The sequence below is a fragment of the Ambystoma mexicanum genome, chromosome 6p, assembly GCF_040938575.1.
Source record: "Ambystoma mexicanum isolate Mex_15411 chromosome 6p, UKY_AmexF1_1, whole genome shotgun sequence".
Taxonomy (NCBI): domain Eukaryota; kingdom Metazoa; phylum Chordata; class Amphibia; order Caudata; family Ambystomatidae; genus Ambystoma; species Ambystoma mexicanum.
The window spans coordinates 1,216,775,220-1,217,335,147 of record NC_090935.1 but is presented as its reverse complement, the minus strand read 5'-3'; the positions used below and the strand labels follow the sequence as shown (position 1 = coordinate 1,217,335,147).

At 48.0% G+C, this 559,928-nt stretch overlaps 1 protein-coding gene across 4 annotated transcripts; it reads left to right on the top strand.

Moving 5' to 3' along the window:
• The first annotated feature begins 107,720 nt into the window (after positions 1-107,720).
• IDNK (IDNK gluconokinase) lies at positions 107,721-369,356 on the top strand. Of its 4 annotated transcripts, none has more exons than XM_069625879.1 (5): positions 107,721-107,843; positions 112,400-112,430; positions 147,892-147,978; positions 244,307-244,350; positions 368,928-369,356. In XM_069625879.1, exons 1-5 carry the CDS (start codon positions 107,806-107,808, stop codon positions 369,277-369,279), a joined length of 552 nt encoding a protein of 183 aa, XP_069481980.1. In that variant the 5' UTR covers positions 107,721-107,805; the 3' UTR covers positions 369,280-369,356. The 4 variants fall into 4 exon arrangements, with proteins under 4 accessions (XP_069481980.1, XP_069481981.1, XP_069481978.1 ...); XM_069625877.1 differs by lacking the exon at positions 107,721-107,843 and adding an exon at positions 108,646-108,797; XM_069625880.1 differs by lacking the exon at positions 147,892-147,978.
• Positions 369,357-559,928: the final 190,572 nt, after the last annotated feature.

Below are 559,928 nucleotides of genomic sequence, written 5' to 3'. Positions count from 1 at the left end.
CTTACTCTTACTAGGCCTCTTATTAGCATTCATTCTAGTTAACCATAAAACACCCTGCCACCACCTTAAGTCAGCTGCCAGCTTCTCAACAGAGGCCACCAATTGGATTGCCTCCTTCCTGGAAGAAAGAACAATGAGAGTCTTCTCAGAAACAGCACATGCGACACCCATCCCTATTCCGTGCGGCATTCCACAGGGATCTTGTGTATCACTGTCTCTATACAAGCTTTTTACAAAGCCACTATTCCACCTGCTTGATGATTCGAGCATCTCGTACACCAACTAAGCGGATGACACCCAAGTTCTCCTCCCGCTATTGGGTGATTATGACAATGACTCCCGTATTCTGAACAAAGTCTACACCCCCATCCAAGCATGGATGGCTGCCAGCTATTTATGCCTCAACAATGAAAAGACTGAGATATTATCAGTGGGCTCACCACATGTGCTAAAGAACCTTTGCTCACACTTTTCATCCTTCAAGATAAACAGAATACAGATCCCAATCTCTAAGTCAATCAAAACCTTGGGTATATACCTGGACGCATCGCTCTCCTTCAACAGACAAGTAAGCACCATCGCAACAGCGTCGGCCTACACCGCCAAGCTGATCAACTCAGCAAGACAGTTCCTCACCACAGAGAGCTGCCCAACCATTGCCAGAGCTACAACGAGCACAAGATTAGACTATTGCAATGCCCTCCTCGGAGGAACCTCCACACAGAACCTAAACAAGCTTCAAATAATACAAAACAACGCCCTAGGAGCAGCACTCAACATCCCGAAGAGAGAACATATCTCAGAGGCTAAAAAAAAAGCACACTGGCTACCTATCAGACAAAGAATTATTTTCAAAACCCTGACTATCACTCACAATTGCCTAAGCAAAACAGCACCTCAATACCTGTCAGATAAAAATCTGACAGCACAATTTAACATGCCTACCAGATCCCTCCCGCCAGGAAACTAATCACACCCAGAGTGAAAAGGGCTAAAGGGGGAGGCGTAAGCTTCCCATCTGTCGCCGCACACCATTGGAACTGCTTGCTAACTGACCTTAGAACACTTGAATCCTCCTGGGCATTTCCCAAAGCCTTGAAAACCTGGGTCTTTGCCTAACCACTGTAAGACTTACAACTACCCCATACCAATATGAAAACTGCCCTTCATCTATGTCGAAACGTATATTGATCTAAAGCTAAGTAACTGATTGTGTTGACTGCCCCTTTACCAATATGATTACCCCCCATAAATCTGTCGAAACGTAAATCGATCTGAAGCTATGTAACTGTGTAGCTGGTTTGCAACCGCGCCCTGATGCCCGAGGGCTTGGGCGCTTTACAAATGGAAAAAAGTAAATAAAAATAAATAAATAAATAAATCTAGTCCTCGGGTAACAAAGTTTTGCATCAGTCGTATCACAACTACTCTTTAGCGCCGCACATATGCACTGCGGGCTGTGTGCACGCTCCCCTGCTTTGATGAAGCAGGGTGTTGTCTGGGTCACTTCCAGTGAAACATGTGCAAAGTTTCTCAGCAGTTGTATCAGGTGCAGTGATAGCTCTGCAGGCGCACGTGGATAGGAGAATCATCACACTTTTTGCTTCTCTGGGATTGGGCTTCTACCAGATGACCACCCGACAGCTCCAGCTTTTAGGGCACACCATGAATGAAACGGTTTGTGCCAGCAAACATAGTGGTGATATGAGATGAGACTAGAAACCACAGTGTTAAGCCAAAAGCAGTAGATACTTTCCGGGCCTCATTTTACATAAAGAAGTACATTCCACGAGAAGTGGATCACGTGCATTTGGCTTTTCGTGCAAATCGGTCCCCGTTATACAATTTTCTACATTTTTAAAGCATAGTGAAAAAAAGTGTTAAATACAGGCAAAGTTGTCATAACACCTTTTTGTGCACTTCATTTTGTGAAAAGTGTAAATGCCACCTGCCTTATGCATGGATCCTAATGAACTAGTTATATGCTGACATCAAAATGTAATGCTACCATAATATCATGTGCTTTTTCAGATACAGCTTAGAGGGAAGCCGGAAACAGAAGTCCTGTTCCAAGCACCAGCTGTGCCTGCAAAAACCATGAAAATGACAAGGTGCAACAAGTAGGGCTAGAGCAGGCATAATGATGTTAGGCCTGCTTTTTGCACCCCTTTTTGTGCTTCAGCCCGTGCAGGCTGGACTACTTCTTCGTGGGGAAAGACTTGATGGACGACCCAATGACAGTAGAGTACAAGAGCACAGTGCTGTCCGATCATGTTCCACTGCTACTGCAGTGGTGGTATACACCTTCGAGGTCCCCAATCCCGACATCAAAATTAAGAAGTGAGGCCCTACTGGACCCAGCTTTCCGGGACCACTTCAGAGATGGCATTAGGGAATACCTTCAACATAATGTGGGCAGCGTACCCAGGGCGGGCACCCAATGGGAAGCCCTTAAAGTAGTGGTGAGGGGCACATCGATTATCACAACAGAGGGCATTCGGGCCACGTTGTGCAGGGAGTTGTCCGCTTTGGAGGACACACTCCAAGCACTGTTGCAAACCCACACCAATCCAGGAGATGGGAGAACGAGGGAAGCGGCCTTGCGTCAACAATACCTGAGCTGCTGGGACCGATTGGGAAAATATAGTTATACCATGTATCTGGAGAGGCAACATGCTGAGGGGGATATGCCTGGTACATTATTGGCATGGCTGTGCAAGAGGGAAGAGCAGCGGACACCCATCTATTCAATACAGACATCGCAGGGCACCACATATGATACCCAAGTGGGAATGAATAAAGTTTTTTATGACTTTTACCGAAGTCTGTACCAGGAGTTGCCCAGCTCTGATGACCTGGTCGTAGAGGAGGTACTAAACGAAATAGATCTTCCTAGATTAGAGTGAGAGTTCGGCCAGGGAACTTGACACCCCCATAACAGCTGAAAAGCTGACCAACACAATAAGGGCGCTACCTACCGGGAAAACCCCAGGCTCAGATGGACTGGCGGGGGAGTCCTACAAAGAATATGCTATGGATCTGGCCCCCCATCTACTGAAAGCCCCAAATGAAGGGCATGTTGAGGGCCTCCTCCCACTCAGCTTGAGAGAGTCAATAATAATACCTTTGTTGAAGCCGAACAAGCCCCCACAAGAATGTAGCTCCTACCGCCCTTCGTCTGTGCTTAATCAGGACAGCAAAATTCTGACGGCTACTCTGGCAAATAGGTCAAAGAAGAGGATACACACACTAGTACACCCCGATCAGACCGGTTATGTGCCTGGTAGGAACATGCCCTGGAATCTAAGACGTTTACACTATGTCATACACAGTACGGCCTCTTGGGAGACACTGTGCGTCATTGCTGCCCTGGATGCGGTGAAGGCTTTCGACTCCATTAAGTGGGATTGGTGTCCGCTTTGCTTCGCAGGTTAGGCTTTGGCCCTTATTTTATAAAATGGGGAGAGATAATATAAAGTGGTGAGGGTAAAAAATGGGAGGCATTTCTCTGAGCCTTGGGTGCTGGAGAAGGGCACTAGACAGGCCTGTCTGCTGTCTCTGCTGCTGTACATTCTGGCGATGGAGCCAGTGGCAGCATACTTGCGATCTGAGTATGCCTCAGCAGGTATACAGGTCATGGACACGCATCACTTGATATCCCTATATGCCGATGACACGCTCATATATGTACAGTATCCCGAAGATAATTTGGAAATGATAATTGAGGTCCTCACTAGGTTTGCACAGATGTCGGGCATCTAACTTAACATGGAAAAGTCCTCGCTGTTCCCACTGTCTGGTCTAGCTAGGGCTCCACCCGTCAACCTCCCAGTGCTGGCCCTAATGTGGAGTGTGTCCACATTCCGATACTTCGGGGTCGACATTTTTCATTATCCAGTTACAGAACACGATAACAATGCCCAGAGGGCCCTGGTTGGGATTAAGAACTCCCTGGCTTTCTGTTCTGTGATGGGCAGAGCAGCACTGCTAAAAATGATTGTCCTCCCTAGACTCCTACATTACTTTGTAAACATACCATACAATATACCGAAGGCCTTCTTTAAAACTCAAGATTCTTGGTTCATGGAGTTCCTGTGACACAACAGCAGGTGTCAGATTGCATTAGCACTACTGCAAAGACTGTATGAGGAGGGAGGAATTAAGGTCACTCACTTCGAACTGTATTATATTGCAGGGCAGCTACAATTTGTGGTGTGCTCGCTGGCTGATAAACCCACCCCAGACACCAGACTCCTTCAGCCGAAGACGCCACGCGTCTTTTTGAAGAATTATTGTGGAGTAAAAGAACACATGTAAAATGCTACCCATATCTGGTGACACTGGGCATACAACTGTTGGATAGAGCGCTAGCATTAATGAAATGGAGGGACCCGTTCTCAGTACAGATCCCGTTGGTATCACTGGCCCAAAGGAGTCACAGGTACACCTCAATATCCACACACACTGGGAGCCTAAGGGAGTTGTCACGATAGGGGACCTGCTGACGGACACCTCCTTCACACCATTTTTAGAATTGGCCAAAGCCACAAGACTGCACTGTGGCCAATTCATGTTAAACAGCACCATCAAAAATCTGATCATGCGCAGATGGCCAACGGGGTAGGAACAGCAAATGCACTCTCCACAATTGATACAATGTATGACTTGGCAGGAGGCCCGCACACAATTTCGCGGTTGTACAGATTTCTTCTAGAGAGTAGACCCTCAACGGATGCAAGCATTAGGTCCGGGTGGGAGGAGGACCTGGGGGCCCTGTTCTCAGACACACACTGGACACAGACAGATATTGTGGTACCATAAAAATGTGTCCCAGAACGTGTGTCTGCAGTTGATACAACTGTACGTCACGCACAGAGCGTATCTGACCCCTCTCAAGATTTCCAAGTTTCCCGGGACCTCTACACAACATTGCACTAGATGTGATGCCACAGACGTGGGGATGCTGCACATGTTCTGGTCCTGTCCTAGTTTATCACAGTACTAGGGGACAGACTGCGCGAGGGCGGCCTTGGGGTCCACCCACTTACACCAGAAGCCTCCATGTTAGACTGCTTCTCATGCCCTAAAAACCTACGAATCTCTTCTAAGTTGCAGGACTTGGCGTTTATCCTGGCTAAAAGGCAGATTGTGATGTCTTGGAAGTCCCCAGAAGGCCCCCATTTAGAGGACTGTTGGCGAGACCTTAAAAAGTGGGCACTGACCGAAACAACTGTCTGGCTTAGAGTAGCTCACTCAACCCCTTCTGAAGCTAACGAGGGAATCACAGCTGGATCACACTTACACAAACCCTGTTTGCTACGGCCAGAGCGAGGGCCGAGGTGGGACAGACATCCCCGAACACTGCGCAAGGAGGGCTGTCCCAGCTTGATATGTGAGAAGGCGAGACTGAGGCTAGATAAGCAACACAGGGAGGGAGAATGTGGGTGGGAGGAGTGGAGGGTGGGTTGGTAACAGTGTTATGCTTAGTTCAACAAAAGTAATTGGCCCTCATTACGAGTGCGGCTGTAACTGTGCCAGTAAAACCGGCAGGTAGCTGCCGGACCCGTAATGATTTACCAGCGCCTGACTTGCCAGAAACACTGGCAAATTGCAACCCTTCGGTAAGTCAGGTGCTGGTAAAAGGTTGACCCCCATTCCCATGGAGTCCTATAGGACTTCATGGGAGTGGGGACCACAGAAGGACCGGCACCGTTAATAACGGTGCCGGTGCTTCTGTGAAAGTCTGCGGGCGGGTGCTGTTCTGCCCACCAGGTCTGACCCTGGCGGGCGGAATGGCACCCGCCTACAGACTCGTAGTTTGCCAGTTCGGAAACAACGGTGCCTGTAAACTTACCGGCACTGTTGTTTCCGGACCGGCAAACTTGCAATGAGGGCCATATATGACAAAGTAATGTCCATTGATGTGTACAGGTTCAGACTGTGCTGTTTGTTGACCATTACACAGTGTGAACTTAAATTGGTACGTAAAGAATGCACGGAAAGCCCATAAGAAAACCTGTGTGCAAGCTCTCTGTAAAAGGTTTCTACACAACCTAAGGAACTTACAATTAATGCAAATTACAAATTCTGCATTCAAAAGTGCTTATGGTAAAGCATGTAAAGTATCCATTCACACTATAGTGTTGATTGCACATGTGATGGCCAGCGCATGTGTTAGAATAGAAACATAATGCAGGGCTATACATAACCCACTTAATCATAAAGTGCATGGTGCCACAATATAATACCCTATGAACAATGAACATATGGCACAGCTTAATAGCAAGGTGCAATTTGACAAATGTCGTATCTGATAAACGACACATGTATTTCACAATAAAGTACATTGGGCCTCATTACGACCCAGGCGGTAAGTTACCGCCTGGGTCGTACCTTTACCACCATGGCGTAAACTATGTTTACGCCATGGTGGTTGGCGGACTTACCGCCCCATTCCGAGGTTGGCGGGGCGGTAAGTCCCCATTAACCCATTTACCCTTCCCCATTCCCATTTTTGCCCCATAGGGCATAATGGGAGTGGGGAAGGCGTTAATTACGCCACCGTAAATTACGGTGGCGTAATTAACAACAAGGTCCCTTAGCGCCATGGATTTTAACACCTGCTAAAAGCAGGTGTTAAATCCTCCATGGCGCTAAGGGACCTCGGAATCAGGCGGTAAGGGTCGGCGCTGTTTACGCCGCCGTAAACCCCTTACCGCCTGGGTCCTAATGAGGCCCATAGTGCATTTATGAGCAAAACAAGCTAAGTTATAAAGTGCATTATGCACAACTATAAAGCTGTAAACACAACACGGATAGTATATCATCAGGTGCAAGTGCATTCCTATACAGACCAACAGGATTTTAAAGTGTGTATTCTAAATAACCACTGCCCTTCCTTTAAATCTTACGGTGCATGGCATATTTGTCCACATGACCAACTCGGTTGTGAAGTGCACTATGCATGTAAACATGTCTACTTAATAAAGAACTCCTTAAACCTCAACGCATAAGAAAGAACAGAACGTGACAGTGCATACGGATTAAAAACACAAGGGCATTCAATAATAAAATGCTGAAATTGCAGTACCTAAAAAGAGAACTAAAGTGCACAGTGCATTTCAGCGCTAATACAACATCATGAATGATGCCTGTCAATTTCAAATAGGCATTATACTATAATGGAACAGTAGTTTAAATCATTCAATAGTGATGACGGATTATGCCAATCATAATCGATTTGAAGGCTATATATCCGCAAATATGTTTCATGGTGTAACATGTATATTACAATGCTATATGATTAGAACATAAATAGGTTCCTACTACTGTGCTCTAATCCCAATAAAGGTACAATCAAAATGTATAAAGTCACAACTCCTGAGCAAAAAAATATTAGTGCAAATGTTTCCCTCTAGAACAAAGATAATAAAGAAAAAACACAATAAGAAAAAATATATAAAAAGTATATATAGTGTGCAGATGAGTCAAAGGACCCCAAATATATCTGCAAAAACAAATCAGCAATAAATAGCACACAAGATGATTACAAGAGGATAACTGCAGATCACCCAATGACACAAAAGCCTTCAAAGATAATAAATAGATGGATAGATGTTATAAAAGGACAGGCAAATGCAAAAGCCCAAATAGTGAATCATGTGCCCAGAAACGTATACAGTTCCTCATCCAGATTATGTCCACTGGGTTTCTTTGTCTCTAAATCAAGAACACACTTTGTTTCAAGTTGATGCAATTGAAGTTCACAATTTCCACCTCAAGGGATTTGTTTGACTGTGTAAATTCCGAAAACGTGATCCCCTCTAGATTTCCTCCGTGAGTTTTAGCAAAGTGCAATGCCATGGGATATGTAGGATTTATATTCTTGATCACTCGTGTATGTTGGAGGATCCTGAGTTTAAGTTTGCCAATAGTGCTCCCCGTGTACCATTTTTTACATGGACAGAAGAGAACGTAAACCACATACTCAGTATTACAGGTTACTTGTGAGCTGATCTTGATGTCTTTCCCAGAACTGGATGTGTATAGCTGAATAGATTTTTAGCATGCTGACAAGCTTTGAATTTCGTACATCTATAAAAACCAGGCGTGCATTTACTTAGCCAAGCAATTATTTTTTTCTGGGCTCATATAGCTGAACACTAAACTGTCTTGGAGGGACGAGGATTTACAAAAAGTGATGTCGACTTTATCACCAATACTGCAGCCCAAATGTTCATAAAGTTTGTGCACCTACCAGTGTCGATTCATGATTTGACGAATATTGCTCGACTCTTCTCCATAAGTGAGCATTAGACGCATGACCATGTCCTTGTCAGGAATACTCTGGGTTGTATTAGATACCAATAGAGAATCTCTGTCCCAATCACATGCTTTAATGAATGCCAATTCAAGAACCTTCTTGGGGCATCTACAATTGTGGAATCTTTGTGCCATTGTCGCACATTCTCCATCAAATGTTTCAATCCTGGAACAATTCCTGCGGATCCGTATAAACTCTCCATAGGGTATGCTCTATTTGAGTGACGATGGATGGTTGCTGGTGGCATGAAGTGGTATGTTGCAACTGGTTTCCTGTACAATTCGGTGATTAATTCCCCTTAATCTTCATTAAAGGAATGGTTCGGTCGAAATAATGTATTGCCCCTACTGGTCGGCCATGTGTTTTTAAGCCTAAGTCGCTCGATTTTAGAAAAATTTCCTATGGACCTTACCCGAGTTTTCATCCATTAAACGCACGCGAAAACAGGCACCAGGGAGCTGCCATTTTGTGATAATCCTATCATTTCCCCCCATCGCCCTAGCTGACCTGCTTTTGCGGCACTAAATCATATCCCCCGCCCCTGAGCCTGACATTATAAAAACATTCATATTCCCCGCCTCTCTCCGTGACGTTACTGTGCTGCGTAGGCAAACGCGCCCAGTCGTCTTCTACGTGACTTCACACAGAACCCGGAAACCAACACAGATCAGCTCACAACACAGCGCGCCACAATTCGGAATATGAAACTGTACTTTAAAATCAAACAGCAACACAGTAAATTTGGTAAAGTACATTTATTTGACATTAAATGTTTATAGAATATTCTGCAATTGCCATATGAACTCCAAAAGTCATTTATTTTCTTTTATCTCTATCCGCAAATCCTTAAAATTTTATCGTGAGTCACGTGCTGTTCCTTTATGGTACACAGAGTGTTGGTTTTCGTTCAAAGAGGCACTTTTGTCGCACGTTGAACAGCAAGGCTGTTCCATCAAGTAGGCACTAGGCCAGCGTAAAGGTTGATATGTTGCTTCTAGCCGCTAGTACCGCGTAAGGGCATATGGGCCCTTGGCGATCGTCCCATAAGATCATCAGAATGGTGCAGTTGTTTACATTAAGCTGCAGCTGGCGGCTGAAGAAACCGTCTGCCGGTGTCTGAAACTGGTGGCAGGGGCAAAATGGAAGGATGTACCTATTTTGAAAACATAAAATTTATAATTAGTCTCGCCAGCCGATCTTTATTAATATTATTCATTTTATTTATTACGGCCGAGCTGAAACTATTTGCTTTCAAGGATAGTGCAATGGAGTATGTTCGACTCTGAAATCAATGCGAAAACTAACAAAATAAATCAAGGTTGGTACACAATGAGAAACGACTTTCTGTCTACATGCGTGTGGAATGTGGACCTGCATGCCCATGTGCCCGCTACAAGGACAATCCCAAAAACCTTTTCAAAGCTCTTCATTCATTCATTTATTCATGCATCCATTCTTTAATTTCTTCATTCCGATATAAAAGCGTCTAAAGAGTTACTTACATTATATTTGCAATTTCCATTGTGTCTCTGCGTAATGCAGTCCGTAAATCCCACTGTGCTCTTGACAACGATTTTTCGTATACTGAACTAACATGAAACTCGGTCTAGTTTAAGAATGTTCTGCCTTATCGTCTCAAACGTTATTGCACCCCCCAAGCCACCCTTCAAATGAAGTTCTTTCTGCATGGTCCCTGTCTCTCAAGGTCAAAAAACAATAGAACCGTATACTGCCAGTGCGAGTTGTGGGCCTCTTCAGGGCGCGAACTGAAAATCAAAGCCGCTGACCTTCACTAGAAATTAGCATACATTCTTTCTTTGCAACATCCCGTAGTAAAGCCATCTGTGAGAACTTGAAGTTTCGAATCCATCTATGTAGTGCGCCTCAATGTGCAAATGCGAACTGGCTTCTCTCCCATCTGCAACGGCTTGCTTGGCGCGTTCTAAGGCCCCAATTTTGACCTCGTTGTCTGCGAGCTTTGAAGCCCCAAAGAACCATAACTATTGAGACTTTTAATTTTTTGGGGAAGTTCAGGGAAAGTATAAAGTACCCGAGGAGTTGAGTAAAATTTATTTACAAAAAGACAATCGTATTACAATTATTTAAACCGGGATTTGTACTTCACAACCAACTCTACTTTGGGTGGACATGGCACAGTGGCAATGTTGGGTGGCAATGGATCAGTGCTCTGCACAGAAACGTTCAAAATTCCATATCTGTGCTTCTCTAATACAGCAACAATAAGGCTTTTGACAAAGTCGAACTCCATTTACTCATAAACTGGTTTGATCACCCATTGCTTACTTCTTTTTGAAAAGGCCTTAGTGTAGCGAAGCATCCTTACATTACCCTTAGTCCTAGATTGTTCACGGCCGAGATTCTCGTTATGGGCCAAGACGGCAAGTAGAGTCCTATGTCTCATGCCCTGTATGCTGAAATGCAAGCGCTTTGGCCTGTACTTTAGGCACATATTGTGGAACACCTCCAAACCTCCAGTGTGACAGAATTCTGTCAGTCCCCTCAAATCTCTTGATAGAGTTTTATCGAAAACAATCTTCTCAATGGCTTTGTGTGTCTGTGAAGATGGATTCAACCACTTCTTCTGCCGTGCCTCCACTGGGGATAAAGGGCCATGTTCACATTGGTGGAAATGTAGGTTTTCTGACCAGCGGTGCACATTGGTACAGTGGTGCATCAGTGACCGCCATTTTTCAAGTAGTATTTCCACTGACCCATCACAAGTTTTGGAGCTCCACCAAAGATGGTTTCTGATAGACTGGGACCACTCTAAAATACTTTCCAAACCTTTCTTTTTCCCTGCAGACGAGATTTTCTTATTGATTGATTTAGCAAGATGTCATACGTCAAATTGATGTTTAATATGTGGGAACTGCTCTCTCATTGTCTTGGCAATTGAAACGTGTCTGTCCGTGGCTATGAGGTCGATGTGCATTCCACTCGATTGCAGCTATTCCACTGATTTTATAAATCCTAGTTTCTCCATGGCCACTGAGGATGTACATTGTGTTACCTGCACGACCACCGAACTCACAATTTTCTTACTATCCATGTCCTGAAAGTGGTAGGTGCAGTACTTGGCAGAAAATCCAGGGCTGTCGCACTGTCCATCGCCGGCTAGCCTGAATCCTTTGCCTTCGAATGTACTTGCTAGAGACAATTGTTCAATTTTCCAAGCATCACTAATGGCCGGAAACAGATAATCATGTTGGTATTTGTAGTACTGCGTTTTTTAAATGAAATGGAGTCCCACAAACTGAAAGAAAGACTTTAACTTTCTAAAACTGGAGCCACTAAAAAGTGATGCAGCTGCACACAGTAGATTGCCTGATGGCAGTTTCCCCAGCATCGGTTGTGCAGATCATGAGAACGTATGATGTAATCTACAGGCGGCATGTATTGTGACGTTACTGCCTTGTTTTTGACGAGTCACATGAATCAATGGCTTCCCACATACTTTCCTTCTGACGGAATGCCCACATTTCAGCATACTTATAATATCCATCAAACAACTGTCGAATACTATGTATTTGTCCTCTTTGATTAGACTTTCATCCTGCATCAAAGTTGTTTCGGCCTGTGACGTTGAGGACATATCACCATATTTGAAAGAAATATCGCTGCTATCAAGTTCTGATGCGTCAGTGAATGCTGCTGCTGGTTCATTCTCTGTCATTTCAACATCTACTACTTCAACATTGATGGGAGAACACAACAATGTCGACAGCTTTTTTGGTGGCAATTTTTTGGCGGGTGTAGATTGTGTAAATTGATCTGCGACTACTTCAGAGCTATCTTCAATACATCCAGTATCATGTTGTTGCGGTGGTCCGGTCGTACTGTAGCAATGGTCCAATACAATTTTGCTGGATTCTCTGGACACATTCATTTCATTTTCTGTACATTGGACATGAGCATCCCGAGTCTCAACATGCCGCGTCTGAATTAATAGTTCCTCCATAGCCTCCATGGTGTAAATGGTCTGGCAAGCAACATCTCTCATTCGCTTCACTGTCTGTGTATGTATAGTTCGTAGACCCACGGGTAACTAGAGGTCAGATTGGAAAATGGATGTTCAGTTTAAACACAAGATAAAGTATAGTACAATTGACTTTAAAAAAACATAAAATAGTCCCCAGCACAAAAAAATGTCTAAAGTTATGAACTGTTTCTAACTAACCTTATTTTTGTTTCTTTTCTTTGCAACTTTTTTGACTCGACCTTCAACATCTGCACGCTGTTGCTCCCATACGTATCCGCATGTCTCCCCTTCCTCTTGCGCTGCAACAACTATATTTTCTGTATCCGCATGGACAGCACGGAATGAGGCTCCATCGACTCCCTGAAACATAGTATTTTCATTACTGTGTATCAAAATATTGTTAGCATAAAACGCACGTGAGGACGAACACACATGTACATCTCAATAGCCAAACACGATTTAAACATTGTGTGGAACAATCAAACGACAAGTATTCGAGCTCTGATGACCTAGTTCAATGGAGCTGTCAGTATCCATACCTCTGGCTCTGCATGGACTGCCACGAATGATTGTATTGAAGAGGAGGCATCAGCAAATCCCTGAAACAAAGTACTTGCGTTAGTATGGTTTTCAATATCGTAAACATAACACACACTTGGGGTCGACGGCACAGGTACATTAAAGAGATAACCACAAATGTTGCATTGTCTAAAAGAATCAAGGAATATTTAAAAATGATCAGATTTAATCGACTTATTTCTCCGATTTCTTTACATCTGCATCATCTAAATGGGATCTTGTAGTGGAAGCTCCATCATCTCCCTGAAACACAGTACTTGCGTTAATAGGGAAGAAAGTATAGCAAATGGAATCACGTTATATGATCACGCTCGATGGAGCTGTCAGTATCCATACCTCATGCTGCTGAAGAATATCTAGGGCTGTTGTCAATGTGTTGTGCAATTCTGAAAGCTGTTGCGCCGATTCGTATCCGCATGGTCCCGCTTCCACCGGAATTACTTGAATGTCAGGCTCTACATCAAGTGCGTGGGTTGACGATTCAACAACTGCCTGAAACATAGTATTTGCATTAGTAAGGATTACAATATTGAAAACACAACACACACTTGGGGTCGACCGCACAGGTACATATCAACGGCTAACCACAAATGAAACATGGTGTAGAACAATCAAACGACAAGTGTTCCAGTCCTGTAGATCACGGTCCGTTGAACTGTCAGTATCCATACCTCCGGCTGCTGAAGAACATCTAGGGCTGTTGTCAATGTGGTGGACGCTTCAGCATCTCCCTGAAAGACAGTACTTGCATTAGTATGGATAACACTAATTATAACTGAAAACAAACACCAGGGGACAACAACTAAGGTGTATATCAATTGGAAAGCACTAACCAAACAATTGGTAAAATAATCACACGATACATACAAACTATTACTTGACATGCATAAAACAAGTCTGTAGCGAATAGCCAAGTATGATTACCTGATACGCGCTAGATGTGGTTGATAACTGCAAGCACGTGACGGAAGTAGAATGTTCTTGCTTCAGACTCAAAGGATAGTCAAGAAGTTGTAAAGGTAAATTATTGTTTGATAATGAAATGCCAATATTTAAAATTGCCATGTAAGGAGACAAAATACTTGAGTAATGCACAATATAGCACAGTTCCCTGTGCCCATATATAGATTTCGTTTGTGGGTTATGAAATCTAAAAATAATATATTGATAAATGTCATTATTCAAAAAGCTATACACTCATATCAATGTTGAAAGTATTACAAATTGGAAACAACACCTAAAATATCAATGAATCCATTCGGCTACCTACACACTACCGCAAGGCCTAAAGCTAAAAACGGACACTTGACTCACCAGTGGCGGATTGTGGATGAATAGAGTGGGAATAGCGTTTGCGAGCAATTTTCATGTCGATCGCCGTTTATTCTTCTTTGTTACCCAAGATGTGGTGTACATGTTCGAGGGAAAGTGCCGGCTGCAGATGCGGTATCGATCACCCCTCTTGTCTTCAAAGACTTGTTGGACTCTACTTTCCAGCTCATCCAGTGGATATCCGCAATGTCTGACCCATTCTCTTATTCGATCAACAGTTTTTGGGAACACATGCATTGTAGTGCCTTCAGATTTAGCATGGGTCTTCGAAGGGCAACCGCTAATCGAACAGGCAGGCATTATTGAAAATTCTGAAAAGTAAATATCAAGATTATTATAAAACCTTGATGAATAAAATGTCATTAAAAAGTAAATGAACCATACCATGCTCAATGCAAGGTTTGTTTTGGTCGCCAAAACTATACCAGTTCATCATGTGCGGCTTAGTATTTGCATAAGTTACAGAAATGTTTTAAATTATGTGACTAAACTCTGAACATGTGACTCGTCCCTTGGATGTTCTGTCTTGCACGAGAAGGAACCATGCTTACATCATAGACTGGACCCCCGAAGGATGCAATTCGATGACAATTGACACAGATGAAAATAAATAGATCTATTGATAGCATAACAATTGAAACTCAAGTCAAAAGCAATGAGACCAATGACCATAGTTCTATTGGGTACTGTAATAGCAAATAGATTGAAATGTAAAAATGACCGAAATATGACTAGGATACATGGCCTTACCTTGACCAACAAACAGTTGGATTCAGCAGGATGAGCAGTATGTTGCAGGACAACAGGTAGAGGGCCACAGGTAGCACACTGACGAGTTTGCTCGAAGCGGTCACAGATAGCACGGCGACGAGCAGATTAGCATAGATCTCAGTGCTTCTCAGGTAGAAGGTTCAGGAGTTGACTTGCAAAGCACAAAGATGTTCTCATGAGACATATCAAGTGGTTTATAAAGTATTAGAAACAGGGGTGTGTTTGTGAATGAATGACGTGTGTATGTCGTGGTATTATGTTTATTGCAGGGGGGCGGCCTGCCTCAGGGGAGGCCTGCCTGGAGACACGGGGTCTGAGGAGGCCATGTGAGCGATGGCCCCTGGGCGTGGGATACCTTTTGAAGTGTACATGCTGTTTGGCACCTTGGCCGTTTGCGCCCGTCACAGCCCCCCATGCCAGCGCTCATCCCCGGGGCGCGAAACACCTTTGATAGAGGGGGTTGGATGGATGGGCCTGGGGCGTGCAGATAAGGCACAGGAAGACTGCTGAATGGAGACACACTTATGTGGATTGCAGGGGGGCGGCCTGCCTCAGGGGAGGCCTGCCTGGAGACACGGGGTCTGAGGAGGCCATGTGAGCGATGGCCCCTGGGCGTGGGATGCCTTTTGAAGTGTACATGCTGTTTGGCACCTTGGCCGTTTGCGCCCGTCCCTTGCCCTTATGTGATGTTAACTTTGCATGACATTCGCGTAGATGGGAACACTGAGCAGGACACGGGGCATCCATTTTTGTACCCCTTTCCACTCCATTTTGGTGACCAGGCCTCACTGCGATAGTACAGCGCGCAGAGCACATGGCCCACAGCCTCGTTCCCACTCTGACTGGAAAACTCCATAGGTATTTGCAACAGCTAATAAATGTAACACATCACTGTCTGAGATCACGGTCCTGCATGTGAACCGGCCTGAACCAAGCACATGGCTCGTTCATCTCCACAAACGTGTCCTTGCCCACGCACCCTCGCCAGTGGAAAGTTACTGCCATTCTGACCCTGTGTCCCTGCAAGGTATTCTCTTCATGTGCCAGACCACTGACCACGCCATGATGGCCACCTAGCAGATCCCCAACTAACATTAGCGTTGCCTATCAATAACAAATGCCACATATTGGAGATTCTTGTGAGCACAGACCCACACTTCAAACACTGTATTATAGTGGTCAAGACCCTTGACCTAAGGCCTTTATAATCCAATGTTCATTGATAGTATTGATATATGTGTGACTTGTATAGAGACATAACCGACTGAAAGACTTTGAACAAATGTTATTTAGGGCATGCATTATTGATAATATATTATGTTAGCTTAGATAGTGACCACCCCGCTTCACAGCGACCTGAACTTCACCCATTCCGAGCACAGGTGTCTGACGTCCATCCTTGAATGGAGACACACTTGATTGATTTAAAAAATCGAAACAACCGTTGTTAAAATATATGTGGTGTTTTATTTTGTAGCTTATTTTGATGACACAAAAATACAAAAGTTTACACATTGTACAGTTCAGGTTGCAGCACAGCGAGAGAAAATCCTCTGTACTGACCGCTGTCACTCGGGAACGTTTCTCTAATGGCACGAACGGCACAGGCGGGTATCACTCTTTGAACGCGGTGTCCAAGCCTCCCGTGAAGCCACCATGTAAAGGAACGATAGGCCACCAGCCTGTACCACCTGTGAAAAGGAATGAAACAAACTGTTTTTAAATGACCAAGATAAGTTTAATAAACGTTTGTTGTCAATGACAATTCTTGTACCTAATGGCATTCTGCTCGGACAAATGCTATCTAGACACTGCACACTATTGAAAGACTTTCATGCGTTACAATGATATGTAGATGTAATTTTGGATATAGTAGAAGACCATGAAATGGGAGTGGCCTGACAAGCAGAGTATACTTACTCGTTACTCTAATTACGAGGACAAACAGTTGCGTGAAGTTCGTGCATAAGCACCATCATTATCCTCAACATGCATTTGATGCATTATAGTGCATAGGATGTACATACAATTTCCTTTCTATAAATTATGCATATTTAACATACATTCTATCATTTGTACTTCCTTTAGAAATTATTATAATAGTAATCAGACACAACACACACACATCTATCTAACAAAGTGTAATTTCATGTTAAAAGATGGGACACATAACAGTATAATTATAGGAGAAGGCTTTCTGTTATAAAATGACACGCAGCCAGGATGAGTACATACATCTTTATTCATGCACACATATAGCCAATATCATTTTAAAGGCTTCCAGCTGAAACAACACCACTGCCTCTACAACTGTTCTTCCAATCTAGACAGCTCTCTCGTTCCAGCTGGTTGCCCATTGCGTTCTAGAATTTACAACAGCATTCAACTATGCACAGGTGCAGTCATGTCTATCACATCATGTACAACTATGTACAGTTTTGTAAAGCAATACATACAACATCCCCCCTTCCCTTCAGTCTGCAACGCAAGTACCAGATCCTTCATTGCAACCCTTACTTTATTTCAGACTCTCCCATCTCCACGCACCACAGGATCATCCAGTAGTTTGGTAAGCACCTGCTGAGTAATAAACTGCTGAAACCATCAAATTATTCTGCTTTATTTCCCACACCTTGACAAATCCATACATTGCATGCTTTTCCATACAGTTTACCCTGTAAAAATAGCAAAAAAAGCATACGATTATTTCTTCTATCTCCTAACATCCAATTACACCGCCTTAAGAAGCCAAGTCTCCTCTGTGCACTTACTATTGTAATCATTTCTAAAGCACGTTCAACTAACAGATTCTAAGTAAAATATACAGAATGCACAAAGTCAAAGGAAAGTGCATATACATGCTATGCACAGTTATTAGAAGGCACTACTACTGCAAAAACAAATAAATCCATGTCTACATTAACAACAGTGCTATTAACACACATATTTACTAACTTATTTATTTCACAATTGCAGTGTAGACCACTCTCCTGAAAAGCAGCAGCGTCTGAAGTACGAACCAGAACTCAGAAGAAACCTACTCTTTCCATCCAAAAAAGTAAGTGCAATACTGCCATAATGTTGTAACTGTTATCCAACCACTGTAGAATTCTAGTATTGTAGAACAAACAATTGTATTAACCCTGCAACATTAGATTGAGTATTAGTGCTTCCCCTCACCAGCTGCATACTTTGTATTGTCATCTGAACACCAGTATAGTAACACACAAATACAAGAATAGCCTTCCCAACCTGAAGTAGCAGCCCATTGCACTATCACACACCTCTGCATACATGCTTACCATCATACTCAGACACTCATGCACAAAGCACACATACACTGCACAAGATCCCAACCCACACTTTCTTTTTTCCTCTAACAGACCCGAAAGAATGCCTACCAAAAAGCAACTCCATAGAAAGCAACGCAAAAGTAAACTAAATCAAAATAAAAGTCTCCAAAATAAGCATCCACCTATGGCAGAATTTGTACAAAAAGTTCAAACAAAACAGCTAATACATTCATTAAGCGAAACAAAACAAGCTTCCAGTACAGAAACTTTGCCTCCTCTTTCAAAATGTAAAACGAAATAGAAAGTGATTAACAAGACTGCAGCAACCACTAGTGCTGACACAGCACCTATAAATCTTGATGTAGCCACAAGTAAGCATACCAAAAACATTATTTTACAAAAAATGTTCCGCCACAGAGTCCTTCAAAACCTAATAACAACAGGAGAGAAATCACACACAACACTTAAAACCTACCGTAGAAAATTAATCCTAGAAGCTCTCATAGACAGTGCAATCCTTCTCAAAAGGAAATTATTTATTTTAATTTTAAACAGAATGAAACCACTAACAAAACTAAATACTAAACTGCAAAAAAGACTTCTCAATAAAAGGAATATTAAGAAAGACAGTTTCACAAACATCTGTGGAGGTGAATGGATTCACACCAAAAGTACAAAACCATATTTCAATGAAGAAGCATACAAACAAAAGCAAATAAACCCATTTGCCATACATGATAGTGGACGAGGGTATGAACAACGTAATAATACCATTATGGAACAAGAAGCGCTGCTCACAAAAATATCCCCAGTAAAATTAGTATCAACTCTCCATTCCACTGAACCAATATGTCCAGTCTACAAATGGCCGTGCATATCAATGTGTAACATAGCCAAAAAATCTTTAAGTCATTACGCCAGTTCCTCAATCAGTATGTGAAAGGCAAAGACAAATTCAAAATGAAACTACTACACAATATGGAATCCGGTCCAGTGCGCAAATACACAGTACTACAAGGACATTCATTAGCCTGCATTTCTGGGCCTATTTGCAAAAACACCTTCCACCTTATAAAAATGATATCAACACACCATTCAACTATAAGAAATCTGGTTCATAAACTGTACTATGCCAAAAGACCGGCTTTAGCACTAGCCAATTTAAATAACAATATTCTACATGGTACAGCCAAAGAACTACTCAAAGAAATAGAGCATATCCAGAGAAAATATTTTGGAAGTGAAAGCCACTTAAAAAATGCAATAGCTTTACAACAGACTAGCAACAACTTTACAGATGTCAACCTTCTACTACACACATAAAAAAAAAATACTAAAGTTTAAAAGTACATCTGCTGAAGTACCAAACCATGTGTGTGTGTGTTGCCGCAGGACTTTTTATAAAAATAGCACAAAAACTGTAGACATAACTTACAAAATAGAAGACAATGAAGATTCCAAGTGGTTCCAATTAGCTCTCTATCTTATAGCAGAAAACAAATACGAAATTACTGACCCCGTAATGCTTTGCAGTTACTGCACTGCAAAAATTGACAACCAAAGACCTTCACGTGCTATCACAAATAACTTGGAATTATTCCCACTACCAAAACCCCTGCAAGAACTTAACTTATATGAAAGCATCATAATTCAAACAGTGCACCCATTTCAAGCAATAATACGCCTTCAACCAAAAACAGCAAAATTACCTCCCTCTGAATTAGTGAAAGGCATTTGTGGCAAAGTCATTTATTTGCCATTAGATCTCAAAGAAAATGTACTGACTTTGTGAGTGCAACGTCGATTAGATCAATCTTTCATTATCTTAGTAAATGGCGTACCTACAAAAGACAAATAAATTTGGCAACAACTTGTGGATTATATAAAGTTAGACAAGCCCTGCAATATCTAAAAGACAACAATGAATACTACAAAGAAATTGATATTGAAGAAAACCTGAGGGAAACCACTGAAATAATTCAAGACTCATCAGAAACTGGTCAACTGCTACAGAATCCAATATTTTAGACCATTATACAATTCACCCATTACACTCTAAAGACACCATAGATGATGCACTGGAAACATACTAAATGCGACAAGCCAAAGGATCTCCAATCAGCACATAGGGAAAAAGTACAGAAGCATGTGCCTTTCCTCTACTCTTTCCTACTGGAAAAGGAGGAAGGTACGATGATAGACCCACACAAATAACAGCATCAGAATACTGCTCTTTACAAATGTATTCTGAAGACCCCAGATTAGACAAAATGTGGAAAACATATTCCACCTTCACTTTGAAAGTGAACTAACAACTCTATGCTACGAAGTTGCACATACATTGAAATCAGGTACCCATTTTCAAAATATGTCAGCTACACAATTACTACAAAAAGTGCAAGAAAAATATGAGGTTTTACAGTCAAGCATTACAAATCTTTTACCAAACATGCGTGGTACAAACGAATACTGGTTTCGGATGTCCCAGAGATGTACGCTGTATGATAAGAAACCTTGGCCCACACACTTGGTTTGTGACATTAAGTTGTGCAGAATATGCATGGGAAGATTTACACAAATTCCTACACATAGCAAACAAAAATAAAACAAACAGATATAAAAACACCAGGAGAACTCTGCTCTCTAGATCCTGTAAATGTATCAAGATATTTCCATCATCGCTTCATTGCTATGCTACACTTTATTTGTAATAAAACTGTTCCTCCCCTCTGAGAAGTGCAACACTTCTTTTGGAGAAAAGAATACCAAGCCAGAGGAGCACCACACATCCACATGCTTTTGTGGATTAAAGATGCTTCTAAATTTGGTCAAGACAATGATGCCACTGTTTTGCAGTTCATCCAAAAATATGTCACTTGTGAAATCCCTTCACAAACAAGACATAGGGCCTCATTACGAGGTTTGCGCTCTTGTAATGAAGGGTGCCGGTACGGGACCGGCACCGTTCATTATGGGATGCCTGATTACGAGGTCCCCTCGCGGGACCCGGAACAGACATCTGGTAAAACCAGATGTCCTTTCCGGGTCCCGCAAGGGGACCAAGAAGCTAATAATGGGTCCGTTATTAATGGGCCCATTATTAGCTCCATCCCCATTCCCATTGAACCCTATGGGAGCTCAAATGGGAATGGGGATTGGTTTTGTGCATGAGGAATTACCGGTTCCTCCAAGGTTGGAATGATCCGGTAATTCCTCATTCACAGAACCCGGGACTGGAACCATAGGTGTAATGAGGCCCGTAATGAACTTCATGCACAAAATTTACAACTTCAAAGACACAAATGTGGGAACTATTGTCAGCGCAAATATAAAAACAAAAGGAAATACAACACCAAATGCCTCTTTGGTTTCCCTAGACTAGTTCCAACAACAGGTCAAGTAAACAACTTCATGTCTTCAGTTAGGCATATTGTCAACGGTAAACCATCTAAGAACACATATTACATAAAAAGACCAGAAGAATCAAAATGCATCAATGATTACAATGCAATCATTGCCCTCCTATGGAATGTAAATATAGATTTGCAGTACACTCCAAACAATTCCACTGCAGTTGCACGATATGTCACAGCCTACTTAACCAAAGCAGAAAAACAGAGCTTCAAGACCTCTGGGATGACATATCATCTGACAAAACACTATCACAGAAATTGTACATTTTAGGCATAAAAATGCTCTCCCATAGAGAATGTGGCTGCTATGAAGCTGCAGACCATTTAACCGGTACTGCCTTGTATGGAAAATCTGAAAATATAGTATGGCAAGTCTTGGTCCAGCTAAATCTAGAAAAAGAGTTCTCAGATCATATGAAGACATAGAAACAATAGCCAAAAATGATCCCAACAGCCAAGACATTTTGAAAAACGATTTACTAGATACATACTACCCAAACAGAAGTGCCACTTTGGAAACCATGGGCCTCATTACGCGGTAGGCGGTAGCCATGGTGCTATTAGCCAAGACTATAAACCTATACCGCTATATGTGAGTGGTCAAGCTGGTTCAGGGAAAACGTTCTTAATCAAAATCATCAGCAAGTTCCTCCAATCATTGACAAACAACAAACTGTCAGCTGTTGTAACTGCCCCCACAGGTTTAGCTGCCTACAACATAGGCGGTGTCACTTTACACTGATTACTACTCCTTCGAGTAGAACACCAAAACAAATTAGACTATAACAAACTTTCTCCAGAAGCTGCAATGGAACTACGCAGAGTTTTCAAACAAATGCAAATGCTGCTAATAGATGAGGTAAGCATGGTTTCCAATCTAATATTAGCCTTCATTCACCTCAGATTACAAGAGGTACTGAAAACAGACTATGAAGAACTTTTTGGAGGAAAACACATTATAGTTTTCAGAGATCTTCTTCAATTAACACCAGTTAAAGGTGAACCTATGTTTAAAACCTTAGGGCACAAACTATGCCGTAAAACTCTTGGCAGCATAGGAAATGTTTGGCAATATTTCCAATACAGAGAATTAACTGAAAATATGCGTCAATCTGCAGACCTCACATATGCCAACATTTTAAAAAGTATTAGAGTTGGTGTACTATCTCAAGAAGCACAATCTATATTAAAAACCAGGCACATCCATGCACTCTATGGCCATAACTCATGTGCTACTGATGTCATGGAACAATTAGCACACAAAAAGGTCAATTATATGTCCTTGATGCCAACTCTTGCAAGTTGTTCAAAATGTAATGAAACAATGTTAAAAAAAGAAATGCAACCAATAGTTCAAATTTGCTCCACAGACAAACTGGACGTAGATGGTATGACACTACCCATGTGTCAACAAGCCACAAGGCTAAACACCTTGGAAAACTCTATCTCTAACACAGCTGGTTTGGAGAAAATATAAAAATCATCTTTAAACTTTAGAGTAATGCTTAAACATAACCTTGACGTGGACCAAGGACTAGTTAATGGAGCACTTGGTACAGTTGTTGGTTTTCAAACATACCCACATGACAACAACATTCAGTTTGTCAATATTCTCTTAGACAAACTATGAGAAGTTAAAAGGATAGGACGCTAAACAGCCTGCTTCCTTCTTTTCAAAGACATGTATGCACGCTGAGAACAATGTTCTCTAACTCTAGCATACGCAGTGACCATTCACAAATCACAAGGTCTTACCCTAGATAAAGCATTTTTAGATATTGGTAGCACAGTCTTTAAAGAAGGCATGAGCTATGTAGCACTATCACACTTACATACACTTGACGGACTATTTCTAATCAACTTGGATACAAGTTAAGTAAATACTGATATTCCTTGCATTCTAGAATACAATAGACTGCATTCACTGTACACCCCCCATCTAAAAACCTATCATGTTCTGCAAAAAGCAAAACGTTGTAAAAGAAAACTACTTCAGACTCAAACTATGAAGGATCTCACAGCAATTCCTCCAAAGAAAGTAAAAGAAGCTAATACTTCATCAAGGACCACAACCAAAGAAAAATCTACTGCTCAAACTAACTCAACTACCTCTTCAAAGAAACAACGCACACTCTGAACAAATGACTTGTACATAGAACTGTCAGGTCCATTCAAATTTTCAAATACAACTGGTGTAAATTGATACGCAAATGTAGCAATCAATATTATATTCCAATTGCCACCAATTATTGACAACATTTACATACGCGGAACTGACCAATTGTGTTTGCAAATGTTAATGCTTCACAGAAATGCAACCAACAATCCTGACAACACGTACAGTGTTTTTGGAATAAGGCAGGAATTGTACTACTGTGCTGGAATGGTCAAATTCGCTTTAAACACACAAGAAGATCCACAAGAATTTCTAATGTACTTACTACAAGTACTAGAAAACAAAAAACATACCTATAAATGAAATCTTCCAGATTTCATACATGTGGAAACATACATGCACTCTTTGCAGCCATGTTGCACAAGAAGAAGTTCCTAATGTACGCTTTGTGTATGTATCGATCCCTAACTGTGAACCCATTCCATTTCAGCAACTTGTACAAAATGCAAACCATGCCAGATTATGTACTACTTGCAATTCCGATAATCATTCCACCTTACAAATACAGACACATAGTAAATACGTAATAGTAATGCTTTTACGTTACAATGCAGATGGTACCAAAAACAACTGCAAGGTGACTGGATTCACACATGGTCAAGTATCACTTGGTAAGAAAACCTTCACAACAATGGGTATAATCTACCACGCAGGAGCCACAACCAATGCAGGTCACTACACTGCATATATAAAAAAGAATTGTGGATGGTTCGAATGTAATGATACTACCATGACTCTAAAACAGAGATTACCAGCAAATCTTTTAACGCTTACTTAATATTCTTAAAACCAAAATTGAATAACTAATCTGTGTATGAACATAAACAAAACTTCAACTTCAAAACTATGAACAGTTAGAATACGCCAACATGTATTTAACTGCCCCAAGATTCTGCAACAAGCAAACTGATAAATGAATACCACTAAAATCAAACAAGAAATATACAGTTAGAATACACCAACAGGTATCTAACTGCCCCAAAAATCTGCAACAAGCCAACAAACAGATGAATGCCACTAAAATGGAAAACGAAATAAACAAATATAATACACCAACTGCTATCTAATTGCAATAATACTACCACCACTTCCAAATCAAAAACCATATACCTATTCAATTCCTCCTACTGAAAACAATGAAAGAAATATATTGTATCACAACATAGAAAGGTTTTTTTTTAATCCAGCATGGATTTTTTTTCCACAGACCCAATAATTTAATAAACAAACACAGAAACTGAGCAAATTGCACAGTACACTGGTTTGCACTATAGTACTTCTAAAGTACTAACTATGAGGGTAGACAAAATACAGAAATGTCTACTATGCAATGCAATAACTCATTATGAACTACCTACACTAACATATGATCTTTTCTTTTATCATAGAGATTGAAAAAGAATGTCTGCTCCAATTACCCATGTCATGAAAAAACTGCATGCTACCACAAAAAGTCAAACAGTAAGTATATAATAATTGGACTCACACACACCACTGCATAACACACCCATTCAAGCAAACACCTGACCATAGACCACAGTCCAAAATGTTTGCTTCCATGGTTATCTTATGATGCAGTGATTGTTGCCAAACCCTACAATCTTGACTGCATGGCCTGGCCAAAACTCTACATACAGCCTCAACAAAGGAAACAGTAAGTATGTAATAATTAGACTCACAAACACTGCAACATTACAGAGCCTTGCAAACGAACACCTCACCAATAAATACAACCCAAAATGCCTAGAATCTTCAATGCCAACATTCTGAACACAATCCAACAAACAAACGAACACACATCATCTCACTATCCTATAAACACTATTACACTACTGCCAATCAGTACGCCCACATACCACAGTCAAAATGTTTGGTAGCATGAGTGTGTTATGCTGCAGTGGTTGTGGCCATGGCCTAGAGTCTTGGGTGCATGGCTGAAGGCCTACGGCACTTCGGTCATGCAACCAAGACTCTAGGCCCTGGCCACAACCACCGCAGCATAACACACCCATAGAAGCAAACACCTACCAAATTACCACAACCCAAAAACATAATACATCCACCTCAAAACCTATCCACTTCAATTAACATTCTAAAATATAATTACAACCAATGCACAAACTCTTCAATACATACCCCTCTTTACCCAATGCTCTACTAACGACCCAAAACCAACATCATACTAAAGTAAAATAGCCAGTAGTGCCCCCTGTGTTTAGTATGTCCGCGGACAACCGCAGTGACCGCGGACACCGCAAACACATCAAGGCCTTCTGCCACCTAAACAAATACAGCATTTGACCCATCACTTACTCCTCCACCCTCTCCAAGTACTTATGCTTACTTTCACGCTGCGCTGTCTGCGGATGTCCACAGATCCAATATGGCGGACACATCGAAACAATGTGACACACCTCACACTTTACCCCAACCAATCAGCGAACATGTCACATGTCACATGCATCACATGATGCAAGCCGATTAGCCAATCGGTGTCCTGTCCGTGAAGCGAACAGAGAAGTGTGTCCACGGAGCGGACATAGATATCACTCATTTTTTTAGACCCACTTTTTAGTCATTTAAAAAAAAGTACTGGACGGATTTTTACCAAATTTGCAAAAGCACGCTTTCGGGACCAAGCCACCGCTCTTGACGCAAATTTGGTGAAAATGCGTCCAGCGGTTTGGCCTGTAGGCGTGACAGGAATTATTTCTCCATTCAGTCTATGGGAAAAAATACATTTTGGGTACCCCTCTATAACTTTGCCCCCCCCCCCCCCGGACCAAACCTTTCAAAAAATTTCAGAGTCGGCCATATACTTTTTCCGCGAAGTTTGGTGAGGAATCGTCCAGGGAGAGCGAAGTTATAAGACGCCCAAAAAGTGCTTTTCCTATGGGTTTAGCAACTTAAACTTAATTACATGGGCGCTACCGCAGGCCATGTAATATATTTTTTTTAGATTGTTATTTGTTTATTTCTTTACTCAGACATACATTTCTTATTTGAAAATTAAAAACACACAATGTGAGAAATTGTGAAATAAGAACATTACAAAATTATAAGAGAAACATGGCTAACTTATACAGACTCAGTGTCGCAGGAGGATAGCTCAGGGGCAACTTGCTCACCTTGGAAGCAAGACGACACAGAGCAACACTGGTTCGATCCCCATATCCGCACTTAGAAACTGGGTATTAAGTGTGTCATAAATAACCTATCACATCATACAGTGTGTGACATTAGCATGTTGACATCAATTCATCAACCAATTGTAAGTGCTCCCATCGGAATGTAGAGGAGGTCCCAAATAAAGCCTGCACTCCAATCACCCAGTATGAAGTACCAGGAACGTTCACACCAAAATATGTGATGTATGATGAGCAGATAAATCAGCAGAGAGCCGCAGTAGGGCTCTGCCAAGTACCTATCAGAAGAGCAACACAGAAGAGCAACACCTATTGAAGTACCAATACCGAGAAAACCATGGTCAGTAAGGAATCGATTGAGAAAACCCTACCAGCATATGAGACAAAATGAAGATTGCCTAAGTACCGTCCCAGAAGAAACCAAAAAGGTCTTAATGGAAGAGGAATGGTGACGTCACAAGGACTCGGACGGACTCACAGATAGAACAAATGACGAACCATGAATGACACAAATAGACGAAACGCCCTGAGAAAAGAGATTGTGAGCTTAAAGTGATAGAAAGCTATCAAAAAGTAAGAGAGTTAAGCTGTAAGCAAAATGAATACAGTCGATCAGTTTACACCTGTACATATGCTTGGAACTGCAAGAGAGCTAAGAAAACAGTGCGGTTTACTATGCTAAGTCGAAGAATAGCGCGGCAAGCGCCATTATACATAATCTACCTCAAAACGAAGCATAGTATTATAAGTGCGATTCCACTTTGCACGAAAAGCAGAATCAACTCAGGTTACTAGAGGCCAAACAAGACAAGATTCATATTCTAGCAAAACGAGAAGAGATGGCTGAATCGAAACTCAGCAGATGCAACTTGTGCCAGGAGAGCCAAGGTCATACCAATAGAAGAAATGAACAGTAGCTACATCTAATTGAAGCATAAGAACAGAATATCCTATCTCTGAAAGGTCGAGATAAGGAAGCGTAGGCAGGTGGCTGAGCTAAATAAGAATATAATACACAAATTGAGAGAAACAAGACAAATTCATGGTGTGGGTTGTGATGCCAGAAATGCATCTGAGGGACAGGGCCTCTGAATCCTTGTCCTTTTTCTGTTTTTACCGTGTGTTCTGTCATGTTTTCTGCCCAGGAGTCCATGAGGGACTCCTGGCAGTGCAGCTCTCTTTTGGTTTGGTGAACAGACCCATGGGATACCCTTATGGCACCCATGGGTAGGGGTACAACTCTGAGCCCCTAGTGTATGTTTTTGGGCACCCGTGGGTGGCCCACAGAGCCGGGTATGGGCTGGTGGCAGCTACATGCTGAATTTGACAGGTGCGCTGGGTATCCGCCATTTTAGGGTACCCCGGCCCTGCCATTGGAATCAGTTGATTCCTGATAGGAAACAAGATGGCCCCGGTGGCCTCTTGCTTTCTATCGCCTGATACCTTGTTTTCCCAAAGTCCTGGGAAGCCCTGACTCTGTCCCTTCCCCCTGACTGGCTGTTGGGTGGAAGTTCCGTATATGGTGTTGTTGTGAAGGCCCAGCTAGACTTACTGGAGCCTTCCCGCTGACTGTATGTTGTGGGTACCGCCTGTGGGTGGGACCTGGGTGAATGGGGAGTGTGACCAATATGCACTCCGTGTTGTGGCTGTCTGGTTTCTGCCATGAGAGACAAAGACTGAGACAGCCCTGCCCGAAACTGGACTGAATGCAGTATGTAGAGTTGAATGGCTGAGTACTTGTCTCAATCCACATTCCTTGTTGTGAGTGTCTGTGCGGGAGAAGAGTGGCCTGAATGCCCTGCGTGCCTGATTGGCTGACCGACTGCATGAATGCCCTTCTGTACGATTGGCTGCTGAGTGTGTGCCAGCAGTGTGGATGAGAGACCGAATAGTATATCTGGGGACCTCTCACCACTGGAAATTGTTCAGAAGCTGAAGTCCACTACGACGAGTAACTGGAGTAACTGACGCTTGACCTTGAGGCCCTGCTGGAAGAGAAGGATTGCCGTGGCTCTCCTTCACGATCTAAAGGCTGCTGTGTCTCCAAGGACTGACCCAGAGAGGACCTGGTAAGGCGCCCTCTTCCCGAGCTACGAGGGACCATCGTGCACAGCTGACCTTTGCCAACGCTCCCTGGTAGACAGACCTACGACAGGCTGCCGACCCGATACGGGGACTGCTGAGGAATCCCAAAGCGAAGCGCCCGGACTGTTGTCCGCCACTGTCGACGACCGCCGTCGCCGACCGGAGCCGCCGTGCTCCCGTTTGCCTAAGAACTTCAACTTGATCAACGGACGCTCTCGTCTGCATCGCCGTGCCGTCTCCTGTGGGAGAAGGCCTGACCGTCGACGCGCCGAGGAGTATCCACCGGTGGGTTTCCCGCCACCCAAAGACCGCAGAGACGCCGACGACTCGACGCCCTTGCTGGGCCACAGTTCTTCTTCATCTCTTTGCGGTCCAGAACTATCGTCACCGAGGTGCCCCGCACGCCTCTTCCTTGCAGGACGCCAACGCTCTGTCGTCGACGAGCACCGCTCGGATCAAAGCCTGCTGCCTCATCGACGTCGTTCTACCCGGTTCACGGTCGGACGTTCGGCGCCCCGTGTCTCCCGCTTGAAAGGGGCGACATCCAAGAAGGGCCGCCGATTCCCCGACACCGAACCCCGAGTCCGCGCCGCCCTCGACGATCCGTGGCTCCTGCCTTAAAGGGAGTCACTCCAGAAGGATCGGTCGACGCCTCGCCGACGAACTCTACTCCACCAGGTACATTGGGGGGGTAAAACATTGTAGGAGAGAACGAGACTCTTGAACAATATATGGACTGGGCTTGTTTTATATATCGTTATTTTACAGGTTGCCCAGGTGGGGGGATCTCCACTCAGAGCTGTGTCCAGTAGCAAGGACCAGTCGTCTGCCTATTGTTTCATCCGTCTGCTTTCTCTCTTCTCTCTATTGCTGGTTTCATTGCTATTGATCCGTGTGGCATTTTCACAGCCTTGTTGAATGCACTCTAATCGAATATTAGTGGTACCACTTTAGAATTGTAGATATTTACCATTGTTGATTTTCCGGAGCACAAAGTGCATTATTGTGATAAGTGTACATAACCTTTGAATATTAATTATATAAAGACTGTGTTTTCAGTAATACAGTGTGTGGACATTCCTTTGTGGGGGCTTGGGGATACACTGTACTTAAGAACCAGCCCGCATCACCTCCTGAGAAGCTAGGCCTTGATTGCTCGTCCAGCGTTACCATATCAGAGAATCTCGGCTGGGGTCCTCTGTGCCTTTCCTCTGCCATATAGAGAGCGGAAGTACAGACCCCCCCACCTCGTCCTGACAGCTTGGTGGCAGCGGTGGGATGCTTATGGTTTTAAGACTCAGTGTATAACCGTGCCACTTACAAAATATCCGCACTTTATTAGATTAAGGTTTGGGTGTGTACCAAATAACTGCATTACAGGCAATGGAGCCCATTGCAAATGGTAAATTGACTCGGATGAGCTTAGAGGCTCTCCAGAGTGCTTGTGAAGCCAGGGAGTTAGACTTTGTGGATAAGTCTAGGGCTGAGCTGATAGCTGCCCTGGTGGACTACCAGACTGATGGTGAAACCCTTGATGAAGGGGGGGATGCAACCAGTGAGGACTCTGCCCCTGGGGTTGTCGCTGAATCTGTTTCTGGGAATGCCACCATTCCTGCTGCCTCTGTTCCAAACCCCAGCAATTCCATGGAACTTGAGTTATTAAGGATGAAATTGGCCTTTGAATATCGCAAGTTGGAAATAGAAGCTGAGCTTAAGAAAGAGGAGCTGGCACAGCAAGTGGAACTCAAGAATAGGGATCTTGCGCTCAAAGACAAGGACACTGAATGTCAGAGAATCCAGCTAGAGAGAGCTAGAGTGGAGACTTCAGCTAGACCAATTGAGAGTGGCAGGTCCCCAGCCACCAAGTTTATGAAAGATTTGGTTGGTGTGTTTGTGGAGGGTTCAGATATCCTCCAATGGATTGAAGCGTTTGAAATGGCTTGTGCAATTCATGATGTAGATAAAAGAGATTGGGCTAAGTGTTTGTTAAGCAGAGTGCCTCAAACTGGATATGACTGTATTCTGAAGCTGAGTGTGGAAGAAAGGGGTCAGTATGAGTGTATGAAGTCTGCTTTGATTGCCAAGTTTGGCAAGACACCTACCCAATACCTTAAAAGGTTCAGGGATTTTAAGAAAAGAGAGAATGTGTCTTGGATTGACTGGGTGAGTACTGCGCACATGAACATGATGGGGTGGATTGACGGTTACAAGGTGAAAACTTTTGTTGAGTTGTCCCACCTCTTGTTTTTTGAGCATTTTTCTGAAGCCTGTTCACCAGAGCTGCGTCAGTATGTGGCTGACCAGAACATTTTGGACCCCTTTAAGCTGGCTAGGTTGGCTGACAAGTGGGTCTCCCACCGGGTGTCCCCTAAGGACTCCAGTGGGAAGGACAAGGACAAAGAAAAGGGGACCTCTCAGAAAGCTGAGGAGTCCCAAAAGCAATCACAGTCGGGTAAACCAAAACCTTCCTCTCCTAAGACCCAAAAATCTAGTGGGGATAAGTCCTCTGTGGGTGGGAATAAGTGTAGTGGTCCACCTGCTGCAAAGCAGGTTCCCAGTGGTTCCAGTACCGTACCCCGCACTCCTGGCACTTGTTGGGATTGTGGGGCTCTGGATCACAAAAGGGGTGACCCCAAGTGTAAAGGTAAGGCACCTGGAGTACAGGCTGTCAGCCTGACCTACCCTTACCCCGTGGCTGAGGTGGAGGCCACTGTCCTCCCCTCCTCTACAGGAATCACATTTGGTGCTCCGGTAGAGATTTCCTTAGTGTCCCTTGGGGCCTGGGACCAGTACGCAGAAGTACTGGCAACTATCCCGCAGAACACCCGTAGGTTTTTGAGAAGTGTCCTCTTGAATGGCCAGCCTTCTACTGGTTTGAGAGACACTGGGGCAAGCATGACAGTGGTGGACAGGACCCTGCTCAAGCCAGAGGACTATGTAGGTGCTCCTCTGAGAACCACCAGGTTAGCTGGTGGGCCTCCCAAATTATCGCCTGTAGCCCTAGTCACACTCATGATTGGAGACAAGACAGCAAAGCTTCCTGTCCTGGTTCAGGACAATGTCCCTGCTAACATTCTGTTAGGAAATGATCTAGTAGAGTTGGGGTTGATCTCGGATGGTCTTCCCATGACTGCTGCTGCAGTCACTAGGTCACAGGTGACACCGGGTCTGGCTGTGAGTCAGGTACCCGAGCCAAAGGCGAGGCCTAAGGCAAGAAGAAGGAAGACCAAGAAGGCCACCTCTGTGGAGGGAACACCTTCTCTTCCTGCTGTTCCGACAGCACCCATTGGGATCCATGCTCCGGACGGGCTGGGTCCAGTGGAAAACCCAAACTCAACTCCTGTGGGAGAAGAGACAGAAGACTCTCCTGTGGGAGAGGTTCTCAACCCGGAGGATCATCCCGACCTTCAATGCTTGTTAGCTGAAGGGGGACCCTCCCGGGCAGACTTCTGTAAGGGACAGAGAGAGTGCCACTCTCTCGAGGGCCTGAGGAAACAGGCCCTGTCCCAGGCACAAGGTGAAGTGCCTAGGACATTCAAGATTTATTGGGAGGGTGAGCTCCTTGTTAGTGAGCCCACTAAGCCCGAACCTGGTGCCCGCAAGAGGTTGGTGGTACCCCAGGTTTACAGGCCCTTCCTACTGCAGTTGGCGCATGAGGTGCCCTTGGCTGGTCATCTTGGTACCAAGAAGACTAAGCAGAGGCTCTCTGCCCACTTCTACTGGCCTCGGATGGGAGTGGAAGTGGAGTCCCACTGCCGGACCTGCCCCACTTGTCAGTTATCTGGCAAGACTGGAGGCAGGGTCATTGCCCCACTGCAGCCATTGCCAGTGGTCGGCACACCGTTTGAGAGGGTGGGCATCGACATTGTCGGTCCCCTGGACCCTCCCACTTCAGGTGGACATCGGTTCATCCTGGTCTTGGTTGATCATGCCACCAGGTACCCTGAGGCTATACCCCTTCGGACTGTTACTGCCAAGGTGGTTGCCAGGGCTCTCCTGGGCATTTTCACCCGTGTTGGATTCCCCAAGGAGGTTGTCTCTGACAGAGGATCCAACTTCATGTCTAGTTACATGAAAACCATGTGGAAAGAGTGCGGGGTAACCTACAAGTTCTCCACCTCTTACCACCCCCAGACCAATGGTCTGGTTGAGAGATTTAATAAAACTCTCAAGGGCATGCTAGGTGCTTTGGAAGAGCCCCTAAGGAGGAAATGGGATCTCCTCCTGCCATGCCTGCTGTTTGCTTACAGAGAGGTACCTCAAGAGGGTGTTGGTTTCAGCCCCTTTGAGTTACTCTTTGGACATCCCGTGAGGGGGCCCCTCGCCTTGATCCGAGATGGCTTGGAAGCCACCCCTCCAGGTCCCGCCAAGCAAGTGGGGGACTATGTGTTAGGCCTCAGACGGAGGATGACACAGATGATGGGTCAGGCAACAGCAAATCTCAAGGCCAGCCAAGAATTGAATAAGTATTGGCATGACCTTAAAGCTTCGCAGGTCGATTGGACTCCGGGACAGGAAGTCCTCGTGATGGAGCCTACCAAGCCTAGAGCGTTGGCAGACAAATGGACTGGACCCTTCAGGATAATCTCCAAGATGGGCGAAGTCAATTATCTGGTTGACCTGGGTGCCTCCGGGGTAGCCCCTCAGGTATTCCATGTCAACAGGCTCAAGCCTTTCCACCGGCGAGCAGAAGTCTCATGTCTCTTGCTAGCTTCAGGGCAAGAAGAGGATGAGAGTGAGCCCCTTCCTGATTTGCTGCATAGCAACCCTCAGGACGGCTCAGTGGAGGGAGTACAGCTCTCTCCAGATTTGACAACAGAGCAGCAGAGGGCCTGCCGGGCTTTGCTCCAGCAGTATGCCTCTCTGTTTTCGCTGACACCGGGCCTTACACCTTGGTGTAGGCATCAAATTGACACTGGTGACAGCGTGCCTGTCAAGAGCAGGTGCTACCGTATGTCAGATACCGTTAAGAACCACATCCAGGCTGAGGTCGCCAAGATGTTGGATCTGGGTGTAATTGAACCCTCAACCAGTCCCTGGTCCAGTCCAGTGGTCCTTGTCCCCAAGGCAAGTTCCCAGGCGGGTACCAAAGATTGGAGGTTCTGGGTGGACTACCGAGGAGTCAATGCCGTCACCAAAACTGACGCGCACCCATTGCCCAGGGCTGATGAGCTCGTGGACACCATAGGTGCTGCCAAATTTGTGAGCACCTTTGACCTCACCTCAGGCTATTGGCAAATAGCTCTGACGCACCATGCCAAGGAAAAGACGGCATTCTCCACACCAGAGGGACTCTACCAGTTTAGGGTCATGCCTTTTGGGTTGAAGAATGCCCCTGCCACTTTCCAGAGGTTGGTCAATCATGCGCTCAGTGGGCTGGAGGCCTTTTGTGTGGCCTATCTAGACGACATTGCCGTCTACAGTTCCACCTGGGAAGCGCATTTGACACATCTGGATAAGGTGTTGCAGGCCTTGAAAAGGGCTAACCTCACTATCAAGGCCACCAAGTGCCAGATAGCTCAGGGGAAAGTTACCTATCTTGGTCATGAGGTAGGAGGGGGTCAAATCCAACCTCTCTCCAGTAAAGTACAGGACGTACAGAACTGGGAGACTCCCACTACTCAAACCCAGGTGAGAGCCTTTTTGGGCCTCACTGGGTACTATCGCAATTTCATGGCAGACTATGGAACCATAGCTGCACCCCTGACAGCTCTAACTTCACCCAAACAGCCTAGGAAGGTTAATTGGACTGAAGACTGTCAGAGGGCCTTTGATGGCTTGAAAGAAAGTCTGTGTAGGGCACCTGTGTTGAGTGCGCCTGAGTATAGCCGACCCTTTATCGTCCAGACGGATGCCTGCGACACCGGAATTGGAGCTGTCTTGTCCCAGTTAGATGACAAAGGGAGAGAACATCCTATCATATTCATCAGTAGACAACTCAAGGGTAGAGAACTTAGGTGGGCTACTGTTGAAAAGGAATGTTTTAGTATAGTTTGGAGCCTTAGGCGTTTTAGGCCCTACCTTACGGGGTCCACCTTCAAGGTCCAAACAGATCATAAGCCCCTGAAGTGGCTTATGCAGATGAAGGGTGAGAATCCGAAATTGCTCAGGTGGTCGATTAGCCTACAAGGGCTAGACTTCACCATAGAGCACAGACCAGGGAAGAGTCACGATAATGCAGATGGCCTTTCCAGAAGGTATGTTGACCGTCTGGATGAGGGTGTCTATCCCGTGGGAGATTAGGCACCCTCCACCTCAGTCTGGGGGGGGCGACTGTGATGCCGGAAATGCATCTGAGGGACAGGGCCTCTGAATCCTTGTCCTTTTTCTGTTTTTACCGTGTGTTCTGTCATGTTTTCTGCCCAGGAGTCCATGAGGGACTCCTGGCAGTGCAGCTCTCTTTTGGTTTGGTGAACAGACCCATGGGATACCCTTATGGCACCCATGGGTAGGGGTACAACTCTGAGCCCCTAGTGTATGTTTTTGGGCACCCGTGGGTGGCCCACAGAGCCGGGTATGGGCTGGTGGCAGCTACATGCTGAATTTGACAGGTGCGCTGGGTATCCGCCATTTTAGGGTACCCCGGCCCTGCCATTGGAATCAGTTGATTCCTGATAGGAAACAAGATGGCCCCGGTGGCCTCTTGCTTTCTATCGCCTGATACCTTGTTTTCCCAAAGTCCTGGGAAGCCCTGACTCTGTCCCTTCCCCCTGACTGGCTGTTGGGTGGAAGTTCCGTATATGGTGTTGTTGTGAAGGCCCAGCTAGACTTACTGGAGCCTTCCCGCTGACTGTATGTTGTGGGTACCGCCTGTGGGTGGGACCTGGGTGAATGGGGAGTGTGACCAATATGCACTCCGTGTTGTGGCTGTCTGGTTTCTGCCATGAGAGACAAAGACTGAGACAGCCCTGCCCGAAACTGGACTGAATGCAGTATGTAGAGTTGAATGGCTGAGTACTTGTCTCAATCCACATTCCTTGTTGTGAGTGTCTGTGCGGGAGAAGAGTGGCCTGAATGCCCTGCGTGCCTGATTGGCTGACCGACTGCATGAATGCCCTTCTGTACGATTGGCTGCTGAGTGTGTGCCAGCAGTGTGGATGAGAGACCGAATAGTATATCTGGGGACCTCTCACCACTGGAAATTGTTCAGAAGCTGAAGTCCACTACGACGAGTAACTGGAGTAACTGACGCTTGACCTTGAGGCCCTGCTGGAAGAGAAGGATTGCCGTGGCTCTCCTTCACGATCTAAAGGCTGCTGTGTCTCCAAGGACTGACCCAGAGAGGACCTGGTAAGGCGCCCTCTTCCCGAGCTACGAGGGACCATCGTGCACAGCTGACCTTTGCCAACGCTCCCTGGTAGACAGACCTACGACAGGCTGCCGACCCGATACGGGGACTGCTGAGGAATCCCAAAGCGAAGCGCCCGGACTGTTGTCCGCCACTGTCGACGACCGCCGTCGCCGACCGGAGCCGCCGTGCTCCCGTTTGCCTAAGAACTTCAACTTGATCAACGGACGCTCTCGTCTGCATCGCCGTGCCGTCTCCTGTGGGAGAAGGCCTGACCGTCGACGCGCCGAGGAGTATCCACCGGTGGGTTTCCCGCCACCCAAAGACCGCAGAGACGCCGACGACTCGACGCCCTTGCTGGGCCACAGTTCTTCTTCATCTCTTTGCGGTCCAGAACTATCGTCACCGAGGTGCCCCGCACGCCTCTTCCTTGCAGGACGCCAACGCTCTGTCGTCGACGAGCACCGCTCGGATCAAAGCCTGCTGCCTCATCGACGTCGTTCTACCCGGTTCACGGTCGGACGTTCGGCGCCCCGTGTCTCCCGCTTGAAAGGGGCGACATCCAAGAAGGGCCGCCGATTCCCCGACACCGAACCCCGAGTCCGCGACGCCCTCGACGATCCGTGGCTCCTGCCTTAAAGGGAGTCACTCCAGAAGGATCGGTCGACGCCTCGCCGACGAACTCTACTCCACCAGGTACATTGGGGGGGTAAAACATTGTAGGAGAGAACGAGACTCTTGAACAATATATGGACTGGGCTTGTTTTATATATCGTTATTTTACAGGTTGCCCAGGTGGGGGGATCTCCACTCAGAGCTGTGTCCAGTAGCAAGGACCAGTCGTCTGCCTATTGTTTCATCCGTCTGCTTTCTCTCTTCTCTCTATTGCTGGTTTCATTGCTATTGATCCGTGTGGCATTTTCACAGCCTTGTTGAATGCACTCTAATCGAATATTAGTGGTACCACTTTAGAATTGTAGATATTTACCATTGTTGATTTTCCGGAGCACAAAGTGCATTATTGTGATAAGTGTACATAACCTTTGAATATTAATTATATAAAGACTGTGTTTTCAGTAATACAGTGTGTGGACATTCCTTTGTGGGGGCTTGGGGATACACTGTACTTAAGAACCAGCCCGCATCACCTCCTGAGAAGCTAGGCCTTGATTGCTCGTCCAGCGTTACCATATCAGAGAATCTCGGCTGGGGTCCTCTGTGCCTTTCCTCTGCCATATAGAGAGCGGAAGTACAGACCCCCCCACCTCGTCCTGACAGCTTGGTGGCAGCGGTGGGATGCTTATGGTTTTAAGACTCAGTGTATAACCGTGCCACTTACAAAATATCCGCACTTTATTAGATTAAGGTTTGGGTGTGTACCAAATAACTGCATTACAGGCAATGGAGCCCATTGCAAATGGTAAATTGACTCGGATGAGCTTAGAGGCTCTCCAGAGTGCTTGTGAAGCCAGGGAGTTAGACTTTGTGGATAAGTCTAGGGCTGAGCTGATAGCTGCCCTGGTGGACTACCAGACTGATGGTGAAACCCTTGATGAAGGGGGGGATGCAACCAGTGAGGACTCTGCCCCTGGGGTTGTCGCTGAATCTGTTTCTGGGAATGCCACCATTCCTGCTGCCTCTGTTCCAAACCCCAGCAATTCCATGGAACTTGAGTTATTAAGGATGAAATTGGCCTTTGAATATCGCAAGTTGGAAATAGAAGCTGAGCTTAAGAAAGAGGAGCTGGCACAGCAAGTGGAACTCAAGAATAGGGATCTTGCGCTCAAAGACAAGGACACTGAATGTCAGAGAATCCAGCTAGAGAGAGCTAGAGTGGAGACTTCAGCTAGACCAATTGAGAGTGGCAGGTCCCCAGCCACCAAGTTTATGAAAGATTTGGTTGGTGTGTTTGTGGAGGGTTCAGATATCCTCCAATGGATTGAAGCGTTTGAAATGGCTTGTGCAATTCATGATGTAGATAAAAGAGATTGGGCTAAGTGTTTGTTAAGCAGAGTGCCTCAAACTGGATATGACTGTATTCTGAAGCTGAGTGTGGAAGAAAGGGGTCAGTATGAGTGTATGAAGTCTGCTTTGATTGCCAAGTTTGGCAAGACACCTACCCAATACCTTAAAAGGTTCAGGGATTTTAAGAAAAGAGAGAATGTGTCTTGGATTGACTGGGTGAGTACTGCGCACATGAACATGATGGGGTGGATTGACGGTTACAAGGTGAAAACTTTTGTTGAGTTGTCCCACCTCTTGTTTTTTGAGCATTTTTCTGAAGCCTGTTCACCAGAGCTGCGTCAGTATGTGGCTGACCAGAACATTTTGGACCCCTTTAAGCTGGCTAGGTTGGCTGACAAGTGGGTCTCCCACCGGGTGTCCCCTAAGGACTCCAGTGGGAAGGACAAGGACAAAGAAAAGGGGACCTCTCAGAAAGCTGAGGAGTCCCAAAAGCAATCACAGTCGGGTAAACCAAAACCTTCCTCTCCTAAGACCCAAAAATCTAGTGGGGATAAGTCCTCTGTGGGTGGGAATAAGTGTAGTGGTCCACCTGCTGCAAAGCAGGTTCCCAGTGGTTCCAGTACCGTACCCCGCACTCCTGGCACTTGTTGGGATTGTGGGGCTCTGGATCACAAAAGGGGTGACCCCAAGTGTAAAGGTAAGGCACTTGGAGTACAGGCTGTCAGCCTGACCTACCCTTACCCCGTGGCTGAGGTGGAGGCCACTGTCCTCCCCTCCTCTACAGGAATCACATTTGGTGCTCCGGTAGAGATTTCCTTAGTGTCCCTTGGGGCCTGGGACCAGTACGCAGAAGTACTGGCAACTATCCCGCAGAACACCCGTAGGTTTTTGAGAAGTGTCCTCTTGAATGGCCAGCCTTCTACTGGTTTGAGAGACACTGGGGCAAGCATGACAGTGGTGGACAGGACCCTGCTCAAGCCAGAGGACTATGTAGGTGCTCCTCTGAGAACCACCAGGTTAGCTGGTGGGCCTCCCAAATTATCGCCTGTAGCCCTAGTCACACTCATGATTGGAGACAAGACAGCAAAGCTTCCTGTCCTGGTTCAGGACAATGTCCCTGCTAACATTCTGTTAGGAAATGATCTAGTAGAGTTGGGGTTGATCTCGGATGGTCTTCCCATGACTGCTGCTGCAGTCACTAGGTCACAGGTGACACCGGGTCTGGCTGTGAGTCAGGTACCCGAGCCAAAGGCGAGGCCTAAGGCAAGAAGAAGGAAGACCAAGAAGGCCACCTCTGTGGAGGGAACACCTTCTCTTCCTGCTGTTCCGACAGCACCCATTGGGATCCATGCTCCGGACGGGCTGGGTCCAGTGGAAAACCCAAACTCAACTCCTGTGGGAGAAGAGACAGAAGACTCTCCTGTGGGAGAGGTTCTCAACCCGGAGGATCATCCCGACCTTCAATGCTTGTTAGCTGAAGGGGGACCCTCCCGGGCAGACTTCTGTAAGGGACAGAGAGAGTGCCACTCTCTCGAGGGCCTGAGGAAACAGGCCCTGTCCCAGGCACAAGGTGAAGTGCCTAGGACATTCAAGATTTATTGGGAGGGTGAGCTCCTTGTTAGTGAGCCCACTAAGCCCGAACCTGGTGCCCGCAAGAGGTTGGTGGTACCCCAGGTTTACAGGCCCTTCCTACTGCAGTTGGCGCATGAGGTGCCCTTGGCTGGTCATCTTGGTACCAAGAAGACTAAGCAGAGGCTCTCTGCCCACTTCTACTGGCCTCGGATGGGAGTGGAAGTGGAGTCCCACTGCCGGACCTGCCCCACTTGTCAGTTATCTGGCAAGACTGGAGGCAGGGTCATTGCCCCACTGCAGCCATTGCCAGTGGTCGGCACACCGTTTGAGAGGGTGGGCATCGACATTGTCGGTCCCCTGGACCCTCCCACTTCAGGTGGACATCGGTTCATCCTGGTCTTGGTTGATCATGCCACCAGGTACCCTGAGGCTATACCCCTTCGGACTGTTACTGCCAAGGTGGTTGCCAGGGCTCTCCTGGGCATTTTCACCCGTGTTGGATTCCCCAAGGAGGTTGTCTCTGACAGAGGATCCAACTTCATGTCTAGTTACATGAAAACCATGTGGAAAGAGTGCGGGGTAACCTACAAGTTCTCCACCTCTTACCACCCCCAGACCAATGGTCTGGTTGAGAGATTTAATAAAACTCTCAAGGGCATGCTAGGTGCTTTGGAAGAGCCCCTAAGGAGGAAATGGGATCTCCTCCTGCCATGCCTGCTGTTTGCTTACAGAGAGGTACCTCAAGAGGGTGTTGGTTTCAGCCCCTTTGAGTTACTCTTTGGACATCCCGTGAGGGGGCCCCTCGCCTTGATCCGAGAAGGCTTGGAAGCCACCCCTCCAGGTCCCGCCAAGCAAGTGGGGGACTATGTGTTAGGCCTCAGACGGAGGATGACACAGATGATGGGTCAGGCAACAGCAAATCTCAAGGCCAGCCAAGAATTGAATAAGTATTGGCATGACCTTAAAGCTTCGCAGGTCGATTGGACTCCGGGACAGGAAGTCCTCGTGATGGAGCCTACCAAGCCTAGAGCGTTGGCAGACAAATGGACTGGACCCTTCAGGATAATCTCCAAGATGGGCGAAGTCAATTATCTGGTTGACCTGGGTGCCTCCGGGGTAGCCCCTCAGGTATTCCATGTCAACAGGCTCAAGCCTTTCCACCGGCGAGCAGAAGTCTCATGTCTCTTGCTAGCTTCAGGGCAAGAAAAGGATGAGAGTGAGCCCCTTCCTGATTTGCTGCATAGCAACCCTCAGGACGGCTCAGTGGAGGGAGTACAGCTCTCTCCAGATTTGACAACAGAGCAGCAGAGGGCCTGCCGGGCTTTGCTCCAGCAGTATGCCTCTCTGTTTTCGCTGACACCGGGCCTTACACCTTGGTGTAGGCATCAAATTGACACTGGTGACAGCGTGCCTGTCAAGAGCAGGTGCTACCGTATGTCAGATACCGTTAAGAACCACATCCAGGCTGAGGTCGCCAAGATGTTGGATCTGGGTGTAATTGAACCCTCAACCAGTCCCTGGTCCAGTCCAGTGGTCCTTGTCCCCAAGGCAAGTTCCCAGGCGGGTACCAAAGATTGGAGGTTCTGTGTGGACTACCGAGGAGTCAATGCCGTCACCAAAACTGACGCGCACCCATTGCCCAGGGCTGATGAGCTCGTGGACACCATAGGTGCTGCCAAATTTGTGAGCACCTTTGACCTCACCTCAGGCTATTGGCAAATAGCTCTGACGGACCATGCCAAGGAAAAGACGGCATTCTCCACACCAGAGGGACTCTACCAGTTTAGGGTCATGCCTTTTGGGTTGAAGAATGCCCCTGCCACTTTCCAGAGGTTGGTCAATCATGCGCTCAGTGGGCTGGAGGCCTTTTGTGTGGCCTATCTAGACGACATTGCCGTCTACAGTTCCACCTGGGAAGCGCATTTGACACATCTGGATAAGGTGTTGCAGGCCTTGAAAAGGGCTAAACTCACTATCAAGGCCACCAAGTGCCAGATAGCTCAGGGGAAAGTTACCTATCTTGGTCATGAGGTAGGAGGGGGTCAAATCCAACCTCTCTCCAGTAAAGTACAGGACGTACAGAACTGGGAGACTCCCACTACTCAAACCCAGGTGAGAGCCTTTTTGGGCCTCACTGGGTACTATCGCAATTTCATGGCAGACTATGGAACCATAGCTGCACCCCTGACAGCTCTAACTTCACCCAAACAGCCTAGGAAGGTTAATTGGACTGAAGACTGTCAGAGGGCCTTTGATGGCTTGAAAGAAAGTCTGTGTAGGGCACCTGTGTTGAGTGCGCCTGACTATAGCCGACCCTTTATCGTCCAGACGGATGCCTGCGACACCGGAATTGGAGCTGTCTTGTCCCAGTTAGATGACAAAGGGAGAGAACATCCTATCATATTCATCAGTAGACAACTCAAGGGTAGAGAACTTAGGTGGGCTACTGTTGAAAAGGAATGTTTTAGTATAGTTTGGAGCCTTAGGCGTTTTAGGCCCTACCTTACGGGGTCCACCTTCAAGGTCCAAACAGATCATAAGCCCCTGAAGTGGCTTATGCAGATGAAGGGTGAGAATCCGAAATTGCTCAGGTGGTCGATTAGCCTACAAGGGCTAGACTTCACCATAGAGCACAGACCAGGGAAGAGTCACGATAATGCAGATGGCCTTTCCAGAAGGTATGTTGACCGTCTGGATGAGGGTGTCTATCCCGTGGGAGATTAGGCACCCTCCACCTCAGTCTGGGGGGGGCGACTGTGATGCCGGAAATGCATCTGAGGGACAGGGCCTCTGAATCCTTGTCCTTTTTCTGTTTTTACCGTGTGTTCTGTCATGTTTTCTGCCCAGGAGTCCATGAGGGACTCCTGGCAGTGCAGCTCTCTTTTGGTTTGGTGAACAGACCCATGGGATACCCTTATGGCACCCATGGGTAGGGGTACAACTCTGAGCCCCTAGTGTATGTTTTTGGGCACCCGTGGGTGGCCCACAGAGCCGGGTATGGGCTGGTGGCAGCTACATGCTGAATTTGACAGGTGCGCTGGGTATCCGCCATTTTAGGGTACCCCGGCCCTGCCATTGGAATCAGTTGATTCCTGATAGGAAACAAGATGGCCCCGGTGGCCTCTTGCTTTCTATCGCCTGATACCTTGTTTTCCCAAAGTCCTGGGAAGCCCTGACTCTGTCCCTTCCCCCTGACTGGCTGTTGGGTGGAAGTTCCGTATATGGTGTTGTTGTGAAGGCCCAGCTAGACTTACTGGAGCCTTCCCGCTGACTGTATGTTGTGGGTACCGCCTGTGGGTGGGACCTGGGTGAATGGGGAGTGTGACCAATATGCACTCCGTGTTGTGGCTGTCTGGTTTCTGCCATGAGAGACAAAGACTGAGACAGCCCTGCCCGAAACTGGACTGAATGCAGTATGTAGAGTTGAATGGCTGAGTACTTGTCTCAATCCACATTCCTTGTTGTGAGTGTCTGTGCGGGAGAAGAGTGGCCTGAATGCCCTGCGTGCCTGATTGGCTGACCGACTGCATGAATGCCCTTCTGTACGATTGGCTGCTGAGTGTGTGCCAGCAGTGTGGATGAGAGACCTAATAGTATATCTGGGGACCTCTCACCACTGGAAATTGTTCAGAAGCTGAAGTCCACTACGACGAGTAACTGGAGTAACTGACGCTTGACCTTGAGGCCCTGCTGGAAGAGAAGGATTGCCGTGGCTCTCCTTCACGATCTAAAGGCTGCTGTGTCTCCAAGGACTGACCCAGAGAGGACCTGGTAAGGCGCCCTCTTCCCGAGCTACGAGGGACCATCGTGCACAGCTGACCTTTGCCAACGCTCCCTGGTAGACAGACCTACGACAGGCTGCCGACCCGATACGGGGACTGCTGAGGAATCCCAAAGCGAAGCGCCCGGACTGTTGTCCGCCACTGTCGACGACCGCCGTCGCCGACCGGAGCCGCCGTGCTCCCGTTTGCCTAAGAACTTCAACTTGATCAACGGACGCTCTCGTCTGCATCGCCGTGCCGTCTCCTGTGGGAGAAGGCCTGACCGTCGACGCGCCGAGGAGTATCCACCGGTGGGTTTCCCGCCACCCAAAGACCGCAGAGACGCCGACGACTCGACGCCCTTGCTGGGCCACAGTTCTTCTTCATCTCTTTGCGGTCCAGAACTATCGTCACCGAGGTGCCCCGCACGCCTCTTCCTTGCAGGACGCCAACGCTCTGTCGTCGACGAGCACCGCTCGGATCAAAGCCTGCTGCCTCATCGACGTCGTTCTACCCGGTTCACGGTCGGACGTTCGGCGCCCCGTGTCTCCCGCTTGAAAGGGGCGACATCCAAGAAGGGCCGCCGATTCCCCGACACCGAACCCCGAGTCCGCGACGCCCTCGACGATCCGTGGCTCCTGCCTTAAAGGGAGTCACTCCAGAAGGATCGGTCGACGCCTCGCCGACGAACTCTACTCCACCAGGTACATTGGGGGGGTAAAACATTGTAGGAGAGAACGAGACTCTTGAACAATATATGGACTGGGCTTGTTTTATATATCGTTATTTTACAGGTTGCCCAGGTGGGGGGATCTCCACTCAGAGCTGTGTCCAGTAGCAAGGACCAGTCGTCTGCCTATTGTTTCATCCGTCTGCTTTCTCTCTTCTCTCTATTGCTGGTTTCATTGCTATTGATCCGTGTGGCATTTTCACAGCCTTGTTGAATGCACTCTAATCGAATATTAGTGGTACCACTTTAGAATTGTAGATATTTACCATTGTTGATTTTCCGGAGCACAAAGTGCATTATTGTGATAAGTGTACATAACCTTTGAATATTAATTATATAAAGACTGTGTTTTCAGTAATACAGTGTGTGGATATTCCTTTGTGGGGGCTTGGGGATACACTGTACTTAAGAACCAGCCCGCATCACCTCCTGAGAAGCTAGGCCTTTATTGCTCGTCCAGCGTTACCATATCAGAGAATCTCGGCTGGGGTCCTCTGTGCCTTTCCTCTGCCATATAGAGAGCGGAAGTACAGACCCCCCCACCTCGTCCTGACAGCTTGGTGGCAGCGGTGGGATGCTTATGGTTTTAAGACTCAGTGTATAACCGTGCCACTTACAAAATATCCGCACTTTATTAGATTAAGGTTTGGGTGTGTACCAAATAACTGCATTACAGGCAATGGAGCCCATTGCAAATGGTAAATTGACTCGGATGAGCTTAGAGGCTCTCCAGAGTGCTTGTGAAGCCAGGGAGTTAGACTTTGTGGATAAGTCTAGGGCTGAGCTGATAGCTGCCCTGGTGGACTACCAGACTGATGGTGAAACCCTTGATGAAGGGGGGGATGCAACCAGTGAGGACTCTGCCCCTGGGGTTGTCGCTGAATCTGTTTCTGGGAATGCCACCATTCCTGCTGCCTCTGTTCCAAACACCAGCAATTCCATGGAACTTGAGTTATTAAGGATGAAATTGGCCTTTGAATATCGCAAGTTGGAAATAGAAGCTGAGCTTAAGAAAGAGGAGCTGGCACAGCAAGTGGAACTCAAGAATAGGGATCTTGCGCTCAAAGACAAGGACACTGAATGTCAGAGAATCCAGCTAGAGAGAGCTAGAGTGGAGACTTCAGCTAGACCAATTGAGAGTGGCAGGTCCCCAGCCACCAAGTTTATGAAAGATTTGGTTGGTGTGTTTGTGGAGGGTTCAGATATCCTCCAATGGATTGAAGCGTTTGAAATGGCTTGTGCAATTCATGATGTAGATAAAAGAGATTGGGCTAAGTGTTTGTTAAGCAGAGTGCCTCAAACTGGATATGACTGTATTCTGAAGCTGAGTGTGGAAGAAAGGGGTCAGTATGAGTGTATGAAGTCTGCTTTGATTGCCAAGTTTGGCAAGACACCTACCCAATACCTTAAAAGGTTCAGGGATTTTAAGAAAAGAGAGAATGTGTCTTGGATTGACTGGGTGAGTACTGCGCACATGAACATGATGGGGTGGATTGACGGTTACAAGGTGAAAACTTTTGTTGAGTTGTCCCACCTCTTGTTTTTTGAGCATTTTTCTGAAGCCTGTTCACCAGAGCTGCGTCAGTATGTGGCTGACCAGAACATTTTGGACCCCTTTAAGCTGGCTAGGTTGGCTGACAAGTGGGTCTCCCACCGGGTGTCCCCTAAGGACTCCAGTGGGAAGGACAAGGACAAAGAAAAGGGGACCTCTCAGAAAGCTGAGGAGTCCCAAAAGCAATCACAGTCGGGTAAACCAAAACCTTCCTCTCCTAAGACCCAAAAATCTAGTGGGGATAAGTCCTCTGTGGGTGGGAATAAGTGTAGTGGTCCACCTGCTGCAAAGCAGGTTCCCAGTGGTTCCAGTACCGTACCCCGCACTCCTGGCACTTGTTGGGATTGTGGGGCTCTGGATCACAAAAGGGGTGACCCCAAGTGTAAAGGTAAGGCACTTGGAGTACAGGCTGTCAGCCTGACCTACCCTTACCCCGTGGCTGAGGTGGAGGCCACTGTCCTCCCCTCCTCTACAGGAATCACATTTGGTGCTCCGGTAGAGATTTCCTTAGTGTCCCTTGGGGCCTGGGACCAGTACGCAGAAGTACTGGCAACTATCCCGCAGAACACCCGTAGGTTTTTGAGAAGTGTCCTCTTGAATGGCCAGCCTTCTACTGGTTTGAGAGACACTGGGGCAAGCATGACAGTGGTGGACAGGACCCTGCTCAAGCCAGAGGACTATGTAGGTGCTCCTCTGAGAACCACCAGGTTAGCTGGTGGGCCTCCCAAATTATCGCCTGTAGCCCTAGTCACACTCATGATTGGAGACAAGACAGCAAAGCTTCCTGTCCTGGTTCAGGACAATGTCCCTGCTAACATTCTGTTAGGAAATGATCTAGTAGAGTTGGGGTTGATCTCGGATGGTCTTCCCATGACTGCTGCTGCAGTCACTAGGTCACAGGTGACACCGGGTCTGGCTGTGAGTCAGGTACCCGAGCCAAAGGCGAGGCCTAAGGCAAGAAGAAGGAAGACCAAGAAGGCCACCTCTGTGGAGGGAACACCTTCTCTTCCTGCTGTTCCGACAGCACCCATTGGGATCCATGCTCCGGACGGGCTGGGTCCAGTGGAAAACCCAAACTCAACTCCTGTGGGAGAAGAGACAGAAGACTCTCCTGTGGGAGAGGTTCTCAACCCGGAGGATCATCCCGACCTTCAATGCTTGTTAGCTGAAGGGGGACCCTCCCGGGCAGACTTCTGTAAGGGACAGAGAGAGTGCCACTCTCTCGAGGGCCTGAGGAAACAGGCCCTGTCCCAGGCACAAGGTGAAGTGCCTAGGACATTCAAGATTTATTGGGAGGGTGAGCTCCTTGTTAGTGAGCCCACTAAGCCCGAACCTGGTGCCCGCAAGAGGTTGGTGGTACCCCAGGTTTACAGGCCCTTCCTACTGCAGTTGGCGCATGAGGTGCCCTTGGCTGGTCATCTTGGTACCAAGAAGACTAAGCAGAGGCTCTCTGCCCACTTCTACTGGCCTCGGATGGGAGTGGAAGTGGAGTCCCACTGCCGGACCTGCCCCACTTGTCAGTTATCTGGCAAGACTGGAGGCAGGGTCATTGCCCCACTGCAGCCATTGCCAGTGGTCGGCACACCGTTTGAGAGGGTGGGCATCGACATTGTCGGTCCCCTGGACCCTCCCACTTCAGGTGGACATCGGTTCATCCTGGTCTTGGTTGATCATGCCACCAGGTACCCTGAGGCTATACCCCTTCGGACTGTTACTGCCAAGGTGGTTGCCAGGGCTCTCCTGGGCATTTTCACCCGTGTTGGATTCCCCAAGGAGGTTGTCTCTGACAGAGGATCCAACTTCATGTCTAGTTACATGAAAACCATGTGGAAAGAGTGCGGGGTAACCTACAAGTTCTCCACCTCTTACCACCCCCAGACCAATGGTCTGGTTGAGAGATTTAATAAAACTCTCAAGGGCATGCTAGGTGCTTTGGAAGAGCCCCTAAGGAGGAAATGGGATCTCCTCCTGCCATGCCTGCTGTTTGCTTACAGAGAGGTACCTCAAGAGGGTGTTGGTTTCAGCCCCTTTGAGTTACTCTTTGGACATCCCGTGAGGGGGCCCCTCGCCTTGATCCGAGAAGGCTTGGAAGCCACCCCTCCAGGTCCCGCCAAGCAAGTGGGGGACTATGTGTTAGGCCTCAGACGGAGGATGACACAGATGATGGGTCAGGCAACAGCAAATCTCAAGGCCAGCCAAGAATTGAATAAGTATTGGCATGACCTTAAAGCTTCGCAGGTCGATTGGACTCCGGGACAGGAAGTCCTCGTGATGGAGCCTACCAAGCCTAGAGCGTTGGCAGACAAATGGACTGGACCCTTCAGGATAATCTCCAAGATGGGCGAAGTCAATTATCTGGTTGACCTGGGTGCCTCCGGGGTAGCCCCTCAGGTATTCCATGTCAACAGGCTCAAGCCTTTCCACCGGCGAGCAGAAGTCTCATGTCTCTTGCTAGCTTCAGGGCAAGAAGAGGATGAGAGTGAGCCCCTTCCTGATTTGCTGCATAGCAACCCTCAGGACGGCTCAGTGGAGGGAGTACAGCTCTCTCCAGATTTGACAACAGAGCAGCAGAGGGCCTGCCGGGCTTTGCTCCAGCAGTATGCCTCTCTGTTTTCGCTGACACCGGGCCTTACACCTTGGTGTAGGCATCAAATTGACACTGGTGACAGCGTGCCTGTCAAGAGCAGGTGCTACCGTATGTCAGATACCGTTAAGAACCACATCCAGGCTGAGGTCGCCAAGATGTTGGATCTGGGTGTAATTGAACCCTCAACCAGTCCCTGGTCCAGTCCAGTGGTCCTTGTCCCCAAGGCAAGTTCCCAGGCGGGTACCAAAGATTGGAGGTTCTGTGTGGACTACCGAGGAGTCAATGCCGTCACCAAAACTGACGCGCACCCATTGCCCAGGGCTGATGAGCTCGTGGACACCATAGGTGCTGCCAAATTTGTGAGCACCTTTGACCTCACCTCAGGCTATTGGCAAATAGCTCTGACGGACCATGCCAAGCAAAAGACGGCATTCTCCACACCAGAGGGACTCTACCAGTTTAGGGTCATGCCTTTTGGGTTGAAGAATGCCCCTGCCACTTTCCAGAGGTTGGTCAATCATGCGCTCAGTGGGCTGGAGGCCTTTTGTGTGGCCTATCTAGACGACATTGCCGTCTACAGTTCCACCTGGGAAGCGCATTTGACACATCTGGATAAGGTGTTGCAGGCCTTGAAAAGGGCTAACCTCACTATCAAGGCCACCAAGTGCCAGATAGCTCAGGGGAAAGTTACCTATCTTGGTCATGAGGTAGGAGGGGGTCAAATCCAACCTCTCTCCAGTAAAGTACAGGACGTACAGAACTGGGAGACTCCCACTACTCAAACCCAGGTGAGAGCCTTTTTGGGCCTCACTGGGTACTATCGCAATTTCATGGCAGACTATGGAACCATAGCTGCACCCCTGACAGCTCTAACTTCACCCAAACAGCCTAGGAAGGTTAATTGGACTGAAGACTGTCAGAGGGCCTTTGATGGCTTGAAAGAAAGTCTGTGTAGGGCACCTGTGTTGAGTGCGCCTGACTATAGCCGACCCTTTATCGTCCAGACGGATGCCTGCGACACCGGAATTGGAGCTGTCTTGTCCCAGTTAGATGACAAAGGGAGAGAACATCCTATCATATTCATCAGTAGACAACTCAAGGGTAGAGAACTTAGGTGGGCTACTGTTGAAAAGGAATGTTTTAGTATAGTTTGGAGCCTTAGGCGTTTTAGGCCCTACCTTACGGGGTCCACCTTCAAGGTCCAAACAGATCATAAGCCCCTGAAGTGGCTTATGCAGATGAAGGGTGAGAATCCGAAATTGCTCAGGTGGTCGATTAGCCTACAAGGGCTAGACTTCACCATAGAGCACAGACCAGGGAAGAGTCACGATAATGCAGATGGCCTTTCCAGAAGGTATGTTGACCGTCTGGATGAGGGTGTCTATCCCGTGGGAGATTAGGCACCCTCCACCTCAGTCTGGGGGGGGCGACTGTGATGCCGGAAATGCATCTGAGGGACAGGGCCTCTGAATCCTTGTCCTTTTTCTGTTTTTACCGTGTGTTCTGTCATGTTTTCTGCCCAGGAGTCCATGAGGGACTCCTGGCAGTGCAGCTCTCTTTTGGTTTGGTGAACAGACCCATGGGATACCCTTATGGCACCCATGGGTAGGGGTACAACTCTGAGCCCCTAGTGTATGTTTTTGGGCACCCGTGGGTGGCCCACAGAGCCGGGTATGGGCTGGTGGCAGCTACATGCTGAATTTGACAGGTGCGCTGGGTATCCGCCATTTTAGGGTACCCCGGCCCTGCCATTGGAATCAGTTGATTCCTGATAGGAAACAAGATGGCCCCGGTGGCCTCTTGCTTTCTATCGCCTGATACCTTGTTTTCCCAAAGTCCTGGGAAGCCCTGACTCTGTCCCTTCCCCCTGACTGGCTGTTGGGTGGAAGTTCCGTATATGGTGTTGTTGTGAAGGCCCAGCTAGACTTACTGGAGCCTTCCCGCTGACTGTATGTTGTGGGTACCGCCTGTGGGTGGGACCTGGGTGAATGGGGAGTGTGACCAATATGCACTCCGTGTTGTGGCTGTCTGGTTTCTGCCATGAGAGACAAAGACTGAGACAGCCCTGCCCGAAACTGGACTGAATGCAGTATGTAGAGTTGAATGGCTGAGTACTTGTCTCAATCCACATTCCTTGTTGTGAGTGTCTGTGCGGGAGAAGAGTGGCCTGAATGCCCTGCGTGCCTGATTGGCTGACCGACTGCATGAATGCCCTTCTGTACGATTGGCTGCTGAGTGTGTGCCAGCAGTGTGGATGAGAGACCGAATAGTATATCTGGGGACCTCTCACCACTGGAAATTGTTCAGAAGCTGAAGTCCACTACGACGAGTAACTGGAGTAACTGACGCTTGACCTTGAGGCCCTGCTGGAAGAGAAGGATTGCCGTGGCTCTCCTTCACGATCTAAAGGCTGCTGTGTCTCCAAGGACTGACCCAGAGAGGACCTGGTAAGGCGCCCTCTTCCCGAGCTACGAGGGACCATCGTGCACAGCTGACCTTTGCCAACGCTCCCTGGTAGACAGACCTACGACAGGCTGCCGACCCGATACGGGGACTGCTGAGGAATCCCAAAGCGAAGCGCCCGGACTGTTGTCCGCCACTGTCGACGACCGCCGTCGCCGACCGGAGCCGCCGTGCTCCCGTTTGCCTAAGAACTTCAACTTGATCAACGGACGCTCTCGTCTGCATCGCCGTGCCGTCTCCTGTGGGAGAAGGCCTGACCGTCGACGTGCCGAGGAGTATCCACCGGTGGGTTTCCCGCCACCCAAAGACCGCAGAGACGCCGACGACTCGACGCCCTTGCTGGGCCACAGTTCTTCTTCATCTCTTTGCGGTCCAGAACTATCGTCACCGAGGTGCCCCGCACGCCTCTTCCTTGCAGGACGCCAACGCTCTGTCGTCGACGAGCACCGCTCGGATCAAAGCCTGCTGCCTCATCGACGTCGTTCTACCCGGTTCACGGTCGGACGTTCGGCGCCCCGTGTCTCCCGCTTGAAAGGGGCGACATCCAAGAAGGGCCGCCGATTCCCCGACACCGAACCCCGAGTCCGCGACGCCCTCGACGATCCGTGGCTCCTGCCTTAAAGGGAGTCACTCCAGAAGGATCGGTCGACGCCTCGCCGACGAACTCTACTCCACCAGGTACATTGGGGGGGTAAAACATTGTAGGAGAGAACGAGACTCTTGAACAATATATGGACTGGGCTTGTTTTATATATCGTTATTTTACAGGTTGCCCAGGTGGGGGGATCTCCACTCAGAGCTGTGTCCAGTAGCAAGGACCAGTCGTCTGCCTATTGTTTCATCCGTCTGCTTTCTCTCTTCTCTCTATTGCTGGTTTCATTGCTATTGATCCGTGTGGCATTTTCACAGCCTTGTTGAATGCACTCTAATCGAATATTAGTGGTACCACTTTAGAATTGTAGATATTTACCATTGTTGATTTTCCGGAGCACAAAGTGCATTATTGTGATAAGTGTACATAACCTTTGAATATTAATTATATAAAGACTGTGTTTTCAGTAATACAGTGTGTGGACATTCCTTTGTGGGGGCTTGGGGATACACTGTACTTAAGAACCAGCCCGCATCACCTCCTGAGAAGCTAGGCCTTGATTGCTCGTCCAGCGTTACCATATCAGAGAATCTCGGCTGGGGTCCTCTGTGCCTTTCCTCTGCCATATAGAGAGCGGAAGTACAGACCCCCCCACCTCGTCCTGACATGGGTATCACGTGACCAGCCGAGCAAGAAGAAGCACGGGTTTACACCTACGCTGGGCATCCGCCTAGGCAGAGATATCAGAACTTTTCCAGACAGAGGGTGCAGTTTCGAGGCCAACCACAGTAAAATAATTGGCGCATAGTGGCTGAAGCAATGATTGATTGTAACCTTAATTGGAGGAAGGCCGGGTAGCTGAGGGGCACCCTGCACCTGGCTGACCGTTCTGCGTGCTGCTAAGCAAAGTGGAAATGTATGCATGGGGTTGGTGCCAACCCAATCACAATGGACCAAATAATCTAGGGTCCTACAGTTAGTAGAACCAATGGGACATTGTACTTTTAGTGATGTCTGCAGCAGTCATATTTGAAGGAAGGGCTTAGACGCCCACCTGACAGTGCTTACCCAATCCCCTCACTCCGTTACCATATACAGATATACAGGGTAATTCATAGAAAATTGCACAAAAGTGGCGCACGCGACTGGCGCACAGCATGCCCGTGCGAATATCTGCGCCAGCCGCATGCACTAAAACCGATTTCCACGCACAGCGTATTCATGGATTTTCGCATCCAAAACCAGCCGTAGCGCAGCGTGGCGCAGCGACCCTGCAGCAGCGCCAGTTACGCCCCCAAGAACGCCCGCGCGCAAGGAAAAGCCCTCAAAATCCCCAAATAATCGCAAAGGGCTGCGCCAACCCTGGACCAGTTCACAGGGCCGGCAAACAGCAAACGCCAAGCGGGGACCGTGTATTTCAGTGGTTCGCGGGAAGTTCCACACGCGATTGTCCTGTGTACGTGTGCATCAGTGGGTGCGCGGGAAGTATCACACGCAAATTCAGCTGGGTACGTGTATTTCAGGGGTGCGCGGGAAGTTCCACACGCGACTGGCCCCGTGCAAGCAGGGTACATGTATTCCAGGGGTGCGTGGGAAGTTCCACATGCGATTCCATCAGGGTACGTGTTTTTCAGGGGTGCGCGGGAAGTTCCACACGCGATTCCATCAGGGTACGTGTATTGCAGGGGTGCGCGGGAAGTTCCACACGCAATTCCATTAGGGTACGTGTATTGCAGGGGTGCGCGGGAAGTTCCACACGCGATTTCAGCAGGGTACGTGTATTGCAGGGGTGTGTGGGAAGTTCCACACGTGATTACAGCAGGGTACATGTATTTCAGGGGTTCTGGGGAGTACTACACGTGAATTGGTCGTGTGGGTCCTCCCAGGTGTACGCTCCACAACCTCCACGGCCCCTGCAGGCAGCCCACACCACGGGGGACTACCCTGCACCCCTGCCCATGTCCCGCAGGCAGCCCATTCACCATGGGCATGCCCCCCAGCCAACCCACATGTCACCTTGCACCACTGATCAACAATGCATGTCTCCCATCACCCCCACCCCCCAGCCACCAGGGGCAGCCTCCACCAGGCCCCCACTCATGTCTCCCACCCCCCCACCCCCCGCAGTCAGGGGCAGCCTCCACCAAGCCCCCACTCATGTCTCCCACCACCCCCACCCCCCGCAGTGCAGGGGCAGCCTCCACCAGGCCCCCACCCATGTCTCCCACCACCCCCACCCCCCAGCCACCAGGGGCAGCCTCCACCAGGCCCCCACTCATGTCTCCCACCACCCCCACCCCCCAGCCTCCAGGGGCAGCCTCCACCAGGCCCCCACTCATGTCCCCTATCACCCCCACCCCCCCGCAGTGCAGGGGCAGCCTCCACCAGGCCCCCACCCATGTCTCCCACCACCCCCAACCCCCAGCCACCAGGGGCAGCCTCCACCAGGCCCCCACCCATGTACCCCTGCACCCCCACCCCCCCAGACACCAGGGGCAGCCTCCACCAAGCCCCCACTCATGTCCCCTATCACCCTCACCCCCCCGCAGTGCAGGGGCAGCCTCCACCAGGCCCCCACTCATGTCTCCCACCACCCCCACCCCCCCGCAGTCAGGGGCAGCCTCCACCAAGCCCCCACTCATGTCTCCCACCACCCCCACCCCCCCGCAGTGCAGGGGCAGCCTCCACCAGGCCCCCACCGATGTCTCCCACCACCCCCACCCCCCAGCCACCAGGGGCAGCCTCCACCAGGCCCCTACCCATGTCTCCCACCACCCCCACCCCCCCAGCCACCAGGGGCAGCCTCCACCAAGCCCCCACTCATGTCCCCTATCACCCCCACCGCCCCACAGTGCAGGGGCAGCCTCCACCAGGCCCCCACTCATGTCTCCAACCACCCCCACCCCCCCGCAGTCAGGGGCAGCCTCCACCAAGCCCCCACTCATGTCTCCCAACACCCCCACCCCCCCGCAGTGCAGGGGCAACCTCCACCAGGCCCCCACCCATGTCTCCCACCACCCCCACCCTCCCAGCCACCAGGGGCAGCCTCCACCAAGCCCCACTCATGTCCCCTAACACCCCCACCCCCCGCAGTGCAGGGGCAGCCTCCACCAGGCCCCCACTCATGTCTCCCACCACCCCCACCCCCCCCGCAGTCAGGGGCAGCCTCCACCAAGCCCCCACTCATGTCTCCCACCACCCCCACCCCCCAGCAGTCAGGGGCAGCCTCCACCAAGCCCCCACTCATGTCCCCTATCACCCCCACCCCTCCGCAGTGCAGGGGCAGCCTCCACCAGGCCCCCACTCATGTCCCCTATCACCCCCACCTCCCCGCAGTGCAGGGGCAGCCTCCACCAGGCCCCCACTCATGTCTCCCACCACCCCCACCCCCCGCAGTCAGGGGCAGCCTCCACCAAGCCCCCACTCATGTCTCCCACCACCCCCACCCCCCCCGCAGTGCAGGGGCAGCCTCCACCAGGCCCCCACCCATGTCTCCCACCACCCCCACCCCCCAGCCACACCAGGGGCAGCCTCCACCAGGCCCCCACTCATGTCTCCCACCACCCCCAGCCACCAGGGGCAGCCTCCACCAGGCCCCCACTCATGTCCCCTATCACCCCCACCCCCCCGCAGTGCAGGGGCAGCCTCCACCAGGCCCCCACCCATGTCTCCCACCATCCCCACCCCCCAGCCACCAGATGCAGCCTCCACCAGGCCCCCACCCATGTACCCCTGCACCCCCACCGCCCCAGCCACCAGGGGCAGCCTCCACCAAGCCCCCACTCATGTCCCCTATCACCCCCACCCCCCCGCAGTGCAGGGTCAGCCTCCAGCAGGCCCCCACTCATGTCTCCCACCACCCCCACCCCCCCGCAGTCAGGGGCAGCCTCCACCAAGCCCCCACTCATGTCTCCCACCCCCCCCAACCCCCCCGCAGTGCAGGGGCAGCCTCCACCAGGCCCCCACCCATGTCTCCCACCACCCCCACCCCCCAGCCACCAGGGGCAGCCTCCACCAGGCCCCCACTCATGTCTCCCACCACCCCCACCCCCCAGCCACCAGGGGCAGCCTCCACCAAGCCCCCACTCATGTCCCCTATCACCCCCACGCCCCCGCAGTGCAGGGGCAGCCTCCACCAGGCCCCCACTCATGTCTCCCACCCCCCCACCCCCCGCAGTGCAGGGGCAGCCTCCACCAGGCCCCCACCCATGTCTCCCACCACCCCCACCCCCCAGCCACCAGGGGCAGCCTCCACCAGGCCCCCACCCATGTACCCCTGCACCCCCACCCCCCAGCCATCAGGGGCAGCCTCCACCAAGCCCCACTCATGTCCCCTATCACCCCCACCCCCCCCCCCCGCAGTGCAGGGGCAGCCTCCACCAGGCCCCCACTCATGTCTCCCACCACCCCCACCCCCCCCCCCGCAGTCAGGGGCAGCCTCCACCAAGCCCCCACTCATGTCTCCCACCACCCCCACCCCCCGCAGTCAGGGGCAGCCTCCACCAAGCCCCCACTCATGTCTCCCACCACCCCCCGCAGTGCAGGGGCAGCCTCCACCAGGCCCCCACCCATGTCTCCCACCACCCCCACCCCCCAGCCACACCAGGGGCAGCCTCCACCAGGCCCCCGCTCATGTCTCCCACCACCCCCACCCAACAGCCACCAGGGGCAGCCTCCACCAGGCCCCCACTCATGTCCCCTATCACCCCCACCCCACCGCAGTGCAGGGGCAGCCTCCACCAGGCCCCCACTCATGTCCCCTATCACCCCCCCCGCAGTGCAGGGGCAGCCTCCACCAGGCCCCCACTCATGTCTCCCACCACCCCCACCCCCCGCAGTCAGGGGCAGCCTCCACCAAGCCCCCACTCATGTCTCCCACCACCCCCACCCCCCGCAGTGCAGGGGCAGCCTCCACCAGGCCCCCGCTCATGTCTCCCACCACCCCCACCCCCCAGCCACCAGGGGCAGCCTCCACCAGGCCCCCACTCATGTCCCCTATCACCCCCACCCCCCCGCAGTGCAGGGGCAGCCTCCACCAGGCCCCCACCCATGTCTCCCACCACCCCCACCCCCCAGCCACACCAGGGGCAGCCTCCACCAGACCCCCACTCATGTCTCCCACCACCCCCACCCCCCAGCCACCAGGGGCAGCCTCCACCAGGCCCCCACTCATGTCCCCTATCACCCCCACCCCCCCGCAGTGCAGGGGCAGCCTCCACCAGGCCCCCACCCATGTCTCCCACCACCCCCACCCCCCAGCCACCAGGTGCAGCCTCCACCAGACCCCCACCCATGTACCCCTGCACCCCCACCCCCCCAGCCACCAGGGGCAGCCTCCACCAAGCCCCCACCCATGTACCCCTGCACCCACACCCCCCCAGCCACCAGGGGCAGCCTCCACCAAGCCCCCACTCATGTCCCCTATCACCCCCACCCCCCGCAGTGCAGGGGCAGCCTCCACCAGGCCCCCACTCATGTCTCCCACCACCCCCAACCCCCCCGCAGTCAGGGGCAGCCTCCACCAAGCCCCCATTCATGTCTCCCACCACCCCCACCCCCCAGCCACCAGTGGCAGCCTCCACCAGGCCCCCACTCATGTCTCCCACCACCCCCACCCCCCCGCCACCAGGAGCAGCCTCCACCAACCCCCCACTCATGTCCCCTATCACCCCCAGCCCCCCCGCAGTGCAGGGGCAGCCTCCACCAGGCCCCCACCCATGTCTCCCACCACCCCCACCCCCCAGCCACCAGGTGCAGCCTCCACCAGGCCCCCACCCATGTACCCCTGCACCCCCACGCCCCCAGCCACCAGGAGCAGCCTCCACCAAGCCCCCACTCATGTCCCCTATCACCCCCACCCCCCCCGCAGTGCAGGGGCAGCCTCCACCAGGCCCCCACTCATGTCTCCCACCACCCCCACCCCCCCTCAGTCAGGGGCAGCCTCCACCAAGCCCCCACTCATGTCTCCCACCACCCCCACCCCCCAGCCACCAGGGGCAGCCTCCACCAGGCCCCCACTCATGTCTCCCATCACCCCCACCCCCCAGCCACCAGGGGCAGCCTCCACCAAGCCCCCACTCATGTCCCCTATCACCCCCACCCCCCCGCAGTGCAGGGGCAGCCTCCACCAGGCCCCCACCCATGTCTCCCACCACCCCCACCCCCCAGCCACCAGGTGCAGCCTCCACCAGGCCCCCACCCATGTACCCCTGCACCCCCACCCCCCCAGCCACAAGGGGCAGCCTCCACCAAGCCCCCACTCATGTCCCCTATCACCCCCACCCCCCCCGCAGTGCAGGGGCAGCCTCCACCAGGCCCCCACCCATGTCTCCCACCACCCCCACCCCCCAGCCACCAGGTGCAGCCTCCACCAGGCCCCCACCCATGTACCCCTGCACCCCCACGCCCCCAGCCACCAGGAGCAGCCTCCACCAAGCCCCCACTCATGTCCCCTATCACCCCCACCCCCCCCGCAGTGCAGGGGCAGCCTCCACCAGGCCCCCACTCATGTCTCCCACCACCCCCACCCCCCGCAGTCAGGGGCAGCCTCCACCAAGCCCCCACTCATGTCTCCCACCACCCCCACCCCCCGCAGTGCAGGGGCAGCCTCCACCAGGCCCCCGCTCATGTCTCCCACCACCCCCACCCCCCAGCCACCAGGGGCAGCCTCCACCAGGCCCCCACTCATGTCCCCTATCACCCCCACCCCCCCGCAGTGCAGGGGCAGCCTCCACCAGGCCCCCACCCATGTCTCCCACCACCCCCACCCCCCAGCCACACCAGGGGCAGCCTCCACCAGACCCCCACTCATGTCTCCCACCACCCCCACCCCCCAGCCACCAGGGGCAGCCTCCACCAGGCCCCCACTCATGTCCCCTATCACCCCCACCCCCCCGCAGTGCAGGGGCAGCCTCCACCAGGCCCCCACCCATGTCTCCCACCACCCCCACCCCCCAGCCACCAGGTGCAGCCTCCACCAGACCCCCACCCATGTACCCCTGCACCCCCACCCCCCCAGCCACCAGGGGCAGCCTCCACCAAGCCCCCACCCATGTACCCCTGCACCCACACCCCCCCAGCCACCAGGGGCAGCCTCCACCAAGCCCCCACTCATGTCCCCTATCACCCCCACCCCCCGCAGTGCAGGGGCAGCCTCCACCAGGCCCCCACTCATGTCTCCCACCACCCCCAACCCCCCCGCAGTCAGGGGCAGCCTCCACCAAGCCCCCATTCATGTCTCCCACCACCCCCACCCCCCAGCCACCAGTGGCAGCCTCCACCAGGCCCCCACTCATGTCTCCCACCACCCCCACCCCCCCGCCACCAGGAGCAGCCTCCACCAACCCCCCACTCATGTCCCCTATCACCCCCAGCCCCCCCGCAGTGCAGGGGCAGCCTCCACCAGGCCCCCACCCATGTCTCCCACCACCCCCACCCCCCAGCCACCAGGTGCAGCCTCCACCAGGCCCCCACCCATGTACCCCTGCACCCCCACGCCCCCAGCCACCAGGAGCAGCCTCCACCAAGCCCCCACTCATGTCCCCTATCACCCCCACCCCCCCCGCAGTGCAGGGGCAGCCTCCACCAGGCCCCCACTCATGTCTCCCACCACCCCCACCCCCCCTCAGTCAGGGGCAGCCTCCACCAAGCCCCCACTCATGTCTCCCACCACCCCCACCCCCCAGCCACCAGGGGCAGCCTCCACCAGGCCCCCACTCATGTCTCCCATCACCCCCACCCCCCAGCCACCAGGGGCAGCCTCCACCAAGCCCCCACTCATGTCCCCTATCACCCCCACCCCCCCGCAGTGCAGGGGCAGCCTCCACCAGGCCCCCACCCATGTCTCCCACCACCCCCACCCCCCAGCCACCAGGTGCAGCCTCCACCAGGCCCCCACCCATGTACCCCTGCACCCCCACCCCCCCAGCCACAAGGGGCAGCCTCCACCAAGCCCCCACTCATGTCCCCTATCACCCCCACCCCCCCCGCAGTGCAGGGGCAGCCTCCACCAGGCCCCCACTCATGTCTCCCACCACCCCCACCCCCCCGCAGTGCAGGGGCAGCCTCCACCAGGCCCCCACCCATGTCTCCCACCACCCCCACCCCCCCGCAGTCAGGGGCAGCCTCCACCAAGCCCCCATTCATGTCTCCCACCACCCCCACCCCCCAGCCACCAGGGGCAGCCTCCACCAGGCCCCCACTCATGTCTTCCACCACCCCCACCCCTCCGCCACCAGGGGCAGCCTCCACCAACCCCCCACTCATGTCCCCTATCACCCCCAGCCCCCCCCGCAGTGCAGGGGCAGCCTCCACCAGGCCCCCACCCATGTCTCCCACCACCCCCACCCCCCAGCCACCAGGTGCAGCCTCCACCAGGCCCCCACCCATGTACCCCTGCACCCCCACGCCCCCAGCCACCAGGAGCAGCCTCCACCAAGCCCCCACTCATGTCCCCTATCACCCCCACCCCTCCGCAGTGCAGGGGCAGCCTCCACCAGGCCCCCACTCATGTCTCCCACCACCCCCACCCCCCTCAGTCAGGGGCAGCCTCCACCAAGCCCCCACTCATGTCTCCCACCACCCCCACCCCCCAGCCACCAGGGGCAGCCTCCACCAGGCCCCCACTCATGTCTCCCACCACCCCCACCCCCCAGCCACCAGGGGCAGCCTCCACCAAGCCCCCACTCATGTCCCCTATCACCCCCACGCCCCCCCGCAGTGCAGGGGCAGCCTCCACCAGGCCCCCACCCATGTCTCCCACCACCCCCACCCCCCAGCCACCAGGTGCAGCCTCCACCAGGCCCCCACCCATGTACCCCTGCACCCCCACCCCCCCAGCCACCAGGGGCAGCCTCCACCAAGCCCCCACTCATGTCCCCTATCACCCCCACCCTCCCCGCAGTGCAGGGGCAGCCTCCACCAGGCCCCCACTCATGTCTCCCACCACCCCCACCCCCCGCAGTGCAGGGGCAGCCTCCACCAGGCCCCCACCCATGTCTCCAACCACCCCCACCCCCCAGCCACCAGGGGCAGCCTCCACCAGGCCCCCACTCATGTCTCCCACCACCCCCACCCCCCAGCCACCAGGGGCAGCCTCCACCAGGCCCCCACTCATGTCCCCTATCACCCCCACCCCCCCGCAGTGCAGGGGCAGCCTCCACCAGGCCCCCACTCATGTCTCCCACCACCCCCCAGCCACCAGGGGCAGCCTCCACCAGGCGGCCACCCATGTACCCCTGCACCCCCACCCCCCCAGCCACCAGGGGGAGCCTCCACCAAACCCCCACTCATGTCCCCTATCACCCCCACCCCCCCGCAGTGCAGGGGCAGCCTCCACCAGGCCCCCACTCATGTCCCCTATCACCCACACCCCCCGCAGTGCAGGGGCAACCTCCACCAGGCCCCCACTCATGTCTCCCACCACCCCCACCCCCCCGCAGTCAGGGGCAGCCTCCACCAAGCCCCCACTCATGTCTCCCACCACCCCCACCCCCCTGCAGTGCAGGGCAGCCTCCACCAGGCCCCCACCCATGTCTCCCACCACCCCCACCCCCCAGCCACCAGGGGCAGCCTCCACCAGGCCCCCACCCATGTACCCCGGCACCCCCACCCCCCCAGCCACCAGGGGCAGCCTCCACCATGCCCCCACTCATGTCCCTATCACCCCCACCCCCCGCAGTGCAGGGGCAGCCTCCACCAGGCCCCCACTCATGTCTCCCACCACCCCCCAGCCACCAGGGGCAGCCTCCACCAGGCCCCCACTCATGTCCAACTCATGTACCCCTGCACCCCCACCCCCCAGCACTGTGGGGCACCTGCCAGAAGGCCCCCACCATGTCCAACTCATGTACCCCCGCACCCCCACCCCCCAGCACTGTGGGGCACCTGCCAGCAGGCCCCCACTCATGTCCAACTCATGTACCCCTGCACCCCCACCCCTCAGCAGTGTGGGGCACCTGCCAGCAGGCCCCCACCATGTCCAACTCATGTACCCCTGCACCCCCACCCCCCAGCACTGTGGGGCACCTGCCAGCAGGCCCCCACTCATGTCCAACTCATGTACCCCTGCACCCCCACCCCCCAGCACTGTGGGGCACCTGCAAGCAGGCCCCCACTCATGTCCAACTCATGTACCCCTGCACCCCCACCCCCCAGCACTGTGGGGCACCTGCCAGCAGGCCCCCACTCATGTCCAACTCATGTTCCCCAGCCAACATGTCATCACAATCTAGATCCCTGGTCAATATGGTCAGCCTCCAAATGCAAAACACCCACCCGAGTATTGCATCCACCCACTCATAATTGCCAATTACATGACAGAACACCAATTGCAAGTTCCGAAACAAACACATTTCCCTCACATACACCCAATGGGTGTCAGTGAATCTCAAAAGCCATATCATGATATGCATTAAACCAATGAGATGATACTACACATTGAAGTGTGATAAAAAAATATGTATTGAAGGAAAAATAATTAGAATCAAAAATAAAGAAACAGAAATGTGAATGTACAAAAATGAAAGGAAGCATGTCCGTGAAAAAAAACAAAACAATAAATAAAAATCCTAAGTAATGGTGTCCAAAGTCACTGTCCAGGAATCAAAATCCAATGGGAAAAAAAATAGAAAGCCATTGCTCCATGGTGAAAATGCGAAAGAAAAATACAATCCAACAGTGAACTATGTACATACGAACAAGCCAGGGTCCATTATCCCAGCAACAGAAAGGGAACCTATCTAACTACACTGACTAATAAAATAAAGTATATACAAAAATGTGGCCAATGTCCGAAAGGTCCAAAATAAATCCTAAAAATAATGAAACCTAACACTACCTACATAACTATGTACAAGGGCATCGGGCTAGTTCGACGGCTCACTTGTGGATGTCCCGGGCCAGGGCATCATCGAACTCCTGCTCAATGTCCCGGAGGCGGTCCTCCTCGATGGCCCCGAGGGTCCGCAGGGCCGTCGACGTGTCCACCTCCAAACCCCTGCGGATTGCCTCGAGGCACTCGGCCCGCCTCAGGGCCCTCCGCATGGAGTTCTCCGCCCTGACCATTGTGAGCCGTGCCTCTTCCGCCCGCTGCCACTCCGCATCTATGGCGTGGCCCAACCTCTGCCACACGGAAGACACTCTCTGTCCTGGGTCCTCCTGCCCTCTGGCCGATGCTTGCCCCTGCGATGTTGAAGGCCCCGAGCCTTCATGGCTCCCACCACGTTGCTGCTGCTGCTGTGCCTCTGCCCGTGCACTGCCTCCTGCTGCCTGCACATCCTCCGCCGGCTGGGGTGCAGTCGTTGACGTGGCCACCCCTGCTGGACGTCCGACTCCCGACTGTGGCAGGGATGCCTCCTCCACCAGCCTGGCCACACCGTCAGAGGCAGCTCCACAGGGCACCCAGGAGACTGATGGGTGGGAAGATGGCACGGAGGACGACTGGCGCATAGGGGGTTCAGTTGAGGAGGGGGTCGTAGCAAGCCCCATCATACGGACGAATCCGGCCTGGGTGACCTGTCCCAGCAGGCTGACGTGGTCAACGAGCCATTCGAGATGACGTGCAGTCTCCTCATGAAAAGACTGCAGGTCACCTCGCATGGCCCGTCGACGCAACGCCACACCACTCAGAACAGGCTCAACCCGGACCCGGATAGCCACATCCGCAGGCAGATGAAAGCCAGTTGTCGTGAGCTCATCCCCTGCCTGAAACCGGGTCTGAACGTAGGCATCCCTGCTGGTGCAAGATGATGCAGGGAAAGGATCAGGGACAGGATTGCACACAGGCACCTCTGTGGTGGCCTGTGCTGCCTCCTGTCCCTGGTCCTGCACTGCACCACTAGCACCAGTGGGATCCCCACCTCCAGACCCCGTCTCTGTTGCTTGCACGGCCTCCTCCTCCACCAAACCCCCCACCAACCTGGATGACTCCGTGCCATCTTCCCCCGTTGGGCCCTGTGGGGTCCCAGCTGCCCCTTCTGCTGCCGAGGAGTCCAACTCCAACCTCCGCCTCTTGGACCTCCCCCCGGCAGCTGCGGCCTGAGACGCGGCACCGGACTCCTCACTCCCCGACGAGATGACAACATGGGAGGGGAGCCGGGCCTTGCGTCTCCGGCTGGCGGTGGGATCCCCGCCGCTGTGCTCCACAGCACCTTCTCCGCCCTCTTCATCAGTTGACGCTGCAGACAGGGAGAAATAAAACACGGGCATCAGGGCACTGTACAATGGACACATACACACATGACAGTTGTACATGAGTGGCATTGGCAAACCTCAGACATGGCATCACAACCCCCAACACACATGTCATTTCAACTCGCACACATGAGCCAAAGCACAGCCATATCGCAACTGCCAGCACCATCCAAACACATACAACAGCATGAGCAGGCAAAGGTGAGCCAGACATCACATGCAACACAGGAAGTGCACCACACATGTACACACACCACCACACTTGCATGCATGTGTACACCTCTGCCAAGTGTCGCAGTGTTCAGATGGGCATCCATGTCACATCTGCCCATCAGGCTTCCACATACCGCTGTCACATGCATCCATGTTGCATCACTCTTGCACCCTTGTCAAATACACACACATGAACATGTACACAGTGCTGATACATACAGCTGAAAACAACATACATGCGTGACATCACGGACATGTCTACTTATATACACATTCATCCAAACATGTGTGCCCACACAACTGCATTTGGCATGCAAGCCTACACACACAAGCACCATCCATGTCTCACACATACCAGCCCTCGCATGTGTTGGCCCCACGGCCCTGTACACCCCCACCCATACTCGACCCCATACAAACAGATGTGCAACTTGCACACTACTGAAAAATCACCACACGCACAGCTCACAATCAGGATGCATGTACACTTACCGCTCGACTCCAGACGGGTCAGCCTCTCAAGGACGTGGAGCGCTGGGGATATGTGTTCCAGGACCCTCATCTGTTCTTCTGACAAGTGGCCCCGGCACCCCTTGGCATCCGCTGCCTTCAAGAGGCGCCGGGTCTTGTTCAGGGTCCTGGACCTGAAGTCCTCCCAGCGCTTCTTGACATGTTGGAAGTCGCGGACTGCCACCCCCTCCGCGTTGATGGCAGTCACAATGTCAGTCCAGATCCGAGTACGTCCTTCCTTGTCGGCGCGGGAACTTCCAAAGAGGGCATCATACTGCCCCAGGATTTGCTCCACCAGGACACCAACTTCGGTGGCACTGAAGCTGGTGCCCCTCTGCCTCTCTGGCCGGGGGTTGTCAGTGATCTCAGATGGTGTTTGCCCCGACATGACAACCCCAGAGGCAGGAGTGGGTGGGCAACTGGGTCCTGGGGCTGGGCTGTGGAGCGATGTAATCCCAGTCGGGAGTCTTCGGTTCCAGCAGGGGTGGTCACAGCAACAGCACCCCTGGCTGATGTGCAGGCAGCAAATGGCAGGGCACGTGGGCAGCAGGCAGTCAGGCAGCAGCAGATGGCAGGTGGGAGCGTGCTCGGGGCTCTGGGGGGCAGTAGTTCGGCCTTCTGGGCAGGAGCGTGGTCTTCCGTGTGCTTACGCATGGCCAGCTTGATACGGAGTGATTTGGCACGTGAAAATCCAGCACGTCTGCATGTAAATCGAGGAAAGGCCCTAAGCGCGTATGCACGTCAGCACGCATATGCGATTTCATTGGACCAAAGGCCCTTAGCGCGTGAGCGCGTCTGTGACGTGAGGCGCGCGGGTGTTCCCCTCATTACACGTGATGACAGAGCACATGTGGATTTCCACCAATCGCGTGTGGAACTTCCTGCGCACCCCCAGTAATACACGTACCCAGGCCAATCGCGTGTACGCTCACTTCCCTCCGAATACACGCGATGACACTCGGAAGTGCAGTTTTACCACGTGTGCTCGCATTTGCGATTTCATTGGCCCAAAGGCCACCATGCGCAGCTGTGACGTCACGCGTATGGCCGTAGAGAATGGCGCGTGTAAAAATGAAGAGATACACGTCCGAGTGTCAAAGCGCGTAATTGGTGGGAATGGCCTCATTGCGTATGCGCGTCTGTGACGTGTGTATAAAAGGTACGTGTAGGACGCCATTTCCTTGTACATGCTTTTCGTGGAGAGCGAGTGGGTGAAATCAATACTTCTGTCGGTTCACACGCGATTTACTTCACGGCGTTTCCAGTTCGTACTCCCTGTTACCTCTGACAGTTTTTTCTCTTTTCCTCTTTTTCCTGGGCCTGTTTCCTCAAACAGCTTCCCTACTACTGTTGTCCTGTCTCCTCAGACAGCGTACAATTCTTCTTTTGGAGGGGGTGTTGCCAACGCGCACACGCGCATATTTTTCACGCTTTTGTTCCTGGCAGACGGTGAGTCGCGCACGCATCTAACATCTGTGCTTGCCCCGTGTGTCGCGTACCCCTTCAGAGGTCACTCTAGGCTGCGTGTGACACGCATACGTTCATTCTTGTGTTCCTGGGTGCCACAGCGTAGTGCAGGTTTTTTTTCAACGCACGTGGTCTAGGAGGGGTTGCGTGCACCTTACTTCCCTTTTTTGGGGTGCCTGTGCGTTGCGTGACCCGTCATCTTTCCCCAGGGGTGACATACAGCCTTGCTAGAGCACTAGGGTACGATTACCATCTGGCACCCAAGCCCTTTGACCCCCAATAGCCCAGGACAATAGTTCACATCAACTCCCATACGCACAATAACATCAGTGCCATGGCTGGGAGGCGAACAAGCCGTAAGGGTGGCAAAGGTGGCCGAGCCCCAAGTGGTGGCCGTGGTGGATCCGGTAGGGGACGTGGCCGTGACTTGCAGGGTGCCCCTAGCCCCCCATGTGTGGAGGAGCAGTCAGGGACACCCATGCCCCCCCCCCCTGGTTGAGGTTACCGTGGCTGACACCATCCATGCTCAGCCCTTGTTGGACCAGCCCACTGTGGAACCAGACCTGGCACAGGGTGACTCCATGGCTGACTTCCAGGTCAGCAGATCTAGGCCACGTGCGCTGGTGAACGTTGGTCTCATCAGGCCACGTGGATCAGGGGCAGCTAGGTCATCTGCTGCCCCGCGTAGGCAGGCTGGGGAGGCTGCAGAGGCAGCTGCGGCTCCATCCACCCCACCTCTCACACACCCATCCAGGACAGTGTCGGTCCAAGTCCATCATGCTGACATTCCCCCTGACACCATCACACTTGAGATAATGCCTGCACCAACTCCCATGCTGAGTGTGCAATCCCACGCTCCTGCCCCTAGTGTCCAGAGCGGCGCAGGACACTCCGGATCCCCACCACCTTCCAAGCGGAAGAGGAAGAGTGCTCGTCCAGTAGAGGCTGATGCCCCAGACACGGCTAGACAGTCCGGCCCGTCAAGGAAGACCAGCTTCAATGAGGCCAAACTGAATGCACTTGTAGAGTATGTGTCCGCACATGACCGCAAAATGGTGATTGTTGCAGGATCCAAGACCACACCTGCACAACTTCAGGCACACTGGGAGACCATTGCGGACATCATAAGTGCCCTTGGAATCGTGAGGCGCACAGCTAATGATTGCTACAAGCGCTGGAATGACCTGAAGCGCAGGGCAAAGAATAAGCTGGCCTCAAGTCATGCCGCAACTCTAGTGACTGGAGGTGGGTCTCCAGCAGATGACATAGAACTCACTCCACATGAGCAGGTTGCTGGGACCTACGTCACGGAGGAACAGTTCCAAGGCGTGGGAGTAGTGGCAGATCACGAGGCATTGTCCGGTGAGTGCACATGCATGTGTGTGTCATCCATGTGCATGTTGTGTGTGGGAGGGCTTCTGTTTGAGTGCCAGGGGAGGGTGTGTGTGCCTGAGTGGTTCGGCTCACCCATGTGCCTCTTCCTAAACATTCTTGACACCAGCATTTGGGTAGAGCAGCATCCCTTCGGACAACATTAGACATCCAGCCCAACACCATGCCAGTTGCCCTTGGAGTGTCATCTTGCCACTACACTGTTGCTTATTTACCTCTGTTAATTCAGGCAGATTGTTTGCATACCACCACTTTTACTCGGGATTTCTCAGTCCTATTGTCACCTGTCTGACATGGCTTTGGTACAGTGGACTGGCTCAGTTTCGTGGACATGATTAGTTTGGACATGTCCCTGTGCTATAGGACCATTTTTGACTGGCAGCTGCATGTTAAACATTAGAACCATTACAATGAAAATAATCAATCATATGAACAAACTGGACTGAATGAACAATTGGTGTTCTCCTCTCCCTCTTCACTTCATGGCTAGGGTACATGCCATCTGTGTGATGGCATGTGTATTTGACCTGCCAATCACTGGCCAATGTGTGATGGCACTGCTAGGCAGCATGCAGCAAATGTGTCATCTTCCATCTTGGTGTCATCAATGTGTGGCATCTGCCTCCCCATCACACGCAGTGACGGTGCATGCATGGGAGTGTTTTAGTCATGTGGGACATGTGTCAATCAAGTACTGTTTCTGTAGCCTCTCAGCACTCATTGTGTGCCATAATGCTAATGCCTGTTTCCATTTGTTTTCTTTTATGTCTTTGCAGGGGAAGACGCACCTGATACTGCTGGGGTTGTGGAGATGGTGCAGACCCAGGAAGGGTCTGAGGGCCGACCGACCACCAGTGAGGGACGTGGTGTGGTGGTGGGTGAGAACCCACAACTGCTGCAGGTCGTGATCTCAAGGGGTGTCTCTGGCTGCACCTCCCCCGAGCTGTACTCAGGTGTTGATTCGGATGATGAGACCTACGTGCCATCGCAGGTGATTGTTCCTGGGAGGGATTCTGTTCTGTCCGACCCACCTGCACCAGGGTTAGAACCATCAATGGGGATGTCAGTGTTGGCAGGTACGCCTTTGGTGGTTACGGATGCAGGGTCAGACTCCGCGACATCTGATCCTGTTCCTGGGCCAGCAGATCAGAGGGGGAATGCAGTCCTGCAGCCTCAGGCAGTGCCGGCACAGCAATGCACAGTTCGCCTTGCCCCAGACAGGTGTGTTGCCCGCCGACGTGGTGGCCGTACGCCACCTGGCAATACCGCATGGGAGCAATCCATTTATGGTATGGCAACCCAACAGGCAGCATCATCAAAGATGATGGCTCAGGCCATTGATAGGGTGGCCACTTCCATTGTCCCCCCCGAAAGGCTGATGGAGCGACTACAGCAGGCAACCGACTCCATCTGCCAGTCACACAGGGAGGACATGTTGGCGTCCAACAGGGACAGGCGGGCGGCACTGGCGACTCTGCAGGAAGCCATCTCAATAGAGTCCCAGGGCCACAGGGAAGCCCTGAGGCTGGAACTCCTTCACCTCAGGACGACTCTTGTTGAGCTTGAGGCTTCAACAAACCGAAGGACAGAACAGCAGCTGGAGCGTCTCACCTGTACGCTCTCAGCTGAGATGCAGGCAACTCGGGCGGTGGTCCGGGCCATCCCGTGAGTTGTTGCATGGGGACCTCCGCACACTCATCCTCCAGATCGAGACCTACCACACACGCATGCTTGCAGCCATGGAGGAACAGACTAGGGCCTTGCGTGGGCTGCCTCCCATAGTGCCACCACCTCTGGATGCAGCTGCACAGGATGAGAATAGCGACAGCAGTGATACTCCCACAATAGGGTAGCCGTGTGGGCCATGAGCCCATGGAGTTTTTTTTTCGCAAGATCCACACAGGTGGGTTTTGGTGTGCACCCTGTCCTCGGACCTCCTGGGTGGCCTCCCCAACCCCCCCCCGGCCCATTAATGGCCATTTTTATTTATTTATTTTTTTATATTTTGGTTTTTTTTTTTTTTGGGACAGTGTGTTGCCTTGTGTGGCTCCCGTGGGCATACGCTGCATTGTGGCTGGGCACATGCAGGCTTGTCATGGATTTGGTTCAGATGCTTGGGTTTTTGTCACACACACCCCTCCTGCTTCCTGTTTCCATGGGCTTGCAAAGGGTGTGCCCAAGTGACATTGACGTACATGGTGACACTGGACTCCCATGAGCTGTGTGGGCAGTCTGTAGTCAATACTGTGTATACATTCATAGTGCATATTGTTGTTGTTTTGTACACTGCCTGGTGTATTGATATGTGCCTCTGCATCCATCTCATCCTCCATATTTGCAGGTCCATTCCTCATGTCTTCACAATACGGTCCACCTTGGAACTGGAGTCCATGTTGTAAGCAGTGCACCTACACTCTTGCGTGGCGCTAACACTGTATACTTGCAAGTGTTCGGAGGGCTGTCATCATCAGGTGGTGCGGCTAGCAAATTTTTAAGTCTGTAATGTCATGTTTAAGGTAGGTTGGAGGTTGTGTAGGTGATTGGTATTATTGGTAAGTATTTGGTAATGTGGGCTGTAGGTCCTGCATTACTGTGAGCATTTCATGTGTGGACAGGTTTCCATTAGGGACACTGTAGCTGCTGACACTTGGGGCATGTTGTGGGGATTCATTTCTTTCCTCTCACATTGCATGACATGCCATGGTGTGTTGTGTGGCCGTGCCGTGGAGGGGGTGGGTGACATGGCACTGTTTTCATGTAGTATTTTGCAAGTGGGTATTCATTTCTGCAGCATGGAAGTGTCTTTTCATGACACTGCATTGGTGGTGTTTGTGTAGGTAGGGATGCACACATTGTGACACTTCCACATGAACAATCTCAGGCTGCTATGGTTCTGACAGTTGACAATCCCTTTGTTCGTCTTAATTGTCAGGTCGAGTCATCATTGCTTATCATATGGTATGTGCCAGGCCTGTGTGCACTCCACTGGGGTGTGATTTCTATGTGAAGTAATTAGCCACCAGCTGCGTACGGGCTGCCTCACCCCGTGCCCTCTCCCCTCCCATGCGCAGCGGGCGTGCATGTGGTTGGGGATGTGGGGGCACCACCATGTCCACGGCCAGGCCCCGGCATGTTGCAACATTGTGCAGGACACATGCTGCCACTATGATCCTGCACACTACTGGGGGCGCATATAACAGCTGCCCGCCAGACCGGTCAAGGGAGCGAAAGCGTGACTTGAGCACTCCGAATGTGCGCTCCACTATGCCCCGGGTTGCAATATGGGCTGTGTTGTATCTTACCTCTGGAGGCGTGATGGGGTTCCGAATTGGCGTCATCATGTGGGTGCTCAGAGCGTAGGCACTGTCCCCTGGTGAGGAGGTGATGGGTATCATTAGTGGGGTAGTGACATAACTCTGCACCTGACATGCATGCATGTGCAGTGGCATTCATACTCACCAAGCAGCCATGTATCACCATGCCGGCCAGCTTCTAGGTCCCGGCTTAGGGTAGACATTCGGTAAATGAAGCTGTCGTGGGTGGACCCTGGATAGTTGGCATATACTGAGGTGATGATTCCCTTAGCATTACATACTACCTGCACGTTGATGGAATGCCAGTGCTTGCGGTTCCTATAGATGTGCTCAGATGCCCTGGGGGGACGTAGTGCCACATGGGTGCAGTCAATGGCACCTAGCACTTTTGGAAATTGTGCCACACCGTAGAAATCGAGGGTGGCAGCCTGCCTTTCTGCAGGTGTCCACGGCAGGTATATGTGCCTACGGACTGATGGGCGTGCAGTGATGATGTTCAAGACCTGGTGTAGGCAGCGTGACTGCATGGCCTGTGACACCCCACCCACTATGGCACTTGTCCGCTGAAATGATCCTGTGGCCAAGAAGTGCAGTACATTGAGGACCTTCTCCAGGGGGCTGAGTGCTTGGGAGCACAGGGTGGGTGATGTGAGGTCATCCTCCCACTCACTGACCAGGTCCAGTATTATGTGTGGGGGAAACCTGTACCTCCCATACACCTGGTCATCAGGCATCCCAAAAAGGCTGGTTCTGGAGTGAAAATTCGGGCCCTCACTATCCTCCTCCTCCTCCTTTGGTAACCCACGGCCACTGCTGCTAGGAATGGTATATTCATCCTGGTGTATGAGCTTGTTTGTGGTTTGCGTGCACTTTTATGCTGCGCGGGTCGACGTACGCCTGCTTCATGCTGGCGTACGTGTGTCAGGATTGGACCCTTTTTCGGCACGTCGTAGGCGAACGTGTGAATCTTCCCGCCCACACCAGGAATACACGTAGCATGCTCTTACAGGCACAGTCGCGGGTACATATTCCCGCCCACCCCTGGAATCCATGTGACCAACTCTCACAGACCCAATCGTGTGTGGAAGTTCATGCGCACCTCGAAGTACACGTAACCAGGCAAATCGCGTGTGGAAGTTCACGCGCACCCCCAGTAATACACGTACCCAGGCAAATCGCGTGTGGAAGTTCACGCGCACCCCCAGTAATACACGTACCCAGGCAAATCGCGTGTGGAAGTTCATGCGCACCGCGAAGTACACGTACAATCGCGTGTGGAACTTCACATGCACCACGAAGTACACGTACCCAGGCGAATTGCACGGCTGGGGGGTGGGGGTGGTGGGAGACATGCGTGAGGGCCTGGTGGAGGCTGCCCCTGGTGGCTGGGGGGGTGGGGGTGGTAGGAGACATGAGTGGGGGCCTGGTGGAGGCTGCCCCTGCACTGCAGGGGGGTGGGGGTAATAGGAGACATGAGTGGGGGCCTGGTGGAGGATGCCCCTGGTGGCTGGGGGGTGGGGGTGGTGGGAGACATGAGTGGGGGCCTGGTGGAGGCTGCCCCTGACTGCTGGGGGCTAGGGGGTGGTGGGAGACATGGGTGGGGGCCTGGTGGAGGCTGCCCCTGGTGGCTGGGGGGTGGGGGGGGGGTGGGAGACATGAGTGGGGGCCTGGTGGAGGGTTCCCCTGCACTGCAGGGGGGTGGGGGTAATAGGGGACATGAGTGGGGGCCTGGTGGAGGCTGCCCCTGGTGGCTGGGGGTGGTGGGAGACATGAGTGGGGGCCTGGTGGAGGCTGCCCCTGGTGGCTGGGGGGTGGGGGTGGTGGGAGACATGAGTGGGGGCCTGGTGGAGGCTGCCCCTGACTGCTGGGGGCTAGGGGGTGGTGGGAGACATGGGTGGGGGCCTGGTGGAGGCTGCCCCTGGTGGCTGGGGGGTGGGGGTGGTGGGAGACATGAGTGGGGGCCTGGTGGAGGCTGCCCCTGACTGCTGGTGGTTAGGGGGTGGTGGGAGACATGGGTGGGGGCCTGGTGGAGGCTGCCCCTGCACTGCAGGGGGTGGGGGTAATAGGGGACATGAGTGGGGGCCTGGTGGAGGCTGCCCCTGGTGGCTGGGGGGTGGGAGTGGTGGGAGACATGAGTGGGGGCCTGGTGGAGGCTGCCCCTGGCTGCTGGGGGCTAGGGGGTGGTGGGAGACATGGGTGGGGGCCTGGTGGAGGCTGCCCCTGGTGGCTGGGGGGTGGGGGTGGTGGGAGACATGAGTGGGGGCCTGGTGGAGGCTGCCCCTGACTGCTGGGGGGTAGGGGATGGTGGGAGACATGGGTGGGGGCCTGGTGGAGGCTGCCCCTGACTGCTGGGGGGTAGGGGTGGTGGGAGACATGGGTGGGGGCCTGGTGGAGGCTGCCCCTGGTGGCTGGGGGGTGGGGGTGGTGGGAGACATGGGTGGGGGCCTGGTGGAGGCTGCCCCTGGTGGCTGGGGGGTGGTGGTGGTGGGAGACATGAGTGGGGGCCTGGTGGAGGCTGCCCCTGACTGCTGGGGGGTAGGGGGTGGTGGGAGACATTGGTGGGGGCCTGGTGGAGGCTGCCCCCGGTGGCTGGGGGGTGGGGGTAGTGGGAGACATGAGTGGGGGCCTGGTGGAGGGTTCCCCTGCACTGCGGGGGGGTGGGGGTAATAGGGGACATGAGTGGGGGCCTGGTGGAGGCTGCCCCTGGTGGCTGGGGGGTGGGGGTGGTGGGAGACATGAGTGGGGGCCTGGTGGAGGCTGCCCTGGTGGCTGGGGGGTGGGGGTGGTGGGAGACATGAGTGGGGGCCTGGTGGAGGCTGCCCCTGGTGGCTGGGGGTGGGGAGTGGTGGGAGACATGAGTGGGGGCCTGGTGGAGGCTGCCCCTGACTGCTGGGGGCTAGGGGTGGTGGGAGACATGGGTGGGGGCCTGGTGGAGGCTGCCCTGACTGCTGGGGGCTAGGGGGTGGTGGGAGACATGGGTGGGGGCCTGGTGGAGGCTGCCCCTGGCGGCTGGGGGGTGGGGGTGGTGGGAGACATGAGTGGGGGCCTGGTGGAGGCTGCCCCTGACTGCTGGGGGGTAGGGGGTGGTGGGAGACATGGGTGGGGGCCTGGTGGAGGCTGCCCCTGACTGCTGGGGGCTAGGGGGTGGTGGGAGACATGGGTGGGGGCCTGGTGGAGGCTGCCCCTGGTGGCTGGGGGGTGGGGGGGGCGGTGGGAGACATGAGTGGGGGCCTGGTGGAGGCTGCCCCTGGTGGCTGGGGGGTGGGGGTGGTGGGAGACATGGGTGGGGGCCTGGTGGAGGCTGCCCCTGGTGGCTGGGGGGTGGGGGTGGTAGGAGACATGAGTGGGGGCCTGGTGGAGGGTTCCCCTGCACTGCGGGGGGTGGGAGTAATAGGGGACATGAGTGGGGGCCTGGTGGAGGCTGCCCCTGGTGGCTGGGGGGTGGGGGTGGTGGGAGACATGAGTGGGGGCCTGGTGGAGGCTGCCCCCGGTGGCTGGGGGGTGGGGGTGGTGGGAGACATGAGTGGGGGCCTGGTGGAAGGTTCCCCTGCACTCCGGGGGGTGGGGGTAATAGGGGACATGAGTGGGGGCCTGGTGGAGGCTGCCCCTGGTGGCTGGGGGGTGGGGGTGGTGGGAGACATGAGTGGGGGCCTGGTGGAGGCTGCCCCTGGCTGCTGGGGGCTAGGGGGTGGTGGGAGACATGGGTGGGGGCCTGGTGGAGGCTGCCCCTGGTGGCTGGGGGGTGGGGGGTGGTGGGAGACATGAGTGGGGACCTGGTGGAGGCTGCCCCTGGTGGCTGGAGGGTGGGGGTGGTGGGAGACATGAGTGGGGGCCTGGTGGAGGGTTCCCCTGCACTGCGGGGGGTGGGGGTAATAGGGGACATGAGTGGGGGCCTGGTGGAGGCTGCCCCTGGTGACTGGGGGGTGGGGGTGGTGGGAGACATGAGTGGGGGCCTGGTGGAGGCTGCCCCTGGCTGCTGGGGGCTAGGGGGTGGTGGGAGACATGGGTGGGGGCCTGGTGGATGCTGCCCCTAGTTGCTGGCGGGGTGGGGGTTGGTGGGAGACATGAGTGGGGACCTGGTGGAGGCTGCCCCTGACTGCTGGGGGGTAGGGGTGGTGGGAGACATGGGTGGCGGCCTGGTGGAGGCTGCCCCTGACTGCTGGGGGATAGGGGGTGGTGGGAGACATGGGTGGGGGCCTGGCGGAGGCTGCCCCTGACTGCTGGGGGCTAGGGGGTGGTGGGAGACATGGGTGGGGGCCTGGTGGAGGCTGCCCCTGGTGGCTGGGGAGTGGGGGGTGGGGGGAGACATGAGTGGGGGCCTGGTGGAGGCTGCCCCTGACTGCTGGGGGGTGGGGGTGGTGGGAAACATGAGTGGGGGCCTGGTGGAGGCTGCCCCTGACTGCTGGGGTGTAGGGGGTGGTGGGAGACATGGGTGGGGGCCTGGTGGAGGCTGCCCCTGACTGCTGGGGTGTAGGGGGTGGTGGGAGACATGTGTTGGTGATCAGTGGTGCAAGGTGACATGTGGGTTGGCTGGTGGGCATGGCCATGGTGGATGGGTTGCCTGTGGGACATGAGCAGGGGTGTAGGGTAGTACCCTGTGGTGTGGGCTGCCTGCAGGGGCCGTGGAGGGTGTAGAGGGAACACCTGGGGGGACCCACATGGCCATATCACGTGTAGCATTCCCCCGCAACACCGAAATACACGTACCCAGCCAAATCGCGTGTGAAACTTCCCGCGCACCCCTGGAATCTACGTAACCAGCCAAATGGAGTGTTGAACTTCCCGCGAACCCCTGAAATCCACGTACCCGGCCAGATCGCGTGTGGCACTTCCCGCGCACCCCTGAAATCCACGTACCCAGCCAAATCGCGTGTTGAACTTCCCGCGCACCCCTGAAATCCACGTACCCGGCCAGATCGCGTGTGGAACTTCCCGCGCACCCCTGAAATCCACGTACCCAGCCAAATCGCGTTTTGAACTTCCCACGCACCCCTGAAATCCACGTACCCGGCCAAATCGCGTGTGGAACTTCCCGCGCACCCCTGGAATCCACGCACCCAGCCAAATCGCGTGTGGGACTTCCCGCGCACCCCTGGAATCCACGTACCCAGCCAATTTGCGTGTGAAACTTCCCACGCACCCCGAAATACACGCACACGTTATTTTTCAGTCAGCGGGTGTCCGTGTTTGTGGGTACCCCTTTGCACGTCATTTGTCCTGGAGGGCCACAGTATGGGACATTCATCATAGCTGTATATAGGTGCTATTTGTTGGCGCACCTTTTGGCGCACATTTTTTACAGGCGCAGGGACGCTACCGCCTGCTTTCTTGTGGCGGTCGTGTTTGTGCCTGTGCGCTGGTTTGACCGTGCGCTGTTTTGCCCTATTCGATTCCATGAATACGTGTTGTAGGCGATCTTGTGGACGTTCCACGCACTTGCACCCTGTACTTCCCCCGTGACGCCCACATTTTGGCAAGTTGTTCCCCATTCCGAGTGTTACGCCCCGTGTTCCGCCTACTTTTGTTGCGTGCTCCGCGCTATGTGCGATTTTCGCTGTGACCTGTGCGATTTTCGCTGTGACCTGGCGCATGCCGTTAGATGGCCTGTGCGCCAACGTGCGCCGCGCACTTTTTTAGCGCACATCAGATGGTTTTTTCGCGCACGCCCTTCCATGAATCGATGTGCGCTGCTTTTCGTGCGATTTTCGCACTTGCACTGCGATTTTTGCAATTCCACTGCGATTCGCACGTTTTTGCCCACTTGCGCCGCGCTAATTATTCCATGAATCGGCCTGATAGTACCTATATTAAAGTTACCTTTTCCTAACCAATAGAATTGCATGTTAAACTCTTGAGTGTTACACGTCAATTATGACGCGTTTTGAGTATAAAAGTTATGATTTGTATGAAGTCCGTTGGAGTTGAAGCGGGAAGGACGATCACATCACTGCTGATTTCTATGACTCCCCGTTTTTTGTACTTGTCATTAAACGTACTCCCTTTGCCAAACCATTGGCAAAGGGAGTAAATCTGCACCCCCATCCATCTCAAGGGTGCAGCTATCTCGTCCTAAAGTACTTCAGAGCAAACCTCGGCTCTATGGGCTGACTGGGGGTCTCCGGAGTACAGGAATATAATATTTCCAGGATTTTGTTCAGTCAAAGCTGGGCTTTAATAGAATTTCATACGGTTGACAAATCTAGTGATGATCAATTAACAACAAAATGGAGTCGAAAGGTGGTCGCCTCCTGTCTATACCAGAATCGTTATATCACACAAATGACAGAAGGATGATTGTTAGAAAGTTATTCCTACAGCTGGGTCCCTAGCGATAGTCTTAATAGCCCTGTGTTGTAGAGCCTCCTACAATGCTGATGGCAGCCCTAGATAGTGCTGGTGTGCCGACTACAAATGGAGTCTGGAGGATCTAACCCTTTCCTTTCTCACTACTTTCCTACTTTCTAAAAATAAGTGCACACATGTTGGGGGTCGGTATGTATATTTAATGTTGCCGCCTCCAATACGTGTGTCTTATCACAAAAGGTTCTAAGACCATAGGTCAAAAAATTATTAAAAAGCTAATTTTCTATTCACCTCCTAAGGAGGTAAAAGTAAATAGCTATGATAATTTTCTTTGTATGAGCCCTTTCATTTATGTATGTAGGGTATCGGAGTCTGGGTTATCAATCCAGCACTGCTTAATAAATGTGAACCGGTTTCAGTGGGATTCTTTAGTGGCCGCCTTCTTCAGGACGAATACCTATGACTATGGTATTCTCTATGCGGTCATGCCGAATTCTCATAGTCGTTTGAAACCTTTCAAAGTGGAGAAATTCCCCTGCCCGATGTGTTGTGTGTGTAACAACATTCTTAAGCGTGAATCTATTTTGCACACTTGATTGACCCTCAAGGCCATGTCTGACAAATAAAGTGATACGTGTTAGTGTCTATGATAAAGGACCCCTATTGAATTTAGTAAACAGGGGAAACTGGAAGCATAATGGAACACAAAACTGCTATAAAAACCATAAATGAGGATTTACCAGTACCACAACATTTTCTCAAATTAGGGAGTACGATTTCACAATTAGCAGGGATGAGATTTATTTTGAAAAAATAAATTAAGGCATACAACTATTTGAGTGGAAATGATCACCTAGTATACAGAGTGCTAAGACAATGGCCCTCATTATGACCTCGGCGGCAGCCATGCCGCTATTGGCGGCATGGCTGCCGCCGAAATCGAGTCCGGGTCTGGGTCCACAGAATGAGGAATTACCGGGCAATTCCGAGTTCGGAAGGCCCGGTAATTCCTCCCTCCAAGGACCCGGACCGGGTCCTTCCCCATTCCCATTCAGCCCCCATAGGGCTGAATGGGAATGGGAGAGGGAGCAAACAACGGGCCATTACGAGTTGGCCCGTTGTTTGCTCCCTCTTCCTCTTGTGGGACCCGGTAAGCATGCCTGGTTTTACCAGACGTGCTTACAGTGTCCCGCGAGGGGACCTCGTAATGTGGCGGAACGGGTTTAACGGGTCCGCATCCTTTTGCGGCACCTGTTAACCCATTCTGCCAGGGTCGTAATGAGGCCCAATATCTTTATTTACCAATATGGTGACTTCAGAGGGGATGGAATGTTCTAGGGCCTTAGTGCCTGGGAAGCAAAGTGTAGTCAAGAAATGTTAAAGATGTAAAAGATGGTTTGATAAGACATGTAGGCAGGCTAAGGGTGTATTTCTTGAAACTTTTAGATTGCCCAATGTCCCATCTGATGGGAAGGCAGCCAGAAAGAACACAAAATATTTGTAAACATTAAAAAGAAGATTATGCTACGGGAGTGTGGGACATCCTGTATGAAGCGGCCGTCAAGAAAGATCAGAGAATATTCTGAATTGTTAAAGCCAAAGGAACGCGAAAGTGGAAAATGAAGTGAGTGCCACGAGTTGGTTTAATCATTTTACCAGGGCTTGGAACGCTTGGCCTTAAATCTAAATGTATTTCATATCCGGGCCCCTCATTTTAGAACTGGGACTGGGTGGTATTATATCTTTTAACCCAAGGGAAAGCCCCGGGACTCGATCATATATCCCTCTTGAACTCATTACACAATAGCCAGTGGTGTTGGGTGCAGTCTTGGTTAAATTGTTTAACGCTGTCTCCATGAAAGGGGAACATTCAGGAACCTTGAAAGAAGGCAAAGATCGTGCGCATTTTTAAAAAGCCTCAGAGGGTTGACCTAGGTATTATTGCCTTATTTCTGTCCCTTGTATGCCTGCCAAACACATTAGAAGGATTTTGCAAGGTCGCCTAGATGAGTGGGATGTTGCTGATAAGATCATCTCCCTATGCCAGCTGTGATGTATCATTTAAGTATGGCTAGTTCTTCTGTCTCTGACACTTAGGGCCTGATTCACAGAACGTTTTCCTATGGGATTGCACCATTATAAAACGCTTCTGTGAATCAATCAGGGCCTTCGTGCTTGTTCTTGCCTTTCTTGGTCTTTGTACAGCATTTGACCTAGTAACCAGAGATTGGCTCTAGGAAGTTTCAATGAAAATCTCTTGATTAGACTGTTAAATCGTATATTGACATTGCATGTGGAGAGCTCAGCACATATGAGATTTGGTATCTGTGAGACCAGCAGAATAAATTTCCCAGCATCTCGGGGTTTAAACCATGGGTGCGGTCTAGCTGTCTAATGATTTACTCTGTTCTAGAATGGTCTGGATGCACTGGTCATGAATTCTACTGTTGAAGTTCCTAGAATGTAAGGTAGGCCCAAGCCATTATTGTTATTGGCAGATTATGTGGTCTTGCTGGCGATGACCGTGCTTGCTTTCAGAAAGCTACTCTCCACATTCGTGACCCTCTGGGATTTGCGCTGGTTGGCTGTCAATTCGGCAAAATATAAGATATAATGGTTGTAGGCAAGAGGAAGTAGTCATAACTTGAATTCAAGACAATCAATCGCTGGAAGTAGTGTGGGATTTTCATTATTTGGACATACTTTTTGGAGCTTATCTATCATGGGCGCCTCAGATGTGGAATGTAAAATATAAATTGAAGAAGCACTCAACAGGTGCTATCTTATCACTGCACCATAAACGTAATTGTGTTGGTATCCAGTGATTATATTAAATACAAAACAGAGAGGTATTTCATAACGAAACCTTTCAAGACGAAAAAATACAGAATTTGTATTAAATATATATATGGGGGTGGGGTAAAGCGTTAAAATGGGTGGGGAGGGGGCTGGGGCGAGGTTACAAACATAGGGAAACAGAGTGATTGGGGGGCCCAAATTTAAAAAAAAATCAAATCTGTATTTTTTCGTTGTAAAAGTTTTGTTATTAAATACCTCTTTGTTTTTTATTCGTTATTTGTATTTTATTAAATGTATATAGCGCTCTAGTCCAAAGTGCTTTGATAATCACATATAATCATGTTATAATCACATGTAACCAATGTGTTTCCTTTAGAGCTGACATCGAAGACGGGCAAATCTGTAGCACAAGCAGCGTACGGAGCCAGAGGAGTTGGGGTTGCAAGGGCATGATTGTTTTTCGCTATCTGAAAATCTTTTTTAAACCATTTGTAAGTCTTCCAGAGCCGACTGAAAATATAATTGTACACAATGAGACTAGCATTGAATGGATGGCTGTCCAAATGCTATATCACAGTGTTACAGAAGATAGTCCACTCTATAAGAACTTAGTCAAGGGATTATTTCCTTTCCACGGATGCTTCATTGGTATTAAGCAGTTGTTTAGTGGAATGAAGCTGGAGATTTGGCTCACTGACACATTTAATATCAACCCCCACACCGAAATCTGCACTAATACTGAAGACAGTTACTGGTCAAGAATGTAGCCTGCCTTGGGCCAAAGCCAGTAGCACAACTTCATTCAGAAAATATTTAAGCAGAAAAGAATTTGGGGGACATTTTTCATATCTGGAGTTGGAGATAAATCCTATCCATGGATTTTCTACTGGGCCCCCATTTTGGGTGTTTTCCCACTGACCATGTGTCACAATTCCAGGTGTTGTTGCATTTGCTACTGTGCCCCCATTTTAGGTGTTTTTCCCACTATCCAGTTATCACAGATCTGGGGGGTGCCACATTTACTGCTGTGCCCCCATTCTAGATGTCTCAAGTCTAGGTGCTGTTACATCTACTACCGTGTCCCCATTCTAGATGTCTCGAATCTAGGTGTTGTTGCATTCACTACTGTGCCCCCATTCTAGATGTCTCGAATCTAGGTGTTGTTGCATTCACAACTCTGCCGCCATTCTGGGTGTCTCAAGACTAGGTGTTGTTACATCTACTACCGTGTCCCCATTCTAGATGTCTCGAATCTAGGTGTTGTTGCATTCACTGCTGTGCCCCCATTCTAGATGTCTCAAATCTAGGTGTTGTTGCATTCACTACTGTGCCCCCATTTTAGGCACTTCCTCCCTCTATTCAGGAGACTCAAATCTAGGTACCATTGCATACCATTGCATACCACTGTTTCTAATCTAGTGATCTAGCTGTTACTTCTTTAACTGGACTTGAGTGACTTGAGTGACCTGCTCCACCAAAACACCCCTGACCACCGTGCTCCCTACCTAGACCAACCAACCAGACCTAATCACCCCCACCTGCAGTATTGCTCCCCCTCAAGACCATGCCCGACAATTCCAACCTGACAAAAACAGAACGAGAACCAAGACATCCTCTCCACCCCCTCATCTCTGACCCAGCAACTACACAATCAATCAGATCAACAACCCCGTACATAGCCTCCCCACTCAAACTTGCCAACCAGCAAACAAAAGAAATACACTGGAAAGCAAATAAACACTGTGCCCAACACACCACTGCCATTCTAGCACCTTCATTCTCAAACTTCAACCACACACCACCTCTCCTCTCTTCGCAAAGCCCCAGAAGCATCCCACACTTCCTTCCTTCATGCTCTCACCACACCGCCTACGTCCCTCAGACCAGAGGAGCCATCTAGCCCTATGCAACCCTCCACGCCCTACCAAAACTGCACTCATTTCCATTCATGCTCGGCCCTCACACAACACCTCCACCTGGTCATACGCAGAGAATGACCGTCACCCCCACTCCACTACACACTGCGCTACCTCGAACTCCCCAGCCAGAGGAGCACTATGGTGCTCCAAACACAACCTCCAAACCACCTCAACAACAGCTGCACCTCCCCCCCTGAACGCCACGTCCAGCTATACATCCCTCCCAGATTCGCTGCCTTCAGCCCTGTCCACATCAGCAAAAACTCTGCACCGCACTACATTCAAATCCCAAGCCAGAGGAGCACGCTGGCGCTCCCTACACAACCTCCCTGCCACCCCTATTTCATCTGCTCCTCCCCACAGAACATCACTGAGTAGATCATCAACACCGTCCACATACCTCCATACCTCAGCCAGAACCCTGCAGACCCACCCCTCCCCTCAACCCACACCAAGCACTCTTTCAGGGAGAGGTCCATCTCCCTCCACTAACCCCATCATCCCGCTGACACACCCATCCTCCTACGGCCCACCCAACTCCAACCTGCATCACCATTTCCACCCCCCCCACCAATACCCAGCACCCCCTTAGCAGGCCAAACCCGCTCACACGGCCCCCCGAATCTCCCCTCAGTCAAACCTCTTTCATTCTCCACCGACTATGCCCGCCCCCTCACACACACAGACCCACAGCATGCACTCACCCTCCATCGCAAGACATCCCCCTTCAACCCTCTTCCTTTCTCTCAACATGACACGACTTGCTCTCCCCAAAACTATCGCCTCATCACCTTTCCCCTTCGACACCCCCACCCTCTCTCACACACCTCGTGCACCAAAATGCTCTATCGACACTCAAGAAAAATGACCGAATCCCACCCTCGACTCTTTATGCTTCACCTTTCCTACATCAGTCCTGCGTCCCGACTTCCCATAGCCCAGCTGTCAGTAACTCCCCGCTAGCAACTCCCAGATTGTCTCTCTTTGCACACAACCTCTCGCCTAACACCTCTACACCTTCACTTACCTTCAGACTTGCAGCCCATCCATCAGCCATCCGGTACCCACACACCACACCAACACCTCTCACCACCCACCCACCCACCCTCCATCCTTTCGTCTACCTCAACACATGCAAACCGGCCACTGTCCGCTCTCTTTTCCTGCTCCAACGCAACCCCACTCCCTCTCCCAAACTTCAAACATCATCCCTGACTATTCAGACTGTTCCAGTCTCTCCCACCACCCAGCCTCCCACTGATCCTGACCCCTTCCCACCAGCCACCCAGTGCCGCCATGTTCATCCGAAAACCAGCTCCATTGGAACCACAACCCCCCACCAAGTCACCTGTCTCTTATTCAATGCCCACTCCGTGGCCAGAAACAAACACAGCATCTTTGACCAACTATCCTCTGACAACCCCGACCTCATCTTCATCACTGAAACATGGTTCAGAGACGACTTTAAACAAATCGCACTCAAGGCCTTCCCTCCCTAGTACACTCTCATTCCCCATAACAGAGCCACCAGAAGTGGCTTACTAGCCATCCTCCACAAACCCTGCATATCCATCTCTCTCACTGAAACCCAGCCGTGCACAGCTAACTGTGAATCCCTGCTGGTCAGACTCTCCCTATTGCCCGCTTTCTCACACAGTTTCTTACTCATCTACAGGCCATTGAGATATGACAGGCATTTTGCCAACAATCTCTGTGACTCACTAGCTACCATTCTGATCAACCATCCTTCACTCACTCTACTGGGGGACTTGAATATCTGGTTTGATATACCCAGCAACCCCATGACCCAACCCATGGTCGACAGCCTAGAAGTAGTCAACCTCTGCGGGCATACCACAGGTCCCACCCACAACGGAGGCCACACGCTTGACGCAATATTCAGCTCCTCTGAACACATCTCTGTGTCCAGGCCCAAACTTCTCATCTGGACAGACCACTCAGCCCTACCTTTCTCTATCCGCACACCGACCGAGGTGTTATACCATCATCAGAAACGACCGCCATTCCAACTTGTTGGAAGGAGGAGGAGTCACTTTTATTCATAGCAACAAAATCATTATGAGAGCTGCTCCCCACATACAACTTAATTCTGCAGAATCTCTCTCAGTGAAACTATCGCTCTCTCCTACCAATACAGCTACACTCCACCTTATATACAGACCTCCAGGCCCATTGGGTTCATTCACAGATGATGTTGCATCCACATTGTCGACTAACACCAAGCCCAACTCTCAGATACTGCTACTAGGAGACCTCAACCTAGGTCTCTCAGATCCCAAGGACCACATGGCCACTGAAGTAGACACCACCCTCTCCAACCTAGGTTTCCAGCAGCGTATTCGTGATCCTACACACATCAAAGGAAGAACGCTCGACTGGCTAGCCGACCTTAACTGTAACACCAATGTCACTTCTAATGATGCATGCGCGTGGTCTGACCATCATGTTATTACCTTCCTCCTGCCAGCCACCAACCCCCAGCCCATACCTACCATAGCGCCCGCTATACCTACCAGAAATAAAAAAGATATCACCAGGGAGAAACTGCTTCCTCTTATCCTCCCTTGCTTGAACACTCTTGCTGCACAGCAGAAGGACAAGGACCCCACTGTCCTAGTAGACACTTATAACAGCCTAATGACCAATGCCATTGAGAGCCTAGCTCCACTAAAAATCCATAAAGCCAAACAACAGTCCCACCTGAACACCTGGTTCACCCCGCAGCTCAACGCGCTACGCAAATAAAAGCGCAAGGCTGAAGCCCTTTGGAAAAGCCACCCCAATGCTGCCAATAAAGCCTCCCTTCTAATCACCTCTCTTAACTACAAGGAGGCCATATTACAAGCCAAAAAGGAGACATACAACTCACGAATATCCCAGGCAGAAACGAACACTAGAGAATTATTCAAAATCCTCAAAGAGCTAGAATCTCCCTCACCTGCCCCGGACACGTGCACCAAGGACAGCACCTGGTGCAACAATATACAAAATGCCCTTCTCAACAAAATATCCACCTTGCAATCCAAAATCAACGCCAAACAAAATACCCTCCACACCCTTACATTTAGCAATACCTGGCCACCTAAATTAACAACCCCTGACTCCCCTGTGCCGTTCAGCTTTACACCACTCACTGTTCTGGAGGTTGAAAAAATCATCTGCAACTTAAAACCCTCAAACTGCCAAGGGGACACCTGTCCAGCCCCGATCATTAAGGAGTCAGCTCACGACCTCGCTCCTTTTATCACCTCTTTCATCACCACCTCCTTTCAATCGGGAGTGGTCCCCAATAACCTAAAGGATGCTTGGGTTATCCCTCTCCTAAAAAAACCCACCTTAGACCCGGAGGTTCCAACCAATTATAGGCCTATCACAACGGTCCCATTTCTGCTAAAGATCTTAGATAGAGCAGCCTATCTTCAGATACAGAACTATCTGGAATCAAACAACCTACTAGGCACGAGACAATCCGGCTTTAGACCGAAGCACGGTACGGAGACAGCCCTCCTCGATCTCAAGACCCAAATTGAGGATCTCAAAGACAAAAGGTAAACTAGCCCTGTTACTACTATTAGACTTATCTGCTGCCTTTGATCTGGTTAATCACCAAATCCTCTGTCACCACCTGAAAACTGCAGCTCACTTCTCCGACATGGCCACAAACTGGATTCAATCCTTCCTGGATAACAGACAGATGAGGGTATTTTCGCCCACCTCCACGGCTGACCCTGCACCAGTCCCTTGCGGAGTCCCCCAAGGATCGTGTGTATCCCCGACCCTTTACAATGTATTTACTATACCCTTATTTGATGTGCTCGACTATCTGGGTGTCACCTACACAAATTATGCGGATGACACCCAGATACTCATCCCCATCACGGGCGATTACACATTAGACTCAAAAGCCTTGAACGACGTTTACCATGTCATTCAAACATGGATGGCCCAACATGAGCTCTGTCTCAATGACGACAAGACAGAGCTCCTCATCCTAGGTACTCAGCAAAGACTAAACAAGCTGAACCCTATGTTCAGCTCCTTTAACATCGATGGAAATATAATAAAAGTCTCCAAAGACACAAAAACGCTTGGAATTTACCTCGACTCCACCCTCTCCCTTCACAGACAAACTAATGCAGTTGCGGCCGCCGTCGCCTATACCTGCAAGCTGATCACAGCATGTCGCCCTTTCCTCGCCTCGCACAACTGTACTACTCTTGCTAGGACCCTGGTCATGTCCAAACTAGACTATTGCAATGCATTGTACCAGGGCACTAATCAGGGTAACCTAGACAAGCTCCAAATCATACAAAATAACGCCATCAGGGCAGCCCTCAATATCCCCAGATCCGCACACATTTCGGATACCAGGAAGAACCTTCATTGCTTGTCAGTCACCCAAAGGATCTCACTAAAATCGCTTGCCCTTACCTACAAATGCATGAACAACCTGGCCGCCACTTATCTCTCCTCACGATTCACGTTGTGCACTCCAGTTCGCTCACTTAGATCTACCCTCAACCAGAGCCTACTGATACCTAGATACAAGCTCCAAACAGCTGGTGGTTCTAGCTTCCCAGTCCTGGCAGGCAAACTGTGGAATGCTGTCCCCTTGACTATCAGAAACCTCCCCTGCCTCAACCTTTTCAAACATAGAGCCAAACGTTGGCTCGCCTCTTCCAATGGCTAAGCTACATTCTGAAAACGTGCTGCAATAACCTATGTAGGGATGTACTACTTGACAAACCATGTATCGTTGTACTACCTACCTATGTCTATTTCTATGCCATATTTATTGTTTGATATATTATCACTGTATGCAACTTATGTAACCATTGCCTTAAGAAATGCGCCCGGTAGCCTCCGGGCCTGGTCTGCGCTATACAAATAAAATAAATACAAATACAAATACAGACCCACCCACCCATGGTCCTCCCGGTCTCACCACATGACCACAAATGCTGGAACATGGTCAAGGTACGGCCCGACCTGGCTGAAGCATTGCTACGCTCACTCCCAACCACAGACAGATCTCTGCCTATTGAATCCTCACTCAACCCCTCACCCCCTCACGTCCGCTCGTACCCACAAAGGACCGATCATTAAATGTTTCACGCCACACCTGAAAACTGTCAAAACCCATAAACGTTTCCTCGAGCGTAAATGGCGAGCATAAAAAAAATGAGCAAATCCCTGTTCGTCCACCATCACTGTAACTACAAATCCGAGATCCGAAAGACCAAAAAAACCTACTATAATAAAAGAATCCTGAACTGCCGCAGCAGTAGTAAAGAGCTCCACAAGATCATCTCAGAATTTGTGAAACCCACTTGCACCTCGGCCCCTACCACGCCCATGCCCGCGCAAGCACTCTGCAACTCCCTCTCCCATCTCCTCTACAGAACAGGACTGGACAGGGCGGCCACCCTTAATGCCAAACTCTCCAACCTCACCCCCTGCCCAACACCCACCGCTCAAGATCCTTCCCCCGCAATGCTGACTTTCAACACCTTCAAGCCAATCTTGAGAAAGGAATTCCTCAAACTATTGTCTGGCAGCAGACCCTCTGGGTCCCTCCTTGACCCCTGCCCCACATCTCTCCTCAAAGAAATATTCTCCTCTAGCTGTGCAGGAGAACAGGCCAGGTCCATACTCAATGACTCCTTCACTGCTGGCTCCTTCCAAGACCCCTTCAAAGTAGCACACGTCAAACCCCTTCTGAAAAAGGTAGGTCCAATTACAGGCCCATCTACAACACCAGATTCCTGGTGAAACTCATCAATCACTCTGCCTACGCTCAACTCAACATTTTCGGTGAATCCAATAACCTACTAGACCATCCGACCTCGCCATGGAACTGAAACCACACTGATCTCGATCTGGGACGACCTCAAAGTCATGGCAGACTTTGAAGGATGCGCTACTCTGGTTCTCCTTGATCTCTCAGCTGCCTTTGACACCATTAACCACTCAATCCTCCTCGACTGGCTCCACTCCCTTGGAATACAACACTTGGCACTCACATGGATTGCCGTGTTCCTTAACAACAGGAAACAAATCACTATCCTCCCCCCTTTGCCTCCTCAGTTTGCCTAGTGAACACCAGAGTACCCCAAGGCTCTTGCCTCTCTTTGCTCCTTTTCAACCTCTACATGACCCCACTGCCAGGGATCATCCACTAGCACAACCTCACCTGCTACAATTATGCTGACGACACCCAAATGATCCTGGTAATCCCCAAGATGAGCTACGATCATCCCCCCGACCTAGCAGCCTGCCTCAGTGATATAGACCAATGGATGACTAGAAACCACCTCCTTCTCAACCCAGGAAAAACAGTGGTCATGGTATGTGGCAACACAGCTCTACTCCCACAACCACTGCCATGGCCTCCCTCCCTCGGCACTCCAAACCCACCTCCAACATAGTCAAAAACCTTGGTTGCACATTGGACTCGGCCTAACCCTGTCCCACCAGATCAATAATGTATCCAAATCCTGTCACTACCACCTCAGGCTGCTGAGACGCATCGTCCCTTATCTTATCTTCCCCAACAGATTTACTTCTATTATTTCGACTGTCATGTCCAGACTGGACTATGCAAACTCCATGTACCTGGGTGCTCTGGCATATCAAATTAATAAACTTGAAAGAGTCCACAACGTAGCTGCTAAACTCCTGCTTGCACTGGGACGAAGAGACCACATCTCGCCTGCCCTCTGCACACTCCACTGGCTACCTATTGGACGAAGGGCCACTTTCAAAATCCTGTGCATCACCCACCGAGCAGTGCACAAGGCCCGCCCTACACACCTCCAAGAGAAGACTATACTTTACCACCCATCACGCACCCTAAGATCAAGGTCGGCCCTCCTACTAATGATACCAGCCTCCAATTTAGCCGGACTTGGAGGGTCAGCCTACTCTACCCTGGCACCAACACTATGGAATTCACTACCTCCCCATATTCGACACAACCAGGACTACATGGCCTTCTGTAAAGCGGTAAAAACATTGCTTTCCCCAAATCCATGTAAGGGTCCGCCTAAGGCCATAAACCCACCCCCAAAGGCCAAAGTCTTGTGAGAATCAGCATCAACCTGAAACACAAAAGAAGAGCTTGCAGAAGACGACTGACCAATTAATTAATCACCTCACCCCGGAAAAGCAAGAACAACCAGAGAACAGAAGTCGGCAAATAGACCAAAGGACTTCTGACATAGGCTGCTGCAGAACGCACGCACCTAGCTAAACCGCCAGAGCATAGCTGGTGTTATATGATCAATAGAGGCAACCCCTGCCCACCGAGGAATAAGATGGGTAACTGGAGGGACAGCCCTAACTAGTGGGAGGACTATGGGCTAAATAGAATTGAAACAAAAGGGTGGGCGTCCTGCCACAAACAATCAAGAATTTACTAACATTTATGTCAATAATGCTCATTCCGTCATGTTTTTAACTAAACAGGGACAGCTCTGTGTCTATTATTTTCATCTTGAAAAATAGAGGAGCATAATACTGAATTGAGTTAACACATCTTTTATCATTTAGCTGGTGAATCTGTTTTTTATTTTTCTTCTTCAAAACATTTCTTTTTTTCTTTTTTTCTCGTGAAGAGTATTTTCTATTTAATATTCAACTATTTCTTTATCAATCTTAGACAGTGCATATAGTAGTGCATCAACATAAATATACAAACAGCAACATGATATAACAGAAATCTCAAAAACAGCTGTGTGTTTAACAGAAAAATACAAATCATTATATGCAGAGCACAGAAGTTCAAGCTTTGTTTGTTCTTGCGGGTGCTGGATGTTATGCTCTTTTCTATTGACCTCTATATGGTCAACTATGCCAGGTGGGAGGGTGACCTAGCCATCGGTCTACGTCTAGAGGTGAATCAACAACAATTGTTACTGCTATAACACTCTGAGTGTGGCGTCCACTGATGTTTCGGCTGGTTGGTCAATTAGCCTTCTTCTTGGGCCAAGACCGGGTCTCCCATGGCTGTATCACTCTATGGGGCTCTTTCTGATGGAAGAGGAAGTAAGTCTGTAGGTGTGTCTACCTCGGGGCTCCCAGCATGTGGTACTAACATGGAGTACTGATTCTCCTATGTACAACGCCTGTTCACACAGGTAGTAAATCTGGAATGAAGAACTGTCATTACTGTGGGTCATTGTATACGGTGGCTACCTGCAGTGGAGGCCATCAAATTGATCTCTGCACAGCACCTGTGAATGGTGTCTGTGATCTCCTCGGTAGCAATGCCGAAAAAGAACCTAGAAGCCAGCACCAGAGGCACAGAAGCAACTATGCTTGGCTAAACTCTGTGGAGAAACAAGCAATAACCCAAGAAGCACACAGCAACCCAGCATAAAATTGATCCAGGGACCCAGAAAACCACCAGGACAGACACAGCCAACGCATTGACTGTGCTCCAAAAGCATCCCAAGGAAGAAAGCCACCCACTGATAACCACAGACACTCATTCCTACCAATATGCTCACGCTCCACTTTGCATCAACAAACAATAGAACGCAGCTGAGCTAGGACGGCTAGTACATCCGGCCGCAAGGAATTTAAAAGATGCCCCACAGTCCCAGAATTCACCTTCTCCCCAATTTCTCTGGAGGAGTTGACAAAAGTGGTCCAGCTTCTTAAGACTACTAGCTGCAAATGAGACCCATTCTCTGCCCTTATCCTTAAAACCTGTCCTCCCTCCCTCCTTGACGCGATACTTCAGTTTGTCAACGCATCATTTAGTGAGGGTATCGTGCCTGATGATCTCAAACGGTCTTGGGTTACCCCGCTATTAAAGAAACCTGATCTCCCAAGGGAAGACCCATTAAACTATAGGCCCATATCCAACACTGCCTTTCTGTTGAAGATTTTGGATAGGGTTGCCTACAATTAGGTAGCCCTCCATCTTAACAACTTTACCATTTTCAACTTTCGACAATCAGGTTTTAGGGCCGGGCACAGTACTGAGATGGCCATGTTGTAACTTAAATCCAGGATTCTGTCGAGAATAGATAGTGGCTTGGCCTCCATGCTTATGCTGTTAGATCTCTCTGCCGCTTTCGATCTGGTCGACTACAATTTGTTGGTCGCAGGCTCGAAGAAGTGGCCTTCTTCTCCCCAGCAGCCTCCTGCTGGATAGCATCTTGTCTCCAGAACAGGTTAAGCTGCGTCTGCTCAGAAAATTTCAGAAGCAGCCGTATCACTGACCAAATTTGGGGTACCTCAGGGAGCCAGTCTTTCCCCCTGTTTCTATAACATATTCACTGTACCATTCTTTAATATGGTGGACCAAGAAGGGATCTGGTTCACCAACTTTTCAGATGATACCCAGTGTGTTATTCCACTGGAAGGGTCCCATGCTTTGGACGAATCCAGATTGAATAAAGCCTATACATGTATAGAAAATTGGATGGCAGCAAAAGGTCTAGCCCTTAATAGGTCAAAGACCAAGCTTATGTTTGTGGGGTCTCCCAGCATACTTGCCAAACAGGGCCCTACCTATGGGAGTTTCCACCTAGGCAATGTGGAGATTTACACACTCAAGAATGTAAAATCTCTTGGGGTCATTCTGGACAAGCATCTCTCTATGAAATCCCATGTGGGGAGCGTGGTGTCTGGAGCAGCCTATTATCTCAGACTCTTTTTCCATATGCGTCCCCTTATTTCTCAGGCAAATGCTAAAACATTAGCGAGAGCCATAATAGGAGCTAAAATTGACTACTGCTGTAGCCTCCTGTCCGGCATTAGTAAAGCTGAAACAAATAGATTACAGGTGATTCAAAATATGGCTGTAAGGGTTGTTGCAGGCTTGGTGAGACGGGATCACGTCTCAGCAGCCAGAAGAGTGCTACATTGGCTCCCAGTGGAGGCTAGAATCTGCTTTCTCCTTGTCACGATCACCTTCAACTGTCTTCTGGGGACGATGCCACGCTATTTGAGGGATCTGATAGTGTATAAGATCCCCACCAGAGTGCTCAGATCCAACAAGCTTAAATTGCTGACGATCCCCAGAAGAAGACCAAAAAAGGCAGAAAAGGGTTCTTTTGGAGCGGCGGCTCCTGCCGCTTGGAACAACCTTCCGTTCGACCTAAGGCTCGAACAGCAACTCGAGCCCTTTAAGAAAAAGATGAAGACCTGGCTGTACGATTAATTCACGCCTTGACCTTTTTCATGACGCCCCTTGGCCCTGACACCTCTTATAGTTATCTGTATTTTTGTTTGTTCTGTGTGCCGTCCACGCCATTATGCCTCTGGGTCCATTGCTGCACAATACAAATATTATAAAGTAAAGTAAAAGTAAAGTAAAGTAAAGCTACACCTCTCAGTTAATTCGGCCTAGCTGCACACATACCTATATTGCTCATAAAACACCTCAACAGCCTGGTAGAACGCAGCTATACCAGACAAATAATTTGGCCTAGCGGCTCACATAATCTCTTACACATGCCCCACGGCAGTCAGAATACAGACTCGGACACCAACCCTCCTTGCTGCGCACATTACACTGATCTCTCACATTACCGCACCAAACTTAGCAATAGAATACAGCCAGCTCACGCAAACCACTCTGGCTGCTCACATACCAGGTGCACCCAAGCACTATATGCTACACTACTCTCTCAACTGGTACGGACCACAGTCCCAGAGGGCGTTCAACCCACAGCGCTTTGAGATCATACCAACAGTACATACGGCGCTATGCAAATGCACTATGAAATACCATAACATGGACGTTTATTAGAAAGAGTAGGCTAGGGCAGCTACAACTAAGGAGCAAGGTAGCTCATGTGGGGTTCCAGCTCTAGTCTATCAGCCCATTGCCCTTGTCCTTTCGGAATTCAATGAAGAATGCTGCACTTTCTCATTTCATGCCCACAGTTTTTGAAACTTGAGAAGAGATGGCTGGGCCCAATGCCTGAGGAGGGGACTTGTTACAACTATAGACAGGCCGTACTTTTTCCTCTGAACATAGACAATGTCATTTGCAGCATTTAGCAACCTATGTTAGCTTGGCATTGCTGTGCAGGAGAAACATAAAGAAATTGTAACAACTGCTTGGAAAGGGTCCCAGTGATGTGGTTCTTGCCTGCATTGTTCGGAGATTAATGACTGATTGATCTATTTAGTTGCCATTAATCATAAACTTTTGTTTACATATTGGAAAAGGTTAACCTTTATGCTTTATGCCCCTTATCACAAGTATATATGGAGATTGGATGTTAGGGTGGATTGGATCATTAATCAAGTTGCAACTACGAGAAGGTGTAAGATTAGTTTGGGGTTAAGTTGTAACATTTCATTATTTAATATGCATTATTGTTGTTTATTTTTATATTTACTCATATGTGCCGTTGTTATTATAATCATCATCAGTAGCAATAGTAGTATGAAGAGAGGGACCCTGGAATAGCCCTGATGACTCCTATGCAAATGTCGGCTCGCAGGATGAGGAATGAAAGTTGTAACTTGCTGTTTGGTATGTCAGCGACTACACCAAGTATCAAAGACATGACAAGAGATATTCTCTAGGACAGCCGTTCAAACCATATCCAGTTGATGGTTTCGAGGAGAAAGAGGTCTCATCAATGGATCAGATTGACTGACAATAAAGCCAGGCATTGATGACATCATTAGTGACATCACGACATAGCCACGTTAGCAATGAAGCAAATATGCATCCATGTATGAAGTTACACAGACATACACCAGATTGACACAAAAAACATGCTTATAACTCCTGTGGGTAGAGGACGGGTACATGTACATAATGCTGAGAACCCTCTTCTTTCTTTCTCTCGCCAGAGAGAAAAGGCATGTTTCAGCATAAACGTGGACCAAGGCTGCATTGCTTTATTGCAGCTAACTCAAAGAAGCCATGAAAACACATAGGGATCCTACAGAGTGATTGTAGTGAATTAGGTAGGAAAGGCCAGGCCTCAAGTACATGGAAGGGGAGAGATGATCCCTGCAGCACGAGGCGCAGAGTTGGTGCCCACAGCCAAGGACAAGGGCAGGTCGAACATTCCTAGTTCCCGAGGCAGAAAGCCACCTGCAAGAAGTGCGAATAAAACCCCCATAATTACAGACAGAAGGGCTTTGTTTTTGTGGTCCACTCACACGTGACCCAGGAGAACAGGACAGTGCCCATTTACTCATGGTGGGATGAGAAGCAGTTCCCAGTAAGACTAAGAGGAATGATACAAGTGTTGCCCACCAACTACTGCAACCTGCAGGCACTCTCGGATGCTAGGTGATCAGACCAGTAGCAACAATGGGGAGTACAAAGCCCTCCGTGTCCCTTCCCATCACCTTGAAAATGTACACTGAGCTCTGTGACAAGAAAGGGTCCCAGGCCTGGGAGGACCTGCTCTAGCCAATCCAGAAGTTCCATTTGTAAAGTGGTGTAAAATGTTGCACAGGCCAATGGTCTTCCTGCGACTCTGCAACAGTGTAGTTTGTAAAATTTAAGTGTGGTCTCAGGCGGAGCTACCTGATATGGGGGACCAATTAATATACCAATGTATAGTTTTTGTATATGTTGTTAGTATAAGCTGACCAACAGGAACACCCCATAGGCTTTTGGGATAGACCTCATTTTTGTGACGTCACTCGCAAATAATAACATGTGGCACAGGTTCAGGAGTGGAGATTTCTTTTCCTATATGATCCCTGTCTCTATAGGATAATAAAAGACAGTATACTTTGGCCCATGGCTGAGTCTTCCATTTTTTTCATTGGGGAGTCTTTGATGGGCCCGAGATTCTCTGCTAACGTGGGACATTGTTCTTGCAAATCCTCAATTCCTCTGGGACACAAGTATTTATTCTTCAATTTTTTGGATTGAATGATTTTATTCCAAAATAAAATTAACTTGGCTGACTGAATGATGCACTTCAGTTAAGGATTATGATTGACGAATTCTTTGATCAATAAATTTGTTTTTTTAGGGCACCTGAAGAAGGGATGACACTCGAAACATTGTGGGAAGTGCCAATAGTGTCGAATGCCTATACATGATACTGGTATTCCCAGAGGAATTGTGTCACATGTTGCCCAAAATTGACAGAAATAACCAAAGTGAATAAGTTAATAATTGTCTCTATCATGAAAAAAACAGTGGTAGTCAACAATTTAAAAATACTGCGGGTGAAGTTGAACAAACATTAATTATACCAATTAAAGGGATCAACCTCAGCCCGGTATAATGTTGTCGTGCAGACGATGAAAAATGTAAATTGATTTTTTCCAGATTTTGCGAGTACTTATGCCCTAGCTCTGGAACTGGGTTCCATCCATCAGCCATCCAGTTTATAGATGACCCTTTTATCTTTAGAAGGTCCTTGGAAGCTTTCCTTCTTGGAGCACCACTTCCCATCTTTGATTAGCCGAGCCTCAATTCAGTTAAGCGCCGAGCATGTGTCTCAAATGCTTTCTTCTGGGGAGTGTTAGCTAGCTCAAGGTGATAGGAAGAGTTGGGGTTCTCCAAGCACTTTCCTTTTACTACATCTGGGACATGCAGTGCTGCCCAGGAGAAGCAGGTGTGAGAGGTGTGTCCATCTGCTAGGCATGGGGCATGGGAGGAGAATGCAGTGCTGCATGTGTTCACTTACAGACTGACACTGCACCTCACCCAGCTGGTGTCTGAGTGAGGGAATCTGATTGTGCAACTGTGGAAACCAGCCTCCATTTCACATGTACCCACCACCAATAGCACGCAGCCCCAAATTCTTCTGATTCTGAGGCGCTGGAGAGTGGGCTGGTTGCCATTGATCAGTGATTAGAGAGCATGAAAGTGGTTCAGCAGAGACATAGCCACATCCAGTCCAACATGGAGGTGGTGCTCACCTGCACATGATGGAGCAGTACACACATAAATCAACCAGTCACTCTTCGCTCCTCCACCGCTCGCCTTCCCAAAACTCAATGAATATGCATGTGGGTGTATGTACAGCATGTGCATCTTTGCATTTATGTCTCAATAATATTGTCACCATATAAGCTTTCAGGGAAGCCTGGCAATGATCGGAATTGTGCAGATTTTCAAAGATATAAAGCACCACATGTAGTCAGCATTGTATGAAGTGGAAACAAGGATCTTCGTAGTGCCTGGTGAAATCTCCAGCTGATAAGCCATAAGCAAAGTCCTTCAGAAAACAGAGAGGTAAAAAGGAGGACCACAGCCTCTGCCAGGAAAAATTCAGATACTGAACCGCTTCTGCTTTCTTCAGCCATGAGATGTCCTTTCCTTCAAAACATTTAGCATCTTCAGGGAACATACACTGCCTTTGCGGGCACACACATTGGTTTTGAAATATTTCTGTGCTGTGGGTGACAGCCGATCAGTCAAGGCAAGGCTTCCAGTCCCTTTTCCCCTTCATGTTCTGTCATGTCTTTGTCATAGTCAGGGCCTCTGACTTTCCCAAAGAGCCTCTCCAATTTCTAAAGGGTTCCTACTGAGACCAGACTCACTCTCTGAGATGGTTTTCATGTCAAAATACCAAACCATGCATTCCAGTCTGCCACACCAGTGTGCATAGTTAAGAATCCCCGTTGTAACTGCAGTCGGAGCGCCCCAGTGTGAACCGTGAAGCACTCTCTTACCTTGGATTGATTTTCACTGTATCCTGCACCGCCCTGTGCCAGATCTCTCTTTGCCTGTCTTTGGTGTGTCAGTACTGCCTGTATCTTGTAGGTGCCTTTCCCCGGCTTACTACGTGTGAGAGAAAATAAAATAACCAACCCAACCCCTGTCGGGGAAGGAGGCTCTGAGATCCGGCTGCAAGAGTTCAAAGGATGGTTTATTTCTCCAGCTAGGAAATAACCCAAAAAACACCACCACACATTTACATCATTACTCATATATATATATCAATTAGAGCAACTCTAACAAAAAGTACTAAATGGACCCGATTGGCCAGGCGGTGTGGTGCTGTAGGTGTGGGTGGCATCTCTTCCTTCTGGTTGGCTGAGTGGCTGACGGGATGATGGACGTCAGATATCTTGTGCCCCACGCAGGTCAGGGTCCGGTCACTGTGGTCACTACCTAAGCTAATATGTTGCATTCGAAAAACACTAAATAACAAATTATCTAAACATTTGATGCTACTTTTCATATTTCTGCACAAGTCACACATAGTAATTATTGTCAGTACAATTGGGTCATTCGTGGCTTTAATTGGAGGCCTTGACCTTTATTGTGCATGTAAAAAGAGTTGAGCTGTGTTTCACATATCTCCTAAGCTTGAGACCTATTAGTATAAGTGAAAACATATATTGTGGCAAAGTACTTTAGGTTAGTAGTGGGTGTGTTGGGTGGGTTTTGCAGCACAGGTGAGGGTCTGGCACTTGAAAGAAATACCTTGCAGGGAGCGTAGAGTCAGGATGGCAATAAATTGCTCTAAATGGGGGTGGGTGGCTTGCACATTTATGGGGACGAACGAGCAGAAAGTGCTTAGCTCATCCTGGCTCACATGCTGGTTCTCATGCTAACAGTGATCTCAGAGGAAGAAAACTGTATCATATTGGTTGTTGCAACTTTCTCCAGCTTCAGCGTGAGAATGAGAGCGCATAGCTTTCCTTCGCAGGGAGAGTGCAAGGGTGGGGGCCAGCCAGCTGCCTGCGCGCCTTGTGTGTGTGTGTGTCTCTGTCCTTGGCTGCTGCGGTGGAAGGGGGAGCTGAGCCTTGCTGTACTATCGCAGTGAGGCCTTTTTTACCCAAGATGGGGTTGAAAGGGGGCACAAAAGATGGATGCCCCATGTCCTGCTCATTAGTCCCATCTATGTAGCGGTCAACCGTGGTTATCTTTACATAAGGGCAAGGGGCAACCCCACTACCGGAGGCACGTGGTCCAAGCTTCTTACTGAGGAGTGTATGGCGCAAGGGGGCCTGGGGACCCCTTGCTCCCATACAATCTCTCCAACCATGCCAGCAGACCCCTTTCACCCACCCCAACCAGATTCTCTGCTTTTCTGCTGAAGGCATTATTAGAATAAATGGATAAGAAGATCCCAAGTATTTTACTGAATTCTTACCTATGAACGTGACATGCAATAAACAACTGAAAAAGCAAAGTCTACTGGCTTCTTCTGGCACTAGAATCCTTGTCAACCTTTTTCTGATCCCATTTATTATCAGAATCAAAAACTATCAACGTTATGGCTTCTTCTGCACCAGGCTACTCTGGATAACATTTGTAGAGACTGGGCAGAGATCACCAAAAAGATAGCACCGGAGTTCCTGTCACTGATTTAAAGACTAGAAGGGATATAAAGGTTACCTTTTTGAAGTGTAGTTAGAAAAACAGAGTTAGGCTTCAGGGAAATCCCCTCATGCCCAAAAAACAGAGGAGTCCAGAAATGTGACAAATTGCTGCTTTTATTAGTACAAGCATGGATAGGCACACATATTCTACAGCTCAAAATGCACTCTCAGCTCATTACAGGCAAGCAATGAGTTTTTAAACTGCTGTGACCTCACAACAAAAAGATACATTCCTCGCTCTTAGGCAAAATGGGATTGGGTGAACGGTATAGGCATAATTACAGACTATGGGCCTCATCACGAGTTCTGCGGTAACCCGTAAATGCGGCGGTAGCACTATTACCGCCGCATTTAAGGGTCCGCCACATCACGGGTTTGGCAGATTTCCCCCCAGCTCTGAGCTGGGGGGAAATCCGCTGAAATGTCGTGCTCTTACCACCGGCGGGAATGGGGAATTCCCGAATGGGCTCAGTGGGGAATGGGCAATACCCGTTCCCCCAAACCCGTGATCCGGCGCTATTATCCCAGACCTTGAACAAGGACACTCCATTCTCCATCGTGATGTTGTGTTGCATTTTTTTCATCTTCTGTCTTCAATTTGATGGGAACGACCTTATCTTTCTGAATGGGCCTTGTTCCCAGCTCCAGGTCATGTTTTCAGGGACCGTAAACATGATTTTCTCTGCTGGCATTCATGAGGGATTTTGTCCTTTTTGTCCTTGGAGGTGCTATACCTTTTCAGCTGACTCAGGCTCTCTCCCCCAGTGTCCTTGGTAATGCTGGACATGCTGCCAGGCCTGATTTGCATCCCTCAGAAAAGTCAGTGTATCAGGCCTCAGCCCTGTGTTTTGCGCTTTCCCAATTCTTTCCAATGCAGCTGTGGTTTCCATTTTACTTTCATGGTGTTCATGGTGATTGCTTTTTTGGTGTCAGCAAGCAGTTCATGTGTGTTGTTTTGCACCTGGCTAATGTCACTGCTGGTGAGTTCAGCCATGTCGCCTCTTCATGATTACTTTGGTGATGTCATCTCGGTATGGTCTGTGGGGCTGCTTCAGTGGGTGGCATCCGTCATCTTGTGAGTATGCAGATGGGGGTGGGGGAGTTGAGACCCCCTCACCATTTGGATTGAAACTGATGGACTGGTCATCAGTTATAGACTAGAATGCTTCTCTTTCTACTGCTGTAGATATTCGAGAATAAGCATTATCGCAGAAGGTTCTATTTGGGACTAAGCATGTTGAAGGCAAGGGCATGTGCCACCCATATTTCCTAGTCCCTGTTCCAGAATGTTCAGGCCTTTTTTGTGGTGACAGACTAGGAAGGTTCTGAGTGATCTGAACTGCTAGAAGCAATGTGAAACTATTTTAATTCTTGTTAGACTTGAATTCAACTCCATTACATCAACCTTTTTCTCTAGGAAATTGTCTTTGTCTAAGAGGGCAGTGCTACTTTATACATAGCTTAATCATCCCAGGACCGTGTGTGGGTTGGCTCAAATGGACTTTCAATACCCTCACATTTCAGGGGAAAGGTTTTTTTTTTCAAACCTTTTTAAACCCACCATAACTTTCTTGGTGGTGTGAAAACATGGCCAAATGCTCCAACCACAGGGCTGTCAGGACTGCACTGCACTGATGATCCCTAATAAGGGTGAAACCAGGTATGTAGTTTTCCTGGCAGTCTTGCGAATGTCTGTCTTGGGTTGATTAAGCTATGTATAAAGTAGCAATGCCCTCTTAGACAAAGGGCCTCATCACGACTTGGGCGGTAACGCTGGCGGTATTACCGCCGGCAGTATTAGCCCTACCGCCGAACTCCCCGGCGCTAATAGCGCCGGATCACGAGTTCAGCGGTAATGTTAATCCCCATTCCCCATTGAGCCCATTCGGGAATGCCCCATTCCCCATTGGGCTCAATGGGGAAATTTCACGCTAAAACCGCCGGCGGATTTCCTGCTGGCAGTATGAGCGCGAATTTTCGGTGGATTTCCCCCCAGCTAAGAGCTGGGGCGAAATCCGCCAAAGTCCTGATTTGGCGGACCCTTATATCCGGCGGTATAAGTCGTGAGGAGGCCCAAAGACACTTTCCTGGAGAAAAAGGTTTACATTTGGGTTAATTTGCATACCCACAATACCTTGCTGTTGTGGCTCAGAACTGGAGGTGAACTTCCAGTGATAGCTACTAGGTGGCATTGTGGATTGTGTGACTTGGCTCAAATGGACTTTTCTACCATAACTTTCTTGGTGGTGTGAAAACATGTCCAAATGCTCGAACCACAAGGCTGTCAGGACTATACTGCACTGATGGTCCCTAATAAGGGGGAAATCAGGTATGTAGTTGTCCTGGCAGCCTTGCAAATGTCTGTCTTGGGTAGATTGAGCTATGTATAAAGTAGCACTGCCCTCTTAGACAAAGACAATGGGCCTCATTACACGGCGGTGGACCAAGGTGCTATTAGCACCTTGGTCCATGCCGGTAAAATACTGGCACCACCTTGGAGGAAAGGGGAATTACCGCCCTATTGCAAGGTTGGTGGGGCGGTAATTCCCCCTTCCCCATTGCCCTTCCCCATTCCCATTTTTGCCCCATAGGGCATAATGGGAATGGGGAAGGTGCTAATTACGGTACCGCAAATTGCGGTACCGTAATTAGCACCCTGGTCCCTTTGCGGGTTGGTTTTTAGCAGGCGTTAAAGTACCAACCCGCAAAGGGACCTCGTAATCAGGCGGTAAGGGTACCCTTACCGGTGACCGTTAACCCTTACCGCCTACCGTGTAATGAGGCGCAATGTCCTGGAGAAAAAGGTTTGCATTTGGGTCGATTTGCATACCCACAATGCCTTGCTGATGTGGCTCAGAACTGGAGGTGAACTTCCAGTGATGGCTACTAGGTGGAGTTGTGTAATGTGTGACTTAGCTCAAATGGACTTTACTACTTCACATTTGAGGTGAAAGGGATTTTTTCTCAGACCTTTTTAAACCCACCATAACTTTCTTGGTGTTGTGTGTGCCTATATATGTATATATATATAATTGGTTAGTTATAACATGCTTAATACCCAGAGGGTCCGTGGGGATCAAACCTGTGTCGCTCTGCGTCATCTTGCTTCCAAGGCGAGTGCATTGCCCCTGAGCTATCCTCCCGAGACATCAGCTGCGGAGTCAGCAAAGCTGCATTTCTGGCTGAGCTACAGGATGCCGGTTGCAGTGCACGGAATTAGCCTTCTGAGGGTATCTTTTCTTGCCCAATAGTTATTCAGGATTAATTTAAAGGAGATCATGTAATAGGCTCATGAGAAAAGGCAGAAGCCCATACAAAAATGTCTTGTTCATTTTGGTCATACTATCGTATCAGAAACGTGCAAGATCTTACAAAATACTAGTTATTGTTCACAAGACTTTACAAGAAATGAACAAGAAAACGTGTTTACAGAAGTTGTTATGACAGCCTTAGTATTTTCTCAGACCTCCCACTATATCCTCACAAGCTCTACATAGCTTCATATAATCTTATATGGATGTTGTGTGTGGGAGACTAGTCATCAACACTCAAGTCCTAAATGCACATCGTCTAAGTGTCCACTCCTGCTAAGGCCAGACTTTGTGCCATTGTGTTCGTCCACCTGGGAGGGGGGAGCCTAGAGATGTGGCCTTCACATCTTCTCTGCCTTGAAAGCCTCTGCCTTCTTTCATAGCTGAACAGTGGCACTCTTTACTACGTTAAGTCTCCAGCACCCAAAGACGTTGGATGCACTTACATTCCAAAAAAATTGTTCCCGAAAGTAGTATAGCAGGGCTATGACTTCTCGTCCCGATGCCTTTGGAGTCAGGCCCTCTGACTTCACCTTGGTAAAGAAAACAGCCCCTCGCTCGGGAATCCAGGAGTAGATGTCATGACAGGTCATTTCTCGGGGTCCTGGGGAGAGTCGGTGGGTGGGTTTCTCCTTCATCATTGTCCTTGTTTTTGAAGACCTTGGTGAGTGTTGGATGGTTGTGTACATGAACAGGCTGGCCAAGTTCATACTTTCAGACTTTCACCTTCAGCGGCTCAGGTCAGTGTTGTGTGCTGTTTGACCCTTCTGGGCCATATAATGCTTTTGAGGTCCCCCCAGGGCAGCGTGCATTGCCGCTTTCCCCCGACCCTCTCCTTCCTTCCACCTCCTTTTTCTCCCTCCCTCCTCACGCCTCCCAGCCCTTCCTTGATTGGCTTGATCACTGGTCATTACTGACCTTCCTAGGGCATCCCTCTGCCCATGCAGCCACCTGCGGCGAAGGGCCTTTAGGCAAAGGGCGGCTCCCACAGAGGCAGCTCCCTCTCATGTCTGCAGGTGTCCGCAGGGGAAGCCAGCGGACAGCCATCAACCAGCAGAGACTAAACAAGGTAGGAGCGGCCCTGGTTTAGTTATTAGAGCCTGCACTCTACCCTGATAACCCTTCCCCATAGCATATTCTCAGACGTGCATTGTGAAAGTATTTAAAATTGCATTGTGAAACCTAGGCCTTTTACCTCCCTTACAGGACTCTCAGACTTAGGTGTGTATTCTAGGTGTGTTCAAACAAAATTGCATTGTGGAAGTATTTAAAATTGCATTGTGAAACCTAGGTCTTCTACCCCCCCTTACAGGACTCTCAGACTTACGTGTGTTCAAACATAATTGCATTGTGAAATTATTTAAAATTGCATTGTGAAACCTAGGCCGTTTACCCCTCACAGGACTCTCAGACTTAGGTGTGTTTCTCCAGAATCTAAATATCACTGTGATAGTATTGCCATTCCGTGGTCGACTTCTTAGCTAAGCACTCACCTAGCAACTGTCTACCATAGTCTGAGTGCCTTTCGTCTTGTTCAATTCTCAACTTGTCTTGTCTCCCTCTGTCTCGTCTGCTTGCACTCTGTCCTGTGTCCTTCCCTAGTGTTCTCCCCTATCCCTCCCACTCCCTTCCTCTTCTCTCCTCTCCCCACCTACTTTATGGTGCTCTCTGTCTCTCCTATCTTTTCTACTGCTTCTCTATTGACTATCCTGCTCTCCTCACTAAATCTGGTAGGAAGAGGTTTAAAAAGAACATCCAGGTCTCCAACCCAGGCTTCCCTATCACTGACATCTATGCCAGTGCCTCCTCCTGACAAACCTTCACCGACATCCTCTTTGTCGTTCCCTCGCCAGACCTATGGAGTCTGCATATGGTCTCTGTGCTTTCTCCTTTCTCTTCTTCTCCCATCAATGGTAGAACCCGGCAGGGGGCCTCCTGGCCTCCTTCCACTCCTCTAAAGTCATCATTAATGTTTACTTGAATGGTATAATCTTGGTCCAAGGCCCTCAGGCCAATCTTCTCCTCTTTGATAGACACTTCCCGTGCCTCATAATTTTCCTTCCTTCTCCTGCTATCCCCTCTCTTCCCTCCACGGCTTCCTCGCCTTCACCTGCTGTCTCTTCCTTTGCAACCTTGCACTCGCCTCCTTCCTCTTCTACACCTGTGCAGGGCGTACCTCTGATTTGTACCCCTCCCCGGAAGTCTTTCAAGGATGGCAACCTTCTCCATATTGCCTTAACTCTCGCTCAGCTGTCAAACATTCCTCTGACATCTGCCGCTTCCTGGAGGATCTTGACCTCGATGTCTTCGGTCTCACCGGGCATGGTTCACGGCCTGCTCTGTCACGAGCTTTGACACTCTCCTCCCTGATGGCTACAAGATCCTCTCTGTGCCCAGGTCCAACCGCTCCGGAGGGGGTGTAGCCCTGATCTTCCCCGAGTGGATTCCTGCCTCTGTCATTCCTCTGTAGGCCTACTGCTATTTTGAATGTCTCGTCTGCAGGCTCTCTGTCTCTCCTAGCTATTCCCTTACTCTGGCTACTATCTATCAGCCACCTGGTCAGATCTCCTCCTTCCTCTCTGAATGGGCGGACCTTTCCTCTTCCCTCCTGGTCTCAACCACTCAACTCCTCCTTCTTGGAGACTTTAACATCCACCTGGATGCTTCCTGTCCTTCCTCTGGACTCTTTCGTGACCTCTGTGACTCTCTCTCACTCTCTATTCTCCCCTCTGGCCCGACTCACTCCGCAGGGCACACTCTGGATATTCTGATCTCCTCAGACCTTCCCCTTTCTATCCTGGAGTGATCACTTTCTCCTTTCTTCCCAGCTCACCCTCTCTTCCCCCCAGGCTAAGCCAATTCCAGCACTGCCACCCACCTTCTCGGTTTTCCGACCCATGAAGCATGTGTCAGTTGAGGCTTTCGCTGCCACTTTCTCACCCCCCCCACCTCTCCCTCTTTGGCTGATTCACACTCTGACACAGCCCTTTCCATGCTCCACTCTGCTATATCTGATACTCTCATTGTTCCTGCCCCTGCCATGAGGATCCGCTTGAAGCCCAAAGCCAAGTGCAATTCCTGGTACAACTCAGACCTCGTCACCCTCAAGGGCAAGTGCAGGGTGGCTGAGCGGAAATGGTGTGCTTCTGGCACATCCTCCGACAAACTTGCCTGCCCCCTGCTCCAAAGGCATTACCGGCTATCAGTCTGCACCAAGAAGAGAGCTCACATCCAAGCCTGCGTCTCTACGGCATCTAACAACTCAGCCGATCTCTTTAAAATCTGCAAGGAATTGGTCAATCCTGCTGCAGTCTCTACCTCTCCTGTGCCTTCCCAGGTCCTCTGCATGGCTCTTGCTTCTCATTTCATCTCTAAAACTCAGGATATCCTGTCCTCTCTCTTCCTCTTCCTCTTCCCCTCCCCCTCTACTCCCTGCTCTTCCTCTGGCCCTTATTCAGCCACCTCTCCTCCCTCCTTCTTTGCCTTTCCCCTGTTCTCCCCAGACGAAGTTTCCCATCTATGAAAGTTTAATCAAAACAGGTTCCTCCCTGTTCCTCCAAAACCATCAAGGGCCACATTGACTCCCAGGCTCCTGCTCTGGCTGACTTCTGCAACCACTCCTTTGCCACTGGAGTCTTCTCATCCCCCCTGAAGCACTCCCTTGTGCACCCTCTTCTCAAGAAACCCACTGCCTACTCGTCCTGCCCGGATAACTATCGCCCAATCTCCATCACTCCCTTCCTGGGCAAACTCCTGGAAAGCTGGCCATCTCCCAGCTTAATCTTCACACTGAACCTGTCGTTGTCTTCATGACCATCAGTCTGGCTTCAGAGCTGCCAGAAGCCTGGAAACTGCTCTCCTGCACATCTGTGAAGACCAGCTCTCAAACCTTGATTCCAACACCCCCTGTGTCCTCATTGTACCTGATCTCTCTTCTGCCTTTGACACAGTCAACCATGCCATCCTGCTCAACCATCTCTGTGATAACCTGGGTATCACCGTTTAGGCCCTGGCGTGGCTGACTTCTTTTCTCTCTGATTGACCCTCCCAGGTCCAACATGGGTCCTTCCTCTCCTCTATCTCTACCTGTGGTGTCCCCCGGGGGTCTAACCTCTCTCCCTGGCTGTTCTTGCCCACCCCATTGCCGCTCTCTGCCCCAACTTTCGGTGCTATGCTGATGACACTCAGGATACCTTCGGCCACCTCTTCTCGATCTCTCATCTCTGACTGTCTGCTATCCAGGAGTGGTGTGCTGCCAATGATCTCTGCCTTAATGCCAGTAAGACTGAGATTCTCCTCATCGGAACACCGGCTCCCTCCTTTGCTGTCACTCTCTGGCCAGCCTCTCTTGGCCCTCTTCCTGCTCCCACCTGTCAGGCTAAAAACCTTGGGGTCATCTTCGACTCCACACTCTCCTTCTCTCCTCACATCTCTGACATTTCTAAGAAGTCACACTACCAGCTGCACCTCCTCAGAGGTATTCATCCTTCCCACTCCTTCCCCCAGAAGATCACTGTCTCCAGAGCTCTGGTTGTCTCTAGGCTGGACTATTGCAACAGCCTCTTTCTAAATCTGCATGCTTCTACACTCCTCCCTCTGGAACTCTTCCAGAACATGACTGCGAGACTTGTCCTTGGCCTCAAGCCCAGGTATCGTATCTCTCCAGGACTGAAATCTCTTCACTGGCTCCCATTGGGTGTGAGGATTAAGTTCAAAACCCTCTGCGTTGTTCACAAAGCCTTCTGAGGCCTGGGGTCTCAACACCTTCAACTCTCTCTTCCTAAATATCGTCTGTCTCAAGCTCTTCACTCATCCGCCTCCAACTCCCTCAGGATCAGTCATTTCTCGAAGCAACAAGTTGGTGGTAGACCTCTTTCTTCGGCGGGGGCCTCCCTCTGGAACAGCCTCCATGAAACTTGAGGAGAACCACCTTCGGTTCCGGAAGCACCTCAAAACCTTCCTCTTTGCTTCAGCTTTCTTTCCTCCTCTCCCCTGCTGAATTCCTGGCTGAACTGTACTGGTTACCTGGCTACCCTCTGATCTCAGGCCCAGGTCCCCTCCCCCGCCAGTTACACATCTGCACTGCGTCCCTGGCAACCCCCGCACTTGGGGACTGTTTTCTATATCCCTACAGTCCTCCCCACCTGCATTTGACACCTGATGTCTGCACTGATCCTTGCACTTGCCACCAGCTGGCCCTACTTCTCATATTGTTTTTATGTATTCTAGTATCCCATGTACTGCACTGTCCCCACCACCCTCCCACTGAGCGCTTTTCCTCTCCCCCCTTCCCCTGCGCAATCTGAAACACTTGGCCTAGTAGGATCGCTGTCTCTGTCTTCCCTCTGTTCCCCCTCCCTTGCCGCGTCACGCCTTGAAACATTTTGTATAGGCGCGTTATAAATACCATATCATATCATCATATCATATGTGTTGCCAGGCTCACAATGGAAATGCGCCAAAACTCGTCATGGCATTTCCGTTATTAGAAAATTACACTGTGTCTGATGGGGGAACACGTTGGGTTCAGGTACCAGACAAGGGTTAACAGGACAGTGTCATGAATATTTGGATATTATTTTGGATTCGTTTCCAGTGGAACCTTCAAAAAAGCTAACACTTTTTAGAAAAATGTTAAACGGTCCAATAAAATGAGCGCTCCAGTTGCCTTTCCACCTGTCTCAGGCGGTGTCAGGGGCCATGTTACAAAGTATCAGTGACAGGCTTGATTGATCAGGGCAGGACACTTTTTGCAACATTATGTAAGCCTCTTCCTCCTTTTTTTATCCTTCACACCTGTTCTTCTTTTCTTTTTTATTGTATTATTTGTTTCCTTCTTTAATTATTTTATTGTTGTTTCGTCTTGTTTTCCTTTCTTTCTATCTTTCATTGGCTGTGGTTTTCTTGTTTTTTTCTTGTCAGAAACTTTCCCTGCCACCATTCGTTCCTTCCTTCCTTTCCTTCTTTAACTCATTCCTCCTTTGCCTTTATTTCATGTTATCCTTCTTTCCTTCATGCCATCATTTTCTCTTTGCTTCTTTCCTTTCGTCATTCCATTTACTTTTTTGTTTCTTTCCATCTCCCTTTCCATCATTCATTCCAACCGTCCTTTACTTTTTCCTCCATAGTTAAATTCAGAATTACATCATTGTATTTCATATTCAGCAATGTGATATTTTGTGACAAGAACAGCCATTACTTTCCAATTGTTGTACAAATTGGCAGTCACGATGTGTGTATTACCACCGTATCGTCTGCTGTATTCTTGGTCGCATTTCCTGCCGGAAGCGTGCAGCATTGTGACAGTGCCCGCCCCTGGGGGAGGTCCGTGCAGTGGGCGGCGAATGGGAGCCCTGGAGGACGGAGAGCCAGGTGGGGCGGAGTGGGCGCCCCGTCACACACCAGCGTGGGGACTGCACGGGCAGAGAGCACTTCCGCGTTGCACAGTCAGCATGCTCGTCGTAATCATGGGAGTGAGCGGCTCGGGGAAGTGGGTATTCAGTTTGCTGCACACAATGCAATGCATGAACGGGGCGTTTGGGGCTTTTTGAGTTCCTCTTCTGTGATTGATTACCCCTCGCTGCCCCCTCTATGAGGCAGCGTCCATCAGGAGCTGCAGCTAAGGGCGATGCATGGGGCGCTGACACTGCAGGGCCACCGTATGCTGTGCTGGAGCATTCAGCCCCCCAATTCCCAATTGTTCCAGCCCTCTTCTGTCGCTAGACTATGTGCCTGCCCTATCTTATAATAAGAGCTGACAGTAGAGGGCGCTGGTTGCTAGGGTACCGTGCGAGAATGTGTTAATTGCGTGATCTTTGAACTTTTCATTTGTGTTCAAAGTCTGCAGCACGGCGGGGCTTTTCGTGACATGTGTACCATTTGTTTTCAGAGCGAGTGTGACAAAGCAACGCCAGCAGGGAGGTTTGGGGGGAACCCGCTCCCGCTTTTCTTGCCCAGGCCGGGATTTCTTTTCGGTAAACTCATAGCTAGTTACAAGTTGTTGGCAAGTAGCATTTCTCTCTCCCACCACCCGAGTGCCTGACATCGACCCCGTTTTCAGCGACTGATACGAAATATATTATATGCGTTGAAGGGTTTTTTTTGGGGGGGGGAGCAAACAGTTGCCTTCTCATTGTCAACATCTAAAGAAATAAATACGCAGTGAATCATTATATTTGAGACGGGCTGTCTAAGAGCAGCTCCCGGCGCTTTGCCTTTAATAGCGCATCGGGCGCGGCTCCCAGAAACTGCCAGGCTTGCCGCTACCGCTCTGTGAGGGTGCTGCACTGTGAGGGTGTCGCGCAGTGAGGATGCTGCGCCGCGAAGGATGCGGTGGTTGCAAACATGTGGGGAGGTGGGGTCGACACCACCTGCTGTTTTGCTTTGCGAGAGTGTGTTGTAAGGAGCCAAACGAAAGGGCGGAAGGTATAAGGCCGAACACCAGGTATGCTCAGCGCTGGACATTGACCAAATCTAGTGGAGCAGGGGGAGGAGGTAGTAGGTTGGTGTGTGGGTTGGATTGCCAGTGCTGTGGGCGTGACTGTGGGGCGGAGGTAGGTGTTAAATAATGTGTGTGTCCTGAAGATCGGGCATCGGATGCGGGCTGCTGCTTTGCATGAAAACAAAGTGCATTTTGTCAGCATAAGAATTAATCACCAACAATTTATCAAATTAGGCCTCGGGTTTACATGGAATTGCGCGGCGGCAAGACGATTTTGCCACAGCGCAGCTCCATCTTATTCCGGCTCTATTCCTGCCCTGGATATACGCTTCTTTACGTTGTTTGGGGATGGGTGAACACACGTGCACACAGAAAGTGGTTGGTTGGCAGGGCATCCAAATTTGCTTTCCTTTTTGGCAGGTAAAGCAAGGGCAACCACAATGGGGGTGGCTAGGTATGTTTCTGAAGTTACTTGAGGGTGAGGGATGTCCCCAGCTATGTCGCCCACGCCCCCCTTCTCCACGCCTGCATTGCAATGCACAGGGTGGGAAAAAAGATTAAGCGTGGGGCATGCACACATAACATTGCAGATGAGTAGCTTATCCGATGTCATTTGGAACAGCATGGTGGCATCTATACCTGTCGCTATAGAGCTGCTCATCTATAACGCTATATGCAGATGGCTAGGAAAGCCAGGGTGAAGGCAAGTCCGAGAGGCTCAACCTTGGGAGGTCAGTGTCGCACTGGCTGACACTGTGCATTTATGACCAGTGGCAAAACATGCACAGCCCGTTTAACATGCACTCCTTGAAATGGCTGGAATCCTTGGCCCAGTCACTGGTCACACAATGTCTCGGAGTTATTCAACTCGTAGCAAGTTTTCGACGATGCTGTGTGTTCCGTGTACGAGTGAATGCTAAAAGCAGAAGTGTCCATACCTACGAGCTTTAATACCAGTTTCACCTTCTTAGACTGAACCGTCGGCAAATTGCTAAAACGTTTAACCCTTAACGAAGCAAAGTGTGTTCGTTACAGGAGACTGTTAAGGATATTCATTTGAAGATGACCTCAAGTCCTTTCTCGCTGACACCGTCCAGAGCGGGGGTTAGGACCTTTTTAGAACCAAAGGAGACCTATTTCCACATACCTAAGAAATGCTTGCTGTGTGCAGTGATGGGCCAGCATGTTCACACGCCTAGACCGTCCCGTTTGGTCTGAGATCAGCCCGCTGCATGTTCACCAGGTTTTGGCTCCTTTGATAGGCCTTTTACAAGCAGAGGGAATTCTGGGATACCTGCATTTGGATTTCAGTTGCGTTACTGCGCTACCCAGGGACATTTCATATGATATGATAGGTTATTTATAACGTGCTTAATCCCCAGAGGTTTCTAATCAAGGACCCGGGGGTTTTCAAACCTGTGGTGCTCGGAGTCATCGTGCTTCCAAGTCGAGCACGTTCCTGCTGAACTATACCCCTGAGACGATCTTTGGGCTCTTACACCAAGATGGCCCTTTTTTATTTGTTTACTTATTTATTTATTTTAAAGCATGGGCCTAGGTCGAGAGCAGCAGAGGGCTTTTCAAAGTGTGGGTAGCCAGCATTTGGACTGCCATCTTTTAACAGTCGCGCAGTACTGTGAAGTCTGTGCATCAATATGTGCGTCCATCTGAATTAGTCCTTGGTCGGGTATCATCGAAAGAGCCATGTTTTGAGAGATGTGCAAAATTGGAGAATTGTGGGGGCATTCCGAGCCGACACCAGGATCGAGTTGATTCAAGCCGCTTGATCATTTTGCCGCGCAAGGAGTGTCTGCCACCAGGTATGTGCAGCTTGGCCACTAGGTACGCTGGTGTGCTACTCATGACTGGCTTATAGATGATACATGCAGTGGCGGGAAGAAGGGTTTGCTTTTTCAAAGGGTAGAGATTCTGAGCCAGGCTATTTGGGCCTTCTTGGCTATGTGTTTCTGGAAGGACAGAGTGCCCTTCTTCTCGTCTGAGGTCATGGGTGGTCAACCATCTGAAGGTTCACCTTATTCTTTCCCTCCAATCCACATGAATTCCCAAGCTCACTAGAAGGAGACTGAGGTTGTGTGAGACCCTGATGAGGCCTCCACAATCTCCTATCATATGAGTGGGAGGTCGCGCTTGTGTGCTGCTGCTTCTCTGTTTTGTTTCACACCTCCATACCAGGAATGAAGCTGCAAACGGAAACGCGAACAAGCTCAGTAGCTTTTCTATTTACCCGATTTCCACAGCTTCTTATTTTTCTACTTGTGCCACACCCTCTCACCTGAGAATACTTCAGTGGGACCCAAGTTGAGTGGGACACTTACCACGAAAGGTTCCGGTTAAGTACATTGGACAATAAACAAAAAACCCAGGAAGTTCTGGTGGCTCCCCCTAGAGGGGATCTCTGGTATCTGCTTCTGATACCTCCCTCTCAGGTGGTGGGTTGGAATCCTCCGCCTTAAAACGTCTCAGTCAAAATTAGACAATACATTCGAAAGCTGGTGGCTTTGAAAGGGTGTCGCGAGCAGCCACATTGTCAGAACCGGCAGCAGTGGGTAATGAACAAAAAGCGAAGCTTTCAGAGATTGTGCTTCATGTTCTTGAGCCTAGGGTGCTAGAGCAGTCAGAAATCTGTACATAATATGTGAAAAGACCAAAGAGTATTAGGCGTCAAGGCTGATGTAATCACATTGAAAAAAATGGGTGCATTTTCTGGGACTAATGTTACACAGTGAGACCTCTTAGCTATAACGCGTCTCAACAGCGACACATAACTGGCTCTATGATGGGCTGGAGGTGTCAGGTAATATTATCCCCATACATATGGTCGCCATACATAATGTTGCTGGGAAAAGGTCACAGCGACATTATATATGGTCACCATATATATGGGGTCAAGAGAAGTGGGGAGTCCCCCGCTCCCATTGGGGAAAAAAAGAAAGGTTTTGATGGTTGCGGGGTGGGGGGGTGACATTTTTTGCAGGGACATTTTTACATGGAACCGGGCTGGAGCAGTGGACAGGAAGTGACATCTGACAGGAAGTGACTGATGGGAGTAGAGGGTGGATGTCTTGTCTAAACTGAGCAGTCCGTGTCACGTGTGTGGATTTGTGGTACTGTATTTCCCGGCAAGTATTATTACAATGTGCGCATGGACATTGAGTTGTTCTCCAATCCTTTGTAATTCGAAGGTACTAGTTCTACAAAACAAAATGGCGAGCCCACAAGAGTTTAGCAGGCAGCGGACGAATTTCCTTGTTTTTTTTTAAACATGTGATTTTACTAGTGCTTGTGAAATCAAAAGACTAATAGAATACCATTGGGGGGGAGGGGGAGAGCCCACAGGATGGGCTGCAATGCCTCAATTAGGCAAACGGTAATACGGTATACACTACAGGAAGTGCAATGAATGGGTGCGTGCAGCTCTTCGCAGGGCACCTCGCTTTTCTAGGGGTGGGGGCGTTGCGCTGTAGAATAGTCCACCCGGAATGAAAGAGCTTCACCGGGCTGATGTGTGTGGGGCTGATCAAATGCATCGAGAGCAAAGAGTAAGCGGCGCTGCTTTAATATTCTGCGTGTTCTTTGTTTTGCAGGAGCACCGTAGGCGCACTGCTCGCGAGCCAGGTACAGAGTGATCTATTATTTAATCGTTATTCACAGAACATGTCAACAACTGCTCTTCTTGCTCTAGGGGCGGGTATGTGCCTCTTGGGGGACCTTGATCTGCCAAAGAAAAGAATGAGCCAGGCTCCATCTACCCTGCCTGTCAAGTCGATATTTTAGAAATACTGGTGTTGTCCAATGGTGTTGTCTTTGGGGGTCTTCTCTTTAGAGCCAGTTAGAAAGGCGAGGGCGAGGTCAGCAGAGGGAAGGGTAGCATGCAGCGCCGCGCATGCAGTGTGGCCCGTGGGATGCCGGGGCCTGGATGCTGAATCGCCCCCCTGTCTGCTCAGAAGATACCTAAAAGGTAGCAGTGATCGAATTGTTAGGGCTTTGCTTGGGTCAGCTGGCGTTGCTCTGTCACATTGGTACATGTGCAGGATTCCAAGAGAAGAAAAGGTGGTGTGGACGCCCGAGAACACACGGGCATCCATTTCCATTGGGTTCACGTTCATCATAATGTAGCATAATATGCGTGCGCATACGTTTTACGCGTGCTTTTTACACCATGCCATATGATCATTGATTTGCATGGCAGAGATGGGGCACGGCGGAAATTACTGTTTCAACCACTCATCCTCTCTGCACACCAGCAAGCATTTCTGACCGTCCTTTTCATGCTGGCGCAAATGCTTTGGAGTGATATATGGAATTCTTTTGCTTTTTCCTCCCCCACCTTCCTTCTGTCCACCACATCGCCCCGAACGCTTCCTACTCTCGACTACTTCTTTCCTACCTCTGCATCAAAATTAGTGCCCATCCTTCGCAGTGCCGACCCATCTTGTGCTCCTATCGTCCCGTTTGCTCTTCATACGGTCTCAGTCATATTCCCTTATGTCTCTGAGCTCTTTAGCCTGCCTCCTTCTCTTCTGGAATCTTCCCTGCCTGCTTCAAATTTGCAACTGTCCTATCTCATTTGAAGAAACACATTGCACTCCAAACATCTCTGCAAACTGCCGCCCAGTTTCTTTCCTTCCCCATTATTCAAAGGTCCTTGAATGGAGATCTCGAGGATAATGGCCTTGGAGAGTCACTTCCATGTGGCTTCCATAGCAGTCCCTCCACTGAGACTACACTTATGCACACATTTCCAACTTTCTCTCTAATGCTCGCCACTCCAAACTCTCTTGTATACTCATCTTTTTAGTGGTACACCCCTATTTGGCGCCGCCGTTTCGGCGCGGGCCAGTTTGGCGCGACCTCTTCGGCGCGGCGGCCAGTAAGGCACGCCCGATTTGGCGCAGAAGCCTTTCTGGTGCCGTCGATTTGGCGCGAGGGGTGTTTGGACGTGGCTGACATTGCAGCCACGTCTAAACACCCTCGCGCCAAATACAAATGGATTAAAGTATGCCTGGCACACGGCATGCCATTATATTGTATTGCAAAGTCGATATGTGTATTGCTTGAAAAACGCAGGTACAAGGGGTCCGTTTAGCAGGAACATGTGCTTTATAATGATTCCAAAAGTGAACTGAGTGGAAACGAAAATGATCGAGAAATGAGTCGTTTTTCTTTTCCCTATTCAATAAACCAAGACAGACATACTACTCCTATCATGCAGAAAATGTGCAATGCTGGATACACGTGCACCGTCCTACACAAAGAGAGGAGTGAACAGAAGCCGGCAATTCCCCTGGAACTGTGAACACGACTCCACCAAACGCACCTGATGAGCACTAATAGCCGACAAATGGATCAAACCCACTTCTTGAAGGAAGTATGACAGGACACTGAACTGCTTACTAAACGAGAGTGCAACACTGCAGAGAGCCACCAAGGCGCATGTGATTTAGACCAGCCCAATATCGTTATGACTGCGTCCATCGTTAGATAATATTTCCGGATTTTTTTTTCAGGTCTCAAAAAGCATCGAAGTGATTGTGTGGGCCATTTGGCTTGGAACCAGCCTGCTTTGCGCCATTAAGGTCTAATTACAATTGCATTATTATCGTAAGAGCTATAGAAACAAAGAAGTGCTGTGTAGCCTTTCCTCGTAGTGTCCTACTGTATTTTTAGACCTCTCCATCGCATTGGACACTCAACCACTCCCCTCTCCTTCTTACTCTCAAGGACCAGGACCATGGGTTTCACAAATCTGCTCTCATCTATAATGTCACTCCTTTAAAATCACACGTAACTTTCTAATCTGTGACCCCACCACTCTCCCTGTCAGCATCTCCTAAGGATCAGTCCTTGAACCTCTGCTCTTAACCCTCTATACCTCTGCCTGACGAAGTGTTATCTCGTCCTCTTGCTTTCACTATCATCTCTCTGCTGCCAACACTCAAATGTTATTTTCCTTTCTCTCCTTCACTCCATCCATCTTGGAACGGATTACCAACTATCTCACTGCAATGCTTGGCTCTCTGCTCCCTCATGCTGAATGCTTCCAAAATTAAAGTTACCTTTCTCCAGAACTCCAACACCTTCCCTCCCCTCTTCGATCTAGTTCCTGTCTGTTGCACAAGGGGGGAATTTGGTATTGCGCCAGCTATCAGACTTGAATAAACACCTTGAGTCAATAGGATGATTTGAGAATTATAATCCAGTATGTCATCAAACATGGCTTCAAAAAGGATTTCTTGACCTCAGTACGTGTTTCTCCACTGTGCCTCCAGTGGGATGTCGGGAGGTTTTATAGAATCGCAACTTAAAATGTTTCCTTTTTTTGTTGTTCTGTTGCAGGTTGTCTTGCAAATTAATATTCTAACTTTTTCTCTTAAAAGTTGCTCCTTGCATATATGGAGTTTCCTTTTTGGTGAAAATCATCAAGGATCCCGTTGTCCTCGTGGTTGGTTTGTTTGTTTTATTATTTATATTGCGCACCAGACCCAAGGGTATTAGGGAGTGGTTTTGAAACGCCAACCCACGGCAGAGAAGAAAAGTGTAGAAACACGTGTTGAGGTCAAGAAATCCTTTTTGAAGCCATGTTTGATGACATACTAAATTGGTTTATAACTCCCAAATCATCATATTGACTCAGTGTTCATTCACTTCTGATAGGTGGAGCAATACCAAATGTCCCCCTTGTGCAACTATATCATTTATTAGTATTGGGCAGACACAATACTGGGACATTCTTGCCGACAGCTATATGGTCAAAATATTAGCTGGGATTTGCCAGTAAGTGGACTATTGCCTGCACGCTTTCCTATAAATCTCTTTCCTCTCTGATCTTCGTGTTCCCTCATCCAAGGCTCACAACTTTGGGGTCATCTTTGATGAAAACCTCCGACTGCAACAATTCATCACTACCAGGGCCGCCTGCTGCTCGTATAAACCTTCTCAACAGTCTCACGTACTCAGCAATGAACAAAAACCTTAATCCACCCCTTTTGTGTTCGGAAAACTCTGCTTTTGCCTACTGTTTGTGCTTGTTCTCTACACCTTCCTACCTTTAGACAAAGTCCTCTACTTTTCTAATTGCCCTCTCTACAACCTACCCAGATCCTCACCCGCTTTTACCTATTGACACCAGGCTGGTTGGCTCTCCATGCACAACAATTCCCTTTTCAAGTCCAATCTCCAAGTCTTCAAAGTATGAATGGTCACGCTCCTCAGTACCTGGCTGACTGTATCGCTGTCTACTCGCCTTCTGGGGAACTGTTCTGGATCACGATTGGGAGGGAAATTCTGGATGCCATTTCAAACAAGCTTCTTCACTCTTACCAAAAGGATGGTCACCACTGCCTCAGGTGGGCTACAGTGACCCTCAATCTGTCATGGTTCAAGAAATTCTTTCATCTGCTGACTTCTGAAGAGGCATGCACCCATTAACAGTGTTGGATCAAGGGAGGGCAGAGAGCCTCATTTCCGAAGAGGACATTCCGGCTTGCCGTCAGTGCTCACTCTGATGTAGAGGAGGTTTCTGAACCTGAAATATCCAGGAGAACAATCCAGGGTACCCATTCCTGGCAAGTCTGCCACCATCCTAGTCGAATGGTGAACCAAATACCAGCTGATGCCGCAGCCTTGCCTGTCTATCGGACTCAAAGACTATGGGCCTCATTTCGAGTTTGTCAGTAGTAATTTTGCTGAACTACTGTCAAACAGAATTACTGTTATCATCACTTGGGCTGGCGGATTTACCGCCGGATTACAAGTGGTGGTAGGCGGTGTTAGTCCCCATTTTTTTGGAGTCCATAGGACTTCATGGGGATTTCAGCAGGATTACCACCAGCGGTAAGTCTGCCGATTTTTGGCCGTTAAGGAGGCAGATTTTCCTCCAGCGTTTTGCTGGAGGAAAATCCTCCACCTCACTGCCAAATCTGTAGTACGGGTGAGCGGTAATGTGGTCGTAATGGAATTTCTGGACCAGTACCGCCGTTTTTACTGCGCTGCCATATTCATAATGAGGCCCTATTTGGCCTGGACTGTGAATAGTCTGGGTGCCTCATGATCTTGTACAGAGCAGTGAACAGCTTTGTTGTTTGGGGGGATTTTAAGCACAATGGTACATAGGCCCTATAGGAAGTGCCCCCCCCAGTCTCGGATGAACGCAACTGCAAAATGTGGCTGGGGAACGAGAGGATGAAGGCTGGGCAATCCAGACCTTCATTGTGCTTCTGATACATCTCAGTCCTGCGCCACAATTTGGCCTTACGCCTCTTTGAGCGACGGCCATGACCTGTGGTCAGCCTACTTGGCCACATAACAATGGGCCTGTCTGCACAAATTTAGGGTGTATAAAATCATGTTGTATATCTTTTATTCTTGGCAAGGATCTTGGATTTGTGCTGCCAGGCCTCATGGGAAAAGCTCCAAGACTGGCCTGAACCTCATGATACAAATAAGGACGTCTCAAGGCATTGATGGATTTTGCTTGTGGGTCCAGTTGATCCCCTGGTGGGACTAGAAATTCCTCCAATTCAAATAAATGTCACTATGTGCGAGTGGCCTGAACTATGCAATTTGTGGAGAAAATAGTGTGCAGCCAGCAGGGGTATTTTTATTTTAATTATTTATTGAGTATTTATATTGCGCCTATACACAAGCGTTTCAAGGCGCAACAAGAAAGAGGGTGGGGAAACGGGAAGACAAAACAAAAATGATCCTACTAGGCCTTGTGTCATTCATAATGTGCAAATGCAGTAGAGAGAGTGCAAGGGGGGGAGGGTGCTGTTCGGGGTGGAAGAGCCCATTAGAACGAGTGGCAGGGGAAGCTAGGTGGTCAGAGCAAGGGAAGGGAGGTCCACGAGCAAAGTGCGAGGAAGTGGGGTGGAAGGGCTACACAGTGCAGGCCAACAGGCTAGTGTGAGGGAAGGGGTCCAGAAGGGCAATTGCAGGTGAGAGGGGCGGTGGGGGGGGGCAGGGGAGACCAAGTGCAGGGGTAGACAGGAATTCGGGGGACCTGGTGCCATGTAAGACTCTGAGGTAATAAGGTAGCCAGTCAAGAGACAGACAGGGGCATTAGCAAGGGAGGGGGAGCGGGAAGAGCATTAAAGTAAGGTCTAGAGAAGCTTCTGAAACTTATGGAGATCCGGTTCAAGTCTTGGAGGGGCATGGAGTCCATTCCAGAGGGAGGCACCTACTGAGAAGAGAGATCTACCCTCTACTTGGAAAAGTGTCTGATCTGTAGAGAGTAAGAGCCAGACGACCAAAGTGATCTAGCAGGGAGGTATTTAGGGAGCGAGAGAGTCGTATGTAGAGGGGTCACAGGCCCCAGAAAGTCTTGTGGATGATGCAGAGTCTTGAACTTGACCCTCGCAGAAACCGGGAGCCAGTGGAGAGATTTTAAGGCTGGAGAGATGTAGTACCTGGGGTTAAGGCCAATAATTAGTCTTGCAGTCCTATTCTGGATTAGTTGAAGGGGGCAAAGGGAGGAATTAGGCAGATTGAGGAAGAGGCTGTTACAGTAGTCCAGCCTAGAGAGGACTAGAGCTCTGGACACATTGAATTTCTGGGGGAAGGGGAGGAGAGGGTGAATGCCTCTGAGGAGGTGAAGCAGAAACAGGGCCTTCTTGGCAAGGTCCGAGATGTGAGGAGAGAACGAGAGAGAGGAGTCGAAGATGACACAAAGGTTTTTGCCTCACAAGAGGGTGAGGGGAAGGGGCCCATGGAGGTAGGCCATAGTGTGGGAGTTAAGGAGGGAATAGGGGTCCCAATGAGAAGGATCTCTCTCTCACATGTCCGGTTCTTGTTTAGATCTTATATTTACATCTTCTCTTATTACATCCCCTGCATCTTCTCTCCCGGTCTTTTTATCAGACCATCATCTTCTTTCGGATTCTATCACTTTAACGTCTCCTTCTCGCACCATGTCTTTCCCAACTTCTTCTTACTCTCGGCGCGATCTGTACAATTTCAATAGTACACTCTTAATTTCTACTTGCACTCTTAATATGGCTTCCTCTGCATCCTTTTCCACTCTTGACAGCTGATGAGCTTGCATCCGTTATTTCTTCCTCTCTCTCCTCATCGCTTGACTCACCCTACCCCTCCTCAACTATTTATCCCACACGAAAACCTCCTCAACCAAGGCTCTCTCCCCACCTCCGCGCCATGCGACATGTTCTTCGGTGACTAGAAAGATGCTGGTTGAAGCTAAAAATGTCAGGAAACCACAGTTCCTATGCCTCTTACCATGCTCTGTATGACAACTGTCTCCACTCTGCCAAACAAACTTATTTCTCGGATCTTTTACACTCACTCTTCTCATCTTAGACTGTTCTTTCAAACTCTTTCCCGTCTCCTTGCTCCCTGTACCTGCGATCACTCGATCAATTCCACTCTTACTGCTTCCGATCTTGCGCTTTATTTCACTTCTAAGGTCTCTTCCTTTCGATCTGCTATTGAATCTTCTATCAAGCAATCAACACCTTTTTCCCCTTTTACCTATTTGGTATCTCCTAGGGAGATCTTTGCTGAGTTCCTCCCTATTACTAATAAGGATACTTCTTTCCTTCTAGCTTGAGCTCATCCTACCTCTTCCCCCACGGACTCTATCCCATTTGCACTTATTCCTAAAGTCTACCCTTTACTTGTTCCTTACCTTACAATCCTGTTTAACTCTTGTCTATCATCTTCCATTTTTCCATCCTCATTTAAGCACGCTACTATCATTCCAATTCTGAAGAAACCTTCTGCTCATGTATCCTCTGCTTCTAACTTCCGTCCTGTTTCACTCTTACTGTATCTCTCTATAATTCTTGAACGCATTGTTTATTCTCAGGTCTCCACTTTTGTCTCTCAAAATTCTATTCTTCCTTGTTTCCAGTCTGGGTTCCGTCCTGACTATTCCACAGAGACTGCACTCCTTTCTGTTTTTGACTCCCTGCACATCATTCTAAACACTCTGCTCATTCTTTTAGATCGTTCTGCAGCTTTCGACACTGTTGACCGCACGATCCTATTATCTGCTTTCGCTTCCTTTGGTTTTTCTGGCTCTATTTTATCTTGCGAGTCATACCTGTCCCATAGGACTTTCTCAGTCTCTTGGGCCGGGGTATCCATCAGAACATTTCTGCTTACCTATGGTGTTCCTCAAGGCTCTGTCCTTGATCCTTTCCTCTTCTCCTTCTATATATCCTCACTTGCTGGTGTTATTTCTTCCTTTGGACTATCTCACATTTTTTACCCTGATGACACTCAACTCTTTTTATCCTTTCTGCACTTCATTGATGATATCCACCTTAAGATTAGTACCTGTCTTCTTGCTATTCAATCTTGGATGGAGGACCACTTCTTGGTACTCAATGCTGCTAAAACCGAGGTTATTTTCTTTCCATCTACTACCATTTCACCTCCTCTTCTCCCCCCCCCCCATGCATATGATTTGCCCAGCACAATTACCTACTTCTTCTGTCGCCCGTAATCTGGCTATTTATTTAGACCCAGATCTCTCCTTTAGTCATCACACTATCTGTCCGTTCTTGTCGATTCCATTTTCACAATATTCCGAAAGCCCATCCTTTCATGACATTTAAGGCCACTCAACTCCTGGTGTCTGCCCTGATCTTTCCGCGGCTCTTCTATTGTTCCTCTACCCTCTTGGGACTTCCTTTATCTCGTCTTGCGCCCCTGCAATCTGTATTCAACTCTTCCCTTCGGGTTCTATGTCTCCTTGCTCCCCGTGACTCCATCTCATCCTCTCTGATAGACTTGGGATGGTTCTCTTTTCATCACTTTTTAAAATTAAATATTTTGTGTCTAGTTTCAAATCTCAGTTGTACAACTACCACACCCAGAATATTTTCTTGTCGAGGGGTCTGTGATGTAGTAGGGTGAGGACAACGTAATACAAAAAGGAATCACAGACTACCTCCTTCTCCTGTGTTACACCAATAGTTAGGCCCACAAAAAGTGACAAAAAGTTGACCTGTGTCAACAGGCATAGACAAGACTCAAACCCTTCTAAATCTTGCACAAGAAACTCTGAATGTATTTATTTCACAAGTAGTTTCCTTATTACAAGATATAATGTTAAAAAACTTGAATTGCAACATAGTTTTCACACATACAAAAGACAGTTCTACATCATTCTACCTGAGTTAGTATACAAAAAAGACTAGCATCTCTGTTATGCCATCTAATCATAAATTCTACAACAAGAAACAGGGTATTCTTTAAGGTGTTTGCGTTAGTTATTGAACTCCTTGTGGCAGAGCGATTTCACAATGTGATGTCTTATTCAACTGGACCTTTTTGTATCAATAGTCTCTTCCTATTTTGCACATGTTTTTGATGTTCCTATGTTAGGCACCTTCGCCCTTGTTCTATCTTGTAACCATCTCTCTTCACTGTTTTTCCTCGTCCCTCTCAAGTAGTGAATGACCGTTACATCCACAAGATTTTTATTTTGGCTGGATGTTTATTAAGGTTATATGTTGACGCACTGCATTTCGGCCTATAGAAACGGGATAAACCCCAACCTTGGTAGGTTTTCCTGACGGTTTGAAAGGCCTTTGTCAGGACAGGTAATGGTTTCTTTAGTGGAATTTAATCTTCTAACCCTTCATTTGAAGCACTCTTGTTTAGAAGACAGATACAGGGACAGTTTCCCTATTTCTGAGTCGCTTTGTCGGGCCAGTATTTTTAACTCTTGGTCATTGTAGGGTGCAAAATGTCGCTGGGCAAATCAGGAGGACTGGACTTCCTCTTGTCAGTCATCGTCTGTCTTAGTTTTAAAGACTGTCCATGGCTCCGGTTGACTGTGAGTGGATACCGTTCATCAAAGAATCAGACGCCAGATGGCGAGTGTGAATCTCATCTATACCTGTTGACATATGTCAACTTTTTGTCACTTTTTGTGGGCCCAAAAATTGGTGAAAGACAGGAGAAGGAGGTAGTCTAGTTTTTCAAATCTCTCCATGGTCTCGCAGCCTCTTATCTCTCCTCTCTCATCTCATTGTTTACTCCTTCTCGCTCACTCTGCTCTTCTTCTTATTGTCCCTCAATCTCGTTTCCGTTCCTTCTCTCTTCTTGTGCCTCTACACTGGAATGCTCTCCCACTCTCTCTTCATTCTATCTCTCTCTACTCTTCTTTCCGGGTCTCTTTGAGATCTTATCTTCTTTTTACTGGTTAATGAAGGTTAATTGTAACCACAGATTTACGCTGTGTTTCGAATTTTTCTTTCCATAATAAATGTACCGTTTCTGTCTTATCTACAGCGCTTTGGTGTAAAGCGCTATATAAAAACTTAATAAATACAAAATACAAATGACTGACATTAAGGCAGAGATCGTTGGCAGTGCACCAGACCTGAATAGCAGAAAGACAGACAGGAATGAGAGAAAAAGAGGAGGAGGCAAAGGAGGGAAGCTTGGAGGAGAGCTGCGTGTCATCTGCATAACACAGGAAGTTAGAAGAGAAGGTGGAGATCAAATGGGCTAGAGGGGCCAGGTAGATGTTGAAAAGCCAAGGCAAGAGTATAGAGCCCTGAGGGACACCGCAGGTGGAGAGAGAGATGGTGGGGAGAAAAGGGCCCAGTTGCACCTGGGAAGGTCGGTTTGAAAGGAAGGAGGTCAGCCAGTCCAGAGCCAGATCCGAGATGCCAAGGGTATCACGGAGCCAATTTATCAGGGTGGCATTATTGACTGTATCAAAGACAGAGGAAAGGTCAAGAAGGATGAGAACGGAAGGAGAGCAAGTCTTCACAGGTGTTCAGGAGACCAGTTTCCGTGCCTCTGGCAGCTCTGAATCCAGACTGGTGGTCGTGGAGACAACCAATAGATTCAGTGTGGTGGATAAACTGGGAGATGGCCAGCTTCTCCAAGAGTTTGCCCAGGAAGGGGGTAATGAAAATAGGGTGGTAGTTTGCCGCCGGACAAGAGGGTCGGCTGAAGGCTTTTTGAGGAGAGGCTTCCCAAGGTAGTGCTTGAGGGGAAGGATCCAGTGGCAAAGGAGTGATTGCAGAAATCGGCCAACGCTAGAGCAAGGGAGACAGTGCTGTCCTTGATAGTTCTGGAGGAGCAGGGGTGCACCTGTTTGTGTGAGACTTTTATACAGCGGACTTGTCTGGAAACCTCATCAGGTGTTATAGGAGAAAAAGAGGATAGTAGGAGGGGAGGTGCAAGGGGGCAAAGGGAGGCCAGAGAGAGGGTGAGGGAGAAGGGTGAGGATTAGAGGAGAGTGAGCACAAGATGTCCTGAGTTTTATAATTGAAGTGAGAGGTCAGAGACGTATAGAGGGCCAGGGAAGGCAGAGAAGAAGTGGAGACTGCAGCAGGGTTGGCAAGTTCCTTGCAGATTTTGAAAAGTTCAGCCCTATTGTTAGTCACCGAAGAGATGCAGGCTTGGATATAGGCCCTCTTCTCAAGCAGATGGAGAGTCTGTAATGCCTTTGGACCAGGCAGCAGGCCAGTTTGTCAGAGGATGTGCTGAAAGCCTGCCACTTCCACTCAGCCGCTCTGCAATTGCGTTTCAGAGCGGCCAGGTCGAAATCATACCAGGGGTTGCACTTAGCAGTAAGATTCATGCGAATCCCCATGAAAGTGGCAAGGATGTCTAGAGTATTGGAGATGGAGAGTTGAAAGTTAGTAAGATCGGTGTCAGAGTGAGAGTCAGTGGCAGGAGAAGGAGGAGTGAAGATGGTGGTAAAAGTGGCAACTGAATCGCTTTATAGGTCGAATGACAGAGAAGGAGGCTGGCAGTGTGGGTGAGGGCTTAGCTGGGGAACCCAGGAGGCCCAGGTGAGAGGACAGGAGAGCATGATCAGACCAGGAGAGAGGAGTTGCAGATGGGTATGTTCGAAGAGATGAGAGCATCCAAGGTGTGTCTGGCTGAGTGCGTCGGACCGGTGGGAAGAAGGGTGAGGGAAAGACAGTCACAGAGGTTGCAGAAGAGACCAGAGGTCACATCAGAGGAGTTGAGGTGAATATTGAAGTCTCTGAGGAGGAGCAGCTTGGAGTTGGAGGCCAGGAGAGAAGAGGTGAGGTCAGCCCATTCTCGGAGGAAGTGGGAGACCTGGCCAGGGGGTCTGTAGAAGGTGGCCAGAGTCGGAGAGAGGCCAAGGCCTTTGAAAGAGGAGTAGGCCTGAGTGGGTATGATAGTAGCAGGGACCCACTCCAGGAAGATCAGGGCAACTCCGCCAACGGGCTGGTTAGGCCTGGGATTCGAGAGGATCTTGTACCCGTCAGGGAGGAGAGTGTCAAAACTTTTGAAAGAGCTGGCCGTTAACCACAATCCAGTGAGAGCGAGTATGTTAAGGTCAAGGTCTTCAAGGAGGTGGCAGATGTCAGAGGAGTGTTTTATGGCAGAGCCTGAGTTGGGGGAACTTGTGGAGCAGGTTACCACTTTTGAAGTTCTTCCGAGAAGGGGTGCAGGAGTGCGGTACACCTGTTTGAGGTGGCAGACGGGCCATGGGGTTGGCAGAAAGAGGAGTGGCAGAAGAGGGGAGGCAGTTGATGAGGGACCAAAGACATCTATCGAGAAGGAGGAGGTTGGGCTGAGAACCCTGGACCATGACAGTGCCATTTAGGTAGACATTAATGATGACCCTAGAGGACAAAAAGGATGCCAGGAGTACCTCCCATCAGGTGCCACCATTAATGAGGGAGGAAGAGAAAGGGGAGAGCACGGAGACCATAAGGGGAATTAAATGGTTCGGAGAAGGAACAACAAAGAGAATGTTGGTGAGAGTCTGTCTGGAGGAAGCATTGATATAGGTGTCAGCGATGGGCAGGCCTAGATTGGAGGCCAGGAGATCCTTCTTGAACCTTTTCCTACCAGACTTCATTAGAGGGATAGGATAGGTGATAGAGTAGCATATCCTTGATGTTGATGAATAATATCGGTTAGTGTGCTCTAACCCTTTTCCTAATATAGTTTTCTTATTAGTTTAATTGGATTTCTGCTCAATCCGTGTTATATGGTGGTATGTGGCTGCATGGCTACATAAATACTGGTATCCACCAACCGGTCTGTAATTTTAGGAAAGGGGGTTTGAATTTCTATGTTAGCCCATGCGCATTAAGAGTATATAGATCTATTGAATATAGCTTGTCAGCAATAATTTACAAATGGACAATAGTTAGCGACAGAAAACTTGTTGTTTTTAATTCAAACTATATTCAATTGAACTATATACTCTTAATGCGCATAGGCTAACATAGAAATTCACACCCCCTGTGATAGAATAGCAGTTAGAGAGGATAGGGGAGATTGAGAGCACCATTGAGAGGGAGTGCCGAGAGAAGGAAGGGGGGAGAGAGAGAGAGGGAGGAACTACAGGGCATGACACCAACTACAACCAACAGCAATGAAAACATCAAGAGTAAATGTCCAGGAAGGAAGAAGGCCTAGGTTAAATCAAATAACGGAAAGCACAACACCTAGAAGCGGGTTATTAGGAAAGAGGGAAGAACATACAGGGATAGAGGGAAAAAGGCCTAGTTTTTAATGCAGCAGCAAATGAAAAACACACAGATTTGACTTTCCTAGAAAAGAGGGAAAAAGCCTAATTTTTAAACACAGAAGCAAATAAAAAGCACACAGATTCAATTTTCCTAACAAAAGAAAGAAAATGCCTAATTCTCTAAACACAGCAGTGTATGCAAGAACACCCAGATCGACTTTGCTAGAAAGGAGGGTAAGATCCACATTTCTAAACACATCCGCAAATGAAAAGCCCACCGAATCGACTTTCCTAGAGAAGTGGGAAAAAGCCTAGTTTTTAAACACAGCAGCAAATGATAAACAGAATCGACTTTCCTAGAAGAGTGGGAAATTATGACAATTCACCAATGCCAGATAAGCATAACATACAAGTGCAGGAGAATGTAGAATTAGAAAACAGATGTAATAAGAGAGGAGGGACAGATAACTATGGAGCAGTAATGGCTGTTCCCCCCCCCCCTGTACGCACCTTCCTTACCTTGTCAGTCGCTGCTAGTTAGCGGCTGTGCTGCATGCTCCCACGGCGAACACCAGTGATCACCCTCTGGAGCTGCCCTTTGCCTCAGAGCCCTTCGCTGCGGGGGGCTGCAGCAGGCAGTGGTGCTGCCCTACTGGGTTTTAATAAGTGGGGCAGCAGGCCCAATCAGAAATGTCAGGGGAGGGAAAGGAGGCAGGCGGGAGTGAAGAAGCAGGAAGGTGAACAAATAGAGCAGCGATGCGGCAAAAAACAAATTGTGCAGTCCAACAAGAAAAAGTATGAAAGTGCGGCCGGGAGCACCTGGATGTTAAAAAACCCTCACCACACCTCAACCCTAGTGTGCAAAGTCAAATAGAGCGTTGGTGGATGACCCCACACCAGATCAAACAGTCAGGGATGCACGCCCAATCAGAAGGGTCGGGGGAGGGAAAGGAGGCTGGCGGGAGAGAAGAAGGAGGAATGGGAACAAAGAGAGAGAACTGCGATGCGGCGAAAACAAATTATGTAGTCCAACAAGAAAAAGTATGACCGGCAGTGCCTGGATGTTAAACACTCAGAACAGCCCAATCCTGAGCAGAACCGAGCGTCGGCAAGGTGACCCCACACCAGATTTCACAGAGGGAAGAAGCAGGAAGGGGAACTAAGAGAGTGAGCCCCGATGCAGCGAAAACAAATTATGCAGTCCAACAAGAAAAAAGTATGAAGTGCAGCCGGGAGCTCCTGGATGTGTCCTAGTGTCACAGCTCAATCCTAATGTCTAAAGCCGAGCGACGGCAGGATGACCTCACACCAGATTTAACAGTGGGGCTGCAGTTAGGCCCTTTCTTCTGAGTTACCGCGGCACAAAGCATAGCCCTATTTTTCTGATAGGTGAGAGATTAATTCAATTTCCTAATTCCGGGGTATTGTTGGGTATCTGACCAAGGGTAAGCATTCTGATTTTTATTTCATATTTTATGTGCCTGAACATTTTATCATGGCGCAATCCCATTTGAAAAGCGCCTTGTGAATCGGGCCCTATGTGTATTTACAAATTTGTATTGCGCAGGCCAGTCCCCAAGGGCATCGGAGCACTGTACAAAAAGTCTTCTTGACATTGAAATCAGGAAATACTACCCTGTGCTTTTTATATCAGAAAGGTCAGTGTATTAAGCACACACTGCTAAGATCTCCAATAAATCTGAATGTCACAAGTTGAAACCCCATGTAGAGCTGACTACCCTTTCATTTTAAAAATGTTTTTCTTTATTAAATGCTTATGACAAACTCATTGTGGGCCTCATCACGAGTTGGACAGGAGCCCTTAAATGTGGTGGTAACGCTATTACCGCTGCATTGAAGGGTCCACCCAAACATGAGTTGGCAGCATTTACCTGCAGCTCTAAGCTGTGGGTAAAAGTGCTGGAAACATGCTGATTTTTGGCAGAATTACCGCCGGCAGTAATTGCGCCAAAAATTCCCCATTGGGAATACCCATTACCGCCCAACCCTTGATCCGATCTCGTGATGAGGCCCTGTGTCTTTTGCACATTGATAAAACACATTTTTACAATAAAAAGAAAAAACTATCAAATAAAAACATGTATAAAATCAAAGAATAACAAAATACATTCATAAAAGCAATATAAACATTGTAAACTTCAATGGTAAGATCTATTGCAAAGTATAGATGCATCAGGTCAACTCATAACCAACTAGTGGCAAATGGCGGAGAAGGAATAGTTTTTAGCCTCCTCTGGCACTTAATGGGCTGTTTGTTTTAAAAGGCCATGTCCTGTTCGGAATATGCATGGTTTCCACTTCCTGTGGGAAGTTTCTCCATATATTGCTTACAAACATGGTGTGCAGCCACAGTTATTACCAAGGAGTTGGCCATATATATCTCTGACCAAAATTGGTCTGTATTTTAGCCAAGTCCTTCTGGCACAAAGTGATCATAGCTTTTCCCGTATTCCATGTCCAGCGCTTCACATCCCAGAAGGACATGACATGCCGTCTCTATTTACTTACTGCCTAGCCTGCACCTACACTTTTCCCATGGGATGACCCCCCCCCCTGCTCCTGTATATTAGTAGACAGGCAGTATATTTAACTGCATGTATGTGACGAATATACGTAATGTCATACTTGTCCATTTGACCAAGTAGGACTGGGGTTCCTTTAGAGGGAAAACCCTGTTTTATATATTCTGAGAATCTTTGTTTTGTGTTTAGTTGGTCTATGTTTTCCACCTTATTGTGAAAAATAGATTTTGCTCTGAGCTTCACTTTAAAGTGCTCTATTTCACCATCGGTAGGTAACTCAATATTCAGGCTCCGTAGATGGTCCAATGCAGTGTTACTTAATTCTGTGTAGGCCAGATTTCCCCTGGTTTTATCCGTTCTATTTGCCAGCCAAATAGTGTGTTCCACCAAGAAATTTCTTAGCGTTAGGCCTTCTTCCATTTTGTATGTTGAAGTAATATATAAGAGGGTTCTGGCGATTTTCCAGCACATTAATAGAGAGGTTAGACCTAATTCCAAGTGCAGGGCCTCAACCGGCACTGCCTGTGGAACTACCAATATTGACCTTAGGATGTTCACCTCCAATTGATCCAGCCAATGTATGTGCTGTAAGGGGAGGGTTTCTAAAGCATACATTATTGCCGGAATTACACTTTTCACGTAGGCTTCACACAGTGCTGCCACACTTCCACCACACTTTTTTTAAGACATAGCTTTTCATAATTTGCCATCTGTCCATGATCTTCGTCTGTACTGACTCCCTATATGTGTGCATGCTTGCTGTCATGAGTATTAGGCTACCTAAGTAAATGTAAGATTCTACCACTTCTAGTTTGATTCCACCAAGGAACCAGTTATTTTTGTTAGATTTCTGTTTCCCTCCCGGAATCATAATTTTAAATTTACTTTGGTTAATCGTTAACCCATTGGTAGTTGCACTTTTTTCCAGACAATTCAAAGCTCTCTGGCGCCCTATGAGGGCCTGGTCCATGAGGATGGTACCATCTGCATAACACAAGTAGGGTACAGGTATGCCCGCTAGCGTAGGTGGAAAGCTCAACCATTTCTTAAAGTATTCACATAAATCGCTCATGTACAGGTTCTAAAGAGTAGGTTCTAATGCCGAGCCTTGTTTTAGGCCTAAGTTTGTATCAGTCTATTCTGTGACATAACCCTCCTTTCTAAGGGTCTATCCCCAAGCCTACAGTTTTGCCCAAAGTCGGTTTCGAATGACACAATAGTCAAATGCCCCCGAGTAATCCACAAATGCTAGATATATTCGGGCCCAAGGGGTTTTCATGATCTCTGGTAAAATTAATTTAACCGCCCATATGCAAAATATTGTACTACAACATCGTCAGAAACCCGTTTGGCTCATGTTCAGGATTCCCTTTATCTTGATCCATCTGTTCAGTTCTCTTAACAAGAGGTTGGGGAACATTTTACTGCTGGCATCTAGCATTGCCAGCATCCTGTAGTTCCTTGGATCTTCTCGGGCATCCATGAGGATGGAAGATTTCCAGCTTTCAGGAATCCCACTATTTTTCTCTGTTTTTGAAAACATTGAAGAGAAATTGGGCCCACATCCGGGGCTCTTTTTTTATTACAATGTTGGGGAGATTATCGGGGTCTGGTGCTGTAGAGGCTTTCGATCTCGATATTATCTGTAGGATATCGTCTACACCAAAGTCCAGGCACTCTGAGCCTCTTTCCACCTTTTGTACTGTTCTTTTGTTGCACTGTATCCAGGTCTATTTGATAATTCTCTTTAATATGTTGAACCCAGGAATCGTCAGATATATTCGCCAGTTCTTGAGGTTTTTCTCGTTGCTATACGGGTACGATATAGCTGCAAGAAAAGCCTTGTAACCTTTGCCCTTATAAGTCTACAGATCATTTTCCAATTGTTTGAGTTTTTATTATATTTATTTTGCTGGATGCTTGCTTTATATTTCATTCTCACTTTTTTCAAGACTGTGATTTATTTATTTATTTCCTCCTGCGATAAAGTTTTCTCTCTGTTATCAGTCTACACTCGCTGTTGGAATTCCATTTACATTTTTTACACTGTCGTATCATAGTCCTTGCCATTGGTATCAGCCATAAAGGGTTTGCTTGCATCTGTTTTAACTGTATCAATAATTGTCTGCACCACTGTAGACGGCAGCTGTAGATAATCTCCATTTTGTGGCAGGTCCCACTCTGTTAACTCAAGCAGAATTTTGTTTGCCAATGTCATGTTTATGGCTGTCCACTGGATGCGGTTTCCCTGAAGGTTAACCGTGACGAGGGCCGTCCAGTGCGTCTTACTCACCACCCTCTATTCTATTATGAATTAGAGCGTAGCGTGATCGCTTATATCAATGAATTTAATCTTGCAGCCCAAGCTATGCTTCTCGAGGTTAGTGGACATGAAGATCGCATCTAGGAATGAGGGTTGGCCTCTAGCTCTCCATGTAGTGCAGTTCCAGATGTCAGATACATTACAAGGTTGTATCAAATACACTTCAAAGGTGCTAAATTACATCACCCATTTCTTCCCTTTTTCCATTCGGATCGTCTGTCTCTCAGAGCAAAAACCATTGTCCTGGTTGTCATGCCATCTCCTCCCACACAGTGCTCCATTTCTTCCAGTGGAGCACAATTGGCGTTGAAGTCACCTACTGTTATGACAGCCCCTCCCTTATTTTGCCCATACCATGATTTAAGTATCTTGTCAACTTTCTCAAGCAATTCTGAGGTGATCCAATTTTCTGGGGGATCGTATAATGTGATGATCAATGTCTTTCTGTTGGGTGTAGGAAATCTGCTGATCACTGCTGCCATGAGGTAGAGTGGATGGAGCTCATATAAGGTGTGATCTCAAGCTGCACTCTCACTTCTATGCATAAGCCGCCGTACGGGTGACCTTCTATGCCTTATTTTGCTGATTGAGTGAGGAGAGAGAAGCCACTTATCAAAAGGCCATGACGCGCCCATGTTTCTTGTAACACAAATCTGCAGCGCATACAACTTTTTGGCCCTCAGTGTTCGCCATGAAGCAGTTGAAGCCCCTAGTATTCCAATATGAGAATCTCAACCTTCGGTCAATAATAGATGCTCTTTGCCAGCCTTCACTGGCACTCATTTTTATTTTCTTCCCAACATCCTTATCTCTGGTATTGCGGGTTCTGCAAGGTTCCAGTGAGATCATAGATCTCTATGTTGACCTGCATCTGGAATCCCATTTGTGCAAAGGATTCTGAGAAATAGGATAAAGTCTGAACAATAATGGGTGATACAAAAGTATAAAAATGACCCATCTAGAGTTGCTTCCCATTCTTGGAAGTTCAATTTTTTTTTTTTAATGTCCCTGAATGTAATTATCTCAAATGCAGGATCAGGTGCATTGTTTGGAGTAGCTTTGTGCGGCATAGGAATGGGCTACTGTTTGAAGTGGTAACTTCTGTAAGGAGCAACGCCTCTCGCGGGAGCCAAGCATTTTGTTGCGGCCGTAAGATCGTCTTTTGACCCTTGGCTTCTATTCTTGAGTTCCAGATTTCGCTCTCCTACTCATGGTCCCGTTGGATCTCAGATGTAACAGTTAATCCACTAAGAATTTTACTTAAAACTGTGGGCTCCCATGTCAGGTTTTTTTCTGCCCTTATTGTCACACTGTTCCCTGGTTGGATGTGTCCCTTTTGTAAGTGTTGGGGCCATTGTCAAATCCCTGGCAAGTTGTTTAGCCCCATCATTCCTCGTATGTTCAGGTCATTTTTCTGGCTCGACCGGTTTACACCATTTTTCTAGCGTGTGTTTTGATTTTTCTTTTGCTAGTGGGCAGTGCTCCTTTTCTCTTCTTCACTTGTGTTAGAATATAGCAATCCCATTCTTCAACGCACTCTAGATCTTGGTTTCTTGAGGCAGCCAGCGCTAGGGTGTTTGATCTCATCATGGTCTTTTGCTTATTCTCCTCTCCCTTTGTACTCCCTCATGTAGGTTTTTTTGAGAACTATTTCTCTGCCTCTGTGAATGATTCTGATCCATTATCACACTTAATTCCGGGTGCATGAAAGAGTTATCTTGTGGGAAATCAGAGGAAAAGGCAGGATGTGTGCCATAGGCACTCAGGGATCTATCTTTGCTTTGCAGTTCTTTGCTTGGTTTAGGGGGTTCCATTCCCTGGCTGTTAGCCAGGATGATGTACACAACTCATGCCAGAATGAACTTCATATCTCTTTGTTCTTGCAAGAAGAGATTGCATGTAGCATGCAGAGCATCAATGGTAGCTGTCAATGCCGACCATTTTGCAATGCTCACCTGTTGTTCCTCTGTGTTGATTAGAGTTGTATTTCTAGTGGAGTTTGAACATTTACTTGAGAAGGAATCATCAGTTGAGGATGAAATAAATCCTTCCAAGTCAGGAGTTGAGGAGAGGTTTGACCTCGCAGTACTCCCTTGCATGAACTCCTCCTTTTGGTGCATATCAGGTAACCTTGGTTTTAGATTCATGCATAATTTCACGAGCAAGTTGTTATTGTCTATGGATTTGGAGGGGGTTGGTGAGATTATGTCTTCCTGTTCTGCCATGTTTATGGGTTGAATTGATGTTTGTTACTTATAGGCTGTAATTTCAGTGGAGTGGGGGGTCTTCACTGCATTGCTGTCCTCTTTGTTAGTCATATTCAGCTTGGGAGCCTTGGGTCCAGGGGCGCCACTATTCCGTGTCGGGTTTAGATTTGTGTGTTGTACTAGCTCTAACCTGCCCTACCGTACTAGATTTTTGCTTTGGCAAGGGTTTTCCCATGACTGCCAATGCTGGTTGGGTCAGGGTTTTCCCCAACCACAATGTTGACACCTGGTCCCTTCTTCTTCCCCTGTTGGAAATTGGGGCAATGGGAGTTTGCTGTGCATTTTCCTACGACCCTGTATGATAATTGCAACCCGCTATTGTGCATACTTTTAGCAAGTTTTAAGTGAGCTGCTGTACGTAGCAATGTTAAGTTTCCTGCAGTGGCAGTTCTTCCGATTTGCTGCTCAGCCCGCCCGGACTACCCAGACTGCCACTCTGATCCAGTTCGCCCCCCCACCCCCCCTCCACAGCGTTTCAGGGTTGTTATGATTTTGGCTCTGCCTCCAACACAATAGAGTGGGGAAACAGACCTCGGCACAGAGCGTGACTGCCCAGACTGCCACTGATCCACTCTGGCCCGCTCCGCCTACTAAGAATGATACTGTGAGGGAACGGGCCTCTGCACACAGCGTGACTGGCCAGACTGCCACTCTGACTACCCTTATATAAATTGAGTACCATCAAATAGGAACACTTTAGCACCTGTTTTGTATAGTGCTATGAAAAATGCCATTTAAGCTATTAAGACCACTTATTATTGTATGATGATTATTTGGGTTATCAAGTGTTTTAGCGGAAAAGGACATTGGTAGAAACTGGAGCAATGGCTACCAGGTTGGCGGGGGTTGTTTGCGTGTGTGAGAGGACGAGAGAGAGGGAGATTAGGTAGGACAGAGTAAGAAAGAACTAGTACTTGCATGTGAGATCCACAAAGGTCATCCGAATGTGCACCTCTATGATGCGCACATTCTGATCCCCTTTGTGAATCCCGGCATGCCGTCACATAAGTACATGACACTGTGGATGGAAAATCCTCAAACATAAACGTGCAGCATATATCCACAAACTGGATGCACTCTTCGGTGTGAGACAACTGCCAGGCATACCCTAGCGGCTGTTTGGAGCACGCGCAGGGGGATGCGCAATTCCTAGGATTGTTTATGATCCTTTTTCCATTTGTTTCCCCTCAGGAAACCAGCAATACTTCTGTCTTACTATAATACAACTGCTGCCTGCATGCGTCTCCATCAATTTTCTGGGCAGATATGGAAGTGCATTTATCCTTTTCGTCTCACAGGTCCCTTCACAGTGACATGTGCTCCCTGTGCCCACGTGGGACCCGAACAACATTGCCATCAGGCTTAATGTATCTAAGGAGGGGGCTGGGGGTTGCCAGCGCATCATTTTTCACTGTTGCACAACACCCAGGAAAAGAACAGGTCGCCTTTGTGAATACGGTGACCTGTGGGTTCCAAAGAATACGGCATCTAAAGAAAACATCTTCTCCACTATTTCAGTTGCTCAATTCATTATGAATCGGGTCATTGTGTTTGAGGGGGCATCCGTTGGCCGGGATAACCCAGCAAGAACAGTAGGGTGAAGGCACATGTGATGAACAGTTGTATTCTGTACATGAATGGTTCATGCATCCCATCTGAACAGCAGAGGACCCTGTGAACGTAAAAGAAAGCTCCATCTGCACCGGAAGTTGTCATGATTTTGAAGGGAACGCACCATGGTCTGAAGTACTGCGGGCACATCTGGAACCTGGCATCCCGGAAACTGATTGCATAATATAGATTGCTGGGTGTCGTCACAATTTGAAAAAGTCGTGCTTGCTGGAATTTGAGGTATTTTCTAGTTCCTTTTTGCATTGATATCTTATATTTTTAGTTTGCCACAGAATGCCCCCATCAATTCGGAAGCATAACTAAACAAAACTAGAGTTTTTCTAGATAACTGCTAGTTCCATGACAAAATGGATGACGTAGGCAGAAAAATGTGAATTTTCAATACTAAGGTTACAGAAAGTCATAATTCTATTAAAGACACAGAGGCGAAGGATTATGCTCTTCTCGCTTCTTTACTTTCTCGAGCAGCAAACATTTCAACAATAATTATTATAACAAAAAAGCAATAAACTACAATCTCCAAATTAGTTTGAGTCTTTGGTAGTTCATATTAATTGGTACTTTAAAAACATGTTACCTTTTTGACCAATAGTCCATAACTAGTCCCATAAACACTGGCCACCATCTTGACTCATCCTCTTTCTTTCGCTGCTCTTCTTAACAACTTTTTTGCGTCCCAACCTGTAAACGCAAACTGAATTTAACTTCCAGGACGTTTTTCATGTCCTCGTCGGCTTGCTGTGTGTGTTGGAACCTACAACATAAAGTCATATCTCAGAAACCTGGTCTATTTGGGTGGGTAATCGTGGCACATCATCAATTACATAACAATACGACATTACATCATCAGTACATCTGAGCATTATTATTCACGATTGTTAGGGTGGGATAATCCTTCGACTCTGTGTCTTTAATAGAATTATGACTTTCTGTAACGTTGGTAATGAAAATCTGAATTCTATGTCAAGACCTGGAGGCTCGGATTTTGCTTTTTCAAAGCTTACCTCCCACCAATGTTGCAATCTTCTCAATAGGTTTAAAATAAAATATCTTAAAAGTCGATTAATTCAACCAATCTGCCGCTTTCATAATATCCTCCAATCAAGCCCCTACGTTGTATGCTTTGAAGGACATCGCCCCTCCCACTGAATGTATGCCATAGCTTCCAATATCGATGCCAGCCTGCTGCATCACCCATCTCCGCCATCTTGCCAGGGTCGCTGGGGTTACCGCCCCATGGGGTTTTTGCAAAGCTATGAGCAATTGCGTTACTCCTGTGGGTCATAGGTCTTTTCTCATGTTTTCGTACGCCGTTAAGCATCAAACTGGTCATGTTTTAGGTTGATTTGGGAATGAATCATAAGCTACTGTCCTCAAACACGTCTTTGTTCTCCTCGTGATATAGAAAATCACTTTCGTTGGAGATACCGATTTCCTGGTAACCTCCAACACACTCACATCAGATACTCTCTTGAACGAAATAAGTATTGTTACTTTGGCTGTCAGTGACTTTCTGGATAAATCCATGTTGTCAGGCCATTCTGAGAAAGACCTCAACACCCTATCGACATCCCACAATTGTGAGTACTTCACCATAGGTGGCTTGAGCATCTTTATGCCTCTCAACAATCTGCATATCAAAGGGTGCTCCCCCTCGACACGCGGATGACACGCTGAGATTGCAGAGCGCGCTGTATTTATGGTCCTGTATGCTCTCCCTTGTGGCGCCATTTGTGCTAGGTAGTTTGTTACATGCACCACATGTTCCAGCGGGATGATGTACGTTCCTCTTCATACACCAGCTATGCCACTTTGACCATGCTGATGTATACGTTTTCCTAGTCCCTGGGGCCCAGGATTCTTTGATAATGGGTTCAGCCTCACCCGATAATCCCAGCCTAGCCCACGATCCCTTGCAATTGCCCATGCAATCCCCTGCTCAAACTAATGAGTGGCTGCTACCCGTGGGACTCCGCATGATGAACTCGCTCCTCGGGAGGGCTATCGGGTTGTCATGAGCCATCTCCAAAATATTGGGGAACCAATCTTGTCCCTTCCAATCTGGAGTGCTTAGGATCAGAGAGGCTCTCTGTCTCCTCGTCTGGGCTAATGTCCTCTCTATCATTGAGAATAGCAGGAATTCATACTCTGTCCGGGCCCCGGTGTTGTAGGAACGCACCCGTCCCTTCCGCTTCCGGATCTGGTCTCCATCTGAAAAACCGAGGTAACTGTTTGTTCAACCTCGAAGCGAAAAGGTTGGTCCGGACGGGGCCCCATCATGTCATCAAGGTTTGGAATACCTCCCCATCCAGCATCCAATTGCTGGTGTCCCTGAGGAACCTGGAGTTCCAGTCTGCCACTTAATTCTGTTGACCCAGCAGACACTTTGCTGTCACCAACAATTTTCTTTGTAGGCACAGATGCCAAAAGCCCTTTGCCAACTCTGCAAGCATTCTGGATCTCATGCCACACAGTCTGTTTATGTATCTGACTGCAGACACACCGTCCATCTTGAGGAGTACACAACATTGCACCCTCTACTGGGTCCAACATCGTACATCAAACGACTCTGCTAGCAATTCGAGGCAGTTGATGTGCAGTTTTAGTTCTTCCTCCGACCATCTGTCCCCTGTCCACAGCTTTCCGCATCGGGCACCTCAGCCCCATCTGCTGGTGTCAGAGCCTATTACCAGGTTCGGGGATGAGCCAAATAGTGCTCTGCCGTTCCAGGCGTCCATATGTTGTAGCCACCACAACAGTTGCATTCTCCCTTCTTGCAATATCGGGACTGCTTGTTCGTAGGTAGACCTCTCCTGAGATGCTGAATCTTCAGTCTCTGCAGGGCGCTGTAATGGAGTGGCCCCAAGAATTTCACTTGAATTGATGATGTCAAGCGCTCCAACAGTCTGGTTATTTCCTCCGCTCTCTTGTTAGTGTGTTCCTGATCTCTTTTTTGATGCTGTTCACTTTGCTCAAAGGCAAACTTAGGGTGCCCTGGTTCGTGTCTACTACAAACCACAGAAACACCATGGTCTGCTCCGGCTGAAACTGGGATTTCTCCCAATTCACTAATAAGCCTAATTGTTGCAGCATGTCTATCGTGACTTTCACCTGATCTCTGATCAAATTCCTATCCTAACATTATGCATATGTAGTGCAGGTATATGATCAAGCAGGTACCTTGTTCTCTCAGATTGCTCACCACAGGCTTCATGAACTTGGTAAAGTAGCATGGGGCAATGCTAGCCCCAACTGAAGACATGTGAATTCCCATGTCTGGTCCCTCCATCAGAGCCGCAGACATCTCTGGTGTTCTGCCGCATTGGGAACCATTAGGTAGGCGTCCCTGAGATCTATTCTGATCAACCGGTCCCCTTGCTGCAAAATTTCTCTCAGGAGGTGAATACCCTCCATCTGGAAGTGCCTGTATAATATGAAGCTGTTCAACTCTCTTAGATTGATAACTTGTCACAGCATGTGTTTCCCTTTTACCAGAAACCTATTGCTTATAAAGCTGTCTGCTACCACTGCTTTCCACTCTAGCTCCTTTATCTCTGTGTCTAGCAACTGCTGGTCTTCTTTGCTTTTCACTAAAGGTTTTCGGTAACCTCGTTTGCACTGAAAGGGTATAAAAATCTAGGTGAAACCCTTGGACCGTGTCTAGTACCCACGTATCTCTGTATATAAGCTTACAGCTGATTAAGCATTGCGCTAGCTTCCTGCCTACTGCGGGTATGCCTTCGTTCAACAATTGCGCTTGCTGCTTTGCGCTTCCTCTCACCTGCGCTATGCTATTGACGCTCTGTGTACGGCCAGCCCCTTCCTCTGCCTCTTCCTCTCGAGGGGAACAACGAGTTCAGCTTATGGTCATCCTGTTCCTTCCAGTGGCTCCTGTCGCTGTAGGACCTGCCAAATGCGTAGAGGCTGGCAGTGAGGCCAAGGCTCTTCCAGCCCACCCGAAGCCTGTTTGTCAAAGACCCTCTTCTGCAAAGCCTGCACCATTATCTAATGTGGTGTAAGTACTGGCGAACTTGGTTAGTTCCTTAATGAACAAATGTCTGAAAAATGTGCCTTTGGCCGCCGCCTCTGACGTGTCCAGTTCGCTTAGCTTTGGGTCAACTGCCTTTCAGCAGTGATTGCACTGTTGGGCTTCTCCCAACAGGCAGATGGGTCTTTGGGCCCGCTCTGTCAGCACGACAGGGTCAATACTTTCGTTCTTCTCCTTTGCTTCTTCTGCCATCTGCAGGATTTTCGTAATCGGATCCACAATGTCCTGCATTTTATCCTGACATGAGCGCCAGGACCTATCTAGACCTTTCTTTAACGTATCTGCTCATGAAGGTGACCATGCACTCAACCCCTCTGGCAGATGTGGTCTAGGACACTCTGCTCTAAGCTTATTTCTAGCTTTCTTTGCTAGAGGTGACCCGAGCCGCTTCTTCAGATATGCCAAAATTATTTCGGGCGGCTCCCACTCAGTTGACCATGGATGAATGAGGGAATCTGGGTGAAAGTCATTCCCTTCCCCTGCCTCATTCTCTGTGTATTTGTGTTCTCGGGAGCTTTCCTGCATCTCTCACTGGAGGATATTGTCTTCACATTATTCTCTGTGGATTACTCCTGCCAGTCCTCATCCTCCTGTTCATCCGAGCTGCTTGAGGATATATCCTGCCACATGCTTTCCTCCACTCTCGACCTCACTGCCTTCCTTTGGCCACTTTTCACCTTCCGTGGCGTGCCGGTGGGGGCGTCTCGTTTTTCTTCCTCCGTTCTCTCTCCCAGGCTTACCTGCTCCCCTGAGCTCCTCCATGCCTCTGGATAATATCAGCCAGTTCCCCATAAGGCATAATTGATGAGACCCCTGTCCCAGACTGGACTCCAGTGCCTTTTGAATGATCTGGCCCATGCTGGGCTGGATTCTATTCTGGCTAACATGAGCTCTGCCTTCTTCACTAGAGCTACTAATCGTTGATTACTGGGATGATTTACACAGGAGTCTTGGGCCTGTTTCTGTCACAGAAATAATAAAATATTAGATATTAGTGTTGGGATGGTTCACTGGCATGCCAGAGGTCGTCTGGGGGTCCGTCTGACTCTCAAGGGCCCAATACCCTACCCGAGAATAAACGGAGGATTCAGCCAATGGCAAGTTAGAACTGTGTTTCATTACAAAAAAACAGGGATCATACAAGACCATCAAGATTCTCCAGTACATCTCAACTGTACAATGTGTTCTCCGCAGTAACTGCAGTGCTACGCGATATCTGCTGACACTGTACTCTCCGAGCAGGTGCGGGCACTACTAGCCACCCGGCAGCTGGATGTGTGAACTGGTCCCTGAGCTAGAGGGAGGAGCATGGGCAGTGTCTGGAGGGTTGCACCCAAATGAAGACAGCGTGAGGCAATTAATAAACGAAGATAGTGTCGCCCCGACGTTGCTGAGTGAAGCTGGCTGTATCCAAAAGCAAGTTAATAGCAGCTTGTGAAGGCGATATACCAGAGACTGTGGATACATTGTTGCTGCCGGGGGTGAAATGAGCCAGCGTAGGTAGGAACATTGTACTTGAAAGGGACAGTGCAGCCTGATCAACCCAACGAGAGATGGCAAGTGGGGAGGAGGTGCCGTAGCATAACAGCTGAGTGTGACGAATGTAAGACAGCTGACAAGATGCATGTCTGGCTGCCGTGGGGAGAAGAAGCCATGACAAGAACATAGCCGGGAGAGGCCGGGTCGAGGTGCGCTGCTGGGGGGCCAGCGCTGATACAGATGGAAAAGATTGGAGTGACCCAGGAGCCCTAACTGAGCGCTGCAGGGAATAGAGCTGGCATACATAGGAGCGCGTCTCATGATGCGACTCCCGATAGACATCCGACCCCCACTGTGACTCTTTCTGTGCTGAGTATGTGCGCATAAACATGAAAACTGCCTATTGAGTGGTGCGGCCCAGAACTAGCATTGCACCGCTGCTGGGATTGGGCAGACCATAGGGGGTTCTGGCACTGGCATATAAAAGAAGCAGAGCACGTCGGCAGGAGGCCTTGGGTGTGTAGCAGGCAGCTTGGAGGACTGCAAAGGAAACTGGGCTCTAGCCACGGCAGCAGATAAGAACTGTACATTAGCATTACTGCATGAAGTGCACCAGAGGACGGGCCTACCCCCAGTGCGACTGGTAATACATATGTAGGCTGTGTAGTCCCAGACAAGTGGCTGGAGCTGCTCCGCTGATGATTTTGACAGACCGAGTGACCAAGGGGGAGCATAAAACCCCAGAGTACAGGACAGCACTTGCCAAACCAGTCACAAGAAACTGTCAAAAGGCACTAAAGGTACCAATAGTGCGGTCCAGGAAAGTGGTTGGCCCGTTTGCGAGGAGCTAATTGGCTACTGCGGCCCTGCTTCTGTCATTGTGACCACCTAATGGACTTTTAAGGGAGCCTGTCCACACTGACGCTTCTGTGCGTGGCTCTTGAGGTGGTATTCTGAGACGGCTCACCTTCAGACGCGGCAAGTCAGCGGGGAAACAGAGCAGTGGAACCAAGCTGTGAAGGGCTGAAGATTGGGTCAGCGTCGATACCGCTGGGGTAGCCACACTAAGCGCCTGACAAGTACGAAGGGATACTCCAGAGAGTAAGCGACGTAGGCGAGGCACATCCGGCAGGCACTAACAGACCGGTGCACAGTGGAGTTATACACCAGGGTAGCACAACAGCACGCACACCGAGGCACAAGACGGCGTGCAACCATGGCATCTAAAACCTCTAAAAGCAAAGGAAAGCAGCTCACTTTGGAGGTGTGCACCAAGACTGCGCTCCCAGCGGAGAACCCTGCTCAAGCAGCCTCAGCATCTCAAAGTGAGCAGATGCTCGTGGATCAAGATCAACAGATACTAGCGGTGTCACGATCCATGCCTCTGACCCCCTTAGGTATAACAGCCCCCTGGCAGCAGTGGGGCTAAAGCCCTTCACACCGGCCCCAAGGGCCTTAAAACTCCATCAAAAGCATACATGGAGTCAGTCCTGGCGCCTTTGGCGCCAGGCTCATTATCAGGAATAAAACAATACTAGTTTTGGACCTTAATCCAACATGGAGGCCTATTACACAGCTCAGTTCTTTAGAACCAAGCCATGCGGTCTAGTATTTTGGGTGTGGCTGGGCCTGGAACTACTTGGCCTGGAACTACTTTACCTAGGCTATTTAAACCACACCCAAACAACAGAACACGCTTTGGTTATTCTGCACTCATGCAGTGTAAAGCTAACCGTGTCCAGCTCCTGCTCATCTGCTTCTCCGGTGGCCCGATCCTGAAGCCCTAGATCTGGATTCCATTAATAACCTGGAAGAACAAGAACAGCATTAGTGAGCAAGAACACTTACCTGTGAAGTAACCGGCCTTGAATCCATCCTGCGCTTCGCTTACCTCGCCCATCTCCGGAGTTCACCGCAACCTGCAAAGGTAACGAAACGAGGACAGCATTAATAACAATTCTTACCTGGGCAAGCAGCGAGTGCTGGCAGCACCCTGCGCTTCTCTTACCTTGCCCATCTCCAGGGTTTCACTGCAACCTGCAAGGGAGAAGGAACAAGGTCAGCATTAACAAAGCACTTAGCTGGGCAAGCAGCGCTTCGATTGCTCATCACCCCAGAACATCACTGCAACCTGTACCAAGAAGAGAAGAGAACACAGGTTAGCAATCAGCACCAATAAACAGTGCAGCGCTCCATGCATCAATAACTCACTGTGGTCTTCGCCCTCGGCGCGGCAACTGCGAGATCGCTATAGTTGGGGGTGGAGGTTGGGGATGGGAGTTGGGGTAGTTAAAGGGGAGTTAGCCTATGTGTCCACATGGAATATTTTGAACTGGAATGTTGGACAGTTGATGCATGCCAGAATGTTTCAATACTATGGGGGAACTTAAAATAGTGTCCTGGAACATTAGGGGCCTAAACAATAACAGGATTATGACTTACCTAAAGCGTCAGAAGATTGATATCGCACTCTTGCAAAAAACGCACCTCACAAAAGAGAAGTTGACTGCTCTCGCTAAAAAATGGAGAGTCATGACGCTAGACTCGCCGTATTCTGCTTATGCTAGCGGCGTAATAATATGGATAGCACCGTCGGTCCCTTTAAGGGTGCTTGAAACGTCCCAGGATCAAGAGGGGAGGATGTTTGTGTTGCGAGGTCGGGTCGAGCACAGGGAATTTTGTATAATTAACACATACGTGCCAAACCAAGAGACTGCGGCTTACTTCCGCTCATTATACCCATCAATAAGTTCACACAGAGATGGCACAATGATATGGGGAGGGGATTTCAACTGTACACTTAACCCACACTAGATAGACCCAATGAAACATGTACGCACCCTGCCCCCTCCGCTAAAGCCCTGGGCACATTATTGCAGGCATTTCAACTTTCGGACATATGGTGGACTCTTCACCCGCAAGCCAGCGAATACTCCCATTATACCGCTCCCAAAACCCTCTACACGAATTTGGATTATATTTTCAGGGGTGAAGATATCCTTGGGGAATTTGGCAGCGTGGAATATAAAGCACGGGTGTTATCATATCATGCCCCGCTGGTGGTCACATGGTGAGTTTCCCCTCCGAGGGCACGCATCCCGACATGGAGACTTCGGATTGAGGATTTGAGAGATGAAGCATTCAGGGAGCAGTTAAGAGAAGCGGTGCAGGATTACTTTAACCTTAATACAGGAAGTGTGGCATCAGCAGGCTCATTATAGGAAGCCTTCAAGGTGGTGGTTAGAGGGACAGCTATCACCAAGGCGTGTGTGGTTCAGGCGGTGATAGAGAATGACTTGTGAAAAGCGGAAACAAACCTAGAAGCCATAAATGGTCAGAGTGATCCACACAGCGTAGGTGTCCAAGAGGCCACGGCCCTGCGGCATGAATGTTTAGTGCACTGGTATAGATTGGGTAAATTGAGCTATAAGAAGTATGTGGAAAGACAGCATGCCAAAGGAGATAAACCAGGACGTTTGTTAGCCTGGTTGTACTAAAGTGAAAGTGAGCGGAGCCTGATTCAGGCAATTGCAGCTGGAAATGGGGAGATTTGTGAGAAACAGCAGGATATAAACTAATGCTTTTATGATTTTTATAAGAAATTAAATGAGGAGACATCAGAAACTCATGAGTCAAGAGATGGAGGAAGCTTTGGCGCTTATAGATCTTCCGAAGTTAGATGTAGAAGCGGTGGACAAGCTTGAAGTCCCCATAACCAAAGAGGAGTTGGAACACACTACTGGAGGGTTGCCATCAGGCAAAGCTCCAGGGGCACACAGACTACCCAGTGAGTTCTATATAGAATTTGTGACAGAGATTACTCTTCCACTGTTGGCCATGTTGAATGAATCCTTAGATAAAGGCACACTGCCACAGACGTTGAGAGTCAATCATAGTCCCATTGTTAAAGCCGAATAAACCTGATACTGAATGATTCTGTTACAGACCCCTATCGCTACTTAATCAAGATAGGAAAATGCTGACGGCTCTGCTGGCTAATAGTTTGAAACCTGCAATCCACAAACTCATACACCCAGACCAGACAGGCTACGTTCCAAATAGAAATATTGCCTGTAACCTGTACAGCATGTCATAGACCAGACACGAGTCAGTGCCCAGCTTTTGGCAATGACTTCACTGGTTGCAGTAAAGGCATTTGACATGGTCAGGTGACCATGGTTACTGGCGGTGTTAAAAGGTTTTGCCATGGTCCCCACGTATATTAAATGGGTTGAGCTACTGTACATCAACCGAGTAGCAAGATTCAAAACGGGCACTAGTTTTGGAAAAATGAGGGCTAGGCAAGGGGGACGAGACATATGCCTTATATCATTTATATTAGCCCTGGAACCGCTGGTGGTGTACTTGCGGAAGGAGTATCACAAGGCGGGCATTAGCATGAGGGGTGGCACGCATTTGGTCTCCCTATATGCGGATGACATGCTTCTATACCGGCAACAACTGGAGGCTAACCTACAATATATGTAAGATGTGTCTGAGCGCTATGCGGACCTATGTGGGATTACAATAAATGCACAGAAGTCTAGTTTATTCCCCCTTGCAGGCTATAGAAGAAGAACCTGGAGCATGTTACCAGTACTACTGATTAAATGAGAAATGGACACATTTAGATATCAAGTGTTAGCCATCTTCCACGACCCTAAAGTAGAACACGAGCAGAGCACAGTTAGGGCGGTAAAGAAAATGGAGAACTCCATGACATTTTGGGCCAGCTACCGCTTTCAATTATGGGACGGGCCACGCTGTTGAAAATGGTGGTGCTTCCGAGGCTGTTGCATTACTTCACGAACGTCCCATTTAACATACTGAGAACCTTCTTTAGGACACTGAACGCCACTTTCCAGAGTTTTTTTATGGCATAACACGAGATGTAGAATGTCGCTAGAGAAACTACAGAGACCACACGAACAAGGAGGGATAAAGGTGCCGGATTTCGAGTGTTATTTCGTAGTGAGCCAGTTGCAGTTCACCACGTACTGGCTGTCAGACGAACAGACCCATGATACTGAGTTACTGCAACCAGCATCCACCCCATTCTTTTTAAAAGAGATGGTGTGGACCACGATGCCACGAGACCCCAAAATTCCTCTGTCGCTGAGGCTAGGCATGATGATGTGACAAAGGGCCTGCCGCCTGCTAAGCAAAGAAACACCTCTCTCATTGGTCACTTTAAAGAGTGAAGATGTGCAACTGAGGCGGAATGTTAGGAAATATTGGGAGCCCAGGGGGGTGGCAACACTAGGTGATATATTGCATGAGGGACAACCGATGACTTTAAGAGTCAGGGTCAGGAGTACGGGAAGGGAAGCACATGACTCATGCCTCGCTTCTCCGCGGAATTAAAGCAAAATGGCCAAGTCCAGAGAGAGTATTGATAGAGGATGCACTGATGGAAACATTCTTTGATATTTCTGAAGGGCGGACACGCAGTATCACGTTTATATGACGTACTGATGTTGAGGCCAGATTACAATCTTATACAAATTAGACAGAGTTGAGAGGTAGATTTTCAAGACCGGCTGTCGGAATGCAAAACTACAATTGATTCAATTATGTCACGCACAGAGCATATTTGTCCCCAAAAAAATCACAAAATTTAGCAACGCAAAAGAACAAGCCTGCCTGAAATATGGCCTGATGAATGCAGACCTGATGGACGCATTTTGGGCTTGTGCCGACATACGTTTATATTCGGAGGGAGTGGCCCAGGCCCTAACTAAGGTGGGTGTGCAGGCAGATTCGATCACCTCCAAGGCTTGCTTGCTGGGGTTTTTTCAGAGACCAAAACATGCGAGAGTTGTAAGTAAATTAAAAGACCTGGCATACATCTTGGCGAAGCGCAGGATAGCAATGGGGTGGAAATCACGTAATGGTCCAGCAGTTGAAGGGTGGTTGAGGGACCTCCAGAAATGTTCACTAGCAGAAACTAGAGGCCAAGAGGAGCAAAACAAGGATTTGATGGCCTGGAGACAAATGATACAAGAATTGATATCCCCCACACATGACGAGACCCTACCGCAGGCACAGGCATCAGCACAACTGGTGGAATAGATATTTGTGATAGTTCAAGTAGTTTTATACATCTAATTAGTCACGGTGAGTGGAATAGGCTGGGGGGTGGGGAGGGGGAGGTGGGTTGTTGGGAGGTGGGAACAGACAAAGGACCAGACTAATAACATGATGTATTATTGACAGTTCTGCATAAAGTCTGTATGTTAATTTTGTTGTTTTTCGCTGGAAAATAATCAAATTAAAAAAAAAATTAAAAAATGGTGAAGCTGTAAAACAGATAATATTTCCAAATACGGCCTGCTTAAACTGTGCAGATCTTCCCCCAATATCAAGGTAAGCCCAATGGGGCTTCGCTGGGGAATTGTGCATACCTCTGATGCCCGATGATGTTTGCTGCAACTTTAGAGCCTATTACTTTTTTTTGGCTCATACATGAAGAGGTTTGTGCCAGTGGCTGCATCCATCCATCAATCCTGCAGCACTGGCCGAGGCACTGCCTCATGGGCCCTGTGGGACTTCTGCTGGTCGGCCTCCCTCACTCCATCATGACTGCCGGCACCTTTGTTCGCCAGGCACCGGAGTACCTTTGTGCGGGTTAGCCAGCCCATCGACCGAAGGCCTGTGTCTGAGCATGTCCAGGCATGGGCGGGCCGGGGCGCCCTTGACCCTCGTGCCCCATCAAACCATGCGGCGGCCGCCTGGTACACCCTGATCCCTATTGAACTTGTGTCCTGGACGTTTCTTCGCAACTCTTTGGTGAGTGATGGCTGATCTTTCTACTGCCTCCTCATCTAACACCAGAACCTTACTGTTATCTATTTCACTTTGCCTCTCCACCTTTTGCCTCCTACTCTACTTCACTCACTGCACTTGTTCTATTTAGAAAATCGAATCTAGGTGGTTTGTGTTTTACAACACTTCATCCATGTTGCATTGCACTGTGCTCTGTTTAAATTCATTCTGAGAGTGCGCCTTTCATCTTGCCTCCTCCTTATGCACTGCACTGACTGTGATCCTTATTGAATACATCTCTAGCATCCCCACCTATTGTTCTGCAGCTGTGTCCTCCGACTTATGTATTAGGCCTCCTAGAGACTGGCCAGGCTTGTGCAGTGCAGCCCCACAGCCCCTTTTGTGTGTACTTCCCTCTTACATGTGCAGCCACTTTGTTTCTTGTCCCTAGTGTGACTTCCCTGCTCCCCTTCTCCTTCTACATGTCTCATGCACTTATCACTATCATAATCGCTTCAGTCAGGTATGATGGTCTCATTTCCCCGTTCATCTTAACCCTCCCCTCCCCGCTACCCTCTTTTATTTAGTTATGTGTAGCTCTTGCATTATTGAAACGACCATCCGGCACGTACAATAATTCATGTCATATGTTGTTAACAGTTTGTATTCCTCTTGTTCTTTATTGTACCTCCAAATACATAGCACTTGCCCATTCTGAACGTTGCAATGCCTATTAAGAATGTCAATTCTGTTTACTTATCTACTCACCCTCCGTGCGTTGGAACGGTTTGGAACACTTGTTTAAGTGTATTGGCGCTTTATAAATGACCAATAAATGAATAAATGCACTACCGCCAAACTCTAAATGAGACACCATGTGGATGAAAGATCAAAAGTGAGAGGATAAAGCCATCTTTGGAATCATGATTTCCTAACATAAAACCATCTTCTTGGTAGCAAAAAATATTTTGGGGCAATCTTACTGACAAGACAAAAAACAGGCGTAGGGCATTTTCTAGACCAGTGCATACCTATATCATACAATTTACTTAGTTGTGGGCAGCCTCCCTTCCCAAGAACTATGGCAAGATCCTGGCACTTCTTTTTTGACAAAATTAATACAATAAGACCATTAATCAGTGGTTTCATCGCCATGCCATTGACAGACACCATTTTCATCACCAAAAATATCCTCCCGTCCAACCACTTCATCCTTCATCCACTTCATCCTTCATCTGCTCTATCCATTCTGGAATATCAAGTCAAGGATTGCGGTGATGCCACAGATGGTGGTTCCACTTGTACTTCTCGATAGATCCCAGTGTACTACTATCCATGTGCATCTCTAGGGCTGTGATGCATTTTATTCTTTCCAAATACATAAAATTCTGTTCCTGAATGTCTTGCTTTTGGACTGTTCCAAAAGTGACACTTGTACATTTTGTGGAATTTCTTTCCCAAGTGTCCCCATCAAATAAAGATTGTTTTGGTGAATAAAAAGTTGTAACTAAACTTCTTGCTAGCTTTTTCCTTCATTATGTACACATCTAAATAAGGGCTCTTCTTCTCTTTTAGCTGGGATGGAAGTTCTATGATGCAGATGATTATCATCCTGAGGAGAACAAAAGCAAAATGGTGGAAGGAATACCACTCGAAGACAAGGTTACCAAAAGGGTGGGATCGGGAGGTGTGGGGGGGGGGGGTGGGGGGGCGTGTGTGTGTGTGTGTGTGTGTGTGTGAGAGAGAGATGGGATTTGGCACCCTTTGGCAAATGGTGTCTATTCTACGCTATGCATTATTGTCGTGTCGATCTGCAGCCCCACTGGCTCCCAGGTGCAGGAGGGGCTCCCAATGAGTCTTCACGTGGGTGGGAGATGCATGTGAGGGGGGTACTATTGACCTCTCCTCCCATACACTGGCCCCGCCTCCAATAACATGTTTTTGCCTGGCCCCGCCTCCAATACCATTGTTTGGGCTGGCCCCGCCTCCAGTTACATGCCCCGTCTCCAATACCATGTTTTTGGTTGGCCCCGCCTCCAATACCATGGTTTGGGCTGGCCCCGCCTCCCATACCATGGTTGGGGCTGGCCCCGCCTCCCATACCATGGTTTGGGCTGGCCCCGCCTCCAGCTGGCCCCGCCTCCAATACATGGTTAGGGCTGGCCCTGCCTCCAATACCATGGTTTGGGCTGGCCCTGCCTCCAGTTACATGCCCCATCTCCAATACCATGGTTTGGGCTGGCTCCGCCTCCAATACCATGGTTTGGGCTGGCCCCGCCTCCAATACCATGGTTTGGGCTGGCCCCGCCTCCAGTTACATGCCCCACCTCCAATACCATGGTTTGGGCTGGCTCCGCCTCCAATACCATGGTTTGGGCTGGCTCCGCCTCCAATACCATGGTTTGGGCTGGCCCGCCTCAAATACCATGGTTTTGGCTGGCCCCGCCTCCAATACCATGGTTTGGGCTGGTTCCGCCTCCATTACCATGGCTTGGGCTGGCCCCGCCTCCAGTTACATGCCCCGCCTCCAATACCATGGTTTGGGGTGGCCCCGCCTCCAATACCATGGTTTGGGCTTGCCCCGCCTCCAGTACCATGGTTTGGGCTGGCCCCGCCTCCCATACCATGGTTTTGGCTGGCCCCGCCTCCAATACCATGGCTTGGGCTGGCTCCGCCTCCAATACCATGGTTTGGGCAAGCTATGCCTCCAATACCATGGTTTGGGCTGGCCCCGCCTCCCATACCATGGTTTTGGCTGGCTCCGCCTCTTGTTGGCCCCGCCTCCAATACCATGGTTTGGGCTGGCCCCGCCGATTTGGGCTGGCCCCGCCTTCAATACCATGTTTTTGGGCTGGCCCCGCCGCCAATACCATGTTTTTGGTTTTCCCCGCCTCCAATACCATGGTTTGGGCTGGCCCCGCCTCCAATACCATGGTTTGGGCTGGCCCCGCCTCCAATACCATGGTTTGGGCTGGCCCCGCCTCCAATACCATGGTTTGGGCTGGCCCCGCCTCCAATACCATGGTTTGGGATGGCCCCGCATCCAATACCATGGTTTGGGCTGGGCCCACCTCCAATACCATGTTTTTGGTTGGCCCTGCCTCCTTTGGCTGGTCCCGCCTCCCATACCATGGTTTTGGCTGGCCCCGCCTCCAATACCGTGGTTTGGGCTGGCCCCGCCTCCCATACCATGGTTTGGGCTGGCCCCGCCTCCCATACCATGGTTTGGGCTGGCCCCACCTCCCATACCATGGTTTCGGCTGGCCCCGCCTCCCATACCATGGTTTGGGCTGGCCCCGCCTCCAATACCATGGTTTGGGCTGGCCCCGCCTCCAGTTGCTGGCCCCGCCTCCCATACCATGGTTTGGGCTGGCCCCGCCTCCCATACCATGGTTTGGGCTGGCCCCGCCTCCCATACCATGGTTTGGGCTGGCCCCGCCTCCCATCCCATGGTTTTGGGCTGGCCCCGCCTCCAATACCGTGGTTTTGGCTGGCCCCGCCTCCAATACCGTGGTTTTGGCTGGCCCCGCCTCCTTTGGCTGGTCCCACCTCCCATACCATGGTTTGGGCTGGCCCCACCTCCAGTTATATGCCCCGCCTCCAATACCATGGTTTGGGCTGGCCCCGCCTCCAATACCATGGTTTGGGCTGGCCCCGCCTCCAATACCATGGTTTGGGCTGGCCCCGCCTCCAATACCATGGTTTGGGCTGGCCCCGCCTCCAGTTACATGCCCCGCCTCCAATACCATGTTTTTGGCTGGCCCCGCCTCCAATACCATGTCAATACCATGTTTTTGGCTGGCCCCGCCTCCAATACCATGTTTTTGGCTGGCCCGCCTCCAATACCATGGTTTGGGCTGGCCCCGCCTCCAATACCATGTCAATACCATGTTTTTGGCTGGCCCCGCCTCCAATACCATGGTTTGGGCTGGCCCCGCCTCCAATACCATGGTTTGGGCTGGCCCCGCCTCCAGTTACATGCCCCGCCTCCAATACCATGTTTTGGTTGGCCCCGCCTCCAATACCATGTTTTTGGCTGGCCTGCCTCCAATACCTTGGTTTTGGCTGGCCCTGCCTCCAATACCATGGTTTTGGCTGGCCCTGCCTCCAATACCATGTTTTTGAATGGCCCGCCTCTAATACCATGGTTTGGGCTGGCCCCGCCTCTAATACCATGGTTTGGGCTGGTCCCGCCTCCTTTGGCTGGCCCGCCTCCAATTCTATGGTTCTCCTCCAATACCGTGGTTTGGGATGGCCCCGCCTCCAATTCTATGGTTCTCCAGTACCATGGTTTGGTCTGGCTCCGCCTCCAGTACCATGGTTTGGGCTGGCCCCGCCTCCAATACCATGGTTTGGTCTGGCTCCGCCTCCAATACCATGGTTTGGGCTGGCCCAGCCTCTAGTTACATGCCCCGCCTCCAATACTATGGTTTTGGCTGTCCCCGCCTCCAATACCATGGTTTGGGCTGGTCCCGCCTCCTTTGGCTGGCCCCGCCTCCAATTCTATGGTTCTCCTCCAATACCATGGTTTGGGCTGGCCCCGCCTCCAGTACCATGGTTTGGGCTGGCCCCGCCACCAATACCATGGTTGTGGCTGGCCCCGCCTCTGGCTGACCCCGCCTCCAATACCATGGTTTGGGCTGGCCCCGCCTCCAATACCATGGTTTGGGCTGGCCCCGCCTCCAATACAATGGTTTGGTCTGGCTCCGCCTCCAATACCATGGTTTTGGCTGGCCCCTTCTCCAATACCATGGTTTTGGCTGGCCCAGCCTCCAATAACATGGTTTTGGCTGGTCCCGCCTCCTTTTGCTGGCCCCGCCTCCAATTCCATGGCTCGCCTCCAATACCATGGTTTGGGCTGGCCCTGCCTCCCATACCATGGTTTGGGCTGGCCCCGCCTCCCATACCATGGTTTGGGCTGGCCCCGCCTCCCATACCATGGTTTGGGCTGGCCCCACCTCCCATACCATGGTTTGGGCTGGCCCCGCCTCCCATACCATGGTTTGGGCTGGCCCCGCCTCCCATACCTTGGTTTGGACTGGCCCTGCCTCCCATACCATCGTTTGGGATGGCCCCGCCTCCCGCTAGCCCTGCCTCCAATCTCATGGTTTTGGCTGGCCCTGCTTCCAATACCATGGTTTGGGCTGGCCCCGCCTCCAATACCATGGTTTGAGCTGGCCCCGCCTCCGGGTGGCCCTGCCTCCAATACCATGGTTTTGGTTGGCCCTGCCTCCAATACCATGGTTTTGGTTGGCCCTGCCTCCAATACCATGGTTTTGGTTGGCCCTGCCTCCAATACCATGGTTTTGGTTGGCCCTGCCTCCAATACCATTGTTTGGGCTGGACCTGCCTCCAATACCATGGTTTGGGCTGGACCTGCCTCCAATACCATGGTTTGGGCTGGACCCGCCTCCAATAACATGGTTTGGGCTGGCCCCGCCTCCAATACCATGGTTTGGGCTGGCCCTGCCTCCAATAACATAGTTTTGGCTGGTCCCACCTCCTTTAGCTGGCCCTGCCTCCAATACCATGGTTTGGGCTGGCCCTGCCTCCAATACCATGGTTATGGCTGGCCCCGCCTCCAATACCATGGTTATGGCTGGCCCCGCCTCCAATACCATGGTTATGGCTGGCCCCGCCTCCAATACCATGGTTTGGGCTGGCCCCGCCTCCAGTTACATGCCCCACCTCCAATACCATGGTTTGGGCTGGCCCCGCCTCCGATAGCATGGTTTGGGCTGGCCCCACCTCCAATAGCATGGTTTGGGCTGGCCCCGCCTCCAATACCATGGTTTGGGCTGGCCCCGCCTCCAATAACATGGTATGGGCTGGCCCCGCCTCCAATACCATGGTTTTGGCTGGCCCCGCCTCCAATACCAAGGATTTGGCTGGCCCCGCCTCCTGTCCCGCCTCCAATAACATTTTTGGCTGGCCCCGCCTCCAATACCGTGGTTTTGGCTGGCCCCATCTGCAATACCATGGTTTGGGCTGGCCCCGCCTCTAATACCATGTTTTTGGCTGGCCCCGCCTCTAATAACATGGTTTTGGCTGGCCCCGCCTGCAGTACCATGGTTTGGGCTGGCCCTGCCTGCAATGCCATGGTTTTGGTTGGCCCCGTCTCCAGTTACATGCCCCACCTCCAATACCATGATTTGGTTGGCCCCGCCTCCAATACCATGTTTTTGTCTGGCCTGCCTCCAATACCTTGGTTTTGGCTGGCCCCAATACCAGTTACAAGCCCCGCCTCCAATACCATGTTTTTGGTTGGCCCACCTCCAATACCATGTTTTTGAATGGCCCGCCTCCAATACCATGGTTTGGGCTGGCCCCGCCTCTAATACCATGGTTTGTGCTGTTCCCCCCTCCTTTGGCTGGCCCTGCCTCCAATTCTATGGTTCTCCTCCAATACCATGGTTTGGGCTGGTCCCGCCTCCAGTACCATGGTTTGGGCTGGCCCCGCCTCCAATACCATGGTTGTGGCTGGCCCCGCCTCTGGCTGGCCCCGCCTCCAATACCATGGTTTGGGCTGGCCCCGCCTCCAATACCATGGTTTTGGCTGGCCCCACCTCCAATAACATGGTTTTGGCTGGTCCCGCCTCCTTTAGCTGGCCCCGCCTCCAATACCATGGTTTGGGCTGGCCCCGCCTCCAATACCATGGTTTGGGCTGGCCCCGCCTCCAATACCATGGTTTGGGCTGGCCCCGCCTCCAATACCAAGGTTTTGGCTGGCCCCGCCTCCAATTCCATGGTTTTGGATGGCCCCGCCTCTAATAACATGGTTTGGGCTGGCCTCGTCTGCAATACCATGGTTTGGGCTGGCCCTGCCTGCAATACCATGGTTTTGGTTGGCCCCGCCTCCAATAACATGGTTTTGGCAGGTCCCGCCTCCTTTAGCTTGCCCCGCCTCCAATTCTACGGTTCTCCTCCAATACCACGGTTTGGGCTGGCCCCGCCTCCAATACCATGCTTTGGGCTGGCCCCGCCTCCAATACCATGCTTTGGGCTGGCCCCGCCTCCAATACCATGCTTTGGGCTGGCCCCGCCTCCAGCACCATGGTTTGGGCTGGCCCCGCCTCCAAAACCATGGTTTGGCCTGGCCCCGCCTCCGGCTGGCCCTGCCTCCAATACCATGGTTTGGGCTGGCCCCGCCTCCAGTTACATGCCCCGCCTCCAATACCATGGTTTGGGCTGGCCCCGCCTCCAATACCATGGTTTGGGCTGGCCCCGCCTCCAATAACATGGTATGGGCTGGCCCCGCCTCCAATACCATGGTTTTGGCTGGCCCCGCCTCCAATAACATGGTTCTCCTCCAATACCATGGTTTGGGCTGGCCCCGCCTCCAATACCATGGTTTGGGCTGGCCCCGCCTCCAATACCATGGTTTGGGCTGGCCCCGCCTCCAATACCATGGTTTTGGCTGGCCCCGCCTCCAATACCAAGGTTTTGGCTGGCCCCGCCTCCTGGCCCGCCTCCAATAACATATTTTTGGCTGGCCCCGCCTCCAATACCGTGGTTTTGGCTGGCCCCATCTGCAATACCATGGTTTGGGCTGGCCCCGCCTCTAATACCATGTTTTTGGCTGGCCCCGCCTCTAATAACATGGTTTTGGCTGGCCCCGCCTGCAGTACCATGGTTTGGGCTGGCCCTGCCTGCAATGCCATGGTTTTGGTTGGCCCCGCCTCCAGTTACATGCCCCACCTCCAATACCATGATTTGGTTGGCCCCGCCTCCAATACCATGTTTTTGTCTGGCCTGCCTCCAATACCTTGGTTTTGGCTGGCCCCAATACCAGTTACAAGCCCCGCCTCCAATACCATGTTTTTGGTTGGCCCGCCTCCAATACCATTGGCCCGCCTCCAATACCATGGTTTGGACTGGCCCCGCCTCTAATACCATGGTTTGGGCTGGCCCCGCCTCCAATACCATGGTTTGGGCTGGCCCCGCCTCCAATACCATGGTTTGGGCTGGCCCCGCCTCCAATACCAAGGTTTTGGCTGGCCCCGCCTCCAATTCCATGGTTTTGGATGGCCCCGTCTCTAATAACATGGTTTGGGCTGGCCTCGTCTGCAATACCATGGTTTGGGCTGGCCCTGCCTGCAATACCATGGTTTTGGTTGGCCCCGCCTCCAATAACATGGTTTTGGCAGGTCCCGCCTCCTTTAGCTTGCCCCGCCTCCAATTCTACGGTTCTCCTCCAATACCACGGTTTGGGCTGGCCCCGCCTCCAATACCACGGTTTGGGCTGGCCCCGCCTCCAATACCATGCTTTGGGCTGGCCCCGCCTCCAGCACCATGGTTTGGGCTGGCCCCGCCTCCGAAACCATGGTTTGGCCTGGCCCCGCCTCCGGCTGGCCCTGCCTCCAATACCATGGTTTGGGCTGGCCCCGTCTCCAATACCATGGTTTCGGCTGGCCCCACCTCCAATACCATGGTTTGGGCTGGCCCCGCCTCCAATAACATGGTATGGGCTGGCCCCGCCTCCAATACCATGGTTTTGGCTGGCCCCGCCTCCAATAACCTGGTTCTCCTCCAATACCATGGTTTGGGCTGGCCCTGCCTCCAATAACATGGTATGGGCTGGCCCCGCCTCCAATAACATGGTTTGGGCTGGCCCCGCCTCCAATAACATGGTTTTGGCTGGCCCGCCTCCAATACCATGCTTTTGGCTGGCCCCTCCTCCAATACCATGGTTTGGGCTGGCCCTGCCTCCAATACCAAGGTTTTGGCTGGCCCCGCCTCCAATAACATGGTTTTGGCTGGCCCCGCCTCTAATAACATGGTTTTGGCTGGCCCGCCTGCAGTACCATGGTTTGGGCTGGCCCCGCCTGCAATGCCATGGTTTTGGTTGGCCCTGCCTCCAGTTACATGCCCCGCCTCCAATACCATGTTTTGGTTGGCCCCGCCTCCAATACCATGTTTTTGGCTGCCCTGCCTCCAATACCTTGGTTTTGGCTGGCCCTGCCTCCAATACCATGGTTTTGGCTGGCCCGCCTCCAGTTACATGCCCCGCCTCCAATACGATGTTTTTGGTTGGCCTGCCTCCAATACCATGTTTTTGAATGGCCCGCCTCCAATACCATGGTTTGGTCTGACTCCGCCTCCAATACCATGGTTTGGGCTGGCCCCGCCTCCAGTTACATGCCCCGCCTCCAATACCATGGTTTTGGCTGGCCCCTTCTCCAATACCATGGTTTTGGCTGTCCCCGCCTCCAATAACATGGTTTTGGCTGGTCCTGCCTCCTTTAGCTGGCCCCACCTCCAATTCTATGGTTCGCCTCCAATACCATGGTTTGGGCTGGCCCCGCCTCCAATACCATGGTTTGGGCTGGCCCCGCCTCCAATACCATGGTTTGGGCTGGCCCCGCCTCCAATACCATGGTTTTGGCTGGCCCCGCCTCCAATACCAGGGTTTTGGCTGGCCCCGCCTCCAATACCAAGGTTTTGGCTGGCCCCGCCTCCAATACCAAGGTTTTGGCTGGCCCCGCCTCCTAGCCCGCCTCCAATAGCATATTTTTGGCTGCCCCCGCCTCCAATACCGTGGTTTTGGCTGGCCCCATCTGCAATACCATGTTTTTGGCTGGCCCCGCCTCTAATACCATGTTTTTGGCTGGCCCCGCCTCTAATAACATGGTTTTGGCTGGCCCCGCCTGCAGTACCATGGTTTGGGCTGGCCCTGCCTGCAATGCCATGGTTTTGGTTGGCCCCGCCTCCAGTTACATGCCCCACCTCCAATACCATGATTTGGTTGGCCCCGCCTCCAATACCATGTTTTTGTCTGGCCTGCCTCCAATACCTTGGTTTTGGCTGGCCCCAATACCAGTTACAAGCCCCGCCTCCAATACCATGTTTTTGGTTGGCCCGCCTCCAATACCATGTTTTTGAATGGCCCGCCTCCAATACCATGGTTTGGGCTGGCCCCGCCTCTAATACCATGGTTTGGGCTGTTCCCCCCTCCTTTGGCTGGCCTTGCCTCCAATTCTATGGTTCTCCTCCAATACCATGGTTTGGGCTGGTCCCGCCTCCAGTACCATGGTTTGGGCTGGCCCCGCCTCCAATACCATGGTTGTGGCTGGCCCCGCCTCTGGCTGGCCCTGCCTCCAATACCATGGTTTGGGCTGGCCCCGCCTCCAATACCATGGTTTTGGCTGGCCCCACCTCCAATAACATGGTTTTGGCTGGTCCCGCCTCCTTTAGCTGGCCCCGCCTCCAATACCATGGTTTGGGCTGGCCCCGCCTCCAATACCATGGTTTGGGCTGGCCCCGCCTCCAATACCAAGGTTTTGGCTGGCCCCGCCTCCAATTCCATGGTTTTGGATGGCCCCGCCTCCAATTCCATGGTTTTGGATGGCCCCGCCTCCAATAACATGGTTTGGGCTGGCCTCGTCTGCAATACCATGGTTTGGGCTGGCCCTGCCTGCAATACCATGGTTTTGGTTGGCCCCGCCTCCAATAACATGGTTTTGGCAGCTCCCGCCTCCTTTAGCTTGCCCCGCCTCCAATTCTATGGTTCTCCTCCAATACCACGGTTTGGGCTGGCCCCGCCTCCAATACCACGCTTTGGGCTGGCCCCGCCTCCAGCACCATGGTTTGGGCTGGCCCCGCCTCCAGCACCATGGTTTGGGCTGGCCCCGCCTCCAATAACATGGTTTTGGCAGGTCCCGCCTCCTTTAGCTTGCCCCGCCTCCAATTCTACGGTTCTCCTCCAATACCACGGTTTGGGCTGGCCCCGCCTCCAATACCATGCTTTGGGCTGGCCCCGCCTCCAATACCATGCTTTGGGCTGGCCCCGCCTCCAATACCATGCTTTGGGCTGGCTCCGCCTCCAGCACCATGGTTTGGGCTGGCACTGCCTCCAATACCATGGTTTGGGCCTGCCCCGCCTCCAATTCCATGGTTTGGGCTGGCCCCGCTTCCAATTCCATGGTTTGGGCTGGCCCCGCCTCCAATACCATGGTTTGGGCTGGCCCCGCCTCCAATACCATGGTTTGGGCTGGCCCCGCCTCCAATTTTACGGTTCTCCTCCAGTACCATGGTTTGGGCTGGCCCCGCCTCCAATACCATGGTTCATCATGTGAACGAACACATTGCATTGTCAGCCACACAGGCACCGTTGCACCAGCTGAAGTGTCAAAACAATGCCATTGCTGAAGTCACGAATGTAATAGCAGCCCTGGACTGCACACATGTGGCACTCGTACCACCCCAGGCACATGAGGCTGCCTACAGAAATCGGAAACCGTACCATTCCCTCAACGTGCAGATGAAATGTGGTCCCAACCACACCTACATCCACTGCTCTGCCCGCTACCCAGGATCCACCCTCGACTCCATGGTCCTGCGCAACAGTACCCTGCCGGCGTACATGAAAAGGCATTGAGGGCAAAACACATGGCTAGTGGGTGAGTACAAATGTATACCATAAAGCATGTCAATCCACAACAGATGGTGCCTGTCACAGAATCCATCATTCCCAATAGGCAGCAGCATTACTGCAGCATACACATACAAGCACCTTGCACGATAAACCCCGGACATGTGCAACACAGCAGAACACACCCATGCAGGATGTAAGACATGTGGCGGCACAGTGACATATGGAAACCCCACCACAATAAAGCCTCCTGTGTGCGTAGCACCATGGCTCCGAACACTGACACAGTACAGAATTCCCACCCTGCCCACCCGACAATAATTAATTTCCGAACCATAAACTGGCACAACCACAAACGCACCACACATAAGTAGGCCGAGTAATGACAATGTTCATCCCACTAACACTGTCCCCAAAATGGCCAGGGAAATGCATGGAGAACAGTACAGAGCAGTGACAACCAGCAAATGCAACTGTAGTCAAATGGATTTGCAATGACACATGAGGCAGCCACTTCTGTCATGCAGAAGTAGATGGAAGTGCCCCCTTATCCTGCGACAACTGAATGAGTACTCTTACATACAGATACATAGGCGTACCAAGTGGAGAGTACCCCATTGATTCAATCGTGCCCGTAGGACAGCACACTCCATTATAGTCCAAATGATATGAAATGCAAAATGACACTGATGACAGAGCCCTGTACACCCATTGGACTTACCTTGTCCCCATACCGTCTTCCTCTCCCCTGCAGGTGAATCTGCATATCCCCAGTACACGTGGCACATGACCCCTGTGCGTCACCCACACACAGCTGTGGAGCGGGCATACAACCTTGCACATGCCCGTACACGGATCTGCGTGGAGAGGACATTTGGACTGGCGAAGGCACACTTCCGGTGCCTCGACCGCACGGGAGGGGCAATGATGTATGCACCAGAATAAGTAGGCTAAATTGTACTGACATGTGCCATGCTGCACAACATCTGCTGTCGCAGAGGTGTGCGACTGCCCCCTGATGCTCATGTACATCCACCTGAGGATGGTAGTGAGGTCGATGAAGTGCTGGAATGTGTTGCACATGCACAAAGGATTGGGCTGAGGGAGGGGAGGTTGGCCAGACAGTAATTGATTGATGAATTATATAAGAAATGGGTAATGGGTAAATCAGAAATATGTCACTTCAACATTGATTTGCATCAGTGACAATCACTACTGTCCATGCATTGTGAATTTTGTAACATGATTTATTGAACATCCAACAGTCCCCCTTCCCTCCAGTGAACACCCAACACACAATCCCCCCTCCCCCCAGTGAACACCCAGCACACAATCCCCCCTCCCCCAGTGAACACCCAGCACACTATTCCCCCCCTCCCCCAGTAAACTAACCCCAACTGTGCAGATAGGCACATGTGTCTCATGAGGGCAACAACTACGATGCCATGCACCACTAGGATGGTCGCGGGCGCTTCCCTTTTCCAGGCCCCTCCGGTGTGCGTGCCCTTAAGTGGCGCATGGACCGGCGCCTAGGAGATGGCTCTAGGGAACCCTCCATGGGTGTGGTCGATGTCGAGGGGACTGAAGCGGTGGCCATCATGTGCTGTCGCATGAGGTTGTTTGCCTCCCGTGTCTGTTCAGCAAGTGCTGAGACTGCCTCCGACAACTCCCTCACTCGTTGGCCAAAGCCTGTCAGGGCAGCGGTACATTGTTCAACAACTTTGCGTGTACGCGCATTGTCCCGCGCTATGTACTTGCTCCCATGCCTTATTGAGTGACTGACTGCCTTGATGTGCCTGCTCTGCACCTTCGCCATCAATTCCACCTTGGCGTGTTTGGCCTCAAAGAGGTCGAGTCGGCCATCACTGCTGCCCCAGTGACGAAGGGCTCCCCTGGTGCGTCACGTGGTGGCCTACGACTTGTGTGCTGTCGGGGGGGGGGGGGGGGGCTGCATGGCTATATGGCGCCAGCGTGGACTGGGCTGCCTGGCTCACAGTGCCGGTCTTCTGGGCTACCATAAGATGGCGTGTCCACGTCGGGCTGCGGTGTGCGGCAACTACGCACAGGCACATGTCGACTCCCTGCATGCTGTGTGCCTGGCCTTGGGCTTCCCTGGGGTGTGGAAACCCCTTCAGCGTCACTACTTCCGGCAGTGTGTTGTCCTACGGCATGGTGGCCACGTGGAGGTGTTGCTCCCACGTCGGGCTCCGATGCAGACCTCTCTCCCTCAGCATCGGGGCTGTGAATGGTGGCTTGGGTTGAGTTGGCGGTCACCTCCCTGCGGCCATGTGGCTGTCGCTGCTGTCTGGCAGGGCTGCATTGGGGTGAGGTGGGTGTTGACTGGGTCGTCTCCCTTCGGTGTGGCCTCTTTGTGGGGTGCTGGTGGAGGCGCGGTGCTGTGGGCGCTGTGTTGATGTGGCCTCTTCCCCAGCATCTTCGTCCCGTTGGGATCGACGTGTGCCTGTGGGGTACATAGGGTGTGGTTTGAGTTCAATGCTATATATATTTGTGTGATGCAGCTCATGCCAACAAGTGTGATTGAAGACAGTTACAATGACGCATTCAACTTGCATTCTGTTCAGTCGCCATGTGGTGCTTGTTGTGAATGTGTATGGAGGTACACTGCATGGGAATGCGTGGTTGGGGTGCACTGCACTCTGAGTTTTGGGGGTGTGTTCATGCACACTCCAACTCTATGTAGCTGTCCTATAGCTATGGAAGTCTATCCCCTGCCCCTGTCATTCATGCACTGCACATACGGGGTCGTTTGGGCAGCACTACCGTTCTAGGGATGTAGGCCTCACTTATGGGTGTATGCAGTGCCTCAGACACATGTATTCGCTTTCATTCACTAAGGGTCTGCATGTGTGGTACTTTCAGCTGCATGTATTTGGGGATGGGACTCACCTGCCGTTGGGTCGATGCCAGTCCCTGCCTCCGCTCCACCAATGCCCTCAATGGTTCCAACGTCTATCAGGGCGGTCATTTTCTCCTCCCATGGTGTGAGTTCGGGTGGGGGTGGTGGTGGGCCTCCTCCAGTGCCCCTGCTTGCACTCCTGTGCTGTGACAGGATGCCACGGACTCGCACACGCAGGTCATTCAGGCGCTTGCAGCAATCCTCCCCATCCCGGGGCACGCGCCCCACAGCACTGACCCTTTGGCTGATGGTTCGCCATATTTGGGCTCTGCGCTGGCCACTAGTTTTTCGCTGCTGCAGCTCCTCGTGGTGTATCTGTGCCTCCTCGACCAGTACTTCTAGCTCCTGATCACTACATTTGGGCTTCCTCACCCTGTCCAGGGCAGACTTGCCCCTAGTGCACTCCTAAGACATGTTTTGGCCTTGGATCACGTGGATGGCTTCCAGTAGCTGTGATATCTGACGGATTGTGATTTCCATGATGGCCACCGCTTTATTTCCCGTTCCTGCGGTGACGCGTTTCCCGCGCGCTAAAAGCGCGCGCGCTATGAGCACAGCATGACGGTAGCGCACGGTGCGCCGGATTTAAAGGTTTGCGCTATTCGCGCTAACGCCATGGACCGGGGCTCGTCTACGATTACTCGTGATCTGGCGGATTTTCCACCAGGGGGCCTTGGCGTTAGCACTAATTAGGTCCGGCGGATAATCCGCCACATTTACCGCCGAAGTCATGATGAGGCCCTCAGTCTTGTCACAGGGCTAGCTTTGATCCTCCATAATGTGTGGTGGGCTAGTTTCATGCCGCCCAGTGTCTATGAGCCACATCTGCATGGAGACCAAGAAGTCCAGCTTACCAGGACCCTTAGGCCAGTGGCTTTAGTTACCTGGAGGAAGACTGAGTAGGGTTTGTCAGTGGTCTCTTCCCCATACCAACTTACCACCTTCTCAATTCATTAGGGGCAATGCCCTTGCAAAGCTGCTTCCTCATTCTCTCCTAGTATGATTCCCAAACTGTTTATGAAGGCAGTATCAAAGAAAGTATGGTGAGAAAGACACAATAGGTACAACTACTCCAACTGATCTCACCACAACCAAACTCAGGCTCCATATGAGACACTTCCTGCTTAGCTTAGACATAGACCCAAACCTGGAATTTCCCTGAGTAAGCCCTCTCACCGTTTTACCACAGAAGAGGTAGACCGAATCATTGGCTGAGAACCGCTTGACCAGTTGAGCTACTAGAGCCACCACAGCCAGATGGGACATAGAGTGCTCCTGACCTCAAATGGTCACCCAGCCTTTTCAAGCCTCGGGCACTGCACGCCAGCCAGACATACATATTGAATTAATCCCATTGCTACAGAGCAACTCATTTGAAACATCCACAATTCAATAGGGTGAGCCACTGCCAAACAGGCAATTGGAGCTATGTGGATTTATTTTCCTTACTTTGAAAATAGTATATCTTGTTTGTAAATAAAAAGGTGCTTTCCTTGATGGGAAAATGCCCCCTTTAACCATCAAACATATTCAATTGTGCTACAGTATTCAGTAGGAATCAGAATGACATTGAAGTCCCAACAGAGGTGGTGTGCTGTGATATGTAAGGCCCCACATGGATGGTGTGTGTTTTCACAGCACTGTTATGTGATAAGTCCCCACACAGTTTATGTTGATGTTAATGTCTTCATATACTTCACATGAATTGGGTGTGATACTGATTTACGTACTGCATGAACTGGGATTATCATGAGAATAGTCCCAACATTATGTGCACTTCTAATGAAGTCCCTGCAGGTTTGCTGTGTCATGATATTGAAGTCCCCACAGGGATGGTGCAATGGCGATACAGAGGTCAATGTAGTGATGGTGTGTGAGGATATTTAAGTTTCCTTTGTTTTTTAATTTTGTACCAGACAGAGATAGCTTGTGGTAATATGGATCATCTTCACAGTGAAGTTGTGCAAAAATATTGAAGTCTGTATGGGCTTCATTTGGTGGTGTTGTAGATGTCTCTCCCACTGAGGTTCCACTTGCCTCAAACCCTAGGAAGGACCTTGCAGAGTGGGCTCACATCGCTAGCCTTACAGTGGGGGGGTCTCCCACTAGGGGAAAAGGGATGAATACCGTGATTTGTCGAATACCCTTCCCCTTACAGTGGTGAGTTCCCCATCTCCCTTTAGAGAATCAATTTAGAAAATACATATTCCACTGTTCTTTCCCCATCCGCTGTTCTACAGTGAAGCAAAATGATTGGAGATCTAGGAACCAACTCATTACTCTTGGGTTAGTGTCTCTCATATCAGGTGCGAGTAGTTAATCAGATCCCATTTCACTCTGCATTTTGGGACATGCATAGAACAAAACAAGAGTTTGCCACCAGATTTCAGTTAATCACTTTTTCACTCTTATAGCTCCATGAACTATTTAACTGGTAATGTTCAAAATAACCTTTGTACACCAACGCATGCTATGTATAATGTGATGGTACAGTTCTCAAGCTATGTACTCCTTTCCCGGACAAACTCCTGGAAAAGTTGGCCCAGCTTAATCTTCAAACTGAATCAGTGGGCGTCTCTGTGACCATCAGTCTGGCTTCAGAGCTATCAGAAGCATAAAAAACTGCTCTCCTGAACATCTGTGAAGACATGCTCCCCAACCTCGATTACAACACACCCTGTGTCCTCATCTTACTTGACCTCTCTTCTGCCTTTGACATGGTCAACCATGACATCCTGCTCAACCATCTCCGTGATAACCTGGGTATCACCAATCAGGCCCTGGCTTGGCTGACCTCTTTCCTCTCCAACCGAACCTCCCAGATCCAACTGGGGTACTTCCTCTCCTCTGTCTCTATCTCTGGTGTTCCCCAGGGGTCTAACCTCTCTCCCTAGCTGTTCAACCAATACCTTGCACTTCTTGTCCACCGCATTGCCGCTCCCTGCCAAAACCTTCGGTGCTATGCAGATGACACTCAACTCATTTTCAGGCTCCCTTTTGTCACCTCTTCTCCTTCTTTCATCTCTGACTGTCTGCCTTCCAGGAGCGGTGTGCCGCCAATGATCTCTGCCTTAATGCCAGTAAGACCAAGATTCTCCTCATTGGCACACCTGCTCCCTCATTTCCTGTCACTCTCAGTCTGGCCTCTCTTGGCCCTCTTCCTGCTCCCACCTGAGAGGCTAAAAACCTTGGGGTCATCTTCGACTCCACACTCTCCTACTCTTCTCACATCTCTGACGTCTCTAGGAAATCACACTACCAGCTGCACCTCCTCAAAGGTATTCTTCCTTTCCTCTCCTTCCCTCAGAAGCTCACTGTCTCTAGAGCTCTTATCTCTACGCTGGACTACTGCAACAGCCTCTTTGTAAATCTGGCAGCTTCTACTCTCCATCCTCTGCAACTCATCCAGAACAGGACTGCAAGACTTGTCCTTGGCCTCAAGCCCAGGGATCATATCTCTCCAGGACTGAAAACTCTGCACAGGCTCCTAGTGGCTGCAAGGATTAAGTTCAAAACCCTCTGCATTTTCCACAAGGCCTTCTGGGGCCTAGGGCCTCAATATCTTCCACTCTCTCTTCATAAATATCTTCCTTCTCTAGCTCTTTGCGCATCCGCCTCCAACTCCCTCAGGATCAGCTGCTTCTCCAAGCAACGAGTTGGTGGTAGATCTCTTTCTTTGGCTGGAGCCTCCCTCTGGATCAGCCTCCCTGCCTCTCTGAAACTTGTAGAGAACCATGCTTTCTCTCTTCCTCTCTCCTGCTGATCACCTGGGTTGAAACTGAATCTGCACTGGTTACCTGGCTATCCTCTGATCTCGGGTCCAGGTCCCATCCCCGCCATTTGAACACCTGCACTGCCCCCTTGGCATCCCTTGCACTCAGGGGTTGTTTCTGTGCCCCTACAGCACTTCACACAATGTCTGCACTTACCCTGGAACTTGCCACCAGCTGGCCTCACTTTTTATTTATTGTTTGTTTATTCTTTACTGTTATCCTATGTACTGCATTGCCCCCACCCCCTTCGCCACCGCACTTTTCCCTCCTCACTCCCCTGGACTTGCACGATCTCAATGTCACCTGGCCTAGCAAGATCGCTGTCTGTCGTCCCTCGGTTCCTCCTCCATTGCCTCATCGCGTATTGAAACACTTGTGTATAGGCAAGTTATAAATGCAATATCATATCATGTAGCATACATCATTTATGTCATCCTAATGTTCTATTTCGCAGTGTACTGTGATGTGTTTGGAAGTGTTAATCATTTTAAGGTGAGTTATGTGTTATAAAAATCAATAAAATAAAACAAATATTTCCTTCACCCACCATCTTTTACCTCCCACCACCCACCTGTGGCAGTACACCCCTTGTTGGCACCGCCGTTTCGGCGTGGGCCAGTTTGGCTCGACCGCTTTGGTGCAGCAGCCAGTTCAGTGTGCCCATTCTGGCTCATAAGCCTTTCTCGTGCTGCCGATTTGACACAAGGGACGTTTGGGCGTGGCTGACATTGCAGCCGCTTTTAAACACCCTCACGCCAAATGGAGGTTAATGCTGTGTGCATTTTAGGGACTGATATAACCCATCTAAAAACACTCAGTGGCATATGGTTAAACATACTACGCACTTGGGAATTTTGCTGGCCATTTATTTTAAAGTTACATATGTTGCCTTTTTTCATTGCGAGCCTACACTTTCTCCTACTTGAGTGGATTGAGTAGGGAATGGGTTTCTTAACCTCACAAACCGAGAGGGGAGGAAGTGGGTACACGGCACTGCTTACCTGTATAAGGCATTCTATTTGCAATTCTACCTTTGTCAAGAATCACACAGTGCGGCTAGTCAAGCTCTAAAGCCGGGAGTAGAAGCCGGGGTTCCAGGTTCTGAATTGGTCATTTTATGCTCTCCTCCCTATAAACATGCTCCATGGTCCAAGGCCCTCAGGCCAATCTCCTCCTCTTTGATGGGCGCTTCCCTCGCCTCATCAATTTCCTCTCATCTCCTGCTGTCCCCTCCTCTCCCCCCTTGGCTAACTTGCCCTCTCTCTCCTCCTCCTCTGCCCCTCCTAGGGCCCTTTCTCCTCCGCAGAGCATAGCTCTGATCTGTACCCCTCTCCGGAAGGTCTTTAAGGCTGGCAACCTTCTTCATATTGACACTCTCAACACTCGCTCTGCTGTCAAACACTCCTCTGACATCTGCCACCTCCTTGAAGAACTATACCTTGATGTCCTTGGTCTTACTGAGACATGGTTCATGGCAAGCTCTGTCACAAGCTTTGGCACTCTCCTCCCTGATGGCTACAAGATCCTCTCTGCACCCAGATCCTCCTGGTCCGTTGGGGGTGGGGGGGTAGCCCTGATCTTTCCTTGAGTGGATTCCTGCCTCTATCATTCCCACTCAGACCTACTCCTCTTTTGAATGCGCTGTCTGTAGGCTCTCTCTCTCTCTCTCCTACCCATACTCTAACTGTGGCTACCATCTACTAGCCTCCTGGTAAAACAACCTCATTTCTCTCTGAGTGGGCGGACCTTTCCTCCTCCCTCCTGGACTCTACCATTCAACTCCTCTTCCTCTGTGACCTCAATATCCATTTAGACTCTCCTTGTTCCTCCTCTGTACTATTTTGTGACCTGTGCGACTCCCTCTCCCTGTCCATCCTCCCTCACTCTGCAGGGCACAAACTCGATGTCTGGATCTCCTCTGACCTACCCCTCTCCATCCCTCTGACCACTCCTCTCATCTCTCCCTCTCTTCCCCCCCATGCCAACACTGCCACCTACCTTTTCGGACATCCGGCCCATGAAGCGTGTGTCAGTTGAGGCTTTCGCCACCACTTTCTCACCCGTCCACCTCTGGCTGTCTCACATCCTGAGACAGACCTGTCTCTGCTCTACTCTTCAATTTCTGTTACTCTTGATGCTCTTGCCCCTGTCATGAGGATCCGTTTCAAGTCCAAAGCCAAGTGCAATTCCTGGTATGGCTCCGACCTAGCTACACTTAAACGTAAGTGAAGGGCGGCTGAGAGGAAATGGAGGGCTTCTTGTTCATCCTCTGACAAACTGGCCTGTCGCCTGTTACAAAGGCAATACTGTCTCTCTGTCCTCACCAAGAAGAGAGCACACATTCAAGCTCGTGTCTCTGCGGCATCTAATAACTCAGACGTACTCTTTAAAATCTGCAAGGAGCTGGAAAACCCTGCTGCAGTCTCTACCCCTCCTGTTGCCTCCCAGGCTCTTTGCAATGCCCTTGTCTGTCACTTCATCTCAAAAACCCAGGATATCCTGTCCACCCTGTCCACCCCTGCCCCTTCTAAGGCTAAGAACCTCGGGGTCATCTTTAACTCCACACTTTCCTTATCAGCCCACATCTCTGAGGTCTCTTAAAAAGTCAAACTTCCTACTGCACCTCCTCAGAGGTACTCTGCCTTTCCTCTCCTTCCCCCAGAAGCTCATGGTCTCTGAAGCTCTGGTTCTCTCTAGGTTGGACTATTGTAACAGCCTCTTTCAAAATCTACTTGCCTCTACTCTCCGCCCTCTGCCACTAATCAAGAACAGGAATGCTAGACTTGTCCTTGGCCTCAAGCCCAGGGATCATATGTCTCCAGCTCTGAAATCCCTCCATTGGCTCCCAGTAGATGCAAGAATTAAATTCAAATCCCTCTGCATTGTCCACAAGGCTTTCTGGGGCATGGGTCCAGAATACCTTCAGCTATCCCTCTGCAAATACCTCACCTCTCAAGCTCTTCGTTCCTCTACCTCTGACTCCTTTCCGGGTCAGTTATTTTTTAAATAAACAAGCTTGGGGTAGATATCTGTCTTCGGCTGGGGCCTCCCTCTGGAACAGCCTGCCTGCCACTTTAAAACTTGAGGAGAACCAGCTCTGGTTCCGGAAGCACCTCAAAACCTTCCTCTTTTCTTCTGCCTTCGCTCCCCCTCTCTCCTGCTGATCTGTTCTCTCTTGGCCCAGGTACCTGCTCACCCTGCCACCCTCCTGCACTACCCCTTGCACTGTGGACTGTATCTGTACCCATACAGTCCCCTCCTTTTTCTTCCTGCACTTATCAGACCTACATTGTCTGCTGCCTTAAACCCAGCACTTGCCGGCTGCACTACCACTGTTTGTTGCCTTTATTGTTTATTTATATATTATTTATCTGTTTCTCCTTTGCTCCGCACTTTCCACTTCCAAGCACTTTTCCCCCTCCCCCCTCCCATGCACTTGCGCGTTCTCAATGTCACTGGGCCTAGTAAGATCGTTGTTTTGTTCTAACCTGTTCCCCCTCTCTTGTCTTGTCACGCTCTGAAACATTTTGTGTACGAGCGCGATAGAAATAAAATATCAATATCAATGATCTTATCAATATTGCGATTGGCCCCGGGCACATATACGCTCAGGCCTGCCCCAATGACAATTATGCGGTCCCTTTCTCTACCCCAATTGTGGGGTTGGGGGGTGAGGGGGTCGGTCACCTTGCAAGTCTGGGCAGCACTGTGTGATGTGCAGACACATCGCTGCATTCCGTTGATGTGTGTTCACACATCCCTGGCACTGCCCCGCCATTCACGGTTTGATTTCAGCGTTTAATATCCCATCTCAATGTCTGGTCATGTTTGGCGTGTGTGCCTGTGCACACGCCCGCGCGTTTCTGTGCGTGCAGTAGGAAAATCGCAGCAGAGCACTGTACAAAAAATCGAGTAAGTTCACATTTCCCAAATAGAAAAGAGTAGGCGCTGAAATTAAAATGCTCCTAGATTATCCCTTTCAGTCCATTTATAAACAAACAGTCTCTTTAACACAGAACTCAGTTCTCTTTGTGTTTTTTCTTATGTGACAGTCCTGGGTCACCCTCACTCCAAGTACTGCCACAAAGAAGATTATGGGCCTCATCACGACTTGGGCGGTAACGCTGGCGCTATCAGTGCTGGCGCTATCTGCCCTACCGCCGAACTCCCTGGCACTAATAGAGCCGGATCACGAGTCCGGCGGTAATGTTAATCCCCATTCCCCATTGAGCCCATTCGGGAATGCCCCATTCCCCATTGGGCTCAATGGGGAAATCCGCCGGCGGTATGAGCACGAATTTTCGGCGGATTTCCCCCCAGCTCAGAGCTGGGGCGAAGTCGTGATGAGGCCCTCTGCCTTCTTATCACTGGATATGTCCTTTTCCCTTGTTACCATGTCTTGGTAAATCGTCTCTTAGGATTGCGTAGGGGCTGTCCTCTTTGCCCCACTTTTCAGTCTCCATGCTTTTTAGGGTTTCCTTCACTTTATGGGGACCCCCAACGACAGGCTCAGCCATCCATTTACCGCCAGGATCTTGGCTGCAGCCTTCCGGGTGGTCACGTGCTACCTTGTGTTTTTTCTGCTTTGCTGGTTCTCTGACATTCCTGTCTGCTTGCCGCAATGGCTCCTAACCCACTTTAGCATCTCCCTCTTCATCGGACCGCGTGTTCCTGTTGGGCAGTGCTGCTCACACTTCCCACAGCCCGCATCTCGTTTTGTTTAGCGGTACCAGTAGAGATCGCCCCTTTTATCGTCTCCATGCTTGGATCTACTTTTGCCGACTTTCTCTCCGAGCCTCAGTCCCTCTCGTGATTCCTCTCCGGAGCATCTGACAATCGAGTAAGTCCGTTGTCAGTCTTTATGCTCCTAACCAGTAAGCTCTGTGACTGAAGACTAGACTGTTCAGACAGATTCTTCTTAGTGAACCGTACGGCTCTGTGCCTCTTCCTTGTCACAGTTTCTTGCTTCAGATCTTCATTTTATTCATCCCTATTCTTCCTCGTATCAGTCCTTCCTACTTCTTCCATACTACAGCAATCTGTAGGATAGGAGGGGAGGGTAGGGTTGAGCAGAGTGGGGGTGAAGGACGGGTGGGCCAAGGTGGATACTGCGTTCTCCCACTATAGTCGCCACTGGTCCCATAGGGGTTTTTCCGTTCCATGAGATCCACCCACAGAATGCCATCCCCACAGGGACTATCTGGTAGCGGCCTCACCTCCTTGGAATCATAGGAACGGGCTTCTTCCATGGAAGCAGTGACGAAATCCTGGGATTCATCACAATGTCTACTTATGCATTTTACCCAGTGACTGTTCCATTTACTCCCCGCCACAACCTGGTCAGAATGTCCCTCAAGCTCCCATTGTAAGAAGCTCACAGCTTCCTGGCAAATCTAATGTCTTATCTATTGTACATTCTTTTGTGATAAAAAGAGCATTGTTCCTCCTGTAAATTAATAAATACTTCTTACACTTGCTTATTGATTTGCACCTGACACCTATCCCCATTGCCTTGCAAGTGAATTCAGTGTTACAGAGCTCCAGGTCTTTGTGGACAAAGTAGTCAGACAAGCCGACATGCTACTTGGAGCACAAGAACAAAATTCCTCTTTCCATAGGAATATATAACCAGTGAAGAACAATAAAAGCGAAATAAAAACACTTCAAAACGTAGATCAACCACACTTTAGCAACACCAAAAAATGCAAACATGGATATTTAAGAGCACTCAAACTGATGCAATTCTATTATTAAATCATTAAATCCATTTGGTAGGAGAGAGGCATGCCCAACTGGTAAAGAGGTCCTACGTAGTGCGACTCACCCTCCTCTCAAACCCACCATAAACCAGTAGAGCTCAGCAATGCGGCTGTATAAAACTAGAGAGTTCCCAGTTAATAGGCAGGTACTTGCGACAGGCAGGTACTTGCGACACGAAGATGATAAAAACAAAGTACCAGTTCCGACTAATAAAAGAAAAATGCTACAATGACCCATCAAGTCACTTCCACTGTTTAATTCAAGCCTCTCTGCTCTGTTCTCTTGAGCTCCTACTTCATTTGTGTACCCAGACACTCCAGCTGCAACAACCACAGCCCTGCTCTTGCTTCAATAGTACCCAGCGAAGTACCTGGCTGATTCCTGGTCGGGCCCTGATAACTGCTGCAGTTTGCACTAAGATGCCAAAGTGCTGACTCCCTTTGCTGCAACACAAGACAACACAGGACGGTAGAGGGCCAACAACGGGAACGCTAAAGAAATTGCAGGGATACCTTACTTGTGCTCCATCTGTAACACCATGGAAAAAGACGTTTCCCGCAGATCCCGTAGGTCCGGAAACCGATTATCCGTTTTTCTTTCCACAGGGTAACCTGGAGCAATCGAGGTAGCCTGCTACTGCAAACAGCCCTCAGCTTACAACAGCCACCATTGACACGCTGGGCTTTACCACTCCAGGGCCCTGCTTGAGATTTTGAAGCCAGGGGGTGTGGGGGCTGTGGGAAGTGGCTTCGGTGAGAACAAGACTTACACTACTCAACTCGCCCACCGCTCACAACAGCCGCCCTTGACACGCCGGGCTTCCCTTCATCTCAATGTGTTAATTGTTTTTCCCAGTAATTTAATTAAAATGGACTAGTGTTCCTGCTTCAGACCTGTTTTTAGCCTGAAAATAACAGTGTTCAATCCCAGTCTGATAGTTCAGATAGTTCATGTGGAAAGCCGAAAGATCTCTGAATAGACTGGTTGCAGGTTCCAGAACCAGTAAGATTGGCCAGCAGTTTAATGGGCCTCAGTACAAGTTTGCCGGTCCGCTAACAATGGTGCCGGTAAGCTACCGGCACCATTGTTACCGGACCGGCAAACTACGAGCCTGCAAGAGGGTGCCCTTCTGCCTGCCAGGTCTAAATGAATGGTGCCGGTGCATCCGTCCTCCCCATTCCCGTTGGGTCCAATGGGCCTCTCAAATGGGAATAGGGAGTCATTTTTACCAGCACCCGGCAATGGGGAATTACCGGGTCCGCCGGGGCTGTAATGCCTCGGTAATTCCCCATTGCTGGGTGCCGGTAAAAAAATAATTGGCATGGCTACCGCCAGAGTCATAATGAGGCCCAATGTCCTTTCTGCAGAGATCTATGAAGCCCGGTGAAAGAATAAACATAAACATGTAGGATACAAACCTCTGCCCTCAGGGAGAACGCATGCAGTTCTCATTAGTGGAACACTTAAACTTAAAACTTAAGAAGCAATGTTTTTTTTTTTATTGTGATTGTTTAAAAAAGAAAACCTTTAACAATTCAAATTGAGCATCAGACAGATTTGTGTCTCTTCTCATTCGTTGTTCCCCACTTACTGTCATGGTATCAATGGTGGACTGGCCTATAGAGAACTCTGGGGATTTCCCAGCTGGACCTCTGCACCCTAGGCCTCTTTTGTGTGGTAACCTATTTTTATTTCCAAATGTCCTCATAGGAAAAGGGTTGGACCTGCTGAAAATGTGCAATATGGGGCCACTTTGAACATTATTTCCAGGGCCTCTTTTGGTTCCCAGTCCACCCCTGCATGGTTTATATTTTCTTTCACTGCTGCTTCTCTCTCCGTCTCCTTGCCCTCCCGAGTGGTCTCCTCTCCATTCCATTCAGCTTCTATACTCTGTACCTTGCATTTGGTAACTTTTCCTTTCATGTAGACGTTTCTCCTCTATTCCATTCTGTCTGTTTTTTTCTGTCACATTGTCTTTCACTCTACCCATCACACCTGTGCAGTCTCTTTTTCCTCCATTCTATTAGGTCTATCTTATCTCTCTCATGGTGTCTTGATTTCCATCTCTCTCAAACTCTCATCAACCTATTTTCTCTTTCCTCTCCCTCCCAGGGTCTTTTCCCTACCTTCCATGCAGTCTTCTCTCTCTCCTTCTTTCTTCTCACTCCCCCTTTGTTGTTGCCTCTTTTCTCTCCCATTCATTCGCTGGCCTCCATCTCTCACCTATGTTGTCCCTTTATGCAGTTATGTGTGTCTTCTCCCTTCCTCCCCTGCAGTCTCTTCTCTCCTCCTTCCTTGATGTCTCTCCTTTTAATGTTGGCTCATTTATGTCTTAACTGCTCTATTTCTTCTCACTTTCCCACCCATGCTGTTCTTCTCTCCCTCCAATACCTCCTGATTGGACTCTACCTTGTTCCCTTGCTAGCACATATCCCTCTCTTTCGTCCAGTCTCTCCCCTATCACACCACCCACCACACTATCTCTTTTCCTCTCCTGAATTATGTCCATGCCATCTCTTCTTCCTCTCCTTCATTTCTGTGTCCCTATTCGCGTTGGCCGGCTGTCTCCCATGCTGTACCTTCTTTTCCCTTTCCATTCTTCCTCTCATATTGCACTCTACTAGTCCCCATCTACTCTCGTTTCACCTCTTCCTTTCTCCTGCCAAACCTTTCCAAAGGGACAGTTAAGTGGTGCCTGCCTCTTTTTCCTTTCCCGCCCCTCACCTCTCATGAGAGGTGTTTGACAGCAGGGGTCTGCTTTGTTGGCCGGTGGGCGCCTTTCCTTTTGATAGGGAAATGACGAGAGACTAAAAGAAAATAGTATGCGAGGCAAGCACAGTTTTTTTGGGGAATACTCTTCTGAGTGAGCTCCTTGTCCATGCTTTCTGTCTTTGGTGTGTAAATATTTACTTGCAAGTGCAGGCAGCTTATTTTGAGTGCCTGTCACAATGCATTGCAGTTAGCATATGAGTCTGGTGAGTATTAACTAGGTCGCAACGCAAATACACCTTCCTTACAAACATTTGGAACCATGCAAGTTTAACTTTCACGGTCATGAACATGTGTATATGCATTTCGATTTGATTTTCTTTCTAATATATATGTTGTAAACTACAATATAATTACCATTTAAAACGTGTTTGATTCAACAGTGTAGTGCATTCTTATAGCACACGTGCTTTCATTGTGTTTGCATGTTAAAGAGCACTCTGGCTTGTTGCTTCTCATTCCTAGTTGGAAATCCATTCACAAAGATGTGGCTTTTAATGAATGGCAAGGGCTTCTGGCTGCGGCTCACAATCCTGAAAGTCAGCGCTATTGTCATGCCTAGGAGATTCGCACCTCATAAACGCTCCCGTGTACTTTGATTGCCCTCTTCTGTGGAGGAGGGGGGAAGCCTGGTGCAGCACTGAGTTGCAACAACCTTTCCCTTCTACCTTAAGCACTTTTACATGTCTCTTTGTCATCACAAAAAGAAATTGTTCTAATGAGTGGGGTATTTTATTTTTGACTAGGCTTCCCGTATTTCACAGAAATACTTACACAGACATATATTTCAACCTCTGTTGAGAACATACATTGTGCCTCATCACGAGTTGGGCAGTAACGCCGGCGCTATTACCGCCGGCGCTATTAGCCCTACCGCCAAACCCCTGGCACTATTAGCGCCGGATCACGGGTTTGGCGGAACAGTTAGTGCCCATTCCCCATTGGGCTCATTCGGGAATTCCTCATTCCCCATTGGGCCCAATGGGGAAAATGTGCGCTATTACCACCTGCGGATTTCCCGCCGGCGGTAATAGCGCCGAAAATCAGCAAATTTGCCGTGGATTTCCCCCCCAGCTCAGAGGTGGGGGGAAATCAGCCAAGGCCATGATCTGGCGGACCCTTAAATGTGGCGGTAATAGCCTCCGCTGCATTTAAGGGTTACCGCCAGACTCATGATGAGGCCTTTTGTGCCTAAGAAACACTTGTGTACAGGTGCGTTATAATTGCATATCATATCATACCATTAAATAGGGCTTTATGCTCTGAAGTCATCTGTAGCAAACGATAAAGTATATCATGAGTGAATAAACGATGCATGCATTGTGTTCATACAGGACATCTTTAGTATGACTGGAACAAGACATTTTTTAAAGCAATCAAGCTGTGAAGAATGTATTAAGTCGAAAGACAATTCTTTTTGCGAATTTACAGCATATATAATGCAAAGTACCCTAAAAAGAACAGTGATTCCCTCCTTTCCCTTTAAAACAACAATGGTGATCGTTCCTTATTTTTACTTTCCTCCCCGTAAAATATCCCTCATTTAAATACAGGCTGGTGGCCAAAGCAAATAATTACATGCTCCTGAAAAAAATGTCCTTCTTGACTATTCAAAAAAAGTTGGCCTTGGAACTTTTGGTCCACTCTGTCCTGGATTGCTTTCATGTGGAATTTATGGGCAAAAACAGTTTCTGCAGATCACCCTATTTCTTCAAAATGCATCTGATACATTTGTTTTGTGGGAGCACCATAGGAACATCGAACACCAGCTCACGGTACCGCGCAACAATAGGGCCAAGACAGGAGGTATAGGCTTCCCGTATCTCGCCCCTAAGCTATGGAACGCACTCCCTGTTGCCCTCAGAGCTGAAACGTCTCTCCATGCCTTCCGCAAAAACCTCAAAACTGCCCTCTTCAATTAATTGTTTGTTTGTTTGTTTATTTATTTGTTAATGCGCGCCAAACCCATGGGTAGCCGGGCGCAACAGTTTGCATGAAGACTTAAGCTTGTTACAATATTTGGCAAGAGTATATACAACACAGAGGCAAAAAGGAGCAAATATATGTGAGACTATATATATGCATATAAAACTCAACGGCACAAAGCAAATATCTACAAGAATATATACAAACATATTCCCAGAAGCAGGGCATGTCTTGTGGTGTCCAGGCAATGGGTAGGTCGTGGCTAGGTAGGAAGCTAGGTGTAAATTATGTGTCATTGGCGCGCAGCCAGTTGATTATCTTGTGCCTGAATTTTGGGTATGGTTATTCCGTTCTGAGGTCAAGTGGTAAGTTGTTCCAGCAGTGAGCAGCTTTGACAGTAAAGCTATTTCCTCCCGCGGTGGAACGTTTAAACCTTGGAATCTCTAGTTTGGAGGTGTAGACAGATCTCGTGGGTCACGTGGAGGTTTTCCTGTTGATTATTTCCATGAGATATGGGGGGGCTAGTTTGTTTAGACATTTGGATGTAAGGGAGGCTGTTTTGAGTAGGATTCTGTCTGTTATTTTTAACCAGTTAATCTCTTTCCTGGAGTTAGTAATGTGCTCTCTGTAGGGGATGTTTAGTGCTGCTCTTAGGGCGTTGTTCTGTAATCTTTGAAGTTTATCAGTGATATATTTATTAGTTCCAGAGTACAGGGCATTACAGTAATATAGCCTAGACATGATGAGGGCGTTGGCTAATGTAATGCAGCTGGCACTAGAAAGGTAGGGTCTAGCTGCACGGATGAGTTTGCAGGTGTAGGTAGTGGAAGAGGCGAGGGAGTTAACCTGTTTCTTGAAAGTGAGGGAGGAGTCCAGATAGAATCCAAGGGTTTTAACCACAGACATCACCTTGATAGGGTTGTTATCAATGCTGAAGGATGTGTAGCTTGGGCATAGTTTTTGGATATTGGCTTCAGAGCCTAAGATTAGTAGTTCTGTTTTATCGTCATTCAGGCAGAGGCCGTGTGCGGCCATCCATGCCTGAATGAGCGTGTATATTTTGTTCACCAAGGCTGAGTCTGTCTCGTAGTCACCCGAAAGGGGTATGAGGATCTGGGTGTCATCTGCGTAGTTCGTGTAGATGACACCCAATCTGTCCTACTTGTCAAACAAAGACTTGGTTATAAGATATTATACATAGTGGGGGAGACACAGGATCCTTGTGGGACACCGCAGGTTATTTTGATAGGGTCAGCTGAGTTGGTAGTGGAGAAGACTCGCATGGTGCGATTAGCTAAGAAGGATTGGACCCAGGCTATAGCATCTCCGGTGAAGTTGGCGGCGGATTTGAGGTGGTTGCATAAGACTGCATGGTCCACCAAGTCAAACGCAGCCGACAAGTCCAGTAGGAGGAGCAAGGCTGTTTTCCTGTTATCCTTAAGTTCCTCAATTTGTGTCTTGAGGTCTAGCAGAGCTGTTTCCGTGCCATGGAGAGGACAGAAGCCAGATTGCCGGGAGCCAAGCAGGTGGTTAGCCTCCAGGTAGTCCTGGATTTGTATGTAGGCAGCTCTGTCTAGGATTCTTAGTAGAAAAGGCACTGTGGTGATAGGTCTGTAGTTGGTGGGGATAGTGGGGTCCAGAGTTTGTTTTTTCAATAATGGGAGGACCCATGATTCTTTGAGGTTGGTGGGTACCGTGTTGGATTTAAAGGAAGAGTTCATGAGCTTGGAAATGAAGGGAGCTAGATCCCTAGCTGTGTCCTTTATTAATTGTGCTGGGCAGGAGTCGCCCTTACAATTTGAAGGTTTGAGGGAGAGTATTATTTGTTCTGTGTCAATTATGGAGATAGATTTGAATCTAAATGGAGCCGTGGTCTTATTCTCCTGGGATTGGGGTATTTGTTGGTCCGGAGGTGGAAGTATGGCCTTTTTTTTAGCAATTTTACATTGAAGCAAGGAAATTTTATTAGCAAGGGCGTTTTGTGTGTTTGTGCACCAAGCTTTGTTTTTAGGGGCATTGTCTATTGTTTGAATAGGAGTTTCCAGCTCTCGGAGGATGGTGAAGAGCTCTTTAGTATTGGAGTTGGCTTTTGCGATCCTGTCATTAAAGGTGTTCTTCTTGGTTTTGATAATTTCTTTTTTGTAAGATTTGGCAAATTCGGTTAGGTTGTTTTTGTTATTTTCAGTGGGAGAGTGGCGCCAGATGGATTGGAGCTTTCTTTTTTGTAGTCTTAGCGATTTGAGGTGGGGTGTAAACCAGGCGTTTAAATGGGCTTCCTGTTTAGCTTTACGTAGTTTGGCTGGAGCAACTGCATCTAATGCTTTGGTCATAGCATCATTGAAGGTATTTACCAGTGTATCTGGGTTGTTACTTTCCAATCTAGATATGGCTGGAAGGAGGAGTGGGATAATGTTTTCAGCAGTTATGTCCTTCTTACTTCTGGTCGGGAGAGGGGGAACCATGTTGTTGATTTTGGGGCTAAGGAGGTCCAAAGTGGCGGAGAACGTTATTAGATAATGATCTGTCCATGTTTGTGGAGCAATATCGGTGATACTGATGTTGCAGTTCAGTTCCGATACCCAATCAAGGGTCGTTCCTTTGATGTGGGTAGGGGAGAGGACTTTTTTGATCAAGGCCGTGGTCCTTGAGCAAGGCTGCAACTGACTCTGCATGTTTATTGTCAGTTTCGTTGAAGCCGAGGTTAAAGTCTCCCAGTAGTAGGGTTTGGGTATGGTCTTTAGTGTTATTGGTTATAAGGCTGGTTAAATCGTCTTCAAAGGTGCCTAGAGGCCCTGGGGGTCTATATATTAAGTCGATTGAGAGCGTGCGGTTATTAGAGAGGGGCATTTTGGCTGTAAGTACTTCACAGGATGAGTAGGCGATTGATGTGGCAAGTCTAATGGGATGTGTAGATTTTTAGATGATGGCTAGTCCGCCGCCTCTGTTATTAGGCCTGTCAGCTCTGAGAATTTGGTATTTATCGGGCACTGCTAGCATTAATGTTGGTCCTGCAGCCTCGTGGAGCCAGGTCTCAGTTATGGTCAATAGGTCCAAGTTGTCATTGTTTAGGATGTCCGCAATTTCTGTGGCATGGGCCACCATTGATCTCGCATTGATGAGAGATCCTAGTAGTGTTAGAGAGCTATTAGGTTTACTGGTTTGACAGGTTTTAAGTGCTAGGGTGTCCAAAGTTGTGCAAGTTATGGTAGGGGTTTGATCACCGGTTTGATTGGATTGTTTGGGTGAGCAGTGCAGGTTTTTTGGTTGGGTAGTAGTTTGTCTGTTGGCGTTATTCTGGTGGTTTCCTACCGGTTCATAGATGCTAGGTAGTCTGGCCCTGAGTCTCAGGTTTCTGTCCTTGGGAGGGCTAGTTTTAAGAGTGAAGGCCATTATACTGGATATAGCGGTAAATAGTATTAGGGTCAGAGTAGCTTTCGTGAGGCAGGTGGGGGACATATTCTTAACTATGCCAGAGGATACTTCAGTGATATGCCTGAATCGTTGATGTCTGGGAGGTATAATGAACTAACATTTAGTACCTTTACATTTTAGAGATGCAATGAAGATATTTACGCAAACTTGACATCTAGATTCGACTTTAGCACAAAGACCTAACACACTAGTGACTGGCTGGAAATCAGCAATTAGAACATTTTAGTACATTTAGGTTATGGAGATGCAGTGAGGATATTCAAGTAAACTGACATCTAGGGCCTCATTACACGGATGGCGGTAAGGATTTACCGTTACCGGTATTTTACCGGTACCGGTAAAACCTTACCGCCTTACTTTGAGGTCCCTTTGCGGGTTGGGGAATTTAAGGCCTGCTTTTTGCAGGCGTTAAAAACCAACCCGCAAAGGGACCCAGGGAGCTAATTACGGTACCGCAATTTGCGGTACCGTAATTGGCGCCTTCCCCATTCCCATTATGCCCTATGGGGCAAAAATGGGAATGGGGAAGGGCAATGGTGGAAGGGGGAATTACCGCCCCGCCAACCTTGGAATGGGGCGGTAATTCCCCTTTCCGCCAAGGCGGTGCCGGTATTTTACCGGCATGAACCATGGCGCTAATAGCGCCATGGTTCTCTGCCATCCGTGTAATGAGGCCCCTAGATTTGACTTTAGTGCAAGGATCTAAGACAGTAATGACTGCAGGGTACAGGAAGGTCTACTACACTGGTGGCAGTGAGAGGACAGTTGCTGAACCCTTTTCTGCATTCAGTGCACTGATGAGGTTTCTCACCTGTGTTTGTTATTTTGTGGCTAATGAGATATCCCTCCATACTGTACCTTGTCCTGCATTCAGGGCACAAAGAAAGATTCTCATCCACAAGTATTTTCTGGTGACAAACAAGACCTCCGAAAGGATCCTACCGAAGGTTTATGCAGTTTCAGTGCGTGGATACCATGTGTATTCACAGAGGATTTATGCAATCCTCTAAACTACCTTTATATGCAGACTATATATAACATGCCAATTGTGGCACATGCCACATGTGCTACAATTGCTCAGTCTCACGCACCTACTATCTGTATACTCTTCTAATTCGTATACTATCTATTCATAGTCTGCTTTTGGTATCTTTTAACGCAACTAAGCTTTAATTTTCCACTGTAACAAGCGCCTCGATGCCTCTGGGCTGCTGTCTGTATTGTTGTATGTAACCAAGTTTTAAGCACCCACTGTAACAAGCGCCACGATGGCCAAGGGCTGCTGTGCGCTCTACAAATGTGAATAAATAAATAAATGAACATTTGGTATACATAATAACAAACTGCATACTTAGTGGGTCTGGTTAGGTAACCACATTTCAGACCTCACAGCTCACATACTTTTGGTGGGTGCCACCCGCCAAGGAATCAGTTCACTCATCCGCCATGCCCCAAACCTGCCCATACACTTCAATGGGCCCTCCACCACCAAGAAAGAAATCTTCTGTGTTCACCCGCCATGGGGACAGAAAAGATTAAGAGCTATACATCATTTGGGGTGAGTTGAAATAACTTCTATATTTAATGAGCCCATACTGCTCATCTTTGTTAATAAAAATGAATCATTTACACAATTTAAAGCGAGGCAAATCCCAAACCTCGTAGGTATTCTCAAGTGTAGCGCAGGCAACCTATAGCATAGATGTTTGTTTTATGTAAAAGAAAGAAGTGAGCATCATTCTCTAACACAATGGCAGGTACACAAGTACTGTTCTGGACCCCTGCCTCAGGCAATGGCAACATGTTGCTTAGTAGGAAGGACTTTCCTCCCCAATCCTATTTATATGGGCCTTGGACTACACTCTGCTATTTCACACTTAGTGACTGTACCAGTGATGTATATTGTAAACAAATGCTACCATCTGTAAATAATGCCAGAAGGTAGAAAGATGCTGTTTCAAAGAGATTTAACACAAAGGGCAATCCCTTTAGGGGACCGAAAGCGTGATGCTTATCTTATATGAATGACGTATCTCTTTTCTCTAATCTATATAGTCTGATTCATGTTTTGCTGCCCGCTTTCATGAGGTAAACCTGACAAAAATCATGCTTACATTACTTTGGGTGGTGCACCAAATGCATTTTATTTTACTTATAGTGCTGCAGTGACAACTGGAATTTAAATCAATATTAAAATACTTTCAAGTTACCAAAAGTCTGTCTAAAAAATTATTTTCAAAAGAATGAAATGTATTTTTAGTTTCTTCTGCCAACATTAGACATTGAAATAATTTTGAAATATTAAACCATGGCAGACAACTGGCCTTGTGCCACGTCTAATACCTTTTAGTCCTCTGAGCTGTTTGGCCAAAAGAACTTTGCATTGTGGGCCTTGTAGTTCCAGTTTTTCAAATCATATGTATGGCCCTGCGATTACGAGCAAGCAGGAGGTGTATTTGAAAGGTGACTGGAACTAGAAGAGTTGTCACAGATGATATGGAGGCACCATGTTATAGAATCCACGTAAAAGTAATAAAAACTGGGACACATTAAAAACAATGTTATCAGGAAAGAATGCAGGTGGATAAACAGTCCTCGCCAAAACCCATACTCGATACCAACATGATTACAGATTTCTCAGAGACAATGGGGGTTATTGTGAGTTTGGAGGCAGCCATGGTGCTATTAGCACCATGGCTGCCTCCAAACTCGGGTCCGGGTAGGTGGAATGGGGACTTACCGGGACATTCCGACCTATGCGGACCCGTTAAGTCCCTATGCCGAATACCATTCCCCATTCCCATTCGAGCCCCTATAGGGCTCAATGGGAATGGGGAAGGCGCTAATAACGGGCCCGCAAGTAGTGGGCCCGTTATTTGCTCCCTGGTCCCCTAACGGGACCCGCTATGGATGTCTGGTCTGACCATACATATTCAGCGGGTCCCGTTAGGGAACCTCGGAATAGGGCGGTAAGGGGTTACCGGCGCTGGCATCCTTACCACCTGCCTCGGAATGACCCCCAATGACTGAATGAGAACATTGCAGAAAAATTAAAAGACCAATCAACCCTTCTGGCAATGTTGCACGCAAAAATGGTCTTTGTCGAAGGGTTTATCTCAGCACTTCATGGGAACATGGATAAGCACAAAGAAAACACCACTACATTCGCGAAGACCATTTTGGATCCTATGATAAAGGATAAAGAAAAAAGAAGACTATGGCCCTCATTCCGAGATTGGTGGTAGTCATGGCGCTATTTGCGCCATGACTGCCACCAATAATGGTTCCGGCACCGGTATAGTTCAATGGGGATTTACCGGTGTAGTCCGACTTTTGCGGGACCGGTAAGTCTCCATTGAAAATGCCATTCCCCATTCCCATTTGAGCCCCATAGGGTTCAATGGGAATGGGGAGGCGCAAATAACGAGCTCGCGAATGGCAAGCCTGTTATTTGCGCCCTGGTCCCTTAACGGGTCCTGTCCACAACGGCTCGTCAGACCAGCCGTTACTGGAGGGACCCGCTAAGGGACCTTGTAGTAGGGCGGTAAGGGATTACCGGCACCAGTCTCCTTACCGGTGCCCGGTATGCCTTACCGCCCTCCTTGGAATGACCCCCTATGTCACAGAACAATCAAAATGGTCCTCCTTTGAACCTTGGTTCAACAGAGCATACGGAATGCTCAACATTAAATGGGGACCTCCTTGGGAATACTAACATCCCCATTAATTTAGACATACAGACCATTATTATAGTGGAAGATACGCATGAATTGGAGCTTTCATCTTGCCCAAAGGATCTCAATAGCGCGATTCCGAAAACTAAACCATGCCAACAAAGCAATGACTCCTCGGTTGTACTAGGTCTCAAGCATGTACCCCAGACAGCTAACTGGTTGCAGGGCAATCTGACTCCAGGAACCATCAATATACCTCGAACCCATAATATCATTATATCCAGTAATACATATGCAAGGAAACCATTGGGGCCTGACAAAACTGGAAACCTATTTAACAAACTTCCGCCTACTTCGGCTTTCCCAGGAACTTTGCAAATTACATCATCATCTGCAAACAGCCAAATTGCTATCAAGGAGACTCACGAGAAGGGCAAAGTCCCAACGATGAAAAAAGTCCCCGGGAACAATAAGCAATTAAAGCAAGTAAATTTTGCCATGAAACCAGTGGCTGAAACTAAGAAGACAGTGCAAGGCAATAAAGAACATCAGGGAACCAATTGTTACGCTTACCTGGTATCCACTGGGACGCCACCCAGCCGGGTTACTCGCTGGTATGCTTCTCAGCTTTGCCCTGATGTGGTCTGCGGCGAAGGTTCTGCCTGAAAATTCAGGAGGACTGTGTTCAAGACTGACCGACTGGGGTAAGTATCCTCCCTCCAACCCCGTATGCTTTCAGTCCCTCTGGCACCCTCTCCTCACATTGTGGTAGAATTAGGCGTACTCTCCGTTCTGCCTTCTCTGCAGGGGCGCGTTGTCTTTCATGGGCGAGTGCGGTCCAGTCACTTCACTGACGCCGGCCCGTTTGATATTGTTCAGGTAGGTCTTATTGCTGTTCTTTAGTTTTGTTGCTATCCTGCATGCCTTTCTTTGTTTAAAATGTCTCTTTTTTCTCCCTTAGGTATGCAGAGCTTCAGCGCGGCGAACTGGCTTGGTTGAGCCCCGCTGGTAAATGATGGCGCATTAAGAGCGCTATGATGCGGTAAGTAAGCGCTATGCGCAGCGCTGCGAAGTCTTGCCTTTGCTAACCTGTGTTTTCCTTCCTTGTAGGTCACAGTGTTCTTCAGCGCAAGTGGAATGTCTGGAGTGGTGCCAGCCGAGAGGCGACCAGCCAGGTAAGCCTTTTGAGCAGTTTGTAATTTGTAAATGTCTCTACTGCTTTCTTTAATGTTGCCTCTATCTTCCTCTTTCAGGTCGTTCTGTCCGGGAGGCGTGCAGATTCGAGGAAGCTGTTCTCAGAAGCTGCGAGTGGTTAAAGATGAAGACTGCAGGTAAGATGCTGCTGCTAATGATGTTCCTTTTGTCTCCTTGCAGGTTCTGCTTCTCCGAGGTTCGAGGGAATAGCTGGACACGGTGAGCGTCGCGTTGCAAGCTGCAAAGTAACACGAAGCATGTTCTGCAGTCAGGGTGTGGTTTATATAGCCCAGGTAAAGTAGTACCAGGGAAAGTAGTTCCAGGCCTGCAACACCCAAAACACTAGACCGCATATCTTGGTTCTTATGGAACCAAGCTATGTGGATGCCTCCATGTTGGCTGACAATACAATAAAGTAGTTCCCAAGCACATTGTTGGTCATGGTGTATGAGCCTGGCGCCATAGGCGTCAGGACTGGCCCCATGAAGACTTTTGAAGAGGATGCCAGGCTCTACAGGCCCGAGTCCTGACTCCACCCGGCCAATGGGTTTGGCAGAGGGGGTTTTGGGCGAGGGTCGTGACACCAATATTGTGCTCCCCAAACAAACGGGCCATTCTTTCGACGGCTAAGCCACCAAGGAAACCTGATGAGAAGTCCCATATAAATGATGATACAGATAGTGACTCAGAGAGCACTTTGTCGAATTCAGAGGAGAACAGCCATTTAGGGCAGTAGAACAAAATTCAACCAAAAGATTATACAAGTGACATAGAGGACTTGATGAACCTTTCTACATACTCCCATGATTGGGACAAAGTCCTATTGGACCAAAACTCATTGGAAGACCACCTGAAAGCTCTGAAAACAGACACTATTATTAATGCTTCAATCAGCTGTACACCCGATGAAGCGGACTCCCAGGACATGGTTGATGAAATGGAGGGTTCGTCGGACTATGAGGACCCAGAAGAAAGGTCATCACCACAGAGCTCAACTCCAACTCCTCGAGCCAGGACAAGGGTCGTGTCCAGGGTTCATAGGAGAAGGTCACGTCAGGAAGAGGAGTATACCAGCCCATTAAGACAGTTTAAGACACTAGAAGAAAGAAGCAGGGCTGTAAACAAGCAGGCCAGCTGGTCTGACAAACAATGTGAACCAAGGGTCTATTCACAAAATAAACCAAACAAAGTTAAGAGATCATTTGAACAAAGAGAAAATGATGTGATTTACATGCAGCTGGAGAGAAACATGTACATTCAAGATAATCTCATCCTGAATAAGGCAAATATCCTAAGGCTCTTCCTCAGCATTAGATCACTCTCTAACATAAAATCTAAGGATAAGTTCCTAGTAGAGTTTCCGGAGAAATTAAGGAAGGATATGGTGGTAATTCACCTCGCCACAATGAAAATTAAGCAGTTGTTGATGCAGGAAACTGGTCAATTGAGATCCATGGGGTTCTCATTAAAAATACTATCAAACCTAAAATCTGGAAGTAACAATGAAGAAGATAATACAGCACACACCCCGGCAAAACCTCACAAATGTAGCCATAGTAAATCCATCATGACAGGATCAAGACGAATTCAGCGCACTCAAACTAAAAGAGGTCAATGGGGTGAAGATGGGCCTTTGCAATCCTCCAAATATAAAGTCGTGATAGACAACTCAAACCAGCCTATGGCCAAACTGAGGGGAGAAAATACATGACGAAGGATGATGAAAATTGGGACTGGCTGGCGGAGGCCCTATTCTCGAAGTCATAATGCCGAAAACCAGGCAGGGAAACCTCTAAGCCCTATGTCACACTGGGCTGTTGGAACATGCCAGGTTTTAAACACCTGCTAGGGGAGGGGAGTTTGCAATTTAAAGATTTCAATGTTATTTGCCTCCACGAGACATGGCTATGTAACCTACCTCTCCTTGAGGGGTTTGCTGTTTTTTTTTAAAACCCGGCAATAAAAGGAGCGATGGGTAGACCCATGGCTGGCCTCCTAACTCTTGTCAAAAATGGCAGATGGCTCAGGGTGATATGGGCAAGGAACATCTCCCCCCTAATTCAAGCTGTTCTCTTGGAAAGCAGACGTTCCAATGCTGTCAATGAAGGGTCAATCCTGCTCTGTAACCTGTACTGGAACACCAAGGCAACAACAGCAAAGCATTTTATTGAACAGGCTATAGAAGAGATTGACAATGCAAGAATCCTCATGCCAAATGTGGACATCATAATAGGCTGCAACTTAAATATTCATTGCTTCAACAAAGCATTGACCCTCATAGACTGTATTTCAACCAATATGAATGATGCAGAATTAAGAGGCCTGCTGTGGAGAAAGGAACTCCTATTAAAAAAACATCTCAATCTTAAATGGAGCAGTTACAGGTGATGGTCCACCAAACCCTACGTGTAATAGAGGGAGGGATACCCAAATATTGGACTACTTCTTCTCTCAAGCAGTTTACAGGAAAAGATAAAGGACATCTGTGTTATAAAAACTGATTGGAGTGATCACATCGTAAAGCTGTAAATCACATTTGAAGTTATGAAGGAGCCAGAGATGGTTATGAACAGCTTTGAAATTCAACCTGGGAGAAACAGGCTGAGGCTGTCCCGCGATAATGTTATTGCTCTGACAAAAATCTGAGTGATTCAGAGAAAGTAGCTGACCTAAATTACACTGAATATCTGTCTGTATACACAGAAAAGCCAGCTCTGAGCAGGAAGAACATTTTTTGCTTCAACCACAAATTTTACTGAGCAGTTAGCCTATGGAAAAAGGAATTAAATCGCCTGATAAGAGCTAATTAAAAATATCTCTTATGGGAATCTCATGAGGCTGTTAAGAAACTTAAGTCTGCGTACCAAAACTGGTTGAAAGACCACAGATATACCCTAAACCAACATGACGCTGAGCATATGCTAAAGCTTATTGCAAGTAAAAACTCCAGCAAGATGTGGCAAATTTTCAACTCGATGTATGCCCCACAGCAGAGTTCTTTGACTAACTCGATTACAGCGAGAGACTGGATAGAGCACTATACAACTCTCTTCTCCAACATGAGAGGGCACCAAGGATAAAAACCAAAGACAGGCACACACTGTTGGCAATTTGGAACTGAACATGATGACATCCTGGTATTGATTAAAATCTCCAGCAACTGTAGAGTGTCTGGCCCAGATGGCCTGACCAATCTGGCCCTTAAAAAAACCCTGAGGAAAGGGCAGCGTTCATCTATGATTTGCTAACTTTAGTGAAACTGAGGAGGAAAAAACTGACCTACTTTGCCTTGATGTCCGGCATATTACCTACAATCCCCTGCTTGAGTTCCACAATGTCATTCTTAATCCATCTCATGAGGTCATCAAGAATGAAGAGTGAGGTATTTAGAGAGTGCTAAAGCTGGGAGATACTGTCCAGTACTGGAATCAGTTTCCTGTCTAGGACCTCTCCTAGGGTTTTGAAATCGCTGGATGCTGAATCCAGACTATCCTCCCCACATGAATGCAATAAACCACTTTTCTCGATATCCACCTGTGTAAAGACTGTACTGCCAGCCCTACCATGTGCCATAGCAGGTAATGGCAGATCTGGCAGCAATTGTGCATGTGTCGGGCTGGTTACTATCCAATTAATTATGCCTGGGGCCCCCTCGTGCTTACCAGAGTTGTGTCTCGGGGGGGCTGCCAGTTGGCCCTCCAGGACACCTGTGTGATCTGAGACTTCTTTGATGGCCCTTTCAGTATTGTGGATGCGCTCCTCTATTTTCCCTGCCACCTGTTTTAAGTATTCATTTAGGGTAGGTTGTTGGGCAATAGTAACTCCCCAAACTTTGACACCTTTAGACCCATTTGGTCCCTGATTGCATTTTTGAGTGCTTTTTCTCCAAGCAGTCGGTCTCTGGTCTTACGCTTGGCTATAGGGACTAACAGTGAAGTGGTCAACCAATTGGTGGCATTTTACAATGAACACCCAAATATACCAGATCATACAACCATGTGCAAATGAGCAGTTTGTGGAATATATGCATATGTGAAACATATGCTAAAATGTACAGCAGAGCTACAAATCTGAACAAATAGGCACTAGCAAAAGCCATTGGACAGCTATGAACTGTGAGATTAAAAATATACTTAAAATCTGCAACGACAGGCCAAAGTGACAGTGCAAATTTGAGATAAAATACAAGCCAAGAAATCCTGGGAACAAATTCTTATAGTTCGCACTGGCGAAAAATTCTGATTCCATTAACATAAGTTCATTTGAGTCCAGTTAAAATAATATTCAATATCAATATTAGTAGAAAATAAAAGAATACAAAAGAGACTAAGCACTCCCAGTGAGAGTTCAGGGGAGTAGGCAAGCAAGCATGAGCGACCAGGTCATTCCCGACGGACTTAGTCCGTCTCCCTCCCCGGGCCATTTGTTAAATCGGGAAAGAGATTTCCTTGAGTTCCCAGGCAGTGTGGGTGTCCAACCCATGAAGTAATAACAGGAGGGTTAAAAGGCGTCAAGCAACTGAATAATGTTCCTCACAGATATTTCCCTTGCTTTTACATTGCCCCCAATTTGTCCATTCCTTGCTGCTACCAGGCAGGGCGGCCAATGGCTGGTGAAAAAGCTCTCTTGGGTCCTGGACTTAGTCCCTTGCTGCGTTAATATATACAGGAGGGTAAGTGGCGAAAAGAACGATAGTCTGATAGTCTGCACCGGTATGGATTGTGGGGCTGTGATCATAGATAATGCGACTCACAGCAGCTCTCCCAGCCCTCCTTCATTACATTTTCTTTTTTGTCCCCCAGAATCTTGGTGTCATCTTTGACTCCACACTTTCCTTCTCTGCAAACTTCTCTGACGTCTCTAAAAAGTCTAACTTCTTACTGCACCTCCTTAGAGGTACTCTGCCTTTCCTCTCCTTCCCTCAGAATCTCACTATCTCCCAAGCTCTTGTTCTCTCTAGGTTGGACTACTGTAACAGCCTCTTTCTAAATCTATCTGCCTCCACTCTTCGCCCTTTACAACTAATTGCAAGCAGGACTGCAAGATTTGTCCTTGGCCTCAAGCCCTGGGATCGTATCTCTCCAGGACTGAAATCCCTTAATTGGCTCCCAGTGGATGCAAGGATTACATTTAAAACCCTCTGCATTGTCCACAAGGCTTTCTGGGGCCTGGTCCAAAATACCTTCAACTATCCCTCCGCAAATACCTCTCCTCTCAAGCCCTTCACTCCTCTACTTCTAACTCCCTCAGGGTCAGTCATTTCTCAAAGAAACAAGCTGGTGGCAGATCTCTGTCTTCAGATGGGGCCTCCCTTTGGAACAGCCTCCCAGCCACCCTGAAACTTGAGGAGAACAATCTCAAGACCTTCGTCTTCGCTTCAGCCTTTGCCCCTCTTCTCCCTGCTGATCTGTTTTCTCCTTCGGCACTGTGCACTTGGCCACCCTCTGTCCTTTGGGACCAGGCACCTGCTCACCCTGCCGCCCTCCAGCACTGCCTCAGCGCCACCCCTTGCACTGGGATTCTGTATCTGTACCCATACAGTCCCCCACTCTTCTTCTGCACTTATAAGGTGTACACTATCTGACTAATCTTGCACTTTCCACTTGCTGGCTGCACTACCACTTTTCACTGCCTTTATTTATTTACTGCACTTATTATTTATTCTGTTCTCTCCTCTGTTCAGCACTTTCCACTTCTCCCCTGCCACGCACTTTTTCCATGCACTTGCATGTTTTTAATGTCACTGGGTCTACTGAGATCGTTGTTTATTTTGTCCTTCCTTGTTCCCCGCCCTTTGCTTGGTCGCGCTCTGAAACACTTGTGTATGAGCACGATATAAATAAACTATCATATCAGCAGCCAGCCTCTATTACTGCATGGTGCCGGTAGCAACAAGATGTGACTGTGCTGCCGAGCCCGGGGTGCAGCTTGCAGGGTAATACAAATAGAATGCTGAGCGCGGAAAACTGAGAGGGCTTACTTATCTTCTGCTCTTTGCTCCTTACGGTGAGCTCCTTTTGTGGGTCTGATGGCAGTTTAGCTTTGTAATGAACAGCTCAAGGAATATTGCACAGGGTTTGCCGAAAGTAGCAAGTGGATGCCCCGAATCTCCCCCAAATCCAACAGACCACAAGAGACCACTTTCCTCCCCACTTCCCGCGCTGCGCTCCTGTGCCAGAATGGTGATTATATTGCAGTGCAGCAGGTAGGGAACAGCTGGCTCCACCTAACGGCCACAACAATGGAAACATTCTCTGTTCAGAAGGGACTGGGAAGGAGCCACAAGAGACCACTTGCCTCCCCACTTCCCACGTCCAAGGAATGCCAGTCCAGACAGCGTCTTTCGCCGTAAGCTCCCAAGAGACTTGGGTCTTCTACCACGCTCCCTCAGAATGCTCCTTTTTGCTTTTCTTTGGCAATACTTCTAATTGACCAGCTTCCCCTCTCTCATTGATTTCCTCTTTCTCTTTCTCCTTTGCTTCAAGATCTCAGTTTCCTCTACCCCTTGTGTTCCCCTCCTTCTTTCCCACTCCACCACCCCCCAAAACACTCTCATACTTCCCTCTCTCTCTATTTGCCACCATTGTAAACCTAACTTTGTTCATTGCGTCCTAAATGTGTCCTCATATCTGTTTCTCTTTATTTGTGTCACTGTCGTTTTGCTCTGTTTATGCCTATATGTTGTGGCTCCACTCTCTCTATATTTTTTGACAGACGTTCTCTGTGGCCCTACTGCCTTATTTTCTTGTATATGTGCCCCTCTGCGGTTGTTTGCAACTAGAACTGTCCCACTCGATAAAGAGACGTCTCGCCAAGGTCTCCCATGCTACCCCAACAAAAAAAAGAAAATGGAAGCTCCTGGACTGCGGGTGGCCAGCGCCATGCGGCTCTTTGTTTCTTGAGTGGCAGGCTTTCTGCTTCAGGCCTCCTAAAAAAAAAAAACAGGGGGTTCCACTAGTGTAAGCAGTGACCCTAAATAAGAAAGAATAGGAATAACAAATAATTGGTCTTTCTGGAATGCTATTCAATCATTTCTAGAATCATTAAAGGTTTATTTCAGGCACACTTCAGGGGGTGAGTCGCTGATTTAGTCTGTTGTTAAACGCCTCAAATTCATAATGCATACAAAGGGCCTCATTACGAGTTTGGAGGTAGCCATGGTGCCGTTAGCACCATGGCTGCCTCCAAACGGGGCTCCATTACCGGGTTCCTTCAATGAGGAATAACCGGGTCATTCCAACATTGGAGGACCCGGTAATTCCTCCTTGAAGGAACCTTTCCCCATTCCCCATTCCCATTTGAGCCCCCATAGGCTTCAATTGGAATGGGGAGGGATTTAATAACGGCACATTACGAATGGCCCGTTATTACCTCCCTCTTCCCCTCGCAGGACCTGGAAAAGACGTCTGGTTTTACCAGACGTCTGGTCCGGGTCCCGCAAAGGGAACCTCATAATCGGCACTCCGGTAATGAAGGGTGCCGGTCCCGTACCGGCACCCTTCATTACGGGAGCGCCACCCTTGTAATGAGGCCCAAAAACTTCCAAAAAGCATTTGGAGTACAATAAGCATTCATTTCAGACTATGGGCCTCATTACGACTTTGGAGGTAGCCATGGCGCTATTAGCGCCATGGCTGCCTCCAAAATCGTGTCCGGGTCCAGGGTTCCCTGAATGGGGAATTACCGGGCCATTCCGAGTGTGGAAGGCTAGGTATTTCCTCCTTCAGGGAACCCGGGCCCGGTCCTTCCCCATTCCCATTCGAGCCCCCATAGGGCTCAATGGGAATGGGGAGGGAGCTAACAACGGGCCCGTCAATTACGGGCCCATTGTTAGCTCCCTGGTGCCCTTGCGGGACCCGCTATGGATGTCTGGAAAAACCAGACGTCCACAGCGGGTCCCACGAGGTGACCTCGTAATAGTGCGGAGTGGGTTTAACGACGCCGGCACCATTACCGGCGCCGTTAAACCCATTCCGCACTTCTCGTAATGGGGCTCTATATATTTAGCTTTTTATATATTTTGCTTTTCGCAAGTTGAAGTTATAGCATGTTTTTTTTCTTGCCTGTTATGATCATCACAAGACATTCCATCTCGGTGTCCTCAGTCCCTTGACAAAATCCTTGTGCCTAAATACTTGTGTACAGTGTAGAAATGTTTGACCACAGCACATAAATGGGCCCTTGATTTAATTGTGCCACAATTAATGCTTTGTTGCAATATGTCTATCCTGTCTCCATGGAATGCTGTTTAGGATGTTTGTTTGCATGGATGAGGTAACGTGTGCCCAGAGTACGAGATGCTGTGTCAGTGCTCTGCTTTCCCTGTACTTCTCTAAATTCTTTTATGCACAGTTAAGTACCCTGCCAATTAAATGTATTTTGCCAACCTCTGAAGTCTGAAAAGTAGATCCATGCAGGCTTGACATGTGGCCAACTTTGCACCAGATGTGCAGATGAACTGGCCTGCTTTTAAATCTCAGTTACCAGTTTAATGGTATCCACTACCGAGTGTAATTTGCTTTCTGACTTTGAGAACATTCAGACATGTAATTGCTCATGTTACTATAGCTGTTAAATAGCTATTGCCAGTAAAATAGCTCAGTGGGTTGAGCACTCGCTGCTGCAATGTGTGTGTTATCTGCTGGTTCGAATCCTGGCAAGGCCAACTCAGCCTTTCATCCTCTGGAGGTTGATAAATGAGTGCCAACACAGGTCGGGTGACAGTGCATGTATATTTGTTATATATAAAGTGCTTAAGCATAAGTACTATATAATACATCAATATCATTTGGCCTTGGGCATCTGCCTTTATAGTAATTTGGTAATATAGGCCTATGGTGATCCATTCTTGTATGAAATGTATATCACATTACAGTGAAATAGTAACCAGTTTGCATAGTTTACCCCTGGAATTTTGGTGAAATGACACCCCTGACTCTATACCTCGCTAGTTTTAATGCTATGTGTATCTCTCTCTCGTTTCATTCACTTTGCCTCATTTTATTCTCTCTGCATATGCTCTTTGTCACACTCCTTGCCCTGTATCTTGCACTCTTTCTCCACCTATTTCCAGTACTTTCCACCCTCTAGTTTTCATTGCCTCCTCCCGTTCATTTCATCTTCCCGTTTTTATTTCTGTTGTTTTATTCTCTTGCAAATCGAGCACGCAAAACTGCAAACATGCTGTGTAGAAAGGTGCGCCAGCCGAAAGAGAGAGACGTGTAGCCCTGTAGATGATTATCAAGACAACATCTTGTGAGTAAATGGAGCTCTCTTGCTTGCTATCAGTTGAGCACAGTGACTCCGGGAGGAGCAGATTCAGTGGCACTGCTCTTGTTCTGCAAAGTCATGAGAGGTGGAGAGAGGTTGGGGAATGCACGGCATGACTAAGAAAGAAAAATAAACGCGAGCACGGCTTAGCACAGGATCGGTTAGGGAGCTTTTTGCCATCCTTGTACATTTTAATTAACATCATATTTTACTTTGGGCAATCACAGAACAAACGCGTTTGTGAACTAGAGAGAGTTTGCAGTTATTCCAGGATAATCATGCCTCTTTTGCACGGTTATTTCCCTTCCCCCACACCAGTTCTTCTGGTGCTGAGCTCAAGGATGAAAGAGGTGTGAAGGGCGGGCACAACATGTTCAACATGACAATAGCCTTGGAATTTGATCTCCAGTCTCAGAACCCAGTGGCATTCGGGAGCCAAACAAGTGGGGAGAATCCTTGCACTTGGGTCCTTTGGAAAAATGTCAAGAAAGAAAAGTGTGCTCACTTTAGACGAACATACATTTAGAGAGGGCAGCATTAAATGTTATCCTTTACATCAATTATATGATTTCATGGCTTCTTTTTCAAATCTTCATTATACTTTTTTTGAAATACTTTGGTCATTTAAACAGTTTTACATTGTATAGGTGGGCTTTCAAAATAACCACACACTGCAATGATGATTATAAAAAAAAATACGGTGGCGTTCATTTTCTTTGTACCTTACTTGAGTCTAATGCAGGGGTGCACAACTGATTTTGACAGAGGGCCGAAAGTACCTTACATGAGGGCTATAGTGGGCCAAAAAGTAAAAGTCGGCGGGGCGGTAGGCGGGACATGTCAGGAGGCTTTTTCAACCCCCAATTTGTATTAAACACATGGAAAAAGAATATGTTTTTGAGGGGTAACGATTTTTATTGCATTTCAAACTTACATTTTGTACTACACATTTTCCATTGTTATCATTTATTTCAATGTAGTTATTGTATATTGTCTGTTTAATTAAATTATATATATTTTATTTACCCTTGATTGGACATTCCGTTATTTTGGACTGCTATAGTTTGCTGTTTGGGTTGCCCAAGAGGAGTATGGCCTTCGTTGAGTCAGGTTTCCTCAAAAAAGCAAAGGATGTACATCTCCTAACTGTGCCTGTTTTAGCTTTATTATTGAGTTCACTCTTGGAGTGCAACACTATGCCCCATGGCTCCCACCCCCAACCAAACCCTATGCCCCATGGCCCCCTCACCCCCAACCAAACACTATGCCCCATGGCTCCCACCCCCAACCAAACACTATGCCCCCTGTCCCTCACCACCCAAGCAAACACTATGCCCCCTGTCTCTCACCCCCAACCAAACACTATGCCCCATGGCCCCCTCACACACAACCAAACACTATGCCCCATGGCCCCCACGCCTCAAGCAAACACTATGCCCCCTGTCCCTCACCCCCAACCAAACACTGTGCCCCATGGCTCCCACCCCCAACCAAACACTATGCCCCATGGCCCCCTCACCCCCAACCAAACACTATGCCCCCTGTCCTTCACCCCCAACCAAACACTATGCCCCATGGTTCCTTCACCCCCAACCAAACACTATGCCCGTGGCTCCAACCCCAAACCAAACACTATGCCCCCTGTCCCTCACCCCCCAAGCAAACACTATGCCCCCTGTCCCTCACCCCCAACCAAACACTATGCCCCATGGCCCCCTCACCCCCAACCAAACACTATGCCCCATGGCTCCCACCCCCAAGCAAAGACTATGCCCCCTGTCCCTCACCCCCAAGCAAACACTATGCCCCCTGTCCCTCACCCCCCAAGCAAACACTATGCCCCATGGTCCCCTCACCCCCAACCAAACACTATGCCCCATAGCTCCCACCCCCAACCAAACACTATTCCCCCTGTCCCTCACTCCCAACCAAACACAATGCCCCATGGCCCCCTCACCCCCAACCAAACACTATGCCCCATGGCCCCCTCACCCCCAACCAAACACTATGCCCCAAACACACTCAAGCATGCACCCATACAGACCCGAACCCCCCAAATCAGCACACTGTCAAACATGCACCCATACAGACCCAAACCCCCAACTCAGCACACAAATTCTGAAGCATGCACCCATACATGCATCTCAACATACACAACACAAACATACAAAAACAAACATTCATGCACACCTGAACCCCACAACCCCCAACTCAGCACACACACTCTCAAACATGCACCCATACAGACCCGAACACCCCACCCCCAAATCAGCACACTCTGAAACATGCACCCATACAGACCCGAACCCCCCACACCCTCAACTCAGCACACACACTCTCAAACATGCACCCATACAGACCCAAACCCCCCAACTCAGCACACAAATTCTGAAGCATGCACCCATACATGCATCTCAACATACACAACACAAACATACAAAAACAAACATTCATGCACACCCAAACCCCCCACCCCCCAACTCAGCACACACACTCTCAAACATGCACCCATACAGACCCGAACACCCCACCCCCAAATCAGCACACTCTCAAACATGCACCCATACAGACCCGAACCCCCCACCCCCCAACTCAGCACACACACTCTCAAACATGCACCCATACAGACCCGAACCCCCCACCCCCCAACTCAGCACACACACTCTCAAACATGCACCCATACAGACACGAACCCCCACCCCCCAAATCAGCACACTCTCAAACATGCACTCATACAGACCCGAACACCCCACCCCCAAATCAGCACACTCTCAAACATGCACCCATACAGACCCGAACCCCCCACCCCTCAACTCAGCACACTCTCAAACATGCACCCATACAGACCCGAACCCCCCACCCCCCAACTCAGCACACACACTCTCAAACATGCACCCATACAGACACGAACCCCCCCACCCCCCAAATCAGCACACTCTCAAACATGCACCCATACAGACCCGAACCTCCCACCCCCAAACTCAGCACACACACTCTCAAACATGCACCCATACAGACCCGAACCTCCACCCCCCAAATCAGCACACTCTCAAACATGCATCCATACAGACTCGAACCCCCCACCCCCAACTCAGCACACACACTCTCAAACATGCACCCATACAGACACGAACCCCCCACCCCCCAACTCAGCACACACTCTCAAGCATACACCATGCACCCATACAGACCCGAACCCCCCACCCCCCAACTCAGCACACACACTCTCAAACATGCACCCATACAGACCCGAACCCCCACCCCCCAAATCAGCACACTCTCAAACATGCACCCATACAGACCCAAACCCCCCACCCCCCAACTCAGCACACACTCTCAAGCATACACCATGCACCCATACAGACCCGAACCTCCCACCCCCAAACTCAGCACACACACTCTCAAACATGCACCCATACAGGACCGAACCTCCACCCCCCAAATCAGCACACTCTCAAACATGCATCCATACAGACTCGAACCCCCCACCCCCAACTCAGCACACACACTCTCAAACATGCACCCATACAGACACGAACCCCCCACCCCCCAACTCAGCACACACTCTCAAGCATACACCATGCACCCATACAGACCCGAACCCCCCACCCCCCAACTCAGCACACACACTCTCAAGCATGCACCCATACAGACCCAAACCCCCCAAATCAGCACACTCTCAAACATGCACCCATACAGACCCGAACCCCCCACCCCCCAACTCAGCACACACACTCTCAAACATGCACCCATACAGACCCGAACCCCCCACACCCCAACTCAGCACACTCTCAAACATGCACCCATACAGACCCAAACCCCCCAAATCAGCACACTCTCAAACATGCACCCATACAGACCCGAACCCCCCACCCCCAACTCAGCACACACACTCTCAAACATGCACCCATACAGACCCGAACCCCCCACCCCCCAACTCAGCACACTCTCAAACATGCACCCATACAGACCCAAACCCTGCATGCACACACACACTACGTGGGTCATAGGAGCGACGTGGTGCGTGTGTGATAAGCCAATGACGGCCAGTGTTTTGTCCGGCCCGGAAGACAACAAAGACTTTCCTAATGGAGGGCGGCCGATGCTGCTTGCGGGCCGCCCTCCATTAGGAAAGACTTTGTGCCCCGCGGGCCGGAAAAAACAGCATGGCGGGCCGCAACTGGCCGGCGGGCCGTATGTTGTGCACCCATGGTCTAATGCATAAAACTCTTCTAGAACAATGGTTCAATTTTTTTCCTTTCTCAAACTGAGCGACTGAATACTGGTCCCTTTTATTTATATATTTGTTGTTATTGGTTCATTTTATTTTCTCACTAAAGATGACGCAGTTAATCTACAAACCTGTATTCAGAAAAATCTATTGTCTCAGAGGGTTCGAGACACGAAGTGCTATTATAAGCAACAGCAAACCAGCCTGGGCTACACTTTGGCATTAGGTGTCATGTCAGGTGAGGGATACTGGAAAACAGCAAATGGTGGCTGGCAGTGCTTGGCAGTGGAAGGAGCTAGAAATGGGCGTTATCGGAAACAATCTTGTCATACCCTGGATTAGTAGTGCCGTACTACTTACAAAATAAGGTGTTTGAACTATAATGTTTTTCATTGGAAGTATACATTCAAATCGTGCCTTTTAGTTGTAGAAGGATAGGCTGGACATGGAACAAGTAGTGTGCTTGGACCTTTTATGACTAACATAGGATAATGTGTCTTTATGTTACTAAAAGTCAAGGATGTCGGCAGAGTCTGGACAGATGTCTTGAAGTTTGGTCAAAAAGGGGCCAGGCTCCAACCCTGAGAGAGCCACACACCCACAACGTTCTCCCCCTGCCTGATGAAAAGATTGCGTTCACTTTTTCTTATGTTGGGATGGTGCTCTATATAAATAACCTTAACATTAACACAACATAATTACATTTTAATATATTGTAGAGTGGTGCTGAGACTCTGGGCCTCCTGCATAGCATTTGCCAACAACTAGGTTCTGATCATATAAATTAATACTGTCTAACGTGCTTTGTTTATTGTAGTACCTACAGTTTGGGTCTTCACTATCACACAACCTGTGCAGCTTATTCACTGTTCTCTGGGGGAATATATTAATCAGATGCAATAACCGAAATTGAAATGCATAGTGATAGATTTGAGTTCTAGATGATTAAGAAGATATCTCAGTGTGTTAAGCACAATCTTTTTTCAATTTTGGCATAATTGTTTCACCAATCCTTTCCCTTACCTTCTGGTACAATGAAAATTCCTCTTTATACAAGTCTATTCTTGACTACACCATTCCTGACTCAAGCCTGGCAGTCGCAGAATTAACCTTTGAGAAATTCAATTGAGAGACAACATATAGAGATGCCCAGGAAAATAAGCCAGCAAATGTATTGGATTGCTGGAGTCGATTCTCAAACCCTTCATGCGTCCAACATTAAATTTTGTAGTAACTTATAATTCTTTAAACTCACATTAGAAACTATGAGAAACCTGAAGGTGTCCCACCTGCTAGTCCCCGGAGAGCTGTCATCTAGGTGGCCAGGACACGGCCATCGCTGTTGGATCCAGTTCCTGTGGGTGGACCAGAGGGGGAGGATCACCTGGATGAGGGGTCTTTGGAGAGTGGAAGTGGGACACCGACGGGCAAAACGCGGCACCCCTTTCCTTGTAACACCTTTTCCCATCCTACTCTGTAGGATATTTAGAAGCTGCACCTCCCCCTTTTCCGACAAAAACACTTTCTTACACCGTAACATACAACGAACTAACACCAGAGCGATTCCCTATGTGCATGTTTAGCATTGTCTAACGTAATATTATGGAGACGCTCTTTGGCTGTAACAAGAGATCGATGGACCTCAGGGGTCGCATCAAGAATGTATCTAGCCTCCCATTCTCCCACTTCTCTTTCAGCTTCTGTCAGCGTATGTAGGTGCACTTTTCTTTTATTGGATATCCAGGAGATCGCTGCACCCCTAAGCACTGCCTTATATGTTTCCCATACCACCACCGGGCTATCGACCAATGTCGTGTTAATCTCAAAATATTTGTTAGTTTTTTCAGCAAGGTGGTCAATAAAGTCAGGGAAGCCTAGGTAATCGTTATTTAATCACCATGATGGGGACAGGAGGGTGGTTAGGCCATTCACCCGTATCTCAATCAGTATTGGTGAATGGTCTGCGATGCCGCAGGGAAGTAGTTCTGCGTTACGTACCCTATGTATGTCTGTGGCGGGACAAAAAAGTAATCTAATCTAGAAAGGGAACCGTGAGCCCCAGAGTGAAACAAATATCCCTCGCTTCTGGGATGAAGCTCCCTCCACACATCTCAGAGGCCCAGTGCAGATGTGAACGCTGCTAATCTAGTGAGAGTGTTTGGATTACGGCCTTGAATATGAGTGTGATCTAGAGTATTGCACATTACAGCATTGAAGTCCCCCCATAGAATCCAAGTGTCTGGATGGTGTCTCGCGACGAGGGTGGTGATGTCATCTAGGAGTTCTTCTCCGAACCTTGGTGAAGAGTATATCGCAGCAAATGCCAGAGTTTCCACCCCCCAGTGTGCCAAGCAAGATCGTATAGCGGCCTCTGGGGTCTTGTTCCACTGTGATTGTGGTGAATTGGATGCGTTTGTGCAGTAAAATCAAGGTGCCTCGAGATCCCATGCTGTACCCTGCATGGAATGCAGAATGATAATCTGTTCTTCGGAATAGGGTACAGTTCGAACCCGCTAAGTGTGTTTCTTTGATAAGGGCAATATCGGGGGAGTGCCTGTCCAGGAATTGGGTAATGAGACACCTCTTGACCCCAGAGCCCATTCCATTCACATTCCAGGTGAGCAGTTTGAGGGACCTAGGGCGGTCTACAGATGTTAGTCGGTTCGGTGTTGCAGCCATATAATTTGTATGGTAAGTAAATGAACATAACACTCGCACAGATTAGATTGGAGCTGGAAATCTTTGAATCCCACGCCCTTAGAGAGGTACAGTACTACACGCGGCCTCTGGCGGTGCGAAGTACGGGGAAGGGGACAGACAATGGAGAACCCTGGCCATACTGGTGCACACAGAGGGGGGCAAGTCCCGAATTGACAGCATCATAAACGCAAGAGGCCCCCAACACTGGTCCGACCAGTGTATCCTTGACACCTTCACGGAATGGAAACGTCCCAATGTGGCCTGGGAAGCAATACTTCAGAAAACTACACTCTGCGTGCGCCCAATTCCTTTGGCATTCTGGTGTGGACCGCAAGAAGTGGCAACATATGACCCTCCCTTATGAGAGAGGGGGCTTCACGGCCCCTGATCTAACCCGGTATTGGATTGCTGCACAGGGCCAACATGCTACACATTGGTACAAACACCCGGCGGCACCCCCCCATGTGAAACTTAAAAAACTAGCAGACAAGGAGGTAAATATTATGTCCTTAATCCTATACCGTACATACCACACAGATGCCCCAGCGGATCCCATGGCCACCACGATTATGGCATGGAATCGACTGCTGCACTCCCAGCCTGAGCATCAACCATACTACAAGTGGCTACCCATCTGGCCCTTCCCGGGCCTCACCTCCACCCACGATAAACTCCTCATGCGACACTGGCTATACCTGTGTTATCAGGCACTAACAGACTTATATCCCGAAGGTAAATTCATTACCCCGCACACATGGCGCCCGGGACACTCGGGTTCAGCGTTAGAGCTGTTGCAATACTTCAGACTAAGAACGCAAGTTTGCGTCATGTGGCTCACTTACCCAGACGAGCCCCCTGACTCACCCGATATTCACTACATAGCCAACTCAGCCGGCAGTAGGGGTATAATGCTTCTCTGTACAAGATACTACTGGAAAAATCTGAGGATGCACCTTCAAAACCGCGAGACGAGTGGAGTGAGGAGCTGGGCCTGGCAATCACAGATGACATGTGGAGCAAAATGTGCTCGCACACACGCAAAGTCAACCTTAACTCCAGATTTCGATGAATGCAATATAAGCTCATCAATCGATTATATTACACAACATACAGGGTGGGGAAATTTGCACATAATCAGACCCACACATGCCTGAGATGCAGATCCGAAGAAGCGGACCACACACACATGTTTTGGTCCTGTACCGCACTTGGTCCATTCTGGAAAGAAGTAACTGAAGCCCTTCCAGAGATAGTGAGGACCCCAGTGGGCCTCGATACGTTAGCTATTCTGTTTGGGTTGTGGGCTGGGGTTGAGGTGAAGAAAATGGCAACATTTTTGAAAATCAGTGCTATGGTGGTCAAAAAATGTATACTACAATGCTGGAAGCGTCGCTCCCCCCCTTCATTTGAGATGTGGCTGAAGGCTCTCACCTGGACACAGATGTGTGAGGAGGAATATATCAGTTCCCTCCCTATGAGTTCCCGCCTGAAAAATGTGTGGACAGACTTTTGTAGTTACCTAAACAACAAAGATGACATAGAACCACTCTCCCCCCTGCCCCGCCAGGTGTGCAAGATGAACCTGGACCCTGAACTGCGGAAAGCATAATGGGCTGTCAGCCCACCCCCATTGAATACCCCTTAAATGTACAGGAAAACCCAAATGTATGATTGCAACTGTTTATGCACTGTGTTGTGTACCTGTTGCTACTGCTTGCCAATAAAAAGTTTTTTTTAAAAAAACTAAATGAACATACCTGGGACATCCTGTGGGTGTATGCTTGTATTGGGTGATATGTGGTAGGTGTCTCTATCAGGCAGATCATGTGGACCTAAGAACATGTGATGATATGTAGACAACATTAAGCCGAAAACCAACAATACTATTCTATAACAGTTTTATCCCCTACCGCTTCTGGAACACTCTTCAGACTTTCAGGTCCGGAGTGGGGTTCGTTTCAGGGGGGGAGGCATGCCCTCCTCGACGGCCACACAAATGTTGCTTATCCTTGGTCAAGTAGAATACTTATCATATGACTGTTTCGTTTGCAGCCCCTTTTCCAGTTCGTGGTGGTGTCAATGTGCCCCATCCACCCACAACTGGTTGTCAATCCTCTTCCTCACGTAGTGGCAGATCCTGCTCATGTACCGGTGGTTGTACCAGTGGTGGTCCCCACTCTGGTCGGGCCCAGAGGTTTCTGCTCCTATTATTCCTCGCAGCTCTCCAATCTCCCTCGATGTGCTGTTCTGCCCACCTCCATGCTTATTTGGGGTCTTGAAGTGGACGGTAGTGCCCTTGTGGTATATTTTCAGTTGGGCTTGGAAGAGCAGGCCATATTTCACCTTCAGGGTTTGCAATTGTCTCTTAAGTTGGTCAAACGATTGCCTGGCCTTCTGTACCTCCCTAGTATAGTCCGGGAAGAAGGCAATTTTGGATCCATTGTATGTCAGTGTGCCTTTTGCGCATGCTTATTGGAGCAGTGCATCCCCATCTCTGTAATTCAGGAGTTTTGCAATTACAGTGCGTGGCGGAGCACCTGGCACTGGTCTTCCAGATGGCATACGGTGGGCTCTTTCTAGCGAAAAGAATTTGGAGAACGAGTTCGGTTCAAACATGTCAGTGATCCATTGTTCCAGGAACAGTTCCATACTTGGACCCTCTGCATTTTATGGTAGATCGAGGATTCGGACGTTGTTACGCCTTGATCTACCCTCACCCTCATCCACTCTTTCTTCCATAGTTTTCAGTCTCGAGTTGACACTATTTAGCTGCTGTTGTAGCTCACGAGCCCATCCTCTGCCTCAGATATGCGCTGCTCCGCCTCGCCAGTACATGTTAGTTTTTGCAAATCGTGGTGAAGGAGTGAGACGTCCATACTAATGCCGTCCATCTTTTGTTGCATGGAGGCCTGTGAGTAGGCAATGGCAGACATAACGTCTTTTAATGATAATGTGCACTCCATTTCAGCCATAGTGTCAACCTAGGCCTGTTTATCTTGGGCCTGTGTGACCGGCATCGTATATTGGTCAATTTTACTTTGGGTCGGTTGTTTCTTCGCCTTGTCCTTGCCCATGATGGGCACAAGCACTTCCTGTATACCAAGTGTGAGCTTTGGGTGAGGCAGGGCAAGGTCACGCGGAGCCAGCAGAACGTCAGTTCAAGCCAGCAACCAGCCCGTGTGACACTCTACTCTCGGTCCCAATCGGCGGTATCCTCCCCTTGGGTCCTCTGTAGCCAGGCAGTCTGTTTGTAATTATTGACTCCAGGGGTCCATTTGTTGTCTCCTTGATGGGAGTATGGAAGGGCAGTTCATCCAAACTGATTCGCTCCGTCTCCGATTGGTGTCTTCTCAGAGTGATCGCAGGTCAAGCCACCACCTCCAGATGTCAAGATAGAAGTGGCGCCATGACCATCACATTCCCCTGGTGCGGATTCACTAGGCACAGTAGTTAATGAGCACCTTGTTCATCTCATCCAAGCACGTCAGGCACAGTCCAATCAAGGTACCCGGCTTGTCACAGATTCCACAAGTCTAAGAGCAGTACTCCGTTTATCTGCCACAAGCTTCTCTCTCTGCAGTCACAGCGCTGTGGGCAGGTCGGGTTGAGTCTCCTGAATGTGTTGTTGGGTAAAGAAGCCGTGCCTTGTTTGCATGTTCATAGACGTGTCAGCCGAGTTGTCTGCGGAATATGCTTCCGTGCCTCTTGTGCGATTTACGCAGCGCTGCTATTTCACCCTGACTTCGTTGTGCTTCCTTGTATTCTCTGGGTTTCTCTACATTTCCCCTTCTGGCCTCAGCCGCACTGGCCAGGTTTGCGACGGTGGGGTGAGGGGTTAGCAGCATGCCAGTTAATTGCCCTCGTGGCTCGATTTTGCTGCGTCTCTTGAGTCACACAGAGTGAAACGCAGTAGCTCTCATCACGTCTCCATATAGCTATTTATGGTGCCGTATAGTTGAAGCGTGTAAACCCCCTTTACCACGGGGGGAACATTGCAGATGTGCGCAGGTTGTAGGTTCCCCACCAAAGATGGGGGGCTAGGAAAGGATGCCTTTGTTCCCTCTCTTCACAGTAATTGTCATCCGGGGTATGTTCTCACAGAGATCCCAGGCTCTTATTACAGCAGGGTAGTGGGATTATGTTGTCACATTTTCCCGAGCTGCCCCTTCTCTCACATCAGCGCCCCATCGACAACGTGGCCATGCGTTCTCTGCTGTACTCTGTGGTGATCTGCAGCTCTGTGAAACGCCACAGGCTATGTTGCTGTAGAACAAGTGCCTGTAAAGGAGTAGACAACATGTTGTTACTCCCCATATTTCCTAATTCCAAAGAAGGACGAAGGATTGAGACCCATCTTGGCCTTAAGAGACTTGAACAAGTTCCTCAGGAAGGACAAGTTCAAGATGGTAACCCTCTTTCAGATCCTTCAGGCCTTCCAGCTTCCGGATTGGATGGTAACATTGAACCTCCAGGATGCTTACTTTCATGTGCCGATCCATCACGAGCACAGACAGTACCTGAGGTTCGCCGTCGACGGTTATCATTATCAGTTTTGGGTTCTGCCATTTGGGCTCACCTCCGCCCCAAGGGTTTTCAACAAGCTAATGGCAGTTGTGGCAGCGAGTCTCAGGAGAGGGGGATTCATGTTTACCCCTGCCTAGACAATTGGCTGATCAGGGCCAGTTCCCCGGAACAGGTGCTGGAACATCTCAGCTCCACCTGTCACTCCCTCCACAAGCTGGTCTTCTCTCTCAACTTCAACAAGTCCCACATGATACCATCACAAAGACTCCAATTCATCGGAGCAGTCCTGGATGCATCCCTGGGCAAATCCTCGCCACCAGAGGTGAAGGCTCAAGACATTCTGCAGATGGTGACCAAATTCCAGAATGCCCAATATCTACCGGCCTTTGATTTTCCGAGGTTGCTCAGCCTCATTGCATCCTAAATTCTTCTGGTGCCAGAGGCTTGCTTGAGATTGAGATCTTTCCAATGGCCTCTCAGGATCCAGTGGTTACAGTTCTCAGGAAAGATGTCAGATCTCCTACAAATCCCAGACAGAGTCTCAAAAGATCTTTAGTGGTGGACCTGCCGGGAGAACATCTTAAAAGGAGAACCTTTTTTGGAAACCATGGCCGGAGATAACAGTAGTGACGGACACCTCACTCATGGGGTGGGGAGCCCATACCAATGATTTGACCATCAGCGGTCGTTGTTCTCCATCGGAGTCCAAACTACATCAGCTTTTTAGAGTTGATGGCAATCAGACTAGCACTGAAGGCCTTTCTGCCCTCTGAATGTGGAAGGAATGTCCTGGTAATGACAGAAAACAGTGTGGCCATGTACTAATTCAAAAGGTGAGGAAGTGTAGGGTCACTACCACTTTGCAGAGAGGGAATGCAGCTCTGGTTTTGGGCAATACAAGAGGGAATCTCTCTATCAGCAGTTCACCTATCCGGAGAGAAGAACACAGCTGCTGACGCTCTGAGCAGGCACAGCACAGTCAAGTGGGAACTAACTTAGGAAGTCCTTTAGGAGATCTTCACCCTTTGGGGAAGTGGATCTGTTCACGACCAGTGCCAACAGGAAGTGCGAACTGTACTGCTCAAGGGAATTTCCCCCGAGAGGAGCTCTAGGAGACGCGTTCATGATGGACTGTTAGTTTCCACTCCTATACGCGTTTCCTCCAATCCGCATCATTCCTCATGTAATTAGGAGGTTGAGAAGGTTCAGGAAATCCATGATCCTAGTTGCCCCAGACTGTGCCAGGAGGATGTGGTACCCGGACCTTCTGGACATGTCCATCTGCCCTCCGATTCGTCTTCACAAAGAGAGGATCTTCTCTCACGAGAGGAGGGTCGGGTTCTCCATCCGGATAATAGGACTCTCAGCCTTCAGGCATGGTTTCTGAGAGGCTGAGATACAAGTATTGGGACCTCCCGGATGATGTAATGGAGATTTGGTTTCGGCCAGAAGTCCAGCAGCCAAATGTTTATACCGCTGCCGCTGGAATAAGTTCTGTAGTAGGTGTAGAGATAAGAATTTTGACCCTTTCTCATGTAATACACCGATGGTGTTATTCTTTATATCACATCTGGCAAATCTGGGTCTCCAGATTGGTGCCATCAAGGGATATTTGGCAGCACTTTCTATTTTTAAGTGCACTTCAGAGGAAGTCTCCTACATTAAGATTCCTCTAGTAGTACAATTTTATTTAAAGCGACTAACTAATCTTTACCCTCCAGTCCCGTTTCAAGTCCAACTATGGGATCTCAACTAGGTGTTAAACTACGTGATGGGAGCTCCTTTTGAGACTCTGCACACTTTTCCATTAAAACATCTAACTCTGAAAACTGTATTTTTGGTGGCAATTACATCAGCCCAAAGGGTGAGTGAGCTACAGGCTTTATTCTGCAAGCCTCCTTATACTGTCTTTCATAAAGACTGAGTGGTACTAAAAGTGAAGCCTACTCTTCGCCCCCAAATTGTTTCTGAGTTTCATATTACTCAGAAGATAACATTGCCATATTTTTACCCTCCACCTCATCCGGGGAAAGAATAAGAAAGACTTCACAGGCTTGACGCTAGACGTGCACTGAGCTTTTACATCTCTAGATTGGAAAAATTGCGGCAGAATGACCAATTATTTGTGGGCTATTCAGGTCACAAATGGATACTGGCCATCACTGAGCAAACCATCTCCGGATGGATTATACGAACTATATCAGAATATTACAAACTGGCAGCTAAAGACCCTCCAGAACATCTAAGAGCTCATTCGACCAGGGAGGGGTGTTGCAACTTCATCTGTGTTGCAGAGGGGAGTTTCGATAAAGGATATATGTGCAGCTGCCACATGGTCGTCTGTGCACACCTTTACTAAAACCTACAGTTTAGACTCTTCCACGAGCCAAGATTCTGCTTTTGGGAAAGCAGTGTTGCACTCTGTGCATACATAACCACACTCATTTCTACTCCCTCCTCCAAATTATGTAAACTGCTTGGGAAGTGTATCAAACATAAAGAACACGTGGAAGGACACAATCCATTCAAAGAACAAGTTACTTACCCACTGTAACGTTCTTTCGACTGGATGTTCCTCCCACGTATTCCTTATCGCCTCTCCCAACCTACCCTGCAGTAGAACATCCCTTGCGGTTGCAGTCAATGCTCTCTCAGGGGAGTAACCGCTGAACACAAGGCAAAGCTCCACTCATCAAAACGGAACTGAGCCCAACGGGTGCTGCGTGTGCTATATATTTATATATACCTGGGGTGAAGTGGACTTCGAGACGGAGGCGTCCGAGGGACATCAACTCGACCAGGCATCGATGCACAGTGCCCCCTGCTGAAAATAATTTTCCAAGGCAGCAAGCTGGATATTGGAAATATCTAAGATAAGGAATACGTGGGAGGAACATCCAGTCAAAAGAACATTACCGTGGGTAAGTGACTGTTATCCGCCTCATGTTGCATTGCCACACCTACCCATGTTCATAAGATGAATCCTGTTAGTATTTCACGGAACAACACACCTATGGCCCATATGTCAAGACAAAACCCTCATGCCCAACTCACCCTGTATCTTACCAGCTCACAGAAAGAAAAGCATGTATATCCCCATCTGTACTAATTAACACTTCAGGATTTGCAGATCACATTTGCTCTGCTCCACCAATCCCCACCTTCCTCTATTTCAGTACGTAATGCCAAGAAGCCACCAAAATAGCTTAAGCCACATCATACAAGATCCATTTACCACACATTGTTATAAAAAATCTATGACTTTAACATTGTCGCACATCATCTCCATGCAGATGGTAACATTTAAATGATCCTACTTTACAACAAGAATTTAATAACACCCTTATCAAACAAAAGATATCTGTGAGGACTAAAACATCAATATAATCAAATACCATCTCTGTGGGGTCTTCAAACTCATTTTTATCACATACCATCTCTTTGGGGACTTGAGCACCCTTATAAACACACACCGTTGCTGTGGATACTTGAACATCACTATATTCAAACACCATCTCTGTGGGTCTTCAACCTCACATTTATCATACACCATTTCTAAGGGGAGTTTAACAGCATTATCATCACACACCATCTCTGTGGGGACTTAATCATCACCATTATCACACACAATCTCTGTGAGAACCTTAAAGCCATTATAATCACATGCCATTTCTATGGGACTTCAACATCATTTTCACACTCAATACATGAACTGAACTGTGGTCTTCCCTGGTGAACCTTTTGCATTTTGGTGGTTTAATTGCATGCACATTTTCTAGAAAACTGGTGTGGTTGGAGTCTTAGTGGGTTAGAGGGTGAATCAAATTCAAAACCAGCATTGTTGATGTGTGGAGGCCAGAGGCAGTGCCTGAGTCCCCAATGCCAGTATTGTTCAGTGTGGTTTCTGACAGTGGCACTTGGATTTCTCTTTTATCCAGACAGGAGAGCCCAACATCTATTAAATGACAGCACTGCGACTTGATTTTCCTCTGCCTTAGGGGGTAAGTCAAATAAATAGAGATTAGAGCTTTGGCAAGTCTGCATCAGGTTAATTTGGTATTAATAGACATAAGGCTGCCATGTGTGGGGTGGAATATGTGTGTGTAGTGTAAGGTAGCAGGAGAAAGAGGGGAATATCATTTTAGATGGGGAAGGGGTGGTGATTCATTAGGACAACCACTGTGGAGTTTAATACTAGACTCAAATGTTTCAGTTGCAGTTTCTGTTGACCTCTGTGTGGCCCCTGGGTGGACTGTAACAATATATTTATCACACACCATCTATGTGGGGACCTCAACATCTTAGAAATGACACAACATCTCTGTTGGACTTTAGTGTTATCATAATCACATGCCATATCTGTGGAAACCTTATTTTGTACTAGTAATTCTTTAGTATTTTATAAAGATTTATATAGCGGTTAATGCCAAAGTGCTTAACATCATCATAACTACACACTATCACTGTGGGGACTTGAGTGTTGTTATAATCACATACCATCTCTGTGGGGACTTTAGTGTTATCATAATCACTTGCCATACCTGTGGGGATCTTGTATTATATTTATAAATGCTTAGTATTTTATCTAGATGTCTATAGCGGCTAATGCCTGAGTACTTAACAGCATCATAATTATGCACTGTCTCTGTGGGGACTTCAATATAGTCCTACTCACACACCATCTCTATGGGGACCTTATGATCATTTTAATCACACACCATCTCTGTGGGGACCTTATCATCATTATAATCACACACCATCTCTGTGGGGACCTTATCATCATTTTAATCACACACCATCTCTGTGGGGACTTTAGTTTTATCATAATCACTTACCATACCTGTGGGGACTATGTTTTCTATTTGTATTTTATGTATTATATTTAGATTTATATAGCAGCTAATGCCCAAGGGCTTAACAGCATCATAATTACACACAGTCTCAATGGGGACTTGAGTATAGTTCTAATCACACACCATCTCTATGGGGACCTTATCATCATTGTAATCACACACCATCTGTGTGGCGACTTTAGTGTTATCATAATCACTTACCATACCTGTGGGGACTATGTTTTCTATTTGCATTTTTTGTATTATATTTAGATTTATGTAGCGGCTAATGCCCAAGCGCTTAACAGCATCATAATTATACACTGTCCATGTGGGGACTTGAGTACAGTCCTAATCACGCACCATCTCTATGGGGATCTTACCATCATTGTAATTGCACACCATCTCTGTGGGGGCATCAACATGATTGCAAGTACACACTGGGCCTCATTCCGACTTTGGAGGTAACCACGCCGCCATTTGCGGCATGGCTGCCTCCAAAATCATTCCGACTCCGCCCTGGTGAATGGAGTAATTACCGGTCCATTCCAAGGTTGGAGGGACCGGTAATTCCCCATTCACCAGGGCCCTTCCCCATTCCCATTGAACCCTGATACAGTTGTATAATATCCATTCAGATAAATGTCTGGACAGGGAGATGTCAACAGTCATAACGGGCACTATATAAATGCCTATTGCACTACTGTTTCGAGAGAGTAACTCTTTTAATTTATTTATTTTTGAGGTTTTCTAAAGTGTGAACAGAGCACTGCACTGCTTTATAACTGTGTAGAGGTTGCATCATTCCTCAGAATAAAAGATGTGCAATTATAAGATATTAAAAAAAGGAGGCTGCGACAAAGGCGTTTTTCATGGCAAGGCTATTGAGGGCTAGTAAAAACTTCGGGTATGAGTGAGGTACCATACAATAATGATCATATAATAATATTGGGTGTGTTAAACATTAGATCTGTTTAGTTGAAGGAAATTAGTTACATAGTTAGGCTTCATAGTTCAGGAAAATGTATAACCTTTTGAGAGCTGTATATATTGGAAACCAATCAGTACGTTCCCAAGGCAGTGCAGTTTCAAAACTCTTACCTCAACAATGTCATTTGGAATTCTATGCAGAGCTGATTGACTGCTAAGGAGAGTAGATATGAGGGAGAGGAACCACGAATCGGAAGTATGGGAGTGGTAGAACTGTGGTAAGCTGAGTGGCATGAGGGACAAAAAAGCCAGCCCAATTTCAGTGTTCTGATAATGGGGGAAAAGAAAGGAACCTGCTTGCAAGGTATGCTTCCAAATGAGCTTGGTAGGTTTGTGGGGTCCAACAAATTGCCCTTCACACACCACCGTGTATTGCCTATCACTAGACCTGTGTGGAGAGGGGCCATTGGATGGAAGCTAAGGGAATTGAGTGTGTGTTGCACTCAGGACAGTGTCTGTCAGAGAAGTGAAAATGGGGAAGAAGAGTAGGCCATTGCTGACCATCCTGGCAAATGGAGATGAGGAAAGGGAGAAAAGAGGATGGGGCTGAACTTGAAGCATATAAGAGAAGCAGAAGGAGGCAATCGTTGTAGAGTTAGATTAAATATTAATTCTGTGCAGTGAATAGGAGGAGAAAGGAGTCTTCGGCAGTAGGTAGATTACTGAAGAGAAGAGGCTCACTAGGCATACCTGTCTATCATGGTAGTCTTGTAGGTTGTGTCACAGAGTGCACCTAGTGGGTAACACAAGACAAGATTTGCTTGGTGTCAACTATGTTATCATTGAGCTTTGTGCAAGAATTCAAGTGTATTTAAGTAAGGTAGGTGTAGGAGAGAGTGCATAAGTGAAAAGGGTAATGATTAGGAAACTCCAATTCAGTTTATTTCAGTGGCCTATGGGCCGTTTGTGACAGACTCATAGGGAGAGTCTAAATATAATACAGAGTTTGTTACAATGCCACAATCATTGGTCTTGGTCTGGTCCTGCTGGAATGTCCAATTGATGACCCTGATCTTTGTTTTTGGGTTGCGCGTTTCGCAGGGTTCCTGAAACCAGGTCAATTGAGAACACTGCGAAGACCCACCATGGCCAACATATCTCCGACTTGGGAAATCTGGAATAAGTCCTCCAGAAGGTCTATGTGGTGGTGGTACTCCTTTAGCTCAATGGGAATGGGGAGGTTTGATGCACCAGCACCATTTGTGAATGGTGCCGGTGCATCCGACCTGGTCTGCTCGCGGATGCCAGTCCGCCCGCCAGGTCAGACTTGGCGGGCGAAAAGGCACCCGCGAGCAGAACCCGTAGTTTGCCAGTCCGGTAACAACAGTACCGGCAAGCTTACCGGTACCATTGTTACTGGACCGTCAAACTTAAAATGAGGCCCATGTTCGCGCTTTTATCCTATGGAATTAATAACTCACCTTCCCGGTCTTAATAATATTATCACTCTGGCTGTACACGGTACATAGTAGGAACTCTGGAAGGGACTGCGGAAGCAGATTCAAGGAAAAGAGAGAGTGGTGTTCATATTTGCAGTGTGCTAAACAAATTCGACTCAGTCCCGAGTCCTTGACTTTGTGCAATTGATGTTTAGCTAGTCAGTTAGGAAGATTGTGAAATAATACTGTCTTTCTTAATGTTGGAAAAATATTTTTTCTTTTTGATTCAAATCCATGTGATTACTTAACAACATAATGGGCCTCATTCTGAGTTGGGCAGTAAGGGATACCGGGCACCGGTAAGGAGACCGGTGCCGGTAATCCCTTACTTCCCATTCCGAGGTCCCTTAGCGGGAACCGCAAAGGACGTGTGGTGGGACCACACGTTCTTTATGGGTAACGCTAAGGGACCAGGGCGCTAATTACGGGCCTGCTATAAGCAGGCCCGTAATTGCCGCCTTCCCCATTCCCATTGAGCCCTATGGAGGCTCAAATGGGAATGGGGAATGGCTGGTTGAATGGGGACTTAGCGGGTCCTCCAGGGTCGGAATGACCCAGTAAATCCCCATCCAAGCAGACCGGACCCGGACCCGGTATTGGAGGCAGCCATGGCGCTAATAGCGCCATGGCTACCTCCAATCTCGGAATGAGGCCCAAAGTCTTTATATGTGCTTTTTATTCGTAATAATGGGCCTCATTCCGAGTTCGGAGTTAACCACGCTGCTATTTGCGGCATGGCTGCCTCCGAACTGGCCAAATTCCGGCCTGGTGAATGGAGTAATTACCGGTGCATTCCGCGGTCGGAGGGACCAGTAATTCCCCATTCACCAGCCCCCATCGGGCTCAATGGGAAGGCGGCAATAACAGTACCGTAAATTATGGTACCGTTATTGACCCCGGAGTTCCTTTGCGGGTCCCGTCCTTAAAAGCAGGCGCTAAGGAAGGACCCGCAAAGGGAACTCGTAGTAGGGCGGTAAGGGTTTAACAGCACCGGTCTCGTTACCAGTGACCGTTAACCCTTGCCGCCCTTCTCGGAATGAGGCCCAATGTGTCCAGTATGTTCATATTGTCGTCCTGAGCAGTTGTTGTTCTATTACATATCTTTTTCTAAAATTAAAGAGTGTAGAAATTAAATTTTGCAACAATAAACACTTGAAACACGCAAGGCAAAAATGCAATGATAATTCTTGGCTAAATAGGATTTTTGCTAGAATGCCTGATTTTGAATGCTCTAGCAGGACTGAGTCAATTTTTTTTTTTTTTTAGCATACTGCAAATACAAGCACCACTGAAACTATTAGAATTTATTTCTGTTTAAAATCAAGTCCTAGAGGGACGACTCCTATGCCTTGTACACGGCACATGCCAGGGCATGCGGGACAAACTAGTCCGCTCAATCGTCTCAGCACTGGTTAATCTGGATGCGCAGATGGAGTACACAGCCTAAAAAGAACAAACCACAGTACGCATGTAAGAATATTAGAACGGAAATAGCACCTGCAAACAGAATTTCCACCACTATATTAATGTTTGTAAACCCACGCAAATCGGGCATTAAATTATTATTATTTTTATTATTATTAAAAGACGTTCCGACCCATACTTAATAAGGGACCCAAAGATGAACCGAAAACACTTTTCAACTTGATCAGCACTTTGTACTTCCCTTCCACACACGTCAATTAAATAATAATAAAACATTGATGAAGAAATTGGTCCTAGTAAAGTCTTAGCTAATATCTATAAACCGCCAGATGCCAAAATGGTCGCCCTTCATTTGGCTACTTTTAATCTTCTTCTCACATGCAGCGAAAGCTTTGACTCTCCGATGGACCCCTTGCCAGCACAAAATGTTATAGCACCTACAAAACTCTCCCGTATTTGTTCACTCAGAAAGGGTGTTATGAATGCCTCCCTAGCTGAAGGCAGTGCCCCTCTCAATCGTACAAATCTTCCCTTTTTGGGTAACATTCTGGTGTGGGTAGTAAAGCCCAGCTTCAACCAAAAAGTGTTTCTATCAGTGCCTAATTTGTGGGAATGTTTGCCAGTGTGGTGCTGGAAACGCATTGGAGGGACAGGACCTCCATGTCCTTGTCCTGTCTCCCTTATCATGTGTGTACTGTATTATTTTCTGCACAGGAGTCCAGTGGGACCCCTGGCAGTGCAGCTCTTCCTCTTTAATTTTCTGCACAGGAGTCTTTTTGGTCATGGTGAACTGAGACCCTTGGGATACCCTTATGGCACCCATGGGTGGGGGTACAACCCTGTACACTAGAGTATGTTTTTGGTCACCTGTATGTTGCGCACAGAGCAGGGTATGGGCTGGTGGCAGCTCTATGCTGAATGTGACAGGTGCTCCGAGTATCCTCCTTTTTGGGATACCCAGGCCCTACCATAGGAATCAGTGGATTCCTGATAGAAGGCGCGTTGGCCACTGTGGCCTCTTTCTAGTGCCTGTTACCTTGTTTTCCCAGAGTCCTGGGAAGCCTGTCCCTTCCCCTGACACGCTGTTGGGTGGAAGAACTATATATGGTATTGTGGGGAAGTCCAGGCCAGACTGACTGGAGCCTTTCCAGTGACTGTATGTTGTGGGTACACCCTTGGGGTGGGACCTAGGTGAATAGAGTGTGTGACCAATATCCATTCTATGTTATGGGTGTCTGGTTTCTGTGTGTGTGTGACACAATGAATGAGACCGCCCTGCCTGAAACTGACATTAATGCAGTGTGGTTTGCTGAAAGGCTGGGTGCTTTCCCCGATCCACATTCCTTGTTATGGGTGTCAGGGTGGAAGTGAATAGCCTTTATGCATGTGAGCCTGATTGGCTGCCTGCTTGCATGAATGCCCTTCTGTGTGATTGGCTGACTGAGCCTGGCTCATCAAGAGTGAATGAGGGACAGATGTGTATATCTGGGGACCCCTCACTTCCCAATTTGGTCAGAAGCTGAAGCTGAAGTTGAAACTTGAAGCTGCTTATCCTTGAGGCCCAGCTGGAAGAAGAATTTCTGTTGCTTTCCTTCGACGAAATCTAAAAGCTGTTGAGTCTGTCGAGGACTAATCCGAGAGAGGACTTGGCTAGGAGACCTCTCCCCGAGCTACGAGGGCAAAAGCTGATCTTCATCGAGGTACCCTGGAAACCAGCTCCGAAAGCCTGTCAACTGGAGAAAGGGTCCACCGAGAATCTTGAAGTAAAGCACCAGGACCTTGAGGCCATCGAAGTCCATTGCTGTTGACCAGGGTTTGGAGGATTTCCATAACCACTGGAAGCTAGTCGAGTCGTGTTGCCCAGAAGCGGGGAAAGCTTGACGTTGTGCTGCTTGACGACCGGAGCCGCAACGCTCCACCTTTACCTAAGAACATTTGAACAAAGGGCTTCCTTGCAATCACTGTCGACCACTTTGTCCCGCTGGAGAAAGTCAAGGTCGTCGGCTTCCGAGAAAAGTACACCGGTGGGTTTCCCACCACCAGTAGCAGACAAAGACACACTGAGGACACTGACGACGTGAAGATCCAAAGTCCAGCCCTTGGTCGAGTCCCGATGGCTGAAGCTATCCCGAGGTACGTGCTGCGGCTGCAGTACCGACCGGCCAGAGGACCACCGAAGCATCTTCCGCCACCCGATGACCGCTGCTGGGCCTACACCCATCACTGAGTCTTCTTTGCAGCACAGAACTCTTTGCACCGAGGTGGACCGCATGCCTCATTTTCACAGGACTTCTACGATCGATAGCTGAAGAGCACCCCGAAGGTCAAAGCTGCAGTGTCGATGCATGTGTTCACTTTTCTTTGAGAAATCTCGACGCCCGGTGGCTCCTGCTTTTAAAGGGGGTTCACTCTCGAGGGATCCATCGAAGAAGCACATCTATCTCAGGTACATTGGGGTGGTTGAACAGATTGACAAGGAAACAAGACTTTTTAAACATTAATGGAGTGGGGCTTGTTACAGGTTGCCCAGCTGCATCTAGGTAACTGGAGAAAGCATTCTGCCATTGTTTAACCCAACTTGCCTTCCTTCCTCTGATCTATGCTGTTACACACTGCTGCATGATTTGGATGCTATCTTATAACTGTCAGCAGTTGATGCATTTTAAAGGAATCAATAGCTAAGAGTGGTACCACATAGACATTGTATGTATTTGCTATATTAGAATTGCCAGAGTACAAAGTATGTTATGAATTGATGTATATATCTTGAACCTTATTTTTCTATAAAGAACGGTGTTAACACATAACGTAGTATGTGGACATTCCTTTGTGGGTGCTTGTGGACTACACTTTACTTAAGAACCAGCCTGCACCCCCTCCTGAGAGTTTAAGCCTTGGTTGTACGTCCACGTCTACCATATAGAGAACCTTGACTTGGGTGCTCCGTGCTTCTACACTGCCATATAGAGAGCAGGAGTACAGATACTCCCTCCAGTCTTTACACTGTTAATGGATTTAAAACTCGGTGTGTAACCTTGCCACCTACAAAATATCTACACTTTGTTGATTTGAGGTTTAGTTGTATATACTAGGAGGACTACATTACAAGCAATGGAACCTATTGCAAATGCAAATTGACCAGGATGAGCTTAGAGGCTCTCCAGTTTGCTAGTGAAGCAAGGGGGTTAGATTTCGAAGATAACTATAGGGCGGAGCTTATAGCTGCCCTGGTGGACGACCAGACTGATTTTGATGCTCTTGATGAAGGTGGGATGAAACCACTGAGAACCATACCCCTGGGGTTATTACTGAATCTGTTGCTGGGATTACCACTTCTCCTGTCACCTCTATTCTGAAACCCAGTATTGTTGTATCAGGGGATACCTTGGAATTTGAATTATTAAGGATGTAATTGGCCTTTGAATATAAAAAGTTGCAAACCGAAGCTGAATTGAACAAGGAAGAGTTGAACTCAAAACCAAGGACACTGAATGTCAGAGATTCCAGCTAGAGAAAGCTAAAGTGGAGACTTCCGCCACACCAGTTGAGTGTCAGGTCCCCTGCCATCAAGTTTATGAAAGATTTGAGGCCATTGTCCCCTCTTCTACAGGAATCACATTTGGTGTTCCTGCAGAGATATCCCCAGTGTCCCCAGTGTCCCTTGGGGCCGGGGGCAGTACGCAGAAGTACTGGCTACTATCCCCCAGAATACCTGCAGATTTTTGAGAAGTTTCCTCCTGAATGGCCAGCCTTCCACTGGTTTGAGAGACACTGGGGCGAGTACAGTGGTGGACAGGACCCTGCTCATGCCAGAGGACTATGTAGGTGCTCGTCTGAGAACTACCAGGTTAGCTGGTGGGCCTCCCAAATTATCTCCTGTAGCCCTAGTCTCCGTAATGATTGCGGACAAGACAGGAAAGCTTCCCATCCTGGTTCAGGACAACGTGCCTGCCCACATCCTGTTGGGAAATGATCTAGTAGAGTTGGGGTTGATCTCTGATGGACTACCCCTGACTGCTGCTGCAGTCACTAGGTCTCAGGCCAAACCGGGTATGACTGATAGTTACCCATGCCAAGGGGGAAACCCAAGGCGAGAAGGAAGAGCAAGAGGACTACCTCTGTGAAGGGGGCTCTTTCTCTTCGTGCTGTTTCAGCAGCAGCCACTAGGATTCAGGCTCCGGACGGGCTGGGTCCATTGGTAACCCGAGACTCAACTCCTGAGGGAGACGAGCCAGAAGACCCTCCTGCAGGAGAGGTACTCAACCCAGAGGATCACATGACCTTCAATGCCTGCTGGCTAAAGGGGGCCCTCTAGGAGAGACTTCTTCAAGTTTCAGAGAGAGTGCCGCTCCCTCTCTCTCTCAGATCTGAGAATTCAGGCCCAGGCACAATGTGGAGTGCCTAGGTCTTTCAAGATCTATTGGGAGGGTGAACGCCTTTGTAGTGAGCCCACTAAGTCTGAACCTGGCACCCTCAAGAGGTTGATGGTACCCAAGGTTTACACGCCCTTCCTGTTGCAGTTGACACATGAGGTGTTGTCCTTAGCTGGTCATCTTGGTACTAAGAAGACTAAGCAAAGGCTCTCTGCACATTTCTACTGGCCCCGGATGGGAGTAGAAGTGGAGTCCCACTTCCAGACTTGTCCCATTTGTTAATTGTCTGGCAAGACTGGAGGCAGTGTCCTTGCCCCACTGCAACCTTTTCCAGTGATTGGCACATCATTTAAGAGGATAGGCATCAACATTGTCAGTCCCTTGGACCCTCCTACATCAGGTGGTCACTAGTTCATCCTGGTATTGGCTGATCATGCCACCAGGTACCCTGAGGCTTTACCCCTTCGACTATTACTGCCAAGGTGGTTGTTAGGGCTCTCCTGTGGATTTTCACCCAAGTTGGATTCCCTAAAGAGGTGGTCTCTGACAGAGGATCCAACTTCATGTCTAGTAGCATGCAAGCGACGTGGAAGGAATGCGGTGTAACATGTACGTTCTCCACCTCCTACCATCCCTAGACCAACGGTCTGGTTAAGAGGTTTAATACGACTCTCAAGTGCATGGTGGCTGCTTTGGAAGAGCCCTTCAGGAGGAAATGGGATCTCCTCCTACCATGCCTGCTCTTTGCCTATAAAGAAGTGCCTCAAGAGGGTCTTGGTTTCAGCCCCTTTGAGCTTCTCTTTGGACATCCCGTGAAGAGGCCCCTTGCCTTAATTAGAGAAGGTATGGAAGCCACCCCTTTAGGTCCTACCATGCAAGTTGGGGACTATGTGTTAGGCCTCAGAAGGGGGATGGCACAGATGATGGGCCAGGCATCAACAAATCTTTTTTTTTTTGTCAAAATATTTTTATTGAAACATCGATCAAACATGAAATTCATCACAGACCATAAGGCAGTGATAAATCATTAATCATACAGCTTAATAAAGGCTTAGAAATTTCATTTTAACATAGTTACAATTCATCTATGCATCATAAAATCTTCATTGAACTCTGGGAGGAAGCTTTGCTTGAGACAACAGAACTTTAGAAAGGAGAAGAGTTGAGAGAAAAGGAAAGGAAAAAAAGGGCATATAGCCATCACACCACCGAAATGAATATCAATATTATCCTCATGAACGGTATTTTCCACATAAATCGAGATTACCACCAGAGTAGTGTACAGTTCATAATGAGGGCCTGTCATGGTTTAAGAAGGTATTTAATCAATTTAGGTTGAAAGAACATGTGTTCCTTTTCGGCTACGTACTCCAGAAATGGGCCCGAAGTCCTGGAGTATTTGGATATCTTGCAGTCCATTTAGGCCGTTAGTTTTTCCATTCCAAGCAGTTCCCAAACCTTCACCCACCAATAGGCTACATGGGGGCCCTCCACCTCCTTCCACAATCGGGCCCTCGTCAGTCGGGCTGCCATAAGTAGCTCAGTAATCAAATCCCCTCTGGGACCTGATTGTGGGTACGATCCATCATCTGGCGTGTTGCCTAATGACATTATAAGAGGGTCCACAGGGAGCAGCACTCCGCATATGTCTTTGATCTTCAACCCGATTTCCAGCCAGAAGGATTGGATGATGGGGCAATGCCACCACAGATGGCCCAAATCTCCCCTCCCTCCACATCCGTGCCAACACGTGTCAGGGTAGTCTGGGTTCATCGCATGGAGCCTCTGGGGGGAGAAGTACCAACGAAAGCAAAGTTTGAGCGCACACTCTTACTGCCGTGCACCTTGAAGATCAATGGGCTCTAGCCCAAATCCTCTGCCATGATTTGTGTGGGACACATCAATCCCCAGGTCCCTCTCCCACGCTGACATATAGGGTAGTTGCGCATCCTCCGGGACCTGCTCCAGGAGATGGTAGCAAGTAGCTATTCTATGAGCATGCTGACCTTCTAAAGCTGTTAAATCTAGACCCGTAGGGGGCCTAGTGCCTGCCTTCCTTATGATAGGGTTGGTTATCCAGTGGTGGGTTTGTATGTATCTAAACCTTTCAGTTTCTGGGAGAGTAAATTTCTCTTTGTATTGGGCAAAGGCCAGGGGCTGGTTATCTGCATAGAGATCTCGCAGTTGCAAGGAATTCCCATGTGACCAGAGCTGGAATGAATTAGGTTGGAGCCCAGGGGTAAAGGCTGGATTCTGCGTGATAGGGGAGAGTGGGCCAAGACCCAGTGGGAGCCCTCTTTGTGAACAGAATCTATCCCAACAGCGGACTGTCGCCACTGTGGAGGGGAGAAGGGAACCCTGATAGGTGCGCGCTTCTCGTGGAAGAAAGGGCAGATGACGAAGAGGGATCCAAAGAGAATGTTGTTCAATGTCCTGCCATTTGGGGGTCTCTGTTGGATAAGACCAGCTCAGGATAGCGGCAATTTGAGCGAGTTAAGAGCTTACTCTGTATTCTTGGTGTTTTCCGCTGCCAAACAAAGCGACCTACCTCCTTCTGCAAAGCAAAGAGATCTCGCTCAGGAATCGATATAGGGAGTGCTTGGAATGTGTATAGGAGTCTAGGGAGCAGGACCATTTTAACTGTGCTAATGCATCCTAGTCAGGCTATTTCTTGTGAGGACAACTTCTGTAGTGATTCTTCAGACATTTTCAATAGGCTGGGGATATTGGCCTTCATCAGCCCTGTAAATGTTGGGGTCAAGTGTACGCCAAGATGTGTAATGGTTGTATTATTCCAGCTAAGAAAATAGGCCTTCTGCAGAGTGCTCAGAGTGTCAGGGACTTCCGACAGATTTAGGCCTGTTGATTTGGCCATGTTTATTGTGAATCCCCAAATCCTCGCAAATTGGGCGAGTAGGTCCATAAGGGCAGGGATTGAGGTCTGAGCTTCTCTCAGGAAGCAGAGGACATCATCTGCATATAACGCAATTTTATGGCACTGCTCTCCTATCTCAAACCCCTGGATCTTCGGGTGGAGGCGAATTCTCTGGGTTATGGGTTCCATTGCTAACGCAAATACCAATGGGGAAAGGGGGCATCCTTGCCTGGTTCCCCTACCCAGGGGAATTGGAGCTGTGCATTGTGAATGAACTCGAACCTTGGTCGAGGCGATCCAGAAGTTTGATAGGATTAATTTAGAAAATCTCGGACCAAATCCGAAGCCTCCCTGCACCAAGTTCATGTAGTCCCATGACATACTATCGAATGCCCTATGGGCGTCTAAGGACAGAAGAGAGAGAGGGCCTGGGATGGTAGGGGTGAGAGCAATCAGATCAATTGCTCTGCGAATGTTATCGTGTGCATAGCGGCCCTGAATGAACCCCATCTGCTCTCTATCTATTATTTCTGGTAGAACCTCTCCCAACCGCCGGGCTATGATTCTGCTATATAGTTTTGCGTCTGTATTGAGTAAAGCTATAGGCCAGTAGGATGTGCTCTCTGCTGGGTCTTTCCCAGGCTTCAGGATCATGGTCATGACCGATTCAGCCATGGATTGTGTAACCAAGCCTGTTTCCCATAGAAAGCTAAATAGTTTTGTGAGGTGGGGTGTAAGCTCAGCAGAAAAGGTCTTGTAACATTTATTTGTAAACCCGTCTGGGCCAGGGGCCTTACCAAGAGGGGGAGCCATAATTGCCAACTCGACTTCTTGGGCAGTTATCGAGTCTTCCAAAGACTCTCGCACGGTCTGTGAAATTTGCGGGAGATTTGCTTTTGCTATATAGTCTTTGGAAGCTTGTGGATCTCACACATGTGCAAAGGTATGTTCTCTAAAAAAGTTCTCAATGATTTGAAGTTTGCCATCTTCCGAGGAGACACATCTGCCTCCGTCGTCTCGCAAGGTGTCTATTCTATTTTGTCTTGTCTGTTTTTTTAATTTGGCCGTTAGTGGTTTGTTCGGTTTGTTCCCCCTCGTGTAAAAATATTGCTTGGTGAGCATCATCGAATAGGCTGGTCTTCCCATGTGATGCGCCTCAAGCGCTTTCTTCGCTACTCGCAGGTCCCTTAAGGAGTGCCGTGAGCCCCTATCTTTATGAATCGCCACTAGCCTGCAGGCCTCAGTCTCTAGCTGAGCTTGTAGTTGTTTCCTAGCTCTCCCTCTCTGTGTCGCCTGCTCAATCAGATATCCCCTAATTACTGCTTTACCTGCATCCCATATCGTGCCCTAGTTCATACCTCCTATATCATTTTCGCTATAGTGCAGTTCCATGGCCTCCCTTATATGAGTTTGTATTAGTGGGTCGTCTAATATGAAATCATTCAATCTCCAGGGGGGTTTCCGGGGCGGGGTTGCCTGAAGTGAGGAAATTGTTAGTCTCACTTGGGCGTGATCTGAAAGGGCTTCTGGGAGAATTTCTGCATTGGTCACCAAGGGGATTAGTGAATCAGAAATAAAAAACATATCCAGTCTAGAGAACCCCCCCCATGTACCGCGGAGAAGTAAGTATAATCTCGTTCATTTTGGTGGATGTATCGCCAGATCTCAATGAGGGAATGTACCTGCAACAGTGTGGTGAGTGCTCCAAAGTTGCTTTTATCATTAGCTGTTGGCGGCAAGGTTTTATCTACTAAGGGATTAAGGACAGTATTAAAATCGCCTCCTAGGATTACCTCCCCCTCTGCATGATCGAACAGGGCTTTAGACAATTTTGCGAAGAATATATCTTGTTTGGAGTTCGGAGCAAATATAGAGACCAAGGTTATTTTACGCGCGTCTACCATTGCTACAACCAACCAGAATCTGCCCTCCTCATCCCGAACCACTTCCAATACCTTAAGGGGGATACCTTTGCGAACCAAGATGGCGACCCCTCATTTTTTTTTGCCACTAGAAGCAAAACATTTTGTAGGATATAATTTATTGTTGAGGTGGAATTCATCAGTGGGACACAGATGAGTCTCCTGAAGGAACAAACACGCTCCATCTAGGGTCAGTAGTCTATGGAACAGCGCCCTACGTTTCAGGGGAGAATTTAGACCCTGCACATTAAGAGTAATACAATTAACAATTGGGGTCGCCATGGCAGATTCCCTCAGTTCTCTATATTCTGTCATATAATGGGCATTCAGCCCGTGGGGAGAACCTTGCATGGGGCAGCCAGTCCCCGGTGTGGCCTGGTAGTAGGGGTCCAGGAAAAAATATACCAGAAGACCCCTGGATGTGGTGTGGATTGTACTTATTATGTGGTGTGTAGGGTCAGGACTCGAGCCTGTTAGCAATGTGTGAAAAGCAAAACAAGAAGCATATAAAAGATAATCAAAAAAGAAGAGATCAAAAAACATCATTGAGGGTCTAACAAGCCTCAATTCCCAATTGAACTTTAACCAACCAGTAGACATCTCGGGTGCCATCCACTCAGACACCCAAATCTGCTGAATAAAGAGAACTTTCAATACCCTTATTCAGACCAGGGGTCAGCATCAGCTGTTACAAGTCTCGGATATTGTCCCATGGCCTATAAACGGGCCAGCCCTGGATTTCAACAATTTCAACAAGGGCTCCTTAACCATAAGAGCCAGGCAACGGTGTATGAGAACACAAGTAGAAAGGGAGTAGGTCCGCCCCCCCTAAGTCCCCCAGAACAGCCTTCCGGGGAGCCACACCTCCGGAGGTGCACCATTGCTGAATGAAAGCGAACGAGGAGCCCCTGTTTCCTCCAGCTGAGTGTCATTAGTTCTGATAGGCTTCAGGTTCAGCCGACTGTGGGATTGTCTCCCTCTGCCACCAGGGGAGACCCAGATTCATCTCGCCTCTCGACTGCTTCCATGGGATTCGTATCCTGGTGGGGACTTGTTTCGGCACGACTCCATCCTGGGGGCTTTCTTTGCTTGTCCTTTGAGGCAGGGCTAAATGCAGGTTCAGGTAGCTCCCGGGTGCGGGGCCTCGAGGGATCTTCACTGGGTGCCTCCAACATTATCCTTTAGCTTCATCCTCCGAAGAGATTGGGCCTCATTACTACCCAGGCGGTAAGGGGTTAACGGCACCGTAAAAGGTGTCGGCGCCGTTAAACCCTTACCGCCTAATTACGAGGTCCCTTTGCGGGTCCCGACTTTAACGGCTGGTTTTACCAGCCGTTAAGGAAGGAACCCGCAAAGGGACTTTCGATTTAATTACGGTACCGCAATTTGCGGTACCTGTCATGATCTCTGCTTCCAAAAGGTCGGGGTTTTCCCAACTCCCTTGGAAGCAGATCCATAACCCAGGTTCCGAGGGCCAACCAGTCCCAATTGGGACCTTTTGGACCCAGTCCTGGCGCCAGTGGCACCAGGCTCATAAATATGCCCAGTCCCAGCGCTGGAAGCGCCGGGCTCATAATGCTTGGGTGGACTTACCTGCAGCAGACCATGCTGCTTACTTGCCTGCCAGCTGAGCCTCTGATCCTCTTCTGTTTGGAACTACTTTTCCTGTTGGGTGGGGGCAGGAGCCACTCCCTAGATTCAGAACACTGGAACTCTTCTGGAAAGCAGGAACTCTTTTCTTACCTAGGCGTGGCTGTGGAAGGAGACACCTAAGCACTACAGGAGGCTATTTAAACCACACCCGGTGGATGAATCTTGCTTTGCGTTATTCTGCATCCTCTGCAGCAGAACGCTCATCGTGTCTTCTGCATCGGATCCTGGGCCTAAGGAAAAAGGCTTACCATCCTGAATCCAGTCTTCAGCAACACCTATAAAGACAAGAAAGAACAGGTTAGCATTCCGGCATCTGAAAGACAAAGGCTTACCTACTCTTCGTGCGCTCCGGAGGTCTTCACACTGCATTCCGGCATCTGAAAGACAAAAGCTTACCGACTCTTCGCACGCTCCGGAGGCCTTCGGCGCTGCATCCTGCATCTGAAAGATAAAACAAGGTGCGTTTAAAGACATTGGGGAACTTTAATACTCACGTGCCATTACTCCTTTCCACATCAACCCCAGTGGGTATTCCGGCACCCTGCAGCCGCTCCGAACTCGTACCTGCAAAATAAAAGACAGTTAGAGCGCATCGTGAAGCAGGCAACAAGCGCTTACTTACGTGCTTCCAGGCGCTTCTATTCATCATACGGACTCCATCTTCAACTCACTTCAGCCCGTCATCCGCCATCGCCGGGACCTGCAAAACAAGAGACATCATTGCTAAAGACTTTAAAGACAATAGAATTACTCGAAACTTACCGTTCGTGCAGTAAACGACGGACAGCAGTCCTCTGAAGTCAAGAGGCCTGCGCTACCGATCCAGTGAAGAAACTGGTTACAGCACCCTGCCCCGAGGCAGATGGAGAGCTCGGCATTCACTCACCTAAGGTGAGAGCGTTAACCTTTGGGGATCTACAGGAGAGCAAAAAAGGGAAGAGATAGGGACACCCCAATAACCCCAGTTCATTAATCCCATATTTTCTGTCTGCAGACATCTTACTCTTGAAGTCAGGCATACAGTGCACAGAGGTCCAGCCCAAAGAGCCAACCGGGTGCCACACATCACCTTTGAAGATACGGTAGTCGCCCAGTCAAGACCGGCGCCTCTGCGAGAATCAGGTGAGCGTTACAGTACCGTAATTACCGCCTTCCCCATTCCCATTGAGCCCTATGGGGGCAAAAATGGGAATGGGGAAGGGCCAATGGTGAATGGGGAATTACCGCCCCGCCAACTTTGGAATGGGGCGGTAATTCCGCCATTCACCATGGCGGAGTTGGTAAAATACTGGCGTCAACCATGGCGCTAATAGTGCCATGGTTAACGCCAGGGTTGTAATGAGGTCCATTGTGTAGTGGTGGTTATGAAGGTCAAAGAGTAGCTTGCATGGGAAACCCCAGTGATATCGTATCTGCTTAGCCCTCAGCCAGGCCATCACTTTCTGAAGGTGTCTCCTGTTTGCTAGGGTTGTTCGGAGAGATGTCCTGCAAAAGTTGCACGGTCGCGCCTCTGAAATGTATTGAAGATGAGTTCCTGGCTGCCAGCATGATCTTCTCTTTCTGACGGAAGAAACGCACCCACGTGAGAACGTCTGGCAATAGGTTTCTTTTGAGCTGGGTTGAGGAGCATACACGATGGGTTCTGTCCAAGAGAAGGTCTTCCAATGGAGGATATCTAGGATGGTCCTAAAGTGTGCTGCGACATATTCAGGCAAGTCCTGATCTGAGACAAAGCGGGGGATTCTGCAAAGTCGTACATTATTCCTCCCTGCCCTATTTTCAAGATCTGCCTGTTTTGCCCATATGTCCTCTAAATGTTCGTCGATGGTCCTCACTGTTCCCGTAAGGTCCTCATTGTCGTGCGCATGTTCGCAGATAGTATTTTCCAGGTCCTTAACTCTGGTTTCTAGACCACCTAGGTGAGCTGTCGGCTCCGTTATTGACCGAGCTAGAGCATCTTTTGAGGTCTTGGTCTCTGTTTTGATTTCTTGGGTGATGTCTTGTTTCAAGGATCTCAGGAGTACTTTGAATTCCTCTCTGGAAAGGGCCATAGCTGATTCGTGGGACAAAGCAGGGGCTGGATGTATGTCCACTGTGACTATGCGTGAGCAGGGCGGGGCTGTGGGTTGTAGCGTCAGGAAGGCCTGGATACCATGCGACTTCCGCCTCCCAGCAGCTTTGGGCATTGCCAACATGTCTAATGTTGTTTGTACCAATATTTTACAGTGCATGTGTTCACATTTACGTGGGAGGGCAAAGCAAAATCCTACTCTCAGGTGCTGGGCAGATTCCTCAGTTTGGGGTTTGGAGGGGGGTGGATGACTTCCTATGTAGATATTGGGAAGCCTTAAATTGGTTATTCCAGTATTTCAATGACACAGGCTTATCACGTGAACATCAACGTCCATGAAGGCACAGAATTAAAAAAATCATTCAACTCTCCCAGGCAGCTCTCACCAGAGGTCCCTCATATGGCCACCAACATTCTCCAGCCAGACCCCCTCCGTATGTTAAAGCATTCAGCAGATTCAGCAGTGCCTGCGGAGTGGCCCCCGCCTCCCCCGCTTTTTACAGCGTCCCCACACTAAGCTCCTTTCGGGGCTATCAGCAACCCCATCCAGTAATGGATCACGAAATCTTCAGATGCTCCAGCCCTGCCATATATACACTCCAGCACGGATGCCAGCAGTCACCCACCTCCAGCCGCGCTGCCAGCCAGTGGTCCCCCCCAGTCATCAGGGGTGTCTGCCCTTAGTGCAGCATCGCAGGGGGAGCAGTCCTCTGCTACCAGGGTGCCCCGATCCGGACCCGCACCGCATCCGCCTCCCTCCAGAGAGCCAGCAGGAAGCTTCGGGTCCATGCTATACGCCTTCCACAGAACCTACGCTGAGAACGCCAGGCTGATCTTTCTCCAGCGACGCAGTCCCCGGATCACCGCCACAAAGGTCCGACCCCGTGGGCAGTTTGCCCGAGAGCCATAGCTGCTCTGCGCGGCGTGTGGGACACCAACAGTCGGACTCCTCAGCTCACACCGCCATCTCCTCCGAGAGCCGCTCCGCATTCTTCATCAGGGGATAACCCAGCGTATGAAGCATTCATCTCCCCAGCATGCCGTCTGCCGACGCCGCTCAGGCCATCGGGCCCCCTGGGTGAAAATCAGACAAAAAGTTCTAATTTAGACTAGCCGCATCTCTTGATTTGGGCGTCTCATTGTGGAGCTCACGGCAAACCGGAATCAGCAAATCTTAAGACAAGCCAAGAATTGAACAAGTACTGGCATGACCTTAAGACCTCACAAGATGATTGGACTCCAGGACAGGAGATACTTGTGAGCCTAGAGCTTTGGCAGATAGGTGGACTGAACCCTTTTGAATAATCTCCAAGATGGGTGAAGTCAACTATTTGGTTGACATGGGAGTCCCTGGGGTAGCCCCTCAGGTATTCCACGTTAACAGGCTGAAGCCTTTCCACAGAACAGAGGAAGTCTCATGCCTTCTGCTAGCTTCAGAGCAAGAGCAGGATGAGAGTGAGCCCTTTTACCATATCTATAAGCTTACTGTGTGAGATCTTAGATAACATCCAGGCTTTTTTCACCAACTACGCTGATGATACTCAGCTGGTGATTGAACTCAGCAGAGATTACATCAAAGACAGCGCATTAGTGAACAACCTCTCTAACAACATAGAAACATGGATGGATCAAAATTGGATGTACCTAAATGGCAACAAGACCAAGCTTATGTGGGTCCACCCAGGCTAGAGCAAAACTAACAGACTACAATTCTTTTAAGATCAAAGACACATCTGTCACAGTAGTCGGTAAGGTAAACACCCTGGGTATGATATTAGAAGCCTCCATGAATTCTGACGCACAAGCTACATACGTGAGCAAAAACTGCTCATACTACCTCAGAGTGTTGAGAGCAATTAAAAGTCTACTCAATGAAACTAACTGCACCACCGTCGCTAGAGCAACCATCCTCTCTCGCCTCGACTATTGAAATGTTCTTCTACTCTGTACTAGCAAGCAATGCCTGTCAAAGTACCAACTCATTCAAAATAACAGTTAGAATAATTAAGTAAAAAGCAAGATCAGACCACATTACCAACTCCAGACGAGACCTTCACTGGCTGAAGATTGAGGATTGTATCCTATTCAAGTCTTTGACACTGGCTCTCAAATGCCTGTATAGCAAAACCCCAGTCTACCTGAAATCCAAAATTAGCAAAAACATTCCTGCCCGGTCGCTGAGATCAGAAGCTCAAGGACTTGTTGTAGTCCATGCCCACAAGAAAGCCAATGGCTTGGGAAGAGCTTTCCCCAACCGTGCAGCAACTAGCTGGAATAAACTCCCTCTGAATTAAAGAATGGAACACAACCACCTTATCTTCAGAAAATAGTTGAAAACGTTTCTTTTCAACTAAGACAGTATCAGTCCATTTGTCACTAAACAGGCTGTCTTTGTCTTGGCTCGCCAAGTATCTCGTCCATCTTTGTCCCTGTCTACGCCCCTGTCTCTTGTGTTTCTGTGGCAGCCCAATGCCCGTGGGCTTCAGCACCCTACAAATAATAAATAAATAAATACATTTTAAAAAATGACCTGATTTTCTGCATAGCAACCCTCGGAATTGCTCAGTGGAGGGCGTGCATCTCTCTCCAGATCTGACACCAGAGCAGCAGAGGGCCTGCAAGGCTTTGCTCCGGCAGTATGACCCTCTGTTCTCACTGACACCAGGCCTCACCCCATGGTGCAGGCACGAAATTGACACTTGTGAACGTGTACCTGTCAAAAGCAGATGCTATCGGATATCAGATACAGTAAAGAACCACATCCAGACTGAGGTCGCCGAGATGTTGGATCTGGGTGTAATTGAACCCTCACCAGTCCCTTGTCCAGTCCTGTGGTCCTTGTCCCCAAGGCAAGTTCCCAGGCAGGTACCAAGGATTGGAGGTTCTGTGTGGACTACAGAGGAGGCAATGCCATCACCAAAACGGATGCGCACCCATTGCCCGGCGCCGATGAGCTTGTGGACGCAATAGGTGCTGCCAAATTTGTAAGCACCTTTTGACCTCACTTCAGGCTATTGGCAAATAGCTCTGACGGACCGCCAAGGAAACTGCATTCTCAACACTTGGGGGGCTCTACCAGTTTAGAGTCATGCTTTTTGGGTTGACAAATGCACCTGCCACATTCCAAAGGTTGGTCCATCATGCTTGCAGTGGGCTGGAGGCCTTTTGTGTGACCTATCCCGATGACATTGCTGTCTACAGTTCCACCTAGGAAGAGCATTTGACTCATTTGGATTGGGTGTTGCAGGCCTTGAGAAGGGCTAACCTCACTATCTAGGCCACCAAGTGCCAGATAGCTGAGGTGAAAGTCACTTAACTTGGTCATGAAGTAGGAGGGGGTCAAATCCAACCTCTCCCCAGTAAGGTACAAGATGTACATGACTGGGAGACTCCCGACTACTCAAACCCAGGTGAAGGCTTTTGTGGGCCTCACTGGGTATTACTGTAACTTCATGGCGGACTATGGAAACCTAGCTGCCCCTCTGACAGCTCTGACATCGCTCAAGCGACTGAGGAAGGTTAATTGGACTAAAGACTGTTAGCGGGCCTTTGTTGGCGTGAAGGAAAGTCTGTGTAGGGCACCTGTGTTGTGTGCTCCTCATTACAGAAAACCCTTTATTGTTCAAACTGATGCCTGTGACACCGGAATTGGAGCTGTCCTGTCCCAGTTAGATAACAAGGGGAGGGAACATCTTATCATCCTCATCAGTAGGCAACTCAAAGGTAGAAAACTTAGGTTTGCTACTGTTGAAAAGGAATGTTGCAGTATAGTTTGGAGCCTTAGGTGTTTTAGGCCCTACCTTACAGGGTCTACCTTCGAGGTTCAACCCGACCATAAGCCCTTAAAGTGGCTTATGCAGATGAAGGGTGAAAACCCTAAATTGCTCAGGTGGTCCATTAGCCTGCAAGGGCTAGACTTTACTATTGAGCATAGACCAGTGAAGAGTCATGACAATGCAGATGGCCTTTCCAGAAGGTATGTTGGCCCTCTGAATTAGGGTGTCAATCTTGTGGGAGATTAGACAACCCTAACCTCCGTCTGGGGGGTGATTGTGATGCTAAGAATGCATGGGAGGGACACGGCCTCCATGTCTTTGTTCTGTTCTCCCTTATGTGTGTTCTGTGTTATTTTCTGCACAGGAGTCCAGTGGGACCCCTGGCAGTGCAGCTCTTCCTCTTTTTGGTCATGGTGAACAGAGACCCTTGGTATACCCTTATGGTACCCTCTACCCCTAGTGTATGTTTTTGGGCACCTGTACGTTGCCCACATAGCAGGGTATTGGCTGGTGGCAGCTCCATACTGAATGTGACAGGTGCTCTGAATATCCTCCATTTTGGAATATCCAGGCCCTGCCATAGGAATCAACAGATTCATGATAGAAGAAAAGATGACCCCTCTGGCCTCTTGGTTTCAATTGCCTGTTGCCTTGTTTGCCCAAAGTCCTGGGAAGCCCTGGCTCCTACCCTTCCCCTGACTGGCTGTTGGGTGGAAGACCCATATATGGTATTGTGGGGAAGTCCAGGCCAGACTGACGAGAGCCTTCCCAGTGACTGTAGGTTGTGGGTACACCCTTGGGGTGGGACCTAGGTGAATAGTCTGTGACCAATATGCATTCTATGTTATAGGTGTCTGGTTTCTGTGTGTGTGACACAATGAATGAGACAGCCCTGCCTGAAACTGACATGAATGCAGTGTGGTCTGCTGAAAGGCTGGGTGCTTGCCCCGATCCACATTCCTTGTTATGGGTGTCTGGGTGGGAGTGAATAGCCTGAATTCCTGTGAGCCTGATTGGCTGCCTGCCTGCATGAATGCCCTTCTGTGTGATTGGCTGACTGAGCCTAGCTCCGCTACAGTGAATGAGGGACAGGTGTGTATATCTGGGGACTTCTCTCTTCCCAATTTGTTCAGAAGCTAAAGTTGAACCTTGAAGCTGGATATCCTTGAAGGCCAACTGGAAGAAGAAGAATTGCTGTCGCTTTCCTTCCACGAAATCTAAAAGCTGTTGAGTCTGGCGAGGACTGATCCGAGAGATGACCTGGCTAGGAGACCTCTCCCCGAGCTACGAGGGAACATCGTGCAAAAGCTGATCTTCATCGAGGTACCCTGGAAGCCAGTTTCGAAAGGCTGTCAACAGGAGAAGGGGTCCCCGAGAATCTTGAAGTAAAGCACCAGAACCTTGAGGGCATCGAAATCCATTGACATCGACCGGGGTTGGGAGGATTTCCGTAACCACTGGCAGCTAGTCTAGTCGTGTTGACCAGAAGCAGGGACAGTTTGATGCCGTCCTGCTCGATGACCAGAGCCTGAACGCTCCTCCTTTATCTAAAAACATTTGAACGAAGGGCTCCCTCGCCATAACTGTCCACCACTTTGTGCCGCCGGAGACAGTTGAGGTTGTCGGCTACAGAGGAAAGTCCGCCGGTGGGCTTCCCACCACCAGAAGCCGACAAAGATGTCCCGAGGACACTGACGACGTGAAGATCCGAAGTCCAGCCCACGGTCGAGTCCTGATCGCAAAGCTAGCCCGAGGTATGTGCTGCGGCTGCAGTACCGACAGGCCAGAGGACTGCCTAAACATCTTCCGACACCCGCTGCTGGGCCTACACCCATCACTGAGTCTTCTTTGTGGCACCAAACTCTTTGCACCGAGGTGAACCGCACACCTCATCTTCACAGGACTTCCACGGTCGATCGTCGAAGAGCACCACGAGGTCGAAGCTGCAGTTTCGATGCAAGTGTTCACTCTTCTTCGAGGAATCTCGATGCCAGAGGCATTGCTGGGGGGGGGCTGAGCGGGGTATAGCTCTGGGTCTTTTGGTTGTAGCCCCAGATAGAAGCTCAGGGGTTACAACCAAAAGGCTAGTGAGCCCCCAGTCCTGACTGTCCCAAAATGAGCATAGCCCCGGATCTTTTCCAGACCTAGCAAGACCCCTGCTCGACGCCCAGTGGCTCCTGCTTCAAAGGGAGTCCACTCTCAAGGGATCCGTCAGCGAACCATCAAATAAACTCATCTATCTCAGGTACATTGGGTAACATTTTAACCAGGAAACAAGACTATTGAAACATTAGTGGACTGGGCTTGGCTATACTCTTTGTTACAGGTTGCCCAGGTGGGGAGATACTCCCCCAGGACTGCATCTAGGTAACTGGAGAAAGCATTCTGCCATTGTTTATGCCAACTTGCCTTTCTCCTATGATATATGCTGTTACACACTGCTGCATGATTTGTATGCTATCTTATAACTGTCAGCAGTTGATGCATTTTAAAGGAATCAATAGCTAAGAGTGCCACCACATAGACATTGTATATATTTGCCATATTAGAACTGCCAGAGTACAAAGTGTGTTATTAATTGATGTATATATCTTGAACCTTATTTTTATATAAAGAACTGTGTTCGCACATAACAGTGTGTGAACGTTTCTTTGTGGGGGCTTGGGGGCTACACTGTACTTAAGAACCAGCCCGCATCACCGCCTGAGAGCTTACGCCTTGGTTGCTCATCCACGTCTACCATATAGAGGACCTTGGCTGGGGTGCTCTGTGCTTCTACTATGCCATATAGAGGGAAGATGTACAGATACCCACCTCCAGTCTTAACAGCCAGGGCTCAGCCCAAGCACTTATTTCTGAGCCCTGGCACTTATTTATTTCGGTATTTTAGCAACTTTATTATTTGAATTGTGAGTTGCAGTAACACAACCAGCAACAACGGTGTGGCCTAAGTTGGCAGGTCATGGCTAATTATCAATGTTCATGAATAACAATTAATCAGAATGCCACAGTGCTGGTCTCTCATGCTAGCCATACCTGCACACTGCTCCACTCAGCCTTCATGACATTGGTGCAAATGCTCTTCCTTAATAATAAGCAGCACTGACGCGTCAGGGTGGGTTAGCAACAGGACCATCACCAGTGAGAAGCCCCAACACAGGGACATGGTTAGTGAAAAGGCCAATGTCGAAAAGGAGTACCTGTCACAAGTGACAACCTTTCAAAGAAGGTAGCAGGCGCTCCTCTCCAGACTGAACAATGCATGATAACCTGTTCTGAGATGAGTTTGCAGCACACGTTTTTTGCTCACTGTACCTTTCACAGATGGGAAATGTCCATTCGCATACCAGTCTTTGTCCCGCCCACATGGGCAGTCCAGCACCGAAATGCTATGGCAATTCCTCTCTGAACAAGACTGCCAACAGCAACCCATACACGTGTTTCAGCCTTGTTGGGCCTCATCAGTGAGGTGGAGCTGAGCCTCTCTGAGCACAGTGAGCAGGGAGGTTATCATGCCATGTTCTTTCTGGAGAGGAGCGCCTGCTACCTTTATTGAAACAAGTGACAACCTATACAACAAGACCTTACTGCAGTGTTTGACAGGAAATGTCATGAGTTCAGTAATGATTTTGCCTCTCAATTCCCCATAGGAGGAAAGCGTGTTTGCTCTTTTGTCTGTGGTTAAATGGCCAGGCCCTGATTCATGGAATTATTTGCATGTAAAACTGGGATTCACGTGCCATTCTGCCTGCAAATCCCCATTCGTCAAACAAGGATTTGCAGTCAGCATGGCACACAAATCCCAGTTTTGCACACAAATAATTCCATGAATCCGTGCCCAAATATGTTCCACTTGCCACTGATAGAATTAGAGAAAAATGTTAACAATGATGTGTTTTAAAGAAACACAAACATTAATGTTATTTTGAGCCACAACAAGTATGTTATGTCGTCACTGCCAGAGTCAGCTCATTCATCACCTTCCTTGAACTGGTGGGAGTTGCAGCTTTAACCCCAAATATGTTGACGCTGTATGGAGCAGACGTGGGTGGTGTCCACCCTGGTGCATCACAGATGTGCTAGAAAATATTTTGCCCCTGGCACCTATTTTCTTACAAATGAAGCACTGGTTTCTCTGCCCTCTTTCCCTCAGCCTTTACCTATGTGACTTGCATGGTCCCACAGAGCTCGGCACACTCTCTCCTACTTTTTAATATCTTGGTAGTCTCGTTTAAGTTTATGGCCTCCAATTCCTTAATTGTGCTGTATATACTCACATTTTATCTGGGACCCCCACAACCACAGATGATATCAAAATAAAAGTACAGTTAAAAATGGCATTACTGCATGCGTAGCTGGATTGCTCTCAGTTTACTAAAACACAACCCTGCAAAAAAGAGATTTAAATCACTGATCCCTACAATGCACCGACTGCCCCTTGAGAAACGAGCCAAATCAGGGCCCCCTGCATTGTTCGTTGGGCATTTTATGCTGGGCTCCACCATTCCTACTGATCTCTCTTGAAAGGTACCACCCCCTCAGCTCTTTAGCAGAATATTATATGATTATTCCATGAGTCTATAGGTCCTGTTTGGGTGCAGATTATTTTGTTTTCTTGTAGCCAGCTTTGTGGAATAGCTTTCCACCTTATCCTAAATTCACCCGGAACCATTCTATTTTGGCTGGGGGTGTGAGAGGAAGTGGGGGTACATGATTCTAGAAAGAAGGAGGTTTAGGGCCAGCTATGCAATGGTGAGGTGGTGTGGTGGCATGGCTGATGGGTGTTGGAGTAGGCCAGTGGTCTGCAACCTGCGGCTCTCCGGTTATCTTGGACTATGAATCCCATGATCCCTCACCACTGGCTTTACTGGTTAAGGATGATGGGAGTTGTACTGCAAAACATCTGGAGAGCCAAAGGTTGCAGACTTCTGGAGTAGGCTAGGGGCTGTTATCTCTGGTGTACCCTTATGGTTCATTGGGCAGGAATGGGAGGTCTCAGATATGGACCTGTTGGGTCTTGGGTAGGTTGCATTGTTAGACTGGGAAGAGATAGGTTGTTAGAGCCTTCCTGCAGTCAAAATGGTTTAGCATAAAATGTAATATATTCTATCACTTTTGGGTTCAAAGGTGTGTTGTTAATTTGAGAATGAATAATTTCAATGTACCCTTAAGGAAATTAGCTATGCCGTCGCAAACGTTCTTTGATGGTATGAGCAAAAAGGCTCACAAGACAGTTTAATTGATTTCAGAACTTGCATGTATTAATTGGTGACTTAACCACTTTGAATACGCTCGGAGCAACCTATGTTTCTTGTCTTTACATAATTATTTTTTTCACAGTGGTTCTGGTGTCTCGTTGAAACGCTTGTCAACACAAATAAGGCCACCAGGATAATAAGCCCAAAATAAATCTCCAATAACAGGACAAGATAAGATGCCCAATGGGGTTGCAGAATTGAAATTTTACACTAATTGAAAAGGCACTCACAGTGCACAGAAGTGGAAACCGAGCCTGAAATTGTGAGCCTGGCGGTAAGCCTGGCGGTGCTACCGGAGGGTTGCCGTTGGACTCTTAAAGGTTTACTGGCACCTGACTTCATGGTGCCACTCGGTGATTCCAAGTCTGGCGACTGAGATGTCAGGTGCACATTAAATATAAGCCACATTCCGATAGAGTCCGATAGGACCCCATTGCCATAGAGTCCAATATTGGACTCTATGGGAATGGGGACACGTAAGCACCGGCGCCATTGCTAATAGTGCTGGTGCTTCTGTGATCGCTCTGCCTACCGTGGCCACTGCGCCCACCAGGGTCAGACCTGTCGGGCACAAAGGCCATGGCAGGCAGACTCAGAGTTTGCAGAACCGGAAACAAGGGTGCCAGTGAGTTTACCGACACCCTTGTTTCCTGCCTGGCAAATGTATAATGAGGCCCTATGTCTCTGTGAAATAAATACTTCTGAAATTTTATTTTTATATGTATACACCAATGTTTGTGTAAAAGAACTCTTTTTTGTGATTATGAAAATATGAAAAATTGAAGCGTATGCAACAAAAATATGTAAATCCCAAGTGATACATCACACAGGTCCTTCAAGATGTTTGGGTAATTCTACCCATCTGGAAGAACCATTGTGACTCTATGGGAATGGGGACTTATATTTAATGGGCACCTGACATCTCAGTCATTCAACCCAAACAAAGCTTTCTCTTGTCTTTACACAAAAATTCAGTTGGGGCTAAATGATGTGTCCCTGAAAAAGGGCACATGAATGAAGTCTGCAAATAAAAGGTAACATTATTTCAGAGAGATGAGGCCATCCATTTACCAGGCACATGAATGAAGTCTGCAAATAAAAGGTAACATTATTTCAGAGAGATGAGGCCATCCAGTTACCGGGCACATGAATGAAGTCTGCAAATAAAGGGTAACATTATTTCAGAGAGATGAGGCCATCCATTTACCCGGCACATGAATGAAGTCTGCAAATAAAAGGTAACATTATTTCAGAGAGATGAGGCCATCCAGTTACCAGGCACATGAATGAAGTCTGCAAATAAAGGGTAACATTATTTCAGAGAGATGAGGCCATCCATTTACCAGGCACATGAATGAAGTCTGCAAATAAAAGGTAACATTATTTCAGAGAGATGAGGCCATCCAGTTACCAGGCACATGAATGAAGTCTGCAAATAAAAGGTAACATTATTTCAGAGAGATGAGGCCATCCAGTTACCAGTCCGGGTCTCATGGTAAGAAAGGTGAGGCCCATCTTGTGTAAGTCGTTTAACTGGTAATGGATTATTTTCGGGCTACTGCTGCTCACCCCTCAGATCGCTCTGGCAGTACAAAGCATCTTCTGTGGCCTTGCAGCCAAAACCATTGGCAATGGTTTAATGAGCACAGAGCTCTGCGACCTGCCACATCCTCTGCTTGAAATCGGCAGGCCGGCTGTCATGATGCATACCCCCGGGCATCCAGACCACGTCCATCAGCCCCGGGAGCAGGCATCATGTTGCCTTGAGAAAACCCAGCAATCCCTGCTAGGGGCTGTCAATGGTGCCAGGCTCATAAGGGACATTAGTCCTGGCACCATAGGCGCCAGGCTCATAAGTGCACACTTACCTGATGCAGACCATGCTGCAAGAAGATCCAAGCCCATGTGAGGACTGGAAGGGACTACTTTACCTTAGCGACTATTTTGTTACACCGGTGTGGTCGGGGAGGAATACCTACCTGGGACTACTTTGGAGGCTATTTAAACCACGCCCGAAGAGCAGCACACGCTTCGCGTTATTCTGCATCTAGCAGCGTAACGTTCACTGTGCCAGCAGCAGCTTCCAGCCTTCTGCCATGCCCGCCTCGAACCTGGAGCACCTAGAAAGAAGGGAAGAAGCAAAGGTTAGAACAAGAGTATTACCTGATTTCTTACCTGATCCCGGATTCATCGCATCTTTAAACCTGAGGAAAGACTTTGTTTTAAACGCGTCGCATCGCCAGCAGCAGCGCCGCCCACACTCACCGTTCCACGCAGCATCTCTTCGATCGGGCGCTGTCTCCATCTTTACATCGCCGAATTCCGGCACCTAAGGGGGACAAGAAACAACAAGGTGAGCAGAGAGAACATAGACAATCTCTTTAACCGCCATATGCTTACCTCATTTTACCGCCGGAGGTATTATTCATCAGCACGCCACATCTTCTTATGCCGCACCTGTGAGAAAAGGAGAAAGCAACAAGTTTAACCCTGGCATTATTTACCAGACATCGTTGGGTAACACAGACTTTTACCGGAGTGCTTTCAGCTGTCAATCTTCTTATTGGGTCAAAGCTGCAAGATAAAAGAGGAATTGGACAGGAGTGAATTCCAGACATTTTGAACTCTTACGAACTATATTCTTATGGCTCTTCGACAGGACCTTTTGGAGTCAGGATTCGTCTACAACTCTTCCAATATCTTCAGGCCAGTGAAGTAACTGGTCATCAACGCGCCCCTGCGTACTTTGCAGGATGGAGGGCTCATCCTTCAAGAATATAAGGTGAGATTGCTGAGAGGCACTTCAGATGTGATTTAAGGGGAGGACAGTGGGGGTGCTATCGCTTGAATCCACAAGTGGCTAAATCCATCTCTCCACTTGTAGGAGAATATTTCTACGGGTCAAGCAGACAAGAATTGGAGGGGGGATCCAGTCAGTCATCGCTGCACTACGCATCACGTGGGTGGAGGCCGCAGCAGTCCGGGTCCGACCGACGCCCCTGTGGGAGCCAGGTGAGCGTAACACCGGCTAAATCCTACCTTATCCAAATTTGCTCCACTAAATGATCAAGAAGTAAGCGGAATGGCTGCCTTCTTCTTCGTCGCTCTTGCACTCTGAAACAATCATCAGATTGCCCGGACATGCTACAAGAAACCTAAGTAAATAAATGGAATTCAGAAAGCTCTGCCTCATATACAAATCCAGGCCGCTGACCATCTGGATAAAAACCTCCGCTCCCACATCTCTTGATGAAGCATCTAAGATAACCAATCAAAACACGCTATTGTTCTGGTTGAAGGGATGCAAACCATGTGGGGGAGGGTTGAATCCATTCATTCCCCCTGGCTTTTCAGCCACAATCTCCACTTTAGAAAGTACTGCAAAGGCCAGGAAATCCATTGCTTCTGCCAAACATTCATGCCAGCCTCTGCTTTATATTCCTGGCAACTGGAGGTTGGATACTGCTGAGTACCCATTTCTGTACTTTCCTACCCCCGTTTGTTTGTGCGTGGGCTCTGAATACTACCATCAGGCAGTGTGGGTGCTATAGAAAAAACATAAAATATAATACAACTCTATTCATAAATGAAAGCGTAAAAAGGCAGAAACTCGTGAGAGAGATGGACGGACCGCCTGTATTGGTGTGGTGGATATATGGATTACTGCCACCAGCATTTTGCAAACACAGGCGCTAAGGCCCACTCTGAATTTGGACCTAAATGATAAGTGGCGAAGATAAGGGTACTAAATAATAAGCGATCTTATTAACACCCTCGGGCAGCCGGGTGCAAATCGCATTACACAGAGATGCCCCTGTCATGATTAGAGTACGCCAGGCAATGATTTCAGCCCACTATGGAAAGGAATTTTTTCATGGTACAAAGTTGCCTTGTAGTGTGTCTGTCTTCAATCTATGTGCACAAAGTACACTATTGCAGTATATTACATGGTAGCCTCAACATCTTTACATGTATTTATTTATTTGCATTTTTAAAGCGCTTACACTGCCCGGGGACATCGTGGCGCTGTTACAGGAATATGTCTCTTAGTTGCGTATTTATAACACACTTAATACCCAGAGGTTTCTAAGCGCAGACCCAGGCACCAAACCTCTGTTGCTTCGGGTCATCTTGCTTCCAAGGCGAGCACGTTGCCGCTGAGCTATCCTCCCGGGACACTTAAATGATGTTCTTTTTACAGGATACTTATGACATCACTGTTCACCCGAAATAAGAAATTGACATCACTACTGGAACTGTAATCAGTTATTGCAACGTGGTTGTGATGTCACAATGGCTGCTACTTGAGCCAGCACAAAGGAGAATTCCAGCTGTCACTTCAACACTTAATTAAAGCCGCAATAAACTCTACACATTTCTTCAAAAATATCTTTCTGTGAACCTTTATAGCCATTAATTGATAAGAAGCTGCTTATGGTGGTATGTTTATTTTGTGGACTGTTGAAGTTTAACAGATAAGAGAAAATATCTATCTGCATGATCTCGCTTGTTTTTAAACCACAAAACGTTTTTATATGCAATTTCTGACGTGTTTTTTAATCAAACAGATATTAGAGTGAGCATATGTACTAACACCTGGAAGATATCTTACATTCGATTAATCAGGAGGCCAGGTATGAAAGGACATGGTGTGTGGCCATGTTGCATGAGGAATAGCATACCACATACCATATGCAAAATGGCTCTTGCAGGTAACCCCAGAGGTGGCATGGCCTTATAATGGAATGTGCCATTCGGCCTCGTTCCTCTATTTCAGGGGTCTGCCACCTGTGGCTTTCCAGATCTTTTGGACTACGACTCCCATGATCGCTCACTAATTTGACACTCTTCTTTATAGGTCATGTTTCCTTTTGTTACTCCTGCCATCATTGACCCAATGTTTCTTGCCTCATTTTTTTTACCAGGGGAATCATCATCTCTTGGTTTCTTTGGATTATAATTTCCCTTTTGGTCCTCTTTAGAACCTGCCTATAATAGGTCATGATCCTCTTCTTATTTTCTAGATATGAGTTAAAGGAAGTTGAGTTTAACCTACACACATTAATCTCCACTCTTTTACTTATCTTTACCTCCTTGATTTTTTCATCAAAGGTGTTTAAATGTGTCTGTTTCCCCAGCAAATGTCCCTTCTTTGTGTTAGATTTCAGGCATGTTTGCAGCATCTCATTATAGTTCCAAACTGTTAGTTGGACTCAATTTTCCATCATCTTTCTTATCTGTTTTTCCCATGCCACCGTAAATTCCCTAACTGCCTTTTTATTCCACCTTATCGCTGCCCCTCCCTTGGTGACTGCAACAAAGCTCATAGGAGGATATATTTTACACATACTCGAGGACAGATTTAGATTATAATGTAGTGGGAAATGGTCGCTATCTCTAGCGTCCCCTCGAACTATCAAATTATTTCTTTTAAACAAATCTGCTGTGACAAAAATGTGATCTATCCATGATGCATGCCCTCCCTTCCTCCAGGTGTGAAAGTTTGTTGTTTCCCCAGCTGGCTCGCAGGGCCATAAATCCAATGACCAGGATCCTGTTTCCCATGTGTAGGCAAAAGAGACGCCTTGCTCCACAGCAGTGCCACCACCACTGTTACATTGGGATGATTAGGGAGCAGAGCTAGCCTCTGCCTTGAATGCCTTCTGGCTTCACCTCTGTGGTGGAGGGCTCTATCGACAGCATTATCAAAAGTGGGCCAGTGAATGCTTCTTCTTCTGAGAGTCTAAAGATGAATCAACTAAGGGGAGGATTTCCTCTCCTTGTAAAGGCAAAGTGTCATAGAGAATTAGACAGATCAAGCCTGCTGTAAGGGGTCCAATCCAGTCTATTGTAACAAGTGTCCTTTGCCTTCTGGCATCATATCCAGAGTGCTTTGGTCTGCGTGAAGTGGGTAGGGCCAGGGAGGATGGAGAGCCCTAGCAGAAAACAAGATGGGGGAACTCCTCTCTGAGTTTACCTCTCTTCTCTGCCGCTCTAACTAATCCCCTTCCCTTATCTGATGACTTCAAAGTGACTCCAGTTGTCAGCACCCTGTTGTGAGAGTGCCTTTGTTATGTCAGTGTTGTCATTGAAGTACCAATTCCGAGGGAACTTTCTGAGGGTGCGAGGGAGGGGGTTCCTGTGTCCTGGGAGTTAGGTGTTGCCCTTCCTCTTGGAGGCTCAAAGGCCAGCTTCTTGGATATTGCCCCACATGTTAAGTTATCAAATTTCTAAAGCGCACGATCGCCAAAGGCATCTTGGCTCTGATAAACCAACAAGAATTGGCTATGACCACTAGGAAACTAGAGCACACCTTAACATAAGATGATTCTCTATGACTCTAACTGCCCATGGCAAAGGGTTCCACAGTTTAGCATCCGCTACTGAGAAGGTAAGGCCACCAGTTCGAACCAACTTGTAACGTGTCATCACAAGAAGACCGCCATCCTGCGAGCGAAGAACCCAGGTAGGAACATAAAGCTGAAGTTTAGTCTGGAGATATTCTGCTCCCTGTCCATACACGGCCCAGTGAAAGACAGTGATTTGAACTTGGTGCATTTTAATATGGGGAGCCAGTCAAGCTTCCACAAGCTATGTGTGATATGGCTGCCATAAGGAGAACCGGCAGCCACTCGGGCAACCAAATTCTGAAGTTGCTGAAGGCACCTGATGAGATACAGATGCTCTGCCAGGTACAAGGAGTTGCATTGATCCAATGCGGCTCATTACCAGTGAAGCCACCACCGGAACATGAAGGTGTGTGGTAAGTAAAGGTAAAACATTCCGTAGTAGCTTTAGCTGAAGATGTCCTCCATGACATGTAGCACACATTTAAGTCTCCATTGAGAGTGAAGAAGTCCTCTTCATTCCCAGATCCCTAACTACAGGCATTGGGTTAGGAAAAGGTCCAAGAGAGAGGGGGCAGGAGGAAGAGGTCCACATGACAGTGGCTGCTGAAGGACCAGCCACAAGAACCTCAATCTTGTCCCCATTCAGTCTAAGGCAGTCGGAGCCCATTCACCACCCACAGCCTCCAGGCAACTTCTAAACTGAGATGACTTATCAGTTTGCAGGAGATTCGGCTGGACGAGAATCTGTGTGTCATCTGCATAAGAGTAGCATCGGAAGCCACAGGAGTGAATGAGGACCACCAGTGGTTGCATCGATACATTAAAAAGAATCGAGGACAAGGCAGAGCCCTGGAGAACACCACAAGAGAGAGACGGGCTGAACGGAAAGGGGAAAGAGACAATGTTTGTGCCCTATCTGACAGAAAAGAGGAGAACCACACCACTACCAGGCCAGAGAGACCAGCTAGGGCGAGACGATCCAACAGGATGGAGTGGTCAACCATGTCAAACGCTGCTGACAGATCTAATAAAATCAGCACCCCAACACATGGTTGTTGTGGAGACACCCAGGACAGACGGCTAACACACATCCATGTCATAGCATGATGAAAGGGGACTGATTAGCAAACGCAACTTTCAGAAACAGAATTACCTACATCATTGTTTTAATAAAAATCAAAAAAGGTAATGCTTTTACAGACTCACAGATGGCATTCCTTTACAGCAATGATGTTAGATATGGCAACAACAAATGTGAACTGATACAATGTTTATTGTACACATTGTGGTTCGAATATACCTGTGATAACAGATGCCCTATCACACATTAAAAGGATATTGCAAGTCATGGAGTTGTTCTGGACTACAACTCCAATCCGCCCCAGCAGATGGAACCAACAATCCTGCATGGTTTGGACATAAATCTTCATGATCTTGGACAGAACCTAAATACTTTCCAAGGGAAGCTCTGGTAAGAAACATTAAGTCTAGTCAAATCAATCCCAAACTATCATTCGCCACAAGTTCGGTTTGGTTTCACTCGCCATGAGGGCTGAGTGGAAGACACTGATGTCCTATGCCAAGTTATTAGACCCACCAGCCAATTCCCTGTATGAGAAATGGGGAACGGCACAGACCCGAACCTCGGCAGACTCTATAACCAGATTGAAAACAGAAATGAATGAACTGCTTATGGATCTAGGGTCTACCGTGGAAGACCTTACAATAAACCAATCAAAGGTAAAGAAAAAACTGTTTGAGTATGACTGGGGAAAAACGAGAGAAGATATAGCCAAATCAGGCCTAAGGAGTATGCTATGCTTGTGTATAGGAGGGGAACAAATCCCGAGATACATACTTATCTTTCCATGCTATAAGAGAAGAATACTATACTTACGATTCCGATTGAACCAATTACCAACACTTGAGAGGGTTGGAAGTTGGTATGGCCTGACGGCTGTACTAAGTTGTAGATTGTGTGGAGAGGCGATACTAGATGAAACAACAAAGCCAGGTGTTTTAACTACAAGATAGGACCAAGTTGGGTTTTCATCCAGCTGAGCTGCTTTAATACAGGGAGATGATGAATACCAATAAAGTCAGTATGCAAGAGCGGAGCCTATCCTCAAGGTCGAGAAGGCGCACGCTTTGCCATTCCTGTTCAAGAACCAAAAAAAGATTGCTGAACTTCCTTCACTGTTTCTTTCTTCCGTCTACACATTCTAAGTGAAACAAAGTAAGATAAAAAGGCCCCAATTGGCGTGGCCTCTTAACATGGATTTCTGTGGAAATTAACATGGATGAGAATAGCACATTGCACTGTCGCACATATACACATACACACATATAGCATGACACGGATTTCTGAGTGCACGGTCATGAATAGGGATAGCACACACCCACCCACCTTCCAGAGAACTGCTGACATGCTCGCCGACATCTTTGGTCGTGTGTGCACTAGAGGCAAAGTTAAACAAATATGCCAGCAGGTGTGGAGTCTGAATGCGGATTGCAAAGGTGGGGTCCGAATGTGTATTCGGGATGTGTCTATGAATGTGGATACCGTTCAAATGTGGATATGGAATGCGGATTCAATATGTCTATTCCGAATGGAGCTCACACTCCGCAACAGCACTGGGAAACACACGCGCATCATTGGCAAAAGCACACGTGCGCGCACCCACACACAGATTTGACAGTTAAAAAAAAGATTTAAGGTTACTATTTATCAGAAGTAATGTCTACAAACGTTTTGAATTCCAACGTTATGGTTACTAAACATGCTCTGTTTGAAGAAAATCCATCACACTACAAATGAAACGTCCAGTCATGCTACAGCACTTCCACACCATGCTCCCTTTAGGTATTAGGTAGTGTACATAGTTACTATAGTTAGTGGCTCGTTTGTAGTAGTAGTGTAGAGTGAGTTAAGGTTCAATTTGTTGTCTGATGCCTTTTTTTAGACAGTGGGCCTCATCAAGAGTTGGGCTGTAGCCCTTAAATGCGGTGGTAACGGTTTTACCACTGCATTAAGGGTTGGCCCTATCACGAGTTGGGCGCCAAATGGGCTGTTTTACCTCCAGCTTTTTTATGGAGGTGAAAATCCCATTTAACGCCCTATTTTCAGGCGGTATTACCACCCGCTGTATTAGCCCACAGTATTCGCACTGAAAATGCCCCATTGGATGCAATGACCCAATGGGGAATGGGGATTTACCGTTAACGCCCAACCCGTGATCCGATGGTAATACCGATGGGTCGGTGGGTGCTAAGGCTATTAGTCGCATGGTATTACAGCCGGGGTACCGCCCAACTCGTGATGAGGCCCACTCTGTAGAAACCTTAATGTTGACATTTCTAACTTTTCTAACCCAAACTCTTTTTTTTAAAAAACATGTTACACACAAATACATTCATTTTAAATTAAGAGATAGGGCATGAGTTGATTAAACATACTAAGATTTGTTGTTTCTCTACTTCCATAGGACCGGATTCCATGGCTTTGCCTTTTACATGACATAATAAAAAGGTAAGCCATGTGTTACTGGCAGTGTGATTTTTCATGAACGGGGGTGTTGACGAGCTGTGTATGCTAAGTGGTACTGGTTGCCTGTAAAAGCTCAAGTGGTAAGTACACTTGATTTCATTTGTATTCATTTTTTCTTTCAATATTACTGTATATTTAAAACGGATTTGTGCAGGGCACAAATGGCCAAACTCAATGCAAAAGGTCTGTTCACAAGTTGCTTGGAGACCGGAAATGGAAACTCTTGAGACCCGACTTCATATTGCCCTAGTGCCAAAAACAAACTTTTTCAATGTATTTTTGATACCAGAGCAAAGGATAAACCTGGTGCGAAAATGCAATGAAAGAATATTTTGCTTGCAGTGGAGCAATTATTGCCTCAAGGCTAATTGCACTTGCATTAGTGCAAAGTTCTGTGCTAATGCTTTTGTATCGTTGCACAGGTTCAGAAAGCAATGCTGAAGGCAGGTATACAAATATTTGTAGGGGTGTTCCAAATAGTAGATGTAAGTATTTGGCCGAATATCGAATAGTTAGACAAGTGTTCAGCTGGAGCCGAATACAGAGCTGAATAGTTGCCTTTTTAATAAATAAACTTATGTAGACAAGAAAAACACTTTGTAAATGAAAAACACACATTTTGATGTGTACATCAATTTTTTATTGCATTTCTCTGTTTTCTACAGAAGATGTTTGTGTAAACCATGAAAGGAATACATTGTCAGAAAATAAATCGCTCAATAACAGCACCGTTTGTACTTTTGTGCATTCATGGATGTCGCTTGTTGGCAGGACCCAAGTAACTAAGACTAGCCCAAAAGTATAGTATGCATGCATGCAATGACTGTGAGGGGAGACTGGGATGTGTCTATTTGAACTTTCAAATGTTCCTTTTGGGCCTTCCCCCTTGTTAGCCTTCTGGCTCCAGCAAGGCACTGAAACTCAAAAGGGGCAATTACAACAATTGGCACCCTACTGACTGCTGAAGTGCACTGAATACAAAGCTTTGGGATGTTAAAGTCATTGTTTCTACCTGTGGCAGTGAGTGGGAATGAGGCATTTGAAAATTGTCTTTATATTTATGTGTAGTTTTTGTTTTTTGGGTGGGGTATGTGTGTGGTCTTTTGGGGTATGGCAAAATACACCAGCTAAAAATACACAGGGAATGCTGAGTCCTCCATGGTTCTCGGCTGGCACTATAGGGAAGGGACAGTACTGATTTTCAGATCATTAATTGGCATGTGCATACTTATCTTACTTATTTGCTTTATTTGTACATCATTTGGTCAAATGTTTTTAAATTGTAAGCTTGTATCTCCTCATCATTATTACACAAATAGCCCTCTTTTTTAACTCTCCAATGTTGGGAGGAATATTTCTGCTGCCACAAAGGGGTATTTTTTTAATGGGACTCATTTTGTCAACATGAGACAGTTGGAGGGCAGGAACCTATGTTTCATTATTACAAGGAGATCTATGCTGCAGGCACATTTTCCACTGAGCCAACTTACTTGCTTCATAACCTTAGCCTGTAGGCTGAATACAGTTTTTTGCTGCAGGCACACAACCCCCTGAGCTATTTTACTCAGTGTTTGGAATTTCCTAGATCTCCACAACAGTTATATTAATCCACGTAATTATTATTATTATTTTTTCATTTGCGTTAATTTATTAATGCATGTAAGCAAAATTAAAAGAAATGACAGTCCTCTCCTCCTCCTTAAAGATAGGTCAAAAAGAAATAAAACTGAAGAAGAGCAAATAAGAGACTGCCGTAAGAGACGAAAAGGGTGAAGGAGAAGGAGGGAGAAAGCCGCTAAATATTCTTCCCAAACTTGGTATGTTAATCGCTACTTATCACACCACAAGGTTGACTATCCCCCACTAGGCCACATCCGGTCCTTTACTTTCCACTATGGCCATATTTTTTTCATAAATACGATTGTTCCTATGGCTACTGACACCTTTTCCCCACTTAAAGCAAAAGCCTACCAGGCGTCCGCGCTCATGGATGGGGCATTGTTTTTGTTTAAAAATTGGCAAAAATGTTTTGTTCTGGTTTCCCTCAGTCCCGTACAAAACAGCAGGGGTTTTAAGGTTTCCACTTGGTCTTTTAATGAGCAGAAACGGCATTTGTTGTTTTTGATTGCTTTCGGTAGGAACCGTGATCCAATCACTTCATTTGTCAAAAAAAGGTTCAATCAAAGCCAGAGAAATTGATCTCTGTTGGGTCCGGATGGGAACTTGATCAGATATTTGGGTAAAACACCAAGGGCCCTTGTTTCGCTGGCCATGTTCCGGTGTAACTAGGAAAGCACTGGGGCAGTTCAATTGGGAATATACTGTTATTGTGAATGCTGGCAGTTTACTGCATTTGTTTGGACTGGGATACTGTGCGCTTAGAGGATTTGTCAGATTGGGATTGTATTAGAATGGTGAAACTGGGAGAATTCAAGGTGTGACAAACTGGGAATATACTGGGGTGTGTTGCAGAGTCCCCTATCTTGGGTCAGGAAGAGGGAAATCACAGATCCTGAGGTGGTACATGGTTGAATCTCCCGGAGTCTCTTCCTCAATCCTGGCCTCTGCACTAGTACTGAAGAATGCCCCACGGAAGGAATCGGAATGTGATTGTATCCCTAGGTTCTCAGGCGTGTCCGTACCCAGCATGTGATCACAGCTTGCAAGCGTCAATGCCAGAGAACCCATAGGCGCCATGCTCGTGATGTATGGAATTGATCACGTGTCACAGCTTAGTGGAGAACACAGAAGACATGTTTCTGTCCATGAACAGTCAACAGTACAGTGACAGGAGAGACACGTAGCAAGGTGAAAGGTCCTTTTTTCTAATCCGTTTTTTACCAGGACAGGGCAACTGGGACCTTTATGTACTCGGCCTATCGCCTAGTTATTATCACTGAGACGTTCTTCATCTGTACCGTGTTTGGGGGCTAAGCCAAATGACATACACCAATCATGGAACCTGATCTATGAGTCCCCAAAGGTGCACCCATTCAAAGGAGAGTTATAAGGTGGTAGGCAGAGTACATAGGGCCTAGGTTGGAGAATGGTCAGAGTACCAGGGCTGAAACAATGGAGAGCCTTACTGACGTGGGCTGAGAATTGGTAGGGCCCAGCTATCACCACCGATGAGGGGGCAAGAAAGAATATTGTTATCCATACTCTGGCCTGGAGGGTATGGTACGCCAACCAAGGAACTAAAGAATGCTTTCCATAAGACAAAAGAGAGCTGAATCAAGAAAGTCTAGTCAGGAGTCAGTCTGAAACTGGTAGAACTGACAAGCGAGAACTAAAGAGTTGTGATCAAACCTTACTTGGAAGTCTCACGGGTCTTCCAGTTAAATATTGCAGATACAATAGACAGTATAATTCTTGAAAGTGTCCTACCTTTTCTCCCGAGTGTTCTCTATAGAAGCTGTAATCTCGATAGAGAAGAAAAGAAGAATCCCCCTGACACCACCTATGCGACCCAACAATGTTGAGGTTGAAATCACACAGGAAGTACGAGGGGAAACCCTCAAGTGGGATAAAACCCTGGGCTGAGCTGCTAGGGAGCATGGGTCCTGTGCTCTCCTACACCAGGTGTTGTGAAGTGTAGACCGTGGTTTCCGGTCTCCGGAAAGGATGTTGGAAATTCCTCAGTTCCGCTCAGCTATATGAGTGGAAGGGAGAAGTAATTATAACAGAGGAAACTAAATTTGTCACAAATCAAATCAACCCAATCGACCCTATAGGGTCCTTACCTTGAATAGAAGTGGTGAAAGAAGTATTAGGTTGCAGTAACGAAAGACGAACACTCAGAACTCCGCCTCACGTGAGATGCTAATATAACAGAAGGAAAAAGTATTGACTGTGACAGAATAGTGATAATATTAAAAGTCGGCCAACTCCAGTGAAAAGAATGAAGAAATGCTAACCTGAAAGTCTGGAATTATATCGGAAAATTAGCTGCAAAGGATTGTGGGAATTGTAGTTCCAACAATCTGACTTTGCCGCAATCACATATACAAAAACAACAATTTCTGATTTGCCAAAGACAGTACAAAGAACACTGACCCACTAACTACACGAGCCGTTTAAGAAAAGAAGACCAAGCCTACCCGTGAAGTATGAAAGAGGACCTGACTGATTCGAGGACGGAGACCTCGATTCAGCGGTGAGCTATCAGCCGAATGGATCCAGAAGGTAGGGTCTGTTTGAGTGCTGTTTTCTAGGAATCAAAGAAAACGAAAGCGAGTTAGAGTAGAAAAGCAGAAGGCAGAAAGTTTAAGAAAGAAATGCTATGTAAATGCAAATTCCCTGAAGCAAACTCACGGAGAGTCTGGCAATCTCTAGAAGAGTAGCTACGCGCCGTGATGTTCATCTTCCATCCCTTAATACTTCCTCTGTGGTGGGCGTGTCTTCCTGTGGATGCGACGTCTCTTCCACTGCTGTAGACTCTAGTCTGTTACGGTGACTTGATTGCAACGCCATATTGGAAGGGATTAAACTAACAAAACTGTTCTCCTTGCGCTGTTATTTTTTTTATTTTTTTTTATTTTTATTGTAAAACTTCAACTTGATATGTTATATCATGTTTTTGTTACATTTCAGAGAAAAATAAGTGCATTTTCATTTCCATCTCCTCCTTAGAATTGTCAAAGTCAGATTTAACAATACAAGTTGGACTGTTAGGAGACACGGTTGCATAAAACTACATTGACTGTGATGGCGTGACATTCAATTACTCACGACATTCAGTTAGGAATTAACTTTAGAACTTCATCGAAAAAATTGATTAAGTTACAGGAGAGCTTGATGTTATGACCTGCTACAGCATAGTCCCACCAATCATCTGACACATAGGATTGTGGTTTGAATTCCTTTAAATGCACTTCGCGGAGACCTGTCAACATAGGGCATATGGCTGCTAGATGTTTTAGAGACTCGACTTCTGTTGTTTTACAGAATCGGCAGTTATTGTTGACTGTTTCTTTGTTCTTGCGCATCGAAAGTATCTCGTTGGTGTTTAGAGCGTTCAATCGTAGCCTTAGGAATTGTGCCCTATGATGACGCGATGAACAATTCGTGAGATATTTTGGTTGACTGTGTAATTTGACCATACTTCTGGAAGGAGGCAAGGTAGATTTGAGGGTTAAGCGGCTGTTGTAAATTGTGATCCAGTCCCATGTTGCTAGCTTCTTTTTAGCTTGTTGTGGGCGCTGGATTAGCTCTTCTTCAGATATGCCTGCTTCAACCATAATTAGATTTAGTTTAAGCTTCCATGCATGAATAAGGACATTGACAGTGGATTCTTTACCCGGCTTGAAGATGTTGTATGCTGGTATAGAGGAACCAAGTAGTATCTTACGCAAGGTAGATAAAGATTTCCAGATGATTGTCATATAGGTTGAATTCAAAGCTAGCTCGTATCTCAGGGCTGACATTGAGATGTAATTCGGAAGGTTCAAAACACGTCTCCAAAACTTTCCTTCCAATTGGCTCCAAATGTTGTAGTTAATATTCAAGGCAGCTTCGCCGCCAAAGGTGATTGTTGGGATTACTTTTTGGAGATAAAACATTATAACGGGTGTGATGGAGAATTTCCCGTAGTCAATGTTGATTTTAACAGCTTGAAGACTCAAAATCTTTATTTTAGTCATCAAATCGCCAATCCAGGCAGCTTCACAAACCGAGTCGTTGACCATTGCACCTAGATAATGGATTGACTTGACGACATCTAGTGCTTTTTTTTCTATGCGCCATTGGAAAGACTTGTCTTTCCTTGACATGGATCGTCCGATGCACATGATTTTTGTTTTCTCTGCATTTAAACACAGCTCATTTGAAGATAAAAACTCCTGCAGGCGAGAAAGAAGATGTTGGAGGCCAATTTGTGTTTGATCGACCAACACTATGTCGTCAGCGTAGACCAGGTGATTTACAAAGTAACCGTTAAGCTTGGGAGGAAAGCAATGGACAGACTTTAGCCACTCCGGTAAATCAGCTATGAACCGTTTAAAAAGATCTGCTGCAAGTGGACAACCTTGTTTGACGCCTTTAAATGTTCTTATTGGATCTGTAAGGTCGCCTTGTGAATTGACTCTGATTTGAATCGAAGTATTAGAATGCAGGGCGATGATGGGATCTAACAGATTGTCTGGACAATGCCACAAGCGTATTTTTGCCTATAGTTTAGTCCGGTTGATGGCGTCAAAAGCTTGTTGAAGGTCGACAAATGCAAATAAGATTGCCTCCAATGCTGACAGTTTTAAGAGTGACAAGATTGTAAGATTCACATCGGTTCCCACGTTTTTTTGTAAAACCTGTTTGTTGACAGTCAAGTTTTCCAGTTGAGAGAGCCCAATTTACCAACTGTTGGCGCAAGAAAGATCCAAAAATCTTGCTAATAGTGTCGAGAAGGGCGATCGGGCGATAGGTTGCAGGATCGGCCCGACAGCCCTTCTTGTATATAGGAACTACAATTGCCTTTGACCAAGAAGAGGGAAGCCTCTTGCTAATTGCGATCTGAAAAAACAGCTCGTGGATAAATTTGGCCCAGTGTACTCTATGCTTTTTGAGCATAAGATTTGATATTTGGTCAGGGCCAGCAGCTCTTGAATTTTTCAGCTTAGAGATTGCAAATTCAATCTCTTTGCAGGAAGGTTTAATATCCCAAGTGGAAATTATCATATCGGACGGCGGGAGAACTTCGAATACAGGTTTTTCATATATTAGGGTGAAATATTCTCGCCATTTGTCGCTTGAAATTTCATTTGAAATTGCTGGAGTAGATTTTGAGCGGCCTTTATTTAAAGTGGGCCAGATTTCACGTGTATTTTTCTGTACCAGAAGTTTTAGCATTGTTTCTGCTCGTCCTTGATCAATGATGATTAGATGTGATCTTAGCCAATTTCGGTATGATTGCCGCCGCTTGTTGACTTCCATTGCCTTGCAATGCGGGTCACTCAGCTCTCTTTTGATTTGCCTAAGATCTTTCCTTAATAGTTTTTTTGCTGCTGCTTTTTCAGAGCTATATAGGTGTTTTGGCAATGACCCGAAGCTTTGAGTTGAAAATTGTCTGGGTTTGGTCCATCAGCAGCGGCGTGTACTCTACTGTCTGGAGTACGTTTAGACTGTGGCTTAGATGGGCAAAAGCAGATCGATTAGTTCTTAATCGATTTCCTGCGGCATTTGATTAAAGTTGGTGCGAGTATTTTTTATATTATTTGGCATGTTACAATACTCTCCGCACCAAACAAGTCGCAGCATATCATGATCGCTAGATGTCATCGGCCGCACATTAAGAGAAATGGCTTTTTTAAGAAAATCTGTCGAGGCCCAAATATAATCAAGAGTATTTGTTCGAGCCATGCTATGCCACATCGGATTAGCAGGAGAGACGCCTTGAATTGTTCCATTTAACATCTGACAGTTACGTACCAGGAGATCCTTAGCCCAAGTTTGGCGCCTCGGAATGACTTCGAGATCAGGCAACCGAACATTTGACTTGGTAAGTAGATCGAATTTAAACCAACTACAGTTAAGGTCCCCACAGATGTGTACGGAAACGTTATCATGTTCTAGAAAAGTGTGGTCGATTTCATTCAATACTGACTGGATGAAGGATGTTGATGAGATCATAGCGGGATTCCAATATCCATTTATTATTAAGAGATTAGAAACAGTGGCTCTCAGCGAAAGTTTGATCAAAGTGCTTTGCACAAATGGATTTGGGTTCGTGGAGGCTACCAACATCCACCAGTTCTGGATTTTCAAAAGAGTTATTAGATCTGCAAAAGGCCGGCCTTTTGGGTTCTTGCCAGCTGGGTTTATCAGCGTGGTAAAAGCATCGCGTGTAGGGGGATCTCGTAGCCACATTTCTTGTGAACATATGACGAATACATTCTCCAAAGGTTTGTGGAATGTGTTAAATAAGAGCGTGAATCCTCTCGTATTCCATGACAGTAGAATTAGCTCTTGTTGTTTGGCGTTAGGTCATTGCTATTTACGTGGTCCGTTTGGAAATCTTTTCGCGTTGTTAGCTCTTCTTTCAAATGACTGATGCGTGGCAGCGTCTAGAATATCGGGAGATGAAGCTAGAGACTGACGCAGGGCCGCTCGCTTGGCGGCTCCATGGCTTACTTCATGGTCAAGATTTGTCTCGGAGGATGAAATGAATCTTGGGCAGGTGGCTCGAGAGTAAAATCTAAACCATGGACCAAAAGATCTTCATTTGCTTGAAGTAGCATATTTTTTACAGCCGCTGAAGAAATGTGAAGAAGGACTTGGTCGGAAGACGTTTCAGTAATATATTCCACAATTTTAATATCATCTGATGAGGTCGCTCGCAATGGTGGAATACAAGCAAGCAATTATAGGATATTTCCTCTGTTTAAATTGACTTCATTGCCATCTGAGTGGATGTTTTGGAGACAGAGTTTCCAATTGCATGTTTGAGTCTCAAGGTTTACGGGTCCAGAGACTCGCTGAGCTAGAGGCAAACGCGATTTTAGCTGATTCGACGTTTGTTTAGGATTTAACCTCGAGCTTAGCGCTTGCTGAGGAGGCCTTTCCGTCATGGAAGAAAATTGTCGATCGTTGGGTCTTGCCTGCGGTATCCTCAAAATTTTGTTTGCCTCTAGATTACTCATCGTTGAAGACCTAGTTGATTTTGCGGCTTGGGCTTCAATAGAGACAGTGGTGGAATTCTCAGGATCAGCTGAGTAAGTCGATAAATTGCATAAGTCCACAGAGGGATCAGAAATGCCATTATCAGAGGAAGAGTCATTGGATGCTATACGCCGGCGTTTTGCCGAGGTCTTTGAAGGACTCAGTGTGGCACCTGTCGATCTTAATGGAGCATTGCTGGCAATGCTCTTCGGAGTAGTTGTATGAGTTGATCGAGTGAACAAGCTTGTCTTCTTCGGAGTTGTTATGTTTCTTATGAATTTTTGTACCTTTTGTAGCATTTGTTTCGGTGGAGTACTTTTTTTTTTAATTGCTGTGCTTGTTTTCCAGATAACTTTTTCAGTTTACTTTCAAGGATTGTATTGATTGTTTTTGCCAGTCCTTGGAATATATTGAATGAATTCACTGATGTGGAGGTTTGGGCTGGTGCACTTCCTGTAAGCCGAGTTGCATTTAATATGAGACTGCTCGCTTGAGGGACTGGACCTTGCATATTCTGGTTTGGATCTCGAGCATCATGAGAGGGAGCCAACAGGCTCGGTGGTGGATCAGGCTGTGACGGTTCATTAGAAGTTGTCACAGATGCAGTTATAGGTTGAGAATGAGGAGATCCAGGTGAAATGTCTCAAGTCTTTGGGGCGCCCTGTGCGGGGATGGTTGTATTTTTTTCGCATCCATTTCACAGAGTCCAGGAGGCCCTCCATTAAGGCGTCGTTTTGGCAGTGATGCAGTGCAGCTAGATCGCTCAGCCTATCTTGCCATCTCACCGCATTTTCAGCATTAATTGTCATTTGAGCTTGAAGAAAACTCAAAGTGTTATAATTTGTCAATTTTAGACATTAAATTGGAAATGGCGGCACCTTGATCACTTATAGTTCCAATCAGTGATTCAAAAATGTTTGTGAATGGTGCTAGGGCAATAGCAGAGGCGGCTAGCACGCTGTTATGTTTCTGAGAAAGCGCTTCAGATGAAATGCCAAACGATTGAAGTGCAAAATCATGGAGTGACGAAGAGCAAGCCGAATTGTCCAGATTGTATTGCGGATTGAAGGTGGAACATTTTTTTGCAAAATTCATTGGATGAGCTTCTTCTCCGAACTGACGTTGCATAGGGTGCGGAGTACTCGCATTCAGCGTTGGATTTTCGTGCAAGGGAGGTATGAGGGAAGTGCGTTTTGCCTTGAGCTCAGCAACTCTTTGCAGGCGACTTGCACGAGCAATCGCGCTCCGATCGAGGTGAGTGGGGAGTGGATTGGATTTTGGTGCTAAGAGTTGAGGAGTACTTGAAGGATTGGCATCAGTGAACTGTTCATTTATACTCGACATAGAGGGTCGCCCAACATCAGGTGCTTGGCAGGCCAAAGCACTGTCGTTCTCAGGTTCAGTACATTCAAGTGCTGCTCCTAAAGTAGCTCGACCTGCTGGTTTTAGTATGGTGAAATCAATTAGAGAGCAAGTTGGATTGGTTGAAAGTAGAGAACATGGAATATTAACAGGGGGCCTCAATACATTTTTGGCGTTGACCAAGCCAATCTGTAGACAACGCGGCTGAGCCGGAAAACAACTAGAGGTTTTCTCCTGTGGCAGAGTGTCTTTGGCAGTAAGAGGATAGGTCGACGCCATAGTAGGCATAGATAGTTGTTTGTTATTCAGAGCTTGTTTGGAACTCAAGTTATTCGTCTGGAGGTTTTCCACTCCTAGATTTGAGATTTTTAGCAGTTCTTCATCAGTCACTAAGTGTGATGGGAGACCTTTTTCTGTCCAAAAATCAACAACATTTGTAGAATTACTATTCTGAAAGGGCGCATGGGCCGTAGAGACCGATTTCATCGGTCGTGATGTGACAGACGCTTTAGCGTCAGACCGAAGCGCCTTAATGGCAGCTGAAACGCTGGGTGAATTCAGCAGATCCACGTTGGCCGCTCGGTGTGCTAACAAGTCAGTTTCGCTGGCAGGCGTGCTTACAGAAAGTTCTCCGTTAGAAGCTGGATTGCATTCGAGATTGATAGCAGGGATGCCTAGTGAGCGAGAGTTGTCCAACTGGGCTACTGGGGCTTCCGATGAAACAATAGGCAGCACAGATGGATTTGAGTCATCAGCTGGCACGCATCGCTCATCGAGGGATGACAATGCTGGGGGCGTTAGAGAACTGGTGCCCCCTGTTGTTGTTGGGCTTGTTGGTGTTAATGAGCTATTTGCAGCCATAAGCGCGCAACCAGTAGTTTTGCTTACCTTAGCCCCAGCGACAGCTTTCATCCTGGACCAAGGGTTTGTCGAGCGCCGTTGCAGTGAAGATTTTTTCCGGGTTACTGGGCCGTCTGCCAGAAGGGTCATTGTTTACGTCGCCGCGGCCAAAAGGAGCACAATCAAACGGGGAGAGCAAGGGAGCGGACTGGGACTCTGCTCCTTGACCCGCTAGCTCTTTGTGCAATTGAGGTGACACAGCTCCTCAGAAGAGCCCTACAGTTGGCAGACGGCAGAAAAGCAGCAAACAGCCAAACAGCAGGAGTCACAGCAGTCGCCCTTTACGCGGCCGGGCTTCACGCCGCAAGGGTTGCTGGGCTCCTGTTTTGAATCCTCACTTCCTGGAATGGGCGGAGCTCAAAAGTGGGCGAGGCTTCAACCCACGTTGCAGCGGTTCTCTCTCTCGCGAACAGCCGGCCTTACACAGAGCAAGGGGCGCGAGGGGAACACGATGTGATGAAATGTAATTGGATTCAGGAGGGAATAGTCCAACAGCAGCACAGCCAAACAGCAGGAGTCACAGCAGTCGCCCTTTACGCGGCCGGGCTTCACGCCGCAAGGGTTGCTGGGCTCCTGTTTTGAATCCTCACTTCCTGGAATGGGCGGAGCTCAAAAGTGGGCGAGGCTTCAACCCACGTTGCAGCGGTTCTCTCTCTCGCGAACAGCCGGCCTTACACAGAGCAAGGGGCGCGAGGGGAACACGATGTGATGAAATGTAATTGGATTCAGGAGGGAATAGTCCAACAGCAGCACAGCCAAACAGCAGGAGTCACAACAGTCGCCCTTTACGCGGCCGGCTTCACGCCGCAAGGGTTGCTGGGCTCCTGTTTTGAATCCTCACTTCCTGGAATCGGCGGAGCCAAAAGTGGGCGGGGCTTCAACCCGCGTTGCAGCGGTTCTCTCTCTCGCGAACAGCCGGCCTTACACAGAGCAAGGGGCGCGAGGGGAACATGATGTGATGAAATGTAATTGGATTCAGGAGGGAATAGTCCAACAGCAGCACAGCCAAACAGCAAGAGTCACAGCAGTCGCCCTTTACGCGGCCGGGCTTCACGCCACAAGGGTTGCTGGGCTCCTGTTTTGAATCCTCACTTCCTGGAATCGGCGGAGCCAAAAGTGGGCGGGGCTTCAACCCGTGTTGCAGCGGTTCTCTCTCTCGCGAACAGCCGGCCTTACACAGAGCAAGGGGCGCGAGGGGAACATGCTGTGATGAAATGTAATTGGATTCAGGAGGGAATAGTCCAACAGCAGCACAGCCAAACAGCAGGAGTCACAACAGTCGCCCTTTACGCGGCCGGCTTCACGCCGCAAGGGTTGCTGGGCTCCTGTTTTGAATCCTCACTTCCAGGAATGGGCGGAGCTCAAAAGTGGGCGGGGCTTCAACCCGCGTTGCAGCGGTTCTCTCTCTCGCGAACAGCCGGCCTTACACAGAGCTAGCTAGGGGCGCGAGGGGAACACGCTGTGATGAAATGTAATTGGATTCAGGAGGGAATACTCCAACAGCAAAATCAGCCAAACAGCAGGAGTCACAGCAGTCGCCCTTTACACGGCCGGGCTTCACGCTGCAAGGGTTGCTGGGCTCCTGTTTTGAATCCTCACTTCCTGGAATGGGCGGTGCTCAAAAGTGGGTGGGGCTTCAACCCACGTTGCAGCGGTTCTCTCTCTCGCGAACAGCCGGCCTTACACAGAGCAAGGGGTGCGAGGGGAACACGCTGTGATGAAATGTAATTGGATTCAGGAGGGACTAGTCCAACAGCAGCGCAGCCAACCAGCAAGAGTAACAGCAGTCGCCCTTTACGCGGCCGGGCTTCACGCCGCAAGGGTTGCTGGGCTCCTGTTTTGAATCCTCACTTCCTGGAATGGGCAGAGCTCAAAAGTGGCCGGGCTTCAACCCGCATTGCAGCGGTTCTCTCTCTCATGAACAGCTGGCCTTACACAGAGCAAGGGGCGCGAGGGGAACACGCTGTGATGAAATGTAATTGGATTCAGGAGGGAATAGTCCAACAGCAGCACAGCCAAACAGCAGGAGTTACAGCAGTCGCCCTTTACGCGGCCGCGCTGTAATACTGATGAAACCATTACAAGAGTACTTGCCCAGCAGTCCAAGGCCAGCAACTGCTCCCTTGGGTACATGAGAACAGTTGGTGTCCTAAATCTCGAGCCTGTGTGCAAAGTTTGCAAGGAAACTGCGAGCATGGAATATCTTTCACAAGACTGAAATATAGGAGGAAGAAGTGATCCGATACTTGGTGGCTGGCTATAGCTATGTTGACCTGAAAATCAAGCCATGACAACCGGGGAATAGATAGTGTCAACGGCAAAGGAAGGTGTACAGTCCAGAAGGACCAACCATCTCCGAGAGAGAATTGAGGTAGACCTTAAGAAACTGTGGGAGATCTTTTATTGTTTGTCCCTGGGATCCTGGAATCAGAAGCAATTATTGTATCTGTAAAGATATATTTATGGACTACCCTTAACATGGGGAGTTCACACCGCGGCACCCCCAGTTAAAGCACCACAACATTTATAATCTATCTGATTCTGCCTAGCTCTGTCTATGACTCATAAAAAGCCACATAGATCTCTCCCCCCTGCCACCAATAAGCCAAGAACCAGAGCGGGGTACAGAAAGAATATATATTTATTAAATAATAGGTTCAATGACTTTGTCCCCAAATGATTACACACACCCACCTTCTCTGTGGTACAAAACAAAGCTTCAATACAAAAAAATTCACTTTTTGAAATTTCGCTTTTGGGTCGCGTGTACATGGAACACGGCCAAATAAACAGTTCAACCCTCCTGTCCCACAAACCCCTGAATGTGAAAATTAAACAATACTTTGGAACATTACACAATTATGAGCATTAGCATTCCTTGATCAGGTTTAGATTTGAACCCATTGCAATCTTTTTGTATTTTAAAAAGAAATTTCACACATTCAGCACTTTGTAAGGTTAATTTCCCTGCACACTTGAAAATGCTAGCAGTTTTGAAAGCACCATAGACTTTGGATAATATGTTGGATTGATAAAACCCTTCTTCCTTCTTCACCCTGAAGCAATACCAAAATCACTTTTTTTTTAATTAGGGTAATGTTCTCACTATCAGAAGAGGGTGTGCCTTTTCGATTAGGAACAAACTACACTTTGTTTCATTTAGCAAAGAACGTCTCTACCCAGCACCAAAATCCCAGGCCGTCAGTTGCATTCAGCACCCATCTGCTTAAAGGCCAGATCTGAGGAATGGTGAAAGTTAGGAATTTCGTTTTCAGACAAGGACACCCTCTCCTTTAAGGGAATTCTGGAGTTGACAAGGAAAATGGGTGTAACCAATTACATGAACAGACAATAGTTTTTATTCACACTGCGAGTGAGTTTTGGTCATTTTGAATGTTAACAAACTCACCCTGTGTTATTTAGCTATAGGGGAATTAATTGAATTATTATTTACCAAAATATACTGAGAGCCTACTGCCAAACCCTCCCCCCCCCCCACACCCATTAACTAAAGGGAAGGTATTAAATCAAACAAATCTCCACACTTGGTTCTGTTGGACAAACTACTTACATTGGATTTCTGGGTGTGGCGCTCAGGAAAGACATCAGTGTTTCAGGACCCTCTCTTGGAGTAACAGAGTATCTGGATTCAGAGCTGCCAGAAGCACAGAAACTGCTCTCCTGAACATTTGTGAAGACCTGCTCTCCAACTTTGACTCTAACATTCCCTCCATCCTCATCCTACTTGATATCTCCTCTGCTTTGGACACGGTCAACCATACCCCATCCTGCTCAATCGTCTCAGTGACAACCTCAGTATCACTGATCAGGCTCTGGCCTGGCTGACCTCTTTCCTTTCTGATCGACAACTTGGGTCCTTCCTATCCTCTATCTCCCTCTCTACCTGTGGTGTTCCCCAGGGGTCTAATCTCTCGCCCGGGCTTTTCAACCAATACCTGGCAACTCTCGCCTACTGCATTTCCGTTTTCTACTCAAATTTCCAGGGCTATGCTGATGACACCCAACTCATTTTCAGGCTTCCCTCAGACACCTCCTCTCCTTCTCTCATGTCTGACTGCCTAATCGCCATTCAAAATTGGCATGCAGCCAACACTCTTTGTCTAAATGCCAACAAGACTGAGATCCTCCTCATTAGTACACCTTCACCTTCCTTTCCCCTCACTCTCTGGCCAGCCTACCTTGGCCCCGCTCCTACCCCTACCTGCGAGACTAAGAATCTCAGTGTCATCTTTGACTCCACACTTTCCTTCTCTGCACACATCTCTGACGTCTCTTAAAAAGTCAAACTTCTCACTGCACCTCTTTAGAGGTACTCTGCCTTTCCTCTCCTTCCCTCAGAAGCTCACTGTCTCGCAAGCTATGGTTCTCTCTAGGTTGGACTACTGTAACAGCCTCTTTTTAAATCTACCTGCCTCCACTCTCCGCTCTTTACATCTAATCCAGAACAGGACTGCAAGACTTGTCCTTGGCCTCAAGTCCTGGGATTGTATCTCTCCAGCTCTGAAATCCCTTCATTGGCTCCCAGTGGATACAATGATTAAATTTAAAACCCTCTGTATTGTCCACAAGGCTTTCTGCGGCCTGGGTCCAAAATACCTTCAACTATTCCTCCGTAAATACCTCCCCTCTCGAGCCCATCGCTCTTCTACTTCTAACTCCCTCAGGGTTAGTCATTTTTCAAAGAAACGAGCTGGGTGAAGATCTTTGCCTTCGGCTGGGGCCTCCATTTCGAACTGCCTCCTTGCCACCTTGAAACTTGAGGAGAACCATCTCCGGTTCCGGAAGCACCCCAAGACCTTCCTCTTCGCTTCTACCTTTGCCCCTCTTCTCCCCTGCTGATTCTATTTTTCTTTCTCGGCACCGTGCACCTGGCCACCCTCTGTCCTTCAGGCCCAGGTACCTGCTCATCCAGCCTCCCTCCTACACTGCCTCCTGGCCACACCTTGCACTGGGATCTGTATCTGTACCCATGCAGCCCCCATTCTTCTTCTGCACTTATCAGATACACCCTATCTGACTAATCATGCACTTGCCACTTGCTGGCTGCTCTACCACTTTTCACTGCCTTTATTTATCTATTAGTGCACTTATTATTTATTCAGTTCTCTCCTCGTTTCCGCACTTTCCACTTCTCCCCCTACCACACACTTTCCCCCTTTTACCCTTTTCCATGCACTTGCGACGTTCTTAATTTCACTGGGCCTACTAAGATTGTTGTTTTTGTTCTCCCTTGTTCCCCTACCTTTGCTTGGTCGCTCTCTGAAACACTTGTGTATGAGCACAATAGAAATAAAATATAATGGGGGTCATTCCGAGTTGGGTGGTAAGGGAAAAATGATGCCGGTAAAGGACTACCGGCATCGTTTCCCGTTACGGCCCATTCTGACCCACCAGATGCCGTAAATAGCGGTTTAGTGGCGCGCACCCGACACGCCATGCCGTAATTAGCGGCATGGCGTAAACCGGAGCTGATCCCAAATAAAGCGGACATGGAAAAAACGGCCTCCACAAGACCGCAAAGTACCTTACCGCCATGGAGTAAATACCGGCATCGCCGAGAAGGTGTAAAGGACCCTGAGCAGTGGTTCCAAGAGGAACAGGTGCACTCAATCAGCACAGGTGGAGGCAATGGAGTCTGGCATAGCACAAAAGGAGCACACCCATACACCACACCCCCTCCCACACCAAGATGATACCAATTGTAGCAGCATTCCTGGAGCTGGAGGCCCTGCTTGCAAGGCAGCAACTACAACGACAGCAACTACAACAACCACAACCCCCACCACAGAGGATACACAGGAGGAGAAGGAGGGTGAGACAGGCCCAGCATGCCCTACCGGTGCAGCCACCATTACCACGCCGGCAGCCCCCAATCCCCCGCATCAGAGCCACCCCCTTCAACCTCACACCAGAGCAGATCCACACCCTGTACCGGCTTGACTGGGACACCATTACCAGCATAGTGGACATGATACATGATGATATAGTGAGCCGCATAGAAATCCGCACTGCCATCCCCCCTCTACTGAAGGTAGTGTCTGTGCTCCACTTCCTTGCCACAGGCAGCTACCAGCATAGAGTGGGGCACATGCATGGCATTTCACAGCCCATATTTTCACGGATACTCAAACAAGTGCTGGATGCCCTCCTCACCCACACAAGGGAATACATATCCCTACCCCGTACTCCCCAGGAGATATGACACCAAAGCTGCCTTCCATGCACTGGCAGACATGCCAAATTGCATAGGTGCCATCGACTGCACCCATGTGGAATTAGTGGTCCCGCATGCCATGGAGGTGCCGTATCGCAACCGCAAGCAATACCACTCCATCAACGTCCAGATGGTGTGTAATGCCAGTAAATCCATCACACATTGCAATGCCCGATACCCCGGATCAACTCATGACTCCTTGGTCCTGCAGAACTCAACAATACCACGCTACATGGAGCGACATGCCGGACGACGTGCCTGGCTGCTTGGTGAGTAACCTGAATGGGCCATGGCAGTGCATTGGGGCTGTGAGTAGGTCGCCTGCATACTCCACCTGGGTGGGAAAAGGGGGGGGGGGGATGCATACTCCACCTGCGTGGGAAAGGGGGGGGATGCATACTCCACCTGGGTGGGAAAGGGGGGGGGGGATGCATACTCATCCCAGTAGTCATCTGCGGCCATGTAAGACTAGTACAATTCTCCACCATGAATGCACACACAATTACCTCCTTTCCACTTCCATGCAGGTGATGCTGGCTACCGTCTAAAGCCGTGGCTCATGACCCCGGTCCGCAACGGACAGAACAGGCACGAGGAGGACTACAATAGATCCCATACCTGTACACGGGTGTTGATAGAGCAGACCTTCGGCCTGTTGAAGGCACGATTTCGTTGCCTCAGCCGGTCTGGTGGGGCACTCATCTACAGCCACGAGAAGGTGTCCAAGATCACCATGGCATGTGTAATGCTACACAACATGTGCATCCGTCGGAACGGGCCACTGCCCCCTGACGTGGAACTGCTACCACCAGATGATGATTAGGGGGAGGAGGAAGGAATGGCAGGAGAGCAGCACGGTGCCGATGCACAGGAGAGACGTTCAGTGCGTCAATCATTGATTGGACAATATTTCTGACTCACAAGTCAGCTGAGGATGTGAGGGTGAGAGGGCACTGGGTGTGGGGATACATGTACACCATGCAATGTGCGACATTAAAAGACACAAGCAAAATGAGCAATATCCACTCTGTTTTTTGGGAATGAACAACCAGTGTATTCAACATTTATGTAGGAACGTGCACAACAAAACCACTACCCTCACCCCCCTACCGCTCCCCCCAACTCCCACACACACCCTCACCCCCTCCCCCCAACTCCCACACACACCCTCGCCCCTCTCCCCCTCCCCCCAACTCCCACACACACCCTCACCCCTTCCGTCTCCCCCCACAACAACCCCACAATAGTCCCATCAGTGCAACATAGGCCACATGTGTGTGGCAGTATGGTCATTGTGTACTTCCAGAGCCAGCGCTATCCATGTTCTGGCGGCGGAGTGTGCGCATTGACCGACGGACAGGGCTGGTCTGCGTGGAGGAGCACTGTGAGGGTGGGTACTCCCACTGGGGCTGTGGTCTGGGGGGTGCTGCCTCCAGGGCATCAGCGATCCGGCCCAGCACCTCACAGAGCCGGTTTGTGTTGGCAGTGATGACTTCGCCCAGGGCCTGCAGGTCATTGTGGCACTCCGACCCGGATTCACGGTTGTCCCGGATAAAGTCCTCAATCAGGCCCGTGAGGCGCTGGGAGTGCAATCCATCCAGGGCCGGTGTGGCAGATGTGCTCGGCAGCCGTGGTGTTGAGCTTGCAGCCCTTTCGGGGCTTTCTGCAGGGGAGGTGGATCCAGGACTGGCAGGTGGTGCTCCTTGGCCTGTGAGGCCTGGGGTGTCACTCTCCCCGGAGTCGCTGTGTGCAACTTGACTGTAGGATGGGGTGTCTGGGCTGTGTACAATGTCATAGGGCTCCTCCACGTCGGATACGGGAACTGATGTTGGGCTATCTGGCTCCTCGAGGAGGCACATGGCAGCATTCTCCCCTGCCACACTGGACTCCTCTGAGTGCACCGTGGGGCATGTCTCCGTCGGCAGTGCAGGCATGGGTAGGGGTGTGGGTGTGGGTTGTGCAGCCTTCATGGGGGATGCTGGTGCAGGTGGTGTTGCCTGTGCCTTCTTCCTTCCTGCAGGTTTATGCTGTCCCCTGGCTGTGCCCCTGGAGGTACAGGGCTGCGTGGCTTCCTGGCCCTCACTTTCATGGCCGCTGCCTGTGGGGGGGGAGAGAGAGATGGCATGAGCTATGATTTGGGGGTCAGCATTTCTTCAAGCTTATGGTATAACAATTGGATTGCAGCGCTTTGTTGACATTTGGGTGGGGAGTGGGACAGTGATCTGGGCTTGGATGGTAAATGCATGCAGGTGTCTGGGTCACTCATGTTGGTGGAGTACTGTGCTGACTCACATTGACTGCCTCTTTGTGTGCTATGGCCAATATGAGTTGGAGCCTTGCACCTGGCATCAGCCTGGGTCTCACTTGTGATGGCATGATTTGATGGGGGGGGTGGGGGGATTCCCATACGTGATGTGACTGCTTGCCCAGCCCTTGGCGGTGCCTTACATTGGGAATGCATTTACTATCTTCACTCATGACACTCACCTCTATCTGCGGATGACTGGGCACCGCACTCCATCTCGCCGACCCCCTCTATGGCTTCAGTGCCCATCATGTCCGCACACGTTTGCTCCCAGGGCATCATCTTGATGGGAGAAGCTGGGCCTCCTCCTGTCTCCAGGGCCTGTGTTCGGTTGGCCGATAGGATGGCCCGCACTCTGAGACGGAGGTCATCCCACCGTTTCCTGCAGTCCCTCGTCGTACGGGGGGTGTTCCCTACGGCGCTCACCCTCTGTGCAACCAAGTCCCAGATCTCCTTCTTCCTGGCAATGGTGGGCCTACGCATGTCACTGCTGAATACTATCTCAGCATTTGCGTGCAGGGTGTCCACCAGGACCTGGAGTTCGTCCTGCGTGAAACGCTCCTTCCTGATGCGGGCGGCACCTTTCTTCAGTGCTTTCGGCATGATACTGGTCAGTGATGGCTTTTTTAAGGGTCAAAATATACCTCCGGGTACTGTATTAAGAGGATGGCAATGGATTGTGTTTTTAAAGGTGGCCGCCGCGCTCCTTCCCGTTCCTGTGCGATGACGTAATTTCCGTATCCGTTAATTAGCGGTGACAGTAAATTACGGTCACCGCTAATAACGGACAGCGAAGCTTCGGTGGCGGTGTTGTAATGACCGTCTCGCTTCATGCCGCTAAGGGGTTTTACGGGCCCTTTAGCGGCATGCCGCTAGGGGATTTACCAGCATGGCGGAAAGCTTGTGCCCGCGAAGTCGCAATGGCCTGTAAATTGCGGCGTCGTACCAGACCGGACTCGGTCTTTCCGCCATGCCGGTAAAAACCCATACTTACTGCAAAACTCAGAATGAGGCCCAATATCATATAACACAGGGATCAGGTCAGGCACCATGGATAGCCACCAGAATTCATCCCTCTATCTTGCTCTCCTTGTAAATGTCCCAGCTCTTTAGTCTTTTCCAATCGCTGTCTCCCAGGCAATGTTAAATCTGCAGCATTGTTCATTAATTGCACCCAGATGACTTCCGGCAGCTGTCCTGGCAAGGTTAAATTCTGCAAGCCTATTTCAGCATTCACCCAGATGATTTTTAGGTAGTTATTGTTTTTCTCTGGCTTGTAAAACCACTTTTTAATCCCAAAACCACACCGTCGAAATATTAAAATTAGGAGGTGCTAGCTCTTTAGCCCTGAATTTTAATTGGACCCCTACTGCCCTTTCCACCCCCAAAGCCCAGTGCCTCTCTGTGGATAGGTCCTCGAAATTGTGTAGTTGAAATAATGGGAGGGATGAATCCACCCACCAGAGGTTTCATTGTACACCTTAAAATGTTTCACCTAAAAATTCACTATATGACAAAACATTTTATTTTACAAATAAACGTAACAACATATAAATTTGTGGGTACCTCTACTCATGCTACTCGTAATGAACTAACTCCCGTCTCGGCAGGAGGTTGCAGGTCCAACTGGTGTTTTTTCACACTTTACACACAAATAATAAAAGTCAGCATCACCACATTTGATAGACAGTTACATGAGTCACTAAACTAATGTCTCCCTAAATTTCAGTTCACCACGTTTTATGAGAGCTGGAAAAACATTTTAGGTTGTAGCTTGCGTTCCCAGGTCCAATTTGAATGAGAATTAAAACAACGGAATGGCCTTGTAATAAGCTTTCAAAAGACACCTAAATGGCCTCTGTAATCCTCATAGTTGCTGAGAAAATCCCTAAAGTATGATTCTGCATAAACCCATATTGGCATCTCTTAATTATATGCATACTTTTGTTCCTTTGTACCCTTGGTTTAACTTCTCCTGAAACATGTGTTTCAGGTCTCCCTGGTACATTGTTGATTTTGGCCTGCTATAAAGTCATTAATCAGTCCTGCAAAGTCAGTCAGAGGTCTGCCAGAGTGATCTTATCTTGTTAGGCCATATGTTTCACATTTGCCCTCCCAAAATCATGGGGCAGTTTGGTCATTTATCATTCCAACCCCATGCCACACCACAAATTACATTTTAAATCGTGTATTTTTAAGAGTTCAACCCATGAAGGGTGACCTTTGTTGGCCCAGCCAGACCACTACATTCCACTGTCATTCATGAAGACAGGCAGCTCTTCTCTCTGGCCCTGAATCTTTAAAAAAAATGGTCTTTCAAATAGATATCAAAGGATGTAATGGGGGGAAGGTCCTTCGAATCTAATGAGAAATGGCATTCTGGGATAAATACAGAGCTTTTCTCCATGCACAAAACCTGCCCTTTAAATATTCCATTTATATCACACATAAGGCCTTTGAATATCTTGCATCATGATATCACTGTCCCCTTTACCTTATAATACATATTTAAGTGATTCAGGCCTAAGAGTTTTAATGGTAAACAGTTTGTTTCCTTCCAAACTCTAGAATGGCCACCTTATTCAATACTGCAAAATGCAAATCTTTCGCCATGACATCTTTCTTGTGGGAAACATGCATTTTGAGGCACCAGTCACTTATATTAAAATAGTAGTCCTTTAGTTTTGGACTTTATCAATCACAGGCAGGGCCCTTTTGAATAAGTGTATTTCTCTTTATTTGAACACAGCATTGTAATTTTCTGCAGATGCAAGCAAAATACTGCCTTTCATTTTTCTTCACAAGGTAATGAAGGGTAGGCATTTGGTTCTTAGTTCTTTGAAAACAGCATTTTGAAGTGGCAGTTTACAAAGAAATGCTGCCCTTTTGTCTGTCAGCTCACAGTATATTTTCTAGATGCTGCATGTTTTTTTAGGCTTCTGCAAATAGCAGAGGTCCCAGGTTCAGCAGCTTTTTGGCCCACAATAGCAGAATGCATTTTTTTTTGGCTTGGGCTAAATTATCCCAAATATCAACGAGAAGCCATTCTGACCCAAAGTGAAAAGTGGCTTTGTTTTTTTAATACTTCACCTATACATTTTTGTAGATTTTTTTTTTCACCAGGGGAACGACCCAAACAGAGACCCACACTGAGCTTTATGGATCTCCCCTGCACGTATCAGTTCTCTTGTTCTCCCTGTGTTTAAGGAGGCATATATAACATTGTTTTTTTCACTTTTTACTCCTACCCTACCACACAGGTAAATGGACCTCCAACATTGCATCTGAATTCTTCTACTGATCCCCTTTGCCATGACAAATGTCAAACTGTGGATATACAATATACAGCATTGTAAAGACAGCCCAAGTGGGATTGGTATTGGTAAACTGGGATTGCCAGTCTGTCAGTGGACTGGTAAGGCATAGACAATGCATATTCTGTAATTTTGAAAAATCACAATATACTAAAATTCTTAAACTGGAAATATACTCTGATTTTGCAAATTCTGAAAATGTTGGGGATGTTTAAAAGGGGCACACAAAAAGTGAATATGTAGGGTGTGTTAAAATGAAAGTATACTTGGTTTAACAAATCAAGAACCATATGGGGCTTTCAAACTGGGAATATTATGGGCCCATAATAGGGTTACTATACTGGAAATATAAAGCAGATCAGATCAAGGGTTCGTACATTTCATTGAGTTAAAGGCAATGAATGCAGATAAAGTAGGGCTTGTTATGTCGGTATAGATGCCACAATAAATCCCAGATTGGGCATGAGAGCTTTTTTATTGCGAACATGAGGACATAAAGGGTAGGGAACATTTTTGGGTGTTTTGTGGTTAGTGTTTAAGTTCACAAATTATTTAGTATAAATGCTCATGGCGGCAGCAGCCTTTTAAAAATTTGACAGGGATGGTACACTTTTACATGGGAAGGAATGCACGACTGAAAAGCCAAAATGACCTTAAATCGTGCTTGAGGTGAAATTTCTCTTCCTGAAAATTCAGAGCTGAAACAGTTGCGACAAATTGAGGGAATTTATCCCTTCTCCCCAAGGGAGAGCCCACCGTATGAGGCAAGGGAGGTGAGCCCACTCCACAATACCCTCCCTATGGGTTGAAGCAAGTGGGACCTCACCGGTAGACACTCCTCCTTTGTGGACAAAGACTCCCATTCCCATGAGGAATTCCCTTATTCCCTCCACGTGATGGCTTATGTGGATTTGTCTGAACTACCAGGACATTATAAGTTCCACAATTTAAATGAGGAAAAAGTGAACCAATATAATTATCAAGATGAAATTAAAGTTATCCCTTTAAATGAGAACTTGCAAGGGACTGTTCCGAGGCGGTTGAAAAGGAGCAGCTTACCATTGAGAAGGGGTGTAGAGAGCTGAGAGAGACAGGGGCAGCCCCCTGTACGTAATGCGGCTGAAGGAGGCAGAGCTGGCGTGGCATGGCAAGAGACACTGCGAGAAATGCTGGGAGACTGCCATGCGAGAAGAAGAGAAATCCAAAAGCCCTCGAGGAGAGCTTGGTGATGGCGTGATGGGGAAAGATGGGCCTTATTCTATTCTTTAATAAAAACACTTTGTAAAATGTCCTTACACAATCTGCATCCTTCTTCTGATCCGCCATACTGTCTGCAGAAACACAAAAGGATTTTAAAGAGGGTCCTGGATCATGATGCAAGCTGGACCTATTTACAGTAACCTCACCTTAGGAGAGAAAACGAGACCTGCTTAAAGTATAGATATTTCCTGATTCAATGTTTTGCATCATTTAGATGAGAACAAAAGGTGGGCGATTCTTATCAGGGGTCTAGTGCCCTTTCATTGGGGCTGCTTATTTTGGCCTAGAGAGGAATGACCACTAGCCGTAGTACATCAGTTAGAATTGTGCATTGACACATTGATCAACAAGAGTCCCTTAATGTTATTCTTTTCCCATGGATCTCAAGATTCATGAGTGGCAAAAAGTTCAATTCATACAAATCTCACGCCACATTGCTAAGGGGGATTGAAGATTGTGCCCTGCCTTATAGGTGGAGTCACTGTTATCCCTAAGGGCTGGATTTAGCTTCCCATGCATGAATGCAATTGTGCTATTCCAGGCTGGACCTTTTCTTTGGCGGAAAGTGGCTGATCCCAATTGCCAGAGAAAATATTATAAGACTTAAACTGCACTCAGATCAGTTGCCCGTGGATATGATAGTGAACTTGGTGGCGGAAGGGCATTGGCAGAAAAGTCTTGGCCACATTATGTTAATGGCGTGGTGATTAAGAATGCCATTTTAGGAGATAATATTAACTTGGCCATAAAGCAATGTTTTAAAGTTAATGATACATTGAACTATCATAAGCTATAAGAAAGCAAACATGAAGGCAGTGGTTAAACCGGAAGTAACAGTGGCAGCATATGCGAAACACAAAACTACTGGCTCTTCTAGAAATTTGGATGGGGAAAAGACAGTTTGAAGGGGATAGCCAAAAAAACAAATATTCCTTACAAACAAATACATTTTAACTACAGTCAAATCAACAAAGCAAACAAACCTCTTGAAAACATACTGAAACAGCACCAGTCTGACAAGTATATGAAGGAAGTTCAAAATGCTGCTACTGCTTGGGTAAAACTTTATAAAAGGAGGAAAGGAAATCACTCTTAGAATCACGTTGCACTGACCTGTTAAAGGGAGAGCATCTTGACAGTTTAGCTCAGGAAGGTCTCAATCCGGACCTTGGGAGTGGAGGTTAGATGGCCATAGAGGAATCCATAACAGAATGCTCTGATTACTTACCGGTAATCTTCATTACTCCTAGTCCTACTCTTCCTCGTCACAGTACTTACTTCATGAGGCACCCGCCTCCGACACAGGACCTTCTTCTATTTCTTTAAATCCCTATAACTCCTCCCCCACATCCATGTCACTCAGTTTCATATTACCAAGCCGGAGCATGGGACCTTCCCCGCAGGGAGGTTGAGGAGGGTCGTCAGTACTGTGACGAGGAAGAGTAGGACTAGGAGTAATGAAGATTACCGGTAAGTAATCAGAGCATTACCTCCACGTCCACTCTTCCTCGTCCCAGTACTTACTTCATGAGGTATACCAAAGCATCAACGGGGAAAAGGTCCCAATGAGACAGAGCCAAAAACAGTGCAGCAAAACACACCCACAATAACTCTTAAATCACATCCCCACAGACAAAAACTCCAACCACGAAGGAACCAACCCCCGAGTGGGAGAAACTCAACCCATAGCGGTTGATGAAAATGCCTAGACCAGCCAAGGCGGCAGCCATACAAATCTCTTGCAGAGAAAAACCCTCCTTACATCGGGCCAGGAAGCCACGAAACCCCTGGTAGACCGCCCCTGATTGTGCACAGGCACAGGCAGGCCAGAAGCCACATAGGCCCTAGAGATCACAACCCGGAACCACCGGAAAATGGAAACCACAGATGCGTTATGCCCAGCCCCAGCCAGACCACAAGCAATCAGAAGACTATCAGATTGGTGGAAAAGGCAAACCAAGCCAAATACTCCAACGCGTCCCGCCGGACATCAATGTTAAGCCGAGCCACCTCCTCAGGCGTTCTTGGATCATGAAAGAAGTCAGGGAGAACCAGACCCTGAGAGGTGTGAAACCCGAGAGACAACTGAAGGGAGAAACTTCGGACCACACCCCGGCACCACCGAGTCTGGCAGCACCCTCAGGAAAGGAGCGTGACATAAGAGAGCCCCAATCTCCCCAAGCCTACGGGCAGAAGTGAGGGCAATAAGAAAAGCAGATTTCAGTGTAAGATGTTTGATATCAATCTCGGAAATGGGCTCAAAAGGAGGCCCATGAAGGAACCGTAATACAAGAGGGAGATCCCAAAAGGAAAGCCCTTTTATCAGCACAAGGAAGGGAAGAAGAAAAACCCTGGATCAACTTCCCCACCAACACCTCCCCATCCAAGTGACCGTCAGAGTCCCCCAAAAGGAATTTCATGGAGGCCCGCTGAGAGCGAAGCCTGGAAAAACTGCCAGGCCCCTGTCAAAACCCCTCCTGGAGGAACCGAAGGATAGCAGAGGCCAGAACGCAGGGGAGGGATCCCAGACTGCCCATACCAATCTCGGAAATGGCCCCAATGTCTGCCTAACACTTTCAGAGTGGAGGGTCTAAGAGCATCCATTTGGACTCAACTACAGGATCTGAGAACCCCTGAGATATCAACCTAGACTGAGCAATAGCCACACCGCCCATTGCATCCGGTGGAATTCTAACCGCAGATCCCCTTGAAGGGGACACGGCCACCTCGGAACCAGCCAAGGTTCCTAGGAACGAAGCTCCAACAGAGAGGGGAGCCAACTCCGGCGGCACCAGAACAGAGCTAACAACAACACAGTCACCCTGGACACTCAGATGCGCCAAACCACCCGGGGCAGAAGGGGAATAGGCAGAAAGGCATAAAGGAAAACCCCAAGGCCACTGTACAGAGAGGGCGTCCATCCCCCAATCCCCTCAACCTGAAACCGAGAGCAGAAGAGGGGAACTTCTGCTGAGGCCGGGGATGCAAACAGGTCTAGAACCAAGGACCCTAATCTGACACAGGTCACCGCAAAGACCTGGGCCAACAGGACCAGTTCTGCAGAGGAGTGAAAACCGGCGTCTGAGAAGATCCGCTTGAACATTGTCCACCCTTCTGATACGTGAGGCCAGCAGATACACCAGATGAGATTCCTCCCAGGTGCCTATCAGCGCTGCCAGAGCATTCAAGGAACAGCCGGAACCCCTTTTGCAGTTCACATATGCCAAGGCCGTCGTATTGTCCGATCGGACCAAAAACCGCCGACCGTCCAGCAACTCCTCGAAGTACACCAGATCTTGCACAATGGCACAACTCTTGCCAATTGGATGATCACCGGCTCTCCCCAGATCTCACAACCCTTGAGCTGAGAGGACCCCCAATGTATACCCTTTCTGCTGGTGTTGGTAGTAGGAGAGGTCACAGGAGGAAGGACCATGCACACCTCAGCCTGTAGACCTGAAACCCCCCGCCACCATAGCAGGGACACTCGCAGCGCTGGGGACACTGAAAACAAAACTACGAAAGCCGAGATGTCGGGAGCCTGTGGGAGAGAGTATAAGACACCAGGAGACGTAACCGAAGACAGGCTCAAGGAACTGGAAAACATGCAAGACGCCACGTGCCCCGTAACTTCAGCAACAGGTGAGTCGAGACATACTGCCTTCTGAGAACCCAGCCCAGAACAGCCAGCAAGCGCCCCCCCTGCACAACATCCAGAGTACGCTCTCCCCAGACGTCCGGACAAGCAGTGCAGGGTGTTGAGACCCATAAGCAGGTGACACATCCTAGCAAGCATAGGGACCAGGAACACCCGCAAGTAGAAAACTTGACCCTGAACAGGGAGAGGAACGGGCAAGACGGTAACCCACAACAACCGTTCGGAGAGAACGGATCCCATGGCCAACTACTTGGACCGTGAGCTGGGTACCAAAGTCCTAACCATGCAAACCTCGACAGGAGGAGACAGGAACGGCAACTGATACCCCCTCCAGAAGGAGCCCATTACCCAGGAAGCCGAACCCCACCGGTCCCATACACCTCCGAGAAGATAGAGACGAGGAGCCAGGGAAAACCGCCAGTCACTGCACTTGCACCAGAGGGAAATCACAGGATGTTGAAACAGGCCTGCGCCACAATATAACAGCATGCTTGTCAGCCCACAAAAAGATTTGACCTATCAAAAGGAAGATACTGGACAGCCCAGAAGTCCAGCAGACTATGGCCCCCTCAGCCGACAGAGGAGCCACCAGGCTTGCGTCAAAAGGGCAGAGTACTGTCACAAAGCGGGGCAAAGCAATCCATCCCGGATAGCCGACATCAAAGGCAACCCCCTATCTGAGGTATGCCTATACTGGAAAACCCACTGAAGTGACATCCCCCTCCACCGGCACCAGGGGCTCTGAGAACCCCTCTAAGCACAGACATGTGCCACCATGTGCCCTATCACTTCCCACAAGTCTGAGAGGAGGCGTGAAAGCAACACGTCAGCACCGGAGGACCTAGGGCCTAAAAGAAGAGACACTGGGAACCCCCTGCATGGCCGTTACTTCCATGCTCTTTTTCCATAATCCCATGCCAGACAAGGGAAAAGCAAATCAACTCCTTTGACTTTCCCTTGCGCAGTTTAGAGGAAGAGGACAGGACAAGGAGTCTGTGTCCATAGCTAGCACAGACCCAAACACACCACTAACACACCACATGACTGAGAGGTGGCTTGAGCCCTGTATCCAGTAGCTGGTAGCCCCATGCTCTAAATCGTTCCAATGCATCGGTCTAGGAAGGATGAAGGACCGAGTCAGCACCGCTGAGACTCGAACCCGAAGTGTAGACTATGCCAGGCCGGTACCCTTCCGGCCGCTTGCAGATGTGTCCAAAATCTGCGCCGTATTCACAGGCAGCACGCAAGGAATGCAGCCAACATCCGGTGCATACTGGGCTGTGTGTGTCTGAGGAGCTGGTGGTATGTGACATGTCTGTGACAGAACAGAGCCCCGCACTTTCAAATACTCTGTCACAGTCACCCCACGACAAGAAGCAGAGAGGCCTCACAACAAAAAAGGAAGGCTAGCCCATACTACCAAGTGCTTGCCATCATTTCCAATAAAGATGTGTACACAGAGCACGAGGTAACGGCCTTTCAAAGGAGTCAAGATGGCCATACCAGCAAGAGAGGGGAAAACATCAAGCACAGTCCTCCCCTCTCCTTACCTTCCCCCAGAGAATGCAGCTGACATCCGGTGCATCCTGGGCCGTGTGTCTCTGAGGAGCGGGTGGTATGTGGCATGCCTGCGACAGAACAGAGCCCCCGCACTTTCAAATACTCTGTCACAGTCACCCCACGACAAGAAGCAGAGAGGCCTCACAACAAAAGGGAAGGCTTAGCCCATACTGCCAAGTGCTTGCCATCATTTCCAATAAAGATGTGCACACAAAGCACGAGGAAAACGGCATGTTGAAGGAGTCAAAATGGCCATACCAGCAAGAGAGGGGAAAACATCAAGCACAGTCCTCCCCTCTCCTTACCTTCCCCCAGATAATGCAGCTAACATCCGGTGCATCCTGTGCTGTGTGTGTCTGAGGAGTGGGTGGTATGTGACATGCCTGCGACAGAACAGAGCCCCCGCACTCCCAAAGACTCTCTGCCACTGTCACCCCACGACAAGAAGCAGAGAGGCCTCACAACAAAAGGGAAGGCTAGCCCATACTGCCAAGTCGAATCAAGATGGCCAAAACAGGAGGAGAGGGGAAAAACATCAAGCCCAGTCCTCCCCTCTCCTTACCTTCCCCCGGGCCGTGCAGGACCCGGGACACAATGCTCACGCTGCGGTCCGGAGCCCAGCAAAGAACCGAGCGAGGCAATCCAGCTCAACTGTGACCCCAAGCCCCGCAGGGGGCCCAGGAGCAGTGCCGCACCTGAGGGAGCCGAGGGCCCCGCCACACAGCCCCCCCCAGGGGGCCAGCAATCGGTGCTCCCTGGTGCCCCGCACCGGGAAGAAAAAGTCCAACCTGCCGGAGGCAGGAAAAATTTAAACTGAGTGACATGGATGTGGGGGAGGAGTTATAGGGATTTAAAGAAATAGAAGAAGGTCCTGTGTCGGAGGCGGGTGCCTCATGAAGTAAGTACTGGGACGAGGAAGAGTGGACGTGGAGGTAATACTGATTACACTTAATAGAATATGAAGTAAAGTCATTATTCTGTGAAGGGCATGGACGGAAATATAATACACTGCTCTTTTCTTTATTTTTTTATATCAAGAAACTTGAGTAAAGAAAATGACCTCTCCCACAATCCTTCATTTTAGTACTTTGCTCCCCTATCTAGAGTCTACCAATAGTGCTCTTTAGTCATCATGGCCGCCAATCTCCCTTCTTTTTGGTTTATGGACAGCATCATTTGCTAATATCAAAAAACATCAGGACTGACTCCACCAACCAAGCCCTTAAAATGTCCTTCTCTTGGAAAAAGCTTTGCGATGGATCCTCAAAGAACTCTACAATAAATCAACACTAAGAGGCCGATTCATGGAATAATTAGCGCGGCGCAAGTGGCCAAAAAAGTGCGAATCGCAGTGGAATAGCGAAAATCGCAGTGCAAGTGCGAAAATCGCACGAAAAGCAGCGCACATCGATTCATGGAAGGCCGTGCGCGAGAAAACCATCGGATGTGCGATAAAAAAGTGCGCGGCGCACGTTAGCGCACAGGCCATCTAACTGCGTGCGCCAGGTCACAGCGAAAATCGCACAGGCCACAGCGAAAATCGCACATAGCGCGGCGCACGCAACAAAAGTAGGCGGAACACGGGGCGTAACACTCGGAATGGGGAACAACTTGCCAAAATGTGGGTGTCACGGGGGAAGTACAGGGTACAAGTGCGCGGAACACCCACACGCTCGCCTACAACACGTATTCATGGAATAGAATAGGGCAAAAAAGCGCACGCTCAAACCAGCGCACAGGCACAAACACGACCGCCACAAGAAAGCAGGCGGTAGCGTCTCTGCGCCTGTAAGAAATGTGCGCCAAAAGGTGCGCCAAAAAATAGCACCTATATACAGCCATGATGAATGTCCCATACTGTGGCCCTCCAGGACAAATGACGTGCAAAGGGGTACCCACAAACACGGACACCCGCTGACAAAAAATACGTGTGCGTGTATACCGGGGTGCGTGGGAAGTCTCACACGCGAATTGGCAGGGCATGTGAATTCCAGGGGTTTGCGGGAAGTTCCACACGCGATTTGTCAGGATACGTGGATTACAGGGGTGCGCGGGAAGTTCCACACGCGATTTGGCCGTGTACGTGGATTTCAGGGGTGCGCAGGAAGTTCCACACGCGATTTGGCCGGGTACGTGGATTTCAGGGGTGCGCGGGAAGTTCCACATGCGATTTGTCAGGGTACGTGGATTTCAGGGGTGCGCGGGAAGTTCCACACGCGATTTGGCCGTGTACGTGGATTTCAGGGGTGCGTGGTAAGTTCCACACGCGATTTGGTTGGGTACGTGGATTTCAGGGGTGCGCGGGAAGTTCCACACGCGATTTGTCAGGGTACGTGGATTTCAGTTGTGCGCGGGAAATTCTACACGCGATTTGGCTGTGTGCTCCCAGGTATTCCCTGTACACCCTCCACGGCCCCTGCAGGCAGCACACACCACAGGGGACTACCCTGCACACCTGCTCATGTCACCCAGCACCCCCACCCCCCAGCATCCAGGGGCACCCTCCACCAGGCCCCCACTCATGTCTCCCACCACCCCCACCCCCCAGCCACCATGGGCAGCCCCCACCAGGCCCCCACTCATGTCTCCCACCCACACCCCCCAGCCACCATGGGCAGCCCCCACCAGGCCCCCACTCATGTCCCCTATCACCCCCACCCCCCAGCAGTGCAGGGGCACCCTCCACCAGGCCCCCACTCATGTCCCCCTGCACCCCCACCCCCCAGCATCCAGGGGCACCCTCCACCAGGCCCCCACTCATGGCCCCTATCACCCCCACCCCCCGCCACCAGGGGCAGCCTCCACCAGGCCCCCACCCATGTCTCCCACCACCCCCCAGCAGTGCAGGGGCACCCTCCACCAGGCCCCCACTCATGTCTCCCACCACCCCCACCCCCCAGCAGTGCAGGGGCACCCTCCACCAGGCACCCACTCATGTCTCCCACCACCCCCACCCCCCAGCCACCAGGGGCAGCCCCCACCAGGCCCCCACTCATGTCTCCCAAGAAACCACCCCCCAGCCACCATGGGCAGCCTCCACCAGGCCCCCACTCATGTCTCCCACCACCCCCACCAGTGCAGGGGCACCCTCCACCAGGCCCCCACTCATGTCTCCCACCACCCCTACCCCCCAGCCACCAGGGGCACCCTCCACCAGGCCCCCACTCATGTCTCCCACCACCCCCACCCCCCAGCAGTGCAGGGGCAGCCTCCACCAGGCCCCCACTCATGTCTCCCACCACCCCCACCCCCCAGCAGTGCAGGGGCACCCTCCACCAGGCCCCCACTCATGTCTCCCACCACCCCCACCCCCCAGCAGTGCAGGGGCAGCCTCCACCAGGCCCCCACTCATGTCCCCCTGCACCCCCACCCCCCAGCATCCAGGGGCACCCTCCACCAGGCCCCCACCCATGTCTCCCACCACCCCCACCCCCCAGCCACCAGGGGCAGCCCCCACCAGGCCCCCACTCATGTCTCCCACCCACCCCCCAGCCACCATGGGCAGCCCCCACCAGGCCCCCACTCATGTCCCCTATCACCCCCACCCCCCAGCAGTGCAGGGGCACCCTCCACCAGGCCCCCACTCATGTCCCCCTGCACCCCCACCCCCCAGCATCCAGGGGCACCCTCCACCAGGCCCCCACCCATGTCTCCCACCACCCCCACCCCCCAGCAGTGTAGGGGCAGCCTCCACCAGGCCCCCACTCATGTCTCCCACCCACCCCCACCCCCCCAGCCACCATGGGCAGCCCCCACTCATGTCCCCTATCACCCCCGACCCCCCAGCAGTGCAGGGGCACCCTCCACCAGGCCCCCACTCATGTCCCCCTGCACCCCCACCCCCCAACATCCAGGGGCACCCTCCACCAGGCAGTGCAGGGGCAGCCTCCACCAGGCCCCCACTCATGTCTCCCACCACCCCCAGCCACCATGGGCAGCCCCCACCAGGCCCCCACTCATGTCCCCTATCACCCCCGACCCCCCAGCAGTGCAGGGGCACCCTCCACCAGGCCCCCACTCATGGCCCCTATCACCCCCACCCCCCGCCACCAGGGGCAGCCCCCACCAGGCCCCCACTCATGTCTCCCACCCACCCCCACCCCCCCAGCCACCATGGGCAGCCCCCACCAGGCCCCCACTCATGTCCCCTATCACCCCTGACCCCCCAGCAGTGCAGGGGCACCCTCCACCAGGCCCCCACTCATGTCCCCCTGCACCCCCACCCCCCAGCATCCAGGGGCACCCTCCACCAGGCCCCCACTCATGGCCCCTATCACCCCCACCCCCCGCCACCAGGGGCAGCCTCCACCAGGCCCCCACCCATGTCTCCCACCCCCCAGCCACCATGGGCAGCCCCCACTCATGTCTCCCACCCACCCCCACCCCCCAGCCACCATGGGCAGCCCACACCATGGCCCCCATTCGTGTCTCCCACCACCCCCTCCCCCAAGCCACCATGGGCAGCCCCCACTCATGTCTCCCACCCACCCCCACCCCCCCAGCCACCATGGGCAGCCCCCACCAGGCCCCCACTCATGTCCCCTATCACCCCCGACCCCCCAGCAGTGCAGGGGCACCCTCCACCAGGCCCCCACTCATGTCCCCCTGCACCCCCACCCCCCAGCATCCAGGGGCACCCTCCACCAGGCCCCCACTCATGGCCCCTATCACCCCCACCCCCCGCCACCAGGGGCAGCCTCCACCAGGCCCCCACCCATGTCTCCCACCACCCCCACCCCCCAGCCACCATGGGCAGCCCCCACTCATGTCTCCCACCCACCCCACCCCCCAGCCACCATGGGCAGCCCCCACCAGGCCCCCATTCATGTCCCCTATCACCCCCACCCCCCAGCAGTGCAGGGGCACTCTCCACCAGGCCCCCACTCATGTCCCCCTGCACACCCACCCCCCAGCATCCAGGGGCACACTCCACCAGGCCCCCACTCATGGCCCCCATCACCCCCACCCCCCCGCCACCAGGGGCAGCCTCCACCAGGCCCCCACCCATGTCTCCCACCACCCCCACCCCCCAGCAGTGCAGGGGCACCCTCCACCAGGCCCCCACTCATGTCTCCCACCACCCCACCCCCCAGCCACCAGGGGCAGCCCCCACCAGGCCCCCACTCATGTCTCCCACCCTCCCCCACCCCCCCAGCCACCATGGGCAGCCCCCACCAGGCCCCCACTCATGTCTCCCACCACCCCCACCCCCCAGCAGTGCAGGGGCACCCTCCACCAGGCCCCCACTCATGTCTCCCACCACCCCCACCAGTGCAGGGGCAGCCTCCACCAGGCCCCCACTCATGTCTCCCACGACCCCCACCCCCCAGCCACCAGGGGCACCCTCCACCAGGCCCCCACTCATGTCTCCCACCACCCCCACCCCCCAGCCACCGGGGCACCCTCCACCAGGCCCCCACTCATGTCTCCCACCACCCCCACCCCCCAGCAGTGCAGGGGCAGCCTCCACCAGGCCCCCACTCATGTCTCCCACCACCCCCACACCCCAGCAGTGCAGGGGCAGCCTCCACCAGGCCCCCACTCATGTCTACCACCACCTCCACCCCCCAGCCACCAGGGGCAGCCCCACCAGGGCCCCACCCACCCCAACCCCCCAGCCACCATGGGCAGCCCCCACCAGGCCCCCACTCATGTCCCCTATCACCCCCACACCCCAGCAGTGCAGGGGCACCCTCCACCAGGCCCCCACTCATGTCTCCCCCACCCCCCAGCCACCAGGGGCAGCCCCCACCAGGCCCCCACTCATGTCTCCCACCCCCCAGCCACCATGGGCAGCCCCCACCAGGCCCCCACTCATGTCTCCCACCACCCCCACCCCCCAGCAGTGCAGGGGCACCCTCCACCAGGCCCCCACTCATGTCTCCCACCACCCCCACCCCCCAGCAGTGCAGGGGCAGCCTCCACCAGGCCCCCACTCATGTCTCCCACCACCCCCACCCCCCAGGGGCACCCTCCACCAGGCCCCCACTCATGTCTCCCACCCCCCAGCCACCAGGGGCACCCTCCACCAGGCCCCCACTCATGTCTCCCACCACCCCACCCCCCAGCCACCGGGGGCAGCCCCCACCAGGCCCCCACTCATGTCTCCCACCCACCCCCACCCCCCAGCCACCATGGGCAGCCCCCACCAGGCCCCCACTCATGTCTCCCACCACCCCCACCCCCCAGCAGTGCAGGGGCACCCTCCACCAGGCCCCCACTCATGTCCCCCTGCACCCAGGTCCTCACAATCACCAACCATGTACGTAATGGTCAGCCTCCACAGCCAAAAGGCCCCACCAAGTAACCCATTCACCCACATGGAAATGAAAATTACATGTTACACCCCCAACGTACATAAAGCAAATGAACCCATGTCTGTCACACACAATGGTTTCAAATGAATTTGAAAACACCCAACATGACATGCATGAAACCAATGAGATGATACCACATAGTGAAGTATGAAAACAAAAATGTATTAAAAAAATATGAATGCAAATGAAATGAAACAAACTACAATGCCAATGAAAAAAAGAAAAGGTGCATGTCCGTCCCAAAAAATGAAAAACACCAAATCCAAAAAAAATGTACTTCAAAGTCACATTAAAAATGAAATCAATCCGACAGAAAAAAAATAAAATCCAAACACCATTGTTCCATGGAGAAGAAAAAATAAAATAAAAAAATAAAACAATCCAATGAAGAACTATGTACAAAATATCCAAGGGTCCATGAGCCCAACTGAACAAAGGAAACCTACAAAAAACCCTAACAAAAATGCAACTATATACAAAAAGTGGAGCTGTGTTTGTCGACTCCAAATCATAAGAATAAACAAATGAAACCTAAAACTAAAGAACTATATACAAAGGCGGCGGGCAAGTCCAGCGGCTCACTCCGTAGTGTTCCGGGCCAGGGCATCATCAAACTCCTCGTCTATGTCCCGGAGGCGGTCCTGTTCCATGGCCACGAGGGTCCGCAGGGACGACGCCATCTGCTCCTCCAACCCCCTGCGGATTGCCTCGAGGCACTCGGCCCGCCTCAGGGCCCGCTGCATGGAGTTCTCCGCCCTGACCATCGTGAGCCGCTCCTCTTCCGCCCGCCGCCGCTCCGCACCTATCTGCTGGCCCAACCGCAGCCACACGGAAGACACTTCATGTCCTGGGTCCTCCGGCCCTCCGGCCGATGCCTGCCCCTCCGATGTTGATGGCCCCGAGCCATGATGCCTCCCACGTTGACTCTGCTGCTGCCTCCGACGCAACTGCCTCTGCCAGCACGACGGCATCCAGGCTGATGGAATCCACCGACGCCGTCTTGCACGTGCCCTGCCTGATGATGCCGGCACATCCTCCATCTGCTGGGGTACAGTTGCTGTGGTGTCCACCCCTGCTTGACCTCCGACTCCCGACTGTGGCAGGGATGGGATCCCCACCGAGCTGGCTGCATAGGTCAGGGCAGGTCCACAGGGGGCCCTGGTGGCATCTGGGCCGGAAGACGGCAAGGAGAACGACTGGCGTATAGCCTCCACAGAGGAGGAGAGGGCCGCCAGATTGGCTGACACATGCAGGAAACCCCCGAACATGGAAGATCCCAATTGGGCCACGTCGGCACGGTGCTCTTCGTGATGATGGGCGTGCTCCTCCCGGGAAGCACGCACGTCATCACGAATTGCACCCGCGCGCATCGCAACCCCAATCAGGACCTTCTCCATACGGACACGGGTCCCCTCGTCCGCAGGTGGAGGGGAGTCAGGTGACATGGACATCCCCTCTACCTGCGGACGGGCCTGGGACGGGGCAACCCTGCTGGTGCATGGTGGTGCACTCACAGGGTCAGGGACAGCGACATGCACAGGCCCCTCCACGGTGACCTGTGCTGCCTCCTGCCCCTGGCCCTGGACTGCACCACTTGGACCAGCAGGGATGCCCCCACCAGGCCCCATGTGTGCCCCTGTGGCGGCCTCCTCCTCCTCTGTGGAAACCACCAACCTGGATGCCTCCTCACCGTCTTCCACCGTAGCAGGCCCCTGTGGGGGCTCACCCACCCATTCCGCTGCAGCCGTGGGGGCATCCCCGCCGCCTTGCTCCACAGCGCCGTCTCCGCCCTCTTCTTCACTAGCCGCTGCGTAGAGGGAGACAAAGAACACAAGCATCAGGGTACTGTACAATGGTCCCCTAGACAGGAAGCAATAGCAGATGAGTACCACTGTCAAAGTACACTTCCATCATGTCCCTCCACAACACATGGGTCAGTCCATGCAAAACACACACAGTAACAGGCATGGTGCATGCCATGGACATTTCCATACATGCCCAATGGACTCTTGAAACATACAATGATATGGAACTCACATGCATCATGGGTCATGCCTATCACATGCACACACTTCACCTCAGTCACATCCATCTGGCCCCATACACCCCAAACACAGCGGATACAAGGGTAACTAGGCTGCATCAGTGAATCTGTGCATTGTCACACACATGTGTCATGCATCCATGGCATGCACAAGTCACAGACACGCAGGTCAGGCACACAGACATGGCTACCATATATGTACCTGCCATCAGCACCCATCCCTCACCCCCACCCATGTCCAGGAACAGAGACTGGCATGCTCTCATGTCTAAAATCTGCATAGGGCTCCCCATGTGGCATTTAAACACATGCAACAACCATGTGGTTCACACATCACTGGTCGCACATGCATTACCATGATGTCCCTGCACACATACATGCATACATGGCCTATGTCACACATACAGGCAAGTATCAGAGAACCAGCACACCGCAACATGCCCTGTCTCACACAGCAATGCTTGGACACTTACCGCTCAACTCCAGATGGGTCTCCCTCTCAAGGATCAGGGCGTGGAGCGCTGGGCGTACGAGGCGCCGAGCCTTCACGAGGGTCCTGGACCTCAAGTCCTCCCAGCGCTTCTTGATCTTCTGGACGTCGCGGGTTGCCACCCCCTCGGCGTTGATGGCAACCAAACAGTCGGCCCAGATCCTCTCCCGTCCTTCCTTGCTGGCGCGGGACGATCCAAAGAGGGCATCATACTGCCCCAGGACATGCTCCACCAGGACACCAACTTGGGTGGCAGTCAAGCTGGTGCCCCTCTGCCCCTCTGGCCTGGGGTTGCCACTGGTGCCAGATGTGGAAGTGCCCGACATGGCAACCCCAGAGGTAGGTGTGGGTGGGCAACTGGGTCCTGGGGCTGGGCTGTGGAGCGATGTAATCCCAGTCGGGAGTCTTCAGTTCCAGCAGGGGTGGACACAGCAACTGGACCCCTGCAGATGGCTGATGTGCAGGCACCAAATGGCAGGGCACGGTGGCAGCAGGCAGGCAGGCAGCAGCAGATGGCACGTGGGAGGCTGCTCGGGGCACTGGGGGGCAGTAATTCGGCCTTCTGGGCAGGAGCATGGTCTTCCGTGTGTTTTCGCGTGGCCAGCTTGATACGGAGTGATTTGGCGCGTGAAAATCCTGCACGTCAGCGTGAAATTCGAGGAAAGGCCCTTAGCGCATAAGCGCGTCAGCACGCATACGCGATTCTATTGGACCAAAGGCCCTCAGCGCGTAAGCGCGTCTGTGACGTGACCCGCACAGGTGTTTCCCACACAGCACGTGATGACAGAGCACACGTGGAAAGACTGCACGTCAGAGTGTCATCGCGTGTAATTGGACAAAAGTGCGCGTACACGCGATTGGCCTATGTACGTGTATATCAGGGGTGCGCGGGCACTTACACACGCAAGTACGTCAGCGCACCTGTATCCCGGGGTGCGCGGGAATTTCCACACGCTATTGGACTGGGTACTGGATTTCAGGGGTGCGCGGGTCACACGCTCGCCTACAACACGCGCAACGCATAAATTTGCGCGCTAACAAAATAACAAGCTCAGACCCAGGATGAACATACCATTCCTAGCAGCAGTGGGCGTGGGCTACCAAAGGAGGAGGAGGATAGTCAGGGCCAGAATATTCACACCCAGAACCAGCCTTTTCGGGATGCCTGATGACCAGGTGTATGGGAGGTACAGGTTTCCACCACACATAATACTGGACCTGGTGAGTGAGTGGGAGGATGACCTCACATCACCCACCCTGTGCTCCCAAGCACTCAGCCCCCTGGAGAAGGTCCTCAATGTACTGCACTTCTTAGCCACTGGATCATTTCAGCGGACAAGTGCCATAGTGGGTGGGGTATCACAGGCCAACCAGTCACGCTGCCTACACCAGGTCTTGAACATCATCACTGCATGCCCATCAGTTCGCAGGCACATATACCTGCCCAGAACACCTGCAGAAAGGCATGCTGCCGCCCTGGAGTTTTACGGTGTGGCACGATTCCCCAAAGTGCTAGGGGCCATCGACTGCACCCATGTGGCTCTACGTCCCCCCAGGGCATCAGAGCACATCTATAGGAACCGCAAGCACTGGCATTCCATCAACGTGCAGGTAGTATGTAATGCCAAGGGAATCATCACCTCAGTGTATGCCAACTATCCCGGGTCCACCCACGACAGCTTCATTTACCGAATGTCCACCCTAAGCCGGGACCTAGAAGCTGGGCGGCATGGCGATACATGGCTGCTTGGTGAGTATGAATGCCACTGCACATGCATGCATGTCAGATACTGAGCAAGGTCACAACCCCACCAATGATACCAATCACCACCTCCACAGGGGACAGTGCCTACCCTCTCAGCCCCCACATGATGACGCCAATTCGGAACCCCACCACGCCACCCCAGGTAAGATATAACACAGCCCACATTACAACCCGGGGCATAGTGGAGCGCACATTCGGAGTGCTAAAGTCACGCTTTCGCTCCCTTGACCGTTCTGGCGGGCAGCTGTTGTACGCTCCCCCAGTAGTGTGCAGGATCATAGTGGCAGCATGTGTCCTGCACAAAGTTGCAACACGCCGGGGCCTGGCCGTGGACATGGTGGTGGCCCCACATCCCCAACCACATGCACAGCCGCTGCGCATGGGAGGGGAAAGGGCACGGGGGAGGCAGCCCATACACAGCTAGTGGCCAATTACTTCACATAGAAATCACACCCCTGTGGAGTGCACACTGCCCTGGCACATTCCATCTGACAATCAATGATGACTCAACCTGACACTGATCCTGAATGTCTGGAGAATCAACCGTGAAAACCATATCAGCCTGAGATTGTTCACCTGGAAGTGTTACAATGTGTGCATCCCTACCCACACAGACACCACCAATGCAGTTTTGTGAAGAAACACATTCAAGCAGCTAAAATGAATACCCACTTGCAAAATGCAACAAGAGGACAGTGCCATGTCAGCCAACCCATCCCCAGCACCGCCACACGACACATCGTGCCATGTCATGCTATTTGCAGGTAAACAAAGTAATCCCCACAACATGACACTAGTGTCACAATGTACAGTGTCCCTAATTGAAACTTGCAACACCTGAAATGCTCACAGTAATGCAGGACCAACAACAAACTTGAGCAGGTACTACCATTAACATGACATCACAAATGTAATAAATTAGTAGTCTCACCACCTGGAAATGCCTGCACTCCCACCACTACCAACTGTGCAGTGTTGGCGCCATGTAGAGTTGTAGGTGCACTGCTGCCAACATGGACCCCATCTCCAAACTAGAGGGCCTTGTGTAAACATGAGGAAGGGACCTGCAAATTGGGAGGTAGACACAGATGATGAGTTACACATCAATGCAACATGCAGTGTACAACACAACAGCAATATGCACTAGGAATGTATACACAGTATTGACTAGACTACCCACACATGTAGTGGGAGTCCAATGTCACCATGTACGTCAATGTCACTTGGGCACACCCTTTGCAAGCCCATGGAAACGGGAAGCAGGAGGGGTGTGTGTGACTCAAACCCAAGCATCTGAACCAAATACATGACAAGCCTGCATGTGCCCAGCCACAATGCAGCGTATGCCCACAGGAACCACGGAAGGCAACAAATTGTCCCAAAAAAATTGGGAAAAAAATAATTAAAAATAAAAATAAAAAAAAATCAAAAATGGCCATTGATGGGCCCGGGGGGGTTGGGGAGGCCACCCAGGAGGTCAGAGGACAGGGTGCACACCAAAACCCACCTGTGTGGATCTTGGGAAAAAAAAAAACACCTCCATGGGCTCATGGCCCACACGGCTACCCTATTGTGGGAGTATCACTGCTGTCGCTATTATCACCCTGTGCAGCTGCATCCGGAGGTGGTTGCACTATGGGAGGCAGCCCACGCAAGGCCCTAGTCTGCTCCTCCATGGCTGCAAGCATGCGGGTGTGGTAGGTCTCGTTCTGGAGGATGAGTGTGCGGAGGTCCCCATGTAACAACTCACGGGATGCCCGGACCTCCGCCCTCGTTGCCTGCATCTCAGCTGAGAGCGTACGGGTGAGACGCTCCAGCTGCTGTTCTGTCCTTTGGTGTGTTGAAGCCTCAAGCTCAACAAGAGTCGTCCTGAGGTGAAGGAGCTCCTGCCTCAGAGCTTCCCTGTGGCCCTGGGACTCTATGGAGATGGCCTCCTGCAGAGTCGCCAGTGCAGCCCGCCTGTCCCTGTTGGACGCCAACATGTCCTCCCTGTGTGACTGGCAGATGGAGTCGGTTGCCTGCTGTAGTCGCTCCATCAGCCTTTCAGGGGGGACAATGGAAGTGGCCACCCTATCCATGGCCTGAGCCATCATCTCGGATGATGCTGCCTGTTGGGTTGCCATACCGTAAATGGATTGCTCGCATGCGGTATTGCCAGGTGGCGTACGGCCACCACGTCGGCGGGCACCACACCTGTTTGGGGCAAGGCGAACTGCGCCTTGCTGTGCCGGCACTGCCTGAGGCTGCAGGACTGCATTCCCCCTCTGATCTGCTGGCCCAGGAACAGGATCAGATGTCGCGGAGTGTGACCCTGCATCTGTAACCACCAAAGGCGTAGCTGGCAACACTGACATCCCCATTGAGGGTTTTGAACCTGGTGCAGGTGGGTGGGACAGAACAGAATCCCTCCCTGGAACACTCACCTGCGACGGCACGTAGGTCTCATCATCCGAATCAACACCTGAGTACAGCTCGGGGGAGGTGCAGCCACAGACACCCCTTGAGAGCACGACCTGCAGCACTTGTGGGTTCTCACCCACCACCACACCACGTCCCTCACTGGTGGTTGGTCGGCCCTCGGACCCCTCCTGGGTCTGCACCATCTCCACAACCCCAGCAGTATCGGGTGCGTCTTCCCCTGCAAAGACATAAAAACAAAGAAATGGAAACAGGCATTAGCACCATGGCACACAATGAGGGCTGAGAAGCAAGAGAACCAGTACTTGATTGACACATGTCCCACATGACTAAAACCCTCCCATGCATGCACCCTCACTGCATATGAAGGGCAGGCAAATGGCACACACTGATGACATCAAGATGGAAGATGAACACATTTTCTGCATGCTGCCTGGCAGTGGCATCACACATTGGCCTGTGATTGCCAGGTGAAACACACATGCCATCACACAGATGGCATGTACCATTGCTATTGAGTGAAGATGGAGAGGAGGGCAGCACCTATTCATTCAGTCCAGTTCCCGCATGTAATAGCTTTTCTAATTCAAACAGGTCAGATTTTTCACCTGGAGCTGCCAGTCCAAAATGGTCCAATTGCACAGGGACATGTGAACAAATGTTATCCAGGTAACAAAGTCACTCCACTTTACCATAGCCATGTCAGACATGTGACTAGAGGACTGCGAAATGCCTAGTAAAATGGGTGGAATGCAAACAATCTGACTGAATGAACAGTGAAAAATAAGCAACAATGTTGTGGCAAGGTGACACTTCAAGGGCAACTGGCGTGCAGTTGGGCTAGATGTCTACTGTTGGCAGAAGGGATACTGCTATGGCCAAATGCAGTTGCGCAGGATGTATTGCATGAAGCACATGGCTGACCCATACGACTCAGGCGCACACACTCTCACCTGGCACACAAACAGAAGCCCTCACACACACACCATGCACATGGATGACACACACATGCATGTGCACTCACCGGACAATGGCCCTCATTACGACCCTGGCGGAAAGGGGAAAACGATGGCGGAAATGCAATACCGCCATCGAAAAGCGCTCGGTGCGACTATGACCCGTCACCGCAAAGTACGAAGCCATTAGCGACACCGTAGTGAACGCCAACGCTAACTGCACTAAGCACGCGCGCGCGCACCATGCCAAACCGCAAACACCACCATGGTGCAACGGTACGGCAATTCCGACCCTAGCGGACATGTACCTAACGCCATCAGGCATGGCGGAATGGACCATTCCGCCATGGCTAGAAATACGGCATCGTGAACCAACCGTAAATGGCCCACTGAGTGCCTGTACTCCACTCCCTGGCCACATTGCACAACTCCTGGCAGGCGCAATGTACTCACACCATGCAACCAGTGAAATCTACAATTCACCCATGCATGCCAACGTAGAAATGCATGCAGGTGTTCGAAGCGCCCCGTGAGTGGGCATCCATGTACGGCATTTCACCATAGCCGTACTGATGCAGCACAGGCATGTGAAGGTACAAGACATCAAAATGGAAATCAAGAACACATGACACAAAACAACAGTAGTCCCCCATCGCTTGCCACCAGCGCAAGGCAACATCCAAAACAGCATCCTGAGGGGGATTGCACCAGACCTGTACTCTTGCCAGTAAACAAACCAACCATCAGCAGAAGCATGTACCACACAAGTTGGCAGAGTGACTGAGCAGCCAGGCACATCCCAAGAGGGGCCGATGGGAGCTGCAGGGCACAGATGGCATGAATACAGAAGCTATTCCAATGGACATGACCCCAGTCCCCCTCCAACAAACGCACGCAAACACAGGCACCTGTGACCAGCCACATTCTGAACATCCCATCATACCATCAATCGACCTGGCTGACAGGCACCAGTCGGCCAAAAGCCAATCCCCCGCCCCTGAACAGCACATCATGTAAACAGTCACAATGGCAGCCCCTATCCGTGACCACACTGTGCTACGTAGGCAAAAGCGGCCAGTACTGTACCACACAACTCAACTCAGAAGGTGGAACACAATGCAGATCATCTCGCAATACATACCGCCACAAATCGAAAATCGCCACATCACCTGCAAAGAATAACGCAACACGCCAAATATCGGAATACAATTTAAATGCACATCCAAATGACAAAGGCCTCACAGCAATTTGTAAAATAACACCAAAACATCCATCATCACCGAGGGCTGCATCTGCAATAATTGACCAGCTTCCACTTGTGTGACGCCCTGTACCATCATGGCACACAGGGCCAACATCAACGTTCCAAAAGGCAACATGGAAGCGGCAAGAACCGCAGGTCCGTCCCATGAGGCAGGCACTAGTCCAGCTGAAAGGCCGAAATGTTGCACCTAGCCACCAGAACAGCGTAAGGGCATGTGGCCCATTGGCGATCGTCCCATAAGATCGTAATGCTGCTCCACTGATTCACCCGAAGCTGCAGGTGTCGAGAGTAAAAACCATCTGGAGGAGTGGCGTACAGATGGCATCTGCAATAGGGCAGGAGATACCTGTCACCAAAATGAAACACAAATTAACCGATTGCACTACATGACACATGATGCATCACTATCTTCATTCAACACACCAAATCCACACCCATATGCATGCTAGGCCACTCCAAAGGAATATACACACCCCTAAATCAGTATCGATACATAACGAAACCAATCGAGGTTAATACACCATTGGCAACGTCGGTTACTGTGCATGCGTCCGTCAAGATAGAACCCATGACATGGGATTAGTAACGTGCCTAGACACAAGTGTATGAAGGCGCGTCGAGACAGGGAGGATCCGACAAGGGCAGATAGACGTAAGTCCCACTATGGCAGCCTTGCATCACATAGCGCAGGGGAAGGGGATTGAATCAAAAAACACATGTACATGGCAGACCCTAAATGGAATCATCTGTCCATGCATCCATTCATCATTCCCTCATCCCGCAATGAAAACGCATGAACATTCACTCACATAATATGTGAAACTTCCATCGCGTCTGTGCGTAATGCAGTCTGCAAAAACCACTGTGCTCCTGGCCGGATCTGTAGTGTCGTGAAGCTAGATGGACTTGGGAACGTCCTGCCTTATCGTCCACTACGCTATTGCGCATCCCATTCAATTCATGTCATTCATTGCTTGCTCGTTATGGGCCCTGTCCCAAGGACATTCAACAATAGAACGTTACATTTCCAGGCAGACCTGTGGGCGTCTCCTCACCGCTACTTCGCAACCAAAAATCCTGGCCTTCGAATTCCTCACTTGCAACATTACGTCGAAAAGGCTTCTGTGAACGCTTGCATTCACAATTACATCAATGTAGTGCGGCTGTGTGTCATAATGCTAACTGGCTGCAATCACAAATGGGACGCCACGCCCGTCGGTGAAGTACGATACTGTGCTGCATGAGGGTCGGCCATCGATCGAGCCCTACATACCACTGACTCTTCACAGGTATGTAAGCGGCTGCAATCATAGCATGTGTAACAATGGGAGCATAGCATGAAAATCAGTCAAAGTACATCACACTGCCATCGGGATTTGATACATGATTCCAACCCCAAGATGCCATGCGGCCAAATGCAGCCTTACGTGCGGGACGTGCTCGGCCAGAAGGGATTGCATCTGCCACAGATTCATTCAATCAGCACAGGTGGAGGCCATACAGGCCGACAGCACATATATAGCAGACCCAAACCCCTCCCACAACCACTCCCACTCCAAAATGCTACCGGCAGGACTAGCGATGTTGGGCCTGGGGCACCAGATAGCACTGCAAGTGCTACAACTACAAGAAGACGACGAACAACAACAGGTACAACAACCGGGCGCACAGGGGAGACGGAGGAGAAGGAGGAGGAGGAGGGCAAGGCAGGGTCAGCAAGGCCCACAAGCACTGCCACTACCACCACGCAGGCGGCCCGCAATCCCACGCCTCCGAGCTGATCCGTTCAACCTCACTGCTGAGCAGATCCACACCCTCTACCGTTTGGACCGGGACACCATAATCGCCATTGTGGACATGACACATGCTGACCTCGTGAGCATGATAGATAGCCCAACCGCCATCCCACCCCTACTGAAGGTGGTGTCTGTACTCCACTTCCTGGCCACAGGCACCTACCAGCACACAGTGGGACAGTTGCATGGCATTTCACAGCCACTGTTCTCACGGACACTCTCCCAAGTGCACGATGCCCTCCTGAAGCACGCCGACGACCACATCACACTACCACGCACGTACCAGGAGATTACCAACGCAAAGGTGGGATTCCATGCACTTGGCGGCATCCCGGGTTGCATTGGTGCCATCGACTGCACCCATGTTGAATTGGTTGTCCCACATGCCATGGAGGTCCAGTACCGCAACCGGAAACAATTTCATTCAATCAATGTGCAAATGGTGTGTGACTCCAACAAGATCTTTACGCATTGTTGTGCCAGATTTCCAGGATCTACCCATCATTCTATGGTCCTGAGGAACACAAGAATACCACGCTACATGGAGCGACACGCAGGGCACAGATCCTGGCTACTCGGTGAGTCTCATTCCATGCATGACATCGTGGCCCATTTGATGCGTCAATGACCTTGCAGGAGGGGGGGGGGCTACTTAGCACTATCATTCCACTGACACCCTTTATTCGTCCCATACAGGTGATGCCGGGTATCCACTGAAGAGATGGCTCCTTACACCAATCCGGAACCCACAGAACCAGCATGAGGAGGACTACAACCATGCCCACTCACGTAGCCGTGTGGTCATTGAACAGGCATTCGGCCTACTGAAGGCTCGTTTCCGCAGCCTCAGCAGGTCTGGCGGGGCACTCATGTACAGCCATGAGAGGGTTTCTAAGATGGTCATGGCATGTGTCATGCTGCACAACATGTGCATACGTAGGAATGTGCCCATGCCCCCTGACGCTGTACTGCATGCACCTGAAGATGATGATGATGAGGGTGGGGATGTGGAGGGACGCCAGGGAGTCCATGAGGCACAGGATGCACGTGCAATCCGACAGAGCATCATAGATGCATGCTTCTAGCAACCACGCATGGTGCCTATTACACGGAAAGGGGACCTGTGGCACTGTGTGTGTGTAGTACACGCACATAGTGGACTGTACGCCTATGAAGGCCTCGTACGCAAATATCAATGTCCACACATGTCATTGGATGATAATGAAGTGCTGTATTGTTAATGTGATTTGATTCATACACCCTATGGACCCGCCACCCAGTGAAGCCCAACACACCCCCTCCACCCTACTTCCTCCCCCCCCAACACCAGTGTCCAGATATGCATGCTGCCCGTGGGTAGACGCTATTGCAAGCCCCCTCTACGGGTATCAGGGGCACCCCTGCCCGTGGAGCGCAGGTTCCTGCCAGATCTGCGTTGGGGGCTGCCCTGGACGGAACTTGCCACGGATGACGTCTCTGCCTGCTCGCGTCCATGCATGTCTCTGAGGGTTTGTGAGAGCTCCGAGAGCACACGGCGCACAGCAGCAAGTTCAGCACAAACGTCTTTGGACGTCGCATGCAGTTCCCCCCTCAGGCTCTCGGTGCTTCTCTCCATTTGTGCTCTCAGGCTCTCGGTGCTTCTCTCCATTTCTCCCCTGAGGCTCTCACTACTTTTCTCTATTTGTGCCCTGAGTGTCTCGGTGGATGTTTCCATGGCTGCCCTGGAACCCCCGCATTCATTTGCATGGTCCTTGAGTAGCGTGGACGCTTCCTGCTGTTGCTCGATCAGCAGGTCGAGGGACTGTTGCCTCTGCTGGGCCATGGACATTTGCGGTGGTGTGACAGGGGGGCTGCTCAACACATGTTGCCTTGGCACAGGACTTGTGGGGGTTGGCCAGTCGTCGTCTTCAGGGTGCCCCTGCGTGGTTTCGTCATGGTGTAGGGGATGGAACATGCAGGGGGATTGGGAAAGGTCATGGATGGTACCTACGTCGCCAGCACTGTTTTCCGTGTCGGAGCATGCTGGCATGACAGCTGTGTCACCTATGGTGCTGCTACCACCAGAGGCAGTGCCATCAGATACGTTCTTTGGGGGGACCTGTGGTGCTGGGGTTGTGGACTTGCTGGCTGCTGGGGTGCCTGTTGCAGTCCCCTCCAGTGTGCTGGCACTTGATTCCTGCTGCTGCCGTGTCTTGATCCTTGCACCTGAGGTGGAGGCTCTTGGGACGTTGGTCCTGGCCCTCTTTGCAGGCGTGCTGGTAGGGGTGTCCTGCAGCTCGTCGTTGGTATCGGACCCTGTGGTGGAGTAAAGAGGGGCGAGCGTTAGTTATGGGTCTGTCGGATTTGGAATGGCAACGTGTCAAATGCATTGGGGTGGTACATGAGGCTGATATGGGACTGGGCCTTGGAGGTGGTCTCATTTTCGTGTGGATTGAGGATGCATTCATTTGGCTGCCTGCAGTTAGGGGGTGCATGCTGCACATGTAGGGGTTGTTTATGGCATCTTGATTAATTTGTTTATTCATTCTGACTTTTAGAGGGCGCTGTCAGGGCAAAGTATGTATTGCACTATGGGGTCACATGGTACTGCACATGTTCGTGGTTTGTGGATTTCGCATTGTTTCTCTTGGCAAACCTACCTGATTCTCCGGATGTCGGCACTCCTTTCTCCATCCCTCCGACTCCCTCTATGCTCTCCATTCCTATGGTGGAGGCGCAGATCTCCTCCCAGGGGGTCAACTTGATGGGCGACTCTGATCCCCCCCCGGTAGCTGTGGCGATGTTCCTGTTCGCAGAAAGTATGCTGCGTACGCGGATCCGCAGGTCGTCCCACCGCTTGCGACATTGCTGTGGCGTGCGGGGTGTTGTCCCCACCGCACTTACGCGCTGTGCCACAAGGGCCCATATGGCCTTCTTGTTGGCAAGGGCCGTCCTGGTCATTTGACTGGAGAAGACGACGGCGCCATTTTCCTGCAGGGTCTCGGTCAGCACGGTCAGTTCCTCTCGGGAGAAGTGGACCTGCCGCTTGCGATCACACGCTTTCTTGGCTACCTTTCCCATATTTATTTTTTGAACTGGGGTTGCTAACGGGTTGGGATGTGTGTCAGGGTCGGATTTTTAATGGTTGTGTTGGGATTCGGATTTTATAGTTGTGCGGCGTGCTGTTTCCCGTTCCGGCCACATGCTTTTACTTCCGTTTCCGTATATTTACGGTGCCCGTAATTTGCGGTGCCCGCTCATTACGGTGCCCGCTCATTACGGTGACCGCTAAGATGGGTGGCGGTATTGCACCTGGTGCAGCGTACGGCGGCGGTAAGGGCCGTTTTGGGGTCATTTCCGCCATCGCAGCCTTTCGGATTCCGCCATGGCGTAATGCTCGTGCCCGATGGGTCGTAATTAGCCGCACTTTGCTCCTTCGTGCAATGGCGGAAACGCTATTTACGCTGTTGCGGTCCGGTCAGTCAATTTCCGCAAGGGTCGTAATGAGGGCCAATGCCTCGTAATCAGGCAGATCTCCCACGCCTTGAATCTGTTCCTCCGTGACGTAGGTCCCAGCGACTGACTCATGTGGAGTGAGTTCCATGTCTACTACTGGAGACCCACCTCCAGTCACTAGAGTTGCGGCATGACTTGAGGCCAGCTTACTCTTTGCCCTGCGCTTTAGGTCATTCCAGCGCTTATAGCAATCATTGGCTGTGCGCCTCACGATTCCAAGGGCACTTACGATGTCCGCAACGGTCTGCCAGTGTGCCTGGCGTTGTGCAGGTGTGGTCTTGGATCCTGCAACAATGACCATCTCGTTATCATGTGCGGACACATACTCGACAAGTGCATTCAGTTCGTCATCCGTGAAGCTGGGCTTCCTCGACGGGCCGGACTGTGTAGCCGTGTCTGGGGCATCAGCCTGTGCCGGACGAGCACTCTTCCTCTTCCGCTTGGAAGGTGGTGGTGATCCTGAGTGTCCTGCGCCGCTCTGGACACTAGGGGCAGGAGCCCTGGTGGACTCTGTATCAGGAGTGTGGGATTGCACACTCAGCATGGGAGTTGGTGCAGGCATTGGCTCAAGTGTAATGGTGTCAGGGGGAATGTCAGCAGGATGGACTAGGACTGACACTGTCCTGGCTGGGTGTGTGAGAGCTGGGGTGGATGGAGCCGCAGCTGCCCCTGCAGCCTCTCCGCCCTGCCTACTTGGGGCAGCAGATGACCTTGCTGCCCCAGATGCACGTGGCATGATGACATCAACGTGCACCAGCGCACGTGTCATAGGCCTGCTGACCTGTAAGTCAGCCATGGAGTCAGCCAGGTCTGGTGCCACAATGGGCTGGTCCAACAAGGGCTGAGCATGGATGGTGTCAGCCACATCAGCCTCAACGGGAGGGGGGGGGGATTATGGGTGCCCTTGACTGGTCCTCCACACATGGGGGGACAGGCTCACCCTGCAAGTAACGACCACGTCCCCTACCGGATCCACCACGGCCACCACTTGTGGCTCTTCCACCTTTGCCACCCTTACGGAATCCTCGCCTCCCAGCCATGGCACTGATGTTAATGTGCGTATGGGAGTGGCTGTAAACTATTGTCCTGGGCAATTGGGGGTCAAAGGGGTTGGGTACCAGATGGTAATTGTGCCCTAGTGCTCTAGCAAGGCTGAATGTAACCCCTGGGGAAAGATGACGGGTCACGCTACGCACAGGAGCCCCAAAAAAGGGAGATGATGTGCACGCAACCCCTCCTAGACCACGTGTGCAGAAAGAAAAACCTGCACTACGCTGTGGCACCCAGTAACACAAGAATGAACGTATGCGTGTCACACGCAGCCTCGAATGACCTCTGAAGGGGTAGGCTACACACGGGGCAAGCACAGATGTTAGATACGTGCGTGACTCACCGTCTTCCAGGTAAAAGAGCGTGAAAAAGGAGCGCGTTTGGTTGGCAACACCCCCGCCAAAAGAAGATTTGTACGCTGTCTGAGGAGACAGGACAACAGTAGAAGGGAACACTGTTTGAGGGAACAGGCCCAGGTAAACCAGTAAAAGAGAAAAAAGAGAAAAAGCTGTCAGAGGTAACAGGGAATACGTGTCATGATGCCTACCTCCAAGGAGCCAGGTCCGACCCAGCAACCCCAGAGGCAGCCATCATTTCCCCCAGGGGAGTGCCAGCGGGCCCAAGCTGGGGCCCTTTGGACTCAGTCCTGGCACCTTAGGCGCCAGGCTCATGTTGGACCTCTGTCCTGGTGCCTTAGGCGCCAGGCTCATAAAGCTAGACATGTGTTCAAGTGTTTTAATGTGCACTTACCTGATGCAGACCATGCTGCCACATCCAGGCCCTCTTGAGGCCTGAATAGGAACTACTTTACCTGTGGGACTACTTTCCACCCGGGTGTGGTCGGGGAAGGATACATACCTGATCGGAGGAAGGATACACACTTGGAACTTCTTCCAAAGCTATTTAAACCACACCCGATCAGCAACTCACGCTTCGCGTTGTTCTGCTCCTCGCAGCTGGACGCTCACCGTGTCAGCTCCTGCATCTGGACTTCAGCCACGCCTGTCAGCATCCTGGGTCACCTGCAAAGGGAGACAAGAGACCTATCAGCTAATCTGCACCACGGAGACATCACCGACGATCCTGAAAGGGAAGACATCATTTTTAAAAGCATTTCACTCACCTTTCCTGGGTTCCTCCATCTTCAGCAGCGATCATCCGGATACAAAGCCACTTCCCAGAGCCTAGAGAAAAAGACAAGAATAAGAGGTGAGAGAAGGAAGGGAATAGGAAAAGCTCAGTTTCCTTCTAAGATTTACCTGTTGGGTCATTCCCACTTCATTTCGGGTCTTGCAGCTTCCAAGCAGGACCCCGGCCCCTATGGGGAAAAAAGACAAAGACATTAGATGAGCGAATGCAAAAACATTACCTGAGCGCTCATCTAGGACTTACCAGATCTTTACTGGAACTGCACGTTTCACTTCGGGTCGGCGCCATATCTCCGGCATTCCGAACCCCGGCCCCTATGGGGAAAAGACATGAACATCAGCGCTTTGTTGCAAGAAGTCTCCAAAGGAATCTTCATTCATCACCTGAAAAAAGACAATGAACATTATTATTTAAAGCTTGAACTTTTGAACTTGCAACAGAACTTTTACAGCGCCTTACCAGTATAATCAAGCTTACCTGAACTCCCATCCAACCTCAATCCAGTGAGGTAACTGGGTTCAACGCGCCCCTGCGTCAGAAGCAGGATGGAGAGCTCGTCCTTTCAGACCCTAAGGTGAGACTTCACGGGGAATCGTGGAAGGGTATCGTGGAGGGTTGGAAGAGAGTGGGAGGCTTGAGCATAACTCAGTCAGTAGGTAATACTCCCTTTTCATGCACAGGGGAATATTCCTGCGAGCCGGAGAAGCCAGAGTAGAGGGCCCTTCCTGTCCATCTTCAGAGTCCTGCGCTTCACCATTGAAGAAGCATCAGCACTTGAAGCCAGACCTGCGCCTCCGTGGTAATCAGGTGAGCGTTACAATACGAACTTGAAACGCCGTGAAGTAAATCGCGTGTGAAACGACAAGAAGTACAGAATTCACCCACTCGCTCTCCACGAAAAGCATGTACAAGGAAATGGTGTTCTACACGCTTTGTCACTTCTGCGTGTAGGGCCATTTCCACCAATTACATGTTTGTCACTTCTGCGTGTAGGGCCATTTCCACCAATTACACGCTTTGTCACTGCCGCGTGTACGCGCTAGGCCCATTCCCACCAATTACACGCTTTGACACTCGGACGTGTCTTTCATTTTTTTCACACGCAACATTTTCAAACGTGTGCCCAATTCAACGTGCACGTGACTTCATAGACGCGCATACGCTGGCGACGCGTTTACGCGCTAAGGGCCTTTCCTCGAATTACACGCAGACGTGTTGGATTTTTCACGTGCCAAATCACTCCGTATCAAGCTGGCCACACGTAAGCACACGGAAGACCACGCTCCTGCCCAGAAGGCCGAACTACTGCCCCCCAGAGCCACGCTCCCACCTGCCATCTGCTGCTGCCTGACTGCCTGCTGCCCACGTGCACTGCCATTTGCTGCCTGCACATCAGCCCGGGGTGCTGTTGCTGTGACCACCCCTGCTGGAACCGAAGACTCCCGACTGGGATTCCATCGCTCCACAGCCCAGCCCCAGGACCCAGTTGCCCACCCACTCCTGCCTCAGGGGTTGTCATGTCGGGGCAAACACCATCTGGGACCACTGACAACCCCCGGCCAGAGAGGCAGAGGGGCACCAGCTTCAGTGCCACCGAAGTTGGTGTCCTGGTGGAGCAAGTCCTGGGGCAGTATGATGCCCTCTTCGGAAGTTCCCGCGCCGACAAGGAAGGACGGACTAGGATCTGGACTGACATTGTGACTGCCATCAACGCGGAGGGGGTGGCAGTCCGCGACTTACAACATGTCAGGAAGCGCTGGGAGGACTTCAGGTCCAGGACCCTGAACAAGGCCCGGCGCCTCTTGAAGGCAGCGGATGCCAAGGGGCGCCGGGGCCACTTGTCTGAAGAACAGATGAGGGTCCTGGAACGCATATTCCCAGCGCTCCACGTCCAGGTCCTAGAGAAGCAGACCCGTCTGGAGTCGAGCGGTGAGTGTACATGCATCCTGATTGTGAGCAGTGCATGTGGTGATTATTCGGTAGTGTGCAGGTTGCACATCTGTTTGTATGGGGTCGAGTATGGGTGGGGGTGTACAGGGCCGTGGGGCTGACACATGCGAGGGCTGTAATGTGTGAGACATGGATGGTGCTTGTGTGTGTAGGCTTGCATGCCAAATGCAGTTGTGTGGGCACACATGTTTGGACGAATGTGTATGTAAGTAGACATGTCCGTGATGTCACGCATGTATGTTGTTTTCGGCTGCATGTATCAGCGCTGTGTACATGTGCATGTGTGTGTATTTGACAAGGGTGCAACAGTGATGCAACATGGTTGCATGTGACAGCGGTATGTGGAAGCCTGATTGGCAGATGTGACATGGATGCCCGCCTGAACAGTGCGACACTTGGCAGAGGTGTACACATGCATGCAAGTGTGGTGGTGTGTGTACATGTGTGGTGCACTTCCTGTGTTGCATGTGATGTCGGGCTCACCTTTGGCTGCTCATGCTGTTGTATGTGTAGGGATGGTGGTGGCAGTTGCGATATGGCTGTGGTATGGCTCATGTGTGCGAGTTGTAATGACGTGTGTTGGGGATTGTGATGACATGTCTGAGGTTTGCCAATGCCACTCATGTGCAACTGTCATGTGTGTATGTGTCCATTGTACAGTGCCCTGATGCCTGTGTTTTGTTTCTCCCTGTCTGCAGCGTCAACTGATGAAGAGGGCGGAGAAGGTGCTGTGGAGCACAGCGGCGGGGATCCCACCGCCAGCCGGAGACGCAAGGCCCGGCTCCCCTCCCGTGTTGTCATCTCGTCGGGGAGTGAGGAGTCCGGTGCCGCGTCCCAGGCCGCAGCTGCCGGGGGGAGGTCCAAGAGGCGGAGGTTGGAGTTGGACTCCTCGGCAGCAGAAGGGGCAGCTGGGACCCCACAGGGCCCAACAGGGGAAGATGGCACGGAGTCATCCAGGTTGGTGGGGGGTTTGGTGGAGGAGGAGGCCGTGCAAGCACCAGAGACGGGGTCTGGAGGTGTGGATCCCACTGGTGCTAGTGGTGCAGTGCAGGACCAGGGACAGGAGGCAGCACAGGCCGCCGCGGAGGTGCCTGTGTGCAATCCTGTCCCCGATCCTGTCCCTGCATCATCTTGCACCAGCAGGGATGCCTACGTCCAGACCCGTTTTCTGGCAGGGGATGAGCTGACGTCAACTGGCCTTCCTCTGCCTGCGGACGTGGCTATCCAGGTCCGGGTTGAGCCTGTCCTGGCTGGTGTGGCGTTGCGTCAACGGGCCATGCGAGGTGACCTGCAGTCTTTTCATGGAGAGACTGCACGTCATCTCGAATGGCTCGTTGACCACGTCAGCCTGCTGGGACAGGTCACCCAGGCCGGATTCCTCCGTCTGATGGGGCTTGCTCCGACCCCCTCCTCAACTGGACCCCCTACGCGCCAGTCGTCCTCTGTGCCATCTTCCCACCCATCAGTCACATGGGTGCCCTGTGGAGCTGCCTCTGACGGTGCGGCCAGGCTGGTGGAGGAGGCATCCCTGCCACAGTCGGGAGTCGGACGTCCAGCAGGGGTGGCCACATCAACAACTGCACCCCAGCCGGCGGAGGATGTGCAGGCAGCAGGAGGCAGTGCACGGGCAGAGGCACAGCAGCAGCAGCAACGTGGTGGGAGCCATGAAGGCTCGGGGCCTTCAACATCGGAGGGGCAGGCATCGGCCGGAGGGCAGGTTGACCCAGGACGGGATGTGTCTTCTGTGTGGCAGCGGTTGGGCCAGCAGATAGGTGCGGAGCGGCGGCGGGCGGAAGTGGCGCGGCTCACAATGGTCAGGGCGGAGAACTCCATGCGGAGGGCCCTGAGGCGGGCCGAGTGCCTCTAGGCAATCCGCAGGGGGTTGGAGGAGGACACGGCGTCGTCCCTGCAGACCCTCGGGGCCATGGAACAGGACCCCTCTGGGACATCGAACAGGAGTTCGATGATGCCCTGGCCCGGAACACCACGGAGTGAGCCGCTGGACTTGCCCGCCGCCTTTGTATATAGTTCTTTAGTTTTAGGTTTCCTTTGTTTGTTCTTATGATTTGGAGTCGACGGACACTGCTCCACTTTTTGTATGTAGTTGCATTTTAGTTAGGGTTTTTTGTAGGTTTCCTTTGTTCAGTTGGGCTCATGGACCCTTGGATGTTTTGTACATAGTTCTTCATTGGATTGATTTTATTTTTCATTAGACTTTGAACAACATTTTTTTGGATTAGGATTTGGTGGTTTTATTTATTTTAAACGGACATGCAGCTTATCTTTTTTTCATTGCCATTGTAGTTTGTTTCATTTATTTTGCATTTATTTTTTTTTTAATACAATTTTGTTTTCATACTTCACTGTGTGGTATCATCTCATTGGTTTCATGCATGTCTTGTTGGGTGTTTTCCCATTCAATTGCAACCATTGTGTGTGACGGACATGGGTTCATTAGCTTTATGAACATTGGGGGTGTAACATGTAATTTCCATTTCCATGTGGGTGAATGGGTTACTTGGTAGGGCTTTTTGGCTGTGGAGGCTGACCATAACGCACATGATTGGGGATTGTGAGGACCTGGTGGAGGCTGCCCATGGTGGCTGGGGGGTGGGGGTGGTGGGAGACATGAGTGGGGGCCTGGTGGAGGGTGCCCCTGCACTGCTGGGGGGTGGGGGTTATAGGGGACATGGGTGGGGGCCTGGTGGAGGGTGCCCCTGGTGGCTGGGGGGTGGGGGCGGTGGGAGACATGAGTGGGGGCCTGGTGGAGGGTGCCCCTGCACTGCTGGGGGGTGGGGGTGGTGGGAGACATGGGTGGGGGCCTGGTGGAGGGTGCCCCTGGTGGCTGGGGGGTGGGGGTGGTGGGAGACATGAGTGGGGGCCTGGTGGAGGGTGCCCCTGCACTGCTGGGGGGTGGGGGTGGTGGGAGACATGAGTGGGGGCCTGGTGGAGGGTGCCCCTGCACTGCTGGGGGGGTGGGGGTGATAGGGGACATGGGTGGGGGCCTGGTGGAGGGTGCCCCTGGTGGCTGGGGGGTGGGGTGGTGGGAGACATGAATGGGGGCCTGGTGGAGGGTGCCCCTGGTGGCTGGGGGGTGGGGGTGGTGGAAGACATGAGTGGGGGCCTGGTGGAGGGTGCCCCTGCACTGCTTGGGGGTGGTGGGAGACATGAGTGGGGGCCTGGTGGAGGCTGCCCCTGCATTGCTGGGGGGTGGGGGTGGTGGGAGTCATGGGTGGGGGCCTGATGGAGGGTGCCCCTGGTGGGTGGGGGTGGTGGGAGACATGAGTGGGGGCCTGGTGGAGGCTGCTCATGGTGGCTTGGGGGTGGGGGTGGTGGGAGACATGGGTGGGGGCCTGATGGAGGGTGCCCCTGGTGGGTGGGGGTGGTGGGAGACATGAGTGGGGGCCTGGTGGAGGCTGCCCCTGGATGCTGGGGGGTGGGGGTGCAGGGGGACATGAGTGGGGGCCTGGTGGGGGCTGCCCATGGTGGCTGGGGGTGGGGGTGGGTGGGGGCCTGGTGGGGGCTGCCCATGGTGGCTGGGGGGTGGGGGTGGTGGGAGACATGGGTGGGGGCCTGGTGGAGGGTGCCCCTGCACTGCTGGGGGGTGGGGGTGGTGGGAGACATGAGTGGTGGCCTGGTGGAGGGTGCCCCTGGATGCTGGGGGGTGGGGGTGGTGGGAGACATGAGTGGGGGCCTGGTGGAGGGTGCCCCTGGATGCTGGGGGGTGGGGGTGATAGGGACATGAGTGGGGGCCTGGTGGACGCTGCCCATGGTGGCTGGGGGGTGGGGGTGGTGGGAGACATGGGTGGGGGCCTGGTGGAGGGTGCCCCTGCACTGCTGGGGGGTGGGGGTGGTGGGAGACATGAGTGGGGGCCTGGTGGAGGGTGCCCCTGGATGCTGGGGTGTGGGGGTGCAGGGGGACATGAGTGGGGGCCTGGTGGGGGCTGCCCATGGTGGCTGGGGGGTGGGGGTGGGTGGGAGACATGAGTGGGGGCCTGGTGGAGGGTGCCCCTGCACTGCTGGGGGGTGGGGGTGCAGGGGGACATGAGTGGGGGCCTGGTGGAGGGTGCCCCTGGATGCTGGGGGGTGGGGGTGGTGGGAGACATGAGTGGGGGCCTGGTGGAGGGTGCCCCTGGATGCTGGGGGGTGGGGGTGGTGGGAGACTTGAGTGGGGGCCTGGTGGAGGGTGCCCCTGCACTGCTGGGGGGTGGGGGTGATAGGGGACATGGGTGGGGGCCTGGTGGAGGGTGCCCCTGGATGCTGGGGGGTGGGGGTGGTGGGAGACTTGAGTGGGGGCCTGGTGGAGGGTGCCCCTGCACTGCTGGGGGGTGGGGGTGATAGGGGACATGAGTGGGGGCCTGGTGGAGGGTGCCCCTGCACTGCTGGGTGGTGGGAGACATGAGTGGGTGCCTGGTGGAGGGTGCCCCTGCACTGCTGGGGGGTGGGGGTAGTGGGAGACATGAGTGTGGGCCTGGTGGAGGGTGCCCCTGGTGGCTGGGGGTGGTGGGAGACATGGGTGGGGGCCTGGTGGAGGGTGCCCCTGCACTGCTGGGGGGTGGGGGTGATAGGGGACATGGGTGGGGGCCTGGTGGAGGGTGCCCCTGGTGGCTGGGGGGTGGGGGTGGTGGGAGACATGAGTGGGGGCCTGGTGGAGGGTGCCCCTGCACTGCTGGGGGGTGGGGTGGTGGGAGACATGAGTGGGGGCCTGGTGGAGGCTGCCCCTGCACTGCTGGGGGGTGGGGGTGGTGGGAGACATGAGTGGGGGCCTGGTGGAGGCTGCCCCTGCACTGCTGGGGGGTGGGGTGGTGGGAGACATGCATTGTTGATCAGTAGTGCAAGGTGACATGTGGGTTGGCTGGGGGGCATGCCCATGGTGGATGGGCTGCCTGCGGGACATGAGCAGGGGTGCAGGGTAGTCCCCCGTGGTGTGGGCTGCCTGCAGGGGCCGTGGAGGTTGTGGAGCGTACACCTGGGAGGACCCACACGGCCAATTCACGTGTAGTACTCCCCAGAACCCCTGAAATACACATACCCTGCTGAAATCGCGTGTGGAACTTCCCGCGCACCCCTGAAATACACGTACCCTGCTGAAATCGCGTGTGGAACTTCCCGCGCACCCCTGGAATCCACGTACCCTGCTGAAATCGCGCGTGGAACTTCCCGCGCACCCATGGAATACACGTACCCTGCTCGCACTGGGCCAATCGCGTGTGGAACTTCCCGCGCACCCCTGAAATACACGTACCCTGCTTGCACGGGGCCAATCGCGTGTGGAACTTCCCGCGCACCCCTGAAATACACGTACCCTGCTCGCACTGGCCCAATCGCGTGTGGAACTTCCCGCGCACCCCTGAAATACACGTACCCTGATGAAATCGCGTGTGGTACTTCCCGCGCACCCATGGAATACACGTACCCTGCTCGCACTGGGCCAATCGCGTGTGGAACTTCCTGCGCACCCCTGAAATACACGTACCCTGCTGAAATCGCGTGTGGAACTTCCCGCGCACCCCTGGAATACACGTACCCTGCTGAAATCGCGTGTGGAACTTCCTGCGCACCCATGGAATACACGTACCCTGCTCGCACTGGGCCAATCGCGTGTGGATCTTCCCGCACACCCCTGAAATATACGTACCCTGCTTGCACGGGGCCAATCGCGTGTGGAACTTCCCGCGCACCCCTGAAATACACATACCCTGCTCCCACTGGCCCAATCGCGTGTGGAACTTCCCGCGCACCCCTGGAATACACGTACCCTGCTGAAATCGCGTGTGGAACTTCCCGCGCACCCATGGAATACACGTACCCTGCTCGCACTGGGCCAATCGCGTGTGGAACTTCCCGCGCACCCCTGGAATACACGTACCCTGCTTGCACGGGGCCAATCGCGTGTGGAACTTCCCGCGCACCCCTGAAATACACGTACCCTGCTCGCACTAGGCCACTCGCGAGTGGAACTTCCCGCGCACCCCTGAAATACACGTACCCTGATGAAATTGCGTGTGGAACTTCCCGCGCACCCCTGAAATACACGTACCCTGTTGCACGGGGCCAATCGCGTGTGGAACTTCCCGCGCACCCCTGAAATACACGTTCCCCGCTTGGCGTTTGCTGTTTGCCAGCCCGTTGAACTGGTCCAGGGTTAGCGCAGCCCTTTGCGATGACTTAGCGATTTTGATGGCTTTTCCTTGCGCGAGGGCGTTCTTGGGGGCGTTACTGGCGCTGCTGCAGGGTCGCTGCGATTCTCTGCGCCACGGCTGGTTTGGGAGCCTAAAATCCATGAATACGCTGTGCGCGGAAATCAGTTTTAGCGCACGTGCCTGGCGCAGACAATCGCACGCGGACACTCTGCGCCAGCCGCTTGCGACACTTTTCTGCGAAATTCTATGAATTACCCTGAAAATAGGACAAGGGAGGAAGGGATAATACTCACCTCGATGCCTATGCTTAGTAGAAACACGATTGTCCATCATAATCTACTAGGACTAACCGAGATGGCATAGCACGGAGGCTTGTATTATGCTAACTTCAAAGTGGTGAAATAGCCACCACCACAGCATGCACAAAAGATTCACAATAAAATGTATAAAAGGGTGAAGCATTAGAATAAAAGACTGCTTTGGGGTCCAACCTGGTGCCCATCACAAAGCCTTACAAACCATAGCACCCCTGGATGTATGGGCACTCAAGGTATTTGTGTCAAACGCTGCATCTTTTATAACCCCCTCAACCGACCTGGCAAAATAGGAAAGGACACTTGGGCAGAACGTCTATGAAAGGAAATTAACAAATCCCCTTAACATGTTCTCAAATCAGTCATCAATCTTTCATTTAGACATCAAACAACATATAATCGTGGGTTATTTGGAAAAGCAGGAAACTCAATAACTTTAGAAGCTGTGTTTGTATGTCAGCATAAATGAAAGGAGACATCCGAAGGTGTAAATACTCTACCCATAACATCCAATGCTCGAATGTCTGAAAATCAGTCAAAGGCCACTAAACATGTTAAAGTGACTAGTTCTGCTGATACCTGCTTTAAAGAGAGTCGCATGTCTTCAGGCCGCTTCTCTAAGAAAGTCAGGATTAGGCAAATGTCCCATATATTAGATTACCTAGGAGTGGGAGGAGATAAAAAATGCATTTATTTCAAAAGCAGGCAAAGTAAGGGATCCTCCCCAACTGAAAAACTATGTACCAGATCATGGCTCACCGACATGGCTGAGTGATGTAAAAATGGAGTGTTGCGCCCTATGCTTGGAGATCTACCAAGACTTGATGGATAATTGCAAGTGGAAAAGCGTACAGCATGCCCTGACCCCAGATTTGGGAGAAGACATTCGTGGCTAAGGTAATCAGATCCATACTTCAACTCAAGAACCTCTGCAGTTGCGTATTGAGCCAGGAAGCAAATGGGTCTCATTGTAGATGCCAATTGCCTTGGTCTTCTCGATGATGCCAACACCAATCTGTAATTGTTTTAGGTTGTGTCTTTGTGCATCTATGCGCGCACATGTCCCGTTTTGAACGATTTATGATAGTTTTAATGGTCTTCCGTAGGACTATGCTGTGTATTATACCCAGATTCTCGTTTTTCACTAATTTTCACCATTTGTTATTGAGTTGGGGCAGGAGTTTGCCTATTTGTCCATTCTTGGGTTGGGACTTTATCTTGCTTTGGATTTTCATAATTTAGTTTCGATCTGTCTGTATAGCTTCTGTCATTCCGTATTGATATACAAGCCTAGTTCGGCAGAGGCGTTCTGCAGAAAGAATGCCACTGCCCCACTCAATAACAAACAATGAACATGAGTGAGAACTGAGAATCTGGACATAATGCAGAGTATAGCTTTGAGGAAGACCGTCTAGGTCGAAACACGTGTTGGCTTTTGCTTCAGCAGTCACAGCACAATAAAAGGCTATTTGGACAAAAGGAAGGACTACAAAAAAATTTGTTAAAACTATCATAAATCGGTCAAATTAGGATATATAACAGGACATGTGAGCGTAGATGCACAAATACACAACCTAATACTATTTTTCACTGTTGTATTGGGCATAGCCACAATAATTGTGTTTATGCTGCCGTCCCAATAACGAGAAGCAGTCTTAAACCTAGCGCAGAAAACATAGTATATGTATGCTCACACACATAACTACAATCTGCAATTGTGTTGAAGAGCACCGGAATGGACTCCACCTGCAGTATTATCTGTTGTTGCAAATAAAATTCCCAAAACCTCTTTGCCAGATTTACCAATCCCTTGGATTTGGTGCCATCTAAACGTGTTTATGTAATGTTCTGCAGAAAGGTTGTCCATCTGTAGCCTGATTGTGCACCATGCGTTGTTGTTTGCAAAACAATGACTGCAATGGACCCAGCAAAAATCTCTAAACAGTTTATATGAAGTTGTGACTCCTGAGGAGACGACTTCAATTGAAATACCCATTGCAGCAAGCTACACACCCACTGAGCTGGCACCAGAGTCTAAGAGAAGACCCTGGCATGAATTGAAGATTGCTCTCCGGTTCCAGGAGTCTATAGGTTTTAGTCACCATACAGACAGTTCTTCATTCACTACGGAAGAAAGTGGAACCCAATCTGAGAAAATGAACCCTCTATGGAAGCACCATTTTTAGTCTTTATAGCACCCTATAGTTTAAGAGGGCTGGAAATGTGGCTTGAATGGAATCTGAGGGAAACCCTGCAACCCTGGCCAAAGTCAATACATATTACACACAAGACTGGAGGGCCTTGTAAATCTCCTTCTCTATCACCGTCATCTCGGATTGGGGATTCTGAAGGGTGGATGCAATACAATTTACTATGAAACCCAGAAAGTGCACTTTCTGGGAGAGCCACATCTCTAGTTTTTCTCGTTTTATCATATAACAAAGATAGATCCTGTACCAGAATAACAATATTGTCTAAATATATAAACCGATAACGTTAGCTCGTAAGAAACGTACAACAGGCCATAATAGTTTGGAAACGCACCAAAGGCCAATAACAAAATGAAGGACAATAAAGAAAACTGAAAGCTACCCTGGCACCAACGGAAGCAGAGAATCGCCTGTGTTCCTGAGCAATTGGAATTCCTAAATAGGTGTCCTAGAGGCTGAGGCTTTAATATGCCTTGTAACAGTTCACCTCCCTTTAATTGTGGTGATAAACAACATAATGATTTAGTAGTCTGATGTTGAAAACTGGACAAAATGACAAGTCTTTCCTGTGCAATGAAAAGATGTTGCTCTAAAACATCCTATGATTTGGGCATCCCAGCTCTCTCACTTTCTTCTTCCATAACTGAATTACCTCCAAATGCATTATTTGGGATTGGGAATGGGAGACTTAAAATTAAACTAGGGCCGCCCTCTGGTTGGGATCTGTGACAAATTCTATGTGGCAACCTAACACTCTATCCAGAAACATAGGACTCTTGAAACTCAACCTATTTGGTCAGAAATATTGAATCTGATCTCTGCCCACGAAAGTAATGTGAAACAGACTTACTTCTGCTGGAAAAAAGGTCTATCCCCTCTTTTGGGGCCCCATCCTTTCTGCCCTGGGACTTTCTGGGGAAGTAATGTAGGACTGGGCCCGGTTTGGTGTAGAAACTCTGGTTCCTTTGACTCTGGGGTCTGCATTGTGGCTGGTGAACTGAGCACACCCAGGAGAGTAACCCCTAACTCAGCCGGCCCAGGTAGAAACCCGTGTCTGAAAGAATCTCTTTAACGAGGCTTGAGCTTGATCCAGGGTACTAGATAAAGCAACACATTTTCCTACTTTGTTACTGGAACCAACTCCAATGATCACCTCCTCCCTTTAGCCTCCTCATGTGGATTACCTTTTTTGACGCTGAATGATAGAGGTGGTAATGTTCCCATTTACACAATTATTTCGGGCCCAGCTGGCAATTACTTCTGGGTATAAGGATTCTTCAGTAACCCTGGCTTCCTCCACACCATCCATGATTTTTAATGTAGGTCATACTGTATTTAGTAGACGATCTTGGCACACTGCTCCCTTTTGGTACATCTTTCCCATAGAGGGAGAATAAAAAAGACAATTTGAGATTCACCACCAGCACATAATTCTGCCTCCCACAAATGAATGGCTCGGGACACTCTGCTCTCATCTTCTTGGTCAAATTGTTATCCAATTGTTTTCCCTAAGAAAATGTTGGGCAGACCTGTCCACATGAGGTAGGACAAGCCTGTCCATGGAGTTAGTGTGCGTAAGATCTAACGGGTCGAGCATAGGCACACTGCTGTGGTCCGAACCCCACGAAGTACTCTAGGTAGCATTTGCCTCGTCAATGTACTCATTGATCGAGACTCTGTCTGTGCTAATACTAATGTTGGGGAAGGGATGACTGAATCAGCCAGCTTCCACCATTCTCTACCGGGTGACGAGTCTGGGGCTGAAAAGCGGACTCCTCTGTAGATATTCTACGTGCCCTCCACCAGGTGGCCCAACTGTTTAAAACCCAGTTACCCATTTTTGGCGCTCCCATTGACATGACAGACTTGGTTGGGGTCACTAGGCTGAAAATTCAAAAAATAGCCAGACACCTGGCTTTCCTCCAAAGGGTGCCTTTTTGCTCCAATTGTCTAAGAAGAGAGGGGTGGCCCACGCTGTCAATTCTCCTAGCACTCTCTCCCTCTCTGGCACTTCTGCCAAACCTTGCTTTACTGCAGCAGCCACAGATTGCCTGAAAGTAACTGACTTGGAGAACATAGTAATTTTAATGGCTTTCTCCACTTTTCTTTGCACAGTAATTTTATATGCTTGTGTTACAATGGGCCTCATTACGAGTCCGGCAGTAACCAGGTGGTTTTACCACCTCGGTTACCACCGCCGGACTCGTATTACCATTTCACCTCCATGACTCCCGGAAATACCAGGGCATTACGACCCTAGTGTCCCAGGAATTCTGGAGGCGGAATTCGGTAAATCCCCATTCCCATTGAGTCCAACAGTACTCAATGGGAATGGGGAAGTGGCAACACCGGCACCATCTTGTGATGTTGCTGGTGTTTCCACGTCCGCCTGCAGGCGGGCGGTGTTAAACCTGCCAGGTCAGACCTGGCGGGAACATTACCTCCCGCCTGCAGGATTCGGGATCGGGCGGTCCAGAATTAACAGTGGCGGCGGGTTTACCACCACTGTCAATTCCAGACCGCCCGACCTGTAATGAGGCCCAATGTCCTGAATAAAGGCGGCCAAATGAGTGTGCCACACATCTGCTCCTTCCTCCATTTTAGCAATGAGAACAGGAAGAGAAGCCTCCTTCTCGTCCTTATCTGCAGCATACTGTCTAGATGATCATACCTCACTGCGCAGACCTCCTTTATGTTGTAGTCATCGTTGTTTTAGGCTTTGTCCCAAAGTGTAGGGTCCTTCTTTCTAATGTCACTCTAACAAATTGAATCCTGGAACAGCCTGAACTCTTGTTCCTCCGGCCTGCTAAGGAGTGCCCAGAACGCTCTCTACACTCTAAACCTGGGCAATAGCGCATTCAAAACAAGCATTGCTAAGGCCAATAGTTTAGGCATTTGTAGGCGTTTATTGTATTTTACATTTAGCCTGGAGGGAAGGAATGACAGCACAGGGAAGAAGAAATGACAGCATGGGAGGGAATGAAGGGCAGTGCAGAGTGGCGAGGGGAGCACTGTAGGGGGAGGAATAAGCAATACATTGCAACACAAAGCAGAATAAAAATGTGTGCAGTTGGGTGCTTGAATTGGTTTATCCCAGGATCAAAGCGAATCCGTCTGCCAATGTACAGAACAGTAAAGTATTAGTATTTTAATGCACAACAATTGAAGAAAGCTAGGGCCGCAACAGCACAGGAGCATTGTACAGCATTCGAAGGAAGTGGTGGCAGTGCTATTGGGGGAGAAAGTGGGAAAGCGCAAGGGGGAAGGGGTGACTGCCCAAGGGGGAAGACGCGACAGCACAAGGGGAAATTGTGACGGCACAAGCGGGAAGGCGCGACAGCATAAGGGGGAAGGAGCGACAGCATAATGGGGAAGGAGCAACATCATAATGGGGAAGGAGCGAAAGCACAAGGGGGAAGGAGTGACAGTGCAAGGAGAGAAGGAGCAATAACACACGGGGGAAAGAGTGACATTGCAGGGGAAATGGGAGACAGTGTAAGGGGAAGGGGCGACAGAACAAGGGAGAAGAAGTGACAGAGCAAGAGGGAAGGAGCAACCGCGCAAGGGGGAAGGAGCGACAATGCAAGTGAGAAGGTGCAATGGCGCAAGGGGGAAGGAGTGACAACAGAAGAGGGAAGGAGTGACATCACAATGGGGAAGGAGCAACAGTGCATGGGGAAGGAGCGACAGCACAGGGAAGGAGTGATAGCAAATGGGGCAAGGAGTAACAGCGCATGGGGGAAGGAGCAACAGCTCAAGGGGGACTGACGGACAACACAAAAGGGACAGAGTGACAGAGCAAGGGATGAAGAGGGACAGCACAAGCGAGGGAGGAGGTACAGGGCAAAGGGGAGGAGGTCCGTGCAAAGGGGGAGGAGGGACAGCACAAACAGGGGTGGAGGGACATCACAAAGGGGGAAGGTGCAACAGCACAATTGTCGAGTGCATCTGTTGGTTGTATACATAATTGCAGCCTGGTTGTAGTTGTCCTAAATTGTAGTTTTGCTCAATGGGGCTTACATTTGGCCTTTTGAAGTTAATTATTGGACTCCACAAGGATTCGCACGTCCAGGTGCATTTGGATGAAGGGGGCTCCTTGTCTAGGAAAATACATACTAGTACTGGGTGGAGATAGGGGTGCATGTTGCCCCCCCCCTGTCTCTTTAATATGTACATATCCAACTTTGGGGATGCAGTGGAGCAGGTTTTGTTTGCCCCGCCTAAAGTGGGATTTTATAGATTAACCTGGCTCGCCTATGCTGATGACTTTCTCTTGATAGATCGTACCTCAGCCGGCTTATAGCATTCGCTTAATTGTTTTTCTACTGATGCTCTGATTAATAAGCTGAAGGTTAACGCAGGAAAAACCAAAGTCCTGTAGTTTAGGGTGAGTAAGAAGATATCCCACTGATGGAAACTGAATAATGACTACTTGGAGTCAGTAGACAATTTGATGTATTTAGGTTTTCCAGTTGTGTGTACACCTGGGAATCAGTTTGTTGACTTTTTAACAAGAAAGGCATTGGCTTTGTCATCTCAAACGATCGGCATATTTCTTAAGTACTGTACATTTTCGATCAAACCTTTGCGGTTGTATTATGAGAGCAAAGTAATACCAACCTTACTTCACGGAATAGAGATCTTGCTATCTTGGGCATAGGACATTCTGCCCACATTGGAAAGTTTCATCTGGCACAAGTTCCTGAGCATCCCGAACACTGTGGTAACTGTCGCCATTCGTTATGAAATGGGACTTGCTAGAGCGAAGTGGAGATACCTTCAGTTATATTCCCATTTACTAAATCCGCCGGGGAAGACAATGTACGAGGATCTTGAACATACCATTGAATCAAAGAATGAAAATGTGGTTTGTTCGTTCTGGGCCTACTGCGATAAACTGCTGCTTGAACTGAATAAGTCCAACGTTGACTTGAAAGAATCTCTTGCACAGGTTAAGCTCGCACTTTATGAACACGACTGGTGTAGTCCTATTGAAGGTGTTCATAGTTATATAGTTATACATGTCTTGTGAATCTCAGGCAGTACGTAAGCGGCTGGGACTTTTAGAACCATATTAAACAATTCCTCCTAGTCCCAAGGCACTCACCATTTTTATGCGATTTAGATAGAATCTACATCCCACCCGTGAGATCCGGGTGAGACGTTACATAAACCCTCATCTTTTAGGCTGTCCGTATTGACCTTAAAGCATTTATTGACCATTTAGCCCAATTGCAAAACAAAGGGGGTCTGGGAGTCTCTCTACCAGCACGAACACGGCCCAATGACTTGTTCGTGGGTGGATGGCCGATGGGAGAGTCTCAACCAAGTCTTTAGCTCACTGTCCCCTTTACAGAGAAGAAATATCCCTGCATATCAGTCTTTGTCCTGCCCATGGGCAGTCCAGCACCGAAATGCCAGGCAATTTTCCTCTGAACAAGAGTACCAACAGCAAAACCATACACGTGTTTCAGCCTTGTTGGGCATCATCTGTGAGGTGGAGCTGTGCCTCTGAGAACCGTGAGCAAGGGGTCTACGTCTGGATTCCCCTGGTAACTTAGGGTGAGACCCAAGGTTACTAAATATGCAAAACAAAGGTGGGTCTGGGAGTCTCTCTACCAGCACGAACACGGCCCAATGACTTGTCCTTGGGTGGATGGCCCCTGGGAGAGTCTCAACCAAGTCTTTAGCTCACTGTCCCTTTCACAGAGAAGAAATATCCCTGCATATCAGTATTTGTCCTGCCCAAGGGCAGTCCAGCACCGAAATGCCAAGCAATTCTCCTCTGAGTACCAACAGCAACCCCATACTGTAACGCTTAACTGATATCCACGGGGACGCCACTCAGTCTGGTTGGACCACTTCTGACCTCAAACTCCCTCCCTTGGACTCTTGTTTGGCCGAGGACCGGGTCTAAAAGCACAGGAATTTTGGTTTGATCTTATTGCCTCTTCCTGCCGGGAGCCCACCTCCCCTGTGGACCCAACTTCCCCCTAGTGCTCTCCTCACCTTGCGTTATTGTATGGTGTGCTCTCCATCCTGCTTCTCTGTGCAGGGGGGCGTTGTTGGATGGGTGCATCGCAACCTAGTTGCTTCACTGGTGCGGGCCCTCAGAGTCCAGACCTGCTGCGACTCCAGTTCATCCAGGTAAGTTTGCTGGTTTGGCAGTTTGTCCTTTACTTTGCAATTGCCCCTATTAATGTCTCTCCTTCTTCCTTAGGTGCAAGAAGAGTTCTAGTGGTGCCGTGCTGCTTGGGGTTGCGCATGAGATGGTAAGTGAAAGCACAATGCGTGGCGCTATGTGCCTTTTCTTATGCTGACCTGTTTTTTTCTCTCTTTCTTGCCGGCCGCTGCGATGTCCCAGAATGGATGCTGCTGAGAAGATGGAGAGCGGTGAGTAACGCGTAGCACGCGCCGCCTTCTTGGTCTTTTGTGTGCTTATCAGTGTTTCTTCTCTCTTGCAGGCCGTTATTATGGCCCGGAGTGGACGTGGGCTGAGGGCGATTCAAACCCAGGTAATCGTGCGATTATTTGGTTATTTTCAGTATTGGAGTATAAACGCTTACTAAGGCTGTTTCGTTCTTTTTCCTCTCAGGTTGCGGCTTTTTCAAGATCTAGGGGATGTCGCCGAGTTGCTGTATTCTCCAGAGCCAAGAGCAGAGGACATGAGCAGTATTCACTCACAGGTAAGTGTAGACTAACAGTGTTCTTGTTCTTGCAGGTAGCCGGCTCCGGAATGCTGGTGAAGATCCGAGCAGAACGTGGTGAGCATCACGCTGCCAAGAGCAGAGAAACGCGAAGCGTGTTTCTCAGTCTGGGCGTGGCTTATATAGCCCCCATGTATCCCTAGGCCTGACCACACCTAAAACACTAGACCGCATAGCTCGGTTCATTGAACTGAGCTATGCAGGGGCATCCATATTGTGCAAAAGTCCATTGCCAAGCCCAGTTCTCAAGTTCTCTTTGCTTCACATATGAGCATGGTACCAAAGGTGCCACGACTGACTCTAAGAGAGTTTTGGGCAAGATGGCGAGGCCTTTAAAGTCATGATGGAAGGTCGTGGCATAGCCCAAATGGCTTGCCTATTAGGGCCAGGGGTAGGGGTCATGACAGCTTCACCCCCAAGGCCCCTCTCAGGGTAGCTCTTCCATCTGGGCCTTCGCTTAGTGGGTTGGTCGTGATGGAACCGCCGTATCAAACGTGGTGCATGGATGTAATCGCAGGGTTCCCATGTCCTGTCCTGCGGGCCATACCCCTTCCAGTCCATTAGATAATATAGTTTAGATCTGACATACTTAGAGTCCAGAATGTTCTTGACCTCGAATTCAGGTTCTCCATTGACCATTACCGGTTTGGGTGGTATTGTAACTCGAGTTCCAGGTTGGACAGGTTTCAAAAGAGACACATGGAACACAGGGTGGATGTGCATGTTAGAAGGCAAGGCCAGTATAACTGCTACTGGGTTTATTATAGCTTTGATGGTGAAAAGGCCTAAATATCGTGGGCAAAATGTCTGCGTTCCTTTTATAGGCACATATTTTGATGCCAACCAGACCTTGCCTCCAACCTGGTAATTGGGAGCCCTTTCACGACGCTGGTCAGCATATTTCTTTTGGCGATCTTTAGCCTGGTGTAAATGTTCAACTGCCTTTGTGAAGGTCTGAGAAATTATGGTGTACAAAGTCTTAATGGCTGGCATTTCCAGAGTAGTGGGAACATCCAATTCGGAGGTGCGCAGATGTCTGCCGTATATTGTGTAAAAAGGAGTCTGCCCGTACTGCTGTGCAAGGAATTATTATAGGCATATTCAGCTATCCACAGCAAGTCTTTCCAACTTCCTTCCACCTGATGTAGCATACAGGTAAGTACTGCTTGAGTGTTTGGTTTGTTCTTTCTGTTTGGCCATCCGTTTGGGGGTGGTGGCTAGTGGATAGTCGGATATCGATTTGAGCCATGGAACAGCATTTTCTCCAGAAGTTGGATACGAATTGGGTACCTCGGTCTGAGATTAGTACTGAAGGAAAACCATGAAGCCGTACGATATGTTTGAGGAATACCTTTGCCAGGCTAAATGCATTTGGCAGACCTTTAAAGGGCAGGAAGTGTGCAATTTTTGTAAATAAGTCTATGACCACTAGAATGGTATTGAATCCTTGACTGGGCGGTAAATCGGTGATAAAGTCAAGAGATAATATATGCCAGGGCACCGGCGGAATTTCCAATGGTCTAAGGAGGCCAGCTGGTTTTTGTTTCGATTACTTATTTTGCGCACATACTCCGCAGGATAAGATGAATTGAATGATGTCCACGTAGGCCACCAGTAGCTTCGTTTTACCTTGGCTAGAATCTTAGCAATCCCAGGGTGACCCTCGATCAAAGAGTCATGATACCCTGAGATGACCTGTTCCTGTAGGTCTTTTTTGGGCAAGAATAAACGGTTCCTGAAATATGGTAGTCGGTCCTTGATTGTGTAGTGTTCTCCCTGTGTATTCCACTCTTGTAACAGCTCGGGACTCATCAAGCGTTGGATCTCTTCTTGTAGTTCATTCTGAGTCATGGGGCCTCATTACGGGTCGGGCAGCCCGGAATTAACAGTGGCGGTAAACCCGCCGCCAATGTTAATTCCAGACCGCCCGATCCCGAGTCCTGCAGGCGGGAGGGGATCTTCCCGCCAGGTCTGACCTGGCGGGTCGGACACCTCCCGCCTGCAGGCGGACGTGGAAACACCAGCACCATCACGAGATGGTGCCGGTGTTTCCACTTCCCCATTCCCATTGAGTCCTATAGGACTCAATGGGAATGGGGATTAACACCATTCCGCCTCCATGACTCCCGGGACACCGGGGCTGTAATGCCCTGGTAATTCCGGGAGTCACAGAGGCGGAATGGTAATACGAGTCCGGCGGTAACCAGGCGGTTTTACCGCTGCGGTTACTGCCGGACTCGTAATGAGGCCCATTGTTGTTGTAATGCCCAGGAGCTTGTTGCTTGGGATGTTGGCCACTGGATCGGGGGTTGTGTACACCTGTTCATCAATACCCATACGGGAAAGGGCATCAGCTTTTCCGTTTTTGACCCCGGGTGAAAACGTGATCACGTAATCATACACTGCGAAGAAAAGGGCCCAGTGTAGCTGTCGTGAGGATTGAGCCTTCACTGTTTTTAGGTATTGTAGATTTCGATGGTCAGTTATCACGGTGATAGTATGCCTGGCACCTAGAAGATAGTGTCGCCCGGCCTTAAAGGCTGATTTGATGGCTAGGAGCTCTTTATCCGTGATAGCGTAGTTGAGTTCAGGTGGTGAGAATTTACTTGACCAGAAGGCTACAGGATGCAACTGACCGGGATGAATCGGCGGTAGAAATTTGCAAAACCCAACATGCTCTGGATTCCTTTGAACGAACTTGGAGACAGCCAGTTTAGAATGGCATCGACTTTGTGCATATCCATTCGGATTCTTTTTGGGGTGAGGACGAAGCCGAGGAACTCTACCTCGGTGATGTGAAATGAGCATTTCTCGAGTTTGGCATAGAGGTGATGTTGGTGGAGTTTCGTAAGAACGTAACGGACATGCTTGACATGGTCCTGTTTTGAAGCCGAGTATACGAGAATATCTATCGTCAATATAGAGTAGGGCACAGACGTCAATTAGTTCTCTTAAGACATCGTTCATGGAGTACTGAAATGCAGCGGGAGCGTTGCAAAGTCCAAATGGCATTACCTGGTATTCGTATTGGCCATATTTGGTAAGAAAAGCGGTCTTCCATTCATCCCCCTTTTTCACTCGAACGAGTTGGTACGCTCCTCTAAGGTCCAATTTAGTGTAGATTTGGGCGTCTTTGACTTGATCTAACAGTTCCGGAATAAGCGGCAGGGGGTAGCAATTTTTAACGGTGATTTGGTTCAATGCTTGGTAGTCGATGCAAATCTCCTTCCTTCTTCGGCACGAAGAATAGGGGAGATGCTGCTAGTGACTTCGAAGGGCGGATGAAACCATTAGCTAGGTATTGATCTAAATAGGACTTCAAATGTTGGTTCTCTGGTTCTGTAAGTGCATAGATTCGACCACAAGGGATTTGTGCAGCAGGTACCAGGTCGATCTGGCAATCATATGGCCTGTGCGGTGGTAAGGTATTAGCTTGCTCCTTCTGAAACACATCTTGAAAGTCCTGGTATTCACTTGGTAGGGTACCGGTCACACCCAGAGTTATTGTTGCTGTTCTATTGACAGATGGGCTTGTATTCGTTGACTTTTTTCCTTTGTAGTAACAAGTGTGAGTACAGCCTTCGGAAAAGACCAACTTCCTTGCACGCCAATCTATATGCGGATTGTGAGCTACCAACCACCGCATCCCTAAGATCAACCGAAACTGCGGCGCCTTGATGAGGTCGAAACCAATAGATTCCCGGTGACCATCCTGGCACAGAAAGGTTAAGACTGTTGTGCATGGGGATACTGGACCGGAAGCTATTTCCGTACCATCAATGGTGGTGACTGTTTCAGTGGTCGACTTAGGACATAGAGGAAGCCCCATCTTTGCTGCGAGATCCTGGTCCATATAATTCCCAACTGCTCCGCTGTCAATGTATGCTTCTACGGTATGCATCCTAGATGGTTGCTGGTGGTTGATTAGGATCACGGGCAACGCGAAATGGTAGGTCTGTAGTTCACTTTCTTCGCTCGACAAATGGACCCCTACATTTGCCGGGCTTGGTAGTTTTCCGGCTCCTCATTCGTATTTTCTTTCAGTGGCTTCTGCGTTTCTCCTCAGCGGTTTCACTGGACACTCTGAGGAAATTACCTGATTTTCCGCAGTATAGGCATAGCTGCTGCTCCCTTCTCTTTTCCCTTTTCGGCTTTGGTTAAAGGGGGCCTTACCCCTCCTAGTTGTATTGGTTCCACCGAATTGTCTGTTGCTCGCGGGGCATTGTCCTTTGACCGTACGTACATACGGCGAGTGTCCAGTCTGCTCCGATCTGCCCTTCGAATTTGCAACCTGTGATCTAGCTGAACCACAAGGTTAATAAACTCTTCACAGTCTTTTGGTGGATCAACCACTTGGGCAAGCACATCTTTTAGCTCCCCCCGTATGCCCCGGTGGAATAGCATAGTTCGCTTCTCCACAGGCCACCCTGCTTCAACCACGAGCCTGTTGAAGGTCGTTATATATGTTAATAGGTCTTGGTTTCCTTGACATAGGGACAAAAGCTTGTTGTCTAGTGCCTGTCCATGGGTACAAAGAGCAAAGAGCTTTTCCATTTCCTGCTGGAAACTCCCGAAGTCATGTAGTACTGGCTCATCCTGACAAACAAAAGGTACACACCAGTCCGCAGCACTGCCACTCAAATAAGATAGCACGAAAGCAATCCGTGACTGGTCATTAGGGAAGGCCCCAGGCCTACAAAGGAAATGGAGGCGACAATGGTTCATAAATGTTGCATACTTCTTGGGGTCTCCCATGAAGCGCTCAGGTGGGGCCAAAGGAACTGCTCCTGGAAGGGTTATCTGTATCGGATTGGTTGATGGCGCTGACATTGATGAGACGTTCCCAGGCAATGGGGCTTGTCCTGCCTGTGACTGGAGGAGTTGTCTACTCAGATCATCATTGCGTTCCTTAGCCACTATCAATTCCCTCCGCAGAGCGTTGGTCTCCTGTCTGGCTGAATGCACCTCAGCACGTAACTGCCCCAGCATCTGAGCTAACTGGTCGGTTTCTGACGTTTCCATGACGCCCAGGTAGATTACAGTTTGTGAGGCATGATGTTCTGTAACGCTCACCTGATATCCTCGGAGATGCCACTCAGTCTGGTTGGACCACTTCTGACCTCGAACCCCCAACCTTGGACTCATGTTCGGCCAAGGACCGGTTTTGAAAACACAGGAATTTGGGTTTAATCTTATTGTCTCTTCCTGCCTGGAGCCCACCTCCTTTGTGGACCCAACTTCCCCCCAGTGCTCTCCTCACCTTGCTTTATTGTATGGTGCGCTCTCCCTCCTGCTTCTCTGTGCAGGGGTGCATTGTTGGATGGGTGCGTCGCAACCTAGTTGCTTCACTGGTGCGGGCCCTCAGAGTCCAGACCTGCTGCGACTCCAGTTCGTCCAGGGAAGTCTGCTGGTTTAGCAGTTTGTCCTTTACTTTGCAATTGCCCCTATTAATGTCTCTCCTTCTTCCAGAGGTGCAAGAAGAGTTCTAGTGGTGCTGTGCTGCTTGGAGCTGCGCACGAGATGGTTAGTGAAAGCGCGATGTGCCTTTTCTTATGTTGACCTTTTTTTTCTCTTTCTTGCAGGCTGCTGTGATGTCCCAGAATGGATGCTGCTGAGAAGATGGAGAGCGGTGAGTAACACGTAGCATGTGCCGCCTTCTTGATCTTTTGTGTGCTAATCCGTGTTTCTTCTGTCTTGCAGGTCGTTATTATGGGCCGGAGTGGACATGGGCCGAGGGAGATTCAAACCCAGGTAAGCGTGCGATTATTTGGTTATTTTTGGTATTGGAGTATAAACGCTTACTAATGCTGATTCATTCTTTTTCTTCTCAGGTTGCGGCTTTTCAAGATCGAGGGGACGTCGCCGAGTTGCTGTATTCTCCGGAGCCAAGAGCCGAGGACAGGTGCAGGATTCACTCATAGGTAATTGTAGACAAACAGTGTTCTTGTTCTTGCAGGTAACCGGCTCCGGAATGCTGGTGAAGATCCGAGCAGAACGTGGTGAGCGTCACGCTGCCAAGTGCAGAGTAACGCGAAGCGTGTTTCTCAGTCTGGGCATGGCTTATATAGCCCCATGTATCCCTAGGCCTGACCACACCTAAACACTAGATTGCGCAGCTCGCTTCATTGAACTGAGCTATGCAGGGGCATCCATGTTGTGCAAAACTCCATTGCCAAGCCCAGTTCTCAAGTTCTCTTTGCTTCACATATGAGCCTGTGCCAAAGGCGCCATGTTATGCATCGACGGCGGACTTGGTCGGTTTGGCACCATTGGCGTCACATCTCGTCAACATATCGCTTTAAACCCAAGTTGACGTATAGTTCTTCCAAAATGGCGCATCGAACTGAGAGTAACAGTCTAGTCCTGCAGAATGGCGGACAAGAGGCTCCTCCCTCTTTCCTGGAGACAGTACATCTGAAGCAGAAGCCAGGAGGATGGTGCGTTGCTACTGCTTACTGTAGCTACGTTACGTGAGTAATCGAATAGTTCCGAACTTTCCTCCTGCTTCCCTACCTTTCCGCGACTCCTCTGCTTCTTACCTTTCAACTCCTTTATATTTCCAGGTTTTCTTTTCCTCCGCGCCCACCGAGCGCAGAGAGTACTCCCACGGCCCCGAGCTTATCGCAGGAACCCTTTCAATCAGCGTTCCCCGTTGTTAAGGAATATTCTTTTCAAGTAGGTCGCGTACCTCGTCAGATACTTGACTCCCATCAGGCTACTTTTTGCTGTTAGTAATTCTCGACCCTTTCAGGTTGTGCTCCTTTCTGCTAACGAGGATTCGTGGTATCAGACTACATTTCCCATAACCCCTTCTCCACAAGTCACGAACCTTGTCCTCGTCAACTTAGGTAAACTAAACTCCTCAATAGGTATTCTGAGTAAGACTTCCTACTCCCTTCTTTCAAACCTCTCTTTTTCCTTACTCTTTTACCCAAAGGAGTCAAGCGTGTTTCAAACAGCAGGACTTCCCATCCGTCTATTCTCCCGTTCTAACAGAAATACAGTCCGGAAAGGTATCCTCATTTCCTATATCCTTTGACATACCTTTCCGTCAAAAACATCTTAGTAATTCTCTCCTTATATTATAGTTACCTCCACGTGAAGTAGAATACACCTGCTAGACATTGGGGATCAAACTACGCTCTCTAGCCACGCACCCCAATTTCTATTGACCAGCGCTCTCAAGCAGCCCAGGGTTTTTTCCCTTTCGAGGGTTTCCCTGCTGTGGTCTCCAAGAGCTTTAATTACAAGCGCGAGGAGAGTGCGGCAGGTGAACTTTCATCACTTCCTGCAGCTCCGAAGACAAGGTAGGCTGTACTTTGATTGTGTTACCCATCGGCCAACATCAAGAGTGAGAAATAGATCATTTGATTGGTATCCTATAAGTTATTAACACGCCAGGACTGACTCCAAGAGAGTTTTGGTGGGATGGCGAGGGCATCATCAGTGAGGTGGAGCTGTGCCTCTCTGAGAACAGTGAGCAAGGGGTCCACGTCTGGATTCCCCTGGTAACTTAGGGTGAGTCCCAAGGTTACTAAATATGTAAAACAAAGGGGGGTCTGGGAGTCTCCCTACCAGCACGAACCGGGCCAATGACCTGTTCTTGGGCGTATGGCCCCTGGGAGGGTCACAACCAAGTCTTTAGTTCACTATCCCTTTCACAGAGAAGAAATATCCCTGCATATCAGTCTTTGCCTTTGCCGAAGGGCAGTCCAGCACCGAAATGCCAGGCAATTCTCCTCTTAACAAGAGTACCAACACCAACCCAATTGCTGGGGGAGTTGCGGGCAGAAGTGCATGCCGCTCGCAGGAAACAAATGCTCTAAGAAGGGAATTAATCGTGAACAGAGACCGTACAGAGGAATTAGCCAAGCAATTATTTCAGACCCAAGCCAGACAGGCACCCCTACCCGGCACCATACCAGCAGTACAACCATCAACATCCACGCCAATGCAAGGGGTTTTACCAGGGACGATCCCATTGGCCCCACCAGAACGCTTTTTGAGTGATCCTGCTAGATTTGCTCTGTTCATCAACCAGTGTCGCCTACACTTCCTCTGTAGACCAGGAGCATTTCCAAATGACCAGCCAAGAGTCGCCTTTGTTCTGTCAAACCTTGGGGGCTGCGCAGCTGACTGGTCCATACCTCTGGTGAACCGGGACAACCCTTTGTTGCGCGACTTCCGGGGGTTTCAACAAGAACTAGAAAAACTGTTTGCCCGTCACACCCGAGGACAGGCCTTGGATAACGAACTCCTATCCCTCAGACAGGGCAACCAAGACCTGCTGACATACATAGCAACGTTCAACCAGCTTGTGGCCGAAACCAGTTGGCGGGAATAGAAAAGGACCACGCTCTTTTACTGCGGATTGCGAGGAGAGTTGAAGGACGTCCTGGCCCAATTAGTGAATCCTCCGGAAGGGTTTGCAGAGTTCATAGATTTAGCCGTCCAGTTGGACCGCAAGACCGACCGGGCTAAGTTTGAGGGGCGAACTGTGTACGTACGTCCAAAGGATGCTTCCACCCGACCATCAGACACCCATCCAGAACCCATGCAAATCGGAGGCTTAAGGAGCTCACTCACGAAGGCAGAGAGAGAAAAAAGGAGGAAGGAGCAGCAGTGTTTGTTTTGCGGTAAGTCCGGTCATTTTCTCTGTGAATGCCCGGTGAAACCTCCTAGAAAAACAGAAGGAGTCACCGATAAAGACACAGAACTTGACTCTGAAAACTCCCGGGCCCGGCAAGAGTAGAGGTCCGCTTGCCGAGCAGTAAGAAAGAACCACAGGCCTCGCATCTGGTCATATCAGTGATTTTGGTTAATCCCAAACAACCGTCAAAAATGCATGCTTTGGAAGCATATATAGACAGTGGTGCAATCAGGAACTACATCCAGCAGCGCCTGGCAAGTAGGATGGGTCTCTCCCTATGGCAGAAAACAACCACAGACAAAGTCACGGCAGTTTATGGTTCCCCGTTGGTCTCTGGCCCGGTAACACATTGTACTGAAGAAGTGACTCTTCTTTGTCAGGATGGCCATCGGGAAGACATCGCCTTCAATCTAATTGGAGCTCCCCAGTTTCGGTTGATCCTGGGAATATCATGGTTGGAGACTCATAATCCACAAATCGACTGGCGCACCAAAAGGCTGACCTTCTCTGAAGAATGTCTCGGTTCCTGCTTCAAGTCAAACTCACTTTTGGAATGACCGCCTAAACTAGGGCTAGGGAATGAAAAGGTGTTGGGTTTAACTGGCACGCTACCATCGGAATACCATGATTACCAGGACTTCTTTGAGAAAGAACAAGCAAACACCTTACCACCACACAGACCCTACGACTGCCAGATCAATCTCTTTCCAGGTGCACAGCCACCTAGCAGTCGAATGTATGCCATTACGGAACAAGAGAATTCACACTTGCAAACGTATCTGGAACAATATCTGGCCAACGGTTTCATCCGTCCGTCTAAGTCACCCGTATCTTCCCCCCTCTTCTTCATACCCAAAACGGAAGGGGATTGGAGAACATGCATCGACTACCGGGCATTAAATCAAATCACGGTAAAAAATCGGTATCCATTGCCACTTATCCCAGAACTTCTGGATCAGATCAAGGGCGCTCAAATTTACAACAAATTGGACCTCTGTTGTGCTTACCAACTGATACCGGTGAAAAAGGGAGACGAATGGAAGACTGCCTTCCGTACAAAGTATGGTCTCTATGAGTACCAGATCATGCACTTTGGGCTCTGTAATTCCAATTTTTCATGAATGATGGTCTGTGAGAATTATTGGATGTGTGTGCATTGGTATATATCGATGACATCTTGATACACTCAGCATCGAGGGAGGACCATATCATCCATGTGCGGGCAGTTTTGGAAGAACTCTGGGAGCATCGGCTATACGGCAAGTTGGAAAAAATGTTTTTCCATGTGTCAGAAATTTGGGCTTCATCCTCACACCACAAGGGATCAGAATGGACACTCCTAAAGTGGATGCTATATTCAACTGGCCACCCCCTTCTTCAGTAAAAGGAGTTCAAAGTGTATTCGGTTTCACAGAACTTTTACCGACACTTTATTCCCGGATTTTCCCACATTGTCCATCCAATAACAACCTTGCTACGCAAGAAAAAACGCTTCAGTTGGTCTGCTGAAGCAGAAGAAGCCTTCCAGCATCTAAAACAAGAATTCACCACAGCCCCTGCCAGACTTACCATATGTAGTAGAAACCGACACTTCCAGCATCACCATGGGAGCAGTCCTCTCACAACGCAACTCTGATACCAGTCAATAACACCTGGTGGCGTTCGGGTCCCGCAGGTTTTCAGCACCAGAGCTCAACTACGCGATTACAGACAAGGAATTCCTGGCAATAAAATCAGCATTCAAAGCATGGATACATTACATCCTGGGGGCCAGACACTGTAATCACTGTATCACCGACCACCACAACTTGCAGTACTTAAAATGAGCCAAGGCTCAGTCATCTCGCCAACTTCGTTGGGCCTTGTTTTTTGCGGAGCATGATTACATAATCACTTATCGACCAGGAGTCTGTAACGGAAAGGCAGACACTCTGTCGCGTATGGGAGAAGGAAAAAATCTTAGGGGTCCTCGATAAAATGTCGGCCTGGGAAAACTTACAAACCACAGTGCGACAATGTTTCAACGAGAAAACACGTCAAAAATGGACGACTAAGAGCAGTCATCATACAATCTCCAATGGGCTTCCGTATTTCCAAGGGTGCCTCTATCTCCCAAGCAAGGAACTTCAGAATAAAGTCATTACCAGTTACCACGACTCCCTGGTAGAAGGTCATCCAGGAACCACCAAAACCTTGGCTAAGGTTAAAAGATACTACTGGTGGCCTACTTGGCGAAAGGACGTAATCCAACACGTATTAACATGTGGATCTGTGCCCAGAATAAATCCGAGAAACAAAAATGGACAGGATTGTTACATCGTTAATGGTGCCACCTGCACCCTGGTACACGTTGTCTCTTGATTTCATCACAGATCTTCCTACCTGTAATGGCTACAATACCATTCTCTTCGTGGTAGATTTATTCTCACAAATGGCCCATTTCATCCCATTGAAAGGACTACCCACTGCTGTCACGCTGGCCAAGGTTTTTCTTGAACAAATTGTCTGGTTACACAAATTCCTGTCAATCTTGATTTCCGACCGGGGCAGTCAATTCATCTCAAGATTTTGGATAAGAAGCTGTGAGCTGGCTCAAATTGACATTCGGCTATCAAGTAGTCATCACCCACAGACTGATGGTAAGGCGGAAAGAATGAACCAGACGCTAGCGCTAGAACAATGCTTCAGATGCATGCTACACCAAGCAGAAAACACATGGCAGGACATATTATGGATAGCGGAGTATGCATACAACAACTCAATTCATACTAGCACCGAACAGAGTCCATTCTATCTAATTAATGGACATCATCCATGCACTTCCGCCTTTTGATGATCCACCCAAGGTCCTAGATATGCCAGCAGTGACAACTCTACACACTACAATTGCTCGAGTTTTAAAGGAAGCTACAACACAGTTGATCCGAGCTAAAGAAAGGCGTAAGAAATTTTCAGATCAACACCGAAAGGAAGCACCTGCGTATCACGTTGGGGACACAGTCTGGTTGGTATCCAAACATATCGCTGTAAAAGGGCCACGAACCTTTCGTCCCAGATACCTGGGACCATATACCATCAAGGCAATTATAAATCCAGTTGCAATGAAGCTAGCCTTACCCCCTAATATGCGGATTCACCCAGTGGTCCATGTTTCCCTCCTGAAGCCAGTACAGCCTGGAACTCTGGTTAAAAAAAAAAAGAAAAATGCTCCTGTGATTGTGGATGGCGAGCCCGAATACAAGGTAATGGACATTCTGGACTCAGAAATCGTCAGGAACAAGGTGTTTTATCTCGTTGGTTGGTAAGGATACGGACCCCAGGACAGGTCCTGGGAAACCAGCGACCATATCCATGCACCATGGTTAATCAAGCGCTATTGCCACAATAACCCATCTAAGCCTGGGCCCGAGAGGAGGTCACCCTTGAGAGGGGCCTTGGGGGGAGTGCTGTCATGACTCAGTGTTGCCCCAAGACAACACTAGGGGTCATGTCACGGCATGAGGAATATGGCCAGGGTATAAGCTCCTTCAAAAATGGGAAAGGGCCCACCAGGACCCAGTCCTGGTGCCTTTGGCGCCAGGCTCATAAGAAATGCTCAGGGGTTTTAGCACTACACTCTTGGTGATCCAACATGGCAGGCAGGTATAAAGCTGAATAAACATCTACATGCGGTCCAGTGTTCAGGGTGTGGCTGCATCCTTGGGAGGGGCTGTCTATATAAGCCATACCCTTCCAGCAATCCGTGCTTCGCGTTGTTCTGCTTCCAAGCAGCAGCATGCACTCTCCGACTCTCAGCATCCAAGACCCATCTGCTCTGGAGCAGTTTACCTTTGTCAGCAATGCCTGCTGCTACGACCGCCATCTCTTCACCTGCCTGGACCAGCTTACCTTGATCAGGAACCCTGCTGCAACGACCGGAACATCTTCACTACCCGGATCAGCTTACCTGTGTCAGCAACGCCCGATACAGCGGCCGTCCATCTTTGCACACGCTTACCTGAGCCAGTTCACACTTGGAAGGCGCACCGCATCCTCGCTCATCTGCAGTCCAATCCGGAATGTGGCTCTGCATCTAGTGCCTGAAAGACAAAAGAACAAGGTTAGTGGACATGGAAATTACTCACTAACGCTCATAGTAAAAAGCCATACTTGCCACATATTGAAGCCTCGATCCTATCAAGTCCTTCCCACATGTTGGTACCGCAGCAACAGTTGTCACACGTGTTGGTACCGCAGCAACAACTGTCAAAGGAAAAGGAGAACGACATTAGCAAAATAAAGACTGGCAGAGAAAAGACTCATAAAACACAACACGTGAAAGGTGAAAGTGAGAAAGGCAATACAAGAAAGACTTATAAGAACAAAAACTAATACCTGAGAGGAGTCACAGCAGGTCTGGGCACCTTACACCGCATGAAGATCCAGTGAAGTAACTGGACAAACAGCGCCCCTGCTGAGTTAAGCAGGATGGAGAGCTCGCCAATACTATAAAGAAGGTAAGAAATATTCCGAGCAACAGAAACCACGGCACAAGGGAGGCGGGTCCAAGGTTACAACAGTGTCGTGAACTTATCAGGGTCCCTCTCATTGCAGGTATACCTTCCTCTGCTAGGGGAACCATAGTAGCAGGGAATCCCAGACGCCTCAGCAGAAGTAGCCCTCCTGACGGACCAGCGCCCCGCGGAAACAAGGTGAGCATAACAGCTACAGCATTGCATGCACACAACTTCGTGGGACATTCTTTGGAAGCTGCAGGAGCAGCGATCCTTATCTGCCATGCAGGTAAACCCTGATGGGCTTTTGTGAAGCTGTTTGTGCACAATAATCAAATTCGGCAAGTGAGCGTACATAACTCACTTTTTTCCCAGAGTTGAATTTCCTGTATATTCCCATCTACGGCACTTGTGCAACGCATGCTTCGCGAAGGTGCTTTTCCTTCACATAAGGGAATGGGCCATTGGAAAATGGCCACGGCCTCCTCGTGGGTTGAATCAATGACTGGTGAGCCTGCTGCCTCTCCCTGCCTGGGCAGCTCGCACCTACTTCAGCCAACCACACGCGCCAGGCTTGGAGGGCCCCACCTTTGTTCCCCTCTTCAAACTATGAAGCAGCCTCCTGACTTATAGCCTGCTGTCCCATGAACTTGGGCCCATGCACCTGTACACTCTCTGCAGATATACCAGTGAGTGACGGCTGAAGTTTTCCACTGCCTCCTCCACTAACACCTTCTGAACCAAATCTGTGCCCATCTCACTCTGCCTTCCTTGTCTCCCCTAATCCACTTCTCGTTTCACTGCATTTTGTGCCCCTTTTTGAAATTTGATATTTAGGTGTGTTTTTTTAACATCTCTGCACCCCATTTTGCATTGCATTTTTGTGTCCCTTTTTGAAATTCGAATTTAGGTGTGTGTGTGGTTTTTAACATCTTTGCACCCCATTTTGCTTTGCAACTACTAGGCCACCTGTTGTTTGTGCTAGAACTGTGCTGTACAGCCACTCCTCTTTCCTTCAACTAGCCTCTGTCGCCCCTATGGCACTCACCATCTCCCCTATCTTCTCTAACTGATAAACCATCACCTATCTTCCCTCTCACAAAATCCGGAAGAGAAAAGCATAAAAAAAGATATCCTGACCACAAACCCTGCCCATCGCAAACACCCAGCTTCCATACAGGTCTTTACTGATATCCTCTGCTCTGTTCCCTCCCCAGATCTATGCACTCCCCATCTCAATTCTACACTCTCGCCTTACACATCCTCTCCCATTAATGGTGGCACAAAATGGGAAGTCCTCTTGGCGGGCTTCGCATCATCCAGGTGTATCATTAATGTCTATCACACTGGCACTATCTTGCTTCAGGGTCCTCGCCCCAACCTCCTTCTTTTCGACCGCGTCTGCCATCCCTCATTAACTTCCTTCCCACACCTTCTACTCTTTCCTCCACTTTCTCTGCCCCCCTCCTCCGACAGATGTACCACACCCCTGTACCCCTCCCCGGAAAACCATGAAAGGTGGAGACCTCTTGCATCTTGCCACGATTAATGCTTGTTCAGCCATTAAACACTCTGCCTCCTGCTTGAAAACATTGACCTCGATATACTTGCTCTTACCGAGACTTGGTTCAATGCCAGCTCAGTCACTGCTTTGACTCCCTTCTCCCTGACGGCTATAAGATCATCTCCAAGCCTCGCCCCAGCCGTGCTGGTGGTGGAGTGGCTCTGATCTTCCCTGAATGGGTCACTTCTTTTCTCAAACCCACCCAGCCCTACTCTTCCTTGAAGAGCTTGGTCTGCAAGGTGGTCATCTCTCCTTCCTCCTCTCTGACCATTGCCACTATCGACAGGCCTCGTGGCTCTACCACCCTGTTCCTCTCTGAATGGGCTGATTTCTCCTATTTCTCCTACTCTCTGCTTGCAACCCCTTCTTGTGGGCGATTTCAACATCCACCTTGACTCCTCAATCATGGCATCCACTCTTTTCCGTGACCTTTACACCTGGCTCTCCCTCTCCATACTCCCTTCTGGTCCTTCCCCCTCTTGATGCTCTCATCCACACTGATCTCTGTCTCCTCCCCACACACCACCCCACTCTCTTGGTTAGACCAATCTCTCCTCTCCCATCACCTGGATCCTTTCGGCCCACTGACGGCTCCTCCACCAGCCCTGCCAAACTCATTCACGAACATCCGTCCAGTGAAATGAGTGTCAGCAGCAGCCTTCGCATCTACCTTCATCCACTCCCCCCCCCCCACTACTGACTCAACCTCTGACTCTGCTCTCAGCAACCTCCACCTTGCCATAACCAATATCCTTGACACTCTTGCCCCAGTCATTAGGATCCACCTGAAACATGCCTCCAAGCATAACAACGGCTATGACTCCAAACTTGCAGCCTTGAAACGCAAGCGCAGGCAGAGCTGCAGAATGGAAGTGGCAGAACTGAGGCTCACCCTCTGACAAACTGGCCTGTCGCCTGCTCCAAAGGCAATGCAGACTTTCCATCCGCACCAAGAAAAGAGCCGACATCCAGGCTTGTGTCTCTGGTGCATCCAACAACACGGCTGAACTCTTTCAAATCTGCAGGGAACTAGCCAACCCTTCCGCAGTATCCTCCTCACCTCTACCCTCCCAGGCCCTCTGCACGCACTGGCCCCTCACTTCACTGCAAAAACTATGGACATCCTACGCACCCTTACTTTCCTCTTCTCCTCCACCCTGCCACCTACAACCCACCCTTGCGCCTCCCCCTGAAAAAAGCTTCTGCAGACCCATCTTGTCCAGCCAACTACCGCCCCATATCTACCAACCCCTTCCTTGAGAAACTCTTGGAGAAGCTGGGCTTTCGCCAAATGACCTAGCACACTGAACTTGTTGGTTGCCTACACAACCATCAATCTGGATTCCGAGCATCCAGAGGCACGGAAACTGCTCTTCTGAACACCTGCGAGGAACTGCTCGCATCTCTTGATTCCAACTCTCCAGCTGGTCTCATTCTACTTGATCTCTCTTCTGCATTTGATACCGTCAACCACTCCATACTTATAAAACGTCTCCATGATACCCTAGGTATCTGTGAGTGGGCACTGCACCAGATAGGATTTTGGAGTGAGAGTATTTTACTCCCAATTTTTTGAATTAGAGAGTAAATCCAATTTCAAGAAAGTAAAAATGATTTTCCTCCTTCACAAGAAAGTAAAAAGTGTCTGACAACTATCCAATTTGTTCATAAAATTAAAACTTTGTTTGATAAAATAAGTGACAAAACAGTTGTATTTCAAAGTGGTTTTAAATAATTTATTCTACCTGTGGAAAACATTTTCCCCACACAAGAAACTTGTAGATGCATACTACCGAGCTTTATCTTCATGATACTTGGGCACAAACACTGTTAAGAGTTACTACAGATGCCAGCTAGTTACATCGGGCGATTCATAAATCAAGTCCCTCACTCTACCAGCATCACTTCTCTGCCTCTCAGGCCTACTGCCCTGCCTGGCACTACCTGTTTGACAGCCAATCCATGTTTTTGCTCCATCTCTCCTTCCCTTTGCTACTTTGTTTCCCCTGTCTCTCACTTTCCGACGCTCAGCCTCTCACCCTGAAATGTTGCGATGCCACATTTTGCGGTCTGTCTCTCTGTCACTCCCATCTGTGCATTCTATTGTTTTTTCCGTCCTATATCTCGCTGTATGAGTTGATACAACTCCTCTTCCTCTCTCATGCCATTACTCTGGCTATATCTGTATTTAATTTTTTCGGTTGTGGTTGCTACTCCTTTTGATTATCTTTCTTGTACTGTCTCTTATGTTATTGGCCTGCCCTTCTCTAGTCTTGCTTTTCTATTTCCATCTCTCCCCACCGGCTGTTGATCTGTGTTTTATTTTACGGTCTCCAAATGTCTCTTTTGCTCTGCTTCTATCCCTCATTCCTATTGTATGTTTGTCCTATTATTAACTCTGTTTGCCTTCTTACTTTCTTTGTTGCCCTATCATGTAGCTCATTGCTCTCTCTTCCTGTTGCTCGAATTCCTGTTTTCGATTGTCCAGTATGTTCTCTGTCTCCTCATCACCCCGCCCTCTCCGCCACACCTTTGTTCTTCTGTGGTGCTTAGGTTCAGAGTAGCTCTTCCTCTGCGTTGTTTTTTTAAAAACTTTATTTATTGATGGTCATGTCGATATACACACAATACATTAGTATTTATATTCATTATTGGCGGTACATACACATTAGGATCTTAAGAGATCATGGTGTGGTATCAGAGGAGACGTCATCTTCGAGGATCAAGTTACAGAGATAGCTTCTGAACGGGCCCCATCTGTCTTTGGGTCGGCTCGTTACAGGTTTGTATAATACGTATTGTTCTTCACATTCATTTATAAAAGTCAATTCCTGAAGGAAAGTAAGTCGTACGTACAGGGTGCGTGAGTCGCCTTCCAACGTTTAAGTATACATCATTTAGCAATAGCACATGATACATTAAAAAGCCTTCTGGTGGTTTCTTCTACCTTACCAACGTCTCCAAACAGATATTTCAGGGGGGCGAGAGGGACCCGAATTTGTGATATTTTCAGAACAATATCTGCAACATCCCTCCAGAACACAGCTATCAGAGGACATGACCAATACATGTGAAACGCATTTGCGTGTGGATCCCTGCATTTCAGGCATGCCCCTGAACAATTCTCTGTGAACTTGGTCATTTTACCAGGGGTGTAGTGCAGTTGATTAAGGATTTTGAACTGAATCAAACGTAAGCCAACATTTAGGGATATGTTTTTGGCAGTATTTATAACTTTTTTTCTTCTTCACATATTGTACCCAGGTTCAGTTCCCATGTCGGTTTGATAGTATTCGGGGAGTGGGAGTGTGTTTGTATCAGGGTGTACAGTTTAGAAATTCCCGTCATCGTACCATTCCCCGATGTTATAGCTCGTATGCATTCATTTGGGATGGGTTCCTCTGGAAACATCAGCCATTTCCTGCTGAAAGTGGCCCTCATGCGGTATTATTGTAACATGCGTAGTTGACCCCCCCCAAGGTACTCGTGAAGGACACAAGACTTACATATTTGCCCCTCTAAGTACATGTCTTACATCTTTAGCTGCCTTTCTGGATCCCAGGTTCTCAATATGGCCTTGTCAAAAGTGGGAGATATCCCAGGGAAGCACCAGAGCGGGGCCTCTGAGTCGTATTGGCACTTCTATGTTGATTCTTTTATAAATCATGGATCATGACGCTCACAGGGTTGAATCTGCAGGAGTCTTTATGATGTGTACTGAGCATAACAGACCGAAGATCTGTGGGGGATGCTGCATATCTTTCTATTGGGATATGTGTGGCAGTGTCACCTTGATTCCACCAGTGTCTGGCGAACTGGGCCTGTGCCGTTAGATAATAGAGCTCAAAGTCTGGAGTTGCGATACCCCCACTAGTATATAGTTCCACCATTTTGTCCCATTTCATCCTCGCCGCCCCCTTGCCCCATACAAATGAGGTAACCAAGGATTGGAGTTTCACAAAAAATGTTCTGACTGGCCAGAGGGGGACATTCCCAAAGTAATAAATAAGTTTAGGTAGGCCAACCATCTTCAAGAGAGCTTTACTTCCGTATAAGGAGGTGGGAAGCTTGCCCTCACAGTGGGAGCTTCACTGCCAACATATGCAGAAATGTATCATGGTTGTCAGCATACAACTTCTGCCAGTCCTTTGACACCATGATGCCCAGATAACAAACTCGAACCGGTGTCCACTTGAATCCGTTAATGTTGGTTGGACGGTCTGTAGCGAGTGTGAGCAGGAATAATTCCGATTTTGAGTTATTGATTTTGTACAAACTCGTGTATATCTTCCATTATAGGTTCAAGGTTTACTTCTGGGTCCCGTACATAAAGGAGAGTATCATCTGCATAGAGTGATATTTGAGGCGGGCCGGCCATTCTAATACCCCTGTGCCCGTGGTTTTTGCAGACAAAGGCAGCCATTGGTTCAATTGTCAATCCAAAAAGTATGGGGGGAAAAAGGACTTCCCTGTCTAGTACCCCTGCCCAAAAGGAATAACTCGGATATAGTATGGTTCGTGAGCACTCTCACTCCTGGGTTGGTGTAGAAGAGTCAAACGCATCTTATGAAATGTGGTCCCAGCCCAAAACATTCCAACACAGAGAATAGATATTGCCAGGAGACTGAGTCAAATGTCTTTTTGGCATCTAGCGCAGCTACTGCTGCATTTGCCTTCGGGCATACCTGTGCCGTCACCCCAACGGAGGTTGAGGGCAGTGGACCTCATTGGGATAAAGCCTGACTGGTCCAGGTGTACCAATCCAGGCATACTAGGGAGAAGCCTAGTCGCAAGGATTTTTGCAAATATCTTCGCATCCACGTTAATCAGTGAGAGGGGCCTATATGAGGACATGTCATGGAGGAGACGGTGTGGTTTCGGTAATACTGTGATTATGGCTTCTCAAATTGAATCCTGGAGTGTGCCCCGGTCCATGGACTCCTCCCAAACATCCAGCAGTATGGGGGCTAACTCTTTATGAAACTGCTTATACAGTTCAATGCTCAGGCTGTCAGTCCAAGGGGCTTTGCCTGATGCCAGGGCCTTGATAGCCTCTACTATCTCCTCCTTGGTAATTGGCATCTCTAACAGTGTTTTTGCCTCAGCTGGGAGCACATGAAGCGCCAGCTCACATAGAAATACCCAAGTCTCCCCCTTTGACCTTTCCTCTCGGTTGGAATATAATTCTGTATAAAACCAGGTGAATGTCATTTTTATTTCTTCCTCTCGATTCACCACCTCGTCACTGGTGGTTTGGATACTGGCTATAGGAGTTCTTTAGTTTTCTGCCTTCAACATGTTTGCCAGGGATCTTCCCACCTTGTCCCCCTCCCCATACCTGCATGCTCTAACTGGGGCAGCCATATGTAACACCTATCTGTCGGACAGTTTATGGAATTCGGTAACAATTTATTAATGTTTGCCAGGGTGCCTCTGGAGTGCGAGGAACTGTAACTCTTTTCAAGGTCTGGCAGCTGGGAATCCACCTGGCTCAGTTCAGTCCGGATGGATTTAAGTAACCAAGTGGTTTTGTTTTGGCCATAAGGATACCCCGGATCCAGACCTTAACCCTTTGACTGCCATGGGTTTTTTCCCCCAGTGCCAAGGCCTTTTTTGGTGATTTCGGTATGTGGCCATTCAAAGCCTTGTAACTTTTTCGTTACATGAGATATCTCGGCCAAATTTGGCTCCTTTTTTTCCCACATGTAGGCGGTCATAACGCAACCCTGGAATCCCAGGTTGCTGTAGGGGGTTGAGAGAAAATAACCAAAAAGGGCGAAAATGTTGCGTTTTTTCAAAAACTTCAAATAAAATGATGTACACAGAAGCCTGTGGTTTTTTCCTTGTAAGAGCTAGGAACAAATGGTTTGCTGTGCTGAATTCCCCAATTTCCTGGCTTTCAGGAACAGGTTGAGTGGAAACGAAAAACCATTATTTTGATGTGGTTATCAACCGTTTTGTGAGAGGTAGGCAATTTTGGCCATTTTTGCCAATTGGACATTCATGGACCGAATGGAAGAAAAGGGTAGGAAAGCCGAATTGGAGGACAGAAAGGCATATATTTCTGAAAAGTAGACAACATTCCAAGTTTAGAAAGGGGTGATTTGCCTAGGTCGGGCAACAACTAGGTAGGGGAAAATGCCAAAGATTGGGGGAAAAGCGGGAAAATGACCGAAAAAAAGGTATGCGCTGGACATGGTTGGCTTCGTATGGCAATGGCTTTTATGAATTATGTAAAAAGCAATGCTCTGCTACATTCCCCCGACTCTTGCAGTTAGGAAAGCACCCATTTTTGTAGTGTTTTACAAAACAAGCAATACCACAAGCCAAACACTGAGCCATGGTACACAGGAGTTTTATGCTCACGGCCTGAACAGACGCACTTAGCATGTGTAAATCGGGAAAACCAATGTGGTGAGGAATGGCAAGCATACATTTTTTGAAAGAGCACAGGCAGACCTTTTCAAAGGTAGGTGACTTGTGCAGGTTACAAAAGCGTATGGTGCCTAAAGCAGCGACTAAATGTAGATCACATTTGGGAAATTAAAGGATTGTGTGACAAAGGGCGCCAGCAAATGGGTCAAAACGTTATGAAAACCACACAAACACAACAAATGTTATACCTTCCCGCGTTTCCACAGGTGTCCCGATGAAAACGGTACCTACCTGGGCGCCAAGGGGAAAGCCTAAAACACAAGTAACCCCAAGTTTGTTTTCACACCTGAATTTCACACTCTTTGCAGACGGGCACACCATACAGATATGGGCCTCGGGTGTCCAAGCCACCAAGGAAAACAGGGAACCCCATGCATTTCCGAAAAGAGGACACCCGTGGGAATCCGCAGAGGTATGATTTGCGCAAATTGGCCCAGAATTTATTACCCAGACACCCCCGCAAAGTCTGAAATGTGGGAAAAAGAGTGCATTTTCCACACATTTCACTCGGCTCACCCAGCGAAACACACTGCCAACAACACATGGCCTACCCGTCCCGCGTTCCCACAGCTGTCCCGATGAAAACCATACCTCACATGTGTGGGTGCACCTACCTGTGCGCCATGGGGAAAGCCTAAAACACAAGTAACCCCAAGTCTGTTTTCACACCTGAATTTCACACTCTCTGCAGACGGGCACGCCATACAGATATGGGCCTCTGGTGTCCAAGCCACCAAGGAAAACAGGGAACCCCATGCATTTCCGAAAAGAGGACACCCGCGGGAATCCGCAGAGGTATGATTTGCACAAGATCGGCCCAGAATTTATTACCCAGACACCCCTCAAAGTCCGAAATGTGGGGAAAAAAACGCATTTTCTGCACATTTCACTCGACTCACCCATCGAAACACGCTGCCAACAACACATGGCCTACCGTCCCGCATTCCCACAGGTGTCACAATGAAAACGGTACCTCACATGTGTGGGTGCATGTTAGGACAGTTTTTCTGAAGTGCTACCCACTTCTTCAAAACCATTCAACTGAGGCAGTACAAGACTCCTCTCTTAGTATAAGACTGTACCACCTGAGTACATGGTAGCATAGGCAGAGCAGCCAGGCTTATCTTAGGAGAGAGAGAGGGCACTAGATACAGTACAAGTGAAATTGTAATACAAATAATCCAAAGAAACACTGAAACACTATGTATTGTAAAAATAAATGATTTATTTAAATACAGGTAGGCCCAGATAAATCTAGGGGGTTAATTAAGTACTAACACATTATATGAAATCACAATATAAAACACAACACTATACTTGAAAGCACACAGGCCCAAGTATAAACCTTATTTGGAACACCGAACCGTACATCTAGGGAAGTCAAAACCTTGTTATACGCATTTAGTATAGGTCAAGCCTATTATTTGGGAGTAAAATACCAATGGTTACTTTCAGATTACTTTTGGTAATACAAGGGCAGTAGGCCCTTCCAGTTGTACAGTGACTCTTGGAACAAATCACATAAACAGTCAACTGGAAAATATACTTTTTGCTGAATAGTGAAACACTTATTCTAGGTGCAGTAGAAACCTATAACCACTTTTGTCATAACACATAGTTATACCAGGTGAGTAAAACCTAAGGATGTAATATACAATTACAGATGCTTTGGAAATCAGGGAACCCCAGATTGAGGTAAGCAATAACTCTGGTAACTTGTTTTGGATGGCACACAGCTAACACAAGATAAGTAAAACCCACTTACTTTAACTTCACAATGAAGGGGAAAGTAAAATCCAATGTCACACTTTACTGAATAGCTATTCTAGTGGGCAACAACCTAATGTAGACTTATTAAGGACAGGCTAGCAGCAAGTCAGGGGAAGCAAGACCCAGTTGGGGGAAACTCATACAGTTATCTTAACAGGACTAACCTGGTAATACCAACAGTTGGAGGACACTCATACAATTACCCTACAGGAATAATCTGGTGAAACCAACACATTACTTTTGTAAAGAGGCACAACCTAATCACGGGAGAGTAAAACACCTTTACATCTATTTTCTTTTAGACTGGCAAAACAGTGGCTAAGGAAGAAAAGATGGTAACCATACTTTTAAGAATAGTGCATCACACATTCAAGAGCAGTAAGAACTTTTGTAACTGTTCACTCTTAGACTTACAGTTACCCATTAACTCTTTACAAGTAAGTAAAACACTTGATTTCTTTTCTAGGCAGAAGTCCCAATCCCTTCAAAGTCTTTCCCTTATTCTTGGAGCATGAGTGTTCTCAGTGGCAGAAGGGGGGTCACTAGGACTAGTGACCAACAGGCAGTGTTAGAATACATTGTTTAGTAGCAAAAGTCAGAGTTCCTTAGTATATACTCAAGCCAACACAGTACCTCAGCAATGAAGAAGAGATTGCAGCAGGAGAACTTCAGGGACTGCAGCCAAATACCCAGTCAGTGGATTACTTGTCCTGGAGACTGAACACAAGACCTCAGAAGGGACTTTGCAGCAGGGATCGATGAAGAATGTTCTAGGCAAGATTCCTCTCATGGCTGAATGCGGTTGGTGCCTTTCCAAGGAGCACAGAAGAAGACAGAACATTGCAGTTGAATTCTCGTTGTTTAAAAGGTCCCGCACTCTTGTGAAGGGACTTTTCAGACTTGATTCGTTTCTCTGGAGATACACCATGATGCCCACGAAGTTTCAGCGAGATTCGGAATTCAGAAGACCGTGCACCACACAGTGGCTGGTGGTCCCAGGGTATTGGGGTATTGCAAGAACGCAAGGTCGCAGCAACCCATGGGATGGCTCAAAATGTAGGTCTTCTTGAGTCTAGTGGGTCTCACTAGGCTCTGGGTTCGGGTCATCGTTATCGGAGACCCCAGTTCGATTGGAAGGAAGGGCTGCAGTAGGCTCCGGTTACACAGCGTGCTCTCTGGTCGCTGGAAATCATTCCTGCCGCTTTTCCTTCGTCATCCTCTTTGATTTTCTGTTCCAGTGGTCGACATGACTTCAGCTTCCAGGTTTCCAGTATTTATCAGTAACTACAGCACAACCTATGCGTTCTCTCCCTGCATTTTACAAGAAAGGGGCATCTGGTTGTCCAATCATGACAGTCAGCCCCCCACTGGGATTTGTCCCAGTTGAAGGAATGCGTAAGACAAAGGATGAGGGAGTTTTGGACTCCTTCCCCACTTCCTGTGCCTACAGACTGACTGGAGCCTGGGCGGGGTGTCCAGGGGACTCCCGCCAAAGACAAAACTCAAACAAAGGAATTTCCCACCCTGGTTGTCAGGGGAAGGAACAAGAAACTACAAGAAATACTAAAATGGCAGAAAAAGAAGACCGGGCCGTTTTGGTAAAAAGAGCACCCTTGGGTGCCTTTACTGCAGCTGTCATTACAGCCCGCGGTAAAGGTGCACCAAATTAGTAAAAGGTATCACTGCCACCAGCCATTAAAGGCAAGCTTGTCACTGTAACAGAATTGTTACAGTTTTAATGTGAAAGGGGATACATTGTATCTCCCCAGCACTCCACATAAGGTGGGGTGTGCTGGTTTCACAGAAAAATGTAAAAGGGATCCAAAGATCCTTTCTACCCTTGGGAACTGTAATTCACTCAAGGTTAGCACAAGAAAGTTAAATGGGGAGCCCCTAGGGCAACCTAGCAACAACAGGCACTTATTGCCAATACGTTGTTAGACATGATAACTTTAAAAAGACACTATGGAGAGTCTTAAAAATGACACCCATAAAAAGAGTTAAAGATTAGGTGAGTGTGGAAAAAGGTTCCCATTCACTGTGGTATTAATGAAAAATATCCCACTAGAAAAGCAAAAAGTTCTGTAGTTGAACCAGGAAATGAGGATTTACCAGCTCTGTGGAAATCTTACCGAACAGTGCACCTACCTGGGCGCTAAGGGGAAAGCCTAAAACACAAGTAACCCCAAGTCTGTTTTCACACCTGAATTTCACACTCTCTGCAGACGGACACACCATACAGATATGGGCCTCGGGTGTCCAAGCCACCAAGGAAAACAGGGAACCCCTTGCATTTCCGAAAAGAGGACACCTGTGGGAATGCGCAGTGGTATGATTTGCATAAATCGGCCCAGCATGTATTACCCAGACACCCCCGCAAAGTCCAAAATTTGGGGAAAAAAACACATTTTCCGCATATTTCACTCAGCTCAAACATCGAAACAAGCTGCAACAACACATGGCCTACCGTCCCGCGTTCCCACAAGTGTCCCGATGAAAACGTTACCTCACTTGTGTGGGTACACCAACTGGGCGCCAAGGGGAAAGCCTAAAACACAAGTAACCCCAAGTCTGTTTTCACACCTGAATTTCACACTCTCTGCAGGCGGACACACCATACAGATATGGGCCTCGGGTGTCCAAGCCACCAAGGAAAACAGGGAACCCCTTGCATTTCCGAAAAGAGGACACCTGTGGGAATGCGCAGAGGTATGATTTGCGCAATCGGCCCAGAATGTATTACCCAGAAGCCCCGGCAAAGTCTGAAGTGTGCCGAAAAAACCCACATTTTTCACTTTGTCGGGGGTTCTGGGTAAAACATTCTGATCCGATTCGCGCAAGTTGGACCTCTGTGGATTCCTACTGGTGCCCTCTTTTCAGAAATGCATAGGGTTCCCAGTTTTCCTTGGTGGCTTGGACACCCTATGCCCAAATCTGTAGGTTATCTCCACAAACCCTTTTGTGGTTACCAGTGGGTTAGCCTTTTCCCTTTGTGGCTAGATTTGTGAACCCACACATGTGAGGTACCATTTTCGTTGGGACATCTGTGGGAACGTGGGAAGGTATGACATCTGTTGTTGACAGCGTGTTTTGGTGGTTGAGCAGAGTGAAATGTCTGCAAATTGTGTTTTTTACCCCCAAATTTGGACTTTGCCGGGGGCTCGGGGTAGTAGATTCTGGGCCGAATTGCGCAAGTCAGACCTCTGTGGATTCCCACCGGTGTCCTCTTTTCAGAAATGCATGGGGTTCCCTGTTTTCCTTGCTGGCTTCGACACCCTAGGCACAAATCTGTAGGTTGCCCACATGAACAAAATGGGCAGTGGCGAAAGGCTTGGGGTTACCAGTGGGTTACCCTTTTCCTTTTGCGCCCCTGGTAGGTGCACCCACACATGTGAGGTACCGTTTTCATCGGGACCCATGTGGAGACGTGGGAAGGTAGGCCATGTGTTGTTGGTGGTGTGTTTCGTTGGGTAGCCAGAGCGAAATGTCTGAGAATTGTTTTAACTTCCAGCCAATTTCAGAGACATTTCCCTGTGTCCGCTCACCGAAACACGTCGCCAACAACAGATGTCATACATTCTCGCGTTCCCAGAGGTGTCCCGACGAAAACGGTACCTCACAAAAGAGGACATCTGTGGGAATCCACAGAGGTCTGACTTAAGCAAATCGGCCCAGAATTTATTATCCAGAACCCCCGGCAAAGACCCACATGGGAGAATGGTGCCCAAGGCCAGGGATATTACCGCCGACTTTGCTGGAGCCCTGGCTGCCCTGTGTTACAGCTTCTCCCCCACCAAGGAGTCTCAGCAGTGTGCCAATACCTCCCCGAAGGGAAAAGCTGTAATGTAGCCCAGCCGCAACTCTAGGACAGTTGGAGGTGATGTCCCTGGCCTTGGACATCCATGTACCATGTGGGTGTACCGTCCCCTAAGCACAGCAGTGTTAGGAAAGATTTCATATTTGAATGTATTTTTCCCTCCATGTGTCAACCCCCACACTTTTTGCTGCTGTTTTACACCATTGACTAAACTTTGCCAGAGAAGAACAGCCCTCAGCTGCACTCCTCTGGGCTTTCGCTCACTTTTTATGGGGAAACTGACATGCCCTTTAGACAGTCAGTACTGGGAGAATTTGTTTCCCTTAGTCCTTTCCTCATGTTGCAACTTTTGTGCAACGTGTAACCAGTGTACAATGTAACTTACCTTACAGTACACTTCGGTCTCTAGTCATTCCAAAGGCCCTAGAAACTCTCGCTGGACTTTTTATGATGAACTGTGCAGATGCGTCACGGACAGGACTGGGGCAGCTATTGTTTTCTTATATTATTAACCCTTTCTTGCCATGTTAAATGCGCTTATCGTGTTTGGCATGAATAGGTGGGCTGGCTCCAAAATGGCCATGCCACGAGGTTCTTTGTCCTGTCCTTTGGCCATCTTGCCCTTCACCTTTCCCAGGTCGAGTCGACCCGGGTCAGTCCTTATTTGGTCATGCACTTTCCCGCGAAACCCAATGCTTTCGCTGGCTTCTGCATGCCTTGTGTGTGTGCCTCCAGTATGTGGGCTGGGATGTCTTTTCCCAATACACATCCTGGGTGCCAGAGAGTCTGGAGTGTCCTGAATGCCTGGGACCACTGTGGTCCGTGATTGGTCCACGTATGGAGTGAGTGTTTGTGAGCAGATCTCCCGTTGGGTCCTCTCCGTTTTGGTGCAAAGGGAACTTTGGATAAGAGGAGGCTGAAAACACCACTACCATGTTGATCTCCTGAGTTCACACGAACGAAGGATAAGGAGCCAAGTATCCTGCAACAAGAAGCTGAGTCGAGGAACCGCTGGTGACCCGCTGGAAGGTTTGGCCCCTCTGCATCTGATCGTCCTAGAAGGTCTGCGAAGACGCTTCGATCCATTGGAATAGTGGGATCAACTATTCTCGGCACCTTCAACAAACCCTGCAAGTAAGCCTCTTCGGAAGTGTCCCTGGGCCAACCAGTGGGCTGACCAGCTTACACGGGACGTTTGCTCTGTTACCGCCGCTGTTTCAAGGAGGCCCTTGAAACTTGGTATACTGCTTACTCTGTGTCAACGGGACCCTCACACCGAATTTCGTACACTTGGCGTTCCCAGATCTGAAGTGAGACGAGTGCGCCCGGACCGGAGTAAACGCAGTTACCGTGTTGCCCTGCTGTGGCAACAACCTGTGCAAGTTCACTGCATTTGTGACCCGCTTGCCCCTGAAGCCTGCTGCAGTGGAATTGGGCTGATTCCTCCACCCGGAGCAGAGAAATTGCCACTGTCCCATTTGGGAATCCCCACTGCATCACGAGAACTACACTGTGTCTAGACGTCCTGATTGTCGCATTCGAACCTGCCAGCGAAGTGAACTGTACTGGCAAAGTTTGGGTCTGCCTGCATCGGGGACTAGTGAGTAGTCCTTACCCCAACAGGTGGCCCCTAGCGCAGGAGCCCACTTTTATGCACAAAGAGGCCCCTTTCCTTTCCACAGCTATTGCGAAATAGCGACTCCATCCCGCACTCTCAAACTGCCTCTGCCTTCAAGTGGAGGTCCTGCTTGAATAGTGGGAACTTGTTCTTCATCGCCTTATCCACCTACCTGAGCTGCTAGAGACCCTTGAACAGACCCTATTTTGTCCATTGGCACACGCGCGTGCATGTACTATTGAGCATAAGGCTCCTCTCTTCGTTGGGCTTGGACTGCCTCCTAGTTAGGTGTGTTCTTGATGTTGAACTAGGTCTAAAGATTACTTGCACTGCCTGTTTTCCACCCCATCTAGGTGGTCTACATATTTTGTGTTTATAACCCCTTATACCCCATTGGTCTTGTATATATATTGTATTGATGGTGATGCACTGGTTTAGTCTAGTATTACTGTGATTCTTTGCTATGGTCTATGTTACAAAGGCCTTGTAATAAATGTGTCTATATTTTTAATATAACACCTGTCTGGTGTAATTTGTAAGTGTCCTTGCTTTGTGTGCTCATTGAGGTCTTTCAGTCACCCTCACCCCTATTGAGACTTAGGGCCTCATTACGAGGTTGGAGGCAGCCATGGAGCTATTAGCTCTATGGCTGCCTCCAAAATCCTACTGCCTCCGCCCTGGTGAATGGAGCAATTACCGTTCCATTCCAAGGTTGGCGGGACCGGTAATTCCCCATTCACCAGGGCCCTTCCCCATTCCCATTTGAGCCCCCATAGGGCTCAATGGGAATGCAGAAGGCGCTAATTGCGGTACCGTTATTAGCTCGAGAGTCCCTTTGCGGGTCCTGTCCTTAACGCCTGGAAAAACCAGGCATTAAGGGAGGACCCGCAAAGGGAACTCGTAGTAGGGTGGTAAGGGATTACCGGTGCCCTTACCGGTGCTGGTAATCCCTTACCGCCCGCCTCGTAATGAGGCCCTTAGTCTTGACTGCCTGCCATAGCTACCCTGATTAGTCTGGCTTGTCCAGAGGTTACCCTGTTCCAAGAACCTAGGTTGGCCTTCTGAACCTCTACCCCTCCAGGTCAGAGTTCAGAAATCCTTCTTAACAAATTGGTGTACAGCGGTGGGATAGGACTGAAGGTATCCAGTGTTGCACACTAGTGAAGGCATTTCAAGTTATTTCTACCAGGACACGTAGTGAATTGTTGTGGTATAACTTTTAAAAAGCCATAGTCCTATCTAACAGTATGGAAACACGTACCTTGTTAACTTTAAATGCTTCGAAATCTGACACATTGAGGAAGATGTGTGCTGAGAGAGATGGCCCCTCTCAAGGCACAAAAGTATAAATGATCCAGAGAATCATAGACTGGCAAGAAGCTCAGCTTAGAGCTATAGCTTCTGAGGACAGTGCAGAAGGAGGTGGGGCTGCTCTCACTGGTAGAACTGATGGTTCTGCCGCGGCACTGATCCACAGCAACCACGAGGACATGGAGGATGTAATGTCTAATGTTTCCTCTGCTAGTGCTGATGGGGAGGCCATACTTGAATTCAAGAAACAAGAACTGCTGTTTAGGCAGAAGGAGCTTGAGTTGTTCAATATGGCCAAACTAAAGATGGAGCAGGCAGAAAGACAGGGATCATCAGTTGGAACTGCCCAAGCTTCAAGTTGCCAATGGATCCAAGGGTCCTGAACATGGTTCTGGGGCCTCCTCTCATCCAAGGTTTCCAAATGATCTGCTCAGTATGTATGAGGAAAAGAATGACATTATGGACTGGCTGAAAACATTTGAGTATGCATGTAAAGTTCAACAAGTGACAATGCTGATAACATTGCCTGATTACTTAGCAGACTGCCCCATTCTGGCTGCAGTGCCATTATGGAAATGTCGAAAGCTGAGAGAGCAGATTTTGTAATGTTGAAGCAAACTCTTATCTTAAAGTGTGGAAAGACTCCTGCCCAATACTTAAAAAGATTCAGAGAGTACAAGAAGAAAGAAGGTGGTACTTGGGTATCTTTTGTGACTGAATCCTTAAACTTGACTGGCTGGGTTGAAGGTTATAAGGTTTCCACCTTTGAAGGTATAAGTCTTGTCATGCTGGAACATATTTTTGCATCTTCTTCCCCTGAGCTTAAGCAGCATTTGGCAGATTCCAAGGAGATGCATCCTAAGAAGCTAGCCATTGCAGCAGATTTGTGGGTGTAACATAGAGTGTCCCATAAGTACAAGACTCATCCTGGTAAGCAGGAGGAAGGGAAAAAGTCCAAAGATAAAGAGGGTGGGGAAACTGATAAATCTTCCTCACATAAGGACCACAACAAGAAAAATAAAGGTAAGAGACAAGAGAACTCACAAGGTAGTGGAGGACAACCTCCAAAACAGTAAGCCTCCCTATGTAAACAGACCCAATGGATCTTGTTTTGCTTGTGAAGCAACTGACCAGGTGAAGGGGGATCCCAGATGTAAGGTCAAAACCTTGGGGGTCCACTCTGCTAATCTGGCCTTCTCCTCCTATGAGGAAGAAGAGATTACAGGAGCATCCTTCTCCTCAGACTCCTTCCCCAGTGGGATAGAAGCTGAGGTAGTTTTAGTTTCCCTGGGTTCCTGGGAGCCTAAAGTCTTAGAGGCTTATACTAGGATTCCAGATAACACCAAGCACTACTTTGAAGACAGTGTGCTGATCAATGGAGTTTATACTCCAGCTCTTAGGGATAGTGGGTGCAGTCGAACTGTAGTGGATTCTACCTTGGTAGACCCAGAGGAAGTTGCTAGAGCTACTCTGATGCCCATTAAGTTGGCTGATGGCCCACTTCTCATGTTCCCAGTAATACCTGTAAATCTTACTATCAATGGTACAGCAGTCAGGATTCCAGTGAGCATTCAGAGGAGTGTCCCAGGAAAGGTCTTGTTGGGCAATGATCTCAGAACTTTAGAGCTTGTGGGAGACACTGCTGACAGACCCTGCACAAGGTCTCAAACAAGGGCAGCACTGGCCAAGACCAATGCCCTGCCCCAGCCAAAGGGGAAACCCAAGGCTAAAGGAGTCAGAAAATCAAAAAGAGGGAAAGAAAATATTCCCCCTAACTCACCTACTACTGAGGTGGAGGTAGTTGGTCAATCACCAGGACCTGACGAGGAGGTGGTGATGCCTGAAGTATTTGACCCCAATGACCATCCTGAACTAAAAGATTTGTTAGTAGAAGGTGGTCCTGACAGGGAAGAATTCAGTAAAGGCCAACGTGAGTGCCCATCTCTGGAGACAGGCCTGCTCCCAGCTTGAGGGTGAACCTCCTGGGAATCATCAAATTTACTGGGAAGTTGAGCTCTTGTATAGTGAGCCTACAGAGTCTACAGAAGGAGACTATAGGAGGTTGGTGGTTCCCCTTGCTGTAAGACCCTTCCTCCTGCAGCTGGCGCATGACGTGCCCCTTGCTGGTCACCTTGGAATTAAGAGGACCAAGCAAAGGTTATCCATGCACTTCTACTGGCCCAAGATGGGGGTGCAAGTAGAAAGTCACTGCAGGAGTTGTGCCTCCTGCCTGTTATCTGGTAAGAGTGTGCTCAACAATCCAAGCTCCATTGGTACCACTCCAAGTTGTGGGGGTACCATTTGAGAGGGTAGGGATCGACATTGTTGGTCCCCTTGACCCCCAAACATCCTCAGGCAATAGGTTTATCCTGGTGCTGGTCGACCATGCCACCAGGTATCCTGAGGCGATCCCATTGAAAACTGTGACTGTCAAGTCAGTTGCAAAAGCATTACTTGGCATCTTTACTAGGGTTGGCTTCCCTAAAGGAGTTGTGTCTGACAGAGGCAGCAACTTTATGTCAAAATATATGCAGGGTATGTGGAAGGAATGTGGGGTCACCTATAAGTTATAATGGTCTGGTGGAAAGGTTTAACAGGACCTTGAAACGTATGATTGGGGCTCTGGAAGAACCTCAAAGAAGGAAATGGGATCTTCTTTTACCATGCTTACTGTTTGCCTACAGAGAGGTACCACAAGAGGGCGTTGGCTTCAGCCCCTTTGAACTTCTGTTTGGTCACCGTGTAAGGGGACCCTTGGCCATAGTCAAGGAGGGATGAGAGATGCCCACTGCCCCCATTGCTACCAACGTAGTAGACTATGTGCTAGGGCTCAGAAAAAGGATGGTACTCCTGATGGCTCTAGCTATTGACAAGTTGAAGGCAGGACAAGCTCTGGTGAAATATTGGTATGACCAGAAAGCTTCCCTCATCAACTTCACACCGGGTCAGAAAGTCCTGATCATGAATCCCATAAGGCCTAGAGCTTTACATGATAAATGGTCAGGCCCTTACACAGTGGTGGAGTCACTGGGTGAGGCCAACTATTTAGTTGACCTTGGAAGGCCTGGTCAGGCTCCAAAGTGTTCCATGTAAATAGGCTGAAGGCTTTCATCCCAAGAGTTGAAATCACAGCACTGCTATTGGCTTCAGATATTCAGGAAGAGGAGTCTGAACCTCTTCCTGACCTATTCCAAAGCAGTCCTTCAGATAGCTCCATTGAGGGTGTCAGAGTGGCCCCTCACCTGGCTTCTGATCAGCAGGCTGAGGTGAAAAGGTTGCTTAGACAATTTTCCTCCCTGTTTTCACAGTCCCCTGGTTTGACACCTTGGTGCAAACATAACATAGACACAGGAGACAGTGTACCTACCAAAAGTAGGGGATACAGAATGTCAGACAAAGGAAGGTCTTACATTAAGACAGAGGTAAAAAAAATGTTGGATCCTGGGGTGATTGAACCCTGCAGTAGTCCTTGGTCCAGCCCTGTGGTTTTGGTTCCAAAAGCAGGTACTTCTGAATTGAGGTTCTGTGTGGATTACAGGGCTCTGAATGCTGTCACCAAGACAGATGCACACCCCTTGCCTAGAACAGATGAGCTGGTGGATACCTTGGGTGCCTCCAAGTACCTCAGCACATTTGACCTCACTGCAGGCTATTGGCAAATAGCCCTTGCAGAACATGCAAGGAGAAGACAGCTTTCTCAACTCCAGAGGGTCTTTACCAGTTCAGGGTAATGCCTTTTGGGTTGAAGAATGCGCCTGCCACTTTCCAGAGGCTTGTGAATCATGTGTTGAATGGGTTGGATGAATTCTGTCTTGCATATCTGGATGATATAGCAGTTTTCAGTGCCACCTGGGAAGACCATGTGAAACACCTTGCGATAGTGTTACAGGCTCTTCAGAAGGCCCACCTGACCATAAAGGCCAGTAAGTCCCAGATTGGACAAGGATCAGTGGTCTACCTTGGACATGAAGTAGGTAGAGGGAGAATACAGCCTCTACCCAGTAAAGTACAAGCAGTGCAAGACTGGCCTACCCCCACTACACATACCCAACTGAGAGCCTTCTTAGGACTCACTGGGTACTACAGAAATTTAATGGAAGACTATGGTACCATAGCTGCCCCTCTGACTGCTCTCACTATTCCAAAGAAACCCAAGAAGGTCACTTGGACTGAAGAGTGTGAGAAGGCCTTCAATGGCTTAAAAGACTCATTGTGCCAGGCCCCTGTTCTCTGGGCCCATGATTACCAAAGACCCTTTATTGTGCAGACAGATGCCTCTGACACTGGGATAGGAGCTGTACTATCAGAAGTAGATGATAAGGGTAAGGAACACCCTATTGGCTTCATTAGTCGCCAGCTTAAGGACAGAGAGCTCAGATGGTCCACAGTAGAGAAAGAATGTTTGGGCCCTTAGGAAGTTGAGGCCCTACCTCTATGGGACCCACTTCACTGTGCAAACTGACCATAAGCCCTTAAAGTAGCTAATGATCATGAAGGGAGAGAATCCAAAGTTGCTTAGGTGGTCCATAAGTCTGCAAGGCTTTGACTTCACTATTGAGCATAGGCCAGGTCTCCAACATAGCAATGCTGATGGGTTGTCCAGAATCTTTAACCAACCTCAACAAGAAACTCATCCAGAGGTGGATTAGTTCCCCCTGTCCTTAGTGTGGGGAGGGCGAGTGTTAGGAAAGATTTCATATTTGAATGTCATTTTCCCTCCATGTGTCAACCCCCAAACGTTTTGCTGCTGTTTTACACAATTGACTAAACTTTGCCAGAGAAGCACAGCCCTCAGCTGCACTCCTCTGGGCTTTCGCTCACTTTTTATGGGGAAACAGACCTGCCCTTAAGACAGTCAGTACTGAGAGACTTTGTTTCCCTCAGTCCTTTCCTCATGTTGCAACTTTTGTGCAACAAATAACCAGTGTACAATGTAACTTACCTTACAGTACACTTGGGTCTCTAGTCATTCCAAAGGCCTTAGAAACTCTCCCTGGACTTTTTATGAACTGTGCACATGTGTCACGGACAGGACTGGTGGCAGCTATGGTTTTCTTATATTTTTAACCCTTTCTTGCCATGTTAACCGCGCTTACCGCGTTTGGCACAAATAGGTGGCCTGGCTCCAAAATGGCCATGCCACAAGGTTTTTTGTCCTGTCCTTTGGCCATCTTGCCCCTTCACCTTCCCCAGGTCGAGCCGACCCGGGTCAGTCCTTATTTGGTCATGCACTTTCCCGCGAAACCCAATGCTTTCGCAGGCTTCTGCATGCCTTGTGTGTGTGCCTCCAGGATGTGGGCTGGGATGTCTGTTCCCAATACACATCCTGGGTGCCAGAGAGTCTGGAGTGTCCTGAATGCCTGGGACCACTGTGGTCCGTGATTGGTCCACGTATGGAGTGAGTGTTTGTGAGCAGATCTCCCATTGGGTCCTCTCTGTTTTAGCGCGAAGGGAACTGAAAACACCACTACCATGTCGATCTCCTGTTCACACAAACAAAGGATAATGAGCCAAGCATCCTGCAACAAGAAGCTGAGTCGAGGACCCGCTGGTGACCCACAGGAAGGTTTGGCACTCTGAGCCCACTGTCGTCCTGTGGGACCCCTCTGCATCTGATCGTCCTAGAAGGTCTGCGAAGATGCTTCGACCCATTGGAATAGTGGGATCAACTATTCTCGGCACCTTCAACAAACCCTGCAAGTAAGCCTCTTCAGAAGTGTCCCTGGGCCAACCAATGGGCTGACCAGCTTAAACGGGACGTTTGCTATGTTATCGCTGCTGTTTCGAGGAGGCCCTCGAAACTTGGTATAGTGCTTGCTCTGTGTCAACGGGACCCTCACACCGAATTTCGTACACTTGGCATTCCCAGGTCTGAAGTGAGACGAGTGCGCCCGGACCGGAGTAAACGCAGTTACCGTGTTGCCCTGCTGTGGCAACAACCTGTGCAAGTTTGCTGCATTTGTGACCCCCCTTGCCCCTGAAGCCCGCTGCATTGGAATTGGGCTGATTCCTCCACCCAGAGTAGAGAAATCGCCACTGTCCCGTTTGGGAATCCCTGCTGCATCTCGGGAACTACAGTGTCGAGAGGTCCTGATTGTCGCATTCGAACCTGCCAGTGAAATGGACTGTACTGGCGAAGTTTGGGTCTGCTTGCATCGGGGACCAGTGAGTAGTCCTTACCCCAACCGGTGGCCCGTAGCGCAGGAGCCCACTTTTACGCACGAAGAGGCCCCTGAGGGCTCCTTTCCTTTCCACAACTATTGCGAAATAGCAACTCCATCCCGCACTCTCAAACTGCCTCTGCCTTCAAGTGGAGGTCCTGCTTGAATAGTGGGAACTTGTTCTTCATCACCTTATCCACCTTCCTGAGCTGCTAGAGACCCTTGAAGAGTCCCTATTTTGTCCATTGGCACAAGCGCGTGCATGTACTATTGAGCATAAGGCTCCTCTCTTCGTAGGGCTTGGACTGCCTCCTAGTTAGGTGTATTCTTGATGTTGAACTGGGTCTAAAGATCACTTGCACTGCCTGTTTTCGTCCCCATCTAGGTGGTCTACATACTTCGTGCTTTTAACCCCTTACACCCCATTGGTCTTGTATATATATTGTATTGATGGTGATGCATTGGTTTAGTCTAGTGTTACTGGGATTCTTTGCTATGGTGTATGTTACAAAGGCCTTGTAATAAATGTGTCTATATTTTTAATATAACACCTGTCTGGAGTAATGTGTTAGTGTCCTTGCTGTGTGTGCTCATTGAGATCTTTCAGTCACCCTCACCCCTCTTGAGACTTAGTCTTGACCGCCTGCCATAGCTACCCTGATTGGTCTGGCTTGTCCAGAGGTTACCCTGTTCCAAGAAACTAGGTTGGCCTTCTGAACCTCTGCCCCTCCGGTTCAGAGTTCAGAAATCCTTCTTAACAAGCAGCAGCTCCAGGGAACACCAGCAGGATCCCCATTCCTCCCCAGAGGTGACATCTGTAACATAGCACAGCCAGAGGTGGAGCCTGGGCTTGCAGACGGACAACCCACATGGGAGGGATCCGCTCCCAGGGAAACACCAATGTTCTGGGGGCAATTTGTGGCCTGCCCCTGCAACTGTGTCCCAGCCCAGCAACATATCTGCCCAGACGGCCCATTCCCACCAACACCACCAACAATCCAGCCCCAGTCTCACCCACCCCACTGACAGTGGGCCCCAACCATAGAATAATAAAAAACAGTACTCACATAACGTTGCAGCTGCTCGTGTAGATAAAGCTGTAAACAAAACGAAGAACATGTGTTACCTACCGTCACACCAGCAAAATGTAGCCCTCCCTGGGGGCAGATAAGGGGGGGCTGTCCTGCACTCCTCCCTGGCCTCAGGCGTCCCTTCCTAGGAGCAGATATCTGGTCCCAGGGAGGGCTGCATGGCATGGCACCAACTCCATTGCGGGTGGGGGTGGGGCAGTCAACGCCGCATCCCATTAGAAAATTCCCTGTCCCTTTGGGGTGCCCCAAAGCCACCCCTAAAATGCGTTCCATCATTTTCCCTTTTTTCCTTTGGAATCCCAACTCCTCTTGGCGCAGAGGGGCACATTGGTGTGCCAATCTGGCCCCGGGGTGCCCAAACCTTACTGCCCCACCCACTGGGGGGCCTCCCACAATTTTTGGGGGCTCTCTCCCCCCTCACCCTAAATGGGTGGCAGGGGCACCTCCCTGGGCCTCCCTGTGCCTCCCACAAACGGCTGCGTGAGGTATACACCCCTCCATTTGGGGTGGGGCGGAGGGCCCGCAAAAATTGTGGGACAGGCCCCCCCCGTGAGTGGGGCAATAAGGTTTGGGCCCCCCGCGGCCGGATCGGCACACCAAGGTGCCCCTCTGCGCCAAAGCAAGTTTGGTAAACAAAGAAAATAATTCAACATGGCAGCCTGTCCTTTAGCGGGAGCTGAGGGGCACCCTACACCGCTCGGGAATTTTCTAATGTGAAGGGGGGTGCACCTCTCCACCTCAACTCCAATTGGAGGGGTGGTGCATCTCATGTAGCCCTCCCCGGGGGCAGATAAGTGGGGGGCTGTACTGCACTCCTCCCTGGGCTCAGGCATCCCTTCCTAGGAGCAGATATCTGGTCCCAGGGAGGGCTGCATGAAATGGCACCCACTCCATTGCGGGTGGGGGAGACGGGGTCACCACCCCGTCCCATTAGAAAATTCCATGTCCCTTTGGGGTGCCCCACAGTCCCCGTTTTTTAATTTTTTTTTATTTTGCCCCCTTCCCTGGGGGCAGATGCTCAGCCATCTGCCCCCAGGGTTTATCAGATATGTGCCCCCATGCTTTGGGGGTAGGGGGGCGAGGGCTGCTTAATGTAAGCAGCCCTCCCTCCTTCTCCCCCACGTCACAAAGGTATCCCTGGTGATCCAGTGGGTTTCGGGTCACGGATTGAGCGCTGTGCGCCAATCCGTGACCAGCAATGCGTCAAAAATGGTGCCTTTGGAAATGGGAGAATCTCCCCTTTGCAACGACACAAATTTTTCAAAAATCCATGGTGGCCTAGTGGGCCCCAGGGCCCCAAACCCCCTCCCGCCTCCCCCTTCCTTCGATTTTTGTTTGACATTTTTTTTCATCAACACCCCTAGGAGCAGATGCTCACTGCCCCCAGGGGTCTTCTGCACTGTGGCGCCATGGTTTGGGGGGAGAGGGGGCCACTTACCTAGTAAGCAGCCCCCCCCTTCCTCTGCTCCCAAAACAAATCCCTGGTAGTCTAGTGGCCATTGCTGGCCACGGATCGAGCTCTGCGCCTGTACACAAGGTATCACTGGAAAGGGGAGAATATCCCCTTTCCAACAATACCTGCCTCGATCTCCGGCTTGAAATACAGCAGGAGATCGAGGCAGAGTAAGGTGAACACTCACCTTCTGTTTTCACTGCGGCAGCCCGGAATGGCTGCCGCAGTTAATTTACTTTCAATTTCATGTCAGCGTGCGTCACGCACGCTGACGTGAAATTGAAGGTAATCCAACCCCCGGGCAGTGAAGGGGGACCTCCCCCTCACATAGCCCAGGGGTTTGATTACAGTTTTGTGCGATCCCTGCTTTGCAGGGATTGCACAAAACAGAGTGCCTGAAAGGACAAGCCATCTCGTCCTTGGCAACAGGGAGGGAATCCCAAGGACGAGATAGCTCGTACTTGGCACTAATGAGGTTAAAAGTTTCCCAGAGCATTGCGTGAGTGTTGACGGAACCCTTTTTTATGTTGAAAAACTCCTCAATTTCTATGTGTAGGCTTCAGACACATTCGGGTCTTTAAGGATAGCAGAGGGTATCCTCCAACATGCAGCACATCGGGGGTCATACCTTAGCTCAAGACACAAAGAGACCGGGAAATGATCGCAGAGTGTGTCCAGGTGTGTGTCACAGCTTAACACCATGTGTGAGAGCAAGGTGGTCAGGAGCCAATAATCGATCCAGGATTCAAAGTCGTGTACTGTAGAGTAATATGTATATTGTTTGTCTAGGGGGTGTAGTGTTCTCCAAGCATCCATTAGAGGTAGCTGTAGCAGTATCTGATGAAGGGTGCCAGCAGCCTTAGTGAGCACCCGTGGAGCTTCAGACGACCTGTCCAGTGTTGTGTCATGAATCGTGTTAAAATCTCCTCCCCAGAATACCCATGTTCCATCAAACGGACTAAGCATATTGAGTATAGCCTGGTAAAATTCTGGGTCGTCCACATTGGGCCTGTATGTATTCACAAACACCGCTGCGTGGCCAGCTATTTCCCCCATACAAACACATAGCGTTCCAGTGGGTCTATTTTACTATCCGTGTAGCGGAAACTTAGGGACAGGTGGACAAGTATGAGTACCCCTCTGGCTTGTGTGGAATATTCTGTGTAATTCCGGAGCGGGCCCCACCCGGCGAGATATTCTGTGTTCACTTTCTTCAACGCATGAGTTTCCTGGAGCATCAATATCTGTGGGTTGTGACGTGCCACGCATGTGCCCACCTTTCAAGCTTTCCCCGGGTTATTAAGACCCCTCAGGTTCCATGTTAATAACTTAATATTTAGCCCTTTGCCCTATGTGTGTTATGTGCCATTCATAATGAACGTGTCCATTGTTGTCTTGGCTAGCACTACCAGTTCTAGAGCCATACATAACAACATGACCATTGATTATTAAACATTTAACTGCCCAAACTCGGACACCATCCCTCACCTGTACCTCTCACCCTTCAGGTGTATGAGGGGGCTCCCGTTGCCCATTCCGTTCCCATCCCCCACCCTCCCCATCAACCCCAACCTGATGATGTTTCCCCCAAAACTTGTGGAACCTTCCAGAGGTGTCTATGCTGCAGCATCATGACCGCCCCAGCTGGGCGCCCATCGATCCAGTTCTGACACACTTCTATATCTGTGCCACCCAGTGACAGTTCACAACAACTTATGTAAAGGATATTACAGTTTGCAATGTTCAGTCTGATGGATCTCTCCTCTCGTCATGAGGTCGCGGGTTCATATTCTGATTTGCCCCGTGCTCACAGGGTGGTAGTGGGATTGGCACTTCAATGTAGTCCATTGCCACTGAAGGGGCCTCGAAGAAGTGCACTCTGCCTCCGTGCTGCATCCGCATTTTGGCCAGGAATATCAGGGCATAAGTGATTCGACATCGTTAAAGTTGCTGCTTCACATGTTCGTAGGATCTTCTTTGGGCCTGAACACCCGCAGCGAAATCGGGGTAGATATGGATTTTGTCCCCCTCATATTGTAGCGTGCCTTTCTCTCTGCCCATTTTTAGCATCAAATCATGGTCCCTGTAGTTGAGCAGCCTGGCAATAATGGTACGGGGGAGCCCCAGGTTTGGGCACAGGCACCAGGATGCGGTGTGCCCTCTCCACAAGGAAAAGTTCTGAGAACGAGGATGTCCTGAATAGGGACTTTAGGAGAGTTTCGATATGCACTTCCATAGGTTCTGTGCATATGGATTCTGCGACTCCAACTATCTGGATGTTGTTCCTCCTAGATCAGGACTCCAGATCCTCGTACTTGCCCCACATCTTGGAGAGTTCTCCTTTCAGTTGTGCTATATCATGGCTGTGCCTATTCGTTTGCGCTTATCCTGACTTCAACTTCTGTCACTCGAGTACTCTTTTTGTCTAGTCTCGCCTTTAGTGACCTGATGTTGGCCACGATATTGTCCAGTTTGATATTTACAGATAGGAATCCATTTTGCATGGTGGCGAGTAGGTGGTCTTCTCTGGGGTTGGCTGCGGATGTTGTTGGAGTATCTCCAGTCAGAGGAGTCGTTGTACCTGCTGTTGTGTCTAGGAGCTCGCAAATGAGTCCATCAGGCCCTTTTTCTTAGCACCAGCGCCCTTTGTCATCCTCAGCGAATTGGTTTGTGCCCGCTGGTTTGGGGTTAGCGTGCTATGGAGAGCAGTTCTATCTTACAGTTTAGAGAGTATCCAGGAGTCAGCTTACCGTGCAATGGAGGCGATCCTTGCGTGTTCGAGCATTTGAGGAGTTGTTTGAGTTGTGTCAGGACCTGCGTGCCTCAAGTATGTATTCCAATCAAGCTTGACCTGTCTATGAGGCAGTTCCAAATGGTTCCCCAATAAGTTCTAATGTACCGATTCCGTCTGATCATTCGTGTTGCAAACGGTATCACAATACTCACAGATATGGCGGTGAGCCCGGGTTGTTTAAAGTGTTCAAATTGCTATGCCATGGAATGGGTCACCTTTCACCATGATATGGATGAGCGAGTGGATTGTGTTCTCCCGCGTTCTCAGAGCTGTTGGCTGGTATAGCAGACCAGTTTATTACAGAAGCTTGTTCCTATCGGCAACCACTATATCGTTCTCGAGTTATAGGGCCCCGGGGTGCTGCTGAGGCTTTAGCAATGTTGTTCGGCGATGGCCTCAGCGCAGGTCGTCTGATGCAGGGATTGAGTCCTGATTAGCGTCGATACCACAAGTTGCTGTGGAAATATAGGGTGCAGGGCGAGGGGTTAATCTCCGCCTCAGCCCGTTGCCTGAACTGATGCCAGGCGCGTTGCGGGATCCGGCCTGTACGACAAATCAACAGTGCAAACACGGATGGATGCTGCCCTTACGCGCGTAGTTCGTGGCGACACACTAGGCAACGCTGGGAGAGGATGCCGGTCCACACCATGTGTAGCCTGAGTTGCAATGGTGCGCTTCAAGATGGAGGTGTGCAGGATAGCCTGTTCGTCACACTCTCTCCAACCGAGTCCAAGGTCGGATCGTGCCTCGCCTCATATCCGGAGCTGTTTCAAGAAGGTCAGGAAACCTCTGCTGCATTAGTGGCGTATGTTCCTCTTTACGTTCACCACAGTGCCATCTGGCTGCAGCATCCGCCGACACACCAGGGCTCTCCTCCATATTGTAAACTGGGACCCTCCCTCCTCCGACGGTATACCAGGAGCTATGTCCTCTTCGGGCCGAGTGACGCCGACCGTTGGTGCGTTGTAGGACTCAGGCCGGGGAACGGTGCTGCCTTCAATGGGTGGTGTTACAGCAGTGTTTGTATGCAGAGTTTTGGGCACCGGCATGGTTGGGGCGATCCCCTCTTTCCACTGCGATGTTGGCAGCGCCTCCGAAGGTGCCAGCCAAGGGTTCCACCCAAGGTTCCCCCGCTGGCTCATATCTATCACCTTCAAGACCGCTGACATAGCCCGGCGCTATTGGTGTCTGGAGTTCTGTTATTCGCCGTTGGGTCAGACTGAGATCAGAGATAGCACTTAAGGTGGCGTCTGAGTCGCAGATTGGCACCGGCTCGGCTCTGCACACTGTAGCACTGCTAATGGTGTTGGTGTTACTCGGGGCTTCAATGGATTTGGCGTGTCAGCCTTTTTGTTCCCGCGGCCAGTTTCGCGCACACAGGTGGTTACGGCAACAGGCACCATTGCTGGTTAATGTGTAGAATATGCTCCGGATGGATCTAGCCATCGGTGTTTACTGGCTCAAGCTCAGCACCACCACAGTGATAGCACGCAGTTGAAAGGAGTAGTCTGTGCCACCGAGCAGCGCACCAGTCTCACCAGTTGGCCCCTCCTACCTCTCGGCCTTCTGTGTGTGGCTCCACCTGCGGTGTAGATTGGCTGTGTCGTGGTACTCGCAGCCGGACTTCGTCTTCGCCGCCCCCACTTGTATCTTCCAAACAGGATTACTCTGCCATGTTAGAACAGATTTCTCTGGGATTTGGGCGTAATGTTCTTCAAACCTTCACAATCCTTTATTTTGATAAATCTTGTCACTGGGTGGCTTCTGTACAGATTAATTTAGAGACAAGATCTGGTCAGGATCAGAGCACCACAATCAGGCGGCCATTACGTGCGAGCGCAACAGCACCCCCCTCTCCGGTTTTTCTGTTTGTCTTTTAACATAGCACCAATTAATATCCAAAAAGCCGAAAATGCCTTTTCTATTTAAAAATCTAGTGTAGCTTTACCATTGTGTGCTCCTTTTTAGGTGTGCGCAAACCTTCTTTTGGTCAGTAGGCTAGGAAGGATAGAGTTAGAGGTTTGTCTGGATAGACGCAGCACTTGCGTGAATGCAGATGCTTTACCAACACTGTATGCCATTACAAGTACAAGATCTCATATGAGATGTGTGTTCTGAGCCATTACAAGTATAGCAGCCCTGAAGAGTTGTGTGCTCTGAGACATTACAAGTATAGCAGTCCTTATGGGATGTGCTCTTCAGAGCCATTACAAGTGTAGCAGCCCAAATGAGATGTCTGTTCTGAGCTGTTACAAGTATAGTGGTCCTCAGGGGGTGTCCGTGTTCTACTTCTGAGCCATCACATGTATAGCATCCCTGATGAGGTGTGTGCTCTGAGCCATTACAAGTACAACAGCCCAAATGAGATGTGTCTGTTCTGAGTCATCACAGGTATAGCATCCTGACGAGGTTTGTGTTCTGAGCCATTACAAGCACAGCAGCCCTGAAGAGCTGTGATCTGAGCAATCACAAGTATAGCAGCCCTGATGATTTGTGTGTTCTGAGCTATCACAGGTATAGCAGTGTTAGGGAGAATTCTCATATCAAATTTCCCTTACCTAGTGAGTCCCTCAGCAGCTTTGCTGGATTTATGGGGTTTATTTTTTTTCCATCTGGTAAGAGTGTGAACCTTTTTCCCACTCTTACATGTGTTTTGCCATGTGTATTTCTACTTTTTGTGTGATCTTGGGCTCTGGAGCCACACCACTCCATGAGCCCAACTTCTTGTGTGTGTTACACAGCACCTTCAGTGCAGTGACACAGGGTTGTCTCTGAGACTTCCCACTGACTCCATTTTTCTGGGGCTGACTACTGTCCCCGAGAAACAGGTAAAGTTGCCATTTACTTTATGTAGTCACTTAAACTACAGACTCAGTACACCCCATCTTACATGGAGTATTGGAAAGGGTTAACGTTGACCCCTTTTTTGTCTGTACCTCCTGGAGCCTTGTTTCGCTCCCTTAACACTACGATTTGGCTGGTGACAGTGGTATCTACCCTAACTTTTCTACCGCGATTATAGTATATAAACGTGGTACTGTTTTAGGCTATTGTATTAGCCCTGAATATAAACCCGCTTGACCAAACACATTTTATTTTGGCTCTGGTCAGGTTTAGTCGCCATTTCTTTTTGTTAACATCCTTCTTGTGTTTTACTTTTCGTGGCAAACCAGGTTTGCCTTCTTTGTTCAGCATCCTTTGGCGGGCTTCTGCGAAGAAGCCCTCCTTTGGCGTCTGGGTGTCTAGGTGGGCTGAATGTGAGGGAGGGGTTTGGTAACCCCCTGCACAGGGTCTCCTTGGAGACCCAAGTCGCACTTTGTGTCCATTGGCTGAGGTGGTTGTCCGGCTGGACAAACCCCCCCTGCTGTGTGATTGACAGCCAGGCTGTGTGAATGGGGGATTTCGGCATAAAAGTCAGGACTCTTGGGCTGGAAGCCAGAGTCGCCACTGGAACAGCAAGAACCCAAGAGAAGCGGAGAAGAAGACGGCTGCTGCAACTCCTGAATTCCAGCGAAGCCCTGCTGCAGTCCTGAGCTATCTACCCTACTTCCTTTGAGCCTGGTGGGATCAACCAGCTCACCTTCTACAGCCAGAGAATCCTCTTCTGGGTTGAAATCGCTGCACAAAGCTGTAGTGGTCTGGATAGCCATCACAAGAGCCCTCTCCTGTTTTAAAGGAGCGCACCTTTTATTCATCGTTGCTTTGCTGCTGCTGGCCTCATCCCTGGGTAGTAAAGATCGCTCCAGACGTCCTCCTTCTTGTCCCCACGAGTAAAGCTCCAGGAACCGTGAGTCTGCAGGAACTACCAGGAACAACTGCCGTAGCACCAGCTTTCTACATTCGAATAAGGTACTGTGTCCATTTGGTCGTTCTCTCCGTCTGACCTGGAGGAATCGGGTGAACCCTTTTCCTTGCTGAAGGCTTGTCCTTTCTTCCTTCCCTCTTATAACTTTTGCTTCCCTTTGACAATATCCAGTACTACAGGAAACCTTAATCTCGAACTGTTCTAATCGTGTGATCCTCGACAACAGAGCCCTGCTCCCTTTGACACTGGTGCAGGCCTATTGACTTTTATCTGTCTCCTAGAACTCGTCCTCTGATTCTAGTGCCTTGACAAAAGTATTGCCTATGATTTTTATCCACTATTCCTGGCTTTAATTCAATGTGCTGAATGTGTTTGACTACGGTTACAATTCTTCCCGCAGGTATGCTTATCTTTCGTAAGACCAAACTGTCATTACTGTCAAAAAGGGAACGCTTCTTAAACCCCCGGTAACGTCTCTTGTTTCGCAACACTGGTCTGTCAAATCCTAATGTACTTACCTTGAATTGACCTGAACCAAAGGAATTGGTGGTGTGTACTATATTTAAAGTGTGGTTTTGTTTAATAGAAGTGAAGTGTTTTGTGAACAGATGGTTTAAAAATAAATGTACTTATATTTTTTTAACCAGAAACCTTGAGTCAGTGTTTGTTTGAGTCACAGTAATTGTAGTCCTTTGTGTAATCCCTGTTACTGCTCATTTGCTCTTGAGATAAGTCTGGCTGCTCAGCCATCGCTACCACTTTACTGCGTAGTACAGGCTTGTACCAAAGGTGCAATTGTACTACCACTTGTAGTCTTAATTGTCTGTAGTGTTCCCTAAGGGTACTGCAGAGGATTCTGCCTAACAAGCAGCCCTGGTCAGGTGGGTGTTCTGAGCATTACAAGCATAGCAGCCCTGAAGAGTTGTGGGTTATGAGCCATTACAAGTAGAGCATCCTGGATAAAATGTGTGTGTTCTGAATCACTGAACATTTAGTAGCCCTTTTGATAAACTGAAAGTTAAGTCAACTCTGTTACAATTGAAATGTATTTAATTTAATTGATTTATTTTGACATTTGTTGAGCGCACCCAACCCGGGGGCATCTAGGCGCTGGTTACCTAGCAGTGGCAGTTACAGTAGTTACATGTTGCATTTGTTTACAGTTGTTACAGTTTGCATTAGGTTACATCATATGTGAGCAGTTGTAGAGTAAAATACATGAAAGTTAGACATAGTAGATAAGGATCGATGGGCGTACAGGAGGATTTCTAGTATGTCGGTCTGTATAAGGTTATTGTTCTTCTAGTTGTCTTGGCAGAAGAGCCAGGTTTTGAGGCCTTTGCAGAAAGACCAGAGGTAGGGATCTGATCTCAGCGCTAAGGACATTGAATTCCGTTGTTTGGTTGCAATCACAGGGAAGCTGAAACCTCCCGCTTTTTGGTGTCTGTATCGAGGGATAGCAAGGCAAAAGAATATGCAGAGATTTGTCTAGCTAGATAGATTGGGGCAGTGTCTGATAGACATGTGTGTGTTAGAAATAATGTTTTGAATGTGATGCATTCCCGGACCGGGAGCCAGTGGATATTTCGTTGAGCTGATGGTATGATCTTTTTTTGGAATGTTGAGTGCCACTCTTAGAGCATTGTTCGGGATGATTTGTAATTTGTTAATGTTTCAGGAGTTAGATCCTGCAAAGAGGGAATTACAATAATCAATCCTCCATAGTATGAGATCTCTAGCGAGGGTGATGCAGTTGTTGGTGGTTAGAAAAGGTCTGCTGGCATTGATCAGTTTGGTGGTGTAAGCCGCTGCCGACGCAATTGCGTTAACTTGCCTTGTATGGGACAGCGACGAGTCAAGAAAAACTCCTACGGTTTTTACCTCTTTTGCTGTAGTGATAATGTTGCTGTCAATGGTGAAGGATTTATAGGAGTCGGAAAGGTTATTTAGCCGAGATTGACTGCTAATGAGGAGTAGTTCAGTTTTCTCGTCATTAAGGCATAACTCGTGTTGCGCCGTCCAGGATTGGATGGTTGGGTAAAACTCGCTCAGGACGTTGGAGTCGGTTTTGTAGTTGCCGGTGATGCGTAGGAGTATTTGGGTATCATCTGCATAGTGTACGTGGCCCCAGTTTGTCTAAGAGGTCGAAAAGCGGCTTGGTGAACATGTTGTAGTGTTGGTGAGACATAGGAACCTTGGGCACTCCACACGTTACTGGGGCAGGGCGGGTAGCCACAGTAGTTGAAAATACTCTCATGGTGCAGTTGGATAAGAAGGATTTGATCCACTTTATGGCATTGGCCGAGAAGTGGGCAGTGTTGGCAGAGTATATTGTGATTTACCAAGTCAAAGGCTGCTGGGAGCTCAAGTAAAGGAGTATAACCACATTGCCCTTGTCTTTGCTCTCATCCATTTGGATTTTAAGGTCCAAGAGGGCGGTTTCCGTTCCGTGACCGGGGCGGAGACCTGATTGTCGGAGTCCAAGGTGGTTGTGCGTTTCCAGGTATATTTGAATTTGCACATAACCCACTCTGTCAAGTATTTTCAGAAGGAAGGGTACTGTTGTGATGGGGCGATAGTTGGTGTGGACATTGGGGTCCAGTGTAGGTTTTTTGAGAAGTGGGACTACCCATGCTTCTTTAAGATTTTCTGGGACATTGCTAGAGGAGAATGAGTTGTTGATCAAGGCTGTGATGAAGGGGTTAAGCTCTTCAACACAGTCTTTAATGAGAAAGGTTGGGTAGATGTCACCTTGGCATCTGCAAGGTTTCAGGCCATTGATGATTTTGGTGGTTTCAATGATGGTTACAGGGGTGAATTTGAATCTAGGCATGGGACTGGAAGGTGTAGGTTGCATGTCAGAGGTCCAGATAGTTGAGGCTAATTTGGATTTCTTAGTGTTGATTTTATTTTGGAGTAAGGAAATGTTGCCAAGGAGGCCTTTTTGAATGTTCTTGCACCAGAGTAGATCTTTGTTACAGTGGTCTTGTGCAGGGGCTGGGACATTAGAGTTCACGTAGTATTGTGAAGAGCTCTCCCATGCCCGAGTTTGCTTGTGTGATTCTTTCATTGTATGAGTTGCCTTTTGATTAAAGAATGGCTTGTATTCTACGGCCAGAGTGTTGAAATGCTATTTATTCATGTGATATGATATGGCATTTATAACACGCCTATACACAAGTGTTTCAAGGCGCGACACGTCAAATGAGGCGTAACAGATGGAAGACAGAGCCAACGATCCTACTAGGCCGAGTGTCATTCAGATTGTGCAAGTGCAAGGGAAGGGGGAAGAGGAAAATTTCAGAGTGGGAGGTGGGAAGGGGACAGTGCAGTACATGGGGTAATAGAATAAATAACAATCAGTGAAGTATGGCCAGCTGGTGGCAAGTGCAAGGTAAGTGCAGACATCAGGAGGTGTCAAGTGCTGGTGGGGGGCTGTAGGGATACAGAAAACAGTCCCCAAGTCCGGGGGTTACCAGAGAGGCAGTGCAGATGTGTAACTGGTGGGGGAAGGGACCTGGCCTGAGATCAGAGGGTGGCCAGGTAACCAGTACAGTTTCAGTCAGAAATTCAGCAGTGGAGAGGAGGAGAGAAAGCAGAAGCAAAGAGGAAGGTTTTTTTGAGGTGCTTCCGGAACCAGAGATGGTTCTCCTCAAAATTCAGAGAGGCCGGGCGGCTGTTCCAGAGGGAGGCCCCAGCTGAGGAAAGAGATCTACCACCAACTCATTGCTTGGTGAAGCCACTCACCCTGAGGGAGTTGGAGGCATATGAGCGAAGAGCTCGAGAAGGAAGATATTTAGGAAGAGAGAGTTGAAGGTATTGAGGCCCCAGGCCCCAGAAGGCCTTGTGGACAATGCAGAGGGTTTTGAACTTAATCCTCGCAGCCACTGCAGAGATTTTAGTCCTGGAGAGATGCGATCCCTGGGCTTGAGGCCAAGGACATGTCTCGCAGTCCTGCCTGTTCTGGATAAGTTGCAGAGGGTGGAGAGTAGAAGCAGGCAGATTTAGAAGGAGGCTGTTGCAGTAGTCCAGCCTAGAGAGAACCCGAGCTCTGGAGACAGTGAGCTTCTGGGGGAAGCAGAGGAAAGGAAGAAACCTGTAAGGCGGTGCAGCCGGTAGTGAGACTTCCTAGAGACGTCAGAGATGTGAGGAGAGAAGGAGAGTGTGGAGTCGAAGATGACCCCAAGGTTTTTAGCCTCGCAGGTGGGAGCAGGAAGAGGGCCAAGACAGGCCGGTCAGGGTGTTTTTTTTTTCAGGCACTTTCAGCAATTCTTTTTGCAGTTCGTAGGGTTTTGAGGCTAGAGGTGTACCAAGAATTTAGGTGGGCAATTGGTTTAGATGTATGGTTGCCCAGAGGGGCAATTTTATTGATGGCATCAAGGAAAGTTGGGGTTTAGAGCACAACCATGTCAGTGGGATTAGTGTTGGTGTGAGGGTAGGTTGTTAGAGGTAGTATAGGGGAAGTATGTTGTCAGGCGTGATGTTTCATGAGTTTCATGATGGTACAGCCAGGATAGGTTGAGGCAGGATGTTCGGCTGGGTTATGTCGTTGATAGAGAAAAGAATGAAATTGTGGTCTGACCATGGGCATGGGTTGTTGGCTAGAATTTTGGTGTGACAATTACAGTCTGCTAGCAAGTCAAGCTTACAGCATTTGTCATGCGTAGGGTTGGATAGTCGATGGAGAAAGCCTTGCGCTTCAATATTGTTTGCAAGGGCGAGTGCCTGGGAATCTGTGGGGTCGTTAAGACCCAAGTTGAAATCCCCCAAAATTATGGTTTTTGAGGAGGGCTTGGTGTTGGTAGACAGGAGTTGTGCAATGTCTTCCTCGAAAGAGCGCAGTGGGCCTGGAGGTCTGTAGATTAGGTGGATGGTGAGAATGGATGTAGCAAGTAGGGACATTGTGAGTGAGAAGTTCTCCCGAGGGGATAGCTTGGTTGGGAATTGCTCTGAAAAGGAGGTTGTTTTTGGCGATGACAGCTACTCCACCTTCTTTATATACCACTCTGTCTTTCCTGAAGATAGTATATCCATCAGGGATGGCTAGGGACAGGGCAGGGCTAACAGCTGGGTGCAGTCAAGTTTCTGAAATTGCTAGGAAGTCCGGGTTGTTGGAGATGATGAGGTCAGCAATGTCAAGGGCATGAGCTAGGAGGGATCTGGCACTAATGTGTGATTGTATAGGCTAGGTGGTGAGCTCGTTCTCTTCAGGGTGTGTTCACTTCTAGTCATTGAGGGGGTTTTAGTTCTCAAATTAAGTTGTTCATTTCTCCAGGCGATGGATTGATGGATGGAGTGGTAGTTGGTGGGGGTTGTTGGCTGGAGGTTAGGCGAGAAATTAGGCGATTGTTACTAGTAGTAGCATAGTTAGCTGGTTTGTGGTAGTTTGCCATAGCCGTGCCTTAGTCCGGGGGCAGGATGCTAGATGTTCCTATACAGAAGGGGCCATGGTATCTTAGAGTTTAGGGTCGTCTTATGTCCAGTGGTTTGCTGGAAGGTAGAAATGAGGATTGACCATGCATTGGGAAGGAAGATGGTGGGATGTCATATGAGTTTGAGAACACAAGTGCCATTTTCAGGGAGAGTACGTGTTTGGATTTGGTGGTGGCATATGGCCAGTAGTTGTTAAGGCCGTCTGTAGGGACATGGGCACTGGTGGCTTGGTGCGTGCGATCAGGAATGGGGCTGGTCATTGTATGTGGTCTTAGGTCAGGTGTTGTATGTGGTCTTAGGTCAGGTGTTGGCTGTTGAGTGCCAGGTAGCCAGGGCCTGCAAAACATATAAAGAGCACTACTAGATTGGATAGCGCCAAAGGCCTACAGAACTAGTCAAAAACACACTTAGATTTGAGTAATGCCAAGGGGCCTGCTAAACATGTTAAAACACACCTAGATTTGAGTACGACCAAAGGACCTGCTAAACATATTAAAAGCACACTTAGATTTGAGTAAGGCCAAGGGGCCTTCTAAACAAATAATAAATCCAATTAAGTTTGAACGAGGCCAAGGGGCCTGGAGACATATGCAGGGATGAGGAGGAGACATCACGATTCGAATAAGGCGGGGCATGCAGACCGTTAAAATGTAGAGCACCAATGTTCGAGTGTGTCGAGCATCAAGCTGTGGTTGGCAGGGTCATTGATTGGTGCGATGGTGGCGGAGAGTAGCTAGGATGCTTACAGGAGGAGATATGTGAGTCGCCTTGCTTATGTATCGTAGAGATGGTCCAGTACATGAATCAACTTGCTTGTGGGGGCGACAAAAATCAGTGTGATGGTGTCGGCAGGGAAGGGAGGATAGCGTGATGGACAAGCAGTGGTTTTCTGCCACTCCTCCACATTCTGACAGGCTCAGACATGAGCCTTAGTTGTCAGGCCTTAGTGAGAGGGGTTGGCTTCAGCCTGCCAGTGATTTGGATTGGCTGTAAAAGGTGTGGGCAGCCAATCGAGTTACAGCAGCTTCAGCTGATGGGTTGCTACTCAGTGAGAATAAACGGCTGCCATTTTCAAAGGATGTAGAAACAAATGCTGCTTTCCGGGGCCACATTGCCTGAGGGGGGGCTACACACCAGCAAGCACCTTCAGGTGCATATGTGCGCAACACAGATTGATGGGTTTCCACTATGTTTATATAAAAAGAGTGGTTGTGCGATCTGTTCGATTTGGGTGATATTTGCATTTATAAATGCAGCCGATGCTACAAATCCAGCAAGGCTTACCTAGAGGTCCAGATGCTGGGATGCTGCTCCAGTAGCGCGCAGTGATGTCGGAGGGCTCCTGTAAAGCTTCCGATGCTGGCTGGAGGCTACTGGCTCAGACAGGAACCTTAGTTGTTGGGCCTTAGTGAATATTACCTGCATCTTAAATGCACAGCTCTGATGCAGACTTGTTAACTCACCTATTAACAGGATCTGAACTAACAGGTTACACAATAATCTCTGTAGCAGGGTTATTGACACACTGAGCTGCCTTTCCCAACAGGCTGTTGACACTGAAAAGCACATAGGGTTAGGGCACTGGCAGCTCCATGTGAGGCTTGCTTGACATAAATGGCTTGTCAAAAGCTCTAAGCGTGTTTGGACTATCCTACATTAGTCTGGAGATTCATAATGAGGCTTTCAAATGTGTTAGAATTTTGGCAGTGGGACTCAGTAATCGAACATGGGAAAAGCAGACGTTTTGAAAAGCGCAACACTGAGCAGAAGGTATTGAAGTATGTACAGCAATGCCATCTTCCCACACTGTCGGAGGTTGGTGGGAAGAGCTCAGACACTGTTCTTGATCTGTACTTTAGCACGCTGCAGTAAATGCCAACACATGTTTGTGCTTTCTTAACAGCAGCTCTGTTAAGAAATTCAGGTACTGTCCCAAAACATAGCAGTCTTGCTAAGAAATGTGAGCATGATGCAATCAGCCCTGCTGTGAATATTTGGGATTGTGCCATGACATGCGTACAGTATAGCAGCTCTGTTGATAAATTAGGCTTCTTTGCTTGAATATATAGAAGTCCTGTTGAGAGTTAAAGGTACAATCTGTGCCACTGAAAATATATACAGCACTGCTTCTACCTGTATCCATTATACTTGCTTCAGAAAGGGAATTAAAGTTCAGCCCACATGCCTAGATATGCAATTGGTGTGCTTCTGTGATGAAAAGAAAACCAAGTATGAAATGGTCATGCTGCTGCAACTGTGCTGCCTCTATTAAAGCCAATTAAGCAGAAATGCAGCCCTTGTTTAAGACAATTTTCATTTTACATTTTACACAATACTTCCTGTGTCCTAAAGCAAAGTGAAAAGCATGTTCATGATAATAACAATGTACCTACAAAATGCATGCAGTTGAACAAAGTGAACAAAAAACAAATTCCCTTTTACATTACTCAAAGTATTGTCTTGATAGAATCATTAACAGAGGAGAGAGTTAAAAAGATTAAACAGACCAGGACTCATCCCAGTTGCTTCTTTAAGGAACTGTGTCGATTACTGAAAAGAGTGGATTTGCAAGCTGCTACATGCCAGGCTGTCACCAGTGAGCTCCACGATTTATCGGGGTGCTGCCATAAATAACCTGTGTAAGTGGTATGTAAGGAAGAATTAAAAGTGCTGTATTGACAAGATTTCAGTGAATAAAATAACCTGATACACAACTTATATAGTGGGCTGTGTCAGCCCCAGGTCATTCTGGGCTCTTTCTCCTCTCCCAGCTCCATCTCTACCTGCGGCGTTCCCCAAGGCTCTAACCTATCTCCTTGCCTCTTCAACAACTATCTTGCCCCGCTTGCACACCCCATTTCCACCTTCTCCCCAAACTTCCAGTGTTATACAGATGACACACAACTCTTCTTCAAACTTCCCTCTGATCCTCTTCTCACTTCATTTATCATCCCTGACTGTCTATCTGCCATCCGGTCCTGGTGTGCTTCCAATGATCTCTGCCTCAATGCCAGCAAGACTGAGATCCTTCCTATTGGGACTCCTGCTCCCTCTTGCTGTCCCTCACTCTGGTCATCTTCTATGGGCTCTCCCCCTTCTCCTTCATCTGAAGCCAGAAACCTTGGAGTCATCTTCGACTCCTCTATCCTTGATCCATCACAATAAGGACCTTGCCAAGAAATCCCACTTTCAACCCCACCTCCTCAAAGGAATTCTTCCTTTCCTCACTTTCCCCTACAAGCTAAATGTCTGTAGAGCTCTGGTTCTCTCTAGGCTTACTGCAATATGATATGATAGGTTATATATAACATTCTTAATACCCAGAGGTTTCTAAGCGCGGATCTGGGGCTCAAACCTGTATTGCTCCATGTCGTCTTGCTTCCAAAGCGAGAGTGTTGCCCCTGAGCTATCCTCCCGAGACAATAGCCTCTTCCTTAATCTATGCTCGTCCTCTCTACGACCCCTCCAGCTAATCCAGAATAGGACTGCAAGATTTATCCTTGGCCTGAAGCCCAGTGACCGCATCTCTCCAGCACTAAAATCTGCTGAAATCTGCCTCCTCTTGAAGAAATTGACATTGATATCCTCGCTATTACTGAGACGTGGTTCAATGCCAGCTCTGTGATGAATCAACTTCCGGGGCACCAGTGGCCTAGGGATGAATATTGGTTTCTAAACCATCAATGAGCCCCACACCTCTAATACACCAGAAGGGATCTTAACGGATTTGCAGTATGTAAGTGCTAATGTTGGCGGTCCCCCGCACACAATTTGCATGTGTTAAAAAATGACCTCCATTGAATGTAAGGTTCTAATATCAATAATAACCCTGCCCTCGGGCCATTTGTAGATGGTAATTGCCCTTAGAATGCAGCATTATTAACTGTCATAGTTTTGTACCTGTTTCCCATGTTACTTGTTCACTTTGTTTAAAATCAACTGTACGCTCAAACTATAAGCTGTGTGATTTTTTTATATATATAAATATATATGAACTGCAAAACCACACCCGCAACTCCCCATCAGTCTAATGAAGCCACATTCTACACCAAGTTTTGATCCAGCAGTTTTGCAGGCTTTTACGGGGAGTCAGCATCCCTGACTCCTCTTCCCAGACCGCAAACCAAGTGGGCTAACAGACCAGAAGTTGCCTCTCGTTATCCAACTATGTTTTCAGAATCCATTTGTCTGTGAAATGGAGAGGTTCATCTGCATCTTAACCTCCATCATGTGAGTTTCTTTTCCGCACCCCCTAGCGACGCTTCTGTTCTATACTATTGGACTCATTGTGCTTTACCTTTCAGGAGTCGTCTGTACAAGATCCTGATGGAATTGCTGCATACCATTTAAATAATCTATTCAGGAAATCTTTCTATATGCTGCAATATTATATGCTCTATTAGAAACGCCTAAAGGTTAATTAGCCGCAGATGCCCACAGCTGGATCCAGAGGCATGCCTCCACCTAAAACAAGCCTCCCTCCACTCATCAGATTACCATTATAGCCTGTACTACCTTTAATGAAGATGGTTGTCGCTTGGACGACTCCTTCCTCCCTTCAGTCCTATGGATTCCCCATATTGTGTCCATTTTCGTACTCTACATGCCGCTTCCTCAATCTAACCCATGCAGTGCTTGAAGAAAACGTGTCCTTTCATCGTTGGGTCATGCTTTTTCTTCTACGATATTCCAATTTTGCCAACAACACACTGATTGGATACTGCTGTTTGAAACGATTTACTTCCTCAATTCTTTATGTACAGTTTAATAAAAGGCCTTCAGTCAACTGACATCCTTGACATTTGCATTTGGCCTTGATGTTAAACACATTTTCAATGTTTCTTTTATAGGGAAGAATCCGGAGGTCAAAGTATGGTTCTGGCTTGTTCGGCTTTAAAGAAAATGTATAGAAATGTGTTACAGCATGGCAAGTCCACCATCCTCGCGGAACGTGACCAGCCACAGAGAAAGACAGAGTTACCAGCAGAGAAGGCACTGTTTGTGCATTTAGATGGTTCCAAAGAAGTCCTTTCAATGCGGCTGAAGGAGCGGCAAGGACATTTTATGCCAACTACCTTGTTACAGTCCCAGCTGGACAGTCTGGAACCACCATCAAAGCCGGAACATTTTGTTACCATCAGCGTACAGAAAAAAGTATCAGAAATAGTTACCGAAATTGAGAGAACTTTGAATATAAAGTGAAATGCCAACTACATCTTATTAAAAATATAGCTATTTTAACTAGGGTAAGCCTAATTAAACCTTTTTTTTTTTTTAAAGCCCTTTCATTTATCCATTGTCATGCCATGCATGGAGTACCATTTTCAAAAATCATTTAAAAGACTTTCAAACAATATTTTACTTAAACAAATCAACGTAAACTGAGAGAATACAAACTTCAAAACATCATAACATTTTGCTGCTTGTTGACTCCCCGTTTTGGAGGGTAAGGTTTCTTCTGTGAACACTTCCTACTTTCTACCCAAGTGAAAGCGATCAGTGTCGAGTATGTAATGTTGCAGTGTGATTATGATCTGTGCTAATGTTTGTGACTTTTGTCAAATGTTATGGTTACATGCAACAACATTTTGTGGTTAAACAATATGCCATCACCCTCGAGTCCTAGAAACAGGGGAGCCTAACACATAATTCTGCCGAACACTGCAACAGGCTAGTCATGCTGATCGACAACACACCTACTCTAAGCCCCAGATAAACACTGCCGAATTTGGATTTTAAGGAGCATTGAAATATAACGCATTACCTAATACCATCGACGTAATAGAAATATGGGTCTTCACCGCAACAAAACTGGGATATCTTGGCACCCTCAACGAAAAGGTACGTATGTTTCTTCGACATGGCTTCAAGTCTTGCAAAATGCTGTGACAGTGAATATAGCAGGCACAGGAAGCGATTGCAAATAGCTTCCAATGTGGCGTAACAAGACTGACGCATGGTCAAAAAACAAGCAGAATGGAAGGACCCTTGAAAAGGTCTATGGCTATGACCCCGCTGACATCAAACTAAGGCTGAAGTGATACTGTCCTGCAAGAGAAAGCCCTTCGTAACAGCATGCGTTCCTCGCAACCCGGGTTGTGGGGGAGTTCACTGCACACCTAAAGGAACATATTTCTCATTTGGGGGGCACGGCTTCTGAACTTACCTTCTTCCTTGAAATTGAAACCTACTGTCAGTTCATGGTCGATGTCATTGGAACTCTCACTGGCATTGCCGAGTGTTCATTGCGGCATGTTATTTCCAGATCGGGAGGGCGCCCTGGGATAGCATGCAGGAGGGATGTTCTCTTCATGCAGGCTACCACTGCTGACGCACTTCTTCTTGCTGATAGATTTGTATCCATCAGCTGTGATTTATGGATACTGAGGCTTGAGCCTCATTACTCCATCTTCTCGGGTTGAGTATGTAGTCATGGGTTTGTATTCTTCTTGGTCTGTGTGGTCTTGTCACAGTAGGGCTGGTTTCACAGGGTCGTCACAGTGATAGGCCACGGGTAGCGGTCAAAGTGGGTTTGCAGTGGTGGCAGTGAGTCTTCTGATCAGAGGGTTCGGGTTCTGATCCTGCTGACGATAGACTGAGGACTTTGTATACCTGGGCAGCGAACCAAAGCTGGTCTTGGAAATGTTTTTCAAAGTGGCCCCACTTTACCACCGTGAGAGCAAACCAACCCTCTCCAAGTAGGTCTTTAAGGGTTCTCCCAAAAGAACATTTCCAAACGATTTGTCCAAATACATAATTTTAAAGCATATTTATTACTACAGGAATTAAAAAGAAGTTCCAAACCACAAAAAGATGTTGGTTATGAGGAGAGATAGAAGGAAAGAGTGGTGTGCATGGAAAAGGGGAACCGAATACTAGAGTGCCAACACAAAAGATGCCCACGGTGCAGCGGCCTACTGGGAAATCTCCAGAGTTCCCTGTAGGCCAGACCACCCCTGTACCTGTATCAAAAAACGTACTTTCCTACAATGCAAGCTGTGCGGGTGACAGAAGGTGGTACTATTAATGACATGAGGTTCGGTTGTCGGAAGCGGCTGTTACGATCTGATACGATTTGAACAGTGCGGCTTGACGACCTGCGTCTTGCGTGCTTTGCGTAAGGTCCTTTCCTCAGCCCCCCACAGCCTGGGACGAGAGACAAGAGACAGCAGAGCGAGACTCGGCGTTTTCACCTTCCCGATACTTCGGCTATATCGTGTGCTTTGGGCCAAGGAGCAGGGAATAGCTCCGTAGGCTCGGAGGCCCTGAGGCTCAGCGGGAGAGCAAAGTCTGTGAGCTAGAGGAAGGGGAAAGTTGAGACCGCGAGAAACGCAGTTAGGTGTGGACCTCGAAGAGAGAGGTAAGGGCTGGCTCCTGGGCTCTGCTGCTTAGGTTTGTGTATAGAACCGCAGCGACCTGGAAGCAGCCAGGGAAACAGGGAACGGAACTCGACTTTGAGCAGTACTTTGGACATTGCATTACCAACAGAGGCCTATTTCTACCTCTCCCTCTCCTTCCCTCCTTCCGCCTCAATCTCTCCCTCTTGCCTTCCCCTTATCACCCCTCCTTAGTTCCCCCCATTGCCTCCTCCTCTTGTGACTTAGTGACAAGAGGTGGGCGCGAGTGTGAAACTTACCTACACGGGGGGTGTAAGTGAATATCTTAAGTGTCATCCAGGACGGCTCATTTCATTTTTGTTCTGCCCAGCCCTATCAGTGGTTATTGGGACTACACCAAGTGAACAACGGGTGACCCTGCTGAAAAGTCGGGGAGACTCTGAGATTCCCTTGTGCAGGACTGCAGAGTAAATTGTGAACCTAAGCAGGGGGTACCTGACACATAGAAGGACCAAATTTACACAGTTACGGAATCAGAAGTTGCCACAATACCATCAGGAGACTGCGGGCCCTGTGCCTTTGATCCTGATGTGGAGTGGAAACGGGTTTCGGTAAAGCGAGCTTTGGGAACTGAACTCAGTCTGTTGAGATTGACAGCCTGCAGGAGACGAAGCGCCCAGGAAATTGTATGGGCTTACCGTAATGGGACTACCACTTGGTTGGTCCATTGCAATTAGGAAAAGAACGGAATCAAACCACATATAATCTAAGAAATACCAAAGTGACAACAACAAACCAGAGCCTTGTTAACAAGGAGGGTGAAATGGAAAAAACTAGGTCTAAAAAGAAAGCAAAGAAAACCTCTACTGCAAATCAAGGTGTGATTACCGAATTTTTCCCACTAAACCCACCTTGTGAAATAAACTGCACCACTATCGAGGAAGGCATACATACTCACTGTGAAACTAACCCCCTAAACTCGTTAAATTTTGAAGACATTGATAACAATTCATTATTGGATTTATGTCTAAATATCCAAAGAAGCATGACCCCCCCGAATCCAGGCCAAGCAACAACAGTGGAATACAGGTAGACAGATTGATAATCACACCTCCAGGGGCATCAACTGCGGAAGGAGGTTTGGATAGATTATCAATCTCACCAAACCTAGCAATGGTCTCAATGGAGGATGTCCCCGAAGTTGAAATACAATGCTTGGATAAGTCCTACCCAGGGGCAGCAGAGATAGCGGAGATCCAGGCATCAGTTGCATCTTTACAATTTACGCTCAAGATGTTGCTTAAGATATCAGGACGAATACTAGCTAATACTGATGCACTTACCTTGGAAAATAAGGGGAGATTGATACCCGCAGAAGATGCAGAAGAGAATCTCTCTGAAGCCATCCACATTGCGAATGAAACTGAAGAGCAGCAAAACTTGGAGATTGACCAGGATGTGGGCAGCCCTGATCCATTCTTTTCAAGAAAACAGAAGAGATTAGCAAGAAGGGCTGGAAAGGGCAAAAGAGCCAGTATCACGATACACCCGACGTCTGAGCAGGGTGTGATGGGATTGCACACTAAAAAAGAGCAGGAAAAGATCAGCAAGAGCCAAGAAAAGGAAGGCAGCTAGCGAGGGTCATCTCGCCAGCTGGCTGCTGCCCGTACAAGCTGTTGAACACAAGCTGGAAGAGGAGATAGAGATCGTGGAGAAGGAGGGGGTGTGCAACAGTGAGACCACCAATATGGACAAGGCATTAAACCAATTTACAGAGCTGGAAAATCCAGGAACCGTAGTAGCTGTCACCATGGAAAATAAAGGGGAGACGAGAGGAAGTCGTGTATGTCTGATCAAGAATTTATATCAGAGCAAGGACAACAAATGGCTATCGCGCTCTGAATTTTTACGAGATTAGACTCTGCTCCACAACTGCGGGTCCTTAAATCTGACGACTTTCAATTTGTGGAACCCTTGAAAGGCCCAAGCCCTAAAGTATCTGTGCTACATTGTAAGTTCCTGGCTACAGCTGAATTACTAAGAAGTTACAAAGAGGAATTAAAAGCCGTGGACGTCGAAGTGGACGCCGATCTAAATGAAATTGACCTGAGCTGCCCGATGGAAGAGGCAGATATTCCTCTGATAACAGCAGATTGTGCAAGCTCACCAAAGGTAAAGAAGGTTGATGCATCAGAAGTCCAACAAGTGCTAAAATGGTTGGTAGATGCACTTCCCGAGATTCTATCTAAACAATGAGATCTAACCATACTATCCTGGAACTGTTGGGGCTTCGCCCATCTCCTAACATCGGTGGGCTCCACGAAGTTACTTGACAAATATAGTTGCTTCTGCTAACAAGAGACATGGGCCATCGACCTCCTAATACTAGATGGCTATGTGTCACACCATTCAGCAGCCAAAAGAGGTGAAAAAGGCAGGCCTTATGGTGGATTGACTATAGGGGTGGTTAATACTTTGGGTTCGAGACAGATTGACTACAACCTTGAAAGCAATATGATAGCAGTCGAAGTGATTCTTGACAGTAAGGACCCCAAGGGCTCAGTTTTTTTGGTGAGCCTATACAACCCACCTGGGGCGAAACTAAGTGAACAATTACAAGACTCTCTCCAGGATTTACTGGCGAATCGGCTGTCTATATCTAGTGATAAAGGAATAATTGTTGTTGGAGACTTTAACTATCATATGTCAGGGCGTGAATTTACAATGCAGAACCCTAAATTAAAAGATATGGGAGTCATGGTCCATAATAAAAAAGATCTTGAGGGTGGAGCATGGGAATATTTGTTTGAGTCCTGGGATATGGAAATGCTTAACGGCAGAACAGTTAGTGATCATCCTGGGCATCATACGCACGCTGGACTATGTATTTGTATGCCCTGGGATCCAACAACAGGTGGTGGACATGATAGTTATCCCCAATGAATGGAGTGATCATGCTGCTTTGAAATGTGAGATTAGTATTCCCAGAGAGCAGTCTTTGCCTAGTAGCATAGGTATGGTAAAAACCAACAAAGCGGGTACCGGATTTCTTGGTCGGACAAAAATATAACACTCGCCATAGAAGTCCTGGGGGTGGCAGATTACAACAAGTTCCCTAACTTTAATGAGCTGTCAATTGACTCTATATAGGATTGGATCCATGCTTTTGCAGGAAAGCATGCAGCGACACCGGTGAGGTCAATGTTAAGACCTAAGGGGAAAAAATTGCCCTATGACAAAACGATCAGAGACATGAAAAGGAACCTCAGAGCTGAGCTCCGTAAGGCCAAGAAAGCTATGGCCCCGCGGGAGAGATTTTATGTAAAAATTAGGGAGATTAAAAACAGATATAAAGCAGCCATTAAGGCGAAAAGAAGGGCGGACAAGTTATTCGCCTGGCAAAGATTGGTGAAGACCATATGTGAAGGAAAGACACGTAATATCTGGTCCCTTCTGGGCGAGGCGGGAGGTGTTCAGAATGGGGCATTAACCAACCCCATTGAAGCTAGAGTGTGGGTAAAATTCCTGGAAAATCGGAATGCAGAGGACGATAAACTAACAGTATTGGACTGTCCCCCACCAGTGGCTCCGATAGCTATATCACATGAACTTATTCTGAATAAAATTAAAGAGATAAAATCGTCATGTGCACCGGGCCCTAATGGACTGGCCAACATTGTTATGAAATCGTACCCCGAGTTCTGGGCCAGCCTGCTGGGAATATTATTTGAGAAGATCCTAAAATCTGGTAAAATACCCCGTTCATGGCAAACAGCAATATTAATCCCTGTGTTTAAAAAGGGAAATAGACTCGACCCTAGCAACTATAGGTTGCTCTCAATGTTAGATGTCACGGTGAAGATATTTGCCTCACTTCTGCTAAAAGATCTACAATTATGGACAGAGGGTTCTGGTGTACTGTCCAAATTTCAAAGTGGGTTCAGACAGGGGTACTCCACCACCCATAACATCATGATTATGGACATGTTACGATCTAGAGCACTAAGAGGTGGGCTGCTCCACTTTATGCCTTATATATAGACTTCACAGCGGCCTTCGATTCCATCCCTAGAAGCCGCTTATGGTGGAAATTGAAACAAATGGGCTCTCCGGAAGGTTTACTATATTATCTAAGACTTCTACATCAAAATAACTCAGTCAAACTGAAGTTAGATCAGGAAGGTCACACAACTGTTAACGTTGCCCAAACAGAGGAGTAAAACAAGGCTGTGTCACAGCACCCCTAATCTACAATCTGTATGTGTATGACATCCCTGAAGCAATATCTGCAGCAAGCAACTGCCCCCCTAAAATTGGTAAAGCCACTTGTCCCGTATTAGCGTACGCGGACAATCTGGTGATCTTTCATTACACAATCAGTGGGATACGTAGATCAGCGGCTGCACTGTGGGAGTATGCAGAGGTGAATGGCCTTAGTATCAAGTATTAGGGAAAACAAAGGTTATGGAGATACACGAAGAAGAAAGTATCCTGTGTACTACTTACGGTAGGCCTGGTGAATATCCCCTACATTCCCCAATATCGATATCTGGGTATTGATTTTGAAGTCACTGGTGACTACGTGGCCTGTAAACAAACGCGTAGTATTAGAGCAGCGCAACTAACTGCCCTGTTCTATAGGTTCACTGTCAGTGTGGTTTCACACTATGGGGCACTCACCAATTGTATATACAAGCTTTCTCTCCGGCCATAATATACGAGCTGGAAGGCCTTCTGGAGATTGATCTAAAATGGTTACAGGTGAATGAAGATAGATTTTGGCGGTGTATTCTTGGCCTACCTCCCTGTATCCCAATGGCCATTATTAGACTAGAACTGGGTTTGATTTCCCTAAAGGCATTAGTACTGAAGAAGCGGGCTTCACTATACTTAAAAATGACTTGAGATTCTAGTAATGGATTGTTAACAGCTGTCCATCAGGAAATGGCTAGGGAGAATTCGGTTTGCACAACTATTGATCAGATGGCTAAATTGTTTCATGAAATAGGTTGGAAATCCAGGGATGGCTGCTATTCAGAAGAAGTACAAAGGGCTCTGAGCAAACGAATAGACCTCTGGGACTGGATAGAGAACTTTGAACATCTAAGGAGCTTGAGAAGCTATCAATTTGTGCAATACAGATTGTACGAGTTTAAGAAACAGCAGAGATATTTGAACATCTGCCCATCAGCCAGACTGAGACGGTACATTTTATTACTCAGATTGGAGAAACTACCCACGATTATGATCACAGGGAGAAAAGATAAGATTGCTATCGAGCTGCGAACATGCCGCCTATGCAAAGCTCAAGATCAGCTGGAAACGGCAAAGCACCTTTTGACTGAATGCCCTGAAATGGCTAGTACATTCAATCCCCTTCTGGGCAGTTACGTCCATGATAATAAGCATATTAAGAACGACCTTTTTTGGCACCATTGTATTAATTCCAATAGCATGCGCCTGTTGATGGCCTTATACACCATCTGGCTGAGAGTTGAAGTTAGTTTGGGCATAGCACTTTAGGTTACTGATCAAGTAATTTCATTCCAATCTTTTAAAGATAACTGTGAGTTGTACTTATGAATATATGAAGATGGATTTGATATGTTTATTTTTATGTTATGATTGTTGCTGTATTTGGATTATGTAGTATTATTTTGTTATTTTAAAGGTTTTGTGTAAAGTTTATAATTTAAACTATATCACAATAAATATTATTTATTTATAATGCATGCGCTGGTGCCCTTCAACCTACAGGCACGCGAACCGTTTTGTTCAGGATGCCACAGCATGTACTCTTGTACCTCGATTTCCCAACAATATGTGCACTGTTGCGTGAGCTCGGGACTGGGATCAACAGCAGTGACTTCAAAACCTGGATCATAATTATTATTTAAGTGCATGTATCATGCGATGACGTGGGGGTTGGGGGGCTTTACAGAATACTCTGGGCCCGACTCTCATGGAGGCGCAGTGCTAATGGTAACTACCCCAATGCACTGCGTGATTTTAAAAGATGCACCGGTACCACCTCTAGGCTGAAGTGGCCCTTGGTGTCTTTTTAGTGAGCGGTTGGAAGGGGGCTGCAAAATACTGGAAATGTGCCAAAAATGGAAATACCAGGTGGAGCAAAGTTTTCATTTGTCAGCAACATTTTTATTAATTACTGACAAATTTGGTAATTGTCATTCTTTTTGCTGTCATAACATAGCGTAAGAGGTGGTTTTGTAGAGCGTATGTTCACCCCCGGGCGGTATCTTGGTGCTACAGACAAATAGCAAATGTTTATTGTTACCCAGCTCAATGCCATTCATTGGGAGGATTCGACCCTGCGACGATGTTGTCAAACACAGATCCTTGTACTGGGATTCGCCCAGTACCAGCACCTGCTGCGAATCACAGTAAAGAATCTCAATGCTGTGATTAAAATAATGAAGCTGCTTGTTGAGGCAAAGGCGGGAGGGATAAGGAGCTTGAATCTGGACCTCGATTTATGCCTGCCAGACTACCACAACAAAGTTGCAAAACCGCTTTTGTATAACTTTTCCACACTCACGAATGTGCAGGCCTGTGGTCAGAATTTACTCGGCCCTTACACATATGCATATATGACCATAGTCAAGACTATTACCAGGAAATGCTGGGAACTGTGATTGTTTCCGAATTTCACACTTCTCCAGTGCCCTATGTGACCTTCAAGACATTGAGAATAGATGTTAATTGCTGAAAATATCACAACTCCATTATTTGCAATTTTCAGCAATTAACACTAACTTGAGAGTCGACCCTTTCGGCCACACATATTTAGCTGCACACTGGAGCATTTTCAGACTGTCATTGGATTGTTGATTATGTAGTCGATATACCCTGCTTGTCATCAGCTCTTGATGGTGGCAAGGCAGACACTGGGCCTCATTATGAGTTTGGCGGTAGCCTTGCCAGTAAAACCGGCAGGCTGCCGCCAAACTTGTGAAAATTTCCGGCGCCCGCAAATGGGCAATTACCGGGATATTACGGCCCTGCCAGAACCGGTAATTGCCCATTCGCGGGCACTAGAATGGAATGCTCCCCAGGGCTCAATGGGAATCGGGAGGTCGGATGCACCAGCACCATTCAGAATGGTGCCGGTGCATCCGACATGCTCTGATCTCGGGTGCCGGCACGCCCGCCAGGTCCGACCTGGCAGCCTTAATGGCACCCGCGAGCAGAACTCATAGTTTGCTGGTCCGGGAACTACGGTACCAGCAAGCTTATAATGAGGCCCACTGTCTAGCGGGAAACTATTAAAGGAGCAGCACGAGACATTTAAAATGGCCTCTATGAAGTAGCTTTGTGCGTGATATGAGAAGGGGGATTGCAACATGGTCGCTCTGGGGTAAATGGTTCAAGTACAAGAGGACGAGGAAAGACGCGGTCGAGCGAGTGGCCTTTGAAATGCATGAGGGAGAGTATGAACTGTTCAACATCCATGGAGTCGGAAGTCATGCAAGTGTTTTGCTGGTTGTGACTTAGGGACTTTGATGTTTTAGAAGAGGATGTTGCAGAGGAGAGAAAGTTGGAAAGATCATGCATTGAGGTATCAATCTCTTGGGGTGGCCTGTAAATAAGGTTGAATGGAATCGAGTAGTTTCTTGAATGGGGGAAACAGCATTAGAGGGATTTGAAGGAGATGTGTGCAGGGGTCGGAATGAACAAGCAAGGCAAGTTGATCATATGGATGACTGCCACCTCACCTCCAGTTTTTCTTGTGTAGTCAATGTCAGATACCATAGCCGTGGGATAGGAGGCCATAGAAGATGTAGGGAGAGGAGAGTGTAAAAGGGCATCAGGATCATTGTTGGTTATGAGGCTGGTGATATCAGCAGCATATACAACCTTTGAGCGGTTGTTAACAACCATAACCAGACAGACGTGAATAGTAGTTGCATGTTGCAAGGATGTATGGTCAATATTTACAAGTTTTACTAGGGTAGCTGTTTGAGTCGCTTTGGGTGTGTGGCTTTGCGATTTCTGAAGACAACGGGGATGGGTTGCGGCAAGAAGAGACACTTGGTGATGTCTACCTGGTATTGGTCAATCTGACCGAATTCTTTTGACTGTATGGCACATTTGACCGAATTTAGGCTGCACGAAATGATCGTACAACCAAAAATTCTGTCAAATGGGCCATACGGTTCCATTATAGAAAACGAGAGGAACTGGGGTTACGGGGGTGTCCCTGTTCCCTTCGCCCAGTATAATGGGAATGGTAGTTGCAGGGGACTTTAAAACAAACCCCCCCCAAACAGAGTAAGGGACCCTGCGGTGTCAGTTCTGACCCGCATTGCAGGGACGGAACTGACGCTGTAGGGTCAGATGTAAAGCGGACAGAGAAAGGTAAGTCGGGGGAGAGGGAGGTGGGGATCTATTGGGGTGAGGGGACAGAAGAAGGGTGGGATGGGTTGGTATGATTTTGCCCGCGACAAAATTAGGTTTGCAGCGAAATTGACTACAGTCAAATCCTCCGCGAACAATTGTCTACCTGGTGTAAAATGGGTGGAGCAACCGTCCCATAGCCCTTTCCAGACCCTAACAGAACCCTTTTTTTATTTGTCTGCCATTTGCTTCGGAAGCCCAGACGAGAGAACAGTTAGGAAGAGAAAGGAAGGGGGCAGGGCTAAGTGTGTTGTTGGGGATTGGGTCATGTAGCCTAGATACACTTGCATCAGCTCAATAACTGCAAAAGAAAAAAAGGCTGTAGGGCTGCTTAAGTAGGAAGAAAAAAAAACAACAAAACAAGAATGCACCAAAAGATTTGCAGTGATTGACAGGTTGGTGGGGCATAGGTCTAGTGACCTAGTTCCACTTTACCAGCTCACCAAGAGTAGCAGGCCTACTACCCATGTTTTTAAACAACATACTAGTTTACGCAATGCAGTTACAGTCCTATAACCACAATTACAGCATTTAACAATTTTGCTGGGAATTCACCAGGACTAGAAATTCTATAAAACAGGATATTTGTTGGCCGTTGGTTGATTCTAAAAACAGTGTTTCTGTAGGATTGTCTCATCTGTGAGATGGGACATTATTACTCTTGCTAGTTATTTCCCAATTCACAAAGTAATATGCCTTGCGATGCTCATTTATGCACTATTGAGGAGAATATGACCAGCTGCCTCAGCTTTATTTAATCTATTATGGGACCCTAATCTTCCCATCAGTCTCGCTCCATGACATGGAGCTAGAGGGAAACCACACTGCAAAGGCACCAAGGTTTGGCTGTACCCACCATGCTTCATTATCGACTGTACTGCAGAGCAGGCACTGAATGGCATCCCCAAGAAGGCGCCGATCACTTGTTAATGTACTGCGCTGTGCTTAAGCACGCTTGTTTGGGCTTTGTGAACCATGTATTGCTAGTGTACTGCTGGTTATAACAAAGTTGGGTGCATCACTTGATGACTGCGCCACTGTGGACAAAATATACCAAATTCAATGAGATATCCAACCTTTCGTTACTGACAAGGCATACCCAAACATTAAGTGCCAAATAATTGAGAATAACGTCGACACCCTCAACTTAGCGCCAGGTGTGTAGCTTGCTGCAATTCTTGGAGAATGAATTAAAGGAGTATCCGATTAAGTAATAATTCACTGACGACACTGAATGTAGCCCTTTTTTTATTGACACTTGTTTCAGCCCCACTTGGGCCATTTTCAAAATAGGGCTGTGCATGTCAAAATAAAGTTGAGTATTTGAACACAAATGTTGCAGAAAAATATCCAAAACATAATCCATTTACAGACAGAAAATAACGGAATGGGAACAATGCAAGATGGAACGGGAGAGAAAAAAATAACAATTTCCTGTGAGTCTATGATTCAGGTTTTGCTGATTCATTTAGTCAACAGGTTACTACCGATAATGATAGCACTTGGTGACATTATTAACCCCCATTTGAGTTCCAGCTGTGGTATTTAAATTTAAAGCCAAAATGCAAAGTGCACCCGATCACTCATGTGTGCATCCATGAAATAATGAATTAAACTCATATTCTGGGATTTAATATCCTGAGGATTTGGATCTGAAACCTCTGCATTTTCATTATACCAAAGTTAAGAAGTTTAGTCACCTTATTATCCCTTTTTGGGTGCCCGGATAAATTAAAATCCAAACAAAATGATGCGTGCACTCAGTTGATCTGGCGTGTACCCGTGCGTGATTAACCAATGCTCATATATTGGGCTTACCTGTGGTTGCGTCCAACAATACCAATTGGTTTGAAGAATGCTAAATCGAAGGGCTCGTTACCTGGGTCGTAGAGATAAAAAATATTACAATAATATACACTATTGAAAGAGGCATTGGTCTGTTCATCCCGGCACAAATATGTTTAGGAGTTTGGCAAGTTGCTTAACGAATGGTCCACAGAGCCATTACTTATATGGAATTGCCAACCCTCTCTAATGCCAGGACGACGGTCAGAGCCTAATTAAGCAATGTTGAAGGCAAATAAGTATTTGAGCCCTCTATTATTCAGGGTTATATCAACATTGTCACTTGTTAACTAGTTCCTATTCATGAGGCCCCCTAACCGACATCAGTGGAGGTCGACTGAAATAACTATAGATTGGCTCCTACCAGACTTCTAGCGGCATGCTCTTGCTATCATCCTACATTCTGGTGATGCAGCTATGCATCACAATAGCCTGGTTAATTAAAAGCATCAATATCTCGTCCTGCTTATCTCCTTGTTGGGCAGGACCTTGCAAACGTTGAACTCGGCTTCTGGCGTTCCTGTGCTGAGTAAATAATATTGAGATCACACTAATGCGCTCAACAACATGCATTATACGCATGAAGTGACACATTACTCCATTGCATTCTCACAGTCCACAGGTGTTTTAGTGAGATACTGAGGTGAACAGTTTGCTCCTATGTATGATATATGATAACCCACACATTTAGAGTAGCGCCTAATTCACAATGTATAATTACATGATATTGGACTGACGGAATCTGACCTCCTACAAACATTTGAGCTCCTAAGACACCAAGTTCACATAATAAACAGTTTGTTCTAAGAAAGGAAAATAACTTATAAAAAGGACCTCATCTTGTGATCAGAGGTAAGGTCTAATTCAGTAGATCTCATTTTACAAATCATTCTCGATTCAGCTTGTCAGAGTTTAAGCTCTCAGTTACCTCCCTTTTTGACAAGGGGAGATTTTTTGCAGTCCAGTGAATCTTAGGTGTTTTTAGTCCTCCATTGGTGCTTCTGTTGCCAATGGAAATTTCAAATCTTGACTTCCAATGTTCGCTAGGTGCTCACTGATCCTCACTTTTAATTTGCGAATGGTACTTCCAATGTAGAATTGTCCACAGACACACTTCATAGCATACACAATGTATTTAGATCTACAGTTGTTGTTTCCCGTGATCTTGTTTATTGTGTCTCTCATCTTTAAATTCCTTTGTGTTCTTAAATACATACTGACGCATTCTGCACGTTCCAAAGCCCTTCCAGGATGGTTGAAGCCATTTAACAGCTGAGAGCGTCTCCATCTCTGAAAGAAAAGAGGGACTACGTTTGATTTTGAGTTTTGGTGCCCTAGTAAAAATGGGTCTGGGTATTTCATCTATAAATTGCCTAAGATCTTTGTCTAACTGCAACAAATACCAATGTTTCTACAAGATTTTTTGTCACCAAATGACTGTCTTTACAGAATTGCGTGATGAATTGAATCTGTTGTGGAAATCCCATGGCCTTGCTACGAGACTGAGTCAAAGTATCAGTTCTGTTAATTCTTCGTACCCGTTCTTTTGCTTTATTAATAGTACCTGCCATTCAGAAGTTCACATTTACTGTCGAATACTGATTGTTCTTGGCAATTGCGTTGAGCTCTAATGAATTCACCAGTGGGTATGTTTTTAATGACCCTGGGAGGATGGCAACTTGTTTCATATAGAGTGGAGTTAACCTCAGCTGGTTTCCTGAAAGTGTGTGTTGCCAGAATATTGTTGACCACATAAACGCTAAGGTCTAGAAAGTCTGGTTCTTTTCTATCACTTTTACCGGTAAATGAAATACCAAAGTTATTGGTATTTAGTCTGTTGGAAAATTCTTCAAGCATATACTGGTCTCCCTTCCATATCTGGAGAATGTCATCAATGTAACAATGCCAGGCTATCACACGTTGTGGGTACTCTGTATCCGTGTATACGTGGGTATCTTCAAATAAGCCCATGGATAAGTTTGCCAGTGGTGGGGCATATTTCACATGGTGACCCCCTTCCTCTGCTGGTAACATATGTCATTGAAAATGAATTTATTATGAGTGAGAGTCAATTGCAACATTTTCTTAACATTTCAACATGCTGGTAATAGGATGCTGAGCTTGTCCTAAAGATGTACTCCACGGTTTTAATGGCCAGTTCAGGTTCTATTGAAGTATACAGGGCCTTGACATCCCAGGTGGCCAACAGATACTCTGGTTCCCATCTCGTTTCTTTAATTATATTCAGTACTTGTGTTGTGTCCTTGCATTTCACCACATGGTGGCACAGGATGCTATCAAGGAACTCTGAAATTGGCTCAGTTGCCCATCCAATGCCACTCAAAATTGGTCGCGCTTCTGGTATTCTTTCAAATGGTTTGTGTATTTTGGGCAATAAGGACATAGTTGGTAAGACTGGAGATATAATAGTGAGAAAGGATTTCCCCACGCCTGTGATCCAGCCCTGCCGATACCATCTCAAAATGCTTGCATTCAGGTCATTGAGTACCTCCAAGGTGGGGTTGGACTGTAGAATGGTGTAACAGTGCAGTGTTGACAAATGGTTGTTAGCCACAGTGATACAGTCAGTTAGATTCATAATGATCACATTGATAGTGTGCTGGTTTGAACTGCCAGTCTGGAAACAGGAGAAGCCTGGAACTGAATTTGAACTTCACTTCAATGCCTTTTTTGTTAATGGCCTGAAGTGGCCTACCGTTAAAACAAAATACTAAACATTAATCTAATGAGTTGTACAATGTATCTTTTTCCATCTTTTACAAAAAGCACGCAATCTGCCTCACTGCTTTTATAGACATATGTCCTCTCCTGTATGCTGGCAAACTTAAGGTAGCCCGACCAGGGATCTAAGTGTCCACAGAAAAATCTCCAAAAAGACATTTTTTTGCTTTCCTGCAAATAGTAATCTACCTTTAAATTAATAAAATGAAAGTTTGAAATGTGTGCTACTGCTTCAAGAGCAAATCAGGGGGAAAGGAGTGAACCTTATTTCCATCCAGCTGAATGTTTACATTTCTATCATGTGATTTGTTTAGGACTACACATCCCACAATGCATTTGGGAGGTACATGAACTCGCAGGCTACTGTACTACTTGCATGGTGAGATTAGCAGAAGCGAGCCACACCTGTGCCCATGAACAATAGTTGAAAAAATGGTTGAGGTAGCAATTGATTGAAATATGTAGTATTGTTCATAAATAGATTGTTTTATTTTGTCATTCAACAAAGATATAATATGATGATGTAGGTGCAAAATAGAGGAGTAGAAGTGACCACCTATTGCCTTTAATAAACCATGGGAGCTGTGCTCATGCCACTCCACCAGCCACTGCTTATTTCTAATAAGTCCAGGTCAGTGTCCTTGCTATGAGGACGTTCATGAGTGGCATACTAATACTGGGGCGGGGCAAACTGTTGGCTGATAAAGAATCATGTGTTAACTTTCTGCAAAGCAACTTGAACTGTCGCCCCCTGGCCTCTTGCAATGTGTTCATTTGCATCTTTTTAGATGGGCGAGTGTGGCCTACTGGTGATGCAACAGCCTAGTGGCCCTAATTATTAAGGCACCAATCCTTTATAGAAGGGCTCAACCAGGTGTGTCTATGAAACAATCCCATGAAATAATGTTACTAAATAGATCCAGTAAACCTCCAACACCTTACAGCACAAAGTCCTGTAGGGCGAATGCCCATGCAAGTGCAATAATGGTGGAAGAAGGGATGGGCAGTGAGAGGGCTAGGGGAGGACACATGAGCAAGTTATGCTATGTTAAAGGTTCTTATACCGCGCACTGTTGCCACCTGCATGGTTTCAAGTGGCAACACTATTCAGAGAATATATTCTGTGGGGCTCTATCCCCACAGACCAGCGCCCTAAAAAGGCATAACATCAGGGGGCTGTAAACGGGGAACTGCAAAATGGGAAAAACCGGGCACTAGTCTTTTTCTGCTATGCAGCTTTTCTCTGGAGCAAGTCACCAATGCAAATAAAATTGGCTCCTTCCAGCCTACATTTCAGGAATGATCTGAAGGCCCTATTCTTCACAGAACAGCTCGCCAATGGCCACACTCAACCCGAATAGCCCTTCTCTGGAGCCATCACCCTTCCCCTGTCCATTCCAGGTCATTTGCTACTGTCACGCTCACCTGAATCTCCACAGGAGCAATGGATTCCTTCGACCTCTGCCCTTGCTCTCCCCTCATCCGGAGTTCTGCTCTCTCTCCCTTCACTTGGGGTTCTACCTGTAAGGTGAATGATGGATTAGTGAGTGGGCCCCAGGCCCAGGGAACCCTCCTCCCCAACTCCCTATCAGTTAAATACTGTGTCTAGGGGGCTCACCTCTTGGTTTGGAAAGGTGGGCTCTCTGTCCTGCCTCTGCAGGGGCTCTATGGTGCGGGACCTGTTGGCTGTCGCGCTGACTTGGTGCTGGTTTTGCTGGTTGCTGTGGTGGTGCTGCTGAGAAGAAAGCGTCGCCGCTTACTTAGTTAGAAGAGTTCTGAAGCTCCTGAAAAGTGTCCCAGTACCAGTTTCTTAACTGGACCCTTCGTGCTGCTTGGATCAGGTAAGTACTTTATGTCCTCGGTTTCCCAGTTGCTTCACTGGGTTCGAGCAGGGGAAAGTACAGGTTCGTATTGGGTGTCTTCAAGTTCTAACCAGTCTTTCCTTTGTTTTTTCTCTTTGCAGGTTGCCAAAATACCACGTCGGAGAAAAATCCGGAAACCTTTGCTGAGAAGGCGAGCAGAAGTGATTTGAGGTCCGCGAGTGAAAGATGAAGTCGCAGATACGTCCAGACGCCGCTAGAAGGTGAGTAGAAAAACTGCCGCTTTAATAATACCTCTGGTCTTCTCTTTACAGATGCAGTGTCCGTAGTGAAGATTATGGCCCAGCCGGGCGCCGGAACTGTAGAAAGCCGTAGAAGACTCCGGAGACTGGAACCAGGTAAGCGTGTGCTCGATGCTACAGAAAGCATACAAAGTAAGTCTTGTTCTTTGGGCATGGCTTTTATAGAGAACCACGCCCGAAGACTAGAGCATTGTACTTAGTTCTGGATTGGCATAAAAGGATCCATACTAGTGGAAACAGGAAGTCTCATGTTACTCTATGGGCATAGGGAGTACCAATGGGTGAAATGGATATTAACTCTGTCCTTGCTCTCCATGCTCTCACCCACAATGCTCCTGTCCGTTTTCCCTTCTTGTCATCATGGATTGGATATTAAGGCGACTTGGTAGTGTTACCTAAACTAGTACCCATGACAGTCCTCCCCCTCCCAAGGGTGTGCTTCCTGGACCAGGTTTTGGGATTGTTCCGAAGGAATTTGAGTAATAACCGAGGGGCATGAATGTTCTCTCTTGGTTCCCATGACCTATCTTGAGGCCCGTATCCCTTCCAATCCACTAAATAATACAAGTTTTTTTGTACTATTTTAGAATCTAGTATTTGCTTGAACTCATATTATGGTTCCTCCCCTTTGATTACTATGGGAGCTGGTGGAGCTAGTGATCTAGTCCCAGGATGTACAGGTTTCAACAAGTAAACATGAAAAACTGGGTGTACGCGCATTTGTGGAGGTAGAGTCAATCTCATGGCAACAGTAGTAATTACGTTTTCTATTGTGAACCGGCCTAAGAATTTGGGTTGAAATTTCCTGGCCCCCTTTAATGCTACATATTTTGATGCTAGCCATACCAAATCTCCTGCTTGGTAGTTAGTGGCCTTTCGTCAGTGACGGTCAGCATACCTTTTTTGTGTAGCCTTAGCTGCCTCAAGGTGTTCTACTGCATCTTTGTTTGCTTGTGAGATTCTTTCGTGTAAGGTCTCAATGGCTGGCATTTCCATGGCTTTTGGTGGGTTGTATGTTGAAGTTCTTGGGTTGCGGCCATAAAGAATGTAGAATGGTGTCATGCGTGTGGAGGTGTGTATTGAATTATTGAATTATTGTATGCGTATTCGGCCATCCACAGGATCTCCTCCCGAGAGCGTTCTGTCTGATGTAATAGACAACAGAGGTATTGCTCCAGAGTTTGGTTTGTACGCTCTGTTTGACCGTCTGTTTGTGGATGGTGACTGGTGGACAACCGGATTTCTATCCCGGCCAGAGAGCAACAATGCTTCCAGAATCGTGACACAAATTGGCTTCCTCTGTCGGAGATTAATATGGATGGAAACCCATGTAACTTCACAATGTTATTGAGAAATACCCGAGCCAAGACCTGGGCAGACGGAATGCCTTTTAAGGCGATGAAATGGGCCATATTGGTGAATAAATCTACCACTATAAGGATGGTATTAAATCCGGAACTGGGAGGTAAGTCTGTGACAAAGTCCACTGAGACTGTGTGCCAGGGTGTGGGTGGTATTGCCAGTGGTTGCAGTAAGCCGGCGGGTTTTTGCCTTGAGGCCTTGTTTTGAGCACATGTTCCACATGAGTTGACAAAGTCGTGGGCGTCTTGTCGCCAAGTTGGCCACCAGTAGGATCTTTCAATCTTTTCAGCAGTCTTTGCCACCCCAGGGTGACCTTCAATTGGTAAATTGTAGTAATTAGCGAGTATTTCTTCCTGCAGAGTACGTGTTGGGAGGTAGAGACGATCTTGGTAATATAGTAGGCCGTTCTTGATGGAAAAGTTGACCCCTTTTTCTTCCCATGTCCGCAATTGCTTTATGGACAGGCTGTCCTTTATCTTCTGCTTGAATGTCTCCCATGAAGAATCATCTCCACACAAACCTAGGATTTTGTCCCCTGGGATGATGTCCACCGGATCAGGAGTTCCGTAAGCTTGTTACCCTTTGCCAATGCACGATAAAGCGTCTGCCTTTCCGTTTTTTTATTCCAGGCCGGTAAGTGATCACAAAATCATATTCTGATAGGAACAGAGCCTAGCGAAGGTGTTGGGATGATTGTGCTTTAGCCCAATGTAGGTACTGGAGATTTCGATGGTCAGTTATTATGGTAATAGTATGTTTGGTTCCAAGTAAATAATGCCTCCATTCCTTGAGGGCCTCTTTAATCGCAAGCAGTTCTTTATCCGTAACTGCATAATTCATTTCTGCTGGTGAGAACTTCTTCGACCAGAAAGCCAAGGGGTGTAGATGACCAGTGTCGGGATTCCGTTGGGATAAGACCGCTCCCATGGCTACACTTGAAGCATCAGTCTTGACGATATAAGGGAGGTCTGGTTGTGGATGTTGTAATATGGGGGCAGATGTGAATCTGCTCTTTAGAGCACAAAAGGCCTCTTCAGCTGGGGGCTCCATTTGAATTTTCGGTGCTTGAGTAAGAGGGTAGTAATGGGATGCACCAATGCGAAAATCCTGGTATGAAGCGTCGGTATAAATTCGCGAAACCCAGAAAGCTCTGCACTCCCTTTAGAGACGAGGGTGATGGCCAAGTGAGGATTGCTTCCACTTTCCTGTTGTCCATTTGGATCCCTTGTGGTGACAACATGAATCCTGAAAACCCAACTTCGGTGACATGGAAGGAGCACTTTTCAAGCTTGGCATAGAGGTGGTTTTCGCGTAACTTGTGGAGAACTGCCCGCACATGTGATAAGTGTTCTTGTACTGTAGCCAAGTAAATTAGGATGTCATCTATGTACACTACGGCACATACGTCTAGCAGTTCTAGCAGGACATCATTCATGAAGTGTTGGAATGCCGCTAGCGCATTACATAGCCCGAATGGCATTACCTGATACTTGTAGAGGCCGTACCTGGTGCGGAACACGGTCTTCCATTCATCTCCCTCATTTACACGCACCAGGTGGTAGGCCCCTTGAAGATCCAGTTTTGTAAACACTTGCACTTGTCGTACTTGATCGAGCAACACGGGTATTAGAGGTAACGAGGTACCGGTTCTTCACCGTGACCTGGTTTAACACGCGATAATCGATGCACGTTCTTAGATCCCCCTCCTTCTTTGGGACGAAGAAGAGGGGAGAAGCCGCAGGGGATTTGGAAGGGCGGATGAAACCATTTGCGAGGTATTGGTCCAAGTAGGCTTTTAGATGGGCGTTATCCCCTTCCGTCAGGGCATATATGCGGCTACACGGGACCTTTGCCCCCGGTACCAGGTCTATCTGGCAGTCGTAAGAACGATGCAGGAGCAGAACATTGGCTTCTTCTTTAGCAAATACGTCTCGGAAATCCTGGTATTCTGGGGGTAAAACCCCCGGCATTCCCAACACTGGCAGTGTCTTCTGAGATGCGGATATCGATGCTCCGGCACCCAACCTGACTCGTAACAATGTCTGCAGCCCCTGGGGAAGGTTAACGACCTACTCCGCCAGTCTATGAGCGGGTTGTGTTTCTCGAGCCAATCAGATCAAATGAGATTTCTTCCTTATGCCCGTCTTGACAAAGCATTATGACCTTTGCGGTACAGCGGGTAACCGGGCCGGATAGTAGCTGAGTTCCGTCGACAGCGGTTACATTGTCTACGATTTCCTTTGCACAAATTGGTAAACCGATTCTGTAGGCCATCTCTAAGTCCAAATAATTTCCAATGGCTCCACTATCCACGAAAGCTTCAAGTGCATGTAACCTGGAGGGTTGGCGTTGGTCCACTATGGTCACTGGGAGGGTAAAGTGGGAGGTCAAGGGAGTTTTAGTTGCGCTCGACAAACCAACCTTGTTTGCCGGGCGTTGGAGTTTTCCGTCTCAATTGCTTCCTTTACTCCATCCATAGCCCCAACAGTCTTTCGGGGGGAGGTTTAGCCGGGCAATTGCGAAGGAAATGACCGGATTGTCCACAGTACAAACATAGCTGTTCTTGCCGCCTTCTGTCACGTTCCGCCTTGGTAAGTGGACCTCGAACCCCCCTAACTGCATGTGTTCAGGATGTACTTCCATGGGCTGACGCCACGGCGTCTCCTTGGACTACATGTAGAATGCCCTACTCCCAGAGCGTGAGCGGTCGGCTTTCCAGGTTTGCAAACGGTGATCAAGCTGGAGTGCTAGGTCAATGTATTCAGCGCACCCATCATGGGGGTTAACTACTTGTGCCAGGACGTCTTTAAGCTCTCCCCGTAGACCTTGGTAAAAAAGGGTTGTTCGTTTTTCCTCAGGCCAGTTTGTTTTGGCTACCAGACGATTAAAGGTTGCTACATAAGCCAAAAGATCCTGATTTCCTTGCCGAAGCGATGACAACTCGTCATCCAAGGCCTGACCTTGTGTGCTGCGGGCGAAAAGATTTTCCAATTCACGCTGGAAATGGGCAAAATTCGAAAGCAAAGGGTTGTCCCTATTGACTAACAGTACCGACCAGTCCGCGGCATGTCCCCCCAAGTATGACAACACAAAGGCCACTTTTGACTGATCTGTGGGGAACAACCCTGGTTTGCACAGGAAATGTAGATGACACTGATTCATAAAAGTACTAAACTTTGGGCTCCCCTAAGAACCTCTCCGGGGCGCCAGTGGTATGTTGCCAGGAAGGACTACTTGTACTGGTGCTGCTATGGGTTGGGGTGGTGTAGTTTGCATAGCCGTGGCTCCCCCTGGTAATGGAGCCATACTCGCTTGAGTCTGTAGTAATTGCCGAGCAATCTTATCTGTTTTGTCCCTGTTCACTGCCAGTTCACGCCTCAAGGTGTTCGTCTCAGAACGAGCTGCATGCACCTCAGCCCGCAGCTCCCCCAATAACTGTGACAGTTGATCTACCTCCGAGGTCTCCATCGCTCAGGCGGAGGTGTTTTAAGGTTGGCTTCGTGTTCTGTAGCGCTCACCTGAATCTCCGCAGGAGCGATGGATCCCTTGCTCTCCCCTCACCCGGAGTTCTGCTCTCTCTCCCTTCACCTGGGGTTCTACCTGTAAGGTGAATGATGGATTAGTGAGTGGTACCCATACCAAGGGAACCCTCCTCCCCGACTCGAGTTAAATACTGTGTCTAGGGGGCTCACCTCTTGGTTTGGAAAGGTGAGCTCTCTGTCCTGCCTCTGCAGGGGCTCTATGGCACGGGACCTGTTGGCTGTCATGCTGACTTGGTGCTGGTTTTGCTGGTTGCTGTGGTGGTGCTGCTGAGAAGAAAGTGCCGCCGCTTACTTAGAAGGGTTCTGAAGCTCCTGAAAAGTGTCCCAGGGCCAGTTACTTCACTGGACCCTTCGTGCTGCTTGGATCAGGTAAGTACTTTATGTCCTCGGTTTCCCAGTTGCTTCACTGGGTTCGAGCAGGGGAAAGTACAGGTTTGTATTGTCTATGTAGGGTTATTGCCAACTGGGTGTCTTCAAGTTCTAACCTGTCTTTCCTTTGTTTTTTCTCTTTGCAGGTTGCCAAAATACCACGTCGGAGAAAAATCCGGAAACCTTTGCTGAGAAGGCGAGCAGAAGTGACTTGAGGTCCGCGAGTGAAAGATGAAGTCGCAGATACCTCCGGACGGCCGCTAGAAGGGGAGTAGAAAAACTGCCGCTTTAATAATACCTCTGTTCTTCTCTTTACAGATGCAGTGTCCGTAGTGAAGATGATGGCCCAGCCGGGCGCCGGAACTGTAGAAAGCCGTAGAAGACTCTGGAAACTGGAACCAGGTAAGTGTGTGCTCGATGCTACAGAAAGCACACGAAGCAAGTCTTGTTCTTTGGGCGTGGCTTTTTATAGAGAACCACGCCCGAAGACTAGAGCGTTGTACTTAGTTCCGGATTGGCACAAAAGGATCCATACTAGTGGAAACAGGAACTCTCATGTTACCCTATGTGCATAGGGAGTACCAATGGGCGAAATGGATATTAACTCTGTCCTTGCTCTCCATGCTCTCACCCACAATGCTCCTGTCCGTTTTCCCTTCTTGTCATCATGGTTTGGATATGAAGGCAACTTGGTAGTGTTACCTAAACTAGTACCCATGACGCCAACTTATACCTGATGTTTATCAATGACAAGTGACATGACCTTTTTTGATTTCCCAATGGTCTTACCCTTGGCACCCGCCCTTGCAGAGAGAGAAACTACAAAAAGAGTTTTACTGTTTGACTCAACATGGATTTCATCATAAAGAAATACATTAGTCCATAAATAAATGATTATGCATTGAGGCGGGGAGAGATCAGTCAGGCAGTTGCAGTTTAGTAGGCGTTTCTGGGATTGTTGTACAAGGTTTGTAGTGTATGGCATGCTGGCCTGAGGTATGTGTTTGAACAGAATTCAGACCATCTCACCCAGAGAGTGTATGTAGATGTTAACAATAACCTTGTAGTCCATTGGAATAATGGCTCTCAGGGGGTAAGTGGGAAATGGACACCTGCATCTCCTTTTCCCTGGAACCATGTATTGGGGGTGATGGATCTCTACAACCACAGGGAGCAGTTGGGGTAGGAGGTTCAATGGAGTTATTGGATGTAATTAGGTACCTATGTCCATTACGCAGGTGGAAGTTGGCATGGGTAATGCCGTCAAGGGGTGCTGGGGTTGAAGGCATAGCAGGCTGGGTTAGATGGGCTCTTGTATCCAGAGGCGACCCTACCAGTGCCAATGCTTGACCTGTGAAACCACCTCACCATGTTCCTTCTGTGCAGTCTCTCTTAACAGGCTTATATTGTGGTTTAGGATGCATACATGCTGCTTCTTGATGTGCAGTGCAATGAAAATCCTCATTACCTAGCAGTGTATGGGCAAAACCTTGCAAGTGCCAGGCTCTTTGGTGGCCCTCTGAAAATCCTTATTCTTCATTCTGCCCTCCTGGACCTCAGCTGCACCACCAAGATCATAGGTTGGTTATTCTGCCCCTTGTCTTATTCAATTGTGTCATCCACTAGCATATTGTGCAATGCCCCCTCCATCCATAATTTCGGCACTTGCACTCCTTCACTCGTAGGCAGGCTAGTCTGGTTCCTGCCCCTTCTCCCATTAGAGGGGATGGCAATGCTGTTTCCAAGGCTTGACATCACTGGTAAAGGCGGCTGAGGTGTTGACAGTAACGAAAACACAAACTGCATGCTAATGTCATGGGATCTCCTCAATGGGAAGAGCACAGCGCACAGTACTGTGGTGCCATATCATAGTCTTTAAATAAACACATGCGCCCAACGTCCTGTATTGGTAGTGGTGAGAGAAGGGTGTCAGGCAATCCAAAAATACAAAATCAGAATATTTGCGCATGAATACAGTGTTTAAACAAAACAAACTGAAATCTATTGAGCCTGAGGTACTGTGAGCAGATACGTGTTTCGAGAAAAACCTCGCTTCATCAGGGCTCTAAATATGCTATTGTTTTACATAGGCAAATCTAAAATATGTCATAATTTGTGATGTTAGTATTGTGTGAAATCTCTTTACAATCATGATGTTATTCTATAATAACAGTGCCAAATCTACTGCCCACTTGTGGAAACAGTGCTGTAGCGTTGTTGTATTCCTAAATATCTTCAAGTGGTGTATTTACTTCTAGAGAAATGTTCGTTCTCAAAGTATAAATGTGCGTGTGGCTTGCTTTCAAAGGCATTGCATTTATGCAAAATATCCATATAAAGAACCCTATTACTGGAGGAAAACGCAGTGAGAGCCCCTTGCAGCCTGCACATTCTTTAAGGCCAGGACTCATCACCCTGGGATGTGAACCTGGGAGCGACGTTTCCTTTCTATTTAGCAAACAGTTAAACCAGGACCTGGCAGGATTGAACAATATAAAGGTGGCCAAGAAGACATATCCCTAAGGTGGCTAATTGTGTACCTTTGTTTCTAACACTTTAGAGGAATCCACCCACATATCAAGGCTCATTTGTTGTGAACTCCCAGATAATGATCGACGGTTTAAAATGATATTCCACTTGTCTGGTTGGGTCTTTCACAGTGTCTAGTGTTTCCATCGAAAAGGTTTCCAACGAAACCTATCTATCGCTCTCACCCGGCCTTTGTGACAGGGAGTTAAGGAGGGCAGTGATTTTAGCAAAGCTGCTGCTCTTGCCTATCCAGTGACAGCTGTAGGAGAAGGAGAGGGCTTTTCCGAGAAGGGCAGCCTCTCACTGGAGACATTCCTCCATAGGACCCAGTGAAAATGGCATGGCCCATAAACAAAACAATATGATTTATAATGGGCAAGGGTAGGGCTGAACAAAGGGAAAGGGCTATTGCTCTAACCAAGGTGAAATACAAAATGCTAAATATGTTCAATAGTGTCTACACTCAGGAAAAAAACCATTGGTTGGGAGGATCGAACTGACAGCTTCAGGATCCCAGGCAAATATTCTAACCTCAGATCCAGCAGTGTGGCAGGAAGGAGCCATACCTTAGTGCTTAACTGTCTGAAAACGGTGTGCCCATTTGTGTTCTGGATAGTACATGCATATCCACAGATGCAGCAAACACTCCTGAATGACAGAGGGACAACTTTTGGTGAAATGACGCAGAGCTTCTGTATGTTCTATTGGATTAATGTCAGAAATAAATTGGAGCCAAAATAGTGGCAAGATGATTTGATAAGTGGGCGATATGTACAACTGTTGCTCTCGGTTACAATACCCACCTCCCTTTGCTGGCTTCCTCCCACCTCTGGGTCCTAATTGGTGTTCCACAAGGCCACTGGACATAGAACACAGAGTGCCCCACTAACCTCCCTCCCCCTGGCTGAAGCTTATTGCCACCTGGACTCTTGCATCCCAGTAGCCTTTGGGACTTAACATCGCCTGTTCAGGGCCTGCTCTGAATTTCTTTGTTTAAAAAAAAAAGACCCAGCTCACGTGCACTCCTGTAGCCACCTTTCATCTCCCTTTTGGGCTTCACCTTCCTTTGCCAGGCTACTTCCACCCTTCGGCCCTGATTGATGTTCCAGAGAGTCGCCTGACCTAGAAAACCAAACAACATAGTCCTTTCCAGGGCAGCCGGCAAAGGGCCAAGGCAAAGTTTGACATCTGCCTGCTCTTTGTATCACGCAAGCCCAGCTGCTGCCACTCATCTGCCTAGCAGACAGATTCAATATTCTGTCAAGGCAGTAGTCCATTCTGTAACTTCCATTCTCAGTACAATCTATCATTCTGTCGGAGAGTCTTGCTGCCTAGCCGGACTATTGCTTATTCTTGACAGCCTGATTGAATAGATAGATGAATCTATTCTACATAGTTTGCTTAGCTACTTTGCCTCAAGAGATGTTGAATTAATTCATGCTATTACTATAGAATCTCACCGCACAGCTACTTCAACTTATTCTACACATCTTCATTTTATTAATTTGTCCCAGGAGAAATTCATTCTATGGTCACATTTGCTCTCAACAGATTGCTTAGCCTACTTTGTTCCAGAGAAGTTAATTGCATAGCTAGATCAATTTATACCACACAGTTTAATTAAACTATTGTGTTACCATTGAATCGCATTTCATAGCTAGTTTGTTATTCTGTAGATGTTAATTGATTCGTTTTATTACCAGGGAATCTAATTGCAAAGTTGGATCAACTTATTTAAATTACTTTGTGGTCCGTTTGGTCTGTCAGATTCTGCTTAATTCGGGTACATTGCCAAACTCACACTGCTATAATCCTTAAAAATCAATGATTTGGCATAACAAGGTAAGAGTTGTTGCTGCTTAGGCTTGTTGGATAGACAGGCCCCCCTACCACTCGGCTACATTCATTCTCCCACCCACAGACTTGGCCAGAGCAGTTAAAACATAGCCAATCAATTGCATAACCGGCTCAGTTACTGTGTTTCAGCTTTTGGTCTTATCATATGACTTGATTTTCTTGCTCACTCAACCAGATTTTTACTGCTGCATAACAGATCTATTGCACACAACTAGGCCTAGCTGCTGCTTAACCAAAGCATCCTGCTGAATACCCCAACCCACATGCCTGTCATCAATTCTACTACCCTTATAAGGCCCAGAGTCTCACAGCCCAGGGTACCCCCATAACAGCTTCCCTCACAGAACTATTACATCAACCCTTGTCAATCACAGGGCAAGACTGAACCATGCCTAGAACACGGAAAGACAACAGGATTGCGGTGGCAGAAAGACGGATGATGGAAATGGCGCCCACCCGGGCTACACACACAAATCAATCAACTAGTAACATTGGAGGTAGATCTATATCCCCTTTACCCTTCAAAGACCCAGTACTGCCTTTTTCTCCAGATAACTCCACACACATCTACCAGCACTGGCACCAAGCAATGCACTCTCGCCTCACGCCAGAACACGGTGCAAGGTGAACTAACTGAAAACAAAAACAACCAGAGCAGGACACGGTACGTGTGAGCAGCCCTTGAACTAGTAAATGATCATTGTCAATTCCCTGTGCACAAAACAGGAACTGTACATTTGTCATTTATGGACCTGATTATGGCCTTTGATTAGGTGAATCAGGCAAAGCTTTGGTCCGTGCTCAGGTCTTTCAACTATCCATCAGATGTATTAAACGTATTGATCTGCCTTCATCACAACACTATGGGCCTCATTACATGGTAGGCGGTAAGGGTTTACCGGTACCGGTAAGGGCAATGGTACCGGTAAACCCTTACCGCCTTACTACGAGTTCCCTTTGCGGGACCCGACCTTAACGGGTGGTTTTACCAGCCGTTAAAGTAGGGTGCCGCAAAGGGACCTTGGTGCTAATTACGGTAATGCAATTCGCGGTACCGTAATTAGCTCCTTCCCCATTCCCATTATGCCCTATGCGGGCAAAAATGGGAATGGTGAAGTGCCTTGGTGAATTGGGAATTACCGCCCCCGCTCACCTTGGAGTAGGGCGGTAATTCCGCCATCCAACAAAAACAACCAGAGCAGGACACGGTACGTATGAGCAGCCCTTGAACTTGTAAATGATCATTGTCAATTCCCTGTACACAAAACAGGAACTGTACATTTGTCATTTATGGACCTGATTATGGCCTTTGATTAGGTGAATCAGGCAAAGCTTTGGTCCGTGCTCAGGTCTTTCAACTATCCATCAGATGTATTAAACGTATTGCTCTGCCTTCATCACAACACTATGGACCTCATTACATGGTAGGCGGTAAGGGTTTACCGGTACCGGTAAGGGCAATGGTACCGGTAAACCCTTACCGCCTTACTACGAGTTCCCTTTGCGGGACCCGACCTTAACGGCTGGTTTTACCAGCCGTTAAAGTAGGGTGCCGCAAAGGGACCTCGGTGCTAATTACGGTACTGCAATTCGCGGTACCGTAATTAGCTCCTTCCCCATTCCCATTATGCCCTATGCGGCCAAAAATGGGAATGGGGAAGTGCCTTGGTGAATGGGGAATTACCGCCCCCGCTCACCTTGGAGTAGGGCGGTAATTCCGCCATCCACCAAGGTGGACACGGTAAAATACCGGCGGCAACCATGGCGCTAATAGCGCCATGGTTACCGCCTACCGTGTAATGAGGCCCTGAGACATGTGTGATGAGTAGAGCTTATGGCCAGTGAGGAGTGGGGCCTATGGAATATTGTAATGTCAGCTCTGGTGTTCAACAGGGCTGCGTATTGGTCCCCTTTCTGTTTTCACTTTATATGAACCGTTTGTAAGAAGCTCTAAGCCAGACTGCAGTCGATTTCCCTAAACTAGGAAACAGTAAATTCCCTGCATTATCCTATGCGGATGACGCAGTCCTCATTGCCTTCACCCCTCGAGCGCTCCAGGCTCTGTTCACGGCTTACCCAGATTTTATGTCTCAAGAGGACTTAACGGTTAATGCAGGGAAATCTGCTGTGATGGTCTGCCAACATGGATCAAGAAAACTCATGCTGCCATCTATGTACAGCAAAAATATTATAATTCCTCATGTTCACAAACATGACTATCTAGGTATACGCCTTGCCTCAAAATTAATTGGCGTATGCCATATTCCTAAGCAATCCACCTGTTTTATCAAGATTAAGGGGGGGGTTTGATCAATTAAGGGAGTATTTAAAAATCAACATCTGAATTCTATTCTGCAGTTTTTAAATAGGGCTCATACCTTTTGTGCTTTTCGAACACCAAACCCCTTTAAGTGGCAGAAAATGTGTTTATTAAGAAGGTTCTTGGGTTACCACGATCGGCTTCCAATTATGGGGTACATCTCAAACTGGGCTTGGATTTCTTATCTGACCACTTAACTCTTCAGCCGATTTTTCATTGACTCCATTTGTGGAGCAACCCAAAAGCACAACTTACTCAACAAATTCTATCTGCACTAATGGCTAAAGGGTGTTTCAAAGCGATTCCCTGGTTGCAACACGTTAAAGTCTATTTGGAAAAAATAAAGGCTACCCAAGCCTAAGTAGCACCTAATCATTTAGAAGCAGTAGTGGCAAACCAACTAAAAGCCTGATTATTGACTTTCATTCAAGACCAGTGTGAATCATGTGGAATGAACAAAACCTACAATCAAAACCATATAATCATCTCTTCCGGTTGAATATCGCTTATGTGCCAATAATCCAGCAGAAAGTAGCCCCATAACAAGAGCCCATTTTAACTGCCTTCCCCCATCGAGCAGTAACAACAACATGGTCCTTTAGAACAGTATTGCCCTTTTTGTTCAACTCTGGAGGAGGATTTACTCACTTTTATGTTTTACTGCCCTGTGTATTCTATTATACATGATCGAACGCTGAAGCCCATCATCAAAATTACTAGAAACACTCAATGTTGTCCAGCCTTAATGCTTTTATTATGGATGGACACCCCTCTAATTGTCTGGTGTACATTGGCCTATATAAGGCAAGGCTTGAATAGGAGGAAATGTTTAGGTGTTACCTAGTAGCCATTTTATTGTTGAAGACAAAGGGCTTCATTATAAATTGGGCAGTTCAGGTAATAAGCACTAGTATTTCCGTATACCGCAGCATGACCGCACCGCCCAACTATGATTTTGACGGAAAGTTGGAGGGTACACCTCCAGGTATGAGCTGGAGGTAAATCTGCTGATTTTCTGCCAAATCTTAGCAGAATTAATGCTGGTGGAATTACTGCTGCTGTAATTCCGCCAAAATCCCCCATTCAGTCCGATGGACTCAAAATAAATGGTGACTTGCACCGCTTACTGCCACTTTTAATTTGGGTGGTAATACTACTGGACCAAGTGGCGGTAATGGTAATACAGTTAGGGGGTATCTTGGCAGATTTACCACTGAGCTACCACAAAACTTATGGTGCCCAAAGTAATGTTTGTGGATGTACTGTTTTAAGGCTCTATCAACCAATTGATAAACAAAAGCATGCATAGTACTGTGTTGCTAGAGTTGTTTAGATGTGATTTATTTGAATGCCTAGTGGTCATTTACAGTATTGTAATGTTTGATGATATATTTACCATTTTATCTTTTATGTGATATGACATTTTAAATGTGTGTTTTTATCGAAAACCATCCATACCACATCCCAAACAATCTCCTGAATGACCGCAAGATCTAAACTTCCATGCAACCTGATGTCCAGGAGCACGTATCCGCTATTTTTGCCTGACATTGCTAAACAACATCTATAGTCAACCCTCACTGCAACAAGGAAGATCATTCCAAGCACAATAAGAATCTAATGAGCGTATTTGAGGATGAAAGAAAATACCAAGATCCCTCGTGCGACGGTTATACAAACTAATCAACATTCAATCGCCCACCATACTGAATCACATTGGGCCTTTCGGCACTAGAAGTCTTCTCATCAATTCCCATCTCCATCACCAAACACTCCTCCGACATCTTCAACTTTGTTTGTGAATACAAAATAAACCTACTCTTGATCACTGAAACCAGTCATACACAAAACCATTTCAATAGGATAAAAAGTTAAGTACACCAACAAGGCAGTCAGGTGAAGGAGAGGCAGTACCCTCATTCAGAGATTGCATCAAAGTACAACACCAAGCTACAATAACATCCCGGGCTGCAAAACCCTCCTCTTGGTCTGCTCAATCACATACACGTCCATGCTAACTTTCCTCCGCATATGCTCTGTCCTACAACCCTTCCTCTTCCGATATCCTGGCAGATGTGGTCACCAACCTCTTCATTGACCACCAATAGCTCAATACACAAGACTTTAACATCTAACTTGAGAAGAAAGACATCTTGGCTACAAAATATCTCCCCATCTCAAACAATTGGTCGAAGGATTTAGACAAGAGGGCAGACACACCTTAGAAGGATCTTCTGCAAAGATAATGTGATTACCATCTCAACCCAACATGATTGCCCGGGGGGAGGATATCCCTCTCACCATTTTCATAGATGTACTAGAAAAACACTCCAAAGTGGCCCCAAAGTTAACCAGATGTGGAGAAGAAAATCCACAAAGTTTCCTGCAGGAAAAACCTGAAGACTATGAACCCCACATTTCAATTGAATCTTAGACTAGAACGCCTGATCACCTACACCACAATATTAAAACATGTATACGCACTACCTTGGACACTGGTAAAAAAATAAAAACCTTGCAAAAGAAACAAGCCTAAAAATGGTTCGCTGCCAAGCTGAATCTTTCCCACGAAAAAAACAGAACCTCGAGAAAATTTGGAGAAGTCATCTAACAGAAACAGCCCACCACAGTGAATTGCAGCACTACAGAGGAGAAATAAAGTAGAAAAAGCCACTACGTACATCATATTGGCTCCATGCTACATGGCCAAAGAAACATGTTTATAATCAGCCATGACTACCAGAACCCCACAGCCTGAAACGCAACTCCTATAAGAATGTAAGAACTCTGTGATTATACACTTCAGCAACAACATTCAATGAATCCAAGACCACCTTGACATGAAAGGACCAACAACACGCATCTACCTAGGGAAAATATGCCAAAGGTATTTTAGACCTTGTCATTTCCTTCTTTCCACCTTCTCTCCATTCAAGAATGGCTTTTCACAATCAATTCCAGCAACCCGGCAGGCTCCTATTACTCAAACATTTACAAAACAATAACAAAACACCCAGGTTTGGCACCTGCTTTAACACACTTTCTCAAAACCTCCATCGAGCAAGCGACCATATCACTTGCGTTAAAACCAGACTTAATCAAATCTCTCCTTAAAAAATGCACAGCCGTCCCATTCGGCTGAGCCATCTAGCACACAATCTCCAACATATCTTTCAAATGAAAATTCCTCAAAAATGTTTATACCAGCAACTCTGTGAATATGTTGAGCTCAACTACCTTCCCCGTGATTCCCAACATAGGCCCATGAGAGGAACATAATCCACACTTTGCTCCATTTGGGACGTGATAAAGAACAACACAGACAATGACACAACTAGTGCACTCGTCCTATTGGACATCTCTGCAGATTGATACCATCAGACACAACATTCTACTAAAAAGAGTAGAGATCATCGGAAAAAAGGGACTCACCCTAAGGAGAGAAAGAAACCAATACATAAAAAGGGCTCTGGGACCCGTGAGGAAGAAAGAAACTAATAAGGAGAGTCTGTGGCCGGACAAGGGGGAATGCCTGGCAGGATAGTGAACTGGGTGTAATTCCTGTGGAACAAGAGGAACTGAGAAGGTTCTGGGAGACACAGGCAATGATGAATTGCCTCAGAGATCATCATCATAGTACCTGGCAGTGTAGTGAATCAGGTTGACTGTGAACATTGGAGAACCTGAAGAGCACTTTGAGAAAGGCCAGGGGGAAGGAGACAACCCTCTTGTACTTATGAACATTGTTGAAACTGATTGTTTTATTTATATATTTTGTTTGCTTGCTTTCAGTTCAGTTTTGCTCATGCTGTGGCGGGTGACTGGATGCCGTGATTATATCTATTTCCACTTATATTTGGTTTATCTTTCTTACGTTAGTTATTTAAATTTGTTGGTATCTTTTTTACTTGGTTCCTTGTACACCACATAATCAGTAGGAGGATGCCTGGCCTCCTAATGCCCTGGGTCTCGTTCCTGTGGGCGTTGTTTAGTTTATTTCTTACCATCACATAGTTTCTCCAGTCTTTCTTCCCTGTCTAATCCACAGGACACACTGGATTGGCTCCTGCAATACAATGTGCCTTTTAAGCCAGCCTTGCAGCCGGAAGCAGAGCAGACTAGCGGGTGAGACTCCTGTGCACTGAAGTCAGACCTAAGTCAAGCCCATCTGTGCCCATCTGGGCTGCGGATGGGATGGTTGGCTCTGGTAGGCTTTTGCAGGTGAGAGATATGGGATGCTCCTTCTCATGTAATATGCTCATTGATCTTGCTCCTGTCACCACACAATTCCTCATGGGCTTTCTCGTTGATAATCAGCCCTTGTGCACTACACTGCAGTCTGAATTCCAGCTACAGTGTTTCTTGCCTAATGCTCGCTCCCTGAACTCACTGACACGAATTGTTATCTGATAACGGTTCTGATTTCACATTCATAACTGAAACTTGGTTGTGTGAATTTTCGTGTTATAGCTGAGCTTTTACCTGCTGATTTTAAAATGTTACATTTGGATCGGGCCTCGATCACCCTGGTGGTGGTGTTGCTGTTATATTCAGCAACCGGTTCGTGGGGAGTGTTCTTCCCTTAAATCATGATATTTATATGGAGGTGCTGTTTTTCTCACTTTATATTAACTTCATCCTTGACCATCTACATTCTGGTGGTATATCCCCACCCCCACGCCCAGGTCATGACTGTGCATTTGTTGATGCCTTTTTAGAGTTGGTTTCTGATCTCCAACCTTGCCACACTAATCCCTGGGTTGTGAGCGATTTTGATTTTAAAATGAATGATCCATCAGACACCTCTACAACTAGCTCTGCCGAGGCAATGGGTGAGTTTGCTCTCCCCTAGCTGGTGGTTGGCCCTACATACTCTACACTGGATCTTATTTTTGCTTGTGACTCAGCTATGACTGTTCATCCAGTGCTTCCTATATGCTGGTCTGATCACTTTCTCATTCACGTTTCCTAGAAGATGGAGAGAGCTGCAGTTTCGCACAAGTCCAACGATCGCCTCTGCCGGAACTGGCGAGTGGTATCCCGTGAACAGATGGCTTTTCAATTAGAATCCTTGTGTTCCAACTAATCCACCCTTGACTTAAATACCATCTCTCAGGCATTTACGATTACTGCCGATTGTATTGGCCCTCTCAAGAGGTTAAAATCTAGAGGGTGGGTATCCAAACCCTGGTTCTATGACTATCTTTGCACTTTTCGCCTCCAGCGGAGGTAAACAGAACAGAAGTGGCATTTGAATTACTGTGTTGAATCTTAGCTTAACCTGTAGCGGATTTCAGTGCAGTATCAAAAAGCTATTATCGATTCTAAACATATCTTTTTTTCAAAACAGGTGGAAGCACCTCGTCAGCTTTTTAAATTGGTGTGCTCTGCCATTCCAATCCTACTCTCTACCTTCATCTCAATCCTTATGCAACTCTCGTTCCGATTTTTGGGTGTGCATAAGATTGAGAAAATCCAGGAAGATATCGGTGGGTCTAGTTTGAGGCCATTACAGCCCCAGCCTGAGGCACTTATTGCCAGGGTGGGCCCTGTCTGGGATGTCTTCCCCACGTTTACTTTGGATGATATCTTAATGTTCACGAAAAGGCTGAAGTCAGCCTCGCCCACGGATGCTATCCCTTTGTCTGTTCTGAAGGCGGTCATGCCGCAGATTACTCTGCTGGTGACTCATGAGTTAAATATCTCGCAGTCAACTTCCAGGCCCCTTGGAAGCACGCCCTGGTCATCCCGTTATTAAAAAAAGAAAAACACACTTGATCCTTCCATTCCTGCGAATTTTCGTCCTATTTCTCTTCTGCCTTTTCTCATTAAACGTCTGTAATCTTTACTCTGTCCTCTGCTTACATCTTCTCTTGAAGATTCTTCTTTTTTCCACCTATCTCAGTCTGGATTCCAACCAGGTCATGGCACAGAGGGGGTGCTAGCATCCTTCATGGACAACCTCGCTCGACGACATGATCAGGGTGGTGCAGGAGCCTTGATACTACTTGACCTGCCTGCCGCCTTTGATACCATCGATCATGCCGTCCTGCTTGGCTGCGTCACGGGGGCTGGCCTCTCAGGTGCCGTTTTGTCCTGCTTTATTTCCTTTCTTTCTGATCGCTTTCAATCTCTCTTTCACCTTTCCGCTCTGCCCCAGCCGCCTTTTCCTGTGATGTCACTCAAGGCTCTGCCATTTCCCAGGTCACTAAGCGTATCTACTCCCACGGCTTCGGGTGTTATGCGTATGCAGATGATGCTCAAGTTTTGATTAGGTTAGATCGGTCTCTGCCTGAAACTGAAGACAGGCTCAGGGTTTGCCTTGAAGCCGTGGGGGTACGGATGTTTAAACACTGGTTTAGGCTGAATGGGGAAAAGACAGAGGTTCTGGTAGTGGGTTCTTCTGCTGCTGCTCTTTGGTCCTCATCATTGGGTCCCTGCCCTAACTTGGTTCCCTTGGTTAAAGATCTTGGGACAAAAATCACGTCTTCCCTGTCTATGGCTGTTCAGGTCAGTGCGGTATGCCAGGCAGGCCATCTGAAATTGAAAAATCTGCTTAAGATTCTCCCTTCCTTACCTGCTCATCTCTGCGCACCAGTGGTTTCTTCTCTAATTCTTTCATCCCTTGCCCATTGTAATTCTTTAATTCTTGCACAACAAGCTTACTTAATTCAGGATGTGCAAATTTTGCAGAATGCAACAGCCTGTGCACCCACCTCTGCTTCTCGCTGCGCTTACGCCTCTCCAATTACACGCAGCCTGCGCTGGCTTCCAGTGGTAAAGTGCCTTCAGTTTTAGGCACTTTGCCTGGTACACCGGGCCCTGCATGGCGCAGGAGCCACCTGTTTACAGGCAAAATTAAGGTTTGATGTCCCTCGTCGGGTGCTACGATCAGCTGAGGCTTGCGTGGTGGGGGACCCACGGTTTAAACTGACTTGTGTGGATGGTCAGTCCTTCTCAGTGGCCACCACCTCTTTTTAGAACTCCCTTTCCCGTGCCCTTTGGGCACCCAATAAATAGTTGCTATTTAGGCACTCTCTAAAAACGTCTCTTTTAGGTTTTAGTGTCTGCTTTTTAAGGTTCCCTTTTGTTTGCACTCGTTCTGCCTAAGTTCGCGCCAAAATGCCCTCAGGATTATGTTGCGCTCTATAAATGTTTTTAAGAGAAGGGAGTCATTCTCTTGGCATCCTGAGTAGCTTGAGAAAGGCCAGGGGAAGGAAGACAAACCCCTTGGTCTTACGAACATTGCTGAACCAGCAAAGAGAGGCAAGTCATTTGCTTGGCATCCTGAGGAGCTTTGAGAAAGACCAGGGGAAGGAAAACATACCCCTTGGTCTTGATGAAACTTGTGGAAAGAACCAAGAGGAGGGAAGTGCCCTCTTGGCTTTGTGAAACATCTGTTAAAAGGCAAGAGAAAGACACTTGACCTGGCATTGTGAGAACCACTGCAAAACCAAGGAGAGGGCATGGGGAGGGAGTCATCCCCCTAACGCTGTGAAGATACAACTTTTGTTTTTTTATGTATTTTGCTGGAATATACTCCGAGCTTTTGATTTACATTCCTGGGGAAGAACAATTTGGTTTGCTTCACCCAGAATTGAACTTTGGATTGTTGTCCAAAAGAAGAGATCCATTCTTCTGGATCAAGAAGACCACCCTTCTTTCTTACAAGTTTATAGTGTAAGGGATGGAATTGGGCATCTGACACAGGACAGCTATCTCTTTGCTTTAGACTGACATCCTGATAATGTCCTTCGTATTAGTTGAGGCAGGGAAACCCCTCTTAGAACTACGGTCAGATAGGGTGTTCTCTTTTATTTGCTCACTAATAAAAGTCTATAGCCAAAACATGCCACCTGTGTGTCAGGCTCCTACCTCTACACCCGTACACTTACTATTCAGAAGCCCTGGCAGACCTGAAAAAGAGGCGAGTGGGTTGTTAAAGTTAAGAGAAGGAGAATACAGGATAGCATTGCTGTTGTGTTGGTGCATGCAGGTCAGAGGTATCTGATTACTGTGGGCAGGTCTATTTCTAGGTGTTCTGTGTCAATAGCACAGAGACACAGGTATCAAGATGATAGTCTAGTGCGTCAGTGGTGCCAAGATGCATTGGCCCAGGACGGTGGCATTGAAGTTGATTTTAGAGGTGCAAAGTTCTTTTGCTTAATGTCTGTAAAGAGGGTTTTTAATTAGCCGCGAGTGGCAGAGTTCGTGTACATTGTATTTGATCATGGAAGATGTGAGTTAGTGCAGGGGGGTTTAATGGCACCTTAGATCATCCATCTGACGTTCAATCCGAACTGTCAGGCAACAGAACAGTTAATACTCGGTCCACATCTGTGTCCGCCTGCATGGTATGCATTGCCAGACAATTATTATTTTCCACTTGGTGTAGAAAATGGCATAGGAATCTGGACAGTCTTTTGGTTCCCATGCAATTATCTGCCCCAAGCAGAAAATGCACTCTGATCGCTGGCATGTGCACAGCGATGGTCAGTATTGGTGGCTGCCATGTAGAAAGATTTCACCATCATTAAGCATGATCCCTAAGGATTCAGCACGATTCTTTGTAGCATAAAACAGCAGGCAGAAACTGATAGTGTCAGGGACTTTGGCAGATACCTTGCATTGAGTTGTAAAATACACAAAGCAGATTTCATGCTCCATGCCCTATTCCGTCCTGGGAGTCAGGATCAAAATGGCCAAGAGGTGGAGAAAGATTCATAGAGTTTGCTCCTCATGTTTCATTGGCTCTGGGCCATTTTCCACCCCTGATATATAAATAAGGGCCCCTGAGGGAAGAGTTCCAGCGGGTGCTATGACCATATCAAGCACCTGTGCGAGCATGAAGGATGCGGGCCATGATGCCGACATAGGGGGTTCTGTGCCACTGGCTTATCCCTTCTATACAGGGCATCATTAACTACTGCTGTGGGAATCAAGAAAGTGGAGGAATAAAATTGGCATTGGGAGTGATAATCAAATGTAAGGGCTGGCCTACGAGGGTGAACTATTTCACAAAAAGTGAGCCACACTTGATTATCTGGATCAACAAGATTCTGGCCAAACTGATACCCTACCAACCCATTACCATCATGAACATGGCACAGGGCTACTAGCAGGTGAAGCTGACTGATCAAGCGCATGCCAGATCAGCTTTCATCTGCCCCCTCCTGGGACTCAGAACCAGACCATGATGTAAAGCATGATGAATGGCTAAAGGACTTGATTACTGCAGTGCCAGTGCAGGCCAAGCAGACGCTGTATACAATGGGCTATAGCTGGATAACATTGCCATCTTCAGTCCAGATTGAAACCACATGAGAGGACATCCAAACAGTGAATTAGTCATTCCAAACCACACTCTGAAGGCAGAAAAGTACTAGTTTGCACTGGCTGACGTGAAGTACCATGGCCACCCGAAGGCCAGTGGTTGTTGCTTACCATGATATGATAAGTATATTATAATGCGCCTGTACACAAGTGTTTCTAGGCTTGACAATACAAGGAGGGGCAAACAGAAGGACAAACCACGATCTTACTAGGCCTTCTGTCACTCAGAACGCGCAAAGGTACGGAGAAGAGGGCAGAAGCGCCAAGAGGGCGGTAGGGGAAAAGAAGTGCAGGTGACTCAACAAGTGCTGCCAGGGGGTGGCTCTTAAGTGCAAAGAGAAGGGACTGTAGGGTTACCGATACTGACCAGTAAGTGTTGAGGGAGCCCAGAGGCAGTGCAAGGGTAACTGTAAATGCAGTAGCCTGGGCCCGAGTTCAGGGTGGCCAGGTGACCAGTGTGCGGAGCTATCAGGGACATTAGCTGGGGGGAGTAAGAGAGAAAGCAGAAGCGAAAAGGAAGGTCTTGAGTTGCTTGCAGAACCGGAGGTGGTTCTGCTCAAGTTTGAGAGAGGAAGGGAGGCTGCTCCAGAGGGCGGCCCCAGCCGAGGAAAGAGATCTGTCCCCCATTCTCTGCTTGGAAAAGTGTCTGACCCTCAGAGACCCATGCAGAAGCAGATCAAGGCCTCTGTGCAACCAAAAACTATCAGCAGGGTTACACCCTCACTTTTAGCTAGATTGCATCCTATCGTACATGATAGATGTACGGGAACATTAACAAATAGGCCCTCCATTCGTGAACCTCTTGCTGGACTCTTCCTTGAGGGTATGTGTGCATGAGGGCCATACGTTATAGAGATCCTTTCTCCCTGTAATTACTTGGTGGTCTGCAGTCCCTGGCCTGGCCACAGACCATTCCAGTGATCCCGTCTTTGCTTTTCGTGTTTCTACTTTTATGGATGTTTGCGCTACCGGTATACGTAGACTGGGGAGGGGAGAGAGGCTCTGGGGATCCACTTTGTATATCCTACAGGGTCTGTACATTAGGAGAGGGAGACATTCCCTGGCTCCCAGGCACTGCAGAACCCCCTTTACTAGTCTCAGTCACTGAGCATCATCACAGAAGCAACATACTTCTGAACACTAGAGAAATGAAAAAGTGCATAAGGGACCTGAACGATGGACATGATTGAAACCCTCACTTACATTGTTGTATGTTTGTAAAGGACCAAGAAGAAAAACACACAAATTAACAATTTTAAATCTCAAAATGTGGCCATTTTCTTTTACATTTGTTTGTTAGGTTTGTATGTGCATAAAATGTGAAATAATTCATAATGATTTTAAATTTGTTACATTTCAAATAAGTAAAATCTAAAAACAAAATAGCAACAAAAAAGTTGCCGTTTCTAGAATGAACATTTTAATGCTATTTACTTGACTTTCGAAAAGTTCAATGTTGAGTATTGTAGCCATATTTTAGAAAATACATACCACCCTGCAGGATCTCAGACAAATCCCATTGGCTGAAACGAAGGCTAGATTATACAGAAAAAGGTTGGATTCTAATGTGGACTACTGACACCTCTCCCCATTCAGCAATGATTAGCCCAGCATCCTCTACTTTTGTGGGCCGCCATGACACCTGCACCCTATCGTTGCCGTACCCACACCTCAAGAACTCCCCCTTACTCCACTTATATGCAGACGGCTGCTCATGCCACTCACCACCACTCTCTCAAGATGGCCACCAGTATTTTACAAAACGTTACTCACCGTAGTCACTTTACTCCTTGTTTAGTCCCCTTTCCTCCTTTCTTACTTATGAGTGTCAATCCCACTTCCTCCAATAAAAATGCAGCATTTCAATGTTAGGGCGGGGTGTGGCCTTGACAGGCACTGCCCCACGGTAACTCGAGTCGGTCCCCTTTTTCCTCTGCTTCAGACTGACTAAGCCAGCGAGGTTTATGGAGGAAAGAGAAAGGTGGTTAGGAGCATAGAAGTCACTATGGGGAGTAACTTTCTTACTCCAACAACTCATCCTTTTCCTCTGCCCAAAAATAGGGTCTGCTCTTCAGCTGGTGTCCAGAGAATAGTACTTATGAAAGGCAGTAGGAGCAGACCAAGTTGCAGCTTTGCGATCACGTCTCTCGGTACTCCTTTGAAATGATTTAGAAGCAGCCTCAGCTCTGACTTCCTGTGTGAATGCCTTTAAAGACTGGCCTACCCCACAAGCATAAGCCTCAGTAATTCAGGCCACTATCCAGCAAGCAATAAAAGCTTTGATCCGCGGATGTGAGCCTCCAAAAGTTACCAAGATACTGTTGTCTTTTCTGAAGTTCTTTTTTCCTCTGAATATACAACTTAATAGTTCTACAAATTTCCAAATTACACAGAATCCTCTCCGCTTCTGACTCAAGTTAGGAAAGAAGACAGGGAGAGAAGAACAAGTTAACTTACCCCTGGTAACGTTCTTTCGACTGGATGTTCCTTGACATGTAGTGTCCACAGCTCGGCTGCTTCAGAAATCTTTCGGCAGAGGGCGCCCTGCGTGGAGGGCATTGGGTCGATGTCCCTCGAAGGCCGCCGTCAAGGGTGATGTCATCTGATGTTATGAGTAGCATGCGCGGTGCCCGTAGCTTCAGTTCTTGTTTCCACCCCCTGCACGTGGAGCAGAAGTGGCCACAAATCGCTCCTGACCGTACTCAGCCTTGTTGGAACGAAAGCTGTAATAGCACAGGAAATTCTACAGAGGGGTAGGTTGGGAGGGCGATGAGGAATACGTTGGAGGAACATCCAGTCGAAAGAACGTTACCATGGGTAAGTAACTTGTTCTTCGAATGGATTGTGTCCTCCAACGTATTCCTCATCTTTGACAGACTCCCAAAGCAGTTTCCGTAATCGGAGGAGGGTGAAGAATTTAGTAAGATTAAAAATCAAAAGGCAGAATGAAGGACTGCCTTACCAAATGCCACATCTCGAGCATGGGAAGTATCCCGGCAATAATGCTTGGTAAACATGTGTATCGAAGACCACGTTGCAACATCAAATATGTTCTTTATAGGGACACCCCTTTGCAGGGCTGTCGACGTAGCCATGCCTCTGGTTGAATGAGCGTGCAAGCCCTCAGGAGGGACCTTGCCTGCCAAAGTATAGCATTCAAAAATAGTGAGGATGATCCACCTAGACTAGGTCTGTTTAGACACAGGCTGGCCTAGTTTGTGTCCGGTATACCCCACAAAGACCTGGTCATCCTCTCTCACCTTGGACATTCTGGATATATAAAAGCTCAAAGCTCTCCTAGGGTCCAACCTATGAAGCCTTTCCTCTTTCTTAAGAGGATGGTGGAGAAGGATAGAAGGCAGGTAGCAAAATTTGTGGACTCAAATGAAAGTCTGAAACTACCTTAGGTAGAAAGGAGGGTCCGACTCTCAACACAACCTTGTCCTTGTGGAATAAGAGTAGTCAACATAATAGTCTTAAAGGTTAACAGTCTCAATGAACATGAGTGTAAAGGTTCAAATGGAGCACCCATCAGAAATCTTAAGACAAAGTTAAGGTCCCAAACCGGAACCTGAAACGGTGAAGGCGGGAACACATTCGTGAGCCCTTTTAGAAATTGAGTAACCAAAGTAATCTTAAAATAAGAGCATTCCTCGGATGAGCGCTTAAAGATCGAGAGCGCTGCTAGGTAACCTTTAATGGCCCCACCTGAAGACCCTTGTGGGCCAAAGAAAGCAAAAAGGATAGAACATCCGGAGTTGAAAACCAAAAAGGATTAACATTCCTTTCTCTACACCAGTCGCAGAACGTATTCCAATGGCAACGGTATAGAGACTTAGTTACCGGCTGCCTGGTCGAAAGCAACACCTCCATTACATCATCTGGGAGGTCCCAATCCTTGTATCTCAACCTTTCAGAAACCATGCGTGAAGGTTGAGAGTCTTGACCTCTGGATGGAGAACCCGACCTCCCTCTCGCAAGAGAAGGTCGTCTCTTTGGGGAAGACGCATCGGAGGACAGATGGACATTTCCAGAAGATCCGGGTACCACCATCTCCTGGCCCAATCCGGACCAACTAGGATCATCCGGGACCCAAACCGTCTTAACCTCCTGAGAACTCGAGAAATTATGCTCGCACTTTCGGTTGGCACTGGTTGTGAACAGATCCACCTGCGGGTTTCCCCAAAGGGCAAAGATCTCTTGAAGGACTTCCTGAGCTATTTCACACTCGTGGGAGACTGCGCTCTGCCTGCTCAGAGCTTCTGCCGCCGTGTTCTCCTCTCCGGGCAGATGAACTGCTGTCAGGGAGATTCCTTCCTGAATTACCCAGACCCAGAGCTGCATCACCTCTCTGCACAGTGGTAGGGAACCTACACCTCCTCTCTTGTTGAGGTCATGCATGGCCACCGTGTTGTCTGTCATTATCAGGACATTCTTCCCCCGTACAGACAGCAGGAAAGCATTCAGTGCTAGCCTGATTGCTCTCAGCTCCAAAAGATTGATGTGAAGTTTGAACTTGGATGGAGACCAAGGACTGCTGATGACCAGATTGTTGGCGTGAGCTCCCCACACTGTGAGGGAGGCGTCCATCACTACAGTTACCTCTGGCCATGGCTGCCAAAAAGGTTCTCCCTTCATGAGGTTTTCCTCACAGGCCCACCACAGAAGATCCTGTGAGACCCTGACCGGAACCTGAGGGCGATCCAACATCTTTCCTGAGAATTGGGACCATTGCGTCCTGAGCGCCCATTGAAGGGACCTCATTCTCAGACAGGTGTCTGGCACCAGAAAAATGCAGGATGCCATGAGGCCAAGCAACCTTAAGAATTCAAAGGCCGGAAGACTCTGGGCATCCTGAAATTTGGTAACCATCTGGAGAATGTTCTGAGCACTCACCTTGGGTGGCAAGCACTTCCCCAAGGAGGACGTGTCTAAGACAGCCCTGATGTACTGGAGTTGTTGGGAAGGTGTCATATTGGACTTCTTGAAGTTGAAGGAGAAGCCCAGTCTGTGAAGGGAGTGACAGGTAACTTTGAGATGATCCAAGGCTTGTTCGGGAGAATGCGCCCTGATAAGACAATCATCCAGGTAGGGGTAGACGTGAATTGTCATGATGCCTACCTCCAAGGAGCCAGGTCCGACCCAGCAACCCCAGAGGCAGGCATCATTCCCCCCCGGGAAGTTCCAGCGGGCCCAAGCTGGGGCCCTTTGGACGCAGTCCTGGCGCCTTAGGCGCCAGGCTCATGTTGGGCGCCAGGCTCATAAAGCTGGGCATGTGTTCAAGTGTTTTTATGTGCACTTACCTGATGCAGACCATGCTGCTACATCCAGGCCCTCTTGAGGCCTGAATGGGACTACTTTACCTGTGGGACTACTTTCCACCCGGGTGTGGTCGGGGAAGGATACATACCTGATCGGTGGAAGGATACATACCTACAACTTCTCCAAAGCTATTTAAACCCCACCCGAACAGCCACACGTGCTTCGCGTTGTTCTGCACCTAGCAGCTGGACGCTCACCGTGTCTGCTCCTGCTTCTGGACTTCAGCCATGCCTGTCAGCATCCTGGGACACCTGCAAAGGGGGATAAGAAGAGAATTGGCGAGTAAGAAGGCCTTACCTGCTAAACCTGCACCACGGAGACATTTCACCGACGATCCTGAAAAGGAAGACATAATTTTTAAAAGCATTTCGTTCCGATCGCTGCAGCGCTGCATTTCACTCACCTTTCTTGGGCGCCTCCATCTTCAGCAGCGATCATCCGGATCCGCAGCCACTTCCCAGAGCCTAGAGAGAAAAAGACAAGAACACAAGGTGAGAGAAGGAAGGGAATAGGAAAAGCTCAGTTTCCTTCTAAGACTTGCCTGTTGGGTCATTCCCATTTCATTTCGGGTCTTGCTGCTTCCAGGCATTTTCCGGACCCCGGCCCCTATGGGGAAAAGAGACAAAGACATTAGATGAGCGAATGCAAAAACATTACCTGAGCGCTCATCTAGGACTTACCAGATCTTTACTGGAACTGCACTTTTCACTTCAGGTTGGCGCCATATCTCCAGCATTCCGAACCCCAGCCCCTATGGGGAAAAGACATCAACATTAGCGCTTTGTTGCAAGAAGTCTCCAAAGGAATCTTCTTTCATCACCTGAAAAAGACAATGAACATTATTATTTAAAGCTTGAACTTTTGAACTTGCAACAGAACTTTTACAGCGCCTTACCAGTATAATCAAGCTTACCTGAACTCCCATCCAACCTCAATCCAGTGAAGTAACTGGGTTCAACGCGCCCCTGCGTCAGAAGCAGGATGGAGAGCTCGTCCTTTCAGACCCTAAGGTGAGACTTCACGGGGGATCGTGGAAGGGTATTGAGGAGGGTTGGAAGGAAGTGGGAGGCTCGAGCATTATTCCGCCAGATTGTAATACTCCCTTTTCACGTACAGGAGGATATTCCTGCGAGCCAGATTAGCCAGAGTAGAGGGGCCCGTCCTATCCATCTTCAGAGCCCTGCGCTTCACCATTGAAGAGGCATCAGCACTCGAAACCAGGCCAGCGCCCCCGTGGGAATCAGGTGAGCGTGACATGAATTCCCTCCTCCTGAGATGCTCTGCCACTACCACCATCAGTTTGGTGAATACCCTTGGGGCGGGGGTCAACCCGAATGGCAGGACTCAAAATTGAAAGTGCAATCCGCCAACGGCGAACCTCAGGTATTTCCTGGGCTTGAGATGGATCGGCACATGAAAATAAGCATCCTGAAGGTCCAATGCCACCAACCAATCCTGAGGTTGGAAGGCCTGATGAATCTGAGAAAGTGTGACCATCTTGAATTTGTCCTTCCTGAGGAACTTGTTCAAGTATTTCAAATCCAAGATGGGTCTCAGACCCCAGTCCTTTTTGTGAATCAAAAAATAAGGGGAGTACCAGCCCTTGTTCCTCTCCGCTACAGGCACTGGTTCTATAGCGCCTTTCTCTAGCAGGGTTAATATTTCCTGCACAAGGAGCGGATCTGGAACCCTCAAAGAGTGTACTTCCGGTGGATTGTCGTGAGGCATCTGTAAAAAAGGAAGGCATAGAGGGTGCTAGAGAGCCAACCAAGATGGCTGCTCCTCTGTGAGCCCCGTGTCAGGCTCCTGAAATCCTGATTGATTAAAACAGCGCTAAATGGAGGTGTGCAGACGCTAGACTGCCATGAGTAGCCAGCTTAATCCACTTAGAACCGCCCGATGTGATAACCTTGCAGTGCAGGACCCCCAAAGCCTGTGAAAACAGCAGTGCGATCTCGCACACGCCTGTGGCCAAAACAGAGGCAACGGTGGGACGACTTATCCGGAGGTGCCAAACACGTCCTCGCCACTTGAACTTTCCACCGGCAAGCCTGCAACCACTGACTCTCCCAGTGACAGGTGGAAGAGGCATCCCCAAGCCCTTCCAGGGCGGCTGCCACCACAGCTGTGGACCGCCGAGGCACCCGAGTCGTGGCAGGTGGCCACCTCGCAGCTATCCAGCATCATGGTACAGGGACGAGGGAGGAACGCCTACCACCTGGGCTGTGACTCAGACCCTGCGTGTGGGCGTGGGCCCTGTACACCAGACCCGGGCCGCCTGTGAGGACTCGGTGAGGAGGAGCTTAACCCCACACCCACAGTCTCCTTTCATCCCAACCCGGAACTGCCGGCAGCGGAGTCAGGCGGCCGCACACTTGCTCCCTTCCTAGTTGGGTAGGAACCCCGGCAGCCCCCGCCGCCCCCAAGAAGCAGGATCCTTCAGCCAAATCGAACTGCCGGCACGTACAGTGCCCCACGTCACCATCCAGTCCCCGACTTCGGCGTGGCTGCAGCTCGCCTGCCACCATCGAGGAGGGGAGGCGGCCCCTCCCCCAGCACCTCCTGCTGTCCTCAGCTCAGGCACCATCAGCAGGGTGAGAGGGGCGAACACGCCTGAAGCACTCCCAGCGGCTCAGCAGTCCTCCGCACGCAAGCAGTATCCTGGGTATGCGGCCCGCCCCTGATGCTAAGTTATATCCGCAGAAGATGCGGTCAGAAAGCAGAGCTTCCTGGCCGCATCTCCGTTGTAGATCACGTCCGTACCTCTTACCAAGTAAGTTATTCTATGGGCAGCCATTTTGTACCCATATATACCTGGTTTCTCTTTACTTAGGCTCTCGTCCTCCTTTAGTAGACAGGAGTCAGATTTACCCTTATGTAAACATGATGGAAACCATGTTTTTTTAACATTGAAAGCTTTGGGCTTTCATCCCTCCTTCCAAAGTTTCTTCTTCAAACCCTTAGAAGAAGGGTGGGTTCTCTTTTGAAATACAATAGTTAGGTTTGTTTCATACAATACATAAACTAGATCAGAGTAAAGTATTGCTGTGTAAGCATAGATTAAGCCCCCCTCCTTTTTTCACTGAACCTAGCAAAGGTGGGGATAAACTGAGGAATTTGTCATCTTGCAGCCACTCTGTGGCAAATTCTTGATGTAAATCAAACATGTTAGTGTTTACAAACGTCTCTTTATGAAAATATAAGCACCATTAGGTGTCCCGGGAGGATAGCTCAGTGTGCGCGTCTTGGAAGCAAGACGACATGAAGCAACAACAGGTTCGATCCCCGGGTCCGCGCTTAGAAACCTCTGGGTGTTTAAGCGCGTTATAAATACATAACTAAGACAAAAAAAAAACACAATTACGCAACTAAGAAAAACAAACAATTCCTGTAACAGCGCCTAGATGCCTGCGGGCTGTGTGAGCGCTTTATAAATGTAAAAATAAATAAAATTAGGTGTCCAATGGCACAAGGGACAGGTTGTCCATGGTTACCAGTCATTTGGTCGAAAACCAAATGGTCGAATGACCATTTGATCGAAGTAAAATGGTCGGGAAAAAAAGGTCGAATTTTTTTTATTTTTTTATTTTATGGGGGGGGTTTCCCCCACTATCTCCCCTTTTTCTTTATTAAAAAATATTTTTTAAGCAACCAAAACTAAAACAAAAATATATAAATAAATAAATAAATTCGACCCTTTTTTTCGACCATTTTGATTTGATCAAATGGTCATTCGACCATTTATTTTCGACCAAATGACCGGACACCGTTGTCCATCTCAGACTAGTTTTGTGACTAGAAACAAGAAATCTTTGTTTAAAATTGGGTTTAGAATTTTGTTTAAAATTATTTTATTGCTTCTAATAGCTAAAACATATTAGTACATATCTGATTTATCTTTTGTTCTTTATAGATGCTTATGAAATTCATGTTGAAACCTATGCCCCTGATGAAGAGTATATGAATCTCGAAACGCGTTGGGCCGACTGAAAAAATTAATAAAAAGGAGAAGATCGTTTTCTCTAACAAAAAGGAGTCACTGAATTTCTTGATGAATCTTTACTTATTGAATACTTAAGTCATAAGAGACACTAATTATGTATGAAAAATACTCATGATAACCTCATTTAGGTTTATTGCCTTTTAGAAAGTGTGCAGGACACAGTTTTCCATAATTTGGATTTCTTTGTTTTCTAGTATATTCCGGCCTAGATACCAAGGCTGAGTCTTTCTCCCCTGCACCTTGAACTCTGTTATTTCACTTCATGAACTTACATTGTTTACCTTTCATTGAATCATTACTGAAAATTGGTGTGCAAGTGTATATTTTTGTGTTTTGATGCACACTAAGCACCAAGCTCACTGTATTGGCTAGGCAGATCAATTAGTGTGGAACTCCCACCCGCCCAGGTGGACCGAGGTCAGGTGAAACCTGCACTAAGAAGAGGAGTATGATCCAGCTGAAGTAAACACTTGGGGAGCACTACCATCCCTCAACTCCCCCGCTGGGAGTGAACAGCACCAAGAACCTCTGCTTACTTGACCCAATTGTTGCTATATGGCTGTTACCCACACCCATGCTCAGCAATAAAGTCAGCAAAAAAAATGACCTAAAGCGCCCATCTCGACCACCCACTCCTAGCGCGTCAAGGCAAACCACGTCTGGGAATTAGCCCCTCTGGGACAATCACCCTAAACTCTAGACACCAGCGAATAGCCACACCCTCCTGGGCTCCCTTGGTTCCAGGCGTTGATATAACACAGGCGACGCCACGCTCCAACCAACTGTAGTTCCCCTAACAACAGCTACTACACATGGGGAAGTCAGAAAAGACGCAGTGAAAACTTAACTTTAAGTCTGGACCGACCAACAAAACACCCGGACCGCAACCTTCCCCCGAGCTCCCGTAGTCAGCGATGGAAGCCGACAACGAGGCTCCCCAGGACCCCCGGCACCGGCATTCATGAAATCCTACTGGACTTCAAGAACGGAATTGGCAACCTCAACTCGAAACTGGATGTCCTGTCCTCCAAAGTCGATCAATTGCAGCACCGTCTCGACAAACATAGGGATAGACTCAATGCTGCAGAACAACGGGTGTCAGTTCTTGAAGATGGAAGCGCAGCTCTATCTGGCAGAGTTGCCACGCTAGAATCCCAGATGAGAACCGTGATTGCTAAGAATGAAGATTTGGAAGGGAGGAATCGCCGCAACAACATAAGACTTGTAGGAGTGCGAGGGAAACAATCGCCACAGAAGATGGATGATTTTGTCTAGACGGTGTGCAGGGAGCTGTTTGAGGACAGCGCTCTATCCCACTTCTTTGTGGTTGAACGGGCGCATCGGATACCAGTGACCCACCCAGACCCGGGGGCACCCCCGTACCCCTTCATTGCGCGGCTACTTAATTACAAAGACTGCAACACAATCCTGCGACTTGCAAGAGAGATGGGGGAGCTGCACTTCAATGGCGACAAAATCCAAGTGTATCTGGACTTTTTCGTAGGCGGTCCAGGTGTCCTGCAGGTCCTTCGCTGGAGTAAAGAGACACCCCAGGGAAAACCAAATCCAATATTCAATGCTATTCCTGGTGAAACTGCGAGTCCAACACGCCAGCAAAACGCAATTCTTTACCACTCCCGAAGCAGTCAGTGGCTGCCTAGATGACATTGACTGCCAACTGACCTGCAACATCCCTAGACCTGAGGGGGCCACCCGCGTTAGGAGAGACCCGACCTGAAACCCTGAGGTACGTGGAGATCCACTGCACCATAGCTTCAAACCCCACACTTCAACCACAACAGTCCGCACAGATGAGCGAGGGGAGTCCACCGGCTCACCCCAAACATCCTAATTTGTATAGGCGCAACAGCCCATATCATTCCATTGGGAGCTGGCAGACTTGGTTAGGCACCAGCGCTCTGTGCACAGTACTGTTACCAAGGTATTGTTTCAGAGGGTGGGTACATTAGACAGGCAGGTTGGGGGTTGCCCACGAGGGGGGGAGTTCTGGTTAGTTTTTGAGAAAGTGCCATCCGGGAACCTAGCCACCCCCCATTAAAAGCCAACATACAAACGAAGCATGTACACAACAATCACCCAAGACATAAGTTCGTCTTGAACACCCTACGTAATCATAAAACAACCCTTGAACATTCAAAGTAGCAACATGGAAAATCAGGGGCGGTAATAACCCAGTAAAAGCACAGAAGATCTCCCACTATCTCAAGAGACACAAAGTAGACGTCGCCCTCATACAGGAAACTCACCTGCTCCCATTGCTACTACTCTTCTTTCTCATCCTATGCAAGAGGGGTGGCCATACTGATTGACAAGAAGTTCAAGTTGGTGTCAGTGGCACGAGATGTAGAAGGCAAGGCATTACTGGTTCACAGGGTTATGAACGACACCGAAGTGGTCCGAGTGAACTCTTACGGCCCAAACACTGACGGCACCAACACATTTGATTGGGTAATGACACGCCTGGTGAGATTTAACACTGCCACAATCATCTGGGGGGGAGACCTCAATACCATTCTAGACCCCACAAGGGATAAATCACATTCACCCAATAGCACACTCAATAAAACAAGCCTCCAAGTCTGCGAAATTTGTGAGACATATAACCTGATCAACACAACACAAAGAAACTTGTGAATACACATTCCACTCCTGGGTGCATGGATCCTGCTCGCGCCTGGACTATCTATTAGTGTCAAGGTCGGGGGGCTTTCAGTGGGGGAATGTCTGATTCTTCGAAGAACACTCTCATATCACACCCCACTCACCCTCGAATGCATCCCAGAGGCCAATCAAAAGACAGGCCCCCACCTGGAGGTTCAAACCTGGAGCACTTCAGGACCAGGTGTTCTCCCAAGAGCTCTGGGACGAGATAAAATCTTTCCTCAACATCAACCAAGGGTCCGTCACATCGAACAGCACTTTGTGGGAAACCCTAAAATGCTACATCAGAGGGGTATGTATGGCCAAAGAGAATGGGATACTGAAAACCATTAGGAGAGAACTGGCAGGGAATGAGACCAGACTGAAAGAGCTTGAACAAAACTATACCGCGCTAAAAGACCGTCAAACATTAGCCCTCATAAGGACAGAGTTTAAGTTCAGGAGTAACGCCAACTGCGAGAGCCGGCTCCTGGTTCGCAGCCACCTAGTACGACAGTACATTGAAGGCCAGATACCCCACGCTCTACTGGCAAGGCTGCTAGCGGCAGACAGGTGACCCCCACAGGTAGACTGCATCCGCGACCCACAAGGGAAGCTAGTCTACTTGGAAATAAAATTGTGGCAGCATTCCGTGCCTTTAACCTCGACCTATACAGCTCCAAGACCCAAAATGACCCAAAAACCCTCCAAGAGTATCTTGGCGAGATTTAATTGTTCTGGGTAGAGGGGGAACCAAGAGAATCCCTAAACAAACCGATAACAGTTGAGGAGCTACTGGAAGTCATCAAGGAACTCCCTGGGACCAAATCACCAGGCCCCGACGGGAGAATTCTATAAAGCGTTCGCCCCATCCCTAGCTCCAGTCCTACTATCGGTGTACGAGGAGGTCCTGGCCAACAAAAGCCTACCCCCCCCACACTCCACAAAGCCAACCTTATTCTACTCCACAAACGAGGGAAGCCCTCCGAGGAGTGTGCATCATACAGACTGATATCACTACTAAACGTAGATAATAAGATCCAAAACGCCAAACTCCTAGCCAACCGATTGCTCCCCCTAATGCCAGGTCTAGTATTGGCACCAGGCTGGATTCATCCCCACTAGGAGCATAACATTCGGCATTCGTCGCCTCTTCAGCATCATTGAGGCACTGGACACCTCGACACAAGCAGCGGCGGTCCTGCTCGACGCGGAAAAGGCCTTCAACTCGGTCGATTGGCTGTACCTTTTTGCTGTGCTAAAAAACTGGGCCTGGGAGAATACTTTCTGAGCCTAGTCACACTCCTCTGCAAATGCCCCCGACCCGCATCACACTGGGGAAAATGAAATTAGATCCCATAGAACTAAAAAGGGGAACTAGACTGAGATGTCCCCTTTCGGCCATACTCTTTGCACTAGCAATGGAGCCACTGGCAGCGGCCCTTAGAGACAGATTCATGGACAAAGGCCTAACCATAGGACCTCACAAACTGATCCTGTCCCTATACGCCAATAACAAAGCGCTCTTTGTCAATAACCCAGAGGCAAATCTAAACCCAATGATGAGAGAGGTACTCAAGTTTGGAGTTCGGAGCGCTCTCAGGACTAAACATTAACCATAGTAAATCAATTGTCTTCCCATTCACCCAAAAAACTGTCCAATTTAGTGATGACTTTAAACTCAGGTGGGAACTCTCTGGGGTTAGATACCTAGGGGAAATGGTGTGCAGGGGTTATGGAGACCTGTTTCGCGATATCTATGGCAAGGTGATGGAGTCACTGGGCGAGAAAATATCGAGGTGGAAGCACCTCCCGCTCACACTATGGGGGCGTTTTTTCCATCGTAAAAATTGTCATTCTGCCCAAATTCTATACCTGTTTGTGAATACTGCCATTGCTACTGCCACGTGACTTCTTCCAACGCCTGCGTGGCCTGATTCTCAAATTGATATGGGCAATCAAACCAGCAAGAGCCGCTCATGCCATCCTAACTCAACCGATCGTCAAAGGCGGCTTGCGCTGCCAGATTTGGAACATTTTTATCGGGCAGTGCAGGCACAATTCCTGAGCCATTGGTACACTACCCAGTCCATCCGTCCACATGTCCAGATAGAGAGGGCACTGGCAACCCCAAACCTCCTGCGAGCAGTCATCATGGGAGAGTGCTGTGTCCCCAAAAACCCTAAATGTAGTTTAGACCACATACAAGGTGTGGAGAAAGATAGCATACAAAGCCAACATCACCATCAGATTCTCCCCTCTTCTCCCGGCGAGATTCATACCGGGCCTACCACTAACAACAAAGAAAGTATATCTCCAGTGGGCAGACAAGCTTCAGATCGTAACACTGGGTGACTGGTTTGTCGATGCGCACTTCCTAACGATCCAACAAGCTCGAGAGCGGGGCGCCGACTCTCCCCTAGACATCTTTGTTTACTTCTGTCTCCAACACGCTCTTAAAGCCCAGTTCCCCTCGTTCCCTACCCAACCACCAACATGGCCGCTCTCGCACAGGGTGATCTAAGCACAAGAGAAGTGTAGGTTTGTATCTAACATCTACAAAGACTTGATGTCCATTTCCGCTAGCTGACTAGCAGTCCGAGACAGCGCTGGGAAAAAGCACTTGCATGCACAGTTGATGAAGACGACTGGACCTATGTGCTACGACAGATGCAAAAAGTGTCTCTAAACTCGAGCGTAAAATTGATCCACTTGGACTTTATCCACCAAGTTTACCATACACCCGCCAGGCTTCACAGACAACGACTGACCATCTCACCTAACTGCGAGAGGTGTAACATGTCTGCGAGAGGCAGACTTCCTACATCTGGCTTGGGCGTGCCCGACAATCAGTAGATTCTGGGGAGAAGTTCTGGGAAAAACTTCAGCAATAATCAGTGAATTGATCAATGTCCCACTGTGGCAATACTGGAGTGCACCAAGAACCTACAACCCTTGGTGAAGAGACTGGCTGGGCTACTACTAATACTGACACGAAGACGTATAGCCATGAAATGGGGGAAAGGACAGCCTCCCACAGTGCAAAGATGGCTGCAGGACATAGCGTACTGCTACGACATGGACACAAGCTTCAACAAAACCCTGCCTTTGCACGCTCGGCCTCCAGCCATCTGGGATCCTTACATCAACTACATGCTGTGCCTGACAGACTGATCCCCACCGCAACATCCCAAGTCACAGTTTTGTGACATACAAGGCTACAGTCCGCTACACGCTATGAGCGTTCCAAGACATTCATACATGCATGCTATTAATACTTTATGCTCGAATTACAGGGGGGAGGGTAGGGACTGGGTACCACAGGCTTAGTTTTCTTGCAGTGTAAGGCAATCTGCAGTTGTTGAAAACCAAAAATAAAGGTTTTTTAAAAAAAAATAAAAGAAGGCAGTACCCGTGGGCTATTGTTTCAAGAGCTCAAGCATCCAAAGTAATGGCTCACTATTCTACCAGATGCTGAGAGAGCCTGCCCCCCACCGGTGAGCTGTGACTGAAGGCCTCAGAGTGGTTTTGAAGCGGCAGTAGCATAGCCTAATTGAAAAAAGGCTGCTGCTTGAGAGATTTTGGCACCTCTACCTCATCCACAACGAGGAAACTTACGTTGGCCTCTTTGACCGGCCATTCCTCTCGCCCTTCCAAATGAAGAGTAGTAATGAAAGGATCTACCACTCCATTGCTGTCCACTAGGATGAAAAGGCTGAGGCTGCCTAAAAACGGCGCCCAAAGACTTGGCGGCCGCCTAAGAGGTCTGCAGCTTCTCAAGGATCTCGTCAGCCTTGCTGCCAAAAAGGTGAAACCTGTCAAATCGCATGTTCAGAAGTCTAGCCTGCACGTCCGGTGCAAAACCGGACTTCTGCAACCACGCAAATCTGCGTATTATGGTACTCATAGCCATGGACATGCCGACATTGTCAGCAACATCCAACCCAGACTGAAATGATTCACACATGGCATCCTTGCTGTCCTTAACAATAGCTAGGAAGCCTTCCCTTTCTTCCCCTTTGGGAATATGCTCAGCCGCCATATATATGCAATCCCACAGAGTGTATGAAAATCTTGCCAAGGCACAAGAGGAGTTGGCCACCTTCTGTCGTGATATACAAAATGCAAATTTGGCAATCAGGGCTTTAGATGACAGCATTAGCTGCTGAAAGCCAATAGTTTATTCAAGGTATGTGCTAAATGCTGAAAGTAATGCTGACAGTAATCTGTTGTAGCACCTCCATTACACAGTAGTGAGCTACAAGGAATATGCAGGCCTAGTAGGGGTGGTAGGTCACATTATGCATTGTAGTTAGACAAGCAGGGCGGAGGCCCCAGTTCTGTAGCTAATAGAGACATTATTGGAGTGTTTGGAGCATTATGGCACCTATATAGCGCTTAGATAGCCAATCTTAAGCGCTATGGACACTAAGCTATGAGTGCATGCCTTTTAGAGCTTGCTCACATGGGGTTAATTCATCTCGGCTTCTGTTAGAATATTCTGCTTTTCTAACTGTAGCCCTGCATGGCTTTGTAAACAAATCCTGTTTCCCTGAGAAGGCCTGGTACGGCCTTGCCCACACGCTGATAAGGACATTCCAGTGCTTTCGCGGAGAGGGCTCCAAGGGAGGGGTAGGAGCGAGCAGGGAGCATCTCAGAGAGAGTTGGGTTTTTCCATGAGCAAGCCTATATTTTGCACAGGGAAAGTTCTGGAACTGTGCGTCATGGTGACTGACAGCACGAGATTACAAAAATGCATGCCCACATGGATCAGGTGGGAGATCGATCCGTGGACTTGGTTCGAGCAAGATTGAGTGTCCGGAACCTGATGCTCTGTCAGCACCCTGCAGCACTGTCATCTGAGCGGGGCTGGCAACAGCTAGCTTATGAGGGCCAGGGTCTCCCAGCGCTGATTGAAGGGGCGTAAGACTGTGTTTCTCTATGTTTTTCTAAGTTCTATGTTTCTCTATATTTTGTATTTCTCTAGGTTTTGTGTTTTGTAATCTTCTCTAACTTGAATCCCAAAGTGCTGCTAAATTTTACTATTTATGCTTTTTTCTAATAAATGGTAAACATTTTGAAGGTGTCATTTGTCACTAGCATGAGTTCACTGCTCGGCACAATAGAACCTGTATTTTGGGCTGAATTGGGTAATTTTTGCTCTCAAGGGCGGGTCCCGAGGAAGATGTTCCCCTTTTCAAGACACCTTCAACCCCATACTCCCAGCTGAAAATACCTTGTGCGCCCATCCATCCACACGCTTATCATCCCTATCCGGAGGGATGGTAGGGTACGCAGCCTGTTTCGAGGTAGCTGTGGCTGCCTGGATCACCAGACTCTCAGGAGTGGGGTGAGATGACAGATAGCCAGGATTGCTACTGGAGGGGCGGTATTTTCTGGTCAGAGACCTGTTCACCGCTGGATTTGTCTCTGGGGTTTCCCAATTTTTAGCCACCCGGTTCTGCAGAGCCACATGAAACAGCAATATGGGATCTGTAGGCGGACCCTGATCCAAAATGTCTGTAAGATCATCCTGATCATAGTGGGCAGTAGGCTTGGCCCAGCCCAAATACTCCACCACTCTCGACATAAGGCGCCAGTAAGAGGAGTCGGCATGCTCACCAGGGTCTGGTCTGCCGAACTCCAGCTCAGGAAAAGTGTCTATACCACTTGCATTATGCAAGGTATCACAAAGATCCTGCATTCTACTATCCTCCAACATGAGGCATTCTGGCACATTAGGAGTCCCAAAGTGGAGAACAAAAGGAGCCTCACCTTCATCAGAGTGTTCCTCCTCCTCAAAAATGGAGATGAGAGACTTTACTAGAATCTTTTTTTGGCAGAGGAGTACAGCTTTTCTCAGGAATCGACTTGGAATTAGACACCGCCTTTTTAGGTGGTTCCACCGTTGCCAGGGGCTAGGCCAGTAAATTTGGCACCGACGGAGCCAAAGGCATCAACGTCAGCGCCGAAGGCATCGAGGGCCTGATCAGGGTGGAAGACCCAACAGGCACTATCAACTGGCGTGGCGCCAATGGCGTCGACGGCTTCAATGGCTTCGAAGGCATCGATGGTTTGGACGCTTTCGATGGAGACGAAGACCGTAACCTCGCTTCACATCTCGAGTGATCCTTAGTAACCTTGTCCGAACGAGGACTCGAAGGCTGCCGATGAGGATCATGCTGTTTAACCAGACTTGAGGGTGCACGAGTATCCAGCCGAGACTGTTCCCTGGCGGCTTCAACAGAAAGCGCAGAGGGGCCTTGCCCTGCCTTTCAAAAATGTCAAGCATTAACCCGGACAGCTTCCCACTCCGCGGGTGTTGAATGTTTGGACGGGCAACTCACCCTCTCGGGGGTGCCGCCTGAAGAAGACTAAGAGGTGACTGGCAGGGCCTTCTCCTCGAGAGCTTCAACGAGGCGGACTAGTGGTGGGACCCTTTGCCTTCTTCCTCTGAGGAGAGTCACCTCACGACTCATCGATCGAAGGCCCAGCAGGTCAGGACTTATGGGGCTTGAACACCTTGCCTACCTCGAGTTTCCCCTTTCGTTCCTGCAAGGCCTTTCCAGTCATCAACTGGCACTTGGAGCACGTATCTGTGTCATGGCCCCCTGCCGAGGCACCATAGGCAGGCACGATGCAGATCCATGATGGACAACTCGTATCCGCAGTCCTGGCATTTCTTGAACTCAAACCGAGGTGTCGTCGGAGTGGAAGACGAAGACATATCGAAGAAAATCTTCACAGCAAATACTAGCACGTCCAAGGCACGCTGAGTTTCACGAAGCAAGCGCGTTTGTGGAAAAAAGGAACTTAGGCTACGAGCGCTGTGCGTGCTACCTATAACATCCAATGACGTCACCCTCGACAGAGGCCTTTGAGGGACATCGACCCAACACCATCGACTCAGAGTGCCCTCTGCCGAACAATTTCCGAAGCAGCCGAGCTGTGGACACAATCCATTCGAAAAAAGTATCACTTGATGTGGAAAGAGAAGGCTATGGTAGGAACTTGGGATGAGTTTGAAGAGCCATCTGGTCTTTGTGAAAGACTATGTATGGTTTTGAGGAGGGTAAGCCTGTATCTCCCTGATCCTTCTGCAAGACGTCATTGCCACCAAGGTCACCTTCCACAAAGTTTATATCCACTGTGGTCAAGGGTTCAAAGGGTTTGTGAACAATGGCAGAAAGCAGCACACTGAGGTTCCATACTAGATGCAGAGCCTTCATAGGAGGATACAAGTGTAGCAATCCATTAACGGGCATGTGTATGGTCAGATTGGAAGTAGAAAAACAGATTAGTAGAGCACTTACATACACTAATAGTGACTAAATACACACAACCAGTCTCAAATGAAATTCCTCACTGTGCCAGACTTGAGGTGAATGATCCAGCAATGTCAAGACTGCTTTTAAGTGGATTATGCTCTCTCTGTAAAGGCCAAAGGCAAAACCGGAGCCATTTGCTCTTGTACTGTAATTGAATAGAAGACTTCAGATGCCCGATTTTCAAAATATCTGCTGACAAACCAAAATAAGACATGGTCAGGTTTTCAGGCGCAAACTGGTCAAGTTTCAAGATTGAGGGGAGATATGCTGCCTTCCCTGTTGGGTAAGCATCCCCGGAAAAACTGGCAGATGGCAAGGTCCCGCTGATGAGACTTATCAGATTGAAAAACACTTTCTGGTGGGTCAAAAACAGGTAATCTGAATCATGGGAGCATTCATGGTGGTGCTCCATTTGGATAAGACGCTGCTATCACTATACCCAGAGAGAAGTCATGCATCACTTGATTGTACCATGCAATGAACAGGCTGATGCCCAGAAAGCCAGAAACGCAGCCTCTCCATGAAGTGGAAGACCTTCACTTTCAGTTGAATGCTGTGGCTGGCATACATCCATTAAGACGTGACCCCACATTCTAAACAGCTGACATAGGAGAGAATTGTGAAGCTCCCATTTGTGTGTGTTTGAAGCAGTCTGATAAGTTTGTCTGCCTCTGTGTTCTGATCTCCTGGAAGGTGGACTTCGATCAGGGATACCCCTGACCAAGAACCCACCTCCAAATGTCGACAGCCAAAATACACAGTGCTGGGGACTGAGTTACGGCCTACTTGTTGGTATAATACATGCTGGTTGTGTTAACCATCTGAATGAGCACAATCTTTCCTGAGCTACAGGAAGGAACACTTGTAGCTCTAGAAAACATATCCTTGAGCTCCAGGACATTTATATGTTCCAACCAGTCTAAACTGGACCACACGTTATGAACTGTCTTTTCCTGTTAGGTTGCACCCCAACCTGTGAGGAAGGAGTCTGTCACGATCACCAGCCTTAGTTCCGTTTTTTCCGAGGGAACAGAAAAGGGAACCACTTTCTTAAGGTCCCGGTGCAGTGCTTCTGGAACTGGAATGCAGACATGCTGATGGTCCTGCGCCTGAATCCATGATTGCACCATTCCCACAGAAAGCATATGAATCAAACATTCTAAACAAGAGTAGTCTTAGAGATCTTTGCGTTTACAAATAAGCTCAGATTGTACAAGAGCGAAAGCAGTTGATGCAGAGCAACTGAGAGTTCCTTGTTTAAGAATACCTGGAGCAATCAGTCATTCAGATATTGGTATATGTGCATTCCCCGTTGACACAGGCGGGTCCTGTTGACTGCCATCTCTTTCGTGAATACCCTCAGGGCTGCATTGAGGCCGAAGAGCAGAACTTTGTACTGGAAGTCTGCATCTCACAATGACAGGCGTAGGAACTTCCTGTGTGGAGGCCGAATAGGAATGTGTACATATATATATATATATATATATATATGTCTATATATATATTTATATCTATATCTATCTATATATAGATATATATATATATATTGAGAAACCAATTTGGCTAAAAGATGGCGCTCTCCCTCATTCGGTGGCTGGTGCTAGAAAAACGAATTTAGCCAAATCCGTATAAGTAGGGAAAACACACAGGCCCCTGAACGGTTGTAGCACTTCAAAAAACCGCTCTGGTAGGCATATGTAAAAAAATATTCCAGCACACAAGACTTTAGCTATTCTAAAATATCAATTTATTTAGGCATAATACAGCACAAATACAAAAACAGGGAGTAAGTAATACATCCCTGTGACAGACACAAAGTGCTACAAAGCACTCACCCCACGGGTGGATGTAAAGTCACGCGTTCCGCCTGAATGCTCAGGCTTCCTCAGACCTTCTAAAATCCAAATGCGGCTAACACATCATGAAATAAAAAACCACTAAGCAATTCCAGAGCACCTCCGTGCGTTACGCATCACGTGCCATGGGAGTCATATGACTACTAATAGAATAGAAGAGGTAGTCTCTTAGACACAATGACCTCCATATTGGAATGTTCAAGCGTCTATGTGGTCAATATATAAAGGCATAATTACCGAAGCATCTCTAAATAGACATACTAGGACCAATGATAGGCTACTACATTGCAAATCACACGGAGGAGGTGCCCGGAACCGCTTCTAATTAAAACATTGTCAATGTAATCAGATGTGTAACATCTACGCACAAGTGTGCTCATGTATCATTCAGATGACTAACAGTGGCTCAAAATGGCCACTCCCAGACATCCGCCCCCCCAATAGGGTGAGTGTTCCTCAGCCTAGAGACTGCGAACTGAGCATCAGAAATATCCTAAATATTAGAGTAAATACCCTATTGCGTTATGTATATACATAAAATTATTATTATCATCGTGTACCAGGCAAGTGCCTGTGGTCTAAATAAAGACCAGCTACAACTTAATAAGACATATACTCATATCTAACAAAGTGCAAGTGAACAATCAGCCTTTCCTATGTCAATACCTCAGTGTAAACAACAGCAATTCTATATAGACTACTATAAAGCGGATATTTTAGATGTTCCTGTTTCGAAAAAACTTCTAGCAATGAATAAAGCATGTAAACATTTGTTATAAAGTGCGAGTTAGCAAACAACATTTCTTATTTCGGAACCCCAATACAAAACCATAACTGCGCAATATGGACACTTCTTACATAGTGCAAAATAGCCAACAGTATTTCCTATATCAATACCTCAGTGCAAATCAATAGCAGCTCAAAATAGATGGGAAACTATAAAATGGCGAATATAGATGTACCCATTCATATCTCTATCAACAAGTGAATAACAATTCTTCCATATAATCCCAATTGAATAAAGTGCAGTGCAATGAATGAAACCACTACTATTCCTGATCTAGAAACAACAAGTCTTCTGTAGAAATTTCATAGCTCATACAAAGAGTATAGTGATGCTGTGAAACAAATGAGAGTATAAGACAATATAAAATATCTTCTTCATGTTAACCTGTTCAAGATTGCAAAAACACATAAAGTTCAGCATCCACATTCAGTCCTTTAGGTTTCAAGGTGTCAAATTTGCATATGAGTGTGGCTTCCAACTGTCTCAATTTCAATTCACGGTTACCTAGCCTTTTATTCGGAGGTATATGTGCCAACCCCGTGAAAGATAAAAATTGAACATCACCATTATGCTTTTCTTGAAAATGACTTGTCAAGGGGTATGTTAGATCACCATTTTTTATGGCTCTGTAATGTTGAAAGATCCTCATCTTCAGGGGACCAATTGTAGAGCCTATATAGTGAAGACCACAGGCACAAGTGATGGCATATACGACATATTTGGTGATACAGGAAATTCTATGTTTGTATTTCCAACATTCACCATTGGCACTCCTAAAAGGAACCATCGACACATGTTTACACAATTTACAATGGGCACATTTGAAAAAGCCAAAACTATTCCCATGACTTGTATGTATATTAGGTGCTGGCCTGGTTTTAACCATACTTGGAGATAACATAGTTTTGAGAGTAGGAGCCTTTCGATAAGTAACCTGAGGGAAGTCGTCCAACACCAACCTAAGGTGAGGATCCGTGAGCAGCACCTTCCAGTGTTTCTTCATAATCATTTTTATTTCTTTAGCATGATTATTAAACCCTGTGATAAGTCTAATCTTACTATCTTTAACTTTGATTTTTCTATTTAACAGGGATTCTCTCGTGACTGAGGCTGCTTGAGTAAAACTTCTAGAGACGGCATTCTTGTCATAGCCTCGTTTAACAAATCTGTGACCAATATTTCTAGCTTCACTCATATAATCATGGTGATTACTACAGGCTCTTTTAGCTCGCAAAAATTCTCCATAAGGGATGGAGTCAATTAGAGCTTTCGGGTGATAACTCTTGGCGTGGAGAGTGGAATTAGAACTAGTGGGTTTTCTGTATAATTTAGACGTCAACTTCTCATTTACTACCTGGAATTCTACGTCCAGAAATACCAATTTCTGTTGGCTGCTGACTACCGTTAATTCTAAGTTTAACGTGTTAGTATTGAGTATCTCGACATATTCAGAAAGTTCCGATTCTGTCCCATTCCATATGATAAACAAATCGTCTATAAAACGATACCAGACAATGACATGTTTAGTCCAATGTTCCAATTCCTCTGCCCACGCCTTACGCATCTCCCACCAACCCATATAAAGGTTGGCGTATGTTGGAGCTATACATGACCCCATTGCCGTTCCCCTTATTTGTTGGTACAACTGGTCTTCATAAAGGAAATAGTTATGTTCCAGACAAAAAAGTAGCATATCTAATAACATCTGATTATGTTGTCGATAACTGATAGATCTCCTTTCCAAAAATGATTGGCAAGCCTTCATGCCTGCTGCATGTTGAATCGATGTATATAGAGAAACTACATCAATGGATACAAGAAAATAGTTAGGCTCCCAATAGATATTTTCTACCTTGCCAAGCAGATCTGCTGTATCTCGTATGTAGGAGCTCAAGCTCAATACAAATGGCTGAAGAAAAAAGTCCAAATATTTAGATGTATTCTCTAATAAACTCCCAATGGAAGAAACAATAGGGCGACTTGGAGGGTTTAATTAGTGTTTTATGGATCTTAGGATTGAAATATATCAAGGGGGTCACTGGATTAGCATTTTTTAGAAAAAAGTATTCATCTCGATTGATGAGCTCCAAATCACTCCATTCCTTTAGTTTGCCAAGATATTCTCGTTTGGTTTCCAATAGTATATCCATACTTATAGGTGTGTAATTCATGATATCACTCAATTGTCTCTTCGCTTCTAGCTCATAGTTGGCACTGTCCATCACGACTATCCCTCCTCCTTTATCTGAAGGTCGTATGACTATGGAAGAATCTTCTTTTAGTGCTTGAAGAGCCTGGAATTGCATATAGTTCAAGTTCCGATTTTTAGGGGAGAGATTGCTGGATAACTTCTTAAGATCTTTAATCACAAGCTCTTCAAAGATATCTATAGGTCCACATGTGATGTTGGGGCAGAAAGTGGACTGAGGTCGAAATTTAGTCGGACAATTTAGATCAGTAGGAATCCCAAATGCGGTTTCAAACAATGAATTCTCTAACCTAATATCGTCCTCCATATTCGTTTCACCCAATTCTTCCATGTCAGTTAAACATAAGAGGCTAGCCAAGTCTCTTTCCGATAGTATAGAAACCTCTTTGGTTGCCTCTTGCTTTTTAGAACCTGGATTGGCCTCAATTTTGGTTGCATGAAATTTAGTCAACTTCAACTTGCGGGTAAATTTATATAAATCTACCCTAGTGGAGGTATAGTCAAATGCATGCGAAGGACTGAAAGAGAGACCCAGGGAGAGAACTGAGGTTTCATGATATGTTAGGCTTCTTTTAGAGATATTGAAGATTTTTAGTTGGAGGTCTTGTTGCCTCTGGTTTTCCCCTTCTGTTTCACTCCAGATCTCGTTGCCATCGGCGATTGATTGTCTGTGTTGAATCCCCCGCCTCGTCTTCCTCTGCCGCCTCTTGTTGCTGCCCCTCTTCCTGGTCCTTTGTATTGGCCACGTCCTCTTTTCTCCGACTTGCTGTCCAAATGCATTAGTTTGAACTCCTCTAAAAAGTTTAATTTTTTTGAATATGTCCCTTCTGTTTCCGATGAACTCAATTCAGAGCTGCTTGGTTCTTCACTTAATGCAGCTAATACTGGCACATTGTTGGTTTCCATTTGTTGCAGCCTGATTTAGATGGTATTGATATAGGAAATACTGTTGGCTATTTTGCACTATGTAAGAAGTGTCCATATTGCGCAGTTATGGTTTTGTATTGGGGTTCCGAAATAAGAAATGTTGTTTGCTAACTCGCACTTTATAACAAATGTTTACATGCTTTATTCATTGCTAGAAGTTTTTTCGAAACAGGAACATCTAAAATATCCGCTTTATAGTAGTCTATATAGAATTGCTGTTGTTTACACTGAGGTATTGACATAGGAAAGGCTGATTGTTCACTTGCACTTTGTTAGATATGAGTATATGTCTTATTAAGTTGTAGCTGGTCTTTATTTAGACCACAGGCACTTGCCTGGTACACGATGATAATAATAATTTTATGTATATACATAACGCAATAGGGTATTTACTCTAATATTTAGGATATTTCTGATGCTCAGTTCGCAGTCTCTAGGCTGAGGAACACTCACCCTATTGGGGGGGCGGATGTCTGGGAGTGGCCATTTTGAGCCACTGTTAGTCATCTGAATGATACATGAGCACACTTGTGCGTAGATGTTACACATCTGATTACATTGACAATGTTTTAATTAGAAGCGGTTCCGGGCACCTCCTCCGTGTGATTTGCAATGTAGTAGCCTATCATTGGTCCTAGTATGTCTATTTAGAGATGCTTCGGTAATTATGCCTTTATATATTGACCACATAGACGCTTGACCATTCCAATATGGAGGTCATTGTGTCTAAGAGACTACCTCTTCTATTCTATTAGTAGTCATATGACTCCCATGGCACGTGATGCGTAACGCACGGAGGTGCTCTGGAATTGCTTAGTGGTTTTTTATTTCATGATGTGTTAGCCGCATTTGGATTTTAGAAGGTCTGAGGAAGCCTGAGCATTCAGGCGGAACGCGTGACTTTACATCCACCCGTGGGGTGAGTGCTTTGTAGCACTTTGTGTCTGTCACAGGGATGTATTACTTACTCCCTGTTTTTGTATTTGTGCTGTATTATGCCTAAATAAATTGATATTTTAGAATAGCTAAAGTCTTGTGTGCTGGAATATTTTTTTACATATGCCTACCAGAGCGGTTTTTTCAAGTGCTACAACCGTTCAGGGGCCTGTGTGTTTTCCCTATATATATATATATATATATATATTACATGGCCACAGTAGTGACCATGTAGTTATGGTTAAGTTGCTGTTTCCATAGGAAGAGCACTTTTTGGGCGGCTTATAACTTCGCTCCCCTGGACGAATCCTCACCAAGTTTGGTGAGGATTCGTCCAGGTGGGGGGGGGGGCAAAGTTATAGGGGGGGTCCCAAAACTTTTTTTTTCCCATAGACTGAATGGGGAAAAAACTTTGCTCGCGCCTACAGCCCAAACCGCTGGACGAATTTTCACCAAATTTGGACCAGGAGTAGCGGGTTGGTCCCGAAAACGTGCTTTTGCAGATTTGGTAAAATGACCAAAAAGTAGGTTATAAAAAATTTGTGATATCTGTGTTCGGTCTGCGGACACACTTCCCTGTTGGCTCCGCCGACAGTGTCCTGATTGGCCAATTGGCTTGCGTAATGTCCACGGACATGCAACGTGTTCGCTGATTCGACGGCGTGGAGCGTGAAGTGCATCAGATTTTCGGTAGCACCCGCCATCTTGGATTCGCGGACAGCGCAGTGAAACTTGGTTTAAAATTTGTATTTAGTAGAGTGTGTTGGTGTGTAAGAGTGTTTGGGGAGGGTGGGAGAGTATGAGATAGGTTAAATGTTGTGTTTTTTGATGTGGTGGACGCTCTTGTTGTGTTCTATTTGTCTGCGGACAACACTGCTGTTCTGAAATGTTCTAAATAAACTAAATGGGGGTGTTCTGAGGACGCAATATGTGTCCGTTTTGTTCACAAGCAAGCTGAAACTGTTCTAAGAACACTCGCGGTGTCCTGAAATGTTCGTAAATAAACAAAATGGGGGTGTCCTGAGGACACTGTACATATTGTTCTCTGGTAAGTTGAATGTGTTCTAAGAACACTTGTGGTGTCCTGAAATGTTCGTAAATAAACAAAATGGGGGTGTCCTGAGGACGCTGTGCGTATTGTTCTCTGGCAAGTTGAATGTGTTCTAAGAACACTTGTGGTGTCCTGAAATGTTTGTAAATAAATAAAATGGGGGTGTCTTGAGGACGCTGTCCGTATTGTTAGATGGCAAGTTGAATGTGTTCTAAGAACACTCGCGGTGCCCTGAAATGTTCGCAAATAAACAAAATGGGGGTGTCCTGAGGACGCTGTCCGTATTGTTCTCTGGCAAGTTGAATGTGTTCGAAGAACACTCGTGGTGACCTGAAATGTTTGTAAATGAACAAAATGGGGGTGTCCTGAGGACGCTGTCCGTATTGTTCGATGGCAAGTTGAATGTGTTCTAAGAACACTCGCGGTGTCCTGAAATGTTCGCAAATAAACAAAATGGGGGTGTCCTGAGGACGCTGTCCGTATTTTTCGTTGTCAAGTTGAAAGTGTTCTAAGAACACTCGCGGTGTCCTGAAATGTTCATAGGTGGTGTCCTGAAGACGCTGTCCGTATTGTTCTCTTGCAAGTTGAATGTGTTCTAAGAACACTTGTGGTGTCCTGAAATGTTCGTAAATAAACAAAATGGGGGTGTCCTGAGGACGCTGTGCGTATTGTTCTCTGGCAAGTTGAATGTGTTCTAAGAACACTTGTGGTGTCCTGAAATGTTTGTAAATAAATAAAATGGGGGTGTCTTGAGGACGCTGTCCGTATTGTTAGATGGCAAGTTGAATGTGTTCTAAGAACACTCGCGGTGCCCTGAAATGTTCGCAAATAAACAAAATGGGGGTGTCCTGAGGACGCTGTCCGTATTGTTCTCTGGCAAGTTGAATGTGTTCGAAGAACACTCGTGGTGTCCTGAAATGTTTGTAAATGAACAAAATGGGGGTGTCCTGAGGACGCTGTCCGTATTGTTCTCTGGCAAGTTGAATGTGTTCGAAGAACACTCGTGGTGTCCTGAAATGTTTGTAAATGAACAAAATGGGGGTGTCCTGAGGACGCTGTCCGTATTGTTCGATGGCAAGTTGAATGTGTTCTAAGAACACTTGTGGTGTCCTGAAATGTTCGTAAATAAACAAAATGGGGGTGTCCTGAGGACGCTGTGCGTATTGTTCTCTGGCAAGTTGAATGTGTTCTAAGAACACTTGTGGTGTCCTGAAATGTTTGTAAATAAATAAAATGGGGGTGTCTTGAGGACGCTGTCCGTATTGTTAGATGGCAAGTTGAATGTGTTCTAAGAACACTCGCGGTGCCCTGAAATGTTCGCAAATAAACAAAATGGGGGTGTCCTGAGGACGCTGTCCGTATTGTTCTCTGGCAAGTTGAATGTGTTCGAAGAACACTCGTGGTGACCTGAAATGTTTGTAAATGAACAAAATGGGGGTGTCCTGAGGACGCTGTCCGTATTGTTCGATGGCAAGTTGAATGTGTTCTAAGAACACTCACGGTGTCCTGAAATGTTCGCAAATAAACAAAATGGGGGTGTCCTGAGGACGCTGTCCGTATTTTTCGTTCTCAAGTTGAAAGTGTTCTAAGAACACTCGCGGTGTCCTGAAATGTTCATAGGAGGTGTCCTGAAGACGCTGTCCGTATTGTTCTCTTGCAAGTTGAATGTGTTCTAAGAACACTTGTGGTGTCCTGAAATGTTCGTAAATAAACAAAATGGGGGTGTCCTGAGGACGCTGTGCGTATTGTTCTCTGGCAAGTTGAATGTGTTCTAAGAACACTTGTGGTGTCCTGAAATGTTTGTAAATAAATAAAATGGGGGTGTCTTGAGGACGCTGTCCGTATTGTTAGATGGCAAGTTGAATGTGTTCTAAGAACACTCGCGGTGCCCTGAAATGTTCGCAAATAAACAAAATGGGGGTGTCCTGAGGACGCTGTCCGTATTGTTCTCTGGCAAGTTGAATGTGTTCGAAGAACACTCGTGGTGTCCTGAAATGTTTGTAAATGAACAAAATGGGGGTGTCCTGAGGACGCTGTCCGTATTGTTCTCTGGCAAGTTGAATGTGTTCGAAGAACACTCGTGGTGTCCTGAAATGTTTGTAAATGAACAAAATGGGGGTGTCCTGAGGACGCTGTCCGTATTGTTCGATGGCAAGTTGAATGTGTTCTAAGAACACTCGCGGTGTCCTGAAATGTTCGCAAATAAACAAAATGGGGGTGTCCTGAGGACGTTGTCCGTATTTTTCGTTGTCAAGTTGAAAGTGTTCTAAGAACACTCGCGGTGTCCTGAAATGTTCATAGGAGGTGTCCTGAAGACGCTGTCCGTATTGTTCTCTTGCAAGTTGAATGTGTTCTAAGAACACTTGTGGTGTCCTGAAATGTTCGTAAATAAACAAAATGGGGGTGTCCTGAGGACGCTGTCCGTATTGTTTGATGGCAAGTTGAATGTGTTCTAAGAACACTCGCAGTGTCCTGAAATGTTCGCAAATAAAAAAATGGGGGTGTTCTGAGGACGCTGTCCGTATTGTTCTCTTGCAAGTTGAATGTGTTCTAAGAACACTTGTGGTGTCCTGAAATGTTCGCAAATAAACAAAATGGGGGTGTCTTGAGGACGCTGTCCGTATTGTTAGATGGCAAGTTGAATGTGTTCTAAGAACACTTGCGGTGCCCTGAAATGTTCGCAAATAAACAAAATGGGGGTGTCCTGAGGACGCTGTCCGTATTGTTCTCTGGCAAGTTGAATGTGTTCGAAGAACACTCGTGGTGTCCTGAAATGTTTGTAAATAAACAAAATGGGGGTGTCCTGAGGACGCTGTCCGTATTGTTCGATGGCAAGTTGAATGTGTTCTAAGAACACTCGCGGTGTCCTGAAATGTTCGCAAATAAACAAAATGGGGGTGTCCTGAGGACGCTGTCCGTATTGTTCGTTGTCAAGTTGAAAGTGTTCTAAGAACACTCGCGGTGTCCTGAAATGTTCATAGGGGGTGTCCTGAAGACGCTGTCCGTATTGTTCTCTTGCAAGTTGAATGTGTTCTAAGAACACTTGTGGTGTCCTGAAATGTTCGTAAATAAACAAAATGGGGGTGTCCTGAGGACGCTGTCCGTATTGTTTGATGGCAAGTGGAATGTGTTCTAAGAACACTCGCGGTGTCCTGAAATGTTCGCAAATAAAAAAATGGGGGTGTTCTGAGGACGCTGTCCGTATTGTTCTCTTGCAAGTTGAATGTGTTCTAAGAACACTTGTGGTGTCCTGAAAAGTTCGTAAATAAACAAAATGGGGGTGTTCTGAGGACGCTGTCGGTTTTGTTCGTTGTCAAGTTTAAAGTGTTCTACGAACACTCGCGGTGTCCTGAAATGTTCGTAGGGGGTGTCCTGAAGACGCTGTCTGTATTGTTCTCTGGCAAGTTGAATGTGTTTTAAGAACACTCGTGGTGTCCTGAAATGTTTGTAAATAAACAAAATGGGGGTGTCCTGAGGAGGCTGTCTGTATTGTTCGATGGGAAGTTGAATGTGTTCTAAGAACACTTGCGGTGTTCTGAAATGTTCGTAAATAAACAAAAAGGGGGTGTCCTGAGGACGCTGTCCGTATTGTTCGATGGCAAGTTGAATGTGTTCTAAGAACACTCGCAGTGTCCTGAAATGTTCGCAACTAAACAAAATGGGGGTGTTCTGAGGACGCTGTCCGTATTGTTCTCTTGCAAGTTGAATGTGTTCTAAGAACACTTGTGGTGTCCTGAAATGTTCGTAAATAAACAAAATGAGGGTGTTCTGAGGACGCTGTCCGGTTTGTTCGTTGTCAAGTTTAAAGTGTTCTAAGAACACTCGCGGTGTCCTGAAATGTTCGTAGGGGGTGTCCTGAGGACGCTGTCCGTATTGTTCAATGGGAAGTTGAATGTGTTCTATGAATACTTGCGGTGTTCTGAAATGTTCGTAAAACAAAAAGGGGGTGTCCTGAGGACGCTTTCCGTATTGTTCGATGGCAAGTTGAATGTGTTCTAAGAACACTCGCGGTGTCCTGAAATGTTCGCAAATAAACAAAATGGGGGTGTTCTGAGGACGCTGTCCGTATTGTTCTCTTGCAAGTTGAATGTGTTCTAAGAACACTTGTGGTGTCCTGAAATGTTCGTAAATTAACAAAATGAGGGTGTTCGTTGTCAAGTTTAAAGTGTTCTAAGAACACTCGCGGTGTCCTGAAATGTTCGTAGGGGGTGTCCTGAAGACGCTGTCCGTATTGTTCTCTGGCAAGTTGAATGTGTTCTAAGAACACTCGTGGTGTCCTGAAATGTTCGTAAATAAACAAAATGGGGGTGTCCTGAGGACGCTGTCCGTATTGTTCGTTGTGAAGTTGAAAGTGTTCTAAGAACCCTTGCGGTGTCCTGAAATGTTCGTAGGGGGTGTCCTGAAGACGCTGTCCGTATTGTTCGCCGGCAAGTTGAATGTGTTCTAAGAACACTCGCGGTGTCCTGAAATGTTCGCAAATAAACAAATGGGGGTGTTCTGAGGACGCTGTCCGTATTGTTCGTTGTCAAGTTGAAAGTGTTCTAAGAACACTCGCGGTGTCCTGAAATGTTCATAGGGGGTGTCCTGAAGACGCTGTCCGTATTGTTCTCTTGCAAGTTGAATGTGTTCTAAGAACACTTGTGGTGTCCTGAAATGTTCGTAAATAAACAAAATGGGGGTGTCCTGAGGACGCTGTCCGTATTGTTTGATGGCAAGTGGAATGTGTTCTAAGAACACTCGCGGTGTCCTGAAATGTTCGCAAATAAAAAAATGGGGGTGTTCTGAGGACGCTGTCCGTATTGTTCTCTTGCAAGTTGAATGTGTTCTAAGAACACTTGTGGTGTCCTGAAAAGTTCGTAAATAAACAAAATGGGGGTGTTCTGAGGACGCTGTCGGTTTTGTTCGAAGTTTAAAGTGTTCAACGAACACTCGCGGTGTCCTGAAATGTTCGTAGGGGGTGTCCTGAAGACGCTGTCTGTATTGTTCTCTGGCAAGTTGAATGTGTTTTAAGAACACTCGTGGTGTCCTGAAATGTTTGTAAATAAACAAAATGGGGGTGTCCTGAGGAGGCTGTCTGTATTGTTCGATGGGAAGTTGAATGTGTTCTAAGAACACTTGCGGTGTTCTGAAATGTTCGTAAATAAACAAAAAGGGGGTGTCCTGAGGACGCTGTCCGTATTGTTCGATGGCAAGTTGAATGTGTTCTAAGAACACTCGCAGTGTCCTGAAATGTTCGCAAATAAACAAAATGGGGGTGTTCTGAGGACGCTGTCCGTATTGTTCTCTTGCAAGTTGAATGTGTTCTAAGAACACTTGTGGTGTCCTGAAATGTTCGTAAATAAACAAAATGAGGGTGTTCTGAGGACGCTGTCCGGTTTGTTCGTTGTCAAGTTTAAAGTGTTCTAAGAACACTCGCGGTGTCCTGAAATGTTCGTAGGGGGTGTCCTGAGGACGCTGTCCGTATTGTTCAATGGGAAGTTGAATGTGTTCTATGAATACTTGCGGTGTTCTGAAATGTTCGTAAAACAAAAAGGGGGTGTCCTGAGGACGCTTTCCGTATTGTTCGATGGCAAGTTGAATGTGTTCTAAGAACACTCGCGGTGTCCTGAAATGTTCGCAAATAAACAAAATGGGGGTGTTCTGAGGACGCTGTCCGTATTGTTCTCTTGCAAGTTGAATGTGTTCTAAGAACACTTGTGGTGTCCTGAAATGTTCGTAAATTAACAAAATGAGGGTGTTCGTTGTCAAGTATAAAGTGTTCTAAGAACACTCGCGGTGTCCTGAAATGTTCGTAGGGGGTGTCCTGAAGACGCTGTCCGTATTGTTCTCTGGCAAGTTGAATGTGTTCTAAGAACACTCGTGGTGTCCTGAAATGTTCGTAAATAAACAAAATGGGGGTGTCCTGAGGACGCTGTCCGTATTGTTCGTTGTGAAGTTGAAAGTGTTCTAAGAACCCTTGCGGTGTCCTGAAATGTTCGTAGGAGGTGTCCTGAAGACGCTGTCCGTATTGTTCGCCGGCAAGTTGAATGTGTTCTAAGAACACTCGCGGTGTCCTGAAATGTTCGCAAATAAACAAATGGGGGTGTTCTGAGGACGCTCTCCATATTGTTCTCTTGCAAGTTGAATGTGTTCTAAGAACACTCGCGGTGTCCTGAAATGTTCGCAAATAAACGAAATGGGGGTGTTCTGAGGACGCTGTCCGTATTGTTCGTTGTCAAGTTGAAAGTGTTCTAAGAACTGTTGCGGTGTCCTGAAATGTTCGTAGGGGGTGTCCTGAAGACGCTGTCCATATTCTTCACTGGCAAGTTGAATGTGTTCTAAGAACACTCGCAGTGTCCTGAAATGTTTGCAAATAAAAAATGGGGGTGTTCTGAGGACGCTGTCCGTATTGTTCGCTGGCAAGTTGAAAGTGTTCTAAGAACACTCATAATGTCCACGGACATTAAAAGTTTCCATAGGCCATAGTTGAAATGTTTGGCTCTATGGGTGTGATATGCTGCGGTGGTTGTGGCCAGGGCATAGAGTCTTGGGTGCATGGCCATTGGCCATGCACCCAAGACTCTATGCCCTGGCCACAACCACCGCAGCATATCACACTCATAGTGGCTTATAACTTTGAGTCAAAAACAAATTTATAAGGAACAAAGTTATAAGCCACTATGGGTGTGATATGCTGCGATGGTTGTACTTATTATAATATACTTACTGTTTGGTTTAGTAACTGGATTACATGTATTTCTTGTTCATTTCTGTGATAAAAGAAAATAGCATGTTAGTATTAGTATTTTGTAATGACTTATTACATTGTATAATCAACCAATTTTTGTTTTTGGACCCTCATATTTAGTAGATTACAAACCAGAGTACTGTGCAATTAGCTCAGTTTCTGTGTTTGTTGCTGAAATCATTGGGTCTGTGGGAGAAAATAAAATCCATGTTGGATTTAAAAAAAATCTTTTTCTGTTATGCTACAGTTTATTTGTTTGTTTGTTTTCAGTGTTCACTGGTTGTTTCTGGCTAATGATTTAAACATTGGCTTGTTGCAGTTACATTGGCTTGTTGTAGTTTTTTGGAGCAGTAACATATTATTTATTTGTTTGGATATTGTACCATTTTGGAGACGTTAGAGACCAGTAGACATATTCTAACTGTCTATTTTTTTTATATATTTTAGTGGTATTGATTTATCTGTTTGGATATTGTTAAATTTGGGGCAGTTAGATACCAATTGGCGTATTCTAACTGTCTATTTTCTGCTCTAATTTAGTGGTATTCATTTATCTGATTAGTTGTTGTAGAATCTTTGGGCAGTTAGATAGCTTTTGGAATATTCTAACAGTTTATATTTTTTTACTATAAGTTTACTTAAAGTTTAAGTACAGTGTAGTTATCAAATTTTGGTTTTAAGAATATTAAATAAGCGTTTGTAAGATTTGCTGGTAACCTCTGCTTTAGAGTAATGGTACTATCATTACATTCAAACCATCCACATTTCTTTTTTTATATATGCAGTGTTGTGCCCTGAATTGGTTGTGGATCTTCCTGTGAGTTTATAGTGAATTTAACCATTCCAGCACAGTAGTCCAATTGTTGTCTTATTCCATAAACACTATACGTGTTATCAGGATTGTTTGTTGCATTTCTGTGAAGTACTAACATTTGCAAACACAATTGGTCTGTACTGTGTAAGTAAATGTTGTCAACAATTGGTGGCAATTGAAATAGAATATTCATTGCTACATTTGTCTTCCTTCTTTGATGAAGTACCTGGTTTACTTTCCCTAATGGGTTCTTTTATGTTTGTGGAACTTAATGAAGTTTTAATTTCTTTTACTCTCTTTGGAGGATTTGCAGTGACATCCTCTTGCATTTCTGTTTGATTTAGTTTTCTTTTACAACGTTTTACTTTTTGTGGTACAGAATATGTGTTTAGAAGGGGGGACTATAGTGAGCGAAGTCTATTGTATTCTAAAATGCAGGAATATCAGTGTTTACTTTACTTGCATCACAGTTGATTAGAAATAGACCGTCAAGTGTACGTAAGCGCGATAGTGCTACGTAGCTCATGCCTTCTTTAAAGACTGTGTTACCAATGTCTATCATTGCTTTGCTTTGTCTAGGGTAAGACCTTGTGATTTATAAATGGTGACTGCGTATGCAGGAGTTAGAGAAAATTGTTCTCTGCGTATATACATGTCTCTGAAGAGAAGGAATCGAGCTGTTGAGCGCCCTATCCTTTTTACTTCTGAAAATTTGTCAAAGAGAATATTGACAAACTGAATTTTGTTGTCACGTGGGTATGTTTGAAAGCCAACAACTGTACCCAGTGCTTTATTAACTAGTCCTTGGTCCACGTCAAGGGTACGTTTAAGCATTACTCTGCAATTTAAGGATAATTTTAATATCTTTTCCAATCCTGCTGTGTTTGAGATTGATTTTTCTAAACTATTTAGTCTTGTTGTGGCTTGGTCACACATGGGTAGTGTCATTCTGTGGCGCTAATTTCCATTATTGGTTGCATTTCTTTACTTAACATTATTTCATTGAATTTGAAACAGCTTGCAAGAGTTGGCATTAAGGCCATACAATTGACATTTTCGTGGGCTAATTGTTCCATAACATCTGTAGCACATGCATTATTACCATAAAGTGCCGGGTTTTCAATATTGCTTCTGCTTCTTTAGAAAGTATACCAACTCTGATTCTTTTTAAGATGTTGGCATAAGTGAGATCTGCAGATTGCTGCATGTTTTCTGTTAATTCTCTGTATTGGAAATGTTGCCAAAGGTTGACATTTCCAATGCTGCCAACAGTTTTACGGCAGAGTTTGTGTCCTAATGTTTTAAAAATAGGCTCACCTTTTACTGGTGTCAATTGAAGAAGATCTCTGAAAACAATAATGTGTTTTCCTGCAAAGAGCTCTTCATAGTTTGTTTTGAGTACTTCTTGTAATCTGAGGTGAATCAAAGCCAACATTAGGTTGGACACCATGCTCACTTCATCTATTAGAAGCATTTTCATTTGTTTCAATACTCTGCGTAGTTCCATTGCAGCTTCTGTAGAAAGTTTGTAATAGTCTAATTTGTTTTGGTGTTCTACTGGCAGGAGTAGTAATCGGTGTAAAGTGACACCACCTATGTTGTAGGCAGCTAAACCTGTGGGGGCAGTGACAACAGCTGACAGTTTGCTGGTTGTCAATTGTTGAAGGAACTTACTGATGATTTTTATTAGGAATGTTTTGCCAGAACCAGCTTCACCACTGACGTACAATAGTATAGGTTTGTAATTTTGGCAGGTGCATTCTTTGTTTTCATGTTGTATACCATGTGCAATTTCGTTTGTTACTTCTTGAAAAATGCTACGTTGCTGATTATTTAGTTTTGATTGTAGTATAATTAAGTCTTCTTTATCTTCATACTGACACATGGTGTTTTCTATTTCTATCATAGCTAATTATGCCTCATTTGTTATTAGTAGCTCTCCCAGTGGTTCTTGGCTTCATGTTACAGAAGGTTGACTACTGTCAGGAGTGTCCTTATCTAGTTGGGCCTGGAGTTCTTCTTCGTGTTGCTGTTCATTGTGCAACATTGTTTTGTACTCTGTAAAGTTTACATCAATTATAGTGTTTTCATTTGCTTTTAAAGCATCTTCATATGAGTCATAGTTATCTAGTATTTCTTCTTCTTTTCTCCATGATTTAAAGAGTTGTAGCAGGGACATGTAATATACTTCTTTATGTTGAGGAGTCTTTAATGACAATTTGATATGATTAATTCAATTTGGTTTGGTGAGTTTTACTAAGCTGCTTTCACAGTTTGTCACTCTGTATTTACAGTTTTTTTCATCAGGTTTTATATTATTTTTGTATGTGTAGTTTTGGGCTATGTGGTATAGACACATGGTTTCCAAACTCCAAAGTGGTACTCCTGTTTGGGTAGTATGTGTGCAATAAATTGTTTTTTAAAATGTCTTGGCTGTTGGGATCATGTTTGGCTATTGTTTCTATATCTTCGTATGATTTTAGAACTCTTTTCTAGATTTAGCTGGACCAAGACTTAGCCATACTATATTTTCAGATTTACCATACAGTGCAGTACCAGTTAAACAATCAGCTCCTTTATATGATCCACATTCTCTAGGGGACAGCATTTTTATGCCCAAGCTGTATAATTTTTGAGACACTGTTTTATCTGATGACAGGTCATTCCAGAGGTCTTGCAGCTCTGTCTTTTCTGCTTTGGTTAAGTATGCTGTGACATATCGTGCAACTGCAGTAGAATTGTCTGCAATGTACTGCACATCTATGTTTGCATTCCATAAGTGGGCAATGATTGCATTGTAATCATTGATATATTTTTCTTCTTCTTTTCTTTTTATGTAATATGTATTTTTAGGTGACTTACCTTTAACACTATGTTTAACTGAAGACAGGAGGTTGTTCACTTGACCTGTATTTGTAACTGGTCTAGGGAAACCAAATTGGCATTTGGTGTAGTATTTCCCTTTGTTTTTGTATTTGTGACGACAATATTTGCCACATTTGTGTCTTTGAAATTGTAAAATTTGTGTATGAAGATCACTATTTTTGGATTCCGATGGAATTTCACAAGTGACATATTTTTCAATAAACTGTCAAACAGTGGCATCACTGTCTTGACCAAATTTAGGAGCATCTTTAATCCATAAAAGCATGTGGATATGTGGTGCTCCTCTGGCTTGGTATTCTTTTCTCCAAAAGAAGTGTTGCATTTCTCCAAGGGGAGGAAAAGTTTTATTACAAATAAAATGTTGCATAGCAATGAAGCGATGGTGAAAATATCTTGAAACATTAACAGGATCCAGAGAACAAAGTTCTCCAGGTGTTAGTATATCTATGTTTGTTTTGTTTTTATTTGATATGCGTAGGAAATCATGTAAATCTTCCCATGCATATTCTGCACAACTTAATGTAACAAACCAAGTGGGTGGGCCAAGGTTTCTGATCATACAACGTACATCTCCGTGATGTCGAAACCAGTACTCTTTAGTACCAAGCATATTTGCTAATGGATTTGTAATATTTGATTGTAAAACCTCATCTTTTTGTTGCACTTTTTGTAATAATTGTGTAGCTCTCATATTTTGAAAGTGTGATCCTAATTTTAATATGTGTGCAACTCCGTAACATAAAGTTGCTAGTTCACTTTCAAAGAGTAGGTGGAATATGTATTCCACATTTTTTCTAAATCTGGGATCTTCAGTATACATCCGTAATGAGCAGTATTCTGATGCTGATATTTGAATAGGTCTATCATTGTACCTTCCTCCTTTGCCAGTAGGAAAGAGTAGAGGAAAATCACGTGCTTCTATACTTTTTTCCCATGTGCTGATTGGTGATCCTTTTATTTGACGCATTTGGTACGTTTCTAGTGCATCTTCTATGGTGTCATTAGAGCGCAATGGATGAATTGTATAATGGTCTAAAGTGTTTGATATTGTAGCAGGATCTAGGAGCTCAAATTGACCAGCTTCTTGTGTCTCTTGAATTATTTCAGTTGTATCCTTCAAGTTTTCTTCAATATTAATTTCCTTGTAATATTCATTATTCTCTTTAAGATATTGCAAGGCTTCTCTAACTTAATGTAAATCTACCAGCTGTTGGCAAATTATTTTGTCTTTTGTAGGTACTCCATTTACCAAGATAATTAAAGATTGTTGCATTGGACGTTGCACTCCTAGAGTGTGCACATTTTCTTTTAGATCTAATGGTAAATACACTACTTTTCCACGAATACCTTTCACTAATTCAGAGGGAGGTAATTTTGCAGTTTTTGGTTGAAGGCGTATTATTGCTTGAAATGGGTGCACTGTTTGAATTATGATGCTCTCATATAAATTAAGTTGTTGAAGAGGTTTTGGTAGTGGATATAATTCCAAATTATTTGTGATAGCACGTGAAGGAGTTTGGTTGTTGTCAAGTTTTGTAGTGCAGTAACTACAAAGTATTACGGGGTCAGTTATTTCGTATTTGTTTTCTGCTATAAGGTAGAGAGCTAATTCAAAACATTTAGAATCTTCATTGTCTTCTATTTTGTATGATAGGTCTACAGTTTTTGTGTTACTTTTATAAAAAGTTCTGCGGCAACATACACACACATGGTTTGGTACTTCAGCTGATGTACTTTTAAATTGTAGTATTTCTTTTTTGATTGTGTGTAGTAAAAGGTTGCCATGTGTAGAATTGTTACTAATTTGGTTTACAGCTATTTCATTCTGTAAGTGGGTTTCACTTCCAAAATATTTTTTCTGGATATAGTCGATTTCTTCTAGTAGGTCTTTTGCTGTACCATGTAGAAGAATGTTATTTAAATTGGCTAGTGCTAAAGCAGGACTTTTAGGATAGTACAGTTTATAAACTAGATTTCTTATAGTTGAATGATGTGTTGATATCCTTTTGATATCATGGAAGGTGGTTTTGCAAGTAGGTCCTGTAATGCAGGCCAATGAATGTCCTTGTAGTCCTGTGTACTTGCGTACTGGACAGGTATCCATATTTTGCAGTAGTTTAATTTTGATTTTGTATTTGCTTTTCACATATTAATTGAGGAATTGGCGTAAAGACTTGAAAAATTGTTTGGGAATGTTACACATTGACATGCATGGCCATTTGTACACTAGACGTTCTGATTCAGTTGAATTGAGGGGTAAATCTAAGTTTTCAGGACATATTTTTGTAAGGAGTACTTCTTGTTCCATTATGGTATTATTAACTTTTTCATAACCTGGACCACTGCTATGTATGGCAATTGTATTTGTTTGCTTTTGTTTGTACGCTTCTTCATTAAAGTATGGTTCTGTGCTTGTAGTGTGACTCCATTCACCTTTGCAGATACTTAAGAAGGTCTTTCTGTTGACATTTTGTTTATTGAGAAGTCTTTTTTGTAATTTAGTTATTAGTTTTGTTAGTGGTTTCATTTTGTTTAACACTAAAATAAATAACTTTCTTTTGAGAAGAATTGCACTGTCTATCATTCGCTTCTAAGATTAATTTCCTACGATAGGTTTTAAGCGTTGAACCTGGTTTCTCTCCTGTTTTTATAAGATTTTGAAGGACTTTGTGACGGAACATTTTGGCTAAAATACTTTTCTTGGTATGCTTACTTTGAACTATATCAAGATTTAAAGAAGCAGTTTTATCTGTAGTGATAGCTGATTTTGTACTGATTGTTTTTTGGTTTGGTTTACATTTTGATAGAGGAGGCAAAGTTTTTGTACTTGAAAAATCTTTTGTTTCACTAAATGACTGTATTAGCTGTTTGGTTTCAACTTTTTTTACAAATTGTGCTAGAGATGGATGCTTATGTTGGACACTTTTATTTTCATTTGCTCTACTTCTGCGTTGCTTTCTACGGACTTGATTTTTGGTAGGCATTCTTTAAGGTCTGTTGAAAAAAATAAAGAAGGTATGGGTTGTGGTGTTCTGCAATGTATGTGTGCTGTGTGCATGAGTGTTTGAGTAAGATGATAAAGATGTATGAAATGGTGTGTGATTGTGTATTAGGAACTACAACTAGTAGGGATGGGTATTCTTGAATTAATGTGTTACTAAACTGGGGTTCAGATGACAGAAAAAAGTAAGCTAGTGGTGTGTAGAAGTATAAATAGTATATCTAATGCTATACAATTAAAACAGTTGTTTGTTCTATAACATCTAAATTCTAGCGGTTGAGCTGGTTAATTTGTGTGTCAAAAAATAGGAATTTGTGGGCCATTCTGGCTGTAAATCACTGTTTAAGACATGGGGATTTTTGGACAGAATGGTGCAGAATCTCTATTTTTAGGCACAGAAATAGCATGAATTAACCTTACAGTGTGTTTGAGTAATAATACAAATATTATGGTGATATTCTACTTACTTTTTTTCTAAAATGAACAGGTTACTTCTTAGTTGTTCTTTGTACTTCAAATTCGGTTGCTTCTTTTCAGGAGAATGGTCTTCACTGCAATTGTAAAAGAAATAAATTAGTAATTTTGTTTGTATATAGCACTGTTATTAATTTAGACATTGATTTTTTCAATTGAAATCCTCAGCGCCTTCCTCAAAACCATTAAAACTATCTTATTTACGTAAGATACGTCGCACCAGTTGAATACATATGATATGTTCTTAATGAACAAATTGTATTGCAATGACTAACTGTAGCAAACAAAATAACTTTAATATGTCGTGAAATTCATAATGCACCACTGAATACCATTATTCCTGTAACTAAGCTCTTCCAAGTAATAGTGCCTCGATGTCATGGGCTGCTTGTCCTATATAAAAGTAAATAATTAAATAAATAAAGAAATACAAAAATAATGATGTAATTGTACAAGTATTATTGCATGAGATTTGAACATAGAGTGTGCATGCAATTTTGTTTGACTATATGTAGTCTATAGATTTAATTTAAAAAATGTTAGTTTAACATGATTTGAGTGTGTATGTGTATAAAGAAATTAAATAGTATAAAGATTTGTAAGTGACAGTTGATTTTAGGAGATTGAAAAAAAGACAGTAGATTCATTTTACAAATTATACAAGCTAAAAGTCAGTTAGAAAATGTTTTCAAGTACTGTACAGAAAATATGCACACCTGTAATTTGTGTTCATGCATATGGATATGCATGGAGCTGCAAGTAGAAATATTGGAGACTTGTACAGTATTTCTTGTAGATGGTGCTTTCCAATGATATGACACTTGCACTCAGAGAGATTCACAGTACATTTGCAGTGCTGATCTATGATGATGCAGTTAGATGTAGAGGTCTTGAATGTGATTGGTGGATGGTCATGTGACTTCTTAGCTACATCCAATGAGGGAATGGCACAGAGTGTGAACTGGAAATGGTAGAAGGGCTGGTAATGTTACGATATGTCCGCGGACATGGCGGTAGTTCGCGGACATCGGGTGTTACATCCGGGGGGTTTTGGGTTCAGAAGTCATGCAAATGAGAATGAGCACTGAAAGGGATTGGTCAGGAAAGGTTAGTGGGTGTGTTGTGCCAGGAGAGAGTTCCTCAGATACTCTTTTTGCTGAGAGAAAAACAGATAGCTATGGCTGTGTGTTTCAGAAAACAGATTGTTTGGATTTTGGGAGACTCGTGGATACATTGGTTGAAGGTGCATGCAGAAACCTGTGGAGTAGCTTTAGATCTTGGATTACCACATGTGAAGTACACTGGCATGGAGAATGTGGAATTAAGTGGTTGGACTTGTTACCTCTCTGTGCTACTTTGGAGACAGAGCAACATCCAGATATAATTATAATTCATTGTGGAGGGAACAGTTTAGGACATGTGTCTGGAATTTCTTTGCAATTTGCAATGAAAGAAGGACTTGGGAAGGTCATGGACATGTTTCCAAATTCTCAAGTAATTTTTTCACGGATTGCGCAGACAAATGTGGCTTTGTTCTTCTTCATTTGGTCCACAAATGGAGAAAGCAAGGCGCAATGTCAATAAGGCTGTTTGTGCCTTTCTAAGAGTTTTTGGCATGTCCTCTTTTCACAATGAAAATATTATGTTTCGTAGTACATACATTTTTCGCAGAGATGGAGTACATCTAACTTATGCTGGCAATCAGATTTTTCTAAGAAAGATACAAAATGCATTGCAACCTTTTTTAGAATGACAGCATCCATTTTGAAGTAGGTGTTGAGTATTTATAATTTTTGAAACACAACACCTCCCAAAGGCTCTTTTCAGAGCCACCACTTCCTCCCAGAGAAAATTGCAATGGTTTTGATAGGGTAGCACTCCAAAATTTTAGATGTCCGCGGACTGTCTGCGGACTTCTAAAAAATACAAAGGGCCCTGCTTCATTTATTTTCACTTCTATTTTTTTAACTGTGAAAGGCGGCTCTGAAAAGAGCCTTATTTATTTTTTTTGTGTTATTTTATATATTTTTGGGTTTTTTATACACGACACACTAGGAGAGGAGGGGAAAGGAGGGTAAAGGGGGGGACACAAACCACAGGGATAAGAAAGGGCGAGCTGAGAGAGGAAGATGTAGAGTGGGTTTTATTTGGGTAGTGAGCAGGTCTTCTCGTGCTCTGAGACGATAGTCTCAAAAGCACTACGAAGTCGCTCCCCCCTGCAGAGTACTGTGTCGCAGTACATACACACAACTGTGACCCTTGAAAGGTAAGGGTCATCAGCATTATGTATGGCCTGTGAGGCAGCTTGAGGAAGACGCTGTCCCACAGAGGTGTTCCTTGTGGTGACAGGATCAGAAACGGAGGATGAAGTAGAGGAAATCAACCTACTACGCTCCTCGCAAGGTACAACCTTGCAAATGGCCCCAGAGTGAAATTACCTTAGGTGTCTCCTCATGGTAGTGGTCCCAAAGCTGTACGAACCATGCCTCCCACGACTGAGTACCATTTTGTACTCATTGCAGGTGACTCGGTTCGCACGAGCCTTAGGACCATCCCCATGAATGGTAAATAACCGCCGCACCCAAGACTCACGCCGAGTGCGGGTAGTAGGGATTTCCACTACCTCATTCTCGTCATCCTCTTCTTCCTCCTCTACATCCTCACTCCTGTTCCCCTCTTCAGGCCCTTGGGGAGGTGGTGGGGGTGGTGCTGAAGCAGGTGCAGCACCAGGTGGCATTAGTGCAGCCATGGATGCCATCTCGATGTTGGTGTAATCTGCAAGTTGCAGGAAAAATAGCTGTGCTCTGAAGAATAGCCAGAAACACAATGAGAGTAAGCTCTAGGGCGTGGTCTTTAGTAGGGGTGCTTGTACGCGGTTCACGGACATGCGCGCTGTCGCGGACAGATCGAACACAAAAAAAGGTTCAAAAACTTTCAAAAAGTATGTAGAAACTCAGGATTAGTATGTGGGACTTGTGCTATGGTGAGTTTTTATTGAGAAATATTGTGGATTACTTGAAAATGTACTTTTAAATTGTTCGGGGACACAAACAGTGTCCGCATTCAGAACACGCGATCAGCATGGGCGCGGTCACATGATCGCTTCGCTAACATGTTCGCGAAGGAAGCGGCTGTCCGCAGGACACCAAATGCACGGACATTGGTTTGCGCATGCGCGTTGATGTTCTACGGATACTGTTCGAGTCCTGAAGTAATTAAAAGTGCGTCACACGTCAAACGAACAGTTACGGACAACTGTTTGTTCTTAGAACAGTTGAACTTCCTTGCGAACAATACGGACAGACATAGCGTCCTCAGGACACCTCCATTTCCGTTTATTTACGAACATTTCAGAACACCGCGTGTGTTCTTAGAACAGTTTCAACTTCCTATCAAACAGTACGGACAGGTATAGTGTTCTTCAGGACACCTCCATTTTCGTTTATTTACGAACATTTCAGGACACCGCGTGTGTTCTAGAACAGTTTCAACTTGCTAGCGAACAGTACGGACAGGTGTAGTGTTCTTCAGGACACCTCCATTTTCGTTTATTTACGAACATTTCAGGACACCACTTGTGTTTTTAGAACAGTTTCAACTTGCTAGCGAACACTACGGACAGGTATATCGTTCTTCAGGACACCTCCATTTTTGTTTATTTACGAACATTTCAGGGCACCGTGTGTGTTCTAGAACAGTTTCAACTTGCTAGCGAACAGTACGGACAGTTATAGTGTTCTTCAGGACACCTCCATTTTCATTTATTTACGAACATTTCACAACAACCGCGCTGTCCGCGGACACCTACATTGTTTTTTTCTTTTTTTAAACAAACAAATTACAACACAATATAAAAATGTAACTTTATTTAACATATATTAACAATTCATGACAGAGAAGGTGAGGCAGAAACGGAAACAAAAACAGGAGAATTAGGGGTTTCAACATGATTGGCATCAGGTGAAGAAGGGATGGAAGTCTCATCAAAACGTTTTGGGTTATGGAGAGGGTTTGGGGATAATTGACTGGGATATGGTGAGGGGGGACAAATACATGTGGGACAATGGAATGAGGTTTTTGTTTTAAAATGCTCCTCAACAAAAGTTTTCAAATTATTAAAATTGGTCAACAATATATCCATTTTTTCTTTTATGCTGTCAAGAGTGTTATCCGTAACAGTTTCTTCAGAGGTATTTTCTATTTTGGTATGCTCTGTACAAAAAAAAATATATATGTTAAATGTATATAAAATAATAATAATTAAATGGTTTATATTGTAAAGTGTGTACCATTAGTTTCACTATCTTCTGACATTTCCTCATGTGGGAAATGCTCCTCTAGCTATTCCAGAGTGCTAGACATTTCTGTGAGAAAAAAAAAGATAATATATTTTTTTTATCTAATACAGAAAGTTTATAAATATATGAGTAAAATGAAGTACACTTACTATTTCAGGTAAGATATGTTCGGAGTACTCTGTAGGTCTGGTCTTGCTCTTAGTTGTGGAGTGTCTGTGAGGTAGTTTTGTTGGAAGTCAATTTATCTTCTTTTGGTATATTCCATTTTAGAACATATTGTATTTAAATGAATGGTTAGTGTGTTACATATAAGGGTTACATTTCTCATGTATTACTACATATAATATGTATGTGTGCTGCTTTGTGAATTTTTCAAATGTTACTATGTTATGATATAACAATTAAACATACCCTCCCAGAGTTTTTAGTTAGTGGTACTGTTGTCCGAACATGTCCGCGGACATCAAAAAAGTTCACGGACATCAAATTCAGTAGAAGGGTTCAGTATGTTCCATATTACATGTACATAAAGTCAAAGTTATTATTGTTAAGTTGTGCTACTAAAAACCTATGAAATTCAGTGAAAAAACTTTGTTAAAGGGACGTTATGGTTAAGTTGCGCTACTAAAAACCTATGAAATTCAGTGAAAAAAACTTTGTTAAAGGGACGTTATGGTTCCAAGTAAAACCGAAAAACCCTTGAAATTCGCCAGTTATGGTAAACTAAGCAACCATAACTCGCGCCACCACCGTGCACTGCTAAGCCTAACACCCAGGACATCAAAGATGACATTACAAATGTCATTAATGACATCACTGATATCACATGTGCATTTACATTTCATGAAAAGTTTGTACAAGGGATTCTTAGTGTAATGTTAATTAAAAAAGTGTCAAAGATTATTGGAATAAATATCAAGTGCTAATCAGTGCATTAAGCTATGCATGGATATAAATATTTGTGCCTTTACCTGGAGACCCTGGAACCTACCTAACTGGAGCTCAGTCTAATCGACCGGCACTGCGAGTCGCTCCTCGACTCTTGCCGCTGTCTGCCGTGCCATACGCTTCCTGGAGGAGGCGGAGCCACGCACGGCACGTGATCCATCACGTGACTTCGGGAGCAGCCAAAAGACCCAGGCTGCCTCCCGCTCTGTGATTTGTGCCTTTACCTGGAGACCCTGGAACCTACCTAACTGGAGCTCAGTCTAATCGACCGGCACTGCGAGTCGCTCCTCGACTCTTGCCGCTGTCTGCCGTGCCATACGCTTCCTGGAGGAGGCGGAGCCACGCACGGCACGTGATTCATCACGTGACTTCGGGAGCAGCCAAAAGACCCAGGCTGCCTCCCGCTCTGTGATTTGTGCCTTTACCTGGAGACCCTGGAACCTACCTAACTGGAGCTCAGTCTAATCGACCGGCACTGCGAGTCGCTCCTCGACTCTTGCCGCTGTCTGCCGTGCCATACGCTTCCTGGAGGAGGCGGAGCCACGCACGGCACGTGATCCATCACGTGACTTCGGGAGCAGCCAAAAGACCCAGGCTACCACCCTTGCGGCGTTAAGCCCGACAGGGGTGAAGGGCGCTGACTGTTTTGCGACTGTTCGGCGCTGTGGCGCTACTTACAGTCTGGAACTTGCGAAGGTGAGCCATCCTTATTGTTAAACCCATAAAACAGTGTCTCAATGTACTCTTGCTCATACATATTGAGGAACCTGACACAACTGAAGTGTGACAGTATTTATACGATTGTACCTATTTTCCCCGCCAATACCTCTTATCAGGAGAAGGGTGACCAAAACCATCAAAACCCATGGCCAAAACCAGGCAGAACAAAACTCGCTACAACCTGCGTAAGGGCCAAGAGGGACCTAAGGACCTTCCTTCTCAGAAAGCTAATAAGAATAGTAATCCCACAGAGGTGGAGGGCAGACCGATCAAAGGAACTATTCCAGCTATGTTCGGGAAAATTCAAACCAAGCCAACTATCGCTGGGGATAAATCAGGAATGGAAGCCAGTAATTCTCAACCACCAGTCCTACATAACAATAGTATCTCTTTGGACAATACTAACTTTAATGACATTGATAACAATTCTCTCTTAGATCTATGCCTATCAATACAAAAATCAATGGCCCCATCAAACAATCTTCCTACAGTGCCCAATGATTGCCCACTTGTGATTGAGGCACAGGTTCTAAACACAGCTCAGGGGGGGCAGCAAAAGCCTGGGAGACCTATTAGTCCAAGACAATCAGGTAATTCAACATCAAATTTATCGGGCTCTTTCCCCATGCGCCCCTCCTCTATCTCCTCAGTGGTTCTGTCAGAGGAACGGCTATCTACTTCCCCAAATCTCTATATAAGCTCTGATGATCCGGAACATATGGACAAAGGAGACAGTGGAAACTCTGAAGTCTGTAGCAATCCAGCCATTATAGATCTGCAAGCCTCAGTGGCTTCTCTTCAATTTGCTATGAAAATCCTGCTAAAATTATGCGGGAGGATCCATGCAAACTCACTAATACAGCTGGGGCTACCCAATCCTCTCATTCCTATGGGGAAAGATCTACCCAACCAGCATCCCCCTAAGGGAGATGAGGAACAGGATTCACAGATGATACCCGACAATTTAGATAAATCTATAGTGAATGCTTTGGAAATACCTCTGACAAAAAAACAGCGACGCCAACAAAGACGCCGAGCTTCGAGAAATTTGGTGGCGGAAATAGCCTCCCCTTTACCTGCCACTAACGTTCCATAAATACGTACAAAAAAATCTAAACGTAAGAAGCGAAAATCCAAGAAAAATGCTAAGAAAGGGATGGGGACCCTAACAAGTTGGATTATCCCAGATATAACACAAGAAATCACCAGCACGATTATAGAAGACCCCAACCCTGACCTTTCTACTAACTCAGCTGATGTGGACACTATATACCCGCACCAAGACGAACAGCATAAAGTGGATAACAAGGGACCTCCTAAACCACTGGAAACAATAGAAATCAATATCCCTAATACAAGTAAAATATGCATCATCAAAAACTTAAATCAAAAGCAGAGGGATAAGTGGCTGACAAGAACGGAGGTTTTAAATAAACTGCATCTGATCCCACAATTGCGGGTAATCCGCTCGGAAGACTTCTCTTTTGTAGAACCGCTCACTGTATGCAATCCCAATGTGACAGCCCTCCACTGTTGTGTCTTGGCATCTGCTCAATTGATTCGCTCTCATAAACAATGTCTATTACTGGTGGGGGTGGAAGTAGATGCTTGTAAAGAGAAGGAAGATCCTTTACTCCCAAGTGCTGAGCCATCGGCAGCCCCAAATAAGAGTGGTATACCCACCCAAAAAATGGGAAAGAATGTGCAGATGGCAGACATCCAAAACACTTTGAAATGGCTGGCAGATTCGCTGCCTTTAGTCCTACAACAATCATGAGATCAAACCCTGCTAAGCTGGAACACACATGGCCATCAGCATTTTCTTACTAACAAGGGCTCTCTATCAATGATAAGTAATTTCCCCATCGTTCTATTACAAGAAACTTGGCTGCTCCAGCAGACAGCCTTGGATGGGTATACTATTTATCACACCCTTGCGAAGAAAGGCATACGGGGACGACCATATGGGGGTCTAGCGATAGGGATTTCCAATAAGCTGAAAAGTAGAATGATCCCAGTGGATAGTGACTATCTGTGTGCTGCTGCTCTGACCCTTAGGATTAAAGCAAGATGGGAAGAAATATTATTAATTAATATATATAATCCCCCGGGTGCAAAACACAGAGAAAGTATACAGGACACCCTGCATAATCTCTTAAGTGATTGGAATGTAACCAATGGTAGAGATTTTATTATTCTGGCTGGGGACCTAAAATGTAGAATCAATAGCGGCGGTGGTACAAGTAACAATCAGCTTCTAACAAGTAACAGTATATGGAACCAGGCTTTCACGGATATTGAAGGGATGTGCTGGAGGGGTTTCTTTGACTGCTGGGACCTTGAAATAATTAATGGTCGTACCAGAAATGATAGCCCGGGTAAATTTACATGGAAGAATGGGAGTAGTATGAGCACCTTGGACTATATCTATACTAGTGTAGAAATCGCATTAATTGTCAAAGATATGATGGTGAGCGAATACAAATGGAGTGATCACGACCCGCTGATCACTCATGGAGTGATCCGACCCGGATGCTGCATTGGCAAATCTGGGAGATCTTGTAATCAACCACTCCCTAAATCGCATTTCCTGGTCAACGAATAATATCCTAAAGGCCACAAGGGCGTCCGAAGAGTGGGGTATTAAACAATTAAATATGTTTACGCAAAAGTCACCGGAGGAAATCGAAAGGTGGATAAGTAATTTCTCTGCGCTACACGGTTCTCGTAAAATGGGCCTGATGGTGGGCAAGGCCTCTAACGAATTTGACCGTGCGATCAGAGATAGGAAACGCAAGCTTAGAGGAGATATGAGGTATATAAGAAATGGCCCTGACCCCAAGAAGGTGATTGCTCTTAAAATAAGAAAGCTGAAGACCACTTACCGAATATGGTTAAAACTGCACAAAAATACAAGGAAGTTAGAAAGGTGGCAACATACAGTCAGAACATTATGTGGTAAGAACACTCGCAAAATTTGGTCCATATTGGGGAAGGTGAAGGGGAAAACTTTACCCAGCATGGTTAATCCTATAGGAGATGATAAATGGATCTCCTTTCTGGAAACGAGAAATATGGGGAGCACCTCTGAGACCTATACCCCCAGGGCTAGCAAACCCCCGACTCCCCCATTCTCTATTTCTATAGAGGACTTACAGATAAGAATTAAGGCTTTAAACACCTCACGTGCTCCGGGACCGAATGGCCTCTCTAATATGGTGCTGAGGAGTAACCCCCTCTTTTGGGCAAACCTCCTGAAAATATTGTTTGATAAAATATTACATGAAGGTAGTATACCGACATCTTGGCAGGCAGCCATCATCATACCTGTCTTTAAGAAAGGTAGCAGGGCCGACCCTACGAACTATCGGCTCTTATCTATGCTGGACTGCTCTGGGAAACTGTTTGCAGCACTTATTCTGAAAGAATTACTAGTATGGGTAGAGAAGGCTGGGATCTTTGATCAATTCCAAAGTGGCTTTAGAGCAGGCTTTTCTACCTCCAACAACATATTTATTATGGATTCTTTGAGAAATAAGGCGCTATCTCGTTCTAACCCCCCTCTATATGCACTATATATAGATTTTAAGGCGGCCTTTGACTCGGTCAATCGCTCCCTTCTATGGAATAAATTGAGGAATCTAGGCTGTCCTGAACCTCTATTGTATTATCTGCAGCTATTACACTCAAATAATACTGTTCAAGTTAGGCTGGATAACTTGGGTTCGGTGACCAAACCCATTCCTCAGAGGTGAGGAGTAAAGCAAGGATGCGTTACTGCTCCAACATTGTATAACTTGTTTATCTCAGATATACCTAAATGTCTCCAAGGGATTAATAATTGTCCCCCTAAGATAGGATCCTACCACTGCCCGCTTCTAGCTTATGCAGACGATTTGGTGATCTTGGACCACACTTTTAGTGGTATCCTGAGATCAACCAAACAGCTTTGGCATTATGCAGAAATTAATGAATTAGTCATTAACAATAGTAAGACCAAGCTGTTGTTATACACTGTTGGTAGAGTGGCTAGACCAAGAATGATGATGGGTGTGAATGAAATTGAATACACGCACATGTATAGATATCTGGGGGTAGAATTCGATAACAAAGGAAACTATTTCACTTACATCCAGGAGCGCAAAACAAAAGCTGCTCAACTTACAGCTTTAGTTTATAAATTCACACGAGAGCAATGTGGATTTTCAATTTGGGCAGCACGTCAGCTATATATTCAATGTCTGGCTCCTATGGTGACGTATGGCTTAGACCCACTGATAAATATGAACTTAGGATGGTTACAACTGATAGAGGGTAAGTTTTGGAGGAAAATCCTCGGCCTTCCGCAGTGTATTCCCATGGCAATTATTAGGCTTGAGATGGGAATCTTCTCCCTTAGATCCATGGTATTAAGAAAGAGGATGGAATTCCATATTAAGCTCAATAATAAACCTACAAATAAACTATTACTGACGATCAGGGAAGATTGTGCGGCTGGTAGACAGGCCAAATTTGAAAATCAGACTCGATCCCTGACTGAAGAAATCAGCTGGGCACCTGAATGGGGCCGGGATAATGAAGTCCTGATTACCAGCATGCGCAATCGCCTTAATCTGTGGGATTGGCAGAACAATTTTAAACATCTTAATAGCCTGAAAAGCTATAGTTTTATTTTATTTAGACTATGCACCTATGGAAAGGCGCAACTTTATCTAAATCAGTGCCCATCAGAACATTTGAGGCGGTTTATCTTATTAATGCGCCTTAATTACTTACCGATTCTATCTACTCAGGGCCCTGTACTGGGGCTGAACCTAGCAGAAAGATACTGCAGGATCTGTGATCTCCCTACCGAACCTGAGACGGCTCAACACGTGTTGACGTGCTGCGGCAGGATGAGAATAGAATACAATAAGTATTTGGGCGATTTTGTCCACAATACAGACTATTTGGGCCAAGCAGACTTTTGGAAGCAATGTGTTAACACATATAACCCTAAATTGCATTTAGCACTTTATCAGGTTTGGCGAGTGGCAGTTGCTCTCATGAAATTAAACTTAAGGGGGTCTCTCCCTGTTAGGTAAATGACATTTTGTTTCGTTGTGCAAGTATGAAATATTTTTAGTATGAATCAGAATAGGATGTTTTCTCATCTCTTTTAGATCTCGATCCAAATCCATATGAATTAACTTCCTAGAAATTGTATTAAGGATTTTATTAAGATTTGGAATCATATTGTATCTTACTGTGTTGTACTTTGTATTTTTAGATATTTGATGTTAAATTATGTGTAAAGTTTTTTACATTTGTTTAAAACTGTATCACATTAATAAATAATAATAATAATGATATAAATAGCATTCTATTATTAACTTCAATCCAGTATACTAAGGTACTCATGTAGAAACATAGGCATTGTGTGCAGCATACATGATGGAGGTGCAATATTCATAAGCTTGCCATGTTGAATAGTGAAATGATAACTGTTTTCATATTAGAGTTTTGCGTACAGTGAAACTTGTGATAAGTAGGTGATAAAACCCACTTACAACATAATTGCATTATTATAGACATATCACAAAGAGACAACACCACATACAAATATGAATATATACAAGGGAATTGAAGTAAGAAAAAAAACAGCAATAGTAGCAGAAAGTGTTCATAACCTAACTGATTACCTTTATGCAGAGAAATGATTGCTCTGTTTCAAAGCTGTTACTTACCCTATCTATATATATCACATGATGTGTCTGGACCCTAAGGAAAATAGTGTGAGTACAATATATAAAAATATGAGCATATACAGGGAAAGTACAGTAATAAAAAAACATCAAAACTATCTGAAAGTGCTCATAACTCTACTGATAATATTAATGCACAAAAAGGATTGCTGTCTTTCAAGGTTGTGTCTTCCCCTATGTATATGTTTCATATGATATGACTGGACCATAAGGGAATTATTGTAAGAACATACTTGAAGGATAAGTCTACAAATATAGTACATTTACAATTTTTAGTTCCTGACTGTTACTGAAGAAAATCATGTGGCCTAGATATGTCAGGAAAGGAAAAAAGGGGGCATCAGACATGTCATGTCATCAGTGATGTCATCAATGACATTTGTGATGTCATCTTTGATGTCCTGGGTGTTAGGCTTAGCATTGCACGGTGGTGGCGTGAGTTATGGTTGCTTAGCTTACCATAACTGGCGAATTTCAAGGGTTTTTCGGTTTTACTTGGAACCATAACGTCCCTTTAACAAAGTTTTTTCACTGAATATATATATATATATATATATATATATATATATATATATATATATATATATATATATATATATATATATATACATCCTTCGGGTCCACTGCACATAACCAATCTCCCAGAGTCTGTGTTGAGTGAATTTTTGCTGGTGTGGTCATCTTGAATTTCTTTAGGGAAAAGAAGGTATTGAAGGGAGATAGGCCCACAATCGTTCTAAGGCCAGACTGGTTCTTTTTTCCAAACAGTAAACCTCCTGGAATAAAAGCCCTGACCTTGTTTTCATGGGGAGGAGGAAAAAGCTTCAAGGCACTTATGTCAGGAGTGTTTCCAGTTAGCATATAAGACCAGACCTGTCTCAAGGGAGGTGAAGTAGGGTGAGAGGAAGAAAGGCCAGCTTGTAGCCTCTTGCAACTACCAACCGGACCCAAGAATCCTCTCAAATGGAAGACCACTGTGACAAACTCTGAGATCCTTCCTCCAGTGGGAGACATGCTGAACCGGACGCTTCCCTTTAGTCACTCCTCTGCCTCAGAGGTTGCAACTGAGGATTGTCTGAAGAAGTCCTTCATGGTGGCCCTTTGTTGCTTCTTGGGAATGCTCAGGGAGTCATCAGCTTGTCTCGGTCTCCTCTTGAGGAAGCCTCTAAAATCACCAGAGGTCCTCAAACTGGAGTCCTGTATGGAGGCCGTAGAAGGAAACTGTTTTCGAGGGGCCTTGGTCAAGATTAACAGAGACTTAGCAGTTATGGGTGAGGTCTTTTATTGGTAACCACGTCATTCATCAAACTGTGGAATAGTTCAGTGCCCTCGAAAGGGATATTGTTACGCTCACCTGGCTCCCACAGGGGCGTCGGTCGGACCCGGACTGCTGCGGCCTCCACCAACGTGATGCGTAGTGCAGAGATGACAGACGGGACTGGCCCTCCTAATCTCGTCTGCTTGACCCGTAGAAGGATTCTCCTGCAAGTGGAGAGAGGAATTTAGCTACCGGTGGATTCTAGTGATGGCATCTCCCTGCTCTCCCCAATAATCACCTCCGAAATCCCCTTCCAGTACTCTCACCATATATTCTTGAAAGATGAGCTCTCCATCCTGCGTGGATTGCAGGGGCGCGTAGATACCAGTTGCTTCACTGGTTAGAAGGCGTAGGGGAGTTCCGGACGAGAGTTGACTCTGAGGTTCCTGGCGAAGACTGGTAAGTATAGAGTTCATAGAGTTCAATATGTCCGATGTTCACTCTTGTCCCATTCCTTTCTTATCTTGCAGTGGAGTTCGAGAAAAGATGGTCTTGTGGCCGTAGATGGCGTTCAGGTAAGAGTCTGTATTACCTGATGCTGTCCGGTAAATGATGCATGTATTTAACGTGTTGTTTTCTCTCTGTTTTCAGATGCAGCGTTTGAAGAAGTGGAGAGTTAAAGAATAATGCCTCCGGTGGTAAATCAGGTAAGTCTATGGTGGTAAGAGAGATTGTATTTGTTGGCTCTCTCGGCTCACCTTGTTAGTTCTTTTGTCCCCAGATGCCAGAGCCCGGCGAAGAAATGATGGAGGCAGCGCCGAGTCGAAAGGTGCTGCGAGGACTGGTGAGTATGGCGCGGCGCTGCAGCTGGCGATGCGACGCGTGTAGAAATAATGTCCTTTCCAGGTGCTGAGATGTGATGGTTCTGGAATCAGGTGAGAAACTGGAATAAAGTTTGTTTTCTAACCTTGCCTCTACTTTCCTTTTTCTCTAGGAGCTCCGGATTCGGAACGGGCGTGGCAGAGGTCTGAATGCTGACTTGCAGGCACGGTGAGCGTTACGCTGCTGGATGCAGAATAATGCGAAGCGTGTGTTGCTGGTCGGGCGTGGTTTAAATAGCCTCAAAAGTAGTCCCAGGTAAGAAGTCCCTAGAACCACACCCGAGTATAAAATAGTCCCTGTAGTAAAATAGTCCCCTCCAGGCTTCACGTTGGGTTGGAGTCATTTGCAGCATAGTCTGCCTGATGTAAGTAATGACTATGATCCTGGCGCCTTAGGCGCCAGGACTGATTTCTACTATGAGTCTGGCGCCTTAGGCTGCTGAGGTTTTAATAAATGTCTGGATGCCTGCTCCCGGGGCTGATGGGCTTAGTCCAGATGCCTGGGGGTAGGCATCATGACAGATATCAAGAATCCTATCTTACATGTCCTATGCAATGCACATCCCCCTCAATATTGTCAGGATATGAACATCTCCTGCAGCAAGTCCTCCTTAAATTCACTCTTCTCCTTTTAATTGAACAGACCTTCTTGCACTACATGTCATCCTACTTTTATTTGTTCGGAAGATCAGAAGATGTCTTTGGAGCGAAAGAGCTGCACTTAGTAAAGGGTGTCACAATCACCAGAACAGAGGATGAAGGCATAGGATGAGTCGCCATATTACGATAGTCAGAGGGGGGCTGTTTGTATCGCACCTCGAGATTCTTTCACTTCAACCAGCAGGAACAAAACTTGCTCCAAATCTTTCGGGCTTCCTCAACAATATGCGTTTGAGGTGGTACATCAAATGTATTGAGGGCCCCGAGACCCAACACGCCTGCCAAAATCCCCACTTCCATGGGAGGTTCTACAGGTGCTGCCAAAATCAGAAAGTCTACCACTCCCCAAGACCCTCCTGAAAGGCACAAACTGAAGAAGCAATTTATAGACATGTTTGGCTGCATCCTGGTTGAGGATCATCTCCAACCAACCATGGATCTGCATGACTCGAATTGTCCACGTAATCAGGAGGAGGGGGGGGGGGGTCTACCAGCTGAGGCGCAACTGGATTTTCCACTGCACCCCGGACTCATCTATAGACAGGGAAGCCAGTGAAGGGACTGGGGCCAGTTGCACCAGAGGTGGCGGTGGATCAGGACGAGGTCCTAGAGCAACCTCTGAAACACTAGTGTACGAGCACGATACAAATAAAATACCAATATCAATATCAACCAAAATAGGCTTAGGTAGAAGGCCCTTAATCAGGATTCTGAAATCAACCATGGTAGCATGAGCCCTAAAGAGCATATGGGAGTGCTTCAAGAAGTGATCCTCACATGCAGCCTGCAATGTAGTGACCCAAGCCAGAATCCAAGTTGCTTAAGATGCAGAAATTCAGGCTGTTGGTTGAAAGGGGTACCAGTACAGCTATGTAGGCAAAGAAGCAGGCCATGGATCCAAATATCAGAGACCCCAACGCTGAAGAACACTGAATTGTCCAGGTCATGCTCTATATTGGTGACCAATCCTTCCTTTGGTGTAAATGAGCCCATCAACATTTATTTATTTATTGAAAATTTGTAAGGCGCCTATACAACAAATGGTGTTTCAAGGCACTACAAGACAAAAAAGCGAGGGGGCAAGGGAGAAAGATACAATAACAGTCCTACTAGGCCTTGTGACAATCGGATCTTGCAAGTGCAGAACAAGAAGTGTAAGGGAGGAGGCGGGGGAGTCCAGTTCTGCGCAAAAACAAGTGCTACAGTGGAAGGGAAAAGGGTGAAGAGGCGAGGTGCAAGTGCTAAGGGGAGGCCAGAGGGCAAGTGCCAGGGAATGCAGATAAGGGGGGGACTGGGCGGTGGGGGCCTGAAACCCTGTAGTACTGAGAGGGAACCAGGCAGCCGGTCAATGAGGCAGAGTAAGGTGTTAGCAGGGGAGGGTGGAGAGTGAAGGAGGAAGAGAAATTACTAGTTACTCACCGTAGTGACTAACATACTTTTAGTCCTTAGTCCCCTTTCCTCCATACTGCATGGGTGTCCCTCGCAAGGGACGGGAGACCGAACCTTTTTCACCAGAAAAAAACCTCCTTCCCCTTTAAATTTAGCATGTGCTCCTCTGACTCCCTGCCCATTCACGCATCGATAATATTTAACATTGCCTAATGACACCAGTATTATTCGGGGGGAGGATTGTGGGATGTATGGAGGAAAGGGGACTAAGGACTTAGTCACTACGGTGAGTAACTAGTAATTACTCTTACATTCCGTCCCCTTTCCTCCATACTGCATGGGCGATTACAACTGAATGTAGTCCCAGGGTGGAGAGGAGACCATCCTTAATAAAACAGGTTCTTTAGAACCACCTTTCCGAAAGCCGCGTCTAACTTAGAGCCGGCGTCCAAACAGTAGTGCTCACAGAAAGCTAAAGGGGTGGCCCAGGTGGCTGCACTGCTGATGACCTGCCATGGCACCTGCCGCTAGAAGGAGATGGCCGTTAGTATGTTAGCTGGAAGCGGTTTGTGCTGCCCTTCATAGGCCTCCTTGATGGCCGAAACCATCCACCTTGCTATAGAGGCCTTGGATGCCTGATAACCAGGCCTTGCCTCCACCCTCCCACCCCCCACCCGAAGGTGAATCCCTTAGTCCTGTCCAGATAGAATTTCAGGGTGTGTCTGACATCCAGACAGTGCAAGGCCCTCTGAGCATCGTCCTTAAAGTTGGCAAAAAATGTAGGTAAGACTATCTCCTCGTTCAGATGGAAAGCGGAGGCTACCTTAGGTAGGAACGCGGGGTGCGTTCTCAGGACCACCTTATCCTTGTGAAAAGTAGCATAGGGTTCTGAAGCCACCAGTGCCTGGATCTCGCAGACACTGCGAGCAGAGGGGAGGCCCACCAACAGAGCTGTTTTAATGGTGACCAGCCTGATGTTCGCGGACACCATTGGCTCGAATAGTTTGTGCCCCAAGGCGCCCAACACTACATTGAGGTCCCACACAGGGTGCGGTTTCTTGATGGGATGGAAGAGCCTGGCGAGGCATGCCAGGTGTCGCTTGACCACTGGGTTGGAAGAGAAGAAGACCTCCTCCTCTGAATTTCTGTAGGCCCCTATGGCTGCCAAGTAGATGCTGCATGTATCCACCTACACGCCCGAGTGAGCAAGGTGTGCAGAGAAGGATAGTACGTCGTCCAACCTGCACGTAAAGGGGTTGATCTCCTTAAAGTTGGCCAGTGACAGAACCTAGACCATTTACTCTTGTACTGGCTCCTAGTAGCCTTGCTCCTAGCACCCTGAATGATTTCTAGGTTAGCCTGTGATCGACCCAAGTGTTTCAACGTGACCTGCTCAGGAACCACGCTGCAAGGGCTAACTTCTGTGGAGCAGGGTGGATGACCATGCCCCCCTGTTGTGCCAGGAGATGAGCTGGGCCCAGTGGCAGGTGAATGGGAGGCCTGTCCAAGAGGCTGAGAAATTCCGAGAACCATGGTCTCGAGGGCCGCCATGGAGCAATCAGAATGATGCTGAGGTGACACGATTCCTTCATCTTGCAAACCCCCCTGTAGATCAGGCGTGTAGGAGGGAAGGCATATGCTGTCATGCCACTCCACTGAATCTGGAAGGCGTCGCCCAGGGAGACTGGAGCCTGCCTCTGCCAGGACGCAACGCTGGCACTTCCTGTTGTCCAGCAGGCAAAAAGATCCATCTGAGGATGCCCCCATTTGCTGAAGATCTCCAGGAGCACCTGATTGTTCAATTGCCACTTGTAATTGTCATCTCCCAGTCAGATAAGTCTGTCTGCTTCCAGGTTGGACTCTTTCGGAATGTGGATGGCCCTCAGGTAGATATAGTTTTCCAGGGCCCAGTCCCACATGCGGACCGCTAGGTTGCACAGTGGAGGGGACCTGATACCACCCTGCTTGTTGACATACTACATGCTGGTGGAGTTGTCTGTCTGGATGCAGACGACCTTGCCCCCAATGAACGGAAAAAAAGCTTTGAGAGCTAGCCAGATGGCTTTCAGCTCCATCCATTTGATATGAGCCTCCTGCTCCTGCAGGGTCCAGAATCCATGGACACTGTGGTTGTACAAAGTGGCACCCCAGCCTTCTATGGAGGAATCCGTAGTATTGGTGACCAGCGAGCCGGCTGCCGGAAGGGCTTGCCCGTCTGCAGGTTGCAGTCCCTGGACCACCATGTGAGGTCCGGGTGGAGAGAGGGCGGAATGCTGACCAGCTCCTCTTGGGAGCCCCGCTCCTGATTCCATGAGGCTGCGAAGTGCAGCTGCAATCTCCTCATCTTGAGTCTCGTGTACGGTACGGCCAGTAGGAACGCTGCCATAATGCCTAATAAGTGTTGGTACCACAAGGCCGAGGTCACTTCTCGGGTGAGGAAGTGATTACTGGCCCTCTTGATGGCCGTGACCTTGTCCTCAGAGGGGAAAACTCTCTGCGCTCGTGTCCCAGATGAGGCTGCAGCTGAGACTTCTTGAGGTTGACCGAAAACCCCAGTTAGTGGAGTGTGATCATAACGGTGGAGGAAGTGTGATGAACCGCCTCTGGAGATCTCTGTCATGATGCCTACCTCCAAGGAGCCAGGTCCGACCCAGCAACCCCAGAGGCAGGCATCATTTCCCCCAGGGGAGTGCCAGCGGGCCCAAGCTGGGGCCCTTTGGACGCAGTCCTGGCGCCTTAGGCGCCAGGCTCATAAAGCTAGACATGTGTTCAAGTGTTTTAATGTGCACTTACCTGATGCAGACCATGCTGCCACATCCAGGCCCTCTTGAGGCCTGAATAGGAACTACTTTACCTGTGGGACTACTTTCCACCGGGTGTGGTCGTGGAAGGATACATACCTGATCGGAGGAAGGATACACACTTGGAACTTCTTCCAAAGCTATTTAAACCACACCCGATCAGCAACTCACGCTTCGCGTTGTTCTGCTCCTCGCAGCAGGACGCTCACTGTGTCAGCTCCTGCATCTGGACTTCAGCCACGCCTGTCAGCATCCTGGGTCACCTGCAAAGAGAGACAAGAGACCTACCAGCTAATCTGCACCACGGAGACATCACCGACGATCCTGAAAGGGAAGACATCATTTTTTTTTTCATCATTTCGTTACGATCGCTGCAGCGCTGCATTTCACTCACCTTTCCTGGGTTCCTCCATCTTCAGCAGCGATCATCCGGATACACAGCCACTTCCCAGAGCCTAGAGAAAAAGACAAGAATAAGAGGTGAGAGAAGGAAGGGAATAGGAAAAGCTCAGTTTCCTTCTAAGACTTACCTGTTGGGTCATTCCCATTTCATTTCGGGTCTTGCTGCTTCCAAGCAGGACCCCGGCCCCTATGGGGAAAAAAGACAAAGACATTAGATGAGCGAATGCAAAAACATTACCTGAGCGCTCATCTAGGACTTACCAGATCTTTACTGGAACTGCACGTTTCACTTCGGGTCGGCGCCATATCTCCGGCATTCCGAACCCCGGCCCCTATGGGGAAAAGACATCAACATCAGAGCTTTGTTGCAAGAAGTCTCCAAAGGAATCTTCATTCATCACCTGAAAAAGACAATGAACATTATTATTTAAAGCTTGAACTTTTGAACTTGCAACAGAACTTTTACAGCGCCTTACCAGTATAATCAAGCTTACCTGAACTCCCATCCAACCTCAATCCAGTGAAGTAACTGGGTTCAACGCGCCCCTGCGTCAGAAGCAGGATGGAGAGCTCGTCCTTTCAGACCCTAAGGTGAGGCTTCACGGGGAATCGTGGAAGGGTATCGTGGAGGGTTGGAAGAGAGTGGGAGGCTTGAGCATAACTCAGTCAGTAGGTAATACTCCCTTTTCACGCACAGGGGAATATTCCTGCGAGCCGGAGAAGCCAGAGTAGAGGGCCCTTCCTGTCCATCTTCAGAGTCCTGCGCTTCACCATTGAAGAAGCATCAGCACTCGAAGCCAGACCTGCGCCTCCGTGGGAATCAGGTGAGCGTTACAATCTCGCCCTGACGAGCCAGTCGTCCAGGTACGGGTAGACGTGGTGGACCTGCGCCCTGAGGAGTGCTGCCACTGCATTCATGGGCCTGGTGAATACCCTGGGTTGAATTGAGACCAAAGGGTAGTACCTTGTATTGGAATTGGCAGCCCATGATCCTGAATTTTAGGAAGGAGCGATGCAGCTGCCAAATCGGGACGTGTAGATCAGCGTCCTTCAGATCCAGGGAGCACATCCAGTCTCTCCTGCACAATGTCTCCGCAATCAGTGCTGGTGTAACCATCTTGAATTTATTTTTTAAGAGCGAGGGAGAGGTTGAGGGCGGAGAGGTCCAACACAACTCTCAGGCCAGCGTGGTTCTTCTTTTGTATGGCGAAAATCATGGAATAGAATCCCAATCCTCGCTGGGAGGCTGGGACTTCTTCAACGGCCTGGCTCTCGCTGTCGCAATCTGTGGGAGTGGAGGGGAGGAGGGAGGAGAGAAAGGGATCAGTAGGCGGTACTCTGTGGATACTACATAGAGGATCCAGGGGTCCGCAAACTTCTGATGCTAAAACTGTGTGTGATGGGCAATCCTGCCCCTCACTGGAGACATGTGGACCCGAAGGGACGCGTCGTGCCTTCTTTCCCTCTGAGGCTGCTGCGGAGGAGGGGGACTGAAAAAAGCCCTTGCTCCCCCCCTTTTGATCTTTGCGCTTGTGCTGACTTGGAGAACGGTCAGGCTGCCTGGACATCTGTTCTTGGAAGGCGTGGAAACCTCTTAGCGCCTGCTCCTTGTCGGAGCATTGATGTGACTGGGTGTTCACCTTGGGCGTGGCCTTCGTAAGGATAAAGGGCCTCATTACGAGTCAGGCGTTAAGGGGTTAACGGCGCCGTAAACGGCGCCGACCCTTAACGCCTGATTACAAGGTCCCTTAGCGCCATGGTGATTTTAACGCCTGCTTTTTGCAGGTGTTAAAATCCATGGCGCTAAGGGACCATGGTGCTAATTACGCCACCGTAATTTACGGTGGCGTAATTAGCGCCTTCCCCACTCCCATTATGCCCTATGGGGCAAAAACGAGAATGGGTAAGGGTAAAATGGGAAATGGGGATTTACCGCCCCACTCACCTTGGAATGGGGCGGTAAATCCGCCATCCACCATGGTGTAAACATAGTTTACTTACCGCCTGGGTCGTAATGAGGCCCAAAGACTTTGCAGTTTGCGAACTGTTTTTCTTTTTATCTAGCCCATCATCAGTGGTGGAGTGAAAGGGGTCTCCCCCCCCTCGAATGGAAGGTCCAAAATGCGTTCCTGGACGTCTGGGTTAAATTTTGTAGCCCAAAGCCAGGCAGTCCTTCTCAGGTCCGTGGCGATGCATATGGACCAGCCAGAGGTGTCAATGTGGGCCACAGTGGACTCCATGATGTCTTGCGCCACCATTTTAGCCTCTACCAGTCCAGCCATGAAACGTGACTGGCTCTGTACCGGAAATTCTGGAAGGAAGTCGGCTATTTCCCACCAAAGCCTCATGTTAACGACTGCTAGCATGGCATCTGCGTTGGATTGACGACGATGCAGCGAAGCGTTGGAATAAAGCTTCTTTCCGTACACCTTCAAGATCTCCTCCTTGCCTCACAGTGCCGAGGATGAGGTAGCCAAGGATGACTGAGGCTTTGAGTAGAGTGATGCCGCAGCAATCACTGAAAGAGTGCGGTTGAGGGTGGGCCAACAGCAAGAGTGAATCCCTTCCATTTGCCTATACTTGGCGTCCAGGCACCGATTGACAGGCTGGCCCGAGTGGGGTTTGAGTCATCCCTTTTTGGCCAAGGTGACAACATCCTTCTGGATTGGGATCCCTGTTCTAGACGTGGGATGTAGAGTGAGGACCGCTGCAAGTACCCCCGCCTCTGGTTGTTCGACTTTGGGTTGAGGAAGGCCCAAGTACTCTGCCAGACCTGCGAGTCGTTTATGGAAAGCCTTGGCAGACGATGGTGTGTCAGGGTTTTCTTCCTCATCTGTGTCCACCATGGTATCCGGCTGGTCCGGAGCAGGTGGAGAAGTCTGGGCGGCAAGGGCTGAGGTGTGGAGACCGGAGCTGGAGGCTGGTACGGAACTGCCTGAACTGTGGGAGGCAGGGGAGCCGGAATTGATGGTGCCGGCGTGGGTAGCAGCAGCTACACCGGGGACTGCATCGCTGTAGGCATAGGAGGAATGACTATAGGCGGAGGGGCTGGAGGGAGTATGTCCCTGATCACATCCCTAAGGATGACCCCCATCTGAGGAGATTTCATGAGCGTTAGGAACCTTTCAAAGAACCTGTCCTTGCAGGCTGGTGGGGTCGCAGGATATTGACGGGGTATCGGGCGGCTGCTGGGGCTGGTGCATACTCTGTCTCACTGTTAACGGGATAAACCTGCTCTGCCCTGATGGATAAGCTGTAGGCCACATACCTGGTTGACACCAGTCCCACCTTGTAACTCGTTCTCCCACCTGCACTGTTGCTCGGGCGGTATCGGACAAGCGTCCAGCTTGTCTGGCGCGGTGGCAATCTTGTCGAGCCGCATGCCACGTGCCTAAGTCATGGTGCTTGGCTCACTGGACCCGGCCTCCTCCATGACTCTTGGCGATGGAGCATAAGACCTACCCTGCACCTCAGGCTGAGGCCTGGTAGGCGTGTCACCCTCGGCAATATCGCCGGCAGTGCTGTGTGCAGGAGCCCCCTCAGCCATGATGCCGGTACAAGGGCCTAGCCCCTCGGCTGTACATCCAGTAAAAGAAACGTGTGGTCCCTCAGCACGATCTCTGGAAGGATTTACAGACACCTCAGCCTGGCGGCGGGTAGCTGAATTAGCCTTGGTACTCGTGCTGGTGTGAACCTGAGAGGTTCCTCCGGTCCAGGCCTTTCCGTGGGAAGGAGTCGCCCTTGCAGGGTGCGCTGGAAAAGAGTAGCCATCTCTTGGGCCTTGACCAAGTCCTCTAGTCCTTCAAGTCCTCTGGAGGCGACATCTGGAAGAGCTCCCTCCACCTAGCTAGCCGGTTCTTTAGAGCATGCGATGAAAGTGCATTGCCTGCAGTACAACCTTCCCAGCCGTGGTCGGGGACAAGGTAGCAGAGGCAAAGAGCATGGGGATCGAATGTAGGGAAGAGCCCCTCGCAGGCTGGACACCTGCTGAAGCCCGCTGAAGTCGACATGCGCCGGGGAGGAGCGTGACGCCAGAGGACCAAGTACCTGATTGATAAAAGAAGACAAAAAGACAGAAGAAAGTATCTGGGTTAGAGAGCGTGGTATTACATGGCCAAAGCCAAACCCAGGAGCGCTGGTGAAATCCGCCCGTTCCTGTCGATGTGGAAAAGGGGACTGAGGAGTGGCACCGGTGGGCGGAAACAGGGGAAGTGCATGCTTCCACAGCCACGCCCCGCCTGCTTCTAATTTAAAGGGGAAGAAGGTTTTTTCTGGTGAAAAAGGTGAGAAGGACGAGATCATGTGGGCTAATGGGGCAAGGTAGATGTTGATTGATTATTTGTATAGCGCCTATACACAATGTGTTTTAAAGCGCTTCATGGCAATGGAGGGAGCACGGGAAAAATACAATGACATTCTTGCAAGGGGGTGAAATACCACAGGCAGGCTTCACATGCATACAAGGGGGGAGCGAGATACCACAGCAAGATTCACATGCATACAAGGGGGGGCAAGATACCACAGGCAGGCTTCACATGCATACAAGGGGGGGGTGAGATACCACAGGCAGGCTTCACATGCATATAAGGGGGGCGAGATACCATAGGCAGGTTTCCCATGCATACAAGGGAGTGGGGGTGAGATAGCACATGCAGTCTTCACATGCACACAAGGGGGGCATGATACCACAGTCAGGCTTAACATGCATACAAGGGGGGGCGAGATACCACAGGCAGGCTTCACATGCATACAAGGGGGGGTGAGATAGCACAGGCAGGCTTCACATGCATACAAGGGGGGGCAAGATCCCACGGGTAAGGGTACGGTAGCGGACAGGGTGCAGACAGGGGCTCTGTTGTGGGCCTTAGGTGGTAGTGGCCGGCTCCCGCCTCCCTGTTGCAGCAATTGGCTTAAGGGGCCAAAGCAACCAATGTGAGAGCGGGGCAGGTGTTGGCCCAAGGTAAGGATAACAAATTTCAAATGCAGCGAGGTGCGGCCATCTTGGAAGGCCTGCAGGCAGGGAGGCCGCAGGTAAAATACAATAGCAGATGGTAAAACCCAAGAGGGAAGTGCGCGGAGGGCAACATGCTGGCCTCAGAAGTCCAATGCAAGGCACGCATGTTCATACAAAAGTATTTACAGCCCAAAAGAGGGTCGCACGTAAACATAAGATAAATGTCCCAGACATCGCAATCCTTACCCCCAGCAATGCACAGCATCAGGTGGAAGTCTGGCCATGGCGAGAGAATAGAGCCACAAGGGACGCCGCAGGTGGTGAGTCTGATAGGGGAGAGAAAAGGGCCAAGCTGAATCTGGGAAGGTCGGTTGGAGAGGAAGGAGGCCAACCAGTCCAGTGCCAGGCAGTGTGATGCCCAGGGTGTCACAGAGCCAATTTGTCAGGATTGCATGATTGACTGTGTCGAAGGCAGAGGAAAGATCCAGGAGGATGAGAACGGATGGAGAGTTGGAGTCAAGATTAGAGAGCAAGTCATTACAGGTGTTCAGTAGAGCAGTTTCCATGCCTCTGGCAGCTCTGAGGCCAGACTAGTGGTCGTGGAGACAGCTGACAGATTCAGTGTTTGGTCAGTTGGGGGATGGCCAGCTTCTCCAGGAGTTTGCCAGGGAAAAGTGTGAAGAAGATAGGGTGATAGTTAGCAGGGCAGATGGGGTCAGAGGGCTTTTTAAGGAGGGGATGCACAAAGGAGTGCTTGAGGGGAAGAGGGAAGGAGCCAGTGGCAAAGGAGTGGTTACAGAAATCTGCCAGGAAGGCACAAGGGAGGCAATGTTTTCCTTGATAGTCCTGGAGAGGTAGGGGAGCACCTGTTTGGTGGAGTCTTTCATAGGGAGGACTAGACTAGAGACCTCCTCTGGTGCTATGGGAGAGGAGGAGAGAAGTAGCGAAGAGGAGAGGGGAGTCAAAGGAGGATAGCTCAAGGGCAATGCGCTCGCCTTGGAAGCAAAATGACACAGAGCAACACAGGTTCAATCCCCGGGTGCGCGCTTAGAAACCTCTTGGTATTAAGCACGTTATAAATAACCTATCATATCATTAGGGGGGAATGACAGCTGGGAAGGGACAAGGGAGGTGGGACGAGGAGAGGGAGGACAGAATGTCCTGAATTTTGGAAAGGAAGTGGGAGGGCAGAGAGGTACAGAGGATCAGGGAAGGCAGGGCAGATGTGGAGACTGCAGAAGGATTGGCGAGTTCCTTGCAGATTTTAAACAGTTTGCCAGAGTTGTTAGTGGCCCCATAGATGCAGGCTTGGATGTGAGCCCTCTTCTTTGAGCTTATGGAGAGTCTGTATTGCCTTTGGAGCCGGCGATATGCCAGTTTGTCAGAGGATGTGTCTGATGCCCACCACTTCTGCTCAGCCACTCTGCACTTGCGTTTCAGAGAGGATAGGTCGGAGTCATACCAGGTGTTGCGCTTGGAGGCAGGCTTCATTCGGATCCCCATGACAGGGGCAAGGATATCCAGAGTGTTGGTGACAGAAAGGTGAAGATTAGCAAGGGCAGAGTCAGTGTGGGAGTCCGTAGGACGGGGAATGAAAGTGGTAGCAAAGGCAGCAACTGACACTCGCTTCATCGGTCGAATGAGGGAAAAGGATACAGGCAGTGGCTGAGCAGGGGGACCAAAGAGATCCAGATGAGAGGACAGGAGGGAATGCTCAGACCAGGAAAGAGGCATAGTGAGAGATCAGAATGTCTGAGGAGATGAGAGCATCCAAGGTATGCCCGGCAGAGTGCTGTTAAGGATTTCAATCAGGCAATACACCCGGGTCTCGCCTAGCATGTAATGCACAGATGAAATACTTATTTATTGTGTCTATAGGTTCAATATTCTGAGTGATATACTACTCATATCACACCCTTCTCAAAATACCCCCCAGGTCACAGTGGACCAGGTAAATAGTTATTTATTTATTTAGAATTCAATCAAACACAAATTTTAATATATTTAATATACACAGATGTAAGTAAGCAGCAGGTATTCAGGAATAAGAACAGAGTACAGTGTTTGAATATAATCTTCGCTCCCCAAACAAGAGCAAAAAGCGCTTTTGGAAATTAACACTTTTTAACTGACAGTTGAAAATGGCTTTGTGAAACAATGAAAAGTGTGCAAAAATCCTTAAATTGATGTAAATTCCTATGAGAGCAACACTGAACATTTTCTAACCAACATGAGCTACAAGATGAGCAACAGAACACACTTTAAATCAGAATGGAGGTTAATAAGCACTTTGAATGGGAAAAGACACGTGTAAAACATTTGCAAAAATGCGAATTTGCACCTAAATTTCAATATGTGATTTTTTTATAAAAATGGGTCAAATACACGTTTTTTGGTTGTGGATGTAGCTACAGGTCTTAGGTTTAACTGAGATTTGTAATTAAGTCTCTAGCTATAAAACTGAAGAAGTTAAGCAAGTTTGAATGAGAGGCGTTTTTGAAAAAAATAGAAGAGAAAATCAGAAATTTGGTTTTAAAATGACAGATTGGTTTTATTTAAACTATATTAATGACTAAGAAAAAAGAATGCCACCCGTGAATCTCCACAGTTAGGCACGGCTGATTGTAACCCTTCATGTGGCGGATATTCTGTTTTTATTATGGGAATTACTTTATTTATTCCAAATCACTAATGGCTTATGGTCTTGTAAAACAAATAAGGAAATCAGCGCTAACGCTGGGGATTACAAACAGGGTTGCAAAAATGGTTCTGACAATATTAGAGGTTCTTAAGTTAAAGAGAGGATAGGTTGAGATTGGGATCGGACAAGGCAAATATACGAGGGGTTACTATGATTCCTGTTGATACTTACAGTCCACTGTAAATTAAGGTTGGACCTTCAGGTTCTGGTCATCACAGATCGGTCTACAGGCAGCAGGGCACCTCTGGCGGAATTGGATTAGCTGGGTGGTTCTGGTCAATTGGACTGCACCTCAGGCTGGATTGGATTGGATTGGCCCTTCCGGTTACTGGGGACACTGTAGATTACTGGTATGGCAAGTTTCCGCAGGCAAGCATGAATGGTAGCAAGCCAAACTGGATCAGAATTATTTCCCTGAAGTTCTTTTGGGATGGTTTCAGGATTTGGACCTAGCTGAAAAGAGTTCAGCAATTGCTGAGGCCTTGGCTTGTTAAAGAAATCTGGAATCAGTAGCAAGATGAAGAATTCTGGAACAGGGCATCACGTGGAAATCAGGATGTCGTCAGGCATCAGTGTGTGTGGTGAAGTTCCTATATTTATGCCAAGTGACATCACTCAGTTTATGGTAGGGGCAGAATTTCAAACCACACTTAAAAGGTTGTGATAAATCAAAGGCACTTGCCTTTTTCTGGTTGCAAGTCAGAAAGAGCTGTCATCATTTAACTTTCCCACAATTACACATGTCTACAATTATGCCCTATAATAAAATCGGACACATACATTACATATTTTGTGGGTTATCCTTACATCGAACTCCCATCTCTGTGAGAGCTGACTTGGTCATTCTGTGGAATTTTGTCAATTTTAATCTTAACGGTTTAGCCTAACAATTCCTAATTCAGTACATATCTGTGCAATTATCCCTAGCACACGGGTATACCATATTATATTTGCAGCATCAATAGTTTTGCCAGAATTATTCTTCTTGTGTAACTTTTGTACCTTATGTAGTACAGGGTTCACTCACGTCTTCACAGAAATAGCATAAAATTAGATTTACAACTACCAATTTTTAGATTTCTTCTCCTTCATGAGGCAAAGTTAAAGGTTTTCAAAACTTAATCACAAATAGGCATTTTAAACAACAAATGTCTTTTAGCAGTATTTTTTTTTTCCTTTCAACTGGCAACAGCTGTCAAATTCCTTCGATCAGGGTTGGGATCCAGAGGGAAGTTTCCTGCCCCTCCCCTGAAGGGATCAGTCTTCAGCCTGCCATTGTCCTTGGCTGGGCACTGTCAACTCAGAATTAAATATTTAACTCCAAACTGGGTTTTGACTTTAAGATTCACCTAAATCTTTCATTTAAAACATATAAAAATGAACACAGTTTATGAGGGATTTTGACATTTAAAGAACTAGGCCTTTTACAAAAAAATGCTTTTAAACAGGCGATTTTGCACTTCTTCGTGGAAAAAGCACATTTAAACTGAATCCTTTACATCAGAGTTTCCTCTGTAGCACACACATTTTATTCATCACCAGTTATTCTCTTAAGTGCTGAGATTTGTTTGCAGTCTGGAAGTAAGTATCCAGCCTTTGCTTGGAGTTTTCTCTGCACAGCTGAAATTGTTACATGTTTTGCCATTTTTAGCCGCATTTTCCTGTGGAACTGAAAGAAATGTTGCTAGGCTGCCTTTCTCATGAGATTCATTTCTTAACTGCTGTCAGTCAATAAGGCCCGGCTTCTCTGAGCCACCTGGAGGATCTGCAATTCTTTTACTCTCAATGATTCACTGAAAAATGTATGGATCTAGCGCCAAAACAGCACTTTGAAGGTTGCAAAGCTGCATTTTAAAAGGCATTTCCGGTTTTTAGCCCAATTCTGAGGCTTTGCTTCATGTTAAATGTAAGAGCATCCACTGGCATGCTCCTGCAGTGAGTTCTGTTTTCCCCCCAATTTGACTGTGTGTGGCAGGGGTATGCAGCCTTTTGTGATTGTGACCCACACACAGTTTTGCAGATTTTTCCACACACAGGGGTTAGTGCATCCATTTTTGGCTGTTTCTTTCCCCATTGGTAAAGGGGTGCAGTGGGGCACATCGGCATGGGTAAAAATATCCTACAGTGCATCGGACAAGAGGGATGAATGGTGAGGGAGAAAACGTCACAGGATGAATGGTGCGGAAGAGCCCAGTGGCCACCTCTGGAGGTAAGGCAAATGTTGAAGTCACTGAGAAGGAGAAGTTTGGAGGTAGAGGCAACATGGGAAGAGGTGAGATCAGACCACTCAGAGAGGAAGAGGGCTACCGGACAAGGGCTCCTATAGATAATGGTGAGAGTCAGCAAAAGGGTAGGAGAGACGCCAAGCCTGCAGATGAGGCTTTCAAAGGAGAAGTAGGATTGAGTGTGAATGATAGTAGAAGGGATCCATTCAAAGATGATCAAGGCCACTCCACCTCCAGATTGGTTAGGCCTGGGCTTGGAGAGAATATTGTAACCCTCAGGTAGGAGTGTGTCAAAAGCAGTGACAGAGCTAGCAGTGAAACATGTCTCACGGAGGGCAAGAACATTGAGGTCAAAGTCTTCAAGAAGGAGACCGATATCAGAAGCGTGTTTGATGGCACAACTTGAGTGGAGGGTAGCAAGGTGGACCTGGTTACCACCTCTGAAAGTCTTCTGAGGAGGTGTACAGGGGCATGGGATACCCATCGGAGGTGAAGGGGCAGGGGGGGTGGCCACCAGAGGAGTGGCGGGAGAAGGGAGGAAGTTGAGAGACAGAAGACACCTATCAAGAAGGAGAAGGTTGGGCTGAGAGCCCTAGGCTATGACAGTGCCATTGTGAGGGACATTAATGGTTCAGCTAGACTCCAAAGTTGTCCTCTACATCACAGACTGCAGTTCTCAGAATTGTGGCATTTCAGGAGTCACGTGGCACTATTTTGACAATGGACTCAACATTGGCTTTGTCATGCCAACAAGATCCGGGGTATCGAGGTGGTTTCAAATGCTCAGTCAAGGGCAGTTCCATTGCCACTGACAAGCTACAATGGGACAGCGAGGAGCCAGCGGAGAATAGCCTGGGACGGCAGCTGGAATGGGGTGGCCGGCGGGCACTGGACCACTCTGGATCCGGTGCAGGTGGCGACCCCTACCTGAGATTTGAGTGGACACTGAGAGCGGCGTGGAGTGGGATGAGTCTCTGGCAACGCTGATAGTCGCTGAAGAGTACAGACTCTTCCTACGACCTGAGACGTGGGAGTGCAGCACCTGATAGGCACGCAATCCGACCAGTAGGGACCTGGATGGGTGTTACGCTCACCTGGCTCCCACAGGGGCGTCGATCAGACCCAGACAGCTGCGACCTCCTCCAACGTGAAGCGTAGTGCAGAGATGACAGACTGGATTGGACCACCTAATCTCGTCTGCTTGACCCATAGAAGTATTCTCCTGCAAGTGGAGAAAGGGATTTAGCCACCCGTGGATCTTTGTAATGGCACCCCACTGTTCTCCCCACTAATCACCACCAATATTCACTTTCAGTAAGCTTACCTTATGTTTGTAAATGATGAGCTCGCCATCCTGCGTGGAATGCAGGGGCGCGTAGATACCAGTTACTTCACTGGTTTGAAGGTGTTGGAAGAGTTCCAGATGAATATTGACTCTGAGGTTCCAGGCGAGAACCCGTAAGTATAAAGTTCAAAAGTTCAATATGTCCGATGTTCACTCCTGTACCTTCTTTTCTTGTGTTGCAGCTGGGTCCAAGGGAAGCTTGTCTTGTGGCAGCGGATGGTGTTCAGGTAAGAGTCTGTATTACCCAACACTGTCCGGCAAAAGATGCGTGTGTTTAAATTGCTGGTTTCACTCTCCTTACAGGTGCGGCGTAAGAAGTTGCGGTTTGTTACGGAATAATGCCTCCGGTTGTTTATCAGGTAAGTCTATGGTGGAGAGGTTGTATTTGTTGGCTCTCTCGGCTCACCTTATGTTTCTTTTGTCCTCTAGATGGTGGAATTCGGCAGAGAAAATGATGGAGGCTGCGCCGGATCGAAAAATGCTGTGAGGACTGGTGAGTATGGCGCGGCGCTGCAGCTGGCGATGCAGCGCGTGTAGAATAATGTCCTTTTCAAGTTCGAAGACGTGATGGATCCGGAATTCAGGTAAGGATTGAAATAATATCTGTTTTCTAACCTTCCTTCTTCTTTCTTCTATTGCTAGGAGCTCTGGATTCGAGACGGGCGTGGCTGAAGGCTGGATGCTGACTGCAAGCACGGTGAGCGTTACGCTGCTGGATGCAGAATAACGCTAAGCATGTGCTGCTGTTCGGGCGTGGTTTAAATAGCCTTCAAAGCAGTTCCAGGTAAGAAGTCCCTAGAACCACACCCGAGTAAAAAATAGTCCCTGTAGTAAAATAGTCCCATCCAGGCCTCACGTTGGCTTGGATTCATTTGCAGCATGGTCTGCATGAGGTAGATAAAGTCTATGAGCTGACTGACTGATTTCTATTATGAGCCTGGCGCCTAAGTCGCCAGGACTGAACCCAGACAGCCCTCAGCCGGGGCTGCTGAGGTTTTATTAAATATCTGGATGCCTGCTCCTGGGGCTGATGGGCTTGATCCGGATGCCCGGGGGTAGGCATCATGACAATGGGTCAGCGCAGTCCCCAGGTTGTGAGTAGTGGGATGAGACCCCCAGCTGAGTGAGACCAAGACATGTGTTTACTGTATACAGTGGAAGACTACAAAGTTGGATTGGGCCCGTTGCGACAAGGGGGCCCACTAATAGCTCTACGAGATATCTGGCTAGTAGCAGGCGCTGTGAGGAAACCCAGGTGATGACTCGCTAGGTAAATGCACTGGATTTGCAGATTTCCACAACTGGGTCTTGACTAGGCTGCATTTACCAATTTAGGGTGGCCAGGAGGAAGGCTCGGACCTGCTGGAGGCCATGCAGGATAGAAAGGCTGCATGTAAAAGCAATACAAACAAAGAGGGACGCCTTTGCATGAAAGAAGGATAGAGGTTACTCTTCCCCCACCCCCCGCAGTGGGAGGAAGAGGAGGGGGATTCAGTCTGTGCATGAACAGGCTGACACTGACAATCAGATACTAGATGCCATGGCAGTCCAGCGAACCTCTATGGAGACTACGATAGATGAGCTAAAAGGGAAGAAGCCTTTGCCGGAGAGGAAATCTACCTACCGGAAGGCATTATTGACTTAAGAATCCTAATGCCTTCGCCCTCTGTATTTGTGCATCTTTACTGTTGGAAGGAGGTCCTGTCTGGCCCAATGCGGCCCTGAAGAGTCCGGAAAGAACACGGTCTGCTCCCGTCTATCGGCATCTGTCTGTTGCTAGGCCACCTGGTGAGTTTGTTGTGATTTGTGCAGTTCTACGTATCTCTCCCCTATTTCTTTACATTTTTTGCTCTCTCCCTCTATCCATGATGCATTCCATCTCGCCTCTTTACTCCAACTGCTACTCTCTCACATATCCTACCTCCCTCTCGAAGCCTGGAAGGAAAAAGCTCAAAAAAGATCTCCTGGTCTGCAATCCAGGCCTGCCCATCGCAGACGCCTACGTCAACACTTCTTCCAGGCAGACCATGAAGTATAGTGAGCGGGGCGATGCGGGGGACACCCCAGCAGCCCCCGTTTTTTTTTCAATGCTACCACCAAAGGTTCGAAGTTTTGGTGTTCGAACCTTTGGTGGTAGCATTTTTAGAACTTTTGGTCAATGCGACCATTTATTTTCGGTAATTTTGACCTAAACCATGCAATTGTTGTCAGAAATGGTTTGCAGGCGTTAATAAGCTTGCAGGTATATGCCGTTGTGGATGAGGCGGTAGCAGTGATTTGTCTCGATAATGAGTGAGGAGTCAATGTAGATACCCAAGGTTTTTACATCTTTAGAGACCTTTATATTGTTGCCATCAATATTGAAAACATTGAATTGAGTGTCCAGTCTATTGAGTCGGGCTTGGGTTCCTACTAACAGCAACTCTGTCTTATCGTCTGTAAGACAGAGTCCATGTTTAGCCATCCACGCTTGGATAATTAGGTAGATGTCATTTAAGCGTTTAGAGTCTGTGTTATAGTCTCCAGTGATCGGGATCAGGATCTGGGTGTCATCCGCGCAATAAGTGTAAGAGACACACAGATGATCTAAGTCATCGAAAGAGGCTTAGTAAATATATTATAGAGTGTCAAGGAGATGCACAAGCCCTGAGGGACCCCGCAGGTAACTGGGACAGGTGTGGCCAATGCTGTGGGAGCAAACACTCTTGTAGTTCTATTGTTGAGGAAAGACTGAATCCACAGGGTGGCATCCTCAGAGAAATGGGCCACAGATGAGAGGTGGTTGAACAGCATGTTACGATCCACAAGGTCAAAGGCTGATGATAGATCTAGTAGCAGCAGGAGGGCTAGTTTGCCTTTGTCTTTTATGGCCTTCATTTGTTTTACTAGGTCCATCAGAGCTGTTTCTGTGCCATATCTAGGCCGGAAACTGGATTGGCGGAGTCCTAGTAGGTTTTTATTTTTCTAGGTACTGCTGGATCTGTATGTAGGCAGCCTTGGCCAGAATTTTTAAGAGGAAAGGTACAGTGGTAATTGGTCTGTAGTTGTTGGCGTATTCGGATCGAGGGTAGGTTTCTTCACGAGAGGCAATACCCAGGCGTCCTTCAGGTTGGTGTCTACTGTGTTAGTTGCAGAGGAAGCATTTATTAAGGACTTGACAAAGGGAGCCAGTTCCTTGGCAGTCTCTTTTATGATTGTTGCTAGGCAAACGTCGCCCAGGCATCTGGAGGGTTTCAAGCTCATAATTATGTCCTCGACGGCCTTAGTTGTGATGGGGGAGAATTTAAACAGGTTGTGTTGGTCGGGTAGAGGCGATTGAGTTGCCAGCTGGGTTGTATTATTAGCTAAACATGATTTTTTTGTCTCTATTTTAGTTTGAAGGAGTTCTATTTTGTCGGACAGAGCTTTCTGAATATTAGTATACCAAGAGATGTCTTTTGTGCAAGAGACAGGTGGTGCAGTTGGAGATTCTAGCTCTGAGTACACTGAATAATTATTTCGTATTGGATTTGGGTTTGGAGATCCTGGTATTATAGAATTCGCATTTGGCTTGGAAGATTGCTGTTTTATGGGTGGCTGAGGCTATTGTGAAATTATTTTTTTCGCTGTTGAAGGGAGATTTTTCCAAAGGGTTTCGGCAGCTCTTTATTCTCACGCAGGGTTCTTAGAAGGGGGGTAAACCAGGTGTTCAAATGTGAACGGGTTTAGCTTTCTGCATTTTTTGGTGGGCGATTTTTTTGATTGCGTTGAGTATTGTTGTGTTATACAAGTTAACTAAGGAGGTAGGGTCATCGTTGGAGGTACCAGAGTTGATGATAGGTTGGAGTAGTGGGAGCAGCTTTTGCGCTGTTACATTTGCATATTTCTAGCAAGTCTAGGAGGGGCTACCAATTTGTTCATGTTGGATTGGTTGGCGTCCTGTACTTTGATTATAATATTGTGATGGTCCGACCATGCACAAGGCTGGTTGGAAGAAATATTAACATCGCAATTAATGTCAGTGAATCAGTCTAATGGTCTACCTTTATTATGCGTAGGTTGGGAAACTCGTTGTGAGAAGCCTAGTTCTGCAATACTGTTAGCGACAGCTGCTGAATTGCCATCTTTAGGATCGTGTTGTCCTAAGTTAAGGTCTCCTAGGAGCAGAACTTGAGAGTTCGCTGTGAGGAGGAATGTAATATCTTCCTCGAAGGAGGATAGAGGGCCTGGTGGTCTGTACATGAGGTGTACCGTTATAGTTTGCGTAGGTGACATAGGTCGTTTTATAGTTTAGAGTTCTCCAGAAGGGAAGGTTTGGGTAGTGGCTACTCTAAGACCTAGCAATGTTTTAGTAATGAAGGCGACACCTCCCCCTATTGAGGATGTTCTGTCTTGTCTGATAATGGTGTAATTATCTGGGATGGCTAGTGATAACAGTGGTCCGGAGGTACTTTGGAGCAATGTCTCCATAATAGCTAAGAAGTCTAGGTTGTTAATGGTTATGACATTGTTTATTTCTAAGGCATGGGCTGTTAACGTTCTGGCATTGATGAGTCTCCCTTTGATGTGGGAGGTTTTACTCTGTGTGCTAGTTTATTTGTCTGGGAGTCATTGTGTGGGAGAGCTGATGGCTTGTTAGTTGTGTTAACTGATTTCTGCTCTATTGTTTTGTGAGACCTTATAGTGGGTGTGAGTCTGTCTGAGGTGGCTCTATAGCCTAGTCTGATGTTTCTAGTAATAGTGGGACAAGGTTGATTGGGTGTTGGTCTGGATGCATATCATTTTATCCATTGCTCTGGAGTAGGTTATTGGGCGTTAATAAGCGTGGGTGTAGTACAATTACTAGGATTGGTGATTGTTTGGTATAGCTGTGGTAGGAAGGTGGTAGGCTTAACCTTGTTAGAGTGTGGTGGTAGAGTGGCCATAGATAAGGTGAAGCTATGTCACTTTAGAGAGGTGGCCTCACTGGCGACTGAGCTGTTAACATTGCCAAATGCAGAAGTGCAAGAGGCTGCGATGATGCATAAAATAGGTACTATCAGGCTGAGTATTGAGCATGTCAAAATTGCAGCCTTATATGACAAACTGTGGCCAGTGGTTTGTAGAAATATAAGTTATTACTTATGAAATAATTTGTTGGTGCTGCCTTCATTTGTTGTTTGTTGCTCTAAGGGCTGCACAGAGCTTGTGAACATGTTTAAAGGATACAAACACTGTTGACAGGCGCTCCAAAAGAAAATGTCTTTTTTTGTCTTTGTATTCTCCAAATTAGAACAACATCATTCGCTGAATGTTTTAAACAATAATGATTGCCCCAACACGTGTTTCCCCATTTTTCATCAATGGTTCATCAGGAGGGATAATAATACACATTTTTAAGTTTCTGCAAAAATAAAGTGAACAAGAACATACTCTTGATTAATCTGACATCTGTGCAGCCCTTAGAGCAACAAACAACAAATGAAAGCAGCACTAACAAATTAGTTCATAAGTAACAACTTATATTTCTACAAAACACTTGCCACAGTTTGTCATATAAAGCTGCAATTTTGAGATTTCAGGTAACTGTTGACAAAAGAGGCTGAGTTGTATTTCAATGAAACCTTAAATTAAATTGAGATAAAAATAATGAATGACAAGTAGAAAATGCATGAACAAGAAGCCAAGCAATTATTTTCTGGACTACAGACTCAAAATATTGGAAAATCCAATATTAATTCTAAATCACTCAAACAATTCTTTGAACAACTAGAAAATCTCTCTAAAAAGGAACTTTCCAAATGGTGGGAATTTACGTCATTGGAAAACTACCTACAGGTGGGAAGAATACCCATAGGTCTACGCATCTGCATTTTTCCCTCATTCGATGAAGATTTAGAAGAACTAAAAGACTGGGAGGAATTATTAAAAACAACCTCACAAGAGATGATGCATAGGATAATTAATAACACTAAAAAAGCTCATGACAAACTAACACAGGAAATTGAGGAAATGAAAAGTAAAATCGATCTTCCCGGAAGCAACATTTAAAAATTATCAAATTTTGGACGAGTACCTAGCGAAATATGAACAGGAAATAAAAATTCGCAAACAAACATTTCATAGAGATGAGATGGACTATGAATTTAAAAGGGTTTATGCTTTCCAAAACAAACAAACAGAAAACCAAAAGGGTTCACATCTAAAAAAACAAAAGTACCAAGTGCCTCACCACTGTCAAAAGAAGTAGAATCAACCAGTGAAGTAGAACAAGAGATTCAAAACCTGTAACGCTCACCTGGTATCCACGGGGACGTCACTCAGCCTGTTCTGACCTCTTACGACCTCGAACCCTTCCCTGGAGTCTACTCGACTGGAGACTGGGCCTGAAACACAGGATTGGTAGATTTTAACTCCCTATTGTCTCTGTGTACTTGAACCCCTTCTTCCCCGGGGTCCAACCCTTCCTCCTTTGATCCACAGCTCACCTTGTTTTCTTGGAAAGCGTGCTCTCCATCCTGCTTTCAGCGCAGGGGCGCGTTCATTGATGCAGGCTCGTTGCTGCTTAGTTACTTCACTGGCAAGAGTCTGACAGGTAAGTATAATGAGTCTTTTGAACAGTTCTCTATCTTCGTTCCTTTCCTTCCTTAGATGATGGCCGGCGTCCAGGGATGGTGACGTGCTGCTGAGATGAGTAGCGCTGAAGGTGAGTGAGAGCGTGTAGTGATACACAAAATTGCAAATTTGCCAATCAGGGCTTTAGATGACAGCATTAGCCGCTGAAAGCCAATAGTTTATTCAAAGTATGTGCCAAAAATGCTGACAGTAGTCTGTTGTAGCACTTCCATTATGCAGTAGTGAGCTACATGGAATATGCAGGCCTAGTAGGGGTGGTAGGTCACATTATGCATTGTAGATAAACAGGCAGGGTGAAGGCCCCAGCTCTGTAGCTAATAGACATTATTGGAGTGTTTGGAACATTATGGCACCTATATAGCGCTTAGATAGCCAGTCTTAAGCGCTATGAACACGAAGCTATGAGTGCATGCCTTTTAGAGCTTGCTCCCATGGGGTTAATTCATCTCGGCTTCTCTTAGAATATTCTGCCTTTCTAACGGTAGCCCTGCATGGCTTCGTAAACAAATCCTCTTTCTCTGAGAAAGCACTGATAAGACATTCCTGAGCTTTCGCGCAGATGGGCTCCAAGTAGGGAGGGGCACAGAAAAGGAGCACAGTGGAAATTCACAGAGTTGGGTTTTTCCATGAGCAAGCCTATATTTTGCACAGGGAAAGTTCTGGAACTGTGCATCATGGACTGACAGCACGAGATTATAAAAATGCATGCCCACATGACTCAGGTGGGAGATCGATCTGTGGACTTGGTTCGAGCAAGATCAAGTGTCCGGAATTTGTGGCTCTGTCGGCACCCTGCAGCGCTGTCCTCTGAGCGGGGCTTGTTACAGCTAGCTTATGAGGGCCAGGGTCTCCCAGTGCTGATTGAAGGGGCGTAAGACTGTGTTTCTCTATGTTTCTCTAAGTTCTATGTTTCTCTATATTTTGAATTTCTCTAAGTTTTGTGCTTTGTAATCTTCTGTAACTTGAATCCCAAGATGTTGCTGAAATTCACTGTTTAGAATAAATACTAAAACTTTTTGAAGGTGTCATTTGTCACTAGCATGAGTTCACTGCTCGGCACAATAGAACCTGTATTTTGGGCTGAATTGGGTAATTTTTGCCCCCAAGGGCTGGTCCCGAGGAAGATTTGCCCGATATCAAGACATTTGGTGGCAGCTTGGGGATTTGTGCAGAGCAGTGCCTTGCTGTGAAATGACAAATTGTGTGAGAGAACACAGTGCAGAGTGATGAGCTAGCTGTCGCATTTCCTTGGTGGTGTCACTGCAGCTCTGAGACTTCAAAAGACAGCAACGTTGTGTCGGCTTGCCGTGGCCGATAGCTTGTGTGGTTAAGAATCCCTTCAGTAAATCAGTCGTGGCTGACTTATTTCTTGGGAATGGAGCCAGGGAGCACAAGGCGATAAACAAGCGGGAAATGGCTATGTTTGAAGCGCTCCGATGAATGGTCAAGAAAGATTTATTTTCAATTAGGAAAGAACTTTATCATGCGGATTCCCCAGTTTAAAGTTGTAATTTGAAATGCAAAGTGAGACGGAGTTCTCAACTCTATTCTGTCATGAGGGCAGCAAAATAGTTGCGAGGATTTGACATGCAAATTGTGAATAGTAATTCAACCATTGATTCAGCCCCAGTGTGCTAGCAAGTGGGGGGCGGTAATGTACGGAGGTGAAGGTTCGCTTTTTTAAATGTATGCTTTTGAAGTGTTCACATTCCTGAAGATAACGTGGGAATGAGCCGTGTTTAGGAGAAAGAGTAACATCTGTGTTGAGAGCCTAAAGGGTTTGTTTTTCTTTTGGCAACTGTAAATTCCATGTGCTGGTGGTGCATTCTGTTTAAAGGAAACACACTAAAATGGCTACATTGCATTTTGCTGTGCCATGCTTACAATGGGTTTGACCCACTTAAAAAAGAAAGTGAGTGAATGGTATTTGGATTTTCGATTTTTGTGTATTGATTTGAAATTGCAGAATCAGTTTGCAATGGTTTGGGGGGGAAAAGACAATTTATATTTTTCTAAATTGCCCCTGGAGTATTTTGACTGTTCCCACGCTATGCCATGGATTTGTACTGTTGCGTTATAAGTGATGTATGTTTTGGAAATAGTGACCTGTTGATTGAGGTACATGGTGAAAAATGTTGTTGACACATTAACAGCCCACAAGCAATATAGAGTGTGGGTTGCTCTTGCAGAGAAAAAAAACATGCAGGGAGCTGCACTACACATGGCATATTTTAAATGCACTGAAATAAGTGGTTATATTCTGGCAATGGTACAACAGAATGAAAAATCTGTGTGTGATAAGACAGCACAAAGATTTAGTGGGTTGCGGGTTCTTTTGAAAGATCGCACATTGCATTGGAGTGAGCTTGTGAAGCCAAACTACAAGGTTACGAGGAAAAAGAAAAAAAAAATGTATGCCTTTAAATGGAACATTGATCAGTTTAAAACAGGCTAAAAGACGCTTTGACATTTTGTAAAAATTACATGGAGTAGAATCTGATGACAAGAAAAAGTGCCTCTTTTGAAAATAAGAGTCTTGCTGTGCAGAGCTAGTGCCTTGAAGATAACTTGCACTGTCTTGGGCGAGGTGCGCAAAGAAAAAAAAAAATGTTGGAGGAAGGCAGAAAAGCAGAATACTGCGCTCCTGTTAAGTGAAATGGTGTTTACAGAAGCTGGCAGATCTGGGAGCTTTTCTGAGTTGCTGAAGCAGTGCAGGAATAGTTAATCTGGGTGAACTGTCTGAAACGAGTGCCTTCCATTGAAGCCGCCCCAGTTTAAGAGTTATAGGCAAAGAGATAAGTTTGCTGCATGCTCATGGCGCTGCCATGTGCACATGAAAGATAAACAATGACATTCCTGCATTCCATCCCCTGTGAGAGACACCATCAGTGTGAGCAAAAACTGAGGAGGGGGTGCAAAGACAGAATGCTGAAACAGAACTGAAGGCAATAATTGCTGTGAGTGAGAAATTGAAAAAGAGTGCAATCTACCTTACATGCTGATGTATGCATGCTTTCTAACACCGCATGCAATAACAGAGCTGATCAGAAGTAAAAAATTAGCCCAGTATCAACACTGCAAGGAAAACAAATGCTACATGCAGAATGGCAGAATGGGCACATCGCATCTGAACATTTGGGGAACCTGTGCATCTGTGAATGGGCTAAGAAAAGACAGCTGCCCATGTCAAGAGACATTGCCATGCAAGCTGCATCCCCATGCGCCATGTGATGTGATGTGAAGTAAAGCGACATTGCCGTGCAAGCTGCATCCCAGTGCTCCATGTGATGTGAACTGAAGTAAAGCGCTGTGCACTGGAGAAGAAACCTCTAGGCGCTTTGAGAAGTGAAAATACACAGCTGGCAAAAAATGCAAGCTACATTGCCAGGGCTGGAGTAACTGACAAAGACATTATGGCGTTCCAGATGGAAGCAAAACTGACAAAGGTATCCGTTTTGCAAGAGACAACATGCAGAACTGAGTATAACATGAACACTGCACATTAGCCATGATCCAGAAGCCTCACGGCTTAGTGCAAGAATGAATGATTTGTTGAAGCAAATAAAGAAACTGACTTAGACTATCGCGCTCAAAGGGGTGGCCCAAGAAATCAGCAGACACCCTTTGGGAAAATGACAAGTGGAAAACCAGAGGCTTGAAAGACACTAGCTGTATGGAGAAAAATAAACAACGCTACTTGTGCAACTGCAGGCGGTATTGGACTGAAGGACTTTACCTTTGAAATATGGAGTGATGCCAGCAGGGCAACCTAAATCAAGATCATGAGACACTGGAAGCAAGTTGGCACCTGACATTCGTGATCGCTCTGGTGACAAAGAAAAGCATTGATCTATTGAGAAGTGCGACCTGGGTACTTATTATATGGCTTTTGTAAAATCACAGATCAGTCTGAAGTACCATTGACCAACTATGATCGCATTGCACAAATGAGTTGGTGATTAGGCAGTTACACCCCGTATGGTTGAGTGCAAATAAGCCCCCAATAACATGCAGAAGGGTGACAAATAATTGCGGTAGCAATGATAAAGTGTGTAGTTACCTGATATGAGACTTCTGAAGGCGGGGGTGGTGTTAAGGGAAGGGGTGGATAACGCTGATATTGTAGTTCTGATGACATCCTAACATGAAGAATAATGACGTACTTTTGATGAAATCCTAACATTTCTGTTTGTATTTTGCCTAGGCAAAAAACCAAGACAGTTGCGTGCCATGATTGGGGTAGATGTGTGCAATTTGCGGGTGACACTGATCAGTCAAGCAGACGCATTCTCAGAGAAAGCGAGTCACTGCGAGATGATATGTGAACTTTGAACCTGTCCTGCACCGCACTCAATGCTGCTAACATGCATGACGTATGAGGACACTTGTTCTGCAACCTGTGAGAAGTGTCCAACAGAGTAATAACTTTAGCTGAACTGGCACAGTGCAGACTTGGCTAGTTATCAAACATTTGATGCTGCACATTCCAATGATTCAGTTGCTGGAAATAACCTGGTTGATATGTTTTGCCTTTCTTGTTTAAAGGACTGTGGACAATGGGTTGTGGACTGTGACATCATGCACCACAAACAGATGTGTGACACAGCACTTGAATGCTAACACATTGAAAAATGGTTTTTTAAATGCACTTTTTGAGATGAATCTGAAAAAACGAAATGTTTTGCTCTTCCAACTGAATTGCTTTAACCAGAGATGCTTTGCTTTGAAGAAGAAAAAAAAAACTTCTACGTTGCACGTAGGCAGGAAAATGATTTATGAATTGTGTGGGCAGCAGGATTATGCAAGCAGGAGCGTAATTTATTTTGAGATAAAATGAGTGCGCACACCAAAGTCAGCTGTGCGTTGGTTAAGGTTCTTAATTTGTAGTAATGCTGCCAAGTGTGTGAGCTCTAATTTGAGATGGTAACCTTTGAAACACTGGATACTTTTACAGCCAGCCTTAAGGCGGGTAAATGAAACCATGACGGACTTGATATTTGATTTTATGACACAGTGTGTGACACGGTTTTTGTTAAACCAACCAGTTTCATGTTTTTGTGGGGACAGCTGTCTCCAGCACACTAATGCAAAGAGTCACCTTTTGATTGTAGACATGTAGAATAATTCTTTGGAAAAGCGCTACAAATTAGTATCCACATGGAATTGCTAGCGTACTGGCCTGGCACATTGTCGGGCATCTTTTGTCACTGACTCATATGACTGGTGCGTATGAAATCCTAGGCCCAAATGTTTCAGTGAATGGATCCAATGATTTGTTTTTCTGACCAAGAACTGCAGCGAGTGTTCTCGCCAAGATTTTATGGACTATAAATTGACTAAATGCATTTCACACAATGGTGTGATGAAACAGCCACTGCCGGATGGTAGTATGGTGTTTGTAGCTAAAACTAATATTGTATATGATAGGCATCCCACTTGGAGAAGGGTATTCTCCAAGTAACACAAGGTAGAAACTGTGAACATGTTAGATTTTCCAGTAGTAAGGCAACATTTAAATTGTAGGCTGGTAATGCACACCTCTATTATTACAGTGATATACTTAGACATAGATTTATCATGAGGCAATGTTTCCTTAGTACTACCAAGCTGCTACAAATGGAGTCCATTTCTATGGCCCATCACCAGAGTGCGCGTAGCTAGGGAGCTAGATTCATTAATTGCGGGAGCAGCGGGGAGTAACAGGAGCTTTATACGCTTTTGACATAGAAACTGTGCACAATAAGCTAGCCACTATGGGTTCTGAGGCCAGCTCTGCTATAAAACTTCTGGCCTAGTGGGGCCCATTGATACGCCCAACACTGCTACAAGTATTGGCAACCACTGCAGATGGCAAAACTTTAGGTATGAAGACATTTTTTCTGCCATAGGGCAGGTCAACAAGACTGCTAAATACAGAATGCATTTAATGGTAAACATTGTTTAATCAGCAGGTGTTGGCTCTTCGCTCCGAGTGGGGGCGACCATCCTCAACACACTGGCACACAGAGCTACAGTTACCAGCAAACATATGGATCAAATCGCTTGCTTTTGATTGCATGAATAACACATGCCATGCTTTAATGCAAATTAGTAGAATTGTTTTTATTTTGATAACCTGGTGCCCATGGGTTCACCTTGCTCATGAAATTAGATGTTTTTTGGTTGAGTTCCACATACATGGGGGAAGTGTCTAATCACACAGCCCATAGTCACGTTTGAATGCCCTGGGATCAGGGGGAGGGTAGGCCCTTAGAGTGAAAGGCTGCCAGGTTTTAGAATTGGTAACCATACATAAATGCAATAGTGCATTGTAGATTCGACTACACCGGATTGCCTTGACATTCTAACTGCATGCTGCTTTTTAACTGACAATCAGTTATACAATAATTATTTAGGCATTTTTGTGTAGGCCAGGTTTTGGCTAGAGTAAATGTCCATGTTCACTTTGTGTAGGTATTTTTTGTGTAGGCCAGGTTTTGGCAAGGGTATATGTCACTGTTCACTTTGTGTACATTTTTGTTTAGGTAGTGTTTTTACTAACCTTGCATGCCACGCTGACTAACCGCTAGAAGATAGTTTGCTTAAACCTCTTGCAAAGCCCCAAGGTCTTTACCACTGCACTACATACTATGTTGATGGGTATTAGTCAGCATTGTCGCACACACTTTGAATAGGGGTGGAGTGTAGTGATACACAAAATTGCAAATTTGCCAATCAGGGCTTTAGATGACAGCATTAGCCGCTGAAAGCCAATAGTTTATTCAAAGTATGTGCCAAAAATGCTGACAGTAGTCTGTTGTAGCACTTCCATTATGCAGTAGTGAGCTACAAGGAATATGCAGGCCTAGCAGGGGTGGTAGGTCACATTATGCATTGTAGATAAACAGGCAGGGCGAAGGCCCCAGCTCTGTAGCTAATAGACATTATTGGAGTGTTTGGAACATTCTGGCACCTATATAGCGCTTAGATAGCCAGTCTTAAGCGCTATGAACACTAAGCTATGAGTGCATGCCTTTTAGAGCTTGCTCAAATGGGGTTAATTCATCTCGGCTTCTCTTAGAATATTCTGCCTTTCTAACGGTAGCCCTGCATGGCTTCGTAAACAAATCCTCTTTCTCTGAGAAGGCACTGATAAGACATTCCTGAGCTTTCGCGCAAATGGGCTCCAAGTAGGGAGGGGCACAGAAAAGGAGCACAGTGGAAATTCACAGAGTTGGGTTTTTCCATGAGCAAGCCTATATTTTGCACAGGGAAAGTTCTGGAACTGTGCATCATGGACTGACAGCACGAGATTATAAAGATGCATGCCCACATGACTCAGGTGGGAGATCGATCTGTGGACTTGGTTCGAGCAAGATCAAGTGTCCGGAATTTGTGGCTCTGTCGGCTCTGTCTGCAGCGCTGTCCTCTGAGCGGGGCTTGTTACAGCTAGCTTATGAGGGCCAGGGTCTCCCAGTGCTGATTGAAGGGGCGTAAGACTGTGTTTCTCTATGTTTCTCTAAGTTCTATGTTTCTCTATATTTTGCATTTCTCTAAGTTTTGTGCTTTGTAATCTTCTCTAACTTGAATCCCAAGATGTTGCTGAAATTCACTGTTTAGAATAAATACTAAAACTTTTTGAAGGTGTCATTTGTCACTAGCATGAGTTCACTGCTCGGCACAATAGAACCTGTATTTTGGGCTGAATTGGGTAATTTCTGCTCCCAAGGGCTGGTCCCGAGGAAGATTTGCCCAATATCAAGACAGAACGCGTTGCGCGATGCGACCCTTTCGTATTTGTATTGAACTGAGTTCTTTTTCTGTGTCTTTTAGGTGCCGCAACGTTTTCAGCGAGGATGCCGGTTATGAAGAAGAAATGCGGTGAGTAAGCTCGGTAGGCGGCGCCTCTAGATGTTTTCACGCTAACCTGGAGTGTCTTTTCCTTCTTGCAGATGGATGAGAAGTTCTGGAGACAGAGTTCCCCCAGAGCGCCTGGATTCAGGTAAGCGTTTGACGCTCGTACAGTCTTTAAAAATAAGTGAAGATTTGCTGAATGCTTACTAATGCCTTTTTTCTGTTCTTTTCCCTTTTTCTTAGGAAGCGGCATGCCGGGATGGGAATGACACCGCTGAAGATGCCCGCAGAAAAAAAGAAGGAGCGATGAATGATGGGCAGAAGTGCCGCAAGGTAAGGCTGTTCCTAACGGTGTTCTTGTTCTTGCAGGAGTTGAGCGCAGATGAAAGATGAAGGCCTACTGGAAACCGATCCGAACACGGTGAGTGTCACGCTGCAGGTGCAGAAAACACAAAGCATGTTTCTCAGCCTGGCCGTGGCTTAAATAGTCTCTGGGTATCCCAGGTGTCTCTGGGCTGCACCACACCCAAAAGACTAGACTGCACATGCAGTTCTGGGAACCAAAATATGTGGTGGCATCCATCTTGTCCCCATCAATACACTACAAGTCCAATTCCCCAATGTTATCCTATGGGAGTGAGTGAGTCTGGTGCCACAAGCGCCAAGTCTGACTCCAAGTGGGTCTTTAGAGGGATGAAGAGGCCCTTGAGGGCCATGTAGGTGATCGTGGCATGACATCTTGGAGGGCTGGGGACATGAGGGGGAGGAATCATGACAGCACCTCACAAATCATGATAACATAGAAACCACTACCTCATATTCTTTCTTTAGAAGAATGCAGAAAACGATAACAATGAAAAACAAATTTACCTCAGCACATGACAACAAGCACCACCACAAGGGATGAGCTATACAAAGAGGGAGGAGAGGCAGAGGCAACATCAGAAGAAGACGCATACTCAGGAGGAGTCAAGATGAGATCAAAAGAAGATTAAAGAAGACCTAATTTTGAATCTATCTAAAAAAGAATGTCCTTTGCCTTTAATATTTGCACTGACCAAAGGTTTATCCTTCTGCCCTACTAATATATAGATTTTTTCAAAACAAGAGTTGATTTATTCAAATTCAGCAGAAACTTGAAACTTAAAAAGTTCTTTGCTATAGGGATCAAACATTCAAAAAAGACAGAGGTGTCACCACAACCATCAGAATTATCAATCACACACTCAATGGCGACAGTGGATCTTCTAAATATTCAAGAAGATATAGACATCCATAGGTTAGAATCTTTTACAAAGGATCTTGGCATCACAATAGACTTAAGTGAACCTACAAAATTAAAACAAAAATCTACTTTCTATCTGCATCTATATTCTGAAAATGTCATCGACATTTTTGAAAAAGCAGTTTCACAAGCCTTAAGAAAACTTTACCTCAATAAATACAAATCAAGGACCAATATTTGCAATTTAACCAAGTTGGAAAGAGAATCTCTCACAGAGCTCAGAATGGATGACTCCATCACTATTAAAAAAGCGGACAAAGGGGGAAAATTATGCTCAACACCTCAGGCTATATACAAATAGCAGAAGACCATCTAAACAACAAAGACACTTATGAAAAATTAAAAACCAATCCTTTACCTGAACTTGTCAAAGAATGGCACAATATGAATTCACACTATCTAGAAGAAGAATTAATTACAGAAGACGAATTCAATTTCATGAGTAATCCCTTTCCAATTATAGCAAGCATCTATTTCTTACTGAAAATTCATAAGGAATATGAACTATTACCATCCAGCAGGCCAATAATAAACAGCATCGGGTCTTTACCAGAATCAATTTCAGCGTATATAGATCAACATCTCCAACCGCTGGCTACCAATTTAGCCTCATTTATCAAAGATACCAAAGACGTGATTAACCAACTTGAACTGATTGAATGGGAAATCGACTACAGACTAGTCACCTTTGATGTCACTAGCTTATATAAAAGCATCTTACACAACAAAGGCTTGGAAAGCAGCCAAGAATTCTTGCAGACAAGATCGATTTTGTACAAAAACAAAATGAAATGATCATTGAGTTGTTGACTTTCACCTTAATCAACAATATTTTTCTTTTCAATGAAACAATATACAAGCAGAGACAAGGCACCGCAATGGGGGCCATATTTTCCCCTTCATACTCAAACTTATATATGGGCTCTTACGAATTACATCACGCATGGCAACACCCAGCCTTTTCTGAAAAAAACCAAATAATATACTGGAGTAGATTTATTGATGACATTTTAATAATATGGAAAGGAGACAGTAAATCTCTATTTGAATATCATCAACATCTAAACAATCAATATAATCTCAAACTCACTATGGAGGAAAGCATGGAGAGAATTCATTTTTTAGATCTGGAATTGTACATTCATAACAATCAAATTCACTCAACGCTATACACTAAACCAACTGCAGGAAACAGTATCTTACATGCAGACAGCTACCATCCAGCACATATCAAAATAGTATCCTATATGGGGAGTACTTGAGGATCAAAAGAAATTGCACCGAGGAAGATGAGATGAACAAACATTTAAATGTTGCAAAAGAAAAATTTCTAATTAGAGGTTATAAGTATCAACATTTGAATCAGGCCAAAAATAAAAGTAAAGAACGGACCAGAAAATATTTGTTGAAAACCAAATCTCACAGAGATAAAGAAGATGGGAGAAACGTGACACCAAAAATCAGATTTATTGCAACATTTAACACGGAAGCTCACACTTTGAAAGCAATACTAAACAAACATTGGAATTTGCTAATGATGGACATAGACCTTATGCCCTTTCTCACTAACAATCCATGCATTACTTATAGAAGAGCACCAAATCTTAAGAACATTCTTTGCCCTTCATATTTTTCAAAATGCAAAACAAATGGAGGCAAGGAACAATTATGGTCAACAGACAAGTTGAAAGGACATTTTAAATGTGGAAACTGCAACATGTGTCCTTATTCAGACAACGGTTTAAAACAAATCATCAAACCCAATGGTATAAAATATACCATCAAAGACCTCCTTAATTGCAACACCAAATTCATTGATTATGCTATCAAATGTGTATGTTCAAAACTCTACATAGGAAGCACAATAAGACCTTTGAAAATCAGGATTGCAGAACATATCCGGACGATAAAACAGCACGATATACGGCATCCTTTGAGCAAACACTTTCTGGAAAACGATACCGAAGAACAGAGTAAACTGATCACATTTTTTGGTGTAGAACATGTGACACCTCCCAAAAGAGGAGGAAACAGAGAAAAATGTTTGCGGCAAATAGAGGACAACTGGATTTATTCTATGGACAGCTGTACAACAGGATTCAATTCTGACCATGAATTGGGTCACTTCATATGGGAAAGTATCTTTGCACTTTATCTTCTGTTAACTCTTTTCTAAAGTTTTGCTTCAATCAAAAGAACAGACTTATTATATCATGCGGAAACCCCTCATAATTTCTTTACCTTTTCTGCAATTGTTTCTATTGATTCTAGATTTGATAATAATTGTTTATCCTTCTATATTTGAAAATAATTCTTTATAATGCTGTATTCATTCATTCTTTAATCTTTGGGATTGTATTTAGGATGTGTGGTTTTTTTTCCACATTAGTATAAGCCATGATCACTAACTTTACCAAAGCGCTGTGTGTAGCGTACTAAAATATATATATATATCTTTTCTATAATTAGAAATCCGCTCAAATGCCGATACAGGGACAGAGGCAAATAAAATAATTCAAGATGAGCTCTAATCACATAAGATTGAATCCACAATAATCAAATAATTAATTATGCAAAAGAAATAGCGAGAGAACAACTCGTACCCAATCGCAATTCAAAACAGGTATCTTCCCGATCCAAAATGGAGGCCGCAATGTGATGACACGTTACGCATCATCACGTCGTAACGCCAAAATAAATTTTGGAACAATGGCAGCAGTTCCAGAATTGCGGGAAAAGCGAGAGCAGCATCCAATGGAGTCGAGAGTTATAAGAGGAACCCAGGACAAATCCAGGTATTACAAACATAGGCCAAGTGTGTTTAGAGAGACACACTTGGGAATATATGAAAAATAGCACCAATTTGACTCTGACTTTGAAAGCTATATCACTGCCCATTATTCTTACTTTTACGAACTGTGTTTGAAATTACGAATTTAAGACTATATAACTGGAAATACACCAGCAGCATGAAGACAAATGCCTAATACCACATACCTACAATGAAATGAGGCAAAACAAATTGTTGAGGTAAAAAATTAACTAAAAGTATGTAAGAACCACAAGTTATTACTATTATTGAGTAAATGGCAATAAGCGGATTTCTAACCTGTAGCACCTCATTTCTTTAAATGTTATTTAGCGCATTAATACATTTTTTTGTCAAAACTCATATTAGAGAATCAATCAGATTAATCAAGAGTCTTTTCTTGTTCACTTTATTTTTGCAGAAACTTAAAAATGTGTATTATTATCCCTCCTGATGAACCATTGATGAAAAATGGGGATACACGTGTTGGGGGCAATCATTATTGTTTAAAACATTCAGCGAATGATGTTGTTATAATTTGGAGAATACAAAGACAAATAAAGAAATGTTCTTTTGGAGCGCCTGTCAACAGTGTTTGTATCCTTTAAATTAGTATTGAGCATGTAGTGTGTTCAATAAGTTGGTGCATGACTAGTTTTAAGTAAGTGTGGTGAGTTAATCAGAATATTAGTAGCAGACCAGGTAGGTCAGTAGTTTGCAATTGGAGTTACTTCTGTTGGCAGTGGTGCGCCCTAGATTACATACGCATAGCACTTATCAATAGCAGACGAACTAGTTACTCTTACCTTGTAACGTTCTTTCGATGGGATGTTCCTCCGACGTATTCCTTATCTTAGATATAAATCCTTCAGCTTTGCTGGCCTCGGAAAATTTTTTCGCCAGAGGGCGCTGCGCGTCGATGATCGCCGAGTCGATGACCCTCGACGGCCTCCGTGCCGACGTCGACGTCATCCTGCCTATAAAGGCCGCGCGCAGCGTCCGTTGCTCAGTTCCGTTTTGTAGTCCCCAGTAATGTTTTTGGATTAGACTAATCACCTTGAAGGAGCATAGGCTGCAAACCCACAGGAAGTCATACTGCGGGGATGGATGGGAGGGTCGATAAGGAATACGTCGGAGGAACATCCCATCGAAAGAACGTTACAAGGTAAGAGTAACTAGTTCTTCGAAGGGATTGTGTCCTCCGACGTATTCCTTATCTTAGATAGACTCCCATAGCAGTGGTATTGTGACTGGAGGCGGGAGTAATAAAAGTTATGTTACCCTTCCAGAATGGACAGAGTGTAACACAGCCTTGCCGAATCTAGTTTCTTGACTAGAGGAGGAATCCAGGCTATAGAATTTGGTAAATGTATGTGCGGACGACCATGTGGCAGCCGCACATATATCTCGAATTGGCACCCCTCTTTGAAGGGCTGAGGATGTTGCGATACCCCTGGTAGAATGAGCCCTTAGATTTTGAGGAGGCTCCTTTCCTGCCAATTTGTAGCACTCCAGAATGGCTAAAATAATCCATCTGGAGATGGTTTGTTTTGTTATTGGAAGGCCCAACTTATGTCCTGCATAACCTACAAAGAGTTGGTCTGCTTGTCTGATCTTAGCCAATCTGCTGATATAGAAGCTCAAGGCTCGCTTAGGGTCCAGCCTGTGCAGTCTCTCTTCCTCCTTCCCCGGATGAGGAGGAGGGTAGAAAGAAGGTAATATAATCTTCTGAGTGATGTGAAACTCCGAGACTACCTTCGGGAGGAAGTTAGGCTTCACCTGAAGAACAACTTTGTCCTTGTAAAAGATTGTATGTGGAGGTTTACACGATAAGGCTTGCAACTCGCTAACCCTTCTAGCAGATGTCAATGCTATTAGCAAAACAGTTTTGAGGGTGAGAAGCTTCAATGAACAAGAGTGTAGTGGTTCAAAAGGGGCACCCTTTAGGAAGTTTAAAATTAGGTTTAAATCCCATAAGGGAACTTGAAAAGGTTTCGGGGGATAAACATTAGTTAATCCTTTTAGGTATTGTATTACCAATGGAATTTTGAAGTATGAAGGCTCCTCTGCAGTGCGCTTAAAGATTGATAGCGCTGCGAGATAGCCCTTAATTGTGCCAACCTGTAGGCCTGAATTAGCCAGGTAAAGTAAGAATGACAACACCATAGGTGTACCACAAGAAAAGGGTTCAATATTCTTTTCTCTGCACCAGCTGCAAAATTTGTTCCAACGGCAGCGGTATAGAGTTTTAGTTGCCGGCCTTCTGGCCGAAAGCAACACCTCCATAACATCATCCGGAAGGTCCCAATCCTTGTACCTCAACCTTTCAGACACCAAGCGTGAAGGTTGAGGGTCTTGATGGCTGGATGGAGAACCTGACCTTCCTTCTGCGAGAGAAGATCCTCTCTGTATGGCAGTCGAATTGGAGGGCAGATGGACATGTCTAGAAGGTCCGGGTACCACGTTCTCCTGGCCCAATCCGGGGCAATTAGGATCATGGTCTTCCGAAACCTTCTCAACCTCCTGATCATTTGAGGAATGACAGGGACCGGAGGGAACGCGTACAGAAGTGGGAACTCCCAGTCCACTACGAACGCATCTCCTAGAGCTCCTCTCGGGGGAAATTCCCTTGAGCAAAATCTGTCGCACTTCCTGTTGATACTGGTGGCGAACAGATCCACTTGAGGGGTTCCCCAAAGGGCGAAGATCTCTTGAAGGACTTCCTGAGCTATCTCCCACTCGTGAGAGACTGTGCTCTGCCTGCTCAGAGCGTCCGCTGTCAAGTTCTTCTCTCCGGCTAGGTGAATTGCCGATAGAGAGATTCCTTCCTGAATTGCCCAAAACCAGAGCTGCATCGCCTCTCTGCACAGTGGTAGTGAGCCTACGCCTCCTCTTTTGTTGAGGTAGTGCATGGCCACTGTATTGTCCGTCATTATTAGGACGTTTCTTCCCCGTACAGACGGCAGAAAAGCCTTCAGCGCTAGTCTGATGGCTCTCAGCTCCAACAGGTTGATATGTAGTCTGGACTCCGATGGAGACCAACGACCGCTGATGGTCAAGTCGTTGGCGTGAGCTCCCCACCCCGTGAGTGAGGCATCCGTGACTACTGTTATCTCCGGCCATGGTTGCCAAAACATTTCTCCTTTCAGGATGTTCTCCCGACAGGCCCACCACTGAAGGTCTCGGGCTACTTTGACCGGGATCCGAAGGAGATCTGTCATCCTTCCTGAGAACTGTGACCACTGAGTTCTCAGTGCCCACTGGAGGGATCTCATTCTCAGGCGAGCCTCCGGCACGAGGAATATGCAGGATGCCATGAGGCCTAGCAACCTCAGAAAGTCGTAGGCTGGGAGATATTGGGCATTCTGAAATCTGATGACCATCTGCAGAATATCTCGAGCCCTCACCTCTGGTGGCAAGGCTTTTCCCAGGGAAGTGTCCAGGACTGCTCCAATGAATTGGAGTCTCTGTGATGGTATCATCTGTGACTTCTTTAAATTGAGGGAGAAGCCCAGCTTGTGAAGGAAGTGGCAAACATAATCCAGTTGTCTCTGAGCCTGTTCCGAAGATACAGCTCTGATCAACCAATCGTCTAGGTAAGGGTAGACATGAATCCCTTCCCTCCTTAGACTTGCAGCCACAACCGACATTAGCTTGGTAAAGACCCTCGGGGCGGAGGTTAGCCCAAATGGCAGAACTCGAAATTGATAATGAGAGCTGCCAATTGCGAACCTCAGGTATCTCCTGTGCCTGGGATGGATCGGCACATGGAAATAAGCGTCCTGGAGGTCTAGAGATACCAACCAGTCCTGAAGCTGGAGGGCCTGAAGGATCTGAGAGAGAGTCACCATCTTGAACTTGTCCTTTCGGAGGAATTTGTTCAATTCCCGTAAGTCTAAGATGGGTCTCAGTCCTCCGTCCTTCTTCGGTATTATGAAGTAGGGGGAGTACCAACCCTTGTTCCTTTCCGCTACAGGTACCAGTTCTATGGCACCTTTCTCTAGCAGGTCTAAAACCTCCTGCAAGAGGAGCGGATCTGGAAGCTTCAAAGGGTTGTTCCCCGGTGGATGACTCTGAGGGATATGTAGGAAGGGCAGGCAGTAACCTTGGGCCACTGTCTCCAGAGCCCAAGCATCTGACGTAATAGCCTGCCATTCCGTCAGATGGTGAGTTAACCTGCCCCCTACTGGTGTTCTGTGAGGGGAGACCTCAGAGTGGTTTTGAAGCGGCTGATGCAGTTGCCGAAGGTAAAGTGGCTCCTGCTCCTGCGGGTGCGGCTTTCTTTCCCCTACCCCGTCCACCACGGGTAAATCTTCCTTGGCCTCTTTGAGCCGGTCGTCCCCTGCCCCTTCCATATGAGGAATAGTAACGAAAGGACCGTCCTCTCCACGATGATCCCGAAGGACGAAAGGTATTCTGACGGATAGCAGCTCCCAATGACTTGGCTGCTGCCTTGGACGTTTGCAGTTTCTCCAAACTGTCATCCGCCTTCTTTCCAAAGAGGGTAGAACCGTCAAAGGGCATATTCAAAAGCCTGGTCTGCACGTCAGAGGCAAAACCAGACTTCCTCAACCACGCATGCCTGCGGATTGTGGTACTTGCCGCCATGGCCCTGCTGATACTGTCAGCAGAATCTAGGCCAGTTTGTAGGGTCTCGCACATCGCATCTTTACCATCCCTGATGATGTTTAAAAATGCGTCCCTTTCCTCTCCTTCTTGGAGGCAGTCAGCCGCTGATGAAGCGCACTCCCAAAGGGTGTGGCTGAACCTAGCGAGCGTACAGGTCGCGTTAATAGACTTTAACGCCATGCTACAGGCAGAAAAAACCTTCTTAGCCATGGCATCATACTTTTTGTCATCCCTATCCTGCGGGTCAGTGGGGTATGCAGATGTGCTGCCTGATGAGGTTGCAGCCTGTACAACCAAGCTCTCAGGAGTAGGGTGTTTTGACAAATATTCAGGGTCAGAACTAGCCACCCTGTATTTTGTTGACAGTTTTTTATTTACTGCCGGGATAATTTCTGGCGTTTCCCAGTTTGTCAAAATCCTTCTCTGTAGAGCAGAGTGAAATGGAACCACAGGATCCTCCTGTGGGCCCTTGTCCAGTATGTCAGTGAGGTCATCCTGCTGAAAGGCAGGAGAAGGTGCAGACCAACCCATAAATTCTATGATTCTAGACATCAGAGCTCTATATGGAGTCTCCGCATGTTCTCCTGGGTCTGGTTTGATAAATTCTGCTTCAGGAGAAGTGTCCAAGCCACTAGCTTCCTGAAGTGCATCCTGAAGATTTTTTAATCTTCCTTCCTCAGAGGCGAAAGTCTCTGGCTCTGGTGATGTGGTCCTCTGTAAATCAATATCTTGGTCTGAATCCTCCCTTTCCTCAAAAATCGAGGTTAAAGGGGGATACATTGGTTTTTGGAATGGTATAAACCCCATTTCCAATGCAGAAGGAGCCATCATCACAGGCCTTGAAAACGTCGATGTCGTCGACACCGACGTGAAAGTACTCGAAGGCGCCGTGAAAAGCGTCGAGAAATGTGTACTAGGCCTCGAAGAACTCGAAAGGATCGGAGTCCTGCTCGAGAACGACGTCGACGTTCTCGGCGTCGAGTCGGAGGTCTTTTGTCTAACCGTTGGCTGTGGAGTAGCCGTGGTTCTTTCCTTCACCGGCGTCGATATCGGCGTCGACGTCGGCGTCGACTCGATCGACTGATGCGCCGATGAATCCTTCGACAACGGCGTCGATGGCGCCGACCTCTGTTTCGAAGGAGTTTTCGACGATGGCGTCGATGATGCTTTATCTCCCGATGGCTCGAGGCGCTTTCGGGTTGACTTTTCCGCCGGGTACTGCGACTCGCGGCGTTTAGATTTTTTGGGTTTTTTACCCGGGGTATCACCCTCAGCTGTCTTCGAGGGGGACGAGGCCGCTTTCTCGAAGACGCTTAGCATCTTTTTCCTGAATTCCTCCCACTCAGCTTGCGAGCTGCGTTTTGTGGGGCAATGAACTCTCTCAGGAGAACTCGACGAAGATGACGAAGGGGATCTCCTACGTCTCTTCTTCGAGTGTCTCGATGTCGACGAGTGGTGGGAGCCACTTCGTGATCTAGATCGAGAGTGTTTTTTATGGTGAGGAGACGAACGTCTCGACTCTACCGAAGAAGCTTTCGAGGAAGTTAAAGTTGACCTACCTCTCTCGAGCTTCCCCCTACGCTCCTTCAAGGCTTTCGCCGTCATGGAAAGGCATTCCTCACACTCCGAACTCTGGTGCGTGATTCCCAGACACCACAAACAGACCCTGTGAGGGTCCGTCAACGACATTTTCTTCCCGCAGTCTCGGCACTTTTTGAAACCGGACCGAGGGGTCGTCGGGTCGGAGGAGGATGCCATCGATATCGAGGTAAATAGTAGTTATTATATACGTTATCTTGACGAGAACTGAGCAACGGTGTTCCGAGGCACAACGAAGCGCGGAAAAACGGAACTGAGCAACGGACGCTGCGCGCGGCCTTTATAGGCAGGATGACGTCGACGTCGGCACGGAGGCCGTCGAGGGTCATCGACTCGGCGATCATCGACGCGCAGCGCCCTCTGGCGAAAAAATTTTCCGAGGCCAGCAAAGCTGAAGGATTTATATCTAAGATAAGGAATACGTCGGAGGACACAATCCCTTCGAAATGTAGTTTGCAGCATAGTGGGAGCAATGATGTAGAAGCAATACAATTGCAAGGGCAGTACTGTCACAGGGCAGTATGCACTTAAACTCATACGATTGGCGATAGGCGGGTAAACAGTAAAATACCCTTAGTTACATATGCATAGCCATCAACAATAGCAGACATCTAATTTGCTGCATAGTGGGAGCAATATTGTAGAAGCAATACAATTCAATGCAAGGGCAGTGCTGTCACAATGCAGTAGGCATAGGTACTCATGTGATTGGCGAAAGCCAATTGAGCAATCAGGCATACATTGTTAAGATACCAATACAGAACAGTGATGGTGGGCGATTTTGTAATCTGACAGTATGGCAAATATTGTTATATAAACAAATGCAGTACAAATCGTAATTAATTCACATGGTTCTTGGGCTGAATGCACAAGCGGGAAGTTCCAGGGCAGTGCTTACAGGAGTGCCAAAACGTAAGGAGTAGGCGATAGTTTTTGCTGTAACATTTTATGCAAGCACAAAGTTAAACTGGCGTTTACAAGACGCACCTGCGCAATGGCAGCACGGAAGGGTATTTACTGACGTGAAGTCAAGTATCATGACTGTTGTGGCAATATGACAATAATGCGAACAAATGAGGTAGCAAGTGGGCACAAATCTGTTGCACTTCACATGCAGTACAAGGTCAGAGAAGGGGATAAGGTGTAAAGATAGTCAGTTGGGGTTTGATGGCAAACACGTTAGTGGGAGTCTAGGCATGAGCAGCAACATGTGCTCTGGGTAACTGGATACTCCTGGATAGGCACGGTTGTGAGGAGGTGCAAGGGACCTGGCCGAGGCGACTCGGACAGGCTCAGACAGGCGCCTTTTTCATGGTGCCTTCGTCGAGGGCCGGCTTTTGCCTGCATGTCTTCCCAGTTGGCTAATGGGCAATTTAGTAGCCAATCACGACTGGGCAAGGTGTTCAGGTGATAGAGAGGCTGGTTGTGGTGAAATCAAATCATGCGGCCATCTTGGAAAGTAGAATGCCGTGTGTTACTGGGTTGCTAGTAATGATATTATGCAGGAAGAAGCTTCCCTTTTTGCAAAGAAACTTTCAAGCACATTGGAAAGTGTGTTGGGCGCAATGCTGGCAATATTGATGTTGGATTGGGCCGCAGAGCAGGATGTAGCATTGGTGAAGCATGTCGTTGCCGCAGTAGCGGTAGGGCTTACCTTGCTGGGCAGGCCAGGAGGTTAGGGTGAGGGGCTGCTCCAGAGCTTACCTCGGGGTGCAGCCTTGCTAGGCTGATGGAAATGGATCACTGAGGCTGGCTCAAACAGGCGCCTTTTTTGTGGTTCCTTTGTCGGGGGGGCGGCTGATTGCGATAACGTACTGAAAAATACTTTTCAGCAGTTTTTTTTTTAAATGGTGGCATTTGATCTTTGTCAGTGGAATGATTGCCCAAATCATTTTTGGTTGCGACAGACCACATGTTTCATGTTGATTAAACCTTTGCTTCAGTTATATTGTGCTTTCTTTTTACGGCCCAATTAATGAACGGTCATTACGCTGGCGTAGACCAAACAAAATGGCACTACATCAATAATCAATGAAACAATTATTGCATATGAGATTGGATTGTTTTTCCCCATCTGGGTCTTTTAGGCATTCTTTGCATCAGTGTGTCCTAGACTTGACTTTTAGGGCTAGCCTTAGTGGGTTTCCTTCTTACTTTTCACCAATGCAGTGTGATCCACACGTTTCATTTAAAAATGAGTCTTTTCTGGTTATAACTATGGCCCAAGTGAAGAAACAAATTTTGGCTTGCCCATCAGGGGTATTAAGGGTGTAGCACAGCAAGACGCTTCAAAAACAGTGCATTGTCACACAATTGAATAATTGATGATGAGATAATTGACACTGCTATCTAAGATGCAGTGCTCTATGCCTGACTCGTTCCGGTCACTGCTATACTGAAGCTTTCAGGCAGTCTTGCTCTGTAGTAGTTATCAGTCTGTTCAGCCATCTCAAACAGTCTAGGTTTCTCTTCTATGGATTGACCCAGTGTTTCTTCAGAGACTGGCGGATGTCTCCTGAAGTCTTTCCTGTTCATCCCTCAAAAAAGTACCACACTTTTCCAGAAACAGTTCAAAGCTTGGATTATCAACTCAATGGTCACTTCAACCTATGCCTGGGATTCCTCGTACCTCCCGCTATAAATTCAAAGTATAATCTTTCCACCCAGACTATCTGGTTAGCCTTGTTGTACCACATTATGGTGCTTAGTATCCTACATAAAATCGAGGATTCAGCCAAACAACTTTCTAAATGGGTGAAAGTCGACGTACCTTTAGTTCTATTGCCGAATTTCAATGTATAACTGGGAGTAGAGTGGTTGACAGGATTGGCCAGTTCAGCATGCAGGGGAGATACTTTGTTTCATTTCTGTGCTTAAGGGAAGCGCAGCATGAATCCCACCTTAGGCCAGCTGTTTCGCATTGTCCGCTGAAATCAGTAAGCCAATCAGCAATCAAATCACCCACAGCATCTTCTGTTTATTGCCTGTCAAGGTGGAAAGCAGAATTGATTCAACCACCCTAGGAACTCCTCAAACATGGCCTTTTGAGAGATGCAGTACTTGCAGTGTTTGAGGACCACAACTTCCTGATGGGTCCAACACAATCATGTACCACCTGTACTATGATACCATAAGCCACATTGTATTGGTTCGACTTCACTGCATCTCCTGGAATCTGTGTTAAGGAGACCTGGAGATGGTGACACAACCAGTTAGACAAATACTGTAATAGAACTGCCTGCAAAGAACAGATTGCCCATGGAGATTTGTGTGAAAAAGGTAGTCCGAGAGTGGACTGAAAGTACAAGGCGCAATTAGCCCAGTGGTGCTGGGGACCCAGACAATTAAGGTACAAATTGTGCCAGTCACCGTCCAAAAACTGGGCTGGGCAATTCTTGCATCGGATAAAAAGGTTGGTGGCATGAACCAATGGCAATAAGGTGCAGGAGCCTGCAGCACAAAGAGAAAACCCAATTTTGATTAAGGAATTAGTCATTTTAAAGCAAAGCGTGAAATGCAGGCTGAAGAAAAACACACCAAGTCCCCAGCGTGGACTAAAATAATTGGGTAAGGGAAGCTGATGTGGGGCCGTGCAGCATGGCCAAAGGCAGAGTCACACAGGTGCACCAGACTAACACACTGCTTTTTATTTTGTGGCTACTGCAGGAACATTCTTTGGTTTTACACCAAGCACACATCCCATGCGTCTAGAGGAAGGGGGACAAGACGTAGCAGTAATAGGGTAATGACTTTTGTATGTAGGAACGAACACCATCATTGGCCCCAGGATTCATAGATTTAATTTTAAGTCCTGGCTGTTGTCATGGGCGGCATTAGAAATTAAAGGAAACAATACTTTCCTTTGGTTGCCAGTGCCTGAAGATTAATACATCAATTGGGAACACAGTATAACTCTAATCTGGAGTGCAAGATTCATCATCCCACAGATGTAATCCTTGTTGATGGATAAAGTAAGTGCTCGCAGCACCCTTGCAAGATGGCTGTCTGTTAGGCAGAGTTTGCATGCAGTACCCTCTGGGACCAATACACACAACTATGACTACAGGTGTAAGCAAAACCAACCTTTGATATAAATCTGTACCACACAGTTTTTGGTAGCGAGCAGAGCAGCCAGGCTTATTTCAAGAGAGAATGTGAGCTTGTAAGGACGTTACACAAAGGTCTACAATGACAAATATTCAGATAAACACTTAAACTCAAGGTTTCTTGGTAAAACACTTCTTAATGTATTACACAATCATTTATAAAGCATTCACTAAAGGAGACCACTAATATCACACAAGAATTATACTAGAATACTGATTACTAAGCAGTTGAGCTCCCTTGAAGTAGAAGCAAAATAGCATTGAAGTAGGAGCAAAAAGGAAAACGTTAATAAAACTAATATTATAGTTACTTTAAAACAGTGCAAATAATTTGAGTTCACCAGAGGAGTTGATTCAATGCAATAGGTAGGCCAAAGTCAATGGGCTAGCGTCTTGTATAAGTAAAAACGGTTCTGGTATTTAAAACGCAAAAGTCTTTGCCACGGTTCTTAGAAGTAGTTCACAGAAAAAAGGATTACATGTCGTGTCACAAGCTGACTAGGCCTGCAAGTTGCCAAAGTTCCACGAACTTTCGCAGTGAGCGGTAAGTTCTCTCGGTCACATTTTCACAGTACCTTTTATTAAAGAAAAAGACGTAGCTGAAGACTTCTGTACCTGGCAGTTCCTGCAGATCTCGCTGTTCCTGAGCTTCAGTCGTGGGGACAAGAGGGAGGACATCGGGGGACTCCTGCACTGCACAGGGACTGGTCACAAAGCTGGCAAACTGTCAAATCTTCGATTCTGGTAGCTGTTCTTCAAGCACACAAGCTGGTGTCTTTCCCCCTGGTTAATCCTAACCATCTTTGAGAATGGTATCCAGGTGGCTTACAAGTTGATTAGTCCTACCAACTGAAAGGAAGAAGTCGTCCTTGAAGGGCCTTCTTTGTCGAGGTGAACTTGGCAATTCGGGCCTGCAGCAGGGCTTCACCGGGCAAACCAACGGTCCAGTAGTTGCAGCAGCCATCCTCTTCCAGCTCGCCTTCGGTTCTTTCATTCCAGTGGTCGACTCTGCCTTCCAAGCCAAGAGACTCACCTTTTAAACAGTTTTCTCCCATTCATCCCAGCTGCCACTCACCCAGCAGGGTGGCTGTCCTTGCCGGACAGTCAGCCAGCCAATCACGCCAGCGTGCATTTGGGTCTCCTAGGAGACTAAGCACAGGGAGTTTCGGGCACCTCCCTCACTTCCTGCCCACCTCAGACACTGAGGCTCCAGAGGTTGTCTTCAGTCCTGAAGCCCGCCAAAGGCGTAGGAACAAAGGGACCAAACCTGGTTTGGCACGCAGAGACAAACTCTAGAAGGACCTTTCCAAAAGGAAACAGCAAAAAAAGACGACCAGGTCCTGGCTAAAGGGGGCTCAGACACCACCTTGAAAAACATGGCTCCCGTGATTTTTAGATACCGGTGTTCGTGGTCGGGAAAGTTCATTGTAAAACCACAGGCACCAGCCATTTCGATAGGAAAGGGTAGTATTTGACTGCTACATGAGTTTCTAGACACAGGGGATACTAGGTAACCCCTCCATCACTCTATTGTAAGATAGTGTGTGCTGGGTCTAGGAATTTAAAAAGACTAGTAAAGTCAATTTAACTTTACTTTCTCTAGGAAACAGTAGTTTATCCCAGAGAAGGTATTTAAACCTTGGGACAGCCTAAAAGGCTTCCCTGTGTCATTGCACTGAGAGTGCTGTGTGACACACATGAAAAGATGATGCCTATGGAGTTATCTAAAACTCCATAATCAAAGAGTAAAACACACATCAAAATATATGAAAGAGTGGCAAAAAGGCTCATACTCTTTCCAGGTAAAAAAAAGTCCTCAAAATCCAGCAAAGTTGCTGGGGGTCTCTAAGGTGAAGGAAATTAGCACATTTGTGAGAATTCTCCCTAACACTGTCCAGTTGAGATTTTATGAACAATAGGCAGACAAAGACCAGCCCTACAGTTAAGTGGTGAAGCGGCTATGTTTAAGTCCGAAAAATTGGCAAATACCCCCAACAAAAGTACTTGAACAACAAATGGGAAACAACAGGCACATACAAAGTATATCCCCAATTTCCAGCTGCATAGCCGCACACATGTGACCTGTGTTACCAGCACAGCAGCTCCAAAAAGCAATGAATGGAAAACCCCTTTTTATAGGCTAGGGCTTGACCAGGATTCTATAAGCCAAACATAACCCCTATATGTTCCTTAGCTTTCACCCTAATGTGTTCAATATAAATGTGTCCTTAATGAATTTAGCTTTTTTTAAACCTATTATGCGTTTATTACAGATCACATCAATTCAGTGATTTTTCTCAACCTGACCTATCTTGCCCTTGCCTCAAACCCATACAATGTTCTTTTACTGTCAATATGCCACAGTAATACCAATGACACGTTCCCATTCTTTCCAGTGGCAAAGTAAAAATAAAACACAAAACAGACATCTAGTGAAAACATTTTCAACAGTTGAGCCAATTGGAAAAAAAAAACATCTATTTCCCTCATCGAGTTTCTTGTTTTAGAAAGGGAACTCTTTCCCTGCATTGTTTCAGTCCTTCCATTTGGACATCCAAGGGGACATGATTTGCTGGGGTGGCAAAAGGCCATCCCCATTTATAAGATAATAAACTAAAATAAAATAGACCATCCTATATTGAGGGTTATCAGGCTACACTTTTATTTTGCTTGCCTCTTTCTATTTCAGTGTAGCTGTACTGAAGATTCAAGCTATTCACAACTAATATCCAGAATGTTCTCCTAGGAGAATTAATCAGAACGCAAAAATATGCATCTTCTAAATCTATTGCGCATAACCAGTCAGCCTGCAAACATTCTGAATTTCAGCCAAGGCTATCATCTTGAATTATTCCAATGGCAAAAACTTGCTGAAAAGTTGCAAGACTGACTGGATAATTCTACGACACACCTCTCCAAAGAAGAGGGAAAAAAATGTCCTCTTTTTGGCCCAATATTTTGTGTACTTCTCGAATATAAAGAGGACAGTAATTTGGGAAGGAAAGGGAAACCGAGTCAAAACCAAAAATGCTTCATGCATTGTGCACATCTTCCACAAGTAGCAGCTCTATACATTGTTGAAATGCCACCCACGCTGTCTTGGGTCCTGGTAGAGTAATCCTGAAGTCCATGTGGTATCTCTGCTCCTTTAATGTCATAAGCCTTACAACTGCACAACATGATGCACCTAGCAATGGAGGCCTTTGCTACTTTAGTGCCCAGGGAAAGACTACCATCTTATCTGAAGCTCTAAAAGTCCATCCATTCAAATAAAAAAATTAAAAATCTCTGGCAAAGTCCAAGTTGTCTATTATTTCTTACCCAGGGGATGAATGAGTCCTGGAATGGAATAAATGAAAAATTACCTTTAGGTACAAAGGAAGGTACTAATCTTTGTCAATTATTCAGCCCAAAGTAATAGGAAGTCTGTTTTCCAGGTCACAAAAAATCAAAGGTACAAAAGGCTTATGCACTGGTGGAGAAGGAACCAAGTAGTTGAAATCCTTCTTGGGCGAAGGTTCCCCATTTATTGGAGATGTAAGAAGCCCTGTAATTGTCGCTTGACAGCTTCATTAGAGAATCAAAAGACATCCTGCAGACAGATAGTGTTTGTATCCACTAGAACTCCAGAGGAGACTAGTTAAAATATGAAAGAGATCACACTGTCCACGGATTCACTGAGAATGCTTAGCCATTCACTCTCTACTGCTTCTTTCTGGAACCTTCACGAGCCATCAACATAATCTGGATACTGTCTTCTGAAATATAAGTGTATGCCAGCTAGTTCCTCATGATCCAAGCTATCAAGCTCAGAAGTGAATTTCAATTGTATTGTGGGAACTGGCAGGCAGAAGAGCAATTCTTACTGAGTTTTTTTCCATTCACATCCTGGATGGCACTGGGGACATAGGCATTGCTCTGTGTAGCAAATGGAGCCTCTTGTGCATGGCGCTAGTTAAGGAAAATCTCCTTTGCAGGCACGAGAGGAACTTGAAGAACCACGCTCCTTTTTCTTCCCCTCCAGATGGGAAGAGATCCAGAAAAGATCAGGCTTTCTGCCAGAATTGTTCAGATAGTGAACCACATTTTCCCGAATGAAAGGAAGGATGGCCTTGAGGGCATAGAGAATTGCCCTGGGCTTGAGGCCATTGATGTCGTCTTTGTCCCGAAGACTTAAAAACCTGTGACTCAGAAGCGGAAGAGCTGAGACCCCCCAGGTCTATTACGATGAGTACGCCATCACTGACACTGGTAGTGCTAGATGGAAGGGGGAGACTCTTTCATGCGAATTTTCAACTAGATAAGTGATCCTTAAACCTGAGCTGGGTTGGGAATCCGTTTGCATTGCAATTCTGTCAGTTCGTTTCATGCCAAGATGCCACAGCAGGATCCTCATTTGTAATCGAGCCATCAGGAAAAGTTACATGAGTTACAATTACTTGAACCCCAGCAATTGATGGAACCACCAGGCGGAAGACATCTTCCCTGCTTGAAAATGATTCATTGGTTGTCACAGTGCCAGTATTCAGTTGTGCAGAGGGTTGGCCTTGCAAAGCATGGTGGACAGTATGATGCCTGCAGCCTGAATATGTTGTGATTGAACCGGAAGAGATTTGGGAATATTCACAGAGAACCCAAGTCTGTGTAGAGGGTCCTACGGTTTCTGAACACTATGGAACATGTGACCCAGGGAAAAGACCCTGATCAACCTGTTGTCCCAGTAGGGATCCATGTGTACATTCTGATGGAATAAATGCACCATTACCACAGACAGGAGTTTTGTAAAATGTCTGGGAGCTGCATTCAGATTGAAGGGGTGACAGGCATCGTCCCATATTGTGAACCTGGAATACAGGCAGTGGTTCTTTCCAAACAGCAATGTGGAAGTAGGCATCCAGTAGATCCACTGAAGCCACCCAATCTTTCAGTTATGGGGCTGCGAGAATTTGAGGTAAAGTTACCACGTGGATGATTCACACTAACAGATATTGCTTCAGATTGTGAAGGTCCAGAAGACTCTTTGATATACACACCGGACTTGTGGATAATAAATAGCAGGAGTAAAATTCCTGCCTGCGTTCTTTTTATGTAACCAATTCTCGTGCCCCCTTGATAAGGCAAGAGATCTCTTGTGGTAATCTTGAGATGCTTTTTGTATTTTTGGAGGCTCTATATGTGAGATGGGAAGAAGCTTGATGGTCCCCAGATCTGATGGTCGAGTCAATTATTCCTACCTAAGGTGAAAATGAGTGGGTCTTCCGGCTATGTATGGTTCCTTGATTGAGGTTGGAACAAGAAAAGGAAAGTCAGACTTTTTTAGTTCTTGAAGGTACGATGAATTTGCTCAATGGATTGTAAGGTTTTGGAGAGCAGGTGGGGGGTGCTGCTGGTAAACTGGTTAAGTGTGCTTTTTATCAAGAAGTGAAGATTTTGCAGCTGTCATGCCAGTCTTGCATTTCTACAGTACCTTGTTGGTCAAAGGTAGACATAAGACTGTTTTGAACATCTTGCTGCAGAAAGGACACAAAGGTAAACATAAAAAGTAAGCATCGAACAAAACAAAGGAAAGGGGCCGGATTTTAAAGACAGGGACTACAGTTTTACTAATGGTTCACAACACTAGAAATCCCCCCAGTCTCTTGCCTTCTTATCAATTAACATTGGCACATCATAAAGTAAGCATCATGGTTTATCTTATCTTTCAAATCCATACTGACTCATCTAGTCCTGGCTTTGCTTGCTCCCTCTCCCCCTCAAGCTGCGTCTAAAATGACATCACTGTATTGAATTGCATAAATGAGTATATTTAAAAATTATAAACTGGACACCTATACATCGATACACAAAATATTTCAAAAAGACAAAGGGCCTCATTACACGGAAGGCGGTAAGGGTTAACGGTCACCGGTAATGGTACCGGTGACCGTTAACCCTTACCGCCTTACTACAAGGCCCCTTTGCGGGACCCGACATTAACGGCTGGTGTAGACCAGCCGTTAAAGTAGGGACCCGCAAAGGGACCAGGGTGCTAATTACGGTACCGCAACTTGCGGTACCGTAATTAGCACCTTCCCCATTCCCATTATGCCCTATGGGGCAAAAATGGGAATGGGGAAGGACAATGGAGGAAGGGGGAATTACCGTCCCGCCAACCTTGGAATAGGGCGGTAATTCTCCTTTCCTCCAAGGCGGTGCCGGTAATTTACCGGCATGGACCAAGGTGCTAATAGCACCTTGGTCCACCGGCTACCGTGTAATGAGGCCCAAAGTTATTTAGCGAAGTGACTAACATACTCCTATTCCAGAGTCCCTTTTTCTCCATATTTATGAGACATTCCATCCTTCTGGACAGAATGGTGCCCTTTTTTGGTAGCATCCAAAACTGGTCTTTTTTTATTTTTACATGAGGGCAGGTGCATGCACAGCCTTAGCCTTCCTGAGCCCACCCCGGGCCTTGCACTTCAGATCTTTTGCCAATCACTGAGGTCGGTAAGGGACTCTCAGTCCCAGTCTCAGGCTCAGTCTTAAAGATCTATTAGAGGGCAAGGTGACCGTAAAAAGGAAAGGTGTCTCTGTACTGTATGTCAGTCACTATGGTGAGTAACTTTCTTACACCTATGTCCTGTCTCCTTTTCTCCATACTTGTGGGACATTCCAAAGCACTGGAACAGGAATAATTTGGTGGATGGGCCAGATTTGATGTTCCTTTAAGAGGTTTTTGAGGACTGCCTGCCCAAACTGAGCGTCAGCTCTGGAGCTCATGTCAAAGCAGTAGTGCTTAAAGAAGGCCAACAGGGTAGCCCAAAGAGCCCTTCTTGCTCCCCATGGACATATTTTTGGAAGGCTAGTGGAGCCACTTTAGCCCTCATAAGGTGCGCATGGAGATCTTTTGTTGTTGGAGACCCTGATCAGAGTAAGCATCTGAGATGCAGGAAACTACCCATTTAGAGATAGTTACCTTGGATATCTGTGCACCTCTAATGGTGTTACCAAATAAGGGAACATGACTGGCGGACGACCTGAAGTTCTTTGTTCTGTCAAGGTAGAAATTGAGTACCCTCCTCTCAAATCAGGTTATGGAGGACCCTCACCAACATCAGTGGATGATTCCGGGAAAAAGACCAATAGGCATATTTCTGGGTTTATGTTAAACTCTGACACTATTTTTGGCAAAAAAGATGAATGGGTTTGAAGGACAACTTTTTCCTGATGTAAGATAGTGAAGCGCTCTTCAGTGCAAAGGGCCTGTAATTTACATACTCTTCTCACTGATTGCATAGCAACAAGAATCGCATCTTTCCTCAAACCAATTTAATATCGCTAGTAGCCATGGGCTCAAACTGTTTCTTACCGATTGCATGAAGAGCCAGGTTAAGATTTGCCTTATTATGAGGAGAACTGACAGCTGTATTAAGGTGACAAAGGCCATCAAAACGGCACTGCACTACCGGATTTGTCAAAGAAGAAGGAGTCTAAACTCAAATATGCCCCCAATGCCAAGAGATAGGTCCAGCAGGACCCATGTGAATCCTGTTAGCTGCATGATCTGATACAAAGGAAATAATCTAATCTAACAAGGCTCACGGGGGATTTCTCTTCATTTCCAAACATGAGTGGCAAAACCAATGCCATTTGCTTTTGTATTGAGCTTGTGTGGAAGGTTTACGAGCTGATGATTTCCAACAAGTCTATTATTGTGTGCAGGCCAGCCTAGTTGGATTTTGGTACTGTAAAAAGAAGAAAATTAAATCCCTTGCTCTTCTCATCCCTTGGACTTCCTCTAATGCACTCATAGACAGAAGTTTCTCTTCTTCCTTCAGTAGAGCTGGGGAACAGTTTTGTGAAAGGAGGAGATGGGGAGGAAGAGGTAGACGCAAGGCTCTGAAGGCAACTAAAAGAGGACCCACGCTTCCAAGTTGATCAGTCCAGGTGGTTGGAAAAGAATCGTCTCAATGGCGTTTCATGGGGCCAGCCCTGACCATCACTTTGTGTCTCTCTCAGGAGAGGTAGTGGCTTGCTCCCACAGAGGAGGAGGAGGAACGGAGAAGAACAACTTACTTACCAACTGGTAATGCTCTTTCGACTGGATGTTCCTCCGACGTATTTCGACAGTGGCATCAATGTAAATGGTGCTGATGGCTTGGCCCGACACCTTTATCAGTACAAGGCCGAAATCCGGAAAGCAAAAAAAGCCCACAACTCTCGAATCCTAAACTGCAAAAACCCAAGCAAAAAACTCCACAAAATCATCTCCGAATTCACGAATCTGGCTTGCACCATGACCGTCCTGACCCCCTCATAATCGCTGTGCGACTCACTCTCCCTCGACTTTTACACCACGGCTCTCGAAAGAACAAATACTCTAACCACCAAACTGGCTCTCTTACATCCACCAGGCAATTCTCTGCCCGTACCGGCCAGCCCACCAGCTGCGACCACTACGCAACCAACGTTCGAATCCTTTAGTCCAATATCACCAGAGCAATTTCTCAAACTTGTATCTGCCCGCAAACCATCTGGCTCGCTGCTGGACCCTTGCCCAGCCACAACCCTCAAAGAAATGTTTGCTTCCACCTGCGCAGGAGAACACGCAAGATCCATCATAAATGCCTCCCTCTCCTCTGGTATCTTTCCCGACGCTGTCGTGATAAGCTGCTACACGCTTGCAGTATCCTGCACTTGCACTAACCCACTGAGCTATCTTGTGTGTATTAAAGCCTATTCGAAGCGTGGAGGAAAATGCTGACATCAACCAGGCCTCTCGAACTGGGTGAGCCTGCATGCTTGCAAGGGGTTAATTGCGAAGGCCTTTCCTGAAGACATAAAACATCTAGCATTTGCAAGAGGCTCTACGTAGCCCTTGGGAGCCAGGCACAGCTTTGCACAGCTTTGCTCGTCTTCGCTCTGCGAGTCAGGTGCACTGATAAGGCAAGAATGTCAGATCTTCTCAAAACACAGTGCACGAAGCCTGGGAGCCAAGAATGGCTGTTTCCAGTCTTGTAACTTTCCAAGCGAAAACATATTTACTGCCCGGAAGGGTGAGCCTAGAAGCTTCTCGAAGAGCTGATACGTCATGATGATTGACATGCAGCCCCTAATAAGAGAACTATACTTGGACCAGTGAGGTAGGGACTCATCCTGGGCTCTTGGTGAAACGCGCGTACCAAGAGGAACAGTGCCTGGACGACCAGCTGTGCACTATCTGGGCCGAGACTCCTAGCATCACATCCCCGCTCTGGTGTGGGACTGTGGGGGCTTGGCCAGTCCTCCCCTCCTCTCCCGAGGAGTGCCGGGCACCTGTAGCGGCGAGGGTCCCGGGTGTGATCTGATCGTACCTTCATCTACATTTTATTAGGAGCGTAAGACAAAATAATTGCATATTCATCTGTGATTGACAATTGGCATTATACAGCTTGCACTTTCTATTTCCATATTATTGTAAATTGCTGCTTAGTTCTCATTAGACACTGTAGATAATAAATGCAAGCATCATATATTCTGTGTGATTGACTTTCTTCCAGACTGAGTTCATCGTGCGTCTTAAACCTTACTTGTGTGGGAAGGTAATAAGGAGTGATTTACTTTGCACAAAGGGCTGGATCCCAGGGGGGTGCGGGTTCTGTTTATCACTACATTTGGCGCTGTGAGCAGGGTTTACGAGCACGATGCCTTTCTGGGAAAAACATGCAAAAGATGAATGCAATGGGGAAGATAGTGCACTCTGTCACATTCCAGGATGGCCGGCATCAAATGCTTGTTCGGGTGTGGCAGATATTTTGCATCGGTACTCGGCACCGAGGGCATGGGACATGCTTGAAAATGATGTTTCCCCGGCGGTAATTAGTAAGTGTTTGGAGAGTTTGCCGCTTGGGAAATGCAGACGGGAGCTAAAGGCAGCAGGAAACATAGGCTGGTTATTCCTGCAGGCGCTCAGAAAGGTGCATGAGAATGAATTGCTTAAAGAGGCGCAGATTCGCAAACTAACAGATGAGATTTCCCTGCTCCAGGAGCAACAAATCATTATGAGAGAGACCCTTGAATCGTCCGTTAAGCGGGCTGATCAGATGGAGGAAAGGTGTGCCTCTTTAGCTGTGCGTGTAGCTACGCACAAGCACAGACAGCGGCAGGGCAATCCATCAAAGATAAGGATTTGCGCGCTAATTAGGAAAGATAACTGGGACCCAAATTTATGGTCGGGTGAAGTCAGTGACAGCGAAACTGAGCAAACATATGACTGGAATGAATCTGTTGAAGTCAGGCTTGCAGAGTTAGATTGTTCTGACGAAGAGGAGCTGGAATGTGCTCCAAAGAAATGTGTTTACCCAGCGCGGCCGTTAATCACTAACAAGTCAAAAGGCCAAGCTGGCGGTGAAAATATTCAGAATACTAGGATTGTCCGCGATTATACACAGACAAAGCTTTTAGAGATTGCTAAATTATTTAGACAGATGCCAGGTGAAGCACTTCTGAAGTGGTACCTCCGCCTCTGGGATAAAGGTGCCGATGGGATCTTCTTAACCCCAGAAGAACTGTTAAAGATGGGTTCACTCACTACTAATGTAATGTTGGGACAGATAGTGCGCGGTGCGCTCGGGCAGCAAGGCTCTCATTCCTAGTTTAATTGGCTTCAGACTGCCCTATTAACTTTGTATGGGAGTCCCTATTGTATGGGAGTCCCTATTAACTTTGTATGGGAGTCCTATGGAAGAGAATTGGGCCGGTTGGCAGTCACTAACTGAAGCACCAGATCAGCTTAGAGAGATGGGTTTACAATGTGCACTGTACAGTGCAAATTTTGCAGGGCCTGACATGGAGTTGTTTACAGCTGGCATGCGCGCACGTCTGTTAAGAAATGCACCGAGTCACATGAAGGGCGCATTGCTTTCATTGCTGGGTCCAGCGCAAGGCAAAGCCATTGGTGAAGTGGCACTTCTGCTAGGGCAATTAGAAGGGCTGGATGTGCGTAAAGCAGCACGCCTAGTGGCTGCAAATAATGATTCAGAGAAAAAGAGTGGCAAAAATGTAAAGTCTAAAGAGAAAACTGACACTGTGGAGATCACACGCAGACAAATGTGGGTGGACCTGCTAAAAGCGGGAATTCCAAGGGAAGAGATAGACGGTAAACCCACATCTGTGCTGCTTGAGAAATGGAAGAAATTGAGAAAACAGGGATCGGGAAAAACTAAGCCCTCTGCACCCTCTGAAGAAGAGGTGTTGAAGCCCAAAGTGCCAGCAAAAGGTTACCCTGATTTGGCAAAGGACAAGTGGGAGGTCCCAGACCCCATTTTTGATTGAAGGGCTGGCTCTGTCTTTGAGGTACGGTTAATAAAGAGAACTAGTCCCAGAGACAGACGCCCTTTTGTGCCACTTACATTGTATTTGGATGAGAAAGTAAAACATGTCTTGGCTCTATTAGACACAGGAGCTGAGGTGACCATTCTGAATGGCAATCCCAGTAAATTATCTGGTCCCAGAGTTTTGGTCAATGGTTATGGGGGAGCAGAAACTGTTGCAAAAGCCTTTAATGTAAAAATGTCAATTGGCGAGGGATTGCCTTTCACAGCAAATGTTTTGATTGCAGATATACCGGAGAACATCCTTGTCATGGATGTGTTGTTCGGCAAAAGTGTGACTACAGATTTAGGTGAATTAGTTTTTGGCAATCGAAAAATCCATGTGAGAGTTGTTAACCCCGTTGTGGTTGGGCATGCCAAATGGTCCCCCTTGCATTTACCTCCTCCTGCTGAGCCAGTGTGCGTGAAACAGTACCGGTTGCCAGGAGGACATAAAGAGATTGGTGAAACTATTGAGTCATTGATGAAAGCTGGCATAATGAGGCCGGCAGTCAGCCCATTCAACTGGCCGATCTGGCCTGTCCACCGCCCAGATGGGGCGTGGAGTCTGACGATTGATTACCGCATTTTGAACAAGAAGGTGCCGCCCTTAGCTGCGGCGGTGCCAGACATCATCACTCTGATTGAAAACCTTACGAAAGAAGTGGGTGAATGGCATGTGGTCCTTGACCTGGCCAATACGTTTTTCTCCATTGATATTGACACTGAATCACAAGACCAATTTACTATCACTTGGGGAGACAGACAATTTACCTTTACTAAATTGCCCCAGGGGTATTTGCATAGTCCCACTCTGTGTCATGGATTGATTGCAGGAGACTTAAAGATGGTGCAGTTGGATGATGTATATATTGCTCATTACATTGATGACATCATGCTGACCAGTGCTGAGAAAGAACATGTAGAAAAAGCTGCTGAAAAGTTGATCACACACATGCAAAATCGGGGGTGGGCCATAAATCCTAAAAAGGTACAGGGGCCTGCACAAGAGGTGAAGTTTCTAGGTGCAATCTGGTCTGGGTCAGTTAAGAAAATTCCTGACCCGGTAATTGATATGGTTCAGCAGATGGCTCCACCAGCAGATAAAAAAGAGGCGCAAAGATTCATTGGGTTAATGGGTTTTTGGAGAAATCACATACCTCATTTAAGCCTGATACTGAAACCCATTTACAAAGTCACCAGAAAGAAACATGACTTTACATGGGGCCTAGAGCAACAGACTTCCTTTCAACAGGCTAAAGACGCATTGCAAAATTACATCACGCTGGGGCCCATGACAAAAACTGATCCTTTTGAACTGGAAATTCTTGTCTACAATGACGTGGCTGTGTGGAGCTTGTGGCAAAAGCAAGGAGAGAAAAGAGTGCCGCAGGGGTTCTGGTCAAGGAAGCTCACAGATCCTATGACAAGATACACTCCGCTTGAGAAACAAGTTGCTGCAGTGTACTGGGCTCTAGTTGAGACTGAAAGAATCAGAGGCAAGCAACCAGTGACAATTTGCAGAGAAATTCCGATCATGGGCTGGGTGCGTGACACTGCTGCAAGCGGGAAAAGTGGCAGAGCACAAGACGCCACTCATATCAAATGGAAATGGTATTTACAGCAACGTGCGAAAGCTGGCCGCACAGGGGTTTCCAGACTGCAAGAACAAATGCTGGAGGCAGTAGATCTGGAAGTGATGCCTGAACCAAACACCCCTGTGGCGTTGCCAGAATCTCCCTTCAAAGTTGCACCCACCTATGATACATTGACAGAGGAAGAACAAAGGTCTACATGGTTCACGGACAGCACCACAAAGTATGATAAAGGGCAAAGACACTGGCAAGCTGTTGCATTCCAGCCCCACTGAGAAACACTGCTAATGAGAGAAGGTGTGGGAGGAACAAGTCAATATGCTGAACTGCAGGCGGTGGCCTCCGTGATTGAACAGGTGAAGGAAACAGACTGCATACATGTACACAGACAGTAGGGCCACATATCAAGGTCTGACACATTGAGCACCAGCATGGAGAAGAGACGGCTGGCAGATCAAGAACACTCCGATCTGGGGAGGGCCAGACATCTGGGAAGAGATGTGGTGCAAAGGTGAGAGTTGCAAAATCTGCATTGGGCATGTCGATGCACACATGCCCACCGACACCTCACTGGCTGCCCTGTTCAACAATGAAGTGGACCAAATGGCAAAGATTCGCCCAGTGACAACACCGCAAGAAGCTGAGGTGCTGCAAGGGATGGCGGATTGGGCACACCAAACCTCAGGGCATCTAGGGCAAACAGGAACTTATCAATGGGCAAAAAGGATACAATTGCCCATTACCATGGATCAAGCCAGACAAGCTGCCTCCCAATATTCCGTGTGCTGCGAAGTGAAGCACTACCCTCTGGAGAGGAAGCCTCAAGGCCCTTTGAGAAGAGGTGAAAGAGCTGCTAGCGTATGGCAAGTTGACTACATTGGCCCTTTACCGCCCGAGAATGGAAAGCATTATGTGTTGACCATGGTAGACACATACTCTGGACTGCTATTCGCTTATCCAGCCGCCCATGCAGATCAACGGGCTACCTTGCAAGGCATGGAATACCTCATCAGACACTATGGCATCCCGGATGAAATCCAATCAGACCAAGGCAGCCATTTTGCTGGACACAATGTGCAGGACTGGGCACTAGAGCAAGGCATAAAATGGACACTGCACATCAGCCGGTACCCAGAATCCTCTGCTCTGGTGGAACTTAGCAATGGGCTGCTCAAGCAACAAAAAAGCTGACCAAGACTCGCACTCTCAAGGGGTGGTCCAAACATCTGGCACAAGCGCTGTTTGAACTGAACAATCGTCCACTGGGAAACTGCCAGACACCCTTTGTGAGACTGACAAGTGAGAAAGTGGAATCCACAAAGACTCTTGTTGTGTGGAAAACCGACAAAGAAGCTAAGCTGCCTGTGCAAGCCACTGCAGGCAGCATTGGACTTGATCTATCTACCTGTGAAGATGATGTTATACTGGCGGGGCAAACCAAATCCATCTCGCTGGGTATTGGCCTCAAATTGCCGGCTGGCACTTATGGATGCATTGCTGCACGATCCAGCCTGGCGAAACAAGGCATTGACATATTGGGAGGTGTGATTGATCCTGATTATAGAGGGACTGTTTCGGTACTCTTACATAATGCTGGTGCATCTGCAGTACCATTAACCAAATATGACCGAATTGCACAACTGATTTGTGAGCAAGCAGTTGTTCCCCTAGTGGTAGAGAGCAAGCAATCCCCAAACACTGCATTGAGGGGGGGAAGGAGGCTTTGGTAGCACGGGGAAAAAGGTGTGGGTGCACCATCCTAACAAAAAGCCTGAGGCTGCGCAAGTGTTAAGTCAAGGTGTTCGAAGTACTTATGTTGTACTTTTGCATAATTCTGACGTGCCTGTTTATATTCCCGCTACTAGGCTCACACCACGAACGTAGAGCAGTATGAAGGGGATGGGATTTACCTTGCTGTGGGTGTTCATGGCCTGCCAAGCCAACACTTTCTCTGTAAAGAATGGGTTGATGCAAGACGCTACATGGACTCTGAGAATCGCATGCACTACACCTGATGCTCCAGTCCTGCGTGATAACTACAACCGCACCGTAACCTGTGAGAAAAGCGTTACAAACGAGTATCCACATGGAACGGCAAGAGTTCTAGATTGGCACATTGTCGGACGCCTTTTGTCACTAACTCATATGACTGGTGCTTATGAAATCTTAGGCCCAAACGTTTCAGTGAATGGATCAAATAATTTGTTTGATGTTTCATGTTTCTTTTGCCCCAAGAACTGCAGCGAGTGTACTCGCCATGATTTTCTGGACTATAACTTGACCAAATGCCTTTAATACAATTGTACGTTGAAACAGCCTCTACCAGATGGTAGTATGGTGTTTGTATCAAAAACCAATATTGTATATGGTAGGCATCCCACTTGGAGGATGGTGTTTTTCAAATCACACAAAGTAGAAACTGTGAACATGCTAGATTTTCCAGTAGTAAGACAACATTTAAATTGCAGACATGTGATGCACGCGTCTATCATTACAGAGGTACACTTAGACATAGATTTGTCACGAGGCAATGTTTCCTTAGTACTACCAAGTTGCTATAAATGGAGTCAATTTCTATGGCCCATTACCAAATTGCGCGTAGCTAGGGGGTTAGATTCATTGATTGCGGGTGCAGCGGGAGTGGGAACGGGGGCTTTAAATGCTTTTGACATAGAAACTGTGTGCAACAAGTTAGCCACTATGGGTTCTGGTGCCAGCGCGGCTATAAAGCTTCTGGCCCAGTGGGGCCCATTGATAAGCCCTACCCTGCGCAACACTGCTACAAGTATTGGCAACCACTGGAAGTGGCAGAATTTCAGCTATGAAGACATTTTCTCTGCCATAGGGCAGGTCAATAAGACTGCTAAAGACACACGATGCATTCTATGGCAAACTTTGCTAAATCAGCAGGTGCTGGCTTTCCGCTCCGAATGGGGGCGACTATCTTCAACCCACTGGCACACAGAGCTACAGTTACCAGCAAACATATGGATTAAACCGCTTGCTTTTGATTGCATGAATAACACATGCCATGCGTTAATGCAAGTTAGTAGGACCGCTTATGCTCTAGAAATATGGTGTCCTTTTATAGTTTTGCCTATGAAAATCAATGGTTCCTGGTGGGTTCCGAAAATACGAGGGGAATGGTTAGACAGCCAAAACTACACCATCCACAGTCACACCTGCATGCCCTGGGATCAGGGGTGGGTGTGTCCCCTAACTGGGAGGGTTCCGGACCCATGCATGCATCCCGTAGCAGGGGAGTGCACCTGGATGCAATATCACATTAATGGGACTGACATTTTCCAGATAGATCAGCATAAAGCGTGCGTAGTTACTAAACATTCCTTGCTTATTAACAATTATAAGCTATTAGGGAATCCTCAAGTCTTTTGCGTAGATCAAGTTGTGACTACCTTAGACATTGTTACTCATACCTTATATTCTTTAACCCAGTGGTCTCACACTACTCTGCATGCTGAGCTCACGCATTTGCTTAACTGGACTCTACCCTATGGGGTGATTACTACCCGGCTTCAAGCTATTAGACAATTTGCCCAAACTGCTTGGAAAGATTTCCAGACGCTAGCTACCTCGGTTATTTCTGCAGAGTGCAAGCTGATAATAGACAGAAACCAATTACTCAAAACTGCTGACCATCTGCAATCAGTTACTACTCACCACTGGTGGGAAGTATTCACTGGATGGTCTCCCTCCTCCACTAAGCTGCTTAATATAATACTGCACCCATTGCTGTGGTTGCTGATTTCCCTAATATTCATCCTTATCGTTTTCATTGGGCTCTTGCGCAGAATGTCTTTCCTTTATACTAGAATGACTGCGCTAGAGAAACGCTTAATCGGCCTACAGCACACCGTACATGCTTCCAAATCGTGGAACTGAGGCAGCATTTTCAGGCCTCACTTCGAAAGGGGTGGAATGTCGTGATAAGCTGCTAGGCGCTTGCAGTAACCTGCACTTGCACTAACCCACTGAGCTATCTTGTGTGTATTAGAGCCATTCGAAGCGTGGAGGATAATTCTGACATCAACCAGGCCTCTCGAACTGGGTGAGCCTGCATGCTTGCAAGGGGTTAATTGCGAAGGCCTTTCCTGAAACCATAAAACATCTAGCATTTGCAAGAGGCTCTACGCAGCCCTTGGGAGCCAGGCACAGCTTTGCACAGCTTTGCTCGTCTTTGCTCTGCGAGTCAGGTGCACTGATAAGGCAAGAATGTCAGATCTTCTCAAAACACAGTGCACGAAGCCTGGGAGCCAAGACTGGCTGTTTCCAGTCATGTAACTTTCCAAGCGAAAACATGTTTACTGCCCGGAAGGGTGAGTCTAGAAGCTTCTCGAACAGCTGATACGTCATGATGATTGACGTGCAGCCCCTAATAAGAGAACTATACTTGGACCAGTGAGGTAGGGACTCATCCTGGGCTGTTGGTGAGATGCGCGTACCAAGAGGAACAGTGCCTGGACGACCAGCTGTGCACTATCTGGGCCGAGACTCCTAGCATCACATCCCCGCTCTGGTGTAGGACTGTGGGGGCTTGGCCAGTCCTCCCCTCCTCTCCCGAGGGTCCGGGGTGTGATCTGATCGTACCTTCATCTACATTTTATTAGGAGCGTAAGACAAAATAATTGCATATTCATATGTGATTGACAATTGGCATTATACAGCTTGCACTTTCTATTTCCATATTATTGTAAATTGCTGCTTAGTTCTCATTAGACACTGTAGATAATAAATGCAAGCATCATATATTCTGTGTGATTGGCTTTTTTCCAGACTGAGTTCAACGTGCGTCTTAAACCTTACTTGTGTGGGAAGGTAATTAGGAGTGATTTAGGGTGCGGGTTCTGTTTATCACTACAGACGCATTCAAAACGGTTCATGTCAAACCTCTAATTAAAATACCTTCGCTCGACCCTCTCGAACCCAAAAACTACCACCCCATCTCAAACACCAGGTTCCTTGCCAAACTCATTGACCGAACCGCCTACTCCCAACTAAATGCCTTTGTCGAAGCCAACAATCTCCTAGACCCCGCCCAATCAGTTTTCAGAGCTCGTCATGGAACTGAAACCACACTAGCCTCAATCTGGGATGACCTTAAAATGACAGCAGACTCTGCGGGATGCGCCGCACTAATCCTTCTCGACCTATCCGCTGCCTTTGACACGATCAATCACTGAATCCTCCTAGACCGCCCCCACTCCCTAGGAATTTGTGGAACCGCTCTTAAATGGATAGCTTCATTCATCAAAGATAGGTACCAAATAACGATACTCTCCACCTATACCTCCCAAGCCCGACCAGTCAACACTGGAGTCCCACAAGGAGCATGCCTATCTGCCCTCCTGTTTAATCTCTACTTGATCACCCTCCCACCAATAATTTGTTCACACAACATCCTGTGCTACAACTACGCCGACGACACTCAACTAATTCTAAAATTCCTGAACTCAAAACCAAACTCCCGACCTGACCTGGCCTCCTGCCTCCTTGACACAGAACTATGGATGACCCAAAGTCACCTCCTGTTAAACCCCTCCAAAACGGAATTCATGGTATGTGGCAACTCCGAACTTCTTCCGCACCCACAAACATGGCCATCAACCATCGGCAACTCACCGACCCCCTCCAAATCAGTGAAAAATCTTGGATTCACCCTTGACTCTGACCTAACACTCTCGCGCCAAGTCAACAAAGTCTCAAAATCCTGCCACTACCACCTTAAAACTCTTAAGCACATCTTTCCATATCTCTCCTTTCCCAACAGACTCTCCGCGGTCCAATCAATCGTTATATCAAGACTGGACTACGCAAATGCCCTATACCTCGGAGTCCACACGTACCAACTGAATAAACTCCAAAGGGCACAAAACGCAGCAGCCAAATTGCTACTTGCGCTTGGCCCAAGAGACCACATCTCCCCAGCCCTTAAGACGCTGCACTGGCTTCCAGTAGCTCGAAGGGTGACTTTCAAAACCTTATGCATCTCCCATCGAGCACTGCATAAAACCGGACCTCGATATCTTCAAGACAAGCTAAAACCCTATCACCCCCCACGCACCCTAAGATCAAGCTCAACCGGCCTCCTAGTCATACCGAAGACAAACTCAGTCAGGTTAGGCGGATCATCCTTCTCAGCCTTGGCCCGCAATTAAACGAATAAAGTAGATCAAAGCAATGAAATGGTTAATAAGAGTAAATCATACGGAAACAGTAAAGAGAGAAACTTCTGAAATGGACAGAATGCATGAGGAGTGAACAAAGTGAATGGCGCGGATGAAATAGTTAGAATGGATGAAGCAGGTGGAACAGATGAATGCGCTGAGTGGAAGAATGCATGAGTGGAAAAACAGATAACTATATAGTTCGAATGAGTGTGGAAATCGAATGAATAAGTAGATCGGATGAGTGTATAGAATGGTTGAACATGTTGAGCGGATGAATGTGTAGAGCGGCTGGGTGTGTAGCGCGGACGAGTGCATAAATACAGAGAAGCGAGTAGAACGCAGGAGTGCGTAAAACAGATGAATGTGCAGAACGGATGAGCGTAAACCGGATGAGTGTTTAGAACAGATGAGTATGTGGAGTGGATGAGTATGTAGAGCATGTGAAAGCTCCAGGTCCGCAGGAGAAGCAAGTAGTGCGCATGAGTGTGGATAGCGGATGAATACGGAAGTGCGGCGAGTGTGTAGATCGCTGGAGCAGATGAATGTACAGAACGGATGGGTGTATAGAACGGATGAGTGTATAGAGGGGATGAGTGCTTAGAGGGGATGAGTGCTTAGAGGGGATGAGTGCTTAGAGGGGATGAGTGCTTAGAGGGGATGAGTGCTTAGAGGGGATGAGTGCTTAGAGGGGATGAGTGCTTAGAGGGGATGAGTGCTTAGAGGGGATGAGTGCGTAGAGGGGGTGAGTGCGTAGAGGGGGTGAGTGCGTAGAGGGGGTGAGTGCGTAGAGGGGGTGAGTGCGTAGAGGGGGTGAGTGCGTAGAGGGGGTGAGTGCGTAGAGGGGGTGAGTGCGTAGAGGGGGTGAGTGCGTAGAGGGGGTGAGTGCGTAGAGGGGGTGAGTGCGTAGAGGGGATGAGTGCGTAGAGGGGATGAGTGCGTAGAGGGGATGAGTGCGTAGAGGGGATGAGTGCGTAGAGGGGATGTGTGCGTAGAGGGGATGAGTGTGTAGAGGGGGTGAATGCATAGTACGTGTGAGAACATAAAGTGGATGAGTGCCTGGAGCGAACGAGTGCCTGGAGCGAACGGATGTGTTGTGTAGAGCGGACGAGTACGTAGAACGAGTACGTAGAACGAACGAGCACAGATTGCATCCAGTACTGATGAGTGCGTAGAATAGATGAGTACGTAGAAGTGCTGAATGCTTAGAGCATGGGGCAGATAGGAGTGCAGGCGTGGGGCAGACAAGAGTCCCTGTGTGGGGCAGACAAGAGTCCCTGTGTGGGGCAGACAAGAGTCCCTGTGTGGGGCAGACAAGAGTCCCTGTGTGGGGCAGACAAGAGTCCATGCATGGGGCAGACAAGAGTGCATGCGTGGGGCAGACAAGAGTGCATGCGTGGGGCAGACTGGAGTATGCAGGGCGGACTCGAGCGCGCAGGGCGGGCTGGAATGCATGAGTGCGTGGAGCGGACCGGAGTGTATGGAGCAGACGGGGGTGCTTGGAGGGGATAGAAGTGCATGGAACGGACTGGAGTGCATAGAATTGCGTGACTTATATAATATGGTTTAGAATGCAGAGAACGTTTGAAAGAGCATATAACCCATCATATCACACCACCACGCTTACTCTCTCCTTTACATCACCACTCAACTAGAACACAGAGATACTATGACACCATTCGGTATAACTGTTCTCATACCAGCATCTGCCGCTCACGCCACATCATTCTAAGTAAACACTGCTGGTTACACACCCCCAGCCAGGCGTTCTCCTCATGCCTAACACAGCCACATCTGGTCTGGATAAATCCTGCCAGAACGAACACATACTGCTGATCGCTCAACCACCACACCTACCGCTAAGAAGCAGCTATTACACGAATACCGCACGAGCTGCACACGTACCCGGTGCTCACATGCACCTTTTGACTCCTGTTTGGTGGGGCACTTTACTCTCTCTGGGGTTTCGCCTGACGAGAATGAAGAGGAGGGCAACCGATGGTGCCTCCTTCTCGATCGCTTCGCTTCGCCGAGGACGAAGAATGGCGTGAGCCACTACGGGACCTCGATTGTTTTTTCTCTCTCTTGCGTCGAGGAGAATGATCTCCTTACGAGGCTTGGACAACTTTCCTACCTAACTTCCACTTTCGTTCTTGCAGGGCTTTCCCTGTCATAGCTTGACATTTTGAGCAGGAATCGGTGTTGTGGTCTTCCCCCAAGCGCCACAGGCAAGAACGATGTGGATCCGTGATCAACATTTTCGAGTCACACTTCTTACACTTCTTAAAACCCGTGCAAAGAGTCAGAGGAGTCGTCGGAGTGGAGGACGAAGACATCTTAATGAGTATTTTTTCGATACTGTGTAGTCAAAATAACTAGCGAGGTGCGCCGAGTCCCCGAAGCAAACACGTTTGCGGAAAAACTGAGGCCAACGGGCGCCGTGCGTGCTACTTATAACATCCGATGACATCACCCTCGACGGAGGCCTTCGAGGGACATTGACTCGATGCCATAGACGCACAGTGCCCTCTACCGAAAACGTTTTCCAAAGCAGCCAAAGCTGGACATGATTATCAAAGATGAGGAATACGTTGGAGGACACAATCCATTTGAAGAAGCCTCTATCACTGTTTATTTGTTGCTTTCTCTGCTGTATGCTTGGGGAGTGGTCTGCAAGCCTGGCCTTGCAGTCCTGAATTCCACAAAATCCTGCGAAGGACCTGGAATGAAAAGCAGACTGCTGAGCAAAGGATGATTTATGAGCTGCAGGTTTTGTGAATCCTAAGGCTTAGTCTGAGTACTTGTCTTTCTTTTTGTGTGCTCACCGGTGGACATGTAAAAATGGTCCTTTCCCTTGAAGGGGAGATCTAAGACCGTGTCCCTCCATGTCTTTCACAGACTGCGTGGCATACATCCATGCTTGCCGACAAGAGAACATACCCTCTTGCTGGGGTATCCACATGGTGGGTCGCAGATTCAAGACGATCCTGGGGCCAACACTCATGCATCTACCAGGCCACTTTTGAAATGCCTGATTTTATTGGGCAGTAAAAATTGATCAAACACCAACACCTCCTTGGAGTTTTAAATTAGCAGCGGCTAAAATCGCCTCCGTATTTGCCCTCCTAAATTGCAGGACTGAATTGGAGAAGACTTAAGATACTCACCGTAGTGACTAACGTACTCCTAGTCCATAGTCCCCTTTCCTCCATAATGTATGGGCATGCCTCGCTAGGGACGGGAGATGGAACCTTTTTCACCCAGAAAATCATCTTCCCCTTTAAATTTCGATGCACGCGGCCCTGGGAGCACGCACTGGTTTGACTCCGCCCACTGGAGCCACTCCTCAGTCCCCCTTTAGGGGGGAGGATGGTGGGACGTATGGAGGAAAGGGGACTATGGAATAGGAGTATGTTGGTCACTACGGTGAGTAACTTATAATTACTCTTACGCCCCGTCCTCTCTCCTCCATCCTGTATGGGCGATTACAACTGTATGTAGCCCCAGGGTGGAGAGCGGCCCCTCTTAAGAAAACAAGTTCCTTAACACTGCCTGACCAAATGCAGCTTCTGTTCTGGAGCTGGCATCCAAGCAGTACTGCTTGCAGAAGGCCGAGGACGTAGCCCATGTAGCTGCCTTGCTGATGACCTGCCACGGGACGTGCCTCTGGAAAGCAACCGCTGTGGCCTTAGCTCTGATAGCGTGGGCATGCAGATTTGCTGGAAGAGGTTTGTGCTGCCCCTTGTATGCCTCCTCGACGGCCGTAACCATCCACTTTGCTATGGATTCCTTGGAAGCCTGATAGCCAGGCTTTGACCAACTGAAGATGATAAAGATGACAAAGATTTGATTTGCGGAACCTCCTGGATCTGTCCAGGTAAATTTTAGAGCACGCCTGACATCTAGACAGTGCAGAACCCTCTGAGTGTGATCCCTAGGGTCCGCGAAGAAAGTAGGTAGCACTATCTCCCCATTCAGGAGAAAAGAGGAGAACACCTTAGGTAAGAAAGTGGGGTGAGTTCTAAGCGCCACCTTATCCTTATGAAAAGTAGTATAAGGCTCTGAAGCCACCAGTGCCTGGATTTCACTGACCCTGCATGCAGATGCAAGGCCCACCAGAAGGGCTGCCTTAATGGTGACTAGCCTGATGTACGCAGACGCCATAGGTTCAAATGGTTTATGCGCCAAGGCGCCCAAGACAACACTGATGTCCCACACCGGGGGTGGTTTCTTGATAAGCGGGTAAAGCCTGGTAAGGCCTGCCAAGTGTCTTTTAACCACCGGATTAGAGGATGAAAATACCTCCTCCTCCGATTCCGGTAGGCTCTGATGGCTGCCAGATAGGTGCGTCATATATCTACCTGCACCCCAGAGTGAACGAGGTGTGCAGAGAAGGATTGCACGTCGTCCAATGTGCAGGTCAAGCGATCGACCTTCTTTGATTCTGCCCAGTGGCAAAACCGAGTCCACTTGCTTTTGTACCTGCTCCTTGTATAATGTCTAGGTTAGCTTGTGACAGATGCAGATGCCTTAGTGTGACCTGTTCTGGAACCACGCTGCAAGGGCTAACTTCTGGGGGCATGGTGGATGACTGTGCCTCCCTTCTGTGAGAGTAGGTGAGCTGGGCCCAGCAGAAGATACATCAGGGCCGTATCCGACAGGCTGAGAAGTTCTGAGAAGCATGGCCTTGTTGGCCACCACAGAGCTATCGGGATGATACGGAGGTGCCGGGCCTCTCGGATCTTGCAGATTACTCTGTGGACCAGGGGAGTGGGAGGGAAGGCATACGCATTCATGTTGTTCCACTGGATCTACATCGTGTTGTCCAGAGAGCCCCAGCCATGTCCCTGCCAGGATGTGAACTGGGGGCACCTCCTTTTGGACCAGGTGGCAAAGAGATCCATCTAAGGATGACCCCATCTGTCAACGATCCCCTGAAGGACCTGTTTGTCCAACTGCCATTCGTAGTTGTCCACACCCAGCCTGCTGAGCCTGTCTGCCTCCAGGTTGGACTCTGCCGGGAGGTGAATTGCTGCCAAGTGCATGTTGTTCACCAGCCCACCCCCAAATGTTGACTGCCAGAAAGCAGAGGGGAGGGGATCTGGTGCGACCCTACTTGTTGATGCAATACATGCTGGTGGAGCTATCGGTTTGAATGAGGATCGTCTTGCCACTGATCAGCGGGATGAAGGCTTTGAGAGCAAGCCAGATGGCCAACAACTCGAGCCAGTTGATGTGGACCACCTGTTCCTGACGGGACCATACCCCATGGACACTCTGGCTGTCTAAGGTTGTCCGCAGCCTTCTAGGGGTGAGCCTGTGGTAATGGTAACCTGTGGTGTTGCTTGACGAAATGGCCTGCCTATCTGCAAGTTGTTGTCCATGCTCCACCAGACCAGGTCCTGGTGGAGATGAAGTGGGATGCTGACCAACTCCGCCTGGGCACCCCTCTCCTGACTCCAGGAGGCTGCGAAGTGCAACTGCAATCACCTAATTTTGAGCCTCGTGTGCAGCACTGTCAGGAGACATTCCACCATGATGCCAAGCTGCCATGATGCCCAAGAGGTGTTGGTACCACCACTCCGAGGTCACTGAGAAAATGGCCCATGGCCCTCTTGATGGCTGTGATCTTGTCCTCTGAGGGAAAATTCTCTAGGAGCTCGTATCCCATATGAGGCCCAGGAACGTTAGACTCTGCGTGGGCTCCAACTGTGACTTCTAAAGATTGATGGAAAATTCCAACTTGTGTAATGAATTCATGAGGGTGGAGGCAGTGTGGTGGACTGCCTCCAGAGACCTTGCCCTGACAAGCCAGTCGTCAAGGTATGGATAGACTTGGTGACCCTGGGCCCTGAGCAGGGCTGCTACCGCGTTCATCAATGTTGTAAAGATCCTGGGGGCAGAATTGAGGCCAAAATGTAGAACCTTGTATTGGAAATGAAAACCCATGATCCTGAACCTCAGAAAAGGACCGATGGGGTTGCCAGATCGGGACGTGTAGATAAGCATCCTTCAGATCCAGGGAGCTCATCCTGTCTCCCACGCACAATGTCTCTGCTATAAGCGCTGGGGTAACCATCTTGAACTTTTGAAGAGGAAGGGAAAGGATCAAGGTGGAAAGGTCCAACACAACTCGCAGGCCTGCCTGGTTCTTCTTGTGTATGGTGAAAATCTGTGAATAGAAGCCCATACCCTGCTGGGAGGCTGGGACTTCCTCCACTGCCTGACTCTCTATGAGCGAGCAAATTTCCACCAACAGAGTTGCTGTCCCAATCTGTGAGGAGGAGAGAGGAGAAGGAGGGAGAGGTAGACTGAAGCCTGTGGATACTACGGAGAGGATCCAGGGGTCCGCAAACCTTGCACGGCAGCATTGGGATGAAGGGCAAGCCTGCTCCCCACTGGAGACTCGTGGATCCGGATGACCGTGTCATGCCTTTTTGCCCTCTGGGGCTGAGGAGGGCGACTAGAAAAGGCCCTTGTGTACCGCGTTGTGCTGCTTGAGCCGGTGCTGGCTCTGGGATCTGTCCCGTTGCCTGGACCGTCTTTCCTGGAACCCCCGGAAACCTCTGAAAGACCGACCCATGTCTGAACGCTGGTGCGTCTGGCTATATGCCTTAGGAGTGGCCTTAGTGAGGCTGGATAAGGATTTGGCAGTCTGGGAACTGTTCTTCTTATCTGCCTACCTCTCCCTCCTTCTCCTTTCTCCTCCGATGACCCTAAAAAGTAAAATGTCCTACTGCACCTCCTTAGAGGTACTCTGCCTTTCCTCTCCTTCCCCCAGAAGCTCACTGTCTCCAAAGCTCTGGTTCGCTCTAGGTTGGACTAGTGTAACAGCCTCTTTCTAAATCTACCAGCCTCTACTCTCTGTCCTCTTTAACTAATCCAGAAGAGGACTGCAAGACTTGTCCTTGGTCTGAGGCCCTGAGATCGTATCTCTCCAGCTCTGAAATCTCTCCATTGTTTCCTAGTGGATGCAAGGATTAAATTCAAAACCCTCTGCATTGTCCACAAGGCTTTCTGAGGACTGAGTCCAAAATACCTTCAGCTATCCCTCCGCAAATACCTCCCCACTCAAGCTCTTTGCTCCTCTACCTCTAACTCCCTCAGGGTCAGTCATTTTTCAAAGATACCAGCTGGGGGTAGCCTCCCTGCCACTCTAAAACTTGAGGAGAACCATCTCCGGTTCCGGAAGCACCTCAAGACCTTCCTCTTTTTCTGCCTTCGCTCCCCCTCTCCCCTGCTGATCTGTTCTCTCTTGGCACCATGCACCTGGCCATCCTCTGTCCTCAGTGCTAAGGTACCTGCTCAACCTGCCACCCTCCTGCACTGCCTCCGGGCCACCCCTTGCACTGGGGTCTGTATCTGTACCCATACAGCCCCCCTTTTTCTTCCTGCACTTATCAGACCTACCCTGTCTGCTGCCTTAAACCTAGCACTTGCAAATTGCTGGCTGCACTACCACTGTTTGTTGCCTTTATTATTTATTGTTATTTATCTGTTTCTCCTCTGCTTCGCACTTTCCACTTCTCCCCCCTTGCATGCACTTTTCGCCTCCCCCTCTCCCACGCACTTGCGCGTTCTCAATGTCACTGGGCCTAGTAAGATCGCTGTTTTGTTCTCCCCTCTTCCCCTCCCTTTCCTTGTCGTGCTCTGAAACACTTGTGTACGAACGCGATAGAAATAAAATATCAATATATTGACTAATGGTGTTGGGTTTAACCCCAACCCCTTTTGTTGAAGATGGGCATTGAGGTGTACATATGTGTCTGGATTTTGTAGTTTCTGTCTTCTTAAGTTTTAAGTCAAGTGGGAATTGCCAGGTCCGTCCTGGGATGGTGACCTCCTCTCCAATTGAACTTCAACCGCATACGGCAACAATTGAGCTGACCGAAATGCCTTTTCAGAATCATCAAAGCCCATTGGATTGCCCCCCTGTCGGGACCAGGCCTTATAATTGATCAGGTCCAAATTGATTGCAAACCGATTGACAATGTCACTGCCTAAATACAATGCAGCAGGGACATCTTGCACGACCCAACAATTATGCACTATGCTTTTATCACCTATGGAAATTCTGAGCATACACCTGCTAAGCGGGAGATGTTTGGAATTGGGAGTTTCCAGGCCCACTTCCCACTTATCAATTTAAATGTGGGAATGGTTGGATCTTTTGGGAGTTTCCCTGAACATGGCTTTGCTGATTAAGCTCTTTCCGTTGTTCAGGCACACTCTGGCGAGAATAGGCTCCTTCCCCTCATTTAACTGAATAGGGAGGAACAGCTGTTCTCAAATTTTCTGAATGTCAGCTAAACTTTGAGCTGGTTTTTCATCACTTGACTACAGGATTTGGATTTTCACATTGGGAATTGGTATACAATTTCAAAGTATTTCCTTCCAGGGTGGAATGCCACTTGAAACTGGAAGGAAGGTTGATTTTCAGGAATGGAGAGGAGTTCCCATCACCAGTTTGTTGTCCTACGGCAATTACTGTAATGTCAGGTATTTGATTATTTTGCAAATGAAACTCAATTTTATCAGATTTTTGTTCAACCATGTGGCATGTGCCATTTAAACTAACATGGTTGACACTTTGTTTTAATTTTATTGGCTGGTTAGTCTGAGTCCAGAGGACCTTATTTACACAGTCTATCAGGGGAGACAACCTCCGGAGGAGGTCATTACCTAATAGACATGGGGGGTCTCCTCTGGAGTCACGACTATGACCGTGTGTTTCACCTTATGTCGCCCAATTTTAATTGTAGATAGACAAAAATGAGACTGATTACCCCTCTTTGCACTACTTTGCCAATAAAGAATTGTTTGAACACTAAACAGATGTGGTTATAATAACCCCCATTGTACACAAGACATGTGGTGAGAAACAGCGGTACTTAAGTAAAAAACATGGTTTATTATATCATTGTCATATTACATACAAAAGACTTCCTTGTAAGAGACGTACAATTTGATTGCATTGTTTAGTCATGATTCATACTAATAAAATAGACTACAAAAATGGGGTCCACAAGCAGGACACAAGACATAATGGACCAGGTTGTGATACATACAAGGCAACAAAGGGAAGATAGTTCAACAGCACTAAGACTGAATCACAAACAGTTACACAACAGAAAACTCAGTTAACGTTTACATAACACAAGAGCCCAGAGCTTTTTTAGCAGGTATCTTAGATAGTCGACATGTTTCGACCTGCTTATAAGTATTAGACACTATCCCTAGTATGATTTAGCTTGATGATTTTGGGCCATCTTCAGGACAAAAATGTCTTCAATATCACACGATTAATCTTTTTATACCCCTGGTGATTATTCGTGAGTGGTTAATCTACAAGACATATAAGGATATTGTCATGAGCACTTCTCCCGAGGAGCCAGGACTGGCCCAGCGCCCCCGGAAGCAGACCCTTCTTCCACATCTCCGGACCCAGCAGACCCCTACAGGGGCCCTTTGGACCGTGTCCTGGCGCCTTTGGCACCAGGCTCATAAAGGACTTCAGTCCCGGCGCCACAGGCGCCGGGCTCATATTGATAAACTGTGTAATAATGCTTGGGTGGACTTACCTGAGGCAGACCATGCTGCATACTTACCCAGAACAATCCAGTCTGGCTGAAGTCTCCAGCCATCAGGGCTGGGAGGAACTATTTCCTCTATTCAGGAACTCTTTTCTTACCTGGGTGGGGCCGGTGGAAGAACACACACCTGAAGCACTTCTCTGCTATTTAAACCACGCCCGATGGAATACACGTGCTTCGCGTTATTCTGCATCAGCAGCAGGACGCTCACCGAGTCGACTCCTGCATCCTGGCTCCTGAAACGCCCGCCAGCACCCGGAACACCTGCAAACAGACAAGAAAAGAGAAGGCGAGCATTAGGAATTATACTTACCGGAATCCGGCCTCAGCAATCCTACCTCCGACGATCCTGCAAAGGAAAGGTACAAGATTAGCAGCGCTCTCAAATGCTCGCAGCCGCGCCGCCTTGCCTTACCCATCCGTGGCCTTGCCGAACTCCACCACGGCCACGACGCCGGCAGCATCTCGGCACCTGAAAAACAGAAAAAGACAGTCATTAGAGGTGCCCGCTCTAAAGTGGCCACATTTCTTCCACTTACTTACGTGCCTCATCATGCGCGACAGCGGCTGTGTCGCCGGCAGCATCTCGGCACCTGTAAGCAGTTAGAAGTAAGCAGTCGCTTTTCTTTCACTTACCTTCCTCCACCGCGGCCACGACGCCAGCTACATCCCAGCACCTGCATAAGAGGAATACATGGTGAGCACTAACTAAGCACGGAGAACAAATACTCACCAAGAGACTTACCTGCTTTAGGTTTCTGGGCCCCGGCTCCTGTGGAGAAAAGACACTCATACTTACGGCTACCGCAGGAGAGACGAAAGGACACAGTGTCCGCAACTATCTCCCATCCAGTGACGTAACTGGATTCTACGCACCCCTGCACCTGAAGCAGGATGAGAGCTCATCTTTACAATACCTAAGGTGAGAGCTCGCAGAAACCAAGTTGGGGGTCAAGAAGAGTGAGAAACGGGAGATTGGTGGGAACACATATCCACCCCAGCTGGTAATCAATCCCTTTTCTTCCACCTGCAGAAAACTTACTCTACAAGCCAGGCAATCCAAATTCGGAGGCCCCGTCCAGAGCATCTTCCGGGCCCTGCGCCTCACGATAGAAGAAACGGTAGCAGTCCAGTTCGGGTCAGCCTCTCTGTGGGAATCAGGTGAGCGTTACAGATATATCGTAAGTTATGGAAGAGTACATATCCTACAGTTATTAATACTATCTAACTATCTCTGACACATAAGACATGTACTTTTTCTAGTTACATGGTTCTGTACATCAAAACAAACATCAAATAAGAACAAACATTCTTTCTTGATTGGCATGGTGCAAGTCGTGTAAGACAAACTGTAATGACTGCAGTTTTTAACTAATTTTGTGTTCAAACCAATTCACTAAATCAACATAAGGAGCTCTAAAAGGCTCCTCTTAGTATTTCTTAAATTATGGAAAACCAGATGGGCTAGATAGTGATGCTAGCAACGACTAGGACGGCTCAATATATGGTATTAATGAGACTTCTGTTACGTCCAGCACTTATAGGCCTCCAAATGTCTGTAGGAGAAATTATTTAACTTACATTGAGCCAGATAGTAACAATTAGTTACTCGGACAAAGTCGCATGTAGGCAGATTTTGGCAGATTAACTGTGCAGGGCCATGCATCAGGTCATGAAGGCTTTGTGACACTCCAATTGGAGATGCCTGCAAAGACCAGATGTGCTGTCAATGTGGATCAGAAAAAAGCTACATCTATCTAGGCAGCATGCCTACTTACTTATGTTAGTTATCCCGACCATGCGTTGATAAATGGTTAAAGGCTCCAGAGATTTTGCATGTTACCCCAGCAGTGCAGAGGAGATGGTTCTACAGCCTAGGAGTTGCTCAGGAAGAGGGGTGAGAGGGATGTAGTGTGTCTCCCCTATTCCTGAATTTAGCTGCTGAAAGGTTCAAAGGCCCTTTTTGACAGAAGAGTGGCTTGGTAGCCAGTGTCCACCAGTGCTAAAAATGCACATTGCCAGGATTCAAGACGGCCGCCTGCAGGGAGTAGACGTGCTGGCGGAGCTCCCAACCCTTGGATCTGGGAAAGTGCCCACCACCCGGTCTGTGGGTTGCATCCCGTGGAGTTAAGCGGCTGGAAGGAGCCTCGGTGCGAGGGAGCACCGAGTGTGGCAGCGAGGAGAACTGGCTTCCTCCCCGTGGGGACTGCCGAGTCGCGTCGGAGCCTGGAGGCCGGGGGACGGCTGCGTCCCGGCGAGTGGAGCTACGCGCGTCAGCGGCGGAGGAGGAGGAGAAGAAGAAGAAGAAGCAGGAGGAGGCGGCGGCGGCGGTCCCGTGGTGGGGGCGGCTGGGCGTCTGCCTGTTGGGAGGATCTGGCGGTGCTGCCCCGGGTCGGCCGGGGGCTGCTTCCCCTGGTCTGGTCGTGGGGGCGGCTCTGTAGCGGCCGCCCCGGCGTTGAAGCTGAAGTTCGGAGCGCGGTCTCGTGAGCGGGGAGGACCGCGGAGACACGAGCTGGCAGCACCGCGCTCGGCTGGAAGGGCCGGGAAGCCAGCAGGTGCTCGGAGGCAGAGGATGCAGAGCGGCGGCGGCGGGCAGCCGCGGAGACCAGGGTGCGGCCCGGGGGAGGAAAGCTGCAAACGCAGGAAGTGGGAGCACCCCGGCAGGAGAAGCACGGGAGCACCCGGGGCCCAGGACACGGCCCGGAAGGGACGCCCGCGGAGGACTTGGGGGAGCCCCAGCGAGGAGTGAGGCTTCGCCCCCCCGGGCGGCAGGAGGAGGCCATCACAAGGGCTGCAAGGGGGAGTAGACACCCCGCAACAGGCGATTATGGGCTGCTCCCTACGTTGGAGGAAAGCCTGGTGAGCGGATTGGCTCGAGACCTAAGGTGAGCCTTCCCCTTATCCATTGGGACATTGGGACCCCGAGTGGTGCTTGGAGGGGAGAGGGACACTGTTTTTGCCACCTGAGAGGGCCCCCAGGAGACGCCCCCATCCAGGAGAAGTGGGGAGTTGACGCGTGTGACACCCGGTGGAGTTGCCCAGGACCTTGCAGGCCCCTGAGGGGGGCACATTAGCTGGCAAATCTAGCGTCCAAGGGAGGGCGGTAAAGGCCACAGGTGTCGGGAAATAAGTCTTCAAGCCGCTGGGGCAACCACATCGGGCCCCAGAAAAGGGATTGGCGGCGAATGGGGGCGAGGATCTGGCGCAGGGGCCTCCACCAAGATGGCTGCAAAATACAACGGGAAGAGTGGGAAGGCTCTGCAGATCCCGGGGGAGGCCTCAGGCACTCTCCCCACTATATGGCCACAGCAGGAGAGGAGAGAGACGGCCGGCAGCGTGCGGGTTGGCGCAGAGGATGCAGATGCGTCATCTGAAGGGGGAGACTCTGCTGCGATATCACGGCAAGATATTAGGGGATAAATGCTCGCCCTACAAACCAGCCTAACGAAAACCTTCCAGGAACAGTTTTAACTCCTGCGGGCGGATCTCAACTCGGCCATGGGGGAGATTAAGCAGGAACTGAGGCAGCAGGGTGAGCGCACAGACCTTTTGGAAAGAGGGTTGCAGGAGATGGATAAGGAAGTGACGGCCCATGGCGAGGCAATTGAGAAGCTCGATGTAGCTACGCGGAATTTGGAGATCCAGATGGAGGATATGGAAAATAGGTCCCGCAGGGTCAACATTCGGATTAAAATGCTTCCGGAGACGATGCAGGGCAAGGACCTAAAAGGAGTGGTCCAAACTATTTTCGCTGGGATCTTGGGTCTTTCGCCCCCAGAGGCTGTGGAATTGGATAGGGTCCACAGGGTTGGAAGAGGGGGCAGAGGGGCTGTGCAAAAGCCAAGGGAAGTCCTTGCTGCTTTCACAAGATATGCTCAAAAGGAAGCAGTTTTACGAGAGGCAAGAAAGCAGGAGCCTATACAATATAACGACCACCATATCGCCCTGTTCCAGGACCTGGCGAGCAGCACACTGCTAAAGAGGCGCCAAATGGGCCCGGTCCTCCGGGAGCTCAACGACAAGGGGATCAAATACAATTGGACTTTCCCATTTGGACTTGTGTTTGAACTGGAGGGGACCCAGAGGCGCATAACTACATTACAGGAAGGCACGGAGGTCCTCCGCTTGGATCTGGATGAGGCGCATGCCAGTGCGGCGGGGCGGCCCGGGGCTACAGGGACGGGGTCAAAGCCCTGGCTGTGGTCAACAGTGGGGGAAAAGAGAAGGAGGGCGAAGCAGGGCGGCAGCTCGCCCAAAGAGAGAAACATGTATAGTCCAGGCGGTGGGGGGGGGGGGGGGAGACCGAGAAGATTCATGAGCCAAAGTACGTCGCTAGGGTGGTGGGCCTCTAAAGGAGTAAGTGGCAAGGGGGGGGGGGCGATCATCTATGAACCATAAAGGGTGGGTATACCCGAGGAGAAGGGGGGGTGGCGGAGGGAAGGGCGGGTGGGGGGGGAGGTGTGTTGGAAGGTGGTAGGGGATGGGGAAGGAGGGAGGGGGGCGGGCAGCAGCGGATTGGTTTACACCCTGGGGACGAGGGGTGGAGTGTTAGCTCATGGCGAGAGGGAGTAGGGCGGCCCAGATGGAAATACTAGAAGTCCCAGGTCCGGTGGGTGTGCCGGCGGGGGGGGGTGGGAGGATGGAAGCGGATGGGTGACCCAATACGATACGTGCCCCATTCAAGTGGCTAACGCATAATGTGAGGGGCTTAAATTCCCCTCTCAAGAGGAAGAAATTGGAGCAATTTACGAGAAAGGAGGGTCCTGACATTTTGGGCCTCCAGGAAACGCATATTAGGCTGAAAGATCAGGGTCGTCTAAAACTTAGGGGTTTCGGCCAGATCCTCCAGGCATCGGGGAAAGGCAAGTCGGGGGGGGGGGGGTTGCCTTGGTCATCAGAGACACAGTGGACTTCAGAGTTATGGATACTATAAGGGACAAGGAGGGAAGGTACGTTATAGTCAAGGGGACCCACCAGGACGCCCCATACACGTTAGCGTTGGTATATGCCCCAAACACTGGCCAGGAGCAGTTTCTGAGGCGGGTGCTGGGGGAACTGGATGACAAGGCATGGGAGCAAATAATCCTGCTGGGAGACCTTAACATAGCCTGGGAGAAGGGGCGAGACAGGTCGGGCGACCCCACGAGAGGAGGGGGCGCGGTGATGTCGGCGGGTCTCAAAGAAAGAATAAGCAGTGTTGGCCTGAGGGATGTGTGGCGGGAGCTGATAGGGGAGGAAGAAGGTTATACTTACCTCTCGGGGGTCCACGGGTCCCAGTCCAGGATCAACTACATCTGGGTCACATCCAGTCTGGTGGGTAGGATTGGAGAGGTAGTAACGGGACCTATTGGCATAGCGGACCACAAGGTGGTCTCAATGTGGATGCCTCTAGGGCACAGGGAGAGAGGGCTGTGGTCCAGGAAGTACCCGGCATATCTCCTTAGAGATCCTGTTATCCAGCAGGAAATGGAAGATGAAAAACTTTTTTGAGTTCAATAGGAAGGGGGATACAAGAGAAGAGATGAGATGGGATGCCTTTAAGGCCACGATGAGGGGGGAACTCATATCGGTTGCGGCACAGAGGAAGAGGCTACTGGCGGCGTTGGAAACGCAGCTAGAGAGTGAAGTTGAAAGAGCCAGGTAGCATGCGGGAGCGGTCCCTACTAGGGCAGCTATGAGGGAGTACCGTAGAGTATTGAGGCAGCTGGAAATTCTTCGTACTAAAAAGGCAGAGGGAGCGCTCCTTCGGGTTTACCAGAAATTCTACACTAGGGCGAATAAGGCTGACGCGCTCCTTGCGTGCTTATTGAGAGGAGCCCGCTCTAGAAATACAATCACGGCCCTTAAAACAGGCTTGGGGGAGAGGGTGACGCAGGTGGGGGAGAAACAGGAAACGTTAGAACAATTTTATGAGTCCCTTTACACGTCACAGGAACCTCGAGATGGCTTACAGGTGGGGTTTTTGGAAAAGGTGGAGCTGGGAAAGATTGGGAAGGAGGCGCTCGACCTACTCAACAGGGAGATAGGGGAGGAGGAAGTGAGAAAAGTGGTTTGTAGCCTCCCACCGAACAAGGCCCCGGGCCCGGATGGTTACACCGCGGCTTTTTATAAAACGTTTGCAGTCGTATTGGTTCCCCATCTGACTAGCCTTTATAACACTTTTAGATCCACAGGGAGAATAACCCCGACCATGGAGGAGGCACGGTTGACACTTGTTTTGAAGCCAAATAAGGACCCGAAGAGAGGGCTTCTTACAGGCCTATAGCGTTAATCAATATCGATGCCAAATTATTCACCAAAATTTTGGCCAATAGGTTGGAGGGCTTTCTCCCAGGGTTGATCCATCTGGACCAAGCGGGGTTTATAAAGGGCCGTCAGACAGCCGACAACATCAGGAAGGTGGCCCAATTAGTGGAAAAAGCCTACCGGACGGACACTCCCGCGGTCCTCCTATCGTTGGACGCAGAAAAGGCGTTTGACCGCGTGGAGTGGTCCTTCCTCTTTAGGACGATGCAAAAAATGGGCTTTGAGGGAGAGTTCTTACGCATGGTTCGGGCTAATTATCAGGCTCCAACTATGAGAATAGCCATGAACGGGGTCATGTCCCGGCCCTTCAGACAGTGCAGGGGCACCAAGCAGGGCTGCCCCCTGTCCCCAATGTTTTATTCAATTTATTTGGAGCTTCTCTTGCAGGCAATCAGGGAGGCTAGGGGGATACGGGGCATCCCGTTTGGGGGGCGGGAGCAAAAGGTAGCTGCATTCGCTGACGACATGTTACTAACTCTGACAGCACCCCGGGAGTATATTCGCACGAGCAGGGACTTGCTGGAGGATTTTGGGGAAGCCTCCGGTTTGAAGGTCAACATAAGCAAGTCAGGGCTCTTGAATTTGACTCTGAACGCAGGGGAGTGGGAGTTGCTCAGGGCAGACACTCCGTTTCTGTGGAGACCGAGTAGCATTACATACTTGGGAGTGAAAATTACACCAACCTTAGCCAGCTGGTACCCAGCTAACTATCTGTCGCTTCTGGGGGACATCAAGAGGGACTACCGCAGGTGGAGGGACCTCCGGGTGTCATGGCTGGGCAGGGTGGAGGCGGTCAAGGGTGGGAAGTCAATTTCGAAAAAAAAATGTCGACAGACAAAAATGTCGAAAAAAAAAATGTCAAAAAAAAAAATGTCGACTCATTTTTTTTAAATTATATATTTATTTTAGGGGTTCGGGAGTTAAAAAAAGGGAAAAATTTTAAAAAAATTAAAAAAGGGGGGTTAGGGGGGAACCCCCCCATTTCGAAAAAAAAATGCATTGAAAAAAAAAGTCGACATTTTTTTTTCGAAATTTTGACTTTCGACATTTTTGTAGTCGAAATTATCACTATGAACCGCGGTCAAGATGGGCCACGCCTTCTGTACTTCTTCTAGGCAATTCCACAAGCGGTACTGGTCACCTTTTTCAAGGAGTTGGGCGCCTCAACTAGCAAGTTTTTGTGGGCGGGGAGAAAGGCGCGAGTTAGTAGGCAACTGCTGATGGCTCCCAGGCGGGCGGGGGGACTTGCACTACTGAACTTCCGACAGTATTATGAGGCGGCCCAGTTGTGTCTCATTAGAGATTGGGATCGGGAGTGGGAGGCCACACAGGATAAACAGTGGTTAAAAATGGACAGAGCAGTGGCGCAACGTAGTCTAGCGGAGGTATTGTGGCTCCCAAGGCACCTCCGGCCTAAGCATCTTTTTGAGAGCTCCATAAGAAAATGAATGGCAGACAATTGGGACAAACTGGCAAGGGCGAAGGGGATCACAACCTTCCCGTCTCCTTTTACGTCCTTGTTCGGTAACGGGGATTTCACTCCAGGGTTGGAGGTGGGCGCTTTACACAGTGGCAGGAGGGGGGGTGTAAGTGGCTGAGCAGTCTGTTCAGTGGGGGGAAAATTCTCACATTCGAGGAGTGCAAGGAGGAGTTTGGGATAAAAGAGGGGGAAAGGCTCAGATATGCGCAGCTGCGACATTGGGTCTTGAACCCGATGAAAAGGCAGGCGGCAACAAGAGACAAGACCAGTTTTGAGAGGTTCCTCTTGTCCAATGACGGGTCTAGAGGGCTGATATCCAACCTATACAAAATTCTAGACGAAGCCACCGTCAGGGGTCAATGGCGATATATGCAGAGGTGGGAACAGGTCGTAGGGAGGGACATCGAGCGGGGGGAGTGGGAGCGGCTATGGAGGAAAATCCCAAAACTAGTGAAGGCTTCACAACTGCAAGAAACATGGTATAAGATTTTATTTGAGTGGCATTATACCCGGCACGCCTTCGGGAGATTTATCCTAACACATCGGGGACATGCTGGAGGGGTTGTGGATTGGAGGGCACGGCACAACATATTTGGTGGGATTGCCCGGCAATTAAGCCCTTCTGGAAGGAGGTGAGGGAGGCCCAGGAGCAGGTGTTTGGTAAAAGAGGACATTCTCCTGGGGCTTGGAGGGGATGCCGATCCGGGGGAACCAAGATCCCGGGAGAAGGCCAGGGTGATACTTGTACTTGCAGCTATGACAGTAATAGCGCAACGTTGGAGAAGCTCAGGAGGTCCCCTCTTAAGGGACTTGCTGCGGAAGCTCTGGGAGATAGTAGCCCTTGAGTGGGCAACATACGCAATGAACGGCAACGTACTCTCTTTCGCAGAGGACTGGGGAGAAATCATGGAGTTCCTCAGGGACGACTTCCAAATCGGGTGGTGTCCGCAGCGCCTCCGACTGTTGGATCTGCAGTGAATTCTAATGTGCAGTTTGCGGGTGGGCAGGATTGTGAATGCACTCTGGTGGAGGTGGGGGCGATGGGGTGTCACGGTCAGGGCAGCTCCGGTATTGGGACACTTCTCGACGAACGGCTCGAGGACTTGGCACTGCTGCCTGTGGGAGGGAGGAGGGGGGAGTTGGGGTCTGTTCTCTGTGTTGCTGTTGAAATAAATAAAAAGAATTTTCAACAAAAAAAATGCACATTGTCCTTGCACTCGGACGGGGGCGTAGACTCTACCTTCTTTCTCCAATGGGCAATGGTAATGGGCATTTTGGGCAAGCTGGGCGGTCAATTTCTTTATTTCGGACTCCGACACGGTGGAGTTTTGGACAGTTTTCTGTGCCGGAGTCAGGGAATCTGTAACAAAAATGCGGCATCCTGAAATAGGTGGGATTTCGGAATCCCCTTTTTCCCTTAGCTCTGTGTTGCCCCCTCTTACCTGGGGTAAGTCACTGGAGCCAGTTTGTAGGGAGGATCCTTCCATCAATATTTTGTTTTCTGGATGACAATTCTGGGGTTCAGGATGTGTGATTCTGAATCAGTCCCCACACCTACCCAGTCTAACTTCTGGTCCCTTGGTACCCATTTTTCTTTGGGTGGAATTTCCCGTCCCTGGAGGAGAAGATTTTCTTCCCAGAATCCTCCAAGGATTCTTTCCCTTCAAACTGGGGGACAATGACTTCCTCCACAAAATGGGTCTTTTTGATTTATTGTTTTCTCCTACATACCCTCTGTTCCATGGGTTGCAGATTTTCAGGGGAAAGGGATTTTAGTTCCGGTTCCAGGGTGTCCACAGGCTTTTCACAGGTGAGGAAGGAAGCTTCCTCTAGGGATTTGCACCCCCATTCCTCCCGTGCCTCCTCCTCTGGAAACGGTGGGTTGTCAGGGTTCTCTCCCATCATTGTTCCAGGGTGCCAGACCCTTGATTTGAGGGGTTCTGAGCCGCCATGTTCATCTGAGGGTTCTGCTGAGCCCTCAACATGCGACTCAGATCATGAGTGAGGTTCTGGACCTGGCACTCCAGTTGGGACACCCGCTTCGGCTGTTATGGGGGTCTTTGCTCAAACCTAGGTTGTTCTCGGAAGGGTATCTATCCCTTCTCCCGGAGTACCCTGGTTATTGTGGATTCCCTTGGTACCCCTCCACCCTTGGCCTCCCCTCTCCCGAATTGGGTGGTCTGGACTCCTGAAAGTGGGGAGAGAAAGGAAGGTTGTCTTGCAGGTTGGGGTTTGGAAGGTACCGGGGGAAGAAACTTAACTCAGGATTTGGAGGATTATTGCCCTCCTGAGGGAAGTTGGGAGGGAAGTTTCCTGGGGCAGTACGCACCTGGTTGGATCCCCACCTTGGGCTGGGGGAGTTCATACGTACCCCAAGATAGGTCTATTGCCCTTATACCTGGGACTGATATAATTAGCAGAGTTAGAGGTCACATTGGTGGGGTTACCTACCTGACTACCACCTGCTGCTGATTGATCAGAAGGCCTTCTTTGCCTCTGACTTGGTTGGTTTTGGTAAGGTGTATTTTTAGGCCCCCCATTTCTAGATCAAAATGGGGGTAGCCTTCACCTCAGCCACCGTAGCAGCAGCGGGAGTGTTGGTTGGGTTTTTTTTTTGTTTGTTTTTGATTTCCGCAGGTTTTTGGACCTCATAGATCCAGGTAGCTTGCTCTATTACCCAGTCCAGGGTCCTATTGTCGTGAACATCCCTTACCAGCTGTGTTATTATATATTTTGGGAGCGCATGAAAATAGATGGTTATAAATGATCTACTATTCATGCGCACCCGCCTGATAGTTTGCGTAAAGGCGCGTTTTAGCTCTTGCAAACATTAACTTGGGGCCTGATCCTCTCTGCACTGCAGATTTTAGGCCGCTTTGTGAGCCTCCTGGGTGTTTCTGTGGACGGAAAAGTGCTTCAAAATGGCCACCTTATAGGTGGACCACCTTGTATGGTTTTGGTCTTCCAATCCAGCAAAGAAGCTGGAGTATGTTGTGTATATATATATATATTTCAAAGAAAAGAAGAAGTTGTTTGACTTCTTTCAGAGAGGGAGGGCACTCTCCAAGTTGCGGTCGTCTGCCAGTTCAAAGGTTCCTCAAAATCAGCCCATCACACAACATCGAGTTCATTCAAATATCCAGTTTTATTTTGGTATCAGTAAGACCGGTACAACGCGTTTCGCAACTCATATATCGCTTGTCCACACAAATTGGTTATGATTTATTTTATAAGTTTATTTGTGTGTGTACACATATATATATATATATATATATATATATATATATATATGGAGTCCCCAGGTGGATGGGACCTTCACTGGCAATCTGCTTCCCGTATGATTCTCGAATCGCATTTGAGAATCAAATGTAACGCAAGTACGCATATGGAACATTGAAACTGATACACCTTATAACATCTCCCCATATACATTGTTCAAAGAAAACAGAGAAGTAAAGATGAGGAAATGAAGACAAAAGAAAAAGAGATATGTATGTGGAACAAGAACTAACGCAAAACAATTAAACATCTTATCAATTAACATTTTTGAACAAGTGTGAGGACAGTATCACACTTGACAACAAGTTCAAGTTACACATCAACATGTTTATCCAGAATTTCTTTTTAAAGGATATGATCGTTGTTGATGCAGTCTTTAAACCAGTTAGTCCTCAGCAATTTCAGATCCCACAGCGTCTTCTAGTAATAAATTAAATCATCTTTAAATTTCCGCACAATTTTCTGTTCTTTGATGACACAAGGTTACTACCCAGCGTCTCCCCAGAACACTCTTGCACTACTACTTCTTGCATGTTATCCACTTTTCCTGCAGGTATGGTGTTATCACAAGACCACTTCTTACCATCCTCTAAAAACACTGATTCGTCCGAACATTTCACCACTCTTTGTGGAGGTCTATATTTTGATTCACCTTTCATTACTCTCCTCGGTTCTTTTACTCTGATCCAATCTCCTCTCTCAATTTGTTCTTTGACACGTGTTTCTTGGTGTCATAATATCTTTTATATTCAACCTGCCTTTTCCTTACTTTCCTCACAATCTCCTCCAAATCGATTATTTTCTTCTTCCATGACACAAGCCAGGCAGGTCTGAGTCTGTTGGTGGCTGTTCTTCCTCTCATTAGTGTAAACCGTTCTTCCTCAGTCACTGATTGTGGAGTGACTCTATATGTATTTAATGCCTCCTTGAGTGTTTCTTTCCAAGGCAATTTGTTGACCACCGCTAATTGAATTATACCTTTTATAAAACCATTCATCCTTTCGACCAAACCATAGGCCATAGGATGATACAGTGCTGTCGTTTTATGAGTGATTGTTCTTTCCTTCAAGAAATGTTGTACTTCAGAGGAGATGAATTGACTTCCGTTGTCTGATATCAATTCTTGTGGATCACATTCTCTGTTGAAAATCTCTTCCAAGAACTTCACCACTTTCCATGCTGTAGCTGTTCTTTCTGCCACTCCCCACTCTACCCATTTTGACGTGTAGTCCATTAACACTATGAAATAAATATTTTGAGACTCTAGACCCTCAAACAGGCCCGTTATGCCAATGGCCAGTTTGGACCATACAGACACCGGCACTGCCACTGGTTGCAAAGGTGTGTTTTGTGTTCTTTTCCCTTTATCACTCACTGCACAGGCAGTACAATCCTTAACCAATGTCTCTAAATCGTTCCACATGTTGGGCCACCAGTATGCCTCTCTCACTCTTCTCTTGGTGAGGCTTCTACCAACGTGACCTTCATGAGCAATTTCCATTATTCTTCGCCGCAACATTGATGGTGGAATTATGCGATCCCCTCTGTAAACGCACATACTGTCACTGGAAATCTCGTCTTTTATCTTCTCCATGACTTGATGTACCCATCAATATCTTTCCAATTGTTCTCAATAGCTTTTCTTAGGTTTCCCTGCTCAGCATCATCTTTCATAGCTGTGATCCACTCTTCTTTGGAAAAACCAGGATTTATGTGTAAATTATACATTCTGCACCTTGTTCTTCCATCAATTCATCATCATTCAAATTATTACGATCTTCACAATCCCACAGCAGTCTGGAAAAACAATCTGCAACTACATTGATCTTTCCTGGTGTGTGCTTCACTCTAATATTATATTGCATTATATCTAACGTCCACCTCCTTATCCACAGTGAAGTCATATGTGGATTTTCACATTCAGAACATGAATGAGTGGTTTGTGGTCAGTTTTCAAATCAACCGGAATGCCCCAAATGAGTCCTCTGAAATGTTCCAATATCCATTTAACTCCCAGTGCTTCTCCCTCGATGGTTGAGTAGTTTCTCTCAGCTCCTCTGAAGATTCTGGAAGCGAAGGCAATTGGGACCACTGTCCCTTCCTGTACTTGTTCAAGGACACCTCCTAAACCGATGTTGCTGGCGTCTACCGAGATCATTGTCTTGGCATTACGATCAAACATTTTCAGAGTTGGGGCCTTGTTTATTAGTTTCTTTATTTGGTTGAATTTCATTTTACATCCATCCAACCATATAAACCTCATTCCCTTGCACATCAGCTCTCTCAGTTGCCTTGTCCTGTCAGAGTAATGATCAACAAACTTTGAGTAATATTCAGTTAAACCCAAAAAACTCCAAAGCTGATCCTTATTTTCGGGTTCTGGAATGTTTAGGACGGTATTTACTAAAGCCTTCTTAGGCTTTATCCCATCCGCATTTATGCAATGACCCAAATACGTCACTTCACTTTTCTTTATCTTGCACTTTTCAATCTTGAGTGTAAGGCCTTTTTCTTGAATGACTTGCAAAACACCCAACAACTTCGTATTATGTTCATCTTCCGACATTGCTGATACAAGTATGTCATCCTCAAAAAATTGTATTCCTTGAAGGCCACCAAACTGGTGCATCAACCTTTGAAAAACAGCAGCTGCTGATGCCAACCCAAAAGCATTCTTTTATACCGAAATGCACCCAACGGGGTGATGAAAGAGGTTAGATGTCTCGAATCCTCGTATAGTACTACTTGATGTTAAGCTGAAGACAGGTCTAGTGTCCTAAAAAATGTTGCTGGCTTCATCGTGGTGAGCATTTCTCCTATGTTCGGCAATGGATGTCGATCTACCCATATGTTACTATTTAGGTCTCTCAAGTCCACACACATTCTGATCGATCCATCTGGCTTCTGAACGATAACAATTGGGGACAACCATTCCGAGCTCTCAATTGGTTCTATTAGGTCTTGATCGCATAGTCTTGCCAACTCTTTCTGTAAAGCTTCTCTTGTTCCTATTGGTATGATTCTTACTTTGTGAACTACGGGTTTGGCACCCCTCTTAAGTACGATTTTATGCTTAAAACCTCTTAAAGTGCCAATGGTATCATTAAATATTCTTGGACAACTTTTTACAACTATCTTCTGTGATACTCAGAATGGGTATGTATTCAACTGGATGTATTCTAATTTGCAAGGCAGCTTGTTTCCACCATCCTACAATGGAAAAACCATGTTCAGCTACGTATAACTTGCAGTAAGTCTTTCTCCCTTTGAAATTTAAATGTACCCATGTACACCCAATGATGTTAATAGGTGTCTTGCCGTAACCAGTTGCTCTCACCTTTGTCATACTCAAATCCTCCATCTTTCCTCCCAGGTCTTTGAGAAATGTTTGTACATCCACCATAGTATATGGAGAACCAGTGTCAACTATCACCTGAAGTGACACTCCATTTATCAACATGGAATGGACACCCATGGACCTATTGCTCCTTCAGTTGGTGTAAAAGCTAGGATTTGTACTTCATACTCCATTCCGTCTGTAACTGATAGTAAACTGTTGGGACCACCTATTTCCTCTGGGGCTTTTATACTGGCCATGTTGCCTCTCCCAAAGCGATAATTTCTTCTTTGTAGTCCACCGTTGAAACGTGGGTTCACTCTGCCAGTACCTCTGACATTTCGACACATCTTACCAAAATGACCAATTTGTCCACATCTGTAGCACTCTGCCTAGAATGCTGGGCAATCCTTCTCGTTGTTCATGTGTCTGTACCAACCACACTTGTAGCATCTATTCTCCATCTTGTTCATGGTTTCTTTTTATTTCCTGGTATTCATGCTAAAATCAGCCCTGGCCATTTTCTTTACTATGGCAAGTAATGCCTCCTGTATTTCTCTCATGCATTTTCCCCCCCAACTCCATTGATCTAGCTATATCAATGGCCTGTTCTAGGGTGGGATCCTTTGTTTGCCACAATCGTTGTTGGATACGTGTGTCTGCAACATGTAGGACCAACTGATCCCTCAAATATTCATCAGTTATGCCAGTGAATTTGCACGTTGATATGATACCTCATAGTGTGGCAATGTAAGCGTCTCTCCTTTATTTTGTCGTCTTGAAAAAAATCTGTATCGTTCCTGAACAATGTTGGTTTTGTTACCAAAATGTCTGGACAATTTTGTTAAAGCAGTCTCATACTTCCTACTACTACTGGCCGTGGAAGCCGAGTCACCCGAACCTTCTCCCTCATTTGGTAATTCAGGCAATGATCTAAATATCCTCAGAGCTTCTGCACCTACACAATTTATTAGAGTGGCTTCCTTGAGATCATCATTGTATTTAGTCCCTCCTATAGCCCTCAAATACACTTGAAAGCTGTCTTGCCATTGTTCCTATGTGCACACCGGATTGCCACGGTGTGCCAAAAACTGTACAGGGGCTGCAATGTTTTGCATGGTGTCTTTATGAAAACTCTCCTGTAACGGAAAGTGCTGTCACTGTAAATTTGCTTTTCTATCGCATATCATGCGTAAGCAGTGCTGAATATTTTATTGTCCTCTTAACTTTCACCCTTCCTTATTCCCTTTTTTCGTAATGGTTTTTTGTTTTCTTATCTTTATAGTAGCTGTTAATATCAATGACTGTGTATTGTGGTAACAGTATGCAGGTAGTAGCCGCAATGTTTTGCATAAATTCTGCTGTATTCATTTATCGTGCTCCGTAACGTTTCCCTTGAGTTGGCATGGCAACTCACACGTTTCCAAAATGGCGGCACTTAGTCCACGTTATTTAGAGTCCTTTACTCTTATTATCCTCTCACCAGCTGCTCGCGCACCGGTTTATATGTCGCACCCACTCCCAACGTCCGTGCATTCAGGTAAAGTCTTGGTTGTCTTTTTTTTAAAAATGTTTAAAGTTGCGATGGGTCCCCCTTAGAGTCACTGTGGCTGGATCTTCTTCTGTATCTTCTATCTTGATGGTTAACCGTTAAATCAGGCAGCACACGGCAGCTGGGCTCCTCCCTCTATGAACACTTCAGCTGGGGACTCCTCAAGCGGCAAGCGATCCTCGTCGCCATTATGTTGTGTATATATATCGCTTGTCCACACAAATTGGCTATGATTTACTTTATAAGTTTATTTGTATATATTACATGGCCTGCGGTAGTGGCCATGTAGTTATGGTTAAGTTGCTAAACCCATAGGAAGAGCACTTTTTGGGTAGCTCATAACTTTGCTCCCCCTGGACGAATCCTCACCAAATCTAGCAAAAAAAGTAAATGGCCCACTCTGAATATTTTTGCAAGGTTTGGTGATGTTTGGTCAAGGGGGGGGGCAAAGTTATAGGGGGTACCAAAATTTCTTTTTTTCCCCATAAACATAATGGGAAAAAAGACTTTGCTCATGCCTACAGGCCAACCCGCTGGACGGATTTTCACTAAATTTGCGGCAGGAGCGGCGGCTTGGTCCCGAAAGCGTGCTTTTGTTAATTTGGTGTAAATCCGTCCAGTAGTTTTCTTTTAAATGACCAAAACGTAAGGCAAAAAAATTAGTGATATCTATGTCCGATCCGCACTTTCCCGTTCGGTCCGCGGACTGGCCTACGATTGGCGAGAAAAATGTGCTGACTTTTGCGAGGTCTGCGGACATCAGGACACGTCCGCTGATTGGGCATTGAGAAAACCTGAAATGCGTCGGTTTTCCCGAAACATCCGCCATCTTGGATTCGCTGACTTTTTTGGGGTCCACAGACAGCGCAGTGAAAACATTGGGGGGAAAAAAGCAACATTGCACTTCTCAAACTCAACAAACAATCTCTGGGGAGTTGGGGGGGGGGAAATGAGGATGGGATATGGCCATAAGAAGCCAGAAAATGGGCTGTGTCACCCCCGACAGTCCACGAACACTCCCAAATGTCCTGGGTAGTCCTGTGGTGTTCGCGGACACTTCAGATGTCCTAGGACATCTGTACCTATTTCTGCACTACAGGGTTGGGGAAAAGCAGTTTTGGATGGCTTATAACATTAAAGCCACTCAACGAAATTGCATGTAATTTTGCAATTCTATTCTAGAACTAATCCTGAATGGTTTTGCAAAGTTTTGTGAGATTCTGTCAAGAGGGGGCAAAAATAGGGTGGGGGGGGTCCCAGAATATTGCAAAGGCATATACATGTGGTGTCATTTGACAAATTTGCACAACATTTGGCAAAACCATTTTGGATCTAGATATAAATGGCTTTCTAAAGTTTGGCAGGATGTTCTCAAGAGGGGGCGTAATTAGAGGGGGGGGTCTCAACATTTTTAGATGGCTTATAACTTTGTTGCTATTAGACGAATGTGGACAAAAGTTTTGAGAAAGATTATAGACCCAACCGTCAATGTTTGTGTAAAGACTGAATCAATTTTGTAAAGTGGGGGCTAAATTATAGGACTATTGCATGTACATACATTTTGACACTTTTAAAAAAATAAAACCTGGGCAAATTTCGAGCAAACTCGTGAGGAGCATTGGCAAGGACATTAAAGCATGGTTTTGCAAATGTGCCGTGTTTTATTTTTCAACAAGTGTCATGATATAGGTACAAAAAATCATCATATACCTTTGGTGACTGAGGTATAACCTGTCGCCGTGGGCAGTAGCCAGATTGTCTGGGTGATGGCATAAGGTCATGACATGGACAATCTGGCTACTGGCCATGACCGCTAGGGATGAACAATGGTGTTAAAGCGGATATGTCTACCTTGGACCGGCTATGTGGTAAAGTTATTCGAAGGTAGGATAGGTTTGAAAGGGAAAAATGTGCTTCTGGTAATATGTTCATAGGGTTTTGCAGGCTGCCATGGCAAGGGAAGAGGGGCTGTGTACGGAGCCCCGCCTTCTCTTTCCATGTTGGCTGTCTTGGAAAATGATTTTTCTTCCTACAGCGGGATGCTGTAGGAAGAAAAACCTGTGTTTCAGCACACTGAATTCTCGCTTTGGGAACCAGAGGTGCTAATGGCCTTTATCCCCCATTTCAGGGGCTGCAATGGATGATAATGGTCCGCAGACGACCTTATTTATTTATTTATATTGCGCCAAAGCCTGCAGACAGGCTGTGTAGTTACAGTATTTGTTGAGGAAGATGAGGTGGAGGAAGACAGCTTACTACTTGCTGAGAAAGGAACAACCTTTCTAAGAGCATTGCGGTCATTGGATTTGAAAGCATTTATATTGTTAGTATTTAACATGGAAAGATTAATAATATTGCACCTCCGTCATGTCTGCTGCACACTATGCCTATGTTACTACATGTGTACCTTAGTATATTGGAAAAAAAATTCATAATAGAATGCTATTTGGATTAGTGCATTGCTTTATACACTACGTACCTCATGATATTTATTGCAATGATACTTGACACTTTTTTTTAATTAACATTACACCAAGAATCCCTTGTAGACTTTTCATGAAAAGTAAATGCACATGTGATGTTATCAGTGATGTCATCAATTACATTTGTGATGTCATCTTTGATGTCCTGGGTGTTAGTCTTAGTGCACGGTGGTGGCGCGAGTTATTGGTGTATGGTTGCTTAGCTTACCATAACTGGCGAATTGCAGGGGTTTTTCAGTTTTACATGGAACCATAACGTCCATTTAACATTTTTAACTGAATTTCATAGGTTTTTAGTAGAGCAACTTGACCATAACGTCCCTTTAACAAAGGAGTCCCCAGGTGGATGGGACCTTCACTGGCAACCTGCTTCCTGTATGATTATCGAATCGCATTTGAGAATCATATGGAACGCAAGTACGCATATGGAACATTGAAACTGATACACATTATAACAGAGTACTCCGGAGAGAACGTCCATTTGGCATAGTCTATGCAATACTGGCCATTTTTTATGTTAAGAGTCCATCATCTGTTCATATAGCTCCAGATGCTCCCAGACAGAATATTTTGCATTTTTGTGATATAGGGTCATGGAATTCCTAATCGCCTTAATCTGCCTAATGGGGTCTTTCACCAGAGCTCTCTCAAGTTTAATAGCCTTCTTTTGCTGCTTCCCCATAGTCCATTCGCCCACTCAGAGCTGCTACTGTTTGAGGTCCCCTCGTTATCTTCTAGGTGCCCCCTGATTCTTTGAGCTTGTGAGTTGCTCTCAGAAGGGTGGGGTCTAGTTCCTTCTCCCCAGTTGTACCTTGAGCTCTCTGGGTCACTCATCTGGGACTCCCTCTTTCGCACAGGAGAGTGGTCTTCTGACTTCTCTATGCTTCCAGGGTTGGTGGAGAGTCCCCCCCCCCACTGCCCTGATTGGGTGGAGGTTTTTAGAATGCTCTTTTGGGGCCTGAATTCACGATCTTTTTGTTCTGAAAAGCGAACCAAACGGTCCCTTTGTAGATGATGCTTCTGCAGGTCTAGCTCCCTGAGTTTCTCCTCATAGGAGTCTTCCTGACCAGATATATTGGCCATAACATTTTGGAACCTGTACAGGAACGCCTGTCGTTCAGTCTCTGATGGGCGGTGACCTGCCTGTTCAATCATGCTGGACCTACTAGAGTCTGGCTGCTGCATGGTTCCCGGTTCTTGCGAACCGATGAACATGAAGTTAGCAGTACCTGGTGTATACAAGGCAGTAAATGGCTTTGAGGCCCCTAACAGCTCCAGTTTTTCCCTCTCAGCCTCTATTTCCTCACAATAGGCGAAGGCCTGAGCCTTTTGCTCTGCTATCAGGGCTAGACTTACTTCTATGACCTGCTCTTGAGCTGCCACCTGGCTCTGGAGTCCCCTGTTCTCATCACAGAGGGCCTCGTCTTTTTGTGCTGCCTGTATGGCCTGGGAACACTGCGGTAATTTTTGTCGCAGGAGATTCATCTGATTTTGCGCATTTTTAGCTTGGGTGTTCTCTTATAGAGCACCTTCTACTCGTCTTGTGTGCCCCAATAATTTTTCATGTTCTACTTTTAGTTTGTTCAGTTCCTGGAGGTTTAACACTTTTTTCTGTAAGTCGCTTTTTAAGTTGTACACTTCCTGACATAGATGCATCGTTTTCATGATACAGGGCGCCCCTTTGGTCAGCCAGGTCATCCCGCTGTTTGATTGTACCTAATGTGTGGCATTCTTGTTAAATTCTGTCCAGAGGTGGAGTTCTTTTCTGATTCATTTATTACTCTCCTCTTACAACTTTTTGATCTGATTTTGTAACATGGTTATTTGTTCTGAGCAGGGCCCATTCTTTGTTAGTTGTTGATTCAGTTTCTGTTGACTCAACCTTTTCCTGACACTCCACTTTTAATATATCGAATAGGGCCTCTTGCTCTGAATTATTTTGTTGTTGTAGAGCCAAGACCTCTTTTAGCTGTTTGATGTCGTTTTACAATTCTACCTCAGTATCTTGGCTCTTTTGCAATTTCTCTTCTATTAGTTTTAGCTCAGTCTGGATTTGAGTTAACAGCTCAGATTGGTTTTGTGCAAGAGTTTTATTTTCTTCATATTTTTCCTCCATAACCCCCATGTGGAGATATATGCAGGCTGCCAGTCCGACCATTTTAATCTGCTCCTCTCTAATACTTTGAGTCATGTACAACTTGATTAAGGGTTGATGTAACAGGCCATTGACCTGCCATACATCCATGTTCATGGTGGTGACCTGTGACATCATTTCTACTAGCCAGGCCCCCTCATCTTGCTCTTCCCATTCCCCTCTAACAAATAGTTTGTGCAGAAGATGCTGCCTAGCCATGTTTATCTTCACTGTGGTCATTATGAAGAGTGTTCTTCCTTTATTAAATTATTTATTCAAGGCTAGCCTGTATTCTGTTGCTTTTTGTCTAACTCAGGGTTGATTTTACATTATTTTTACACACAGGCGTGATACTTTGGGTCTAAGTTTTGGATGGCGCTTTTACAGTTTAACACAGCTTTCTAACCACAAAAAGTATTGCTACCTTTTCGAGGAAAGCATGCTGTGTTAAGCTGTCACGGGTGGGAACACTATCTCAATTCCGGCAAACAAGCCCCCACTGTGTTAAGGATTTTAAAGATGTGGCACACTCTAGACCAGAACTACTACTACTGGTCAGGGATGTGGCACTCAAAAACGCTTTCAAGTTTATACATTCAGATTCTGTTTTTGAGATGGCAGCCAACCTGTCTCACACACCCCCTTAACGTCCACCCCGTGTCTCAATGAACCATGAACCAGGCCGGTGTGCAATAATGAAATATTTATTTTTAATTTTGAATAAAAATCAAACGTTTAATATAGGGCAGCAATCACCAGTGTGGTTTTAATTACACAGTAAAACGATGGGATACACTTAGTTTAACCTTCTATCATCAGATACACACTGCACAATTGAATGAAAGCAAGATTACTTTTCGGGTAGTATTTTCTTTTTTTTTTTTAAATGTGTTTATTTTAAATCAAGGCAGGTTGACAAGAATAAACCATGAATAATAGCAGAGATGTGTTGACCCCCCAAACATTTCCTTCCAGACCCGTTCCCCCCCTCCCTCCGTTCCCATCGGGGCCTCCACTCTCTGGGCCGTCTGTTCTGTGGCCCCATAGTTTATGTGTCCCCTCTGGGGTCTACCTGGGCTCTCAGGGTCCACCAGGCATTGATGGGTTTGTATGTCACAGCGGGAAATCGCTGGTCATATTCCAGTACCAGGCCCCAAATGTTCTGGAATCGGCGAAGGACCCCAACCTTTGCAGCTATCACCTTCTCCGCTATCAGTATGTCCCATAGTTTTGTCCACCACTGGGACATGAAGGGGCCGTCCGGGGACTTCCAACAGCGGGCCAGCGCCGTTTTCCCAGCTAGAAGGCATTGGGTCAGCAGTTTCACCCTATTCCCGGAGCGTGGGTAGATCGCATGGACCGGGACCCCTAGCAGGACAGGCTCTGGTTCCAGCGGGATTGCTGTCCTGGTGATTTGTGCAATAGTTCCCAAACAGTTTCGAGAATTGCTGGATTTTCGGGCATGTCCACCACATGTGGAAGGAGGAGCCTGGATGACTGCATCCTCTCCAGCAAGAATGGTCCACCCTGGGGTTCATGTGATGAAGCCTAAGAGGGGGGTAGTACCACCTCAGCATAATTTTATATGCACATTCCCTGTTGGTGACACAGGCAGATGAGGAGTGTGCTCGGGTCCAGATATCCACCAATGTCTGGTCCTCTATCGGGTGCCCCAAATCGGCCTCCCATTGGGCCATGCAGCGCGTTCTCTCTGCCAGGAAATCACCCAAGAAGTGTCTATAAAAGGTGGATATCCTGCCTCGAATTGGGGGGTCCTTGAGAGTTAGTTCAAGTGGGGTGAGAACGCTCGTTGCTGCTTGTAGGGTTTGGGGGTGTGAACACCAGTGATGCAATTGTATGTAAGTGAATCTGTCTTTTTCCTGAAGTTGGAACTTTTCCTTGCACTGTTCAAATGTGTAGGGTACATTTCCCTCGTACAGCTGCTCTAGGGTATCAAGGCCACCATTTATCCAGTTTTGGAAGTTGCGGTGGTTAGACCCGGGCGAGAAAGCTGGATTATAGAAGATCGGCGATTGCAGGCTCAGGCCCCTTAGGACTCCCTTTCGTTTTAGTGCCCAGTCCCAGGTATTCAGGGTGTGTTTGGTTGCCAGAAGGAGACCTCCCCAGCGTATCCTGGGGGGGGGGGGGAGAGGGCGTGATGTGTGGCAGGAATCATAGGGGTAGGGGCAATTGCGATTGTTCCAGTTCTGCCACTCTGTAGGCCTGTAGGTCCGGGACCCCTAGCCCTCCCATTTTGGAGCCACCCAATAGAGTCTTGTGAGGGATTCTAGCCTTCTTACCTCTCCAGATGAACTTCAACATTTTCCTCTGTAGCTCTCGAAGGGTTGGCGCGGGGATTGCCACTGGGAGGGAGGAGCAGGCGTAGAGAAACCTCGGGAGAAGGTTCATTTTGCAGGCTGTTATGCGTCCCATTAGCGAGATTTCCTGGGTTGTCCAGCGTTTCAGGTCTCCCTCTAGCTCTTTGAACAGCCGGGGAAAGTTAGTCTGGTATGTCTCTTTTGGGTCCGCCGGAATGTAGACCCCTAAGTAGGGGATGGCCCTTTTTTCCCCATCTGATTGGGCACATCTTGAACAGCGTTTCCCGTTCCTCCGTGGAGAGGTCAATGCCCAAAGCCGT

Coding starts and splice junctions, on each gene's coding strand:
- IDNK (XM_069625877.1), top strand. CDS start 108,664: ATGCTGCGCCGCGAAGGATGCGGTGGTTGCAAACATGTGGGGAGGTGG. Junction 108,798..112,399: donor GGTATAAGGCCGAACACCAG/GTATGCTCAGCG, acceptor TTTGTTTTGCAG/GAGCACCGTAGGCGCACTGC. Junction 112,431..147,891: donor GCGCACTGCTCGCGAGCCAG/GTACAGAGTGAT, acceptor CTTCTCTTTTAG/CTGGGATGGAAGTTCTATGA.